Source organism: Sus scrofa, chromosome 6, assembly GCF_000003025.6.
Source record: "Sus scrofa isolate TJ Tabasco breed Duroc chromosome 6, Sscrofa11.1, whole genome shotgun sequence".
In the NCBI taxonomy this organism is placed as follows: Eukaryota; Metazoa; Chordata; class Mammalia; order Artiodactyla; family Suidae; genus Sus; species Sus scrofa.
The window spans coordinates 156,534,989-157,081,670 of NC_010448.4; the positions used below are offsets into that span (position 1 = coordinate 156,534,989).

The 546,682-nt window shown below is 41.8% G+C and overlaps 2 long non-coding RNA genes and 1 pseudogene across 4 annotated transcripts; 2 read left to right on the forward strand and 1 right to left on the reverse strand.

Annotated features, from left to right (window-relative positions):
* LOC102158888 lies at positions 64,867-342,347 on the reverse strand. 3 transcript variants are annotated; one of them, XR_002345486.1, is made up of 5 exons: positions 337,231-342,347; positions 228,866-228,998; positions 221,324-221,407; positions 76,270-76,421; positions 64,867-66,106 (listed from the first exon to the last, which is right to left on the reverse strand). It is a non-coding gene; the product is annotated as an uncharacterized LOC102158888 (long non-coding RNA). The 3 variants fall into 3 exon arrangements; XR_002345485.1 differs by having other exon boundaries at positions 336,395-342,347; XR_001309424.2 differs by lacking the exons at positions 228,866-228,998; positions 337,231-342,347 and adding an exon at positions 221,531-225,971.
* Positions 188,017-231,647, forward strand: LOC102159014. Its single transcript, XR_002345487.1, has 3 exons — positions 188,017-204,840; positions 206,561-206,618; positions 228,696-231,647. It is a non-coding gene; the product is annotated as an uncharacterized LOC102159014 (long non-coding RNA).
* LOC100512969 lies at positions 404,830-437,729 on the forward strand (annotated as a pseudogene).

Consider the following 546,682-nt stretch of genomic DNA (forward strand, 5'->3'; position numbering starts at 1 on the left):
CCACCGCTGGAAACAACCTAGGAAAACAGTGTAAGATACACCTAAGAGAATTCTCATACCTCAGGTGCCAAAGGATCTGATATACATATATACTCCAACCTCTCAGTTACTGAGGTGGGCTGATGTAGAAGCTTCTAGCAGATGAATGCTCAAAGTATTGATAGTCAAGGATACCTTCCTCCAAGGACAAACTCGGACAGTGACCCAATGTGGTGATGGTACACCATGGTACCATTGTCACCCTAGGCTGGACTAGCTAACAGGCTTTGAAGCCTTGTGTGGGGCTGCAAGAGACTAAGGTGAGCATGGTGGTGGTGGACAGCTCTCCATGCCAAATCCAGCTTCCTTTCCTCTTAAGTCACAACTGTTAACTCCCCCAATAAACCTTATACAAGCATAAATGCAGTATCTGCTTCAGAATAGCTCAGTGTGTAGTAACTTCCTTATCTGCCCAGGTCCTGATTAGACAGTTACTTTTCTACCTGAGGGGCTTCCTACATATGTGCAACCTTTATCATTGCTGGGATCATCAGGCACCCGGTTCTGGATGGGTTGTTCATGTTGGATAGATGGTTGGGTGTCAGGCTCTGCAAGGCCCAGGAACAATCCTGAAGTAATTTTTAAGTGAGGTATACCTGTTACACAGGAAGAGGACATGTCTTGGGTTTGCCAGAGAGTCCACTGACATCCTCGCTCTAATATGCCACAAATCCCAGTGGATCTGCGGGGCATGAGGCACAGGGAAGGGCATCCCACCAGCTAGAGGAGCTGCAGAGCTTCTCTTGTTCTGATCCCACTCCTGGCAGATCACATTAACTCATACTAGCTCAGCAGTTTGGCAGAGCTTCTGTTGTCTTCCAGCTCCTATATTCTAGATATCAGCTGCTGAACAGTCAATATTTCATTGTAAATAGCCTTTTTTTTCCCCTGTGAAAATTTAAGTTTCTCCTATTAAACTTAGCAAATTTTCTAGGATATGTGGAAGTATTTCATCAATCCTTCCTGGATTGCCCTTTCAAACCCTTAAGATCAAGGAAACTTTCTTCTTTTACTCTTGATCCATAGGCATCAAGGAAGGAAAAGGTCAATGTACATACAAAACTTCTTGGATCTCCCCTCAAGCTTCTGCATCTTTCAGTTTACTCTTATCCTGTATCAGACGAAAGCTTCCAGAATCCAGCTTCCTGCAGTGGCTCCATGTAAAATCCCTAGGACATGTGTTTGAATAGGCAAAAGTCCTGTATCCGCTGATGTTCTTGTATTAGAAACTGCACGTCTTCCTTCAAAAGACCATTCAAAAGTTTATATTCTCTTCCAGCTGTTGGGGTCACTAGTATACAGTGAGATTTGTGAACCTGTGATAACTTTGCCTGCAAAATTTTCTGTTCCCCAGTCCTTGTTCTAGTTCTGTCTCAGGGAGCCATTGACGTTTTCTCTGCTTGCAAGCTTAGGTTTTTTCCTGCCTCATCCCACTGTCCTAAAGTATTTTTTTTTTTGAGCAGTGGTTCTCCAATGATTACTATGAATGTCTTGCCAATAGTACTAAACTTATTCATAGTTAATCTCAGACTAGACAGTAAAGTGTCTAAATACAAATTTCCAACCATCAGTGTCAGACTAATTGAGCCATTTTCACTTGAGCCTGCCTAACAAATAGCCTTCCCCAATCTGCCACAGACTTTAATAACCTGGGGCCGATGGCCATGTTAAAAGAACGTTTTAAACAGTCTCAACTTGGATTGGGGATCATGATTCACCTAAAATTGTATCATTCTTACTCTAGTCAACAGGATCCCGGGAAGGTTTAGAGAAGTGAATCGTCGATCTCGCAGGATGCCCAGGTCCAGCCTAAGTAGGTTGCAGGCCCACTTATAGGTCATGGCCTGATCCTAGGAGTAGTCTGCCTCCTAGGCATCCAGGCAGCTTTGTGTAGTAGTCTGGGGTATGTGGGTAACTTCTGGCATGAGGAAGCCTGAATATGGGAAATTCTCCACATGATTGGTTTGCAAAGGTTTACCTTCCACTGTCTACCAACCTAGGCACGTGTGGCTTAGCAACTTCTGATGCCAGTGTTGCTTTGGCTTGACAAATCAAAGGATCTTATGGTTGATTCTGAATCAGAGCAAGTCATGTAAAACAAGGAATGAGACAGCAGCCAGAACCTGCTGCCAAGTTCCCTGTTGTTGGAGGTGACTGTGGGGTTCAGGCAGTGTCAATGAGATCAAAGTCCTCATCTGGGAAAGATAAGTTTTAATAGACTTTGGGAGGGACATAAGGGCAGATAACTGCACTACTCCAAAGCATGAGATCTGGCATTTGTGTTCCAGTTACTCAGCATGAATTTGGCTAACAGCAAAAGAGTTGGTGTACCCGCAGAAACACATTGGCTTTGGGCACCTCCTGGTACCTTTTGCTAAGGATGGCAACCTTTTATCCAAGTATCTATCACTGCATGGTGCCTCTGCCGATTGTCCCACATATAGACAAAATGCTGCAGTTACATATATTGTACATTCATAGGATTAGGAGTCAATCTTTAAGAAGACTCTCATGCAGATGCTAAATGAGATTCTTGAGTGTCTTTTGAGCCAATATACCTTTTAACTGTGTCCATTGTATACACAGACTTCTGTGGGCACCCTGAGGCAGTATCTTTCAAGTTCATTCCTACCCAGTTGGTTCAATTAGCTTTGAGATTTTTATGTCCATTTCTAAAAAGCTTAATTGAGGACCTTTCCTTAGAATAAGAAAAGTAAATGATGTAAATGCATTGTAACCATCAGTCAAATTCATCCAAGTTGAGTACTGAAGGAATCCCTAGATCTGATTGAAACATGCAATACAGACGAAGCCTGCGTCTATGGCAGGCAGTGTCCTGTGTGGCTCCTACCTCAGTCTTGATGGGCTGTATATATCCTTTGTTCATGACCTCCTCTCCTGGCGAAAGTCTTCAGAGTCTTATTGAAGGATTATCATTGCTTTTTCCCAACCCCTTTCAGGAGGAAGAGTAGCTTCAGCCAAAAGAGCCTAGGTCTAACAGTCAATGCTTTGATCATAAAACCATTTATTGACAGTCTCAATCCAAGTCTTTTTATGTAGGAACTAGAGACATTTTCATACTTTGAAAATCCCAAATGAAAAATCTTAGGCTTCCTTTTAAAACTCAAAGTCACTGGGCACGGATAGCCACTTAATATGTAACTGATTTCTCCCTAAAAGAGCCCCAAAGCTAGAAGTTATATCACACCAACATCTACCACTATACCGAATGATGGGACAATCCTAAATGTGTTGCTACCAAGGACTTCCCATGTGGCTCACAACATAACTACTCAGTGTTGCTTCTACAGTAAATGTGTTTCCACCATGGAGGAAATTTCCAGTGTATTACTTAGAAAGAATAAGTATGGCAGAAGAGTTGTTTCCTATAAGCAAATTCATGGCAACCGGAATTTGGACCTATAACAAGCTCCCCTGGTGGGTGTTAGGATGACAGCTTTGAGAATTATTGCTGTGATAAGTAGCTGAAAGCCTGGAATAGGGAGCCTTGTCTTGGGAAATAAGAGATTTTACAAGTGCCTGAATAGACTCCTGTGCAATTGCCAAGTCCTGAGCCTGAAATAGTCATGTGCTGACCAGGGGTCTGGGTGGTGAAGTGACTGAAATTATAAGGGCAACCTAAGTGTTGTGCGGAGTCTTCAGAGGGTAACACTTGGACAGATCATCTAAGGGACAACTTCTATCACTAACACTGTGAAGTGACCATTTGGCTTGTTTGGCTAACAAGCAGGAGATAGAGCCATGTGGGTCATGAGTAGAAGAGATGCTCAGTGCCAGATGTCAGGCTCCTGAACTTGCTCTTGGGCTAACAATGTTGACTTGACTTAGGAACCGTTTTGAGAACATCCTTACTTGAGCCCAAAATTCATCAGATTTCCAAAATAACTTTTCTTTGGAGCCCAAAAATAATGTGACTATGCTACCTCCAGAAGACTCTAGTCAATAGTCACTTACAGACCTTAAGTGGAGTCTTACTGCAAAGTTCATCTTGACTCTTCTTGGGGGGAGGGAGGGATAATATACCTAAGTTTTGACTATTCTCTTATTTCCTCTCTGAAACATTCAGAACTCTCTTAATAGCTTTGATCATAAATATGTAACTCCCTGTATCAGCCAGGAGAGTCTGGGACAGGTCCATGGTCTTCAATCCCAGAGAGCTTCTGCTGTGTGGGCTCTCCATTTCCCAATCTCAAATTTCTTCCTTGTTGATGCTCACTAATGTGAACTTGTATACATCTCCTTGATGTTCTAAAATCATGGCTTTCTAGTTTCTATACCCTCCAGGCCTGTAAATCTAGTGTTCTCCCAACTGTGGTTATTGCTTCCAAGAGTACCTGAACGTCTCTGCTCCAAAATACCAGAAACAATACTTTTTCCTCTAGTCCTAAGCAGTGTTGATGCCTGAAACAAGCCCTACTATTTCTTAGTGAGGCTTTAATTGATTCAAAGTTCATATATTTGTAGCTTCTGATACCTAGTTTAGGATAAGAAAGGCTCATATTCAAAACATAATTTTTGAATCAAAATCCATAGGTCAGCTGCTCTTAATATTTTAATGCAGAATAAGCCTCTTTTTGAAAGTCCTCTATTGCTATGCTTTACCAATCAAAACCAAATATGTGGCTGATAACCCTCCATTCAAGAAGCCAAGCTTCCTTGAAGTTGTGCCTAAAAGAGAAAGCCAGTGTAAATTTCCGTAGGTCATTGACCCTTCAATTGGGCGGGTAAGTTTAGACAAACCTTCATTCATAAACTTCCCATATCATACTGTAAATCACACAGCTTTTCTCTTGTTGGTATGCTTTTTCTGTTTGTCATTTTAAACAAATAGCAAATGTAAACCTCAATAGCTCTGTAGAGTTCTTTTAAAGCTTCTGGTCTGAGGCAAAACTGGCCTCCGTCTTCGCTTTTGAGATCCCATGTACCCTCCTCTTAACTGATCTAGTCTCTGAAGACTTTGGCTATTGAACCAAACTGGGATTTTGAAGAAACTAGTCAAGTATAAGGAAAACACTAAAGTGATGAGAATGCAAAGTATAATTCCTCCAATAGTAAATTTAGTATTTCTTAGAATGCATTCCTATAACTCTTGGAAGTTGAATAGTTTTGCCATGTGATTCTTGCATCTTGGACTAGAAACGTTCCGTGAATAAACCACAAACATCACAGAATAGCTTTGGTTTCAGGTGAATGTCAGAAGTGGCATACTCACTTTTGTTCCCCCCCCCCAAAACTGGAGTCTAAGCTGTGCGGCCAGCATGGCAGGACTAAGCTTTAGATCTCTGAAAATGTAGATCTAGTATACACTGCATTAAAAGAGGCAGAGTGTATACTAGATGCTACAGATAGAAGTCGGTGGCCTTGCACAAAATACAAAGTTTCTGTGGATGGATGAAATTTCTGTTAACCACTGGGTTCCAAGGAAACAATTGCCCTGATATTCCCCTATTCCCTGTTGACATCTTGCTAAGACTTGTCCTGCCCAAGCCAGATGGCCCAGCATTCCTATGTGGTAACTGCTACAGGTTACCCTCCTCACAGGGAATAGAAAGCAGATTACAGAGGGGCAGACAAATTATATCCAGCAAAGATACATATTACCTTTATGATAAGTGTTGCCAACTCTAGTGCAATTTTCAAGTGCACTTTTAGGCCCCCCTATAAGGTAGCCATATGAGTGGACTTCAATAATTCTGAAAAGCTTATCCATTCTTACAACCTGTTTCTGTCTTGAGCTGCCATATGCTGTATCTGAAGTTCATAGTATGCTATTGGAATTAGTTTGAAAGAAATCCACGAGAAGCCACATGCTTGGAAACTTCTGATGGGCTCCTCTAACCTTTATTTCTATCCCCAAATTTTCATATCCAGGAAAAGACTTGGCTTCCTCTCTTTTCAACTTTGAGAGTATCTTAGCTTCTGGTCATAATTGTCTTCATTGGATATAAAGAAGTCAGTCTTGGCATTAGCTTTCATTGATGGCTCTACATGTTTGTCAAAGCCTATATGTAACAGGGTTCACACAATAAAAATTGTGTCATCACTGTGCGCTTCGTGGTACACATTGGCATGTGGTATGCTATGCATTACATCAGTACTGAAACATCAGCCTATACTGCTTAATAAGGCCCATACTAGCCATAAATTTCAGCCACATGTACTAATGGGGTGGGGTGCTGATCATAAATCTCTGAATTCCAAGTTGGTGGCTGTCTTTTGGTGCAGGGCAGTAGTAGAGGAACAAAACAATAGCAATAAAGGTTTTGGCACTAGTTCCTTTAATAGATTTATATCAGTTATATATAAAACCACTTGTTGAGTTCTGAGTACAGCTGAAACTAAAAAAAGTTTGTGCCTCAAGTTATATTAGGAAGTAATCCTTCACTGGTGATATTTGTTTGAACATTTGCTCTTTTTTGCTCCTTCCCCCCAGCACAGGACACCAATAGCCTATAGTGACACAGGCTCTTTGTCCTCAGAGTAGAGGTGGTTGTGTCTTATTTTAGGACTATATGGACCATTTACAGGAATAACTGAACTTGATGGATATAAATATTGCCAAGAAGCAACTAAGAGCTCATACTGGTCCTTTAGTCTCCTGAGATATTGATCTGTTAAGGTCAAAGTGTCTGGAATAATCTGGAATACATAAGACATATGTACATAACTGAAATCCTGACAGGCTGAGATTAGCTCTGCACATATTGGGAAAATAGCATTCCTTTGTCAGAATTCATTTGACTTTGGTAGTTCTCAGAGAGGCTACTTTATCTTATCCCCTGTTAAAGATACCTTGGGTCCAAACTGATAGCCGTTGCTTAAATCAGGCTTAAATCTGCTGTTGTCACATAATTCAGTGTGTCTTATTTTCTCTCGGAACCAAGAAGACTTGGTTGGCTTAAATCTTCCAGGTCCTGATTGGGGGATGGGGGGATCCAGTGGGTCAGTGCAAGTTTGCTCAGTCCAGGACTTCATATGATCATTGCAAGCAATTTGAAACTTCTTGCACCAAATCTGAATAGCCTACAAAGCTGTGTCAGACCCGAGAAGGAATTAGATGTTCAAACATTTTATTGGGGTCAACATTTAAGAAAGATAAAAGGAAGGGATAAAATTGGGTAGAAAGAACATTTACTCTGTTTTGTGGGCCTAACACTTGTGAAAAGAAGTGGGGTGGGAGAATTGAATAGAGAGGACTTAAGAACTGCAGTGCAGCTGGGAACGTTGCATCCAGCCAAAGACTGCTTCTAGGAGAATCTTCTTTGAATGGAAGTTGACAGGCTCTACTTCTCCCACAGTGCCCAGTTACTGAGTAGGACCTTTTGGGAAGAGCGTGGTTTCAGCTCAAACACTATAGGATCCTGGAGGAGCAGCAGCTGAAGGTCATTTTTTTCTGGAGGGGAGATTTGAGGTGTGTACCTCTGTGGCTGTGACATAAGCTAGAGTAGAAGACACTCTGTAACAAGAACTACTGAGTATATTAAATTAGACAAAGCAGCCAGACAATTTCTTTGCACAGAATAGAACATAAGGCCTTTTAAACTGAATGTACAGTTTAACCCCAAAGTTCCTGCCAACCTAGCAAGGAGAGAAGGATATCTGAATTGAGAATTGCCATTGGGATTCATCTTTATTGGGCTGAGAGGTCAATCCTGTATATGAATTCTATGCTTAGTCACTGGAAGTTGCCTGCTCTCTAGAAGAGTTTTAACCTCAGGTGGCATAGTTCCCTGCAACTGAATTGAACCCTGGAGGAGCTATTGGTTGAAGGCCATCCACTGAGTACCTTCTCTGAAGATGGGTAGTAAGTCCATCCTCCAACAGAGGGAATCTGGGTCTCAGAGCCGGTGTCTCATCCATAGGGAAGATTAGCCAATGGCGTAGATGGGAATACCTGCATCCATCATCAATGCGATGGTATCCAGGTAAAGTCAGTTAAGGCATTACAGTAGTTAAGCTTCAGTAAAACTACAATGCTGCCACATATTTTGCAACAATGGGCCCTGTAATGTTGTGTCTGTCCAGCACAAATGGTTTAGTGTGTGTGGTAATAAAGCATATTCAGCCCACCAAGGACTTAGTCCTTAAATACTGATGACTTTGTATGGTGTAAAGTTGGGGTCAATTTTCCTCTTTCACATGGTCAGTGAGTAAGGCTAAACACATTTGAACTATAAATATTAAAGAATAACACTGGGTAGCTATACTTCACATAACAGGGTTTTAGTTGAGTCTGAAATTGGTCGGAAGAGCCACAGTTTCTGGAGACTGAGTCTGGAGCTGCCTCATTTCCTCCCTAGGATGGTGTGAAGTGGACCTTGCCCAAGTTTGGCTTCCTCCTGGACAAGCTACAGTCAAGCCCATGGTAGCAATTTTTAAGAAGTTATCAATGTTCTGAGTGTTTACTTTTTCTGAATCTGAAAGGCATAAAACTTAAAATTTGTCAAATAATGGTTTTGCACTCTACATGATATGCGGGGTGGGGGCTGACCTTTATCTAAGACTAATAAACAGACATGTTGTATAAAGTCTCAAGATTATGAAACCTTGAGCTGAAGAAATATCATGGTGTGTTGACTTACATCTGATTAATCCAGAGCCTAAGGGGCATAGGAGTAAATGAGCTAGAACCTTGTTGGAACAAGGCTTGTGTTAACATTCCATGTTTATGGACATTCTCTTCCTGCTCACTGTCTTCAGCACAAAAAGAAATATGGCCTGAACAATATACCATTCTTGCTTTTAGAACCTAGACATTTTCTGAGGGGTATGTAGATAGTTGCAGGTCAAAAAAAAAAAAAAAGTTGTGTACATTCAAGCGGAGACTCACTGCTTTAAAGAAACCTGTTACTGCTTCCTCTGCTAAGAGAACAGGTGTATTGCCAAGATCTTCCTGCACACCGATGGAGCCTTGGGTGAGGAAACTCACAATTTAAGTGATAAAATCAAGCTGGGCAATGGTGTCTAGCAAGAAAGATCACCAACAGCATCCTCTTGTTCGATGTGTCCTTTTATTTGGCATTCTTCTGTTCATCCACTTTCAAATCAATTTCTGTAACACAAGACTTGATATTTTCTTTTATTAAAAACCTCAGAAAATTTACTAATTCCTTTTTTGAATAAACTCACATAGAATTTACGCTTTTAGAGTACAGAATTCAGTGGTTTTTAGTACAAAGTTATGACAGACACTAATCCCAGAATATTTTCACCAGTCCCCAAAAGAGACATCATCAGTCATTTCTTGCTAAACCCAGTTTCTGCCAGAAATAGTTTAAGTATTTTCCTTGAAAGATGCCCACTAGTTTAAAGATGAAATCAAACTTCTGTGCTTACTGCTTTTTTCTACATGACACTGCCTGAACAAATTAAAACTGTGGACCCTTACTTAACAAAATAAAAGTTGAAAACTGATCGAATGCTTGGAGTATAGAACATTGATATTTTTCTTGGAACATAGGACAATATGTGCCCATGTCACAGTCACTTTGCATCCTTTTAAAAGAAGGGCTTGCAAGCCAGTGGCTATATTTTCTGAAATATAAAGACCTTCAGCCTCTTTTCAGACTTACAAGGTCTGTAAGAGGATGAATCTTCAGGAAGAAAAAGCCTGTAACATCATGACATGTGTTCGTGGTAATTTCTACTTCTTCCCCAAAGGGATCTAAACAATCTACTTGGGTTGACAACAGTAAGTATTTGTTTTTCCCTGAAATATTCAATGACTATTAAATACAATTTCCAAGACAATATTGATATTTGAAGATTGAGATCATAGTCATTGGTCATGTTGGGTTATATGTTGGTGGATAATTGATTCCTACAGATGGAGTACCCATGGATCTACTTAAAGGTCAATGTCCTTTTCTTGGTGCATAAGGGCAATGAAAATGATCATTGTCAGAGCCCTAATACTATTAATTTGGGTAAGAATTATCTTCATAGAGGTAATCAAAGTGAAATTTCAATTCAGTTTTAGATGGGCTATTTTGCTACATACCTAGTTACTGGCACCTCCTGTACAAAGTTCTGCAGCAAGTCTATGCATGTACATGATTGCCTTCCTGAGGTTATGTCCCTCTACCTTCTTTCAAAATAGTCTGAAAGGACTGGTGCATCTGAACATTTTGAACACTAATAGTTTTCTATACTATATTGATGACACTATTTGGCCCAGATAAATAAGAAATGGCATATATTGGAGGAACACCAGATGTTGAGACTTAAAAAACACAGGGAGATTCAAGAGACTAACATTTCAATGAAGGTTTTAAGAGTCCAGTGGCTTGTAGGACACAATGAGACATAGCCTCAAAGTACAGGACAGTCTTCACCATGAAGAAAGAAGTACAATCTATGGCTGATAACCACTCTTTACATGCTCCCCTTCGTATAACATTCTGGTCTGTGTATCAAACTATAGTGCTGCCTGCTTTGAATGGGGCTGAGGGTTGGAAAGGGCCCTTTTCCTTGGCTCATACATCCTGGCATATCTTAAGGCTCTGGTGCTATCTATTATCTATTATGAAGAAAAATATCATTTACAATTAATGCTTCTCTGATAAATTGCATGATAGGTTCTGATGCATTAGAACAAGGCCATTCTCCTGTAACAGAGAGCCATACACTGTTTGAAAAATAGCTCTTGGTATTCTATTGAAGGGAGGTCCTTATTCCAGGACACTAAGGGGTTTGTGGCCACAAATGCCCAACCTGACTGGGGTTCTATGATTAACAAATTCATTTCGGGGAAGTTAGCAGTAACTTATCATAAAAAAAGGAAGCAAGGAGGTCTGGGGAAGAGGCATGTGGGTGCACATATGGGAGAAGGCATATGATGAGGACCTCTTATTTACTACTCACCAGGAAAATATCTACCACAAAGTATTCGACAATAAGCTGGACAGAATGGTTCTTCCAGTTGACCAGTACCAGACTTATCATTCACCTCGACACTTTCACAATAAGCACATGAGTGGAGTATTCATGACAAAAGATAGACACTATGCATGCACTCAAAACCACTGACTCCCATTCACCAACGCTGGTCCCACTACTACTGCCTCCCAACATCCAAAATGCCAGCAACAGAATGTCAACATCTCTAGAGTCTAAATGGTCATTTCGTGTTTTATTTTGACCAGAATATACACATTCTAGAGATAGGTTTGCCTTTCCTGTCAGCAGGGCCTTACCAGTATTCCTATGCCAAGGCCTATAGGGTGTTGGATTCAGTGTCAGAGAATCCTACATGTTACATGGAGCAAGAGAGCCACTGCATAGCAAAGAAGCATAGTAGTGATCACTTGACCATGGGATTTACTGGTCCTGTACCATACTGAAAGACCCAGCACTCCAGCCTTGATAAGATGATGGAACAGCTCTTTTAAAGAATAACTCAAATTCCAGCTTAAAAATGACTCATCTTAGGAGTTCCCATTGTGGTACAGTGGAAACAAATCTGACAAGGAACCATGAGGTTGTAGGTTTGATTCCTGGCTTCACTCGGTGGGTTAAGGATCTTGTGTGGCTGTGAGCTGTGGTGTAGGTTGCAGACAGTCTCGGATCTGGTATGGCTGTGGCATAGGCCGGCAGCTATAGCTCCAACTGTACCCTAGCCTGGGAACCTCCATATGCCACATATGTTGCCCTAAAAGACACACACACACCACACACACACAACAAAAAAAAAACTTCTCTTGGAGAAAGGTTTTCACATGCACTTTGGTGATGGGGTACCAAAGTCAATCATTTTATGGTGCTAAATTGCCAATAGCTGAAGTACCTGGGCCCAGGAACCAAGGGGTAAAAGCAAAGGTGGCCTCATTTCTATCACTCCCAACCAACAAATACAGTAACTATTATTTGTACACCTTGTAACTTTGTAGTTTTAGAAAGACTGGATACCAGAACGGCAATATTTCCATTAGGTGATAGAGCAAGAATCCCTTTACATCTTAAGCTATGGCTGTCACCTAGTGACTTAAGTGCTTGTGCTGAGAGATAAGTGGGCAAGAAGAGTTAGCATCCTGGACCTGATGCTTATCAGGAGAAGGAAGGGCTGCTCATACAAAATGGAAACAATAATTGTGGAAACTGTTGACAATTGGGTGTTTCTTGGTATTGCCTTGACAAGTTGTGATAGCGAAAAAGCAACTGTAACACCTCAAGCCTGAGAAGGACAGAGTAACCAGAGGCAGAGGACCCTCTTGTTTCCTGCCAGCAGGGCTCTGTCTACCACTACTATCCTTGATGTAACTTCAGTAGCAAGAGTCAGCAGAGGAGTTGAGGATTCAGTGAATCTAGAATGAGTGGAGTTAAAATTTCATTGGTAGCCTGGAGGCCAACAGCAGGGACTGTGGGTTATTCTAACCTTTCTGTTCTCCCTAAGGAAATAAGCCCAACAAACTTTGTCCAGACCATGTAAAACAAGTTCATTCAAGTAGTATAGCGATTGAACTGTAGTGGATGCTGTTGTCCCACCTGGATTCTCCCCTTTCATCCAATTCCTATTCAGGATTAAGCATGCTTTCCCTCCACTTCTGGAAATATTAGCTGCTAAAAACTTCTGGCTGAATCTTTATCTTGGCGCTGGCTGAAGAGCACTGTCAGCCCAAGATCATGCTAACTTCCAGAGCCAGCCTGCATTCAGTGACTGTTTAGAACAGAAACAAAAAATTTCAGGACTCACATTTCACTTTAGGATGACTCCGAAAGGCCATTCCAGGCCCAGAATCATCAGTAGGATAGACAAGGACTTTGATGGTGACTGCATCATAGACCAACTTCTCTCTCTGCCCAATCTTTCTTCGCCTCTCCTCCCTCAGTGGGCATTGTTTGAGAGCACGCCACAATAAACTTCCGGTCAATAAACTCCACCTCAGCCTGCTTTCTTGAGAAACTAATGTGTATCAAACACATGTTATGTTCTTTCTACCTATCATGTAATAGAATGACATTTATAGAAGGAAATCTTAATTGCAAAAAAGCAGTGTTTGAATAAGTTATCTACCTTAAAGATGGGCATTCAGGAGTTCCCGTCGTGGCGCAGTGGTTAAGGATTCTGACTAGGAACCACGAGGTTGCGGGTTCGGTCCCTGCCGTTGCTCAGGGGGTTAACAATCCGGCATTGCCGTGAGCTGTGGTGTAGGTTGCAGACGCGGCTCGGATCCCTTGTTGCTGTGCTCTGGCGTAGGCTGGTGGCTACAGCTCTGATTCGACCCCTAGCCTGGGAACCTCCATATGCCGCGGGAGCGGCCCAAAGAAATAACAAAAAGACCAAAAAAAAAAAAAAAAAAAAAAGATGGGCATTCAGTCAAAAGTTCTAATGCAATACTACATGGTAGAGAACAGCACTTGATGGCTGTTGACAATAGAATTAAAGGAAATTGTGTAATACCCAATTGTCAACTGTTTTAGAAAGACTACAGAATTTATTAACCAATTTCTTTTGTTTAATACACAGCGAGCTAAATTCTTAAACACTGAGGTTTCCCTTGAAGTTTCATTGTGGGGGCAACTGAGGGAAAAGGCATGAAAACAAATCACAAATTGACCTTCCTGAAAATATGGTTGAGAATGGATAAACAGGCAGGGTGGAATAAGGCACAGGGAAGATGATTGGAGGTCAGAAAAGTGAAATTGTCAGTGAACTGTGATCACAGTGAGCACCATGGCTCTTCAGAGGACACAAGTTCAGAAGAAGATAGGCCAGTAGTATTTCCTGAGGGTAGTTTTTGGCCCTCTGACATCACAAAAACTTGTACACAGGGCTAGCTGAATGGATAGATCTCAAACATTTTGAACTGAGCAAGAACAAGCTCCAGTTTCCTTAAAAACCTTAAGAAATGGTTACAATAGTGAAGCATCTATCAGGTGTGTTACTATAAAGAAGCTAATTCATGTTAAGTTTAAAATCAACTAAAAGCAAAAGAGGCAGACATAATTTGCAAGTTGCATCTCATTTTGGTGGGATACTGTCATGAACCTGTTCAAGATTAGGGTCTCTACAAGGCAGTACCCATGAAGAGTAACTTAGTTTAGAGATTGATTGAGAAGTAGGTTAGCCCATGCCTTGAAAATATACCAAGTTTTTGAGTTCCCATCATGGCTCAGTGGAAATGAATTTAACTAGCTCCATGAGGAGGCAGGTTTGCTCCCTGGCCTCACTCAGTGGGTTAAGGATCCAGCGTTGTTGTGAGCTGTGGTGTAGGTCACAGAAGAGGCTCGGATCTGGTGTTGGCTGTGGTTGTGCTGTAGGCCAGCAGCTACAGCTTCGATTTGACCCCTAGCCTGGGAACTTCCATATGCTGCCAGTGTGGCCCTAAAAAGACCCCTCCCCCTGAAAAAGTAAAGAAAACATACCAAGTTTCTACTGGAAAACTTGATATAATTGAGAGAGGCTGTAACCTGATGTTGTGGTGCACCTCTCCAGGACAGGAGAATGAGAGGTGAGGGGTGAGAAGTGAGTAGACTTGCTATTGCATACATGGCATTAGTTTACCCACAAGAAAAGATCTGATTTGGGTGGGAATCTTAACTTTTTGTTTCACACTTGCCCGGAGATCATTATCCTAATCTGGATAGAAGAATTCAGGAAGAAATAGGAACAGAATATGAAGGGTCTTGAGTAACCATTCTAACTTTGATAATCAAAAGCCATATGTATTACCTATGTGTCACAGTAAATTTAGGGAGGGACAAAAAATATAGCACTGAGAACTATATCTAGTCACTTATGATGGAGCATGATAATGGGAGGAAAAAAATGTATATGTGTACGTGTAACTGAGTCACCATCCTGTACAGTAGAAAGAAAAGTATTGGGGAAATAACAATTTTTTTTAAAAAAGTAATATATACAACCAAGGGTGATCAATATGATCATGTGTAGATGATTTTTGAAGACATGCCTGACAAGTAGAGAGAGTGCTTTTGCCAATGCTTGAGAAATTATAGTCACTGAATTATCCTTCTAAGCCTAGGGGGTGGGTATCAAAATCAACAGAGACATGACAAAGAGAAGGGCAATTATATTTCTAACTCAACATGGGGATTAGGAGAGTTGAGCAAGTAAGGTAGCAAGTTATTTACCTATGGCTTGGGATATGGCCTTCTGAATAGCAACTAGAGACCTCCCAGGGATTCACTTGTGCACTTGGGTCAGTGTCTGGTGCGTGAAGCCATCCAAGCTTGTGATTACAATCTGGAGGATGGTTGCCATTCCCTGTGCTCTTTCTACAGACACAAGGCAGTGACTTGAGGATTCTTGTGGCCACAACTTGAGTGTGATGAAACTATGGCTTGACTCATTTATAATATCACTGCAGTCTGGGTCACTAGTCCAGCAAAGACAGAGCTGGTTTTATGGATGCCTATCTTTCCCATACTTCAGTAGGACTCAATCTCCTGGACAGGACTGGTACAAAAGAACATCTTTGGAAAATATCACCCTGCTAGAAACAAACTTACATGATAGCTAGAGTAACTGCTAATGATGGTACATAACTGACAGTGTCTGGTTCCTTGATTGCAATTCTTTTGGGATCTCCCCAAATATTTCTCAACATATAAATGGGCTCTCATATAACATATTATAGGGGCTCAATTACTTTTATGGGCCACCCGCATCTGAAGTAGGGAACCTATGAATTATTTTAGTAAGGCTTTTTTTTTTCCCGCTGTACAGCATGGGAACCAAGTTACACATAGATGTATACATATTTTTTCCTCCCTTTGTTGTGTTGTGCTGTAAGTATCTAGACATAGTTCTCAATGCTACTCAACAGGATCTCTTTGTAAATCCATTCCAAGTTGTATCCGATAACCCCAAGCTCCCGATCCCTCCCACTCCCTCCTTCCCTCTCCTCCCAGGAAGCCACGAGTCTATTCTCCAAGTCTGTGATTTTCTTTTCTGTGGAAATGTTCATTTGTGCTCTATATTAGATTCCATTTATGAGTATATCATAAGCGATATTTGTCTTTTATCTTTCTGACTTATTTCACCCAGGATGAGAGTCTCTCTTTCCACCCATGTTGCTGCAAATGGCATTATGTCATTCTTTATGACTGAGTAGTATTCCATTGTGTATCTTCCGAATCCAATCATTTGTTGATGGACATTTGGGTTGATATCTTAGCTATTGTGAATAGTGCTGCAATGAACATGTGGGTGTGTCTTTTTTTAAGGAAAGTTTTGTCCAGATATATGCCCAAGAGTGGAATTGCTGGCTCATGTGGTAGTTCTATGTATATATTTCTAAAGTACCTCCATACTGTTCTCCATAGTGGTTGTACCAGCTTATATTCCCACCAACAGTTCCCTTTTCTTCACACCCACTCCAGCATTTATTTGTGGACTTATTAATGATGGCCATTCTGACTGGTGTGAGGTGGTATCTCATGGTAGTTCTGATTTGCATTTCCCTAATAATCAGGGTGTTGAGCATTTTTCATGTGCTTGTTGGCCATCTGTATATCTTTCTTGGAGAATGGTCTATTCAGGTCTTTTGCCTATTTTTCCATTGGGTGGTTGGCTTTTTTGCTGTGGAGTTGTATAAGTTGCTTGTGTATTCTAGAGATTAAGCCCTTGTCCATTGCAACATTTGAAACTATTTTCTCCCATTCTCTAAGTTGTTTGTTTTCTTTTTGGTTTCCTTTGCTGTGCAAAAGCTTGTCAGTTTGATGAGGTCCCATTGGTTTATTTTTGCTCTTATTTCTGTTGCCTTGGGAGAGTGACATGAGAAAACATTTGGAAGGTTGATGTCAGAGAATGTTTTGCCTATGTTCTCTTCCAGGAGTTTGATGGTGTCTTGTCTTAAATATAAGTCTTTCAGCCATTTCGAGTTTGTTTTGGTGCATGGGGTGAGGGTGTGTTCTAGTTTCATTGCTTTGCATGCAGCTGTCCAGGTTTCCCAGCAATTCTTGAATTGACTTTTTTTTTTTAATTTTCCCACTGTACAGCAAGGGGTCAGGTTATCCTTACATGTATACATTGCAATTACAGTTTTTTCCCCCACCCTTTCTTCTGTTGCAACATGAGTATCTAGACATAGTTCTCAATGCTATTCAGCGGGATCTCCTTGTAAATCTGTTCTAAGTTGTGTCTGATAAGCCCAAGCTCCCGATCCCTCCCACTCCCTCCCCCTCCCATCAGGCAACCACAAGTCTCTTCTCCAAGTCCATGATTTTCTTTTCTGAGGAGATGTTCATTTGTGCTGGATATTAAATTCCAGTTATAAGTGATATCATATGGTATTTGTCTTTGTCTTTCTGGCTCATTTCACTCAGTATGAGATTTTCTAGTTCCATCCATGTTGCTGCAAATGGCATTATGTCATCCTTTTTTATGGCTGAGTAGTATTCCATTGTGTATATATACCACATCTTCCGAATCCAATCATCGGTTAATGGACATTTGGGTTGTTTCCACGTCCTGGCTATTGTGAATAGTGCTGCAATGAACATGCCAATGGAACAGAATAGAGAATCCAGAAATAAACCCTGACACCTATGGTCAATTAATCCTTGACAAGGGAGGCAAGAACATAAAATGGGAAAAGGAAAGTCTATTCAGCAAGCATTGCTGGGAAACCTGGACAGCTTCATGCAAAGCAATAAAACTAGAACACACCCTCACACCATGCACAAAAATAAACTCAAAATGGCTCAAAGACTTAAATATACGACAGGACACCATCAAACTCCTAGAAGAAAACATAGACAAAACACTCTCTGACATCAACATCATGAATATTTTCTCAGGTCAGTCTCCCAAAGCAATAGAAATAAGAGCAAAAATAAACCCATGGGACCTCATCAAACTGAAAAGCTTTTGCACAGCAAAGGAAACCAAAAAGAAAACAAAAAGACAACTTTCAGAATGGGAGAAAATAGTTTCAAATGATGCAACCGACAAGGGCTTAATCTCTAGAATATATAAGCAACTTATACAACTCAACAGCAAAAAAACCAATCAATCAATGGAAAAATGGGCAAAAGACCTGAATAGACATTTATCCAAAGAAGATATACAGATGACCAACAAACACATGAAAAATGCTCAACATCGCTGATTATAAGAGAAATGCAAATCAGAACTACCATGAGATACCACCTCACACCAGTCAGAATGGCCATCATTAATAAATCCACAAATAACAAGTGCTGGAGGGGCTGTGGAGAAAAGGGAACCCTCCTGCACTGCTGGTGGGAATGTAAACTGGTACAGCCACTATGGAGAACAGTTTGGAGATACCTTAGAAATCTATACATAGAACTTCCGTATGACCCTGCAATCCCACTTTGGGCATATATCCGGACAAAGCTCTACTTGAATTGACTTTCTATTTCGCATTTTATGTCTTGCCTCCTTTGTCAAAGATTAATCAACCATAGGTGTCAGGGTTTATTTCTGGGTTCTCTATTCTGTTTCATTGATCTGTATGTCTCTTTTGGTACCAGTACCATACTGTCTTGATGACTGTGGCTTTGTAATATTGCTTGAAGTCTGGAAGAGTTATGCCTCCTGCTTGCTTTTTGTTTCTCAGGATTACTTTGGCAATTCTGGGTCTTTTGTGGTTCCATGTAGATGTTTGGATTGTTTGTTCTAGTTCTGTGAAAAATGTCATGGGTAATTTGATAGGGATTGCATTGAATCTGTAGATTGCTTTGGGTAGTATGGCCATTTTTACGATATTTTTCCAATCTAGGAACATGGAATTGCTTTCCATTTCTTTACATCTTCTCTAATTCCCTTGATAAATGTTTTATAGTTCTCGGCATATAAGTCCTTTACTCCTTGGTCAGGTGCATTCCCTGTATTCCCAGGTATTTTATTTAATATCTTTAGCATGTGTAAGTTCCTTCTTACCTACAGCTAATAGTCCTCTCCAAATTCTGCAGGGACATTGACCACTGGAAAGCAGTTTTAAAATCAGTGAAAAGAGTTGATCTGTTATCTTTACCTAGTTAGAGGGTTCTGGGCAGCACTATGAGTTTGGACTTTGTGAGGAGGTACCTTATGAGTGGGCACTTCTGTTTCTAGTGTCTATTGAGTGCTCATCCCCACATACACAGCTTTGCATTGTCCCTGTTCCATGAAGATGCTTCTACTGTGACCATTTCGAGGTCTGTATTCTCCAATGGCAAATCCCTCAGGGAATGGCAGATACAATAGACTTGTTCAATTATGTGAATACAGTCAGGTGCAAGACCTTCAGTACTAGTGGAGACAAGCATGTCTGGGTTTAAGACTGAGGCTATCTTCAAAGCTACATTAGGATTATCCAAGAATATATAGCTTGATATTTTCCTAATCTTCTGGAGGTCAACCAATATCCTCCCTGCTGTTTTAAGAGCAAAATCCACATCAAGGGCTCTGCACTGTGGTGTGTCATCCCAGTATAAATTTTTATGCTTCTTGTAATAGGTCATAAGTAGCTGCTATGGTCTGAAGGCAAACTGGCCATCCTCAGTGACTGTGTCTAATTATTCAAGAAATATACACAGGTCTCTTTATGCTGTGAGAGTATTAAGTCAATACTCCAGCCTGTTTCCTTGTCCCTCATGAACAAACAAGTCACAAGTGGAGCATATAAAGCTGGAGCAGTTAATCATTTTTCTTTGGCAACACATGGGATTAAAAATGAGGGGTATATAAAAAAGTTATCCTCTAGGTCCCTGGTGAATCAAGAGAAATCCCGTAGTAGTGAGGAGGGTATATATGGGTTAAGGACCACTGAGTGAACATCTTCCACAATGTAGTTAATTAATCTTTAAGTCCTGTGCAAACCTGTATTCTTCTGTGTTTGGTTGCTGGAAGGGTAAACTTGGAGTATCATCAGGAGACCATCATGAACTTGACTAGGTCATAATCAAGTGAAATTCTTATCAGGAGATCAGCAGGGGCGCAATAAGTCATAGTCAAGGATGTTAGCAGGGGCTGAATCCCTTGCTCTGCCCCTTCCTTTAATGGATGCTATATTTAGATTGGCATTTTTCCCCGGAGACTAAGTCTGACCTGTATAGGTACTTTTGTTTCCAATCCCCCTGGCTTCCCTTATCCAGAGGTCTGGGCTCATGTTTTGACATATCTCTTCCACAAGTGCTGAGGGTACAACAGCCTACAATGCACAACCCTGTGCTGGTGGTACTTTGTTGTTCATTTGTCCTGGAGCAAAGATAATCTTGGCATTTAATTTGGTTAGTAAAACTCTTGAAGAATGGAACATTCAGGAATGTACAAAAAATGATGCTTCAGAGGAATCTTCCCCCTCTGACTGTATAATGGCTGGAGAAAGGATTTTTCAGGGTTTCTCCAGACACTTCAGTTACTAAGAGTCTCAGAAGAGAGTTGTTCAGAAAGCCAGGAATTTAAAACTTAGTATGTGGCCTCCATGTTGATCAGAAGATCAGAAGTTGTTTTCTCAACCCCAGAGTCACCTGGGGATCTGTATGGGAAATACTGATGTGACTCAGATATAAAGGAAACCCTGGGCCCCATTATCCCTGGTCAACTCAGACATGCGCTGATTCCCCTGTAGTAGTCTATCTTCCAGTCTCAAGACATTCTCTTCCATTGAGACTTCTGTTTTCAGTCTCTGTTGCAGTTGCCTATTGGAAGGGACCCATTGCCAGATGGCTCTTGTGAGAGAAGGCTTGGGGGTCCAGGGCCTCCTTCCTGTTGCTGGGTCCCTGTATGGAGCTGGGTTTCGTCCAGCTCCTCCCTGTGTCCAAGCAACATGCAGCAGAGCAGCCTGGTTCATCTCACCCCGCCCCCTCCCAACCTTTTTCTCCTGAACACGGCCTGTCATTAAAAACTTTTAAGGCAATTTCAACCAGTTGAGACATGCTTCTTCAAGGCCACTTGTCCCTTGTGTAAATCCTCTGTCAAGGGTGCTTAGACCATTGAGCATCACCTTGAAGTTCTCGGGTGTCTCAAAATATACATCATGTGTTACCAGTAGGCTTCAAAAACCCTTTGAGGAAACTCTGAAAAATCCTCCTTTGGCTTTTGTTTTCCTTGCATTCTTCTGGGTCTTCTTTATTTGGGGCACCCCTTTTTGGTAGCCCTGAAAGATACAGCCTTATAAAAAATGTTCAAGTTTTGGTCTAACTGCTGCATTCCCACCTCAATCGAGGATCCAGGGTTGATATAGCCTACTACAGCCCACATTGGATTGACAGGGGTTTCTGCATAAAGCCAACACACATCGTTTCTAGCTCTTCCTAGGACCATTCTACATTCTTCTGAAATATGGAGGGAAGTAACAAATTTCTAACAATAGAATATGTTGGATTCTGGGGCTGAGATGTTTTTCTCTTTGGGTCATCTCGATAAGTTGGTATATCCTTCCAATTCAACAAATCCAAAGTTGAAAAGGGGGAGTGGACCTAAATCCTATCACCTGCCTATTCTCAGAGTTCATACCTCCAATGGGAGTTGGCTTAATGGATATTGCCCTATCGGGCTTGGGGGTAGCTTCCTTAGCCAAATTGATGGGTTTAAGGTGGGGGAAGAACCATTCCTATTCCTCCCTCTCAGGGACTGGGAGGCTGGATCCAGGGGTTGTGATGGAGAATCAGCGTGGCCACCATATGGGGATGGAAGAGGAACAGTAAGAATTTTCTACTTTACTGATAGGAACCAATCATTTTCCTGAGAATTGGGCAGAAAATGGTTTTTAATGTTACCTTCTTGTTGAATCACAACATTTTGTTTGTAAAGGTTTATTCTGGTACAAGAACAGAAGAGATTATACATAAAGTTTTCACTGCATTTTTCTTTTTATTTACTAGACAAATCTAAATGTAAAATAATACTGTAATTTAAGGATCCACTTCAAAGCCATTTTTTCTCCAGAATACAAAGAATATTGTGGTCAAATAGTGGTTAAAAACCATTTTTCATTTTCATGGGTTGATAAATAAAAAGTTGCCCAATTTTAGATAATGCAACCTAGAAGTTTACAAGGGGGGATGGAGTTAACATTTCTCATTCTTGAGGGTTTTTTTTTCATATGATTGAGGCAAACCAAGTCTGTCTAGGGGTCTATGTAGTCTGTCCAGCACCATTGGCAAAAATCACCCAGTGCCAACAAAGTTAAGCCCCTGATGGCCTGATGCCAACAGCTTCATTGTGAATAATGAGCTATCAGAAATATGTATTCTGTCCTTGGGTCCTTGGAGGTGATTTCACATTATACACAGATGTCCCAACATCACTATAAATTACCCAGTCACATGAAATTTGCTAAGAATAGAAGGAAAAGTGTCAAGAGTTAAGTTTAATTCCTAAGAGTTCTACTACAGACTATGTTAGACTCACTAGCTGGAACTCTGATCATTGCCCTTTTCTTTGAAATATGTGAATTGGACTAAGTTGGAGAAATTGCATAGAGCTGGGAGGATAGTCAGAGCCACTCAGAAGCAAGACTGGCATCGGTGAACATGACTGGCATTTGGAGAACTGTCACTTCCCACCAGTGACACAGCTCCCCATCTGGGTATTTTTCAGTAGTTCTCACCTCACTGCCTCCCCCAAATCACTCTTAATGTGGCCAGGAGTCAGTTTTTCTTGCCACCTGGAGCCCATTTCTTCCATCACAGGCTGGCAGCTGTCCCACCAAGAGCCATGGTTTGTCCTCTTGCTCTCCCTTCTTATGCAATGAAGGCATTCCTCAGGGTGTTGGGAAGAGTGGCTGGCCAACCTGTTCCAAGAAGTGGTAGTTGGCTTGGAGATGGTAGCAATGACATAGCTGCCCTACCACCTGTATCATCCTTCCCAGGCTCCACCCCTGGACAACTCAATTTTCTCTTTGTGGATGCTTAAGAAAATTCACTTTGGCCCTGAATCCATGACTTTCTCTCACTACTACCTAGTGCAGGGATTGAGGTTCCCCTTTGTATCTAATGAAAGCTGCCTTTCTTCTTAAAATGTTTGTGGTAGTTTCAGATTTGAACTGGTCTTCTAGCTCAACTTGGAAATTTTGTGTGGACCCTGGATATCTCGATTTTCTACTTGTGATATCCTGTTTTTACCGAACAAAACTCTCAGTCAGCTGGACCTCAGGAGAAACTCCCAGAGCAAATCCTTTCATTAGCATTTGCTTCTTGCAACTTAGTTGTCCTTGAATGCTAAGCCCAATGCTTGCTTCCCACTTTAGCTCTGAGACCTGAATAAAAATGCCTGACATTTTGGGTGTTGGTGTCTTAGACTCGTTTTTAGGTTTTCATTTCCTTGTGATAGGCTTTTGACTCTGAGATGTCTGTTGCTATACTTGTTCTGACATTTTTGTGAATCCCTCCATAATTTTCACCACAACATAGATAGCATTTATCTTCTATTCTGAGATTTTAAAGTTCAGTCACACAGGAAGATAACTCTTAATGTAAATTTTCCTAATAAAGAATCTTAACTCTTTATAGTATCCTGTTCTATCAGTTAAGAGTGACCTGACTTGTCTCCCTTGGTTTCCCTCCAAGGGATCTGAGCACTCTAAATTAATTCTACTTTAGTCTATCATAAGTCCTGTTAATACCCATTAGTCGAGGCATTACTTGTATATAAAACAGTAATGGACCAGCAAATCTTAGACTGAGTTTGTAGCAGGTTTACAGTGTTCTGTCAATCTCTACTGTACAGAAAACTGACCCAATCACACATATTTGTGATAGAGCATAATATGAGAAAAGGAATGTATATATGTATGTGACTAGCTCACATTTTTCTGAAATGAGCAGGAAGGTTTGCCCTATTCCAGTCCTAGGGCCTAAACATCATTTGGTTTCTCTCATAAGAGTACCCCTGAGATGTGAATTTGATTGCGAGTAGTTTATTTGGGAGATGTGGGAAGGATGATAGACTATAGAAGTGAAATGTTGAAAGAAAGCCATGCATAGATGTATTATTACAAAAGCCACCTAAGAAAACTCTGAGAAATGGCAAAAAACATACCTAGGAATTATTGTACTTGAGTAGCTGGGGTGTATTTGTGCACCAAAACTCAGGGAGGTCATGTGGGGAGGGTGTAGCAGATGAGTGAAACACAGTATTGATATCCAGGGATAGATTCCCCTAAGGACGAACCCAGACAATGACCCAATATGGTGATGGTACACAATGGTACCATGTCACCCTAGGCTGGATTCAGCTAATGTGCAGTGTTTGTGTGGGGCTGGCAAAGACTATTAGGTGACCATGGTGGTTTGACAGCTCTCTGTGCCAAATCCAGCTTCCCTCTCTTTACACCCCATGTGTTAACTCTCCAAGAAAACTTGTACAATCACAATTCTTTCAATATCTGCTTCCAGAAGAACCCAGTTGGTAATAATCTTCCTTTTCTGCCCAGGGCTGATTAGACTGTTGTTTTCCTTCCTGACATTTGTGTTACACATGTCCAAACTTAATCATTCCTTGGATCATCAAGTGCCTAGTTCTTGACGGGAAGCTCATGTTGCATAGATGGTTCGTATGTCAGGCACTGTGGGGACCCAGGAACAATCACAAACTGGCTTTTAAATGGAGTAAACCTGTTGCACAGGAAGTAAGCCTGTCTTAGACTTACCAGAGGCTTCCATTAAAATGTGTTCTGCAACATCTCAAGTTTTGGTGGATCTACAGGACATGAGGTGTAAAGAAGGGTGTCCCACCAACTAGAGGAGATGCAGAGCTTCTCCTGTTCTGATCCCACTCCTGGAAGATCAAGTAATAGAAAGCTACCAGTTGAACTGTTTGGAAGAGATTGTTTTCCTCCAACTCCTATTTTTTGTATATTAAATGACAACAATGTAATATTTCATTGTAAATACCCTTTTATCCTCTAAATACCTGTTTAAAGTTTCCCCTGTTAAACTTAATACATCCTAGAAAATTTGCTGCAATATTTTAGCAGTCCTTCTTGGACTGCTGTTACAATTCATCCTTAGCATGGGGAATCATTCTTTGAAGACATGAATAGAGAGAAAAATAGGTTCTAATATATGTCTTGGGAATCTACACTACACTAGTATCTGTCGGTAATCTAGAAGAGGAATCTGGCCCTTCTTTAGTCATCTTTACTATTGACTGTTACGGCCAGCCTAGAAAATTTTGTCTTGAGTTTACTAGCATTGAAACCAAAAGGATAAGTCCTGTTCATTTAACTTGACCACCTCTAGTCCAACAACAGATCAGGGACTTGGGAGAAGTATTTTGCCAAGATGAAATTAAGCTTGTGGACAATGTCCTTTAAAGAATAAGGGAGGGAGCAGTATAAGGTGCAGACACTTCAGAAATGGATTCGGATCTCTAGACCAGTAAATGGATTGGGGAGGATTGAGTGAGAAGAGTTTCTGACTATGTTCCAGCTCTAAGTTTTGGCCAGGTCAATGGGAAGCCCTAGAGGTAATTGTAGATGGCTGCATTGAGCAGGGCAAATGGTTAGGTTGGGACAAGTGGGGAGAACATGGTATTGGCTATGTCCTTAGATCATAGTTGATTCTGAAGAACTGGCAGGTGGAGATAGTTGCCCATCTACTCTATGCCACATCTGTACAGAAATTAATGTACCGTAATACTTATTACTGGAGAAAAAGACAAATTAACTTGATCTATGATGATATCAATCAGAATTACACCCTGTGAGATCCAAATGTCATCTTATACATCAGGAAAGAGTGCTGGGTTGAATACAGTGCATGCTCTCAAGAAAGGATATGGCATCAGTGCTGTGCAAAAGAATTAACTTCCTTGCCTGTTTGAAGACTTCAGTTAACTTCCATAAAATAAAGAATTGGAGATGTGGAAAGTAATTTCAACTTTTGTCGAATTATGCTATTAGGTGTTTTCCTAGATTAGGTTGATGCTGCTAGGTTGATGCTGCTGTTTCTAAGAAGGTGCTCTAAACATTACATATGGTAGATAGTATTTAATGGCATCGTACAGTGATAGAACATAGTACAGTGGCAGAAAGTATTAGTGTATCTACTTGTTTGAGTTTTACACTTACAGATAAATGCTGTTGCTCATCTTTTCTATCTACACTAATAGAATCACATTGCTTAGGTCAGTTCAATACCCATTGTATGTATCTCTTGACATGCTCAATTCAGCATAGACAGTATGTCATCCATGCATTTAAACCAGTAGTGAAACTATTTCAGACTGAATGGTGCTCTTAAAACCTGTGAGGTCAGTTTAATGGCTGCTAAGAAGTGCTAGCATTTCCCAGGATAAAATAATCCCAATTAATAAGAATGCTTCTGGGGTAATCTCAATTTGGTAGGAATTTTTGAAGAGCTTATCAATGGCATGAGTGCTTATTTCTGAATCCCCAAGACAGAAAACTTAGATTTGGCTGAAATTTTTATCTCCATGATATTGGGGGATGCCTGACCTCTTGAAGACTAATGCATGTGTGTATGACGGTCTCTCTTTAGATTACAAAACTTTTGAGTTGAAGAAATATCATGGTGTATTGACTGAGTTCTGATTAATCCAAAAGACTAAGGGGCACAGGAATATATTGCCAGAAACTTGTTGGAACAAGGCATGTGTTAATGTCCCATGTTTTTGGACATTGTCTTCTGCTCACTGTCTTTGGCACAAAAGGAAGTAGCATATAACATATAGCATTCCTTCTTTTAGAACTTAGACGTCTATTTTATTTAATTTTTTATTTGATTTTTTTCCCCATTGTACCTGGTTTCTGAAGGATATGTAGATACTCAGTTGCAGGGGAAAAAATAAGTGGAAGTCATGTACAGTCAAGCTGAGACTCACTGCTTTAAATAAACCTGTTACTGCTTCCTCTGCTAAGGGAGATGTCCTTCTATTGCCAAGATCTTCATGCACACCTTAACCTTCTTTCCTTACTGAGCAATTCTTCCAGGTGGCACAGGGAAAGTGATCTTTTCCAGGAGTAGGATTCCTTCAGGGCTTCATGTAAGCACCAGTTGCTGATTGTGCACTCCAGATGCTCTTAACCCTGTGCAGAAAACAAAGAGCAAAAAAGGCTTCCTCACCTCCATCACAGCCAGATGACCAAGCAAGACTAAGCTATTTGGAGCATGAATTGGGTTCAGAATGTACTTCCTCATTTCATTGAGGTTGTCAGTTCAGTATTTTCCAAAAGAGCCTGTAGAGTAAACACATGTCTGGTTTCTGCAGAAGGCGTCTGCGGGAGGTTTGGGAATGGAGATCTCTTAGCCTTGAGTTTCCACTTTGGAATGTTCAGTAAGAATTACATGACTTATAAAACTGTCTTTGTATATCATGTATTTTATGGTTTAAAAAGGCTGACCATACCAAGTGACAAAATTTAAATTCTCTGTAGTAGAGATTATACAAAAGTATCAAGCTCTATGTAGATACATCTTGAACTGATAGTTAGAAATAAACTCTTGATATAAAGGGATATCAAGATCATCTTATTTGATGGTAACCTAGTCCTGAGCCTTTTAAGCCTGAAACTCAAGTTCTGAGAAATATGTTGATGGTGGCCTCAAGGTAAAGAGACATGGATTGAGGCTGGGATTGGACCTGAGTTCAAGTTTAATAATCCCCTTGTCCTGTAACTGGGAAAGTTGAGATCTATACGGCAGGAGAAATACTAGCTTGATTCATGACTAGACTGTTAAGAGGGCTGTGGGTTTGGCATTATGTATACCAACTTGATAGGCCCTGAGGGCTAGAGCTTCCTATTTTGTGGTTCAACCAGAATAAATTGAATATCTGAGAGCTGTTTCTAAGGCCAACTCTGTCATTGAAGGCAGTGGTTTGCATGTTTCAGGAACAGACTGGCTGATATTTTCTCCTATAGCCAAAAAATCCAATTGTGTTCATATTATTGGACAGCATAAACTATCACTAGTCTGCTCATGTCTAATCCCATTCTTTGAAGACAAGATCATGTTGAGTGTTTAATCTGCTTGCCTATTTGGGATTGTATCTCCAGAGCAGAGCAGCAACAAGAAATGAGAGGCTAATATTATAAAGCAAGGAGAGTAGGTGGTGTGAAGGGAAGGAACTCCAACAGGAAGATAGAGGTTGAGGTCCTAAAACAGTGCACCTTTACCATGGCTTCCCCTGAGAAGCCATGAATCTATATCCTGAGACTCCTGGAGCCTCCATGGAGCCTTGGGTGAGGCAACTCACAATTTAAATGATAGTGAGCCGTTTGCTTAATATTATTTCCAAACTTGACTAACAGCATCCTCTTGTCACTTTATTTGGCCTTCTTCTCTTCAACCATTTTTAAATCAGTATATAAAAATACAAGATTTGATGTTTTCTAAAAATCCTCAAACTGTTGGGGCTAGTTTTTTGAGAGATAATTCACAAGCTATAAAATGTACCATTAGAGTACACAATTCAATGGTGTGTAGATATTTAAAGTTGTGTGATGAGCACTAATTCTAGAACATGTCATCACTGCTCAAAGAAACAATTAGCAGTCATTTCTTACTTAATCCAGCTTCTGTCCTCCATAAAACTTAATGCTTTTCTTGGAAAGATGTTCACTAGTTCCAAGAAATTCAAATTTCTGGGCCCTTAAATGTTTTTGTCTATACAAAGTGGCCTACAAAATTCACCAAATTTAAAACCGTTGATAGTATTTTCAGGGTGTCAAAGATGATAAACACAGATACTATATTTAGAACGTACAACATTAATCTTATTCTTGGAATGTAGAAAAATAGATGCTCTTCTCTTAAAGTCACTTTTCTTTTAAAAGGAGAAAGACTGGCAAGCCTTGGCTTCGTTGTCTGAAATTTAAAAGGCTTGGGTCATTCCGTACCTCTCACTCTGCCTCTGGATTAGCAGTAGGTCAGTCTGAGTCAGAGCAGAACCAAGTACTGTAACAAGGACAGATTTGCCTCAAGGGTTTCTTAAAAGAGCATGGGTAATGTCTGAGAGTTCATACTCTAATATTCTAGACAACAACTGAATCAACATGCATCTGTACTCCAGGAAGGGATTAGGGCACTAGACAACTAAATACATGCTTGATGTCCATTAAAAATAAACAGGTCTCTGTGTCTGGGGGCTTGTCATTCAGAGTTCCCTTTCATATCATAACATATCTAGATTTTAGATGTTTATCTGTACTTCAGTGTACCATATGAAAGGACCTCATGGGCTTGACAGGCTGAGAGGACATTTATGACTACATCTAGAGAAATACCTGGAATGTACCTAAACTAAATGTCTGTATAATTGCTAGATGACAGTATATCATGTCTACGAAAAAAAATCCTGAAAATATTACTGTAGGAAATGAGAAGTTACACTTCTCATTCACACTGGTTCATGTTAAATTGGATTGTGCAAAATTCAGATACAATTACATTTGCCAAGCTGCCTTGACTAGAAAAGACTGCATGAAGTTAAAAGTGGAAGAAGCCTGGGAAGCCTGGGAGACCCATCAGTCTGTGTGTGACCACAGGGAAGGAGGTGGAAGATGTTTGAGTAGAAGAAGCATCCAAGACAGACCCTTAGTGTAAATAATGTAGGACAAAGCTGGAACTGCCAAAGAGTTTCCCTGTCTTAGAGGAAGGGTCTGCTCTGATAACTCATCCCTGTTGTCATTGGGTAGCAATGCTTACTAGGCATAGCCTTGGTAGCAATGGGGTATAACGGCCCAGCCCTGTTGTCACTGGGCAGGAGCCCTTGGTAAGCATGGCCTCAGTACTAGGGTAGACATGGTTTCAGCAGAAGCTGGACCCTTAGTCAATTTCCTCTCTGAAGTAGGTCTGCGGGATTCAAGAGAATTTTGTAACAAAGATTCTATGGTTCCCACACCTCTATTTACAGAAGGATCCACTTGTCTTTTTCTTGCAAAATCCTGATCATCAGTCTTGCACCTGAGGAAAGGAGTTTGTTCTTTTGTGTACATCCTATGTATAACTTACCAACATTTCCCCTTGAACAGCTTAGTTTGGCTGTATAACAGCTATTTTTAAATATGACACTGTGATCACTTGTATTTGTCTTTGTCTTATTCTGACTCCAATCTCTGAGTGAAAGACTCCACAGAATATGTAAATGGTCCCTGATCATATCTTTGGAGTTGTGTGTGCATAACAGCATCTTGGGGCATCCTGGCATGGCCCTTAATCATCTTCTACATCCCATGTGAGGCTTAGGATGACACTGAGGAATTGAGTATTGATAATGGGTGAATTAACCAGTGTTCCCAAATCAGCCAATGTGGGCTTTACCTCAAAGCCAGGTAACAAGATACGACACCAAGAAAGCTGTATAGCACATGATAAGAATGGAAAGGAAAGGAAAGGATTGTTGAGAGAATAAGCATCACTGAGAAACTCAATGTGGGCAGTATTTCCACAGGCCAGGGCCAAAGAGAGATGACATTACCAATCTGCACTTTTCAGAAGCAGTGGGAATGGTACAATCAGAAGTAACTAGTGGCAGTACTTAACCATCCCCTGGAAGGTCAGGGCAGCTCTCATAATGAGCTTCAGGATCAATAGGCAAGATGCACAGAGTTAAACTGCTGCCTATCATAGTGCCTCCCAGGTCAAGATAGGTGGATGGATAGGCAACAACAGACTAGCTCCATTTATGCAACCCAAAGAAATCGGGCATGTGTGAAGGGCAGCCCTGATAGTCGTGATCTGTTGCCAAGTTTCCAGATCTTCAACCTTTTTTCAGGCCTGGAGACTGAAGGTCTATTAGAGGTTAAATCCTCAGGAAGAGACAGCCTAAAACATCCAGCCATGTGTTCATGGTAATTTCCTACTTCTTCCCCAATAGGACCCCAAACTATCCACTTGGGTCGACAACAATGAGTATTTCTTTTTCTTTGAAATATTCCATGACTATTAGATACAAGGTCCAAGATAATATTGCTATCTATAGATGCAAAGCATAATCGTTTTCATATTAGGTTATATGTTGGGCCAGATAATTGATTCCTGACAAACTCAGCATCCATGGAGCTACTGAATGGTCAGTGTCCTTGTCCTAACTGCATAAAGGCAGTGAAATGCTTGGTCATTGTCAGAACTCAAACAACATATTTGACGCTTGGATAAATTATCATGACTAAAAAAAATTTCTAAAATTCAACTCTCTAATTGCTAAGATAGAAATCAAATACCCTTGAAAAAATGGCAAGAAATACTGCAAAATCTTTTAAATGCGTCTTTCTAACATTTCCCTAAAACTCTTAATCCGCCCCTAGAAGAGCCAGGTTTCTGAAGAAAGTTCCTGGAGAAAGAGTGGACTATGTAAGTTCAATATAGTAGTAGATGAGCTATTTTACTATATAGCTGGTTTTACCACTTCAGGTACCAAGGCCTGGGCCAAGGCTATCCATGCAGATGATTGCTTTCCTGAGGCTATGTCCATTCTACCTTCTGCCGAAATAAACTGAAAGGACTGGTGCATCTGGACATTTTACAGAACACTGTTTTCTATACTGTATTAGTATCCTAATTGGACCAGATACATGGGAAGTAACAATTGACAAAAATATTGAAGGCATACCAGAGGGTGAAACTTAAAAACACATGTAGCTTCAAGAGACGATCACTTCAGTGTGGTTTTTAGAGGAGTCCAGTTTCTCGTGGGGCACACCACGCCACAGACTTAAAGCAAAGGACAGCCTTCACTATGCGGAAGTACAATCCGTGGCTAATAAACCTCTTCCCGTTCCAGAGGCAGCATGTTACCCTTGATAATTACATTCTGGTCTATGTAGATGAGACAGAATGCTGCCTTCTTTGAATGGTGTCCAAGTTTGTAAAGTGCTGTGCTTCCTGGGCCATACGATATTCTATGGCTTTAGCGCTTTCTATGCTGAAGAAAAATATCACTTATAATTAGTGAAACACTCTAGTAAAATCTCATGATTGATTTCTGGTGCAGTAAAACAAGGTCATGCCTCCTGTAGCAGAGATCTATACACTTTGAAAAATAGCGCTTACTATTCTGTTGATGTGAATAGAGAGTGCCTTATCCTGGGAAACAAAGGGATTTTGTTGACCAGAACTGCCCAGGCTGAGTGTGGTTATGTCATATTCATTGTCATAAATTGAGGGAGGTTAGCAGTAATCTATCATAAAAGGGAAGTTGTACATCAGGACCAAGCCCAGCTAAGCTGCACAACTAGGTGGCCCAGACTATCATGTCATCCACAGGTGTTCTACTGATACCTCTCCCTCAGCTCACACTTGAAGCCATGTAGGGGATTTTTAACCACCTGACAGAGGTAAAAAGAATGACAGGTAAAATGAGCAAGCTTGTACCCAAATGGGTCATCCCATGTGTGGCTACAATAAACAACTGGTTCTCTATAGAACTCAGCTCAGAAAATAGAGAGACCTTGTGGGCAGAGCTTTGATGGTTGTACATAAACAACACTTAGGAAGTTATATATATAACCATGAAAAGTGACAAGTGACCTAGGTAGGTAGAGCAGGATCTTGAAACAAAAACTAGAAATCAAGGAAGCAGAGAGAACTGGAGAAGAGGCATGTGAGCATATATATGAGAGTGCACATAGTGACGAGCACACTTGGGTTTCTTAACACCCACCAGGAAGGCATCTACCACAGAGTACCCTACAATGAGGTAAACAGAATGGTTCCACCTGTTGACAAGAACCAGACTGATGGTGGCTTCCATGCTTTCCGATAAGCACATGAGTGGAATATCAATGACGACAGAGATGGAAGCTATGAATGCACCCAAAGCCATGGACTCCCATTCCCCTTTGTTCATCTAGGTAGTGCTGCTGCCCAACATACAAAGAGCCAGCAGCAGAATATGGGAACATCTCTAGAGACCAAACGGTCATGTGGAAGTTCATTTTGACAGGAATAGATACAAATTGCAGGCATAGGTTTGCCTTCTCTGCCAGCAGGGCCATGACCCAGTATTCCTAGCCTAAGGCCTATGGGGTGTTTTATCCAGTAGCAGAGAAGCACACATACTACATGGAGCAAGAGAGCCACCGTGTAGGAAAGAAGGATAGCAGTTATCACAAGACATGGGATGTACTGATCATGTACCGTACAGAACACTCAGAACTCCAGGCTTCATGAGGTTATTATCTTGCAGGCTGGTACCCCATCACCAGAGCAAATGTGTAAACCAAGTCAAGAACCATCCTATGATGCTAAACGAATAACAGCTGAAACACCTTGGCCCATGAACCAATGTGTAAAAGCAAAAGTGATGTCATTTCTATCCCTCCTAACTACAAACTTGTAATTTCTACTACTAATCTTTGTAAACTTGGATGCTGTTGTTTTAGAGAGTGTTGTTACCACAATGGCCATGTATCCATTACATAATACAACAAGGATCCTATTACATTTCAAGCTTATGGCTGCAATGTAGTAACTTCTGTACACTTACACCAAGAGATCAGCAGGCAAGAATAGTTAGCATGCTGGACCTGATTTTCAGGAGAAGATGGGGCTGTTGGTAGAAAATGGAAACACTAAGAATGGAACCTGTTGACAACTTGGGAATTTCTTGGTATTTCCTTCGCAAACAGTCATGGTGAAAAATGCAGGTACTCCCCCCACCGCCCTAGACTGAGAAGGTCATGGTAACCAGAGCAGAGAACCCATGTGTGACATAAATGACATAAGAACCTGTACTGGATATTGGGGTTCATCTCTCCAGGACTGGAAAGTAGGGGCCCAAGGACTGTAAAGAGTAAGCTCACCTGTTTACTAGGTGGGACTAGTTTTCCCCCAAAAAAGATTTGGTTCTGGTGGGAGTGTGAACTTTCTGTTTCTATATTTTTTATGGAGACCATTATCCTAGTGTCGGTACAGAAAGACCTTAGGGAAAAAACAGGGAATAGAAGATGAAGGGGCTTGAGTAACCGTTCTGACTTTACATATTACACTAATAGGCTCTTGATTACGTGTGACAGTGAAGTTGGAGAAAGCGAAAAAAATGCCTAATGGTAGAAAAAGTGTGGTCACTATGATCATGTACAGAGGATGGTTTTGGATGACACATCTGACAACTAGAGAGAGCACCTGTGTTTGTCAATGGTTGGGAAATTCCAGTCATCAAATGGTCCATCCAAGCCTGGGGGGCTCCAAGTCAACGAGGAAGCATAACAGGAAAGGAGAAGGGCAATCATTTCTAGTTCAATGTGTGAATTTAGAAGAGTTAAGCAAGTGAAGTAACAAGTTCATTACTCATTGCATTATGAAAACAGCTTCCTGCAGAACAACTTGATAGCTCCCAGGGATTCACTTATGCATTCAGAGAGGTCAGTGTCAGGGGTGGAGCCAACCACGGTTGGGGTGACTCTGGTCATGGATATTCTCCTACAGGGTGGCTGCTGTTCCCTATGCGGATTCTCTAGACAGGAGGCATGTCCCTGAGGATTCCTGTGGCGCCAACTTAACTGGAGTGTGGTGAAATCATGGCCGGACTCATTTTTAATATCACTGAGGAAATGGGTCACCAGTAGCACCTCAACTTCTGGTCCATTGAGGATGGAGCTGCTGTTCGCATGCTATTTTTTTTCCCAGATTTCAGTAGGAGCCAATCTCTAGGGCAGGAGCAGTGCAGAGGAGCATCTCTGGCAAACATCACCCTGCCCTCCCAGAAGCAAATTCATGTAGAGCAGTTAGAGTAGCTCCCGATGATGGTACATAGCTGACAGTGTCTGATTTCTGGCCTCTCATTCTCTGGGGGTCTCCTAAATCATTTCTGGAACCTGGAGAGGGCCTCCCAGATATCATTTCATAGAGGCCCAGACGAAGCTGGCTTTTAGGGGCCATCCTCACCCAAAGAACGCTAGCTAGGAATTAGTTCTTTTAGCAAGGTTTTATGGACTTCAGAAGTCTTTCTGGACCAACAGGAGAAGCTTCAACCCAACTAGAGAGACTGTCCACAGATAATAACAAGAAGATAACACTTACAGCAGGTTTATCTGCATCATAACGAAATCAATCAGCCAGTCCTTTCCAGGTCTATGGCCTGGAGTCTGAACTCCATAACACTCAAGGCAGCCCAGTTTCTGGACTGTTTATGGCATACACCATGCATGTGTGTGTGACTGCGGAATTGTACTGTGCAAGTCTGGCTACAGAATGAATTTCCAAATCCCGTGGAGGGTGGCATCCTTCCCTAGTGGGGGTTTTGGTGTATAAGATTGGCTATTCTCCAGAAAATACTCAAGTAGAGGGACTTGTCCATGAAAAGTCTACATTTGCTTTCTGTTCCTACAGTGGGTGTCTCGAGGATTGTCAGGAATCCAGTCAAATCCCCATGCATTGCCCTTAAGTCCTCAGGAGTATATTTCAAATAGCTCATGTCAAATGTCCCTCAGGATTTGGGGCAAAAAGAGGGATCTATGTGTTGGATCTCGGCTGCTTCTTCCTGGCCTGATCTGCTCAATGTTTCCCTTATGTGATCAGTGTGATTACTGGGGCCTTGGGCCATGGACGATGGCCAGTTCTTTCGATTTTATGACAGCTTGTAATACGTATCAATTTTCTTCAGTATGTGTAAGTTCCTTCTTAGACCTGTAGCTAAAAGATCTGACTCATTTCAAATGCCCCATGGACACAGACCACTGAAAAATCAGTTTTAAAATTAGTGAAAATAGTTGGTCTCTGGTCCTTACTTAGATGCAGGGTTCTGGTCAGTGCTATGAGTTGGGACTTAATGAGAGGTACCTTATGTGTGTGCAGGGGGGATGGGGACATTTCTTTTTCTAGTGTCTATTGAATGGTCCTCACCACATACACAGCTTTGCATTGTCCCTGGTGCATAAATATATTCCCACTGTGACCATTTCAAGGTCTGGATTCTCCAATGGCAAGTCCTCAGGGAAGTGTAGCTACAATGGACTTGTTCAATTATGTGAATACAATCATGTGCAAGACCTTCAGTACCAGTGGGAACCAGCATGTCTGGGCTTAAAGTTGAGGCTGTCTTCAACGTGACATTAGATTTTCCAAAAAAACATAGCCTGAGGTTTTCCTAATCTTCTGGAGGCCAACAAATATCCTCTTCTCTGTTTTTAAAAGAAAAAGTACACAGTGAGGTCTCTGCACAGTGATATGTTGTCCCAGTATAAATTTGTCTGCTTCATGTAATAGGTCATAAGTAGCCTCTATGGTCTGAAGACAAATTGGCTATCCCTCATGACTGTGTCTAATTATTTGAGAAATAGGCAAGGTCTCCTTATGCTGTGAAGATATTCAATACTCAAGCCTTTGTCCTTGTTGCTCATTAACAAACAAGTCAAAAAGCTCCCTGATAGTTGAAGACATAAAGATGGAGCAGTTGGTAATATTTCTTGATGACAATTCCTGGGATTCAAAACTGAGGGGTACACAGAAAACAGCATCCTCTAGGTTCCTGGTGCACCAAGAGAAATCCCCATAGTAGCGAGGAGGTGCATGGGTTAGGGACCACCGAGTGAATGTTTTCCACAATGTAATTAATTGCTCTTAAGTCCTGTACACAACTATTCATCTGTGCTTGGCTGCTGGAGGGTAAATGTGGAGTATCATCAGGAGACCAACAGGAATGCTGTAAGTCATAGTCAAGTAAAGCTAGTAGAAGGACTGAATCCCTTGCTCTTGCCTTCCTTTATGGGTGCTGTATTTAGTTTAGCAGTTTTGCCCAAATACTGAGTCTGACCTGTATAGGTACTATGGTTTTTAGTCTCCCTGGCCTCCCTTCCTCCCAGAGCTCTGGACTCATCTCCTTTGTATCTCTTCAACAAGTTCTGAGGATATTACCTTTTGAGGTTGGAGCAACAGCCTGCAATACACAACCATGTGATGGTGGTACATTGTTGTCCATTTTCCTAGGGCAAAGGTAACCTTGACATTTAACTTGGCTAGTAAATCTTTTCCTAGCAGAAGAATGGGATGTTAGGTACAAAAAAGAATGTTTCAGAGGAGTCTCCCCCCGCTTTGCCTAATGATTGGAGAAATGGATTTTCCAGGATTTCTCCAGACACCTCACTTACATGGTCTCAGAAGAGATTTCAGAAAGCCAGGAATTTTAAACTTAGGTGGACTCCATATTGATCGTAAGATCACAATTGATTTCCCAACTTCATAGTCAAGAATCTAAATATTGTGGCCAAACAGTGTTATAAAAAATACCTTCTTTTTCATTTTCATGGGTTGATATTTAAAAGTCTCCAAGTTTTGGAGAACACAATCTAGTGGGGCTACAAGAGAGGATGGGATTAACATTGGTCATTCTGGAGGGTTTTGTTTTTCATGTCAAACCAAGTCTTTCTAGGGGGTCTATCTGGTCTATCCAGTCACTATTGGCAGAAATTACTCAGTGCCAACAAAGCTCAACCTCCGATGTGACCCTGTTGGCATCAGCAGCGCTATGAATGATGGAAGACCAGAAGGGTATTTTCCTTAAAAGGGGATCTCTAGGAGGGAGTTTCATATTATGGGTGGATGCTCCAACATCTCCATAGATGGTCCTAGTCATATTTAATTTGCTAGGAGATTGGAAAGAACAGTGTCAAGAGTCAAGTTCAGAGCCGAGCTTATTCCAAAGGAGTTCTACTATGGACTATGCTAGACTCACTAGCTGGAACTCTGATCATTGCCCTTTTCTTTGAAATATCTGAATCAGACTAAGTTAGAGAAATTGCATAGAGCCAAGAGGATAGAAGAACCACTCAGAAGTCAGGCTGGCATCTGAAGTTGACAGGCAGCTGGAGAACTGTCACTTCCCTCTGGTCATACAGGTCTCCATCAGGGTACTTCCCAGTAGTTCTCACCACACTGCTTCCCCAAATTCCTCCAATACGTGTGGCTAGGAGTCAGCTTTTCTTACCATGAAGTTCCTGCCACCTTGGAGACCATTTTCTTTCATCACAGGCTGACATCTGTCCCACCAGGGGCCATGGTTTGTCCTCTTGCTCTCTCTTCTAATGCAATACAGGTATTCCTCAGGGTGTTTGGAAGAATTGCTGGGCAACCTCTGTTCCAGGAAGTGGTATCTGGCTTGGAGATGGTAGCAATAATAAGCAATGACATGCCCTACCACCTGCAGCATCCTTCCCAAGCTCCATCTCAGGACAACTCAATTTTGTATTGGTGGATGCTTATGAAAGTTCATTTTGACCTGAGTACATGAGTTTGTCTCTACCAACTGCTAAGAGAGGCAGTTTCCCCTTTATACCTAATGAAAGCTGGCTTTCTTCTCACTAAAGATGTTTTGTGGCACTTTAAATTTGAACTGATTCTTGTAGTTCAACTTCAGACTTTATGTGGACCCCATATGTCTCATATCTACCCTCTGCTGCCAGTATGAACCAAAACTCTGGTCATCGGGGCCTCAGGAGAAACTCCCACAGCAGATCCTTGCATTAGCATTTTCTTCTTGCAACTTAGTTCTCCTTGAATGCTCAGCCCAACACTTGCTTGTCAGTTTAGCTCTGAGCATTAAATAAACATGCCCAGTTGAGGTGTTTGTGTCTTAGACTTCTAGATTTTCATTTCTTTCTGATAAGGCTTTTGACTATGAGATATCTGTCGCTATACTTTTATATAAAGTTCTGACATTTTTGTGAGCTCTTCCAAATTTTCTCCACTAACCGGACACCATTTCTCTTCTACTGAAATTTTAAACTTCATTCACACTGGAGGATAACTTAATGTGGATTTTACTAATACACAGTCATTTAAGACTGGTATCCTTTTCTGTTAAACAGAAGAGGGACCTGGCTTGGGAGAATCGGCTGTTCTTCTCCCCTTATTTTCCCTCCGAAGGAACTGAACACCCTAAATTGAGTTCTACTTATGTCTGTCATAAATCTTGTTAGTACTCATTACCCATTAGGAAGACATTAGTGGTGTATCAGGCAGTAAGGGACTGGCGAACTTAGACTGAGTGCATGGAAGAAAACTGGACTGGGCAACTAGGACTGCTTTTAAGGGTGGATACAGCATATGTTCTCAAATTTTTCTAAAATGAGCAGGTAGCTTTGCTCTATTCCAGTCATATGGACTAAGCATTATTTGGCTTCTCCAGAAGTGTGACCTTAAGATGTGAATTTGATTGCAAACAGTTTATTTGGAGATGGGGGAAAGTTGGTAGAATAGGAAAGTGAAATGTGGAGAGAAAGACATCTAGTGATTATTCCAGCCACCACTGGAAACTGACCTAAGAAGACTCTGAGAATTACTGTATCTGAGGAACTGAGGTTTATTTGTACCCTGACTTCACAGTTACTGAGGGGAACTCATGTAGGAGGGTCTAGCAGACGAGTGAACAAAGTGATGGTAGCCAGGGGTTTATTCCTCCAAGGACAAACCAAAACAGGGACCCAAAGTGGTGATGGTACACCATAATACTATTGTCATCCTAGGCTGGACTCGGCCAAAAGGCTGTAGATCTTTGCATGGGGCTGGCAGAGACTATTAGGTGAGCCTCGTAGTTTGACAGCTCTCCATGCCAAACCCTGTTCCCTCTCTATTACACCACAATAAACTTCCTATAAGCAAAACTCTTTCATATCAGATTCCAGAAGGACCCAGTTGGTAAAACCTTCCTTATCTGCCCAGGACTAGACAATTCTTTTTCTATCCAAGGGAGTTTATTTGGTTTTTTTGTTTGTTTCTTTGTTTTTTTAAACTGGTCCAAACTTGCTGGGATCATTAGGTGTCCAGTTCTTAGTGGGCAGATCACGTTGCATAGTTAGTTGGTGTAGTGAGCTAGGTGAGGGCCCGCAACAATCCTGAAGTGGCTTTTCAATGGAGTACACCTGTTATGTAGGAAGAGGACATGTGTCTTGGGCTTGCCAGAGGATCTCTAGGCATCCTCTCTCCATCTCAAATTCCAGGACATGAAGTGCAGGGAAGGGTGTCCCAAAACTCTGTGGAGCTGCAGAGCTTCTCTTGTTCTGATCCCACTCCTGGAAGATCGCCTAACGGAAAGCTACTAGTTGAACTGTTTAGAAGAGATTCTGTTGTCTTCCAGCTCCTATTTTTGAATATTAAATGCAAACAATATATTTTATTGTGAATATTATTTCTTCTTCTAAAGGTTTATTTAAAATTTCCCCTCTTAACCTTCACTTATTCTGGAAATCTTCCTGAGATATTTTAGCAATCCTTCCTGATTTCTTGTTAAAAGTCACCTTAGAATAGGGACTTATTCCTTGCAGACTTGCACTGAGAAAATGGGTTGCAAAATATGTATTGGAATTCTACACCAGTATCTGGCAACAATCTAAAAGGGGAATCTGACTCTTCTTTGGTCATCTTTACTGTTGATCATTACCACCAGCCCAGAAATTTGGGCTGATATTTCTAACCTTGTACCAAAGGGATAAGTCCTTTATACCTCTGCCACCTCTGGTCTATCAATGTGTCAATGACTTTGGAGAAGCAAGTGTCAAGATAAAATTAGGAATGTGGAAACTGTCCTTTAAAGAATAAGGGAGGGAGCAGAAAATGTTGGGAGAAACTTCCGAAGTGGGTATGGATCTTTAGCCAGTGAATGGACTGAGGAAGGAAGGGTGGAGGATTGAGTAAGAAAAGCCTCTTATTATGTTGCAGCTCTGAGAAAATTGGCCAGGTCAATGGGGAGCCCTAGAACTAATTGTAGATTGCTACATTGTGCAAGACTCATGGTTAGGCTGGGATGAGTTGGGAAGACCATGCCATTAGCCATGTTCTAAATGGAAGTAGTTATGAAGGATTGGCAAGTGGAGATTTTTACCCATCTATATACCTCCAAAGATGCCACATGAGTACTGGAATTAAAGTATAAGCATACTCATTATTACCAGGGGAAAAACAAATGAGCTTTATCTCATGGGTGATGGTGGATACCAAGAGAATGATGCCTTGAGAGGTCCCAATGTCTTTTTATGCATCAGGAAGAGTGTTGGGTTGAATAACAGTGTATGCTTTCAGGAAGAATGTAGCATCAGTTCTCTGCAAAAGAGTTAATTTCTTTGCCTGTTCAGAAGACTTCTCAGTTCACTTCACTAAAATTGAGAAGAATTTGAGATTTGGAAAGTAAATTTTAGCTCAAACAATGCTATTCAGTGTTCTTCTTCGATTATGTTACTGCTTTTCTAAGAAGTTGCTATAAAAATCCCATATGGTAGGTGCTCTTTAACTACATAGTACAGTGGTATAACATGCATAAATTATTAGAATTTATACTCATTTGAGTTTTACACTGACAACCAAATCTGATGTCCATTATCTTTATTTACCCTAATGGAGTAAAACTGATGGAAAAAAATCTTAGGTCAGTACGATACACTTGTCAATGTCTCTTCAAATGCTTAAACGAGCACAGCCAGTGTCTTGCCTACACTTAAAATGGTATTAAACCTATTTCGGAATGGTGTTCTTAATACTTGTGAGGTAAGGTTCCTCACCTCACAGATGGTAAGAAATACCAGGATAATCATCTACACTAATAACAATGCTTCTGAATAATCTCAATTTGAATTTTTAAAGAGCCTATCAATGACATTGATTGCCTATTGTTTATGAACCTAAAAGACAGGAAACTTAGACTTGGTAGAAATGAATTTTTTATCCCCACATATATTGGGGGAGGCCTGATCATTCTCTAAGAAACATGTTTGTACAGTAGTCTTTGTTCTGGTTATGAACCTTGAGTTGAAGAGATACTGTGGTATATTGACAGACTTCTGAGTATTCTAAAAGACTAAGGGGCATTGAGTAGATGAGCCTGAACTGTTGGTACAAGGTATGTGTTTATATCCCATGAGTATGGACAGTCTCTTCCTGCTCACTGTCATGGGCGAAAAAAAAAAAAAAAAAGAAATACAGCTGAACAACATATCATTCCTGCTTCTAGAACTTAGACATTTTTTCCTGAGGGATATGGAGATGTTCAGTTGCAGTGGAAAAAAAATGGAAGTCATATGTACACTCAAGCTGAGACTCACTGCTTTAAAGAAATCTGCTACTGCTTCCTCTGCTAAGAGAGCATATCTTTCTGTTGTCAAGATCTTCCTGCACACACTAACCTTCGCCTACTGAGTGATTGTCAGGTGGCACTGAAAGGGACTGAAATTTCCAGGGGGTGAGTTCCACTGGTAACAAGCACCAGTCACTTGTGTTTCCCACATGTGGTTAACTTGTGCAAAAGAAAGAAAAAAAGTGCTTTCTGTCCTTAGTCACAGCCAGAGAAACAAGTGAGACTGGGATACTCTGAGTATGAATTCAGTTCAGAATGTTCTTCCTCATTTTGGTGTGCTGCAAGTTCAAAATTTTCCAAGTGTCTATAGAATAAAGAGGCATCTGGTTTCTGTAGAAGACATCTGCAGATTCGAGAATGGAAATTTCTTAGCCTTGAGTTTCCATTTTGGAATATTCAATAAGAACTAGAATTACTAGTTGTGTGACTTATAAAACTGTCTTTGCTCTATATGTGTTTTAAGGTTTAAAAAGGTTGTATTAAGCTGCAAGAACTTAGATTTATATGGTAGAGATTATATATAATAAGCAAAGAGAGGAAGAAAATATTTAATACAAATCCTTTATCTAAAGGGACACCAAGATCATCCTATTTGATGGAGACCTAGTCCTATGGCTCTGGAGACTGAAACTCTATTTTGAGAAATATGTTAGGGTGGCCTCGAGATAGACACTTGTATTGAGGCTAGGATTGGACCTGAGTTCAAGTTCAATCGTCCCTCATCCTTCAACTTGGAAAGTCGAGATCTGCATGACAGGAGAATACTAGCTTGGTTCATAGTCTAATTCATAGCTTGACTCTAATAGTCTAGACTGTTAGAGGGCTGTGGTTCTGGCATTATGTGTACCAACTTGATAAGCCTTGAGGGCTAGAGCTTCCGATTTTGTGGTTCAACCAGAATAAATTGAATATCTGAGAGCTGTTTCTAAGGCCAACTCTGTCATTGAAAGCAGTGGTTTGCATGTTTCAGGAACAGACTGGCTGATATTTTCTCCTACAGCCAGAAAATCCAATCATTTTATATTGTTGGACAACATAGGCTATTACTAGTCTGCTCTTTCTAATCCCATTCCTGAAGACAAGATCATGTTGAGTGTGCTAATTTGACTACCTTATTTGGGATTCTATCTCCAGAGCAAAGCCAGCCATAAGAATTTAGATGATGCTGCTAGTTATAAAGCAAGGAGAGTCGGTGGTGTGAAGGGAAGGAACTCCAACAGGAAGATAGAGGTTGAGGTCCTGAAACAGTGCACTTTACCATGGCTTCCCCTTGTCTGAGCCTGAATCTATATCCTGAGACTCCTGGAGCCTCCATGGAGCCTTGAGTGAGGCAACCCACAATTTAAATGATAGTCAAGTTTGGAAATAATATGAAGCAAACGGCTCACTAACAGCATCCTCTTGTCACTTTATTTGGCCTTCTTCTCTTCAACCATTTTTAAATCAGTCTCTTAAACACAAGACTTGATACTTTCATATTTTAAAACCCTCAACTTTATTGGGGTATTTTTTGAGAGATAATTCACAAGCTATAAAATGTACCATTAGAGTACACAATTCAGTGGTGTGTAGGATATTTAAAGTTGTGTGATGAGCACTAATTCCAGAACATGTCATCACTGCTCAGAAGAAACAATTAGCAGTCATTTCCTACTTAATCCAGCTTCTGTCCTCCATAAAACTTAATGCTTTTCTTGGAAAGATGTTCACTAGTTCCAAGAAATTCAAATTTCTGGGCCCTTAATGCTGTTGTCTATATAAAGTGGCCTACAAAATTCACCAAATTTAAAACGGTTGATAGTATTTTCAGGGTGTCAAAGATGATAAACACAGATACTACATTTAGAACGTACAACATTGATCTTATTCTTGGAATGTAGGAAAATAGATGCTCTTATCTTAAAGTCACTTTTATTTTAAAAGGAGAAGACTGGCAAGCCTCTGGCTTCATTGTCTGAAATTTAAAAGGCTTGGGTCATTGCATATCTCACTCTGCCTCTGGATTAGCAGTAGGTCAGTCTGAGTCAGAGCAGAACCAAGTACTGTAACAAGGACAGATTTGCCTCAAGGTTTCTTAAAAGAGCATGGGTAATGTCTGAGAGTTCATACTCTAATATTCTAGACAACAACTGAATCAACATGCATCTGTACTCCAGGAAGGGATTATGACACTAGACAACTAAATACATGCTTGATGTCCATTTTAAAAATACATAGGTCTCTGTGTCTGGGGGCCTGTTGTTTAGAGTTCCCGTTCATATCATAACATATCTAGATTTTAGATGTTTATCTGTACTTCAGTGTATCCTGTGAAAGGTGCAAATGGGCTTGATAGGCTGGTAGGGAGGGCATTTATGACTACAATTTAGGAGAGAAATGCCTGAAACATGTTAAAAATATTAGATGATACTATGTCATTTTTATGCCAAAAAACCTGAATATATTACTATAGGAAATGAGAAAGATATACTTCTTACTCATACTGATTCATATTAAATTGGATTGTGCAAAATTCAGCTACAATTACATTTGCCAAGCTGCCTTGACTAGAAAAGACTGCATGAAGTTAAAAGTGGAAGAAGACTGGGAGACCCATCAGTCTGTGTGTGACCACAGGGAAGGAGGTGGAAGATGTTTGAGTAGAAGAAGCATCCAAGAGAGCCCCTTAGTGTAAATAATGTAGGACAAAGCTGGAACTGCCAAAGAGTTTCCCTGTCTTAGAGGAAGGGTCTGCTCATACAACTCATCCCTGTTGTCATTGGGTAGCAATGCTTACTAGGCATAGCCTTGGTAGCAATGGAACATAACAGCCCAGCCCTGTTGTGATTGGGCAGGAGCCCTTAGCAAGCTTGGCCTCAATACTAGGGTGGCCATGGTTTCAGCAGCAGCTGGACCCTTGGTCAATTCCCTCTGAACAGGTCTATGGGATTCAAGAGAATTAGGTACAAAGATTATGTTTCCCATACTTCTATTTATTGAAGGATCTACCTTTTTTTTCTTTCAAAGTCCTGTTCGCCAAAGCCTTGCACCTGATGAAAGAAGTTGCTTCATTTGCATAGATCCTAGGTATAAATTACTAGCCTTTCACTCTGAACAGCTTCAACTGTGGCTGTGCAACAACTGTTTAAGTATGACACTGTGATGACTCTTACTTACCTGCCCTATACCTTGTGCTTTTCTGATGCCAGTCAATGAGTGACACCCTTTGAAGAAAATATAATGAGTCTGAGATTTCTTTGGGGCTATGTGAGAATAACACCATCTTGGGGCATGTTGGCATGGTCCTTAATCATCTTCTACATCCTGTGTGAGGCTTACATAGGATGACACCAAGGAATTGAGTATGGATAATGTGTGAATTAACCAGTGTTCCCAGGTCAGCCAATCTGGGCTTCACCTAAACACCAGGTAATAAGATTTGTCACTGAGAAAGTTAAAGTCATCTGTAAGATTAGAGATGGTATGTTGGTTCAAAGCCTCAGGGAGCAGGCGTTAGGTGAACCACTGAGGGAAAAGTCTGTAAGGATAACAAGAGGAAGAGAGTGGAATTGGATGGAGAAAGACTTGGAAATGCAGTGCATATCTGACATCTGAAACAATACGGAAAGAGAATTGGGTAAGAGGAGATAGACTACAGAGCATTCTGACTGGGGCTCCCCATTGGCTGGCCAAAACTTTCTCAAAGATTGCCAATAAGATTCTATGCCAGAGGGGAATGGCACAGTTCCTATAATCATGCTACATTCAGTCTTTAGCCATGAGCATCCAAAGATTGTTGCCTGTTGGATCCGGAAGTGTGAGGGACAGCAACTGTAGGATGTCCCACCATCTAATCTCCTTGTATATAATTCCCTTGAAAGGAAATCTGAGCAGCACATGTACATGGTACCAGGCTTATTTCTTTCATGGGGAAATAAATTTTTGAGGTGCATGTCGGAGAGGCAATTCCTCCTTGGTTATAATGGCTCAGGGGAGTTCGAAGAGCTAAAATCGTTTGGAGATCTCTATGTGGATCCTTATCTGATGTTTCAGGGCCCTGTTTTTTGTTTTTTTTTGTTTTTTTCCAATAAGAGCCCTGACTTGCTTTAGTTGAGCATGCAATGGCTTTTGAGCTTTTTCTCTAGCCTAGCTTCTTGGCCTCTGCTTCTTTTTGGTAGGAAATAAGGGCCTTTTTATAAACTACTGTAGATGCCATCTGGCACTCACACTCAGCTTTTAACCTATTAATGACACTAAGTTACTCAGTAAACCTCTGAAGAATACTGACTCCACCTAAAACCAACTATCTTGTCTTCACTATCCTTCTAGATAATGTTACCCCGTACTATTCAGTGCTTGTATCTTTGCATTTCCAATAACATGTACCCTATGGGCACATTATCCCAGGTTACCAGCTGTGAATTCGGTAGTAAGCAGAGAGACACTGCATTCCTGGGATTTCCTCTGAGACCTATATTCCATTTGACATCATCAAAACCATTAATTCTACCTGCTTTCTTGGACCACTCTCAGTACTGTGTTCATGCAGCTCTTCTAAGAGACAAATACCAAGACAAAGTAAAGATGTCTTGAAGAAAATACTTTGTGAAGGAAGAAGAGTGAACAGTAATAGGTGGGGTTCAATACCATATTAATAGGTGGGAGAGTGGAGGATTTGGTGTAAGGAGATGAAGATTAGAGGACAGTTCCAGAAAATCCTAAGGACACTGTGAATTTCCAGGGCAAAATCTACCCATAGAAGATGCTCATTGAGCAAGTACAACCATATTTAGTAAAAAGTCATACTTAATCATTGGCACTGGGCAGCCTGGGAAGTGGGTGACCTCCACATAAATGCTTCAAAAAAACCTGGAGACATAGCCACTGAATGGTATAACTACCCCTCTTATAGGACCTTCTCTTGAAATGTCTACCATGGGAGTCAAATATTCCTATGTTTTAACCATGAAAAAGGAAGGGTAGCATGATCAGTATGTTCTAAATTATCATTGGATACTTCAAGAAGACATTTGAGACACTTATTAGAAGATTCTGTTCAGAAAGCACAAAAGTTGTACCTTAAATGAAATTACCCATCGAAGACACTCAAAGAACCATGAATGCTATAATATTTTTCTATACTATATTGATGACATTATATTTGGCCCAGATAAATGAGAAGTGGCAAGTATATCAGAGGCACACTAGACACTGAGACTTAAAAACACATGGAAATTCAGGAGACTATCATTTCAGTGAAGTTCTTAGGAGTCCAGTAGCTTGTAGGACACAATGAGACATAGCCTCAGGACAATCTTCACCATGAAGAAAGAAGTACATCCATGGCTGATACCACTCTTCTCGTTCCAGAGGCAGCATATGCTCCCCTTGGTAATAACATTCTGGTCTATGTACCATATGAGGTATAATTCTTCTTGCTTTGAATGGTGCCCTGGGTTGAAAAGGGCCCTGCTTCTTGGGCCATACAGCCTGGCATATCCTAAGGCTTTAGTGCATTCTATGATGGAAGAAAAATATCACTTACAATTAATACCACACGCTAGTAAAATCCCAAGAGAGATTTTTAGTGTGTTAGAATAAGGTCATGTCTCCTGTAGCAGAGAGCTATAACACACTTTTGAAAAAGAGCTCTTAGTATTCTGTTGATGTGAATATAAAGAGAGCAACTTATTCCAGGACATCAAGGAAGTTTGTATCCACAACTGCCCAACCTGAGTGGGGTTCTGTTAGATTCATCAAGTCATAAATTAAGGGAAGTTGGAAGTAATTTTTCATAAAATAGAGGTTGTACTTGAGATCCAAACACAACTAGCTGTACAATTATGTGGCACAGACTATCATGTCATTCATAGTGTTTTACTGATACCTCTCCATAAGCTCACACCTAAAGCCATGTAGAGGATTTTTAATCAGATGACAGAGCATGTTTGTACCCAAACGGGTCATCCCCTCTGTGGCTGCAGTAAATGACTACTACTCTATAGAGCTTGGCTCAGAAAATATACAGAGAAAACCCTCCTTGTGGGCAGAGCTTTGATTGTTGTACCTAAATACACTTTGGAAAAAGAAATAACATATGTAAACATGTTTACATATAAATATAATTATACAAACATAAATTATACACATACAAATATATATAAACATGTATAAATTATATAACCATGGAAAGTGACAAATGACCTGGATAGCTGGTGGAAGACCTGGAAAGAGAAGACAAGGAGACAAAGAGGGCTGTAGACGAGGCATGTGGGTGTATGCATGGGTGGGAATAGGCATAATGATGAGGGCATTTATATTATTTAACACCTACCAAGGGGGGCATCTATCAGAATACTATATGCTAAGGTAGAGACAATGGTTCTGGCAGTTGATAAGGACCAGACATACCATTCACCTCCATACTTTGCCAATAAGCACATGAGTGGAATATTGATGATAACAGAGATGGAAGCTATGCATGCAGCTACAACCACTGGTCCTCATCCACAAATGTTGGTCCTGCTACTGCTGCTGCCCAACATCCAAAATTCTAACAGAATAGGGCAACATCTCCGGAGACTTAACTGGTCATTTGGCAGTTCATTTTGTTTGACGGGAATGCACAAATACTCCAGGCATAGATTTTCCTTTTCTGCCAGCAGGACCTTGACCAGTATTCTTATCCTAAGGTCTATGGGGTGTTTACTACAAGTGACTGCCTTGCTTCATGTAATATGTACGATTCTCCATCACTGGATCAAAGAAGGAAAGTCGTGATCATATGACCATGGGATTTACTGATCCTGTACCATACTGACACACCCAGAACTGCAGGCTTGATGAGGTGGCGAAACAGCCTCTTTAAATAATAGTTGAGATTCCAGCTTAAAAACGGTCATCTTGGAGGCTGGTACCCCCTCACCAGAGTGCATGTGCAAACTAAATCAACAACCATCCTATTGTGGTAAATCACCAATAGGTAAAATACCTGGGCCCAGGAACCAATGGGTAAAAGCGAAGGTGGCCTCATGTCTATCATTCCTAACTACCAGATTTGGTAACTTTTACATCTACTCCTTGTGATTTTGGACTCTCGTTTTAGAGAGCTTGCTTACCAGAATGGCGGATTTTCTAGTAGAGAACACAGCAAGAATCCCAATACATCTCAAGCTATCGATGGCACATAGTGAGTCCAGTGCCCTTATGCTGAGAGATCAGCAGGCAAGAAGGGTTAGCATCCTGGTCCTGATTATCAGGAGAAGGCAGGGCTGCTGGTACAAAATAAGCATGGAACCTGCTGACAAATTGGACATTGCTTGGTATTTTCATGAAAAATAATGATGGTGGAAAGATAGGTAGACTTACCATGCCCTAGACTGAGGGCATGTTAACCAGAGAGAGAGAACCCTCATATGACCTAAATGACATGAGAGAACTTATAACCTGATGTTGGGATGCACCTCTCAGGGACTGGAAGTAGGGAGTAAGGATGCTAAGTGAGCAGCAGGCTCACCCATTTACTAAGTGGGATTAGTTTTCAAGAGAAAATATTTGGTTTTGGTAGAGGTTTTAACTTTGTTTCTACCCTTTCTCCAGAGACCACTATCCCAGTGGGGTTACAGAAAGACCTTAGGAAAAAAAGAACAAAAGATGAAGGGCCCTAAGTAATCATTCTAACTTTATAGATTACACTAACGGGCTCTTGATTATGTGTGACAGTGAAGTTGGAGAAAGCACAAAAAAATGGTTAATGGTAGAACAAAGTGTGGTCACTATGATCATGTACAGAAGATGGTTTTGGATGACACATCTGACAGCTAGAGAGCGCACCTGCGTTTGTCAATGTTTGGGAAATTCCAGTCATCAAATGGTCCATCCAAGCCTGGGGGGCTCCAAGTCAACGAGGAAGCATAACAGGAAAGGAGAAGGGCAATCATTTCTAGTTCAATGTGTGAATTTAGAAGTTAAGCAAGTGAAGTAACAAGTTCATTGCTTTAGGAAGACAGCCTCCTGCAGAACAACTTGATAGCTCCCAGGGATTCACTTATGCATTCAGAGAGGTCAGTGTCAGGGGTGGAGCCAACCACGGTTGGGGTGACTCTGGTCATGGATATTCTCCTACAGGGTGGCTGCTGTTCCCTATGCAGATTCTCTAGACAGGAGGCATGTCCCTGAGGATTCCTGTGGCGCCAACTTAACTGGAGTGTGGTGAAATCATGGCTGGACTCATTTTTAATATCACTGAGGAAATGGGTCACCAGTAGCACCTCAAATTCTGGTCCATTGAGGATGGAGCTGCTGTTCGCATGCTATTTTTTTTCCCAGATTTCAGTAGGAGCCAATCTCTAGGGCAGGAGCAGTGCAGAGGAGCATCTCTGGCAAACATCACCCTGCCCTCCCAGAAGCAAATTCATGTAGAGCAGTTACAGTAGCTCCCGATGATGGTACATAGCTGACAGTGTCTGATTCCTGGCCTCTCGTTCTCTCAGGGTCTCCTAAATCATTTCTGGAACCTGGAGAGGGCCTCCCAGATATCATTTCATAGAGGCCCAGACGAAGCTGGCTTTTAGGGGCCATCCTCACCCAAACAACGCTAGCTAGGAATTAGTTCTTTTAGCAAGGTTTCAGAAGTCTTTCTGGGCCAACAGGAGAAGCTTCAACCCAACTAGAGAGACTGTCCACAGATACTAGCAAGAAGGTAACATTTACAGCAGGTTTATCTGCATCATAACGAAATCAATCAGCCAGTCCTTTCCAGGTCTATGGCCTGGAGTCTGAACTCCATAACACTCAAGGCAGCCCAGTTTCTGGACTGTTTATAGCATACACCATGCATGTGTGTGTGACTGTGGAATTGTACTGTGCAAGTCTGGCTACAGAATGAATTTCCAAATCCCGTGGAGGGTGGCATCCTTCCCATAGTGGGGGTTTTGGTGTATATGATTGGCTATTCTCCAGAAAATATTCAGGTACAGGGACTTGTCCATGAAAAGTCTACATTTGCTTTCTGTTCCTACAGTGGGTGTCTCGAGGATTGTCAGGAATCCAGTCAAATCCCCATGCATTGCCCTTAAGTCCTCAGGAGTATATTTCGAATAGCTTATTGTCAAATCTCCCTCAGGAACTGGGGCCAACAAGAGGGATCTATGTGTTGGGGTTCTGGCTTCTACTTTCCTAGCTTGACCTGCTCATTGTTTTCCTTAGGTGATCACTCTGATCACTAGGGCCCTGGGTCATGGACAGTGATCACTTCTTCAGGTTCTAGGACATCATCTAATGAGTACCAAAGAAAATTGAAATGTTTAAGTTCCTTCTTCCCTGAAGCTAATAGTCTGTCTGATTTCTAATGCTCCTAGGACATAGATCACTGAAAAAACAACTTTTCAATAAGTGGAAATAGTTGGTCTCTTACCCTTATGTAGATGGGGGGTTCTGGTCAGTGTTAGGAGTTGAAACGTTGTAAGAAGGTACCTTGTGAGTGGGCACTTCTGTTTCTAGTGTCTATTGAATGGTCCTCACCACATACACAGCTGTGCATTGTCCCTGGTCCATAAAGATACTCCCACTGTGACCATTTCAAGGTCTGGATTCTCCAATGGAAGGTCCTTCAGGGAACAGCAGCTACAATAGACTTGTTCAATTGTGTGAATACAATTATGTGCAAGACCATCAGTACAAGTGGGGACCAGCCTTAAGCTCAAGGCTGTCTTCTAAGTGACATTAGGAAAATATCAAGCTATATATTCTTGCATAATCCTAATCTTGTAGAGGTCAACCATTATGGTTCCTTCTGTCTTAAGAGGAAAAGTACATATCGAGGGCTCTGCACAGTAGTATGTTGTTCCAGGATAAATTTTTCTCCTTCTGGTAAGAGGTCATAAGTAGCTGCTATGGTCTGAAGGCAAACTTGACATTCCTCTTTGATTCTAATTGTTTGAGAAATACACACAGGTCTCCTTATGCTGCCCAGTTCATAAATCAACATTCCAAGCCTCTTTCCTTGTCCCTCATGAACAAACAAGTCAAAATACTTCCTGAGAGTGGAATAGATGATGCTGGGGCAGTGGACAATTTTTCTTTGACAATTCATGGGGCTCAAAAGTGATGGATACACAGAAAAAGCTATTTCTAGGTTTCTGGTGATTTGACAGAATCCCCAAAGTAGTGAGCAGGGTGTATGAGTTAGGAAGCACCAAATGAATTTTTTCTATAATTAATGTCTCTTAAGTCCTGTACAAGCCTGTATTCACATGTACCTGGCTGCTGGAAGGGTAAATCTGGAGTATCATCAGGAGACCTGCAGGGGTGCAGTTGGTCATAGTTAAGGAAGGCTGTTAGCAGGGCATGAACCCTTCCCTGCCTCTTCCTCTAATGGGTGGTAAATTTAGTTTGGCATTTTTGCCCCGAGACTGAGTCTGACCTGTATAGGTACTGCTGTTTTTTCTCTCCCTGGCCTCCCTTCAACTTGGAGGTCTGGACTCATGTCCTTTTGTGTCTATTCCATAAGTGCTGAGGGTATTCACTTTGGGGTTTTAGCTCCAGCTGTGCTTGTGGTACTTTGTCATCCATTTGTCCTGGTGCAAAGGTATCCTTAGCACTTAGTTAGTAAATGTCTTCCTGGAGGAGGAATGAGACACTCTGGCATGCACAGAAAATGATTTCTTCAGATAAGTCATGCCCATCTGTCGGTAAGGGCTGGAGAAAAGGCCTTGTATAGGAAATACTAATGGACTCAGTGTGATTTAAAGGAATCCCTGGGATCTGCTATTTATGGGCACTGTCTTTCTCAGTCAGCTCAGTCAAGTAGTGTTAATGCCACAGTTTGCCTTCAAGAGCTTCACTCAAGACACTCTTCCAGTGAGACTTCTGTTTGCAATTGCATATTGGTGGGGTCCAATGTCCAGTGCATATTGTGAGAAGTTCTGGGTCTGGGGCCTCCTTCCTGTTGCTGGGTCCTGTGTGGGGACCTCAGTTTAGTCTGGCTCCTCATTGTATCCAGGCAGCAGTCAGCAGAATGGCCTGTTGTTTCATCTCTCGTTGTTCACTTATTCTCCTGAAGTTGGTCTGTCATTTAAAAACTTGAAAGGCCATTTCAAGAGGTAGGCTTCCTTAAGGCCCCTTCTACCATCCTTAATTTCCTCTGTATGTCAGGAGCCCTTAGACCACTGAACATCATCTTGAAGTTCTCTGGTATCTCAGGATATATATTGATGTGTTGCCTGTAGGCCTCAAAGACCTTCAAGCAACTCAAGGATCTTCTTTAGGTTTTTCTTTTCCTCTTGTATTAGGGCTGCTTTGTTGGGGGAAGCCCTTTTCATATCCCTGAAAATGCAGCCCCCAAAATAGTCAAGTTTTAATCTAACTCTTGCACTCACACCCCAATTAGGATCTGCTGTTGGTACATATGTGCAGCGGATGTCTCCCTGCTAGATTTTTCTGGCACCATTCTATAGTTTTCTGAAATAAGGAATTGAACAGAATTGTTTCCCATGTTGAATTGTGGGGTGAAAAGATGTTTTTATTCTGAGTCATCTCTATAATTGGGTATATTCTTGCAATTCAATAAATCCAAATATGAAAAGGGGAAATGGACCCAAGTCAATCCTACCAGCTTCCTGATATTAGAGTCTATGCCCCCAGAGGGACTCGCCTTAATAGATATTGCCCTGCCTGGTTTGGGGTAGCTTTCTTGGGCAAACTGATTACCCTGATGGGTGTAAAAAGGGAATACCATTCTGACTTAGAGGTCCAGACCTGAGGTTATGACGGAGAATCAGTAGAGCCGCCAAGTGGGGGTGGTTGGAGGAGCTATTGGAGTATTCAACTGAAGTGTCAGCAAGTCATTCTCCTCTTCATTAAAACAGTCTCTTTGCCTTTCCTTGTCAAAATGCAACCTTGTCTTTGCAAAGGTTTATTCTGGTACAAGAACATGAAAGATTGTAAGATTTTTTTACCTCATTTTTCTTTTATTTACCAGTTAAATCTAATCACGAAGTTTTAATTAGTTGTGTTGTAATTTAATGATCCATTTTGAGGCCATTTTTCCACAAAGTCTAAAGAATATTGTGGCCAAGGGGTATTACATAAAATACTTTTTCATTTTCATGAGTTGATAAAAGTTGCTCAATTTGGGAGAGTGAAACTTAGAGGGCTACAAAAGGGGATAGAATGAACATTTCTCATTTGAAGGGTTTTTTCACATTATTGCAGCAAACAAAGCTTTTTGAAGGGTCTGTGTGGTTAGGATTTGCTGAAATTATCCAGCCACCAACAAAGTTAAGATGTGTAAGCCCCAGAAGAGATGTTTATGCCCACTGCTTCACAGTTAATGATAAAGCCCAGAAGGATGCAATCTCTTAAAATGGGGTGCATAGGACGTGGTTTCACATCATGGGCAGATGCTCCAATGTCTCCATAAATTCTCCAATCATGTGAAATTTGCCAGAACTGCGGGGACCAGTGCCTGTTTTCTTCAGAGTCAAGTTTAATGTCTAAGGGAGTTCTATTACAGACTAGGGTAGACTCACTAACTGGAACTCTGTCATTGCCTTTTTCTTTGGATGACGTGGTCAGACTAAGTTGGAGAAGTTGCATAGAGCTGGAAGGATAGTGGGAATCAGAAGCCAGGCTGGCATCTGTGAATCTGACAGGAGCTGGATGACTATGACTTCCCACCAGTCACAGAGCTCTCCATGTGGCTGCTTTCCAGCAGTTCTCACCCACTGCCTTCCCCAAACACCTCTAACATGGCTTGGCTCTCCAGGAGTCAGCCTTTCTTACCATGAAGTTCCTGTTACCTTGGAGGCCATTGCTTCCATCACTGGCTGGTATGTGCCCCACCATGGGCCATTGTTTATCATCTTTCCTACATTTCCTCATTCAGTGAAACAGTCCCTCAGGGTGTCTGTAACAGTGTCTGGCCAACAACTGAAGGTACATGGTAACTCCCAGTGAAGGGCTTCCTGTCCCAAGAAGTGGTAGCTGCTTGATAATGGTAGCAATGACATAGCAATGATACCCTGTGTCATCCTTCCCAGACTCTACCCCAGGACAACCCAATTTCTATTTGCAGATGGTTTTGACGATTCTCTTAGCTCCAAATTTGTTTTTCTTACTACTACCCAGTTCTAAGAGGGGTTGGTTCCCTTTTTTACCTATTAAAGATGTTTCTTCTCATTAAAGATGTTTTGTGGTGGTTTCAGATTTGAACTGGTTCTTCCAGCTCAACTTGCAGACTTGGTGTGGACAGTAGATATCTCAAATTTCTGCCCTATTCTGCTTGTATGAACCAAAACTCTGGTCAACTGAACCTCAGGAAAAACTCCCAGGCCAGATAGTTGCTTTTGCATTGCTTCTTGAATTTAGCTGTCCTTGAATGCTAAGCACAGTGTGCTTGCTGGTTTAGCTCTGAGCATTAAATAAATATGCCCAACATTTTGGGTGTGTGTCTTAGATTTTTTCCTATATTTTCATTTTCTTCTAATAGGCTTTTTGACCTATAAGATGCCTGTTGTTTTACTTCTAGGTTGTTTTAACATTTTAGTGAGTTTGTCCCCAATTTTCATGGCAACCTGGACACCATTCCTCTTCAATTCTACTAAAATTTTGAAGTTTTTTTCAATTCCCACTATCTTATTTTTCTTGTAATGTGTATATTTTTTCCACTGTACAGCATGGTGACCCAGTTACACTTATATGTATACATTCTTTTTTCTCACATTAAATGTTCCATCATAAGTGACTAGACAGAGTTCCCAGAGCTACACAGCAGGATCCCATTGCTAATCCATCCCAAAGGTAACATTCTGCATCTATTTACCCCAGCTCCCAGTCCCTCCCCTTCCCCCTTGGCAACCACAAGTCTATTCTCCAAGTCCATTAATTTATTTTCTGTGGAAAGATTCCTTTGTGCCATATCTTAGATTCCAGATATGTGATATAATATGGTATTTGTCTTTCTCTTTCTGACTTCTCTTAGGATGAGAGTCTCTAGTTCCATCCATGTTCCTGCAAATGGCATTATTTTGTTATTTTTTATGGCTGAGTAGTACTCCATTGTGTATACATACCACATGAAGTTTTTTCAGTCACACTGGAGGATAAAACTCTTGATGTAGATTTTAATAAAATACAACAATTTAATACTTTGCTATCCTGTTATTTCCATTAAAGAGTAGAATGTCCTGCCTTGGGAGTATCTATTTCTTGTCTCTTAGTTTCCCTTCAAGGGAACTGAACACTCTAAATAAGTTCTAATAAGTCCTGTTAGTACTCATTTGTCCAGACATTAGTTATGTATCAAGCAGTAATGGACTGGCAAATCATAGACTGAGTTTTCATGAATGCGTGGAAGAAAACTGGACTGATCTACTAGGACGGCTTTGAATGGTGGAGAGAAGCACTGCTTTAAAGGTTTCTTTTGTCCTTATATTTTTCTAAAGTTAGAGAATTTGCCCTATTTCTATCACAGGGAATAAACATATGGTTTCTACTATAGGTGGACCCTTGAGATATGAATTTGATTGCAAGTAGTTTATTTGGGAGATGTGGAAAACTGGTAAAAATGGAAGTGAAATACAGAGAGAAAGGCATCCAGTGATGGTGTATTACTTTGCCAGCTATCACTGGAAACTACCCTAAGAAAATACTAGGGAATGATGTAAAATACACCTAGGAATTACATACCCGAGGCGCTGGGATGTATCTATATACCAACCTCTGTTACTCATGGGGGCTCATGTGGGAGGGTCTAACAGATGAGTAAACAAAGTGTTGATAGCCATGGATACATTCTCCTGAAAGCAAACCCAGACAGTGACCCAAAATTGTGATGATACACAATGGTACCATTGTCACCCTAAGCTGGACTCAGTTAACAGGCTGAGAAACTTTGTATGGACTGGTAGGGGGACTATCAGGTGAGCATATTGGTGTGAGAGCTCTCCATGCCAAATCCAGCTTTCTTCTCTCTTACATCACAGCTGTTACTCCCAAATAAACCTTCTACAAGCATAATTCTTTCAGTATCTGCTTCCAGAAAAACCTAGTTTGTAACACCTTCCTTAGTGAGCCAGGGCTGATTAGACTGTTCTTTTTCTGATGGGTTTGTTACACATGTCCAAACTTTATCATCATGTGCATAGTTCTTAATGGGCAGCTCATATTGCATAGATGGTGTGTGTGTTAGGCACTGTGAGGACCCAGCAACAATCATAAACAGGAAGAAGACGTGTCCTGGGCTAACCAGAGGCTCCATTACAATGTGCTCTCCAACACCTCAAGTCCCTGTGGCTCTTCAGGGAAGGAGGTGCAGGGAAGGGTGTCCCACCACCTAGAGGAGATGCAGAGCTTCTCCTGTTCAGATTCTGCTCCTGGCAGATCATGTAACTCACATCACCTTAACTATTTAGCAGAGCTTCTGTTGTCTACTAGCTCTTATTTTTGGATATCAGATACTGAAATTTCAGTACTTCATTATAAATATCCCTTTTTTTCCCTCCCTAAAGACTTGTTTAAATTCACTCCTGTTAAACTTAGCAAAATTTCCAGGGCATGTGGAGATACTGCATTTTATCAGTCCCTCTGAATTGCTCTTTCAAATCCTCTTTAGTCAGATAAACTTTTTTATTGCTTGCTTTCTTAGGCATTTCTGAAGGAAAAAGGACAATAATTACACTGGTTTTCTTGTATCTCTTCTCAAGCCTCTGTAACTTGAAGTTTACTATTCCCCAATACCAGACAAAAACTTCTAGCAACTATCTACCTAGAGCAACTCTATTCAAAACCCCTAGGGTCTACAGTTGAAGCAGTAAAAATCATTTATCCCCAGGTATTCTTTTACCAGAAATCAAATCCTTCTTTGAAAGGCCATTAAAGTTTACCTCTACTCTCTTCCTGCTATTGGGGTCACTAGGATACAGTGAGCTTCTGGTAATGTGTAGACTTTGTCTACAGGACTTGACTTGTCCTCATCCCTTGCCCATCCTTTTTTCAGGGAGCCATTGACTTTTCCTGAAATTGCTTTGCAGGCTAAGTGTGGAGTTCTTCCCCCTCTTCCCATTGTCCTAAAAATGATTTTTGGAACATGTGTTCCTCAGTTATTACTAGGGAACCTCTTGCTAATAGTTCTGACCTTATTCATAGTTAATCTTAGACTAGACAAGTAGTGATAAATCTAAATACAGATTTGGGGCTATCACACTGCCAGGCTATTGACCTTATCACTTATATGATCCTGTCTTAACTTCCCTTCCCCAGTCCTCACATATCTTAGGAAGTTGGGGGCTGATGTTGATATAATGTTAAAAGAATATTTCACAGTCCCAATATTTCACTTGGATGTGGGATCATATTTCATGTAAAATTGTATCCTTCTCACTTGTAGTCAACAGGATTCCAGGAATATTTAGAGAAGTCAGTCTCTAGATCTCAGAGCAGAGATGCCCAGATCCAGCCTAAGTAGGCTACAGGCCCGTATTTAGAAGGACATGGCCTTTTCCTAGGGATGGACTGTCTCCTAGGTATCTATGCAGCTTTGTGCAGTAGTCTGGGGTAAGTGAGTAGCTTCTGGCATGAGGAGACCCCACATGATTGGTTTGAAGGGTTAAACTTCCACCAGATAGCAATCTAAGCACATGGGGCTCAGCAACTTCTGATGACAGTGGTGCTTTTGCTTGATCAGAGAAGGATCTTAGGGTTGATTCTGAATCATAGCAAATCATGTAATATGAGGAGTGAGCCAGATAGTGGTCAGAGTCTGCTGCCAAGTTCCCTGTTGCTGTGAGGCAACAGTGTGTGGGGTTCAGGCAGTGTCAATAAGAGAAACCAAACTCCCTATTCCGGAAAGATATGTCTTAATAGACCTTGGGGGTGGGGGGACTTAAGGGCAGATAACTTCATTACCTGAAAACCATGACATCTGGCATTTTTGTTCTAGTCACTCTAGATCGGTCTGAACTAAGGCAATGTGAAGGGAGTAGGTACACCTGAGAACAACATCATTGGCTTTCGGTACCTTTTAGTGCCTTTGATGGCTGATGGTGGCAGCTTCTTAATCAAATGTCTAATCACTATGTGTGACTATAGAATTAGACTCAGTCTATTGGCCTAAAAACTACAGTCCAAACACTGTTCCTTCTGGGTCCCTATTCCACCCTGCTTCCTGTTCCCTGCTGGTACTTATGTCTTCAATGGGATTAAAGGTTTCCTTGTTACATGCTTTAAAAAAAAAAAAAAAAGTTGCCATTGTTTTTCTCTTGCAAGATAAACTTCAGCTTAGATTTCTCTGTACTGATAACCATTGATCCTATTCCCTTTTTTTCTAAAAATTCAAAGGTTTTATAAAGAAATGTCTCAGATGCAGCTATACCTAAAAGCCTTTTACTTCATCCTAAAACCAAGATTATTCCTTAACATGGATCATCTTGCAGAAAGGCAAATATTCTCAGCAGAAATTTTAATGTTTAAATGCCATGAATTTCTATACCAAGTAGCCTGTCACCTATTTTGGCTTGGTGAATTTTCAACAGAGTGGAAAAATTCTTGTTCATGAGGGAGGGAGGGACCATGACAATCACGGACTCCACCTCAGGGCTAGAAGCTCTTGGGTGAAACCAGGAACAAGTTGTGCTAATAGTTGCTGACCCAGAAATGGCTAAAGAACCCATTCTGTTTGTGATATCCTGTGGGTGTAACTTCACAACGTGACTCTTGGAGAAAATTTTGTATTTTAAAGTGGGCCTGATCTCTATCTATAATGAAGATGTAATCTGGTTGGTATAAATCTTGATAAAGAATGATTTCTTTCTTGTAAGTTTCAGGCAGTGGAACACATATTAGTGGTTCTATGTTGTCATTTTGTATGTTCATAAAATCCTTTCTTCGACTCCTTTGTATGTTCATCACTCAGGTTTTAGTATTCTGATATTTCCCTTCAAAGACAAGTTTAAGAGCTACTACTGCTAATTCTGTTTAGAAAGCTTCCAAGCACTTACCTGTCCTCTCGAAGTTGATGGGGGGCTCTACTTCACTGTACCTAAAAGTCAGCCCAGCTGCATATGACCCTAGGAAAGTGCATCAAAGCTCACATTCCCCCCATTAGTGTACCATGCAGTCCTTTTCTGCAATTCTCCAGGATCCTGCTGCTTCTTGGAAAAGGTGCTATCTAAACAGCAAATTAGGGATGTTTATACTACAAGCTTTGATAACACATTCTGGATTGTAGAGTGGAGTACAAGCTAGTGTCAGGGCAATGCCTCGTCTTCCCTTGTCTTAAAAACACCTTCACCCAATTCAGCACTAGACCTCATAAAAACTCTTTCCATTATGATGGGTGTGATTAGTATATCATGACTTTGTTGAGGGTTTTCACTGCATTTTATGGTTAAAATGTAATCTATAAATTCCACTTCTCAAACCAGCATTAGGTTTTGAGTAGAAGAAAAAAAATACCTGGCTTTAGTCAGAGAAACATTAAAAAAAATACTTAGCTTTATCTAATGGCTATGAAAAAACCACTCTAAAGAAGCTACTTTGACTATGCAAGGTCAAATATTTGTCTTCCCAAGTTCCTGGCACAAACCTAAAACCCTTGGAATGGAATTCCTAGAGTGATAAGTTACTTCTGTTAGTCATAATGAGTCCTCCTTTATCACACCTGAGCTTAGGCTAATGAGGTGACTTAGAGTAGTCCCCCTAACTAACCTCAGGATGGGGGTGGTCACTAGAAAGACCAAGTAACTAGAAAGTTGAACCTTCTGGCTCTACCCACTGACTTCTAGAAAAAGGAAGCACTGGATGGAGATTAAGTTCAGTAACTTTGAACAATGAGATCTAATGAACTTCTGCATTAGTTGAACACATGGAAATGCATAGGAGCTCTATGCCACTCCCTCCTCCCCTGCCCCCCCCCCACCTTACCCTGTGTGTCTCTTCAATTTGGCCATTCCTGAGTTATATCCATTACAACAAAGTGCTAAGCATTAAGTATTGAGTTGTGTGAACTGGTCTAAAATTACTGAATTTGAAGAAGGGGAGATTGGGGACACCAAATTTAAAGCCAATCTGGACAGAAATACAGGTTTTACCTCAAAACCTGATTGGTGCCTGAAGTGGGAGCAGTCTTGTGGGACTGGGTCCCTTTACTGGGAGTTATTGTCAGATACAAGTTAAGTGTTGGCTGAATTGTTGAATACCCAGTTGATGTTGGAATTGGTTAGAATCAGAGAGAATACCCCAAACCATACATGAAGAAAAATGCACATGTTAATCCTATAAAATTAGGTTTGAACGGTTAGTAATACAAGAATGTTTAAGCAAGGTTTTTGTCAGACCCTTTCAGAGGCTGGTAAGTGCCATACATAATTATTCCTTGAATAAATGGAAGTGACCATTGTTCTCATTGAACGTTCCGAAGTGCTAGTTTTTCCGTAGTTGGATAATTCCATTTGAGGGCAGACATGCTCAGCAGCCTATGCTCATTCTTCTGGAATAAGAATGGCATTAACAATCCAGGCTGAGGCATATTGGTAGTCTTGGCAAACTAATCAATTATATTCATCATGCTAGACTGAATGGTATTCCTTAGAGAGCTTACATAGTAGTTGCCATGTGAGTGAAATCATTTCTTTGTAGTCATTGTCTTGATGGTTCCTTTTGCAGGCTTCCGATCATATGTAATTTGCTGCCTTGCAAGAACAGTCAGTACTTTTAACCCTTAATATCAAGGCATCTAATGATGTGTCACATGGTATAAACTATAGTTCTTACTACTAAAATATTAGTATCGTCTATGTCCATGGTGTGAAGTTAATGTACTCAGTTAGTGGATCCTATGTTTGGGCTAGTGGGTGCACATAAACATCTTTGTCCCATTCAAAACTCCATATTTGTCCCACATATAGGACAAAATGCTGCAGTTACATATATTTTGTACATTCATAGGACTGGGATTCAATCTTAAAGAAGATTCTCACGCAGATGCTAAATGAGATTCTTGAGTGTCCTTTGAGCCAACATACCTTCTTAACTGTGTCCATTGGATACACAGACTTCTGTGGGCACCCTGAGGCAGTGTTTCTCAAGTTCATTCCTACCCAATTAGTACAACCAGATTTGAGATTCTTATCTCTTCACTAGAAAGTTTGGGACTTTTCTTGGGAAAAATAGGAGGAAAAAGTAAATGGGGAAAAAAAGCAATTGTAACCATAGGTCAAAGCTCATCCAAGATGGGTACTGATTAAAGCCCTAGATATTATTGAAACCAGAGATACAGACAAAGCCTGCATCTATGGCAGGAAAAACCTTGTGTGGCTCCTACCTCAGTCTCGCTGGGATATCTGTATCCCCTGGTTTACTACCTCCTCTCCTCACTGGTGCAAGTTCTTCAGAGTCCTACTGAATAATTATTTCTCTTTCCCAACCCCTTTCAGAAGGAATATTGGAGCTTCAGCCTGAAAAGCATAGGTCTAGCATTCAATCACTTTGATCATAGAATCAGTGATTGACCAAGTCTCTTAATCTAAGCCTTCCTAAGACGGAACTTGAGAATTCCCATACTGAGAATCTTAAATGAAAAGCTTTGCTCTTCCTGTTTTTCAGCTGAAAGAAAAATATCACTGAGCACAGACAGAAATCAGTTGCAAGGTCAGTAGCTACCTAAAAGAATCTCAAAGCTAGACTGTGTATCAGTGGTAAAAACACACCAAAACCTACCACTACCAGAGACTGGAATAATCCCTGGTCTTATTTCCAGGGATAACTAACTCTCCAGGGTGTTACTTGCAAAGTGTTAGACACACCTTTTCCCTATAAGTCATGGCAACCTGAAATTTGGACCTGTAACAAGCTTCCCTGGTGGGTGTTGGGATGACAGTTTTGGGAAGTATTGATGTGATAGGTAGCTGAAAGCCTGGCATAAGAAGCCCATGTTTGGGGAAAGAAGGGATACTTTATAATTGCTTGAACAGACTGCTCCTGTGCAATTACATAGTCCTGAGCCTGGAATAAAAGCATGTGCTATCCTTGGGTCTGGGTGGTGGTGATGTAATTGAAATTATGAGGACAACCTCGAGGTTGTGGAGAGTCTTGAGAGGGTGAACTTGGACCACTCAACTAAGGGACAACTTCTATCACTAACACTGCCCAACAAATTAGGAAGTGACGATTTGGCTTTCTCTGCTAACAGGCAGAAGAGAGCCATGTGGGCCATAAGTAGAAGAGGCTGTGCTTGCATTCAAGGACCCCTGGATCCTAGGAAACTGAAGAGTATATCAGCTCATCCTGACAATTGGCTCTTTCTCCCACCACCATTACCACCCCTACTTAGATGTATGATGGCAGCCAAGCTGAGGCCTGGTCCCAAACGCGGAAAGTCCCCTACATTCTCTTCTTTATGGCTTCTTTGTCTTGAGTCTTTTCTAGATGAGTCAGTTTTACCAGTATCCTGAACTCATAACTTGTCTCTTGTCTCACTTTGATCTCTTAAAATTCTGCTGCTTCATAACCGTAGAAACTATTCCACTGTGAAGATGAGTGATTGTGCAGAAAGAATTAGAAGCAATAATTCATTCACAGCAAAATTACATTGTAGCTAAGCTTAACCCCAGGGCAACTCACCCTGCCCCTCTGGTCTTCCTTTCTTACCTTCCCAACCAGGGCAGGTTGTTAGAACTCAGTCTGCCTCTAGCTTTTTTCAAAATTCCTGCCAGTGGGAGATGTGATATAGTCCATCCCAGGTCCAGGCTCTTTCTGTCCACCCAAGATGTCTTCAGAGTTATCTGCCTGGTGGTACCCCCCTCTTCTGCAAAACTCCCATCTCGTTGTATGCCTGAGCCAGTAGTAAAAGATTTGAATTGCCTGATGACTGGCTCTGATGTTGTATCTCTAAACAGAGAGCTGCAGACCTGGTAGAGGATGAAGCTGAACCATAAATAAGACCCTCTGTCTTCCAGGAAGAGCTGCTATTGGGATCCCCTTGAAGACTCATTCTTTAGCCATCATTTTGAGAACTCTGCTCTTGGCCTCTGTGCTGTTTTCTATGCTCTTAAGTCTTGGAGATCAATGAGGATGATCCCTCTTGGGATTTTACGGGTGGCAAATGTGTGTTCCCTTGTTATAAAACTCTCCATGACCATTTCCCAATGAGAGATATTTGGACGTGTTACCTTTACAACTGCCAGAACATAGAATATGCTCTGGATCCTTGTATGTGGATCTGAGTTGCGTGAAGCTCTGGTACTTATATTGTACAGTTTTCTTGATACTAAGTCTAGTCAAATACTGCAAAAAATAAGCTATCTGAAGAGTTCAGGCATTTGTGATAACCAGGTTTGAGAGAACTTGATTCCCAAAGTCAAGAGATGGTGTGTATACTAGATTCTGGATGTAGAAGGTGGCTGCCTTGTGAGGAATGGAAGTTTTGTTGATGGGGGTGAAACTTTGTTCACCAGTGGGCACCACCAAAAGGATGATTGCCCTGATATTTCCCTCCTCCCTGTTGATGTCTTGCTAAGATGCGCACCCTTCCCCGCCAACCCAAATAGCCTGGCAGACTTGCATGGAAAAAGTTAGAGGTTATATTCTGTCCTAACAGGGAACAGAAAGCAGGATACAGAACGACAAAAAAAATATATCCAGCATAGACATGTAGTTTGTTTCCATGTCTACAGACACACAGTGTCACACGTAGTCTTGCCATCTTAAGTCCAATTGTCAAGAATTAGTTTAGACCCCCCTGAAGGTAGCTGTATGAATGGACTGCAAATAACTCTGAAAATCTTACTCATTCTTGCAACTCATCTTTTCAACTTTAGCTGCCATATACTGTATCTGAAGTTTACCAATTCCTACTGTGACTAATTGGAAATAATCTCACAAGCCATTTCTTGAATGTTTTTTATGAGTTTCTCCAAACTTTATTTCTTATCCTAAAGGTTCATATTCAGCAAAAGGGAAGACTTGGCTTCCTTTCTTTGATACTTTGAGGATGTTTTACCTTTTGTTCACTATCTTCTTCATCCAGCACAAAGAAATCCACCTTGGCATTATCTCTCATCAGTGGCTCTACTTTTCATGTTGTCTTTACATGTTTGCCAAGACCAACATTTAATGCTGTCGACACAATAAAATTAAGTGTATCATCACCATGCACTTCACAGTAAACATACTAGACTGTGTTGAGCCGGGGATTACATCAGTATGCACCATTAACCTGAGTCAGTATATACTCCTTTATAGCTCATACTAGCCATGCATTTGAGTCACATGTCCTAATAGGGTTGAGGTGAGAATCTTGAATCACTGGAATCCAAGTTGGTAGCTGTCTTTAGGTACAGCAGTAGAGGAACAAAAGTCCAACTAGCCATGAAGGTCTCTTGTACCAGTTCCTTTTAATAAATAAAAAGGTGATATTGGTTATATATAAACCACTCCTTGGGTTCTAAGGTACTAGCTAACACTAAAAATGTTGGTTTCTGTGGTTATATTAGGAAATACTCCTTAGTTTGTAACATTTGTTTGAATGCTAAGGTCTCTTTTCCCCTTTCTCCCTCAGTCCAGGATACCAATGTCTACTAATGACCTAGTTCCTCTGACTTAAGAGTAGATGATCATGTCTTATTTTAGGACTGTATGGACTATTGACAAGAATTGAGCTTTCTTGGCTTAAATATTGCCAAGAAGATCTCATGTTGTAGTTCCATGATATCTTGATCTCAACAGTGTCTCTAATAGTCTGGAATACTATTAGTAAAAATACTTCTGACTTGTACATAACTGAAACCTGTCAGAGGCTTAGACTAGCTCTGCACAGATTTGGAAAATAGCACTCTAAGAGAATTCACTTGACTTTGGTATTTCTCAGAGAGGCTACTTTATCTTGTTCCCTGTTAAAGATACCTTTGGGCCAAACTTGATATTGCCTGTTCCTTAAATCAGGCTTACATCTGGTGTTGTCATATAAGTCAGTGGGTTTTATTTTCTCTCAACCAAGAAGATTTGGGTTGATTTAAAATCTTTCAGGTCCTGATGGAGGGATCCAGTGGTTCAGTGCAAGTGTCCTCAGTCCAAGACTTTTGTAGGATCATTGGAAGCAACTGGAGACTTCTTTCACCAAATCTGAATAACCTATGAAGATATGTCAGACCCAGGAAGGAATTAGACATTCAAAATTTTTATTGGGATTAACATCTAAGAAAAGGAGAGAAGAATAGAATTAGGTAGAGTGAACATTTACACTGTTTTGTAGGTCTAACATGTGTGAAAAGAAGTAGGGAGGGAGAATTGAATAGAGAGGAATTCAGAACTGCAGTGCAGCTGGGAAAGCTTCAGCCAGCCAACCCTTCTCCAGCCCAAGACTGCTTGTAGGAGAATCTTCTTTGAATGGAAGTGGCCAGGCTCTACCTCACCCACAGTGCCCAGTTGCTGGGTAGGCCTTTTGGGAAAAGAGTGGCTTCAGCTCAAACACTATTGGATCCTGGAGGAGGTGCAGCTGGAGGTCAGTTCTTTCTGGAGGGGAGATTTGAGGAGCATAGCCCTGTGGCTGCCACATAAGCTAGAATGGAGAACATTGCATGGCAATATCACTGACTTGCCAAGAGCTACTGACTATGTGAAAATGACCAAGGTAGCTATATAGGATTTCTTGGCACAAAAATAGAAAATAAGACCTTTAAAACTGAACATACAGTTTAGACCCAAAGTACCCAACAATGTAGCAAGTAGAGAGCTCTCTGAATTGAGAATTGCCTGTTGAGATTGGTTCCTCATTGGGCTAAGAAGCTAAGCTTTTACATAAACTTCTTGTCTTTGTCACCAACATGGGATTCTCTCCTTCCTGACTTGACACAGCTCAGATGGCACAGCTCCCTCCAGCTGAACTGAACCCTGGAGGAGCTGATGGCTAAAGGCCGCCTACTGAGTTCCTTCTCCGCAAATGGGAATGAAGTCCTCAAAGGGAGGGGATCTAGAAAGTTCCTCTTTGTCTATCACAGCCAGTGTCTCATCCACAGGAAAGATGGGGCTGTTGAGAGGAAGATTACCCTTGCTCTCCTGCCAATGGCACAGACGGAAAATACCTACATCCATCACCAGAGTGATAGCACTCAGAGAATATCACAGTTAAGGCATTACAATAGCTGGGCTTCAGTAACACCACCAGGCTGCCACACAGTTGGCAACAATGAGCCTTGTAGTACTGTGACTATGTAGCACAAATGGTTTAGTGTGTGCAGTGATAAAGGATGGTCACTGAGACACACACCATGAGCTAAGTGGTGCTAAAGGGCCTTGTTAGAGGTTCCCTGGGTACTGCTTGCTATGTGAAAACAAGTAACTTCAGCTGCAAGAGGCAAGAAATGTATTCCAGTCTAAAGCATGGATATTAAGGGTGCTTGAAATAGTGTCAAACCCCTGATTCTGGTACAAGGGATCAGGGAGTCTTAATATACATATAAACTCACATTTAAAAAGTAATGTAAGGATAACACAAAATGAAGACATGTAGCTACAGATAATTAAGATACTCTAAGGTATGGCTATTTGAAGGATACATTGAGATTTCAGCCTCCTTGAGACTAAACACTGGCTATGTCTTATGTTGAAATATTAACAGCTGGTCTATTCATATTTTGTAAGCAGCAGAGTTGAATGTGACTTCTGTATGTGATATTTTCTGTACAAATTCTGAGCATTCCACACACTTCCCCCAAGTGCCATCTTCTAATTTTCCTCAATTATATATTTGACCTAACATTTCTCTTACCTAGAATATCAATTAGTTCATTAAAAACTGGTAACTCTTGGATATACGCCCTTTGCCAGTCATTGCCAAAGTGAAAAAATATGCCTTTAAATAAAAAGTTTTGAGGTTTTATAAAAGAAATTCAAGATTGGGGTTGCACCCTGATTCTGATCTTTGAAGAGTAAACTTACTAGTTTACAATAACAAGTGAAAACAGGGACCACAGATTTGTCCCAATTCCCCTGATATTTTTCATAATTTGGAAGGGAAGAGCCAAAATGATTCTGGATCAAGCTCTATATTCTTTAAGGATTTTCAACTCACTGTCAGCTTTTATTTATTTATTTTTTGGAATATACCATAATTTATTTAAATTTATTTTTATTTCCCAACACACTCTTGTCATTTATGTTTTTTCCTACTGTACAGCATGGTGACCCAGTTACACATACATGTATACATTCTTTTTTCTCACATTACATGTTCCATCATAAGTGACTAGACAGAGTTCCCAGTGCTACACAGCAGGATCCCATTGCTAATCCATCCTGAAGGCAACATTCTGCATCTATTTACCCCAAGCTCCCAGTCCCTCCCACTCCCTCCCCCTCCCCCTTGGAAACCACAAGTATATTCTGCAAGTCCTTGATTTTCTTTTCTGTGGAAAGATTCCTTTGTGCCATATATTAGATTCCAGATATAAATGATATCATATGGTATTTGTCTTTCTCTTTCTGACTTACTTCACTCAGGATGAGTCTCTAGTTCCATCTCCAAGGAAGATACACAGATGGCCAACAAGCACATGAAAAAATGCTCAACATCACTGATTATTAGAGAAATGCAAATCAAATCTATCATGAGATACCACCTCACACCAGTCAGAGTGGCCATCATTAATAAGTCCACACATAACAAATGCTGGAGGGGGTGTGGAGAAAAGGGAACCCTCCTGCACTGTTGGTGGGAATGAATATAAGCTGGTACAACCACTATGGAAAATGGTATGGAGGTATCATAGAAAACTATACATAGAACTTCCATATGACCCAGAAATCCCACTCTTGGGCATATATCTGGACAAAACTTTCCTTGAAAAAGATGCATGCACTCATGTTCATTGCAGCTCTATTCACAACAGCAAAGACATGGAATCAACCCAAATGTCCACTGATAGATGATTGGATTAGGACAACGTGGTATATATACACAATGGAATACTACTCAGCCATAAAAAAGAATGAAATACTGCCATTTGTACCAACACACTTTTTAAAAACTTTTTATATAAAGACTTTTATTTTTTTATTATAGCTAGTTTAGTGTTCTGTCAATTTTCTACTGTACAGCATGGTGACCCAGTTACATACAAGTATACATTTTTTTCTCACATTATACTCCAAAAGTGACTAGACATTTTCTTTAAATGTACTATTTTTACCAACTGCCAGATCTTATTGTACAAGATGAGGATTCAATCAGTGGATACTTACTATGTATCAGCAAACCATTGTAAATCATGGTGATACTGACATGAGAAATAGCCCTGGATGGATTTTTCCATCCCTGGTTCCATCCCAAGATAATTTTCAACCTTGATTGATTTGGAATATTTTATTTGGAAAGTATAATTTGTAGTACTTCAAAATAATAACTTTAAAATCTATGTTATACTATGCACTTTAAGCTTTAAAATGTTGACCACACTCTATGCTACTAAAAGGGACAAATGGATCATTCTATTTGGTGACCTAATCACTTTTTTTAAGAAAGTTAGAGCCTGGGATTTCAGAGAAAAATAAGTAATAAAGGTGGCCTTAAATAAAAGGCCTGTACTAAGGCTAGCTTGGTCTTGGACTCGAGTTCTATCACCCACTGTTTGGTCCTCAGTATTATTAGAAAGTTGTAATCTGAAGTGAAAGAACCTGTACTAGCTCCACTCATATCCATGCTGTCAGAGGGCTGAAGTATTTTTTGGTCAGGCTTTAGTACATCCTAGATGTATTAGAAGTGCAGAGTCCCAGGGGAAGTCACTGAAACTTAATGGGAACAGAGCAGTAGTGTGCTGCAGATAGAGAAACCTTAAAGGAGCAGTCAGACAGTGACTGGGAGATCTAAATAGGATTTCATACACGATTGCTTGGATGATAGGTAGTATTAGTTAATATACCCTTTTCTCCTGACCTACTCAACCCTCCCAATTTACCAGTGACACTATTAAGAATAAGATCACCATCTTGTGCAAGGGACCTTGTTCTTCAACCACATCAGTGATGAGAATCTCATTGTCAGCTACCTGGCAAGTGATGTAATTCAAAAGTCCCATTTGACTGCTCTCTCCTTCACTCTTCCCAGTAGTGCTGTACCTTGGGATCCCCAAGGGTGTGGATCCTAGAGGAATATTGATATGTAAGACCTTAATTAAGGTAGGGAATACCTTTTGGTTTCTTTGCAGATAGACCACAAGTTGCATCTAGGGGTTCACACTGACCCAAGTATCATTGTCGTATTATCTTACACACAGATAGAAGTCACTTCTGTACTGAAAGTAGGGACTGTGTTTCTGAACAATTGAATACATTCTTGATGTCCATAATAGGTTGTGCCAGCCACTGTGACTGGGCATGTATAATCCAGAGTCAGTCTCCTATTGTAAAAATGTATCTTCATTTTACATGTTTATCTGCACTTTCCTTTACCATATGAAAGGACCAAATTAGCTTAAAACAGTAGTGGGAAGGTGTATACAGCTACTGCAGCTGAGAAATTTGATATTGTTTTTAAACCATCTAAGAACTAGATATGGTAAAACATATCTCCACTAAGACCAAAAATAGTGCAAGAGATAGTGGTATTTTGTGAAACTTTATCCATATCAGTTTCTGTAAGTAGCAGATGCCAAGATGGGATTATAGGTACGAAGATCTTGAGAGAAATATTTGCCTGACAGGAGATAAAATGGAAGAATCTTGGGATGTAGCTGATGTAGCTGAGACGCCAATGAATAAAGAAAAGATGACATAGAAACATCCAAGATAGCCACACAGTTTAGAGAAGGTTTGGAAATGCTCTAAGTGTACTTGATTAGTCAAAATTTGCCCTGTCAAACAAGAAAGGTCTTCATTAGTATTCTAGCCATGTTGTCCTTGGGGAGCAGTCCTTAGGAGATGTGACCATGTTATAAGTGTAGACAGTCATTTCAAAGGCTCACATGTAGTAACCAGACATGCTTAATCATTGGCTGTGAGTATCTCCATTTGGAGAATGTCCTTGGTGTTCATGCGCCAAGAAATCTAGAGGTGTGGAAACTAGAGGTTATAACTTCTACCTCACAGGACCCCCTCTTTATGATCTTATCACTAGAGTTATGGTTTTCCAGAGCTGAAGGCATAGGAAAACTTAACACAGAGGAGCCTTATGAGACTGTTCTTAATTAGTTGTTGGGTAATCAAGAACATTTATTGAGAGCCTAATCTTATAATACAGGGAGAATGTCTTCAGAAATGAAAATGTTTACTCAAAAGAAGTCAAATCATGGGGTAGCCAAGTAGGCCCTATGAAAGAGACTAGAAGAATCTTTATTATAGATTCCCTAATTTTACTTAACTGTAATTTTACTTAACCACTGCTGATCATCCTCCAAAACTGACCATAGTATGGTATCTGGCTTCCCACTCTAGGAATTTATGATGCTTGTTCAAAGAGAATATGGTTAACATTACATCGTTGCCTCTCTAGAACACTCCTAGAGAGGAAAGCCTTTCCAATACACAACCCAGTGGACTGATTGTGATCATCTGGACATAGAGGCTGAAAGAGTTCCTGAGATTGGTTCACACACCATGAGTCCAGACCACTTTTTGGTCTGGTATCATCACAATCCCAGAGTAAGGAAATTTACAGGCATGAGATATTCCTGATGACAGCTATCAACAGAAAAATATCTTCTAGTATCAGCTAAAAGTCGAGTCAATGAGGTGAATAAAAGGGATCAAAACACAAGTGGAGAAACTAGAATGTAGACATGGTACCAGAATGCATAATTAGAATAAAAATGCTTGGTTTGGTTGAAAACTAACAGTGTCCTTAGCCTATGATTAAGAGCTATCATCACGGAAATGAACAAATGAAAGATTCTCAAACTTACACTTGAATGGCCAAGATAGAAACTCAAATACTGCATTCTAGAAGGAATTGCCAACAATAAATTAGACCTAATTTTCAGGTATTGTATTCAATAAAGATTCAATCAATGGGTGCCTAACATGTTTCACACATCGTTATAAGTCCTAGGAATTTTTGTAAGATATTCAGTGAATGAAAAATGATCCCTGCCACTAAGCATAATGTGACTGACATAAGTAAGCTTCCCTCATCACAGAGTATTCACGCTATAAATGGAGTAGGATAAAAAGGGAGTTGGGTGCAATAATATAAATTTAAAAGAGTTAGGGTTGAATTCACTGAAGGAACTGGCCCAAAACTAAGAGGGAATAAGCAGGTAACTATTAGGGACGGGCAGGCATGAGCCAGATCTGCTGGTATCTTCTTGATCAAAAAACAGAACATCTTGCCAGAGATTCCTAGAAGATGAGAGGTTTGAATGGTTATCCATCAGCTTTTGTTATTGAGAATTGGCCACCATGAGTGTTCAATCTTCTATGCAATATGTAAACAGCCGATACCTTAAGAGTTTGGAATTAGTCACTTTCTCACTCAGGTTTTCTAGTTGTCTGCCTGAATGTCTGTTTTCCATCCATTTGAAATTCCAGCTACCCTGAGGTTGGTGTCCAGAGGAAATAAGCTACTCAATAGTTCTGCTGGCCATTTATTAATAAAATCTTTCAGATTTTGACCTGTAAGGCTGGCTAGCAAATGCCTTTCCACTTAACTTTTTTATTAAGCAGCAAGAAACTAGGAAATACATTTTTTGAATTAAGCATGTTTTCTCTTTTCTGTGGTGACACTTGGGAGCATTCTGATCTATGGAGATGGAACCTGGCCTCTTGCACTTGACCATTTTCTTTTTTTGCCATCCAACATCGGAGAACATGCTTCTATACTCAAAATAGGCATTGTAAAACCAGACAATCAAATCTGTTCTTGACTTCTGTAATAGGATGTGCAGACCATGTGTCTGAGAGCCACAGTTCAGTTTCATCTCATATAAAATACCTTGATTTTACATGTTTATCTTCACTTCAGTCTACTCACTTAAAGGACCAGACTGGCTCGAAAGGCTCTAATCAAGATATCTTGTTGTATCTTATGAACTGACCACCTCTTGGTCTTGCTGTCTTAAGTCCCAGGAGGAGGGAGTCTATAGATGTTGAGGCAAATGCATGGTTAAGATCAATGGATAATCTTCCTAGCATCAGTTAAGGCCCTAGGTTTTGAGGTGAAAAAAAAATAGATCAAAAACAGAGAAGCGGGGATGCTGGAATATATGAATATGAAATCTATTAGATAACTAACTTCTGGATAGTCTAAAGCAAAAAGAAATATGCTGTGGGGAGGGAACTAGAATCATAGAGAAACTCAGTGGTGGCTGTTCTCTGTAGGACTGGGCTGATAGTAAGAAGTTACAGTATAAATCTAGACTCCTGAAAAGCAGTGAGGATGATAACCATAAAAAATTTAAAAATGGCAAATCACAAATTTTAAATTGTAACCGAAGAATAATATAAATGAAGCAGCAGTACTTAACCATCTCTGGGAAAGTTGTACAACAATGAATGGCAAGATAAGGCTGACCAAGGAGAGCTAAGAAAATGGCAAATAGAACAAGACAGATGGCTGCATGGACTACCAACAACATCGCTCAACATATACAACCAGAAGAAATCAAATATAGATGAGGTTCAGGGCAGTCATAATTGTCATGATCTACCGCCAGGCTTCCAGACGTGAGCCTCTTTTCAGACCTAGAAATCAGGAATGGGAGAACATGATCATGCCCTGGATGAAAGATCCTGTAACACCATGGCAAGTGTACATGGTTACGATCTCCCACTTCTTCCCCAAAGAGCCTACATCTGTGTAACTGGGTTACTAATGCTAGTTCTTCTTTCCCCATGCATTTGATGACTGCGACACAGGTCTCAACACAATATTAATACCTGGAGATTCACAGTATAGTCATTGTACTCCTGCTAAAAAAAGTTTCATGTGAGCCAGATAAGTAATGGCATCCTGGCCCAGCCTCACTGTCCACAGCCTACCCCAATGGTCATTTCCATACATAATTAATATGAAAATGCTTTATCTTTAGCACCCTTAAAATGGTACTATTTTCTTAGCTTATGGGGTAAGAACTGTTACAATGGAGAAGACCAAAATGGATGACTCTAAACTTTGACCTTTGGCCAAAATAGAAAATCAAATATTGCATCTTTGAAGTTAGTGGTAAAGACTACTTAGACCTCATTTTCAGGTCTTCTTATGTAAGATGATTCAGTCAATCAATATATGCTTGTGTATCAGATACCACTGAGTCCTGGTGACAGTAAACTCAAAAGAAATCAGCACTATCAGGAAGTTTAACATACAGTAAAGATAAATTCCCTAGTCCATTAGAGGCTATAAGTGGAACATGATAAAGGAGAGTCCAGCAGGCCAGCATGAAGGATCTTTTTAAAAGGTTGCTCAGGGTTAAATTCACTGAAGGAATTTTGATCCAAAAGGAAAAGGAGGTGTGGGAATAACACATGACTTTGTGGAGAAAACAAGATATGAGCCAGATCTGCTGGCATCTTGCTAAGAAGGAAGTCAAACAACTCCCAGAGAGTCCCAGAAAATGGGGGGCAGGGTGCAGAAAAGAGTTATCCATCAGTCCTTTCCCCTATAATTCATCCTTGCCACTATGGGTGGTAAGTTTTCAATATAAAACAAAGCTAAATTTTCAGCAGTTTGACATTGGTCACTTTCTGACCAAAGCTTTCATAATCATTTTGTTTAGTAAATATTTTCATCTTTCTATTTAAGAAACTTCTGATCTGTTGAGAGAGATCCTGGCTACCTCCACCCTTATTCATGTACCTGCCTCCTCAGCTAATCCGGGCTTTAACTGTCCTCAGCACCTTGTTATGATGGCCAAATGCTTAGACCCAAAATTATGGGCTGTTTTTTTATCTCTGTTAGAGAGATTGCCACTCTCTGGACAGAAAGAAGTACTGAATTAGCCTCCTTGTTCTCTCTTGGTGAGATCTGTACCCGCGTCCAGGATTAATGGTTTATTGGTAGTTCTAAGTAGACACACTTGTCAGCTCATCCTGGGGATTAGCACATGCTGAAAGTGATTTCACCCCAAACTTAAAAATTAAGGTATTTCCTTAGGTATGAAAAAGTTGTTAGATTTAAGTTTACATCACTGCTAATCCTTAAAAATTCTTGAATCTATTGATGTGGGATATGATTGTTTTCTTTCATATAAGCCAGTTATGCTGAATCCATTTTGAAACATCTTTGTAACTGAAATGGAACAACAGTGGGCAGATAGACTTTGCACCTCACATCACCTTTCTTTGAGTCTGAGATTACTGGGAAGAGCCACAGTCTGTTAAGGCTGAGTCTGGAGCTGCCTCATCTCCTGCCTAGGATAGTGTGATGCGGACCATGCCCAAGCTTGGGCTCATCCCAGACAAACCATTGCCATGGATGTTGGAGATGATGGGCAGCATCTGGACTCTTAGCATGAGGCCGTGTATCCCAGATGTCACAGAGACAGAAGAATCTAAGGAGGTGTTTGAATTAGAACTATGCAAGGACAGTTTATCACCTAGATTGCTGTAACTATATCTCCATGTATCCTTGAAATGCTGCAGAATCTGAGGAACTCAGTTTCCTTTTGGTCATAAAACATAGTACATTGTCCCTGGATTTTCCTTAGAAATGGACAATTATTTTAGCATGGCAAATCCAGTTTTTTTTTCACATAAAATCTGAGCATAGTATATATTAGCAATTACTCCATACATCTGGATACTGCAAACCAAACTGATGTTAACTGCATCAGTCAGGATCTCTTGAAAATACCTTCTCAGAAGATGGGAAGGCCTTCAGAAGGGGATGCTACTCTGACCCTTTGGAGGCACAAGGAAAATGTTGAAAAAGAAGATCCTCTGAGTGTGTGCCATCTTAGAGAAAGTTTTCACTAGTCCAGTGCATGAGAGGGTGTTTTAGAGTTATATTGTGCATAGTTCTGTGTTGGACATGAATAAACTTTAGATGGGGAACAACCTGGGATGAACGTGGCCTTGGTATGAATGTCGCAGTAGATCCTGGGGTCATGAAGGGTCTGATAAAGTCTGTCTACACCACACCCAAGAGCAACAAGGTTTTTTATCTTGTGTACTGAACCAGTGTCCACCCCACACTGTTTCTTCCACTGAAGGCCTCATCTAGGACATGCCCTCTAAAATTGACATACATGTTTGTTTGGTTTCTCTTGAAGATTTGAAAGCCCTATGTTGAAGAAACACTAGGATGTATTGATTGACATCTGATTAATCCAAAAGACTAAGAGGCACAGGAGTAGATAAGATAGTACCTTGTTGGACCAAGCCATGTAATGTCTTCACAGGTTTATGTACCTTCTCTTCCTGGTCATTATTCTCAGCACCAAAGGAAATATAGCTGAACCACACAGCATTCCTGATTTTAGATCTTAGAAATTTTTCTGTAAGATATGTAGATGTTCACCTGCATGTTAAAACAGAAACAAAATTGAAGGCATCTGTTACACTCAAGCTCAGACTCACTGCTTTAATTTGTCCTGTTTCCTCTTCTGAGTGAGCATATCTTTCTTCACACCTTAACCTTCTTCCCTCGCTGAGAAATCTGCCAGTTAGCACTGAACTTTTCCTAGGGGAGAGTTCCATTGGGGCTTTCAAGTAAGCATCAGTTCCTGGTTTTGTGCCGCAGATGTGCTTAACCCTGTACAGAAGACAGATGGAACAAAAAATGATTCCTGGGAGTTCCCGTCATGGCGCAGTGGTTAACGAATCCGACTAGGAACCATGAGGTTGCGGGTTCGATCCCTGGCCTTGCTCAGTGGGTTAAGGATCCTGCATTGCCGTGAGCTGTGGTGTAGATTGTAGACGCAGCTAGGATCCAGCGTTGCTGTGGTTCTGGCGTAGGCCGGTGGCTACAGCCCCGATTAGACCCCTAGCCTGGGAATCTCCATATGCCGTGGAAGCGGCCCTAGAAAAGGCAAAAATATTCCTGCCCACAGTCACAGCATCAAGCAAGATTGGGCTACTTGAGGGATGAATTCAGTTCAGAATGGACTTCCTCATTTCAGTGTGTTGCCAATTCGCCAGTTCTATGCTTTGCAGAGTGTCTATAGAAGAAACAGGTGTCTGATTTCTGCAGAAGGCATCTACAGAAGGTTTGAGAATGGAAATTTCTTAGCACTGTTTCCATTTTGGAATAATCTGTGAAGCAGAATTATTAGTTGTATGAACAGTAAATTATCTTTGCGTACCATGTACTTCAAGGTTTTTTTTTTTATTTACCCAATATGATTTCTTTCTACTATACAGCATGGCAACCCAGTTACACATACATGCACACATTCTATTTTCTCACATGATCATGCACCATCATAAGTGACTAGACATAGTTCCCAGTGCTACACAGCAGGATCTCATTGCTAATCCACTCCCAAGGCAATAGTTTGTATCTATTAACCCCAAGCTCCCCAAGCACCCCACTCCCTCCCCCTCCCCAACCACAAGTCTATTCTGCAAGTCCCTGATTTTCTTTTCTGTGGAAAGGTTCCTTTGTGCCTTATGTTAGATTCCATATATAAGTGATATCATATGGTATTTCTTTCTCTTTCTGACTTACTTCACTCAGTATGAGAAAAAGGGGATTGAAAATACATTTAAAGAAATTAATGGCTGAAAACTTTGCAAATCTAAAGGATACAGATAACAACTTATAGGAAGCACAGAGGGCCCCAAACAAGCTGAACCTAAACAGGCCCATACCAAGACATAAGAAAAATGGCAAAAGTTAAAGAGAGGATTCTAAAGGCAGCAAGAGAAAAGCAAAGCATTAATTATAAGGGAGCCCCCATAAGGCTATCAGCTGATTTCCCTACAGAAACACTATAGGCCAGAAGGGAGTGGCAAGATATATTTAAAGTGCTGAAAGGAAAAAAATTGCAACCTCGAATACTCTATCCAGCAAGAATATCATTTAAATTAGAAGGAGAAATAAAGAATTTCTCCAACAAACAAAAGCTAAAAGAGTACAGCAATATTAAACCCATTCTAAAAGAAATACTGAAAGGGCTTCTCTGAGAGAGAAGAGAAAAGAATTAGGATGGAGGAAACCACAATTGGAAAGCAATCACTTAAATAAGGCAGGATACAGATCTAAACATGAAGATGTTAAAAAAAAAAAAAAAAGACATCAAAATCATACAATGTAGGGAAGGAAAGTAAGAAAATAAAGATTCTTTTTTTTATTTTAATGATGTGTCTGAGCCTATATGAGTATCAGGCAAAAGCAAGCAGATATAGGAAGGGCTTAACATCATGCTTAAAAAACAGGGCAGCCACAAATCAAACTTTAAGGCTTAAAAAGGTTAACTATACTAAACTATAAATGTCTGTGTATTGGAGATTATTCATAAATACCATTCTCTGTATCTTAATCCTATTAAGTAGGAAAATATTTAAATATAAAGAAATAGTTGTTCTAAAGGAACATAATGACCATCCTACTTGGTAACGTCGTCCTGTGGTCTTTAAGCCTGAAACTCAAGTTTTGAGAAGTGTGTTGAGGGTGGTCTTAAGGGAAAGAGCTGGAGTGAGGCTGGGACTGTACCTCGGCTGCTGTTCAACAGTCCCTTGTCCTGTCCTGTTACCGACAAAGCCGTGATCTGCATGGCAAGAGAAATACTAGCTTGATTCAAGTCTGGACAGGTAGAGGGCTATGGTTCTGGCATTATGCGTACTGATGTGATAAGTCTTGAGGGCTAGAGCTTCCCCTTCTCTGGTTCAGCCAAAGTAAATTCAGTGTCTGAGAGCTGTTTTTTAAGGCCAGCTCTGGGTCATTGAAGGCGGTCGTTTTCATGCTTCAGGAACAGACTGGATGATATTTTCTCCGTAGCTGGAAAATCTAATCATCTTCATATTGTTGGACAGGATAGACTAGTACTAGTCTGCTTATACATGCAATCCCACTTCTTGACTAGATCATGTTGAATGTTCTAATTTTATCGCCTTATTTGGGATTCTATCTCGAGAGCAAAGCCAGCGACAAGAATTTGGGTGCTGCTAACAAGAATTTGGGTGCTGCTAGTATAAAGCAAGGAGAGTAGGTGGTGTGAAGGGAAGGAACCCCAACAGGGAAGATAGAGGTCGAGGTCCTGACACAGTGCACTTTACCTTGGTTCCCCTTTGTCTGAGCCTGAGTCTATATCCTGAGATTGCTGGAGCCTCCATGGAGCCTTGGGTGAGACCCTCAGACAATGAAAACAGTAACATCAAGCCGGGAAAAAGCAAGATCACCAAGAGCATCCCATTGTTTCACGTGTCATTTTATTTGGCCTTCTCTTCAACCACTTTCAAATCATTTTCTGTAACATAGGATCGGTATTTTCATCTGCGTTTGTGTTTTAAAAAAAAACTTTCTTCAGGTACCTTTCTTTTGAGAGATAATTCACATACTGTAAAAATTTACCCTTTTAGAGTACACAATGCAGGGGTTTTTAGTTATTCACGAAGCTGTGTGATGAACACTACTAATTTTAGAACATTTTCATCACGCCCCCAAAGAAACCATTAGCAATCATCTTGCTTCTTTCAGCCTCTGGCATCCATAAGAAAATATTTTTCTTAAAAGATGTCCAGTAGTTACAAGATAAATTTCTGGGCTTTTATGCTTTTTTTCTATACAAAACTGCCTATAAAATTCACCAGATTAAGATGAAGATAGTAATTTAAGGATGTAGAAGGTGATGAACGTTAATTGTGTTCTTGGAAAGTAGAATATTGATCTTATTCTTGTAATGTAAGAGAATGAGTGCCATAAAGTGTCTTAAAATCATGAAGCCCTTCTCCTTTTTAAAAGAATTCAGGCAAGTCTATAGCTCTGTCATCTGAAATGTAAAATGCTTGAGAGATTCCATTCCTGTCACTCTGACTTTGGATTGACAGCAGGTCAGTGTGAGTCAGAACAGAACAAAGTATTGTAACCAGGACATATTTGCCACAAGTGTTTTTTAAAAGAGCACAGGTAATTAACCACAGTGTTTCCAGGTCCTCTGGTCTGGATTTGACCAAGGAACAAGGTAGCAAGCAGCAGCTCAGACGACTTCTTTGAGAAACATGTGTCAAGGTTAAGAACAAAACATTAGAGGCACTGGTGTCAGTTCAGGTCCTCCAAGAAGCAGGCACCAAAGATGGAACCACTTTGGGAAAAAAACTGTAAGGGTAATAGGGGGAAGAGAACAGGATTGGATGGAGAGACTTTGGAGGGCAATGCACGTCTGACACTGAAACAGAAAAGGAAAGGATTTAGGTAAGAGGGACACAGACTGCAGTGCAGCTCTGAGAAGTTCTGGCCAGCCTAAGGGGAGCACTAGCACAAGATTTCTATAAAAGGGTCTGGCAAATACAAGAATGGGCATGCTTCTCTAACTGCACTATGCTCTGCCATTGGCTAGGAAACTCCTCCCCCCCAAAAAAAATGTGGCCCCCTTGAATGCTGCAGCATATTTGAAGGGGCATTGGCCAGAGGATGTTCCCACCAATGATTCTTTATGTAGATGAGATTCCTGAAGGAAAATCTGAGAAGCATAGGCACATTGAGTGGAGAAATCTGTGAGATACATGTTTGAAAGCATTTCCTCATTGGTTCTCTTGCATTCAGGAAAGTATGAAGAGCCCAAATCCTTGAGAACCCACCTGGATACTCTCTATGCAAGTTTTTCCAAACTGATCCCTGACATTAGTTTTAGTCGGGCATGTAATACTTATCCAACTTGATATATAAGATTGTTCCTCAGCCCTCTGATATTTTTATAAAGGAGATAAGGGCCTGCTAGTGCTACCAGAGATACCTTTGTCTCTTATACTAAGCCTTGACCTATGTACTAACCATCCTTATTTACAGTGTCACCCTCTGTAGAACATGGCCTCTACTTAGGAACAACTGCACATATTTACTGTCCTTCTGGTCATTGTTACCCTCTACCTTTAAATGCTAGAATCAATGCATTACCAATAGCACTCTCATCTAGAGGGACATTTTCCTAGGTACCTGTAGTAATATCTTCAGCATTTGTGTATCCACTGTGTGCCTGGGACTTCTAAATGACCTATATTCCATTTGAGATCTTCAAATTTCAAACTACTAATATCTTGGACCATTCAAGAAATTATCAATTAATGAGAGCCTTATAGATTTTAGGGATATTCTATTCAGAACACTAAATTTTATACCTAAAGAGAATATAATCACAAGGCAATCAGGTAAGCCCAGGCAAAGGGCTAGAAGAAACATGATACTAGAATTATGACATGCCACAATGCCATCAAAATACTATTGATTATCCTTCATAAATAGCCATGAGTGTCAGATTTCCTTATGTAGGAATTTAAAGTCTATATTCTAAGGGAGTGAGATTAACTGCACACTAGCCTTCCTGGAACATCCCTGTAGAGACTAAAACTTTCCAATATGGTAGCATAGTTGAGTATTAAATGTGATTATTTGGACCTGGTAGCTGCAGCTGACCTTGTAATATCAGCGCACATGTTATGAACCAAGACTGCCTCTCGGTCTTCCTATCATTATAATTGCTGGAGGAAGGAATTTATGGATACTGAGAGATTCCTGAAAGAATCAACAGAAATGCTTTCACTTAAGGTTGCAGGTTGTGCAATAAATGAAAAAGGGATTTGAAAAATAGAACTGGGGATACTGGAATATAGGAATGAAAAACCCACTAAATGGCTCCCCCCAAAAAATCCCAGTGGACGCTTTGTTCACCAAAGTCATAATGAATGTGTTGACAGCTCACTAAGAAATTCAGTTGTGGCTGTTACCTATAGCCAGGGCTGACAATAATAACATCACAAATCTAGAGTTTGCAAAAGCTATGGTGGTGATACATCCAGAAATATTTGGAATTATATGGCAGTGCTTAACCATCACAAGAAAGTTTGGGACAATTATGAGTGGCAAGATAAACAGGGCTGACCCATGGAGACTTAATAAAAAACAAAGTATTCCTAAAGATAGGATAGATGAAGAGACAGGCATGAACATTACAGCTCAAGCTACGCAACCAGAAGGCAACCAGAGGAAACCAAGCATGGATGATGCTGAGAGTAGCCATGACATTAGAGTCATGATCTCTTGCTAAGCTTCCAGATTTGAGTCTCCTTCCAGACCTGGAAACCAAGGACTGAAAGAGCGGCTGGATACCCCAGAAGACCCTCTAACACTATGGCACATGTATATAGTAATTTCCCTCTTCTTCCCCAAAGGGCCTAAACCTACTGCCTGAGTTTCCAACACTGGTTATATCTTTCCCCACATTTTAGACAATTTATAGGACAACACTGATCTCTAAAGAGCCATAGAGTAATCACAACCTCTTGTAGAGACTGCATATTGGGCAAGATAATTAATGGAGTTCTGTCCCAAGATTAGTGTTCACACTCACCAATCATAATTTTCCAGTACTTGACTGAATAAATTGAATGAAAGTGCCTAGCAGCTGGCAGAACCATAATATTGTTTTTCTAGCCTATGAAGTAAGAACTACCATCACGGAAAAAATAAGACAGAAGAATCTAAAACTTGCTGCCTAACAACCAAGATAGAAACCTAAATATTGCATTTGAATGGTACAGGCAAAGAGGAGTTAGAACTAAGCATCAGGATCTGCTGTATAAAATGAGGATTCAGGGAGTTCCCGTCGTGGCGCAGTGGTTAACGAATCCAACTAGGAACCATGAGGTTGCGGGTTCGATCCCTGCCCTTGCTCAGTGGGTTAACGATCCAGCATTGCCGTGAGCTGTGGTGTAGGTCGCAGATGCGGTTCGGATCCCGCGTTGCTGTGGCTCTGGCGTAGGCTGGCGGCTACAACTCTGATTAGACCCCTAGCCTGGGAACCTCCATATGCCGCAGGAGTGGCCCAAGAAATGGCAAAAAGACAAAAAATAAATAAATAAATAAAATGAGGATTCAGTCAATCACTCAGTACCTACTACCTATCAGATACCACTGTGAGTCCTGATGACACTTGATGAATGCAAGAGAAATACCCCTGCCATCAAGAAGTTTACTTAATGTGGACTGAACATAAGTAAATTATCAGGTCCCTTAGAAAGTGTTCACACTGTAAACAGAGTAGGGGAAAGGGGAAATCAAGCATGCCTGGGTACAAGGATCTATTGCTTAAATGGTTAGTCAGGGTTGAAATCATGGAAGAAACTCTGAACCAAACCTAAAAAGAGGCGAGGGGGTAAGCAGGTAGCCATCTGGAAGAGGCAGATATGCGCTGGGTTCTTCTGGCATGTCCCAGAGTGGAAAAGAGAGAAACTCGGAGTCTCGGGAGATGGGAGGCAGGAGGAATTAGGTAATAGTTCCTAACTTGCTGATTGAGAGTTGTCCCCATGCTCTTCAGTCCTCAGTACAGTATATATAAAAGAACTTTTAGCAGTTTGGAATTAGTCACTTTCTGACCCAAACTGTCTAATTATATGTTCTACTAGATAACATGAATGTGTTTATCATGCTCTAATTTGAGGAATCCAACAACCTTAAGGCTGGAGCCCTGAGGAAACGACCACTTGGTTCCATTGACCAGTTGGTCCTCCTTAGACTTTAAGATTCCACTTCTGGGACCCACTCTCAAACTAATGCTTTTTGACTCTTCAACGTGCCAATAATCACAGACATAAGTATTCAGACATACAGTTCCTTAAGTGCTGCTTTTCTCTGAGGTGATTCTTTGAAGGTTTCTGATCTGTTGAGACTTCCTTCTTGACTTCATTCATCACCTCCTCATCAGCACATCCAGGCTCTGAATTTTGCTTTAACTGGCTTGAGCAGCTTTCTATGAAGGCCAAAATTTAGCCACCAAATTACAGGCTTCTCTATCTCTAAACTAGAGGTCTTCCCTATACTCTACACAGAAGAAAGTACTAAGGAAGCCCATTCTATTGTGACTTGGTGAGCTCTGTACCCGCTTCTAGGATTAATAGACTGTAGGGCTGACCAAAGTAGAAGAGCAGATCATCTCATCCTGGAGTTTAGCACATTTTGAAAGTGCATGCTTCCCACCTTCCCTTGTATGTTAAGTTCTTTCCTAAGGGAAGATGGAAGCTAATAAAACTCAAGTTTCCACATTACTATTTACCCTTACCCTTGAATTTAATGTTCTCTGTGTGCTGTAAGGCTGAGTTCAATTGTCTTTTTCCACATGACCAGCAAGGAATGCAAGACAAATTTTGAAATCTTTCTAACCGAAACAGAATAGTAGTGGTCAGACTTTACCGCTCACATCAAAGTGCTTCATTGTGTCTCAAACAGTGGGAAGAGCCACAATTTCTCTGGGCCTTCTAGGGTTGGACATGAGTATATAGTTACTTTAGCTCCTGCCTGGGAGAGTGTGATGTAGACTCTGCCAAATCCAGGACTTCTCCTAGACATGCTGAAAATATTGGGATGTGACAAGCAGCATCTGGCATATCATCTCCAGTGCAAGGCTACATGTTGTAGGAGGCAAGGTGTGAAAATCCGTGGAGGTTCATGAATTTTTCCCATGCAACATGGGTTTATCAAGTTTTAATAATAATAATACCAATATATTCTTGAAGTTACTGAAATCACCAATTTACCAAGGTTCCTTTTAGTCATAAAACCTGGAATTAGAGAAAATTCAGGGTCAATATACTAAGGTAGACCTGAAATGATGTTATTTTAACCTGATGTGTGATTCAGGCTTTTAGTACTCAGAGCAGAGCATTATACATAAATATTTGCAGTACCCAGATGTATGGAGCGACTGAACAGATACCAATGTTCACCACATCGGAGGGGACCAAAGACCAACTGTTGGTGGTTGAATAAAGCATGTATTCAGTTACGCTCAATTCAGGCAGAAGGTCCATTAGATGATCTCAAAATCCTTTTTTGTTGGGTCTGGTGGAAACATAGGTCACATGGAGTTCCCACCGTGGCACAGTGGAAAGGCATCCAGCTAGTATCCATGAGGATGTGGGTTCGATCCCTGGCATTGCTCAATGGGTTAAGGATCCGGCATTGCTGGGAGCTGTGCCATAGGTCACAGACAAGGATCGGATCCTATGTGGCTATGGCTGTGGTGTAGGCCTGCAGCTGTAGCTCTGATTCAACCCCTAGCCTGGGAACTTCCATATGCGGCAGGTGCAGCACTAAAAAGCAAAAAAGAAAAGAAAAAAGGTGCTTTGTTCGTCTACTCTAGCACCTGCTAGGAAACTAGAAGAATAGAAGAATCCACCTCTTGGAATTCACCTTTCCAATCTTGATCACTCTTGCCAGACTAGGAAATCTTGCCTGAGGATCACCAACACTGGCACCAAGGGGATAAACTCCTGCCCATCTAATTCTACCATGTCTTGCATTACCAATGTGTGAGGCAATGTCTTTTGTGAATAAAATGCCAAAATGCAATTATCCATGTAAGAAAAAGACTTCTAAGGGGGAAAAGAGGGAACAGGAAAAGGTGGGAGAGCCTTCAGATGGAGATAGGTCTGACACTTATAAAAAGAAAGGATTGAGTTGAAAAAGTCTTGACTCTGTAGCAACCCTGCGAAAGTTTTGACCAGGCAAACTAGATTGCCGATAGAATCCTGCATTGGACTGAACCAAGCCTTGGACTGGAAAAAACCTGAGGCGAACGTGGCCACAGCATGAATGTGGCTGTAGAGTCTAGAGATGTGGCAGCTTCCGTTATTGCCTCATCAGTATTGGAATTAATAATCAGGTACTCGGATTTAAACTAGGACAACGACAACTAGGTTTCAACTCATGGGCCAATGGCAGATACCACTCATAATCTGTTGAGAGATCACATATTTTCTAAGCATCAGGAAAATACTGGGTTGAATTATCAATGGACCCTCAGGGAAGGATGTGATATTACTGCTCTGCAAAACAGTTGCTTGCTTCACCTGTTCTGAGACATCTATCTCAATATTTCTCACATTTATAAAATTGCTTTCCAAACCTCTAAAACTTCTCAATCTTTGTCTCAACAATGCTATTGGCTATTCTGAGATATGAAGAATTTCTTGCTGTATCTCAGAACCATCTACACAAACCCCATGTTACAGTAGTGTTCACTTTGAAGACTTCACTACACAGCACAGTGGTAGAATATACAGAAAGATGAGAAATTATGCTTGTCCTGGGCTGTTGGTTTTACCTTGACAACCAGATATGATATTCTTCATCTTAATGTATAGTGGTAGATTCACACAGAATATATACTAAACAATATTCAAAAAGTAAAAATTAAGTTTACAATATAATTATATTTTTTATATAGTTAAGTAATTTGGTATGGCTGATATGGTACCTCATTTAAACCAATACTTATCATTTGTGATTGAATGGTGCTCATGATACTTGTGAGATCAATTTCCTCATGACAACTGCTGGGAAATCATAGAATTTCCAAGGGTAATATTAGTTATCTACACTGACAGGTTTTCTTACAAGCAATAAAAATTGGCATCAGAGGGGGTTTTATTTAAAGAGCTTATCAATAACATGAGTGTTTATTTTGTCTTTGAGAATTTAAAGAATATTTACATTTGGCAGACTAGTAGGATTATAATTCCACATAGTATTGTAGAAGGCCTGACTTTTCTCTGAAATTAGCCTACGTGGTTGTATTCTGGTGTCACTTCAGAAAATAGTCCCTATGTTGAAAAAAGAATGGTGTTGTTTTGACTTACTTTTGACCATTCCAAAAGACTGGAGCATAGGAATAGGAGTAGAGGAGCCAGAACTTTGTCTAGTGAAGACATATACTAATTTCGCACTTTGGACATTCTCTTCATTATCTATGGCACAACAGGAAATCTCAGTAAATAACATACCATTCCTACTTTGAGAAGTTAAAACCTGTGAACAAATGTAGATGTTTGAGTGAAGGTAAAAGAATGGAAAAATGTGTTAGGCATCTCCAGAACTATTGAACTTTCTTAGCCTTGTAGTTAAAAATGGAAAGTCCAAGGTTAGAAAATTTTTATTTTGGAATATTACATAGGACCTAGAATTACTATTCTTGAAGCTATGTTCATGTATATAATACCATGAACATTAAGGTTAAAAAAGGTTGACTATACTAAGTTATCAAACAGATAAACTCTATATAGTAGAAATTATATACAACATCTGAAAAATACACATACATGCTTTAATCCTAAAATAAAGAATTTTTAAGCAACAATAGATGTTTGGTCTAAAGGACACAGAGATCATCCTATTTGTGGTGACCTAGTCCCATGGCTTTAAAGACTGCAACTTTCTAAGGTTCTGAGAAATAGAAGTATCAAGGGTGGCCTTAAGGAAAAGACCAGACCAAGGCTGTGTTTGGACCTGGACTCAAGTTCAATAATCCATTGTCTTGTCCTGTTATTAGCAAAACTATAATCTGCATGATGGGAGACATGTTAGCTCCATTCAAATCCAGGCTTTCAGAGAGCTGAGGACTTGGCACCATGTGCACCAACTGGTAAACATTGACAGTATCTTCCCATTCTCTGGCTTATTTAGGATGGGTCCCTACCTAGAGCTGTTTACAAGACTGGGACTGGGCCATAAATGGCATTGCTTTTCATGTCTCATAACAGACCTGGCTGATTTTGTGCTTATAGTCAGAAAATCCATGTGGCAAAGTGTAAACTACCAAACAGAGAAGACTACTGGTATGTTTGCCTATAATCCCCCATCCTAGAAGAACAAAGATCATGTTTAGTTCTTTAGTTTCTAAATGCCTTAATGTGGGCTCCTGCAGAAGAAAAGCCTGAGATAAGAATTAAGATGCGGATGAAGTGAAGAAAGAGTAGGTAGTGTGGAGGAAAGGAACACTAACATAAGGTTGCACTGTTGGACTGACACACTGCCTCTTTGCCATTTCTCTACTCCTGCTTAATTTTCAGAGTCTACTTCCTGAAATTTCCTGGAGTCTCCAAGGAGCCTTTTCCAAGGCACTTCAGATATTTAAAATTATAAACCCAATCAGGATTATGTTGTCTAGAAAATAAGACCACACTTGAATATCAACCTATGGCTGTGTATCAGCCATATGTTATGGATGGGGTAGAGAAGGAAAGAGTGGGTGGGGAGAAACTCTAGTACTTTGCAGACCTGAAGCAGGAGACTTTGACTGAGGCTCTCCATTGGCTGAAGAAAAACTTTCTCAGATGTATACGCCAGTCTGTGATTGCCCAAAAAGGAGTCCCGAATCAGAGAGGAGTGGCTCCTGTTACCCTGCTGAGTTCTGTCATTAGCTAGAAGCATGTGAGAGAAAAGTATTAAGTGGAAGGAGATACAATTTCAGGACAGTTTTGAGAAATTCTCAGCCGGGCCATTGTTAAGAGCAGGGCAAAAATTACCCTGATAGAATGCTTTGAGCTTGAAAAGGCATCTGCAGAAAGAATATTGAGAAAAGGACAGTTTTAGCTTTAAGGCTCCATTTTGGAATAATATATTGGAACTGGAATAGTTTTTCTCACCAATGATTTTGAGAACTCTGTGTAATACCTTGCACTTTAAGCTTAAAATGTTGACCATCCTCTAAACTTTCAAAAAATAATGTTCTATATTTTAGAGACTATATATCCTATTACATATTTTAATCCTAGAAACTAAGAAAATACTAAATACCAAATGTTTTTAAAGAAGGAACAAAAATTATCCTGCTGGGTGGTGACCCAGTCCTTTCGCTTTGAACCCTGAAGCTCTGCAACATTCTGAAAAATAGCATTATCCATAGCAGCCTTAAGGAGAAATCTGGATTGAGGCTGGGGTTAATCCTGGACTCAAGTTCAATAGTCCATTTTCTTGTCCTGTGAGTGGCAAATTGTAGGGATATACTAGTTCTGATTAAATCTAGGCTGTTGAAGGGCTGAAGTTTTGGCAGGATGCATTACATCCTAGACAGGTTAGACGCATTGGGTCCCAGGGTTAATCATCAAATCTTAATGGAATCACAGCAGTATTATGCTAGGGAAACAAGACCATAAAGGAGCCATCAGGACTTTGGGTAGTTGTTGGGAGGTCTAGTTATCATTCCATCTGAGATTTCTTTCCTGATATGTAATACCAGTTAATGTACTCTCTTCTCATATATCCTCACAAATTACCACAGTAAGAGTTAGCCATTGGCACAGAATATGCCTCCTGTTATCTTTCATTCTCCTATCAAAAGTGATTAGGACATTATTTTTAGTTGGTAAATGATCCAGTTCTAAAATTACGTATTAGAGGCTGCTTCCTGGCCCTACTCCTCCTAATAGGACCTACTGTGTCCCCCAAAAAAAGGTGAGACTTAGTGGCCCAGCCCTGTTGTCATCGGACAGCAGCCCTTGGCAGGCATGGCCTCAATACAAGTATAGACATAGTTTCAGCAGCAGCTGGACCCTTGGTCAATTTCTTCTCTGAAGTAGGTCTGTGGGATTCCAGAGAATTATGTACAAAGAGATTATGGTTCCCATACTTTTATTTATTGAAGGATCTACTCCTTTTTCTTCCATAAGTCCTGATCATCAAAGCCTTGGACCTGAGGAAAGGAGTTGGGTCATTCCCATCAATCCTAGGTACAAGTTACCAACATTTCACTTCTGATCAGCTTAACCTATGGCTGGATGACAGCTGTTTTTAAGTATGACACTGTGATCACTTGAATTTATCTGCCCTATTTCTTGTACTGTTCTGACTTGAATCACTGAGTGAAAGCCTTTGCAGAGAATATTAATAGCCCCTGAGTATACCATTGGAGCTGTTTGAGAGAAATACCACTTTGGGGCATGCTGGCATGGCCCTTATTCACCTTCTACCCCCCATGTCTACGAAGCTTACATGGGATGACTAAAGAATTCTATATGATTAATATGTGAATTGACCAGTGTTCACAGGTCAGTAAGTCTGGGCTTTACCTAAAAAACAGGTAACAAGATATGTCACTTAGAATGTTAAAGTCATCTGAGAAGATATGTCAAAGTCCACATCCATAAGACTACAGGCAGTGTGTTGGTTCAGGTTCTCTAGGAAGCAGGCATTGAATAGAACTATTTTGGGAAAAAGCTGTAAGGATAACAAGGACAAGGGACCAGGAGTGGGTGGGGTAAGACCTTGAAATGAAATACAGATATTACATCTGAAAAAGAATAAGGAAGGAGAATTGGGTAAGAGGAGAGAGAGTAGAGGGCAGTTCTGACTGGGGCTCCCCACTGGCTGACCAAGAATTTCTCAGATTGCCTACAGGAGTCCTGTACCAGAGGGAACTCCCAACGTGACTCTAAGCATGCCATGCTCAGTCAATAGCTGGAGCATACCAAGAAGATTATTGCCTGTGTGGATCCTGCAGTTTGGAGGGACAGCAGCTACAGGATGTCCCCACTATCTATTCATCTTGTCCATGATCCTCATGAAAGGAAACCTGAGCAGCACATTTACAATGCACTGGGGAGTATTTCCCTTGTGGAGAAATAAATCCGTGAGGTGTTGCATGGCAAGGTAATTCCTCCTTGGTTCTCAAGGCTTAGGGAAGTTTGAAGAACTAAAATCATAATAAACCACATATGTGCCTCCATCTGATGTTTCAGGGCCCCATGTTTTTCCAGAGCCCTGACCTTAGCATAGAGAACTACCCAAATTGAGCATGCAATATGTTTTGAACTTTGTCTCTAAGCTAGCTCCTCAGCCAGCTCCTCAGCCTCTGCTCTCTTTCTATAGGAGGTAAAGATTTTCTTATAAACTCCTAGAAATGCCTTCTAGTCCTCACATTTAGCTTTTACCTATTAATTACTTTTCAGTTACTTAGCAAACCTCTGAAGAACATTGATTCCATCTAGGACAAACCAACCATCTCTGCTGTCCTTCTAGGCTGAATCATTACCCTGTACTGTCCAATATTTATGTCATTGCATTTCCAATACCGTTATCTCCCTAGAGGGACATTTTCCCAAGGTACAATCAGTGAAATCTTCAGTAACTAAAAGGCCACTGTGTTGCTGGGATTTTTCTGCATGACCTTTATTCTATTTGACATCATTAAAACTGCATCATACTGCCTGATTTCTTGAACAATTTCCATTACTGTGTCATTCCAGGTCTTCCAAGAGACAAACAGCAAGTTTGAAGTAAACACATAGGTGATCTATTGAGGAAAACACCATATGAAGAATGAAGGGTAGTGAACAGCAACAGACGGGGTTCAATACTAGTCTGATATGTGGGAGAGAAGGGAGGACTGGGTATAAATAGACTCAGATTAAAGGACAATATTGGAAAGACACTATGGATTTCTAGGGCAAAATCCACCTCTAGGAGGTTATCATGGAACAAGAAAGACCCAGAATTTGTAACAAGTCATGGTTAGTCACTGGCTGTGAGCACCTGGGCAAAGGGTGGCCTTGTTAAGAATGCTTCAAAAAATCTGGATATGTGGCCACTGGAAGATATAACTACCCTCCCAAAAGGCACTTCTCATCATGTTTCTGCCACTAGACTCAAATATTCATATGTCTTCAACCATGGAATGTGTACTAAGGAAGGGGAGTATGATCAGATTGTTCTAAATCATTGGATAATTCCAGAAAGTATCATTTATTGAGAACCTTATCTAATACAGAAAGATTCTGTTCAGAAAGCAAAAAACTTTTACCCTATTGGAATAGTCACATGGTAAAGAAGTATAATCAAATACTGGAAGAACAATTATTTTAGAATCAAGACATTCTATAATCATCAATCATGGTTGATTATCTTCCATAACTACCCATGGATATGAGACTCCCAATCCAAGGGAGTTGGAATAACATTATATCCTTGGCTTTCTAGAATATTCCTGCAAAGGATAAATCTTTCCAATGCAGTCGTGCAACTGACTGGTCACTGATTATCTGTATTCAGTGGATGACAATAGAGTTCTTGGGATCAGCTTGCATGTCACAAACTCACATACCACCCTTTGTTGTTGCTATCATATCTGGGAATGTGGGGGGGATTTGCAGATTTTGATAGATTCCCAATTAAAGATATAAAAAAGCCTTCTTTCAGCATCTCCTAAGGTTCTAGGCTGCAAGATGAATAAAAAATATGCAAAAAAAGCCTTCTTTCTGCATCTCCTAAGGTTCTAGGCTGCAAGATGAATAAAAGATAATCAAAATATATAGAAGTAGGGCATGTTTGAATGCCATGATGGAAAACCCACCGGTGGACTGTTTCCCACAGAAAGGCCAAGTAGACACTGTTTACCTAATATAAGGAATGGACTGTTGAGAGAAAATAAGCATCATTTAAAAGCTCATTGTTGGCCATTTCTCCATAGGCCAAGGATAACAATAGAGATAGTACAAACCTGGACTTTTCAAAAGATGTGGGAATGGTAAAATGCAGAAGTAACTAGTGGCAGTGCTTAACCATCCCCTGGAAGGTAAGGATGGTTATCATAATATTCAAGATACACAGTAGATGTATGGACAGTTGTTACAGATCAAGCCACCCCCAGGGCAAGAGAGATGGATGGACAGGCAATGGACTAGCTCTATCTACGCAACCAGAAGAAATCAAGCATGGATGAAAGCAGCCAGGATAGTCATGATCTTTTGCCAAGTTCCAGATTTTCAGATTCTTTTTAGATCTGGAAACCAAGGTCTATCTGAGTCTAAGTCCTCAGGAAGAAAGATCCTGCATCACCATGCCATGTGTTCATGGTAATTTCCCACTTCTTTCTCAAAGAGATCTGAATTTTCTACTTGCATTGCCATCACTGGGTATTTCTTTTCCCTAAAACATTCCATGACAATTAGATATAAATTTCAAGAGAATATTGATATTTGCCGATCCAAAGGATAATCATGTTGACATGTTAGATTATACATTGAACCAAATAATTGAGTCCTGACAGACTCAGTGACCATGGACCTACCCAAAAGTCAATTCTCCAGCCTTGGCTGCATAAATGGAGTGAAAGTTCCTGGGCATTGGCAGAAGTCTAATACTGTTTTCTTAGTTTGTGGGATAAGAACTAAAAACGTGGAGATGTCCAAAGAGAAGATCCTAAAACTCACTTCTAATGGCCAAGATAAAAATCAAATATTATATCCTTGAAAGAAATTACATGCAATTGTGTTATCATTAAAAATTGCATCTTTCCACCCTATTTCTCTTATACTGTCAATCTGGCCCCTGGAAAACTCAGATATCTAAAGAAAATTTCTGGAGAAAGAGTATATTATTTAATTTCAGTTTAGTAGTAGGTGAGCTATTTTGCTATAGAGCTAGTTATTACCATCTGCAAAGGCCTGGGACAAGGCTAGCCATGTAGATGATTGCCTTCTTGAAGCCATGTACATTCTACCTTCTGTAAAAATATTCTGAAAGAACTGTGTACATCTGGACATTTTACAGGACAGTTTCCTAAACTATATTAATGACATCATAATTGGCCCAGAAGAACAAGAAGTGGCAGATAAATGGGAGACATACCAGAATGTGAGACTTAAAAACACATGACTATTCAAGAAAAACATATGACTATTCAAGAAACTATCATTTCAGCAAAGATTTCAGGAGTCTAGTGGAACACTGAGACATAGCCTCAAAGTACAGGACAATCTTCACCATGAAGAAAGAAGTAAATCAATGGCTGATGAACCTTTTTAGTTTCCAGAAGTAGCCTATGCTCCCCTTGGTGATAACATTCTGGCCCATATACTGGATGAGATAAAATGCTGCCAGCTTTGAATGGTGATGAGGTTTGAAAAGTGCCCTGCTCCTTGGGCCATACAACATAGTATATCCAATGCCATTAGTGGTATCTATGATAAAGGAAAAATGTTATATTGTAGTAACAGCACATTCTAATAAAATCCCAACATAGATCTCTGGTGTATTAGAACAAGGCCATGCTTCCTGCAGCAGAAAGCTATACACTTTGGAAAACAGCTCTTAGTATTCTGTTGAAGTGAATAGAGAGACAGCACCTTATCCTGGGACACTGAGGGAATTTGTGGCCAGAACTGCCCAGCCTGAGCAGGGTTCTGTCAGATTCATCAAGTCATAAATTCAAGGAAGTTAGCAGTTAAATTATCATAAAATGGAAGTTAATTATCAGGACAAAACACAAGTAAGCTATACAATTGTGTGGCTCAGACTATCATGTCATCCACAATTGTTTTACTGATACTTCTCTCTCAATTCACACATAAAGCTATGTAGGGGATTTTTAACCACCTGACTGAGGTGAAAAGAAAGTTTGTACCCAAATGGGTCACCCAATATGTGGCTACAATAAATGACTGCTATCTATATGACTCAGCTCATAAAATCCATAGAGAGAAAACCCTCCAAGTGGGCAGAACTTCGGCTGCTGTACCTACATACACTTTGGAAAAAGTTTTATATAGGGCCATAAAAAGTGGCAAATGACCTGGGTAGCTAGTGGAGGACCTTAAAAATAAATAAAGGGTGAGGAGACAACGAGGTCTGGGGAAGAGGCATGTGGGCACACCTAAGAGAATGAGCATAGTGACGAGGACAGTTGTATTATTTAACCCTACCAGGGAGGCATCTACCGCAGAGTACTCTACAATAAGCTAAACAGAACAGTTCTCCCTGTTGACAAGAAACAGACTTATCATTCACCTCCATACTTTCCCAATAAGCACATGAGTGAAGCATTTGTGATAAGAGAGATGGAAGCTATGCATGCACCCAAAACCACTGACTCCCGTTTGAATATCAATGCTGGTCCTGCTACTGTCCAGCATCCAAAATGCTAACAACAGAATATGCCAACATCTCTGGAAACCAAATGGTCATTTGCCAGTTTACAGTGACAAGAATAGACACATATTCGAGGCACAGGTTTGCCTTTTCTACCAGCAGGCCATAGCCAGTATTCCTATTCCAAGGCCTTTGGGGTGTTTGATCCACTGGCAGAGAATCCTGTGTATTACATGGAGCAAGAGAGCCACTGTGTAGCAAAGGAGGATAGCAGTGATCATATGACCATGGAATTCATTGGTTCTGTATCATACTGAAATACCCAACACTCCAAGCTTGATGAGGTAATTAAAAAAAAAAAACCTATTTAAAAATATAGCTGAGTTAAAAAATGATCACCCCAGAGGCTGGTAACCCATCACCAGAGTGCAAGTGCAAATTAGGTCAGCAAACCAGCCTACGGTGCTAAATCACCAGTAGCTAAAATACCTGGGTCCAGGAACCAAGAGGTAAAAGCAAAGGTGGCCTCATTTCTATCATTCCCAACTCCCAAGTGTGGTAACTATTGTTTCTACTCCTTACAACTTTGAACTGTAGTTTTAGAAAGCCTGGATACCAGAATGGCAGTGTTTCCATTAGGTGATACAGCAGGAATCCCATTACATCTTAAGCCATGGCTGGCACATAGTGACTTCAATGCCCTTATACTGAAAGATCAGCAGGCAAGAAGGGTGAGCATCCTCGCCCTGATTATTAGGAGAAGGCAGGGCTGCTGGTACAAAATAGAAATATCAAATATGGAACCTGTTGACAACTTGGGCACTTCTCGGTATTTCCTTGACAAGTCGTGATGGTAAAACAGCCAGTATAACACATCAAGCCTGAGAAGGGCCTGGTGACCTGAGACAGAGGACCCTCTTGTGTTTCCTGCCAGCATGGCTTTGTCACCACTATTAACCTTATTGTAGTGTAAGTAACGGAGTCAGCCAGGGAGCTAGTCAAGTGTGAGGGGAATCTAGAATGGGGGATGGGGTTATAAATATCATTGATAGCCTTGATACCAGTTGCAGCTGCAGGGGCAGTAGGTTATTCTAATAACCTTTCTGTTCCCCCTCGGGGAAGAAGCCCAACAGAAACCTCTTCCAGACCTTATGAGGCAAGTTCTTCCAAGTAGTATATGGATTAAACTGTACTAGATGCTGTTGTCCCACCTGGTTTTCCCCCTTCTCGCCCCAACTCCTATTCAGGATTAAACACATTCCTCAGCCTCAGGCAATGTTAACAGGTTAAAAACTTCCAGCTGAATCTTCAACCTGTCTTTGGCTGAAGTGAGCTGCCAGCACAGGATCATGCTTATTTCCAGAGCCAGCTTGCATTCAGTGACTCTTTAGAATAGAAACAAAAATACCAGGACTCTTATTCCACTTTAGGATGATTCTGAAAGGCCATCCTCAGCAGGACTGGCTAAGACCTTTGGTATGATTGCATCATAGATCCACTTCTCCCTCTGCCCAATCCTGCTGCTTTCCTCCCACAAGGGGCATTGCTTCTGAGAGCACACCCCAATAAACTTTCCGCAAACAAATTCCACTTCAGTCTGCTTTCTTGAGGAACTGATCTGTGGCACCCATGCATGTTATATTCTTTCTATAATATTTATAAAAGGAAACCTTAAACTCAAATAGGCGGTGTCTAAATTAATAGCTATCTACTTTGAAAATATAATCTATGACTGAATAGTAATAATTCTTGCTATTCTACATGTTAGAGAAGAACAATTGAAGTGGCCATTTACAATGAAGGTTAAAGGAAATTATGTAATATCCAGTTGTCAACTGCTTTAGAAATAGGATTAACATGAAATTGTTATGAACCAGCTTCGTTTTCCTAAAGCTTACACACTGAGGTTTGCAGCTGAGAAGATTCGTCCAGAGGGCAACAAAAGTAGAAGACAAATCTCAAATCTACTTTCCTGAAAATATAGCGTTTAGTACATTTTATGACATAAACAAGTAGGGTGGTATGAGGCATGGGGAAAAGGGATTTGGAAGTAAGAAAAGTGAGGTGCTTGGTGATGTGTGAAAGCACAGTCAAGCACCATAGCTCTTCAGAGGACACAGTTCAGAAAAATGTGTTCATAGCAGTTTCTGAGGGTGGAGTTTGGGGCACTGTGAGGTCAAAACGTCATCAATCAGAATTCATTCAGGCCCATTTGAATGCTCAAGGTCTCGGCTGCTCTGAACTATGCAAGAACAAGCTCCAAGTTCTTAAAAAATAACTTTAGCAACTCTTACTGTAGTGACCCATTACATCAGAGGTGTTTCTGTAGGGAAGCTAGTGGGAATTTAAAATCAACTGAAAGCAGCAGAGACAGGTTAATTTTGGTGCACCTAATCAGGTTATCCCTTTGCTTTGCTCCCTGTCTTGGTTCATTCCTCTTTCTTGAGGGATTCAGGGAAACGATCCCTGGGGCTATTTCCTAATGGCAAAGGGAGTAAGCCAAACAAGAGTTTGAAGAATGAAACTGCTTAGCATTCATTTGGAAATAGCCTCTGGTTCTTTGTTCTTGGCTAATATTTACATTATTAAAATTGTCCTTCCCTATTCAACAGCTTCAGTAAAACACTTAAGAGAATGTTTTAGAAGGAAATACCAGACTAAAAGGATGAGAAGTAGAGGTAACCCAAGCTTTAATTGTTACTGAAGATCTTTTTTCCTTGGGGAATCCAGGAGTCTCACCCAGTAAACCAGTCTGGATCTGGCACTTCTGGAGTTACATGTAGCTTGTTGCCTTATTTTGCCTACATGGGTTTCTACTACAGTTGAGACATTCATGTATGCAGGTGGTATTAGCAACAGCACCAACTCTACCTTGTTTAGCCAGTATGTCTTCTAGAGTTTTGTGGTAATACAGGACTGCCTTGTCTCAACGAGTCCGTTCCTTTCTGTTGGGCAGCAATAGCCTAGGAAGTTTCATTTTCTATTATGCCTAAGATAATGGAAAGGGTCCCCAAATTTTCTTATGTGATCTGAGCAACCCCACCACAGTCAAAGTACGCAAACAGGTACCAAAGCCATCTTTTTGATAGCCATGTAGGTAGGAAGCCCTTTTTATTCTGGAGAATGATTTGAAATAACTAGTCCAATGCTAAATCTCATTGGAGTCATGAACAGAAAAGGGAATGATTAAGTACCCTAGCAGAGAAGATGCCTGCAGTTCTCCAACTGTCTTGACATGTATAGGCCCAGTGTTGAACACTGGAACCACAAAGGTACATCCTGCAGGGGGGGCACAGAGAATGCCTGACATGTTTTGGGGGTTGTCGTTTTTGGGAAGAGAGTCCAGAAGTTTTTCAAGCTTCTTGGTCACTACAAGGCAGTACCCATGCAAGTAGTTTAGTTTACAGGTTGACAGAGGAGTAGGTTAGTTCACTCCTTAAAATACACCAAGTCTCCTACTGGAAACCTGACTTAATTGAGAGAACCTATAACTTGATGTTGGGCAGTACCTCTCTAGGACTAGAAAATAATAGGACAGGAATGAGAAATGACTAGACTCACCCATTTACTAGATGGCATTAATTTCTCCTACAGAAAAGATCTGGTTTTGGTGGGAGCATAAACTTCTTAACGCTATACTTTCTCCACAGACCATTATTCTAGTATATAGGTAGAGGAATTTAGGAAGAAACAGGGAACAGATGAAAGGCCTTGAGTAGTCATTCTAACTTAATAGGTTACACTTCTAGGCTTTTGATTACGTGTCACTGTAAGAGAACAACCATGGGTGATCAGTATGATCATGTGCAGAAGGTGGTTTTGGATGACATATGACACCTAGAGAAAATACCTGCCTCTGCCATTGCTTGGGAAATTCCAGTCTTTGAACTGTCCTTCCAAACCTGGGGGGTGGGGGGAGGGGGAGGGGGGCAGTCAACAAGGAAACATGCCAAAAAAGAAGGGCAATCATATTTCTAGTTCAACATGTGGATTTAGAAGCGTCAAGTAAGTGAATTACTCCTTTAGGAGACTGCCTCCTGGGAGGCATCCCTGAGACCAATCAGGGATTCACTTGTCCATTCAGAGTCATCAGTGTCTGGAGTGTAGAGCAGGCAAAGCTGGGGGTACACCAGTCATGATGATCTCCTACAGGGTAGTTGCCACTCCCTGTGCCATTTCTGTAAATAGGACAGGGCAACCCTAAGAATCCTATGAAGCCGATTAATTTGAGTGTGATGAATCCATGGTTTGACTCATTTTTAATGTCACTGAGGAATCTGTCACTAGTAGCACCTCAAATTCCAGTCCAGCGACAATGGAGCTGGTTTGGGGGATGCTAATTTTTCCAAGATTTGAACAAGACCTGATCATTAGGACAGAACTGATACAGATAAGCATCTGTGGGAAAGAAAAACTTGCTATATGTACATTTACACAGAGCAGTTGGAGTACCTCCCAGTGACGGTACACACCTGACATTGTCTGGTTCCTTGATTCCAGGTTCTCCCAAGCTTCCTAAATCACTGCTAGAACATAGAAACAGGTTCACATATAACATTTCATAGGAGCTCAACTGGAGGTTGCTTTTAGGAACCATTCTCATCTGAAGGAGAACTCATGGTAGGGCATCATCCCAGGGTAAATATATTTCTTGACAAATCTTAGATAATGTCTTTTTAAAGAATATGATTCATCTTCCCTGTTTTGCCAGTAGACTTTGATTGCTGAGAAATGTCTAATTTCCAACCAGTATCTAAGACACTGGATGCTTTATTTTTTCCAAAGGATCAGCCATTGTCACTTTGAATAGACACAGGTACACTTACGGCTTTCCCCAGTCTATTGTAGAGGTTCACTGTTCCTTCCTTTAAGAGCTTCATAAAAGGGCTTCACTATGTGTCCAAAGTTGGGAATCAGAATAAGGCAGAACCTGGCCAATCCCTGTCTGGTAGTGGGAACTGCAATTCTGGCTAGAACTTCCCTCCTGTCAGGGAGCCACTTTGTATATCCTTGGGAGAGTTCAAAGCTCAAGTACTAAACAGAGGGTGGAGAGATCTGTGGTGTCTTGGTCATCTAATGGCCTTGTTCAGCCAAAAAGTTCAAAGTCAAAACTGTGTTTTGGTCAGAGGTGCCCTTTGTTTTACTGGCAACCAAAAATCATCAACTAGTTGGAGCAGAGCTCCCTCATTTCATTAAAGGTCCCTCAATCCTTTGCCAAGACTTTCCCAAATACAGTAGCGGCACTAACAAATCCTTGAGCAAGTAATGTCCTGCAGTACTGTTGTGTAACCCTTGCATGCTTTTGATTAGGAAGGCCTTGGGATTCAAAATGCAGGAGTGTACAGAAAAAGGCATCTTTGGGGATTTCAGTTCATTCTCCAGGGGCTTTAAACTAGTGAGCAGAGTATACAGGTTAGGGACTACTGGTTGAATCTCTTCCATAATTTTATTAATTGCTCTCAAATCCTGTACAAACTGGCACTCATCTCTGTGGGCCTGCTTGAAAGATAAAATCTGAATATTAGTGTGCCCCTCTGGGTCTGCTTCTAAGTCATACTCAAGGAAGGCTGTTAGTAGAGGCTGAATCCCTTGTTCTGCCCTTTCCTTTAATGGATACTATATTCAGTTTGGAATAGAGGCCTAAGAACTGAATCTGACCTCTAAGAACAGAAGTTTTTGCTCTCCCCCTGCTTCCCTTTTCTCCACACTTCTGGACTCATATCATGCAGTATCTCTTCCATTAGTGCTGTGGGTTATTCTTTTGGAGAACCAGCAATGCACAAGACTGTGTTAGTGGTACTTTGATATCCATTTGTTCATGTGCATAAGTAAACTTGGCATTTAATTTGGTTAGTACATCTCTTACTAGAAGAGGAATGGATCATTCAGGCATGTGCAAAAAATGATGCTTCAGATGAGTCTTCCCCATCAGATGCTCTAAGGGCTCAAGAAAGGGCTTTTAGTGTTTCTTCAGATACCTCAACTATTAGCAAGTTCTCAGAAGAAAGTTCAGAAAATCAGGTATTTAAAACTGAGAAGGTGGCCTTCACGTTGATCAGAAACCCAGAATTTGATTTCCCATATTAGTCGTTAACCAGGGAGTCAGAAGGGACATATTAAGGGATTCCACAGGATTTAAAGGAGGCCTTGGGCTCCACTATTCCTGGTACTGTCATTCTCAGCTCAGGCAGGGGATGTTTCCTCTGTAGTTTGTCACCTTCAAGAGCCTCACTCCAGGTACGACACTCTATTCCAGCATGACTGCTGTTTATAATCTACCCATTTGTGGAATCCCCCTTGGGGGCCTTGGGCATTCTTCCTGTTGCTGGTCTTTTGTAGGGCACCTCAGTTTGGTCCAGCGTTTCCATATCTCAAGACAGCCACCAGCAGGGCAGGCTTTTTCATCTTTTATAGCTCCCTTTTTCTCCTGAACCTGGTTTCTCACATTGAAAACTTCTAAGGGCTTTTCAACCAGTTGAGATGTAGGCTTTCCAAAGGCCCCATCTACCTTCTGTAACTTTCGCTGTATGTTAGGGGTGCTTAGGCCATTGAATGTCATCTCAAATTATGCTCGTGTCTGAGGATATATGTCTGTGTATTGCCTATAGGCATCAAAGACCTTTTCAAGAAACACTGAAGGATGCTCTTTTGGTTTTTGTTTTCCTCCTGTACTATATAGGGCTGCTTTATTTGGAGAACCCCTTTTTGTAGCCCAGCAAGAATACAATCTCATAAATGTTCAAGTTTGATGTACCTCTCATGTTCATATCCCAGCTAGAATCTGCTATTGGTATAGTTGTGCCTGCCACAGCCCACATTGGGTTGCCAGGGGCATCTACATGAAGCCAATCTGCCTCCCCCATAGCTTTTTCTAGGAACATTCTACATTCTTCTGAAATATAAAGAGGGAGTGTAATTTCTAACATCTTCCAGGTTGAGTTGTTGGATGAAAAGATTGTTTTGCTCTCTTCAGGTCATCTGGATAAGTTACCATATTCTTACACTCCAATAAATTCACAGTTGAAAGGAAGAATGGATCCAACTCAATCCCACCAGCTGCCCAGTCTCAGAGTTCATAACTCCAATGAGACTTGGCTTAGTAGATGTTGCCATGCCTGGTTTGGGGTAGCTCCCTAGCCAAACTGAGCACCCTGATGAGGGTCAAGAAATAAGAATGGTATCCCCCTCTCACCCCATGGACTGGGGGGCCTAAGCCTGGGTTTGTCGCTCATGTGCTGATGACAGAATTGGCAGGGCCACCTTACGGAGGTGGAGGAGAAGCAGTGATAATTGACAGCAAGACATTCTCCCTTCCATCAAAATCAGGCAAAGTAAGTTTGACTTTCATTCTTGTTGGACCATAATCTTACATTTTCTTTTCTCTGGTCTATTCCTGCATAAGAACACTGAAGTTGAACATAAGATGTTGCATCCCACTTTTTCCCATTTAGAAAATATAATTGTAAAATTGTATCATAGTTGAAGGATCCATTTTCAGGCTATGTTTTCTCCAGAGTTTAAAAAATATTTTGGCCATGGGGTGTTACCAAAACATCTTTTTTCTTTTCATGGGTTCATAGTTAATTGCCCAGTTTTGGAGAAAGCACCCTAGAGAGCTACAAGGGGGGATGGAATTAACATTCCATATTTTGAAGGGTTTTTTCGACATGGCCTCAGCAAAGGAGGCATTTCCTAGGGTATTTCTGAATAGTATTTGCAGATACTATCCAGTGCCAACAGAGTTAAGGTGAGTAAGCCCCAGATGAGCTGCTGATGCCAACAACTTTGAGAACAATGAAGGCCTGGAAGGATTGTTCTCTTAAAAGCGAGTCCCTATGAGGTCGTTACATGTCACAGGCAGACACCCCAACAACTCTGCAAATTCCCCACTCACTTGGGAACGTTCCAAGAGACAGGAGGGAACACTGCCTCTTTTCTTTGGAGCCAAAAGACCCTCCTAAGTTTAATTCCTAAGGGAGTTTTTCTACAGTCAACAAGAAACTCAGCCTCCAAATAGCCACTTCTTAACAAATAAAGACTATCAGACATAGACAAACATAGATAAAGTCTTAAACTCTGTGACTCTATCCCAGGTTTGAGATTCCCGACCAGCTCCCACCTCTCATACTGTCTCCCGTAGAGTGGGCTTCTAACCTATCACCCTGGGCTTGGGACTCCAACACAAGCGTCTGGAGTCCAGCCTGACTAAATTCTCACTAAGGTGGCACTCTAATTTACAATCCTGTCAGGATTATTAGACAATTTTGGGACAGGCAAATTGTGGGACAAGATGACCCACAAGAAGTCTTCCAAACAGAAACCTTTTCTCAACTTCAAAGAAAAACTCTACACCAGAGGTCAATGGCCCTGCACTGGGGAAATCTCAGGGGACAGTCCCTGGGACAAGCAATCCCCACCTGCAGCTGCTGGGACTTGTCCCCAGGTTCTTAGTATCAGTGAGGGACTGGTGAACCACCAATGAAAGTGCTGTCTGGATTTTTACTGTTGGTCAGCTTGCCAAAACTGTTACTTAACCAGGTTTGTTTGCAGGACACACAGCAAGGCAAATGCAAAGATTGGCAGCTGAGAAAAGTTTTATTCGTGTGACAGCAAAGCCAGTAGACATGCAAATAAATCTCCATCTCCTCTAAGATAGGGTTTAGGGATATTTGTGGGATAAATAGGTAGGGTTGTCTGAAGTATGGGAAAGGTGAGAGAGGTAGGAAAAGTCGGGTCATCTGTGGGCTGCAGAAGCATAGTAGAGCTTTGTGGCTCTTCACTGAACATGCCAAGGCTACCATTTTCTGAACTTGATTTATGAGGGTGATGTTTTTCGCCTCTGGTATCAAAAGATCATCCATCAGACACTCAAGGAGGTGCATCTGAATGGTCAGGGGGTCTCAACAGATCTGAAATGGACAAGAACTATCTCCAAGGCCCTGAAAAATGATTTATGTGAGGTATGGGTCACTATAGTAACAGTTGCTCATTTATAAGGAAGCTAGTGGGAGTTTAAAAGCATCTGAAAACAAGTGATTAGGGCCACCGAACCTCACCTGCCTCCCTTGGTTTTTATCAGGTTTGTCCTTAGTTTCAAATGATAACCTTTAATGGCAAGTCAGAAATAGCATCCAAATCGCCTACATGTTCTAAGAACCAAGGCCTTCAAAAGCACATCATTTTCAATAAGTACTATCTCAGGGGAGCCTTTACTTGCCTTTTTAGAGCAAAAGGTTAATGTGGGCTAGACAGGAACCGATTCATTCCCCTTTGGTAATTTCTACCATAATGTCAAGCACTTCTCCCTACCCGAATTCCTTGTGAGTCCAGGGTTTGAGACACAACTTTAGCCTCTATTTGCCATCAATCTCTGCACAAATCCTATAAGCTCCTCCATATATTCAGAGCAGAAATAGCTGTGTCTTCCCTCATAATTCTCATCAGCCCTCTGTTATAATCAAACCCTTTGGCCCATATTTCACCGACAAGAATGATAATGGAGACTATGGTTCCATTCAGAAAAAATGTTTCATGAGCCATCTGTATCACTGATGTGCCATATTTGTCCTATTGAAAAGGTAGTCAAACTTTTGAGCAAGTCAAGATGATACAGATTCCTGGATTCTATCCCAGGTGTGCTCACGAGAATCTCTGAGAATTGAGTCCAGGATTCTGTGATTTAAATTTTTCTCTTTTCTCTTGTTCATGTTAACACTCAGATCAGTTGCATTTCTGTATAATAACAATGAAATATTAGAAAAGGAATATAAAAATACCTTTTAAAATTGCACCCACCCAAATTAAATACCTAGAGAGAAACCTGACTAAGGAGATGAAAGAATTATACACTAAGAACTATAAAACATTAATTAAGGAAATTAAAGAGGATTCAAAGAAATGAAAAGACATCCCATGCTCCTGGATTGGAAGAATTATATCATTAAAATGGCCATACTACCCCCAATAAATCTGCAGATTCAATGCGATCCACATCAAATTACCCATGACATTTTTCATAGAATTAGGACAAACAATCCAAAAATTTATATGGAACCATAAAACACCCAATTGCCAAAACAAACTTAAGGGAAAAAAAAAAAAAAAGCAGGAGGCAAAACTCGCTCAGACTTCAGACAATACTACAACACTAAAGTATTCAAAATAGTGTGGTACTGGTACAAAAACAGACATGTGGATCAATGGAACAGAACAGAGATCCCAGAAACAAACCCAGAAACCCGCAGTCAGTTAATCTTCATCAAAAGAGGCAAGAATATAAAATGGGGAAAAAGACAGTAAGTGGTGCTGGGAAAACTGGACAGCCACATGTAAATCAATGAAATTAGAACACACCCTCACACCATGCACAAAATAAACTCAACATGTATTAAACATAAGACAAGACACCATAAAACTCCTAAAAGAGAATATAGGCAAAACATTCTCTGACATCAACATTACAAATGTTTTCTTAGGTCAGTCACCCAAGGCAATGGAAATAAGAGCAAAAATAAACCAATAGAACCTAATCAAACTTAGAAGCTTTTGTACAGCAAAGGAAACCATTAAAAAAAAAAAAAAAAGACAACCTACGGAATGCAAGAAAATAGTTGCAAACGATGCAAATGGCAAGGGCTTAATCTCCAAAATATGTAACAACTCATACAACTAAACAGCAAAAAAGTGAAAAGTGGACAGAAGACCTAAATAGACATTTCTTTAAAGAAAACATACAGAAGACCGACAGGCACATTAAAAAATACTCAACATAACAAATTGCTAGAGCAATGCAAATCAAAACTACAATGAGGTACCACCTCACGCTGGTCAGAATGACTATCACTAATAATTCTACAAATAACAAATGCTGGATAGGGTATGGAAAAAAGGGACCCCTCCTATACTGTTGGTGGGAATGTAAATTGATACACATAATAGAAAACAGTTCTATATTTAGCTTTCTAAAATAACTCCATTCTACCATAGGATCCAGCAATTTCACTCTGGGGCATATATCCAGACAAAACCTTCATTCAAAAAGACACATGCACCCCTATGTTCATTGCAGCACTCTTCACAACAGCCAAGACATGGAACAACCTAAATGACCATCAACAGATGACTGTATTAAGAAAATGTGGTACATATACACAATGAAATACTACTCAGCCATAAAAAAATTACAAAATAATGACATTTTCAGCAACATGGACGCAACTAGAGATTTTCATACTAAGTGAAATAAGTCAGAAAAAGACAAATACCATATGATATCACTTATTGATGTAGAATCTAAAATATGGCATAGATAAACCTATCTATAGACTAGAAATAGACTCACAGACATGGAGAGCAGACTTGTGGTTGTCAAGGGGAGGGTGAGAGATGGACTGGGAGTTTGGGGTTAGTACATGCAAACTATTGCATTTGGAATGGATAAAAGATGAGGTCCCACTGTATAGCACAGGGAACTATATCCAATCACTTGTGATAGAACATGATGTATACACACATATATGTATGCCCAGATCACTGTGCTGTACAGCAGAAATTGACAGAACATTGTAAATAAAGTATAATTAAAAATTAAAAAAAAAAAACTAGAAGTTCCCATTGCGGCTCAGCAGTAATGAACCTGACTAGTACCCATGAGGATTCAGGTTAGATTCCTGGCCTCGCTCAGTGGGTGAAGGATCTGGCATTGCCATGAGCTGTGGTGTAAGTCACAGATGCGGCTCAGATCCCACCTGGCTGTGGCTGTGGCATAGACTAGCAGCTGCAGGTCTGATTCGACCCCTAGCCCAGGAACTTCCATGTGCCTCAGGAGTAGCCCTAAGAAGCTAAAAAAAACAAAAACAAAGCAACAAAAACCAAGAAAACAAAAACTAAAGCTAAATCTTCTAGAAGAAAATTTAGGACACTATATTTGTACTTACACTTTTTTTGGTGGGGTGGAAGATAGGCACTGAGAGATAGGAAGCTTTTTTGAAAGAACCACATAATGCAGTAACAAAAAATAGTTTATGGAGTTCCCGTCGTGGTGCAGTGGTTAATGAATCCGACTAGGAACTATGAGGTTGCGGGTTTGATCCCTGCCCTTGCTCAGTGGGTTAAGGATCTGGCGTTGCCGTGAGCTGTGGTGTAGGTTGCAGACGCAGCTCAGATCTGTGTTTCTGTGGCTCTGGTGTAGGCTGGCAGCTACAGCTCCAATTAGACCCCAAGCCTGGGAACCTCCATATGCTGTGGGAGCGGCCCAAGAAATGACAAAAAGACAAAAAAAAAAAAAATAGATTAGGCCACATCAAAATTTAATACTTTCTCATCAAAAGATACCATTATGGAAATTAGTAAATATGGCCCAAACTAGGAGACAATTATGTGGAAAATATATGCCTAACAGAGGACCAATGTCCAGAATATATAAATTTTCAAACTCAATAAAAGACAAAAAACACTCAGTAAAATATTCTAACAGAAACTTCGCAAGATAGCTACAGAAATAGCCAATCATCCCATGAAAAAGTTCTAAAACATTAGTCAAGATGGAAATACAAATGATTAAAGTCTGCATTACAGAGGACTTCAAATTTTATGTATTTCAATGTACATAAATTTAAACTAAAACTAAACAAACATTGAACTCCTTTTGGTAATTTACATGGTGAAGCGTTCAGAGGTAAAATATCTGATTTTCAAAGTTAACTTGAGTGCATTAAATATGTTGAACTGATGGTAGATGAGTAATGAGTAAAATATTGTGGATTTTAGGTTGTGGACTTGAGTGTTTGATGTATCATTCTTTGACCCTTTCCCTGTTTATCAATGTTGGGGAAAATTATATGAAAGTCAAGAAGTACCCCCAGCCAACCTGTGGGTGTTTCTGACATGTAAACACTACCCTGTTTATCATGATGTTCTGAATGCTGCATGAGCTATTAAATGTGCAATGAAGTGAAAGAAGGAAAGAAAGAAGGAAAAGGAAATAGAAGCAGAGGTTAGGTTTCTTCTTTGTGTGACTATTCATATAACCAGAGTTGGTTTTTGGTTTGCTATGTTATCTACCCACTCTGTGCTCCCTTGAAAATCCTCATTGCACGCCCCACTTCCTTCCTGGATTTGGTCTGACACCAGTTGGGCTAAGTCCCCACCAGCCGCCTGAGCCCTCGAAGCTGGATTTGTCTCCAGGCTGGTACATCCACAGTGACAGCTTTGCCCATCTAGGACTGCAAAGCCCATGCAAGCACAGCCATTGCCTCACCCTCTATCATTAGTTGATTGGCTCCTCTTTCCCATCAGGCAGGGAATGGCATTCTGCAAGACCTTTCTCACCTTCCTGTGGGGAGTGCAAGCAGTCCGCTGCCCAGGTCTAACTAGATCATGACCACAGATAATCTGGCTTCTTCAGTGTCCTAACAGCCAGATGGATTATCCAAACCTGGAAGTGTGGCAACATTACCACCCCCAACAGGCACACTTTGAAGATGAACTGCTCGTGTCCCTCTCCTACAATTCTTCAGTCAGTCAGTGGATCCAGCTGCTCTTCCATGATTAAGCAACTGCCATAAACTTTCTTTGAAGCCGTGGCCAGCTCAGTAATGCCCCACCTTCAACAGTTTACTTTTCTCTCTTCCCCATTCTCTCCACTGCTCCTTACTGAGACATGTACCTCCAATTATGTTAGTTGACCTTCTCTAGGAAAGAGCCTGAGGCAAATCTCAAATTTATCCTATTTTGCTTGTTCTATAACTACTTTTTCATTTTCTTTACTTCCCTGGTGTTCTTCAAACTCTACAGACTATTTCTCTAGAACTGAGAATTGAGTATCCAAATAACCAACAAAATGGACCATAATTTTACTATCTATAACTTAATTTCTGGTGGTATACTACCCACCCAATAAAAATATTTGACATTCAGAGTATGCAAAACTTTGATACTATAATTGATCATATTTTAATTAAAAACATATATCTGCATACTGAAAAAGAACTGGCTTTAAAATCTGAACAAAAGGCATGTATAAAAATGCTCTTAGCAACATATACGTAAATAAAAGCTGAAACCTTCCAAGAGTAGAATACTAGATGAACGCAAAAGGATGCTCATTCACATTTTCAATTATTTACCTGAAATTTAAGCATCAAAAATAGTATATGGGACATATTAAAATATTTGACTTTTGTTTCTGAAACTGAAATTTAACTGGGTATCTTGAATTTTATCTGCAAAATCTGGTAACATAATGAACACTATACAATATGAAAATGAATGAACTATAGTTAGATGAAACAAATACATCAAGCACTGTTGAGCAAAAATATTAAATCTTTACACAAAACTCAAGCAGAACTCAATGGGTTAGAAATCATGACGGTGGTTAGAAGATGGGGGAACAAGAGGATAGTGATCTATAGGAGGCATGAAGGGATATCCTGGACTGTTAATGTCTGTCTGTCTTTTTTTTTTTTAGCAGTACATTTTTTTCCTTCCTTGTATAATATTTTTAAATTGAAGTATAGTTAATTTATAATGTTGGGTTAGTTTCAAGTATACAACAAAGTGATTCAGTTACACATATATATAGTCTTTTTCAGATTCTTTTACAGTATAGGTTATTATAAAGTATTGATTATAATTCCCCATGCTCTACACTAGGTCCCTGTTTATTATCTATTTTATATATAGTAGTATGGGTATGCTAATCTCAAACTCCTAATTTATCTCCCCTTCTCTCTCCCCACCTTGTCTTTGGTAACCATAGTTTATTTTCTATGTCCGTGAATCTATTTCTGTTTGGTAAATGAGTTCATTTGTATCACTTTTTTATTTTTTATTTTTGTCTCAGTTGAATTTTATTTTTGTATAATGATTTTATTTTTTTCCATTATAGCTGGTTTACAGTGTGCTGTCAATTTTCTACTGTACAGCACAGTAACCCAGTTACACATACATGTATACATTTTTTTTTCTCACATTATCATGCTCCATCATAAGTGACTAGACACAGTTCTCAGTGCCTCACAGCAGGATATCATTGATAATCCATTCCAAAGGCAATAGTCTGCATCTACCAACCACAAGCTCCCATCCATCCCACTCCCTCCCCCTTGGCAGCCACAAGTCTATTCTCCAAGTCCATGATTTTCTTCTCTGTGGAAAGGTTCCTTTGTGCCATATATTAGATTCCAGATATAAGTGATATCATATGGTATTTGTATTAATCTTTCTGACTTGCTTCACTCAGTATGAGAGTCTCTAGTTCCATTCATGTTGCTGCAAATGGCATTATTTTGTTCTTTTTTATGGTTGACTAGTATTCCATTGTGTATATATACCACACTGTCCTAATCCAATCATCTGTCAAGGGACATTTGGGTTGTTTCCATGTCTCGGCTATTGTGAATATTGCTGTAATGAACATGCAGGTGCATGTGTCCTTTTCAAGGAAAGTTTTGTCCAGATATATGCCCAAGAGTGGGATTCCTGGGTCCTATGGTAGTTCTATGTATAGATTTCCAAGGTACCTCCATACTGTTCTCCATAGTGGTTGTACCAGCTTACATTCCCACCAACAGTGCAGGAGGGTTCCCTTTTCTCCATACCCCCTCCAGCATTTGTTATGTGTGGACTTAATGTGATGGCCATTCTGACTGGTGTGAGGTGGTATCTCATGGTAGTTTTGATTTGCATTTCTCTAATAATCAGGGATGTTGAGCATTTTTTCATGTGCTTGTTGGCCATCTGTATATCTTCCTTGGGGAAATGTCTATTCAGGTCTCCTGCCAATTTTCCAATTGGGTTGTTGGCTTTTTTGCTGTTGAGTTGTGTAAGCTGTTTGTATGTTTTAGAGATTATGGTCAATTAATCTTTGACAAAGGAGGCAAGAACATACAATGGGAAAAAGACAGTCTTTTCAGCAAGAATTGCTGGGAAACCTGGACAGCTGCATGTAAATCAATGAAACTAGAACACACCCTCTCACCATGCATGAAAATAAACTCAAAATGGCTTAAAGACTTAAACATAAGACACCATCAAACTCCTGGAAGAGAACATAGGCAAAACATTCTCTGACATCAACCTGATGAATATTTTCTCAGGTCAGTCTCTCAAAGCAACAGAAATAAAAGCAAAAATAAACCAATGGGACCTAATCAAACTGATAAGCTTTTGCACAGCAAAGGAAACCAAAAAGAAAACAAAAAGACAACTTACAGAATAGGAGAAAATAGTTTCAAATGATGCCACTGTATCACTTTTTTAGATTCCACAAATAAATGATATCATATGATATTTGTCTTTCTCTGACTGACTTCACTTAATATGATAATCTCAAGGCCCATCCATGTTGCCACATGGCTAACATCTTGATCTATGTGGGGGATATACTTACACGGAGATTTTTATGTTTTAAATCACTGAGTTGAGACATAATTTTTGTATATGTACAATTTTTGTACATGTTGTAATGTAAGATGTCACAGAATGGTTTTTGTTCATCCAAATAAAGTTGCAGTCACTACACATGACATCACTTCAGTGCCATTGATTGCGAAAAACTCCAAATCTAAGTTTATTTTTTGACTTTGAACCAAAGATAGAAAACCACAAAAAAAATAAAATTAAAAAAAATAAAAAAACAACTCAATCCAAAGTAACCTTAAGACAATGTTTGGCGGTGAACACTTTCAGAATTAGGAGAGAAGACAAATTTTTTAAGAAAATATTTTTAGATGACCATCTAAAACATCTTTTGTTTTTCTCCCAACCACCAAGAGTTTGCCTCTTCTCCATTCTTCAAATTCTGAGTATTCAGGGAAATGCAAGTGATTTTTTTTTCCTAGCAGGCTACATAGGTTTTAGAAACATCTCTTTGAAGATTTGTCAAAAATAGGTTTATAAATGTGAACAATCTGCCTCAGCACAGGTTTAGAGACTAAAACTTTGCCAAAACTAAGTTTGCATCCATGTCTGATGGGACAAGTTTTTTTTTTTTTTTTTTTTTTTTTTACAGCTTTTATATCCTCATTTTATACCTTGTATACCTTATATACCTCTCAGCTTTTATATCCCCACTTTAAAGTCATTTAAGCCTCGATCTAAGGAGTGACAAGTTTAGCCCAGTGCCTGGAATAGAGGGAGCCCTCAGTTATCAACATGATAAACCCACAGTTGCTCTGATGAAGTCTCGACTGAAGGGCTCATCCGCAAGCCTTGAACTTTCGCTGAGTCTAAGTTTGCCTATCTTCCTCTACCAACAGCATTCCTGAGACCGAGTGCCTTGCAATTGCTTCACTCCTTGATTTTAGCAATAGAATAGTCTATAAAAATGGGAGGCTGATGAAATTATGTAATTCTTTTTTTTTTTTTTTTTTTTTTTTGTCTTTTGTTGTTGTTGTTGCTATTTCTTGGGCCGCTCCCGCGGCATATGGAGGTTCCCAGGCTAGGGGTTGAATCAGAGTTATAGCCACCGGCCTACGCCAGAGCCACAGCAACGCGGGATCCGAGCAGCGTCTGCGACCTACACCACAGCTCACGGCAACGCCGGATCGTTAACCCACTGAGCAAGGGCAGGGACCGAACCCACAACCTCATGGTTCCTAGTCGGATTCGTTAACCACTGCGCCACGACGGGAACTCCAGTTAAGATAATTCTTTTTCCAAGGCCTCTGCTTTGTTCCCAGAACAATCATCTGAGAAGCGTTCCCTATAAGCTAGACCAGCATCTTTGAAAATTTCCTTGGGCAATGACTGTGAAACTGCCTAAACTACAGGATGCTTATCTTTTAGTAAAGTATAATATCTGTTCTGCCCACACCTAATTAAAAGGGTGGATTTCATTACGCCCCTGAGTTGCTTGGCTGCCCTCCAGGGCCTCTGTGAGTATGTGGGGAGGAAAGGGACTGGGGATGTGCTTGATTTCATTTCTTAAGCTCCCATGAAACAGCAAAATGGCAGAAACAGCAGTCTGAGATGCTGGAGATAATTGCTGTCTAACTCCAGATTTGATGAGCAAATGAACACTGTGCAGAGGCATATGATGGGGTCTCGTTTGCAGCATAAACTGCGTCGCTTTGTGCAGTGGGGGAATATATGTCGTCTGTGTATAGCCTTGCAAATTACATTTTTCAGTGTAAGCAGTAATCCTGCCAAACAATTACAAAGTTTACGGAACCTGATGCAATCCATCTGCTGAAAAGACTTTTCTGTGTTTAGGCTGATAAAATATAAAACAGTTGAAGACTTAGCAAAATCCATGGATCCTGATTTTGGGGGAATGTCATATTCTTTCTAGGCTGTGCAATGGCAATGAAAAAGCTTCCAGAGGTTTACTGGGCTCCAACAAATTCTGTGGGATGGAGAGACAGCAACACTGTCGAGGATCAGCTGCCTTCCCTAATATGCTCCCTTCTCGCTAATTATTGACACCAAAGCATGTCAAGTGCACTTTAAATGCAAAGTGTTCAATGTACATACTATTGTCCCTCTGCTGCCATTCTTGCCTAACAGCCAAATTTTGTACTGCATTACTACATAGAGGCTCAAAGCCTCTTAGCTGAATAGCCCTTCTCTCATAAGAAGTTGACTTTACTATTGTGGTGAGCTGAAAGACAACCAACTAGATGCTTCACACATGTTAAATTTTTTGAGATTCAGTATCATAGTCTGGGCTATGGAATCTGGGGTCCTTAAATAAGACTGTTAATAAGCAGCAGGGCCAGACCCAAGCCCTTAACCTTTAGGGAAGGCTTTCTTGAACTTACACTATTGACACTTTAGACCAGATAATTCTTGGTGAGTACAGGTAAGCATCCCATAACACACAGGACAGCCCCAACAGATGCCAGTAATATCTCTCTAAGTTATGATAACCAAAAATATCTCTAGCCATCGCTGAATGATGCCTGGAGAGTTATCGCCCCTATGAGGGCATGATATTTCATTAAAAAATAATTGTGCCATAGGTTTTCATGTCAGATGGGCTTGTGTTTGCATCTTGGCTTTTACCACATATAGACAGTATGACCTCAAGGAAGGAACTTAAAGAATTTTGGGAGTTCCCGTCGTGGCGCAGTGGTTAAGGAATCCGACTAGGAACCATGAGGTTGCGGGTTCGGTCCCTGCCCTTGCTCAGTGGGTTAACGATCCGGCGTTGCCATGAGCTGTGGTGTAGGTTGCAGACGTGGCTCGGATCCCGCGTTGCTGTGGCTCTGGCGTAGGCTGATGGCTACAGCTCCGATTCAACCCCTAGCCTGGGAACCTCCATATGCCGCAGGAGCGGCCCAAGAAATAGCAACAACAACAAAAAGACAAAAGACAAAAAAAAAAAAAAAAAAAGAATTTTGACCATAGGTAGCAGGAACACAAAGGCAGGGCTTCCAGCAGTAGGTTTTCTCCCCTACCATATTCTCTGATTCCTCCTGCCCTCAGGCCATTACTTAAAGCAGCATACCACCTAAGACAAGACAGGTTTCTTGCCATGCCAAGACTGCTTCAAGACAAGTCCTCTTGATCTCATCCACCTTTAAACTAGATATGACTGCCCATATGATGCATGTAAGTATTGAGATGGTGCATCTAGTATGAATAGTCTCTCTAGGATAAAGTGGGAAGAGAGTGAAGCAGACATTGTCAGTGCCCCCTTTATCTCTCAGAATTTGTTGTTTTATTGTGCTACAAGCAGCTTCTATCTTCTAGTATCTGCATCTCTATGATTTCCAGATGGCTGCTCTGCTGACACACACATGGCAAGCTGGATGTGCTAGAGACTGATCACCAATCAGGAAGCAGTCCTTATCCTAACTGAGGCAAGGGAGCTGGGGTAGTTTATCCCCACTCTCTGCCATTCTTGGTTAGTCCTGGGGGATGTGTGCCACCATCTCTGAGCCACCCATATTGGTAACTAACTTCAAACAACCATTATTAAGTGTATTCCCTGTGTCACTTCTTCATTCCCCTGCCAGTGTTCCTCCCAAATAAACCACTTGCATCAAATCTTTGTCATCTGACACTGAAAAGAGAAATATAAATTACCTTCTAGTGAGTTATTCTCACTTAAGTAGACATAATTTCAGGGAGTACTTCAAAATGCAGATTCCTCAACCCTGCAGATTCTGATTAGAAAATTCCGAGGCAAGGCCTTAAACCCAGTGTTACAAAAAGTACCCTCAGCAATTTGAAGTGGACCGTACTGTGAGAAACTTCAGTATAGGGTTGTTTATCATGTTAAATAACATGCTTTAAGTGCCCCCACTCCCATGTAAGCTGCTATCATGACTACTTTTGTGGACTTCATCAGCAGAGGCAGCCTCAGCACAGAAGCCGGATCACCCAGAATGATCAGATCAGGGATCTGACAGAGGCACACATCATGGGCAGAGATATGGAAAGATCTGGTGGCTATGATATATAATGCCCTATCCCAATGAATGTTTTTGAGATTACAGCTGACTCTGAGATGACTCTGAGACTTGAGTTGCTCTATAAATCTTAGCTAATGCTGTCTATATAGTACTGGAAATAGAGTGCTTATAAGACCAAGATTGTCTGACTCATTTTCATATCCCCAAAGCATAGCATGATGTCTGTCCTAGTCAAGACACAGTAATTATGTTGGCTCGTTGGACAGAAGTTGTAGTCAAAGAGTAATCTGACAGTCGGCTAGATTTCCCATATTGGAAGTTTGGATGGAGGAACTTCAAACTCAGTGGCTGTGACAATCCTCAAGTTAATCCAAACCTTTCATAGAAGGTTATAAGATATGGTAGAGTCAACTGTTATGGCCTAACCCAGATCTTTCCTAAATCAGCATGAACATTCCCCAGCTTATGTGAGTGCGGGATGCCAATAGCTCATAAATATACATTTCTTTAGGAAATTTCCCTCAGCTAATGAAAATACCTCCTCTGGAAATGCTATCCACAGATGTGGCCCAAGATTTATATTGGGATTCAAGAGCATGGATCCCTGGCCTCAGAGTAGGACAATTTTATGGTGCATTCAGCTCCAGAGCTCCCTTAGTGATCATGCTAAAATCAACTTTAGCTAAAACCACATCTCTGCTTACCTTCTCCCCCTGCCCTGCCTTGCTCCCTCACCTCCTTACAAATTTCTTCTGAAAGTCCTCTCTCAGCAAACCATCTGCACAAGAATCCTTGTGCTTAGAGAACCTGACCTAAGGCACTTGGTACCAGGAGTGAAGGTCAAATCTACATGTGTGCATGTCCCTTGGACCCAGTGACCACACCACATAATGTACCACCCAGAAGTTGCTGGCCTGGTACAGCAGTCAAACAACCACATGAAGTGAGGTGACTGAAGTGCCACCTTGAGAAACCAGCAAGCAGGGGGCCCTCTCCCTCTAGACACAGTAATCACTTTGAACCAATAGCCACCACATGCCGCTGGGTTCCCGCTGGTGAAATGCATGGATCTGGGAACCAGCAGGTGGAAGTAGGAAGTCCTCAGTGTAGGACAACTCTGATACCATTTATCCTCCGGTGCTATTCAGAGAACTGAGGCTGAGCTGTGACCTCAGCTGAAACTATATCTGTGAACTTCTCTTGCTCTATCCTGCTTTCCTTACGTCCGATAGAGGTTCTTCCTCTTAGGTCTTCTTACTAAGTCACTTTCACAAGAATCCTCTCTGGCTCTGCTTCTAGGGAACCCATCCCAGAGTTAAGACAAGGCACCTCATACAAACAACACAGAGATCACCTTTAAGTCAATTACCTAAGGTCACTTGTAAAAACCAAAGCTGATGCTGAACCTGGATCAGATTTAAGAGGCCTCTTTCTGCTGCAGTATTCCTGCTGGATCTCACCACGCTCTTGTCCTCCACCTCCTGGACTGGCTGGTTCAGGAGGATAACATAAGACAGTCATCAGTGGTGTCTTGGCTGGGTCACAGTAAACTAGAAATACCACACTGAAGTCTCCTTTCAGCCCCAGCTATCCTCAGCTACTGCCTATCTTTTCCTCTTAGAGCTAGGCCAGTTAGGCAGTGGTCCTCAGATACTGCAATTTGTTTTTCAGCTCCAAAGATGTTAAGCAGAATGTTTCATCATATATATTGAACATTCTCCCAGAAAGTTGATTTGGGTCCATTTCACCAAAGTCACGATCCCCTTTCTAGCCATGACTCTGGAGATAGTCAAAGTGAGCTATTTAAATCTCTTGAAATAACACATGTCCATGGATTTACTCTATTCTGGGCTTCTGAAATGGACTTTTAGGGAAGAGAAATATTGAGTGAGTGGAGAATATGGAGTTGGAGTGAGCACTGATGGGAAAAGTCAGGACCATTTAAGGGGAACACACCATCGTGCAATAAGCATGTATCCTGATGCTCATTTCATCCCACCATAAAATCAATTGCCAGACCAGCTTTCGAACCATACATGGTAGGTCTCAAAGCCAAAAGAACCAGACGTCATGCATTAGCTACTCTAGGCCTGGGAAACTTATTTAAACCATAACAATAATTTTGGGTGGATCTGTCTCCTAAAGCAAAGGAAATAAAATAAAAAATAAACAAATGGGGCTTACTTTAACTTAAAAGCTCTTGCACAGAAGAGGAGAGCATCAGCAAAATGAAAAGGCAACTGAATGGAACAAAATATTTGCAAATGACTGATAAAAGGTTAATATCCAAAATATATAAATAGTTCATACAAAACTGTCAAAAAAACCCAATTTAAAAAATCATTAGAAGACCAGAACAGATTTTTTTTCTAAAGGAAAAGTGCAAATGACCAACAAACACATGAAAAGATGTTTAACACTGCTAATCATCAGGGAAATGGAAATTAAAATCACAAATAAATATTGCCTCACACCTGTCAAAATGGTTATCATTAAAAAGTATACAAATATCAAATGTTGGCAAGGATGGGGAGAAAAGGGACCCCTTGGACACTGTCACTAGAAATGTAAATTGATGCAGCCACTGTGGAAAACAGTACATGAGTTTCTCAAAAAACTAAAAATAGGAGTTCCCACTGTGGCACAGTGGTTAAGGATCCAGCATTATCTCTACAGTAGCTTGAGTCACTGCTGAGAAGTGTGAGTTCTATCCCCAGCCTGGTACAGTGGGTCATTGATCCAGCATTTTCACAGCTGTGTGTAGGTTGCACCTGTGACACAGATTTGATCCCTGGCCTGGGAACTTCCATCTGCCATGGATATGGCAAAAAATGAAAATTAAAAATAGAATTATCATATGACTCAGAAATTCTGCTCCTGAATATATAACCAAAAAAAAAAAAAACCCAGAACACACTAATTCAAAAAGATACATGGACTTCAATGTTCCCAAGCAGCATTATTTACAACAGCCAAAATATGGAAACAACCTAAGTGTCCATCAACAGATAAATGGCTATAAATACACACACACACACACACATACACACACACATATATACACACAATGGAATACTACTCTGTCATAGAAAGGAAGGAATTTTGCCATTTGCAGCCACATGGATGAACTGGGCATTATGCTAAGGAGATAAGACAAAGATACATACTCTATGATATTGCTTATATGTGGAATCTAAACATAACAAAAGCTAGTGAATATAATAAAAAAGCAAATTCACAGAGAAAACAAACTAGTCATTACCAGTGGGGAGAGGGAAGGGGGAAGGACAATATTAGGGACAGGGTAGTAAGAGGTACAAAGTCTTAATGTATAAAATAAGCTACAAAGATACTATTGTACAACCCAAGGAATATAGACAATATAACTAAAAATAGAATATATAAAATTAAAAATTTTTGAATCACTATGTTGTACACCTAAAACTTATAGAACATTGAACATCAACTATATTTCAATAAAAGAATTTTTGAGGCAGGGGAATTTATTTAAAAGATTTGTTTGGCAACAAACATGAAGAAATATTTAGAGGGAGTTCCTGTTGTGGTGCAGCAGTTTAAGAATCTGACTAGTATCCATGAAGATGCAGATTTAATCCCTGGCCTTGCTCAGTGGGTTAAGAATCTGGCATTGCTATGAGCTGTGGTGTGGGTTGCACATGGGGTCAGACCTAGTGTTGCTGTGGCTGTAGCATAGGCCAGCAGCTGCAACTCTGATTCAACCCCTAGCCTGGGAAATATCTACATACTGCAGGTTTGGCCCTTAAAAAAAAAAAAAAGAAAAAAGAAAAAAAAAGATTTGGAGGAACTTGGAAAAGTGTTCTGCATTCAGTATAGCAGATGTGTTGTATCAGAAATTGCATGATCCTTCTCAGGGTCCCTTGACACTACTCATTTCCTGGACTCATTACAGATGATTCTCCTAGGATTGTCCACTCACCAAGGACCTACCTGAGGCCAATAGTCACCTGATAGCCCACAGCCAGGCTGACTAGGTGCATATCTGGTGTTTGGGGCTCCTCTAGCTACTTCTAGTCTAGCATGGGAGTGGATCTGGCAGCCCAAGTAGGTGAAAAGGAACCAAAATAAAAATCTTGCTATAAATTTTGACCAAAAGGCAACAAGGTATGGGAGATAGCTGGGGAGATAAAATCTTCCCTCACACCAACTATTCTCAAGTGAAACTTCTCCTTGCAACCTCTCTGGAGAAATCCCACACCATCCAAACATAGATATGCATTATCTATCCAGTTTATTACAAAGCAGTTGCCAATATAATGCATCACTTCCCATTGCTTCAGTCTCAACCCTTCCTTGCCTCACTTCCCTTTTTCCTCATCCTTAATGCCTTGGCTTTGTAGCCCTTAAATAAATCATTAGCACTTTAATCCTTGCCTCAGGCTCTGCTTCCTAGAGAATACTGGCTTACTTACTCAAAGGTGTATCCTGCCTGCTCTTGCTTTGATGAATTACCAACTAATCCTTCGTAACTCATTTCTGGAGTCTCTTCCGTGAAGATTTCTCTATTAGCACACTCTGCCTGCCTACTGAGTCAAACGCCTTTTTTTTATGATTATAGAACTTTGGATTTCCATACTTCCTCGCAATTACATTTATGGGCTTTGGTATCTAATAACATATGAAAGTCCCCACTTTCCATCTAATTTCTTTCACCCAATCAGACCATTCCCATCATAGGAAGCTCAATATTTCTGTTTCTGCTGGCATCAACCACAATGCTTTTCATAACTCAGGTGCTCAAGAAATGATACAGAATAAGTGTGGGATAAGCATGAGAGGACAATAACCAAAGTTAGTATTCTACTTAGCTCCTGGAAACCCAGTTCCCTTATTTGGCTGAAATAGATTCATTTAATTAGGGCACCTGGTTCATGTGCAAGGAGAACCAAATAGATTCTGAGGTAGGAATAATCCAAGTTTCCTTGGAGGCACTGATCCAAGGAAAATGAAGGACTAGGTTCCTGGCCAGAATGCTGGTGGATGATTTGGGGGCCCTGGTGCTTGTATTAGTCACCTGTGTCTCTAGTCACTCCCTTGACTAGTGTTCTAGGTTCTGAACACTAGTCAAGGGAGACTCCCCAGGGAGGCATTGTGTATGGTTACAGAGGGATTAATGCTGTTCTTATAAGGTGACAGATCAATGCTTCTCAGACTTTCCTGTTCTGACTTTAGAGTGCTGACTTTGCTGCAGGAGGTTAAACAGGACCTCCTAGCATCCACTGCCCCAAAGGAAGGTGATGTCTTAAGGGGTCATAATGACATGAAAGCTCCACAAGAGCGGAGGTTATCTGATTGATCTCAGAATCTCCAAGATCCACGTGTTAGATACTCAGCAATTATTTCTTACAGTAATAACTGCCAAAAGACTCCACCAACCAAATAAATTTTAAAACTATTTACAACAGGCTTGTTAGTAAACCTAAATCCTAGTATAGTGCTTAATTAAATTGCCAAAGGGCCATTATCTGCATGGTCATGCTCATTCTTTTCATTAAAGGGATCTAGAATACACTGGAGTAGATGGATCTATAAATTTAAAGCAAAGGGGTTGTGGATATTTGTACATCAAATTATTCCCCCATCAGAGTCACACCTTCTTCCTCTCTCACATAGGTATGTTTTCCAGAAAAATCAATCTTTACTGGGGTGATTCCTAGACATTTATTTCTTGGAATTAAGATAAGTATAAGGGAGAGAACTGAGAGATGCTGCATGACCTTCCTAGTAATTTACATTAGAAAGGGCAGGCATTTTGTGGCAGAAGATAAGTAATAAATCCAGCAATTTTTACAAAAATGTGAGCTGATAAAGTTTAGGTTTGGAGAGAATGTGCAAAGTATGAAAAGAGCAAGGAGACTATCAAAGGACTGCTTTGCATGTGAGAGAGACAGGAAAGAAAACTTAAGAAATGTGACAATACATCGTATATAAATTCTCCCCCTTTTATATCTTTGAAATATTTAATGTGAAAAAAATAATTTACTGCTTTTTAAAATATGACATTATTCTAAGGCTGGACCACTAGGTATCTCAATTTTATTTGTGTTATACTATGTTCATTTTAATCCTATCCAGAGAATTTGGAATCAACTGCAGTTTTCTTGAGGTAATATTGATTTTAACTACTTTTCCCGAGATAGTGGATAATAATCTACTGTTAGATATTGCTATGTACATTTTATGTACATACTTTATATCTATATTTTAAAAATAGAAGCTAAGGGGGTTTTTTGCATTATATTTTAAGTGACAACACAATGTATGGGTCTGATTCTTTTTGTGGACCTAATTCTTTTTTTTTTTTTTTTGGACCTAATTCTTTAAACAAGATTTGGATGACTTTTTGAATGTGATTGTTTCAGTACAACTATTAAAATATAACTACCCTCTACTCTATGTGTCTCATGATGTCTTTGGCCAAAAACAATATAATTTCGACTGGAGCTCATTCAGCAGAAACATTTGCTTAATCTTGTTAATGTTCTCACTAATGAACCATCCAATGATCATTACCACAAAATGTGGTCAAGATGTCCAGGTGCCTCTCATCACAGTTCTTGTTGTTAGTATGTTCCAGTTACTCTAATCCCATGTAACAACATGAGCAGGACCAGCTTGAATGTGGGAACAATCTGCACATCATTTCATTGGTCACTGACTTCCTCTCACAACCAATTAAGAGGGAAAAAAATTTGACTTAAAGTCCAATTAGGGAGTTCCTCCTTTAGCCTCCTTGCAGATTTAGAAGAGTTGGAAATCTTTGGAAATATTTTCTGTCAATTAGCACTTCCACAAGAAAGTAAGCAAATACAGGAGACAAAGCAGAATTCTCAGTAAATATGGATTCTGTACAGACCCTGGACTTTGGACTAAAAGTAATCAAGCATTTGCAATGACTAGGATAGTGCACTGCATAGAAATGTCTATAGATAATTAGAAGCAGGAGTAGCAACATTCTAAGCTTGTTTGGAGCGATATAATGCAGGAATGGTGGATAATGAACAATACACAGAGCATTCCCTCTGCTGCTGCCCATGATGCAAATCTAACTGTTCGTTGTATTTATTTATTATGAAACTATAGATGATTTACAATGTCGTACCAACTTCTGCTGTTCAGCAAAGTGATTTGGTTTATACACACACATATATGTATATATTCAGTATATGTATATTTAATATATTATTACGTGTGTGAGTGTATACATATGTTCTTTTCCATTAAAGTTTATTACAGGATTTTGAATATAGTTCCCTGTGCCATACAGAAGGACCTTGACTTGTTTATCTATTTTATATATAGTACTTTACATCCATTAATCCCAAACTCCTAATTTATCTCTCCCTCTCTTACACTTGGGTAACCATAAATTTGTTTTCAATGTCTGTTAGTCTGTTTCTGTTTTGTAAATAAGTTCACTTGTATCATATTTTAGATTCCACATATAAGTGATGTCAAATGGTAATTCTCTTTCAGACTTACTTCACTTGGTATGATAATTTCTAGGTCCACCCATATTGCTGCAAATGGCATTATTTCATTTTTTTATGGCTGAGTAGTATTATATACATATTTTTATATAGTCTTTATTTATTCATCTGTCAATTGGCATTTAGATTGCTTCCATGTCTTGGCTATTGTAAATATTGCTGCGACATACATTGGGGCACATGTATCCTTCCAAATTAGAATTTTTTCTGAATATACACCCAGGAATGGGACTGCCGGCTGATATGACAACTCTATTTTTAATTTTCTAAGGGACTACCATACTGTTCATCACAGTGGCTGCACCAATTTACATTCCCACCATCAATGTAAGAAGGTTCCCTTTTATCCACACCCACTCCAGCATTTACTATTTGTAGACTTTTTAATGCCTATGCATTCTTAAGATCTCTACCTAGTCATAGCTTCCTTAAAGACCATTCAACAGACCATATTAAACTTGTCTATAGATATACTTCTCTGTAGTACTTATCCCAGTCATGGTTTTACATCTACTTATTTATCTCATCTGCTCATCCTTAAATACCACAACTCCACTATATTGCAGTGCCATAACAAGTAAAGATTTGGTGGCTTGCTTAATGAATTCTTTGGGCCTAAATTCCCCTAACCTTTAAAAAGAAGATGTTGTAGGGAGTTCCCTGGTGGCCTAAAATTTAAGGATCTGGCATTGTCATTGCTGCAACACAGGTTTGATCCCTGGTCCCAGAACTTCTGCAAGCTGCAAGCATGGCCAAAAAAAAAAAAAAAAAAAAAAAAAAAAAAAAAAAAAAAAAATGAAGTTCAAGATTTTTTTTTTTTTTTTTTTTTTGGCTATGCCCAAATCATGAAGAAATTCCCAGGCTAGGGATCGAACCCAAGCTACATCAGTGACCCAGCCCACAGCAATGATAATGCCAGATTCTTAACCCATTAGGCGGCTGGGGAACTCTTTGAACTTTCTAAGAAACTGCTAAACACTAATATAACAGCTCTTCAGCTTATAAAAAAGACATTGAGCTGCACTAGGGCATATACCAACTTCCCCCCAAAAGATGTTTTGGGCAATCTGGAATTTATAGAGCAAGAATTAATACAGACTCAAAGCTTTGATATCTCATGAGAGGGCTTCAACACTAGATTTTGGGGGATCAGGGGAGAGCTTCTGAAAGCTATTCTTGGTCTGTTTTGGAAATGTGGTCTATACAAACCATATCAGCTTTAAAATATCTATGCAGGATATTGTGTGGATGCTGATAGAAATGGATCTGCTATTTTATTTTTTTAAACCTCAAACACGCTCAAATGAACATCAGATTAAAATCTTGAATGGCTGTTTTCTTAGTTTCTTTCAACCTTTTTTCCTTTTGGCATGTCAGTGACTAATAAATTTCAGTAAAGCTTGAGTTTATACTAGCTCATAGGTGATTACAATGGACAAGTAGTTCTCCCAAACCCTAGGGCCTCTGAGAAAATTAAATAACCCACATATGGAAGGAATAAGCAGACAGAGGGGCCCCTACCTACCTGCATTCTCTAGCTGCCGAAATCATGTTTTGATAAGATAAGAGGAAACAGGGCAAGAAGGAAATGATAGGCTCCTAGACACTGAACACTACAATTCTTGTTGCTGTGAAAACTGCACAGAATAGGCCAGCCAAGTCTGAGTGACTGTTGCAGGATTGCTGAGGCTGGCCCTCGTCTAAACTTTTAGTCCCCACTCCATCCTTACCCCTTACTATCCTTTACCCGCATCATTACATTATTCTAGAAACCAGGTATTGCAGACATTCCAGGAGAATCCCAGTTCAACTGTTTTGTCCTGATATCTTCATGACTGTCCACATTCTCATACCAGGTATTCCATTTTTTCCTTCAGTAGCACAGCCCCTGGAATCACACATCAAATGGGAATTTCAGACCCAAAAGCTGATGGAGACCAGTAGCTAGCAGAAATAACTGAAGCCAACCCACTATGCTGGGACAGTTGTTACTAATGTCCCAGCTAGCTGTTGCCAGAAGGCAAGCCTGATTTTCCATTTTAAGATCTCCTGACCTTTTAAAATTCCGAAGACCAGATTTTCATGTGAAATATCCTATTAAAAAATGTTTCCAACTAACCTGACTTGAAAAAGTGTGAGTCAGACAAGAAACAAAAACAAAAATATACAAAAGCCCATTTGTCTACAGGATCATTGGGCCATACCTGTCAGATTACTTCAGTCTTTTCCTAAAATCTCCATGTTTTATCGCTGTCTGTCCATGGATGCCCCCATATAACATGTCATGAACTCATCCAACAACTTTAAGAGATAGTTGATAGTGTCTCCATTTTTAATTTGAGGGCATGGAGGCTCAGATTTTATTACTGGTCCATGGTTACACAATTCAGAAGATTTAGGGTTTGGAAAGCATTCTTTCTGATCCCAATGTTCCTGTTTGTTTTTTTTTTTTTCCTATTATACCATTATCCCCTGAAATACCTACTAATGTACTACATTTAAAAAAAGAGGAGTTCCCGTCGTGGCGCAGTGGTTAACGAATCCGACTAGGAACCATGAGGTTGCGGGTTCGGTCCCTGCCCTTGCTCAGTGGGTTAACGATCCGGCGTTGCTGTGAGCTGTGGTGTAGGTTGCAGACGCGGCTCGGATCCTGCGTTGCTGTGGCTCTGGCGTAGGCTGGTGGCTACAGCTCCGATTCAGCCCCTAGCCTGGGAACCTCCATATGCCGCGGGAGCGGCCCAAGAAATAGCAACAACAACAACAACAATAACAACAACAACAAAAGACAAAAAAAAAAAAAAAAGAAAGAAAACTACCATGATAAATATAAAAATAGAAACCTATAAAAATAAAAATGAAATACTTGGATGCTTGCTCCCCAAGCGTCAGCACAGGCTAGTGACTCTGCCACCCTAAGACTGCCCAAAGCCATATACACAAGCACAAAATGCATCCCACACTTGCTGGACAGTCAATTGGATCAGTCAAGACAGTAGAATAGACCCTGGGCTCACCTCCTCTCACAGACACACCAAAATTAAAATTTTCCAGCCCAGGAATCCTGCACTTGAAAGACAAGTCCCCAGACATCTGCTTTGAAGGCCAATGGTGCTTACTTTAGGGAGTCCCAGAGAGTCAGGGGAAATAGACTCCACCCTTAAAAGGGACACACAAAATTTCACATGTTCCAGGACCCCAGGCAGATGCAGTAATATAAAAGGAGCCTGCATCAGACCAGACCATGTAAAGGACTGGTCCTATCCACCAGTGGTCCAACATCAGCAGGGATCCTCGGGCCCTGAAGCCAGGTCTTAGCATCTGGCTATACCTACCAGTGGGCTGGCACTAGTCCCAGGGACCCCAGGTTTTCACAGACAGCCACCTCACAACCCAGTTCCCACAACCAGCAGCCAATAGCCTCTGCACAAGGTAGGGCCTGGAATCCAATAGAGTGAGGGCCAATCAAGGCTATCAGAACAATCACAATAGTCAGCTGTCCATGACAGAAGGACCCATGTACCCCACATAGGGGGACCCTATAGTATACAGCTCTAGTGACTAGAGGAGTGTATGGTGCTAGGTCACATAGGACATCTCCCATAAAAGGCTACTTCTTCAAAGTCAGGAATTGTAATCAACATCCTGTACACATAGAAATAACAATTTAGGCAAAATGAGGTGACAGAGGAACATGTTTCAAATCAAGGAACAAGATAAAATTACATAAGAACTAAGTGACACGAAAATAGGCAAAACCCAAGGAAGAGTTCAGAGTAACTGTTGTGAAGATGATCAAAGAACTCAGAAAATAATGGATGCATAGAATGAGAAATCAGAAGCTTTTAACAAAGAGTTAGAGAATATAAAGAAATATTAAAAAGATAAAGAGTACAATACTAAAAGTAAAAATATGCTAGAAGAAATCAGTAGTAGACTAAATGACACAGAGAAACAAATGATACAGAGCAAGCTGGAAGACAGAATAGTGAAAATCACTGATGTTTAACAGAGAAAAAAAAGAATGAAAGAAAATAAGATAGTTTAAGGGACAACATCAAGTATACTCATACATTATAGGGGTCTCAGAGGAGAAGAGAGAAAGGGGCAGAGAAAATATTTGAAGACATAATAGGTAAATTCCCTAACCTGTGAAAAGGAAAACAATGCTTCCTGGACTTAGATGTCTGAAAATTCCAAACAGGATCAACCCAAAGAGTAACACACCAAAACAAATTGTACAGAGAATGCTAAAAATTAAATTTAAAAGGCAATATTAAAAAGCAGCAATGTTATACATAGAACTACCATATGACTCAGCAATCCCACTCTTGGGCATTTATCTGGACAAAACTCTCCTTAAAAAAGACACATGCACCCACATGTTCATTGCAGCACTATTCACAATAGCCAAGACATGGAAACAACCCAAATGTCCCTCGACAGATGATTGGATTAGGAAGATGTGGTGTGTATATATACACACAATGCAATACTAGTCAGCCATAAAAATAGAACAAAATAATGCCATTTGCAGCAACATGAATGGAACTAGAGACCCTCATCCTGAGTGAAGTAAGTCAGAAAGAGAAAGACAAATACCATATGATATCACTTATATCTGGAATCTAATATATGGCATAAAGGAAACTTTCCACAGAAAAGAAAATCATGGACAAGAAAGAAAAGAAATAAAGAAAAGAAAGAAAGAAAGAAAGAAAGAAAGAAAGAAAGAAAGAAAGAAAGGAAGAAACTCTACCTAGCAAGGCTCTCATTAAGTTTTGATGGAAACATCAAAAAATTTACAGACAAGCAAAAGCTTAAAAAGTTCAGCACCAGCAACTCACCCTTAGAAGAAATATTTAAAGGGATTTCTCTAAGCAAAAAGAATAGAGCACAACTAGAAACATGAAAATTACTAAAGGATAAAGCTCATCAGCAAAGACAAATAAATATACATTAAAGGTAGAAAATCAACTACATACAAAGTGGGAAGGTTAAAAGAAAAAAATAGTAAAATCAACTATATACAATATGCAGTTAAGGGATACACAAAATAATTATATGTAGAATATGTCAAAAACAGTAATCATGAGGGAGGAAAGTACAAATGCATGGTCATTAAAATTCATTTGAAATTAAGAGATCACATGTACGTATATAGATTGCTATATAAAATCTCTTGATAACCACAAACCAAAAAATCTATAATAGTTATTTATACACAAATACGAAAAAGAAATGTAATCCAAATATTACACTAAAGAGAGTCATCGAATCACAAGAGAACAAACGATAAAAGGAACTACAAAATAATCCCAAGCAATTAACAAAAGGGCAGAAAGTACATATGTATCAACTGTTATTTTTTTTTCTTTTCTATGGCTGCACCTGCAGCATATGGAAGTTCTCAGGCTAGGGACAGAATCAGAGTTGCGGCTTTAGGCCTACACAACAGCGATGGCAACACCAGATCTAAGTTGCATCAGTGACCTACTCCACAGCTTTTGGCAATGCTGGATCCTTAACCCACAGAGTGAGGCCAGGGATTGAACCCACATCCTCAAACAGTATCAGGTTCTTTACCCACTGAACCACAACTGGAACTCCTCAATAGTTATTTTTAATGTAAATGGATTAAATGCTCTAATTAAAAAATAAGAATAGATAGTAAAAACAAGACCAGTGTACATGCTTCCTACAAAAGATTCACTTCAGATCTAAAGACACACACAGACTGAAAGTAAGGGGATGGGAAAATGTATTCTGTTCAAATGGAAATCAAAAGAAATCTGGGGTAGCAATACTTAAATCAGACAAAATATATGTTAAGACAAAAACTATGCAAGAGTCAAAGAAGGGCACTATAATGATCAAGGAATTAATCCAAAAAGACCTAATTATTGTAAATATATATGTACCCAACATAGGAACACCTAAATACATAAAACAAATATTAACAGAAATAAAGGGAGAAACCAACAATAACGCAACAGTAGTAGGGGAATTTAACCCCTCCCTTCATCAATGGACAGATCATTCATACAGAAAATCAATAAGTAAACATTAGCCTTAAATGACACATTATACAGATGGACTTAATGAGTATATAAAGAACATTCCATCCCAAAGCAACAGAATATTCTTTTCAAATCCATGTGGAATTTTCTCCAGGATAGATCTTGTTCTAGGCCACAATATAAGTTTAATAAATCTAAGAAAATTGAAATCATATTAAACATCTTTCCGACTACAGTGCTATGGGACCACAAATCAATTACAAGAAAAAACTAGAAAAAAACACAAATACATGGAGGCTAAACAATTAATGGTTCAATACAAAAATTCAAAGAGGAAATAAATAAATATCTGGAGACAAAAGAAAATAAAAACAACAATCCAAAATCTATGGGATACAACAAAAGCAATTCTAAGAGGGACATTTATTGTAATAAAAGCTTACTTTAGGAAACAAGAAAAATCTCAAACAACATAACTTTACACCTAAAGGAACTAGAAGAAAAATAACAAACCCAAACTTGTGGAAGAAATCTTAAAAATCAGAGGAGAAACATATGAATTAGAGGCTGAAAAAAATTGAAAAAATCAATGAAATTAAGAACTGGTTGTTTGAAAAGATAAAATTTATAAGCCTGTAGCCAGACTCAAGAAAAAAGGATCCAAATCAAAACAGTCAGAAATATAAAAGAAGTTATAATCCTTTGAATTTCTGCAGTATCAGTTATAATTTACTACAGAAAATATATGCCAATAAAATTTACAATGTAGAAGAAATGGACAAATTCTTAAAAATGTATAATCTCTTAAGACTGAACCAGGAAGAAATAGAAAATACAAACAGACAAATTAACAATTCTGAAATTAAATCAGTAATAATAATAATAATGATGATGATAAATAAACTAAAAAAAATTTTAGGACCAGATGGCATCACAGGTGAATTCTACCATGTATTTAGAGAAGAATCAACACTTATCCTCAAATTATTCCAAAAAGCTACAGATGAGGATGCTTTCAAACTCATTCTAGGAAGTTAGCATCATCCTAATACCAAAACCAGACAGATATCAGAAAAAATAAAATTATACACCAAAATTACTGAACATAGATGCAAAAAAAATCAAAATATTAGCAAACCAAATCTAACGATATAGTTAAAAGATCATACAACATAATCAGTTTTGTACCAAGGATATAATAATGCTTCTGTATCTGAAAGTCAATCAATATCATGTATCACATTAACAAATTGTAGAGAAAAACTATGTGCTCATCTCAATAGAAGCAAAAAAAGTTTTCAACAAAATTCAACATCATTAAAACTCTCCAGAAAGTGGTTATTGAGGGAACATACCTAAACATAATAAAGGTCATGTAGGACAAACCCACAGATGGCATCATACTCAATGGTGAGAATCTGAAAGCATTTTCTCTAGGATCAGGAACAAGAGAAGGGTGCCCACTCATGCCATTTTATTCAACATAATATTAGAAGTCCTGAACACAGCAATTATACAAAAATAAATATTTTTTTTTAATAAAAATAATCCAAATTGGAAAGGAAGAAGTCAAACTGCCATTGTTTACATATGACATAATACTATACATACAAAATCTTAAAGACAACACTAGAAAACTACTAGAGCTCATCAATGAATTCGGTAAAGTTACAGGATACAAAGTTAATATATGATATCTGTTGTATTTCTATACACTTAACAATGAATTATCAGGAGTTCCCGTCGTGGCGCAGTGGTTAACGAATCCAACTAGGAACCATGAGGTTGCGGGTTCGGTCCCTGCCCTTGCTCAGTGGGTTAACGATCCGGCGTTGCCGTGAGCTGTGGTGTAGGTTGCAGACGCGGTTCGGATCCCGCGTTGCTGTGGCTCTGGCGTAGGCCGGTGGCTATGGCTCCGATTCGATCCCTAGCCTGGGAACCTCCATATGCCGCGGGAGCGGCCCAAGAATAGCAACAACAACAACAACAACAACAAAAAAGACAAAAGACAAAAAAAAAAAAAAAAAAAAACAATGAATTATCAAAATGAGAAATTAAAGAAATAATCCAATTTACCATCACATAAAAAAGAATAAAATACCTAAGAATAAACCTAAGTAAGTTGCTAAGAAAATTGTAAGACTGATGAAAGAAAACACAAACAGAAGGATATACCATGTTCATGGATTAGAAGAATTAATATTATTAAAAGTACCATAATACCTAGGGCAATCTACAGAGTCAATGTAATCCCTATAAAATACCAACAGCATTTTTCACAGACAGAACTAGAACAAATAATTTTAAAATTTATATGGAAACACAGAAGATCTTGAATAGCCAAAACAATTTGAGAAATAACAGAAATGGAGGTGTTTTGCTCCCAGACTTCAGACTATACTACAGAGCTACAGTAACCAAACAGTATGATACTGGCATAAAAAAAAGATACATAGATTAATTGAACAGAATAGATAACTCAGAAATAAATCCACACGTTATGGTTAATTAATCTATGAAAAAGAAGGCAAGAACATACAATGGCAAAAAGTCCGTTTACTAATTCTCTTCCTGATATACAATAAAACTGGACAGCTACATGTATAAGAATGAAATTAGAATATTTTCTCACACCTTACACAAAAATAAGTTCAAAAAATATTAAAGAACTAAATGTAAGACTGGAAGCCATAAAACTCCTAGAAGAAAACATAGACAAAACACTCTTTGACATACATCACAGCAATATTTTTAAAAATCTACTTCTAAGGCAAAGGAGACAAACAGAATAAACAAAGGAGACCTAATTAAACTTAAAAGCTTTTTTGTACTGTAAAAGAAACATTAACAAAATGAAAAGACAATCCAAATATTTCAAAACATTTGCAAGTGATATGACTGATAAGAATATTAAAAATATATAAATAGTACATACAACTCTATAAAAAAACTCAATTAAAAAATGGGCAGAACACTTATTCAGACATTTTTCCAACAATATACAGGAAGCCAACAGTCACATGAAAAGATGCTCAATATTGCTAATCATCAGAGAAATGCAAATATAACCACAATGAGATATCATTTCATGCCTATCAGAGTAGCTATCATCAAAAAGACCACAAGGGGGAGGGGGAGGGAGTGGAATGGATGAGGTACTGGGGTTAGTAGATGCAGACTGTTGCCTTTGGAATGGATTAGCAATGAGATCCTGCTGTGTAGCACTGGGAACTATGTCTGGTCACTTATGATGGAGCATGATAATGTGAGAAAAAAGAATATATACATGTATGTATCATTGGGTCACCATGCTATACAATAGAAAATTGAAAGCATACTGTAAACAAGCTATAATGGAAAAAAATAAAAATCAATATATATAGAAAAAAACAAGTGACAAATATTGGCAGTGATGTGGAGGAAATGGAGCCCTCATGCTCTGTTGCTCAAAATATAAATGGGTACAGCCACTATGGAAAATAGTATGGAGGTTCCTCAAAACACTATAAGTAGAACTACTATATGATTCAGCAATTCCACTCCTGGGCATTTATCTGAGGAAAACAAAAACACTAATTTGAAAAGACACATGCACGCCAATTTTCACATCAGCAAGTGTCCATTAACAGATGAAATGATAAAGAAGATGTGGTACATATACACACTCGGTCATAAAAAGAATATGAGATTTTCCTATTTGCAATGACATAGATGGACTTGGAGGGTATTTTGCTTAGTGAATGTCAGAGAAAGACAATACTGTATGATATACTTATACATGGAATCTAAAAAATAAAGTGGTGAATATAACAAGACAGTTTCACAGACATGGAAAGTAAAATAATGGTTAATGGTGGGGAGAAGGAAAGGGAGAATGGTAAGGTAGGGGTAGGGGATTAAGAGGTATAAACTACTATATATAAAATAAGCTACAAGGAGGGAGTGTCCATTGTGGCTCAGAGGTAACAAACCCAATTAGTATCCATGAGGATGCTGGTTTGATCCCTGGCCCCACTCAGTGGGTTAAGGATATGGCAGATGTGACTCAGATCTGGGGTTGCTATGGCTATAGTGTAGGTTGGCAGCTGTAGCTCCAATTCGACTCCTAGTTTGGGAACTTCTATCCATATGCTATGTGGCCCTAGAAAGCAAAAAAAAACCAAAAAAAAAAAAACAACAAACAAAAAAACAACAACAAAACACCTAACAGGATATATTGTACAGCACAGGGAATATAGTCAATATTTTGTAGTAACTATATAATCTTTAAAAGTTGTGAACCACTGCTGTACACTTGAAACTTATAAATCAACTATACTTCAATTTTTAAAAAATGAAATAAAATTTTAACACAGAATAATTAAGCTACAAGTACTGGGATTTTGGGGTGAACAGCATTGAGAAGCAGAGTCAAAGGGGGAGAAGACAGTTAGACCATTAGAAACTCCTAGTGGCCAAGTGGTTATACAACTTAAGAATATTTAAATACTCAAGTTGAGATTGTGATTGATGCTATGAGAAACCCCCCTGGCCCAGTCCAACCACTCCATAAGAGTCTGGTGCTGCACAGCTGGCATCACTGGTGTCTGTGGGAGTAAGGGATGGGGTGGTTTACGGTGTGGGATGATGTAATGTGGAAAATGGATTGCATGTGTGTGGACAGCAGGTGATTGATAAAATGACCTAATTCATGAAACTCAGAAACCCATAGCCACAGCCATTATAACCAGGAGAAATACAAACCTGCCCAGAAAATTCCCACCCAAGACTCTCAAGGAGAAGAGAATGGCAGTGAGTTTCTCATCTTGAGAGACTGGAATTCAGCAGAATACTTTTGTCTCCCAAAGGGCAAAGTGACTCACCTTGTGTCTTCATTATACCTAGAAACATATATAACAATAAAATTTCTCTAAAACCACCTCCTGATGACAAGCACAACTTACTGCCCCAGCATCTGTGTTCCCACTGCGATTTGTTACAACATGCATTGTATTGTGACTATAAATCTGGAGGAGAGTGTCCTCATACCCATGCCTCTGGCACACATCACTGTAATAGGCAGAAGATACACAGTAACAGTTTAAACTGTCTTAAAATCTTACCATCTCCATTACTACTTGTGTACCTTGTCTGTTTCCATCAGTTGTTTACACTTAGTATTCCTTTGTAACTTGGAGTTTAATTTCCCAGAAGGTACTAATTTTATTGCTTCCAAAGTGGTCAATTATTCTTCTGTTTTATATGGCATTTATTGTTTCAGTTTTCCTTCAGACACCCGGTTGGGATACACACTTGGTAATATAAACCCAAATTAATTTGCACAGTTTTGCTTGACTGGGCTTTTTTTTTTCTCGAAGTCACAGTCCATGAAAAATTCTAACCAGGTGAGCCTTGGCAAAACAGCTGTTGCTCCCAAGGTATGTAGGGAGGAATCATCAAGGCATGAGCTAAGAGGAGGCAGGTAATTGCCTGGCCTATTTGGGGTCTTCGTCTAATATTGACTTTTAATTATGAAGGCCAAATGTTTATTTTCTTATGGGATTCATTTCTGCCCCTTGGTTATTGACACAGTTGGAATATGAAACATGTTTGCTTTTTTTAATGGGGGTGGATGCATACGTTTATATTACAGTCATATATCCTGAGTGTCAATTCTTGTAAACTCTGATTATAGGTCTGTCTTGTGGGAGTTTCTAACTAAATGTCCTGCACATCCTGATCAATTTTAGATCGTTATACTCTACAGGTTCACTAAAAAGGTATTAAGGATGTGTCACCTGTCCTGGGAAACAATTCAGAAATATGTCTCCACACTGTAGTCTGTGTTTATTGAACATTTGGGCTGGCATAGAGGAGGGCTTAGTTTGTCAAGTGCTGGGGATACAATGAGAATCAAAAAGCCTATCTCCCATCCTAATGATTTTCATCTTAGGGCCTTTAGCCATGACAGGATATTACAATGGAGTGTGCTAAGTGTTAGCCATAGCAGTAGGCATGGGCTATTTGGACCCATAAATACTATTTCTAGAAATCTATCCCAAGGAAATATTCTGAAATACAGACACAGTTTACACAGAGATTGTTCGCACAGTGAATACAACTGTCGCAGACCCTGTTCATGCCGACATGGTTCACATGGCACATTATTTAACAGCAGGAAAATTGTGGAAATAGTGAGAAATTTGTCATTAGCCAATTCGCTGTGATAATAAAAAATAATGGAAAGCACGATGTGTTAGCGATTCTGTGACAGGCAAAGTTCAAAGCACTTAATCTGAATTAATATATTAATTTTCTCAATAATCCTGTGGGGTATTATTACTACTATCACCATTTTATGTATAAGAAAACCGACACCAAAAAGTTAAATAACTCATCCAAGTTTACTGAACAGGCAGTTATTTGACAGGCAGTGTGGCTGGAGAGCCTGTCTTATGTTACAACCATTAAAAATGTTTATGTATCTTATGATAGGGAGACAGGCTTATGATAGTTAGGTAGAGTTGGATACATACTATTAATCTTAGCCTGGTTTCTCTTAGAAAGCATAACCTAAGATAAGGACTTGCTAGCATTGTAATTTATTTTGGAAAGTTATTTCAGGAAAGAGGAGTGGGGGGATGGTAAGAGTGAGCCAGGACAAGTGGGAAAGCCAGGGCAATGATGCATTATGAGCTTGTCACCTCTGAGGAAGGGGGGCTCAGTCCCACTGGGACCCTATGATGGGCTGCGGAGAATGTGCCTTTGAATCATCCACTCAATTGATGGGGCAGGGGGAGTTACATCTGACTCCATTCCCTGTCAGTCAAGGCTTACCCATGGGTGTTGCCTCCCTCTGTCCAGGGCAGCACAAGCATTGAGACAGGCTTGGACCTGGGGACTGGGACACTTTGTTGCAGTGCTTGCACCTGGAAAAATGTTTCTTTATCTCCTCAAGCAACAAGATACTAAGAAACTCTAAGGGACTAAAAATAACATCATGCCTGTGCAGTTGGGGCAGATTATGGACAACAAGACACAAAATGGTAGTAAAAGCAGGGCACTGTGCATGCACCCTGCACACACTGTCACCAAAGGGTTGAGCAAACCACCTAAGCCACCTCTCTGGCACCGGGTGGCTCCACCCTCACCACACATAAGGAACCTGCTCACCGTCCCAGCTCCAGAAGTGAGCTGTTAATTGTTTTCACTTCCTCCTGCTGCAGCAGGAGCCCCAGATAAAGGCATGTCAGAATTTTGTGTCTGGGCTCAGCAATTTCTATTGATTAGGAAGGCTAAGAGTCCTGGTCAGTAACAGCATTGGTATTGAGTGAGTTCCCAAGAACCTCCCATTCTGAGGTATCAGTGAAGATGTGGGGCAGAAAGCAAGAAACTGGAGTTGCTGAAAATGTATACCTGTGCAACGCTGGTGCTGCAGTGATGGGTGAAGTGACGGGGGGCTGAAGGGCAGGAGGCAGAGCACAAGAAGCATCTGAATCCCTCACAACATCCATGCCCATCACTATTTCTCTTTCTTTTTTGGGCACAGGGGATGGGGGGCTTTTTCGGGCCACTCCTGAGGCATATGAAAGTTCCCAGTCTAGGGGTCGAATCGGAGCTGTATCCACCAGCCTACAACACAACCACAGCAACGCCAGATCCAAGCCACATCTGCAACCTACACTACAGCTCATGGCAATGCCAGATCCTTAACCCACTGAGCAAGACCAGGGATCAAACCTGTGTCCTCATGGATGCTAGTCAGATTTGTTTCTGAGCAACAAGGGGAACTCCCCAACCACTATTTCTGCTCCATCTTGAGATGGCTCAGTGCATTTGCCCACTGCAGTCTCCTTTAGACTTAATAAATGCAGATGACTTAGTGCAACAATCTCCAGTCTCCACTAGTGCAGAAGTCCCTAGGCTGTAACTGATAGTCAATATCCCCTTCCTCCATTATCCACTCTGGGTTTCTCCCAAGCTCACATGTACTTCAGCAAGCCAAAGGTAGCTTGCCTAGTAGAGTGATCCAGACCCTCATCACCGAAAGGCCCAGGTCTGGCTCAGAAAGAAATCCGTGTCTCTTCTGGATGCTGGGAGTTTCAGCACTGAGACAGATGATTTTGACACAGAGATCCCACCCTTCAATGGTGGGCACAAAACTGGACACTTGCAGATCTCTGGGCTCTGGTTTAAGCAAGAGAGACCTTTTCTTACTCTTTGAGGACCCCACAGAAGTATAGCAAATGTTCTCGGTGTTTCTCCAACATCTTTGAAGCATTCATTGCACCTCATCAGACCCCCATTCTATACCTCTGAATCTTCATCACTTCATTTATCAGGCCGTGATTACTAAAGTTGACCTTCTGCCATTGTCATAGGCCTGGGGTTTCCAAGAGACACACTTAGTTGGGTCCCACAACAACAGGACTAGGAAAGTAGAAGGAGTACTAATGCCACTGAATTATACTCTTTAAAAATGTCTTAAATAGCATATTTTATGTTATATATACTTTAGCACAATAAAATATATTTTTAAGAAATATATACCCAAAACACTGCTTCTATGCAGTTTTAATGTTTTTTTTTCTTATGTGCTTACATACATATGTTACTACCAATGGTTGCTTCTAGGTATTGTTGATATGAGTGACTTTTTAAAGTTCTTCCTTACCCTTCTAGATCATTTCCAAACTTTCTTTAGTATCTCTGCAATGAAAATTAAAATCACCTTTTATAACTGTGAAATTACCTAAAGGAAAATATTAGGTTTTAAATGGCACCTGATCTTCAGAAACTAAAAGATGTTTATAGTGTTCCAATTTACCTGTCCTTTCAGTGCTGTTTTTAGTTGAAACATTTTAGGAGTAGTTCAAAGGGAAAAAGGGAAAACAGGTCCATGTATCCTAACTGATTATGCCCTAACCATGATCGGTCCCTTCATCTGGCTCTCTTAACAGACCAAGAGGAGACACATTTGTTCCCATGCCCTGGGACTCTGGTCTCTAAAGTCTCTGCTGTTGCTACAAAGAGAGGGGTCTGCAGAGACCATCAGGACAAGAGGCGATTGCCCCTAATCCCTCGGGTCTCTTGAGGTCTTGTCCTGCCACTGTCTGCCTGAACCCGGACCACTATCCTATTGCCTTCTGTAAGGGCTGAGTCACCATGGTACCAATTTTCTAATATCTTCAGTTGACCACCTAGAAGTGCTGGAGAGTTGATGCACCATGGGGCCATCCCTGACTGTCCTCCAGCTCCTAGCTCCCACCAAATACTGTCTTCCATACACAGTCTGGAGACACAGCAGCTTCAGAGAGCTTCTCTGAAGATGGCCAGAGGACTTGTCTTCCAAAGACGTCCAGAAGCTTTTCGCCAGGCTGTGGCAATGCAGAATGCATGGCTATATTTTCTCTCATCCTCCTTTGCCTCACTCTTCCTTTTCTTTCACTCCTGCTTACTTGGGATTTTGTTCCTCAGCAAAGTGTTAACACAAAATCTTTAACTTAGGCTTCATTTATGCAGGAACTGGGTCAAAACTGTACCAAATCATCTTTGGGGCTCTTTAAGCACTTAAATTACCTTTTATGTAAAATAAACTTAACAGAGCTTAGAGGTTGAATGAGATGGTTGTACATAATCAGGGTTGAGTGTTTATTTCATGTAAAAAGTGCCCAGCATAATTCTTGACATAAGCAATAGCCAACAACAATCACTTTTGTTTTTCCCTTGGCCATCCCATAGTTTTCCCTGTGTTGACTCTGCTTATAAGGCTGGTAGCCTTGAGCCTAAGAGGAAGTTTAGTAACTGGAATCAAAGTGGAAATTAGCATTAGAGAAGATTAGGGTGTTGGTGATTGCATGTGGCTCAGCTTCACACAATCGAGGGAAGCAACCTCATAACCACCATAAACTGTACGTGGCCTTTTGAATCCATACCCATTGGGCAGGAGTCAGTCTGCTTGGATTTTCTGGGAGATAAGCTGGGTTAGAGATTTGCCCAGTGTTTTCCTTTACAGAACTGAGTCAAGAATAATATTTTCTCTCTCCTTGTCTTTGACACATATATTCAAGTCACCTCTGTTAACCTGCCCAGTTCCAAACAAGCTTACCCATTGAGGTTCCATGTGTTTTTAAAGGGCCAGATGTGCGTGTATTTCAAGAAGCCCTACTGCCTGGATCATAAGTATCAATACTGGAGAAAGATACATATGGCATTTGTGACAAGTCCCAGAGCACAATCACAACACAGGCCTCTAGGGTTTTCTAGCAGGGAAGTCATGTCATCTCCATGGATGATTATATAGCATTTTTAAACATTTGCTTATTTTACTAACTCAGAACTTTTATTTTTAAAGGAAATTATATAGTAAGGTAGTAAACATAATAGTTCCTCATAGTTATTGTTTTCTCCTTTATTATTTTTCAATAACTTTTTTAGTAACCTCTTCTAGAATTTTGTGGGTGTTGACATTAAGCTTAATGAACCATAGTTTCTAAAACTCTCCTTTTTTGAAAGTTGAAGCATATTTTCAACTCATGCATCTTATTATTTTTCTATTTCTCTATGATTACTGAAAGTATTTCTGTCAAACCCACAAGTTTTATTTTAAAACTTATATCAAGATTTACTCTGTCTACAAAAATTAATAACTTATAGTTTATAATTGTTCTTTCACTTAATTTTATGTTTATGCCATCATAAATATATTGAAAATTGTTCTCTTTGATAAAGTAGCATAAATGTTGGTTATTTGCCTTTTTTAACTTTATCATCAGTTAAAGTATTTAACGCCCCCCCAAAAAGAAAAGGTGAATATGGCATCATACTCTTTGTTCGGCTTTTGCTGATCAGAGTTGTTTCTTAATTAGTAATTTCTGGAAAGTAACCCATTCTGAAATTTTGCCTCTTTGGTATTATTTTTAAAAAACAACTCCTGTTGTGCTACTGGGCCTTGTTAGAAATGGAACACTAATGCCAAGTGACTATGTGCCCACAGCTGCCTGTCATGAGCTGAATCCTACTAGACCCACTGGGTCATAAGATCGAATGGCCCAGCAACACTCCAGAAAATGATGGAAATGGCACATTAAAGATTAAACATGGGCAGAACCAGAATGTCCAAGCAAGAAAATAAGCACACAGTGCAGACCCACCACCTATGCACCAGCATCTTTTCCTCAGCCCATGTCTGTGACCATGGCTTTGGCCAAGTCAGGTTGGAGAAAACAAAGAGGCGAGATTTAGTCAGTGATTGTATATGTGATTCTGGAACTTGGGGGGGAAGTCTGTCAGATACCCAAGTCTTGTGGACCACAATTCTGAAGTGCCCCACAGTTAATATTCCCAAGTCGACTTCTTTCCATGTTACAACACTTAGGGTCACCAAAAGTCAATGTGGCAAATGTCAATCAAGACCTCACTAACTCCTTTGAGTTCCATCTTTCAACTATGACCCAATGCTTCCTGACTAGGATATGACCTGCAGCCACTGACCCTTGGCCTCCTTAGTCACTCCCTTTGCCTCCCAGACAATGTATCACATCCATTCACCTCTTTCCTGGCCCAATTCCCTGGCTTCTCCTCTATAACCTGACATCACTGCACTGCTTGGTTTTCATCATGGAGTAACCGGGTCACAGCATTTTCAAAGACTGAAAAAAGCCAAGCATTTTATCACTTTCCACAGGTCCAGTAAGTGAGGAGTAATCAAAGAGTATCTCTTGAAACTTCGTTTAAAGACTCAGCTACAGATGTTTTTATCTTTTCCTCATTTCTGTGTACATAAAAACAAGCATAGACAGGACTTAAGTAAATTACTGTGCTGCAAGTGGCAAAAAATACATAAATACTGATATTCCCAATATTGTAACAAAACATAGTCATCAGATCAATCTGTACAGCAAAGGGATCACTCCAGAGCCAGGGGGCCCTACCCTTGGAAGTAGTTGTATAAACAAGATAGACGATTTAGGCAAGAGTATTTTAAAGATGATTCCATTACTACATTTGGGCAGGAGTAAAGGTGGCAGAAACCAAATCAAAGTCTTTGATTCTAATACATAAAGGCCATTATTAGAAGGGACTCAACTAGCATAGCAACCACAAAGGGACTGGGGTGGCCTGGGTCCTCACATTGACATGTCAACCCACCTCAGACACAGTGACCCCCTGATAAAATGAGGTATTAGTCTCCTTCACCTCGTTTATGACCTGTTCCACAACTACTTGCTTCAACCCACCTTGCATTCCACTTAGTTGACTCAACATATGAGTGTCTGTTATGTGCTGGTCACTGATCAAGGCAGTAGAGATCTATGAGTAGAAAAGATAGAAAGTTCCTGCCCATACGTTTACTGGGGAAGTCACAAGTAGGCAAATGAGGACAAAAAAAAAAATTATGATAAGTCTCATGATAGAAACAAACAAGGAGCCGAGACAAAATTGATGGGGTAGATAATGGGACTTGCCTTGGTAGGGAATTGAGAAAGCAATTCCCTGCTCTTAATCTCGATTCAATGCCTGTTTTTGTCCTTTTAGGCTAAAGCTTGATATGTTCCTCTAACCAATGTTCCTTGCTTCTCTTCTTATCCACACTCTGCAATTAAGTGGTTGGCATGTGGTCATAAATCATGGCCTAGGACACTGTGGGCCCCAGGATTCCCTGTAAATGGCCTGTCAGCTGTGTTCACCTCACCCTGTGAATCACACCCAGATCTGATTATTTAGCCCAATGTGCTATTGACCATAATAAGAAGTGGAACTGACTGATCCAATTTGGAATTGAATCCAGGCATTTAAACCTATTAATTAAGGAACAGCTCTGACCTACCATCAGAAAGAACTGAAAATAAATAAATAAAGTAAGTAAGTAAGTTCCTGTCATGGCTCAGTGGAAGTGAATCTGACTAGGATCCATGAGGATGCAGGTTTGATCCCTGGCCTCGCTCAATGGGTTAAGGATCCAGCATTGCCCTGAGCTGTGGTGTATGTCACAGACCTGGCTCAGATACTGCCATTGCTGTGGCTGTGGCGAAGGCCAGTGGCTATAGCTTTGATTGGATCCCTAGCCTGGGAACCTCCATATGCCATGGGGCAGTCCTAAAAAACAGACAGACAGACAGAAAGAAAGGGACTGGGCTTTGAATCATTTTTTGAATTGGTTGTGAATTTCAGATCTTTGTCTTCTGATGATGTATACAAAATAGAGGAATAAAGGTTTGTCTTATCCCTGCCTTTAAAACTATTTCACCCTGGCATTAAAATACATCTCAGCTCCCCCTTGCCTCTGTGATGCTGAGCCAGCCTGGTGGGAAGATTAGCTGAAAGTGAAGGCTTAACCCAGGCAGTGACTGGAGCCCTGCCTATCCATGGATCCTCTTCTACAGTCACGTGTATCAGCCTTCTCAACATCTCCACCTCAAATTCAGTATGCTCCCAAACTAGCACCATTAAGTGTTTACCACCCCTCCCTTAATTGGATCCTTTTTAAATGTATTCTCTGAGAATTGCCACTGTATTTCCTAAGCCCAAACCTTAGAGTCATGTTGGATTTTCTCTCTCTTATCCTCAGCCATGTTCAAGTTTTACCAATTCTATCTTATTCCTTATTGCCCCATAAGTACTTTCACCAATACTCTCATAATCATGCCTAAGCAACTCAAGATGCTCCAAAATGACTTCCTATCTATGTCAGTGATCTGAGGTTTACCCACAGAAGCAAAATAAAGAATTAGAGAATGTTGGAGAACTTTCTGAGCAAGGCAGGAACCCTAAATAACTTTCCTCCTCGTCTTTCATCAACTGGCTCCGTGAACAGTGCTTTCTTCATAATGTCATTATTCTATACCTTTTCACATCTTCCTTCTGCCTAGGATGCCCTCAACTACCTCTACCCCTACTTTGTCCACCTTGGGTCTCCCTTTAAGTGTTACCTCCCTTAAGATCTTTCCTGCATCGTCTTAATGGAACCAGATGCTTGTCCCAACTCACCTCCCTGCTCCATTATAGTATTTATCACAGAACTAGTTTACATATTTTAACAGTTAGGGAGCTATATGTATTTATGCCTGAATCCTTATTACTTTATTTAATGCCCAACCTATCCCTGGAGTTTAATAAAAACTGTATTGATAAACATAGCCCAAGCAGCCCTGCCCTGGCTTCCACTTATTGGCCTGAATACTTAAAACCAACTGCAAAAAAGGTTTGTATATATTGTTTAAAATGTGGAGATTCTCCTGCCTCCATTTTCATTAAATTATAAATATGACAGTCTCTCTCAAGCCCTTTGTAATTCCATATTCTTAGCTAACAGATACAAAAAGAAATTCCAAGAACCAGTTCCTGGACCCTAAGATCCTTGGTTAGATCAAGGGCATACAAAGGGTTAAAGCTACAAGGAAAATTAAGGAAATGCGAAAAGAACCATTAGAATCTGGGAAAATCTACCTCCCCCTAAGATGGGAATGGTGGTTATGAGAATGCTTATTTCTTTACTTCCAGCATAAAATCAAGGCGGCTTCCATGGAACCATTAAAAGAATTTCATAAGCCTTCTCTGAATTTGGAAGACATGATAATGATGCAGAACTCATACCTGAGAAAGTTAAAGCTACCTCGGGCAAAGGGATAGAGAGGCTGCACCAAGACCAGTCTGCACATCAGACTTTGTTGGGACTTTGCTGGGAGTGTTTCCTGGGACCAGAAGTAGGACAGAAGCAGCTGCCTGGGGCTGTTTTGAAACCTGCCCAAGACAGCTTCTGCTAGAGGTCTCGAGAACTCAAGAGCGAGACTCTGAAACACAGAGCTGGGGGAGAGGCTCCACAGAAGCCAGGTGGAGAAAATGTACCTGACTCCATCACAGTAACTGCAGTGTCCCATGGTACCCAGCAGATAGCTCCAAGCCTCCAAACAACTGCCACAACTTGACAGTGGGGCTGGTTCCAGTATGAACTTCTCCCTCCCCAGTAACCTTCTCCCCAAGCACTGGACCTCAGGTCAGGAACCACCACCCAAGCTGGCACAAAACTGAAGTAGGGGGAAAATTCATTCTCAAGTTTGGAGTTTGGGTTAATATCTTGTTTTGGATATTCTGATTTCTGAATTAAACCCATGTTTTTTTCCTTAATTGACCATAAGAAGACTATTTCTTAAGAGTGAAAAGAAAAGCCATGGATCTGTTGGAGTTTGCATCTAGATAAAGGGGGAAACCTGCCACTGATTTTATCATAAAGGGATTCTGAGAGACAAAAAGTAAGGTTTTAATGAGTCTAAGGAAGGTCTTATACTTATTCGCTTTCCAAGGAATAGCTTTTGTCAGATTTCCAAAGGGACCTGTGACAAGAGAAAAGGTTAAGAATCAGCCTTTTTACTTTATAGAGCAAGAAAATGAACTGAAACAGACTTATGTAAAAAGGATCTGAATAAACGTCCCCTACTCCTAGCCAAAGGCACTGAGATCAAAACCTTAGACTTTTAAACATGAAGTGTAAACACACATTTCTGTATCTTTTAAAAAGATCAGATTTTATGTACTTTTCTCATTTCTCTCCTAATGAGCAATCCCAGGGCTACAGATCAATTTGAACCATAGAAGAAGGATGTGGGGGTGGAGGGAAGGTCTGGCTTTCTCCTAAGCAAAGCACGCAAGGATCATGTATCTCCATAATGAGACCCTAGTAGTTCCTAAGCCACGGCCCTATTTGCTGCCAACCACATCTGTCTGCACATTTGACGGACTGCAGACTTCATTTGTCCTGCCATCCCTGATTACCCCTGACAGGCCAGAAAACCTGAAGGCCTCAAACTCAGAGAAACTCGGTGCCCTGAGGGCTTGGCCCTCCCTAGTGCTTTCCTGGCCTTTCTCATGGCTCAGGGTGGAAGTGGGTTGTGGATGCATTTCTCCTTATAGGCAGACAGAAGTTTGAGATCTCTGCTAATGATCCTGTTCTTAATGGCATAAGGTGGGTGGGGAGGAATATGCTGAGGCAGGGTAGGGTAGAAACCTGGCTTCAGAGATGGCTCTTCCACTTCTTAATTGGAAAAGGAAAGAGGATGCAAGGCAAAAATTATCATGACCATTTTATTTATTTTTTTTTGGCTGTGCCCACAGCATGTGGAAATTCACAGGCCAGAGATCAAACTTATGCCACAGCAGTGGCCCGGGACACTACAGTGAGAACCAGATCCTTAACCCACTGCACCCCCAAGGGAATTCCAATGACCATGAGAACTTTGCAGTGTGGTGGCTCTCATCTCTTTCACTTGCTCTTTGAGGAGGACCATTGTGGTCATGGCTCATGGTCAGTGCCCCGTAAATATCCACAAAGTGTCTGTCTTTCCTGTGGATAAGTAAGCCCTAAAGAAAAGGTACCTAGCTACAGGCACTTGCCGAAACACAAAACTTAACTTCTAGAAACTCCGGTCTCTGGGGAGGACAGACAAGTCAACAGATGGGTATAAAACCTGACTTGAGTGTACAGTGATTAGGAAGCATGGGCACAGTGCCAGACAGGGTGGTCAGGGCACCTTCACACGAAGGTGCTCACTACTGTCCAAAGGAAGAGAGTGAAAGTGACCTAGGCCAAATGAAGGAAGAAGAGGTCTTCTTAAGAGAGACAAGAGCATGAGGGGGGCTACATCTCAGGAATGAGACTGGGGCATAGAGAGTTTGGTAGGTGAGTCTGAAGAGGATAATGGGGCCCAAACATGAGGGGGGTTATTCTGGAGAATGTGAGGTTTTGCTTTATGTTTTAGCTTCTTCTACCTGCTTCTTTATCTTCTCCTTTATCCTTGGGTCTGGAAGCCTGGGAACCACATTTCCCAAATCCCTTATCTACAGAGTTGTACCTCAATAAGATGCTTTCAGGTAAACTTTGGAAGGCAGAAAGAAGGCAAAAGACATGTTCTCCAGCAATGGCAGTGGATATAGGGTTTCAGCAGATAATGGATTTTTGTAGCAGACTTCTGGTTCCAACATCAGGAGGTCACAATTCTCCTGCAAGCTGTGGAGGAATAGTGACGCCCGCTAAGCTGCACTAGAGGCACGGAGACAGGGTGAGGAAGTTACTACTATAATTAAATTGAGGGAGAAAAGGTCCTAAATTAGTATTGCATTAGTAAGAACAGCATTTGATAAGATTGTGTTCAAAGAAATCGAGAGCTAGGTTTGAATTATTTCTCTTCCATCTAAGTCAGGGAGAGATTCTGGGGAAGTCTTTTGGAGGAAGCGAAATAATTCCTTTGATTCTTGAGTGATGGCTATGCTTTAAATAATTTCCTTCACCCTTTCTTTCCACCTTTAGCTAGCATTTACTTTGTACCTGCTGTGTACAAGGCAACCTGCTATGTTCTATCACATGTGTTATAAAAGCCTCACCCTAACCTGCAAAGTAGACATTGTCAGCTACTTTAATAAAGAAAACAATACCTCAGATTACCCAGTTAGAAGATGACAAATCAGGGTCTTCTGACTCCAAAGACAAATAAGTATAGTCATCAGTCAGTAACCACTTGGAAGTGTTTCCAGGACCCTTCCACCTCCCACACAGATAGCAAAATCCATGAATGCTCAAGTCCCATATATAAAATGGTCTAATATAGTCGGCCCTCTGTCCATGGATTCCTCATCTATAGGTTCAAGCAACTACAAATCAGTTTTTGATCTGGCATTTAGTTGAATCCAGAGGTTTAGAACTGCAGATACAAAGGTTCACTGCACTCTTTTCAATCGTCAATGTCTCCTCTGAGTATGAAATGTCACAGGAATGCTCACAAGTAAGATGTGTGCAGGTCCCACCAGTTAGATTCGGCTGGATGAACTGGAAGTTGTAGAGTATAAAGAGGCTCATTGAGGGGATTCCAGTGTGCTATAGAGCAACTGCACTGGTTTTGTAGAAAAAACACCTACGAGTATCCCCCACCTTTTGAAAGTTTGTCTTATACCACTTCGCTTTTACCAAAGACCTACATTTGCACCTGTTTTTGCTAACCAAAAGACCTCCAAAGAGGATTTTGTTTTTGTGAGAAAAAAAAAGCTCAAAGCAAAACCACTGTCAGCATCAGTTTTGCTGAAAGCCCCTCTAGAGGCAGTGCACAAACCAAGCAACCAGAGTGGGACCACCAAACTTTCCCAGAAACAACATTTCTCTCAGTACCAAGCCGCTATGGTTTTGAACTGTGTCTGTGAGTATCTGTGCTTTATTGTGATTTATTTTGTGCATGAGTCATACGTGTCCTAAGGTAATTGTTTCTGAACTTTACACTATTTCAGCTTATGAAAACCTTTTAACACTCTACTTTTGGACTCATTCTGTACTTTTGGAGTGCTGCTGATTTCCTCTCCCAATTTTGTCCATCCTATCTGAAGTTCTGTACCTAAAAATTTATTTCTTTGGGCTATTTATTTGCATAAAGAGGTCTTACAAACCCAAAATACCAAAGGCCAATGACATAGGAAAATGTGCAAAGATCAGGAACAGACATTTCTGATTGGCTAAGCCCAACCAGAGCCAGGGAACCAAAGAGATCATGGAGGTGATCCATTCAAGTCCACCTCCTAGGACACAGAGCAAAGAGTAGCTGGGTGGAGAGTAAATTTGGAAGAGTACATGAATGATATCCAGCAGTTCCTTTAATCATGCAGATTCCTTTGAGAAAAATCTCTTCACTGAGTTTTCAATTACCACTTTACATGTCCTGGGGACACGGCAAATACATACACAGCTTTTTCATAAAATAAGAGGGTCCTGAACGTAATTTTATATAATGTTTAAAAATGTTTAATTGTGATGAAATGTATGTAATATAAAATGTACCATCTTAACCACTTTTAAGTATACAATTCACTGGCAATAAGTACACTCACACTGATGTGCTAACGTAACCACCATCCACCCAAAGAATTCTTTTCATCTTCGAAAATTGGAACTCTGTATCTACTAAATAATTCCCTACTCGTCCCTTCTTTCAGCCCTTGGCATTCTACTCTTCTGTCCCTGAGCTTGACTGTTCTAGGCACCTCATAATTAGAATCATAGTTTTATTCTTTTGTGACTGGCTTATCTTACTAAGCATAGTGTTGCCAAGTTCATCTATGTATAGCATGTGTCAAAATTTCCCTCCTTTTGAGAGTTGACTCATATTCAGCTGTATTTATTTGCTGTATTTTCTTTATCCATTTATCTGTCTATGGACACTTGTATTGTTTCTACCTTTTGGCTATTTGGAATAATGCTGCTATGAACATGGATGTACAAATATCTCTTCAAGACACTGATTTCAGTTCTTTCAAGTATATATCCAGAAGTGGAATCGCTGGATCATATGGTAATTCTATTTTTAATTTTTGAGGAATGGCCATACTGTTTTCCATAATGACTGAAATATTTATGTTTTCCATAATGACTGAAATATTTATGTTCTCACAAACATACACAAAAGTTCCATTTTTTTTTTCATATCCATTCCAACACCTGTTATTTTCTTTCCTTCTCTTCCTCTCTTTCTTTAGTAGCCCATAGTGAGAGACGGTATCTCCCTGTGGTTTTGATTTACATTTCTCTAATGATTAGTAAAGTTGAGTATCTTTCCATGTGTTTATTGGCCATTTGTTTAGCTTTTTTATGGAAATGTTTATTCAAGTCCTTTGCCCATTTTCAAATTGAGTTTTTGTTTCCAGTGTTACTCACTTATAGAAATTTTTTATATATCCTGGATATTAGCTCCTTATCAGCTTAATGATTTGCAGATATGTTTTCCCATTCTGTGGGCTGTCTTTTCACTCTGTTTGCATCCTTTGCACAGAACTTTAAAATTTCAGTATAGCACAGTTTATCCATTTTCACCTTTGTTGTCTGTGCTTTTGCTGTCATACTTAAGAAATCATTGCCTAATCCAATGTCATGAAGCTTTTCCTGATTTTTGTAAGGTACTATAGTGTTTATGTTTAAGTCTTTGATCCACTTTGAGTTAAATTTTTTATGGTGTAAGTGAAGGGTCCAAAATAATTTTTTATCATGTAGATATCCAGGTTTCCCCAACACCATTTGTTGAAATGACTGTCCCCCTTTCCCCATTAAATTGTCTTGGCACCCTTGTCAAAATCATTTGACCCAATGTACGAGGATTTATTTATGTGTGATCTCTTCTATTCCCTTAGTTTTTATGCCAATACTACACTATTTTGATTACTGTAGCTTTAATAAATTTTGGAATCAAAATAAGACTTGCAACTTTGATCTATTTCAGGATGGTTTTAGTCATTCAGAGTCTCCTGATACTCCATGTGAATTTTAGGATGAATTTTTCCATTTCTGAATGCCTTGACATCTTAGCAATATTTAGTCTTCTTATTCATGGCCATGAGATGTCTTTCCATTTATCAATGTCTACGTTAATTTCTTTCAGCAATGTTAGGTAGTTTTCAGTTTACAAGTCTTTCACCCCCTTGGTTAAATAGTCCTAAATACTTTATTCTTTTCATGCTTTTTTGGTAAATGTCATTGTTTTGATAATTTCCTTATTTGAATGTTAGTGTTTAGAAATAAAACTTATTTTATGTATTGATTTTCTATCCTGCAACTTTGCTGAATGTACTTACTAGTTTCAAAAGATTTTTCATGGGATATTTAGGATTTTCTGTATATAAGATCCCATCACCTGAGGAGCAGTAAGTTTTACTTCTCTCTTTCCAATTTGAATGTCTTTTCTTTTTCTTGGCTAATTTTTCTTGCTAGGACTTTAAGTATTATGTTAAATACAAATGGCAAACGTAGGTATTCTTTTCTTATTTCTGTTCTTAAAGCAAAAGCTTTCAGCCTTTCATCATTATATCAGCCATGCCATTTTCATATGTAGCCTTTATTACATGAAAGTAGTTGCCTTCTACTTCTAGTTTGTTGACTGTTTTCATCAAGAAAGTGTGTTGAATGTTAGCAAATGCTTTTCTGTACCAATTGAAATAGTCATATAATTTTTTTCCCTTCTGTTAGTGTATGTATTTTATGTTTTCATGTGTTGAACTATCTTCGCATTCCAGGAATAACTCCCCTCTTGGTCATGGTTTATAATCCTTTTAATGTGCTGTTAAATTCTGTTTGCTAGTCTTTGCTGAGACATTTTGTATCAATATTCATCAGGAATATTAGTCTATAGTTCTCTTTTCCTGTGGCGTCTTTTTCTGATTTGGGCATCAGGCTAATGCTGGCTTCAGAGTGAGTCTAGATATGACACCTTCTCTTCAGTTTCTTAGAACTTGAGGATTGTGTTTAATGATTCAAATGTTTGGTAAAATTCACTAGTGCAGCCATCTTATCATAGGCTTTTCTTTGAGAAGTTTTTGATTATTGACTCTAGTAAGTAGTAGAGACTTTACTACTTATAGGTCTCTTCAGATTTCCTACTTCTTCATGATTCCATCTTGGTAGGTTGTGTGTTTCTAGAAAACTGTCCCTTTTGCCTAGGTTATCCAATTTGTTGGTGTGCAGTTGTTTATAGTACTCATAATCCTTTTTATTTCTCTAAAATCAGTAGCAATATTTCCTCTTTAATGTCTTATTCTTAGTTAAGTCTTCTTTCATTTTTATCTTTGATAATCTAGGCAAGGGTTTGTCAATTTCATTAACCTTTTCAAAGAACCAACTTTTGGTTTCACTGATTTTTATTTACTGTTTTTCCTATTCTCTACTTTGTTTATCTCTACTGCAATATTTATTAGTTCCTCCCTTCTCCTAGCTCTGGGTTTAATTTTTTTTCTTTTTTTTTCTAGTTCCCTAAGATATAATTTTTGGTTGATGATTTAAGATCTCTTTTCTCTTAATGTAAGCTATTACAGATATAAATTTCCATCAGCCTAGCTTTTGCTGCAGCCCATAAATTTTGGTATCTTGAACTTTTATTTTCATTTGTCTCAAGCTATTTTTACACCCATGGCATAAAGAAGTTCCCAGGCTAGGGGGTCGAATCTTCTGGCCTACACCACAGCCACAGCAACATGGGATCTGAGCCACATCTACGGTCTATGCCACAGCTCATGACAATGCTGGATCAACCCACTGAGCGAGGCCAGGGATCAAACCCACATTCTCATGGACACTTGTCAGGTTCCTTACCACTAAGCCACAATGGGAACTCCCTCAAGCTATTTTCCAATTTCTCTTGTGATTTATTCTAGTGTCTACTGGTAGTAAAGAGTATGCTAATTTCTACATATCTGTAGGGTATTTTTAGCTTTTCTTCATTGATTTATACTTTTCATTGTGATCAGAAGAAATACTTTGTATGATTTCAATCTTTTAAATTTATTGAAGATTGTTTTGTAGCCTAACACATGGTCCAACCTGAAGAATATTCTACATGCCCTTAGGAAAAATGTGTATTTTACAGTTGCTTGGTGGAATATATAATATATATATGTTGGTTAAACCCACTTGGTCAGTAGTATTGTTCAAGTCCTCTCTTTCCTTATTGAGCTAGCTGCTATATAGTTGTTGTATCCATTACTGAAAGTAGGGATGGAGGGAGTTCCCATTGTGGCTCAGTGGTTAATGAACCTGCTAGTATCCATGAAGACTCAGGTTCAATCCCTGGCCTCACTCAGTAGGTTAAGGATCCGGGGTTGCTGTGAGCTGTGGTGTAGGTCACAGATGCGGCTCAGATTCTGTGTTGCTGTGGCTGTGGTGTAGGCCAGCATCTATAGCTCCAATTTGACCCCTAGCCTGGGAAACTTTATATGCCACAGATGTGGCCCTAAAAAGACAAAAAACAAAAAAAAAAAAAGAAAGAAGAAAGTAGTTGTGGAAGTTTCCTGTTACCATAGAGCTAAGTATCCCTTTAATTCTGTCAACGTTTGACTCTTATGTTTGAGAGTTGTAATATTTAGTCCATATATTTAAATAATTTTTATATCTTCTTGGTGAATTTACCCTTTTATCATTGCATATGTATGTCCTTTTTAGTTTCTTTTATAACATTTTTGATTTAAAGCCAATTTTTTTGTATTAGTATAGCCAACCTTGCTCATTCGCTCTCCCTCTCTCTCTTTTGGTTACTGCTTGCCTGGAATATCTTTTTCTATCTTTTCACATTCAAGCTATATGTGTCCTAAAGTGATTTTCTTGTAGACAGCATATTCCTAGATCTTGCTTATAATATATTCTGCCAATCAAATTCTTTTATTTTTTTTTAGGGCCACACCTGTGGCATATGGAAGTTCCCAGGCTTGGGGTCAAATCAGAGCTGTAGCTGCTGGCCTATGCCAGAGCCACAGCAATGCAGGATCTGAGCCATGTCTGTGACCTACACCACAGCTCATAGCAATGCTGTGCCAAGGCCAGGGATCAATCCTGCATCCTCATGGATAATAGTCAGATTCATTACTACTGAGCCCCAGTGGAAACTCCTGCCAATCTAATTCTTTCAGATAGTTCAATGCATTTACATTTTAGGTATTTACTGATAGAGAAGGACTTACTATTCAGACCTTCCCATTTTCAATTGGGTTTTTGGTTTTTTGCTATTGAGTTGTATAAGTTGTTTGTCTGTTTTACAAATTAAGCCCTCGTCGGTTTTATCATTTGAAATTATTTTCTCCCATTTCATAGGTGGTTTTGGGGAGGGTTGCTTTTTGGGTATTTTTTTTTTACAGTTTCTTTTGCTGTGCAAAAGCTTGTAAGTTTGATTAGGTCCCATTGGTTTATTTTTGTTTTTATTTCTGTTGTCTTGGGAGACTGACCTAAGAAAACATTTGTACAATTGATGTCAGAGAATGTTTTACCTGGGTTGTCTTCTAGGAGTTTTATGATATCTTGTCTTACGTTTAAGTCTTTAAGCCATTTTGAGTTTATTTTTGTGCATGGTGTGAGGATGTGTTCCAGTTTCATTGATTTACATGTGGCTGTCCAGCTTTCCCAGCACCACTCGCTGAAAAAAACTGTCTTTTTCCCATTTTATATTCTTCCCTTCTGTGCTGAAGATTCATTAACTATAGGTGTCTGGTTTTATTTCTATGGGTTTATTTCTGGGTCTGTCTGTCTGTTTTGGTACCAGTACTATACTGTCTTGATTACTGTAGCTTTGTAATTTTGTCTGAAGTCTGGCAGAGTTATGCTTCCTGCTTGTTCCCCAACCGCCCAGTATTGCTTTGGCAATTCTGTGTCTTTTATGGTTCCATATAAATCTTTGCATTGTTTGTTCTAGTCCTGAGAAAAATGTCGTGGGTAATTTGATGGGATTTCATTGAATCTGTAGATTGCCTTGGGTAGTATGGCCATTTTTACAATATTAAGCCTTCCAATCCAGGAGCATAGAATATCTTTCCATTTCTTTGACTCTTCTTTAATTTCCTTGATTAATGTTTTATAGTTATCATCATGTAAGTTTCTCATCTTCTTAGGTTTATTCCTAGGTTTATTTTTGGATGCAATTTTAAAAGGTATTCTATTTTTATACAAATCACTTTTCTTTGGCTGCTTTCATGAATCACTTCTTGTCTTTCTACAGTTTGGTTATAACATGCCATGTGGGTGTGAGTTTTTGGACTTATCATACATTGAATTAAGTTTCTTGTATTTACATATCCATGTCATTCCTCAAATTTGGGAAATTTTGGCCATTATTTCTTTAAATACACTCCATGCCCCTTTCTCTCTCTCTCTCATTCTTCTTAGACTCTCATAATGAATATTTTGAATTACTTCATGATTTTCCATGAGTCCCTTAGGCTCTGTTCACTTTTCTCAATTTATTATTCTTTTTGCTCATGAGTCCCAATAATTTCAAATGATCAGCCTTCAAGTTCGATGATTCTTCTGCCTGTTTAATTCTTCTGTCAAACCTCTCTAGAGAATTTTTTAATCTGGTTGCTTTGTTTTTCAGCTCCTGAATTTGTTTTTTTAATCTCTATCTCTTTGCAGATATCCTCATTTTTTTTCAAACATTGTTTTCCTTATTTCTTTTCATTGTCTGTTTATGTTTTGCTTTAGTTTTTGAGCCCCTTCAAAATAGTCATTTTAAAGTCTTTGTCAAGTTATTCCAAAATCTCTATTACTTTCAGTTCACTTTCTGGAGATTTATTATGTTCAATTAAACTGTACATGCTTCTTATTTCTTTATATACCTTGTGATATTTTGTATACCTTGTGATATTTTGTTAAAAATTGGGAGGATTGGAGTTCCCATTATGGCTCAGCAGAAACGAATCTGACTAGCATCCATGAGGATACATGTTTGATCCCTGGCCTTGCTCAGTGGGTTAAGTATCCAGTGTTGCCGTGAGCTGTGGTGTAGGTCACAGATGTGGCTCTGATCTAACATTGCTATGGCTGTGGCCTAGGCCAGTGGCTACTCCTCTAATCTGACCCCTAGTCTGGGAATCTCTATATGCCATGGGTGTGGCCCTAAAAAGACCACAAAAAAAAAAAGAAAGAAAGAAAGAAAGAAAAAAAAGAAAAGGGAAGGATCAAAATGGTGATACAGAAGGCTTCTGAACTTCCTTCCTCCCACAGAGACACCAAATTTACAGCTATACATGGGGTAATTCCCTCAGAAAAATCCAAAAACTAGGTGAGTGACTCCCCATATCAGGCAACTGAGAAAATGCCCACAATGAAACAAGAAAGGCTGAAACACATTTTCACCATAAACCACTGGCACAGTGCGATACAATCAGCAAGGAAACCCTAACTCCCATATTATCCTTGAGGAGCAAAAGATTTATATATTTATATAGCTTGTACAAAGCTGAGATAATCTGGTCCCCTCCAGTATAGTGTCATTATCAGAAGTCAGATTAACATCCAAAAATAATTTAAGAAGTAATTTAAATTTTCACCTGAGCAATACCAAGTAAGTATTCCATTCACAGAGCACAAGAAATCATCATAAATGAAATCTGTTCTCCTGTTGGCTTATCCACACACTTTCTCACAATTCAATACATATAGATACACACAACCAGAGCTGTGCCCTAATCTTCCTTAATTATCTCAAACTTTTACCAAATCGTCTTCTAAAATCTTGCCTGTGATATCTTTCTTCTATTTTCTCCTTCCCTCCTCCCCTGCCTTCTCACCTAGCTCTGACCTATTTATTTCTCTCTGGGCCCAGGTCCATCAATCTATAAGATAGAACTAACTCATGGTCTTCTTATTTCTCACAGTATTTTAAGACGAAACAAGAGAACACTTGTGAAAAGGGCTTGTAAATTGGAAAATGCTACAAAAGTAACTTAGTTTATATTAGATGTCATAGTTTCATAATATATAAAGTTATCCATTCCAAGTTTTCAAAAATACAAGAAAGAAAGGCACAATAATATCCAAAACTTGAAATAAATGTATTAGGAAAATATTGTCCAAAACCATGTGAAGACCCCTCTGATACTGGAAGGCTCCTGACCAAGGAACATGTGTTGATATATTCAAGCCTACGAGATCACCCTTAGTACCTCTGGGTGGTGTAATCTAGGTAAGAAGTGTATACTTCTAAAAAGCCTCAGGCATTTTAATCAGAACTTTGGCTCACAGACCCAGAGAAAATTCTGTTCTGTGGTCTCACTGAGTGACTAAAACACTGAAATTAAGCAAATCTGCCTAAAAATGAACCTAGTGTTCCCTTACAGTGGATATGGCATCTATGTTTGCTTTTCTAAACATATCCTAACTCCTCTAAACTTAGCATGGCTTAGAGGTAATTGTAATGATTCCTATTTTACTAAAGAAGAAACTAAGGATCCAAGAGCTGAAAGAATTTTCCTAAGGACATAAGGCTGGTAACTGATAAAACAGGAATCTGAACTCAGGTCTATCTGGTTCCAAAGAGATTGGTCTTAACTTCTATTTCCTATCTATGAGAGAGAAGGAACAGTCCTCTTTTCACTCCTGCCTTTTGTCCCTCTGACCTAAGAAGCCTCATTATTCTGAGGAACTCATCATAGCACAATGGAAAGAGCACAGCCCTGAGCTTTGTCAATGACCACAAATATCCCTAAGATTATAGGCACATCATGTAGCCTCTTGGATCCTCTATTTCCTCACCTGTAAAATGGATCTAGATTTGATATATTAAACCATATATGGTAAACCCATGAATATAATGTAAGATTGTGGTATTAGGTTATTGAATGAGTTTAAATAGAGTGCTTTCAACACATGAATGTAATTATACTACTTTATTTAGAAGTGAAAAGAGCTTCATTTTTGCTTGTTAGGTAAATAATAAAAGTTCATATCTTTAAAAATGCATGGGACATTTATCTATTTAGGAAATATATATAGATATCATAGCCTGTCCTAAATACCCATTTGAGTCCAGTTCCAACACTCATTAGCTGTTGATTTTGGCAAGTTACATAACTGCTAAACAATCTGTAAGATGGGAAGCTCAATGAGATCTAATGCATTCAAGCTGCCAGTCCATACTATGTGTATGGCACATAGCAATGCTTAGTATGAGTAAGCTGAGTTAGGTACCTTATTTCAAGGTCTGAATCTAAGAAAAAAAAAGGATGGATATGTATTTTTATGCACTAATTATATGTCCAACTATTATATCACTTTTTACTTTTACTGTTTATTCTTCATTACTTCTGACAATGCTATAGTCCAAACCACTAAGAGTCCATTTTAAGTCTCCTACCAGTCTCTTTGTTCAACTCTTGCCCTTTTCCAAACAAGTTATGGCAAGCAGTCTCCAATATGACCCATAATTATCCTTCTGTCCTGATACTGATGCTTTTTCTATCGGCTGCATCCACATTAAATCAGAGCCAGTTTGTATCACCAATATCCTATGATGGAAGGGAAAGTATTTGACTTCCATGATAGGTGATAAGGGCACTGCAGCATCTACCTTGGTCCCTTCAATCACTTACATTCTGGCACCAAGCATTTGCCTCAAGTAGAATGATGGACACTGACATGTAAAGAAACCAAGCCCTCCCATTGACAGCTAGCTCTAACTTGCCAACCATTAGCTGAGTGAGGAGGATAAAAGCAGTCATTCTAATTGCCTTATACTCTCCTGGATTAGCACAAGAAGTTCTATATCCTTGGGAAACCCTCTATATCTCATGCCACTATGTGTATGGCACATAGCAATACTTAGTATGAGTAAGCTGAGTTAGGTACCTTACTTCAATGTCTGAATCTAAGGGGGAAAAAAAGGATGATATTTATTTTTATGCATTAAGCATATGCATAAAATATAATTTGTTGCCCATTCTTCAAGTGAATCATTTGGAAGTGGATCCTGCTGTTTCTGCTGACTTCTGGATAAACTTCCTGCAAATTTCTGAGCCAGAATTACCTAGGCAAGCCACTTTGAAACTTTTGACTCAAAAATTGTGAGACAGAGTTCCCGTCATGACTCAGCAGTAATGAACCCAACTAGTATCCATGAGGATATGGGTTCAATCCCTGGTCTCACTCAGTGAGTTAAGGACCAGCATTGCCATGAGCTGTGGTGTAAGTCACAGATGCAGCTTGAATCCCGTGTTGCTGTGGCTGTGGCTATAGGAAGGCAGCTACAGCTCTGATTCCACCAATAGCCTGGGAACTTCCATACTCCGCAGTTGCAGCCCTAAAAAAACAAACAAAAAAACAATTGTGAGAGATGGTAGTTCTGTCTACTCCAATAAGATATTGGGGTAATTCATTATGCAGAAATAAGAAGCTAATAAGTCTCATTTTTGGAACAAATTGGATAGTATCACTTAATTATATCAGCTATTGTTATATACTGCACAGAAGACAATTGGCTACTGGGGTTAAACTCCACCCTATGCTCTGTCTACCAAATCCTGAGGGTGGGGTTTCTGCTGCTCAGAGAAGGAGCTTTTTCTAATTTGCACGGAAGCTGCATAGACTAGAGAAGCCCATCAAGCCTGCTTCCACCTTCTTTCCTTCTTTCACACTGTTCTCCTAATACATATTTGCATGGGATTAAAAAAAAAACAGGTACCTTATTTCAGTTTCCCAGATGAGCTTAGTAACCTCTAGTTCTTTCTACCTCAAGACCTCACCACACAGTATTTTTTCTGCATAGAACATTTTAATTTCCTCCCCACCACCTCCCAAATTTCCATCTGCTAATTCCTATTCAATTTTCAAGTTTCCATTTATATGGCTTTTGCCAATTCCTTGATTTATATTAGATTTCCTGACACACTCTTCCATGTCCATGGCTCCTCTTCTTCAAGCAGACATCACAATCAGTGATGGCTATTTGCATTTAGTCAGTTCCTGCTCCCCACCAAAGTAGCAGGTGCGCAAGGGCAAGGCGGGCTGACTCCAGTTTTGAGGCACATCCAGGTGCAGCAGAGGCCTGAGTCCTAAAAGGTGTGCAGTAAATATCCAAATAGATGAATATACCAAGTCCTGAGATTTCTAAGATACTAGAGCTTGTAATGCTGGTTTTTAAAAATCCATAACGCTAAGCTATTTTGAGATAAATTAATATTGACTTGTACGAGGGTGATGCCATTATTGCAGAGCTTTATGAACTCTGAAATTCCAATCATTTCTATCTTGGTTATAGCCAGAAGGTTATGTATGACATTTAAATTTCGAATTAAAAATTATGCCCATTTAGGACATGAACTCTGGTTCCTTAATACGCAAGTGAATTGAGGAAGAAGAAAATGACAGTAAGGGAATGGTTCTGGTGCAGGTGTGATTCTCACTCTAGGTGACAGATTTCCAAACATGTGGAATACAAAAGTGACGGCAATGAAACTGGAAAATTAAGAACTTATTTGAACAATTTTTTTTCAAGCACTGAAACCTATTTTTTGAAGAAAGCATTTTTGGCTCTTCATCATTATAAGCTTGCTCCTTCTTCTTCAAATCATCCAGTCCTTTGCTTTGATACATTTTTCTCTGCATCGCAGTCAATAAGAGTGGACAAAACTAAAGACAACCAGCTCCTCATTAAATGCTGCCTTTCCAACGAATATAACATTGACACTGATTTCAAGATGTTTTACAATTTAGATTTCATTTTCAAATTTTCACAAATACCTTTTCCTGTGCATAATGTTTGTTGTTTTTATCCAATTTATTAGAATGGTATATGTCCAAAATTCATAGTTTTGTAACTCAACTTGATCTTTTTACTATGATTATAAATATGTCAAACAGGTATTAAATATTTGGTTTCATTTGTTTAAAAAAGTTATACTGTGAACTTTCTTCTAAAATACTGCTAATACCAGCCTTTCATTACATGAAAATAAAATCCTTAAATATATATCGTTTGAAATTGGGGGGGGGGGAGTTGCAATTATTAAAACACATAATCTCTTCAGGCCAGGAGTCTATGATTTAATAAAGATAGGAGATCTTTACAGGAGATCCTCTAACCTTAACCAAGACTTTGAAGGTGCAGGAGATAAACAGACAGCAACCCAGGAGAAAGGGATGGCAAGAGTAAAAGCAGAAAAGTGAAAAATGACAATATGAATACCAGCCTGAGAGTAGGATGCAGTCAACGGTCAGGATCTACAGATATGGATGTGCACAGAAGGCTGGTTGGGCAGGCTCTGTCCCAGCAGCAGCCAGATGACTCAGGCTTACAACAATGACCACCAATTTCTCTTGCTACTAGCTGCACTTCCCTCAGCGGCTATTGGGAACAATTTTATATTGTGCATGTGTGTGTGGGAACCATACGCATATGTGGCTTGTTTGAGTCTCGCATAAGTAGCTGACCCTCAGGGCTCTGTTTGATCATGATTTTTACATTGTACAGCAGCCCATACACCCAGGAGGTATGCTATAGAAACAGCAAAGATGAATATGGAAAAAAAAGATATGCCTGGCTCACAAACCAAACTGGATTTCTTAATGAGTATTGAAACCAGGTCCCAGTCAAGGGGTCCAGTCTCCAGGCGAAGTGATGAGATGCTGACACGTGCTCTGTTGCAGTCCAAATAAACACAAGAGGCTGCACTGCATCTTTCGAATGCCTGTACAGTGTTCCCTAAACAACTGCTCTCCCTCGCCCATGTATGTGTGAGTACACAGTACACACACACCCTAAAAAGAACTCAAACCGATTGTCAACAAGTTTGTTTTGATCTTCCGGAGTGCAGTATACCAGAAGTAAAGAGGGAGAGGGGAAGAAAAGAAACTAAAAGAAACTTGTAATCGATTCAACACCAACGATCTTCTAAAACTAATGTTGGTTGCTTTCAATAAACTGTCTCAGTTCCTACTCTTCTTACTCTTGCAAATCCCAGTTTGGAGTGCAGTGAACTGAAGTTTGAATCTTAGTCCTGTTACTAACGAGCTGTGTGACCTTGGGGAGTGAGTGGTAGAAACAGAAAGCAGCTTGCTTAGAGGTGAAAATTTAATACATGTAAAGAGTTGATACACTCATATACTCTTACTGGGGCCCTAGGCTCCTGATAGAATCACATTATGTTTATTTAGGTCTGTGTCCAAGGTTATATAGTTATAACATTTTAACTCCCCTGCCCCGTGCCCCCCCCCCCCGCATAAATCCCCCCCCAAAAAACTGTTTCTTAACCCACTTTAAACTTTCAATTTAAAAACAAAATAACCATTTCACTGCCAACCATCTCCCTCAGCCAAAGGGTGGGCAAAACTGCAACCTTTTAGCTAGAACAAAGCCAGTGCTTTGCTCCTAAGGCAGAATGGAAAATGGAATGGGATAAGCAACTAGCAGTTTCTACCACAGTGGGTGAAGGGAACTTGAACCTCATCAACAATGCTTACTATTTTGTTGTTATAATTTTTTCAGGAATAAAACATGGAGCATTAAAAATTTTATTTCTGGTAGTGAGCATATGAATGATATCAAAGCTTTATATATATTTATATATATAAATATATATTTATATATATTTATATATATATATATATATATATGAACTTTAGAACTTGAAACTTTTACTTGGAATGAACACATGCATTCCTATATGCTTTGAATTTTTTCTCCTATAATGACCACTGCATAAACTTCCTTCTGCCCAGCTCTTTCCTGCCAGTGCCTCCTCAGAACCCAGGTTGACATTCCTCTCCTTAGAGGGCTTAGTGAGCCAGTCAGGTAAAGTCCAGTCTTCCCAATCATATTTCAGTGTACAAGAACATACAGTTGCATCAATTGTTGCACTGCAGTGAACTTGGTTTAATATATACTAAGTCTTAACCCCCATGAGGACAGACATTGTGGGTACACCACATTCCGCCCATTGCCTAGCACAGCAACTGGCACTTATTGAGTGCTCAACAAATATTTGTTGAATTGAGTTAAGCATCAGTATCATTTAGCGTGATGCCTGGTACAGGGCAGGCACTAAGAATAAGTTAATTAATGAACGCATGCGTGATCAAAGGTGAAAAAAATACATGAGCAAGGAAGTAAACAAAACAACAAACACCCTTTTTATGTTAAGATTCTCCCAATGTTATAGATAATGCCTTTCATAAAAGTAAAAGATGTCTACAATGAGTTCCCCAAGCTAGCGATGAGGTTGAGATATAAGTTCAAGAATGCCTGGCTTTAAATGCCATACTCTTGACTCTTAAGTTTTTTGGCTGAGCTCTTAAGACCCCAAAACATAATTCCAAATGTGCTTTTCTTTTTCTTTTTTCTTTTTTTTTTTTTTTTTGCAAAAGCACATAAATATAAAAGCCCCTTGAATAGCATGATATTGGTTCAACTTTCAGTATCTGCCTTGGGAAGTTTCCAGCTTGAAAGGGAGCTGAAATTCTTTTGTAGAAAAGGCTATTTAGTAGTATAAAGATGCCATTAATAGAAAGTTATACTCTTCCTGAAGAGATCTGACTGTTTGAGTGTTAAAAACTATGAGCTTCACCCCATGCTCCTAAACAATTGCCCCCAGCATGTCCTATTCCCCCCAGGAATAACCGGACAGCAATTACAAGGGTTCAAGGATATATCCTTACTCTCTCTAGAGCCCAGAGGCAATGGAGCTATTTTCTGTAAGAGCGCAGATTATTCCTTTATGCTTGTTCTGTGACTCAAGCAGATAGACCATGCACAATGTCAAATTCATGGGCCCCTCACAGAGACCTTTGAGTGCCAAGGTCAGCTTATGCCTGCCCCCTGTGGGAGTGTGTGTTATAGTGGGTACCCCACTCTACAAGGCATCTCAAGGGCCCTGATTTCAGAGCACGTCTCTGCCGTCCTCAGGACTCCTGGTTCTTCAGCATCATTAATGAGCCCAAGATAGCCAAAATATAATGGGTTGCTGGGAAGCTTAGACTGTGAGGCCATCTGGAATGAGTTTGGAGCCAGGACCCACCTGTGATGCATTAGGCCGCAACCTCAGAACTGGCTTGTGGAGAGGAGCTGCTGGGGTCTGCTAACTGAGGAACCTGAGGGAGTGTAATTGGAGAAGGGTGATTTTGGAGCAAAGGGCTTGCCAGGATCTTTGTGTCTCCTGAGAGTGTGCAGGCAGGCTGTCTGCTGAAAGGGTTTAAATTTTCCACACTGTAAAAGAAGAAAATGACTGTACATAGAGATAGTTCGTCTTTTCCCAGACAATCCAGTGATAGAGCAGAATTGCCTTCAGATTACACCACTGGGCCAAAGGTGGTAGAGCCTAGGGTGTTGGACCCAAGGTTTGGAGGTCAAGCATCCTGAGTTTTAGTCTTAGCTCTGACTCTGCCTGCTGGGTGATCTCCGTCCCTCAGTTTCCTCATCTGCTTTATAAGAGCCACCATTTTAGTCTGCTCAGGCTGCTGTAACAAATACCATAGAATAGTGGCTTAAACAACAGACATTTATTTCTCACCATTCTTGAGGCTGAAAAGTATAAGAGCAAGGTGCTGGCAGATTTGGTTCCCAGTCAGAACCAGTTTCTGGGCTTACAGACAACTGCCTTCTCAGTGTGTCTTCATATGGTTGGGGGAGAGAGGGGAGGGGGAGGCAGCCAAAAGGCTCCACCTCCAAATACCATCACCACTAGGTGTTAGGGCTTAATATATGAATTTGGGGGCAGGAGACTCAAACAATCAGTTGGTAACAGCCTCCTGTGAGAATCTACTATATTCCAGGAATTTTATTTACATTAGTTTTAATTTTCTGGACAACCTATAAGGGAGATACTAAGTTTGTTATTTTACAATTTAAAAAAAAAAAAAAAGTTCAGAGAGAAAAAACAAAGCTCAGAGAATAAAGAATCTGAACCCAAAGCTCCTGTTTTTTCCCCACAATGATATGCTAACTTAGTTAAATAGAATAGATTAGATTATATAAACATAGATTCTCTTCTTCTGAACATTTTTTGGGGAAAAAAAAGTTTTACCGTATTAGAATAGGTTGATTTGTATTAGACTCTTGAGAAAAACAAAAACAGTACCTCAAAGAAGCTCATATTAAAACTTTAAAAGACAGCAACTAGAAGACTCTTTGTTAATCTAGCTTACCTCTGATGGGTGAGGAATTAGAGGTGCAGAGAATAGAAAGGACCTGCATAAATTCACACTACATGGTATAGCAGATTCAGACTTTAAACCCAGAATTCCTGAACCCATTCCCAGCTCTCTTTCCTCTAATACTACGCCTGTTTGGTTAAAATGAGTTGTGTCTCAGAAAAAAATCAATCTTTAGTCTCTGAATTTAAGTTCCCAAGAGAGGCAATGTATTTTATTACTATTTAAATATAAATGTGATTTCTTCAACAGGTCAGAATATATGGAGCTATTTTGTTTTGCAGGTTAGGGTTTTGACTTAGTGATTTCAAGTTTGAGATTTTCCCTTACAAGTCCAAGAACATTAATCTAGATTCAGTTTCCCACTTTAGATGCCTTAACATGGACAATAATCCCAAAGATACGTAATTAATAAAAAGCATGAGTGCCATGGCCAAGTCATGGGCATAAGTATCTGTTGAGCAATTTGGTGTGAAAAGAGTGTCAGAATACAAATCAGGGCTATCTCTGATCTGCGCATCACTAGCCCATGACCTTGCAAGCTAATTACTCGGCAAACTTACTGGCTGCACCAAAATACAGAAGTCGTTTCCCTTTGTTGAACCTCATTTGCCTTAACTGTAATGTGGGAATGATGATATTTACTATGCTGATTTCACGGGGGGTTATGAAGTTCATATTAGGTTATAAATATAAATGTGCTTTGACAGTTATAAGGAACTGAGCAATTATTTGATTTTTAAGGTTTTTTCAATGGCATCTGAGCATCCACATCTTAACTCTCACTCTTTCGCCAGTCATTTCTTAGTAAAGTCTTAGTATAATCCATATACATAAGAGTCCATAACCAAATTTTAAGTGAAGTGCCTCACATATACATGCCTCATAAGAACAAAACAAGAATTGTATAAACTTATAGATTAAGTGCAAGTGAAATAATGTGCATGGGTGAAATAAGGCTGATAGTTTCTGAGGTAGACTGTGTAGATAGAAGTCTAAACACACTTGTTACAATGGTCTTGTAATTTACCGTATTTTCCAATAAACATTTAAGCAGCAATAAAAACATGAAAACACATGTTTAATGGAAAATTAAGTATTAAATTTCTAGTCCTTAAGTTGTAAACATGCAACTTTCATAAAATATTTTGCAACACTTCTCATCTACCACAGAAGCCATAGTAATATCACTGACTATGTGATGATAGAACACACCAGTCTGCAAAAGAATCACAATTTATTTCAAAATGTAGTTATTTTAAGAAAATATTTAAGAACATGGATCTGAAATTGACATGGGCAGCTATAGAAAGTTCTTTTACATATAATTCTGTGAAAATTTATTTTCATTTAGAATAACTTTTTGAAATTAATTTTTCTAATTTTTAATTCAAGATATTCTTTGCTTGTATAACAAGTAAAATGATCAATGACAACAGATTGGCTCTATTGGCAGAAAAAAATTTGCAAGTGGTTAAATAATCTGTTTTATGTTGGTGAGAAAAGATATTGCAAATAGAAATGAATTAATTTTAGCCATAGGCACTGTTTTCACCAAATTCATATAATCAAGTAGAATTTGTAAAGTTTGTTCTGACAAAGATTAAATGTGTAATATTGATATTTTATTTCAAAGGTAAATTTTAAACTAAAAGTATTTTTGTGGTGATGATATGAATAAAAATTTTGTAGAACACAGTTACAGTGAAAACAATATCCTTACTAAATTAAAAAATCTGTGTAGTATGGAAGTGTGCAAATGTATTTAATGTTGGTTGTAGTTCACATATAATTTACAGTTGTGTGCTAATTTATTGTCATATTCTACAACTGAAATGGAATCTGTAGCTATCAAAATTTATTATTTTAATATCTATAGAGAAATTGCATGGCAAGGTTAATGCTGTATACAAATTATATATAATATATATAAGATAATTAATAATATATAATATATATAATTTATGTTTGTATATATAATTATGTGTATATAATTTGTATATTTGTATGTATATAATTATGTATATATAATTTGTATATTTGTATTTATATAATTATGTGTATATAATTTGTACATTTGTGTGTGTGTGTGTGTATATATCTCTATCAATTGGATTTTATAAATGTTTGAACCTGTGAAAACCTATGTAGATTAACTTCAGTATCTTTTGTAAATGACTCTAAATTTTTATTGCATTTTTTTCAAAATAAAATAATCTTTAATATAATCATTCAAAGAAAGCATTAAAAATGTAGCTTTTGAAACTTTTGGTGAGTTGCTATGATAGAAAATAAAGCTTGCAAACAGGAAGAGATTGAAATTTATCTCTACATAAGCAAGGGTGAAACTGAACAGATTAGGCAATGATAGCTCAAAGAGCCTGCAACATGTAACTTAGAAAAGCTATAATTGCACTTTGGAATGTCTTGACTTGAGGAAAGAATCTTTCGATAAAGCTCCTATTTCTAATTGGATAAATGTGTATGCTATGCTAGACCCAAATGACACTGAGAATACTTATACTTTTGAAACATGTAAACTTGGTTATAATGATCATAAATACAGACAACCTAATTGGTGAGTTGTATCTTCTAAAAATATTGTCAAAGATTTTCTAAATGGGCACAAATGATAGTACTCATGAAAGTAGTAAGGCTACACACATTTTAATACACAAAACAATAAAAATTATGTCTTCATTTAGCAGAATTTCCTCTGGCATTACCAGATACCTTAATACCTGTAGAGTTTCCTCAAAAGTATTGCCATCTTAAACAAAATTTATATTGAATTCATTAACTAAAAAATATAACTTGAAAAATACGTTAGGTAATTGCATCAAAAAATTAAAATAAGACTATGCTGAGGAAAAACATCAATGATGTACTATGACAGAAGGATACTAAGAGGAAACTGATTAAAGAATGAAGGTATACGTAATTATTTTATGTTACTTTCTAAAGTTCACATAAGCTAGAAAAAGTAAATTTAAAGTACTAGAGATGGCAATCTCATTTTTAACAAATAATTTTATTTTTTAAAACAATACATGACTCTTCCCACTAAAATCTGGAACAAGACAAGGATGCACACTCTCACCACTTTTATTCAACATGGTATTGAAGTCCTAGCCACAGCAATCAGACAAACAAAAGAAATAAGTATCCAAATTCAAAGAGAAGAGAGAAAATTGTCACTGTATGCAGATGACATGATACTATATATAGAAACCCTAAGGACTCCACACAAAAAATACTGTAACTAATGAATTCAGCAATGTAGCAGGATATAAGATTAACATTCAGAAATCCCTTGCATTTCTGTATACTAACAATGAAATATTAGAAAGGGAATATAAAAATACAATAACTTTTAAAATTGCACCCAAAAAAACTGAATACCTAGGAATAAATGTGATTAAAGAGGTGAATGACTTATATGCTGAGAAGTATAGAATATTAATCAAGGAAATTAAAGAGGATTCAAAGAAATGGAAAGATATATTCCATGCTCCTGGATTGGAAGAATTAATATTGTAAAAATGGTCATACAACCCAAAGCAATCTACATATTCAATGCAATTCCTATCAAATTACCCATGACATTTTTCACAGAACTAGAACAAACAATACAAAGTTGTATATGGAACCATAAAAAAAAAAAAAGAAAGAAATGCCAAAGAAATTCTGAGGGAAAAAAACCAATCAGGAGGCATAACTCTGCCAGACTTCAGACAATATGACAAAGCTACAGTAATCAAGACAGTGTGGTACTGTTGTAGAATTTCTAGAAATCACCTCAGAGGATACTCAAGAAAGATGGAGAATAGATTTTTACTCCAGCAGATCCAGGGGAATCACTTCCCAATCATGGAACCTGAACAGAAAACATTTATAGCGCTTGCTTACGTGAATAACACGCTACATTTATCTTTAGTTACATGGGGGATACAGAAAGATGTATAGCTATACAGAATGCCTTACAATGTTACTTTAATGATTAACCTCAAGTATAATCTAGCTATTTTTGAATTTCTTTAGAACAATCGGGGCCTGGAGTTTCTCAAGTCCTAATGACTTTGTTTTTCTCAGAGCCCTCATATAAGTCACCTTAAGTTCACCAAGATGGACAGTGGCAGCAAAATGGCTTCATGCTTGTCAAGCTCCCAATTCCCTTTCCACAACAGTACTGGTACCAAAACAGACATACAGACCAATGGAACAAAATAGAGAATCCAGAAATAAACAGACATCTACAGTCAATTAATCTTCAACAAAGGAGGGAAGAATATAAAATGGGAAAAAGACAGTCTTTTCGGCAATTGGTACTGGAAAAACTGTACAGCCACATGTATATCAATGAAACAGGAACACAACCTCAGATCATGCACAAAAATAAACTAAAATTGACTTAAACACAAGACAAGATAACATCAAACTCCTGGAAGAGAACATAGGCAAAATATTCTCTGACATAAACCATACAAATGTATTCTTAGGTCAGTCTCCCAAGGCAATAGAAATAAAAACAAAAATATGGGACCTAATCAAACTTTAAAGCTTTAGCATGGCAAAGGAAACCATAAAAAAACAAAAATACAACATACAGAATGGGAGAAAATAGTTTCATATGATGCAACTGACAAGGGCTTAATTTGTAAAATATACAAACGACTTATACAACTCAACAACAAAAAAAAAACCCAACAGCCCAACTGAAAAATGGGCAGAAGACCTGAATAGACATTTCTCCAAATAAGATATACAGATGGCCAACAGGCACATGAAAAAATGCTCAAAATCACTAATTATTAGAGAAATGCAAAACAATACTACAATGAGGTACCACCTCACACAAGTCATAATGGCCATCATTACTAAGACAATAAATAACAAATGCTGGAGAGGGTGTAGAGAAAAGGGTACCCTCCCATACTGGGTGGGAATGTAAATTGGTACAACCACCATGGAAAACAATATGGAGGTACCTCACAAAACTAAATCTAGAACTACCATATGATTCAGCAATCCCACTCTTGGGGATATATCCAGACAAACTTTCATTGAAAAAGATGCATGCACCTGTATGTTCATTGCAGCAATATTCACAATTGCCAAGACACGGAAACAACCTAAATGTCCATCGACAGATGAATGGATGAAGAAGATGTGGTATATGTACACAATGGAATACTACTCAGCCATTAAAAAATAACAAAATAATCCCATTTGCAGCAATGTGGATGGAACTAGAGACTCTCATACTAAGTGAAGTAAGTCAGAAAGAGAAAGACAAACAACGTTATCACTTACATCTGGAATCTAATATATGACACAAATGAACCTTTCCACAGAGAAGAAATTCATGGACTTGGAGAACAGACTTGTGGTTGCCAAGGGGGAGGGGGTGGGAGTGGGATGAACTGGGAGTTTTGGGTTAATAGATGCAAACTATTGCATTTGGAGTGGATAAACAGATGTATATATGTATGTATGACTGGATCAATTTGTTGTACAGCCAAAACTGACAGAATAGTGTAAATCAACTATAATGGAAAAAATTAAAATCTTAAAAAAGTAATACATGAACAGATTTACTTACAGGTTGATATTTTGTTAGCCCATTAATAAATATTTCAAAAAGATATGTAATTTTAATTATTTTAGTATACACAAAGCATCCTAGTTCAGATAATAAATCAATGTCACCCTATCAATAAGGATAGGATGAAACCATCTGGCCTATTCTGTGAACAATGCAACCTCCCAAAATTAGTTCTGTGGACTCTGAGGATTAAAAAATGTTGTACCTGCAAATATGAGCCTCTCTCAAAAAGGTGTTTATGATGGTGGGGACAAATCTGCAAACTCTGAGAGGCCGGAAATGACATCTCCTCACTTGACCCTTCTGGGTGGGCCAGGACATCCATATTTAAATTTTCTTTACAAGAGAGCTTGCAAACCAAGGAAAATGATACAAATGGGTCTCCTGTGCCAAGTGGACCTGGAGGCAGTGGTTTTGTTTATCCATTCAATAAATAAATTTCTGTGCTCAGCCCTTGGTTTGGGATATAGAGATGAGCAAGTCACAGTCTATAAGAGATAGTAAAAGTATATTTGACAAATTATAATACTATATAGAATGAAATAATGCTAACTAGAAGGTTATGTCAAATGCCACAAGCAAAAGGAAGCAGCAATTATTCCTGGAAGGGAGATCATCTGTGGTGACACTGACCTGAGGCTTGTAGGATTTTCATAGTGAAGACAGAGTGTTTACAATTGAGTAAAGGCAAAGAAGAGTGAAAATACATCATACAGCTGGTGTCCACAAAATCAAGTGATAAGTGGAGAAATCCTTCTTTTCTAAGAGCAGGTTTGAAAAACACACATGAGAACCAGTGATAATTGGCAGGTACGGTGTTACATAAGTAGCAGTTGCTCTCAGGATATTAAAAGGGAGATCCAGAGCAAAAATGTGCACATTTAATCTTCACTTCACACTGCTGAAAAGCCCATAATATCAGTACAAGAATGGATGAAATTCAACTGTGCTGTGTGACAGATGTGCCACAGGCTAATTTAGACAGCGCAGAAAATAATGGTATTTGGAAGTAGGAACTTTTTGTTCCCAAAACACTCCTGAATTTTTTCTCTATCTCCCCACATCTAAGGAGTGTTATCTAATCTATCTTTTGGCCCCAGCTGGACATTTATTAGTATTCAGTGGTCAAATATCCCAAAAGTGGCTTCTTCTAGGATGAAAAATAAGGACTGCTAAAGAAAGTATCAAACACAAAGAAGGAACGTAACTTTTTCTCAGCCACTTTATTTATTTGAACATGAGAAAAAATAAATGTGATAGGAAATGAACATAATTCTCAAAATTTGGCTTTGTCACTGCATTAACAAAAGGTTTTATAGCGAATATAATATTAATATTTGAAAAATAAAGTTCATAATTGGAAGGTCCTTAATGCCCTTCTAAGAGTTTAGTGTTTCCCTGTTACCTGCAGTATTACATTCAAAAATTTACCTTGGGTTTCACTGTCCAATTTATCCTCTAAAGAGGATCATTTTAGTAGCAATATCAATAACTGATTGAAAAGGAGGCATTACATCAAGTGTTTAATCAGGAAACCTATTAAAGAGTCATTGTAATGATTCAGTATAATTCATCTCTTAAGGCAGTGAAGTAATAGACTTAAAAATTATTTTTAAAGTCAACAGAAGATAGTAACTAATTGGATATGGAATGTCACAGCAAGCATAGAGTCAAGGATGATATACTTCTAATTGGCTGGTGCAAGTAGATAGTAGTAACAACATAACTTGATTATACAGAAGGAAAAGAGGTATGGGCTTCAGAAAAGGAGGGAGATGGTGAATATTGTTTGCAACAAACCAAATTTATATCAGGTGGACTGACCCCCAGATTGGGAATATCCAGCTTATATTTAGATAAATGAATCTAAAGTTCAAAGGAGCAATTGGGACACTGTGACTACAGCTGTATGGGAAGAAGAAACACCTCCTATAATTCTTCTATCAACTGCTAAAACTTTAAAGTTTTTGCTCAGAAATCTGGCAAGTATTCTAAAGAAAACTTGGTAGCTGAATGGACATTTTCTTCTGATGTCCAGAAGAAAAGAAAATGTAAATATGCCAGTAAAAGTTTCATGCCTTGTTCTTACAAAATTTTATTTCATTAGTTAGCTCTCCCCAACTTTGCAAAACTCATGTGTTAGTGCACGTCTGTTCTTTCTCTTAATAAAGGCAATTATAGTTTAATGCATTCAGTTGGAATACTGCCAAAAAATTGCAGGCAATGTTGTGCAACTGTAACTGAAAATACCCAGCACCCAGTTGGCCAAAAACAACCCTGCCAAGGACCACCCATTCACATAAGAGAACTCTATACCATGTATGTTCTGTACCATCCATTGTCTCAGTGATCTAGGGAAAGTACACACCAGGCCTGCTTGAAACCTGGACCCTATTTAAGGAGGTGAGAAAGAAAAAAAATAAAATGTCACGTGAGATTTAAATGCAGGAATAGAATTTGGAAACTCTAGTCTCTGCTTTGTTCCTGGCCAGACTTAAAGGAGTGGCTAACTCCCTTAGCCCAGGGCTCCTTGCACATCCTCTGCCACTGTAGGAGCAGCCCCTGGCAGGGGCTAGCCCTTACTGAGCCAAAATTTAAATAATGAATTCAAGTAATATCAGAGTTTTTAGGTATTTGATGTATTAGTTAAGGTTCTCTTGGTTGCAAATCAACTAGCACTGGCTTATGTTTAAAAGCAGCTGGGTTTTGGGTTTTTTTAAGAATACAGGGATATCATATGGAATCCAAGAGAAATTAATAAAGCAACAGGATGGAGTAAGAACAAGGATTTCTCCAGGGACCAGCAGGAGTTTGTAGACATTTTCTAGGAGCCTGTCAATAGATATGAATTGGCTCAAAATTTATAGGCTCTTAGGCATTGGGTAAAATTCTCAAAGGAGAGAGAATTAGGCCCATTTTGACCAGCTGTGGCCAAATGGTGATGAGGAGATATAATATAAACATGATTTATGTGGACCTAGCCTATGGATCAGGACCCTATTCTGCACAGTGTCAAGGTTTATCAGTCACATTTCCCTAGGTTATTCTGTGATAACAACACTGTAGTGTTACAAAACTTACTTTGCACTCATATTGCTTGCTGGATTCAGATAAGTTGTAGCTCCATTCCAAGTTGTGAGTCAGTTGCATCTTTGCTCCATATGTAGGATCCAGGTGAAGAATAGAATACCTGGGATGCTATTCTTGAAAGGCTGAATGATAGTTAGAGAGTATAAGATGGCAGAGTAAAAGAACATTGAGTTCACTTCCTCTCATGAGCACAACAAACTCACAACTGCTGAACAACCATCCATAAAAAATATTAGAACTTACCAAAATGATATTCTACATCCAAAGACATAAAGAAAAAAACCCCACAGGATGGTAGGAGACATGTACACATGATATAATAAAATCTCTTACCCCTTGTGTGGGTGGCCCACAAATTGAAGGACAATTAAATCACAGAAGTTCTTTCACAGGAGTGAGAGTTCTGAGCTCCAAGTTAGGCTTCCCAGCCTAGGAAACTGGCTTCAGGAGAAGGTGTCTCCAGAACACTCGGGGCTTGAGTTCAGGAGCTCTACAGGACTGGAGGAAACAGAAACTCCACTCTTGGAGGTCTCACACAAGCTCTCATGCACACAGAGATCCAGGAGAAAAATACTGACTTCATAGGTGCCTGGGCCAGCCCTACATGCCAATCTTAGAAGGTCTCCTGGAGAGGTGGAAGAGAGGCTGTGGCTTGCTGTGTAGACAAGCACACTGGCAGAAGAGATATTGGGAAATTTTCATCAGCATGAGCTCTCTTGGAAGCTGTCAGTTTGGAACTAAGACCTGGCCCCAGCCAACAGCCTGTAGGTTCCAGCTGTGGGACACCTCAGACTGAAATACTAACAGCAGGAAAATAGCCCCAGTCGTCAGCAGACAGGCTTGCCTAAAGACTTCCTGAGCCCACAGCCACCTGTAGACATACCCCCTTGAACATGGCTATGCCCACTAGAGGGCCAAGACCTAGCTCCAAAGACCAGTAGGCAGGTACTTGCTTTTCCTACTAGGGAGCCTACACCAGCCTCTAGACCAGCCTCATCTACCATTGGGCAGACACTAGAAGTAAGGGTTACAATATGGTAGCCTGCAGAAGTGAGTATGCAAGCACAGACAAGGGACTACTGTCTGTCTTGCTGGTCCAGCTGGTACCTGGCCATCAGGTGATAAGAGGGTAATCTGCTGTGGGAACATATAGGATGCCCCTTGCAGGGGGTCACTTCTCCAAGGTTGGGAAACATAACTGACCTTCCACAAATAAAAATAGAAGTAGAAATTAGGCAAAATGAGACCACAGGGAATACATTCTGGACAAAGAAGCAAGGGGAAAAACCCAGGAGAGCAACTATGTAAAGATAGGAAATGAACCCAAGAAAGAGTTCAGAGTAATAATCCTAAAGATGATCCAAGAACTCAAGAAAAGAATGGATGCACAGAGCCAGAAGTTACAAGCTTTTTTTTTCTTTGTTTGTTTGTCTTTTTGCCTTTTCTAGGGCCACTCCCACAGCATATGGAGGTTCCCAGGCTAGGGGTCTAATTGGAGCTGAAGCCACTGGCCTACACCAAAGCCACAGCAATGTAGGGTCTGAGCCATGTCTGTGACCTACACCACAGCTCATGGCAATGCCAGATCCTTAACCCACTGAGAAAGGCCAGGGATTGAACCCACAACCTCATGGTTCCTAGTCAGATTCGTTAACCACTGGGCCACGATGGGAAATCCAAGAAGATTTTTAAAAAGGTAGAAAATATAAAAAAATAGCCAAACAAAATTGAACAATACAATAATTGAAATAAAAAAAACACACTAGAAGGATCAACTGCAGGATAAATGAGGCAAAAATGGATAAGAGCATTGGAGGACAGAGTGGTGGAAATCACTGCTGCAAAACAGAATAAAAAGAATGAAAAGAAATGAAGATAGTTTAAAAGGTTCTGGGGCAATGTCAAACACATGAACATTTGCATTATAGAGTTCCCAGAGAAGAAGAAGAAAGAAAAAGGGCCTGAGAAAATATTTGAAGAGATAATTGCTGAAAACTTCCCTAATATGGAAAAGGAAACATTCACCTGAGTCATGAAGTGCAGAGCTTCAAATAGGATTAACCCAAGAAAAAACATGCCAAGACACTTATTAATCAAATTGACCAAAATTAAAGGCAAAGAGAAAATATTAAAAGCAGCAAGGGAAAAACAAATTATGTACAGGAGAATCCCCATAAGTTATCGGCTGTTTTTTTCAGCAGAAAATCTGCAGGCCAGAAAATAATTGAAAAATTTATTTAAAGTGACAAAAGAGAAAATCTACAAATATGAATACTCTATCTGGCAAGGCTCTCATTCAGCTTTTAAAGGGAAATCAAAAGAGTAACAGACAAACAAAGCTAAAACAATTTATTAAAACCAAACCAGCTTTACAATAAATCCTAAAGGAATTGTTCTAGGTGAAAAAGAAATGGCCGCAAGAAAACAAGGAAACTATGAAATAGGAAACCTCACCGATAAAGTTCAAACATAAAGCTGGGAAATTATCCACACACATATAGGCTATCTAAGCCAAAAACTGTGAAACTGTGAGAGGAAGAGAGTACAAATTTTGAAATGCATTTGAAGTTAAAATATCAGCAACTTAAAAAAAACACTCAAACAACTTAAAGCAGTCTATATACTATATATATATACATATATATATATATATATAGAGAGAGAGAGACTGCTATATCAAAACCTCATGGTAACAATAATGCAAAAATTTATAATAGATACACTCATAAAAAAAATCCAAACACAACACTAAGGATAGTCATCAAATCACAAGAGAAGAGAGCAAAAGAGGAAAGAAGAAAAAAGACCTACAAAAAAACAAATTCAATACAGTTTTAAAAATGGCAATAAGAACATACATTATCAATAATAAGTTTAAATGTAAACAGACTAAATGCTCCAGCCGAAAGACATAGAGTGGCTGAATGGATACAAAAACAAGACCCATATATTTTCTGTCTACAAGAGACACACATCAAGAGACCCACTTCTAGAACTAGAGACACATACAGACTAAAAGTGAGGGGATGGAAAAAGGTATTCCATGCAAATGGAAAGCAAAAGAAATATAGAGTAGCAATACTCATTATCAAGCTAAATATACTTTAAAATAAAGATGGTTCCAAGAGACAATGGACACTAATGACCAAGAAATCAATCCAAGAAAAAGACATTACAGTTATAAATATATATGCACTCAACACAGGAGCACTTTAATATATAAGGTAAATGTTAAAAAAAATAAAAGGAGAAATTGACAATAACATAGTAACACTGGTGGACTTTAAAACCCCATTTATTTTACATCAATGTGACAGATCATTCATATAGAAAGTCAGTAAGGAAAAAAAAGACCTTAAATTACACATTAGAACAGATGGACTTCACTCATATTTATAGAGCATTCCATCTGAAAGCAGCCAAATACAAATTCTTTTCAAGTGCACATGGGAGATTCTCCAGGATAGATCATATGCTGAGCCATAAAGCAAGCCCCAGTAAATTTGAAAAAAATGAAATCATATTGAACACCATGCTATGAGACTGGAAATCAGCTGCAGAAAAAACATTGCAAAAAACACAAACAAGTGGAGGCTAAAAAATATACTAAACAACAAATGGATCACTGAAGAAATCAAAGAGGAAATAAAAACACATCTAGAGATAAATGAAAATGAAAATACTATGATCCAAAATCTATGGGACATGGCAAAAGCAGTTCTAAGAGGGAAGTTTATAGTGACACAACCTTACTTCAGAAAACAAGAAAAATCTCAAATAAGCAACCTAAACTTACATCTAAAGGAACTAGAGAAAGAAGAAGAAACAAAACCCAAAGTAAATAGAAGGAAAGAAATCATAAAAAGTACAAGTAAATGAAACAGGACTAAGAAAATAGAAAAGATCAATGAAACTAAAAGGTATTTGAGAAGATAAACAAAACTGAAACTTTTAGCTAGACTCAAAAAGAAAGGAGAGGGAGTTCCCGTCGTGGCGCAGTGGTTAACGAATCCGACTAGGAACCATGAGGTTGCAGGTTCGGTCCCTGCCCTTGCTCAGTGGGTTAACGACCCGGCGTTGCCGTGAGCTGTGGTGTAGGTTGCAGACGCAGCTCGGATCCTGCGTTGCTGTGGCTCTGGCGTAGGCCGGTGGCTACAGCTCCGATTCAACCCCTGGCCTGGGAACCTCCATATGCCGCAGGAGCGGCCCAAGAAATAGCAACAACAACAACAACAACAACAACAACAACAACAACAAAAAAAAAAGACAAAAAAAGAAAGGAGAGGGCCTGAATCAATAAAATTAGATATGAAAAAGAAGTTGCAACATATACCACAGAAATACAAAGGATCACAAAAGACTACCTCAAGCAACTATATGCCATAAAAAGGAAAACCTAGAAGAACTGGACAGATTCTTACATAGGTACAGTCTCCCAAGACTGAACCAAGGAGAAAGAGAAAATATGAACAGATCAGTCACAAGTACTAAAACTAAATCTGTGATTTAAAAACTCCCAGTAGGAGTTCCTGTTGTGGCCCAGTGGTTAACGAACCTGACTAGGATCCATGAAGATGTGGGTTTGATCCCTGGCCTCACTCAGTGGGTTAAGGATCTGGCATTGCCATGAGCTGTGGTGTAGATCTCAGATGTGACTAGGACCCTGCATTGCTATGGGTGTGGCATAGGTGGGCAGCTGTAGCTCTGATTCAACCCCTAGCCTGGGAACTTCCATATGCCACGGGTATGGCCCCCAAAAAAATACAAAAAAAAAAAAAGACAAAAAGAAAAAAATAAAAACTACCAATAAACAGAAGTCCAGGACCAGAAGGCTTCACGAGCAAATTCTTCCAAACATTTAGAGAAGAGTTAACGCCTATCCTTCTGAAACTAATCCAAAAAAATTGCAAGGAAAGGAACAATTCCAAGGAAATGTAAAATTGTTTGTGTTGTTCAAATCTTCAATTTTTATTGATTTTTTCTATTTAGTTGTTATATCAATTATAGAGAAGAGTATTGAAATCAGTGATGGTTACTTTTATGTGTCAATTTGACTAGGACATGGGGGTGCCAAGATATTTGGCTGAAGACTATGGGTGTCTGGGAGAGTTCTTGAATTGGTAGCCTGAGCAAAGTAGATTGTTTCCCTAATATGAGTGGAGCTCATCGATCAACTGAAGATCTAAATAGAACAAAAAGGTTGCATAAGAGAAAACATTTTGTTCCTGGCTACTTCACCTGGGTTATCAGTCCTACCTTTGGACTGCAACTTATAGAGTCAGCTCTTCTGATTCTTAGGACTTCAGACTTGGACTGGAGCTAAATCACCAGCTTTCCAGGGTCTCCAACTCACCAACTATTGAACTTGGGACTTTGTAGCCTTCACAGTCATGTGAGCATTTCTATGTAATTATATATATAATATACTATATTTACATTTATATTCTAATTCTTTGGAGGACACTAACAAATATAATCTTCAATTCAGTTTTAAAATTTAAAATTTAAGATTTACTTACTAGATTATAAAAAATATTTTAAAGTCTCATTTTAATTTCTCTGATAATTATGTTTTTGAGGTATTTTAGGGGCACTTCTAGAGACTTCAATATTTACCTGTAACTTACCACAAACAATTTCAAGTTATTATTGATTGTATTCCTTCAAAAGATAGCATGAAGAAGGAGGAAAGAAATAAAGCTATACTTGTACAAAGTAGCTAATATTTATAGCCTATGTAGCTATAAATATTATAGCTATAAATATTATAGCTACATAGGCTATAAACCCAACAGTACTGATTATAGTTAATGCTATGCTCTTTAAAGTTAAAAGAGAGAGAGAGAATATAAAAATTGTGTTTTTTCTAGGGCTCTTCATTCCTTCTTATGGACCCAAGTCACCACATGGTGTCATCTGCTTTCAACCTGAAGGGCTTGCTTTAGTATTTTTTGTAGGGAAAATATGTCGACAATGAATTCCCTCAGTGTTAGTTTATTTGGGAAAAGTCTTTATTTCACTCTCATCTATGAAGAATAATTTCCCAGGTATAGAATTCTTAATTGACTTTTTTAACACTTTAATTTGTCATTCCACTGCCTTCTGAACTCCCTTGTAAACATGAATTATATTGTCATTTTTCTGTATGTGCTAAGTTGTTTATCTCTTTCTGTTCTCAAGAGTTCTTTCTGGGAGTTCCTGTTGTGCCTCAGTGGTAACAAACCCAACTAGTATTCATGAGGATGTGGGTTCAATCCCCAGCCTTGTTCAGTGGGTTAAAGGATCTGGCAGTGCCATAAGCTGTGGTGTAGGTCGCAGACACAGCTCTGATCCAGCATTGCTGTGGCTGTCTCTGTGGCCAGCAACTGCAGCTTCGATTTACCCCCTAGCCTGGGAATTTTCATATACTGCAGGTATGGCCCTAAAAAGACAGAAAAAAAAAATTTCTTTCTTTGCTTTGGCTTTCATCAGTTTGACTTTATTGTGTCCAGGTGTATTATGTTTGGGTTTTTCCTATTTTGAGCTCGCTTAACTTATTGGGGATTTTTAAATTAATTTTCATCAAATTTAGGAAGTTTAGTCCATTCTATCGACAAATATTTTCTTCTGCCTCTTTCTACTTCTACTTGCCATCTGAGTCTCCATTATACATGTATTGGAACACCTGATATTGTCTTAGAAGTGTCTGATATTATGCTCATTTTTGGTCAACGTGTTGCTTGTTATACCATTTGAAAAATTTATATTCATTTTTAAGTTCACTGTTTTATTTTCTTTGTACTCTAGTCTGTTAAGCACATCTGGTGAATTTTTTCATATCAATTATTTTACCTTGCTAGTTTGAATTTCCATTGAATTATTTTTAAAATATATTTTCTTTCTTAGATTTCTTGTTTATTGATTTATTGTTTGGATATTTTCCTTTAATTCATTTAATATAGATTATTTTAAAACTTTAACTATATTTATAATGGCTGCTCTAGAGTTTTTATCTGAGAAATCTAACATCTGGATTCTTTCACCCACTGTCAGTTGTTCTGTGTGTGTTGGGGAACGCATATAAAGTTTCAGGCAATTCTCAAGTGTACCTTGGCTTTCACTCTTTGCCAGGTTCTCTTGCGTCTCCTCTATGCCTATTTAGTTTTCCAGACAGCAGGAAAGTGTGGAAAAGCTTATCTCAGGCTTTACATGACTATGTATTTTATATAATCTCTCCATAAATTTTCTGAATGGTCTGTCACACACCCCAAATTGGAATGGCAACCTTGGTCTTGCACAGATGTGGGTTTCCCCATCCATTTCCAATTATGTCTGCCATTTTAGCTGGAAAAGTCAAAAGTTTTTGCTTCCCATTCCTATTTGAATTAATTGATTCTGGCAGTAACACTGCTGGTTTTGCAGTCAATCCCAAGCTGACAGAGCTACTGTTCTTCCTAAAAACCTGGTAGAGGGAGAAAGGGATCAGACCCAGGCAAGGGGACACAGTGAGCATTTCGAGAGTAAATCCTTCTCATTTTTTTGTCTCTTTAGTCAATTCCTTGTGCCCTGAAATGGTTGCTTTTAAAAATTTTGATGAGTTTTATACTTGTTTGTGGTAAAAGGGAGCCACAAATTTCTGAAAGTCCTCAATATTTCTTCCTCTTTGAATGCAAGATTATAACATGTACCTCGGATTTCTGAATATGAAATTAGATCATCTGTGCCAGTCATGTAATATTTCATGATTATTCTAACTTATTACACTGAGGATAAAGGCATAATACTCAGATTTTAAAGAAAAACATGCATTTCTTCTTCCTGACAAGTTAACAAATACATTCAAAGATAGTTACTGCTTTAAAAAGACTCAAAGAGAAGTTCCTATGAGGGCTTCCAGTACCAAATTTTGCTGAATATTTAGTAAAAGAATCTTTGTTCAGTATCTGAATGAGTAGACATACGGCTTTGAAAATTTTTTAAAGTGAATATAAAGGTAATACACTTCTGGAATCTTAAGAAAATCTTGATCATAGATAATAATGAGAAGGAAAATTTGGCAATGAGGATAATGAAATACATAACTACATCTATTTTTATATTTTTTCAAAAATTATTAAAAATGTCAGTTTGTTTACTAGCTAAATATTACAAAAATAGAAATGAGACAAAATAGAACAAAATAAAATAATCAAGTGAATGTTTCCAATTATCATATTTTTAATGAAAGTATCCATGATATATGGTTAGATAAAATTTTTTAAATTAAGTATTAGATCTTGAATAACTCAGTGAAAGTGGTAGGTAATGAACTGAACAATACATTGAAAAAAAATATAAAAACAATGAATTTGTTACACATTGAAAGTTTTCTGTTTTATGGCAAACTTTATTATTAACTCTAATAAAGTTACTGTCTACATATTTTTTTTTTTTTTGCTACACCCATGGCATGTGGAAGTTTCCATGTTGGGAATCAAACACCTACCAGAGCAGCAACTTGATCCACTACAGTGATAACACTGGATTCTGAAACCACTGTGACACAAGGGAATTCCTATAATCCTCATTTTTTAAAGTTAAAATATAATTAAATAGAAACAAAAAAATTCCCTGTGTTTGTTAACCAGCTTGGTTAGGACCAAAGTGTTAGCTGTCCAGCTATAAAGCTGGTGGCAGTTTCCTTGAATTTCAGAAAGGAGTTCAAATATAGCAACAGTGAACACACAACTTCACACCCATTTTGGGCCTAAGACATGAGACCCTTTTTTTCCCTTCAGAATCTCAACCTCTCAGAGATAAAAAATTATACAAAATGATTTGTATAAAAAGAACCCAAATAAAATATTACTGGTTGAAAAAAATATATTCTAAGACTTAGGATCTGCTCTTCTATCTACCTTTTTGAGAATAATTTATTTCTTTTTTACCTCATTTCTCTATTCTGATATTTTCTGTTATAATCATTTCAAAACTTTTTTCCCACCAGCTAGAAGAAATTTAAAAGCAGAGATCATTCTATGAGTACATGAATTTCTAGAACCTTGCACAGAACCTGATAAAGAGTACTTAATAAGTCATGAATGTTTGAATTCTTAATCAATTAATTCATTCTTTTAGACACTCCATAAAGATTCTGGTAATATTATGAACTAAAACAATGCAATACAAACTCTGACTAAAATTCTTAGAAACTGTGGATTAAAAACAAGTAGTTTTATTGTTTCGTAAGAAATAAAGAAAAATCGTATGTTATAAATGAAATAAGATTGAAAAATCAGTGCTGATTATGTAACTTTTGGCATTTAACACCAGAGGCCTGAATTTAGTTGCTACAGAAAAAGAAGGTAAAAATAGAGTTGGAACCAAGACATCTACACAAAACTGAAGTCTTCAGCAAGATGCAATATTAGTGAAAGAATGGTTTAAAATTATGCCTACCCAAACAGAGAGTGGTCAAGAAAGCTTGCTTACCCCACTCAGACTCTAAATGGAAAAAAATTCTCCCTAAAAATTCCAAAATACTAGGCCTATCTCTTGCATTTGGAGTGTGGATTTTAATTAGTCATAGGGTTTAGGAATCCTTACACCAATTAACTAACATAAAAATTATCTTTTTGACAAAATTCAACATGTACATATCATAAAGGACTTTATGGAAAATGGGCATAAAGGGATGATATCTCAACATAATAAAGGCCATATATGAAAAACCCATGGCTAACATCATATTCAGTGGTCTATATCTGAAAGTATGTTCTCTAAGGTAAGGAACATGACAGGGATACCCACTTGTGCCACTTTCATTCAACATAGTGTTGGAAGTCCTAGCCACAGCAATCACACAAGAAAGAGAAATAAAAGGAATCCATATTGGAAAGAAGTAAAACTGTCACTGCTGGCAGACAACATGATCCTATACACAGAAAATCCTAAAGATGCTACCAGAAAACTATTAGAACTCATCAATGAATCTGGTAAAGTTGCAGGATACAAAATTATATACCCAGAAATCTTCTGTAACTCTATACATTAACAACAAAAGGTCAGAAAGAGAAATTAAGGAAACAACCCCAATTATCAAAAAGAATAAAATACCTAGGAATAATCTTACTTAAGGAGGGAAAAGATCTGTACTCCAAAAATTCTAAGACACTGATGGAAGAAATCAAAGATGACATAAACAAGTTGAGAGATATACTATGTTCTTGGATTGGAAGAATCAATACTGTCAAAGTGATCATACTACCCATGGCAATCCACAGATTCAATGCAATCATTTTCAAATTACCAATGGCAATTTTTGCAGGACTAGATCAAAAAAAATCTTTAAAATTGTGTGGACACAATTAAGACTCCAAATAGCTAAAGTGATCTTGAAAAAGAAAAACAGAGCTGGAGGAGTCAGTCTTCCTGGCTTCAGACTATACTACAAAGCTACAGTCTTCAAAACAGTATGGTACTGGCACAAAACCAGAAGTACAGATCAGTGGAAAAGGACAGAAAGCCCAAAAATAAACCCACACACATATGTTCAATCTATGACAAAGGAGGCAAGAATACACAGTGGAAAAAAGACAGTGACTTTAATAAGTGGTACTGGGAAAATAGAATAGCTACATAGAAAAGAATGAAATGAACACATTCTCTAAAGCATACACAAAATAAACTCAAAATAGATTAAAGTCATAAATATATGACCAGATATTATAAAACTCCTAGAGGAAAATATAGACAGAACATTCTTTGACATAAATTGCAGCTCTATCTTTTTGGATCCATCTCCTAGAGTAATGGAAATAAAAACAAACATAAACAAATGGAAACTAATTAAACTCAAATGGTTTTGGACAACAAAAGAAATCATAAACAAAACAAAAAGACAACTCACAGAATGGGAGAAAATATTTGCAAACATTCTGATTTACAAGATATTAATCTCCAAAATATAAAAACAGGTCATAAAGCTCAATATCAAAAAAAAAACCCAAACAACCCAATTTTAAAAAATGGGAAGAAGATATCGATAAACATTTCTACAAATAAGTGATACAGATGGCTCAAAAGCACTTGAAAAGATGCACAACCCCATTAATCTTTGGGAAAATGCAAATCAAAACCACAATGAGTATAACCTCACACCTATCAGAGAGGCTATCATCAAAAAGAACACAAATAGCAAATGTTGGTAAGGATTTGGAGGAAAGGGAACCTTCGCAAACCTTTGGTGGGAATGTAAATTCTCCTTAGTGGTGCAGCCACTATGGAGGTTTCTCAAAAAACTAAAAATAAAACCCAGCCAAATATGATCCAGCAATTCTATTCAAAGATATATCCAAAAAAAACCCAAAATATTATATAATGATTTTTATTTTTTTGTATTATAGGTGGTTTACAGTGTTCTGTCAGTTTTCTACTGTATAGCATTGTAACCCAATTACACATACATGTATACATTCTTTTGTCTCACATTATCATGTTCCATCATAAGTGACCAGACACAGTTCCCAGTGCTATACAGCAGGAACTCATTGCTTATCCATTTCAAAGGCAATACTCTGCATCTATTAACCCCAAGCATCCCATCCATCCCACTCCCTCCCTCTCCACATTGGCAACCACAAGTCTATCCTGCAAGTCCATGATATTATTTCAGTGGAAAGGTTCAATTGTGCCATATATTCGATTTCAGATATAAGTGATATCATGTGGTATTTGCCTTTCTCTTTCTGACTTAATTCACTCAGGATGATTGTTTCTACTTCCATTCATGTTCCTCCAAATGGCATTATTTTGTTCTTTTTTATGGCTGAGTAGTATTCCTTTGTGTATATATACCACATTTTCCGAATCCAATCATCTGGTGATGGACATTTGGGTTGTTTTCATGTCTTGGCTATTGTGAACAGTGCTGCTGTGAACATGTGGGTGCATGTGTCCTTTTCCAGGAAAGTTTTGTCCAGATATATGCCCAAGAGTGGGATTGCTGGGTCATATGGTAGTTCTATGTATAGTTTTCTAAGGTACCTCCATACCATTTTCCATAGTGGTTGTACCAGCTTACATTCATTCCCACCAACAGTGCAGGAGGGTTCCCTTTTCTCCACACCCCCTCCAGCATTTGTTATGTGTCGACTTATTAATGATGGCCATTCTGACTGGTGTGAGGTGGTAGATCATGGTAGTTTTGATTTGCATTTTTCTAATAATCAGGGATGTTGAGCATTTTTTCATGTGCTTGTTGGCCATCTGTATATCTTCTTTGGAGAAATGTCTATTAAGGTCTTCTGCCCATTTTTCAATTAGGTTGTTGTCTTTTTTGCTGTGGAGTTATATAAGTTGTTTGTATATTTTAGAGATCAAGCCCTTGTCAGTTGCATCATTTGACACTATTTTCTCCCATTCTGTAAGTTGTCTTTTTGTTTTCTTTTTGGTTTCCTTTGCTGTGCAAAAGCTTGTCAGTTTGATTAGATAGGTCCCATTGGTTTATTTTTGTTTTTATTTCTGTTGCTTTGTGAGACTGACCTGAGAAAACATTTGTAAGGTTGATGTCAGAGAATTTTTTGCCTATGTTCTCTTCCAGGAGTTTGATAGTGTCTTGTCTTATATTTAAGTCTTTAAGCCATTTTGAGTTTATTTTCATGCATGATGTGAGGATGTGTTCTGGTTTCATTGATTTGCATGCAGCTGTCCAGTTTTCCCAGTAATACTTGCTGAAAAGACTGTCTTTTCCCCATTTTATGTTTTTTGCCTCCTTTGTCAAAGTTTAATTGACCATAGATGTCTGGATTTATTTCTAGGTTCTCTACTCTGTTTCATTGGTCTGTATGTCTGTTTCGGTACGAATACCACACTGTCTTGATGACTGTGGCTTTGTAATATTGCCTGAAGTCTGGGAGAGTGATGCCTCCTGCTTTGTTTTTGTTCCTCAGAATTGCTTTGTCAATTCTGGGTCTTTTGTGGTTCCACATAAATGTTTGGATTGAAAAACCCCAAAATATTAATTCCAAAGGACACATGTTCCTCTCAGCATCATTTACAATTGCCAAAGTAAGGAAGATATACAAGTGTCCATCAAGAGATGAATAGATAAAGATGTGGTGTATATATATACAAAGAAACACTGTTCAGCCATAAAAGAAGAATGAAATTTTGCCATTTGCAGCAACATGAATGAACTTGGAGAACATTATGCTAAGTAAAATAAGTCAGACAGTGAAAGACAAATACTGTATGACACCACTTATGTGTGGAATCTAAAAAATACAACAGGCTAGTGAACATAAAAACAAAAAAGCAGACCCACAGATAGACAAAGTAGAGGTTACCCATGGGGAGAGAGAAGATGTGAAGGGGAACTATAGGGGTAGAAGATTAAGAGGTACAAACTATTAGGTATAAACTGAGCTACAAGGATATATTGTACAACACAAGGAATATAGCCAATATTTTATAATAACTATAAAGGGAATATAACCTTTAAAAACTATATTGTATACCCACTACCTTTATAATATAGTATATCAACTATACTTCAATTTAAAAAGAACAATTAAGGATAAACAAAAAAATGATCTTTGAACAATAATATGCTTGGAGTATATGGCATAAGTAAACAAACAAACAAAAAACAAAATAAATATTATGGGACTGTTGTATTGTGAAAAATAAGACCAAACAGGAGTCCCTCAAGTATTGGTGGGGGAACCAACTAAACATTAGCTTAGAGAAAAAAAATTTAAAACGTGAAGAAAAAATGATTATGGAACAAGAATTAGCTAAAAGAGAGAAAGAGAAGAGCAGAATGCTCCCCCGCTCCGGTTTTAGATAATTAGGTAAAATCTTTTTTTGTTTGGGGTGGGTTTAAATTTATTTTATTTATTTTATTTTTTTTAACTCAATGAATTTTATTACATTTATAGTTGTACAATGATTATCACAACTCAATTTTATAGCATTTCAATCCCAAACCCCCAGCCCATCTCCTCACCCCCCACATGTCTCCTTTGGAAACCATAAGTTTTTTAAAGTCTGTGAGTTAGTATCTGTTCTGCAAAGAAATTTCCTGTGTCTTTTTTAGATTCCACAAGTAAGTGATAGCATATGATGTTGCTGTCTCACTGTCTAACTTCACTTAGCATGATAATTTCTAGGTCCATCCATGTTGCTGCAAATGCCATTATTTCTTTCCTTTTAATAGTTGAAAATGTTTTTAATTGAAAGAATAAATATAATTTTAAAATATGTGAAACACAGAACTCACAAGTAAAATGAATAAAACATGTGGTAGACTTTGGCCTTATGTACCAGTATCTGGTTCTCCTTCCCTTCCTAATCCCCAGGAAGGGTGCATTTCCTAACCACATTATAGGTGGGTGGAGAAATGTGACTTGTTTTGGCCAGTAGTCTGCTAGAGGAGCAATACATGTCGCTTCTGGGCCAGAGAAGTAAAAAGCTAGTGCATGATATTCCATGTTGTATTAGATACCTCACAGTGCCATAACAAAATGCCCACAGACTGGGTGGCATAACCAGGAGAAATTTTTTCCTCACAGTTCTAGAGGCTGCAAGTCCAAGATCAAGGGGCCCGCCAATTTAGCTCCCCATTGGGAGCCCACTTTCTGGCTTGCAAACAGCCATCTTCTTGCTCTGTCCTCACATAACTAAGAGACAGAGAGAGGGCAAGCACTCTGGTGTCTCCTCTTATAAGGGTGCTAACTCAGAATGCAGGCCCTATATTCATGACCTCAGCTAACTCCAAGTACTCCCAAAGGCCCCATCTCCAAACATTTTATCACGTTGAGAGTTATGGCTTCAACATATTAATTTGAGGGAGAAAACCTGGGTCCATAACACGTGTTTTCTTCCCCTACCACAGTGACATGTTTCAGCTGATGCAGAAACAAAACACTGGTGCTTCAATCAGCCTGGATTTATGAGGAGCTACACAGCGCAGGGCATCCCACTAAGTTTTTCAGGACATTTAACATAAACAATTAAATTGCATTTGTTGCCAGCAAGAGTTTGGGGCTGTTATTGCAGCGTAACCTGGCATAATCTAATCTATGACACTATGGAAAGAAAGGCCAATGTGAAAGAGAATCAGAGAATCAAAGAAGAAATATGAGATTATAAACACAATAAACAAAATAGAAACAAATGAATTAGGAGACTAGATGTAAATCCGACAAATTATTCTATATGCAGCACAGAAATTTACTAGAAGTCTTAGCCACAGCAATAAGTCAATAAAAACAAAGAAAAAATATCAAAATTGGGGAAATAAATAAAATTATATCATGTATGGAGATAAAATTATCTAGTTGAAAAATTCAACAGAAGTTCCAGAAAAATGAAAATATTTCATAGGTTCATGTTGCTGTATCAATAAATTTCAGTTGTTGCTATAAACCTGTAGACTTACAACAATCGAAAAACCATAAACACCATTTACAATAGCAAAAATATTAGGCACTTAGGCATAAACCATTTAAAACATCTGGGGGCATCTATTAACATATTTATAGAGGAAATTATAAAACTTTATTGAATGTAAAAATAATAAATACATAGAGACATGTGGAAGATATGGAGAGGATGTAGAGAAAAGAGAATACTCATACACTCTTGGTGCAGATGTAGACTGGTGAAGCCACCAGTTGTACTGGTGGAAAACAGTAGAGAGGTTTCTCAAAAACTAAAAACAGAACTACCATATGACCCAGCAATTCCACTCTTTGGTATAAATCAAAAAAAAAAAAAAAGAAAAAGGAAGAAAGAAAGACAGACAGACACAGACTGATTCAAAAGGATGCATGTACCCTAATGTACACAGCAGCATTATTTGCAATTACTAAGGTATGAAAAACCTAAGTGCCCACCCACAGATGAGTGGATAAAGATAGGGTGTTGGGGGGTGTGTGTGTGTGTGTGTGTGTCTGTGTGTGTGTGTGTGTGTGTGAGAGAGAGAGAGAGAGAGAAATACTACTCAGCCATAAAAAAGATGAAATTTTGCCATTTGCAGCAAAATGGATGGACTTGGAGGGAATTATGCCAAGTGAAATAGGCCATACAGAGAAAGATACATACTGTATGATTTTACTTATATGTGGAATCTAAAAAAATACAACAAACTAGTGAATATAACAAGAAAGTAGCATTCTCACATATAGAGAAAAAAAAGCAGGGTTACCAGTGGGGAGAGGGAAGGGAGGAGGAGCAATATAGAGGTAGGGGATTAAGAGGTACAAACTTAGGTATAAAGTAAGCTACAAGGATATACTCTACAATACAGGGAGTATTTTATAACAACTATAGAGTATAACTTTTAAAAATTGTGAGTCACTCACTATGCTGTACATGTGTAACATATAAAATTATATATCAACTATCCTTCAATTTGAAAAGACTAAAAACAGACTATTTTGTCTGAAAAAATATATAAATGGAGACATAAATCATGTTAATATTTGAGAAGACTGATATTAATGACATTTCCCTAAATTAATATAAAAAATCATGAACTTGGAGAACAGACTTGTGGTTGCCAAGGGGGAGGAGGAGGGAGTGGGATGGACTGGGAGTCTGGGGTTAATAGATGCAGACTGTTGCCTTTGGAATGGATGGGCAATGAGATCCTGCTGTACAGCACTGGGAACTATGTCTAATCACTTCTGATGAATCTATACCTGCATATGTAACCGGGTCAACATACTATAGAGTAGAAAATTGACAGAACACTGTAAACCAGCTATAATGAAAAAAAATTCATATAATTCAATTTTTTATCTCTCTAATTTATTTTTATGCAAATAAAGATGTTGATACCAAAATTTTACAAGAATGATTGAAGAGTCAGGAAAAAAAAAATCCAATGGAGAAGTAGAGAGAAATTCACTTTATCAAATATGATTGTTTATCATATAAATAAATATGATTTATTCATCAATAAATAATTTATTAAAATGATATAGTATTGACACAAGGACAGATGAACCATGAAAAAACGAGTGTTTAGAACCAGACTTACACATATTTAAGAACCAGGAGTATGATAAAAGGCATTAAAAGGTGGTGGAAAAAAAAATGGATTAATTCATGAATGATTCTGGGGTAACTGGCTATCTATGTGGGGAGAAAAGAGATAAGATTAAATCTTTTCTTCAAAATTAATGAAAACATAAATTTTAGAAGGTTTTAAGCCCTAAGGGTAAAAGCATAATTCTGAAACTATTACAAGGCAACAGAGAAAAATATCTCATGACTTCAGGGTAGGGAAAGATTTTCTTCATCAAAACACAGGCAGTACATGTAAAAGAAGAGATTAATAAAATTGAACACATTAAAAATTAAAACATGTGTTCAAGGAAAACCAGCATACTCGAAGTGGTAAGATAAGTAATAGATAGGGAGAATTTGTCAAGCAAGATAAAGCAACAGTTTTTAAAATGTTTGGAATGATACCAAATGATACCAGGAGAGCTCTGGTCTCTGAGAGAGGCAGGTTGGAGCAAAGAGGCTTTAGGAGAGAGAGAGAGAGCCAGCAAATTTTGCAACTTGAAGACTATTAAGTCTGGAAGATGGCTATGCCTGGGCAATCTATTCTATTATTTTCTCATTTTTGTATATTTGGAGTATTTCATAAGAGAGGAAAAACCTCCTACGTCTATAACAATCCTCCTGACCTCTTTGCTACCCATGTACTTGGACACATTCTTTTGTTAGCTTCTGCTTCTGTGGACATAAGGATTAAAAACTGAAATTCAGTTCTTAAGTTGTTCACAGTGGTGGGTAGAGTTTTCCACACCATTCTAGTACCTGGTATACAGCAGGTGCTCAATGTGTGCTTATTGTATTGAAATAATTTCTGCAGTTCCCATAATTCCCTGTCTTGTCCTTCAGACCGAGGGCTCCCAAAGCTCCCTGAACTTCCCCATTCCACCCAACACTCATCAGACAGGACCAGAAATATTCAGTTAACAGCTACTTAGCTCTGTGAGGGCAGGAAGAGCATCCATGGGCTATGGTATCCCCAGGAGACAGCACAGTGCCTGACACTTATTAACTCAAAGAACTTCGTTTATTTATAATTCACAGTGTAAAAATCCCAGTATCCCTTCTTCACTATTGCTAACTACCCACAATTAGCCCATTCCCACCACACCACAGACCAAATGTGAACCAGGCTGCCTTGCCACTTGCCTTCGAGAGCATTATTCCAGGTCTGCTCCTCCCACCTCCTTTTCCCTGAACTGTGCTGGACTGAGGACCACCTTTGCAAACTGTATTCAGGTTACCCTTCAACTTTGGTGACCTGCTTTTGTACTTAACTCCTCTGCCCTTGCTTTCAGATGACCCTGGAATCTTTTTCAACCTCCTTCCTTTGGCCACCCAGGCAGAATAATTTGGTTTGAGGATAAGTTGGTGCTTGGCTTGGTTTTAGGATTTGGTTGCCTGGATCTGACAACCTGCCTATAAGGAAACTACCACAGAGCCGCTAGACGGAGCAGGCCCTACAAGCAAAACACTGAGAAAGAGCTCAGAGTCCCTCCAACTAGAATCAACCCCAAATGGCCAGTTTCCAACTACAGGGAAACTGCCTGGTGTCCAGCAATGATTTGGGGGCTGCCTGATCTGGTCCTCAGGAGCAGAGATGATCCCTGGTGGTCACACAGTAACTACAGGTCAGGGCTTAACAGTGATTGCCAGTGCTGAACCCCCTGTGCTGGACTTTCTCTTTAGAAATGGATTAGATTGGATGCTTGTTTTGTTTTCTTCCCAGTAGCTGAAGTTCAGACACTCCCATCTCCTAGCACTTAACATTCCTACCCTGGGCAGCACTACTGCTATATATCACTTACACTCCCTGCTGACATTTTATGGGGATTTTAAAGCAGCAGGTGTGTGAGATAGAAGCCATTGTCAATCATTGTGTTAAAAATGCTCCACCCTTTCAAACGCCTAATCAGTGGGTTTGATGGGTTGCAGCTGGCCACTAACCAGCCAAGATTTGAAGCTTTCAAGGCAAATAGTATTGCCCCACTTTGGGAAGGGAGAGGGCTGAAGGCTAGGGAAAAGAGTAGCTGAGAAACCCAAGCCAGGCCAAGGCACTGTAGCCTCATGGTAAAATTGGCAGGAGTGCTTATCCACCAACAGGAAATCAGCATAAATAACAAGCATGCATGGTCTTGCCTCCATAATATTGCTTTTTGTGTATTTATCATGGAAAAGGTTCTATTTTGAGGAAAGTAGGCTTAAGCACTGATTGAGTTCCTATTTAGACAACCTGAGGGAGTCCCTTCTGAGAGTCTTGTCTCTTCCGAGAAATCTTACAAGAGATGGGGGTAAGTGACCCACTTCATATTAGGGTCCAGGTAGGTTGTGTGATTGTATCTTAAGTGTGAGTTCTTTCCACATATCAGGTATCCTCACTTTTTTTTTTTTTTGGTAAAGTTTTTGGGGAAAGTCCCATAAGCAATGCCTGGGGCAATAATTCCTCAGCCATTTATCAACTGCAATAGCCCACTTCATATTCACTTTTTAATTTCAATGACTTAACGCAGTCTAAATCTTTAATAAAATGCTCTTCAATTGTACTTTAAGGTATCTTACTGCAGTTCCAAATTCTGCCTATTTCTAGATACAACAATTGTACCCAAAATCAGGATACCATGCTTTAACTCAAGCCAAGGAGCACTGCAGTGTGTGGCTTTGGGCCTTTTTAACCATCACAGGATGTCTACAAGACACTTCATAGGGATGCACTGAATAAATTTGGCTCCATGTAACCCTAGTTTTGAGTTTGCTTCTCAGACATTGGCTTTTCATTCTGTCCATCCTTGAACTTCCTATCTCCTTCCGTCAACTGCTCCTGACCTCAGTTTGTCCACTCAGCACTTTTTGTGCATGCTTGTTGATGACATGTCCATGACCCCAACATCTGACCTCAAGTGTATATCCTGTTTTCATGTTTGAACAGGCTCTGGTGGTTCAGGGGAGCTTGTTTATGAATCTTAAATCCCCACTCAATTAATAGCCTCTGGAAGTAAAGCCATACTTCACCTGTAGTAAGTCAAATACAGAGTGGGTTGTCTCGTTAATCTCTGAATGATCAGTCCTTGGACTTCTATTATAACATTTAATAGGACCCGACCTCAGTGAGCTCACAAGCTGGTACGAGAGCAAGTTATCTTTAACAACCATTAAAAAAAAAAAAATACCACAAAGGGAGTGCATACAAAGGGCAAGGGAAGAGACAAGACAAAATGCAAAGAGCCAGAACATTATGGTTCAGGAAGAGATTAATGTTCACAAGGGGATCCACGAGATTGCACTCAGAACAGGTGGTATTTATAAAGTACTACGAAGACTAATGCTTCCACTAACAGAAGAAGAGCTGATGCTGAGAAGACAGGTAGAACATAAGCTCTGTAGGACTTTGTAGTCAACGTTGCCAATATAAGGACAAAGTTGAAAGGAGAAAACTCTACAGGACACAGAACTTCAATCTTTTACCCATACTCTATTCAAACCCCTCTCTGGCTTCTTCTCTGCCCATTGGGTGAAATCTAGCGCAGTTCTTTTGACTCTGCTTGCTCATTCTCTTTCATCTCAGTAATGAAAACAACCGACCCTGTGCAATGGCCAAAAATACCAAATTTCATTGCAAGTCAAAACATCTTTCCTTTTGCAGATTTGGGAGGTTAGTAATATTTTTTTTTATGCCTGGACTCCTATTTTCCTTCTTCCCAGCTTGCTAGCCCAGGGTATAGGGAGGTGTGGGCAGAGGCACAGGAAGGAGGAGGGAGAAGAAAAGGTCTTCCTAGATTGAGACAGTTGTGATCATCCACTGGTGCCCTCTGAGGTTGGTTAATGTTCAGAGCTGACCTTTTCTCTCTAATGGCCTGATCTGTGGACCCTTAACTAATTGTCTTTGGGGAACATTTGACTACACCTCTGTTAACAGGAAGTATTAGTTACCTATTACCACATAGATACATATAAAATACCCTTAAAACAAAACTATTTATTACCTCACATTCCTGAGCCCAGGAATCCAGGATCAGTTTAGCTGGGTGGTTCTGGCTCAGGGTGTCCCAGAAAACTTTGCTAGGGAATCAGTCATCTGAAGATTTGACTAGGATGGAAAAATATTTCTAAAATGGCTTAATTAACACAGCTGTTGGCTTGAGGCTTCAGTTCCTAGCTATGAGATACTCTCCTTAGGATTGCTCCAGTGTCCTTATAACATGGCAGGGGGTTTCTTATAACACCCTCCTTCACCCCAGCTTGAAGTCCTTTGGAGGAAAGTCCCTTTTAAGGCAACCTCCATCTGATCACTCCAAAAGAAGATTCACCTGGTTTACAATACCAAAGTAGTCCCCAAAGTAGCCACTTCTCTTTGCTTCACTACTAGGAAATAGCAAAACCTCTTGTCCTTAAGATTCTTGAGATGTGGGTCAGACATGAGGTCCAGGAGCACATACTTATCTCTTAAATGGACTCTCTCCAGCCTTCCTCGCTAGTCTTGGGATGAATAAACATCATACACAGAAGAGGTAGGGCAGGGAAAATGCCATGACATTATAAAAACTTTCTTCTCAGCCCAGTACCCACCTCAAAGATATCAAAACAGTTGACATTGAAGAGGTCAGGAGCCAATAAAAACACTTAGATCACACCCTTTGAAATGTCTGTATGAAGTTTTTGCCACCTACTTTGTGCTATTGAAAGCTTCATCCAAAAGTGAGAGTACACATTCTGTTTAAACATTTTGTTATACAAGGGTAAGGATTTTGTCAGTGCGAGTGTTAGCTCTACTCTGCATTTTGAAAGGTGTTTGTCTTTGGGTTTCCCAAGACAGACCCAAAGGCAAGGACTTGACTGCAAGCGGTTTATTTGGGAAGTAATACCAGGAAATAGTTGTAGGGAAATGGAAGAAAATAAAGGAGCAAATAAATGCTGTATTATAAAATTATTTACTACTGTGGGCAATGGGAGCTGAATCCTCTGAGAAATTCCTGGAAACAGCAAAAAATATACCTACCGTTGTCCACTACCAAAGGACAAAAATGCCTGTGTATTTATATACCAACTTCCTGTTCATCATTGATTGAGGAGACTGCTTTCTGGGCATTAATTAACTCTCTAAAACTTCTGGTTTGCACTACTTGGAGGCTGAATACCAAGCTATCCCTGGTTGGGTGGCCAACCATCTCAGTGCTCAGTATTGGAAGGTTTCCCAGAATGACCATTTTTATTGCTAAAACTAGGACAGTCCCAGGCAAACTAAGATGGTTGGCCACCCTATCCCTAGGTAGAGGGTTTCAGGCATTGGGAGAACAGACTGCCCCATGCAGAGTGAGTGCCAAGGGGATGTAGACTGGGTATCAGTAGTATCTGTGATATCAAGTGACCTTGGAAATTTAGAAATAAGTGTTTTGTCCTCCCACAGTTTTTGTCCTTGAATCAACCCCTGCCTGCTCCAAATACAAAGACCAACTCTATAATGCCTTGCTTCAGATATCTTGGCAGAAACTGGAAATAGAAGCAGCTAGAATCAATGTCTTTCCTTACTTTTTTTAAAGGCTGAACTCTACAGAAAACAGTTGTCTGTAGGGGAAAGAAGAGAGAGCAAGAACAAAGAAAGGAGAGATTCTGGAAAAAAAAAAATCATCAGATCCCTTTATAAGCAAGTCTTAGCACACTGCTCAGTTGCAGAACCCATAGAGATGGATTCAACAAAAGTGGACTATATTCTAGGCATGGAAAATACTGCTTTCACAGAGCTTAAATTCTAATTGGGGCAAGTGGGGTGGTGAGAGGAATAGAAAATATCAAATATTAAAATATAAGCTATGCTATACAGAAAATAAACCAAAATGATGTGATAGAGGGAGAGTGATTACTTTATATTGGGTGGTCTCAAAGCTTCCTCTGAGTACATAGTTGAACTTAGACCTTAATTTTAAAAATGAGCCAATCATGGGAAGATCTGAAGAAAGATGAACAGAGAGGACAGAATTTAGCCTTAGCATTTAGGCTTAGCTCACCTAAGACTTTAGGAGCATTCTATAATCCTTAGGGGAGGAAAACCCCAATAATAATTAAGACATATTTTTACCAACCCAGTTGGATAGGCACTCAAACAGAATAAACTTGCTCTAAGGGGAAAAAAAGACAATAATATATTGTTTTGCATCCCTGAGTGTACAAAATGCTTCATACTAAGGATGAAAAGGAGAAAACTACATATGAGAAAGATGAAAACATGTAGTGACAGATACGTTTAAGCAGCCTTAGTGGATTAATTTCACTAAATTGAATGTGATCTCCACTAGCTCACTATAAACTTAGTGTTGTCATCCCCAATTCACATGTAAAGAAAATGAGGATCAAAATAACAAAGAGACTTGCCCCAATAACAGAGTTATTGAGTATCGCATTTGGAGTTAAGACGCAATCTCTCTACAAAAGTCATTTTCCACCATTTTGCTCACTTTCCTCTATCAACCATCACACTGAGCCTCTCTGGGTCCCAGCTTCCTTTTATCTACTTGTCTATTCATCTAATATTGAGCACCTACCCTATGTAAGGTTGTGAGCTGAGGGCTGTTGAGGGCCAATGAGGGCAGGTAATTACACATAAATAGTATGCAGTTCCTACCCACAAATGAGCTTGAAATATGGCAGTGTACATATTCTAAAACACAAATAATTTTTCCAAGTTATGAAGGAAGGGTAAAGTTAGGGTGCAGGGAGATAGTCAGGGGTTAACATGCTCAGTGTAAGTAAGCACAGTCTACTATGTGTGAGCTTCCCAGTCTCCAGACTGCACTTGGAGCCATTTGTGAAATTTTTTCCCTAGTTATGGGATGCATAGGAGGGTCCTCTTAGGTGTGGCAGTCAATGTAAGCTGTGCTGAAAGCTACTTTTGAATATGCATCCTGGGTGCAAGGAGAGTTAATCCATAGTGGTACTTCCAGTGGCAGGAGGATGCTCTGAGAAACTTTTACCTACCTAATATTTAAAGTTATCTTACTTTGATTTGAGCCATTTTTCCAGTCTAATCTCCTGTTAATCTCTTCCTTGAACCCTAATTTTCAAGTCAACCCAGTTTTATACTTCTCCATAATAGTATCCTAAATTTATCTTTCTTTCATGCTTTCCTCTTTTGCTAAAACCAATTCATCCTATTCTCTGAAAGAGATGATGCAGCATTCTTGATGATTCAGCTGGGATTCCTATATTCAGAGAGAGCAAGGGTTGAGGTGGGAATGGGAGAGGGGTGCCTATAATCCTAAATTCAAAATTTTAGAAACCTGAGTTCAATCTCCTACAATGAAGCTTGCATGGCTACATGACTTTACAAAGTGAAAGACCTCACCTCTCTCTGGACCTTCAGTTTGTTCATCTTAAAATATAGAATGAGACTTGCCTACCTGGCAGGGCAGCTACAAGATTCAAGATAATGATTGCAAAATGCTTTGAAAATTGTGAAGCAATCCTTTATGCATGTGTTTGCTTATGCAAACGTAAGGAATTGTCATTAGTATTCAGGATCTTCTTAGCTGATATGTTTTTGCAAGAGTTTGGCTAGAATCATGATTAAGATATGTCCCAGCTGAGTAGCTTCTTCCACTGCAGCTTCATCCAATAGCCACAAAGGGGATAAAACAGGCCTTTTGTGATTGTTTTTCACATAGTTGGAAGCATTTCAAAGCATCGGATTTTTTTTAGTGAGCTCTGCTTTATTTGCATTAAATCTAGTTCCATCCATGCCAAAGAAATACTATAAACTTATGATTCCAAAGTTAATAGTTTAAAATAAAAATATATATCCTACAATTTTTTTTAAAATTCAGGATTTGAAAAGAATTCATATATCACTGACAATACCGATGAATCACATTCAAAGGGAGAAAGGAGGAAGCAATTTTGGTTAAACAGGAAGTTTTTCTAGGCTGATAATGAAGTGTAAAGCTTTCTCCTTGACTGGCAGAAAAATATAACTAGATCCAGTCAATTAATCCATCAATAAATCCATGAACAAATAAACATAGACTAGAAAGAAAAAATAATGTAGAACTTGAAGGAGAGATTACTACCTGAAGGACACTGGAGAAGGAACAGTTTAGGGAAGAGAATGATGAATTCGCTTTGGAACACATTGATTTTCAAGTGCCTTTGAAAGTGGAGTTTGGATATGCAAAGCTAAACTCAGAAGCGATGAGTCAAGCTTGAAATAAAAATATGGCAGACATCGCCAGATAGCTGTTGAAACGCTGGGAGGGGAGTTGATGAGTGAAGGGTATGAATGCAGCATGGAGGAATCAGGACAAAGACGTGTATCCAGCAAAGAAGGCTGGAAAGAGGCAGCCAGAAATGTGGTAAGTAAGTGAATGTGGTATTACAGAGCCAAGGGAAAAGCAAACTGAAACAGAGGGCCAGTCTGATGAATCTAGTGTCAGGAGAACTATTGATAGTGGTTCATTGGATTCAGCAACATGAAGGTAACTCAAGTGAGTGTCACCGTGGTGGAATTATAGGGCAGAAGCAGATTGGAAGGGATTGAAGAAAGAATGAAAAGTAAAATGGGGACAGAAGAGATAACTTTTTACAAGAAATTCAGCAATTAGGGGAAGGGGAGAAAGGTAGGAGAGGAATGTGGGGTATTGAGGGTCTGTTGATAAAACTGGAAGAAACTGGGGCATGGGTGATTTTTGACAGAAGCTGTGAACTGGAGATGGGCACTTGCCGTCTGCCTCTACATGGACTGACTCATGAGCCACTGTAACTGCTGACCCAGCATCCCCAGAAAGGAGCTCAGGCTGGAGATCAGAAGAGAGGTACTTCGTGCTCTAAGAAAATGGGCAGAACAGTTCTTTAGGTAGCTATCTTTAGGAGAAGATTTTATGAACCCAATTCTTACATTTCCTTGTGTTTAGAAAAGCACTAAAATCCTTAATGGTGATATCTGCTGCTCATGACTAGCAGTAACCTTCATGAACCTAGCAGCGACCGTCTGTAAAATGTGTGCTTGATTGCATGTTCCTGCCCCTTCACCAAAATCACATATTGTATTGACAGTCACCCTTGCCTCTTCCAAGAGGTATTTCAGAACTATCTGAAATTTTGCCTCCAGGGCTATAGTCCTCATTTTGCCTGCTCCCCCCTACCCCATTTTGCCTGCCCCCACCAAAAAAAGAAAAAAAAAAAAAAAACCCTCAACTCTCAGCTTTTAGGTTGTGCATATTTTTAAGTCAACAAAGCAATCCAGCTGAGAGGGAGAAGTTAAAGACAGCTTAAAGACAAGCAGGAAAGAGGCAGAGACTTCTAAGAAGACAAAAGAACATGTTTACCATAACACAGATCAGGACCACTATGCCTTTTGATGGTGGAAGGAAGCTACCTGCAGAGGATGATACCGAACTCAAGCTACTTAAAGGATGAGTGAATTCTTCCAGGCAAGAGAGTAGATAAAAGTAAGGCATTCTACCTCTAGTGTTCTTTTCGACACACCACTGGGGCCTCTCAAATTCGCCTGGACCGAGTGGAAGAAAGTGCTCTTGAGGAACATTTTGTGGAGCTGTAATTTTTCTAAATTCCGTTTTTATAAATAAAATTTGGGTTTACTTATACAAGGCTTATATTGTGTGTCTCCACCCAAGGTGTATTTCCCATCTGGGTTATTTCCTTTAGAAAATGTGCAGCTAATGGTAGTGAGTCTTAACTCCCAAGTGTCTGCAACTATTTACATGATGCAATGGGTTGCCTTACGCCCTATCACATTTCCTCTGTCGTGCCTAAGTGAATAATTTCCTTGTAATCATGATGCTGCCTAATTAGAACCTGTCTATTTCAGCTGAAAAGGAGAACTTGGCCTTTTAGGTGGTCAGGACTGAACTCACTTGATGAAAGACATATTTTTCAGTGGTGAGAGTTTGGGGGTTAGGTCTGGATTGGGAAGGAGGCTTAAGATCCAGAATATTCTGTATGAGGTACTATCCACAAGGAAAAATGAGCTATTAAAGATAAGAAAGATGTACTTACTTGTTCAGCGCTAACTGTGGGTACTAACCAAAATGTAATAAACATGAGAAGAAATTCAATGCACAAATAAGTACATGGAATGATGTTCAAACTCTCTAGTAACTTAAGAAATGCTCATTAAATTACAGTAATAGTTTCACTGTTTAATTAGCAATAATTTTTTTTAAAATACTAGTAACTAAAGCTAGAGAATATATGGTGAAAGCAGTACCTTTGATCATTCTTGGCATTAGAGTAAATAAACATAATTCTTTGCAAAATGATCTGGAACCAAAAAAAAAAAAGAGATATAAAAACATTTACATATCTTGACACAGAAATTATTCTTCATGAAATGTATCTTTAAAAAACAACCAAAAAGAAGAGTTCCTATTGTGGCTCAGTGGTAAAGAACCCAACTAGTACCCATGAGGATGCAGGTTGGATCCCTGGCCCCACTCAGTGGGTTAAAGGATCTGGCATTGCAGTGAGTTGTGTTGTAGGTCGGAGACCTGGCTCGGATCTGGCATCACTGTGGCTGTGGCACAGGCTCCGATTAGACCCCTGTCTTCCTGGGAAATTCCATATGCTGCACTTGCAGCCCTAAAAGAAGAGGAAAAAAAAATAGATTGAATTTTATTTTACATACTGGAGTTGAAAGCATCCTGATTTTCTGTAACTCAACTCAATTTCTGACTCTGACACCTATTTGATTGTTCTAGAAAGTTGAATCTCAGTTATTGGGGTTTTCATAAATATGGGCTTGTATCAGGGTTCCAGGATCACTTACAATGCTTAAGCTGCTCAGAACTGGGGATAGGTCAGCCTTCAGTAACCATCACCCCACCACCAAGGTGCCCTGCAGCTCAGCCTCTCTGTTGCTTCTGTGTCATGTGTGAGGGAAAGGGATCATCAATAAATCTGAGGACTCTTTTCACAGCCCCACACCATGCATACCCTTCTGGGTAGGATCTTGCCACCTTGGCCACCTTCCTACATTATTGATGTTCCTGATTACACGGTTTTCTCTCTCTCCCCACTTCCTCTCATCCCAGGGGGTTGGGGAGATACCCTCCTCCACAAAAAAAAAGAGGAGAGGAGAATGGATCCTACTCTTACTCTGTTCTCTAAGACACTCTGCCTTTCCGCCATCCCCTGGCTGCTCTCTCTTTTCAGCCTATCAGCACCCACATTTCCACTTCAAAGTTTTGAAAACAAAAGTCAAGGATAAAAGGATTTTATAGAGGGCTATGCTTTTACCCCAAACCCAAGCCCCCTCTAGGCTGGAGTAAGAACATTCTATCTTGTGTTGGATGAGGGGAGGCGGCATGGATCATTGAAAAGAGTAATATCTCAACAGGAATTCCTATCATGGCTCAGTGGAAAAAAAATCTGACTAGCATCCATGAGTATGCAGGTTCGATCCCTGGCCTTGCTCAGTGGGTTAAGGATCTGGTGTTGCTGTGAGCTGTGGTGTAGGTTTCAGACACAGCTCAGATCCCTGCATTGCTGTGGCTATGCTATAGGCTGACAGCTGCAGCTCAGATTCAACCCCTAAGCCTGGGAACTTCCAAAGCCTGGGAACTTCCATGTGCCATGGATGCGACCCTAAAAAGACAAAAAAAACCCTCAAAATATTATCCTGACATATATGCATGAAGATTGCCATGACAAAAAGAAATGGCAAAGGAATTGGGAAAAAAAAAAAAAAAAAACTATCCAACAATGGGATGTGATCATGTAACCAGTCACCAAATCAGGCTTTAAAAAAAAATTACCTGAATTTAATCCTCATAATAATCTTGGATTGAATTTCTCATGTAAGCATGAGAAATAATAATAATTATTTTGAAGGCATCAACCTGGAAACATATTTCTATAATATCTACTAATCTCTGATTATATTCAGACATATTTTACATAATCACAAAATCCAAAGCTCACTATCAAAAATGAAAATGTCCAATGTATTTAGGTGGTGGGATTTTGTGTGAATTACTTTTAAGATAAGGATTATATAACAATATTAAAAAAAATAAAAACTAGAGGGAAAATAATTCCTTCTAGATTTGGAATAAGAAATGACAAATATCCTTGTGGATTTTGCCTCAGAGGGAATTGTTAAGATTCAGTTCCAAGTATTCAAAGTTCTTCCAGCAGCTGCCACTGTCAATGAGTTGATATTATGAAGACGGTCTCTCAAATTAAGTTTCTCTAATTCACTGAGACCTATTCTCTGCCTCTCCAGATCCTGTCAATCCTTTAAATGCTAGAGAAGTTCAGAATAAAAAATAATTTGGAAAGAATAGTCAATGAGGCCTCTGATAAGTGGTGAGCAGTATGGCCCATGTGACAAAGCATTTGTCTCTAAAGAAGGAAAAAAATCAGTCTTGTTGAGCATCTTCTACGTTCCAGACACAGGGGTAGAAAGTTTACCATCATTATCACACTTAATAGACTCTGTTGGTTTCATTTTAGTGATGTGAAAACTGAGGCCCAGAAAGGTTAAGTGATTTGCCAAATGCCACTCAATGACTAAGTCAGAATCCAGACTCAGGTCTGGCTGAGCCCAAAGCCCTAATTATTTTCCATCACATTGCTTCTCCTCAAAGTGGACTCTCATTGGCAAGGCCAATCTGTCTGCCTGAGGTAATATTTTAAAAACATAAAAAGTTTCATTATCATCATAAATTAGTGGAAATACTAAACAATGTGCAATTCTTATCGGAAAGCAGTGATACCATGGACCAATAGCATTTCCTAAAAGCATAGTCCAGGAAGTAAGTGGCCCCTGAAAGAAGCATTCCATGGCCAAATAATATGGGCAGATGCTATATCCTACTGGCCTCTTTTGGAGATTCACAGTCCATTGAAAGGCTATGAGTAGTTAGAAAAAACTTTTTATTTTTTTAATCCAGTGGTTCCTAGTCATAGAATCCTTTCCATCCTAATACTCTTATGGCTCCTGACTGAGTTGCAGAAACCCATCAAAGACCATGGAGGTCATCTCCGGGGTTAAAGGACACCACTTTCTGGGAAAGAGGGGTATTCTGTAAGACACGGAGTGGGGGACAGCTGTGCTCAGTGAGAGGATCACACTAGGAGAAAGGGATGTTCTCCTCATCTGAGCAGAACCAGCAAGACCTCAGCACAGTGAAGTCTCTAGGAAATGTAACTCCCCATCGGCCCAGAAAAAGCCTGTAGCTTTGGAAACATCACAGACAGGCAGCACTGAGGCATGGCACAGTGGTGCCCAGCAATGATAAGAGGTCATCTGGTGGTTTCCAAGCCACACCCCTCAATAAGGGCAGTTAGAACAAGAGGGGAAGCCTATGCTTGGCCCAGATCAGGGACACAATCAATGCTAAATGGCACAATGCAAAGTTTGCTTAAATGTCCTCAAGTTCCTCCTGTGATGCAGGAAAGAGATGGCAAACTCTGCAGGGTTTAACTAAGCAAGAATTTAATGAGGGACTTTTTACAGATAGACAGAGAGAGTTAAGGGAATCAGCAATGGTTGGGGAGGCACCGAGGGGTCAGCCACTGCAGGGAGCATTTTCCACCCCTGGGTCTGAAGGCAGAAGGGGAGAAAGCAGTGTCATCAAGCCACAGAAGAGGGCCCATCTGATAGGGGATGAGAACAGAAGGGCCAGCCCAGCGGAAAGGTATTGGGGATGTGCTAATAAGTCTGCAGAAGCTGATGGGAGAAAGAGATGAAAAATGTGGATAATTATTATAAAGCAGTCATAATCTATAGCCATAGACTAGGCAGGACTAGAGACTCAAGAATTACAGTGAAAAACTCAAAAATCTTAGAATTTTAAAATCTAGAAAATCACAGTTAACATGGAAAGAAACTATATTTGGGTAAAATCAAGGCTCCCCTTTCCATTTCTGTGGCTATTGCATTTGCCTCCCACTCATTTATGCAAAGCTTGCTGAGTTAGTTTATTTGTGTTGCCTTCTTTTCAGCGTTCCTCAGATGTGACACTTGAAAACTGTGGTGGTGGGTTTATTTACTTGAATCTTTGCTGTGGATGAGCCCGCCCACTACATGTGGGGAAAGGTTTATGCCTTAGGAGGAGTGCTTCTACCCCAGCTAAATAGAAATAGGCTATCAGCTCACCCCACCCCTGGTACTGAGTCCAAGTCATTCCAGGAACACCCAAGGAACTGTTGTTCTTGGGGCTTGGGTCCCCGTGTCCTTCTCAAAAATGTTCTTGGAAACCACAGGGATGCCTGGATGATGGCCCAGAATGTGTGGAACATAGGGCCGAGGATTCTGCTGACCAAAAATGGATAAATAGAGTCAGACGTGTCTCTGGGAGTGGAACCTGCATAGAGAAAAGAGAGACTGAAAAGGTGATAGCCATGGCCAAAGCCACTACCACCCGTAGGGCTAAAGAGACACAGGGAGAAGACGCTGCTTCCAGAGCTCCATGAAAGCTAGAATGCCAGCCTAGTGGGAGCTTGGACCATAAATAGGATTATCCAGTCGCAGCTAGGTACAGATGCACTGAAGGCATTGCTAGAGAGGCTACTCAAAGCAGAGAGAAGGGGAAAGAAATACCCTGGCTCATCTTCTCATTCTGCCCTCTAATCTTCCTCAAGCTGGTCTGAAGCCAGGTGGCAATTAACGTTAGAAAGTTTATTCCCCTATGATGTAGAGCAAGAGTGAGAAAAGGGGTGGGATGAATGTTAAGATCAAACAGGCAAGTTATCACACACCATTCCACGCAGATGTTCATCCGCCGCACCTCTGAACTGGTCCCGTCGGTATTATCAGTGACCTTCCTATTGCCAAATACTACGGTAAATTCTTTTTTATCTTAAACTCTCCATAGCATTTAAACCCGTCGATCAACTCTTCTTTTTAAATTATTTTCTTCAGTTGGCTTCTGGGACATATCCCTTGGCTGGCTTCTGGTTTTTCTCCTATATCATTTGCTACCACTTTTGCCCCCCACCCCCTTGCTAATTCCTTCCCCATCTTCCCATCATCTCAAGTTTCCTTCTTTGGTTATTTTCTATTTTCTATTTGCTTTTACTCCTTAGGTGATCACATCTGGTCCCTTGTACATAAAAACTACCTATCTAGACACTACCACCCAGAAATTTCTAAATCTAGCCTCACTCCTCCTGTTATATGCCATATATTTCTTTTATCTAGATACCTGTTAGAGGGCTCCGGTGGGATGCCAGTAGGTATCTAAACTACAATATATCCTAAATTAAAAATTTTTTTTTCTTCCAAAAATATGTCCTTTTTCTATTTTCTAAGTTCAAGTCTGTGCTCAGTGTAGATATGGAATGTACATACTCTGTAATGTATATTATGAATACATTCTCTGTAATCATTATGAAGTATTTCATAAGTATTTCTTCAATAAACACTAGCAGACAGCCTGAGAGCTGCCCAGTCCTGGGCTCCTGAGCAAGGCACTAAGTAAACAAAAGCAAATCAGACGTGATACCTAACCTCAAGAGAGAGAGAGACATATCATTTGTGCCATCTGTGTATATAAATTGTATATATAATCAGCTCTTCTCCTCTGCTTTAAGTTCCCTGACATCAAGTATATTGTTATGATTCTTTGAGTTGAAATATGGGCTAGTTTGAGCAAGAAGCAGGATTTGGTGTGTCTTACAGAAGTCAGAGTAGGCAGAGTAATCAAACCACATAAAGGCAGGGACCTCGACAGTAGCGACAGTAGCGTGTGTGGGAAGTTTTCTCTAGAATGCTGTGATAATGAGACTGAGCTCCAAGTCTCAGGGGCACATAAACAAAAGAATCACAAAGGAGAGTCGTCCTGTGAGCCCCAGGCTCCTCATTTGTAAAACAGAGAGGCTGATAACACAGTGCCATTTTGAGGATTAAAGAACTTAAGATGTAGGAAACACAGGGCATGATGTTTGGCCACGGAAAGAGCCATTCCCTGGATGCTTACTATTTCAGTTTTTATTATCATTATCATGTACTATAACTCTTCATCTTTTAAGTAGATGAAAATTAGAGCCTGGAGGAAAGCACCTTAATGTCATCCTGAAAGTGAGGCAGGCATTGAAGTGGGACCAGAACACCGGCCACCAAATTGCCAGCCCAGCATTGTCCTGATGGTATCATTGAACCACTTCATAAGGTAAATTCTCTGGGACTCAGATAATCCTAGAGTCACTATGTTTGAAAGGATCTTCATGTTCATCAATGATTCATCTTATATTATATTAGACAACGAAAGACTGAACTTATCTGTGAACCGATGAACTCCCTCTCAGAACCCATTTAGAGGCAACGTCTTCAAAATCTCTGTTTATACTACACCAAAACTACTTCTCTCAAACTCAGCGTTTTTTATTTTAGCTTCAGAAGATATTCATAACTTGAATCAATCTATGTTTTTTTTTTCTATGACAGATTTGAGTTATTTGAAAAAAGATCTCAATTCATTGGGTTTTCCCTTTTCCAATGTAAATGTGTCCATCCATTCCAGGACAAAAAAAAAAAAAAAGTCATCATTCTAGGTTCTGGCTTCCCATATCCTCTACACTCTGTTAAATCTTGTGCTTCCCAGGCTCTCCCATCCTGCTCCTTCTATGTTCCACTATATTACTGTACTATTAGTATAAATAATACTATTTATTATTTCAACCCTTTGTTCCACTATATTACTATTTCTCAAACAATCCCCTCTGCTCCATCTCTGCTGCCACCCCTCTGCTTAAGATTCTGGTCACCTTTCAGCTAGAATATTGCTATCACCTTTTTGATCTGGCCTCCACCCTCTACTCTTATACTGTTTAATTAACCATCTGTACTTGTAACTAGAGTTATTTTTCTAAAATGCAAAGCTAACACCATCACTTAGTTCCTTATTACTTATCAAATAAATTAACTCCTTACCATAGCTTATGAAGACCTCCATGAAAGGATCTCTGGTATGTCTCCCCATTACTATCCAGTGATGTTAAACTTTTGAAAGCAGGCTAGGAAAGGCTATTTTAACAGTTGAAGTGGGAAATGAGAGTGGTGCTCATGAAGGTAACTGGATTAGAATTGAAAAACAGGAGTTAGATTTGGAAGTTACCTCAAAACAGCACAGTTTTCACATATCTCTGCTGTCCACAGATAATTGCCAGATTTCTGTCTTGGTTAACCCAAGAAATGCTAGAGTCATTCACTGAGAATAAGACATAGAAGGAGCAGGATGGGAGAGCCTGGGAAGCACAAGATGGCAAGTGTACTTTTCTGAGATGGAAGGAACTTATAGTACATACAGCTATCGTGAAAGCTGTGACACAGGAAACTCACATCATAATGCAGCCTGGTACAGAATCAGCTTTTTTTTTTTTTTTTTTTTTTTTGGTGGCCACAGGGCATGGCTGGTTCTTATTGAGCTACAAATAGAGTTAATTCTGGAGATGAAAGGACAATGAAGTCTCGGCCCCAGTCTGACCTTGGAGTGGGAAACCAGCTTCAAAACAGCCATTGTATGTGACTGTAGAAGGTTGTTTTTATTGTTGTAAAGAAACATTTTATTTTACTCAAAAGATTTGTTTGTTTATCCTTTAATCATGAAGGATGCCTCCAGCTGCAGTAACTCTTCATAACTTATGCTTTATTTTTCCTAGCCCTTGACAAGGAGATTATCCATTAGGAGAGGGAAATGGGTCTTTATCTGGCATAGGAATAAGATCTAGGCTAGAATGATACCTTACATCTCCAAAAGGCATGTCATAGTCTCATTGGTGGGCAGCTGAGGCCAAAAAGTCAGATGAATCCATTTTAATAATGATAACCACTCTTTTATTGTAATAGCTTTTGATATTTCATGAGTAATTATACAACAATCTGTTTTTCAGATGGAGATACTGAGGTCTAGACAAGTTAACTAATTTGTCCATGGTCACACTTCTGCTGGTAAGATCTCTGACTCCTTGGACTAGAACTCATTATGCCCTTCAAAACAATAAACAAAGTTAGGAGATAGGCTGGCTTAATAAATAGCTATGTGCAGAGATATACAATGTCAAGAGTCCACAATAATTTGCCATGAGACCTAGGCTAGGGTGTAGGGACTAGGATTACCTTCCTTCTCTTAACTGTATAATTTGGAGGAATTCACTTCATCTGAATCTATTTCTCACCTGAAACATGAGAAGAAAAGATGATGTTGTTATGGTGTTCCAACAATATCAGTTAAATGAAAATGATTTGTAAACTTGAAAGCTTTATGCTCATATACAGAGATACTAATCACAATCATAATTCTTGCTTATGATTGTAATTATTATAATAGCAAAGTTATTTCCTTTCCCTCTAAGCCCCAATTACCACATCCACAAAATGTTTGGGTTTCACTAAATAGTTTCTAGATCCCTCACAGCTCTATTAGCCAAGAATCATGAGCACAGAAAGTAAGGGATTGGAGTATAAGAAACACCAAAGAGACCCCTTTTGCTGAGATAATTGCAATGTAAACTGAAAACTGAGAATTGTCAACCCAAAGACTAATAGTCACCTTAAGAACCTTTGTTAAGACTCAAAGAATAAAAATCTAAAACCTTCATTCTTGAAAATCAATTAGCAAATGTTTTGAATTCACCTAAATAGGATCATATTTGTGCATGGTCAACCATGAGCATGAAACCATGGATGGTGACGTGCATGGGGTTTAAGGAGGTGGTGAGGAGGAAGACTTTATTGCCTGAAGACACTTCCCTATGGCCTCCATCCCTGAACACTTCATATTAGGCATGTTCTAAAGACGCATGCATTTTAAAGGATTTAAGGCATTCTCCTTTCACAAAAAAAAAATCTATATTGACATATCTATTCCTCATATTCCTACATCACTAGTCCTCTTCCTAAGCACTTTCACACTGATTTTCATATTTGAACATAACACAACCCTATGTTCTGACTGGAAAGCAAGGATGGTGGTTTGGGACACAGATCCTGCCATCTGCTTGCCATCCGGGACCTTGGACAAGCCTGATTGTAGTCCAGGATTCCTTTCAACAGGACTTTTCTATGACTTTGAGGACCTACTCTACCTTAAGAACTATCTGCTACTTCTGGAATCTTCCCAGACCTCAGTGAAGAAGGGACAAGTCTGAAACAATTACTTAGTCCATACCAGTTCAACTGTGGACACAGCAACTCTCAGACCATCTCCTCATAAGCACCAGACACTCTGTTAGGTGCTATGAGTACTGTAGAATCAAAATGCATATGTTAAATCTTAACCTCAATGTGACAGTATTTGGAGGTAAGGGTCTTGGGGAAGTGCTTATGCCATAATAGTGAACCCCTCATGAATGCGATTTTTGCCATGATAAAAGAGACCCCAGAGAGTTCCCTCACCCCTTGTGTCATGGGAAGATAGAGTGAAAAGAAGGCTATCTATGGGCCAGAAAGCAGGCACTGACCAAACACCAAATCAGCTGGCATCTTGAACTTGGACTTCTCAGTTTCCAGACCATGAGAAATAAATTTCTATATTTTATAAGCCACCAAGTCTTTGGTATTCTGTTATATAAGCCTGACCTGACAGAGACAACACAAAACCCTAAAAGCTAATGACACTGCTCTGCTTAGAATTCCTAGACTCGGGTTTCTGGATTCAAATTCCTAGCATTACTGCTTCCTAGGGACATCCTGGGAGAAGTTACCTAATCAATCTGTGCTTCAGATTCCTCATGTCTTAAAGGGACAAAATTGTATTTACCTTGTTGGGTTTTAATGAAGATTAAAAGACATAATTCATTTAAATGATTTACATTAGGGTCTCTCAACATCCACACTATTAGCATTTTGAACCAGATAATTCCTTGTTGAAGGGGCTTTCCTGTTTATTTTAGGATGTTCAGCAGCATCCCTAGCCTCCACCTGCTTGATGCTATAGCACCCCAAATATGTCCCTGGACATTGCCAAATGTCCCCCGGGGGTCAAAAATCACTCCCTGTTAAGGGTCACTGCTTGACATAATGCCTAGCAATAGTTTGATGAATGTTATAACTATTCTTGTGATAGTTATTATTGTGTTTTAATTATCAATGTCCACTTCTGAAGAGGAAGTATGGATTTATCTCTGTTCCATGATATCATAGAGGAGAAGAATTCAGTTTTTAAAGCTCAGAGAAATAAAAGAATTCTGGTATCCCAGATTTTCTGATTCCAGTTTCCCTGTGTGTAAACTAGAACAAGGTCACTGCTTCTTGGGCTGGTGAAGCTTCAGTGAGCAAACACAGATCACACAGCCTGGTGCTGAGTAGGTGTTCTGTGAGTGTCACCTGAATCACAATGTATGGAGTGCAGGGCTCTGGGCAGAACCCCTGTCAGCATCTGGAGGAAGGGACGTGGCTGAGTGGTAGGTCGCACGCAGTGCTTGTCTCAGCAGAGCGAAGTCACGTTCTCCAAGCATAGCTGGGGGAGGCTGCTCCCAGGGTTTCCCAGGGGTGAAGCCCTGCTCTGTGGATGAGACTTTTTGGCACCAGGATGAACACAGCCAAGGCCAGCTGTCAGGCAGCCTTACCCATCCATCTGCAGCCTCTTCTGCTATAGTCTGATTAAGAAGGAAGTAATTCACCTCCGGTTCCTCTGCCTGGGAGAAAAACTCCACTTTCCCTGGCTTTCCAAATAACCTGCCAGGAAGCCCAAGTGTGTGTAGGTGTCAGACTGGCACACAGCAGGGATTCAACTTGCATTTTCTAAAACCTTCAACTCTGCTACTTTTATATATAGTGCTCCACCTAATCTTCATAATAACCCTTTGGAGTCAATATTTTTATTGGATTTTGTAGATGAAGACATAAAAGCTTAAAGAGGTAAAGTGGATTTTCTAAGAAAACACAGCAAGCAGGTGGTGGACCTTGAGTCTGTCTCACACGGTGCCCTCTTCTCTTTCTAATATTGCACCTGTAAAAGGCTTAGGGAGAAAAGTTAAATCAGGAGGTGGTTTTCTGGAATATCTAGCAGTTCGAGCCTTGTGAGAAACATACATTGACTCTCAAGCCGACGAAGAGGTTACCCACTCACACAGACCAAGTAACAGATAAGTCTCTGCACTTTTATTAGGAGCAATTTCATATCTCCGAGGAGTCACTGTTTCATCTTTTGCCAGGCAGCCCTAGCTTAGAGGCTGAGAATCCAGATCTGAAAAGCTTAATTCAAAGATCTACCTGTATTTAAATGCCCAGAGAGAAAAGAGAGGTGATGGCCCTTTTGATGTTTCCTTCAAAGGTCCCAATTGTGATAATTGTGTATTCAAGTTCTGTGGGAGCAGGGACCAACTCTGTCTGGGGGAATTAGAGCCCCCCAGTGAAGAAGACAGCTAACTAGACCTTAAACGATTAGTAGGAATAAATGCAAAATGACTTGTTTCTAAGTCCTATCCTGGATGTGGTTGGATTTTAGGATCTATCATAGGATACAGTCTTGGATAATAGGGCATACACTTGCTGGTAATCCATGGCCCTCTAGGCTATTATATCAAGACATTAATGAGGAAAACTTAAGCCAGAGAAGGAACCTGGCTTATTCAGGGCCACTGGAGTAAGAACCCCTCTCCTAATTCCCAGAACAGCATTCTCTTCTTCACTGGGCTGCTTCTTGCTTAATCACCCTCACTTGAAGCCACCGCCTGTTTGTCTCCTGCTTGGCCCAGATTCCTGGGTCTCAAACCACATGAGACCTAGGAGGGTGCATTAGTCATTTGTATTACTATCCGACCAGCACAGTTTCCTGGATATGAAGCCTCCTGGCTTTGGAGATGTGTAACATGTGTTCATTTCCCTGCAAGGTTCGGCTTCATTTAAGCTCAAAAAATGATAAATGCTACAAAAAAAAATGTACAGTCCTTGACCTTTGAGCTCTTCCACTTGGCCAATGGCCTTGTGTGAATTCCTCCCCCATGAATCAAAGTCAGGAGCCAAGCTGAGTTACTTTAAGAACTTCAGGCTCAATGCCTTTCCCTGTCTGGAATGTTTATCATGCCCATGAACTCCTACCAAGTTGGTGAGGTGCAGGCCAGGTGCCATCTCCTTTACAAGCTTCTCTGATCGCCACCTCTCCCTCATATCCCCCCATAGCTCTTGTTCCCTTCTCTGAACTCTTAATATACTATCCTTAATACCCATTCCACTGTCAGCGTATTTTAAGTATGAAAAAGGAAACTACAAATCACGTCCTGTGACCTCCCCAAGATTATATACCTGATATTTTCCTCCCATCCCTTATAGTATCATCTGTCTCAGACCAAAGGCATATTGGCTTCCTTCTACCTTGGTATGTCATTTGTCTCCCTTCAGATTGTTCTCACAGTGTTTTGCCTTCTCTCCATCCCTGTAGCATTTCTATGGCTCATTATGGCCTTAGTTGAGGCTTAATGTTTAACCAAGGGCCACGAGGCTACCATGCAACCTAGGCTGTCTATCATGAACTGAATGTTGTCTGACCCACCAAGCCATAAAGTTGGGTACGCACAGCCACACTCCATCATCAAATATAAGTGATATACACATGACTGGGCTCACACAGGCCCTGAAAGCACAAGGGAGTTACATGAAGAAGTGGCTCAAATGCCCATGGTCCCCACCCCTGCTGCATTAACTCCTCTACACAGCCTGCTGCTATGGTCTCTTGAAGAGCATCCTACCATCAGTTGACATCTTTGCCTCCCTCCTAGATGGCTACAGAAGTCTCTGAACTGGTTCCTCACCTCTAATCCCTTTCACTTTCTATTCTTTGCTATAGGCTGCCACCATCATATTCAAAAAATAGTTCCACTCCGATCATGCTACTCTCCTCAGAGGCTTGTGCCCCACAACTGTTGCTGCAGAACTCCTGTTTACTCTCCAAGGCCTTGTTCGCACCCTACTGTCTTCTCTAATGCTTCTGAGTATCAGACAGCGGTTCTCAAACATTATACTCAAGAACTCCCAAGAACAGATGAAAATGATGAGGTCCCCCAAGGATCCTAGAGACTGAGCCCAAAGCCACATATCCAAGAGTCTTTGAGGACTAATAGTTTTTCTAAGAATTATGCAAACTTAACTTTCTAGCCCATATTTCTAGATGTTTTAATATAACTTAAAAGTTATGTTACTTATAAGACGTATGTGCTGAAAACTATAAAACATCAATAAAGGAAATTAAAGAGGACCCAAGGAAATGGAAAGATATCCCATGCTCTCGGATTGGAATAATTAAAATGGCCATATTTCCCAAAGCAATCTAAAGATTTAATGAAAGCCCTATCAAATTACCCATGACATTTTTCATAGAACAAGAACAACATAATCCTAAAATTTAAATGGAACCATAAAAGACCCAGAACTGCCAAAGCAACCTTGAAGAAAAAGAACAAAATTGGAGGTATAACCCTTCCAGACTCCAGACAATACTACAAGGCTACAATAATCAGAATAGCATGGTATTGGCACAAAAACAGACATATAGATCAATGGAACAGATTATAGAGATCCCAAAAATAAACCTACACACTTCAGGCAATTAATCTTCAATAAAAGAGGCAAGAATACATAACAGAGAAAATTCAATCTTTCCAGCAAGTGATGTGGGAAAGCTGGACAGCTGCATGTAAATCCATGAAGTTAGAAGACTCCCACACACCATACAAAAAAATAAACTTCAAATAGCTTAAAGACTTAAATATAATATATGGCACCATAAAACTCCTAGAAGAGAACATAGGCAAAACATTCTCTGACATAAATTGTAGCAATGTTTCCTTAGGTCAGTCTCCCAAGGCAATAGAAATAAAAGCAAAAATAAACAAATGGGACCTAATCAAACTTATAAGCTTTTTGCACAGCAAAGTAAATTGTAAACAAAATGAAAATACAACCTACTGAATAGGAAGAAATGTTTGCAAATGATGCAACCAAAAAGGGGTTAATTTCTGAAACATACAAACAGCTCATATGACTCAATAAAAAAAAAAAAAAAACCCAATCAAAAAATGGGCAGAAGACTTAGATAGACATTTCTCCAAAGACATTCAGATGGCCAACAGGCACATGAAAATATGCTCAATATCACTAATTATTAGAAACATGCAAATCAAAACCACAATCAGGTATCATCTCAAACCAGTCAGAATGGTCATCATCAAAAAGTCTACAAATAATCAATAGAGAGGGTATAAAGAAAAGGGAACCTTCCTACTGGTGATGGGAATGTAAATTGATGCAGCCACTATGTAGAACAGTACAGAGCTTACTTAAAAAACTAAAAATAAAATTATATACAGAGAAAACTCTAACTCAAAAATATACATGTATCTCAATGTCCATAGCAGCGCAATTTGCAACATCCAAAACATAGAAGCAATGTAAGTATCCATCAACATTTGAATGGATAAATAAGATGTGAGATACACACACACACACACACACACACAATGGAATATTACTCAGCCATAAAAAAGAATGAAATCATGCCATTTGCAGTAACATGGATGGACCTAGAGATTATCATACTAAGCGAAGTAAATCAGAGAAAGCTAAATATCACATGCTATCACTTATATATGGAATCTAAAAAATATTACAAATAAACTTATTTACTAAACAGACTAACAGACGCAGAAAGCAAACTTGTGGTTATCAAAAGGGAAGAAGGGGGAGGGTTGAATTGAGAATATGGAATTAACAGATGTATACTACCATATACAAAATAAACAAGGACCTACTGTACAGCACAAGAAAATACATTCAATGTCTTGTAATAAACTAATGGAATAAAAAAGATAATACATATATTTATTTATTCATACATATGTATATATAAAACTGATCATTTTGCTATATACCTGAAACTAACGCAATATTGTAAATCAACTATACTTGTTAAAAACAAAGATTACTTACATTTCTCTAGTAAATTTGATACTCCATGCAAATGATCTAACTTTATCCTATAGTGTTTATATACAGCACTAACATGCCACCAGGCTTCCCTCATGCTAGTATTCCTAAATTTGAGAAATGTGGACCCCCTAGCACTTTTTTTGAACTTCTGCCCTTGGTCGTGGTTCTGTGCCTGAGAAACTCGGTCTGGAGTAGAAAATTCTACACCATGCTATGATGAGATGTACACCATAAACAGTATATATTACATGGTACTGGGCATCTGGAGGGTTTGTGTATTCTCGGTATCAACTGAAAGCTAAATTCCTTAGCCTGAAAGTGAAGCTACATCCTGAATACATACAACAATCACAATAATAATAGTACTATTAACATATAAGACATGGAAACAACCCAAATGTCCATCGACAGATGATTGGATTAAGAAGATGTGGTACATATACACAATGGAATACTAGTCAGCCATAAAAAAGAATAAAATAATGCCATTTGCAGCAACGTGGATAGAACTAGAGACTCATACTGAGTGAAGTAAGTCAGAAAGATAAATACAAATATCGTATGATATCACTTATGTCTGGAATCTTATATACGCCACAATGAACCTTTCCACAGGAAAGAAACTCCTGAACTTGCAGAATAGACTTGTAGTTGCCAAGGGGGAAGGGGAAGGGAGTGGGGTGGTTGGGAAGCTTGGGGTTAATAGATACAAACTATTGCCTTTGGAATGGATTAGCAATGAGATCCTGCTGTTTAGCACTGGGAATTATGTCATAATGTGAGAAAATAGAATGTGTACATGTATATGTAACTGGATCACCATGCTGTACAGTAGAAAAAAAAAATGTATTGGGGAAATGACTATTAAAAAATGATGATAATTACAAAAAAATAAAATAAAATAAATATAACATATATATCAAATCAAAATAAAAGCATATTTCAGAAGACTAAATAATAATAATAACACCAGTAGCTACAATTTACACAGTACTTATTCTGACCAAATATTTCTCTAAGCTTTTCATGTATATTTAACACATTTAATTCTCAGAACCACACCATGAAACGGGTACTGTTAATATTTTCATTCCAATTGTATGATGAGAAAACTGAGCTTGGCTTTGAAGCAGGCAGTCTGGTTTCCATGATCATGACTTTAACCACCCTATTATGACACATCTCAACTATCTTTAGTATTAAGTAATAGTAATAGTAGCAGTTGCCTTCTCAGTAATCACACACACACACACACACGTCCCTTAGATATTAAAAGAGATAGCATATAAAATCACTTCGAAATCCTCCTAGCACAGACTAGTCCACTATGATACCTTTCTAAACAACCCTTCTCCAAGCTCCACTAACTTTTCCTACCCACAGAAGTTCATGCAGAGGTCTCCCAAAATCCCTGTGGTTAAAAGTTACAGTGAGAACATATTGAGATTGGATAGCTATGCAAACAAATGAAGATAGATCTGTGACTACAAGAGTCATAGGCAATAAGAAGGTGCTGTGTCAAAGGTGTGACCCCTTTGGTCTGGCTCCTGCTGACCAACAGGTAGTCCTTAAACTTGAGAAGCCCTTTCCCAGAATGAAATTTGTGTTTTAGATTCATGAAAATGCTCTATTGTCAAAAGAATGTAAAAGAACCAATGAGGGGAGGCACTGACAGTGAAGCCCCAGTGCATGATTGCACATGTAACTGATCCCATGTTCGCCCCACAACACCCAGGGATGGAGGGAAGACCATCATTGTACACATGAGGATGCTAGTAGTCAAGGGAGATTCAGTACCTTCCCCAAGGTACCGAAATAAACATGTAGCACTGGTACCTGGGGTCATATACATCAAACCGCAAAGCTTATTCATAAAATAACACACATGCTATAAAGAAGCTGTGTTTCTGACCAAGGCTATGATGTTGTTATAAAATTCTCAAGAGAGATGGCTTCAGAAATACTAGGAACTTTAAATTTGAAGTCTCTGGCCCTTGGTATGATTGTTCTTATAGGACACGGCTTCCTAAAAATCTAAAGAAATCAGAATTTTTAACTATTGCCATGTTATTAGGTGAGATGGTTACTGGCTTCAGCCAAGTGTGGTGTCAGTGGTCAGATGTGTGCTTTCTAGGATCCAGCTACTTCCAGAGCTGAAATAAAAGGACAGGGGACAGAGGGTGGATGCATAAACGGTAATAGGAGAAGGTTCAAGCAAGAGGGAAGCACCGCTGAAGATCCAGTAGTAAGAAAAGGGAGCCAGGTAGATCAAAGCTGGCTTTAGCTAAGTCTCTCAATTATTTGGAGAAAGATCAGTTAAATGGGTGAGTGCGGGGAGTGCTCAAGGTTACAGCTGGGGGGAAGGAACAAGCAAAGACTTCCAGGTTTGGATTTCATTGGATTCCCATAAAGGTTACCAAAACATGGTATCAGGAACAAGACCTAAGTCTAATTATACAAACATGAGCAGAACCCAAACACCCAAACTAGAGATCAATGCCCGAAGAGATTAAGTAGAACAGGTAACTTGAATCCGAATCCTAAGAAATACTAAACAAGGACTCCTATGGTTCTATATTTGGGGACAGCCTGTATAGGATTTTGCCAAATGCCGACATAAAGGACACGAGAAGTAAAGAATAGCATGTGCTAAAACATAAAAGCTGAATGGGCATAGTATTTGCAGAGGAATAGCAAATGGCCTATTGTGTCTGGTTTTGAGAAAAGTCATACTTAGAAAATGTTCAGGTTATGGAGGACTGTGAATGTCAAATTAAAGAGCCTGAAGTTTATTGTAAGAAATCAACAAGTCTGGGTGATGCTAACTGGTGGATGATAGAGAAGAAGAAAAAAGGCCCACTGGTAGGTGCTTAAAAAAAATGGATTATGCATTGACGGCTGCTGGAGGATGACACACACAGCAAAGAAATGAATGAAAATATCCAAGCTTGAAACAGATCTTGGACACTCCCTGTGTAATTTCCTTATTTTACAGTTAGGAAGACAGTTCTAAGAGCGGACACTCATAGTGATTCACGGAGAACTGGAAACCAGTGCTCTTTCCAGTCCTTCCTAATTTGAAATTACAAGATTAAATATTCTACTTAAAAATTCTCCAAAGTTTGACATTGTTGGCTGTAAAGTAAGTAGGAATAAAAGAAAATGAGAATGTACTCAGAGTGGGGATGAATAATAAAACTCAAAGCCAATTTTCTGACCTAAAAATCACAAAGTCCAAGCATTTGACCGTGGGTTGCCCTTGGCTCTTCTCCTCAATTGCTGCAGGTCAGCCTCTTGTGTATTTAATCCCTTGGCCTGCAAGGCTTTTAACCCATAAATTACACAAAACATTGCAAAGTCAGGCAAATAATTGCAAGAGATTTTCTGTTTTACTGACTTAGCCTGGAAATGAAATCTGATTCCAGGAAAGAGCTAGACACCAAATCCAGGGAAATGTAAGATCAATATGAAGATAAATCCAGCTAAGTTACCAGCCACTGGCAAGCATGAGCCTAAACAGAGGAGTAGAAAAAAAAATTACTAATATCTAAGTCTCCCAAGGTGGCAAATACCCATTGCTTATTTCTGCCTGTCTTATTACACATGAGTGCTATAAGTGAGAGACTCTGTAGTAAATAGAGCCCAGAAGAGGAGGCCATCACTATTGGGTGAACCAGAGGAGACAGCATTTGAATCCACTTTGAAAGATTAGAAAGTACTTTTTCAGACAGACAAAAGACAGGAGGAAGGTTATCCCAACAGAGGAAGCAATCTATGCACAGACATGAAAGGGACTATTGGGTGGACAGCAAACAGCTCAATTGGGCAAGAAAATGAGGAGATTGAGGGTGTGGAGAAAAGAAAAGCATTTCAGGATTATGCAAGGGCATTTGGGTGTGAAAGAACCTAGGGTGTCAGGGCAATGTCAAATACTTCCAGGTGGGCTGAGCCTAAGGCCACACAAGCAGGTGTGTAGAGGGAGACTAGGCTGGAAAGGAGGACTGCTCCTGCCAGGGAAGGCTGCAAGCGCCTCTCTAAGGAAGCTGGCTTTTATTCTGCAGGTAATAATGTGAGACCAGTAAACAGTGTCTGAGCAGAAGGGTGACACAAACTGGAGCCTTATCAGAGATCTAGACCCAGTTCTACCAAGAGTATTTCCCCATGTTTTCCCGCCTGTACCAATAACACTCTTTCCTGACCACCTTACCACTAAACTGAGTCCTGGTCATTGGACCGCTAACAGCACAAGCTGTAGATTGGTCTCCCTTGTGCTATGAATATCTCAAAAGCAAGGATAGGCTCCGAATAACCTCCACATCCTGGCCCCCAGCAAAGAGTCAGGCCCATGGGAATGTTTGCTGAATGAATGCAGGTTGGCATACCTGAATAAATCAATGAATGAATGGAATAAGATGCAGCTGTATGCCCTGACCAACTAGCTCCCTTCCCTACCCCCTCATATTTCTGCCTAGGTCCTCACTCTGGCTAGGTAAATTGGGCAAAATTGATTCTTCATTCATTTGTTGGCAATATTATATTAATTACCTTTAAGTGACACTTGGTTACTACCCAAACAAGGAATGTGGGGGCAAATGTAATCATTTCACTGAGTGACTGGTGGGCTGTTCTGACCAAGACATCACGAGTGCAACCCACACTATTTCTCAGGTCTCCCTTGATTCAGCCCACACAGACACACACCCTGCGGAACCAAGACAGACTCATGAAATTGAAGGGGGCTGATTAAAGAATGGACACAGCTGGGTCCTAAAGCCCTTCCTGTATTTGGCTCAAAACCCCGATAAGTGTGCCAAATGCTCATCACTGCCCTTTCCCATCTATTATCTCTCACTGCTGGATAGCACAACAACCCTGCAAATACTGTCCCCATTTGACAGATGAGGAACTCAAAGCCTAAAATGGTTAAGTCAGTGGTTCTCAATCCTGGCTGCAGTAGAGAATCAACGGAGTAGCTGTTAAATGATTCCCTGATCAGGTACCAACCCAGACTGCTCCAATGAGAGCTTCTGGGGTGAGACTAAGACATCAAGGTTTGAGGTGACATGGCTGGTGAGTAGAAAACTAGGACTGCAACCAAGCCTCAATACCCTTTCCAAAGCTCCATTGGCAATAAAAAAAAATTCTACTCTAGAATTATCCCTAGGAGCTCTAAGTCTGGTGAGGAGCTGGGTGGGATGAAGGGAAGGCAACAGATGGAAAAAAAAAAAAGACATCTCATCAATTCTTCAGTTTCCTAAGCTGTTTGCTCTTGATCTCAAACCACAGGATTTATTTGTGGCTTCTATGACGCATTAACTGTTTAGGTTCCTCTGGCTCATCCTGCACAGAACACAGCACAGCCTCTTTCCTGCCAAGCGGGAACTTCTGGGCTCACAGACCTTGCCTCTGCCTCCTCTTTGATTGGAGCAAAGCAAAGGACTGCTTTGGCAGCTTTATAGCCTGCCTCTCAGGATGCTGACACAGCCGCCTGACTGATGGCCTGCCACACTGCACTGCTGGGGCCAAGGCCCCAGCTTTGCCAAAGAAGCTCACTCAGGCATGTACTTGGGTTCCTTTATATGAGAAGATTTATGTTCACCCATGAATCAGAGTAGCCACGAGAGAAAGAGCCTTAAAGATCATTCAGGCCCCTACCTCTACTAGCACCACTTCCTGGATCCTTTTCTCTTGTGAAAATAGAGGCTTATTTGATAATGAAATATCGATAATTATAAAATTCAACACAGTACAATATTTTAATACCAATAAATTACTATAAGATGGATGTTTATTTTGGATCAACTATGTGCCAGAGACTCCAAGGCATTATCTTAAATAATTCTAAGGGCCACTGCACTGCACAGATCCAGGGGCCAACTATAGTTTCATAGAGTACACAGAATAAATGCCAGGATGTTCATGGCTGTCCTACAATACTGCTATTCATATCTTGTATGGCCATACGTAGTGGCCTCTTAAGACTAATGTCAACCTTAGAAGGGAGCTGTCATTCTGTAGTGGTTCTTCTTCCTACTACAGCACAAAGATTATCTACCAAATGGGAAACAATCATCACTTTTTAAAATCTGTATCATCACCATGTGTATCTGATAGGTTTTGCTATTCAACAAATCACCCCAAAGTTTAGGGGCTTAAAACAATAACCATTTGTTACTGCTCACAAATCTATAGGTCAGCTGGACAGTCCTGCTGGGCTGGGCTCAGCTGATCTTGGTTGCACTCACTGATGTATATGCATCAATTTATGGGACAACCAGAGGATGGCTAGTCTCTGATGGCCTTGGCTAGACTGGCTCAGATGACTGGAACCTCTCTCCATTGGTCTCCCTTCATTCAGAAGGTCAGTCTGGCTGTGCATGGAGGTCACAGGGGTTCGAAAGAGCATCTCTTAAGGCCCAGGCTCATGTCTCCTACAATTACATCTGTTACTTTCCTTTGACCAAAGCAAGTCAAAAGGCCAATCCAGATTATAAGGGTAGAGAAACTGACTCACATCTCAAGGGAGAAGGTACAAAAATTTGTGCCCATTTTGGTTCTCTACCACACCCCATAGCTCAAAATTACAGTCCTGGGTTAATGGTTAGAGAGCATGGCTTAGGTTTCCACCTGAAAGTGATATGACCTACATTCTCCCTGCAATATGCACACTTAGAGAGGTAGAAGCTGGAACACACAACAGAAAACAGGGATTGTTGTCCAAAGCAGTGGTCCCACCCAGTAGCAAAGGATTAGAGTTTGCCCTCCATTGGTACTGAGCACATTAGACAGCCTTTTCCAGAGAGGGGTCTGTAAGAGAGTGGAAAGAAAATGTGGCAGTATTCCACTCAGCACTAACTGAGAGGGGAGTGAAAGGGACAGTCTCTCCTCTATGGGTCAAGGTGTGAATGTGGGGGGGAAAAAAAAGAGGAGAAGATCCCTTCTCTATCAACAATCCACAAATCTAGACAAGGGAATGGAGTCTAAGAGGATTTAAGACACATGGCCAAAAGCACATAATGGGAAAGATGAGGCATGTGGCCCAAATTGTGATACCAAGGTCAGCTAGGACTAGCTGTGATTGGGTACCCATCCTGAATAGCTTCTAGAGCTTTTCTGAGAGAGCCAAGCAAGGCTGTCAAGTGTACTAAGCAGCTATTTTGGGTCAAGTGCCCTTCTAAGCATCTTCATACAAATTAGGGCCTGAAATTGTCACCACTCAGAATGACAGCATTGTTATTCTCAGAAATGAATGAAAAACACTAAGCTTAGAGAGATGATGAGATGTGTCCAAGATCACAGTCAATGGGGCAATGTGGACCTAAATTTGAATTAAGTCTCTCACCAAGTCCAAGCACTCACTCCACTAAAAAAAAACTACTCATATTCCCTTGCCCTGCATCATATGAAGCAGACAGACTGGCTAATTTTTTCCCCAAAAGAATCTTCTTTATTTTTTTAGTCCTTGCTTTCTCTTGCCCTGGAATGTACTAGCAACTTCTTTTTTGATGCCATCTTCCCTATATTCAACTACTACCCTAACTCAACCTATAAGATGCCTAGGATTTTTAAAGGACCAGCTCAAATACTGCTCCCCCTGCCCCACCTCCAAGATCCTAAATTAAGATCTGTACTTTCCTCATCCATCCGGCAAGAAGTTGTCTCCCCTCACTTCCTCTGTGCTCTTACAAGATTTCATTTCACACCACCTTCTACCACATACCATTACTTACATTTACGTGTTTACCTCTTCTATGCCTTGAAAGCTTGTGGAGTCACAGAGCTCATCAATGTCCAGAAAAGAGCCTTGTCATTGACTGAGGGGCCAAAGCAAAAAAAATATATATATGTAATAATAATAATAATAATAATAAAGGAGATAATGATTCCCATGCTCAGGCAGCAGGCATTGAGTAAATCTTCATTTGTTGCTAGCAAACCTGGAAAGACTGCCTGGAGGAAGCTGTGGGTCTGGAATCATGAGAACCTTCTGTCTGAGCTTCCTCATTGCTTTCATCCTTCTCATCCCTTTGGTCTCTGATGCTGAAAAGATGTTGAAAGCACTTTGGTAGAAATCAGTAGTTTGTCAAGCTTGATTACAGCCATTCTTGGAAGAGAGAAGAGGAAAATGTGTACACAGACTGGTGTGGTAATAATTTAAGTTTCATCCAAATAAGATGTGGAGGACTGCTTAAAGTGACACATTTCTGGCAGCTGACTGTCCCCAGAAAAGATAAAAGGAAAGATGAGTAGAGGGCATTTTGTCGGAGCTCTCTCCACTTCGGGACCAAACCACTTTAGTTTCTGATTCTCAGAGAAAAGAGGATGGGAGTGGCCATCTTCTAAAGGTAAAAGGAAAAAAGTCTTCACAGGCTCTGAATGTGTCAGGTATCTGATAATTCCTAGCATGTGTACAGTGCTTTATAATCTACAAAGTGCTTTCCATCTGGTCCCTCAGGCCCATAACAAGCCTAGGGAGCAGACGAACCCACTGAGGAGCGAGAAGTGCTTGGGGCTTAACATCACAATATACTTTAAATTTTTCATTGTCTCTTTTAAGACACTTACAGCGTGACACATGTTTTCTTTCCAATGACCTTTGATTCTTCCCCCAAGACACAAAGACTGACTGTTTGAAGACAACTCTTCCCCTGCCAGGCAATCTAATCGAGAGGAAGTGATCCACAACAGAAAAATAAAAGGAGCAAGATAAAGACTTTAAAGCAAAAGCAATACTTCTGGCCCTAGATTCTAGCCTGGGCTTGCCTGTGACCCACCTCATGACCTTGGGCAAGTTGCTTCAACTGTCTTAAGTTTCGGAGGCAGAGATCCCATCATTTCCTCCCCTCTGCTCCCAGAATATTTTCAGCACCCACTGTACTATCATTTCAATAGTGTAATAGATAATCTGTTTGTCTACAAGTTACCTCCTCCTCAGACAGACTCCCCTGACCCTGTTATGTAGGGTGGCTTCTCCCCTCATCATTCTCTGTCTCTGCCCCTTGCTGGCTACCTTCATAGCACTTGTCACAATTTATCACAGCATTTTCTTTATTTCTCTACTTGCCAACAGTTCTGGCTGTCCTCCCCAGATAGAATGGCAGCCTGGTGAGGACAGAGGCCAAGTCTGTTTACCAGCACTGTAAACTATAAAAATGAAGTCAGGTCTCAGACATGGATGGTACCTCTTGCAGGAGATGGGGAGGGGGGTTCCTCTTTTAGTCCAGGATCTGTCACAGAGTTGTGCTGATGAAAGGAACATAGCTCCATCCCTGACCTCATCCTTTAGCCTGGCCCACAAAGGAGGGACCATCTATCCCCAGCCCTGAGACAGAGGTAGCTAAAACTAATCAGAGTTCATTAGTTGGAGAGGCAAAGCACTCCTGTAGGAAAAGTGTTCTAAACCCAAAATCAGAGTGCCCACACTGGAAAATACAGGAGGGTGTTTTGTTTGTTTGTTTGTTTGGGGGGTTTTTGTTTTGTTTTGTTTTTTTGTTTTTTAGTTTAATGCCTTCTTTTTACAGGGGGAAACATAGGCCCCGAAAGGGAAAGTGACTAGCTCCAGGTGAGCCACGGAGACAAAATATAGTTGATCATAGCAAGCCATGATTCAGGGCCGGGGAAAGGTCTAGAATCCATGCAGAGAACTACAAAGAAAGGTGGCTTCCCTGTTGTTGGGGGTCTCTTGTTGGGAGAGAAGATACTACTCCTAAGCACACAAGGCCTCGGTGCCCGTCCCTTCCCTCAGGACATCACAGAAGCCCCTTTCGTTACTGGGGGATGAGGAAACTTCATAAATTCCCTTTCAGGATGTCAGTTCCTAGAAAGTTATAAGCTGCACCTGTCAATTCATTCCTCACCACTCTCCATCGAGATGGGCATCATCATCTCACACTACGGAGAAGGAAACTGAACGGTGCCAGGCAGCCCTGATGCTCAAGTCGCACAGCTCACAGCTGCCCTCCCTGATGGGGGGCAGAGTGGTCGAGTGCCTAAAAACCTCTTCTCATGGCCCCTACTGCACCTACTTCTGCTCTCAGTCTTTCATTAATGAAAATCAGCGTGCCTATTTGTTTGTTTGCCGTATTTATTTCCTTAACAGAAAATATGCCCCATGGGGGGAGGGGATCTTGTCTGCCTGGTTCTTCAGCATTCCTTTAGGCCTTAGGGGCAATGCCAAACACTCAAGAAAGGAGGGAAGAAGGGAAGGGGGAAGAGAAAAGGGAAGGGAAGGTGGGGAGGAAGAAATTCTGTTTCTGCTCTTCTGTCTCTAGTTTCTGTCCTGGAATTGGATCATCATAACAACAAACCCTCAAAGGGTGTACAGCCTCTACCTTCTATAAAACTTTTTTGCATTCTCTGCATCCTTCCAATAGTGAAAAGAGAGGACTCTTTACCCCTATTGTATAGATACATCCATAAATCCATCATCTCCTGACAACTCTTGCTAATTGTGATAGCCATGGAGTACGGCAGTGACCACAACCTGGTGCTTGTGGGGTTTTGTTTTCACCTGTCTCCCCAGAGAGAGTATGACAGGCAATAGGGGCTGTAACAGGACTGTGTACAGAAGGAAGGGATTGGCTCCATGAGGCCTTCCCAAGCCCTGTCCTCTGGGCAAAGCAGATGCTCGAGATGAGTTTTGGAAGAGGAAGGAACAGCATGCACAAGGTTACGCATGTTTGGGAAAGTGTGGAGCCTTCTGGGACTAATGTGCCTGGAATCTTAAGGTGCATGCAGAAAAAGCAGGCACAGGTGCTGATACTGGAACCATGAGCAGGGGCCAGACCTCAAAAGGCCTTGAATGCTTGGACATATGCCTGAGACAAAGGAGCTGTAGATGACGGTTGTGTGCCAGAGCGGGGCCCCATCTGATTTTCACGTTAGGAGATCACTTTAGAGGAGGCAGAGCAAGGAGCATGGAGAGGAGCCAAGCAGAGCTGAAGGGCAGTGAGAACAGTTAGAGCCTGGAAGGATCATCCCGGGCAGAGACAGGCTGCATGGAGGCTGGCCCAGGGCACTGAGGGGGAAGGCAGAAAGGGAAGTGATGGAACAGGCTGGGCTTCCGGAAAGGAAGATCTCCCCAAGGTTGCCCCTGCAAGGAGATGGCAAGCCCAGGTCTTCCACATCCCAGTCCAGCATCCTCCCCAGAAAGGGCAAGCACCGCCCTGCACACTCACGCCCTCCAGCCAGCTCCCTGCAGCCCACAAGCCCTCTGCTCATCCATCATCTCCTATGGCTGCCTGCCGCTGTTGGCCACCACAAAATTAAAATTTCTTTACTCTTCTGAGAGGTTTAGAGATTACAAAACTGCACGTAATAGAAGAAAGTCCAATTTCCTCTATGCATGCAGGTAAGGGTGGGCCATCAACCCCCATTGTGCTTCCTGTTCACTCAAGAAATATTGATTTTGTGTAGTGCACTGGGACCCTCCTGGCCTCTCAGGACCTCTCCTCACTTATATTTCTACAGGTTGCTTTAGTGTTAAAACTCAAAGAGCCTTTTGAATTCACCTAGGTTCAGGGGAACCAGGGGACTCGTCCAAGGCCACGGCGAGCAAGGGAGTAGCTCAGGTCCCAGAACTGACCCCCCAACCCCAAAGGATTTCCCTGACCTCTTAATGGCCTAGGAAAGTATGACTCCAACTTGGGTCTGATCAAACCAGAATGCTTTCCATTAAAGGAACAAGGAGGGTGTTGATGCACCAGAGGAGCCAACAGGTGAATGACTGTCCCTGGCCCCAGGCGAGGCAAGCACAGAGCTGGTTCCCTAGCGTGGTGCAGCACCAGCCAGCACTGATATACATGGCGTTTATTCTTCCCTCATTCTGTGCTGATGCGCCTGCTGATGAGCTGTGGAGCACATCCAGAATGTTTTCAGAGCTGTTAGCTATTATGTCCTAAAAAATAATAGATTGCACACTCTGGTTCTGTTTCTTTCCCTTTTTCTTTCTTTCAAAGCAAGTGGAGAGCTAAAAATACCAAGCCCCTTCCAGGGTCCACATTGCATCAGAGTCACCACCAAGAGGAGGCTCCCCCTGGCCCCAGAGCCCTTGTTTACTTTGAAAAGCTCACTCAGCACCAGCTGAGAGCCCTCTTGGCCCCGGGTGCCTCCCAGAGGCTGCCTTCCTGGGCTCCTCAGTGCAGGTGAGACAGCAGGCTGCCCACTGTGGCCAAGCTCAGGGCTGTACCTCCCAGACTGAGCCCTGCCTGCTCCTTGGGCCACCAGGTTTGCGTTTATTATTCCAGATGATAAAGCATACTGTCCTGAGGAGTTCAAAGTGCCCAATAACCAGCTGCCTCCTGGGCAGGAAAGTTGCCATTGTTTATTTCCTAGAGCAGCCGGCCAGCTCCTTGCCCGCCCCTCCCACTCCTGCCCTCTCCTCCCTTGCACTCCTCTCCCTCTTTCTCCCCCTGCACCCCTCCCCACTTCTCCCTAACCTCTTTTCATCTTTTCTTTCCCTCTCAGGCCCTATTCCCTTCCTCTTATTTTCCATTCTACTCTTTCTCTTTCCCTGTTCTTTTCTCTTGAGCCCCCAAAGCAGCTCTATAGGAAACAGTTTGAAATCCCTGAGTTAGATGCTGAAGGCTTCCTTGGCACTGATATTGTATAAGAGCCATTGCTTTCCATTTTGTCTTAGGCCACACATTTTGAGTGAGAGTCCAAAAGGCGGGCACTAGCTGAAAAATGTCCAGCTTTCAGACCAGGGGATGGAAAGCCTATCTGGTACATGGCATATTAAAAAGCATAAGCAATGTAAGCATTGAGAACTATGTCTAGATACTTACATCGCAACACAACAATGGGAGGAAAAATTATGATCGAACCAGAATGCTTTCCATTAAAGAAACAAGGAGGGTGTTGATGCAACAGGTGAATGACTGTCCCTGGCCCCAGGGGAGCAAGCACAGAGCTAGTTCCCTAGCACGGTGCAGCACCAGCCAGCACTGATATACATGGTGTTTATTCTTCCCTCATTCTGTGCTGACTCCCCAACCAGTGGAAAAAAAATTTAAAAGTTAAAAAAAATAAAAAAGCATAAGCAGAAATGGGAATGTCTATATGCAGTGGAATTGATCAGAAAGTTAGACAATTCTGCAACATTCCTAGATTTGCAATCTGAGGGAATTTATTTCTCTGTGGGCCTAAGTTTCTAGTATGTCTAAAGAGGTTAGGAATCCCTGCCCTGCTCTCTCCCAGGAAGGATTAAAATTCACCTAGGATCACTGACAGGAAAATTCTTTGGTGCCTACACAATGGTAAAAATAATGTTTTATGGGCTACCTACTACCCGTAGTTATTGTAAGAATGAAATGAGAATATGTGTATAAACTCCCTCTCATGATATTCGGCACAAACAAACCGAAAAACCTTAGCTACAATTGTCATTTGCTGCTGGGTTTTCCCCTAAGCAACAGCTGGGATGGATGAACTCCATCAGGGAGAGATCTCAGAATCCCCACATGCTAAGAAGGAACAAAAGGAAAGGTGGAGGGTCAGGAAGAGGAAGATGTGGGCTGCAGCACGGCTTCAACAGAGGTCTCAGCCAACATTGGAGGGTGCTCTTAAGTGGGGAAGGCCTTTCCGAGTTACCCCAAACTGGAAGTAGGGGGCTAGGCATTTGTAACCACCCCTTCCCCCACCAGAGTTCAGTCATTGGATGTGGGCTGCCCCAGGAAGGCAGTGTGATCTTGGGAGAGATAGCTCTCTTCAGCTGATGCAATCTTCAAAGAGGACTAAGAATTGAGGGCTGTCTGCTGGCAGCCCTCTCAGCAGCTAGAGAAGTACAGATGTGAGATCTGGGTCATCCATCCCAATGTCCTCTACATCATCATTATTATTACATAAATAGAGTCAAGCATTTTGTTTCCTCACATGGCTAAAAGAAATTCTGATTTTGGCGAAAGAGATTATAAGAGAAATGTGGAAAAAATTATTTCTACCTACCTAACTAGGAGGTAACCACAGATCAGGCGCTTCTCAATGAAACACATCAGACTGACCCATGTGATGGGTCCACAAAAGAGAATCATTACTTGCAAGACCACCTTAGTAATGGCCCCCTTATGCTCTCCCAGGTTTGCACTCTCTGTTACCCCCTACTGGCCAATTCCATGTACTGCCTCTGTGATTCTTCCTTACTTTGATAGTCAGTCACCTTATTGCTTAAACATAGCTGATAGCTTCCATCCCCTAAGGAAGCAGTGAAGACTCCTCTTCACAACTGGCCTAACTCCCTCTTAGAGGGCTCATTCCCTTCCCATCCTTGCAGACCACCTCCTCACGCCCCCAGCAGCCATGCAACATTCCAGATGCAGCCCTGTGTCCATGCCTAGAATACTTCCCCACATTTTCCTCATGATAGATTTCTACATATTCTTTCAAGCCTGGCCCAAATGCTCCCCACTTTGCATCTTATATGCACAACTCCTATAACACTTAAATAAATAAATAACCAATCAGATTCAAGGGGATGCTTCTGATACTAGAAGCAGGGCACAGTGAGGAGGAACTGGCTTGGCTTTATGGTCCAAGGTTGGCCTTAGTTTTAATGTTTTCTACTGTTTCCTGACCTTAAGCTGGCAAAGTCTCCCAGGGAGACCCTGAGGCTGCTTCCTCACCTGTATGATCAGAATAATACCTACTTTAAAGGAATGTTGTGGGAGCAGATATATAATACCCTGCTGAGTGCCAGGTGTGGAATTAATGGTCAGCCAGGTGCAGTCCCTGTGGGGTACATGGGGAGTGGTGTCCATTTCTGCATTCTCTTTGCCGAGCACAGACTCTGCACAGAATAGATAAGTTCCCTGAGGGCAGGGTCTACACCTCCTTGCTCATGGCTGTGTTCCTAATGCATGGTTCAGTGCCTCCAAAGGTGTTCCTAAACAAGCTAAACATAAATATTCCTGAAGCATTGAAGTAAATGGACTTGAATTGAATTCCTTAAGGTCTTCCCATGCAGAAGCCACCTATGTCAGTTTTAGAGAAGAGTGAATGAAAGCGCCTTCAGTGGTGACCAGCCCTACAGCCTTGGCAGATGGGCCGAGGGAGGAAGAACGTGCCTGCCACAATGATTAACACCCCCATCTTTCTTCTCTTTCCCAGGCAGCTGTGCTCCACGGTGACGCAGCCATGCTGGACCAGTTCAGACTAAACACATATACATCATTGTCTTCATGTGTGCTTCTAATGTGTCCACATCAAACTCTGGAGAGGACTCTTGGGGACAGTAAATGGGGCTGAGACCACCTCGAAGTAATTTTCAACGTGCGTACCTGTCATCCTCCCGTCACTTCTCCTGGAGCAGCCTCAGGGCAAGCCCACCGGGGCAATGATTCCATGTTTCCATCCAACCGCTAAACTCATCCTTCATGACCTGGGCCCAGGCCAACTCACCAGATCGAGCTCCTAAGAAGAGAGCATATTGTGTGGTTGACAGGAATTCCACTGAGAAGAGCTGGTCACCTCTTGGCTTCTTTAATTGTTCCTCATAAGGAACATTTACGATATCATGACGGGTGTTTGGAGGGATGTTCAGACAGTAATTTACTTGGGGGTAGAAAAACCAACCTTATAAACACTGAAAAGAAGACAAAGCATATCAAAGGTTGCATTTTTCTCTTTCACTCAATATTGAACAAATATTTATTAAATATCCACCATGTGTCAGACATTACTCTGTGCTCTGGAGGCTCAAGGAAATGAGAATCAATTGTGCCTTCATCAAAATCCCAGCTAACCAGGCAGGCAGTGTGATAAGCTCTCTGGTCAGCTAAGTACACATGCAGACCAGATTCCCACTGAGGACTTGGGAAGGTTCTCAAGCAAATGGTAATTCAGCCGAGACTTAAGGGATCATCTCAGAGTTACTCATGAGAGAACAGGCAGCACACATATGGGAAAAGTGTGTTCCTATTAGAAAAAGGTGTATAAGAAAGCATAGGGATAAAAAAAAAAAATAGCGCTGGTCATTAAAAATGACAAATCAAGTGATGGCAGCTGGAACACTGAGTGTGCAGAAAAGTGGCCATGGGGAGGCTGCATAAGTAGACAGGGAACCCCACAATGAAGGGACTTAGAAGCAATATTGGGACATTCAGACTTTTTCCTAAGAGCACAAAAGAGCCAGTAAAGCCCTTTAAGCAAGATCCTAACCACAAATCCTAAATAAAAATGCTTGTAGAAGGGTCATATCTGCCACATTCATTCGATCAGAGTCTACCAAGTTCCAGACTCTAGGCTGGCCCTTGCATGGACTGTACATCATCAACTGAATCTAAGAAAACTTAAGAAAGCTCTCTTTCAGAGTTTGCCAAAGTCTGAAAAAAAGAGGGGAAACAGAAAGAAGAGTAGATTAGTGTGATGCTTAGTTTTATGGGTCAATAGGCTCAGAGGTGGTGCCCAGTGGTTTGGTCAAACTGTAGTTTAGATGTTGCTATGAAGGTCTTTTGTAGATATGATAAACATTTATAATCAGTTGACTTAAATAAAGCACATCATCCTCTTTCGTGTAAGGGGCCTCATCCAATCAGCCAAGAGCCTGAGGTGCAAAAATCAAGGTTTCCCAGAGAAACAGGAATTCTGCCTCAAGACTATAACATGGAAACTCTGCCTGAATTTCCAGTCGGCTGACCTGCCCTGAGGCTTTGAGACTCAAGACTGCTACAGCAACATTTACGTGAATGTCCAGCCTGCCAGCCCCAATAATCACTTACTTAAAATTAATCTCTAGATAAATTGACAGTAGATAGATATAAGGAAATGTATACACACACACACAGTTGGTTCTATATCTGTATCATCAGATCTCTGACTTCTATAACCAGGAGTCTGAAAACCCACTCCAATATCCCCTCTCTATCATCTGACTTCTCTGAGCCCATTGTCTCATCAGCATAATAGAGACTAATCACCCTCCTTTAGCACCATGGCTGGCACATAGTAGGTGCTTCAAATCATTTCTTTTCCCCTTTCCTTGATTGATTGATAGGATAGCTACATATCCAATGAAGGGGCATTTTTCTGCTGACACAGGCTGCACTTGATGAAATCTGATCTAGAATGGGAAATACTAAACAAAATAAAAAAGAATTTACTCTCCGAGTATTATTGCCACTGTGATGGATGGCTGCTCCAAAGGCTATTTCTCAAGAGTTCACAGTAGAGAAAAATGTTCAGGCTTGATTTTGTATGCGTGTAGAAAATAAATTGTATGACAAGGGTGGCGACATTTGGACGGGGGAGAGGGCTTAGCCAAGGAATTAAACATGTCAGGAGCCTCCAAAGAAAAAGAATGTTGAAATGGAAGGTGAAAGGGGCATATTTGGAAAACTTGACAAGTGGCACAGTGGGAGGAAAGGTGGCATTCTGGAATGGGGTGTCAGCCACTCTCTGCCACTAAAGCCACGATTTGCCCTTAATAATTCAGCGAGGTAGAAAGGAAAAAATATGAGCCCAACTTCTAAAGCTCTATTATCACAACTGGCTTAAATTATTTTCCCTTGCTTAATTGACCACACAGCAAACAGAGAGAGAATAAAATCAGCCAGGGCTTTTTTTTTTTTTTTTTTTTTTTTCTTTTAAATGGAATCTTTGCCTAGGTAATCTCTCAAGTTCCTGTCAACAAAACTCCCAACATTAGAAATAAACGAGACCCTGGGAGACAAAATAACTGGAATAATGTCACACAGAACATAAGTAGAAAACCCAAGTAGAAAACCCAGGCCTGGGAGCTCCCAACCTCAGGGCTTTGCAAGGAATGAAGAGTATTATCCTGGCAAGGATGGCACACAGGTTGCAGTCAGCACACCAACTTTAATTGATTAACTGTGCTGGGTTGAGGTGTGTGAGAGCAAATGCAGGTTCACCATGAAAGCAGGGCTTAATTGATTAGTGATATCTGTCGTGGGAGCCAGAGGTTCTCCAGGCAGGCCAAATATTTGTCATTCCTTATCTGGTCTAACTTTTTCTTTTTTCCCCTGTATTACAGGTCTGCAAAATATAGCTGGTGGGCCAAATTGGGCCTACTGCCTGTTTTTATAAATAAAATTTTACTAGAAAATAGCTGGGTTCATTCTTTTGCATTTTGTTTTGCTCTACACTCACAGAACTGAGCAATTACAACAGAAATCATATGGCCCTCAAAGCCTAAAATATATACACACTGTCCCTTTACAGAAAAAGTGTGGAACCTATGTTTTAGGGTACACTGGGACCCAGGCTGACTTGATTCCAATCAGATAATGAGGCCATTCATTCATGATTCTTCACATATTTATTACATGCCTGATATGTTCCCCCACGACTCCCCCCCACACTATATATATATGTATATATACATATCATTTTATATATGTAGTTATATATAGTTTTATATATATAGTTATATGTATAACATATATGTAATGTGATAACACATACTGTGTATATAACCTAATAATCTATACTAGGAAGGAAAACAGCCTTAGAATGACAGGTTATATAAACATGGATTTAGATATATTAGATATATGTTTATATCTACATACTTATATTTCCAATCCACCTCATCCCTAGGCTGTTTCCCTTCATAATTACAGGATGGTTGCTAGGGACAACCTGATCTCTGTGCTTCCTTGTTTATATCCAACAGGGAAGAAGAAGATCCCACTGGCCCCCAGAAAGAATTACAAATCCTTCCCTTCACTTCAGTTTAATTAAGCCACTAAAGTCATAAGCCCAATCTGAGACAAAAACATTTGCCAGAGGTACATCATGCCCAGACCAATCTGGTTAGGATCCACCCAAACTGGGGTTAGCAGTAGATCCCTCTTAGCCATGTGGGGTGAGAAACGAATTCTAGCACAAAATCAAGTTTCCAGGAGTTCCCGTCGTGGCGCAGTGGTTAAGGAATCCGACTAGGAACCATGAGGTTGCGGGTTCGGTCCCTGTCCTCACTCAGTGGGTTAACGATCCGGCGTTGCCGTGAGCTGTGGTGTAGGTTGCAGACGCGGCTCGGATCCCGCGTTGCTGTGGCTCTGGTGTAGACCGGTGGCTACAGCTCCGATTGGACCCCTAGCCTGGGAACCTCCATATGCCGCGGGAGCGGCCCAAGAAATAGCAACAACAACAACAACAACAAAAAAGACAAAAGACAAAAGACAAAAGACAAAAAAAAAAATCAAGTTTCCATTAAGAACAAGGAGACAGACACAGATAATGATGACTGACAACCCCCAGGATTTGCCAGACTGGCTATTTCAACAGTGCAGGTGCAAGATAATGGTGACTTCTTAGTTAGAGGAGAGAGAGAACTGGGAAGATTGGAGCAAATACTGGAAACAGAATGACTTGTTAGATTGGATGTGAGAGTAGAGAGAACAAAGCTGACCTTCAAGTTTTTGGCCTACACCATGAATCAATGATTTTTAGCAAAAAAATGCAGGAGTGGAAGGGTCAGGGAACTCTAGACATGGAATTTTCAAGTCGGCCTTCCCATTAGAATCACTGTCAAACTCCTAGGAAATATTTAGTCTGAGATTCACTCCAGACCAACTAAACCAAAGGATCTCAAAGGAAGCCTGGGCAGTGGTGTTTTTGAAGGGTTCTCCCAGGAGATTTGAACATGTAGTCTGTGCTGAGAACTGCTTCTCTCAAGCATTTAAGTAGGAATGGGGCCAAGAGATTATCTGACAAAGCACCTCACTTCATGAGTGAGAAAACTTGAGTCCTGCCTAATATCACACCCTTCACCACATTTTCCTTTCATTGCAGTAAGTTGTGTTTGGGTGTCCACACCATGGGTGACTATGTGATGACACCACGGTTAATAGAGAGCCTGAAGGTGTCTGACACTGAAGACTGCAGGGATCGTGGGAGGACGGACCACAACTCTGGCCTATGTGCAGTAGCAGGAAGATAATAGGTTCAGGAATCACAAACCAGGGTTTGGTTTCTGGCTCTGCCACCATGAGGTCCTGGATGAATCATTTAAACAACAAGAGGCTTTTACACTTGGAGAAGTAAGAACAATGTGAATGTGTGTCCGTGGAGGAGTGCAGGGGTTTAACTGCGAAAATTTAGGGCAGGCCCATGGAGGTCCCCCAAGAGGTGCTTGGAAATTATTAGCACCTTTTTAAGCAGGTTGAGGATGATTAAACACTTGTTTGTAGACTGGAAAGAGTCCAGGCTGGGAAATAATTCTGCAACTGAACTGGAAGCCTCTGCCAGATGATCACTGTGGACTGGGGAGCACACAAAGGCACAGCATGATGAGCTATTATAATTCCAACGTAGGTTTTCATAACGAAATAACATCTCTCCCTGAGATGACTGATCCCCAAGAGCCTAATATAAATTTAGAGAGTTTCATAACTCTCTCAAAAGCCCAGAAATGTGATTCGTCTTCATGCTCCATAACTTTCAAGATCATGGCAGGAACCAGGCTGACCGTGGTGTCCTCTTGCTCTTCCTCGCTGCCATTCCAGCAGTGAGTCACTGCAACCACGGGGCCACTCTGGGAACTGAGAGATGCACTTGACTGGATCCTCCTCCCTGGAGCCATCCAGCTTTCCATGGTCATCAACTGTCATTAGGAGAGGATGTGAGTCATTGGGAACTTACACAAGTGCATGTGAGTGTGGGTGTGTCGGTGCAAGCGACTCACTCATTCCTTTTACATACATCACAGAAGGAACCACAAAGCCATGAGTGGCCTAGAGTGATGGGGCCAAGTGACACGGCACCTGCGACCACAGGCCTGACTCAAGACCATTGACAACCTCAGCAAATGCATCTCGCTTCCCTTATGACTTTCCGGAGAGGACAACTGGCCTGAAGAGTCCCAGTCAGGAAAAATAATCTTCAGGCTCAAGGAGAGTATTCAAGCTTCTTGGGAGAAAAAAAATCAAACTAAAACTGAAAAAGAAAAAAGAAAAGAAAGAAAATAAAAGCTCTTCAAAAATAATGCCTGGATTGAAAGTGACTTTTGTCTGGAGGGGAGTAGGACCAATATATATTGAGCATTTCCTATGGGTCAGGCTCTTAGGTGGCAAATGTAAAGCAACACAGTAAATTAACTCTCTGAGCAGGACTCTCTCACAATTTCATAGCTCCGTTCTGATTATATACCTCCTAGGTTGCTTTTGAGTTATAAAAATTAGTCAATAATAGAATGTTTATTAATCACCTACTCTAAGACATGCACCGTACTAAAGAGGTTAACAACACCGCCATGGGGATTCCATAACACCCCTAGGACAGGTATAGCCTACAGCCATTGTACAAATGAGGAAACTGAGGCCTCCAACTGAGGCTCACCATCAGATTCCACAATAAGAGCAGAGTCAGTACCATAAGCCCTGGGAGCCTGATTCCCAATCTCATTCCCACCCCCTAATAAATGAAGACATTATAATTATGGGGCACTTTAACTTTTCTGAACCTCAACATGGCAAAGCATGGTCTTGAGCCTATTGTTTCCTGGATTCTGGTCTACTATTATCTCAAACTTCTGCCTTAGCATGTCCCATAAAATATAAAGCAGTCAAATATCTATAGAGGTTGAGCAAATTCTCTGAAGTTTCACGGTGATTAGGAGTCTCCTCTTTTGAATAGCCCATGGAAAAGTGAAGCTCAATAGGTTGGGTCTCAGCTCATGGTGTCATAGGAGGCACTCAACAAATGGCAGTTACGCCAGGTAACTTACCACCCATCATCTCATATAGTCATCAACCCAATGCTATGAACAAAGTAGACTTATCTCTACTTTATAGGAAACTGATACCCACACAACTGAAATGACTTGTATAAGGTCACTTAGATGGAATGTGACAGAATTTGCCTTAGAACAATAATTTGTTTTTCCTACTATACAGATATTCTTTGAATATTCTTTCCCTTCCTTGCACCTATCACATTGCCTGGAACAGAGTCAGGGCTCAATAAATGAAAATTTCTATGAATAACTACATGCCAAAAAAAAAAAAAAAAAACCTAGAAGTAATGGACAAATTCTTAAAAAGATACAATCCCCCAAGACTGAACAAAGAAGAAACAGAAAATATGAACAGACCAATTACCAGTAATGAAATTGAATCAATAATTTAAACACTCCCAATGAACAAAATTTCATTCACATGGCCTTCCAGGTGAATATTACCAACCATTTAGAGAAGAGTTAACACTTATACTTCTCAAATTATTCCAATAAACTGCCAATGAAGGAAAACTTCCAAACTTTCTAGAGGCTACTATCACCCTGATACCAAAACCAGACAAATATATCACAAAAAAGAAAAATTATAGGCCAGTTCCACTGATGAACATAGATGCAAAAGTCCTTCACAAAATTCTAGCAAGCCTAATCCAACAATATGTTAAAAGGATCATATACAAAGATCAAGTGGAATTTATTCCACGGATGCAGAATTTTTTCAATATCTGCAAATCAATCAATGTGATATACCACATTAATGAACTGAAGAATAAAAACCATGTAATCATCTCAATAGATACAGAAAATCTTTTGATAAAATACAACATCCATTTATGATAAAAACTGCAGAAAGTGGGGGTAGAGGGAACTTACCTCAATTTAATAAAGGCCATATATAAAAAACCTACAGCTAACATCATTCTCAACAGGGAAAAGCTCAAAGCATTTCCTCTAAGATCAGGAACAAGACAAAGATGCCCACTCTCACCATTTTTATTCAACACAGCTTTGAAAGAACTAGTCACAGCAATCAGACAAGAAAAAGAAATAAAAGGAGATGAAGTTGGAAAGGAAAAGTTAAAAATTTTGCTATTTGAAGATGACATGATATTGCAAGTAGAAAATCCTAAAGATGCCAAAATAAAACTACTAGAACTCATCAATAAATTCAGTAAAGCTGCAGTACACAAAATTAATATACAGAAATCTGTTGCATTTATAGATACAAAAAACAAACTATAAGAAAGAGAAATTAAGGAAACAATCCCATTTATCACTGCATCAAAAAGAATAAAATACTTAAGAATAAATCTACCTAAGGAAGCAAAAGACCTGTACTCCAAAAACTTTAAGATGTAGATGAAAGAAATTGAAGATGACACAAACAGATGAAAAGATAGACTACGCTCTTGGATTTGAAGAGTCAATTTTGTCAAAATGACCATACTAACCAAGGCAATCTACAGAGTCAATGCAATTCCTATCAAAATTCCAATGGCATTTTTAAAAAAACGATAACAAATAATTTTAAAAATTGTACAGAAACACAAAGGACTCCAATAGCCAAAACAATCTTGAGAAAGAAGAACAAAGCTGGAGGAATCACAGTCTCTGGTTTTAGATTATACTACAAAGTTACAGTCATCAGAACAGCATGGTATTGTCTCCCAAACAGATACATAGATCAATGAGTTGGGATAGAGAGCCAAGAAACAAACTCATGTACTTATGGTCAATTAATCCACAACAAAGGAGGCAAGAACATACAATGAAAAAAGACAATCTCTTCAATAAGGGGTGCTGGGAAAACTGGACAGTAATGTGTAAAAAAGTGAAATTAGGACATTCTCTAACACAACATACAAAAATTAACTCAAAACAGATTAAATGCCTAAATGTAAGAATGGATACTATAAAATTCCTAGAGGAAAATATAGGCAGAATACTCTTTGACATAAATCCCTGCAATATTTTGTGGCTCTGTCACCTAAAATAAAGAAAATAAAAGCAAAAATAAACAACTGGAATCTAATTAAACTTAAAAAGCTTTTGCACAGCAAAAGAAACCATAAATAAAACAAAAAGATCACTTACCAAATGCAAGAAAATATTTGGAAATTATATGACAGATAAGATATTAATACCCAACAAATATAAACAGTTCATATAACTCAACATCAGATACAACCTGGTGTTCCCATTGTGGCTCAGCAAGAAAGAGCCCAATTAGTAGGCATAAGGATGCGGGTTCAATCCCTGGCCTCACTCAGAGGGTTAAGGATTTGGCATTGCCACAAGCTGTGAGGTAGTAGGCAGATGTGGCTTAGATCTGGCATTAATGTGGCTATGGTGTAGGCTGGCAGGTACAGCTCCAATTTGACCCCAGCCTGAAACTTCCATATGCTACAGATATGGCCCTAAAAAGACTTTGCTTTTATTTTCTTTATTTTAGGTGATAGAGTCACAAACAACTCAATTTAAAAAATGGACAGAAGTAATAAATAGACATTTTTCCAAAGAGGAAATTCAGTGGCCATCAGGCACATGAAAAGATGTTCCACACTGCTAATCATTAGGGACATGCAAATAAAAAACCATGATATAACCTCACACCTGTCAGGATGGCTATCAACAAAAAGAACACAAACAACAAATGTTGGAAAAGATATGGAGAAAAGGGAACTCTCATACACTATTAGTGAGAATGTAAATTGGTACATTCACTGTGGAATAAATTATCAAAATTTCTCCAAAATACTAAAAATAAAACTACTATATGACCCAGCAATTCTACTTGGATATATATCTAATTTGTTTTTTCAAAAAGAGAGAGAGAAGTTCTAATTTGAAAAGATACATGTACCCACATGTTTATAGCAGCTTTATTTACAATTTTGAAGCATAGAAGCAACCTAAGCAGCCTATAGAAGACCAATAGATGAATTAATAAAGATGAGATATATATATTATATGCATTATACACACACACACACACACAAAGAAATACTACTCGGCCATAAAAAAGAAGGAAATTTACTATTTGCAGCAACATGGATGGACTTGGAAAGCATTATGCTATGTGCAAAAAGTCAGACAAACATTGTATGATATCACTTATATGTAAAGTCTAAAAAATACAAAAAAAAACTGGTAAATATGACAAAGAAGAAGCAGACTCACAGATATAGAGAAAAAAATTGTTACCAGTGGGAAGAGGAGAGGGAGGAAGAGAAATATAAGGGTGGGGGACTAAGAGGTACAGACTATTAGAGATAAAATAAGCTATAAAGATACACTGTACAACACAGGGAACATAGCAATATCTTTTAATAACTATAAATGGAGTATAACATTTAAAGATTGTGAATCACTCTATTGAACACCTGTAACTTAAGAAAGAAAAAGAAGAAAAGGAAAGTCTATATTCCCCTTCGACACTAATGATAGAGGTATCACCTCATGCCAGTCAGAATTGCCATGATCAAAAAATCTACAAACAATAAATGCTAGAGATGGAGTGGAGTAAGGGAAACCCTCCTACACTGGTGGTGGGGATATAAATTGGTGCAACCATTATGGAGAATAGTCTGTAAGTTCTTTAAAAAGTTAAGTATAGGGCTATCATATGATTCAGCAAATCTACTCCTAGACATATATCTGGAGAAAACCATAATTCAAAAAGATACATACACCCCAATGTTTGTTGCAGAACTATTTATAATAACCAAGACATGGAAGCAACCTAAATGTCCATCAACAGAGGAATGGATAAAGAAGATGTGATACACACACACACACACACACACACACACACACACACACAATGAATATTACTTGGCCATAAAAAAGAATGAAATAATTGTATTTGCAACAACATGGATGGACCTAGAGATTTTCACAGTAAGTGAAGGTTAAACCAGACAGAGAAAGATAAATATCACATGATAACTCTTATATGTGGCATATAATAAAAAATGATATAAAAGAACTTATTTATAGGAGTTCCCATTGTGGCACAGCGGAAACAAATCCAACTAGGAACCATGAGGTTGTGGGTTCAATCTCTGTCCTCACTCAGTGGGTTTAGGATCCTGCATTGCTGTGGCTATGATGTGGGCTGGCAGCTGTAACTCCAATTAGACCCCTAGCCTGGGAACCTCCATATGCCATGGGTGCAGCCCTAAAAAGAAAAAAAAAAAGGTCTTATTTATAAAATAGAAACAAACTCACAGATTTTAAAGTTAAACTCATGGTCACCAAAGGGAAAACCATAGGGAGCAAGGATAAATTGGGAGGTTGGGGTTAACATCTACCCACTACTGGATATAAAATAGATAACTAACATTAAAATGGATAACTAACATAGTGCAGGGAAAACTATTCAATACTCTATAATAACCTATATGGGAAAAAAGAATGGATATATGCATATGAACTGTTTCTTGCTGCACACCTGAAACTAATGCATTGTAAGTCAACTACACTCCAATGAAATTTGCAAATGGAAAGAATATTCCTTGTACTAAATGCTTTATAACACATTATTTTTCAAGTGTTCCAAATAAGCCTATGAGATAGGTTTTAGATACACTAGTGAGGAAACATACTCAGAGAGACTAAGTTTCTATAATTTAAATCTAGGTTTGTGCAACTCCAATAATGCATGGTTGTTCAAACTTATACTTCTCAGCCATTCTGGAGGATTTTTTGGATGGAAATCTGATTTCTGGAACTGTCCAACATCCACATTCTTAGTGCCCTCAACAGTTGGCTTCCATTAGCACTGCTGTACATGCCAAGTGAGGAAACGGAGGCTCAGAGGTAGGAACTGAGTTTCCCAACATTTTCCAGGCCACCTCTGTGTTCCTAGACTCTGAAATCTGTTCCGAAGGAGCACCAAGGCTCAATAATTCTATTTTTATACCTGGAATGTGTTGGGAGCCAGCTGATTGCTGCCACAGCTCAGATATCACCTGGCGCTTTCTTCTGAGCAGGGTGAATAAATCACATGAACGGCTAAGCCAGACTGCGTCTGTCTGGGTCTGTATCTGATAAGAAGCTCTCAGCAACAAGCGAGCTGTATTCCACTTACTGCAGGGCCAGCTGTATAAAAGCCGGCAGCCCAGTGGATAAGAATCACAGGATTCCAAAACAGGGAGGCCCATCCAACCCCCTTGCTTTGCAGATAGAGAAACTGAGACCTAGAGCCTTAGGCTGGTATATTGAATTGCAAGACATGGAAACCCAGTCAACTTAATGGAAGAGTGATGAATTGTAAATACACCAGGATATTTTATGAAACCCACTTGCAGGACAACCAGAACACATGAGAACTGGAAAGGCTTCCCTCCCTTGTGGTAGACACAGAGACATATCACACAAATCCCACTTCTAGGAATAACTTACTGCCCAGCTCAAGGGGGTGCCATCAGCAGACAGCTTCCAACTATCAGCTCCCTCAGGGTCCACCTTAGCTACGAGGCCAGTCTCCCTCAAGGTCATGCCCTTACTAGAGTAGCCCACGATTAAGCAAGGCAGCATATAAAGGTCCAGTCGACGAGGGACAATTCTGATGGGAAAAATTTACTCCAGAACACCCAACTATAGTGCTGGCTGAGCTTTGTTGGAACTCTATCATAGTTCAGCTTCTCCTCTACCTAATATTGCCTGCTCCTGCTTTTTTTTTATGGGTGTTGATCCCTAATCAACAGGGTGCACCCCAAATTCTGAGTATCTCCTTGGGGAAATCCAATCTATAACATTCTGCCTCTTTCTGGCCAAATGAGATTTCCTTTCTACACTCCTTGGCTTTCTCCATTTAACCACCCTTTCCCTATAATCCATCTGTGACTTTTCTCGAACATAACGTATCACGGCTGCTTCCTAAATGGCTGCCTCAGGACCTGTGGCAGACCGTGTTTTCCAAATTGACAACTGCAACATTTCAATCCTACATGTTCTTCCAGAAACTGGCCACTCCCCATTAAGAGGAAAAATCTCTTTCTCCTCCTGTTAAAGCCAGGCTGGGCTTTGTGAGTGCCTTGATGAATAGAATGAATGATGTTGTGTTCATTCTGGGGCTAAGTCATAAAAGGCAATATGACATCCACTTGGTGCTCTCTCTAGGGACACTCTTGGAACCTACTTACCAGGCTGTGCGGGAGCCCAAACTAACCCATGTGATGAGACACCGTACAGAGAGGAACTGAGGCCCCCAGAGACAGCCAGCATCAACCACCAGACATGTGAATGAGTGAAGCTTGGGATGATTCCAGCCCTCCCCTACCCCTCTAAATCTTCTAAGATGCCAAACATGGTATAACAGATACAAGTTGTTCCCACTGTGCCCTGCCTGAACAACAGGCCCCCATAATCTATGAATATACTAAATGGTTGTCATATACCACTAAGGTAATTTGTCTCACAGCCAGAGTACCTGAAGAAGCCCCAAAGTTCACAGAAGTTTTTTGTTTTTATTTTATTTTTTTTTATCTCCCATAGCCAACTGATTCCATCTCTAAATTCCAATTCCAAATTCCTTGGAGAAATAGATTAATTGGGCCGGGGTGGACACGTGACTCAGATTAGGACAACTGGCTGTGGCCATGTGGCCAGGAAGGCAAGTCTTCAATGTAAAGGGCTTTTCCCATTTGGAACTTTTCATTCATTAAGCAATTATCAATGCCTTGTTTTAAGTTATATGCTATGCAAGCTACTCTGTTTACAGTGGCAAGGAAGATATGATCCAGCTTGTGTGAAGTTTATGTGTAAAGGAATCAGATCAAGAACAAGGAAAAAATACACTATTTTTCTAAGGTGGCATGGTGCAGTGACAGAAACAACCAAGGGAATCTAATTGGTTGGAAAATCAGGGTGTGGACAGAGAGAAAGGGATTATCATATTTACTCTATCTAGATTCAGATTCATCATTTATTGAACATCTACAAATCTCAGGGGTTATGCTGGAGGATTCTTATATGTACAGGTGATCTTGTATGGTGAATAGTTGAGTCTTCTAGTGCGATTTGAACATCATGAGTCCAGAGAGATGACATAATTGCTTGAGTTTGAGCTCAGACCTGAACCATTGCTTACCATTTGTATGGCATCCCCCTCAAAACCAGCCTGGCTCATTCAGCATCTTTCAACACAGCTCAGAAATGGAAGGAGTTCTGTCTGATGCAGGATAGAGGATACTTAAGTACATGGGCTCTGGAGACAGCCTGCCCAGGTTCTAATCTCAGCTGTACCACTTATTAGAAACACCTAATAAGGGGACAATAAGGGACAAGTTTAGCCTTTCTGAGTCTCAGTCTGCCTGGCTCCTTGTATGTAAAGTTAGATATTAAGAGTACTGACCTCACTGGCTTGCTGTGAGGACAAGAAAGGATGACCACATAAGGAGCTTAGAACACTGTGTGACACAATGTAAGGACTCAATAAATGTTAGCTCTTATGATCTAGTTTGAGGTCTCAGAAGAAGTTTCCTAGTGAAAATGGGCCCTATAGGTGTGTGGAGCTGAATACTTCAAGTTAGAAAGAGATTTCCTGATGAAGAAGCAGGAGCCAAATTAGTGAAATTGTGAGATATTTTCAGAAACAATAACCAACTCCATCCAATGAAGCTTTAGGTAGATTCATTTGTTGGGGGAGGGGTTTGTTTTGTTTTGTTTGGGGATTTTTTTGCATCTTGCATCAGTGCATAATCTTTCCATGAGATAAAGGGCCCCACTCCCCCTAGAATAGTGCCTGGTACACAGCAGGGCAGGTGTGCAATAAAATTTTACTGACTAAATTAATGAGGTATGCACTGTGTGGTCTTAAGCAAGCTACCTCTCCTCTCTGAGACTTAGCACCCTGCCTTCCGAGAAAGGGGTAATGACATCCTCTTCATGGGTTGTTGAGAGGCTTAAATGAGATAAGCATGCAAATCCTGACCAAGAGCAGGTGTTCAAAACATGCTAATCCCTTTCCTTGGAGTTATGTATCCAGTAGAACATCAAAGTAAAATGAAACAGAAAATAAAAATGTAAAGAGGGAAATAAAGAAAGGAATTGATGCTAGAAAACTTCACAATGTCTTCCTGAAAGAAACAGAATTAAAACTGGGCTTTGAAGAGGGGATCTGAGCTGTGTCTGCTTCAAAGCCTCTGGGAAGTTCATAATGAAGTAGGGACAATGGTTCCCTGTATGCGACACCCAATAGAACCATTCATTGGAGTAGAGACTGTACCAAAGGGATGTGCCATCCCCTCAAAGCCTTTCAAGCTGTGTGTTCCTGGCACCAGAAGTTGACATAGATCTCTCCTTTAAGATACCACCTTGAAATGTGACCTGAGCAAGTCACTAGACAAGCTGGGTTTCAGTCACTCCCTCTGTAATCCAGGGGCTTTAATGGATGAACCTCCAAACTCTGATGCTCTCGGTCCATGGACAGGCACCAGGCAGTTATCTTGTGAAGATATCAACAAAGCAGTTACACAATTGTTTGTACATGGTTTTCTTTTGTGTTAAACTGTCAAAGCAAACCCTGAAGAAAGACCTAGCCTGGTTTGCTTGCAGGCATGTTTGGGAGTCAAGAAATATAGTCCACACAACAGAAGTGGGAGTTAACTCACTCTTAGCTATAAAAATTCTTTCCCCTTTTCTGGGTCTCAATCTTCCCACTTGTACAGAGATCAAGATGAAAGATTGGAAGGCATCTTTTTTTATGATTGGGCTGAGATCCTTCAGGAATAAATGCCAGGACAGCTGATGGGTCCCTCTGAAGCCTGTGCATTGGACAACTTACAGGGCTATGGAACCTGGTTCTGTGGCCACATCAGGATGGCCTCACCACTGATCTCATTCTCTGGCACATCCTCTGTTATGACAAAAGCCTTGGTGCATCCAAAAGTCCTGCCCTGGGTCCAGTGTTTAGCCAGAGCACATCCTAGCCAGCTTCAGCAGAATTGCCTAAAGCTCAGGAATTATTTCCCTAGGTGATCTGCTAGTGCCAGTAATAAGGGTGGGTGGACAATAATGACACAAAATCTTCCAAGAGCCACAAAGGGGTTGCAAGGATTCCTCATTTCAGAGTCAGAAAACCTGGAGACACACCCCAGGCTCTGTCCCAACCAGCTGTCTGTCCTTAGTCTGGTGCTTATTACCCTTTCTGAGCACCCCTTTCCACATCTCAGAAAAGAGATGGGATCCTGCACACCTCAAGTGGGCTTGCAAAGATCAAATGAGATCACAGACGCAGGCCCTTGGAATATTATCAACTCACAAGGTTAAGACAATGTTGTTTTTGACGGCTTGTGTCTACAGAGTACTTGACAGTTCATGAAGCCCATTGCCATTAAGGCATATTTACATCAGTTATCTCACACTTCCCCAACAGCCCTATAAGGAGACAGAGTGAACCTTCTCATCCCCTTGCCTCTTATCTGCTCTTCTCTTAGGGCACTCAGAACATTAAACCTTCAACTTTGTATTTCAGTTATTTATGCACATGTCTAATTTCTCCACCTTGAACAGAAGCCAGAGCAGGCACAGAGGTTGATCATCCTTACTCTGCCCCTCCTCCTGATCCACTCATTGCCTTCTGCATGGCTGGTCCTTGGCCAGTAACAAAAATAAGGACAAGGAGAGGGATGGGAGGGAGACAAAGAGAGAGGTAGAAGTAGTATGTAGTTGAGTCTTTGTCTTAATATGTATAACGTAATTTAAGGTGTCTACTATGGTAGCTAGTAGCCACATGAGGTTACTTCAAGTTAATTAAAATTATGTAAAGTTAAAATGCAGTTCCTCTGTTGCAATGGCCACATTTCAAGTGCTCAGTAGCTCAATATTTCCGTCACTGCTGAACTTTCTATTGGATAACACTGGTATAGAGAAAGGAGCCTGGGCTCTGGAGTCAGACAGAACCAAGTTCCAATCCTGCATCTGTGATTCGTGCAAGCCACCTCACCTCTCTAAGCCTCATGATCCATATTTGTAAAATGAGGATGCTCACAGAGAAAATTACAGCAATGTTGCTCTCACAGCATTGTTGCAAGAATGAAGCAAATTATTTTTCTCACATCAATGTTAGCAGTCTCTCTGCTCTGATGCCTCCATATTACGGTAATGAAAGTGGTAGAGCCATGGCCTGGTGTTTGCACCATGATGAGGGGTCGGGGGTTGATGAAGCAGAGTAGAAAGAACACAGGCAGATGAGGAAACAGATTGAAGTTTGAATTTTGGTTCCACTTGCCAGGTACATGATCATTCGGCCTCTCCAGGTATCATTATCTTCCTTTCCCAGGTGGAAAAAATAAAAATAATTCTCTTATTTAGTTTTCATAACATCCCTAGAAGTTAAATGTATAAAGATCCTTACTCAGAGCCAGGCAATTAGGACATGTTCAATAACTAGAAAATTTACTATATTATAGTAAGATAAAAATAAAACACATGGTTGAAATTGCTGGTACCTAATTGCTTTAGTTATGTAGGGTCACTGTTCTTGTCACTATGTCTATTACCCCTTACCAGCTGATTAAGGGCAGGCACCCCAAGCAAAGTTGGAGGTCTAGAAATTCGGAGTTGAAATAATGTACTTTCCACAAAGCAGCCAGTGAGGCAGCTTCTGTTTTGAAAATCAGATCACGTCTTTGTCCTGATCAAAAACATCAGCCCCTGCTAGGGGTTACATCCACAGGCATGGACACCGCCAACTCCAGCAAATTGGACTGAGTTGAGGAACAAAATATTTTCCTTTTTTCCTTTTTTTTTTTGTCTTTTAGGGCCATACCTGCATATGGAGTTTCCCAGGCTAAGAGCTGAATCGGAGCTGTAGCCGCCAGCCTAAACCACAGCCACACAACGCCAGATCTGAGCCACGTCTGCAACCTACCCCCAGCTCACGGCAATGCCAGATCCTTAATTCATTGAGAAAGGCCAGGGATCAAACACACAACCTCATGGTTCCTGGTCAGATTCATTTCTGCTGCACCACGACGAAAACTCCTGAGGAACAAAATCTTGTAGAAACCCAGAGGTAGGAATGGCTTCAGCTGAAGGCAGAAGAGAAATGTCTCAGTGGAAGTGACCTGTGAGCTGGGACCCACACTCCCACTGACAATAGTACTGCCCTCTGGAGCTGAGCTGCCTGGATTCAAAATCTGACTCCACGAATCTCCAGCTAAGTAACCATTGCAAGTTCCCTCCCAGATTTGTCCCCAGACTCATCATCTGTAAAACAGAGACCATACTATTATATGCCACATAGGGTTGTCTTGAGAACTAAACAGAATTATCCATTTAAAAAAAAATTTAGCCTGGTGCTCAGTGCATAGTTAATGTCCAATACATATTACTTGTACAAACATGTTCCTGGGACAGTGGAAGCATGCTGGACAGGCATGGAAAGAAGCCAGTGCTTCCCCATGGCTGGAGCATAGAGCCCTTGAAAGGAAGCAGCGCATGTCAGGCAAGGCTGGCTGAGGCCACACCATGGAGGGCTTGGTAAGCAGGCAGAGAATTTGGCTTTGGTCTGAAAAGAAGGGAAGAGCCATGAAAAGATTATAACTTGGAAAGTAGTGTGCTTGCCTGTGCAATTTAAGAAACTGTCTGACTGTGGCGTAAGGATGGGAGGGAGCTGGCCAGACTGGAGGCAGGAAGAAAGGAGGTTGGCACACAAATCCAACCTAGGGGAAAAAAAAGAGAAAGAATGAGAGAGAGAGAGAGAGAGAGAAGCATTTGTGGGGAAAAAGAAGAGAAAGACCCTGGGGAAATAAAATGAGTAGGCTTGGCCACATTGTCCCTTGAGGCCAGCAGGACACAAGATATACACTCAGATGGCTTTAACCCAGCTTAATAAAAGGCCTCCTTGGAAGGTGTAGGCAGGGTTCAGGGAACCAGGCACAACAAGACATGAAGGCACTCCAAACCTGAGGGACATAGGGAGGAGACACTATTACATGAGCTCAGAGAATGAGGAGCCAAGGGAGACGCCTGACCTGAAGGAGCTACAGGCTTAGTGGGGAACATGGCTTCTCCAGACATGGCTGGGCAGGGGAGAAGAGGAGTTGGGAATAAAGCACCCAGTCTCTCTCCCTTTCTACTCTGAGTTCATGCCAGTGCCTCCCACTGGCCAAAACCAACTGAAAGCCAGAGGTTAAGAGAGCCTGGTTCATGTGATCTGTAAATGTCAGCCTTCCTGGGTCACCAGCAGGTCAGAGGACAATAAAGTGGGTCTGCGAGTTGGGTACCTACATGAAGATCAAGAATCACAGTCACTCATTAGCGGGGGTGTGCAGAGTGCTTGGGGGGGCATGGGACAGAAAGGTTTCCTAACCTCTGAGGTTCCTTGCTAAGATTTAATTTACCCAGCTAAATAGGACTGAAATGCCTATCCACATAAATCACATTGCAGTCCTCATGTACCCCTCAATGCAGGCCCCAACATCTGGACCTTCTTCCCCTTCCCTTTCCATCTGCAGACTTGGCCTATTGCTGAATGTTTGAAAAAGTCAGCCAAAAGAGGACTTATATCACATTAGCATAATTTCATTGGAACTATAGCTTAAAAAAAAAAAGCCTATAACGTAAGTTCAAAGTCATAAACAGAGATAAATTTGAGAATGACCTGTGGCAGGTGGGGAATAGGTCGGGATGCAGGGAGCTGTTTCCTCACTCCTTTGGAAAAAGATTTCTTTTTCAGGAATTCCTGTTGTGGCTCCATAGAAACAAATCCAACTAGTATCCATAAGGATACTCATTCAGTGGATCAGGGATCTGTCATTGCTGAGCTGCCATGTAGGTTGTGGACGCAGCTTGGATCCTGTGTTGCTGTGCTGTGGTGTAAGCCAGCAGCTACATCTCCAATTCAACTCCTAGCCTGAGAAATTCCATATGCTTCGGGTGAGGCCCTTAAAAAAAAAATTCTTTCTCTGCAAATACCGCTGAGATGCAAAAAGCCGCATGGATACTGTCCCAGACCTCAAGGCCTCGCCCCCCTCTGCCTGACACATCTAATTCCCCGTATCTCTGATGGGTTCCAGGCCAGGACGGATCTGTGCACAGTGGAGTGGTGGAGTAGCAGCCCCCAGTGACTTTGTTTTCGGAGTGACGCTGAGGCAGGCACACCCTGGAGAGGGGAAACCACCCCAGACCAGGATCCTATTACTACAGGAGTTACAGGAACTGTTGACAGCAACAACCAGGACTTCCTTCTGCAAAGTGCTCCCAGGAAGCCTTTACAGGCCTGAAGAGCAGAATGGTTTTCATCATTAATTAACACATTTTCCACACTGGGGCCAGAGGCAGGATTAGCTCAGATACACTGGGAGGCATGGAGGAGAAGACTGTCAGCTATGGGCAAGCCTCGGCTTAGAACTCCACTGTGCGGATTACAAGGAGAAGTCTGAGCTCCTTGGGGGGTCTATCAAGGCTCTTCAAGATCTGATGCCCACTCGTTCAAGTCATTGCTCAAGCAACTCTATGCTAACCTTTCTCTCAACTAAGCTACTAGAATTTTGTACAGATACACCCTCCAAGCTATTTAGGCAACTTGGTTTCTTCACATGCCATTCCCTGTGCCTGGAGTGCCCTTCTCTCCTTTTCACCTTGAACTCTCCTACCTTTTCCTAGACTCTTCTCTAACTACATCCAGATTTCTCAAAATAAACTCCTATCTCCATGACTCCATAGGAACTTGGACCACCCTCTTAAGCAGTAAAAATGTACCTGAAACCAACAAAATATTGTAAATCAACAACACTTCAATTTTTTAAAAAGTAAATGATAATTATGAGGAAATGTGCAATTTCCATTTTCTCATAATCATCATTTAAAGTGTAGCCTTGGTAGACCTCCCAAGGAGCTCATACTTCTCCTTGTAATCCACACAGTGGAGTTCTAAGCCGAGGCTTGCCCATAGCTGACAGTCTTCTCCTCCATGCCTCCCAGTGTATCTGAGCTAATCCTGCCCCTGGCCCCAGTGTGGACGCAAGACTATGGACTCTTAAAAGCAGGTTGGGCATCATAGTAACAAGTGGCATTTACACCTTAGCACTGGGTTTGTTCCAGAATAACAACACAAGCGGCTCAAAGCGCTTAAAGCTGGCTACTCCCTATTGGACAGTTATTCTCACACACACACAAAAAAAAAAAATTACATTTTTTTCCTTGAAATTTGGAGCTTTTAACTGACAGATACCAGTTTTGCTTTTTGCAAAAAAGTCCCTCCTGGTGCTGTATCCCAGCCACTCAGATCTTCCAAAGTAATGTCAGCTACCCACAGTCCACCACATTCTTTCTTTTAGCCCAAATTATCTTTTTGTAAAATATTACTTTGTGACTCAAACATATTTAAATCTGGATATGAGCTCTGCATACCCTAGCCCCAGTTTACTCATCTGTCAAATTGGGATAATAATAATCCCTACTTTGCAGGGATGTTAAGGGACTAAATGAAACATTGGATGGAAAATAGTTATCACAGTCCTGGCACACAGCACATCCTCAAACAAATAGTTATTGAATGGCTGAACAATGAATGAGTGAACTGAGGCTTTGGGTCATATAAATTGAATAGCATCTTAGACATCTAGGTCTCTTGTCCTAGTTCATAGTCAATAAATTATAGATCTATGATAGGTAGTTGCTAGAATTATGTTAGGATAGAACAATGAACAAGTAAGACATGCATGATCCATGGTCTAACAGCTCCTGGGGATCTCACTGAAATAACGAAACACAAGTATGATAAGTGGTAGAAGAGTGAAATTGCAGGTCATTCAGACGAGTTCATCTGAGTAGGTTAGGCAAAGACTCCATGCACAAAGTATCCTGCATTAGAGAATATGATACTTAGGCAATTGCTTATTAAAATTATTTTCTCTCTTATTCTGTTATCATGTGTGTCGTTCACTTGGGAACACGGTGGAGAAAGTAATACAATTAGCCAGACAAGAATGTTAAATGCTGAATTTAATATTATCAAAATGGAACACCTGAAAGCCTCATCTTGTAACCTCTGAAAGTTATTCTGATTAGCAAAAATGGTGGTAAAAATACCAATTGTTAAATACACCAAGTCAGTGGTTCTCAAGTGACAATAGGTATGTCACACACATTTTACAGGATTGGTACCAAATTTTTACTAATGCATAAAATTATGTTTGTTATAACTGACATTATATATTATTCCTGCAACACTTCTCAACTGCAAGGTTGAGCTGAGAAAATCATGTGGGCACTGTGTCCAGCAGAATAAAATCTGCTGATTGCACTAAATCATTTCTATTCAGTATTGTACTGGAGGTCTTAGTCAGTGCAATAAGAGGGAAAAAAACAAAAATGGGAAAGAAATAAATGAGACTGCTATCATACACAGATAGCATTCATGGTATATACTAGAAAATCTAAATCTATGGACACACTATTAGAATCAACATGTGAATTAAATAAAACCAGTAAATTCACAAGATCAATATACAATTTTAAAGATGCAAATTATTACATTTACAATGGATAAGCAATATCCATTGTAACTACATCTGATATCTTGGGATAAAACATGTTTGATGATAATATGAGAAAAAGAATGTGTATATATGTATGACCAATATGTATGACTAGGTTACTATGCTGTACAGCAGAAATTGACACAACACTGTAAATCAACTATACTCTAATGAAAAAATAAATTTTAAGACTACTGTGGCTGGAGTTCCCGTCGTGGCGCAGTGGTTAACGAATCCGACTAGGAACCATGAGGTTGCGGGTTCGGTCCCTGCCCTTGCTCAGTGGGTTAACGATCCGGTGTTGCCGTGAGCTGTGGTGTAGGTCGAAGACGCGGCTCGTATCCCGCGTTGCTGTGGCTCTGGCCTAGGCTGGCAGCTACAGCTCCAATTAGACCCCTAGCCTGGGAAACTCCATATGCCGCGGGAGCGGCCCAAGAAATAGCAAAAAGACAAAAAAAAAAAAAAAAAAAAAAAAAAAAAGACTACTGTGGCTTTAAGAAATGTCAAATACATAAGAAATGATCTAACAAACAATTTACAAACTTGAATATGGAAAACTATAAAAACATACTGACAGAAATCAAAGAAGACCTCCCTCAACTGAAGGGTATACTGTGTTAAAAGATTGGAAGACTCAATATTGTGATTTTTGTCAGTTCTCCCCAGTGGGATCTACACAATCAGTAACATCCCAATAAAAATCCCAGTGATATTTTTTGGAATGTCTTAGTTTGAATCACCCAGAAATAAACCCTAAGATGAGGATTTGTGAGTAAGTGATTTATTAAAGAAATGTTCTCAAAGAAACTGATTAAAAAATGAGTAGGTGGATTATGAAAGAAGAGGAAAACAAGCAAAGGTCTGATTTCAGCCTGATCCTATGAAGAAGTACAGGAGTGAGACTTATACTCCCAAAGCTTTTCTCCTTCAAGGCACGTAAACTAAGCTTTCATATCCCTGCACCAATTAGTCACTGCTAAGTTTTGCCCCAGTAGAACATAAGCTTGCAAATATCTCTAGCTCTCTGTACATCTGGGCAAACTGGCTCCAGTAGCTCTTAGAAAGTCCTTCAAAAAGAAGCACATGTTCAGGCTACAGGAAACAAAACAGAGAGAAGCTAGAAGAGAAGGGAGGACATAAAGAGCAAAAGGATTCTCAGAGGTATGGGGTAGAGCACAGACAGACAGCACCCACTACATGGAAAATCAACAAGCTGAATCTAAAATGTATATGGAAATGCAAAGAGCCAAGCCAAAAAAAAGATAATCTGAAAAGGGGGGGAATAAAGTCAGAGTGATTATGCTACCATATTTCAAGACTTATTATAAATCTTTACTAATTAAAATAAGTATGGTATTTGCACAATAACAACTAATGAAACAAAATAAAATTCCAGAAGCAGATGCACACATATACAGTCACCTGATTTATATTAAAGATGCCTACAGTGCAGTAGAGAAAGGATGACATGTCCAGTAATTGGTACTGAGTTAATTAGACATTAATACACAGAAAAATAAACCTTGAACTCTAACATACACTGAATTCAATTCCAGAAGGATTATAGAGCTCACTGTGACAGGCGAAATAATAATAATAAAGCCTCTAGAAGATAAAGCATATCTTCATGACTCTGGGGTATGCAAATATTTCTTGAGTAGAACAGAAACTGTATTAATAATAAAGGAAAAGATTCATATATATGACTTTATTAAAATTAAAAACTTCTGTACATTAAAAGATTCCATTGGGAGAGTGAAAAGGCAACAGAGTACAGAAAGATATGTGTACTACATATACCCAACAAAGGATTCATAATCAAAATACCTAAAGAACTCCTATAAGTCAGTAATAATAGAACAGATAAAACAATTTTTTAACAGTCAAATGACTTGAAGAGGCATTTCATGAAAGAGGCTATCCTAATGGCCAATAAGCACATGTTCAACATAATTAGCCATCAAGAAAACATAAATTAAAACTGCAGTGAGATGCCACTGCCTACCCACAAGAATTTCTAAAATGAAAGACCAAAACAAAACAAAAATCCCTAACAGTACCAGATATTTCCAAGAGCATGAAGCAACTGGACATTTTATATGCTATTAGTAGTGGTGTAAACTGGCTCAACCAGTTTTGAAAATGGAACAGATATATTAAGACTAAAAAAGTGCACAGTATGTAACTGAGGAATTCAACATCTAGACATAGAGCTAACAAAAATTTTAAGTTGTGCAACAAGGGTCATGTTTAAGGATGCTCTTAGCAACTTTATTCAAATAGCTAAAAGCTGGAAATGATCCAGATGCCAAAACATATGCAATAGAATCCTCTAAAGCAATGAAACCAACTACTGCTATATTTGACATGTATCAATCTCACTGGCATAAAAGTAAGAGAATGAAGATCAATGAAAATGAGTCAAACTCTATTATTCCATGTTTGTGAATAGGTGCTCCAATTATTAGTGGCACTAGTTAGTTGCCAAAGCCTCTAATCATGATAGGCATCACTATAAGAAAGATTATTCCAAAGGCATGAGCTGTGACAATTACGTTATAGATTTGGTCATCACCGAGTAAGGTCCCAGGCTGACCTAGTTCAGCATGAATTAGCAGGCTTCAAGCAGTGCCCACCAAATAGTTGTGACATGTATGGTGAGTATTTACTGGGAGGGGACATGAGAAACTCCTGAGATGAGGGAGGAGTTTACATCTCCATTTGGGGGGGGGTTACTTGGGTGTACACATTTGTAAAAATTCACCAAATTATAGGTTTAATATTTGCATCCTTTATTATAGCTAATTTATACTTTGTTAAAAAAAGAGAGAAAGAGATTTTAAAAAGCTTTCGGTCCCCAGGTTTAGAAAGACAGCAAAATTAAAAGAGATCAGCATTACCAAGACAGCTTTACAACAAATGTTAAAGGAACTTCTCTAGGTGAAAAAGAAAAATCCGCAACTAGAAACAAGAATATTATCAAGTGAAAACACTGGTAAAGGCAAACACACAGTAAAGGATGGAAATCGTCCACACACAAAACTAGTAGAGAGGTTTTAAAAAAAGTAGTAAGATCATTTATATCCACAATAAGCAACTAAGGGACACAGAAAACACTTAGATGTAAAATATGATATCAAGAATAGCAATTCAGAGGGGATGAGAGCACAAACACAGTATTTTAAAGGCATTTGAAATTAAGACATCAGCAACTAAAAACAATTACATATACAAATATACTGCAAATCAAAAACCTCATGGCAGCTGCTAACTAAAAATCTATGATATACACACACACAAAAAAAAAGAAAAAGGAACCCAAACATAACACTAAAGATAGTCACCAAATTACAAAAGAATAAAAGGAAAATAAGAAAAATATCTATAAAATCAAATCCAAAAAAATTAATCAAGTGGCAATAAGGACATATATGTCAGTAATTACCTTAAATGTAAATGACTAAATGCTCCAAATGAAACACAAGGAGTGGCTGAGTGGATACAAAAACAAGATCTGAATATATGTAGTCCACTAGAGACTCACTTCAGATCTAGAGATGCATACAATTTGAAAGTGAAGGGATGGAAAAAGATTTTCCATGTGAATAGAAATCAAAAGAAATCTGGAGTAGCAGTACTTACATCAGACAAAAGCACTCTTACAAGAGACAAGGACACTACATAATTATCAAAGGATCAATCCAAGGAGAATATATAACAATTGTAAATATATATGCTAGCAACATATAAGCACCTAAATATATGGCAAATATTAATGTACATAAAAGGAGAAATTTTACTTTTTTAATTTGTTTGCTTTTTAGGGCCACACTTGCAGCAATGCAAGTTCCCAAGCTAGGGTCCAATCAGAGCTGCAGCTGCCAGCCTATGCCATAGCCACAGAAATGCAAGATCCGAGCTGCATCTGTGACCTACACCACAGCTCACAGCAATGCTGGGTCCTTAACCCACTGAACAAGGCCAGGGATCACACCCACATCCTCATGGACACTAGTTGAGTTTGTTGCCACAGAGCCACAATGGGAACTCCATAAAAGGAGAAATTGACAGTAATACAATTGTAGTGAGGGACTTTAACATTCTGCTTACATTAATGAACAAATTATTCAGACAGAAAATCAATAAGGAAACATTGGCCTTAAATGACATATTAGGCCAGAGGGACTTAATTGAAATATAGAGAGCATTTTTTCCAAAAGCATCAGAATACACATTCTTTTCAAGTGCACATGGAACAATCTCTCATATAGATCACATGCTAGATCACAAAACAAGCCTCAGTAAATTTAAGAAAACTGAAATAATATCAAGCATCTTTTCTGACCACAATGCTGAGACTAGAAATCAACTACAAGGAAAACCTGCAAAAAAAGACAATTGTGTGTGGAGGTTAACCAATATGCTACCAAATAACCAATGGATTACTGAATAAATCAAAGAGGAAACCAAAAAATACACAGCCAACAATGAAAACAAAAACATGACAATCCAAAACCTATAGGATGCAGCCCATAAGCTTCTTCTAAGAGAGAAGTTTAGAGTGATACAAGCTTACCTCAGGAAACAAGAAAAATCTCAAACAACCTAACTTTATGCCTAAAGCAACTAGATAAAGAAGAAAAAACAAAGAAAAAAATTTTGTAAGTAACATACCCAGAGATTAACAATCACTAAAAGCTTTTGCCACTCCAATGGCTATGAGGGCATGGAAAGGGACCAGCATTACCAGAGCCCCATGAAACTGAGAGATGAGATGGGGGCTACTGTCCAGAATAGGTGTTGCTATTTTAGAGGGATTCGGCCACTTCCTAAACCATGGCAAAGCAGGGAGGGAGCATATAGACTAAGTACTCACTCTTCTTCAGAATCCCACCAGCACTTACTGACCAAATTCTGCTGGAAAACAGAGGACGAGAATATGGGTGATACATTTTATAAGGGATAGTCTTTAGGGCACAGAGAAGAGCAAAGAATAGATCTGGAGGACAAAGAGGGAAAAGCTATTATAGTCCCTTTCATCCATTTTCCACCACGATGACATTTCTGAGGCCATGATTTAGGAGTCCAGATACCCACTGGACACTTGGCCCTCATTGTGTTCTATCATTAGCTATTATTTGTGCCAGGTTTTAATCTTCTCTCCTCAACTATATTCTATGGTCTGAGGTCTTATTGTCTTGCATGATTATACATGGAAAGCACCAGTTAAATATCAGCTAAAGAGTCATCCCATAGCAGGAAGTATTTTCTATGTGAGCACTCGACAGATGTCAGACATTGGTCTCAGCACTGAATAGAAAATAACAAATGAAGCGGAGATAATTTCTTCCCTTGAGGAGTCTAAATAGGAGATTCAGAAAATAATTTTTTAAATACTGCAATTGTGATAATGCAACAATAAAAATGACAGTTTGTTGGAAATAAATGAATAAAACCATGAAATGCTTTCTCAACAGAAAAAGGAAATTCACATTATTGTGTTTCTTTTATTCAGAATTTTAACCCTTTTAAATGTTTGTACTCCACAAGAAAAGAAAGACATTAGTGTCAATTTTGGGAAAACAAAACAGTAGTTAAATAGAAGGAAGTTCTGGGCATAAGACTAGAAGGATAAGTTTTGGAATCAGATAGACCAGGAACCAAATCTTGGTTCTATCACTTTGCAGTCAAAATCTCATCTATAAATCACAATAGTGATACTTAGATTGCAGAGTGGCTAAGAAAATGAAATCATTCAATTTTTTAGTATAAAACCTGTTCTGGGCACTGTGTTAAGAATTTGAGGTGTTGTGGTTTCTAGCCAAAATCTTCAACCTGTACATATTAAGGAGAAGAAGGGAAGGAAATGGGTCTTATATAGGTGAAATCTCTATATTTCCCTGTAATTATATCCCTGTAATTGTAATGAAGGCCACCTTGGTAATAAAATGCTATGATAACACTCTCCATATGATTCCAAAATGTGCAATGTGCTCTTAGTTTTCAACTTCAAAAATTAAAAAAATAATAAAAAAAAAGCACATGATTGCACATCAAAAAATGTCTGCTCAGTGGCTGAAGTCTCAGATTGGAGTCAATTTCAAGGTTGATTGGAATGTCAGAGTTAATGATTTTGCCCCCGAAACTTGGAACTTATAATTATCCTAAAGACTATAAACAGCACTAGAAAAGGTCTATTTGTGTTCAACTTGTTTTTCCCAGAATTACCCTCCACCCATAACCTCTTTCTGCAAAACCTCAACTGCCTGCAATAATGGTTAAAATCATGGCGCCTGTCACTCTGTCCTGAATTTATAAACGCCTCAGTCTGTTATCAGTGTTGTTATTAAGTCACCAAGACTGTTTATCAAAAAAAGAACTGATTCTCTCCCAGTAGTATCTGGAGAGGTAACTAAATAAAAGATGTGCAAATATAGACATAAGTTAAATAAGTTGGTCTGGAAACAAGATAATAAAACGCATGCATCAAAAAGAGAAATGAAAGAAGCAAAGTTCCTGAAAAATGAGAAAGTAGTTGTCATTAGCAAACCAGGACTGTGGGAGGAGAGGGAAAGTGAAAGGAGCTGGAGAGAAAGAGGAAATGGAGGAAGAGAAGAAAAAGAGGAGGATAAGAAAGAAGAGGAGGAGGGGGAAGAGGAGAAGGAGGAAGAGGAAGCAAAAATAGAAGAAAAAGAAAAGCAAGCCTGAATCCAATCTTGCAAAAGTTTACAATTAACATTAGAGTTTCTAAGAAAAATGAGTTTTCTCCTTTATTGTGGCATCCAGTGTCATTGGATATTTGAAAGACTCCACTATCCAAGGATTATTTATGGACTCCAAGACTGTAAATCTCTTCTGTATGACCTTGGAGCATGTCTTGTATCCTCTGGGACATGTTATGTGATACAGCTGAACCTCTGTTCCAGCCCATTCTCGACCCTTGATGCTGTTCTCTCCACAGTCTCTCCGTCTTCCCACATTAACCTGGAATTCCATGCTGGCAGAGCTAGAGGGCTCCTGGAGGTCACTGAGTCCAACCTCGCCATTCTGAAGAGACACTAAAGCCCAGAGAAGAAGAGCAGCTATTTGTCCAAAGAAATCAAGACTGAAAAAAAAAAAAAACAACCCTTCTTCCAAACTAAAGTAGCTTGAAAAGATAAGATTTTTATATATAGCTGCAACAGGGGAGAGGGGATCAGGAAATGCCCACATACCTCTCCAGCAATCCCTTAACCTCTGTTACCTGTGTTCAGTGATTCCTTTGACAGGAAACAAAGCTCCTCACTCTTCAGGGAGCATGAGGAACGTTGGGACTGACACTTAGGGACCAAGTTCCGTGTGTGCTGGGCACTGCACTAGATACTTCACCTCCAGGACCTCATTTAATCTTCACAACAAGCCAATAACCCAGGTTCTATTAGTCCCACTCTCCTCCTCTAAGCTTGAGTTTCCTCAGCTGTCCGATGACTTTCCCAAAATCACACAGAGGAAGTTTCAGAAAAAGGAGTGGTTAATGAATCCGACTAGGAACCATGAGGTTGCGGGTTCAGTCCCTGCCCTTGCTCAGTGGGTTAATGATCCGGCGTTGCCGTGAGCTGTGGTGTAGGTTGCAGACGCGGCTCGGATCCCGCGTTGCTGTGGCTCTGGTGTAGGCTGGTGGCTACAGCTCCGATTCGACCCCTAGCCTGGGAACCTCCATATGCCGCGGGAGCAGTCCTAGAAATAGCAACAACAACAACAACAAAAGACAAAAGACAAAAAAGACAAAAAAGAAAAAAAAGGAAAAAAGAAAAAGGGTCCACTTATGGGTTTGTTTGCCTCTCAAATAACAATGGTCCTCCAAAGGAAAAAAATGGATTTTGGAATCAAATTACATTGTATTAAAAAGCACCAAGATGAAAGTTCTCAGTAAATTCAGAGTATCTTCTTCAGAATCTTTCCTGAAAACAGATGGGTAGGGATTGGAGGCTGGGGGAAGAAGAAGCAGTGTTCACTGGTTTGCTTTTCCCATAATCTGCTGGTTGTATTAACAATTAGTTATTCCCACTCTCCTAACTCCCCCTCCCCATAATGGTTTCACCTATGGTAACCATAGGATTGGTTTTGAAATCTGTGAATTTCTGTTCTATAAAAACATTCTTTTGTCTATACAAAAGATAGATTGTATAGATTTTTATTAAACAAATACACACTAGTTTATGAAATAGATGATTAACAAGAACCTACGTGTTAGCACGGCACAGGAAAATCTATTCAATAGTTTCTAATAACCTCTATGGGAAAAAAGAGTGGATATATTTACATGCATAACTGATTCACTTTGCTGTGCACCCAAAATTAATACAACACTGTAAGTCAACTATACTCCAATAAAATTAAAAATTAAAAAAAAAAACTTTATTAGTCAGCGTACAATATCACCTATTTCTAGAACAGGCACAGCTTTATGGTCAATCCACTGAGATTTAAAAGTTCTTACCCACCCCACCGTCTGATCAAATGTTCAAGGATAGCCTTCCTCATGGTGAATTGGGGCCAAGACTCCACCCATCTTGGGGTACTTCCATCTCCAACATGTGACCTTCAAGACTGCAACAGAGGTGAACGAGAGGGAGAAGTACCCTACAAAGGAGAATACAGCACTTCTATCCACCTTCCATTGGCTCTGTCCTAAGTGCAAGGGGGCTGGGGTGCGATGTTGCTTTGTAAACAGGAGAACAAAAACAGGATCCTTGGCGAACACCATTCTCTTGCCACCATGTGCTGCCTCAAAAGCAAAAAAAATACTCTCTTTATCCTTTGAGGATAACCCCCCCTCCCCCCCACCTCCCAGGAACTATGTGAATTCAGTGCTCTCAAGATAAGGTCTGGAGAGGAGTGGAGAACTGTGTTTGATCAAGATCACAAGACCTAAGCAGCAGAGGCAGAAACCCTCTCGATGGAGAAGTCTCCCCTCCTGGGTGCCTGTAGGTCCCAACTGATCCCCAGGCTGACAAAGGGAACCAGAGCAGATCCAGCCCCTCCTTACCTAGCAGAGCAACAATAAGGAGGTTTGGATATATATGTACTCAGACATTCCTCCATGCCTCCCTTTGCTTCCATCAGAATTGCCAGAAAAATGCAGCCAAAGAAGGCAGAGCCTGGTCTTTTCTGTCTGAATTCCTGAAATCATTGAGTCAAACTGGCCTGGGAAATCTCAGGAAACCATGTTGGCGCAGTCTCGGTGGAGGAAGTAGGGCATTCTGACTTCTCACTCAGAACTCTCTAAGCCCCCAGGAGCACTGAGGCCCTCTGGTTTCTGTCCATGAGATAATTGGTCATTTTTCCCCAATGGCTCACCACATAAGATAATGCTTTACAGATGGGAAAATTAAAGCATAATCTTCAAATGCAAAGGGTGGGCTTGCTTCAATATACAGTTGAAATAATAACATCAACAGAATTTAAAAAAAAAATACTGGGAGGTAGAATATTAATGGAATGCAAAGCGGAGTCAAGAAACATAGGTTCAAGGCCTACCTGGCTTTGACGCTACCTATCTGTGAGGCCCCAGACAGCCAGGTTCTCTTACACTGACACCAAATGGGTCTGGTTCAGTGATTCTTGACCAGAGTTGGCTCCACCCCTTTCCCATATTTGTAAAAGTGTGGAGGTTTTTTTCTTTTTTTCAATGGTCACAGTGACTAGAAGTCACAATGGACATTCATCAGCCAGAGGCCAGGGAAGCTCCATGTCCTGCAGTGTGGGAGACAGCCTCACCCAAAAAAGAATCTTCCCTCCCATAACACTACTGGAGCCCTTGTTAGAAATCTCTAGATTATCTCTTACCGCTGGAATCAAAGACTGGTAATGTAAACCTGGCCTGATTTTCCGCTTTGGTGTCTGAGAAACTCAGAGAAAATTGAGGAACTCTCGTTTAGGCTCCTTGTCGCCTAAGTCCTTGTTATCATGAGATTTTCTACCTATTCTTCCACATGCCCTCGCTACACACACCCCATACTTCCATACTTCTTGACATTTCATCCTTACTTTATTTTTAAAAAACTTTTACTGTAGTTGATTTACAATGTTCTGTCAATTTCTGCTGTACAGCAAAGTGACCCAGCCATCCATGTATATACATTTTTTTTCACATTATCCTCCACCATATTCGTTCTTACTTTGTCAAATTTTTAAATGAATTTTTCTTTTCTATTATTATTACATTTTAATGTATTTCTACTTTAATATCACATTGTTCCCTTATGAGACGTTAATACATATTCCCCCACTGGGCTGAACACCTTAATATCAGGGCACGTGTCTTATTCACATTTATTCATTCATCCAATCATTCCAAATGACATTTATAATAACAAATATACATTGAGAATTTACTATGTATAAAAAAACAGATGAGGAAATTAAAAGTACAAGAGGTTAAGTAACTTGCACAGGATCACACAAGTAGGTATTGTGATAGGAACTGGAGAGTTAGAGATGGAAGCAGGCTCCTGAGCTCAAGAAGTTGGCATTCTATGGGAAAATAAACTAATATACACAGTGCAGCATGACAGTCTCCAAGTACAACTGTAGAGATGCCAAGTGAGCCCCAAGAAGGGGCAGAAGGTCCTGTGAGACCCAGAGCAGGTGATGCCTGAGCTGAAACTAGAGGCCCATGGAGGGTGGTCAAAGAGGCAGGCAGAATAAGGATATTCCCAATGAGGGCCCCAAAAGTAAGAGTGTGCATGTTATAAGAACTGCAAGTACTCAGCATTCTATATGCTGCTTACTGCTCAGAATATAATGGACCAACAGGAAAACTGAAATCCAGGAAGAAAAGATGCCTTGTTCAAGTCCCAGAACTTGATTTCCCTGGGAATCAGGGTGAATAGATGCTTGCGGCATAGCTAGTGGTCTTGGTGTCTATCCTCTTCACATCATACGTGTTTTGGATGACTTTCCCAGATGTGGTCCCCAGGCCAGGAGGAATGGGGAACTAAGCTTTTCCTAAAAGCCATACTTGCAGTCAAGCATCTTCTGTGCTATTTCATTTCACCCTTGCCTCTGCCCAGTTGGGAAAGCATTATCATCCCATTTCACAAGTGAGAATACTGAGGCTCAGAGAGGACAAAATTGTAGCGAGCGGCTAAGCCAGGAATTAAATTCAAATCTGTCTGACTACAAATTCACAAGTCTTAGGAGGGTACCACTCTGTTCCTGGGGGCTCACAGTACATGTCCTTAGCCCATCCAAGGTTATCAACCCTGTTCCCTGGGGACTCTGAGAGGACTATGCATTTCCCTGCCGGAACCGCCACTGCCCCTACATGTCAATGTTTATGTAAAAGTTTTTCTCCCCTCTTCTGTGTGGTCTGAAGCTGCAAATCTTATGTCAATTTTGCTCATGCTCAATCTCAGTTTAGATAAACCAGTTAGCAGAGTACATACGATAAAACTCCCTGCCAAGTTATAAACTAGGTAGTAAAACAAACACAAAATCAAATGCAGATCTAATTAGCTTGGTCCAATTACTGTGTTCCCGTTCAGCTAGTCTAGGATAATCTATAAGAAACACCACCGAAGAAAAATAAACTACCTGGCTTCAAGTCTCCACCCCCCCACCCCCCAGCATTTCTTATCTTTCCTTCTCTTTCTTTCAGTTTTTATTTCCCCTCTTTTCTTATTTCTACTTTTTCCCCTTATTTCTCCTTCTTCTCTTATTTTCTTTCTCTTTTCCCTCCTTCCCTCCATTATTTGCTTTCTTCCTTTTTTCTCTTTGTCTCCAGGGCTCACATAGGGAACTCTTGCCTGGGAGAGATTTAAGCACACTCATAAAAGATGAATTCTGCAAGTGATCTGTCAGTTTTTCCTTCTGACACAAAGAGCCTTGAACTAAAAAATCACCTCAACACCTTGTAGCCAAGATATTGGAATCAGGATCCTGGAACCAAAATGGGTCTCCTGCCCTCTTAAAGTGTCCTCTACCCAGCTGATGTCGGGGGCTGCTCCTTATTGAAATGCCAACAGGAAGGAAGCCGAGGGGCATGGAATTGCCTGGCAGGCACAGTGGGCACCAGACCTAAATCCTTCTTTTCATTTCTCAGTCTCTGCTCTAGTTTAAAAAAAAATTTATTCCAAGAAGAGAGAAGATGACAAGTGAGCCAAGCTTTAGGTTTTTAATAATGTGAAAAGTGGAGCAATTGAGGAACAGTTATTAATAAACACAGCTCACACTATGAAAGCATGGAAATTTTTCCTCTGTAATATAACATAATCATGAGGGTGGAAATACTGATTCATCTGAAATGAAGCTCTGGCCCTAACTTTCTGCAATCAGGAGGAAATGGGCTTAGTGGGAAGAGCATAAATTTGGAGTCAATCTGTACCACATATGAGTTGTATGACCTTGAGCAGGTGCCTTACCTTCTTATACTTAACCCCCCCACCACACACCCATCTCTTCCCCTGGAAAAATAGGGCAAATAAAGAGGCAAACAAACCAATAAACAGGCCTTCCCTCTAAGAGTCATCTTGAGGATTATATGAAATGAACAGTGATAAATCTCGGTTTAATAAAAAGGGTACAGGACAGAGAATTACAGGTGTACCCTGGGGCCAGGCAGATGGAATCCCAATTGTTCCATCACCATGGGGGCCAGGGCCAAAGTGCCAATGTTAGCCCATAGGACCATGATTACTGAGTCATGGGGGCCAGGGAAGGTCCTGGTCCTGGAAGCCTGGGAAACATAAAGTGAAGTTCTAGGCTTTCAGGGCATGTTTCCTGGGTGAGGACTAAATGAAGGGTTTTGCCTCAGTCACATCTCTGCCCCAGTGTTTCTTCTTTAGGAACTGCTTACACTCTGTCTCCCTGCCCTCCTGTATTTTCCTTCACTGTTATATCATATCCAGAAGTGGTGCATGCATTTCCTCATTTGCTTTGTGATCCAAAGAAAGTCACTTCCCCTCTCTGGGCCACACATACTCTCCATTCAAAACTATATCACACTCCCAGGAATGCAAAATGGTATAGCCACTCCAGAAAACAGTTTGGCATTGTGATAAAATTGATCATATTCTTAAGCTGCAATTGACCAACCCCACTCCTGGGTATTTTCTCTAGAAGAAAAAGATAGGTTTACGCAAACAACGTTACACAAATGCCTATAGTTGGTGTCTTCACAATTCCCAACAAGGGAAAACAACCCATGCGTCCTTCAGTGGGTAAGCATGTAAGCTGTGATGCATGCATGCCATGGACTCCTCCTCAGCAAAAAGGAATGACCTGTTGACCCACCCAACAATGGCATGAAATGTCAAGAAATGAGGCCAAGTGAAAGGATTCAGCCTCAGAAGTTCGTATACTGTACGAGTCCATTTAGCTGTCACTCATCATTTACAAAGAGACAAAACTGCAGGGACAGAGAACAGACAAGTTGTTGCCAGGAATGAGGGGTGTGGAGACAGTGTGACTATGTGGGGGGTTTGGGGAGGGGGTGTGATAGAACTATGCTCGTCTTGATCTCAGAGATGTTTACATCGATCTATACGTGTGTTAAAATTCCTAGAACTGACTTACTTCACTCAGTATGAGAGTCTCTAGTTCCATCCATGTTGCTAAAATGGCATTATTTTGTTCTTTTTATGGCTGAGTAGTATTCCATTGTGTGATGGAGCATGATAATGTGAGAAAAAAAGAATGTATACATGTGTATGTAACTGGGTCACTACACTGTACAGTAGAAAATTGATGGAACACTGTAAACCAGCTATAATGGAAAAAATGAAAATTATAAAGAAATTCCTAAAACTGCACACCAAAAAAAAGACAGCATTTTCCCCTGTCATTAAACAAATAAAAATAATAAATTGAGTGGTAACAATAATAGCAAATCACTTTTATGTGGTTATAAGTTTTGATTCACAAAATACTTTCTTTTCATTCTTACAGTTCAGAAACCACAACTGATGAACACAAAAGTGATGTGATCCTTGAACCCCATCCTTCCAAGTTCAAATTCTAGGTCCTTTTCAGCACACCTCATTAGGTGATACTTGAGGTCCTTTTCTTTTCTAAAGGGCTGTGTGAGTGTTTGTTGGAAAATCAATTACATACTATTTTTTTTTGTCTTGTTTTGGTTTTGCCCGAGTTCCTATGTCAAACTGCTCATGCTCCTGGCAATGTTTCTATTTTGTTAGAGAAAAACAAGGTAGGCCAATGCACAATTCAGTAAAATGACTCTTTAGTAGGAAGGCACTTTTTTGACTGGCTCTTTAAAGGAATGATTAGAAAAATCAGTGTTGTAACTGTGAAAGGATTCATTCATATATTTATGCCTTTGACATGTCTTTATTCAGCAACATCATGGGGTGTGCCACGCCTTGGCACAAGTCGTTTCTACTGTTGTAAATATTCTCTTAAGTCCCTTTCTGGTTAACTCCTACACATCCTTCAGAACTCAGCTGCAACATTAGTTTTCTGGTGGCTTTCCCTATCCTTCTTCAACAAGTAAGCTTAGATGATTTCTCAGGACCCCATATCATACCCTTATTGCTTTACACTGATGCTAATAATTTCTTTCTTTCTTTTTTTTTTTTTTTTTTTTTCTTTTTAGGGCCGCACCCAAGGCACATGGAAGTTCCCAGGCCAGGGGTCAAATTGTAGCTGCAGGTGCCAGCCTACGCCATAGCCACAGCAACTCGGGATCCAAGCCATGTCTATGACCTACACCATAGTTCACGGCAATGCTAGATCCTTAATCCACTGAGTTAGGCCAGGAATCGAACCTGCATCCTCATGGATACTAATTGGATTCCTTTCTGCTGAGCCGCGGTGGGAACTCTCTATGCTAATAATCTCAGCACCACGTGGTAGCTGTCTCTCCCACTGGACCATGAGCTCTAAAAGGGAAGGACCAGATCTGAACCATCTAGCACGGGCCTTCATTAGCACAATGTGGGAGCATTCATTCACTGTCATTGAATAGTTGTTTCTAAGTCCTTTCTTTGTTTCAGGCAATGTTCTATTGCAAAGAAAAATACACAGCCCATGTCCATGAGGAAATTATCATCTAAAATTGAAAAAGACAATAAAGAAACAAAGAGCATGTACCAATTCTCGATACTATGTATCAATGAAGGAAAGTAAAAGAGGGCAGAGTGCAAGGGGTTCCTGAGGAAGAAACACGGGGGCGGAGATGTGATTGAGGCAAAACCCTTCATTTTGTCCTCACCCAGGAAATATGTCCTGAAAGCCTAGAACTTCACTTTATCTTTCCCAGTCTTCCAGGGCCGGGGTCCTTCCCTGGCTCCCATGACTATGAGTATGAGCCTAGGAGTTAACATTGGCACTTTGGCACTGGCCCCCATGGTGACTGGAGCAACTGGGATTCCATCTGCCTGGCCCCAGGGCACACCTCTCACTCCATTGCCTCTGACAACCTAAGCAAACATCTCCTGGGCCAGGGTGCCGGGAGTAATTTTGTTTTGGAATCCAAGTTAGTGTTTAGATTTCAAACAAGTACTCTGCCAGTCTCCGGCCATTTGAGAACTTGGTTTCCTTTGACTCATAAAGTGCCCTTTATGCCTCAGAGGTGACATGAAATATCATTCCATCTTTGCCCTGAAATACTCCTGACTGGCGCATGAAATAGGTCTTTATGGTACATCAAAGGCCTATAACTGTATCTTTTTCTGGACCTTTGATATTTTAGGATTTGGCCGGTGGAAGTATTATCTCTTCAATCCACAGTGCACTTATTTATTTTGTTGGTTATGTCTTTGTTATTACTGCAGCGGTGAGAGGATTAAGCAAAGAGAAGGTGTTCAGCCTCCTGGCAGCCCCAGGTTGAGACAACTACGACTTTCATCTCCAAAAGCAAAAGAACTCAGTATTTGAACTCCTTTGGCCCAGGTCTCCTAAGGGAAATGTATGACAATATCCACCTTAACAAGTGCCTCTAAGGCATGCTTCTTCAGAAGCCGCACGAGGTCTTTCACTGGGCTTCCATGGGCTCTGGATCTTGAGGAACTGGTGATCAGTTTAAAATAGATGCCAAAACTTCATTATTAGAAATGTGTTGCTTGGAGTTCCCTTCATGGCTCAGCAGTTAACAAATCTGACTAGGAATCATGAGGTTGCAGGTTTGATCCCTCGCCTCACTCAGCGAGTTAAGGATCCAGCGTTGCCATGAGCTGTGGCGTAGGTTGCAGAAGTGGCTTGGATCCCGCATTGCTGTGGCTCTGGCATAGGCCGGTGGCTACAGCTCCGATTAGACCCTTAGCCTGGAACCTCCATATGCCGCAAGAGCGGCCCAAGAAATGGCAAAAAGCCAAAAAGCCAAAAAAAAAAAAAAAAAAAAAAAAAGAAATGTGTTGCTCATGCTTAACTGAGGAGTATTGAATACCTACCACATGTCTCCTTTTCAATTAAAAACCTGAAAAGCATCTAAAATTGCTTAACCATTTATTCTTATACTCAAGAAGCATCCATTCAGGTTCTAGTTTGCATCATGCACCAGGGTTAACAGTCAGGAGATGGTCTGCCCTTCTGCCCTCAAAAACCCTTCAGTCGAGAACCCTTCCATTCTCTCTTAACCTCACCTTAAAATTATTACCAAGTTCCATGTTCTTCCTCCCAAACAATTCTCAGATTCGCCCCCTCCCTCTGTACCTTCTACCTCTGCTTTAGATCAGGGTCTTGTCATTTCTCAATTCAGTTACTGCCACTGCCCTTTCATGGGCTTCTTGACCATCAGAGGTCCCCCTGTTTTCCCCTGGGATTCAGCCAGGGGCATCAGTTTCAAACTCACATCTGATCTCACCAGTGCTCTGCTCCAAACTCTCAAGCTCAAATGCCTACAGGGTCCAAGAAATTAATAATAATAAAAAAAGAAATAAGAGAAAAGGAAAGAAATGAAAAGAAAAAAGTGAGGTAGCAGAGTAAGGTCAGGGCTAGGAAAACAATAGAATTGGAGTCAGTGCCCCCCCTAAATCAGGGCCCCATGTCAGTCAGCAAAACACTTATTTGGGTTATTAAACACCAGGCCACCAGCTTATGCATTCTGGCTCAGGTTGAATTCTCACCCTTGCAGCCTCTCACTGTAGCTGCTTCATGAAGCGGCCCAGACCAAACTCTCTTATCTCATTTCTCACCCTGACCGTCCCCCCACTCCCCCTTCTCTTCAGTGCTCTAGCTATGTTATTTACAAAGCTCTTAGTGTTCACACCTTCATGTAGTTGCTCATGGTATTATATTTTCTTAAAATTACCCCAATCCCTCAGCCAGAGAGTTCTGTTTCATATTTTAAAACTTATTTTCTAGTGTCACCTCCTCTGGAGGCTCTCCTATAACTGTCTAGAAAGAATTGATCCCTCCTTTTTTGTCTTAGTATCCTCCCATGGCTGATGTCCTATCACTCTGCATTTGATTAGTGGGTGAAAAAGACCAGCGTATTACCAGTGGGTTCCCTCTAGGCAGTGCTTGCTGGGTGCCGTTGGGCAATCTTGCTGCCCTGGTGTCTTGCACAGAGCAAGCACTTCGGTGGAAGTGTGATTAACTGAATTATCAAATTCAGTGCTCAGTAATTCCACATCCTTTTTACTTAATGTTTACAAAAAGCAGCTTGACAAGCATGCATCATTGTCATACCCATTTTCTAACCGAGGAAACCAAGGCTCTGAGAGTGCAGCAGCAGCCTGGGGTTGAATGGCTAGTGAAGAATGGAGCCAGGGTTTGTCTTCTAACACAGAGGCTAGCCCATGTTCAGTAATGTGGCCACTGCCTCTCAAGTCATGCAAATATGCCAGTGCAGAGTTCTAGAAGCATCTATTATGTCTGGAAATAGTCCAAATGTTGATATGATCAATGACAGTAGATGACGAAATGGATGAAAAAGAAAATGCAAAAACAGAGTAATACATAAGGCATATATCTCTCCTTAAGCATGTTCCAGTGCCTATCACGTACTATTAAGTACAGAGACTGCTTTATTATGCAGTGTCCTGGGTTCTGGCCACAGTCCTCTTACCCAGTCTTGCTGGGTGACTTTGAGCAAGTCACTTCCCCGCTCTGAGCCTTTAATTCTTCACATTTAAATGTGGGAGCTGGAGTTCCTGGTCATTGGTTTCTTCCTGCTACGTGTCTCTCTCATTTCATGACATCGTTCCCAGATTTCCCCTCCTGAGACTTCACCTACCACCCATTTTTCCATTTCTATCTTTCCCTTTGGAGCTCCTAGAACCTGGGAGGCTAGGAATGGGTGTAGAAAGAATCAGCAGTGAACAAGGATGACCGGTGCTTTTCATACAAGGGGGCAGGTGAACAGACACTCAAATGTGTGGCCTCACACAGTGGGAGTTCCTGCTTTTTTGAAGGACTTGTATTTGTATATAAAGATATTCAAATATCTTATAAAGAATATCTCATAAAGAATTTGTTGATCTTTAATATGGAACAGCTCAACTCTTTTTAAATATACTTGATTCCTATCCCTTCCTCCTAAAAAAAAAAAAAAAAAAAAAAGCAAAAGAGAAAGAATCACTTTCAGTGAAAAACATACCAACCAGGGATCCAGGAAAAAGGTAGTCTTATCATAATTTCTGGCTTTCACTATGTCCTCTGCTGTCAAATCTCTACCTTATGCTGGACACCAGAGCTTAGGAGTAGGGAGATTCATGAGGAATGGTAGTAGAGCAAGCCTTCTTCAAACCTGGCTTGGATTATGACAGTGATTGAGGAAATATAGAAAAGGAGGTAAATGTGGGAGGAAATTCAGAAGCAGCATCCACAGGACTCAGTTGACAGCTAGATGGGGGAGGTGAGGCCAAGGAGAAGTAGCTAGACAACTCCTCAGGTTCGGTTTGGATAGATGGTGGTGCCATTTCTGTGGTGAAGACATATAGAAAGAGGGGTTCATTTGGAAAGCAAAGATGAGAAGTCCAGTTTGGGGCATGCTGAATTTGAGGTATGATATCTAAATGTGGATGTTCAAGAAATCTTTGGATAAAGTAAGTTCAACCCCATTTTAGTAGACTGCAGTATTGTCAAAACATGTGCTGTTTCTTCCTAGAGGGCTCTTCTCTACTGAACCTGTCTCTGAGGAGAATCAAAATTTACACCCCATTGACATTGGACTTGCCCATGTGATGTGCTTCAGCCAAAAAAATGTAAAATAAATGATAGGTGTTATTTCCAAGCAAAATCTTTAATAGATAAACAATGGTTCTGCCTTGCTTTGCTTCTTTCTTCTCTGCCATGAGACTGGCATGTGCCAGAGAAGGGCTGCTCCTTCCATGAAGAAAAAAATTAAAAAAAATATTAAAAAGACCCACAGCTGAGTCACAGCTGGTCCAAGAAAGCAAGAAATAAATCTTTTTTGTTGTAAGCTGTTAACATTGGAAGGTTCTTTGTTACAGCAGCCAAACTTAGGCTAAGCTGAGTGATATGCCCACCCTCTCACTTTATGGAAGAAGAAATGGAGACCCAGGAAAAGAAATTGGAAGAGGAATAGGAAAAGAAATTATCTCAAGGCTTACAAATCTTAATAAAACATGTTTTTTCTCATATCCATGCAGAAGTTCTCATGTCAACAGTCTTTCTATTCCTTGAAATTAGTATGTTAGAGCTGAATACCTTGGTAGCATGGTACAGTTTCCTCTTTTTTTCTTTTTTGAATAAGTAAAACATTATTTTCCTCTGCAGAGATTTCATCTGTAGCCTGTTTTTTTTCTTCCTTCAATTTAAAGGTTCCTGACTAGCATCAAAGACAATTAACATGAGATTTCCTTCCCACCAATTTCCCTCCCAGCCCCATAACACTGACTCCATACATAAAAATATTACTTGGAGTTAAATCCAGGTATGGGAAATTTTAAGACAAAAAGCCATTTTAAAATATTTGTATAGAGAAAGAAAGACAAGAGGACCAAGAGTTTAAATATCTAAATTTTACTCCCAGGTTGTGTGACCTTGGAAAGTTCACTGCACCTCTCTGGGCTTCAGTTCCCTATCACAGAGAAATAATAATATGCCATGCCTATTTCTAAGGTTTATTCGAAGATAAAACAAGAGTCTGGAGTTCTCATCATGGCTCAGTGGAAATGAATCTGACTAGTAACCATGAGGACTCAGGTTCAATCCCTGGCTTTGCTCAGTGGGTTAAGAATCAAGCATTGCCATGAGCTGTGGTGTAGGTCGCAAAGGCCACTCTGATCTGGCATTGATGTGGCTGTGGTGTAGGCTGGCAGCTGTAGCTCCAATTTGACCCCTAGCCTGGGAACTTTTATATGCCGTGGGCGCAGCCTTAAAAAGACAAAAAAAAAAAAAAAAAAAAACAAGATTCTATTTTGTAAATGTTCTCTGAAAGGTTGAATGGTGAAAGAATGAACATGTGGGAGGTGGGGGACTCAGAGGGTTAAGTATTGCCAAACAACCTTAGACAAGCAGACTCTTGGCATAGATTAAAATCCTAGCTGCCTATGAGGGTATCTGCACCATGCCAAGCCAGTGGGCAGAAGTTTGGATGGAGGAAAAAGATTTTTAAAAGTGTTTCCAGCATTTCAGTTTCCCATAGATTGGTATTTCTGGCCCAGGTTTCCAGGGATGCAGGATTCTAGGGGTCTGTTCTGCGGTGGGGGTAGGGGTGGTGATGACGGTGGTCTCTTGTGTTTAAAACAGTGCATTACAGATCCCAAAAGACCTTCACAATAATCCAGTCGCAGCCTGTTGCTATTAATCCTCTTTCTATGAGAAACTGCGTCTCAGAGATGTCTAAGACCCAATGATAACTTTGGAGAAAGGACATGATTGAAGGTACCCTTTAGAAACTGGAGGGAGGGCTGGAGAGGGGGAGGGAAGGCAGAGGGGACAGGAGAAGGGAGACTAACACAACTGTCCAGAGGAAAGAAATTAAAGCCTGGACCACAGAGATGACCTGGAAATTAACTGGAATATGGCCAAGATAGGTCATTTGCCCTACGTCATGTAGCAAATTAGTGAAAAAACAAACCTAGAACCCATGTTTTGGACTCTCAGCCCAGTGTTCTTCCTCTTAGCAAAAAAACATTCCTCAAAAGATAAATGGAAATTTACATTTAACAAAGCCTTGGATATTTAAAAAACAAAATTTAAAAGAAGCACATTGATAAATGCACTCAGAAAACAGTCATATCAAATGGCTTCCACACCATCAACAAACCAACTAGAGCTAGACTTGTGCCCTGCTGTCTTTCCTCATTTCCTCTTCCACACTTCCCTCTTTAAGAGAAACACTGAGAATGTTTCAAAAGAGTTACAGGAATTAAACTAGTGGAGAAATGATATACATATATATGTACATATATATTTTAAAATAATCTATGCAAAAACAAAGCAAAAACCTTTTCACCCATCTAAGAACATTCATTTAGGACAGGAATTGGCATATGTGTTCTAGGAAAGACCTGATAGTAAATATATCAGGCTCTTTTGAAACTATTCAACTCTGCCATTACAGAGCAAAAGCAGCCATAGGCAATATTTCAATGGAGTGTCTATGTTTCAATAAAGTTATATCTACAGAAACAAAGGGTGGACCAGATTTGATCAAGTAACATGGTTTACAGTCCTGAGCTTTAGAATAAAACTGTTTTTCTAAAACCGTGAAACGTCAAAACAAATGCTAGGGAAATAATCAGCATGAAATAACCATGTCAACAAGGTATATAAACATTTTAATAGCTATAATTCAGCCATCTTATGGCATATTATAGTCATTATAACAATGGTCACAAATGGAATATTACTCAATCATAAAAAAGAATGAACAAATGTCATTTGCAGCAACGTGGATGACCTAGAGATCCTCATATTAAGTGAAATAAGACAGAGAAAGACAAATATCATATGATATCACTTACATGTGGAAACTAAAAAAAAAAATGATCCAAATGAACTTATTTATAAAACAGAAATAGGCAGTGAGCTGTGCACTCTGACTGTGATGACGCTGGGGCTGAGCCACTGTAGACTGGTTGTGGTGAGGGACCAGTGACAAATTCTACCTGAAGTAGCATCACATGGTGGAAATATTTGAGTACTGCTGCTGACTTCTTAAATCCTTTCCTATTCTCAGATAAGTATCTGTGTTTTTAAAGAAAAAAGTCATTGAGCATCTTGGCACATGCTTCCCAACTGGGACTCATTACCATCTTCAAGATTTTTTACTCCTTCACAGTAAATCTCTGAAGGAGTGAACATACTAAAAAGTAAGAACTACTGAGACGGGATTAAGATGGCAGAATAGAAGGACTGGAGCTCAACTTCTCTCCTAAAAACAACAAAATTCACAACTAAAGCCTGAGCACTCTTCACCCAAATGGACCGGAAACCTTAAAAAAGATACCCTACTCCAGAAGAAAAAGAGGAGGCCACATCAAGAGGTAGGAGGGGAAATTTCGCCATATAAACAACCCCATATCTCCTTCAGTTTGTGGAAGCCCACAGACTGAAAACTAACTGGTTCACAGAGACTCACCTACGGGAGTGAGAGTTTTGAGCCACACATCAAACCCTCATGTGCAGGGATCTGGTACTGGGAGAAAGAGCCCCGGAGCATCTGGCATTGAAGGCTAGTGGGCTTGTGCACAGGAGCTCCACAGGACTGGGGGAAACGGAGACCCCATTCTTAAAAGGTGCACACAGATTTTCACGTGCACTGGGTCCCAGAGCAAAGCAAAGTCTCCAAGGGAATCTGGGTCAAACATGACCACAGTTCTTGGAGGACATCCTGGGAAAACAGGGGTGAATGTGGCTTGTTGTGAGGGAAGGACATTGAAAGAAAAGCTCTTGGGAATATTCAGCAGCAGTGCCTTTCTCTGGAGGTGGCCATTTAGGGAAAATCTGGCCCCACCCATCAGTCAGCTGCTGAGAAGCCCCAGGGCAAACAACAATCCAGGTGGGATCACAGCCCTGCCCCTCAGTAAACAGGCTACCTAAACACCCCTCAGGCACACAGCTGCCTCTAATCCCATCCAGAGTCTAAGCCCCACCCAAGAGAGGGATTAGAATCAGATCCACCTACCAGGGGGTAGGCATCAGCCCCTCCCATCAGGAAGCCTACAGCAAGCCCCCATACTGACTTCAGCCACAAGGGGGGCAGACACCAGAAGAGATGCTACAACTCTATTGCCTGTAAGAAGGTTACCACACCAAAAACCTATAAAAATGAAAAGACAGAGAGCTATAACTCAGATGAGGGAGAAAGGAAAAACCCAGAAAATCAGCAAAGCAAGGAAGAGATTCTTAGCCTCCAGGAAAAAGACTTTAGACTGTTGATGCTGAAGATGATGCAAGACATTGGAAATAAACTGGAGGCAAAGATGGATAACTTACAGGAAACACTGACCAAAGAGACACAAGATATAAAACTTAAACAAGGGAGTTCCCGTTGTGGCACAGTGGTTAACAAATCTGACTAGGAACCATGAGGTTGCGGGTTCGATCCCTGCCCTTGCTCAGTGGGTTAAGGATCCGGCATTGCCGTGAGCTGTTGTGTAGGTTGCAGACACAGCTCGGATCCCATGTTGCTGTGGCTCTGGCATAGGCCAGCCGCTACAGCTCCGATTGGACCCCTAGCCTGGGAACCTCCACATGCCGTGGGAGCAGCCCAAGAAATGGCAAAAAGGCAAATAAATAAATAAATAAAAACTTAAACAAGAAGAGATGCAAAATACAATAACTGAAATAAAAAATTCACTAGAGGCAGCTAGCAGCAGAATACAGGAGGCAGAAGAAAGAATAAGCAAGGTGGAGGACAGATTAGTGGAAATTATGGATGTGGAACAGAAAAGAGAAAAAAGATTGAAAACAAATGAAGAGCATCTCAGAGAACTCTTGGACAATGTTAAACACAACAACATCCATATTATAGGGGTGCCAGAAGGAGAAGAGAGAGAGAAGGGGACAGAAAAAATATTCCAAGAGATAATAGCCAAAAACTTCCCTAACATGGGAAAGGAATCATTCACTCAAATCCAGGAAGCACAATGAGTACCATATAAAATAAACCCAAGGAGGAACACCCTGAGGCACATACCAATCAAACTGACCAAAATTAAAGACAAAGAGAAAATCTTGGAAGCAGCTAGGGAAAAGAAACAAGTAACATACAAGGGAACCCCAATAAGGTTATCGGCAGGTTTTTCAACAGAAACTCTGCAGGCCAGAAGGGAGTGGCATGATATACTTAACATGATGAAAGGGAAAAAACCTCCAACCAAGATTATTCTACCCAGCAAGGCTCTCATTCATATTTGAAGGAGAAATCAAAACCATCACAGATAAGCAAAAGCTGAGAGAATTCAACAACGCTAAACCAGCCTTACAACAAATACTAAAGAAACTTCTCTAGGCAGAAAAGAACAAGAGAAGAAGGAAAGAAAAAAGAGCAGCAAAAACAAATCCAAAGCAATTAATAAAATGGCAATAAGAACATACGTATCAATAATTACCTTAAATGTGAATGGACTAAACACCCCAACCAAAAGACATAGACTGGCTGAATGGATACAAAAACAATACCCATATATATGCTGTCTTCAAGAGACCCACTTCACTTCTAGGAACACATACAAATTGAAAGTGAGAGGATGGAAGAAAATATTTCATGCAAACAGGGATCAAAGGAAAGCTGTAGTAGCAATACTCATAACAGACAAAATAGACTCTAAAATGAAGAATATTTTCAGGGACAAAGAAGGACATTACATAATGATCAAAGGATCAGGAGTTCCCGTTGTGGCACAGTGGTTAACGAATCCGACTAGGAACCATGAGGTTGCGGGTTCGGTCCCTGCCCTTGCTCAGTGGGTTAACGATCCGGCGTTGCCGTGAGCTGTGGTGTAGGTTGCAAACGTGGCTCAGATCCCGCGTTGCTGTGGCTCTGGCATAGGCTGGGGGCTACAGCTCTGATTCAACCCTAGCCTGGGAACCTCCATATGCCGCGGGAGCAGCCCAAGAAATAGCAAAAAAAAAAAAAAAAGATCAAAGGATCAATCCAAGAAGATGATATAACAATTTTAAATATCTACGCACCCAACACAGGTTCACCACAATATATAAGGCAACTGCTAACAACCTTGAAAGGACAAATCGACAATAACACAATCATAGTGGGGGACTTTAACACCCCACTAACAGCAATGGACACATCAACCAGACAGAAAATCAATAAGGAAACACAGGCCCTGAATGAAGCATTAAACCAGATGGACTTAATAGATATTTATAGGACATTCCATCCAAAAGCAACAGAATACACATTCTTCTCAAGTGCACATGGAAAATTCTCTAAGATTGATGACATTCTGGGCTACAAATCCAACCTTGGTAACTTTAAGAAGATTGAAATCATATCAAGCATCTTTTCCGACCACAATGCTATATGAATGGAAATCAACAACAAGAAAAAAACTGCAAAAAACACAAACACGTGGAGACTAAATAACATGCTACTAAACAACCAATGGATCACTGAAGAAATCAAAGAGGAAATTAAAAAATACCTGGCAGCAAATGGCAATGAAGATACGACACTCCAAAACCTATGGGATGCAGCAAAAGCCGTTCTAAGAGGAAAGTTTATAGCAATACAAGCCCACCTCAGGAAACAAGAAAAAGCTCAAATAAACAAGCTAACTTTACATCTAAAGCAGCTCGAGAGAGAACAGACAAGACCTAAAGTTAGTAGAAGGAAAAAAATCATAAAGATCAGAGGAGAAATCAATGAAATAGAAACAAAGAAAACCATAGAAAAGATCAATGAAACGAAAAGCTGGTTCTTTGAAAAGATCAACAAAATTGATAAAGCCCTAGCCAGACTTATCAAGCAAAAAAGGGAGAGAACTCAAATCAATAATTTTAGAAATGAAAAAGGAGAAGTAACAACAGACATCACAGAAATACAAAGGATCATAAGAGACTACCATATGCAACTATATGCCAATAAAATGGAAAACCTAGAAGAAATGGACAAATTCTTAGAAAAGTACAATCTTCCTAGACTAAACAAAGATTAAATAGAAAAGATGAATGGACCCATCACAAGAACTGAAATTGAAACTGTGATTAAAAAACTTCCCACAAACAAAAGTCCAGGACCAGATGGCTTCACAGGCGAATTCTATCAAACATTTAGAGAAGAGCTAACACCTCTCCTTCTGAAACTATTTCAAAAAATTGCAGAGGAAGGGATACTCCCAAGCTCATTCTATGAGGCCACCATCACCCTGGTACCAAAACCAGACAAAGATTCCACAAAAAAAGAAAACTACAGGCCAATTTCACTGATGAACATCGATGAAAAAATCCTCAACAAAATACTAGAAAACTGCATCCAACAATACATTAAAAGGATTGTACATCATGATCAAGTGGGATTTATCCCAGGGATGCAAGGGTTCTTCATTATCCACAAATCCATCAGTGTGATACACCACATTAACAAACTGAAGAATAAAAACCACATGATCTTCTCAATAGATGTGGAAAAAGCCTTTGACAAAATCCAACACTCATTTCTGATAAAACCCTTCAGAAAGTGGGCATAATGGGAACCTACCTCAACATGATAAAGGCCATATACAACAAACCCACAGCGAACATCATTCTCAATGGTGAAAAGCTGAAAGAATTCCCGCTGAGATCAGGAACAAGACAAGGATGTCCGCTTTCGCCACTACTCTTCAACATAGTTCTGGAAGTCCTAGCCACAGCAATCAGAGAAGTAAAAGAAATAAAAGGAATCCAAATTGGAAAGGAAGAAGTAAAACTATCCCTATTTGCAGATGACATGATATTATACCTAGAAAATCCTAAAGACTCTACCAGAAAACTGTTAGAGCTCATCCACAAATTTGGCAAAGTCGCACGATACAAAATCAATACACAGAAATCAACAGCATTTCAATGAAAGAGCAGAAAAGGAAATTAGGGAAGCAATCCCATTTACCATCACATTCAAAAGAATAAAATACCTAGGAATAAACCTACCTAAAGAGACAAAAGACCAGTAATCTGAAAACTATAACACGCTGATGAAAGAAATCAAAGATGACACAAATAAATGGAAAGATATACCATGCTTGTGGATTGGAAGAGTTAATATTACCAAAATGACTATACTACACAAGGCAATCTACATATTCAATGCAATCCCTATCAAATTACCAAGGTACTTTTCACAGAACTCGAACAAAATATTTTTGAGTTTGTTTGGAAGCACAAAGGACCCAGAATAGCCAAAGACATCCTGAAAAAGAAAAACGGAGCTGGAGGAATCAGGCTCCTGGACTTCAGACTATACTACAAAGAAACAGTCATCAAAACTGCATGGTACTGGCACAAAGACAGAAATGTAGATCAGTGGAACAGGATAGAAAGCCCAGAATTAAACCTATGCACCTACAGCCAACTAACCTATGACAAAGGAGGCAAGAATACACAATGGAGAAAGGACAGCTTTTTCAATAAGTGGTGCTGGGAAAACTGGACAGCCACATGGAAAAGAATGAAATTAGAACACTCCCTAACACCATACACAAAAATAAACTCCAAATGGATTAAAGACCTAGATATAAGACCCGACACTATAAAACTCTTAGAGGAAAACATAGGCCAAACACTCTCTGACCTAAACAACGGCAACATCTTCTCAGATCCACCTATCAGAGTATTGACAACAAAAATAAACAAATGAGACCTAATTAAACTTAAAAGTTTCTGCACAGCAAAGGAAACCCTATACAAAACAAAAAGACAACCCACAGAATGGGAGAAAATCTTTGCAAGTGAATCGGCAGACAAGGGATTCATCTCCAAAATTTATAAACACCTTTTGCAGCTCCATACCAAAAAAACAAACAAGCCTATCAATAAATGGGCAGAAGATCTAAACAGACAGTTCCCCAAAGAAGACATACAGATGGCCAAGAAACACATGAAAAGATGTTCAACATCACTCATTATTAGAGAGATGCAAATCAAAACCACTATGAGGTACCACCTTACACCAGCCAGAATGGCCATCATCCAAAAGTCTACAAACAATAAGTGCTGGAGAGGGTATGGAGAAAAAGGAACCCTCCTGCACTGTTGGTGGGATTGTAAATTGGTGCAACCACTGTGGAAAGCAGTATGGAGATGCCTCAGAAAACTAAACATAGAACTACCATTTGATCCAGCAATCCCACTCCTGGGCATCTACCCAGAGAAAACCATGACTTGCAAAGACACATGTACTCCAGTGTTCATTGTAGCACTATTTACAATAGCCAAGACATGGAAACAATCTAATTGTCCATCGACAGAGGAGTGGATCAAGAAGAGGTGGTACATATACACAATGGAATATTACTCAGCCATTAAAAAGAATGAAATAGGAGTTCCCGTCGTGGTGCAGTGGTTAACGAATCCGACTGGGAACCATGAGGTTGCGGGTTCGGTCCCTGCCCTTGCTCAGTGGGTTAACGATCTGGCGTTGCCGTGAGCTGTGGTGTAGGTTGCAGACACGGCTCGGATCCCGCGTTGCTGTGGCTCTGGCATAGGCCGGTGGCTACAGCTCCGATTGGACCCCTAGCCTGGGAACCTCCATATGCCGCAGGAGCGGCCCAAAGAAATAGCAAAAAGACAAAAAAAAAAAAAAAAAAAAAAAAGAATGAAATACCAGCATTTTTGGCAACATGATGGACCTAGAAACTATCATGCTAAGTTAAGTCAGCCATACAATGAGACACCAACATCCAATGCTTTCACTGACATGTGGAATCTGAAAAAAGGACAGACTGAACTTCTTTGCAGAACAAATGCTGACTCACAGACATTGAAAAACTTATGGTCTCCGGAGGAGACAGTTTGGGGGGTGGGGGGATGTGCCTGGGCTGTGGGATGGAAATCCTGTGAAATCAGATTGATATGATCATTATACAACTACAGATGTGATAAATTCATTTGAGTAATAAATAATTTTTTAAAAAATAAGAAAAAAAAAACAGAAATAGATTCACAGGCTTCAAAAATAAATTTAAGATTCCCAAAGGGGAAAGGGGGGATCAACTAGGAGTTTGGGATTAACATATACATACTAGTATATACAAAACAGATAATCAACAAGGACCCTACAATATAGCACAGGGAACTCTACACAAAAATTCTGTAATAACCTATATAGGCAAAGAATCTGAAAAAGAATAGATATACGTAAATGCATAACTGAATCACTTTGCTGTACATTTGAAACTAACATTGTAAATCCACTGTACTCCAATATAAAATAAAAATTAAATTTGAAAAAAAAACCCAAAGGTTATGGAGTCCAGAGACATGCACTGAGTATTTACCAGTTGTCACTGTCCTTAAGCATTTTAAACAAAGTAACTCATTTAACCCCCCCAACCATACCTATGAGGTAGGTGCTATTTTGCATCCTCACTTTTCAAAATGCTTTTATTGTGCTTGTACAACCTATGTAAAGTATACATAGATTGGGAGAGGGAAACAAGAGAAACTGGAAGGGTGCAGAGAGCTCAGATACAAAGGCCCCCAACTAAATCCAGACCTTTGCCACCTGGATGACTCAATTCTAAAGTGTCTCCTTTGATCAGACTCCTTAGGGAAATAGCTTCCACCAAATTTTAATAATTTCCCAAAGCCGAAGTTCTTGGAATTTTCTAAAGCTGAATTGCCAATTTAATTTTGTATCTATTTCACCAGGAAAAGTTTGAAACCTATACAGTTCTCTAATCGCACAGACTTCCAGAGCAAGACTGAACGTGCTGGAATGTTTATTCTTTTTTTAAATAATGACTTTTATTTTTTCCATTATAGCTGGTTTACAGTATTATGTCAATTTTCTATTGTACAGTAAGGTGACCCAGTCACACATACATGTATACATTCTTTTTTCTCACATTATCATGCGCCATCATAAGTGACTAGACATAGTTGCCAGTTATACAGCAGGATCTCATTGCTTATCCATTCCAAAGGCAGTAGTTTTTATTCTTAACCCATCTCCGATTTTCATCATAATGGCCTGTTGCGTGGCCCAGAAGGTGAGCAGAGTCAGGAAGACTGTTTTGTTCTTGCCCTCGTGCTATCTCGCTTTGAGCCTCTCACTCTGCCTCTTGGGATGATGTTTTCCTTATGTGTCAAATGGGAGCATGCCAATAGATCACACTCAAGCTGGGTTTTTTCTCTAAAATTGTATGTCTATTTTTAAAGGCGAGAGGGGCAGAACTGAAATTTGAGAAAAACGGGATTCTCATCCAGACTCTGTCACCACCTACTTCTATAACCATAAATAAGCCCTGGGTCTCAGTTTTCCCAAAAGGTAAAAGAATAATCACTACTAACTCTTACATTTACTGTGTTTGAGGCACTAATCTAAGCCTTTTACATGTATTTCTGCATTTAAGTTCTTACAATCCTGCAAGGTAGATATTACCATCATGAGAGGTTAAGAAACATGCCCAAAGTCACACAGCTAGAAACAGATGGAACTGGATTTGAATCCAGGTCATCTGACCCCAGAGGCCATTCACTTAGCTTGACAGTAGAACATCTCTGAAAGAGCTGAATTAGATGATCTCTAAGGACCTGGCTTGAACATTCTAGAACATCCTATGGATCTATGATCCAGGGTCATCTGTACCTTTCTATTTTGCCCCTGTGCTAGTCTGTCCACTACTCCCCTTACCACATGCACCTCCATACCATCCAACCTTCGGCGTGTGGTTGTGAGGACTTTCTCTTTGGCTGGAAAAGACAAGACAGGCATTCCGTTGCCCTGAGCTCCATAGATGCCCAAGGCTCTGGTGAGAAGTATCTTATTGACATCCCTTGTGAACAGAAAACCGGCCCAGGCCATCCCTATGCCAAGGGAGCCTTGGCAATGGTAGGTAACATTTGTAACTTCCTGAGATCTGCACCTGGGTTTGAGGCTGCTTCTTCACTCCCAATTCAAACCCAGATTGTTTATAAGGACATTATATTTTTATTAAGAAAATCATTATTACCCACCTACTATGTGCTGGGCACCTTGCTAGAAGTTGGGAGAAGTAGGAGTGAATAAATAGATCTAGTTTCTGCCCTCCTGGAGCTTCCAGTAACCAGGGGATAAATCATAATGGAAAGGAATATTTTAAAAAGAATGTGGGAGTTCCTATTGTGGCACAGCAGAAAGGAACCCAACCAGTATCCATGGGGATGACGGTTCGATCCCTGGCCTCGCTCAGTGGGCTAAGGATCCAGCATTGCCGAGAGCTATGTTATAGGTCGTAGATGTGGCTTGGATCTGGCATCACTGTGGCTGTGGTGAGGGCCAGTGACTATAGCTCTGATTCGATCTCTAGCCTGGGAACTTCCATATGCCGTGGGTGCGGCTCTAAAAAAAAATAAAATAAAAAAAACAATGCATATATGTGTATAACTAGGCCACCTTGATATACAATAGAAATTAGCACAACACTGTAAATCAACTATAAATTAATACAAAAAATTACATCAAAAATTTTAAAAATAACTCACCATTTGGTGGCATAGTGGAGGGGTGGTGATGGAGGGAGAAGAGGGGAGAGAAAATAAAATCAAGATTATCCACTTGATTCCCTTTTTTCTCATCATTTTATGAAGGAGACTGGCAAAGACAGATGAAGCCAATTATTTCCCCTGACTTTAAAGGAAGTCACATACTACAAATGAAGACAAAGACCCAGCTCCTTTTTGGACAGCGCTCATAGTCAGGGGAAAGATCCAACTCCTAGAGGCTGGAGGGCATGGCCTGTGCCAAGCCCTCCCCCCAGGCAATGTGCAATAGGTCCTCTATCTGTCCCCTCGCCAAGGACTAGCCCTCCAGCTCTTGTTTCTTCCACCAAGAACCAGAAAGCCCTTCCCAGCCCTGCCAGTGTTTGGAATCATCCAATTTCCTACTGGAGAAACTGGGAAAATGTCATTTCCTGATCTCTAATACTTTTGTTTCAATTATGAAAAATTGAGACCCCACGACGCAGAGTGATGTGCTCGGGATAGAGGACACAGGTCTCTGACCTCTCGAAGACACATTCCCTTTCTCCTGGTCCATGAGAGCTCCCTGCCCTGCATCACCTCCTTTTCCCCCCATTAAATGTTTGTGTCAGGAGCGATACTAGCATCAGGGCTGTGAGTTCATTTTTCACTCTGGAATTCCTTGGAAAGCTTTTTTTTTTTTTTTATTTCCATTGCCCTGAAGGAAGGCATTCATGAAGCATGTGGCATGCAGTTCAAAGAAAGGGGCAGAATTAAAGTACAGCCACTCACCTCCTGGATTCCCTCCCCCGCCCTGACCAACCATTTCTCATCTTGTCTTACAGCTCAAACCAAATATGAGTCCACATGAAAGAAGAAATCTTTGCTAGTGTTTTTTAAGTTAAGTATAGCCAAGGGCAATGGTTGCCCCAGACTCGGAACTGTCTCTCAGGAACACCCCAAGTGCCTCAAGCTCAGTTTGCCTTGAAGGTCTGTTTTGTAAAACCAGACAGGTTAGTCATGTTTTGTCCCCTGCTCAAGAACTTCCAAGAGCTCTTTGCCATTTGTTTCCTTGCTCGTTTGTTTTTACCTTGAGGCAGAAGGCAAAAACCCTGACCGAACCCCAAAAAAAAGGTTCTCTTCCTTTCATATAAGTATTTCAAGGTTTCCTTTCCCCAAGCCTTGGTATTCCAGTTTATCATCCCTGCCAATCATTTTGCACCTGAAGTTTCCTGCTGCTCCCTCCTTAAACAGTTAACCCAGTTTCTAAAGAATAAGCTCAAACTAGTATGAAGCTTTGATGTTTTGCCAACAGAGAGAGCCAGAAGCATTCTCTTTGGATTTTTCCAAAGAACTGGCCAGAGTCATCAATCATTATTTTTATTTGCTAATTTTAAAATTAATTTTACACATACACCCACATACATATGTGCTCCCACACATCTATGCTCCAAAGCCCTTCCCAAAGGAGGGAATAGAAAAAGTTCAAGCAGATAATCTTGTTTTAGAAGAAGTAGGGGTTAAAAGCGTGGATCAGTCAGACCTAGGTACTAACCCCATTTCTGCCTATTAGTAGCTATGTGACCCCAGTCCATCAACTGAACATCTCCAGGTCTCATATTTTTATAACAGCAACGATCTCATGAGGTGCTTGGAATAACTGAAATTATCCATGAAAAACACTTAGCAGAGCCCTAGCTAGTTAGCATTCATTGCATAGTTATTATAATTATTATTAATATGATAATTAATATGATCTGATATGAAGGCCCATGAGAATGGGAAGTTCAAGTATATCTTTGCTTCCATATTTCCATTGCCTGGAACAATGTCTCAGAGAAGTTTCTCAATAAATAAATGTTAAGTAAAAAAGTAAATAATAGGAATTCCCATCATGGCTCAGCAGAAACAAATCTAACCAGCATCCATGGGGATGCAAGTTCAATCCCTGGCCTTGCTCAGTGGGTTAAGGATCTGGCGCTGCTGTGAGTTGTGGTGTAACAATCACAGATACGGCTCAGATCTGGGGTTGCTGTGGCGTAGGCCAGCAGATACAGCTCCGATTCAACACTTGGCCTGGGAACTTCCATATGCCATGGGTGCGGCCCCCCAAAAAAGTAAATAATAAATGTTAGATGAAGACATTAAAGATGACCTACTCTTAATCAGGTACTTAGAGTTCTACCAAAATGTTAGCCGTCTTAGTCTATTTATATTTGCATACTTAAAAATTATTTTTTGGTCCTCTGGTGGCCTAGTGGGTTAAGGATCCAGCATTGTCATTGCAATGGCTGAGGTTTGATTCCTGGCCCAAAAACATCTGCATGCTGATGGCATGGCCAAAAAAAATTTTTATTATTATGATTTACAAGTTTCCCAAGTAGACATGCATTCATTCTTTTCTATTTTTTATTTATACTCTGTGTTTACAAGTTACCCCTAATCCCATCAGCTAAAGACCTCTCATATTAACCATATATCTTCTTTCTGTCAGAGCAAATTTTGATACATAATACAAAGACATTTCCCAGGGAACACTTCCACACTGTCAGTATAAATGTAAATTGGCACAGCCAACATGGAAAATAATATGAAGATTCCTCAAAAAACTAAAAATAGGAGTTCCCACTCTGGAACAATGGATTAAGAATCCAACTGCACTGGCTCAGGTCACTGTGGAGGCATGGGTTTGATCCCCAGCTGGCACAGCAGGCTAAAGGATCCCTAGGTTGCAGCTATGGCTCAAATTCAATCCATAGCCCAGGAACTTCTATAAACTGTAGGTATAGCCATAAAATTAAAAAAAAATAAAATAAAAATAGAGCTGCCAAATGATCCAGAAATCCCACTCCCAGGCATATATATGGACAAAACCATAATTCAAAAAGATACATGCACCCCAACATTCACAGCAGCACTACTTACAATAGCCAAGACTATCCATCAACACAACGAATAAAGCAGATATGATATGCACACACACACACACACACAATAGAATACTACTGAGATATAAAAAAAGAATAAAATAATGCCATTTGCAGCAACATGGTTAGACCTAGAGATTATCATTCTAAGTGAAATAAATCAGACATAAAAAGACAAATATCATATGATATCACTTATACGTAGAATCTAAAATATGACACAAATGATCTTATATACAAAACAGAAACAGACTCATAGACATAAAGAACAGACTTATAGTTGTCAGGAGGGAGGGGATTAAAAGAGAGATGGATTGGGAGTTTGGGGTTAGCAGATGCAAACTATTATATATGGAATGGATAAACTAAAAAGTCCTATCATATAGCACAAGGAACTATAATCACTATCCTGTGATAAACCATAATGGAAAAGAATATGAAAAATAATATATATATAACAAAACCATTTTGCTATATAGCAGAAATTAACACAACATTATAAATCAACTATATTTCAATAAAATTTTTTGAAAGACACTTACTTCCCAGAGGTGAAGTCACAGATGAGTCTTTTCTTCAGTGTTGGTTAGAAGCCCATCAGTTTGGGGGGGGGGTTATATTTGCTGGATATGAGATAATCTGTTCTCTGTACTTTTTCACTAATTTTAAAGCTACATATAATGTGTTGAGTTTTCCTCCATTTTTAATTTATCAGTTTGAGAAGTAAAATCTTTCAAAAATGTAAGTTCCTGTGCAACCACTATGGAAAAAAGTAAGGGGGTTCCTCAGAAAATGTATTATAGATCTACCATTGATCCAGCAATCCCACTTTTGGGCATATAGCCAGATAAAACCATAATTCAAAAAGATACATGCACCTGTATGTCCATAGCAGCACTATTCACAATAGCCAAGACATGGAAATAACCTAAATGTCCACTGACAGATGAATGGATTAAGAAGATATGGTGTATATACACAGTGGAATACTACTCAGCTATCAAAAGGACAAAATAATGCCATTTGCAGCAACATGGATGCAGCTAGAGATTCTCATACTGAATGAAATCAGAGAAGGACAAATACCATATGATATCACTTATATGTGAAAGCTAAAATTGGGCACAAATGAACCTACCTACAAAGAAACAGAATCACAAACAGACAACAGACTTGTGGTTGCCAAGGGGTGGGGGGTGGGAGTGGGATGGACTAGGAGTTTAAGGTTAGTAGATGCAAACTATTACATTTAAAATGGGCAAGCAATGAGGTCCTACTGTAAGCACAGGGAATTACATCCAGTCTCTTGGGATAGACCATGATGGAAAATAATATAAGAAAGGGGATGTGCATCTATGTGTGACAAGGTCACTTTGCTGTACAGCAGAAATTGGCACAAAATTATAAATCAACTGAAAAAAAATAAGCTCCATTCTGGAATCATAGTAGATAAGGTCTTTGTTGGTGAAAAGTTAGAGAACCCTTGAACAGGTCTAGTGCCTAATTTAACCAGTTGGTTGGTGGTAGGTAATTAACGTTCATAAATGTTTATTATATACCTTAGTCCAGTTAATCTTCAAAAGACTCTACAGAGCTAGCTAAGTACTTCAGTTGGGTACTATGATATGATTCAAAAATATATGTGTTTGATCTTTGCCCCCACTTCCTGGGACAGGGCTTTAAAATTCCTTGGACTTATTTGAGTGATAGGAGTGTCTTTTGATATTCATTAATGAGCCCTTTATATCACACCAAAGTTTATGCAAATGGGATGATTTAAGTTGGACCCTTAAATGGTTTCAAGGAAGAGGCCAGCACACACTTGATTAGACGGTTGGAACTCTTAGCTTAACTTCCCAAACTCCAACCTTCAGGGAGGAGAAAGGCACTAGAGATTGAGTTTAATCACCAATGGTCAATAATTCAATTGACCATGTATACATAATAAATGCTGCATAGAAATTCTTCAACAATGAAGCTTGGAGAGCTCCTGGGTTGCTGAATACTTCAATGTGCTGGAAGGATGGAACAGCCTGAGGGGGCATGAAAGCACTACACCGCCCCCCACAATTGCCTTTCTCCTATGCATCTCTGCCATTGGTTTTTCCTGAGTTGCATCCTTTATAATAAAATGGTAATTGTAAGTATGGCATTTTTTCTGAGTTCTGTGAGTTGTTCTAGTGAAATATTGGATGGAGGGTGGTGGGTGAGGGGTGTTTGGGAAACCCTGAACTTGTAGCCAAGTTGGACAGAAGTACAGTAACCTGAGGACCTGGAACTTGCTGCTGGCTTCTGAAATGAGGGAGGTCTTGTGGGGCCGAACCCTAGAATCTGTGGAGTCTAAGTTGTGATGGTTTCTGTGAGAATAGCATTGAATTGTGGGCATCTAGCTGGTGTTGGAGAATTGGTATTGGCTCGAAGGGGAAAAAAGTACCCAATGTTACATTTCCTTTTTGCTCTCCATCTTATCTCCTAAGGAGTCTACCTGCCTCAGAGGCAAATTGCTTCTAACCCATCTTCCCCACACCATACTCAATTCCTCCTATTGGAGAAGAAATGATTCCTCTTGTAGCTGAGCAGTGAGAGGCTCACTTTCATTGGGCCATGTTTTGAAACCATCTGGGGTTAAGAGCCTTTATCTATATTCTTGCTACTGGAACTAGCTGGCTTAGGGGTACTAGCTTGCACCAGGGTGTAAAAGCATCTGTGCACTCTGTAGACTCACACCTTCTTGAATGAGGCATCCAACTTCCTGTTCTTGGGGAGAGAAGAGGAAGTGTATTTGGCCTCTGGTCCAAGCCCTGCCATCAAATTCAACACTACCAACAATGAAACCAGAATTTTTTACCTTCATCCTTCTGTCTCTTGGCTTATATCTCAATTGGTTCAGAACTCATGGAAAGAGTGGGAATGATTATCACTCCAACCGGTAACCATGATGCATTGCTTTCAACTCTGATTCCAAAGCCTCATTTCCTTCTATTATTCCACATAGTCTCATAACATTGAGACTAAAGACTTAGGGAGAAAGGAATGAATACACAAACAAGCCTGTTTTTCAATTTGTAGACCAGAATATTAATAATATTGTGTAAGAGAAAGCAGACAGTCTCCATATCCTATCCAAACTGCCTCGTGTGGCTTGAAAATTTTGTAATATTTCCTAGACATGCTTTCTGTCAAAAGAACTCACCATGGGTAGTGCTAGCATATGTTTCCATTTGTCATTTTATATATTTTATATTTGCTTCAATTATGGAACCAGCCCTTTTAAAGCCAGGAAGTGTGCATTTAAAAAAAAATGTGTGTGTGTAGAACAGTAATTTTTCTTAAGGTTTATTTCATTTAAAAATAAAACAAAATAAAACCCACCATGGATTAAATGAAATGACCCAATTAAAGACAACCCTCCTCTTCCTGCAGGTCTTTTCGTAAATGTGGGACTAAAATTTCCAAGGTATCGTTTGGACTGTTTTCCTAAATCATTCACATATTGAAAACAGCTGTTATGTAGGTGCAAAGAGCTAAAGAGAAAATGCCAAGGGTATCCTTCTCTCTCCCACGTGAGTCTACCCATTGACCAGCAGGTCATCTCTGTTCCTTTGTGACTTGGGAAAGGTGAACTTTGGTTGAAACCCATCATTTCCTAAGGGGCCATGATTCCCATCTCATTGGATTTCTAAAGTTGCCTTTTCTGCCCAGGTGTGTTTAATCAGCTCATTAAGCCTCTCCCATCAGGACTGCCAGTAAAGTAAGGACCAAAAGCAATCATTCACTACCTATGCTTATGGATCAAGCTGCCTTGCCTTATCCTCAGGTCAACCACACAAGACAGGTATTTTTATCCACTTTACAAATAAGGAGCTAACATTCAGAGATGCCAAAAGACGTAGGGCCCTTCTAAGGTCACAGAACCAAGTGGGTGGTTGAATGGGAGTTGAAATCTAGATCTTGCTGGCTCCAGAGCTAGCCTTATTAAGTGAAACAGCATGCTTAGGGAGGAAACTCCAGAGCAGGAAGCTAAAGAGCAGGCGTAGATGTGGCTGAACCAGCGGGCAGGCCCCTACAGATGCTGTGAATGTTTAGCAAAAGCGCATGGCATAGAATCCTGCATTTTGTTTTAAAGTGAAACCATCTGAGGTGGCCTCATTTCCTCCTGTAAAGCAAGTTTTAAGAAGGGAGGGGGGAAAAAAAAGATCTGAGAGTCTTCAAGGCATTGATATGGTTCATGGTTTTCCATGTTATCTGCTGAAGATGAAAAGGAAAAGGAAGCACAACCCTTGGAGCTGTGGTCCTGCCTCTGGAAAGCATCTCACTGCTCATCAGAGCAAGGGAGATGATGCGATCCGAGCCCTACCTGCCTCTCCACCTGTGGCAAGGTGGAGCTGCTGTGAAAAAGGGCCAGAAAGTTTTCTGTTCTAGAAGACTCCAGTGGGTGGGGGGGATGCCCCACTCTGCAACCCGCCCCCCCTTGGCTTCCTCCTCAGACACTTTCCAGCAGTGGAGTAATTACACCAAAGAGAATATGCCTCAGGAAGCTCTGTCCCCAGAGGCCCGTCCAGACTTGTTTAAAGACAGCTGCTCTGATCGTTAAAATGAAATAGGACATGTAACCAGATTATGGGGAAATTATTGCTATTAACATCAATAATTACCCTCTGTTCAAGTAGCTTCCTGAAATAAAAACTTCAAAGCAGAAGCTTTCAATTACTTTACTTAGCACCCTGTATGAACCCTTTGGGTATGCGTGTATTGCCATGCATCAGAGAGAAAGAGAACTGGGGTGGGAAAGAGGGGCAAGGAGGGTGCATGTGTGTGCGTGCATGCACACATGCACGCACGCACATGCAGATGTGCACACTCAAAGGCTCACCGGAATTGCAAAAATAATTTATGCTTTGCTGGATATGTATCGTAGATTGTGTGAATACCTATTTTCTCACACACACAAACACACACACAAATTAGTGACCACCTGTAGTGTGCCAGGCTCTGTCAGAGGTGCTGAGGATAGTAACACAAATAAGACTGAATCTCTGCCTTCCCCACCCCCAAGCTTAAGTCTGGAGCAGGAGGCAGACAAAGAGAGAGATGATTACAGCAGGGCATTGTAAAGCTGTGTGAAAGAGTAGCTTGAGTGGCTGCAACAGCACAGAAGAGCAAGCCTTATTCCTCCTGGCTGGGTATAAGGGCAGGCAGACTTTCTGGAAGATGGGATGCATGCTTAAGCCATGCCCTGAAGGGTGTGTAACAGGAGTGAGATAGAAAGGGCAGATTGGACGGGGCTTCTGAGCAGAGGGTCCAGTACAACGAAAGGTCCATGGTCTGAAACAGTATAATTCTCTCACTGGAGAGGAGGCTATAGATAGACAGGAAATAGAGCTCATGGAGAATTTTAAGCAGGAGTGTTTTAGAAAGACAACTCTGCTCAAACTATGAAGACACCATGCTAGGAAAGAGATAACCCCAAACCTAGGAAGGTATGAACAATACAAATCTTTAACCATTAAGAACTACTAAGTTGTGCTTAGTGGTGGATACAGGCAAGGTGCTATTCAAAAGGTTCAGCCAGAACAGCATAGGCATTGACCATTCAGAAAGAATACCAGCCAAGCACAGAACCAGACTTTGCAACCTGGCAGATGGCAGCCCTGGGCAGGGGGTTATAAACCCTCTTCCATCCAGTTTACCCTGCTGGGGAGGGGGCCAGTGTGAGGCATCACCAGGATTTCTTCGGTCCCCTGTTGTGCTAGACTGATTGCATTGAGGTGCCCCCACCCCCCCTCCCATTTTACTCCTCCCTATCATTGTGGACTCTAGAGTTTCTCTCTTAAAAGCAGAATTCAACCCCCGCCACAGACACACTCCCTTGCGACTAACTTTAGCCACATCACCAGGTAGAGGAGCTGGTGTGCCAGTACCCAGCCAAGACCACAGAGCCGCCCCCCCCCCCGCCCCCATGTGTCCTCTTGTCCTCTTGTCCTCTTGCTCCCTTACACCTTTGCCATTGTCAGAAGGCCTGCTCAGAGTAGTCTGTTGAAGAATGAGGGACATGCAAAGCTGGGCAGAGTCACCCCAGTGACCCCAGGAGAAGCCAGGCCAAATCAGCCATCAGCCAGCCATTCCTCCACCCTGGTGAGCAACCCCTGACAAGATGGGCAGAGCTGCTTCAAAAGCACTGAAGTTTTGTGGTTGTTGGTTAAACACCCTTATGGTGGCAATAGATGATAGATACACCCTCCCTTCTGTCACCTGCTTTTCACAGTGCTCATATACAAACTTGTTTTACAAAACAGCATGCCATCCAACTCTTATCAGCATTCTTAATCAAAAATATTTAATAGGTTAACAACCTAAAAGTAATTCTGCAGGTAGCTTACAGGCTGAAACTCTCTCAAAATCCCTACTCTTTCAGTGGATGGAGAAAAACTTTTGGAAACTATATACAGGCGGTCAGAAAAGCACAGGTGTAAAATTCCCTGCAGCATCTCTTCCCTCCATTATTTGAGCATCCTGCACCCACATAAGCACCTCTTTTTATTAACTCAGTGCATTAGGACTTCAGGAGATTAGCAAATACTGTACCTCTTTTCTCGTAATTCAGACCAACTAAGATAAACATGGGAGACAGGCAGATATACAGAAAAACATTAGCCTTTATGCTGATAAATGGAGCATATGGTTGGAGATATGGTCAAAGGGCTAGACCACACCATTTCAGCCTAAAATTAAACTCACCCACCTGGTATGGGGTTGATGGCAACTGCTGGCTCCCAGCAGGACCGGCTGCCGAGGCATGGCTCAGAGCAGACCAGGACATGCTCTCCTTGGTGGCAGGCAGACAGCCTCATCAGAGGGCCACTCCTTTCCTCATGAGAAGGAAGGAGTCGAGGAGAGAGGCCAGGTGCTGGGGGCCTCCACGTGGAAAGGTGAAGGGCAAGGAAAAGTGTTCCCACTGACAACCTGGCAATGATTTCTTGCCCCAGGTTACAGCGGACTCTCCAGTGAAGTTGAAGTTGATTTTGCCGGGAGACAGGGCACCTTCCCTTCTCCCCTGGTGGCACCCATGTCCCCCCAGCAGGAAGATTCAGTTCCAATCCTGCTGTCCATGAAGGCTCTTCCAATGCATTCCAGCCACAGGGGCACACAAGCACACGTGGCGCCCCCGGCCCCCGCCCCAACAACAAAGAGGCATATCCCATTCAGCAACAGGCCTTCATTCTTGACAACTTCCTAACTTAAACTCTGAGAACCCATGTCCCCTGGGGAGAGGCACTCTGGCCAGAACCATGTAGATCCTGGAGAGTTGTAACCAAAGTGCTGAGACCTTGTACCCTGAACTAAGTGAGCCTGAATCCTGCTCTGTTACCTCCTAGTTATTGGTCCCTAGGGAAATTAATCTCTGAGCCTCTATTTCCTCATCCATAAAATGGGATAATAATAGAACCCCCCATAAGTTTGTTGTAAAACTTGAATGAAATAATACATATCCCAAACCTGGGGTAGTTAGCATAATAGTCCTCACTGAATCACACGTTACATAAAAACATATGCATAAATGCGTAACTGTATCTTCTCTGGGGGGCATCGTGGGCCCCTGGAGGGATTCTAATTACTCCTGAGCCTGGCTTACGTGGCCTAGCTTGACAGGTCCCTGACTGCCCCTTCACCTACACCTCCTCCACCAGCCATGTTCTCTATGCCGTGGTTGTGCTTGCAAGCCTCCACGCTTTCTCCCTGTCCCCTTGGCCTGGAATACTCTAGCCATCCCTCCACCCCCTCACACACACCCTTATCCTGGCTAACTGCTACCCACGGATCAGGGCTCAGCAAAGTCTCATTTTCATTCATTCAGTAAATATTCATTACCTGTATTCTTAATGCCTACATTAGTCTGCTTGGGCTGCCATAACAAAGTACCACCTACTGGGTGGCTTAAACAATAGAAAAGAATTTTCTTATAGTTCCAGAGGCTAGAAGTTTAAGATCAAGGTGTTGCCAAGAGGGCATATCCTTAGGCCTCTCTCCTGGGGTTGCAAGGCAGCCATCTCCATTCTCTGGCTCTGCTTGGTCTTTTGTCCATGCTTGTGCAGGCCTGTATCCTAATCTCCTCCTCTTAGAAGGACACCAGTCATATTGGACGAGTGCCCACTCATGTGACCTAATTTTACCTTCAATGCCTGTAAAAAAAAAAACAAAAAAAAACAAAACAAAAAAAAAAACAACTATCTTTAAATACAGTCACTTTCTGAGGTACTGGAGGGTTAAAGCTTCAACATATGAAGCACCAGATTAAAAAGCATTATTTTTTCCCTCCTCAGATGTGGATGAGAAAACACTTCCAAGTATTCCTCTATGTCAGGATCTTTCTCAAAAACTGAATTGTGTTCTAGCCAGACTACACCCCAGGAAGGAAGGCTTGCATGTTCTAAGTCACCGTTAGGCTCTTCAGATAAAATGATGAGCAATACATAGTAGATGACAAAGGGTAATTCTTGAATGGATGAATGTCCTTTGCTGCCATTTCTGCAGGCCAAAACCACATCCGTAATAGAAAACATGGCCAAGAAGAATGTGTGATAATAACCCCCTACACTTAAAGAGCCCTTTCCACTGTAAAGAGCCTTTCCATGTCTCACCATTTCCCATCCTAAGTGGACCTGTGGTATGGGTACAATTGTCTTCATTTGGCAGAAGTGCAGCTGAGGCCCAGGAAAAAAGAAGAATCTTGGCCCAGTTCCCTCTGCAAGCAAGTAGCTCCAATGGACCCAGGCTACCTCAGGGATAACCACAGCTTTTGAAATTACAGTGAAATAAATGAAACTTGGAGGAAAATTTCCTGCCTCCCTTGAGAAGTTTGAAGGTACCCAGGCAGTCAGAATAACTAAGAAAATGCATCTTGGCTTCCCTTGTACTACACTGTGTATCATTCCTTCTTCCCAGGGTGACAGGACTCTATACATCCCACATATTTAAATGCTAGTCTCATCCTTTATAAGTTTGAAAGGCTAAAAAATAGTCTGAACTTCAAAAGGCTATTTAAGAGCTTTGCCCTTTCAAGTTTAACATTTCTTCAAGAACAAAAAATAGTCCAATGCTTGTTGCTTTTGGAATCCAGTTCTTATTACTCATGTATTTTTCCTCCAAAAGAAAATCATTTCACATTTTGGTAATGCCTCTTGGCAGCATTTGTAGAGAACAGCACCTCCCAGATCCAACAGGACCTGGCTATAGAAAGAGGAACAGGGCATGGGAAACTATGTGCCTTTTCACAGCAGCCGCTTGAAAGCAGGAGAGTCAGCACATAGGCTTAAATCAAAGTACGCTGTGACCCATGGGTGAAGGAGGCACAGAGTCAGGCTAAAGAGCATGTGTTTCGGCACATCCAGACCTCCTTTCAGATCCTGGTTCCACCACTTTCACTGTGTGATTTGGAACAGGTAGCTTAGCCTTCCTAAATTTCAGTTTCATCATCTGTAAAATGGAAATTTAATAAGACATACTTCAAAATATGGTGAGAATTAACAGATTTCTGCATGTCAAACTCTTGTTCCAGTGCCTGGCACATTAAACACCAACACTAGTGAAGAGCTTACCCACGCCATGCCAGCCTGTGGTGATTGTCAAGAAGAGGGGCCCCAAAAATGGTTCAAGTTCCAGCGTGGAAGTCGCATCCCAGTCCTTCCTCTCTAATCAGAATGCTCGTGATGGTGTCTCTCCTGGTCCCAAAAGATCACCACAGCCTTCCTCTGCACTTAATCTTGGCATCTGCCCTCTGCCAAACTCTTCCTTCCCAGATTCACCCTGTTCATCTCAAATTTTCAGCAAATTTCAGTTCCGATGCTCTAACCCCTCTGACTAATAGCTTTTTCACCCCACTTCACATCCTCATTCCCAGGTAGGGCTCTTTGGTTGCAAAAACAATAGGTTATTAACTTTTTTTTTTTTTTGACCATGGCATGCAGCATCTTGATGTGGGATCTCAGTTCCCACCCAGACCAGAGACTGAACCTGGACCGCAGCAGTGAAAGTGCTGTATCCTAACCACTAGGCCACCAGGGAACTCCCTGATAGATCATACCTGAACAAACAAAATCAAAATAAAACAAAAACTAGGGTGGCAGTAAAAGAAATAAATAGATATGGCATGGAAATAAAACGTGGAGGGACCTCATAGAACATAAACAGGCATCAGTACAACTATGGGGCCTCTATGTGAACCTGTTAGCATCTCCCAATCTTCTCTGCCTCCAGATTTCTCTGCTTGGCTACCACATGTAATCAACCTAAAATGCAATCACTCACCACTGCTGAACTGCATGCTTTGAATCTCTCTCAAGGGACACTCTAGTTGTCCCAGCTCTTCTCCTACACACAACTGCCCTTGAATCAGGTGCCCACCAGTAACCTAAATGGTGCTGGACAGGGAGGTGAGTGTGTAGCATCAACATGGCCAGCCAAGACCCCTCCTTCAGCAGGAGGTTCAGAAAAGGTTAAATGCTTAGAGAACTGGTTATGGACTGTTATAACATTATCTGTGTTGATATGAAGTCATTTGTCTCTGGTTTTCAGTTACAGGACTTGCACAAGTCTATTGGGAAGAGGGAAAGAAGAAAGCATGAGGAAAGAGTGGGCTGGAATTGGGGTGCACTGGCAGCAAACGATGTTTGCTGGAGACAAGAGGCAGGGTAATCAGCTGGATGACCAGAATTAGTGTCTCGAGGCCATGGGATCAGCACCAAGCAAGTGGGGTCCAGAATGAAATCAGTTGAGTGAGGCAAGTTGTGCAAGGAGAACTTCATCAAGGTCAGAGACCAGGAGATCTGAAGCAACTTGGAAGGAGGTAGGAATATAGGTCACAGAACTGGTTCAGAACTGAGACACAGAATGGCACCTAGGGCTGAATATTATGAAGGATTTGGATTGTCTTGCCAGAGTGGCCAATAGGAATAAGTTATCCATTTACCCCAACAGTCACTGCATATAGGGCTCCTGCTATCATCCCAGGGTGGTGAAGTACCCTCCTCCATGTGTGTTAAACTTCTAGTTTTTCTGGTACCCAACAGCATCTCTAGCAGTTTGACTCTTTAACTTGATTTCATTTTTCAGTTCCCCACAGTCCCTGTCTCCCTTGGAATACTACTCAATTCCCTGGGTTCATACTAGAAGACAATTCAAAAGATCCTGCACTGAGATTTGCTCACTCCATCACTCCACACTAACCACTGACCTGTGTCAAAGGCCAAGTGGATGCCCCAACTTGCTCCTCTTGAAATGAGTTCCTTTTCTATCCAGTATTTACACTTACCTACAGGATACATGGTCACATTATTCCATTATTTCTCACTGAAAGGGACCCTCGTCCTAGGATCAGCGATTAGACCGAATGGCTCCAATCCTCATCTCTCCTAAAACACATACTAGGACCTCTTGTAAATAGCATCCCTGTTAACCCTGGACAATGTACCTCCCCATTTGTCTAATGCTTCATGGTCAGCTTGCCCGCTCCTCAGCCCCGTTTCTGCATTTTACACAACATTTGAGTTCCCTTCAACTCACTCCTCTTTGACTAATTAATTTAGTTAACTGGAATGTAGGATCTACTCTGTGCCAAACACTGTTAGGCCAATGATAGCATTTTTACTTTAAACTTAAACTTCTAAGAATTTACACACTGATGGGAGGTTAAAACCAGTGAGTCAACAATTTCAATAAATGTGATACAAGAGCTTAAATAATAGAACAAGAGGATTCAATGAGAATAAGAAAGAGTAAAACTTACCCCAGACTGGTGGGCGGGGGGGGGGCATGGAAAGCTTCCAAGAAGTAGATATAAAGACAGAATTTTTAAGAGACATACTGAGCTGACTATCTGAAGAAGAATGGGGAGGGAGGGGATAAAGGGAGAGAGCATTCCAGACAGAAGAACACTATGCTCAAAGAAGAGGATGGGAAATGCAGTGTTGTGTTTGAAGAACTACACAGTTTTCCAGTTGCCTGGCATTTTTCCCATGAATCTGTAGTCTGAAGATGAGGTTGGAGAACAAAGCACAAGCAGGACCCTAAGGGACAACTACACAAGCTGAAGAGCTTTGTGGAGCTACCTGTTGATTTTAAGCTGGAGGATGATGCCATCAGACCCATGTTGAGAGAGCTCCACAGAGGACCAAGGTACAATTATAGCTCCCTCCAAATGCCACACTGGGAGACCACCCTCTCACCCATGCACATCTCCTGCAGGGCCTCCAGAGAGAGGTACCAAAGAAGGCAGGGGTGGGAGGACACGATGGGGGCAGGGGAAGGAAGAGCTTGACCTCTAAAACGACTTCACAGTCTCTATTTTCCCTGAGCATAGCAAAGAAAAATAAATCATTGCTCAAATGGCAGAGGCCAGGGCTTGCTGCGTGATTGTCTAATTAGGTGTAAGATTACACCACAGGTCTGGTTACTGGAAGCCCACAGGGATCAAATCCAACAGCATCAGAGCAGACAGGACTAAGTGAAGGCTCACTCAGAGTGAAAACAGGAGAGGTATAAAAGCCTGCCACCACCCCCTTCTCATCCCCCAGCTACCAAATTGAAGAGCCAGATAATCAGGGATTTTGAAGGAGGAAGATAAATGATCTGCTAAGATCTTACACTCAGTTTTGTTTCTGACGTGCTCTCTGATTACACACAGATAAGGTATGAAAGCATCAGGGAAGTGGGAGATGAACGTAGGCACTTCTTGCTCTTCTAATGAACATTACTGAAAAATAATTATCTGCTGTGGGTAAGACACTGCTCTGTCTACAGGGTGCACAGAAGTGATTAGAACATGCTCCTTTCTCCCAAAGAGCTAATGGGGAAGAATAACTCAACTGGGAACAGAAATTTTTTTTTTACACTCCTCTATTTTGATATGAACACCAAGAACATTCAGAAGTTGTCACCGAAGACACTGGTTTAAGCTGGGTCTCAAAAAGAAGTTCACCAGGCAATGAAGAAAGAAAGGAAACGGCTTACTCAAAAGCAGAGATATGAGAAAGGCATTGTCACAAATAACCAGGACCATATTTCCTTGATTGTAAGAGTTCATTTTTTTCAGGCATGCCACTCATTAGAATCTCTTAATGGGGGATAAAAAGGGAAGATGTTACTAAATAAACACATATAAAAATTATCTACTCATAGTAGCATATTTGTGTCCCTACCTTTATAGAACACTTTATTTTACAACACTTCTAATTCCCCTGTGTCTTTTACACACTTCTGAATCATTTCTTGACATTAGAACTTGTACATAGCAAGAGTGACTCATAACTTTTTCTAACACATGCTCTGCGTCTTGACCTCATTTGTACCTTTATGACTGACAGTATAATTTTTAAAGTATTTTAGAATAGCAGGATTTCATTTGCAATTCCTATTTGATAATACTCATAGATTTCCTCCCTTTAACTGAATTATGCAATACTAAATATTAACCTTCTCTTAGTTTTATTATATTTCTTAGTGATTCATCCATTTTGTCTGACTCAAAATGAAATAAAAAGTCTAAATACCATAACCATAAGACAAATTGAAGACTGGTTTTAAATCTCCCCATAAAGAAAATTTCAGGCTCAGATGCATGGTTTTGCAAGTGAATTCTACCAAACTCTCAAGAAACAGATAATTCTAGTATTATACAAACTCTTTTAAAGAACAGAAAAAGAAATATCCCCCAACTAGTTTTATGAGGTTATTATAATCTCAAGGCCAAATCTAGACAAAGATAGAATAAAAACAAAAGTTACAAGCAACTGTCACTCAGAACAGAGATTCAAATATTCTGAATTCCATATTTTCAAATTGGTTCCCTCAATGAATAAAAAGTCTAACACAATTTGACAAAGCTTTACTAATCCCAAGAATGCAAATTTGTTTTTTTAAATTTGTAACATAATTCACCTTTTTTTTTTTTTCCTTTTTTAACAGCCACACCTGTGGCATATGGAAGTTCCAGGCTAGGTGTCAAACCAGAGCTGCAGCTGAAGCCTACACCACAGACACAGCAACACCAGATCCAAGTTGCATCTGAAACTTGCAGCAATGCTGGATCCTTAACCCACTGAGGGAGTCCAGAGATTGAACCCACATCCTCACAGAAACTATGTCAGGTTTTTTTGGGTTTTGTTTTTTGTTTTTTGTTTGTCTTTTTATGGCCACATGCATGGCATATGGAGGTTCCCAGGCTAGGGGTCCAAGCTGGAGCTGTAACCACAAGCCTACAGCACAACCACAGAAATGTTGGATCCAAGCCGCATCTGCAAATTACACCACAGCTCACAGCAACACCAGGTCCTTAACCCACTAAGTGAGGCCAGGGATCGAACCTGCATCCTCATGGATGCTAGTTGGGTTTGTTAACTGCAGAGACATGACAGGAACACCCATGTCAGGTTCTTAAACCACTTAGCCACAATGAAAACTCCGAATTCACCTTATTAATGATAAAAAATCATATCTTTATTAGATTTTTAAATGTTAAATAAAATTTTTAATATACAATTTAAAGTTTTCATAAAACTAGGAGTACAAGGGAATGTTTACTGACAAAGGACATCTTTCAAAGACCTATAGTAAAACACACTTAAAGGCGCAATCTTGAAGAATTTCTTTTGAAAAGGAACAAGACAATTCCCTATTCAATATTGGTGCTAGCCAACACACAAAGAGAAAGAATTAATAAAGATAAGAATATGAAATACATGTTATAATGTCTATATCAAAAACTGGAAGAATACAAATTATAAAAAGAGTAAGATGATTGGCTAACACATCAATAGCAAAGTCAACCGCATATTTAGAATGAATACACACTTAGAATAAGTAACTTTTTAAAAGATATCATTAATCCAATCCTAACATGCATATAGATATTTCTATGCCATTTGATTAAATAATATATATTTAAATACACATGTCTCATATATGAGACATGTCATATATATGTATATATACACATATATATGGAATATAATAAAATATGTACAAAACTGCTATGGACAAAATTCTAAAATTTAGCAAGAAAAAAAACAAATAAAACTTTTACTATGTTTATGGATGGGGAGATGATATGATAATGTCATTCTACTCAGTTTAATCTCTGGGTTAAATTAGTCCAACAAAAATCCCAACAGGAACTTTTTTGTGAAACTTGAAAAGACTTGCATATATCTTGAGTGAATTCTTTCCCTACCAGATGGCTTTTAAATCTGTACTATTAAAACATTAATTAATGCACAAAGATAGACAAATAGACCAATATGACAGAATTGAAAGCCGAAATATCTTCCTGAATATGTGTCAATTTGGTTCATGGAAGAAGGAGCATTGCAGATACAAGGGAAACACCAGCTATGCAATAAAAAGCACTCGGGATATTGGGTATCCATTATGGAGGGAAATATGAAATGTTACATTACTTCACATCCTCACAATCAATTCCAGCAGATTAAATACCTCAGTGTAAAAAGTAGAACTTCAAAAACTTAAAGAATATAGAAGAAGGTCTTTATATTGGTAAAGAGAAATGTTCTATGACAAGATCGAAGAGCTAGCCATAATAAATAAATTAATAAACAAAATAAATGTAGCTACATTAAAATTAAAAGCTTCTGTTTGTCAAAAAAGCTTGTAAAAAGTGAAAATACAAACCATAAAGCAACAGAGAAATTCACTATATAAATAACAAAGCATTATTATCCAAATATATGGAAGAATTCCCTCTTAACCATTAAAGATATTGGAGAGGAGAACACTGAGGAGCTTCAGAAGCAATGATATCCTTTTATTTGAAACAGAGGAGTGGGTATAGGAGTGTTTTATTATGCTTTATACCTGATATGTACATAGTATGTTCTGTACAAATAAAATGTATAATAAAAAGTACTATCTGAGCACTACACAAAATCTGAATTTATAAAGAGAACATAATCACCTATAAATCTACAAAGTCCATTTCATGACTCCAGAGTCTAGAAAACAACAGTCTAAATAAACTAGTTGAAACAGAACAATGCCTTCTAATCACTCAAGCATCATGCCCTGAAGAGATACTGGACTATGAAATCTGATGGAATCCAGTTTAATTCAGAATTACCACTTAGGAACTGGGTGACTTGGACAAGACTGAACCTTAGATTCTTCATCTGTAAAAATTAAAATAATAGTCTCTGCCTCATAGGTTTGCAATGATTAAATAAAAGAGCATAAGCATGGTTATCTGACAAATAGCTGGCACTGAATCATTATTAGCCCCTCTTTATCACTTCTCCAACCCTGATAGATGAGACACAAACTATTAAAGCATTCTTTCCTATGAAAGCCACTAATTTTCTGATGATGAACATCAAAGCTTAACGACTCAACCCAAAAATTAGAGAAAAAATTAAGACTGAGCTGACCTTGTTTTACTCAGACATTAAAGGGTGATTTATGCTGATATATGGATGCCTTGAAATCCTGCATAATCTGGGTGTCCTGTGACCCAGTACGGTAATTCTTGGCAAAAAAAAAAAAAAAAAAAGTCCCCTGTATTGTGAAACACTTGAAATGAACTCTCACATTGAAATCATGGCTGTGGAGAGGTCAGCATGGCCCCCAAGGGCAGAAGTGAAAAAGAATACTTGTTGTAGATGGAGGTTTTGAAAATACGATGATTAAACACATAATCCAAAAAATAATAGTCTGATATCTCCAAAACCTGGACAGGGTTTAAAAATACATACCCTGACAATAAAAAGTAAATGTTCAAGAGAAGCAAAGAAGGAATGTTTTTGTTAATAAAATGAGCTTTGGAGTCAAACGGAACTCCTCAAATGCCTGCCATGGAACTTAGCAATCATATGACCTTGAACAAGTCCTCAGGCGCTGTGCCTCAGAGCTCTCATCTGTCAAATGAGGACACATAATACCTGGCTTACTGGTATATGAGACTCTTATCCTAGTGCTGTTACACACAGGGTTCAATAATAACCTACAGGAAGTGATAGCTTCAGACACAAAAGGAAATGGCAGACTGAGTTACACACATTAAATACACGTTCTCTAGTATCTACTTATGTAAAGTTTACTGTCTGATAACTAGGTAACTGGGTCTTTGCTGAAAATATAATCCACTTAACCATATATCTTTGGAACTATAGGCATCTATTTTTAGAAACCATCTCAGCTGATTGAATTCAGGTTTCCAAGAAGCAGGCTCACAGTTTAACCTGCTGTCTAAAGCCTCATAACTGTGAACACTCAGCCATCTTGAAAAGAATCAAAGATGTTTTACAGTCTTGTGAATGCCATCTTTGGAATCTTTGGAATCATTAACAACAATTATGTTTAGCTTTCAAACATACTTGGTGCTTTTTTAAACTGCATCATACTTCCCACATTCAAAAATACAAAAACTAGGGAGTTCCCATTGTAGCTCAGTTGTAACCAAACCGACTAGTATCCACAAGGATGTGGGTTCGATCCCTGGCCTCGCTCAGTGGGTTGCCATGATTTGTGGTGTAGGTCACAGATGCTGCTTGGATCTGACATAGCTGTGGCTGTGGTGTAGGCCAGCAGTTGCAGCTCTGATTCATCCCCTAGCCTGGGAACTTCCATATACCGTGGGTATGGCCCTAAAAAGACAAAAAAAAAAAAAAACTTACAAAGACTAGCAGCACACACACAGAGATAACACAAAATAGACACTTTCATGCCTCTGAGCTTTTATTCAGACTCTGACTTGAATTTGCAGTGCACTTTTTCCTTTTCCTCCCTGAAATGAAATCTTGTTCATTCTTTTCAATTCAGCTCAAATATCATCTCCTTTGTCATACCTTTCCCAATTTGACCCTAATCCGCCCAAGCTGAAAGAATTAGGCAATCCCCTTCTCTGCTATCATAGCTCTTTTTTTCCATGTGACTGAAATATAGCAATCAATCATGTTATTGCCTTCAAAGATACATTATAGGAGTGCTCCATATATTTGTTAGTGTTAAACTGCCCTGGCAACTAGAACCCCCACAATAGAATGTTACTAACAAGATGTTTCTTTCTCACTAATGGTCCAGAGTGGGTATCGCAGGTCAGTGGGCAGCTGTCCTCCTATGGTCATTTCAGGACTTGGGCTGACCTTGGATCTGGCATCTGCCAAGCCTGCCTTTGCAGGTGGCCCTGGTGTTCATCACTCCAGCCCAGGGGAAGGCAGGGAAGGGGCATATGTGAAGGAGATAGCCCCTGTGGTGTGGCTGAAGCCACTTGTCGAATTGCACTGAGGGAACTGAACCCCATGGCCACATCTAATTCCAAGATGGGGCTGCAAAATACAGAGCCTGGCTTGCAACCCACATCTGTCCCAACTGTGGTCATATCACCGTAGAAGAAGGAAAGAAGACATTTTGGTGGGCAGCCCACACCTCCCACCACACTCCCATGAGGGCAGTGATCACATCCAACAGAGTGATCGATAAATTTCAGTCCTTACCACCACTACAGCCATCCCCAACACCCATGACTCCAGCAATTTATAACCCTTGTTTCCTTAACACTTACTAGTATCTAACACATTATATATTTTACTTACTTAGTTTCATTTCTGCCTCCGCTCTAGGATGGAAGCTCCACTGGGGCAAAAATTTTTGTCTATTTGTTCCCTATTTTACCTTTAGCACCTAGAAGAAATGCCTGGCATGTAATAGTTGCTCAATAAATATTTGCCAAGCAAAAGACTAACCTAGCAAAACTTTTCCTTCGAGAACTGGCCTTTCTTGCACTAACCTCTCTGGTAGCCTGTGCCCTCAGTGCCTCAACTGATTTCAGTCAACTCCTCAATATAAATCTGGTGAGTGAATTGCAAGATCCTTTTTGGAGGAGCAGATTAGTTTAACACAGAACTGTGCATTCCAATACGGGGCATTTGTTAGCAGCTATATATAAACAGTTGTGCTTGCACAGATGATAAATGATGGGAAGGGACTTTTACAAACATAAAGCCATACACAAAGTTGAGAGAGGTGCTTAAAGCCAGTCCTCAATTTTGGATAGAAAATGCGCTTTATCCTTAAACTGGGCAACTCTTCAGAGCTTCAGCAAAGACTCTGCAACAAAGTTGATTCTGTCCCAAGAGTCCTGAGACAGGCCAGGGAAATGGTCAGAGGTAGCATGTCCAGCTGAGATCACACAGGCTTGCGTCCATGAGAAACTACAGCTGCTGATGTGTACATCACTGAGAATAAGAGGCAGTGCCGCTGCCAAGCCAGTGGAAACCTCAAAGGGGCTGTTGACACTGCTTGGGGGAAGTCATCCTGGGCATTAGAAAACCAAAAGCAAAGAAAATGCACACTCTCTTGGACAATGAGCTAGAGATAGATGGGGTTGATAAGCCTTGCCTGACATTGGCAACAGCACAGACCCTGGAGCAAAGGCAAGCAGCCCAATGGGAGGATAAGACAGATGAAAACTGTTATTTATTAAGAGCCTACTATATACAAGACACCGAATACAAATCATCCTAGGCGGTTTATATACCTCATCTTTTTACCCCTTACGAAACCCTATAAAGTAATGATAACAATAGTAATAAAAGGCACGTTATACTCACTTTAAAACACTGCTGAAAGCCTACTGATAGTTCCACCTTGTACCAGGGTCTGTACAGGACTGCCTCATTAATTCTTCAAAAATACTAAGACGTCAACACGTTTTCCCTATTTTATAGAAAATAACCTTCATAAATCTCAGCGAGATAAAGAACTTGCCAAAGGCAACCAAAGCCAAGACACAAATGCTGATCTAGAAGCCTAAACCTGTGTTCCTTCAACCATGTCAATCACTAAATAACGTGAACAGCAGGCTTCATTTTGTTTCCCAGTCCCTAGAGCATGAGATGCTGTTGTCTGATATCAGAATCCTTGGGGACTGAAGGAAGGTAGGCAATGTCAAGGAATTCTTCTTCATCTCCCTGTGGATCCTTGGAGAACTTGGTCATCAGTTAGCTAAACTTGTGAACATGGGATTTGTTAGATCCTGCATACCTCGACGTACAATCCCCTGCTTTCACTTCAGGAGCCTCTGGCTATGTCCAAAACAGGCTGGCAGGTTAACCATCCTAAAACTAGGCTCTGATCACATCAGCCTATGCTCAACACATGAGGGGCTGCCAGTTGCTTCCAACATCAAGTTTAGGTCCTAAACCCAAACTTTGAGAAACCCAGCAATGGTGTCTAATGCTCAGCAAGCATTTTCCCTTGAGCCAAGCATTGGTCTAAGCATTTTTAATGTGTTAAGTCAGGAAAACCCTATGATGCAATGACTGTTACTCTCATCCATTTTCCACACAAAGAAGGCACAGAGAGGTTAAATATCTTGCCCAAGGTTACACAGATGGCAGTGCCAGCATTCTCACCCAGGTACAGTGGCAGTAGAATCAATCCTCTGCCATAGAGCTTACTTCCTGTCCCAGGAGCTTCTCTGCCACCTTGTCATGGGGAATCCATGGGATGCCCTGGACATTCTCATATGTGCAACCCAGAACGAAGGGGTGAAGGCTGAAACCTATAGGGCCACTCTGATCTAGTATTTCCATGTTTCTGCCTTACATCCCCCTTGGAAGTTTGGAGAATTGATCCCAAAGTCTCATGGGGTCCATTGCTAGCCATCCAAAGCAGTGGCGAGCTTAATGGCTTTCTCCTTCCCCATCTCTCTCCTTAGCCCCTCATTCCTAACTCTTTCCTAAGATCATTTCCAAATAAATTACCTGCACACAAGTCTTTGTTTTAGGTTCTGCTTTCCAGAGAACCCTGGTTAAGATAGTGAAGGGCCCCTCAACACAGGACAGTGGAACAAAGAACCCAGAAAATACTGTCAGAAAACCAGCTCAGGTCACTCCTACCACATCAAGTCACTTCAAGTCTCTGAACCTCAGTCTCCTCATTCATCACATGACTTAAATGATAGCTACCCTGTCTATATTCTCCCCCAAAACTGTGGTTGAGAAGATGAGAGTTTGCAGAAAAAAGCTCTCAAAAATGCAAAATGCTATAAAAATGAAAGGTATTATCTAGGAATGCATGAAAGCTTAGCTTCTGCCTCAGGCTTTGGTGCAAATATTTCTTTCAGCCCCAGCCCTGACCTTGGGTTTGACTCGATATCACCTCTGGTATCCTGAACTTGCACATGATTGCATGACTGTGTAAGCCAATATCTTATCTGCTAACATTGCTAATTCCAACAGGGCAAGTCTTTTGCATTAATTTTTAATATCTGGTTAACCATTTTCAAATACTGATAACCATTCTAGATGTAACTTAGAAGTAAAACAAAATCTACTGCGCTTTATGTGACAATCTATCAATATGTCGGTATAATTATTACTGTAAAGTAAATATGGCAAGTCAAGGTTTACTATAAAAGCTATTCATATCTTTTCAAATTTTCAAGTATGTATAAAGGGAAATTATATTGATGTATACTGTGAGTATTGAGAGTCTTTAGTTAGTTTTAGGAAAGGCATGTTACAGTTTTTTAACCTAAAACTTTTCTAGAAGTTTAAGTAAAATTAGGACAATTGGAAGGGCTGAGAAATTATTGCTTTTACCTTTAGTTATCAAACATTTAAAGTTCAATTACCAAAAAATTTAATAATGGGTCATAATTTTTAATGATATTTAAAACTTTGCCTTTCAGAATTTCCTCTTCTGTGACAATACTAGTAAGCTTTAAGCTGATATTGATTTTGACATTTGGCCATGTGACATTTAATCAAAATGTATTTTGTGAACCTCTGGTATCTTTATTTTTATGCCCTATTCCCCAACAACATCGGGGATACTGTGAGCTCCTTTAAGTAAAAGCTATTTATTCATTCACTCATTAATTTATTCATGTTCATGTAACAAATATTCATTAAACACCTACTATGTGCCCATAAACAATGTTCATCTCTATACACCCAGTTCCTTAAACAAAGTCCAATACAGCAATTTCAAACTTTTTTAGTAGCAGAAATGTTTTTAATAAAATCCTATTTAACATAAGACAAATGAAAGTAATAAACTCATTCACTCAAAATATTTATTGGGCACCTACACTGTGCTAGGCACTAGGGATACAGCAGTGAACATAACAGGCAAAGTGTCTGCCCTCATGGAGCTTACACTCTAGTCAGAAAGAAAGACACAGAAAAGAAATACACAAGTAAATAAGTAAAAAAGTAAGGCACAGTAAAGAGAATAAAGAGTGCTGGAGCCAGAGGGGTCACTAATTGTACACTATGTGGTTGGAAGATGCCTAAGTGATTAGTCAGACTTTAAGCAAAAAATATAGCCATCTGGGTTCAACAGAACCCCTCTGATTATTATGGGGATAAGACGAATATTGTAGGAATTAGACTTTACACAAATATGGGGGGTGCTGGGAAAAATGAAGATCTGGCTTGGTAGTTGGGGCTGGGTCCCCAATTAGTCCTTCAGATGGACTAACTTAACTGGACAAATTGCAGCTTGCATGGACACTGAGAAGCCAAGAATTTACAGTCACTGAAGGGGACCATGAATAAAGCTCATGGAGAGGTCTATGGAGAGCTATTGCCTCTACATAACTATCACCTCTACAAGGTCATAGCTAAAGATCTGGGCCTGGAAGACAGGAGAGTGAGAACAAGCTAGGGCTTACCAGGCATTTCTGTATCTGTCCATCAACACTGCCCATAACAACCTTCCTAGAGGAAGGACCACTGCTCCCTCTCACCCTTCCAAAGCTTATGCATGTTCCTTTTTTCCCTCTAATTCTGACCTAGAAAGGAATTCTGGGAAATGCAGGTCCTATCTCAACCATGTTGACCTCAATACCACAGAAACGTCAAGGAAGTGAGGAGCTAGCTAAGGGATCACTAGAAAAAGACTTCCAAGCAGAGAGAGCAGCAGGTGCAAAGGTCCAGAGGTAGGATTATACTTGGCATGAATAATAGTTAACTGCTCAGATAATTCAACTTTTCATTGTTTTCAGAAATCTTTAAGGTATCTCCAAGTGAATACTCAAAGTGGATGGTTTAATGAATGAAAAAATACCATAGTGGTCCTATTTTTGCTTTGATTTGGCTTGGTTTTCTCTGGCCAATATTGAAGTCCTCTGCCTACCTGTAGGAAATTCTCCATAGTATGGAATGTTAGTAAGATCTGGTGCCCTGCCCTATATACAAGCTGAAGAGCAGATATTCTTCCTCTTCCCATTTCCTAGAAGCCTAAATACACGCCAATGAAATAGACTCAGCCATTCAGATGACTCTACCTAACACTGAATCTTAAAGAAAAAACCAAAGACATGGAAGAGGTCGTTGTGCAAATTATTCTCGGTAGAGATAGCAGCAGTAAGAGTCTAGCACCGTAACATGGCTAGCAGTGGTGAGCAGTGGGAATGGTGGTGCCAATGAGGTAACTTAACCAGCCCATGTCCAGGGCATGATCTTAGCTACATTCCCTACTATCCTGCCTTCTTTGTTCTTACCAACTTCATGAACCTGGTTTTCCAGAATTTCCCACTGATTCTGTTTTAATTAGTATTCTTCTAATACATTACTTTTCTGAAGAAGTTAACCAGAGTCATTTTGTTACTTGCAATGAAGTGTCTATTGTTTAAGTCATAGTCCAGAAAGTTTAAGGGAATGGGGACGGGGGATGGAATCTAGGGAGGGGCAGGGACTTCTCATTGCCTATCTAATCTAGAGGGGTTAAGGCAGGCAATTTCCCATTAATTTCTAGGGATGGAAACCAAGAAACTCATGGCATACATTAACAGCAAAAAATAATAATAAGGATTAAGTTGTTGCCTGAGATCACATGGAGAGCACAGTTTGGAGGACCATCACACTAGCCATAAAGCATACACGTGGAATTCAAGGACTAAAGGTGGAGAGCAATCAGTAGATCAAAGAGACTAACAAATGCAAATCCCTAAATTCTCTATTCAAGTCGTCCATGCCCAGGCAAAAAAAATCCCAGGTATTTTACCTCTACAAAGCCTATTCCACTCAATCCTTGAGTTGACAAAGTAGCATATAAAATGAGTTCCCAGCATCACCTCTCCAAGTTTTTCCAGTGTCAAAGGTAAGGTATCAGTTAATAAAGAATAGTTCCCTAGAAAGTGCAAGGGACCTCAGGGGGAATGATTTCAAGGGTACCTTGAAAGTACAGCCCACCTTGAGTATTTGACAGCAGAAACAGCAGTTCACCCCTTGTTGGATGAAGCTATTCTTTCATTGCTGGAGAATCTACCTTGAGTGTTTGACAGCAGAAACAGCAGTTCACCCCTTGTTGGATGAAGCTATTCTTTCATTGCTGGAGAATCTACTATTCTCTTGCCTGAGGGAGATGCCCTTTAAGAGGAAGTTCAGGTAACTACCCTCCTTCCATCCTTGTCTTCAGGGATGGACAGGAGGCAATTTCAAAGTCAAACCTGAGGTGAGAAGCCTTAAAAAACTGGGCAACAAATGTAGGAATAGATTTTAAGAGTGCTTTAGCCAAAAATAGAAGAATATAATGCATTTGGCTGAAGTTATCAATAGGGTATCTTTCCCATGATTCTGGATTCAATGTCTAGCTTGAGCACACGGGAGTTGTTGATGGAAACATGGACATAGCAACAATGTAAACAAAGAAGTTGAAATTCCAGAAGTCCTTTGGTACTAGTAGGGAAAGGAAAATAAATTCTTTGAGGGATAGGAATGCTACAGTGGATTTATCATGTGTGACCCACTCACTCCTTACCAGCAATTGTGGTGTTGATCTGAACAGTCTCTAAGACTTCAAGATCTACATTGACGAAAAGAGCGCCAGCATCACTGAAAGTGCTTTGATGGCATTTCTCTAAAGGTCAGGGAAGCTAATGGGAGAAGTCCCAGGTAAAACGGAGTCACTGATTTCACTGGAGAGAACTTCAGTGGGGGTAAAGGCAATCAAAAGCATTTCACCTACAGTTTTAAACTAGGTATGGTCACCACAATAGGCAGCAATATTGCAGTGTCCGACTCACAGGGATAAGAATGGAGAGTGCAAGTGACCTTTGGGTACCCTAAGCTCTACATAGAGTAGCATCTCGTGAAGAACCTGTTTGACTTAGCATATCTTAGGCTTCATGATACCAAGATATTATACTACTAATATTGTTGTAGTCCCTGAGGCAGTTTCTATATCTGAACACATCCAAGGTCCTTTAAATGTCAGGATGGCAAGTACCCTTGGAGAGGAAATGGTGAATCATATAAAAACATTGGAGGTATGCACTGTAACTCTCTCCTAGTCTTTCCCCAAAGTACCTGTTCTTTTTTTTAACAGAGTAAATATACTCCTAGGTAATTACCAGTCACTGGCCTTAATTAAACATTTAAATCCTAGGACCCAGAGCCTGCTGCAGCCCAGTAGGCATGGTGAGGACTTACAGAGGTCAAATGATAAATGGAATTTGATTCAACTCTGTTTTATGGTAAGTTCAGTAGAAACTCCAAACCCATCCTGGGATTCCTGAGTCTAGTGCTAGAAACACATTTTCAAGAACACAGAATGTACACTGGCCTCCTAATCCATGAAGAAGGGGTCAAGTAGGAAAGGGAATACCCTTGCCATTCCTCCTCCCTATCAAAATAATAGATCAAAAGCACCATCATGTCCCTGAGGCAGAAATCACTGAGATTAGTGTTTTCATCAAAGAATTAGAAGTTGTAGAAATAGTGTTTCCCACCACATTCTCAGTAACTGCCAGTTTGCACAGCTCTGGGGTACCATATATATAAATATATAATATACTATGATAGACTCTCCCAAAGCTGTTGGGACAGTGACTTTGCAGAGGCCCTTTCATTGTCTATTTTGGCTTATGCAAAAGATAAAGAACTTTGGGAACCATGCAACGCTAAAAAGTGCCAGTGACATCTAGAGGAAGAGGTTACAGTGATCAGAATCACTGGGTCTCTGGAAGAAAGCAGTCCTTCACATCAGAATGTGGAGAATCCACAATCTGGGCTTCCCCCTTCACCTTGCATGTGAAAAAAAAGAGAACAAAGTGACCCATCCTGGCTCACATTGCCATTAACAAGGTCAGCCAAGTCTGAACCTCCTCCAAGCCCCCTACCCTATAGCGAACACACCTAGAATTTATTAACTCCATGCTGAGGTGGAAGGTGAAGGTTCTGTAGACTTTGAGCCATGGCTAGAAGAAGAGAATATGCTTCCCAGAAAAGACAAGAGAAATACAAAAAGAAAAAAAATCAAGAATTGACTGTTCGCTACATTCAGGATGCAATTTCTTCCCAACTCTGACATCATGTGGGAGCTTATTTTCAACTGAATGTTGTGTTTAGAGTCAGTGAGGGCTAGTACCAAGGGAACGCAATTGACAGATGCCTTTTCCTCTTTAGTTTCCAAGAAAGCAGGTGGCTGCAGCCAACTCCCCAGGTACCCAAGTGTGCAGTCTAAAGTTCTCTGAACTTGGAAACAGCACCAATCCCACAGACTCATCATCTGGGTAGAGAGATGATTCAATCGAATGACATTGGCCATAACCATTAGAGAGGCTTTTATTATGTGGTCCAACTGTACATCAGGGACTTGGCCAAAATGTAAAGAGATTTTTTTTTAAGACTGGCCCCCCTGCTTTCAAATACATAGACCATTTGGAACATTCTCTGAACCACCTGGGCCCTGGGATTGAATTTCATGATGTGCTTTATAAAATCCAAGTCTTAGGAATAACATACCACATTAGCAACTAAGGATGTGTTCAAATCCTGTTGGCAAATGCACACTTAGGGCAGAAAGGAGGGTTAATGAGAAGGAAGAGTTTGCAGGGGGCTCTCAGAGGTTACACCTGAATGCAAAGAAAAGCTAGGGTTTCCATGACGCTTTGAGAAGACTAGAAAGAATCTGAGAATATGATCTAAAGCCAGTAGGATCTGGCTGTTTCCTGCTTAGGGCTGACGGGCCAGGTGAAGGGAGGGATCAATATTAGCACCAGCGTCATAACACCCCCGAGAGCTGATGACCACCTCTAGACCAAGGTTGTGGGGAACTCAAGGTTAGCAAAGAGTAGCTCCCAGTAGAATGTCTTCATCCCTAGCCTCAACTGCTGCTTTGTTGGAGTTCCTTCCCCCTACCCGGCTCACATCCCACCTTCTATTACAAAATCTGTGCCCATGGGGAACCCACACAAAGCAAGAAGGTCTCAGGACCCTGCATCTACTAGGCACCACATCAAAAAAAAAAAAAATGGTCTCACTCTCAAAGCTTTGTACAACGATGGAGAGCTGCATCATTGAGTCTGTCAAAGGCATGATGTCGGATGACCTGTACAGCATCCTACCCAGAAATCCTTCTGAAAAATCACTTTTAGGCATTGTTCCCTCTCCTCAAAGTTTCACCCTCATGGAAAATTCTCAAAGCCCATTTTTTTCTCCCTCTCTCCCCTCCTCTCTCTGTACCTAAGCCCTTTTCCAGTTTGCTGTTGGCTTAGTCTCGCACCACTCATACCCTCTTAGCCTGCCATCCTGCCACCATTGGGAGCCCAGTGAAAAATGTGGTCTAGATCCCTCCTCTGCTCTTTCTCTCCCCAGAAGCAGCCATGTTTTTATCCACACTTTATCTCTCTGCCCACGTGTAAGCGCCAGGGTGCCAGGACTGTGTCTATTTCTTTGTTCCCCACCACAGCCTGTACAAGCAGCAGTGTATAGTAAAAGCACCATGAATGTTTGTACCTGCAGCAAAATGATGTGGAACTAGAGGACCAAGGGGTTTTCTACTTGCCTGTCTGGAAACTCTGACCATTAGCACCTGCCCTCACTCACCCAAGGTATATCATTTACCAGATGTCTTCATTTCCCAAGTCTGCTGTAACAAATTATCACAAACTTGGTGGCTTAAGACAACAGAAATATATTCTTTCACAGTTCTGGATGAAAGAAGTATGAAGTCAGGGTGTCAGCAGGAGTTTGCTCCCTCCCAGTAGGGAGAATCCCCCCTCCCTATTCCAGCTTCTGATGGCCTTGGGCGTTTCCGGGCTTGTTCTCACATCCCTCCAACCTCTGCCGCCATCTCCGCATGGTCTCTACCTTCTGCGTGTCTGTTCATCTTATAAGAACACCAGGCTCAGTACCCACCCCAACCCAACATAAGCTCATTGTAAGCTAACCACTGCTTCTGCAAAGACCTTGTTTCCAAATGAGGTGGACACAAATTTAGGGGGGACAACCCGGTATACCAGGAAATAAAGACAGTATTTTGAGAAAGGCAGATAAAATGACTTTTTTTTTTTACTGATCTACATCGGTGACGCCTTATAGTGAAACGCTTGCCTTGTTAGTCAAGGAGCAGCTAATTGTTTCAACAAATAAAAACTTGTTAGTGTATTACACAAGAAATTCCCACATGCCCCCCTTGGTATCTAGGCCCTGCTAGACGAATTTCATCCCATGTTTCTCCATCGCGAGGGCCACAGAAACCACAGCTACAATTTCCTGACTGCTGGAGGCTGATTCAAGTTTGATGTGGCCTCAAGTTCACAGGGTTTACTCCTAGAGGGGTCTCTCTTAAAGGAAAAGATTACAAAATTATGAATATAAAGTTAGGTTCAACATTGCATCTGAAAAAGAACAGATGTATGTATATGCATAACTGAATCACTTTGATGTACAGCAAAAATTATCACAACATTGTAAGTCAACTACACTTCAATGAAACTTTAAAAGTAAAAAAAAGATTGAATATTTACATAGACCAAGAAAACAAATGACCATAAGCTATAAATTTTTAAAAGCTGACAAATATCATAAAATCTCCAATTTTTGCTTTTCTTAATGAGCTTTTTTCCTACATTTTTGACTGCATACTCTTTGATCACCTCTTCATACAATAACAATTTTGTAAGATTTTCTGCAGAGGGAACAGAAAGATCATTGAGCCTTTCTTCGTCCAGCTCGGGCCCTCAAAATTTGCTTTTATTATAGGTAGTTTAGGAAAAGTTTTAGCAGCCCAATTTGTTATTGAAAATGTCATGTAAATTTCCAGGATTATCATTAAATTGAGGGAATGTCTATAAAGTTTCTTTCATATTCAAGCTATAAGATTTCAGGGCATTTTAAGTTTTATTGTGTATGAGTAATCTTAAATATTTTTTGAGCTGACGACATTCAATAACCAGTTTGACACTGATGTCCGTGTATGGCACATAAAGAGGTTTATGTTATTTTTTTTTAATTGTCTTTCACCAGGTCAAGTTGAACAAAATTACTGCTCATTTTAACAGGACACAATGAAAGGGCACAATGAATCTATCCAAATAAAGCCACTATTGACTTATAACCTTAGTGTGCACTCTGTTAAGGTTACAAATTATCTTACTCTCTATTATTCTTTTCATTTCATTCCTCTTTTGCTTTTGTGCTCTCTGTTTAAGGGTGTCCTGATTCCCATCTTCCCTTTAGCTCTGACGCCAGTTTCATATCTCTGTTTTCTCAGCTGTCATAATCCATTTCTCACCTTCATGATTGAACCCACCGAGATTTTAGTTACCTTTGTGATATAATAAGAGAACTTTGGACATGTAAAATTTCTCCAAGCATTCTTTTTCTCAGTTTATATTTTTGGCTGCCTCGCATTAGACCTGAATTCAGGTGTGATCAATTCTGAGAAAATATACAGAACTAATCTAACATAAGGCAGACCAAGAGAAATTCGATTTCCTTTTTAATTGCCTCTATATTTTATTCAGGTACGTAACAATATCATCAAATTATCTTTAAACTACTTAGAGTGATTTGTTAATGACCATGGGCAGGAATATTGTCACTGAAGTTCTTGTCTATAGAGCTTTTCTTGGCATTAGGGATCATTTTAAGTTTAGTTTCTTCTGGAACCCGCACATGCTCTGTGAGAACTCATATATCAAATACATGAAGATAGGTCAGACACACTAAGCAGGAGGCAAAAGATAAAGGAGATTTCACACTGACACACTCACTCTTGGAAGTACTGATCCAGGTCTGTGCCCTGTGAGTACCAGCTTGCTCCTAAGACCTCCTTGACGCAGCTAATGCAAGAAGCATTTATATGTGGGTGCTGCCCTGATGAATACATTCCTAGTAGGCGAGAACTTCCATTTGACTATGTGCCAAGGAATCCAAATCTACCACTTAGGATTTCAAACATAAGATAATTATAAATATTTTCCACAGACCAGCCTCTGGCCTCATGCATTTCAAATACTGTTGGGTTTTTGTTTTTTGTTTTTTTCCTCCACTGTCCATGTATTTCTGCTGCCCCAGAGTAGCTCACATATTCATATTAGGATCTCACCTCTGGCCCTGCCAGAGGACAGTGAGGAGAAGAAAAAGTTCTAGAAGAGTCTCCTCGGCCAGGATGGTCATCACAACTTAACTAGGCATGGAGGGAACAGTGGCTCACATCAATACATCTCACTAATCCCAAACGAAATGCAAACCTGAGCCAACATCCCCTCCCCCAAAATCCCAGCAACGCCTGCAGCCCTCCAACACCAGCCAACGCCAGATGGGTGCCATTATTAGACACTGAAGCAAAGAGGCACTGGCCTGACTGATGAAAGTGAACAGATTTACATGACCATGCAAGCACAATGCTAGAGTCTCTTTTAGAGGCTGGGGGTGCAGGGGGTGGTACATGGACAAGTGAGGAGCCCTGAACCCTAATGTTATTAATCTCAGGGTAAATTTATGTTTTCTTGGCAGGCATCGATATTCTTATCTTGAGTCCCAGGAGAAAATTAGATGCTCCTTTCCCAGCCTAACATTTATCTACAAAGATCCCTTATATATTAAACCTCAGGGATTTCCCAGGAGCAGGAAAGCTCCTCACCATGTTCTGGTAGATAAACATTCTGGTCTTTTTGTAAATGACTGAACCCTGTGATTACACCCAGTCCGTTCAATCTACGTTGCTCAGTGACCACACACCTCCCAACCAACATCTGCTCCAAGAAGATGTGGTAATGAGGACTTTCTGAAATAAACATCATACCTCAGGGCACAGAGATGAAAGGGGTTTTTAAGCTGCTTTTAAAACTCATTCAAAATATTTATCAATTCTCACAATGTACCAGGTGCTGTTTCACAGGCTGGAAATAGAAGACTGAACAAGAGTGAGTTCCCACTCTTAGGAAGCTTACATGTTAGTGCAAGGAGACGGGGCCCCATGCAGAGTGAGTGGGCAGACAGTGAACAAATAGGTAAATAAAAACATCAAACAAGGATATAAATAGAACTAGTTTTAGATAATAAGAACTATGGAGAAAAATAGAACAAGGAAGGACTCAGGAGATGGCATTTGAGATGAGCCCTGAATTAAAAGAGGGGGTAGCCATAAATAATCAAATACAAGGGTATTCTCAACAATACAGAAAACAGCAAGTACGAAGGCCCAGAGGCAGGGATAAGCTTGGTAAAGTCAAAGAACAGAAAGCTAGCCAGTGGAGCTGAGCAAAGTGAGGAAGAGTGGTAGCAAATGACCTCAGAGAGACAGGGGGACAGATCCTAGGTTTGTGTATAGACCACAGTATAGAACTTAATTTATTACCAGTGTAATGAGGAGCCATTGGGAGGGAGGGTTTTGAACAGGAGAGTGACACTGTCTGCTTTATGTTTTCAAAGATCACGCTGATTCACCATATGCATTATTCATCATAGAGGGACAGGAATCCAAGCAGGGAGATCATTTAGGTAATTATTTCAGTAGCCTAGTAAGAGACAATGATCTTCTGCTTGCTATTAATTTTTTTGTTTCAAGACGGAAGGAAAGAAAACATTTTAAACGGAGAAACTTGACTCCATGAAGGAATCTGCATCATTCCTGAAAGTTTTCAAATCATATTAACTATTGAAGGGAGTTTGGGCTTAGTAGATGCCTATACATTTAAATGGATAGGCAATGAGGTCCTACTGTATAGCACAGGGAACTATATCCAATCTCTTATGATAGAGCATGATGGAAGATAATATGAGAAAAAGAATGTGTGTGTGTGTGTTTGTATGACTGGGTCACTTTGCCGTACAGCAGAAATTGACACAACACTGTAAAGCAACTATACTTATGCCTCCTCTTTGTCAGTAGAAAGTCAATTCTTCTGAGACTGTTCCTACAATCGTCTCCGATTCTCTCAGGAAATGCTCGTTCTACATCTTTCTGTATATATTCAACAAACAGACTCTGTGCCTGTTGGGATGTTCCTTCTGGTGCTACTAAGATGGCTAAGAGAACACCCTCACTGGAGAGACAGGCACATAAAACTGAAGACGCATAGTGCTAAATGCTATAGCAGAGGTGAGGTTTTACTTTTGCTACTTTGGGTCCAAGATGAAACAGGGGTCAGTACATGGGAATCAGACAGAGAGTTGGTGTTCATATGGAACAAGACTACTGACTGAGGGTTCAAGGGCAGGATCTGGCCCTGGGGAGGGGACAGTCCAAAGAAGAAAGGATCCAACAGGCAGGCACAGGAGAAGATGCTCACCATCACTCAATCAACAGAGAAATGCAAATCAAAACTATAATGAGACTTCACCTCACACCTGTCAGAATGGCTTTCATCAAAGAAAAAAAAAACCCACAAATAACAAATGTTGGTGAGGAAGAAAAGGGAACCCATCTACCCTGTTTATGGGCATGTAAAGTAGTACAGCCACTGTGGCAAAAGCATGGAGGTTCCTCTAAACACTAAAAGTAGAACTACCATAGGACTCCGCAATTCCATTCCTGGGTATATATAGCCCTCAAAAAATAATTTGAAAAGATACATGCACCCCAATGCTCATAGCAGCATTATTTAAAATGGCCACAGCATGGAAATAACCTAAGTGTCCATCAACAGATGAGTAGATAAAGAAGATGTACAATTTTCCACTTTCAGCAACATGGAGGGACTTGGAGGGCATTACACAAGTGAAATAAGTCAGACAGAGAAAGACAAATACTGTATGATATCGCATATGTGGAATCTAAAAACTACAATAAACTAGTGAATGTAACAAAAAAATAAGCAGGCTCACAGATATAGAGAACAAAGTAGTAGTTACCAGGGGTGGGGAAGGGGACTATAGGGGTAGGGGAATGGGAGGAACAAACTCTTGGGTATAAGAAAGGCTCAAGGATTCCCTGCACAACACAGGAAATATAGCCAATAGTTTGTAATAAGTGTAAATGGAAAGAACCCTTAAAATTGTACAATTTTTTCAAAATTTTTAAATGAAGTGGGAAGGACCCTGAGTCATCAGGGTTCAGTACTGGATACTGTCCTGGTTCAGGGCTGGGATCCTAGACAGGGTTATAGCTCTTGGCCCAGGAGAAGACTCCTAGGCAGAGTCCCAGACCTATAACTCAAACCAATAGGACAGCAAAGGCTCAACTCAGAGTTTCCTGGGTGGCTGGACTTGACTATGACACAAGAATCAAAGGAGCCTGAGTTGGAGGTAAACAGAGGAGGAGAAGACCGTTCAGGTCTTCCAGCAGTGCCCAGGCGGTCTTAAAGCTTTGCTCAAACTCGGCTCAAAAGTTGAGGATGGAGAAGTGAGGCCTGAAAGCTGTCAGTTGTCAAACATAAAAAATGGAGTCAGATTCTTGATTACAATATCTAACTGCTATTTTACGTCTCCTGTTGGCTATCTAGTAAACATTCAAGTTCACCATGGTCAAACAAAGCTTTTGATTTACAACGCTTTCATCCCTCACTGACCCTCCCTTAGCCCTCCCCATGTAAGTAAAAGGTACCATGATCCGCCCATGTGCTCGGGCCAAATTCCTAGAATGACGGCTTAAACATAAGGTAGTAACAGGGGATGTGGAGAGAAGGGCGTGGATTTGGGATAAGTGCTGGCCGTCTAACAGGAGGCGGGGGATACATGATGGAGAGAAATCAAAGGTGACTCTAGGATTTCGACTATTTTTAGTCTCTGTTTTCACTGCCTACAAAGACCTTATCGCATTCTCCCTCTTTCCCTTGCAGGGAAAAATAAAAGAGGTTCTCCATGGTTTTTAGACAAGTGGTGGTATAGAGGGAGCCGGGTCCACTAGAAAGGACATTGATTTTACAGCCTGACAGATCTAGGCTGAATGCCTTTCTCCACCATAGCTGGGTGATCTTAGACAAATTACTTGTTGTATCTAACCCTTGCCTTCCGCAGCTATATAATAGGACTGCACAGCATTATTGAGATATCTGTAACTAACATATACTGAGCACTAGGATTCAGTCTTAAAACACGACAGGTAATAATTATAGCAGAAGATGCCTTGTTCTCACATGACTATGTCCATGAGTAATAGCAGTACTATTTACTCCACATTCAAGTCACTGTCTTACTACTGAGCCCTGACCCCCAGTTTCTCCAGCAATGAAATTGTCTCTGAAAGGAACACAGGGCCTGAAGGTGTCTGTAAATTTGCTTCAGTGAGGGACCTTGGGAAGTTTTTCAACCTCTGAGATTCAGTTTTCATACTTGAGAAATGATAATCATAGGATTTTGATGTATGTTGGAGGAGATCATCTACATTTAATGTCTGCCTTGCTGACCACACTGAAGATTTCCTGTACGTAAGCCACATCTGCGTGGTATGCTTTCAGCACCAAATTGCCCTACTCTGGCGTCTGACACCAGCTGCCAGATATCCGCCCAGATGCTTACTGTCCACTGACCATCCACTACTGGACAATCTCCAATCCAAACTGCCTTCCTACACATTCCATTGGAAGTCCTAGCTTGGACCACCAGGCGGTGCCTATTTGCCTGCATACTTCATTGGGCAGGGTAGTCTGACAGTAGCAAATGGGCAGATCCTATCATAGCCCCTTCTCCCCAGACCTGGCCCAGTGGACCACCTTCACAATAAGCCAGGCTTTAAAGGAAGAGTGAAACTACGGAAAGTATGTTTCAGCCCACAGAACAGCATTAGCAAAGGCTTCGGACTTAGAAACGGAATGGTAAGGTGTCCAGGCTGAGTGAGGATACTATGGAAGTGGTGAGAGCTAAGGCTGGAGGGAGTTTGTATCAGACCATATGCAGTTTCAATGCCAAGGAGGTTGTCGGGCTTTATTCTTTAGGAGCCACCAAGGGTTTTAGACAGGGGGATATGGGCTCAGAAGGTCAACCAAGGAGAAAAATCTTGCAACATGAACATGTTGATTAGTCAGAGGAGAGCCAGAGACAAGCCTGGTGAGAAGGATAATGCATCATGCAGACAAGCAGCCTGCCCAAGCTTAAGGAGGTTTCATCAGAAAAAGTCACACCAAACAATGCTGTACATTCTCTGTACAACTGCCGGATGACCTTGAGGCAGTGACCTGGATTGCAGTCCTGGCCACAAATTGCTGGGGGACTCTGGCAAGCCACTTCACTCCTCTCACCTCCCTTTTCTTATCTACATAACAAGGGGCTTAGATCAAAGGATCACTTTCAGCTCTGCATTTATTTGGCCTTCACAAATTTCTTTCTGCATTGGTGAGCACTTGTAAAAGACTGATAAGGCCCTTTGACTGAAACCAGAGAGCCAAGGTGTCCAACAAGATCCCACCAGGCTTCTCCAGATGGGGGCCATTACCATTTAGCTCTAAGGATGGCCAGGCAACAAAAACAGAATAGCCAGGGTAATTACTCTGTAAATGGCCACTTCCCCGTGTAAGCTTAAATCACAATACTGTAATCATAAACTCTTCTCACGAGGAAATAATATTGTTCTTCTGGCCTGGCAACAAAATGGATCTAGTGCTTCTGCTGATCCTTCTCGAGTTCACGCATCTCAGAGGCTATAATATATTTTAGAGGTAGCCAGCCAGCTTCCAGGTAACCGGAGAGGAGTGGAAGAGAAAAATAATATGGGAGCCTGATACTTCCCCTCCAGCTCGGGATCTCTTTGACTCTTGATGAAACCAGCAGCTGGGAAGACAAAGGTAAGAGGTAAAAAAACAAACTGAATAAGTCAAAAATAGGGAAACAGGAAAAGATGCCAAAAGCAGAAACCAGGTCTTCGGAAGAAGCAATACAGTGAACTGGGAGGAGTGGAGAGTTAGGGCCAGATTCCCAGCCATCTCTGCCCTGGTGCACAGAACCCACTTGTTTTGGGGGAGTTTTTCAGCTCTCACATTCTGGGGTTTGACCTCCCCAGTATGGGTCAGATCATTTCCAGCCCTTGGGTTTCTAAGGGAAAAAAAAGTTTTTGGAATCCATATGTCACACCAGGATCTACATACACCAGTGTGTGATATCAGGCAGTTTCTTTGGCCTCTCAGAGTCTCAGTACTCTTATGTGGAAAGCATGCAGAGTAGCATCTACTGTGTTGCATCAAATCTAACACGCCATTAACTGTAAGATTCACTGTTATTTTATGTACATTGAGAAAAACACACTGACAATTAAACCGCAGTATAAGACTATCTTACCACATAGACTGTAAGATGCAACTTGACCTTAGAGATGCCAACTTGTGGAAATGTGGAGTCTTAGCATCTATGAAATATGCCATTTGCAAGGCTGTTGTGAGTGTCATATAAGACCACCTGTGGGAAAATGCTTACCTAGTGTGGTGCTAGACACATTTTAGGAATATATGTTTGTGATTACCATGCAATCTCCATGTTTTAAAAAGGGCATCTGAGCCCTCTGTAATTTCAGGGAAGTGCACTTTGACAATGTCGCTGTGTTATAGTCCCTCTTACTCTTCATCACAGATCACGTGATCCTTTAGAACACTTACCAGATATCCACTAGGTGCCAAAGAGACACTAAGGGCTTTACAAGTGTTGATTTATCACCTGACTTAGCATTCTTCCCAGGCACACACACACTGAGACCAGGATGACTACAGTTTGAACCTTCTGTCCAAGTCCATGTCCCTACCAACTGCTTGACAGAAGTGATGCCTTTGAGCCAGACACAGCTAAGAGCACCATTTGGACTGCCCTCAGAGTTCTTGCTGCTCAAACAGGTGACCAGAGAAGTCCAGCCTCACCAACAATTTTTTTACGTTTCATGTGTTTTGTTTTTATCTTCTCCCACTTCTCTCATGTTTAAAAAAAAATTATTTTCTTTTAAAAATATGTTTGGGAGTTCCCGTCATGGCGCAGTGGAAATGAATCCAACTAGGAACCATGAGGAGGCGGATTCCATCCCTGGCCTCACTCAGTGGGTTAAGGATCTGGCGTTGCCCTGAGCTGTCGTGTAGGTCGCAGATGTGGCTCAGATCTGGCATTGCTGTGGCTGTGGCATAGGCCATTGGCTACAGCTCCAATTAAGACCCCTAGCCTGGGAACCTCCATATGCTGCAGGTGTGGCCCTGAAAAGACAAAAAGCCAAAAAAATTTTTTTAAAAATAAAAATATGGTCATAATCATTTAACAACATACATATGTGTGTACGTACATATTTTTAATGTTTTACATTTTCAGCTTTATAATTCCTATTTTACTTTTTAAGAATCCTCTTTTTAAATTTTTCATTTCATAGATTATGGCCTATGATCATTATCTTACCTCTTTCATTTCCATATTTTTACTTATTATTTTTATAATAAAAATAAGATGAAGAAAGCCTGGATGAGATTAAAATTAGAGGGTAATACCTAAATATTTAAGGAATTCATGCAATTCAACAGCAAAAGGAACAAATAATATGGTTTGAAAATGGGCAAAGAACTTGCAGAGACATTTTTCCAACGAAGAAATACAGGCACATGAAATGGCCACCAGGTACATGGAAAGGTACTCAACATCACTAGACATCAGAGGAAATGCAAATCAAAATCACAATGAGATACCATTTCATACCTATAGAAGGGCTATTACCAATAAGACAGGTGTTGGCAAGGATTCAGAGAAAGGGGAATCCTCACGCATTGCTGGTGGGAAAGTAAGCTGGCATAGCCACTATGCAAAACAGCATGGAGGTTCCTCAAAAAAATCAAACATAGAACTTCTATATGATCCAGCAATCCCACTGGGTATAGAGCCAGAGGAAATGAAATCCCTATCTCAAAGAGACGTTTCCCCATGTTCACTGAAACATTATTCACAACAGCCAAGACAAGAAAACAACCTAAGTAAGCATCTGTTGATGAATAAAGGGATAACGAAAACGTGAATAAATATTTGCGAGATTTTTGTAAAACCTAAACTATAAATCTTTTAGAAGAAAACATAGGAAAAAAAATCTGTAGCCTTGGGTCAGGAAAAGATTTTTTAGATATGACAATACAACCATGATTCATAAAAGAAAAACTGATAACTTGATATACTGTTAAGAGAATGAAAAGAAAGGTCAGAGACTGAGAGAAAATATTTACAAAGCACTAATCTGATGAAGAACTTGTATTTGAAATACCAAAAAAAAAAAAACTCTCAAAACTCAACAGTATGAAAACAAAAGACCCAATTTTTAAAAATCAAAATAAATTTGAACATACACTGAAGAAAAAAAAGTATATATCAAGTAATCACTTGAAAAGACACTTAAAGGCATAGTTAAAGGGAAGAGGAAATTAAAACCTATTAAGATACCACTAAATATTGATTAGAATGGTTAAAACTTGAAAGATTGATTATACCAAGTGTTGACAGATTTGAAAAACTAGAATTCTCACACATTGATGGTGGGAATGTAAAATGCTATAACCTGCGGAAAACAGTTCAGCAGATTCTTAAAATGCTAAACATACAGCTACCACATGATCCAACCATTCTACTCCTACATATTTACCCAAGAGAAAATAAATCACAAATGAATGTCCCTAGCAGTTTTGTTTGCAATAACCAAAAACTGAGGGAAAAAAATATATCCATCAACAAAGAAGTCAGTGGATATAAAATTGTGGTATGTTCATACAATGGAAAACTACTCAACTATAAAATGGAAAACCCAACATGGATGAATCCTAAAATAATTATACTGTGTAAAATAAGCTATATATTTTAAAGAGTACACTAAATGATTGCCTTATGTTAAGTTCCTTTCAAAGTAAACATTTATATTGACAGCAGATCAGAGGTAGTCAGGGATGGTAAGAGGTCAAGACGCCAGGAGGAAAGGATTATAAAAGGGTACAAGGCAACTTTGATGGTGGTAGATACATCCACCACCTTGATTGTGGAAATGCTTCTATGGGTACATGCCTGTGCCAAAACTTATAAAACTGTACTCTTTAAATTCATGTATTTTAGTGTATGTCAGTTGTACATCAATATAAAAAAGAAAGAAAAAATCCTCTAATGGTTTCACATCATCACATTGCCATTGGAATTTTATTCTTAGCCTTTATTGTGTCCCACAGGCCCTAAATATTCTGGCTTGTGCCTACTTCTCTCACCTAATCCCATACATTTTCTCCTCTACCCTACTCTACTGCCCTGGTCATAATGTCCTCCCTTCTTAATCCTCCAAAGCCTTTCACAAATCAAAGTCTTTCACTTGCTTTTCCTTCTTCCCCAAGACATGTCCATGGCTGGCTTTCAGCTTCAGTGCTCAATGCACCCATCACCCATAAGAGAGGTTCTCTGGATGACAGACCAAATTGTTACCACAGCACTGTTTCTCTCCACCATATAGGGTTTACTTCCTTAAGAGTATTTATCAGCATCTGAAAGTAGCTTGTTTATTTATTATCTACTTGTATACACTCTCTCCTTCCTAAAAAGCAAATACTTTAAGGGTAGAGACTTGGCTCTATCTCGTTCCCTGCTTTGGCCCCAGTGCTTAAGCACTCCTTGGAACATGGTAGAAACTTAGTAAATATCTGGGAATGTGTGGACTAAATGCAGTACATCATTGAAGTAGTTTTAGGTAAAAGCCACTGAAGTGTTCACTCTTCATTAAATGTTAACATTCTGTACATGTAAGAGAGCTTGGTTTTAAAGCATTTATCTTCCTAATCCATCCTTTTAATCCATCATCATCTTTCTGACTTTCAGGAATGCTTACTTTTCTGTTTACAAGCCCACATCATCCTCTTTTGACATTTACACACTTCAGACTGTTTTCTGAATGTCCCCTACAATATTGTAACTTATCCAAAATTCAAGTTTAAGATAAATAATTCAGGAGAGATTTCTTGTCTAAAAATGCTGGGTGTATGAAGGCAAAAGGCAAGTATTCTGATGTGTTTGAAGTGCTGGGGGTGGAAGGAAGAGGTGAAGTATTTTATGTTGACTTACTATGACCCAAGAAAACTACTGTGTATGGCAAATATTCATCACCTTTCTCTAAAGGGGAAAAGAAAGAGTCTCTTGATGTCAAAATCCAGGTTTTTCCAGTAAGGAAAGGTATAATAGGAAAGAAAATTCTATTATCAACCATGATAAGCTAAGTTGTACTGCACTAACAGCCCAAAAGTGATCAAGCACAATTAAAGTTGATTTCTAGTTCATACAATGCCCCTTGTCAGTTGAAGTTCCTATCTGGGGTAGCCTTTGCCCATGTAGGTTCGGTATTGAAGGATTCTTCAATTTTATGGCACATTCATTTTCATGCTTACTTTCATGATCATTGGAGGAAGAGAAGAAGAGCTGGGGGAATGGCTCTCCAACTCTAAACATTTCTACCTATAAATTACCTATGTCAATTATATTTACATTTTATTGGCCAAATCACATCTCCTGGCCTTGGCTAACGTCAAGGTTCTGGAGAGACAATCCAATCACTTGTATGCCTGGAAGGAGGAGACCAGAAATATTAGTGGGCAGGATCAAGGTCTTCCTCATTTCTCAATCATGGAAGATTCTGAGCTTAATTAGCCAGTGTAAGGCTTTTGAGTACTGAGTAACATTATCAAGAATTATGGCTCTAATGAAGCTAAGCCAGGCAAGTTCCCTAAGCCTCATTATCCCCAAATAGTGCATAGGGCACAATTGAGCCTATGAGCACCCCATGTAGTAATCAGCCTGGGCAATGCCCTGATCCCTGCCCACCCTGCACAGAGACTGAGCCACAGCCAGGATGGCTGAGAACCCTGAGTCCTACCTTCTCTGCAGAGAAGCAGAGCAGTAACAAGGCCAAGAGAGCACCCTGCACTCCACACAGCCCATACAGAGACTGGCCCACAATCAGGCTGAGTAAGCACCCCAAGCCCCACCACCTCCACTTAGCAAACAAGCTGCAACCAGACTAGACAAGCACCCTGTGCCTGTTCACCCTATGTAGAGACCAAGCTGCAAATGGCATAGGCAAGAGAATCAAAACTGCCCTCCTCATGCAGAGGCTAAGCCACAACCAGACTAAGCAAGCACCCTGAGCCTTACCCTCCCAAGCAGCAGCCATGGCCTTATCACCACCTTTGTGTACATTTATCCCACATGTGAGAAGCCTATAGAATGTCTGGCTCTGGTGGCCAGAGGTATCACACTTCTGGGACACACAATACAGTTCCTACACAAGACTAATCCCTCAAGACTGAGGGAGGTAGCCATTTTACTTATTACACATATACAAACACAGAGAAACAGGCAAAATACGGAGACAGAGTAATGTGTTCCAAACCAAAGAACAAAGCAAAACCCCTTGATGAAATGGAGATAAGCAACCTACACATAATAAAGAGTTCAAAGCAACCTATACCTAATAAAGAGTTCAAAGTAATGGTCACAAAGATGCTTACCAGTCTCAGGAGAAGAATGGAGGAACTTGGTGAGAATTCCAAGAGAGACAGAAATATAAAAAACTATCAAACAGAAGTTACAACTGGAGTTCCCACTGTGGAGAAATGGTAATGGTGGCATCTCTGCAGCACCAGGATGCAGGTTTTACATTGGATTAAAGGATCTTGCATTGCCACAGCTTTGGCATAAATTGTAACTGCAGCTTGGATCTGATCCCAGGCCCAGGAACTCCATATGCCACAGGGTAGCAAAAAAATAACAAAAACAAAGAAGAAGTTATAACTGATATGAAAAATACATAGAGAAGTTCAATAGTAGAATGGATGAAATAGAAGTACAAATCAGCAAACTAGAAGACAAAACAATGGAAAATACCCAGACAGAGCAGTGAAATGAAGAAAGAATTTTTAAAAATGAGGATATCTCAAGGGACCTTTGGGACAATATTGAGCAGAATAATATTCACATTATAGGCAGCACAGAAGGAGAAGAAGAGAGAGAAAGGACCAGAAAATTTGTTTGAAGAAATAATGACTGAAAACCTCCCTAATCTGGGGAAGGAAAGAGAAATCTGGCTCCAGGAAGACCAGAGAGTTCTGAATAAGATGAACCCAGAAAAATACACTGAGACATATTATAATTAAATGGTAAAAGTTAAGGATAAAAGAGAGAATCTTTAAACAGCAAGAAAAAAAAAGGCAATTTACTAGGTACAAGAACACTCATAAACTTATCAGTAGATTTTTCAGCAGAAACTTTACAGGCCAGAAATGAGTGGCATTAGATATCCAAAGTGCTGAAAAGAAAAACCGTCAATCGAGAATTCTTTACCTGACGAGGTTATCATTCTGAATTAAATGAGAGATTAAGATTTTTGCTGAAATGCAAAAGCTACATGAGTTTATCCCCACCAAATCAAACTTATGAGAAATATTAAAGGAACCTCTCTAAGCTAGAAAGAAAAGGCAGTAATAAAAAAAACATATGCACAGGAAATACATTCACTATCTTGTAATAACATATAATGGAAAAGAATCTGGAAAGGAACCTGGAAAGGAATCTGGAAAGGAATATATATACATATACGTGTGGGGGGGGTATGTATGTATTTGTGTGTATGTATACATGCATATATATATATAAATCACTTTTCTGTATAGCTGAAACATTGTAAATTAATATTTCAATAAATATTAATTTTTAAAGACAAAACACATGAAAGTAAAAATCTACCAAAAAATAAATAAATAAATTTTAAAAGGCCAATCACCTATAAAGAAGGTGTGAAGGGTAAAAGACAACATTAGTAAAAATTAATTTAAAATACAATAATTATTTAAAGGATGCATAAAATAAAATGATGTAAAATATATCAGCAAAAATGTAAAATGGAGGAATAGAAATATAAAGCTTTGAAATGTGTTCAAAATTATTATCAACTTAAAAGATACTGTTACAAATGTGCCATTTGTAAGTGAACTTCATGGTAATCTCAAAGAAAAAACACGTAGTACTAAAAGAAGACACTCACAGACTGAAAGTGAAAGGACGAGAAAAGTTATTCCAAGAAAATGGAAATGGAAAGGAAACTGAGTAGCCATGTTTTTATCAGACAAAATAGATTTTAAAACTAAGACAGTAACAAAAGTCAAATAAAAGTATTACATAATGATGACAGGGTCAATTCAACAAGAGGATATAATATGTAAACATCTATGCGCCCAACACAGGAGAAGCTTAATATATAAAGCAAGTATTAACTGAAATAATAACACCAACACAATAATAGAAGACTTTAGTACCACACTTACATCAATGTATATATCATCCAGACAGAAAATCAATAAGGAAACCCTTGACCTAAACTATACATTAGGTCAAATGGATTTAAAAGACATTTATAGAACATTGCATTCAATAGCAGCAGAATTACACATCCTTCTCAGGTACACAAGGAACATTTTCCAAGATACTTTACATGCTAGCTCACAAAGAAGTCTTAATAAATTTTAGAAGACGGAAATTATGTCAAGCATATTTCCCGATCACAATGGTATAAAATTAAAAATTTGGGGAGGAAAACTGAAAAATTCATAAATAAATGGAAATTAAACAACATGCTTCTTAACAAACAATAGGTTAAAGAAGAAATCAAAAGGAAAATCAAAAAATATCTTCTGAAAAATTAAATTGGAAATACTATTTACCAAAATTTCTGTGATATAGCAAAAGCTAGTCTAAGAGGAAATTTTACAGTGATAAATGCCTATATTAAGGAAAAAAAAAGATCTCAAATAAGCAACCTAAACGTATACCTCAAAGAACAAATGAAGAAAGGGGTGGGGAGGATGAGAAGGGAAGGAGGAGGACAGGAAGCTGAGCTCAAATTTAGTAGAAAGAAACAACAAATATCCAAGTAGAAATAAATGAAATAGAGACTGAAAAAAAAAAACAGAAAAGATCAAGAAAACTAAGATCTGTTTTTTGAAAAGAAAACCAAAAATCAACAAAACTTTAGCCAGACTCAACAAGAAAAAAAAGCCAAAATAAACAAAATCAGAAATGAAGAAGTTAAAACTGACACTACCGAGATAAAAATGATCTTAAGAATACTATGAAAAACTGGAGTTCCCATCGTGGCTCAGTGGGTAACAAATCCGACTAGGAACCTCGAGGTTGCCAGTTCCATACCTGGCCTCGCTCAGTGGGTTAAGGATCCAGTGTTTCCTTGAGCTGTGGTGTAGGTCACAGACCTGGCTCAGATCCCGTGTTGATGTGGCTCTGGCATAGGCCCCTAGCTCCAATTAGACCCTTAGCCTGGGAATCTCCATATGCCACAGGAGCAGCCCTAGAAAAAGCAAAAAGACAAAAAAAAAAAAAAAAAAAAAAAAAAAAAAAAAGGCTATGAAAAATTATATGCCAACAAATTAAACTGCTTAAAAGGGGTAAAAATTCTAGAACATACAATAATTCAAGAATGAATCAAACTATTGCATGTGGAGTGGATAAGCAATGAGGTCCTGCCGTATAGCACAGGGAACTATATCTAACTACTTGTGATGGAATATGATGGAAGATATTATGAGAAAAAGATTGTGTATATATGTATAACTGGGTCACTTTGCTGTATAGCAGAAATTGACAGAACACCATAAATAATAAAATAAAAAATAAAAGAAGGAATCATAAAAAATAGAAAAACTCAATAGACTAATTACCAGTACTGAAATTGAATCAAAAGCTCCTGACAGACAAAATTCCAGGTCCAAGATTTTCACATGTGAATTCTACCAAACAATTAAAGAAGAAGTAATACCTATACTTCTTAAATTATTCCAGAAAATGGAAGAGGAAGGAATACTTTCAACTCATTTTACAAGACCAGCGTTAACACTGATACCAAAATCAGAAAAAGATACTAGCAAAAAATATCACATGCCGAGATCCCTGGAGAACATAGATACAAAAAATCCTCAATCAAATATCAGCAAATTGAATTCACCAATACATTAAAAGGATTATACACCATGATCAAGTGGGATTAATTCCAGGGAGGCAAGGAAGGTTTAACACCAACAAATCAATGTGATACACCATATTAAAAAAATTGAAGAATAAAAATCATAAGACCATTTCAATAGATGCAGAAAAAGCATTTGACAAAATTCAACATTCATTTATGATTTTAAAAAAATCTCAATCAAGTGGGTATAAAGGAAGCATACCTCAACATGATAAAGGACATATAACATATTATAACACATAACATGTTATAAAATATCATAACATATATTACAATGAAGTGGGTATAGAGGGAACATACCTCAACATAATAAAGGCCGTATATTATAACACATTTTATACTCAATGGTGAAAAGCAGAAAGCTTTTCCTCTAACATCAGGAACAAGACAAGGATGCCCACTCTTTCACGTTCATTCAACAGTATTGGAAGTCCTAGCCATATTAGGCAAGAAAAAACAAACAAAACACATCCAAATTGGAAAGGAAAAAGTAAAACTGTCATTATTTGCAGATGACATGATACTATATATAGAAAACCTTAAAAACTCCACCAAAAAAAAATTTTAGAATAAATGAATTCAGTAAAGTTGCAGGATCCAAAATTAATACATAAATCTGTTGCATTTCTATACACGAATAACAATATCAGAAAGAGAAATGAACAATTCCATTTATACTTGTATCAAAAAGAATATCTAGGAATAAAGTTAACCAAGGAGGTGAAAGAACTATAATCTGAAAACTGTAACACAATGATTAAAGAAATTGAAGATGACATAATAAATGGAAAAAGATACAGTACTAATGGATTGGAAGAATATTAAAAATTCTTAAAATATCCATAGTACCCAAAGCAGTCTACAGATTTTCTGCAATCCCTCTCAAAATGCCCATGGCATTTTTCACTTTTTGCAGAACTAGAACAAATAATCCTAAAATTTGTATGGAACCTCAAAAATACCCTGAAAACCAAAAGCCATCTTGAGAAAAAAGAACAAGACAGGCGGTATCATGCTTCCTTATTTCAAACTAAACCACAAAGCTACAGTAATCCAAACAGTATGGTACTGGCACAAAAGTAGAAAGCTCAAATGGAACAGAATAAAGCCCAGAAATAATCCCTTGCTCATATGGTCAATTAATCTATGATGAAGGTAGCAACAATGTATGAGAAAAACTTGGTCTCTTTAATACATGGTGTTAGGAAAACTGGGCTACCATATACAAAAGTAAACAAAGTTAATTTAAGACTTAAATGTAAGACCTGAAACTATAAAGCTCCTAGAAGAAAACACAGGCAATAAGTTCTTTGACATTAGTCTTAGGATTATTTTTTGGATCTGTCTCCTTTTGCTTTGGGCAACAAACATAAACAAATAGGACTGCATCTAACTAAAAAGCTTTTTCTAGTGGAAGTAAATCATTAACAAATCAAAGGGCAACCTACTAAATTGAAGAAGATATTTACAAACCACATATATGATGAAGGGTTCATAGCCAAAATATGTAAAAGTATTCATATCACTCAATACAAAAAAAAATTTTAAAAAGGGTGGAGGGCTTGAATAAACAGCTTTCCAAAGACCTACAGATAGCCAACAGGCACAGAGAAAGATGCTAAACATCACTAATCACCATGGAAATGCAAATCAAAACCAGAAATAGATACCACCTCATGCCTGTCAGAATGGTTATTATTGAAGTGACAAAAAGTAGCAAGTGTTGGCAAAGATATGGAGAAAAGGGAATCCTTGTGCACTATTGGTGGAATGTAAATTGATCCAGCCACTGTGGAAAACAATATAGATGTTCCTTATAAATCTGAAAAGGGAACTACCATACAACTTCTGAGTATTTATCCAAAGAAAACAAAACACTAGTTTAAAAAGATATATGATTTTCTGTACAGCAGAAATTGACAGAACATTGTAAATCAACTATAATAATAAAATAAAATAAAGGATACATGCATTCCTATGTTCTCTGAAGCATTACTTGCAACAGCAAAGATAGGAAAGCAACCTAAGTATCCACTGATGAGTGAAAGAAAAAAATGTGGTATATATGCAATGCAATATTACATAGCCATAAAAAGAACTAAATCTTGCCATTTACAACAAACATGGATGGAAAAAGGGTATGATGCTAAGTGAGAAACATCAGACAAAGACAGACAAAAATCATATGTTATCACTTATTCGTGGAATCTAAAGAACAAAATAGATGAACAGGTAAAACCAAATGAAAGTAGACTTTTAGATACAGAGAACAAACTGGTGGTTTCCAGAAGGGAGGGCACTGGGCAAAAGAGGTGCAGGGGATTGAGAGGTATGAACTTCCAGTTATAAAACAAATGTCACAGGGATACAATATACAGCATAGAAATACAGTCAGAAATATTATCTTTGCATGGTGACAGATGGTAACTAGACATCATGGTGATCATTTCATAATGTATAAAAATATTGACTCACTATGTGGTATACCTGAAACTAACATAATATTGTAGGTTAATTATAACCCAATTTACAAACAAAAGAATCAAGGCTCTATGAAGACCTAAAATAGAGATCTGTTATCCATGAAGCCTGATTTCAACCTGTGAACAGCTAGAAATGTTAATGACATCTATGCCTATGATAACAAAGGCCTATGTGCCTAATCATGTGTATTTAAAGTAAAGGACACTTAAGACCTATCTCATCTTGATGTAAATAAAGATTAGCACATGTCTATTTGTCCTGCTCTGCAGGTGGGAAATTTCCAATCACATCTCCACCTCCAGTCAGTTATCACTACCCCACACCCCCAGCCCTGCCAAAACATCTTCCAAACAGCTGGAAGTTCTACTTGCTGACTTTGCAAAAGCCCCTCTTAAATTCCTCTTTTCTTAGAAAGTGGCTCTGCCAAGTGCTGAGAAGTTCACACCAGATGGGATGCATTTACACAGAACCAGAGCCAAAGAACTCCCATCTCTTTGTGCATGGCCCACAGGCTGGGCAGAAAATATTGTCTGAACCACTGCTTTTCACACCTGCCAGATGTAACAACCCTGTGTGTGCCTACTCTGGGGGGAAAGAGTCTTCCCTGATGAATAAAATATCTTTAAGCAAATATACAGTTAGATTGTTTTCCACTATAATCCCATTCCCTTCACATACCCATGATCCTGAATCAAAGCCAAAAAGATGTTCCCTAGTCACGTGTCTTTGAAAGTTGGAGCTTGGATCTATCCATTCCCTATTTAATTTATGAGAGAAACATGTTCTGACTATAATCACATGCCAGTTACAGTCATTTCTTTTTCCAGAGCCTTTCTCTGCAGAGTTGGAATGTTCCTCTTCAAGTTCAGGCCTCTTCTATTTGGAAGCTAATACACTGCAGGTTCTTTGGGAAGCCGGCTCTGAGATGGAAACTAGCATTCAGGAACTTCCTTAATGCACACTCAAGAGCTACAGCTGTGGAAGGGAAGGAAAGGATGCAAGTTCCCTTAGAAGAAAACACCAGACTGCAGCAAAGGTTTCAGCTGATCCCACAGGGAACTCATAATGAAGCCCTTCAGAATTGCCCATTCTGCAGAGAATGCAGTGGGCTTTTTTGCACTGAGAACTCATTGGATGCAGACTACCCCAAAAAGGAGGTATGGCTTTGGGTGAGGACACTGTCTCCAGCTCAGGGCAATTGCCAGAGAAAGCCAGAAGCATTTCTAGCCACTAGGGAGAAAAAGTCACTTATTGGTGAAGGGGGATTTAGGTGGCACATTACAGACATCCACTACGTATTTTATATCCACAGCTAGCATTCAAGTTAGGCAGAATGATGCCATGGGGTAATCCACTGGACCAAATAACACTAGACCAAGAACACCCTTCAACATCTGGGCAACTTTTAGTAGCTCAGCCATCACAGGGGTTCTGCAACCCAATAGAGATCCGGCCTCCAGGCTAGCACTTGGTGTATCTGATCCTGTGCTCAACTCCATAGCACACAGCTCAGGTCAAGTCCCAAGCTGCACCATCCTGCAGTCAGAAGCTAGAAACAGATTTGTCTCATCCCAACACTTCCTTTGGTCTCCTTCTCAAATGACTGTTACTGGCTTACAAAGAGCCCACTATTATAAGCCATCCTATGCCTTTAAATTAGACCAGCTCACCCACAGTCACCAACATAAAGGATACTAGCTCCTTTTACTTTGGTTAGGCTCTTACTCTCATTCCCAGATTCAGGCCTTTGCCTGGCTCGGACCTGTTTTTTCATCCTGCTGGCTTCTGGGAAGGGTTGAGGGATTATGGCTTCCCCTCCCTGGGGTCCTCATCTTTTGTGATTCCAGCTCTGACTCTTCAGCTCTTGGATATTTCCTCTAACTTCTGGATGCAAGCTACAAGATCCCTGGTGTTGCAGGTTAAATTGTGCCCTCCCTAATCCCCATTAAAACCCCCAGTACCTAGAATGGGACCTTATATGGAAATCAGGTCTTTACAGAAGTAACAAAGTTAAAATAAGATCATTAGGGTGGGCCTAGTCCAATATGACTAGTGTCTTTATGAAAGGAGGAAACTGGGACATAGTTACCCACACAGGGGAAAATATCATAAGAACGTGAAAACAGAGATCAGGGCAATGGATCTATAAGCCAGGGAACACAAGAGATTTCCAACAGACCATCAGAAGGTAGAGGAGAGGCATGGAATAGATTCTCCCTCACACCAACCCAATGGATAGCTTGATATTGAACTTCCATCCTCCAAAAGTATGAGACCATAAATTCTTGTTAAGTCACCCAGTTTATAGTATTTTATTAGTCAACCCTTGAAAACGAATACACCTGGGAACCTTGCCCACTTAGAGCAGCATACTAGCCATCACTCTGGATAGGCCTACCACAGGCTCCCCCGAAATAAAGAGACCAAACATTACCCCAGGGTCACAAGGCCATCAAGTAAAAGAGATAACAACAGCACATTAGAAGATAGGTCATCTGCAAGTCAAAACCACAATGGAGTATTACCCCACACCCATTAGGATAGCTAGCATTAAAAAAATAATAAGGATATGAAGAAATTTGAACACTACTATATTGCTGGTGAGAATATAAAATGGTAAACTTTGGAAAAGAGTATGAAGTTTCCTCAAAAAGCTAATACAGTTACCATATGATCCAGCGATTTCACTTCTAGGTACACAATCAAAAGAATTGAGAGCAGAACCTTAAAGGGATATTTGCACCTCTATGTTCATTACAGCATTATCCCCAGTAGCTAAGAGATGAAAGCTCAAATGACCATCCGCAGATGAATGGATAAAGAAAACACGGTTCATGCATACAATGAAGTATTATTCAGCCTTAAAAAAAAATGCAAAGCATCCTGTCACATGCTACGACATGGACAAAACTTAAGGACATTATGCCGAGTGAAATAAGCCAGTCACAAAAAGACAAATACTGCCAGAGTCCACGTACCTGAGTTTTCTAGAATAGTCAAAATCTTGGAAACAGAAAGTAGAATGGTGGTTGCCACGAGCCCTGGGGAGGGGGGGAAGGGAGAGTGGTTCCACAGGTATAGAGTTTCAGTTTTGCAAGGTGAAAAAGTTCTAGAGATCTGTTACACCACAATGTGAGTCTAGTTAACACTACTGAAATATACACCTAAAAATTAAGAGGGAAAACTTTATATTATGTGGGGGTTTTTTAAATCACCATTAAAAAGAAGCTAGAGGCTAGGTCATCTGGCTCCCAGCCCAGCACACCACTTCGCACTCCGAGCAGCATCCACACCAAGGCTTTGCAGGAGGACAAGGGACGGACTGGTCATTCGGCCAAAGCACTGCCCATCCCCTGTAAATCAGGAAAGGAGGGGCGTGTCTTGAACACCTATTTGGGGAGCTGAAAGGATTCACTCTACCACAGGATCTCATCAGCAACACTGTGAGACAATCATTTCTCCATCCTGCAGAGAGAAAGTGCCCTTGGGCAGAGGAGGGGGGAGTGTACTCACTGTTGCAAGTCCCTTGGTCAACAGGAGGCCCACCTGGGCCTTGAAGCTGCTACCCCAGTTGCCTAGTGGGTCACTATTTCACTTGTTAAAAATCACTTGGCTCGCAGAGATTTTAGGAGCTTTTCAGAGCAGTAACTAAACACTGTCTCTGCCACACACTCATCCTATTTTCTCTTTTCTGTCCCTTTTTTTCTGGAAAGGAAAACTGATCTAGTGAAAAAATATTTTCCTTAGAGATCATTTAAGGCATTTGGCAATGTGGACTGCCAGATATCGCCCAAGAGAAAGAAGACGCAGGGCTGAGGAGGAAAAGAAAACATTCAGCCAGTCCTTAAAGTTTTAGGAAATGCTTCAGGCATGCCTTCCCTGTCGCCGCCCCAGAAGTTCACACAGCCTTTCAAGTTGGAGACCCTCGGGAGGCTGAGCGAGGGTGGCCTAGGCCACCTCTTGCCAATCTCAGGAACCCTCTCAAATTCTGCCCACTCAAAAACCAACCAACTGCCCCCACCCCCAAGTCTGGATGTGTTCGAATTTCTTTCCCTCTTGCCAAAATCTGATTTCCTGTTTCTAAGAAAAAAACTTTAAAAAAAATCTTTAAGGCAGCTTAAACATCAAAGAGCTCTTAGAAAGTAGGGTTCTGTTTGGTTAAGTGCACATAAATCAGAAAAAAAAAATTCTGATTAAATTTCCCTTTTTAAGGGCTAAGGATTTTTACTGGATTTGGGAAAAAAATTTACAAACATAGATTCTTGGGGATAACAAGGAGCATTCATCTGGTCCAGTCTGCTCTCTGCAGAGAGGAAGAACGTAAGGCCCAGAAAAAGAAAGTGACTTACCTAAGGCCTCGCAGCAAGGAAGCATTACCAACTTGAGCCTTTGGATGCTTTAGAGACTGATAAGAGGCAGGAGAAGGAGTTCAGCTAAGGCTTTATTAGGACTCAGTCGTGGGCTACAGCGTGAAGGAGCTGAAACAAGAAACAGGTGCCCCTGCTCCACCTCCAAGGAGGGTGGCTGGTTCTTTAAATGGGGTGGGGGTGAGATGGATGTCTGGGTCAGGCCAGAAGGGTGGCTCAGGTGTTGGTCTGCCCACCTCCTCAGGGGTGTTGTGTGTCTGGATCATGCGCTGTACCCTGATTTTGCTCTCAGCACCTCAGCAGCAACTGTTGGGTTTTGGCTTTCTTGTATCTTATTATGCATAATTGGCCTCAACTGTGCCTGCATGAAATTGCTTTTAGTCTCTTATAGTTTCTTTGTATTCTGCTGCTTGAGGAAACATTTATGCAGGTATAAGCACTCCAGTAAGGGTTCTTCTGCGTCGCAGCCTGTCTCGGAAACTCCAGAACCAAACTCAAGCCAAGGTTCTTAATGCCCAGTCTAATGTTTCCATACATCTGTCCCTTTCTCTTAAAAATGGAAATTGTAAGGTTTTCTTCAACGTCAAAGGGAATTTGAAATTTGAAACATTCAGAAAGACACTAGTAACATCTCATTTATTTTAAAAAGTATCAGGGTCTAAAATGAATAGCCTTAACTACCTTTTACTGAGTATGTATTATATATGTTCATTGTCCATTTCATCACAGCAATGCTTGTAAATGTTTACTGTGTTCTCCATTTTACAAAAGAAAAGGAAAAAAGGGAGGACACGGGTTTGAATTCTTCTTTAAGGTTTTACTCTATTTGGTAGGCTCTTTCTAAAACCTGATATCAATCAGGCCTCGAGGCCGTCAGAGGAGATAGGCATTATCATCTCATTGCCCAAAGGAGAAAAGCAGACCTTACAGAAAGTTCTCACCTTTCCCAAGTTCTCAAGGCCCAGAAGTGGTAGAGCCAGGCTTGGAACTGATGACATGAAACCCCATCCTCTTTCTTTTACCCACTCCACAGGGTCATTTCAAGGGTCAAATCAAATCACAGAAGTAAAGCCCTTTTATTAAAAAAACAGCAACAACCTGTGAAGACTTTAACAGATTTGAGCAATTATCATTTTTGAGTCTGAGTTGTAGTCTCCTAAATTTCCACTCCGGCTTTTAGCAACAGGATCCTCGAGCCTAGCAGGACAAGGGCCCTAGGACACTCAGCTGAAAAACATTTTCTAAACAAAAGATTTGATTGAGCACACTCTTCTTTTCCTTGGGTGGGCCCCAACCACCCACACGTTTAACTAGGTTGGAAAGTTTCGAACCCGATCACCATTGCTGCAGGCAAATGAGAACTGTGGAGCCTTGGCCTCCGACCTAGCAGAGTAGACAAGGACCTGAAATGACAACAAAGAGCAGTCACCTGCTGGCAGCTATGCTCTTGTTATTAGATCAAATGCTAGTTCATTCCTGTGCTTATCTGTGTATTCCAGGCTGGCACATGAGCATCTTCTGCAAATGGTACCCTGTGCTGGGCAGGTGGAGCACAGAGAGAAATGAGCCAAGCTCCCTTCCTCAAGTAGCCTATGCCCCCGAGGACATCCACTAACATCCCCCATGAATGTCTCCGTGTCCCTTCTGGTCAGAATCTCTTCTTTCTTCTCTGTTACACAACAATGCATGTCAGTGTTATGGGCTGAATCATGTTCCCCCAAGTCCATATGTTGAGGTCCTAACCTCTGGGAGCTCAGAACATGACTGAATTGCAGATGGGTTCTTTGAAGAGGTAATTATGGTAAAATAAGGTCACATGGGTGAGCCCTAATGCAATACCATAGGTGTCACTATAAGAAGAGGAGACTCGAACACAGACACACAAAGAGGGAAGACCATGTGAAGGCAGAGAGGAGGCAGCGGTCCACAAGCCCCTGAGAGAGGCCTCAGAAGAAACAACCATGCCCCACTTTGATCTTGGACTTCTAGATGGCAGAACAGTGAGAAAATAAATGTCTGTTGTTTAGGCCACCCAGTCTGCTGTAATTTGTTATGGCAGGCCAACCGAACTAATAAAACTAGCCCAAGCACTGACTCTGATTTGCAGATTATGAGTTATTTTTTGTATTTACTGAATTAAAGAAACAATGAATTTTAAAAAGACCACAGGCCAACCCTCAAGAAGTCCACAGTCTTAAGAGGAGACTAGTCTTTTTTCGTCCTTGTCCTGGACTCGGTGCTGAAGGCCAGAGGCTGGGAAAGGTGCAGGCCTTCTCCATGGAGTGCATACTGTAGCAGAAGAGCCCCACGAACAAGTGTCTATGTGTCTATTTCTAAGTCTTGCTCCAACAGAATGCAATCGCAGAACATTCCTTTGTGTCTTCCCAAATCCAGGTAGAGGAAGAACAAGGTCAGGAAGTAAAAAACAGCTGTCATCCAGGAGGAGGTTGGGCCAGAGCATTCCAGGCATGGGCACAGGCCAGTGTGCGTGGCCAGCCAGGGCAAGTCCCTGCACTTGGAGGAGCAGAAGAGAGAGGCTCTGGCCAGACAGGGCCAGGTCACAAGGGCCTGTGGACCCAACAAGGTGGTTGGGTGGTGGCCAAAGGGGACTTAGACACTGAAGGGTTTCAAGCAGGATTCTGCTCCTATTTTGTCACCAAATCTTCCTCCAAACTCAAGCGTTCATAGAAGAAGCCCTAGAGCAATGTTTATTGATTTGAAGTGACTAAACCAAAATATGGCCTAGAGACCCACCTTCTAAAAGGAAATTATCACTTTTCCCTCCTTCCTCTCCTCCACCCAGCCAGACCCCAGCTTCCTTCCTTTGAGCCCTTCTTCTTTTGTGAGATCTGCCCAGAAGGCTCAAGCACACATGATCTTTCTATTAGTTATATCTCTTCTTACCAGTCACACTTAAGCTGTCCCTTGAGAGGCCTTGTGGGGTAAGAGACAGTCAAGTCAGGCAGACCTGGAAGCCAATCCCAATGCGTTCTGACACCTCCGCTCAGCTCTCTAGGCCTCAGCGCCCCATCTTCAAATGAGGGTAACAATACCCACCAGTTTCTTCTTTTCTTCCTTTTCTAATAGAACATCCATCCCATTTTTAGCTGGCTGCACATGGCCACGAGTTAGAAACTACATTTTCCATCTGCCTTTGCAGTGGTCACCTGACTCAGCTCAGAAGGAAGGGATGTGAGAAAAAGTGAGGAGCACAGCTTTCAAGTGGCTCATAAAGACAGGCTTAGCTGTTTGGAGTTCCCATTGTGGCTCAGAGGAATCAAGCCAACTAACTTCCATGAGGATGTGGGTTCAATCCCTGGCCTCACTCGGTGCGTTAAGGATCCAGCATTGCCATGAGCTGTGGCATAGGCCAGCAACTACAGCTCGATTCAAGCCCTAGGTGGGAACTTCCATGTGCTGCACCTGCTGCCCTAAAAAAAAGGAAAAAATAAATAAAGACTGGCTTAGCTATTTGTCACAGGACCTCTCTCATCCTTTCTGTAGGTTGGGAAATGGAAATGACCAGAGTGGTCACAAAGCCATGCCATGCAGGAAACAGACTGACCAGTCAGGGTCCCTACATAAGAGAGGGATAAACATCTGCTTTCTTTGGGCCACTGAATTCCTGGGTCCCTCTGTGCACCAGTTTCATCTGTACCCTAAGCAACCCATAGCCTTATTTCAGAGACTATAGAAAATATACCTTTTACACATGGTGGGTCTGTGATTAGTCAATCCTATCAATAGGGATTATCAGGATGAATTGATTGTGATGACTGGCTGGGTGTGAGTGACAAAGGAAAAGTCCACCAGACCCTGAGTTTTACCCCTGAGAGTCTGGGAAAATGGTGAGACTTCTGATAGGAAGTGGGGCTGTGGGTGGGAGAAAACATCAAGGCAGGCTTTAACCAAGTTGAAATTGAGTTGCTGGCAGAGCTCACAGAAAGAGATGCCAACAGGCCATTTGAAATCCAAGCTGAAGCTGAGGCCTCAAAACAAAGAGTAGGGCTGGCTTGGGTTGGGGAGCTCAAGCCGCAGGGCCTGGACGAGGTTTCTAAGGGAGAGGGCCGTGCGCACAGGTATCAGAGGATAATGAGGGGCCAAGTTTGGCTGAGCAAAGGCTTCTTAGGGCATAAGAGGCAGAAAGGACTGGAAATGCCCCAATGAGGAGATCAAATCTCACTCCACAGGCAGTGGGAGGGCATGGCTGGCTTCAGACTGGGGAGCGGGAGGGGGAGGGGCAGGGATCTCTGTGTTCTACCAGAGGCTCCCTGGGCACACACAGAGGTGCACTTCCTCTGGAAGACAAATCAGGTCCAACCATTTCCCTGGGATTTTAACAGACAGCTGCAAAATACAAAGAACAACTTCAATAAGCATCTAGCCTTTAGGTAGTGGGTTGTGGGATTATAGGATGTTTTTCATATATATAAAAAAAATTGGAATCACATGTTTTAAAAGAGGTCAGAGTGTGTGTTATGAAGGAGGTTGATCAAAGCACTTTAAGGCCAGATATTTTGAGGAGATTCTTATGGAGATAGTGAAACTAAGGATGGGGCCAGAATGATCCCCCTGAAGGGAAAATAACATCTTGAAAGAGGGGGAAAGCAGCGTATCTGTTGTGTGTCCTTTCAGCCATTCAGTCACAGATATGCAGGGAGCCTTCTCAGGTGTGTGTGTGCTGGATGCTGTTAGATCACACTGAGTGGAGGGAGAGACAATGAACAGACAGGGCAGGTGTGTGAGTGTGGAGCAAAAAAAGCCAGGGCAGGGGGCAGAGACAGAGAAGTGCTGCTGCCTTACATGACCTTAGAGCCCAGACAGGCGAGAATAAGGGGAGCCACGCAGTTCTTGGGGGCAGATGGAAGAGCAACAGCCCCAGGGTGGGAGAGAGTAGGACACATTTAAGGAACAGCCAGGAGGTCAAGGCCAGACTAAGGTGAGGCTAGAAAAGAACCTTAGGGGCAAAAAGGGAGCTCTCCTCCACTGTCCATGGGAATGTAAAAGGGTAGAGCCATTCTGGAGAACAGTATGGAGGTTCCTTAAAAAACTAAAAATAGAGCTACCATGTGATCCTGCAATCCCACTGGGTGTATTTCAGGAGAAAACTCTAATTTGAAAAGAGGCATGCAACCCAATGTTCATAGCAGCACTATTTACAATAGCCAAGACTTGGAAGCAACCTAAATATCTATCAACAGGTGAACAGATAAAGAAGACATCCATACATGTATATACATAGAATGGAATATTAATTAGTCATGAAAAAGAATGAAATAATGCCATTTACAGCAACATGGATGGACCTAGAGATTATCATACTAAGTGAAGTAAGTCAGAGGAAGACAAATATATGATACCACTTATGTGCAGAGTCTAAAAAAATGATAAAAATGAACTTATTTACAAAACTAAAATAGACTCACAGACATAGAGAACAAACTCACCATTGCCAAAGGGGACGAGGGGAGGATACATCAGGAGATTGGGATTAACATATACACACTAGTATATATTAAATAGATAACCGACAAAAACCTACTGTATAGCACAAGGAACTACACTTAATATCTTATAATAACCTATAAGGGAAAAGAATCTGAAAAAAGGATATATGTATATGTGTATATAAACAATCGCTCTGCTATACACCTGAACCTAACACACCATTGTAAATCAACTACACTTCAATTTTAAAAAAATTTTTAAATTAAAAGTTAGGGAGACACTCTCAGTGCCACTCAAATGCCAATTAAGGAAGGAGTGTCTCCTTACATTTGTGTGATCTGGCCACCTTGCATCTCTCCTTGCCTCACCTTAGCCTAAGTTCCAGATGAGGAGAGTGACAGACATTCCAGAGTGACCACCAGACTCAGAAGATAGGGGTATCCAGAAGCTCAAGGCTGCAGACAGCTCAGTGCTCATTCTTCCTAAGAAACTCCCTATGTAAAAGGTGAGAAAAGGGCTTGGATAAACTTCTTTTTTTTTTTTTTTTTGTCTTTTTAAGGCTGCATCCATGGCATATGGAAGTTCCCAGGGTAGGGGTGGAATTGGAACTGGGAATTGCAGCTGCCAGCCTACACCACAAAAAAGCAACACAGAACCTACACTGCAGCTCACGGCAATGCCAGATCCTTAACCCACCGAGGGACCAGGGATTGAACCCAGATCCTCATGGATACTAGCTGGGTTAGTTTCTACTGAGCCACAATGAGAACTCTGGATCCACTTCTTGATATGTTACAGGATCTTCACTAAAAAGCAGGAAAGAAGACCAGTGCCAGCTTTGTCTCCCAACAGGACATGGGGCTGCGTAACCTCAGGTAAGCCTGTTCCCCACCCTGGACTCAAATTTTCTTCACTGTACCATGAAAGGATTGCATCTGATGGACTCAAAGTCCTCCTACCACCACCCAGGTCCTAAATTCTCTGACTCTATGAACTCAAAACAAACCTCTGTTTTCAAAAGAAACAGAAGAACTGTATTAGAAGCTATCAAAAGCTCAAAGAAAACAGGCTTTTTTATCTTCTTCCTCAAGTATTTCTAAGATACTCGGGGGCTAGTTTCAGAGCTTAAGTTAGCCCAAACTGGACCAGAGTCTGGGATCAAACTCTCTTGGTGGGAAGGAAGAGCCTTTCTCGGTTTGTGACAAACTGGCTGTCCATTAACAGGCTGGAATCTGCCATCCTAGCAACATCCACATGCTGGTGAATCCACAGACCAGAACCACAGTGGACACGCATGGGAGGGACCACTTTAAGAATCAGCTAATAAAGAGGAATGTTCTTTTTTGAACAAAGAGGTCCCCTTGCAGCCAAGTTTTCCATTCATGACCCTGAGCCAACACAGATACTGCTGCCCAGTCATTCCTTTCTCTTCGGCTTTGCACAGCTAGCTGTATTTGCTTCCACATGTCCAACAATCGCCTGGGGATCTGAGTTTTTGAAGAATTTTACATCCTGCCATACAACCTGACTTCTGTACCCAGGATCTAAGGCAGGAACTATCATCATCCTCCCTTTACGAACAAGGAAGCTGAGGCTTTCAGAGAGGAGAGCTCGGAACCCTCTCCCAGGTAGGTGTCAGACCCAAAGTGCTGACCGTGAGACCCTGTAAAATTACTGCCGTGAAAGCTCATAGTAACTGAAAATTAACAAGAAAGACCCCTACCTGTTGCATCAGCGAATCACATCTCTCTTTCACATTTTACAAATATCCACTCAGCTTTTAAGACAACAGGGACGCAGTCACCAATTATCCCTTCTACCCTCTTTGACACTGTCAGGTCTTCGTCAAGCCCTTAAATGAATTTCAACTGCTTCCTCCTTTCACTCCCTCTCTGAAAGTCCATGCATATCAACTCGAGGAAACAGAGCCCTTGAAGTTTCACCGAGCCGCTGCCACCAGCCTGACTCCATGGCAAGTACGGATTCCAAAGGAATACCCCTGCTCTATGGTACTCTAAGGAAAATCTTCGCAAAGCCTTAGGGAGGCCTCCACCCTCTAAGGGTGGAGGGCCAGGGGACATTTAGATTCAGGACACCAGCGACTCATTTTCCACTCTTGACTCACAGGGCTCTACCCAGAAAGACCATTGGATTCCAGTCTACCCACAGGTCAGAATGCCAGGATTTAGTAGACGTGTTCGCCTATGTAAAATGGACCAAAGGATGGAAACTCTGGGCCCATCCAGGGAAAAGCCCACGAGAGACATGCTTTCTCTGACATGACCTGGTAGAAAAAGTTGGGAGAGGTCAGAGCTGGGAGAGGAGAGGTGGGGACTTCTTGAGTCATAGAAGGCAGAAGTATATATGCAGAGAAAGCCAGCTGCACCATCACCAAGAGGAGGGTGGACCCATGGCAAGGAAAAGCCAGCTGCAGAAGTTACCTTAATAAATTACTTTGTTTTCACTTGGAGTTTTAGCAACCAACAATTTTAGTTTTATTGAAAATGGAAAAATCCAAAGACTGTAGTCCTCCTACAGCCTGCTTCAGGCAGTCTTAATCATTCAATAAGGGAAGTTAACCTCAAAAAGGTCTAGGAAAGCCAGAACGGATTCGAGTTTGATCTGGAAAAATCCTCGCCATCCCTTGGACTTTATTATAGTAAGTCCTTCTTTTGCTACTCTTAGCTCTGAACCATCCCAACAGTCTTTCAAGAGATGTCATATTATGCCCATTTTGCAGATGAGGAAACTGAGACTCAAAGAAGTAAAATGACTTACTCAAGGTCACATTTTACTAAGTGCCATAGCCGGAATTCTGTCCCAGGTCTGTCGCAGCCTAGGGCTTTTTGCCAGCCTACCACGTGCCTCGACCAACAAAAACGGGAATTTATTATATACCTCTGACTCAAAGATGTTTGGTGATTTGCTCAAAGTTGCACAGGAAATGAATTTAAATATTGGGAAGTGAACCTAGGTCTCTTCGCACCAGAACCAGGCTCCTTCAATCACACCACACTGCCCTCATCACCTCTCTCTGTTCTGGGCAATCCCTCCAAGCTGCCAAAGCAGGATCTGGTAGGTAGGAGGTGCTGAAGAAATATTTGATAGCTAAATGAGTCCTTCTTTGAAGTGAAGTTTTATTAAGAAATCAGATGATAGTCTTAAGCGAGTGAAAGAGTGATTCCTTTTGCTCAAGGCTTACATCTGAATTTGGAGAAAAGCTCTTGACTGAGCTGTAGAATACGTCCCTGGGCTCCTCCCCAGTGAAGGACAGGGACAACTGGAGAAAGAACCCCCTGTTCCTCTCTGGAATGAGAATAAAGCCATAAATAAGGCATTTATGTTTTTCTTCTTCACGACAATCAGGGAATCAGGACAGTTCTCCAAGACAAGAGGCATCTGAGTGGTCAAACACTATTTTCCTCCCATTTTCTGTCATTTGCTGAAGGTATAGTGAGTCACTAATGGAAAATTGTAGAACAAGAAACTGCGGTGCTCACCTTTAGGGTAAATTCGTCATACATCCATCTCATACACTCTGCGAAATACTGGGAAGTACACCCGGGAGGAGGCAGGAAGGGAAAGGGGCCGCCACGTGCAGCCTCCACAGACAGGATCCCAGTCTTCCTCTGGGTGAGCCCACAGACGGGGATTCTCATTCCACAGAGTGGGAAACTAAGGGCCCAAGCAAGTGGCAGAACCAGGATTTGAACCCAAGACATCCTGAACTCGGAGCCTGTATTCTTTCCCACCTACCGCGGTGACAGTCCACTAATGGGAACTATTATCACCGAGGAAACTGCTCTGCAAAGAGCCCTCACTCACTTCATCTCATAGTTTGTGCGGATCAAAAGAAAACAGAACAGGGATAATGATCCCCACTTTATAGGGAGGAAATGGAGGCTTAATTTATGTTGAAAGTGATACATGCGTGTCCTAGCTCCTACATGCAATTCCTATTTTACAGAAGAGGAAACTGAGGCTCAGAGACGATCACGTCATAATTTACTCGTATTAATATTGCACTATTCCAATGTGTAGGTCCCATGCCAGCATTTATCTCTCTCCAAACCCGACTTCTTTTCCAATATGGGGATGAGAAGCTGAGCTAAAAATGATCATCTGGAAAGTGCTGCATTTGGAATTAGAATCTAGCCCTTTCCGATTTTAAAACTTATTAAACCAAACAGGAAGAAGTTTGGCAGTGAATAGATGAAAAGACACAGGTAGCTTCAGGGGTAAGGGTGGCATGGGGTGGATGGGGAGGGGAGATGTGGGAAACACTGAAAGGTCATGTGAAGCATCTTCAAGCCAAGGAGTCGGATCACACTGTGGCCTGAGGAAGAGACCAGAAGCTGAAGAGGTTGAAGCTGATGAAAAGGAAGGACTTCTTGAAGGAGCAATCCGTGTTTTAATAGAAAGGACTGAGCCTACTTTAGTAAGGCCATTACTGCCATTTGCTCTCTTGGTGACCATGGTAACCAGTCTCCAAGGTCACCACCAATATCCCCACCTCCTGGTACTGACATCTTTGTGTGATCCCCTCCCACATTGTACCAGTGTTGGTCTGTGTGACCAATAGAATACGGCAAGTGATGGTGTGTCATTTCCTCTCATTTCCAAGATTAGGTTATAAAAATCCTCTGTGGCTTCCCCCTTTCTATGCTCTCTCCCGCCCTCCCTCTCTGTCTCTCATCACTCACCCCAGAGGCAGCCAGCATTTACGTCAAAAGCTGCCCACAGGAGTCCCATTGTGGCTCAGTGGGTTAAGAACCCAATACAGCATCCATGAGGATGCAGGTTTGATCCCTGGCCTCTCTCAGTGGGTTAAGGATCCGGTGTTGCTGTGGGCTGTGGTGTAGGTCACAAACATGGCTCAGATCTGGCACTGCTCTGGCTGTGGTGTAGGCCAGCAACTGCAACTCCAATTTGACCCCTAGCCTGGGAACTTCCATATGCCACACATGCGGCCCTAAAAAGAAAAAGAAAAAAAAAATTTTTTTCCTTTTTCTCTTTTTTGTCTTTTCTAGGGCCGTACATGAGGCATATGGACAAACACATGAGAAGTTTGGGCTTGGAAGCAGACAGCCCCTCTCACACTGATGGCTTAACTAGAGCCTCAGGAAAGACCCTGAGCCAGAACCACCCATCTAAGTGCCTCCCAGCCTCAGATACGGGGAGAGATAACCTGCTTGTTCACTTAACAAACACTGAATCTTGGGGTAATTTGTTCCACAGTGATAGGTAACTAGTACAGTGATCGTCTTGGCCTGGTTAATGGAGGGTGAAATGAAAGAAAAAATGTCACGGCATAGGGATTCGTGGAAATACAGAGCGGGGAGGAAGAGGCCGACTCAGAGGGTCAGGCAGGAGGAGGAGGCGCCTCTCCTCTGACCTGGGAGTGAAGATCAGCCGCTCCGCGCTGCCCCGAGCACCGCCCAGGCCCAGCATCCCCCAGCATCCCCCTGCACCCCCTGTCCTCCCTGTGTGATGGATGCTTAACACGGCTTTTCCCAGAAAGAAACCACCACGAGCAGAGGTCTAATTAATACCTGAACGACAGACGCCGCGCTGAGGGGAGAAGGGGAGAAATGGAGGGGCTGGCCTTGCTCAGGGCAGGGAATTTGGGGGGTGGGAGCAGGTGGGGGGGGTGCACCTGAGAAAGGTGACCGTGGATCCTCCGGGCAGCTGCCTCTGTCTGTGCAGGACACTTCCCACATGTCCCTGATTGAAGGTCTGGCTCAATTTTACCTTTTAAAGTAAAAACTCAGGGATATACCCAAGCCATCTGTGTTTACCAGAAAGGGCCATTTTTCCACCCCCTATGGCAGGAGCCTGCTCTAAGGAGAACCAGAGCATACCTCCCCTCCGCCTCCCCCTTGCTAGCAGGCCCAGTCTGGCTCCAGGCACTGCTACCCAGACACCATCACTGCCCTTTGCAAAAGGCTGACATAGGTCTCTGGTGCGTTTCACGTAGTCCTGAAAACCCCGGAGATGGAGATGTAAGCCTGAGCCATTTTCATTTTTAAGTAAAAACCATGTCCCCAAGATCAACTGGATATATGAGTCCTTGTCTTCTCCAGAAAGTAACCAAACACATAAGAAACCTTAATTAACAAACACAGCAAGAGTGAAAAAAATCAGCGGTTCAGTTATTATCTCATTTCCAAATGGGTTGTTGTTGGTTTGTTTTGTTTTGGGTTTGGGGTTTTCTTTTCCCCTTTTTTTTTTTTTTTTTTTTTTTTTGGCCACACACCAGCATGCGGAAGTTTCCAGCCCTGAGATGGAAGCTGAGCCACAGCAGTGATAATGCCAAATCCTTAACCACTAGGCTACCAGAAAACATCCCAGACAGCATCTGTTTTTTAATGTTCTAAAAATATAAAGAACTCTGTGGCTTAGGCATTTAAATAAATGAAACAAACAAACAAAAAACCCTAGGTATTTTATTTTTATAAAAGTAAAGCAGGATTCATTTATTAATAATCTTTTTCTGTCTGGAGTCATTGTTTTTCTTGATGAGAGTTACAGCTGACAAGTGTAGATATATACTTATTTTGCAGTTTCCAAAACAATTCCTCACTCAAGCTTCACACACCACCCAAGTACATAGAGCAGGGCAAGGTCATACCCCTTGGACGAGGAGTGAACTGGGTGCTGGGAGACAGGATGGGAGTATGGACAGATGTGGTATGGAGTTGGACAAGCCCAGGCTTGAATATGGTCTCTTCTACACCCTGGCCTCAGTGAGTTTCTTAGGTATGTTCAACCTCAGTCTCCTCATCTGTAAAATGGGCGTGATCACAGTACAGGCTTCGACAACTTAAAAATTCTTCTCATGGTGCTTAGTACATAATAATCAGTGAGTAAGCAAATGACATTTATATATCGGTTATTGTTGCTACTATTTAATCTATGAGAACTAGAGACGATGTTTATAAAAATGCTGAACACAGTGCCCAGAACAGAGACGGCATTAATTTTTTTTGTTTGGTTTTGGTTTTGTTTTTGTTTTGTTTTTTTTGCCTTTTCTTGAGCCGCTCCTGTGGCATATGGAGGTTCCCAGGCTAGGGGTCTAATTGGAGCTGTAGCCACCAGCCTGCACCAGAGCCACAGCAACGCTGGATCCTTAACCCACTGAGCAAGGCCAGGGATTGAACCTGAAACCTCATGGTTCTTAGTCGGATTTGTTAACCACTGTGCCACAACAGGAACTCCGAGATGGCATTAATTTTGAAAAGGTAAAGGTGGGATTGAGGCAGGAGTAGCTATTTCTTAATAACTAATTTTTCTGTGCATCCTAGGTACCTGAATGGGCTCAATGAGGCATTTCTCTTGGCTTTGAGAATAAGTAGACTAAATCTTTATTGTAGAATAAATAAATGGAAGGAAGGAGGTGGGGACAGAAGGAGGGAAGGAAGGAACAAATGAATGAACCAAGGAACCAAGGAAGGAAGGAGAGAGGGAAAGAGAGAGGGAGGAAGGAAAGATGGATGCCTGGCTACAGTCATGTTTTTGAAGATTCAACGTATTTCCCTATTCGAGCTTGGAGTGAAGCAGGGATCATGAATCTGCACTATTTCAGCACCTCCCCATCTTCTGAAGGATAAGCCATCTCCTTACCCTACTCGAGCCCTCCCTAAGTGGCTTCAGCCTCTCTCTCCTGCCCCAGGCAATGTCCCCTGAACCTGCCTCACCCTGTACCCTCCCAAACCTCCAGGCCTCTGCCCAGGCTGTGGCTTCTTCCAGAAATACCTTCCCTTTCTCACCCATTGAAAACTACCCACTCCTCAAGCTCTGCCTTCCGTGGGAACATCCAGATGGGGACATCTTTGAGGACAAGGGCAGCACCTCCTCTTCTCTGTCCCCTTAGCAACCAGCCCCAGTCTGGCACCAAGAAGGTGCTCCGTGTGTTTGTTGAAACACATCAGTAGGAATGAAGCCATCAACCAGACTTCTTTTGTGGCAGATGGGGCGGGGGGGTCGGCGGGAGGCCACCAGTCCTGCTGCACTGGAGGGAACGCCCAGCCGGGAGAAGGTGGTGGAAATGGTACGAAACACTCTGTTCCTCTGCTTTGCTCATCCCCCAGAGGTCAGGAGGATGGGAAAAGTGGATCTCATCCTCATCACAAATCATCTGGGTGTTGCTCTGGTGTTTCTTTAAAAGGCTTATTAAAACGGAGGGAGCCTCCCATTACAGCCGCGTGTGGAAAGCATCACAGGTTTGGAGAGGACGGAAAGTGCTCTGGTAACTGGCCTGGCTTTGGTCCACAGCCTGTCTCTCACCAGGCCCTAGGAATGCTGCCACAGGGGGAGAAAGGTGACTGCAGGCCCAAGTGGCAGGCAAGTGATGCACGTTGGCTCTGACCACCCACAACACAGCTGCAAGAGCCAAGGAGCTTCATGGAGAAGCTGCTCCCAGGACACCTGCCTCACCCTCCTTGGAGACCTGGGTTCGGATTGGGCCTCCTTGCTTGCGAACCCAGTAGCCTTCCCCATTGCTGGCTGTTTGGTAAACACTGAGTTAGTGAAAAACCAAACCCTCCTCACTGTGATGCGAATGAAAGGAGACTCAGCTCCAGGAGGGCAGGTAGCCTATGACCGGCGGACAGATTCTTGCCCTCCTAGTCCTCAGGGAACAGTGGTTGGAGGGATGAATGAAGAAATCACGTTAGCACGAGGCCCACCATAAGTTACACTGATGTGAGTTTCCCCTTCCTCTGCCAGGAAAAATTTGGTCCCATAAATATTTATTAAGCATTTGTCCTGGATGTGCTCAGTGCAGTAGAGAACACAAAAGAGGTACAACGTGAGCGGTCTTCCAGACTCTAAGATGAGGTCAGCACCAGTAAAACGCAAGCTAGAATGAGGTAAGTGGATGAAGAAAAGAAGGCGATGAGAGGTTGGCTTGAATTGGGGGTAGGATCTGTTTGATCCAGCTGGGAAAAAAAGAAGTAAGGAAAGGCTTTCCGGACAAGACAGAACACCAGGGCACACCCAAAAGATGGCATTAAGAACAATCGTGGGATCCACATTTTTTTTTCATTAGACCAAGGGATCCAGGATTGCCTAGGCTCTCTTACATGTGAAAAATCAAAGATGATCTTAATAGCTGGCCTTGGACCCCAAACCTCAAGTGGAGTTTGCTGGAGCTTTGTGTGAAGCTCTTAAGCCCAAGTCCAGGTCATGGAATTATACCACCAACGAGCCAACTGTGTGAGACAAGAGGCCAGAGTTGAAAGTACTTGAGCTCATGCCTGATGGAAAGAGGAAGTGGCTGGGTCTCCTCCCTAAATGCTGGGCCCTGGCTTCCCTCCTTCTCCTGGATCCAGGAAAGCAAAGCAGAGAGCCCACTGCTGGGCACAGCCTTTTAATACGGTGACCCCACCACCCACGGTGTTCATGAGTTTGCCTTGCTATCCTGAGATTTCAACAGCTAATGAACACTTTACCCACAAGGCTGCAGACAGAGAGGAGAGAGGGTAAGGAGGAAGGGAAGGGGAGGGAGGCCTCCCTGCTGAGCCCCCTCAACTTGAGGGCTACAGGTGGGTGGGATACATCTTACTATTTTCTGACTTTGTGCCTTCGCACCCACTGCATCATCTGTCTGGAATTTCCTTCCACTTTGTTCTGCCAATACCTATGCATCCTTTAAGACTCAGCCAGGATCACTTCCTCCAGAATGGCCTCCCAGATGCCTTGCCTGAGTCAGCTGCTCTCTCAGAGATGAGCACAGGGTACCACCATGCCCCACAGAGCACCTACTGCATTTCCGTGTCATCTTCTGTTTACTTATCTGAGACCCTCAAACATCTGTGAGCTCCTCAGGGACACGGAACCCACCTTCTTCTGCTTTTCTAGCTGGGCACAGGGGCTATTCATCCTTGGTTGCTCAGAGGATGAATGTGGAAAGGGGAGGAGAGGGAGCAGTATTGTTCAACAATGGAAAGTGCTGTCCTAGATAACAGTCGGGTCCCTACCACTTGTAATGAGGCAGCTGTCCTGTGAATGTTATGGAAGAGAAGCCTCAAGGGAGGTTCCTGCAGTGCTAACTCCAGCCAAGACTCAAACCTAGAAACTTCTAGGGAAGGCAAGGTCTAGGGTTAGGGCACCACAAAACAGCTTATGTGTGCTATTCTCTCTCTCTCTCACACACACACACACACACACACACACACACAGAGGCATCTCACTGTTATCCAAATAGCCCCAACAATTCCTTCTCCTTGCTAATATTTTAACCCTCATTATTCACTCTCTCAGCTATGACTTTGTTCAAGTAGCACAAGAGTCCTGCTTGGAGCAAAAGCAGATCTCATCTTTGTTTCCTACATGGACCAGTTTAATAAGGAGGAAAAGATTATTGAATAAAAGCCAGAAGACTGAGTTTGTATATTCGGAATCTACTGAGATGGGCTATAGACTGAATGTTTATGTTCCCCCCAAAGCCATATGTTGAAACCTAATCACTGAGATGATGGTATTTGGAGGTGGGGCCTTTGGGAGGTAACTAGGTCATGGGGATGGAGCCGTCATGAATGAGATTAGTGCCCTCATAACAGAGACCCCAGAGAGCTCCCCTTCACCTTCGCCACGCGAAGACACATCGAGAAGATGGCATCTATGAATTATGAAGCTGGTTCACGCACCAGACACTTAATGAGAGCGGCACCTTGATCTTGGACTTTGCAGCCTCCAGAACGATGAGATATAAATGTGTCTTTTTTTATAGAACACCCAGTGTATAACATTCCGTTCTGTAAGGCCAAATGAACTAAGACAAGATTCAGGGTTGAGAACCTTTAAAAAATTACTTTTCCTTTAAGGCTAAAACAGGAGTTCCTGGGAACATCAGAACTCACCCCCTGTGGAATGTTTGCATCTCTGCAGACTGCAAGCTTCCTGGGCCAGGGTCTACACCTGCTGCATTCAACAATGTATCTCCATGACCTATCCCTGTGCCTGGTGCATGATCAGGGCTCAAATTAATAAACAAGGAAATGAAAAGTGACTGTCCTCTTTTGAATTTCAAGTGGCTGTGTTTAGCAATGCTGGAGGCCATGTAGCCATGGTGTTGCCACAAGGCCTTCCAGGCCTGAACTCCATGAACCACCTTTGCCATTGATGTGTCCACGGCATACTGTGAACCACCAAGAGCCTTGGTCCTCACAGGACCTCATGGGTGAGTACTTTATCCCCCACTGGGTTCACTGGTTCACTGAGAGCAGGATCTGAAATATTTCTATATCCCAGGACCCTGTCCCTTTTCTGGTACATGGCACATGCTCAATAAGTTGATTCAAGTATAACTCAACAAAGCAACACCCTGATACTCAGAGGAGTGGTTTGTTCCAGTCACACAACACATTGGCAACCAATGCAATGCCCTGTGATGCCCAGGCCTTTGTACTTCCTAATACATTTTATAAAGTCCTATGCAACTTCATGCACGAGGCTGTGAAGGGGATCCAGAACCAGGGCCTTATCCCCTTGCCGTATTGGCCACCATGCTCATCAGAGGCCAAGAAAATAGTATTCTGCCCTGTGTTTGCAGGGCCCCACCCAGAACCGATGCACTGGTGGACAACAGGAGTCATTGCGAGTATCTGAGCTGGGAATGCACCTGCCTCCGGGTGCAAAGAACGTAAGCTACAGGGACAATTGTAAGATGAGTTATATCCCCCCAAAGAGAGGTTGTATATCTCATCTCCAGTACCTATGAATGTGACATTATTGGGAAATAGGGCCTTTGCAAGTATAATCAAGTTAAAATGAGGTCATATTGGATTAGAGTGGTCATATTGGATTAAATCCTATGACTGGTTTCCTGTTAAGATAGAGGCCACGTGACAAAAAAGGCAGGGGCTGGAGTGATGCGTCTACCAGGCAAGGAACACCAAGGATAGCCAGCAGCCACCAGAAGCTGAGAAGGGGCAAGTCAGGATTCTTCCCTGGGGCCTTCAGAGGGAGAACTGCCCCAAAGACGCTCTGATTTCAGACTTTTAGCCTCTGGAACTGTGAGACAATAAATTTCTGTTGCTTTAAGTCACTCAGTCTGTGGTCCTTTGTTACAGCAGCCAGGGAAAACTTATACAGCAACAAAAGCCTGAAGAAAGATGTGTTTCTCTGAGGTACAGGCAAGAGAAAAGCACATGGGAAGAAGACAGTGGAGGAAATGAAAGGAGATGGAGACATGATTCATAGTTCACATTTGAAGCCCAAAGATAGATTCCTGTTACATTCAGTTTTAGAAGGTTTATATGTTTATCGACACCATCAAATGATATCAGCAATGTGTGTGTGTGATTTATATTTACATACTTAAGGAACAGTGTTCTCTTTTGAATAGAAAAATCACCAGATTTGTTTTTCACAACCTGGAGAAAAGTCCATCTAGTCAATGGTTAACAAGTATTCTCTGAGGCTGCTCCCTAGGGCTGAGCCCTGCCCAAGAGGCCTCACAGTTTCCTTTGGGAGACATAATACTGAATTGGGCACACATGCAAGCATTTGATAGGATTCCTCAGGGCACCCAGAGGAGACAGGGCAGGAAAGTTTAACAGGGGAGGTGTTCACGTGAGCTGAGTCAGTGAGGAGAAATGCATGGGGTTGCTCAAAATACAATCGAGGTGACAAAAGCAAAAAAGCATTCATGAAAGAAGGAAGCACACATCCAAAACCCAGAGCAGGTCCCATTAAAGGAACAACAGTGTCCTTTGGCTTTGGCTGGATCCAGCAAAGAGGAATAAGACAGATAAGATTGGTTGATTATCTATGTAGTATATGTGAATTTCTCACTGTACATATTCAAGTGCATAAGAAATGCAACTCATTTTTCCACAAAGCACCCTATTTTCTACTCTAAGCCTATATTCTGCCCAAGGGCATAAATCCTAATATAATAAACTTGAGGTTTTTTACATTAAACTAATTAGGTTTTTCTCAAGTCAAAGTTTTCTCCCTACCAGACCAACCCCAAGATGACACTTTAGTCCTGATACAGCAAGGAGTGTTGGAAGAGAGGGGCTGGCACCTGGTGTCAGGCACCCAGGAGAGAGTAGGGAGGCACAGTTATCTCATCCTCAGCACCATTATCCATGGACACATAGTGCTGCCCATGTGGCCCATGCAGAACCTGCTGCCCTCAATCCTTCACCCAGACTTGCAGCCCCCAGACCTGCCCCATCTCAATGTCATGGCAACCTCCACCCCTCTTAGCAACATGAACGTGGTGATTTGTAACTGTGTCATCTTGGCTAAACTAGAACTACATTTCCTAGGATACTTTTCCTACACAACTTCAGGTTGGAATTGATCAAAAGAGAAATGTGTGCAAGATTTAGAAGTGGAAGGAGAGCAGCAGCCATTGCTCCCTGAAGGCTGTCATACTCAGATGTGGTGAGGGATGGGTGCAGAGGTGCCCAAGAGCTCATGCTACCCCACTTGTCTGCCTGCCCCACTGTCATTGGGTAGACTTTTCTCTTTCAACTGCCCAGTTCAAATCTTTATTTCCCCAGCTTCTTCCACAATTGTGTAAGGTCTTATTTCTCAAATAAGTTTTTTTTATTTTATAACAGTTACAATGGTTCTGCTTCCCTGCTTGAACCCGCCTGATATAATGGGGGAGACATTGCTATTCTATGTGGTCTCTCTGTAGTAGGATTACTAACTGTCCCCAATATCCATTCTATCTTGATTCCCATTAATGATAAAGTCCCACACCTATAAATTTCAGCCAGTCTCATGGTTATGCATCTAAGGATTCCATTTTAAAGCCTCTCTTGCAGCTGAGGATGACTATGTGACAAAGTTCCAGCCAATAGGATGCTAAAAGGAACAACATGTAAAACTTCTGGTTATACTCTGAAAGGAAAGCAGCTTGCTTCTTCTTTTTTCATATTATTTTTTTTCTTTTTTGGCCACCTTGCAGCATATGGAGTTCCTGGGCCAGGGATCAGATCCAAGCCACAGCTGCGACCTATGCTGCAGCTGTGGCAATGTCTGATCCTTAACCCACTGTGCTGTCCAGGGATGGAACCTGTGTCCCAGTGCTCCAGAAATTCCATTGATCCTATCACACCACAGCAGGAACTCTGGAAGGCAGCCTGCTTCCATTTTTTCCCTTCTTGTTTCCCCCCTTCCAGATCACTGAAGTGCAGCTGTGGTAGAGGAGAGCTAACTGCAGCTGAGAGACGAACCATCACCCTAGGACATAGCAGAGTAACAAGAAAGAAGAGAGGTGCCTTTCCTCCATGGACTACCTTCTAGTCAAAACTTCAGGTGACATAAATAACCTGTCTCATTTAATTCATTGTTCCTTTGGGATATTTATTTGAGTATATACCCCATTACATCATCACCCCATTCATCCAGGAAAAAATGGAAGAAGAACCTTGTGGGGCTCATGATGTCCCAGGACAAGGAGTCAGATACTGTCCAGAGGCTCCCTAGTCCCTCCTTGGGATTCAGAAAACTCATCTGGATATTCCTTCACCCTATGCCTCACATCTCCAAGAGGGACAAAGTGACACTCATACCAGAGACTCACTCTATTGCCCTCCTCCCCAACCCTTCCATCTTTCTACCAACTCAGAAAGGTTGGAGCTCTTTCTGTGAGAGACAACAGCATCACCCCAAATCCTCTGATGTCTAATGCCTAAACTGCAGGCCCTGACCTGGTCCAGGCTTTGTCCACTGTATAGACTGTTTGCTGATTAGGAGCTTCAAATGCCTACTTCAAAATCCTAAGAGTGACTTTTTAAAACCAGTGTTTCTTCCCTAATGACCATGTCTCAGTGGGCCTAGGACATCCTGGTTTCTACCTGAAAAGAAGAGGGGACAGCAATGAAAACTTCACAGCATCACCTCCAACACCTGCTATGTGCAAAACATCAAGCTACACTTGGTTCATTTCTTCTACGACCCAACCCTGAGGAGTAATTTCTTCATTTGTTAAATGGACATAATATGACCCAGATCAATGAAGTAATTCCCCTGAACTCACACTGGCAGGAACACCACTTAATCTCAAATTCATGCTTTTTCAGCTACACAAATTTGCATGGAGCATGAAGCTAGCAGCAGATGGGAAAGACACTTTGGGCAAAATCTCAGTAACAAGTAACCTTGAAAATTGGACTAAAGGAAATGGATGTTGGCTTTTCTTTCTTTTTTTTTTTTTTTTTTTTAGTTTTAGTTTGTTTGATGATTTTCTTTTTTCCCTAAAGTAGCTTAAAGTCATGTTAAAGCCAACCTTTTAATGTTTAGCTAAATTTTTATATACCAGAAATAAATCAAACCATTAAATGCCACAAACATTAAAGTCATGTTCCCTTTCAGAATAATGAAAGATTAAAACAGAAGCACGGAGAGCTTTTTCAAAGACACACTTTTTAAGATTCTATGGACTTCTAAACTAGGATTTATTGTTTTACATTGAAAATTGTCATGATTTAACTGTAAATATTGGAATATTTTTCACTGCATATTAAATGAACCTCAAAAAAAGAAACCTGGCCTTTGAAAATCTGTGATTTCTACAATTACACATAAATGTTATATAAATGTTTTGAATGTTTTTCTACTGAACCAGAGTTCTATTTTCCTTCCCTAATACCTCTAGAATGATTTATTTTTCTTCTACAGATTTGAAGGTGAGAGTAAGAGGAAGTCTTAGAAGCACAGTATAGTAGTTTTCCCTTGCTGCTATAACAAAAGATACATAGAGATCAGTGACAATGAAGATACAACAATCCAAACCCATGGGATACAGCAAAAGCAGTTCTGAGAGGGAATTTTATAGGAATACAATCTTACCTCAGGAAAGAAGAAAAAATGCAAATAAACAACCTAACACCTTAAACATCTAGAGAAGGAATAACAGACAAAGCCCAAAATTAGTAGAAGGAAAGAAATCATAAACATTAGAGCAGAAATTAATAACATAGAGACTGGAGTTCCCGTCGTGGCGCAGTGGTTAACAAATCCGACTAGGAACCATGAGGTTGCGGGTTCGGTCCCTGCCCTTGCTCAGCGGGTTAACGATCGGCGTTGCCGTGAGCTGGTGTAGGTTGCAGACGCGGCTCGGATCCCGCGTTGCTGTGGCTCTGGCGTAGGCCGGTGCTACAGCTCCGATTCAACCCTAGCCTGGAACTCCATATGCCGCGGAGCGGCCAAGAAATAGCAACAACAAAAAACAAAAGACAAAAAAAAAAAAAAAAAAAAAAAAAAAAAAAAAAAAAAAAAAATAACATAGAGACAAAGAAAACAATTGAGAAGATCAATGAAACCAAAAGGTGGTTCTTTGAAAAGATCAACAAAATTGATAAACCTTTAGCCAGACTCATCAAGAAAAAAATGGGGAGGGTTCAAATCAATAAAATTAGAAATGAAAAAAACAACTGACACTGCAGAAATACAAGGGCTCATGAGAGACTACTATGAGCAATAGTACGGCAATAAAATGGACAACCTAGAAGAAATGGACATTACAAAGGTACAAAATACCAAGACTGAACCAGGAAGAAAAAGAAAATATGAATAGACCAATAACAAGTACTGAAAATTAAAATGTGATTTAAAAACTCCCAAAAAACAAAAGTCCAGGACCTGATGGCTTCACAGCTGAGTTCTACCAAACATTGAGAGAAGAGTTAATGTCTCTTCTTCTGAAACTTTTCCAGAAAATTTCAGAGGAAGGAACACTCCCAAGCTCATTCTATGAAGCCAACATTACCCTGATATCAAAACCAGACAAAGATATGATAAAAAAAGAAAATTATAGGCCAATGTCAAATATTATTATTTGCATCAACATAGATGCAAAATTCTTCAACAAAATATTAGCAAATTGCATACAAATACATATTTAAAAAGATCATACACCATTATCAAGTAGGATTTATTCCAAGGATGCAAAGATTCTTCAATATACACAAACCTATCAATGTGATACACCACATCAACAAACTGAAAAATAAAGACCATATGATCATCTCAATAGGTGCAGAAAAAGATTTTGATAAAATTCAACACCTATTCCTGATAAAAAAAAAAACTCTCCAGAGAGTGAGCATATAGGGAAACTATCTAATATAATAAAAGCCACTTATGACAAACCCACAGCTAAGATCATTCTCAATGGTGAAAAACTGAAAGCATTTCCACTAAGATCAGGAACAAGACAAGGATGTCCTCTTTCACCAATGTTATTCAACATAGGCTTGGAAGTCCTAGTCACAGCAATCAGAGAAGGAAAAGAAATAGAAGGAATCCAAATTGGAAAAGAAGAAGTAAAACTATCACTGTTTGCAGGTGACATTATTATATACCTGGAAAATCCTAAAGACACTACCAGAAAACCATTAGAACTTATCAATGAATTTGGTAAAGTCACAAGTTACAAAATTAATACACAGAAATTGAATGCATTTCTACATACTAACAATGAAAGATCAGAAAGAGAAATTAGGGAAATAGTCCCATTTACTGTTGCATCAAAAGAATAAAATACCTAGGAATTAAACCTACCTCTGGTATAACCTACCAGAGACAAAAGACCGGTACTCTGAAAACTATAACACACTGATGAAAGAAATCAAAAGAAGACACAAATAGATGGGAAAATATACCATGCTCTTGGATTGGAAGAGTCAATATAGTCAAAATGATTATACTACCTAAGGCAATCTACAGATTCAAAATAATCCCTATCAAATTACCAATGACATTCTTTACAGAACTAGAACAAAATATTTTAAAATTTTTATGGAAACAGAAAAGACCTCAAATAGCCAAAGCAATATTGAAAAAAATAGAACTGGAGGAATCAGGTTCCCTGACTTTAGACTCTACTACAAAGCTATAGTCATCAAGACAGTATGGTGCTGGCACAAAAACAGATAATATAAATCAATGGAACAGGATAGAAAGCCCAGAAATAAACCCAAACACCTGTGGTCAATTAATCCATGACAAAGGAAGTAAGAGCATACAGCAGACGAAAGATAGTCTCTTCAATAAATGGTGCTGGGAAAACTGGACAACTGCATGTAAGAGAATGAAATTAGAATGAAATTAGAACACTGTACACAAAAATAAACTCAAAAAGGATTAATGATCTAAATGTAAATCCACTCACTATAAAACACCTAGAGGAAGCTATAGGCAGAACCCACTTTGACATAAATCACAGCAACATCTTGTTTGATCCACCTACTAGAATAAAGGCAATAAAGACGCAAATAAACCAATGGGACCTAATTAAACTCAAAAGCTTCTGCACAACAAACCATTAAAAAAACAAAAAGACAACCCACAGAATTGGAAAAAAATTTTGCAAATGACTCAACCGACGAAGGTTTAATCTCTAATATATACAAACAACTCATACAACTCAACAACAAAAAGCAAACGACCCAACTGAAAAATGGGCAGAAGACCTGAAGAGACATTTCATCAAATAAGACGTACAGATGGCCTGCAGGCACATGAAAAAATGCTCAACATCACTAATTATTAGAGAAATGCAAATCAAAACTACAATAACGTACCACCTCACGCAGTTAGAGTGGCCATCATTTACAAGTTAATAAATAACAACCAGCTATAATGGCAAAAATAAAAACCATTACAAACAAGAAAAAAATGCTGGAGAGGAGGTGGAGAAAAGAGAACACTCCTACAATGTTGGAGGAATGTAAATTGGTACAACCACTATGGAAAACTGTATGGAAATACCTCAGAAAACTAAATATAGAACTACTGTATGACCCACCAATCCCACTCCTAGGCATATACTCAGATAAAAATTTCATTGAAAAAGATATATGCATCTTTGTGTTCATCACAGCACTATTCACAATAGCCAAGACATGGAAACAACCTAAATGCCCATTGGTAGATGAATGGATTAGGAAGATGTGGTACATATATACAATGGAATACACCTCAGCCATAAAAAAGAGCAAAATAATGCCATTTGCAGCAACATGGATGGAACTAAAGACTCTCATATCGAGTGAAGTAAGTCAGAAAGAGAAAGACACTATATGGTATCATTTATATATGGAGTCTAAAACATGGCACAAATGATCTATCTACAAAACAGAAAAGATCATGGACATGTAGGACAGACTCGTGTTTGCCAGGGGGGAGAGGGAGGGAGTAGGATGGATTGGGGTTAGTAGGTGAAAACTGTCGCATCTGAAGTGGACAGGTAATTGTCAGGTCAGGACAGGTACAGCTCAAGCTCCTGCTGTATAGCACAGGGAACTATATATCTAATCATTTGTAATGGAACATGATGGAGAATAAGGTGAGAAAAAGAATGTGCAGATATGTATGACTGGGTCACTTTGCTGTGCAACAGAAATTGACAGCACAATGTAAATCAATCATAATAAAAATGTTTTTAATTTTTTTTTAATTTTAAAAGTACCAAAAATTAATGGCTTTTAAATACAAAAGTATTCTTTTATTATTCTGGAGGCTGGAACTCCAAATTCAGTTTGAGCTAAAATGAGGTGATCAGCAAGTCTAGTCTCCTTCTGGAGGCTCAGAAGGGAAATCCATCTCCTTGCCTTATTCACCTTCTAAAAGCCAGTGGATTTCTTGGTTAGCAGTCCCCTCCTCCTCCTTCAAGGTGCCTCAATCCCATCTCTGTTCTGTCGCCATATTGCTTTCTCCTTGGACTCTGGCTCTTGTGGTCCTCTTATGAGGACTGTTATGACTACCTCTGGGCCACCAGGTCACCCAGCATAATCTCCCCATCTCAGGATTCTTAATCCAATCACATCTGCCAAGTCCCTTTACTCTATCATGTAATATTTTCACAGGTCCTGAGGATTAGGACATAGACATCTTTGGGGGCCTTACTCAGCTTCCCAGTGGGGACACCAGCTGGAAGTGAGGCTGTGGGGATGCAAGAAGACCAAGGATGCATGTGGTTGTGATGCTGCAGATGGAAAAGAGCAGAGGTTTGAGGACCAGAGAGACCTGGTCAGGAACAGCTTCATAATTTGTAGAGCCCAGAGCAAAATGAAAATGCAGGGCCCCTTATTCAAAAAGTATTAATAATTTCAAGAAAGCACCTCAGAGCATTAAACTTCACAGGCTGTGTACCTAAGAATCCAGCCCTGAATTGGGTTAGAAGCCAGTCTGGGGCCTTTGCTAATGTTGTGACCTTGGACAAAGTCATAAACTCTTTCCCAGCCTCAGTTTTCTTACCTATAAAGTTAAAAATCATTCCTGTATTGTAGGTGAAAAAAATTGCCAAAATCTGTTGGCTTAAAACCGAAGAAACATATTCTCTCACAATCTGGGAGGGCAAAAGGCCAAAATCCAAGTGTTTGCATGGCGGGTTCTCTCTGCAGACCTGAGATCGGATCCATTCTGTGCTTCTCTTGGAGCTTCTGGTAACTGTTGGCAACCGTGGCAGTAGCTGGTTTGCAGATTCACCGCTCCAATCTCTGCCTGCATCTTCATACGGTCTTCTTTCTGTGTCTCTGCATTGAATCTCCTCCTCCTTTCCTTGGCTGTAGAGCCCACTCTACATCCAGAATGACTCATCCCAAGATCTTTGACTTAATTACCTCTGCAGACCCTGTTTCAAATAAGGTCGCATTCATGGTTTCTGGGGATAGAATCTGGACATTTCTTTTGGGGGAGAACACTATTCAATCCACTACAGTAGAGTATTGTGAGTATTCAAGAGGTTGTCTATAAAAGGCTCAACAGAGCATCTGGGATATAGGAAGCCCTAAAAATTACATCTATTATTATTACTGTTGTTGTTATTATTATTATTATTTAATGTATTAAAAGTAAAACAAGGGCATATATTTGATAGTGACTTAACAATCTTAGAATAGAAATCCAAAGAAGAAAAATGACTCATCCCATGAATCTCCCAGGGAACCTGACAAGCCTGCTTATTCCTAAAACCAACCAAGCATGAGAGGGTGAAGCCCTGGAGTCCAGACTTGCCACAAAGCACAATAGTTCCCAGATGAGCTGACCCAGACACAACAGGAAGGAGCCTGAAGTAGAGGCAAAATGGGCACAGGGAGGCCCCATGGGAAGAGAGGGGGACCCTGGCAAGTAAGCAAAGGATTTACCCATTTGTCCATTTAATCATCAATCATGTATTGCCCACCTACTTGAGTCAGGCATGGTGCCAGGTTCCAGGGGTACTGAGCATAGCAAAAACACTACCTTTCATAATCAAATTTATTAATTTTTTCTGTAAAGCTTTGTGCATGAGCATGAGTATGCCTTGCTTTAGAAAATTTCCTCTACCCCATTGGTTATAAATATTTGTCTATATTTTCGTGTGTGTGTGTGTGTGTGAGTGTTTGATTTAGAGGATCTTTCCTCAGTAGTTACACATATTTGTATTTTTAACTAATGCTTTCATGGCTTTGGGGCTTTTTTTAAAGTTTAGCCTTTTAATCTATCTGGGATTTAATTTTGAAATTGGTATATGGCAAGGACATATACTAAGTTCTTATATAGAGACAGATCTATTTCTATAGTGTCCATTCTGCCTCATTAATCTCTTTATCTAATTCTATGCACATATGAGTTGCATAGATAGGTTTTGACCACATAATTTTAGTTGCTTTGCCATGATAAAATATTCTGGTATTTGATTCTGCAAGTCCTAATATCTGTTTCTAGCAGTCCAGTAGACCACATGGGCTTAACAGCTTCTTTATGCAAGACGAATAGAAATTCTGGACAAAATGTAAAAAGAAAATGAAATACTAACTTTTAAAAAGATTTCTATTGATGGGGGGGACACAACCTTTTAAAATGTTCTCTTTTGTCATAAAATTAATTCAAGGTTATTAGAAAATATTGGAGGCAGCAGAAGGCCTGAGCGGATAGCTGAGGTACACAGAAGGCTATAAGCCCGAACCTGCTCACTAGTTGTAGGACCTTGGCCATGTCTTGCAAGCTCTGTGACCCTCAGTTTCCTCATCTGTAAAATAGTGACAATAAAATCCTCATATTCCCATCAGCAAGGCCCTACCTGAGACAAGATAACACATGTGAAGCACTTGGTATGAGAAATGAAGCAGGAGAATTTGCAATAAATATTCCCTTTCCCTTCCAGGTCTGAGTTTCCGAAAAAAAATCCTTGCATTCACTCACTGTATAATATGATGCTCATATACCCTAACTCAACTTGCACCAGAGGCTAACGGGCTATTTTCTTTCAGTTCAAGCAAGATATTTTCCTGGCTAGGTTGTAGCTGGAAAGAAAAGCAAGAAATATAGAATACAGTGAACTTGGGAAATCTTTCCTGTAAAAACCCCGGCAGATTTATCACAGATGTCTGGCCCATTCATGGCCTTCTCCTGAATTCTATTAAGAATAATAACAAACAATCAGGAAACTGAACCCCAAAGCCCAGAAAACAGTGTTCTGGGTCTCTGGCAAAGTGGGGTCATGTCCACACACAAGAGATCCGAAGCCCTCCAGGCATTCCTTGGTTGCTGCGACAAGGAAGTCAGCAATTACAGAGCATCCCTGATGGATACAATGCTGGGCCCTTTCACAGACACATGCTCTTTCAGATCCTTGAAAAGAACTCTGGGTCTGCCGTTTTTCAGATAAGGGAACCTGGGGCAGAGAGAAGGTGAGTTTCTTTTCTTTTTTCTTTTTTTCTTTTCCATTAAAGGTGAATTTCTTATGCCGAGATCCTCAAGCAGGAAACACATCAGAATCACTTGAGGAGCAGAACTTACACAGAAGTTCTGATTTGGCAGGTCTGAAGTGGGGCTCTGGCATGAGGAATTTTTATAGGTGTCAGAGGCAAATCCAGTGTACATATTCTACTAAGAATCTCTGCAGCACAGGCCCTGAGTCTGCAAGATCTGGACAGGGAAGGTAGCATTGGGCAAGTTACTTAACCTCTCTAAGCCTCAGTTTCTACTTCTGTCAAATGGGCATAATTAAACCTAAACCATAAGGCTGTTTTAACCAACAACTCTGTAATAATACTGTGAGTGGCTAATCCACAGTAAGTGATAGCAAGTAGTATAATTACTGATTAGTCATGTGACCTTGAACACATTTCTTAACTCACATAAAGTTCTCTTCTGTAAAATGAGGGACCTCAGGATAGACTCTTTAGGAAATATATTGCCCCATGTAACCTTGAGTGGGCCCCTCTTAACATATGCCCCTCCTCCAGCGAGGAGAAACCTCATTAGCCGTTTAAGGGATGAACCAATTCTGGACAGAAAGAGTAAGTTGAGCAAGAAAACAATGATTATTCCAGGCCAGTGTAGTTTTGTTCTGCCTTCTAAAGACCTCGCTCAGCTACCGCGGGCTGTGTCTGGGAGGCGTGGGGACGGGTCTCCACATGACTCCCAACTTGCTCTTGCCCTAACACTTTCCTCATGCTGCCTGGAGTCCCATCATGGACCTCGAGCAACCGGCAGGGGCACCACTAAGCTGGAGATAGGACAGTGAGCTCCGGTGCCTGGTTTTGCTTCTCCAGCTTGCAGCCCTGGGGGAATGAAAGGTAGGACCAGCCATTCATTCATCCCGTCAATATGACGGAGCGCCCTCTGCAGGCCAGATGCGGTGCCAGGTGCTGAAGATGCTAAGCCGAGATGCAAGTCTTGTACTAAGGCTCACAATCAAAGCAGAGTGGGATGGAAGCGGGGAGGCACAATTGTGACTTTGGGCCAGTGTGGTGACTGAGGGAAGGACAGATGCTTGGGGACATCCCAAGGGGGATCCAGAAGCCAGGGCCCAGGGCTACTTTCCTCGCTGATTCCTTCATGCAGAAGCACTGCTGTGTGCCAGGCTCTGGGCCAGTCACTGGCTCTCTTGGGTCATCCTCACATCTGCTCTCAGGGCTTGAGCCACTGCACACCCTGGGCTCTTGGTGTGCAGGACACGACCCTATCCCAGAAGCATAGCTCTGTACTCTGTACTCCTAAGTAGAGCTCTCATCCAAACACCAAGAACGCACAGAGGGTTCCTCAGACTGCAACCTTTAGCCTGAACCCGAACCAGGCACAGAAGAAGGCAGCAAGATGTGGGAAAGCTGGCCACATAGTTGGCAAGACAAAGCATAGAGGCCAGAGGCTCTAGAAGGAGGTGAAGTCGATTTCTTTCTGTCAGACGGATTGTCAAGCACACCTGCACCAGGCATACTCAGGAACAGAGACACAGCCTACCTAAGGAGTTGAGTCTAGGCCTCGCGGGGGGCAGAGGCCAGGCTAAACGATGACTTGTCTCACAGGGGTCAGGAGGGGACCTGAGCCTACCACCCCTCCAGGCCCAAAGGGCTGCATGAGATGTTCCGTGTAGGCTCCAAAAGGCAATATGTACAGCCCCAGATGTGTTCCAGTGGGATTAGGAAAATGGCATGATGACAGTCTCACTTTAAACACACCCCATTTTATAATGCTGTTTGGCTTCTTTCCCCCCATTTTTGTATTATAGAAGCGACTCCAAGAATGACAACAGCTGAGGCCCCTTCTCTGCAAAACTCCACCTATGAGTGGTTCTCCATGGCAGAGCCCCCTTGAGCTGCCCCGCCAGCCATAAGACCATGAAGTGGAAGAGAAAGATGGAGACAAGGCTCGTGGAGATGATGTGATATCTGCAGCCCTGCAGCTGCCAACCCCAAAAAAAGGAGATAAGCCATGGAGTCTCTCGGCAGGCTGTGTGCACCAGGCCATCTTATCCAGACAAGAATGCTGGCCTCAGAGATGGGGCAGATGACTTCTAGCTTTGCCTTAGTGCCCTGGGTGCCCAGAAATTCACCTTCTCACAGATCTCTCCACAGTCTCATTCAGTGCGAGGAAGTGGCGATATTTCAATCAAGAGAAAGAGTTCAGATGGAGACTGAAAGAATGTGAGAGTCAGCCTGACCGAGGAGAAAGCTCAGAGCCTTTGAAGTTAGACCATCAAGGTTTATACCTAAGCCCACTACTCTCTGTGGGAGAATTAGCTAAGGGGATCCAATAAGAGACCGATGACTCATAGGTATTAAATAACAGCAATAATAATAGCAACATTAATCAATGACTTACTATGTGCCAGGTGCTATTCTGAGCACTTCCTGTATATAAACTCTATGAGGCCTGTAATGGCAACATTCTCCCATTTGACAGGTGAGGAAACAGAGGAACAAAATAGATTATGAAAAGTTGCTGAGGGTCACACAGGTCACAGGGCTAAGATTTGAACCCTGGCTCCAGAGACAGGGCCCTAAACCAGTGTGCTATATTGTGCCTTTCTGTAACCTGCATCCTGGTAGAACAGAACTAACAGCCTTTTACTTCCCCTAAAACTGACCTTAGCAAATTTCCGAAAGGATCCTGGGCCTAACACTGCAGGCCTTGGTGGCTACTCCCTAAGCAAGAGTCCCTTAATTTTCCCTTCCAGCCTCACCTCTCCAGCCTGAGGCCAGTGCCCCTGGCCCGTCACCCATCTTTCCCAGAATGGATTCAATTTGGACCTTCTTCTCAGCAGCAGGAAGTGCCGATCCTTTGCAGAGTGAGGAGCAGGTACTTATTTACCTCAAATGTCAAAGGACAAGACAGATGGATGCCCCCTAAGGTACTCTCATTGCCCCCCCAACCCCAGCAGCAGCTAGCCACCCACCAGCCTCCCATCCAGCCCTGGCCCCATGCAGGTCCCCCGAGCCTAGTGATTCTCTCACTCGCCTGGTCAGCATTTCTCATTTCTCATTCTGGGTGGGGGATAAATTTCAATGCAGGCATCTCTGTTAGTCGGTGTACCCGCCTGGAGGACTGAGGAAATTAAAATGTGTTGAGCATCTTCTGAGGGCAGGCCTCCTAAGTACATAGTCAGTTTTCTCCTTCATGAAATGATGACACCTATTGTACACTGCTGTTGGGGGATGAGATCAGACTAAGAGACCTTTTTTATTTCTTGTCTTTTTTTTTTTTTTAGGGCCACACCTGCAGCATATGGAGGTTCTGAGGCTAGGCATCGAATCGGAGCTACAGCTGCCAGCCTATGGCACAAGCCACAGCAACACAGGATCCAAGCCGTGTCTACAACCTACACCACAGCTCAGAGCAACACCAGATCCTTAACCCACTGAGCGAGGCCAGGGATCAAACCCACATCCTCATGGATACTAGTCGGTTTCCTTAACCATTGAGCCATCGTGGGAACTCCTGAAGAGATATTTTTATGAAGGACAGCCTTGGTCACTCGTTCCCCCCAGATAATTAGCTTTCTTAGAAGTTATACTGACGCAGAGCTCAAAACATCACCCACTGGAGTTCCCATCGTGGCTCAGCAGAAACAAATCTGACTAGTATCCATGAGGACGCAGGTTTGATCTCTGTCCTCATTCAGTGGGTTAAAGATCTGGCATTGCCGTGAGCTGTGGTGCAGGTTGCAGACATGGCTCAGATCCTGCGTTGCTGTGGCTGTGAGGTAGGCTGGCGGCTGCAGCTCCAATTCTACCCCAAGCCTGGGAAACTCCACGTGCCACAAGTATGGTCCAAAAAAAAAAAAAAAAAAAAAAATCAGCCACTGGGTGGAAAGCGAGCCCCTGAAGAGGCCTCCTCAGCGCAGCAAGATGCCTCGGAAACAGCCCAGGCCTGAGCGTGCCTCAGTTCAGTCTGTCACTCACTGTGTAACTGGGTAGTCCCCTCTCCACCTATAAATATGACAGCACTAATAACAGCAATAGCAAAGGCTCGTCCAACACTGGCTATGTGCTCGGCACTCATCCAAGCACTCCCATCTATTAACTCATTTAAATAAAATAAACAGGATGAAGCCCAGATCTCCGAGGTTCCTCCTGGCTCTGCCTGTCGGGGGCTAGCAGGTCCGCTTAGGGGTTCTGTCATTAAGAAAAGTGTTAATGACCCTTATCTGTCCCCCGATCATCAAGCCACATGGAGTCCAGCTCTCCATTGTCAGCACCAGGCACCGGGGGTCTCCACGGCAGCATGGTGGGCCTTCCTCCGTCAGCCCAGGGTAAGTGATGAGGTGTGGGGGCAGCAGCTGGACGAGAAACAAGTGAGAGAGAGAGAGTAGGGTGGGCGGTGAAACAGAGGCAAGCAGCGGCCGCCACGCTCTCGCCCTCCTCTAAAGACTCCTCTTTGGAGGCCATCCAGATGGGATACGTGAACCTCCCTGAGCCTCTAGCCAGCTGGGTCCTTTCACCACAAACCTGGTTCAGACAGGAAAGCACTTTTCAGGGGCCGCTCTCTCCTCAGGCTTAGGTTAGAGGGAGACAATGGATGTGCCGAGGGGAAGATACAGATGTACAGAATCAGGTCCAGTTGGGAAGGGTCTGCCTCCCTCGGCTCCTACTGTCACCCTAGACCCTTACTTTCTAGAAGAGCCACAGACCCCAGCCCCATCCCAACCTTCGTCCCCACCGGGTCCTGCCCCCTGGAACCCCTTTCCTTCTCCTCCCCTCCTGGACAACACTTTCTTGTTCTTCAGGACTCCAATCCAGGGTCACCTCATCCTCCTTCAAGAAGGTTCCAGGACCCTCCTCCGCAGGCTTTCTGAGCCACAGTCTTAGGCCAAATCATAGCTCTCTTCATACTGTGCTCTAATCACCTATATGTTAGAGGGCAAGCAGCTGTCATCCATCAGAGACCAGGGTTCAAGCCTGATCCAAGGCTGATACCTCCACGACCTTGGACAAGCCAGCTAACCTTCTCCAGCTCTGCCTGTCTGTCTATAAAACGGGGATAACAACACACAGCTACCGCAGGAGCAGCTGAGGCCATGCAGGGGTGACACCAGGGCTGATGACAATTCTGCTCAGTGTCCCTGCTATTAAGTGACCTTCCCCAGGCTGCAAAAGGAGAGGAGGTTGAGAATCTTATACTTGGGAGGCCTGAGTTTAGAACAGCTCCCCTACTTCTTTCTTTAGGATACTTTTTTTTTTTTTTTTTTTTTTGGTCTTTTTAGGGCTGCACCTGCGTCATATGGAAGTTCCCAGACCAGGGGTCAAACTGGAGCTATAGCCCCTGGTCTACACCACAGCCACAGAAACACCGGATCCGAGCCACGTCTAACTGACACTATAGCTCACATCAACATCAGATTCTTAACCCGCTGAGCAAGGCCAGGGATCAAACCCGCATCCCCATGGACACTAGTCAGGTTCATTACCACCGAGCCATCACAGGAACTCCTTCACTGCCTCTTCTGAGCTGTATTTTCTCTCAGACTCAGCCCTTTTCCAGCAGGCTGTGCCGAATGGTCAGAGTGACCTGCCTGGACTTGGGGGGCCACCGATTAGCAGAGGTGTCTCTGTAATGTGTCAGTTACGGAGCCAGGTGCTTCTGTCTCATCTATGAAGCCAAGGTCCTCGTCTTATAGATGACAAAAGAGAGGAGCAGGCGGTCTGGACTGCCATCCACCACTTGGCGTCTACATGACCCAGGGAAATCTATTTACATTTAGGAGCTCCTGTTTCTCCCCTGGAAAGTGGGGGTGATCATGTGAGGAATGGGTGATAGGATACAGGTGGTGGGTTAGGTAAGGTTCTGGTGCCTGGAAGCCCATGGCATGGGCTGTCATGGGTAAACCTAAAGTTGGCCCTTGAGAAAGGGAGGCCCTCTCCACCAAACTTAACCCCAAGCCTTCAAGTTTCCACTCAGCCTTAAGGAATTTAGGTTCTTCGATTCCCCACACTCTCCCACCTTAATCTCTTCACCTGTGCTGTTCCCTTTGCCTGTAGCATTCCTCCACTCCCTGCTGCCAGCCACCTACAACTGATCTTTGGCCTCAGAATAAATGCAACCTCCACCAGGAAGCCTTCCTTATCACCTCACGCTGTGTTATACGCCCCTCCTCCTGGTAGCCCTACACTTCCCCTATCATTGCACTTAGGTGATGAGTAATTTCACTAAATTCAAAGTTCAGAACAACATGAAATGGGATGATTGTGCTAATTCGAATTTCAAACCAGGAGTTCCCATCATGGTGCAGCAGAAACGAATCCAACTAGGAACCATGAGGTTGCAGGTTCGATCCCTGGCTTCGCTCCGTGGATTGAGGATCCCACATTGCTGTGAGCTGTGGTGTGGGTCGCAGACGTGGCTCGGATCCTGCATTGCTGTGTCTGTGGCATAGGCCAGCAGCTGTAGCTCTGATTAGACCCCTAGCCTGGGAACCTCCATACGTGGCAGGAACAGCCCTAGAAAGCAAAAAAAAAAAAAAAAAGTTCAAAACAACATAAAATGGTGGCAATTTGGCTCCTACCTCTGCCCCATCCTACCCACCCTCCCTCATGCCAACAGGTCATCACTTTTATTAGTGTCTTGGTATCCTTCTAGAGTTACTTCAGGCAAACAAAAATATGTATTCTTACTTTCCCTCTTTCTAACCTGAAAAGTAGCACACTATACTCATTTCTCAGCTGGTTCTGGCCACTCCCCACCCTGCCCTGAAGATCATTTTTTTTTTTTCCTTTGTAGGGCCACACCTGTGGCACTTGGAAGTTCCCAGGCTAGGAGCTGAATCCGAGCTACAGGTGCCAGCCTACATCACAGCCACAGCAACACAGGACCTGAGCCCCATCTGTGACCTACACCATGCAGCTCAGGGCAACGCCAGATCCTTAACCCACTAAGGGAGGCTAGGGATCAAACCTGAGGCCTCATGGATCCCAGTTGAGTTCACTACCACTGAGCCATGATGGAACTCCTTATTTCTTATCAGTATATAGAGCAGTTCCTTATTCTTTCCTACCGTAGACTAGCATTCTATTGTATGGAATCTATTTAAGCAGTCCCCACTGAGGAAAATGCAGATTGTATATCTGCTGTGTTGCAGGTGTGCAGTATATCTATAGGGTAAATTCTCAGAAATGAGGAAAAGGCAGTTACAATGCAGTGTAATATCTTCCCTAATTCAAATGTGAGCCTCCTGAGGACAATGACCTTCGTCTCCACTGAGCACAGAGCACAGGTGAAGTCCCCAGTGGGGCTCTGCACCCTCCAACCACAGGTGCTGCCTCAAAAGGGACACAGATGAGTTTCTCTTTCTGACCTCTCTCCCCATAAACAGCACTTGGGGAGCCTCCCTATTGCACTCCCCTAAAAACCAGTCCTGCCACACCCAAAGGCACCTCAAAACATGGGGACATGATGAATCTGTCATTAATTAACATGTCCAGATTAGTATTTGAATTTCCAACAAGACAGTGAGGATGAGGGTTGGCCTTAGAGGTTGGCCTGTTTCTATGCCATTTGCTCACTGCCTCCCAGATCCATGGTCAACTACACAACTTCCCAAGGCTTGGAGACTGGTGGGTAAGGGTATTGCTTGGCCTGTGAAGAGCAGTGTCAGTTATGTCACCACATCAAGCTAGACTTGATGTGACCACTCATTATCTCTCTTCTTTTCACTCTCAGGCATCGTCTTATTAATGATACTCTTAAAATCCCTAATGTCTCTATGGTCTCCATATCTTTCCTAGGTTACTCCAACAGCCTCATCCTGACTCTCTCCTTTGTTAAAGTACAGCATAATTTTCAGAAGGTTAAAATAAAAACGATTGTCATACTAACATTAACGTGTGTTCAAGATTTATTTAACTCATTAAGGAGGGAACCAGCCTAACAGGAAAGCTGGTTTGGAGGTACTTGAAGACCTGAGTATTGATACTACTTAAGTGCTGTAGAGGGAACACTGGAAAAAGATTTCTTGTTAGATACAAAACAAGTTAATGTCCTTTATGACGATAAGAGCAGAACCTTTGGAATTACTTTTCTCTATCAAACAGAAGTCATTTCATCTCTGTTAGACAAAAATCCACAAATCAACAAGGAATTTCACAGAGCCTGGGACTAACCAACAGTAAGTAATATGTCCAAAAAGAATACATTCCCATAGAGCGAGATGGTGGCCACTTTTTGTTTTTGTAAATAAAGTTTTATTTACAGCATTTATGCAGATTCACATATTGTCTTTGGCTGCTTCTGGCTACAACGGTGTTGCTGAGTACCTGCGATGGAGAGCATATGGACCACAAAGATTCTCACTTTCTCCCACCCATTCCCCAGACTGTTATCAGAGCAATCCTTCAAAATCACACAACTCATATTGTTGATTCTCTGCCTGAAATCTTTCCAAGTCCCTGTAACTCACTAGTTAACTTGACCTTGTATGAATCTCTGAACCTTCCAACCCCCAGTCACCTTGACCTGCAATGAGCTCTACCAGGAGATGCGTGAAAGCTCCATGGGCCTGAAAGGCTGTGAACAAGACCTCTATCTGTGACCAGCAGGATTCATTTTTCCTCACATCTCAGGGTACTGGGGAGACTTTGGGCATTTGAGTTTGAGGGAACTGGGGATGAAAAAAGATTAATACCAACCACCCCTGAAGCTTCTGGGGAGAATTAAGGGGAAACTTGTTTATAGAGCTTGGCACCTGGTAAAGAGCTCCATAAATATGGGCTTACTCTCCTGCAGTCCGCTTACGTCATACTGATCTGAAATGAGGATTACGCTTCTGAGCAGGAGAAGAGGCAGAGAGGAGGAGAGGGAAGCTGAAGGTGGAAGAGAAACTATAACAACGAGGACAACATCTGCTTTCCATTCCCCAGACTCAGGGGCCCCGGCCGCCCTCCTGGTGTAACATTTCTCCATTCCATATAAACAGAAAGGATGATTCTCGTAATCTCAGCAACAAAATACGCAGGCATAAAAATGGGTCATATTTTACTTTAATGAGAGAAATGAGGGCCTGTTTCCTTCACACAGAGAAAGCCTGGGTTGCTGTAATTAACACCAAATGGGCCTGAGGCCGTCTCTCAAATGAGAAGAGGTTGTTGGAATTGGAAGAAACCCGGGGCCTCAGGAGGTGCTAAGCATTGCCAGCCCTCCACTCCCCCCATCCCCAACCTCCTCCTCCACCCCCTCCAGCCAGCTGCCAGGTCCTGAAAAGCAAGGAGATTAATTTTCATGAAGCACTTACTAGGTGCTTCATAGGTATGAACACACACATACACAAACACACACACACTCACACATGGATGCAGTCAGGAAGGGTATTTTCCAGGTCAGAAGACTAAGGCTCAGAAAGGTGAAGTAACTTGCTTAAGATCTTCCAGCTTGGAGGTGATGGGATCCTTCACCACCTGGTATTAACTACTGTCTTTCAAATCTCACCTCTCCCATAATAACCCTCCCATTGTTTATAATCCAATCCCCTGGGACCACTTTCCACTTACACCTGTCGCCTGCCTGTTGGAGGGCTGGTGTCTCACACTGACCTCCCTCCCTTTCCTTCTTTGCTCTTGAAATCTTGGTTCACCTTTCAAAAGTCAACTCGAAATGGAGCACCGCCTGGATGAGTGGCATAGAGCATGTATATGGACACTGGAATCGTCCAGACCATATTCACACGCCAGTTCTGCCATGTACCCCACCTCTTCGCTTTGAGTCCCATTTGCCCATTTGTTAAGTGAGGATACAAACAGAGTAGAGAGGGAGTGAATGAGTTAACACATATAAAAGGACTTGCACAGAGCTGGGCACCTAGTACTTGCCTTCTATCCCTCTTGGTTGTGAACACGGGCAATACTGTCAACCATCGGGGAAGAAACTTAAAACAACAAAGGCATTTCAAAGGTATCCCCTTATGAGGAAACTACAACTATCACAAATAACGGTTAAATGTCCCAACGCACTCCCCTTGCCAGAGACACATTCTCCCACCATGCCTACCTGCTCATCTTTGTCTTGGGGCTACTCCAATGATGACAGACTTGGCACAAACTCCCCAAGCTAGCCCTCAACTACTGACCCTAGACCTGCAGCAGACAATTGTCAGCATAAGATAGGGTATCTTTTTACTCTCCTATAGGAAAGTAAACTTAAGAGGGACAAATTTAAACTATCATTATCCCTTTTGCAAGACTTCTTTAGGGGGAACAAGCTGACATGCAAATAGAAATAAAGAAGAGGGGCTTGGGAAGATAATAAGGTGGGAGGGGCACTAGAATTATCAAGGTTCGAGGGGAAATTCTTGGGCGATCCTACAAAACAATGACCTGAATATGTGCTCAGAATACTTCGCTGTTTCGACTGCCTGGGATAAATCAATCATCAAAATAAACCTGGCTGATTGAAGTAGCCTAACAAGAAGCCAGGTATGGCTGACACTTCAAATACCATGAAAGAAGCATTAGCATGAGGAAGTCACTTATTGTAAAACCAAGGATGGACCCCAAATCCCACCTGAAAAGAGGATTGACTTTCTAGAAGAATCTTCAGTGAAGACCTCAATTATGAGGCCATGTAACAAAATCTGATGAATCTTCTAGGAACAGAGGAACCATCCCTCCAACTACCTCTGTGTAGCTCTAGGGGAGGTCAGCTATTCTCAGAAGTGGGTGCGTCAGAGGGGAGTGGCAAGGTGGGAGTAAGGATACCCCATTGCCACTAGGACATTAGAACAAAGAGGTCTCCCTTCCTCACCCCATCTTAACAAACCTGTCATCAGCAGCCTGCTGGAAAGGAAACTTCTTGTCTTCTACTGCCTATCAATTTCCCCTGGCCCAAAAGACCCTGATGTCTCGTGTGCATACTCTCCAAAATAAGTATTTATAGAGCATATATTATTAAAGGGATCAAAAGCCAGTGAAGGAGGGAGACTATCCCAACTAGAACAGGTGGCTTTTAAGAAGCCAAGATACAGTTCAAATTCTTAATGAGATGTTGTAAAAACACATACAAAAAATACCTTTTAGTACTGTACACACGATTTCTGAATTTTAAAATTCAACAGAAAAAAATTTTTAAACAAAATGTTAACTTCTAAAACTATAGCATTTTGGAAAATTCAATATAAGATACAACCCACAATACAAAAGAAAAACAGCATAAATTGAAAATCTTAAATGAAAAGGTAAGAGGCATGAAAGACAAAAGGAGGAGCTATATTACGTAAGAAAAAGAGTTCCAGTGGGGGGGGTGCAAGAAAGATAGGGAGGAGATTTAATAACGGGAGATAGAATTAAAGAAAATTTCGCTGAGGTGAGTAAAGACAGGAAATTTCATATGGGAGCTGTCTTGAGTAGGCGTAATTTTAAATGACATGCACCTAGGCGTACCCTAGCAAAATTACTGCTCCAAAAAGAGAAAAACATTTATAAGCATCTTGTGGAAGCCATAAAGATGTGCCTCTCAGATCTCCAACTTCAGGGAACCCAATTAACTGATGGTCCCATCTGCAGCCCTTCTGAACCCACCACCAAGTTCATGCTGAGGCTATGCTTCCGACGGACAGCTGCCAGCCACTGACAAAGCCCGCGGGGGTCCTAGGGAAGGCCCACTCCTGAAAGATGTAGGATGCCTCCCATGGACAACCTCAGCTCAAAGCTTCCCCTCAGGGCTGGCCAAACCTTTCTTAGAGCTCTGCTGCTGTCAGAAACAACTCCTACTTTAATATTCCTTCTTTTCCACTCTGCTTTCACAGCTTTCCTGAGACCGCCTTTGTGGTCAGAGTTTCTCCTGGCCTTTAACTCCTCCTGTCCCAATAGATCTTACTTACCTAATTCTATCTTTGTGTCATCTTAGCAGACTTAACCTAGCACAGACATATAGATAGATCAGTGGGTAGACAGTTAAATGGTAAATGGTGGGTAGATAAATAGACACACGGATGAATGGATAGATTGCATGATAAACTGGCAAACCTAAAAATCTGACTTTCAATTTGCAACACTGGCCATAGAAGAGAGTGAATCATAGATCATTGAGAGGAAAAAGTGCAATTCAAGCATTCTATATTCTACCAACATAGAATTTTATAAATTTTAGAAAGGAAGGCTGAGTTAGATACCGGTTGTGCTCACAAATACTTCCAGGTCTCTGCATACCTCTCCTCCATTTGCCATTTGGTATGGTGACATACTTTGGCCAAATTAAATGCTTCTGGGCAGAAGCATTTAATGAAACCTTCCAGCACTTTCTCCCTTGCTGCTGTGATCTGGGCCGTTTCTATTGACATAGATGTGAAACATTTAGCCTTCGCATGGTAGATAAGCTCCCAGGGAAGTCCCCTGGGGCCAGCAGAAACCTTTGCATGAGCAAAAAAAGGAGATTTAGGGGAGTTCCCACTGTGGCACAACCGGATGGGCACACCTCTGCAGCAGCCAGGACGCAGGTTCAATCCCTGCCCCAGCACAGTAGGTTAAAGGATTCAGTATTGTCGCAGCTGTGGTGTATGACACAGCTGTGACACGGATCTGATCCTTGACCTGGGAATTCCATACGTCTTGAGGCAGCCAAAGAAAAAAAGGAAACTTAAGGTTTTTTAAGTCTTTGAGATTGGCTGGGGATGGGGGTGGGGGGTTAATTCCTGCAGCAAAAACTAGTCTACTCTACCAGTGCAAAGGCCAAAAAAAAAAAAGTAAGCTCCATGAAGACAAGGCCCTTGACTATTCTCTGCCATACCTGCTTTGCCCAGAAACAGAACATGAACTACTACCAAATATATTCTTCTTATTGTTGCTGTTGTTATTGAAAGACATTTTCAAATATTAAAGAAGCCAAAGAGTTATGTGCCTAAAAAAAGGAAGGAAAAAAAAGAGTATGCCCCTAGCTGAGGAAATCACTTGAGAAGGACTCTAACCAAATGAAAATTAAATTAAAACAAAAGTCTCAAGGTAGGGAAGATGACAAGTACAAGAAAGAGTGAAGAGCAATGAATCTCATAGTAGTTTATGTTAAATTAAAAAAAAAGACGAATGCTTGACTGGGAATTGCAATATGAGTTAAGTGAGGATTATTGAAACAGAAGAGGCATATTGTAAGAAAATATGGGATAATAGAATGAAGTGCTGAATTTACTTAGCAAAACCCAAGAGGTGGGGTTTGGGTGTATGGGGGGATAGGTTTCACAAGGGAGTAGGAAAATAAAGAAGTTAAAACATTTAAAGGTTTCATCACAGTGGAGAGCAGAGAGCCAAGTAAAACATTGAGGGGGGGAAAGAATTAGGAAGAGTTATTGAATTTTTACATAGCAAAGAGTAATATTTAACTGTAAAGATGGTTAACAATTACTATGCTTAAGATACCTATTATCTGATCATTTATTCAACACATAGTTATTGAGCATCTAGTATATACCAGATATTTTTCTAGGTGCTGTGATATATTAGTATATAGAGATCAGTAAAAAAAAAAAAAAAAAAAAAAAAAAGAGACAAGGTTCCTACTACCATTCTCAAGAAGGAAGACAAGCAATGCAGAGGTTATCAAAAAAATAACAAGATAATTTCAGATGGTGAGAACAGCCATTTCTTTTCCTTGGCTGGCACTTTAGGAAAGAAGAGAAATGATCTACATTAAATTGGGGAAAACATGTTGTAGGCAGAGAAGTTAAGGCAGCAATGGTAATAAGCTTAATATGTTCAAGTATTAACAGGAAGGTCGAATCATCTGGAGCTTGTGTATATGTCCAGGGATTGTGGGGGGGGGACGGGGAGAGGTGTTACAATGCCAGTTCACAAAAGTGGCAGACTGCATTGGATTTCATGAGGCTGAGTGAAAATGTATAATTACTCCAAATGTACTGGGCAGTCATGGTGGAGGTTTGAGGAGGAGGAGTGCCCTTATCTGATTTGTTCTAAGATCACTGTCTGATGTATGGAGAAAGGATTATAAAGGGCAGGGCGAGAATGAAAGCAGGGACACCAAATGGGACATGATGTTGACTTGACCAAGTGGTAGCAGTGGTGGCAGATTAGATGTCCCAGGTAAAAGGAAAGGAAGAATCAATATTGACTCAAAATTTTTGACTTGATCCCTAGAGTAGAAGAATCAGGGACAAAAGATTAGGAGCTCGAAGCAAGTAGAGTGTAAATAAAGTTTAGGTGAGTTCAGTTTGAGATGCTTACTAAACCTCCAAGGGAGAGATATATCCAAGCTTGCACTTGAATATGTGAGCTCGATGAGACCTCAGGGATGGAGGGAAACAGAGAGAAGGCATCTAAAGCCAAAGGAGGAGTCGGACTACTGTATCTACATAGCTACTACATAAAGCACCTACTTGGCCTGGGATTTAGCATATGGTAGGTGCTCAAAAACGGTTCCATCCCCTTTCCTTCTGGGGATGACTGATGATGGTCGTCTGGGCTGAGTGCCAGGAGATGAGATATGAGCCCTGACAGAGGCAGGACATATCACATTCTGGTCCTCAGTTTTCTCAGTGATTATGAAAAAGGAAACAGATCAGTAGTGGTCATCTGGGGATGGGATGCATGTGGCGGAGGGGGGGAGATGGGAACGGATTACAATGAAGCATAAGGAAATTTTAGGGAGTGATGGTATTGTCTTCTCATTGTCAGTGCTGATGGTTTCACAAGTAGGTGCTTATCTCAAAATTCCACAAAATCATACCCTTAAATAGGTATAGATTATTTGTATGTCAATTAGAATAACATTGCTGAAGTCAAAAGGAAGGGAAAAATTTCTGCTTTATCTCCCTGAGTCATTGTGTCCCTAGGATTAAAAAATTTATAAAAACTCTTGAAATAATAAAAATGGATACAACATAAGACAAATGAAATGTATTCTTTTGCAGTGACTTTTTGCTCTCTGAAAATAGCCACCGTCTTATTTGGGAGTGGGGAGTAAGAGCTAAAAGATGCATGAAAGAGAAAGACGAAGATTTTCCTGAAACACTGACAAGGCAGATGAGAAAGAGATTGTGTTCATCAGGGTTTTCCAGAAAAAGAGAACTAATAGGATGTGAATGTGTGTTTATGGGTGTGGACATGGGTGTGGGTGTATGATTTATTTTAAGGAACTGACTCACACATTACAGAAGCTGACAAGTCCCAAGGGCTGCAGGTGTCCAACTGGAGACCCAGAAGATCTGAGTATATAGTTCTAGTCTGACTCCACAGACCTGAGACCCAGGAGGGCTCATGGTCTAGATCCAACCCAAACATGCAGTCTCAAGACCATGGTAGAGGTGACATTTCTGTCCTGAATCCCAAGGCAGGAAAAAACCAATATCCCAGTTCAAAGGCTGTCAGGCAGGAGTTTCTCTTACTCAGTGTTTTTCTTCTATTCAGCCCTTCAACTGCTCGGATGAGCCCCCTCTCATTAGGGAGGGCAATCAGCTTTACCAAGTCTATGAATTCAAATGTGAATCTTATCCAAAACACCCTCGCAGACAGCAAATGTTTGACTAAATATCTGGGCATCCTGTGGCCCAATCAGGTTGCCACATAACATTAACCATCACCAGGACTATTACTTACTGAAAATCTCTATTACCCATGAGTTACAGGTAAAACCCAAAGGGACAAAGAATGGTAATCATTTGCCCAAGAACACAGGGCTGCCGAAACGGCAGAGCTGGATTTTTAATTTCCATTTTATCTCAGCCTACTGCACCCAGCTCCACCTCTTAGAATCCCACAATTCGGAGTGGAACAAGCTGTTACAGATCCTCTAGTCCCATCCAGAGATGAAGTGATGAGCTGAGGTCACATAGCTAGTTATGGGATCCAGCTTCTTTCTACTGTTCCCTGTGCCCAGGGCACCATGCTGCTTGGCTGTTAGCTGGAATCTGACTCCACTTTTGGCCACTTGTCCCAGCCTAGCATATAGGGAGAAAGAGCCTGTTCTCCAATCATGCTCTGCCCTCAAGGCTCAACAGTACTAGAGAAGGTTTCCATACGTGAGCCTCATTCCAGCCCCCCACTCTTTGCAGCCCCCCTTCCCAGGCTGCCCTAGTCAAGAAGCCCAGATATTTTACAAGTAGCCCATTAACACCTCTTTTTCTCCTTGGGTGGAAAAAATGACACTCAGACTTCCTGACTTCAGAAGTGTGGGGTTGCCTAGTGGGGCAATATCCTTTGTAAGAGGTATGTGGCCCTTTGGGGAAACTCATTTCTTTAAGGCCATGAATGACTGGATCCCAAGATGCTCGTGAGCTCCAGAGGAGATATAAGTGGAAGAAAGCCAAAAGGAAGAAGGAGAAGGAGACAATGTTTTACCAAAAAGATGCTACCCTGGAGGAAATTTTTTATAAGACAATGCTACTAGACTTTGAGATCTTACTGAGTGTCAGTACTTAGAATATTAATTATCCCAGTCACCCAACAAGGCAGGTACATTTTTTACGCCATTTTACTATGATTAAAATACAAAGTGAGGCACAGAGGTGCTAAGTAATGTCCCCAAGGTCACACAGTTAATAGCTGTGGGAGCTTATTTTTTACCTCTGTTAGTCCAACTTCAGAACGGGTACTAACTCTTACAGAGCAGTCTATGGTTTACGAGGCATCTTTCCACCAGTTATCTCATTGGATTTACAGAGCATGCTTGTGAAGTAGAATTTATTACTTGCTTTGGGTTCCTTTCTTGTAAAAATGAAGTTCATAGAGCAGAGAGACTTACTCAAGTCTACCAACAAATCAATAATAGACATGCAGACTAGCAGGGGTCATAGGCAATTTCAAAACTGTCTCACTTTTTTATTTATTTTATTGTTTTTATTGAGGTATAACTTAATGCAGTAAAATACACAAATCAAGGTGTACTGTTTGGGAGTTCCCTGGTGGGGAGGCACATTAAGGACCTGGCATTGTCACTGCAACAGCTCAGGTTACTGCCGTGGTGTGGGTTCAATCCTTGGCCCAGGAACTTCCGCATGCCATGGGCATGCCTAAAAAGAAAAAAAAAAAAGGCGTACGGGTCAATAAATGTTAAATATATTATATAAATATATAAATATAAATATATATGTGATATATATATATACACACACACATACATATATATGTATGTGTGTGTGTATATATATAACCACTTTCTTTTTTAAAAATTTTATTGGAGTATATTGACTTACAATGTTGTGTTAGTTTCAGGTGTACAGCAAAGTAAATCAGTTGTACATATACACATATCCATTCTTTTTCAGTTTCTTTTCCCATGTAGGCTATTACACAGTATTGAATAGATTTCCCTGTGCTACATAAGAGCTACTTATTACATATCTATTTTATATATAGTAGTTTATATACTTTAATCCCAACCTCCTAATTTATCCCTCCCCCCCACGTTTCCCCTTCAGTAACCATAAAATTGGTTTTGAAATCTTTGAGTCTCTTTCTGTTTTGTGAATAAGTTCTTTTGTACCATTTTTATTAGAGTCCACATATAAGTGATATTATATGATATTTGTCTTTCCCTGTCTGACTTATTTCAGTTCGTATGATAATCTCTAGGTCCATCCATATTGCTGTTGCAAATGGCATTTATTTCACTCTCTTTTATGGCTGAATAATATTTTTTGTATATATGTATCACATCTTCTTTATCCCTTCCTCTGTAGATGGACATGTAAGTTGCTTCCATGTTTTGGCTATTGTAAAGAGTGCTTTAATACACATTGGGGTGCATGTAGCTCTTCGAATTATGGTTTTCTCAGGATATATGCCAAGGAGTGGGATTGCTAAATCATATGGTAGTTCTATATTTAGTTTTTTGGGGTTTTTTTTTTTTTTTTTTTTTGTCTTTTTTTTTGCTATTTCTTGGGCCGCTCCCATGGCATATGGAGGTTCCCAGGCTAGGGGTCGAATTGGAGCTGTAGCCACCAGCCTACGCCAGAGCCACAGCAACGCGGGATCCGAGCTGCGTCTGCAACCTACACCACAGCTCACGGCAACGCCGGATTGTTAACCCACTGAGCAAGGGCAGGGACCGAACCCGCAACCTCATGGTTCCCAGTCGGATTCATTAACCACTGCCCCACGACGGGAACTCCTATATTTAGTTTTTTAAGGAATCTCCATACTGTTCTCCATAGTTATAACCACCTTCTGAATCAGGATATAGACTATTTCCAACACCACAAAAGTTTACATAATACCAAGGGTCACCATTATTCTGACCTCTTTTGCCATGCATTTGTGTTGCTGTTTCTCACTTTTATTCAAGTAGAATTCTATAGTATAGACCCTTTTACACCTGGCTTTCCTTACCCAACATTCACATGTTGCCTATGTCATAGTTTGTTCTTTGTGTTGTTGTACCGTAGTCTATCCTATGAATTCACCATACTCTGCAGGTTTGTTCGCTGTGATGCCAACTTTGAGAGAGAGATTAGTGTGCACCTAATTAGTGTGATCTTGGGGTGACAGCTGTGGGAAGGAGGGACAGGAAGCAGGATCAGCCATGGGGAGAAGTCCAGAACTCTGTCCAGACCCAGGCACTATCTCAACCAACTGCACAGGGAGCTCAGAAGCTAGGAGTCTGAGCTACATGGCTATGCGAATGTGAGTCACCCCAGGAAGGGCTGCCTTAGCCTTGGTGGCTTTCTGCAGCTGAGGCAATGCTGGAAGGGGCTGATGGCCTGAAGGTCATCTGCTAGCGACATTCCCAAAAGCTGGAGCAACAGGTCCCGCCCTGAAGGGGAATGTGGGCAGCACATGACCATATCCATCATTCTTCAATATATTCCTCCATCCTCCTGCTGATGGACATTTGGGTGGATTCCAGTTTGCACTCTTATGAATAATGCTGCTATGAACGTTCTTATAGATTTCTTTTGATGGAAATAACCACTTGTTTCTATTAGACATATAACCAGAAACAGAATGCTGGCTGAGTCATAGGATATATATCAACTTACGCTCCCACCAGCAATGTAGGAGAGTTTTGGTTATTCCAAATCCTAAAATTTAAGTGTCTTTAATTTGAGACATTCTATGGGTGGCTATTTAGTGGTATCTCATTATGGTTTTGATTTGCATTCCTTTGACAGGCTAAACCACATAGCCATCAAATATCTGCCCAAGCTCTCGTGTCTAGTCATGGTGGAGCCAAATTTGAATCCAAGGTAAGTTGGTTCTAAAGATGCCATGTTTCTTCCTGTCTACAATGTTGCCTCCCTTTGCACCAGAAAATGTTGATACCAAGACCGAACTACTTCTCAAACAGTCATCAACCTTGAATCAACCACATCCGCCCGCTGGGTATATGGTATGTGTGAGTTCTCCTCTGGGGCAGATGGTGTTGGCTGTCCACCCACAGCCAGTGCCCACTCTTTCCTTGCTCTCAGCATCTGCTAATCAAGCATCTGGTGGTTCTGTGTTTAGGGCAGAAGGCCATGAAACACAGGAGTATGCTCCTGGGGCCGCTGAGACTCAGCTCGGGGCCTTTACAATGTCATGAAACAAATCCACTTAATGAACACCAAAACCTCCCCTCATTCTAGTGTCCCAAAATATGAAAAAAAAAAAATCTTACAGTTTAATTGATTTGAGTCAGGTCTTCTGCTACTTAGAGCCAAAAACATCCTAACTCCCCCTTTCCCACATCTCAACTTCAACAGACTGGAACTTTTCTTCTTGGCTTCTTACAGTGTGGTTTGATGGAAAATGTAGAAGCCTTATCCTTGTAATACTTATAATAACATAGATGATTTTCATTTTTACGCAGAGAAACTCTGAGAGGCAGGTGTTAGTGTTAACTCTACCTTATAGTTGAGGAAATGACAGAATCGACCTCTGCTTTCTGAAGCGTGGATATCTCCAAAAACCCTTCCAAGCAACGACCTCACATCTTTTTTCAGAAACTACAGCCAACACCCAGAGAGAGGAAGTATTTTGCTTGTGACCATACACATCGGTATGTAGAAAAGCTGAAATCTGATGGACTGATGCTTATGTTCTTTTCTTTAGATCGATTCTTCCCTTAAAAGAAATTAACATGTAAGCATTAAAATTGGCACTTTGGAAAGTCTGAGTGCACAATCTCTCCAGGTTTTAACTGTTTTCTAGACAGTCCCCAGCTTCCGAGGATGCAAAGCTGAACCTCTCCAGAGAATCTCACCGAGGACACGTATTCTGACCTCACGGAGAAAATGAAACACGCTGTGTCCAAGAGTCATAAAGTTAGCACCTTCGCATAGATGGACAGTCTTCGCTGAGGCTGAAAACTCACTGAAAGCCAACCCTGCCTTGCAGAGAGAAGGACAGCAGAACTGGAGGTCCCTCACCACTGCCTCGAGGGTGGCTCCTTTCCATGCTGCACACATCGAGGACTGAGAGTCACAGCAGAAAACCGCAGGCCTTTCTCCTGATCCCAGCGTTCTGACTGTCCTCCAATGCTGTCATTTCTTACCAAGGTCCTGTTTTCCTCTCTGCTCTGGAGCTGCCAGCTTCCTCTCTTCCATCTGTAGGGCTCTGATTGCCTCATCCCCACACCAGATGCTAGAGAAGACACCATCTTCCAGCTCCGCAGACACACTCTCACTTATTGGCCCAAAGTTAAGTCTTTGGCCTTTTTGTTATACGGGTCGTACTGCTGGCTTTTTTTTTTTTTTTTGGCACACTTACAGCATATGGAAATTCCTGAGCTAAGGATCAAATCTGATCCAGCAACACAGGATCCTTTAACACACTCTCCTGGACCAGGGATCCAACCTGTGTCCTGGCACTTCAGAGATGCTGCTGATCCTGTTGTGCCACAGTGGAAACTCCATACTGTGGGATTTTAAGGCAAGAGGGGAGGGGAAGGGAAAATAATGTGGCTTTGCTGCGAGAAGGGATAGACAGAGCCACTGCAGATGAAGGTAGACAAGAGGACAGGGACCACCCCAGGCAGGAACCTGCAGGCTTGCTACAGAGTTGGGACTTATCTCCAAAGCAGAGGGAAGCCACTGAGTGATTTTAAACAGGAGCACAAGATCACATGTGAGTCTTGGGCAAATCAATCTCACGGCCAAGGGGAAGGTTGGGGAGGAGAAGAAAAGGATAAGACTAGAGACCAAAGGCAATAATCTGGGATGCTTTGTCAGGTAAGGAGCTCCCTGTCACTAGAGTATGCAACAGGGATAGAGAAGCTGAAGGGTGAACTGCTGTGATAGATACAAGGTTGGACAAAGGTCATGCCTGAGGTCCCTTCTAGCTCTGAGACACCAAGGGCCTCTGCAAGAAAGCCTAGCTTCCCAGGTCCAACCTCCACTCCCCGCAGCTGGAGAAGTAAAACAGTCTGGAAGTGGGTCTGGGATGACAGTGTCTCAGCCCAAGCCTGGGTAGGTGTCCATGTCCGTGGCCTCATTGAGGGCCCTTGGCCAGTGCCCCCTGTGAGGATAAGGGGTGGTTCCATTTTGTTGTGCCACAGCTCATAAATCCAGGAATTACAAACAAAGGGGATTCTGTTACAGGTAAATACCATTTGAAATCCTATCTCTGTAAGCGCTTTATGTTTGTCATGAATTTTATAAATTGTTGCAGCAATTAACAGGGCATAAAAACAGGGTTCCTACCCTACCCGGGAAGGCCTTCCTGAATGCTACATTGTCAGATGTGCCACTCGGCCTCTTAGAGTGGTGGTGACTTGGGTGATGCTGGGTGTGGGAGGAGGGTGGGGGCTCACAACCTTGGGAAAAACGCCTCCATTCATAAGCCAGTGGTTTAATGGGCTCATTTTAGGTGGCTTAGAGAATGACATTGAGATTTACCTTCTGGGCCCTTCCCTCAATAAATCAGAATGGGGCCGGGGGCCTGGGAGACAATTAGGACCTTCCTCTGCATTTCAGGCCAAAGCTGGGCAATGAGAACCGTTTTCTCCTTTGCCGTGACTACATGCATTTGGGGAACTTTCCCACTTCTTTCCACTGGTTTTCTTTCTCCCTGGGAAAACCATCAAACACTGTATGGAAAAGAAAGACCCCAATTCATGAACACAGTTTTAATTTCTTTCTGGAAAATAGTACTTTCTTGAAGTCTCAAATGACCAGAAGAATTGATTCAGAGCCCTCCTGTTCCCACCATCCTGGAGGATGCTGTGTCCTTCCCCACATTGTGCAAGATGTCAGGACACAGTCAAGGAGTGAGATGTCCTCAGTACTCCCGCCTCATGCTTTTTTTTTTTTTTTTTTTTTTTTTTGCTTTTTAAGGCTGCACCCACAGCATGTGGAAGTTCCCAGGCTAGGGGTCAAATTGGAGTTGCAGTTGCCAGCCTACGCCATATCTGAACTGCATCTGCAACCTACACCACAGTTCATAGCAACGTAAGATCCTTAATCCACTGAGCAAGGCCAGGGATCAAACCCACGTCCTCATGGATACCACTGAGCCACGACAGGAACTCCATTATGCATTTTTTATTTTAAAAATATAGGGACACAAAAAGTGTAACTGGTAGAAATAACATTTGTGAACCCACTACCTAGCTGAAAATTTAAAACATTATAGATCAAACTGAAGCCCTCTGGCCTCTCTCTTATTTTCCAATTACATGTCCTGCAGGATTTTAGCAGGAAGTGACATAGTCAGATGAGATGTAGGGAGCTCACTCTGACTACTATATGGATTGGAGGGACCAAGCTGGACTCAGAGAGACCACCACACCAAAGACTAGAGCACCAAAACCCTGCCCTGCACCCCTCAGTGTTAAGCATGGAAAATCAACAGGCCAACAAAATCTGTAATAATGGCAACTTCTCACCTTCAGTTCACCCGGTATCTTTCAAACTTAATAAATCACCAAATTCTCTCCATAACTCTTTATTTCATCCCAATTTTACATATATGCAAAGCAATATGCAAGGGAATTAAATAATTTTCCCAAGATCATACCGCTGGGTTTGAGTGCTGCCTAGTGCCCCAGAGTCCATTCCCTTGGCCTTGTGTCAATGCAGTGGCTGGGACAGAACCTGGCTCATAGACCGTCAGTGCCCTGTAAATGTTCAGTTTATAAATCGCTCTGGCTATACACCCTGTCTATTCTTTGGAGATTTAATCGCATATAGCCCAGTGCCAAATGTTTTGGCTTTTATGCACGTAAAGTAGTTAGCAATGCTATGTTTTCTAACTTGGTAGTAAACTCCTTGAAGAAAGAAGAAGGTTTCTTAGCTTCTGGCACAAAGTAGGAATTCATCACTATAATTATGCAGCAGGCACATAGACTTCCACAACTAGAGGAGATACTTGAGGACATCTGGTTAATTTCCTTGATTTTACAGAGGAGAAAATTGAAACTTGGAGAGAGAAAAAATGCCTGCTCACAGTCCATAGAGTGAGGCAGGAGAACTGCGTGTGTGTGTGTGTGCACACACATGTGTAGTACAGCCAGCTTCTCCCAGATTCTTCAGCTAGCCCATATTTAGAAACCCTCTGCTATGCCGGCCTCCAGGAAGGGCACCGAGATATCACAGACAACAAGACACAGTTCTTGCCCTGCGGGTCACTGGAGCTGGTGGGCACCCCTGCTGTGTGAAGCCACATCACAAAAGAAAATAGAGACAGGGAGAGTCCATGGAGAATGGGAGAGCCAGTGGTCAAAGAAAGACATCCTGATTCCATTTTTACATGTCGTGTCAACCAAACAGCACACTTGGACATGAAATTTGACCAGCTGGCCACTGAGGCACCAGCTGTGAGCCCCTGGTCTGCCTAAACAGACAGGCAAGTAAAAGAGTGCGTGTCCATCATTCTGCACTGTTCAGGGAAAGTCAAAGTCAAGGGCCTGGTAGCTAACTATTCTGCAGATGCACCTTGGAGACATGAGGCCACATATGGCAACAAAATAGTATGAGAAAAAGAATATATATACATACACACATACACATACACACGACTGGGTCACTACGCTAAATTGGCACAACACTGTAAATCAACTGTGCTTTAATTAAAAAAATAATTCATGGGATTATTCTACCCAGATACTGGCCATAGAACTCACGCGGCATCAATCTTCTAAACACGAATCTAGAGTCAGAAATGTCTTACCCAGTCCCTGCACTTCTGGAGAAATCATCTTCTGAAGAAACAGTCCCTCAGTCTTGGAAAAGCACAAAAGATGCTCACTGAACCATGGTTTATAACGGAGAAGGGCCACATGTAGGAATAATAATAAGCATGTGTTAACTGCTTAATATTTAGGTAACATAGCAAGCACTGTGCTGAAGTCCTTATAAATGTGATCACAGTCTCCTTAGTTTTGGCTTACAACTCTGTGAAAAGGTTATGACTGTCCCCATTTTACAGTTGAGGAGACTGAGGCTCAGAGAGGCAATTAGCAAGTCCAGGCTGTAATGCTAGAAGGGGTGGAGAGATAAGACTCATCCTAGGGCCAGTGAACTTACACATTCAGCTGAAGATCAAATAGTAGAACAGCGAATATAGTTTTACATTCAGTGTAATAGCATCCGAGTTTTGAAAATTATGTTTATGATCTCCACAGAAAAGAAAATCATGGACTTGGAAAACAGACTTGTGGCTGCCTGATGGGAGAGGGAGGGAGTGGGAGGGATCGGGAGCTTGGGCTTATCAGACACAACTTAGAATAGATTTACAAGGAGATCCTGCTGAGTAGCATTGAGAACTATGTCTAGATATTCACGTTGCAACAGAACAAAGGGTGTGGAAAAAAAATGTAAATGTAATGTATACATGTAAGGATAACTTGATCCCCTTTCTGTACAGTGGGAAAATAAAATAAAAAAAAAGAAAATTATGTTTATGAAAACAACCTTCAGTATCCATAGTGATGAAAAATAAAAAGGAGTTTGAAATTTGTATGTTGACAATGACAACTAGGGTTATACGTATGTAAACACACTCACATATCCTGGAAAGAATATAAATCAAAATTCCACCAGTGGTTGCCATGAGGTAATATTAGAGTGATTATTTTACTCTGTGTCCCGATCTTTCAAACATTTTAGAATCACCATGGTAAATTATTTTGATAGTAGGAAAACCATATTTATCTTATTTATGAATATGAATAATTCTAAATGTCTACCCTCCTCCTGTTAACTATCTGCAGGTCTGACTGAGAACATCGACCCATGAGCCATGCAGAGTATTAATTTTCCAACTCTTTGCCCCCAATATGTTATATCTTAAAGAGAGAAAAGAAATAAATGGAAATGGAACAATTTCCACCTATCGTGCATTTACCTGTCACTTATTCCCATCATTTTCCCTGCCCTGTCCTCAAGCTTTCTTGAAACCAGAGGACGAGAACCAGAATTTCATGGAGTCCCTGATTTGATAGGAAGCCTAGGAGTCATCTGCCCATTCCCTGCTGAGTACAGAAATCACAGCCCAGGCACTCAGGGAGACTTCTAAAGCTAAGCCACTCACTGTTGTTCACAAACAATTCTCTGCGGGTCCGTGATGTTTCTGCATATCTTGCAATTGGAGGCACCAACTATCATTTCAACGATATTTGTAGAGCAAACAGCCTTGGGAGCTAGAGATAGTGTCTCCCTGGGAAGCGGAAGGCAGATTTGCTTGCTGTCCCACAGAATTAAGGCAGTGTCTCCCCCTGGACAAGGGTCAGGTGGATTTGCATGCAGACATTACAAAAGATTTGCTTCCTTAAATTCATGTTCCCCAGCATTCATGAGCCATGAAGCAAAGTCACTCTGTGCAGCGTCCGTCTGGGACACTTCGCATCACCCACCCTGGGAGTGGAGAGGCAAGAGGAAATTGACACATTGACACAAACATGAAACTTGTGCTGCTAGGTACGTAGCACAAGTAATAAATTTCATGGTCCCCAGCCCAGGCACCCATGAAACGGCAACCAGGCTCACATGTTAGCTTATAAGGAGGGAAGAGTCTCAGACCCCTCACTGTTCTTCACAACTACTTGCTAAAACAATTCATCCTCTGGTTTCACATGTGTTTGTATTATTCTCAGCTGACAGGTAAAGTTCCTGCTTTTTAATTTTTTGTTGTTAGAGTAGATTTCAGATAGAGTTCAAACTGAATTTCAAGTGTATAGTGGTCATATGATCTGGTTTGTCCCACACTGTCATTCTATTTATGCCTATTGTCCCAGCATAACCACTTGGGGGATGGGGAAAGGGGCACACCTGCAGCATCTGGAAGTTCCCGGGGCAGGGATTAAACCCTCACCACAGTTGCGACCTGGGCCACAGTTACCTCATCACCTTAACCCACTGCACCACAAAGGAATTCCCTCCAGAGTGATTTTTAGAAATGCTCCTTTTCATTCCCCAAAGTGTCCTAGTTTGGATGATAAATCATACGTGCTCTCTGATTAAAGGGAGCTGGGCTGGTCAGGTTAGCAGCAAGAGGGAAAGCCCAAGGCTGCGAACCCCATCCCTGCTGCATCTTCCTGCCGAAACGATAGGATACATAAGGCTTTAATGCTTCAATATAAAAAAATCTATGGCTTTGGGAAGCTTTTGAACTTCATTGTGCCTTGATTTATTCATCTGTAAAATGGGAATAATAATGTTGTCTACTTCCTAGGGTTATTGAAAAGATTATATCGGTTGACATATGTGAATATAAAATAGAACAATGGCTTAGAACAATGGCTAACTCACAGTATAAATATCACACATTAGCCATTATTATCATTGTCGTTATCACTGTCACCTTCATTTCACTTCAAGAGCCAATGACTTCTTGGGCCATGTGTCAGCACAAACTGATCTAGTTCAAGCATTCACAGAACTAGAAAGAGCCCTAAGTGGTTATTCACACCATTCACTTGACTCTAAGGAAGACTATACCCCACCAAATTCAGGATGGCAGCTCAGTGGCTTTTCATGAGTTCCTGGAGGGCTCTCTACAGCAGCATTACAGAACCATGAGATAAATAATCATGTATAAATGAGGCAGTCTCATTCCTATAAATTTATATCTGGCTCATGACTCCATCATCGTTTTGTATGTGGATGGCAGAGAGGTGGATGGATATGTGTGCCCATGTTGGGCACACTCTGCTCCATTTCTAAGAGGGAAAGGGGGTGCTATGAATGTTTACACTGAAGCAACAGACATAACTAAGGACCCTGTAAGGCAAATCAGGCCACATGGTCAAATGTGAATAACACTCACAAAGGAACAAAATGTGTTGTATTAGGAGCTAGTGGGCCCCCTGATGTCATGTCAAGGTCTTAGTAAACTTCACTGTGTTATAGGCAGCGAGCTGGGGGCCCGCTGGTTGGAATACACTGATGCTCAGGCCAAACAACTCAAAAGCAGGGTAGCACTTCAGTTACAAAGCAAGAACTCTAAGTGCCTTCCAACTGGGGTGGGTTGGCCCAGGGGGCGTCAGAGAAAGTCTGAATCTGTACACACAATAAAAGGCAAGACATTTTTATGGCCCTGGGGGACAATAAATGTGAAAACACCAAAAGTGGCAATATAACCAGTATGCAAAATATCTCAAAGGGCCTTAAATCTCAGAGAAACCCAGCTTGTGTTTGATTGTCTTCGAGTCCTGACAAGTATAACGAATTATCCAATACGCCCTCCACCAGGGCATCAGGGAGGAAGTGTTGAACATGTCAAGTAGGAAACATTGCTCTTTCTAAAATGCATTTGTTTCCTCATGAAACCTGAGCTGCCTTGCACACTCCAAGTGTGTGCCAGTACCCTTTGTAAGGAGAACAACTGAGAGCATTTGTTAGACAAAGATCTTCAAGAGTCAGCCCCCCAGGGCCTCCATCCATGGGACACAGCCAGCTGAGCAGAGGATTTGTTCCTGCTGCTAATTGCTGTCAGACTGAGGACTTGTGTACCTGTCACTCCATGTTCCCCTGACCAGAGGGCTGCAGGTTTTCCTTAATCAGGAGAAATAATAATAATTATTACTATTACAATAACAACAGTTATGATGGCTGTTACAATTATGTCTACCACATCTTGTGTACTTAGCATGTAAGTATGTGTCTGTTAGGTCCTCCAGGAAGCAGATACTGAGACTAGGCAGAGATCCCAGTGGTATATTTAGGCTCATGTCTATAAAAGTTAAGACAGGGAGAAGGCAGGATTAGACAGGGAAGCCTTCAGGACAGATAGGGATCTAACACCTGAGAAAGGAAAGCAGGGAAGAGACAAGGTTGCCAGAGAGACACCCCAAGAGCAGTACAGAACTGACAACAAAAAAGACAGCCCAAAATCAAATACCTGGGAATATAGCTGACCAGAGAGGTAAAAGAATTATATGCTGAGAACTATAAAACATTAATCAAGGAAATTTAAAAAGATGTAAAGAAATGGAAAGATATCCCATGTTCCTGGGTTGGAAAAATTGATATTGTAAAAATGGTCACACTACCCAAAGCAATCTACAGATTCAATGCAATCCCTATCAAAATACCCATGACATTTTTCACAGAACTAGAACAAAAAAAAATTTATGTGGAACTGCAAAAGACACAGAATTGACAAAGCAATTCTGAGAAGCAAAAAACCAAACAGGAGGCATAACTCTCCCAGAATTCAGACAATATTACAAAGCCACAGTCATCAAGACAGTGTGGTACTGGTACCAAAACAGACAGAATGACCAATGGAACAGAATAGAGAACCCAGAAATAAACCCAGACAGCTACAGTCAATTAATCTTTGACAAAGGAGGCAAGAACATAAAATGGGAAAAAGACAGTCTTCTCAGCAACTATTGCTGGGAAACCTGGACAGCTGCATGCAAATCAATGAAACCAGAACATACCCTCACACCATGCATGAAAATAAACTCAAAATAGCTTAAAACTTAAATATAAGACAAGACACCATCAAACTCCTGGAAGAGAACATAGGCAAAACATTCTCTGACATCAACCTTACAAATGTTTTCTCAGGTCAGTCTCCCATGGCAACAGAAATAAAAGCAAAAATAAACCACTGGGACCTAATCAAACTGAAAAGCTTTTGCACAGCAAAGGAAGCCAAAAAGAAAACAAAAAGACAACTTACAGAATGGGAGAAAATAGCGTCAAATGATGCAACTGACAAAGGCTTAATCTCTAAAATATACAAACAACTTATACAACTCAAGAGCAAAAAGCCAACAACCCAATGGAAAAATGGACAAAAGACCTGAATAGACATTTTCCCAAGGAAGATATACAGATAGCCAACAAGCACATGAAAAAATGCTCAACATCCCTGATTATTAGAGAAATGCAAATCAAAACTACCATGAGATACCACCTTACACCAGTCAGAATGGCCATCATTAATATGTCCACAAATAACAAGTGCTGGAGAGGGTGTGGAGAAAAGGGAACCCTCCTGCACTGTTGGTATGAATGTAAGCTGGTACAACCACTATGGAAAACAGTATGGAGGTGCCTTAGAAATCTATACATAGAACTTCCATATGACCCTGCAATCCCACTCTTGGGCATACATCCAGACAAAACTTTCCTTAGAAAAGACACATGCACCCACATGTTCATTGCAGCACTATTCACAATAGCCAAGACATGAAAACAACCCAAATGTCCATCAACAGATGATTGGATTCAGAAGATGTGGTATATATACACAATGGAATACTACTCAGCCAGAAAAAAGAACAAAATAATGCCATTTGCAGCAATATGGATGGAACTAGAGACTTTCATCCTGAGTGAAGTAAGCCAGAAAGAGAAAGACAAATATGCTATCACTTATATCTGGAATCTAATATACGGCACACATGAACCTTTCCACAGACAAGAAACTCATGGACTTGGAGAATAGACTTGTGGTTGCTGAGGGGGAGGGAGTGGGATGGATTGGGAGCTTGGGGTTAATAGATGCAGACTACTGCCTTTGGAATGGATTAGCAATGAGATCCTGCTTTGTAGCACTTATTTATAGTCACTTATGATGGAGCATGATAACGTGAGGAAAGAGAATGTATACATGTATGTGTAACTGGGTCACCATGCTGTACAGTAGAAAAAAAAAAATAATGTATTGGGGAAATAAAAGTTTAAAATCAGCCGGATGCAGCTATGTTTCTTCAAAAGTAGCATTTGTTTATAGACAGAATATGACAATTTGTTCCAATACAAATTTAACTAGAAGGGACAATAAAAAATAATTTTGCTGCTTAAAAAGGAAAAGAAAAAACAGCCCACACTGGGCAGAAAAGGCCAGGTCCTCAGAGCCCCAAGTGCTTAGTCAATGGCCTCAGGTCTCCAAGGCTGAGGCAGCTCCTGGGGGGGCTACAGCTGGGGGCCTTCCCACCTCCGTGGCTTACACTGCATTACTCTACCTGTTTTATTGTCCATTGGACAAAGGGGCCCCAGAGGAAAAGCCAGCTGAGCCCAGACAGCCAGGAAGCTGTGGGGGCAGAAACGAGCTTATACAGCCCTGCATTCAAACGCCCTCTTATAATCATCAAGGAAGAGCATGAGGAGGAAGCTGCATCCCACAGGACCCTGCAGGATGGGAAAGACTTGGTCCCTGGGGATAAAGGAGATGAACATCCCAGGAGGAGAATGCTGTTCATCATCCACACAACCATCCACTTCTTGGGAGAGGAGGAGAGGTGGCTTTCCCGCAGCACAGCTTGGTCCACTGTCAGAGTCTGACTTAGATCCAACTCCTGCATGAGCCATGCCCGCTGGTACACAATTACCAAGGGCTCCTGACAGGCTCGGCGAACTCATAGCATCACACGGTGTGGACTCGGCAAACAGCCCTGAGAGCAACTCTGGCTCTGCCCTCTCCAGAGTCGGTCACACAACCTCTCTTGGCCTCCCTGGCCTCAACGTATTAACACGTTTATTAAGAAAACTTCCAAGAGGGCCCTCTGTGTTCTGTTCAAAGACCCTCTGCTGTAGCCTGCAGATACCCAAGGAGACACAGCCTCTATCCACTGAGAGACAGTGTGATAAGTGCTCCAAGGATGGAGGTGTGAGCAGCAGACTTAGGAGGAAGGGTAGCTCTTCTCATCTCCACAACCTTATGTCAAGGGCTGAGCATGGCTGGCAGACAGAGATGCCCCATGAGCATACAGCTGGCAGTGTGCCCAGAGGGGCTGTGAATGAAGGGCCCAAGACCAGCTTCCCCCCAGCTCCACACTGTGCCTGTCTTCACCTTGAACTTCTGGACACTCAGTGCTTAATTGGCTCCAACTCAAGCTCCGACCTAGAACCTATGTCTCAGTTCTCTCCCTGAACACCTGTACCTGCCTGGGCTGCTGAGAGCCTCTCAGCATGAACACCATGAAACCATCCCTGAAGGGGCCAGGGCCCAGGACTCAACCTTCCACTGGAATGCAGCCTGAGTGTCTACACCCAGCCCGAGTGTCTACACCCAGCCCTTGCCCTATATGCTCAGTTAGAAAACACTTCAAGGCAGAAGAGTGTTGCTGGCTGAATGAACTGGCTTCAGCATATCCCGGGCTCCAGAGCATTCAGGGGTCAGGACCAAAATGCCTGCCCTGGAGCTGCAACCAGGGACCTTATACCCACACCTAGGATGGTGGAATCTGAGTACTGACCAAGTTCTTAATAGACAAAAGATTATTATTCTTATTGTACAGGTGGGAAAACTGAGGTTCAGAGACACTAAGTGGTTTGCCAAAGGCCCATGAGGAAGTGGCCAAGTTGGGATTAAAATCCAAGTGCTTCTGACTCCAAGCTGGCCCCTCTTCCTTCAGTCTGTATTTGCTAAGGAGGAACTTGTCCAGTGGTCAGAATCCACCATCCTGGGTGTGGGTTACATTTCCCAATAGCAGCTCCAGAGAATAATGCCATTTGCAGCAACATGATGGACCTAAACATGGTCATACTAAGTGAAGTTAGACAGTGAAAGACAAGCATCTTATGATATCACTTATATGTGGAATCTTAAAAAAAAAAAACACACACATATATATATATACATATATATACAATATGAAATGAACTCATTGACAGAACAGAAACAAAATCACAGACTTTGAAAAACTTACAGTTACCAAAGGGGACAGGTCAGGGCGGGGAAGGGATGGCCTAAGGTTTGGGACTATGATATGCACACCGAAGTATATGGTGATTAGCCAACGCAGACCTGCTGCATAGCCCAGAGAACTCTACCTAGTATTCTGTGATAATATTCATGGGAAAAGGATCTGAAAGAGAATGGATATGTGTATGTATATAACTAAATTATTTTGTTGTGCAACAGAAATTATCACAACCTTGTAAGTCGACTATACTTCAGTAACACTTAGAACAATGGAGAAAACCCTATGATATATCGTGATAAAAGCAAGTTTCAGAATTATTTTTCAGTTGCACAATGGTGTTTATGGCACATATTTTATGTATACTAAATACAAGTATTTTTAAGCAGACATCCTACATAGCATATGCAGTACATGTTTTTATAAAATTAAATTGTATATATATACAAAGAATAATAATCTTCTAAAGATTTTAAAGCTACTGTACAGAAAGCTCTTAGCAACCTTGAGTCACAGACCTATTATAAGGTGTAGTGTGAAATAAATACAAAATGTATTTATGCATGGTAAGGACAAAATAAATTATGCTAGCTAAAATTAGGACTATGTACTAATTTTCCAATCCCTTTGTTCATAAATAACCCCACAGAACATGACATGTACAAATCCATTATCTTCTTGTTCGAGCCTTTATATCCAGTTAAGAAAACACACTCTACCTCCATTTTGCAGAACCACAAACTGGGATTCAAGTAACTGGCCTCTGGTTCCTTGTTCAAGGTCATGCTGCCCCACAGCAAAGGAGCTAACTTTTTTTTTTTTTTCTTTTTAGGGCCACACCTGCAGCATATGGAGGTTCCCATGCTAGGGGTCAAATTGCAGCTACAACTGCCGGCCTACACCAGAGCCACAGTCATGCCAGATCTGAGCTGCATCCATGACCTACACCACAGCTCATGGCAACACCAGATCCTTAACCCACTGAGTGAGGCCAGGGGAACCTGCAACCTCGTGGTTCCTAGTCGGATTGGTCTTCCACTGCACTGCAACAGGAACTCCCCTGACTTTTTTATACCAGATCTTCTGTCCCACAAACCTGGCACCTTTCCCTGGGTTCTCCTGGCCCCAGTGACTCCACAGCTCTCTAAACTCCATGGGACTAGAAATCCCATTTCCCATTGCCTTTGGAAACTCTGAGAACGAGGCGGGTAAAGGACGGGCCTCTGGTCGCACACAAGCCAGAATAAGGAAGGAACCCGGTTTCTATCCCGGAGCTAGTCTCCTGGATGCCACCACGAGGGAAGCTTGGTAGAATCTCCGGCAAAATCTCTGGCACCTGGTCCCGGCTCTGTCACAGACTACCTGTGAGACCTCAGACAATTTGCTTGTCTTTACTGTATCTTGATCTTCCCAGCTGTATAACGGAGAGAATGACAACGCCTCACTCCTGAGAGTGTGGTGAGAATTAAATGCAAGGCCACGAAAAAGGCCCTGTCTATAGTACCTTACACACAGAGTAATGGCTCCAAAAATACTACCTTTAAAAAAATCTTTACAGCATATTGATAAGGGCTATATTATTATCTCCATCTTACAGATAAATAAACTGAGGCCCAGAGAGACTGAAGCCTCAGCCAAGAACTTCCAGTGAGTGGATGGCATTGTTGAGCCTGGAACCCAAGCCTGCGAAATGCCCAATTCTGCTGGCATCCCAACTGCCACAGTGCCTCTCATGGGGGGAGCCTGGCCGATAGCTTCTTTTTTTAATGTATTTGTTTTAATGATTTTTATTTTTTCCATTAGAGCTGGTTTACAGTATTCTGTCAATTTTCTACTGTACAGCAAAGTGACGCAGTCACACATACACATATACATTCTTTTTCTCACGTTATCCTCCATCATGCTCCATCCTAAGTGACCAGATACAGTTTCCAGGGCTATACAGCAGGATCTCATTGCTTATCAATAGCTTCTTAGGTGGGATCATGAGTTTCTATGTGAGCTCACTGGTAACATGATGTCTTAGTTAGGCTCAATAAATGCTCTCCTCTGGAGAAAGGCTGAGATGGGGGCAGGATCCTTCAGAGCAGCAGAGACAGGGATGAGGGCAGCAAGAAGGTGGGGAGGGCAATAAAAACCTTAGAAAGTGTGGCGAGGGCAGCCTCAGCCAGGACAGTGGCAAGGAAGGGGGAAGCCAGACGTGGAAGGAGCCTGGAAAGCAGAGGAGCAGCGTGACCCTGCCCGAGGCCGGGAGGCCTGGGCCCACCTCCCTTTTCATCTCCCTTCATGTTTAGAGGGGACCCATCATCTTTTTTACAAGGCTTCACCCCAGAAGAAAGAAAACCGCATTAGGAGGCTCATTTCCTCTCATCTGATGGAACACTCAGTCCCCACTGCAAAGGATGAAACACCGCCCATAAACAGCCCGGACGTCTCCAAAACCCCAAGAGAAGGTACACAGCAGCTGCCTCGCATCAGTGCCTCTGATCCTGCCCCTGAGGACAGAAAATGCTGCCCCTCTCCCAGGGGTACCCAGGGTCCTTAGAAATCAACTGGAACCTTGGCGGGAAAATCAAGATCAAGGGTGGAAAACTACGTGAAGAGGAAGCTACAGCCACCTCTGCAGGCCTTGGGGGAATATTCAAATCCTCTCCCACCTCATTCATTCACGCATTCATTAATTCATTCAGTACCCACTTATGAAGACACAGGCACTGTGCTCAGAATTAGAAGCAGGAAAGCCACCAACTAACAGCCCAAAAGCATAATGGTTTGATCCACTAGAGTATTTTTAATTTGAAGTTAACTGACAAAATTTAAAAATCAGCATATTTTTCATAAATATCCAGACATTGTCTTTTTTTTTTTTTCTTTTTATGGCCACACCTGCAGCATATAGAAGTTCCCAGGCTAGGGGTCAAATAAGAGCTACAGTTGCTGACCTACACCACAGCCACAGCAACGTGGGATCCATAACCCACTGAGTGAGGCCAGGGATCGAATCTACATTCTCAGGGATACTCCTTGGGTTCTTAACCCAATGAGCAACAACAAGAACTCCTGTCTCTTTTTTTAAAAAAAAAATCAGAACTGGCCACACTTCCCAGACCTGCAAATATTTTTATCTGGGACACAGTTTTCAGCCCATGTGCCACATCCTCACTGCTCCTACTCCCAGGTCCTAAGAAGCTCGCCTGTCTTGCTCTCGTGCTTGGTTTTCACACAGGCGGAATCCCTATGTGGTAGCAGTTCCTAAACTTAAAAGTACATAAGAATCACCTGGGGTGTTGTTACAATTCAGATTTTTTGATTTTATGGGTCTGGGGTGAACCTGAGATTCTATATTTCTGACAAACTTCCAGATGATGCTGGGGCTCCTGGGACTGGTTTGGGACCACGCTTTGAGGACCAAGGTCCTCAAGAATACCAAGCTGATCTTTACATATGCTTAGGACACACTCCACTCTTCCCATTTGCCCAACTTCAACCTCTTTGTCTGGACTCAGTTTAGGTACCCCTTCCTCCAGGAAGCCTTTCTTGACTGCCCAGGATAAGCTCAGCCTAGTCCTCAATGCTCAAACCCTTTGTGTTTCCCTCTGTCCCAAGAAAACAAGTAAACAAGTAAAGTCCAGTGTGAGGACTTCCCCTTCTAGTCCTTAATGACAAGGACCTGGCTTCTATGACTTCCTTATCCCTACACTGCCAGGTAGACAGCAGTCCTTCAAAATTGGATTTGGGTTTAAATAAAGCTCTGTGAGATCTGCCTCCTTCTTCTTTAACATAGCCTGGTCAAGGGAGGGACAATCCCTGAGGCCTGGAGAACAGCACATGGAAAACAGAATCAGATTCTAATTCGTCCTCACCAGCTGGGAAAGAAATCTTACTTGGGTGCCTCAGCACACTGAACTTGATTTCGTTTATCTGTAAACGGCATATAGAAGTAGGTATGTCTCAGGTTTCCTCGCAGTATGAAATTAAATCAACAGGTCTAGCCCCATCCCTGCTGCACAGCAGGCAGTGAATAAATGCTCATTACAATTCACCTCCCTGCCAGGGCTTGGGTGCTGCAAGGCTCTGAAAGAAAGAATAGGCCCATGAGTAAGTCTTTGATCTGATAGACTGGAGTTATTTCAGATTCACGCAGTGTTTCTGGGGATGCCTACAGCCCAGGGGCTGGTCCTGGTCCTGCAAGTGTGTCTGCTCCTCTGATCACAGACAGGACCGGGCAGCAGGTGGAGTAACTACATCCCTGGTGCAGTGAGAGCAACAGATGGGTGCGGCCTATGGCCTCATTATTTCCACCCTTCTGCTAGATTTGTGGCTTCAGTCTCTCCCCAGCTGGTTATTAACAGTCTCCTCTCTCCCCTTCTCTTTCCTCACCTCTTTCTGCATCCACCACTGCAACCATTCACATGCAAAGCTAACCTTGGCTCAGATAACAGGTTGTACTAGAAAGGGCGCTGATCCAACTGAGGATTCAGAAGTTCAAGAATCCAGTTCAGTCTCTGCACTCAAAAACTGCATGCCCGGAGTTCCCATCATGGCGCAGTGGTTAACGAATCCGACTAGGAACCATGAGGTTGCGGGTTCGGTCCCTGCCCTTGCTCAGTGGGTTAAGGATCCGGCGTTGCCGTGAGCTGTGGTGTAGGTTGCAGACGCGGCTCGGATCCCGCGTTGCTGTGGCTCTGGCGTAGGCCGGTGGCTACAGCTCCGATTCAACCCCTACCCTGGGAACCTCCATATGCCGCGGGAGCGGCCCAAGAAATAGCAGCAGCAACAACAACAACAACAACAACAAAAAAAACTGCATGCCCTTCATTTTTTTCAAGCCCCACAGGAGTTCCTTGGTAGCTCAGAGAAACCTGGCTGTGGCTCAGGTCACTGCTGTGGTGGCAGGTTTGATCCTTGGCCTGGAAACTTCTACATGTCCCATGGGTACAGCCAAAAAAATATTTCTTTCAAGCCTCAAAGGTTAGTTATCAATGGCTGAATAAGAAATTCCCCCAAAGTTTAATAGCTTAAAACAAACATTGATTATATCACCTAGATTCTGAGTGTCTGGAAACTGGCAGCAGTGAGGCTGGTGGTTCTGGTTCAGGGTTTCTCACGAGGTTGCAGTTATCTGAAGGTCCGACTGCAGCGGAAGGACCTGCTTTCACAACAGCTCACTCACTCACATGGCTGCTGGCAGGAGGCCTCGGTGCCTCAGGACATCAGCCTCACAACTTGGCAGCTAGCTGACCTCAGGGCACATGATGAAAGGAAAGAGTCAGATGAGCCAACATGGAAACCAGGCTTTTAGAACATCCCATCAGTTCTGGCAAATACTCTCGGCCAACCATCCACACAGACCAACCCTGGAAGAGCATGGGAAGGGACTACACTGGGGTAGTAGGATCACTGGGGAGGCAGGATCAGTGGGGACACAGACTTGGAGGCTGGCTACCTGTTATGGCCTGAATGGTGACCGCCCCACAAATTCACATGTCCAAGTCCCAACCTCTAGGACCTCAGAATGTGACTGTGTTTGGAGATCATGGCTTTAAATTAAGGTAAAACGAGGTCCTTAGGGAGGAACCTCATCCCATATGCCTGGTGTCCTCGTAAGGAGGTTTGGACACAGACGGGTAAAGGGGGAAGACCTGTGGAGACACGGGGAGAAGCCAGCCATCTACGAGCCAAAGGGAAGTCTCAGAAGAAACCAATCCTGCTGATCTCAGACTGCTGGCCTCCAGAACTGTGAGAAAACCAAGACCTGTGGTTGAACCACCCAGCCTGTGGCACTCTGCAGGGCAGCCCTAGGAAACTCACACACAACCACACCACAGGTGCTTTCTCATGCCTCCCGCAAGGGCTGCTGACATCAGTGCCAAGCCCCCTGCTCACAGAGAAAGCCCTCAGTGCTGGTGGGGGTCTCCACAGATAGGATTCCGTGTCCTCGGGGGTCCCAGTGGGCCTCAGTTCACCCCCTGAGGGAGCTGTGATCCTCCTTGAAAACTTATGGAATAATTCTAGAACTGGGCTTTGGAGACGAGAAACCAGACTGGTGACAGGTGGACAGAGGAGCTTCACCTTCAGGGGCTGTTCCCACCTGCAGGCAGGTTACAGGGTGAAAGGTTTAGCACCTCTCTTTCCCCAGGGTCAGGGAGGAAACAGGCTCACTTCTCAAGAGCCCCTTCCCTCTGCCCCCACTTTGCCAACACTGTCTCATTCCCACCTCCCAAAAGGCCTCTGATCTGGGGATTTTCTTTTTCTTTTTCTTTTCTTTTTTCTTTTTCTTTTTTTTTTTTTTTTTTTTTTTTTAGGGCTGCACCCATGGCATATGGAGGTTCCCAGGCTAGGGGTCTAATCGGAGCTACAGCTGCCAGCCTACACCACAGCCACAGCAATGCCAGGTCCAAGCCACATCTGTGACCTACAGCACAGCTCACGGCAACACCAGATCCTTAACCCACTGAGAGAGCCAGGGATCAAAACCACAACCTCATGGCTCCCAGTCAGATTTGTTTCCGCTGTGTTGTAACGGGAACTCCTGATCTGGGGATTTTCAGCCGCACTTCGCGGACAAAGCTAGGCACGTGCCCTAGCATGTGCAAGCTCATGAAGCTATGGCAAGGTCAAGTGGGGTTAACCTTTGATCCCAGGTTCCCCTACTCCAAAGCCAGGGCACCTGGTCCTTACAGCACAGTCTGCCTGCCAGTGCTTACAGCCTCCTTCTCCGCTGGGTCCCCAGCTCAGTGTCTGACACTGAGGAGCTACTTGATTCACAGTTGTTGTATACATGAAAGAATGAATGAAAGAAAAATCCCATGAGAAAAATGAAACAGGGAAGAGAAAACAGCAAGCTGGAGGCCATACTGAAAGGGACACCCATGTTTCACTTCCTCCAGGAAGCCCTCCCTGATCACACTGCTCTTAGAGACCTGGACTAGTGTGTGCCCTTCCAATGACACTTAACAGCTTCCTGTCCGCACCAGCCATCAGAGCCCGGGGGACAGGGAGGCAGGTCAGGCAGGCAGCGGGAGGCACTGGAGACTATACAGGCAGACTCTAAGGACTTGCCATGGGGCAGCCACAGAGCTGCATGCCCTCCACATGGTTCACTTAGCCTTCCCAGCTCTGCGACAAGGAGAGAATTCCTAACATTGCTATGCTCAGTTTCCACAGGTACAAAGGAGATCCGCTACTTGCCCAAAGTCACAGTCACAGAGAGCACCCTGCCTGACACCTGAGTTCTTCCCTAAGATCTCGGCCTTCCCCTCAGAGGCAACAGGGGGTCGAGGCAACAGGGAAGAAGGAGGTGGGCCTTTTCTTTAGGGCACCAGACAACCACTGCAAAGTTTTAAATAGTACGAGCAACGCAACGTGGACTGACTAGCATTTTGGAAAGATCATTGTGGCAGGAGCAGAGAAATGAACAGAAGGGGAGAATCTAGACCAGTGGCTCTCAGCATGGTCCCCAGACCAGCAGCATCCGCTCCATCTGGGAGCTTGTTGGAAATGCCAAGTCCGAAGCACCCTCCCACCCAGGATGTAAGGAATCACAAACTCTGCGGACGGACAGGTCTAGCAATCTGGTTTAACAAGACCTGCAGGGGCCGCATCCGCAGGTGGATGGATAAGGCTTGCGTAACTCTAAAACCATAAATGAGAGCACGAGATATGACTCAGGCCATTAAGTGAGAGATGAAATGAGGCCTGCATTCAAGTTCAGCAGGATAATGATCCTGAGGACCAAGGACAGGAATTTAAGGGAAAGATGACATTCCAAAGCAGGAGACCCTCATCATACGGAATCCTGAGATGATTCGACATGTCTAGCCTATGTGACCACCCTTCTGCTGATTTGAATAAGCACCATGACAGCCCTAGTTTGACCTCATAGGTTCAAATACTCTCTTACCCAATACGAAGGCAGAGCTAATGGTGTAAGCCTGATGTCTACCTGAAGAATGAGGAAGAAGGCAGGCTTTCCCCCTCCCCATTTTCCTTGGATTAGAAAAATGTAGCCCACCTAATCCTCAGGGCAGAGTCTCCTCACTTGCCTGCTTATATCTCTCACAAGCATCTAATTTTAAGAAATCTATTAAAATTTCTTGCCTATTAAAAAAAAAAAAAAAAAGGCGGAGTTCCCGTCATGGCTCAGAGGGTAGAGAACCCAATTAGCATCCATGAAGACGAGAGTTCAATCCCCGGCCTCACTCAGTGGGTTGAGGATCTGGCGTTGCTATGACCTGTGGTATAGGTCACAGACGCGGCTCAGATCCCGTGTTGCTGTGGCTGTGGTGTAGGCAAGCCCCTACAGCTCCGATTGGACCCGTAGCCTGGGAACCTCCATATGTCACGGGTGCAGCCCTAAAAAGACAAAAGACAAAAAAAAAAAAAAAAAGATGCATACACACACACACACACACACACACACACACACACACACACGAACACTACTCAGCCATTACAAAGAATGAAATAATGCCATTTGCAGCATCACGGACGAACCAAGAGATCATCATGCTAAGTGAAGTAAGTCAGACAAAGAAAGTCAAATATCATATGATATCACTTATACGAGGAACCTAAAAAACGATATAAATGAAATTATTTACAAAACGGAAATAGACTCAAAGACATAGAAAACAAACTTACGATTACCAAAGGTGGAAAGGAGGGAGGAATAAATTGGGAATTTGAGATTAACAGATACACACCCCTGTATATAAACAACAAGGACCTACTGTATAGCACAGGGGAGTACATTCAATATCTTATAATAATCTATTATGTAAAAAATCAGAAAAAAGAAAAAAATATATATATAAACTGAATCACTTTGCTATATACCTGAAACACTGTAAATCAACCATACTTCAATTTTTAAAATAAATAAATAAAACTTGCAGGAGATTCTGATGGTCCCTAAAGTTTTAGACCAGTTGGACCAGAGCTCACACAATCAGCTAGAATTTTATTTAAAGAGTTAGGAGACAAGAAGGTGGGAACTTAAACCAGAGCAGTGTATTCAAAGCATTAAATTACTAGTCTTCATATCTTATTTAATCAGCTTTATTAAGTGATGTAGAAATAGCCACAATAATCCTACAGTGTATAAAGGATGGTTTCTATTTTTCAGTTGTGGAAAGGAAGGTTCAAAAAAGTTGAAGCAAGGGTCACAAATCCACAGGATGACTTTGCAATTTCTCACCCCAACAGGGACACCTGTGGCAAAGAAAAGAGGTGCTAACCATCAGTACGCAGCTCAACAGGCCTGAACTGGACAGGCCAAGGCAAAGCAGGATGTATGATCAGCCTCAAATTCAAACCCAGGACCACAGTTTCCGAAGCCACTGAGTCTACCACTGAGAATCCACTCTCTTCTGCGAGTCTGGGGAAAGCGGGGTCTGGGAGCCATGGTTCTGGCCGCAGCCTGCTAGGGTTTCTCCAGGAGGACTGGGAGAGGTGGGAGGGAGTGCTGTGATTCTTGCCATCTGTTCCTTCAAGGTCTGGGCAACCTGACCTTGTTGTACTTTATCTCCAGTCCAGAGTATAAGCGGCATATCTTGGTTCTGTTGGGAAATATTGCAAAGGTCAGAACCAAGAGAGGCATGTGAGGCTGCCCCAGAGGCTGCTGGAACACTCTGTTGTGAAAGCAGCTCTGGGCTGAGATGTGCTGGGGCCACACCCGAAGCTGGGAACAGCTGGGCTACATAGGAGCTCCCCCATCTTCGGGGCTACACAGGCCACTGCCTGGGTGCTTTCAAATGCTCCAGGGTTTGCAAAAAGCTTTTGTATCTGCTGTCTAGCACTGTTTCCTTCAGGCCCTACCCCTGCCCCAACAGGAGGTGCCATTCCTCTTGTAGCAGATGAGGGATCTGAGATGCAAAGGAGCAGAGCAACTTACATGAAAGTCGCCAGCCAGTTGCCTGGCTGGTCCTGCTTGTCTGTCTTTTGTAATTGTGCACTCTACCCTTTATTTATTGAGAAAGCGAAAAGCCTGGCAATTTGCTCAGAAGATAGTAAATCTGAATTCACATAATCTTTTCTTCCATTTTTAAGAGAAATAAAATTAGGAGTCGGTCTAGTGTGGTTGGTTGAAATCTACTGTTATATTATCTCTAGTTTACTACAGTGCAAAAATGGAAAATTCTCAGACTCCAAGGTCATTGCACAGTCACTGGGCTAACGCAGCAATAATGCCTAGAAAATGGAAATGGGCTTGCTGCAGCATCCATGGCATGCCAGGTCCCAGCTGGGCACTTACGACTGGTAACCTCATTTAGCCCCCTCTTTCCAGATGAGAGGCATGAAGTGAAGAGGCGACAATGACCTCCTTGAAGCTACCCATCTGGGGAGGAGTGTAGCCAAGATTCAAAGCCCATCAGATGCCAAAGTCAGTGCACAGGGAAGGCATCATTCCAGAAATCCAGTTCAATTCTATGCCTTGAGTCTTTTTACCATTTTTCCTGTGCCCAATCTTATACAAGGGACAAAGGGGGAAACTAGAGGTTACAGTCATCCTTCAGTAACTGTGAAGGGGCGGAGAGGGGGTTGGTTCCATGCCCTCATCAGATACCGAAATCCACCAGTACTCAAGTTCCTTATATAAAATGAATACTTGCATATAACCTGCATACATCCTCCAGCATACTTTAAATCATCTCTAGACTTCTTATAATACCTAATACAATATAAATGTCATGAAAATAATTAGAAATACAATGGAAATGCTATGTAAATCGTTGTGGAAGCTCAGTAAATCCAAGTTTTGCTTAGTGGAACTTTCCGGAAATTTTTTCCCAAATATTTTTGATCCATGGTTGGTTGAATGCATGGTTGGTGGAATCCATGGGCACAGAGGGCTGACTGTACTCCACACCTTTTCCTTTTCCCTCAAATCTCTAGCAGCTCTTCCCTCTTGGCTGGTCTTACTGTCTCTTGGGCACCGAGAAAGCAGGTGTCCTCTGGAGAAAACTTTCACAGACTCACACCCCCACATCTACCCACCACCCTGCACCTGGGCCTACAGGTTCTGCCATCCCTCCTGTCACTGGAGATGGTCTGTACCATGAAGAAACTGCCTCCTTTCCCTCCTACACAATCAAATTTCCCTATGCCTTTCCCATCAGCATGCAAACCCCTGTATCCTTCCCACCTTTACAAAACCCTGACTGACTCTTCATGCTCCTCCAGCTACTGCCCCATTTCTCTGCTCCCCTTTACAGGACTCCTTAAAAGAGCTTCGGGATTCTTCCTAGCTCAACGTTCTCCCTGAAATTTCACTGACCCTCTCCAGTCCTGTTTTCACCCCACACCCCATGGAAATGACTCTGTCAAGGTCACGGATAGCCACATGCACTAAATCCAACTATCATTCCCTTGAGCTAAGAGCCACTTTTGACACAGCTCATTCCTCCTTCCTCCTTGATGTTCTTGCTTAATTTGGCTTCCAACATTCTCTTGATTCCCCTCCTATCTCACTCCTGCTCAGTCTCTTCTGCTGGTTCCTTCTCTTCTCCCTGTCTCCTAAAATTGGAGGGCTATGGGGCTCCATTCTTAGTTTCCTCCTATCTCTTCCCAAGAAAGAGAGAGAGAGTCAGGGACAGATACATATATAGATACAGAGATACATAGATAAATACATAGATGGGCAGTTAGATACTTGATCTCACACAGTTAAATGCTTTTACCAACCGTATATATATATTTGTCTTTGGTGTTTTTAGGGCCACACCCACGGTATATGGAGGTTCCCAGGCTAGGGGTCTAATCAGAGCTGTAGCCGCCAGCCTATGCCAGAGCCACAGCAATGCCAGATCTGAGCCTCATCTGCAACCTACACCACAGCTCATGGCAACACCAGATCCTTAACCCACTGAGCGAGGTCAGGGATCAAACCTGCAACCTCATGGTTCCTAGTTGGATTCATTTCTGCTGCACCATGACGGGAACTCCTACCAACCATATTCTGACTACTCCTCAATAAACATCCTCACCCCAGACTTTTCTTCTAAATCCTTCACACATCTGCCTACTCAACATCTCCTCTTAGGTACTGAATAGATATTTCAGACTCAGTATCTCCAAAGTTGAACTCCTGACCTCCTTCCCAAACCCTGCTCCATCTCCACTTTTGTCCTTCTGGTTGGACAGGCCAGTAGATCGGGGCCATCCGTGACCTTTCTTTCTTTCTCTCCTTTCCACTCCCAAACTGTCAGAACACCAGGCTGGGCTTACCTTCAAAGGAGAGCAGGCGTCTGACCACTTCCCACCACCTCTGTTACCACCTGGTCAGAGCCAACATCCCCTCCAGCTTGGATTTATGCAACAGCATCCTCACTAGCCTCCCTGCTGCCAACACTTCCCCCTAAGGTCCATTCCCAACCACACTGCTAACGGTGACCCATTTAATTAAAAAGATGGATAGTTATTTCTCTACTCAGAATCCTCAGCTGGCTCCTCATTTTGCTCGGCATATGAGCCAAAGCTTAAGACTGCACTTTAGTCCCTATGGTCCAGGAGCCTGTCACCACTCTGGCCTCACCCTTTGCTGCTCTCCTCTGGGCTCGCTCAACTCTGGCCATGCTGGCCTCCTTGGCGGATTTGTGTCTCTGCCTAGAACGTTTGTGCCAGATATATGCATGGCTTCCTCCTTCAAGTCTCTGGGCAAAAGTTAACTTCCCTTTAAAATGTTAGCTGTCCTACCCCCAGCATTCCCAATCCCCCTAACCCACTCTATTAGCCCCAAAGCACTTCTCATTTTAGAACATACTCAGTCATTTACTTTTTTGTTACGTTTATTATCTGTTGTCTCTCTTCCCCCAATACAGTGTAACTTCCAGGAGGGCAGAGTTTGGGGGGTTATTATTCTTTTTTGTTCACTAATATATAGCCCTGGTACCTGGAATAGATTTTGGCACATAGGTGCTTTAAAAATATTTGTTGAATGAAGGAATGAATGAATGGAAAAGCAATGTCCCTGCCCTGAAGGATTTTACAGGTCTGTTGGGAGGCACTATGTCAGGGGCCACCAACGTTGGCAGATGACCCTGAATCCCTTTCTTCTCTCTCCATTTATTTCTTCAATCTCCTCCTGAGCCGTGCCTCTGCCACTCACCAGCAGAGCTGCCTCTGGGAATTTATTTCTTGGTCAGGCAAGGCCTTCATTAACAACCCCAAGAACTTCTGTTTCTCAAGCAATAATGATGTGTAGGTACCACACTAGACACTTGAAGTATCTTACCACTGGTCTTAATGGCACCACTGAAAGGGAGAGTTAAGTCGCTAATTCCTCATCTATAAATGAGGATTATGAAAGGCTGTAGAGGCTGGTCACATAAATTAGAGCCATGGCCTAAAGTTAGATTCATTGGCCCCAAAGCCTCTCTTTCCACCCCCACCTTGCTAAGAAGATGGGAGACATGGCTAAACAGCTTCCAACTTCCTATCTTGCTTTTCTCTCTCCAGAATCCACCGTCCCTGCAATCAGCACCTTAGGAATACAGGCTCCAGAGCTACACTCCCCAAGTTCAAATCCTGGCTTCACCACTTACTAGCTGTGTAACCTTGGGCAAATTAATTACCTGCCCTCCTTCTCACTCCCCTCAACTGTAATGTCAATAATAACAGTACCTACCTTGTGAAGCTGACTGGATTAAATTAGCTAACACCAGTAGTGAGTGCTTAAAACAGAATCTGGAATGTGGTGAGAAATAGAGTTGTTGTTATTTGTTATTGTTACCATTACCCAAAATAGATCATGAGATTGGTCACAAAGGAAGAGAAAAGGGACGATAAAGCACGGGGGGGGGGGATGCTCCAAAATATTAAAACTAGAGGCCTCTGGGGAAGGTAGAATTATAGGTACTGCTATTTCTGCCTCAGGAACAAAGGAATTGATAAACGACTCACTCAACTTCAGGAAACTGAAACCATCAGATAGAATCAGGACTCAAACCTTAGTTATTTTGATTCCACATATTGTGATCTCCAATCAAATACTAACCTTTCCCCACAATAACTTAAAGATGTATAAAGTGAAAATATAGGTACCATATTTATTGAAAAAAAAAATGTGTGAATAGACCTGTGCAGTTTAAACCCATGTCATTCAAGAGTCAACTGTATACAGAGAGAGTGAAAGAGAGATTTTAAGGAACTGGATTACACAATGGCAGAGGCTGGCAGACCCAAGGAAGAGCTATATTGTAACTCAAATATAAAGACAGTCTAGAGAGAAAATTCCCTCTTCTTTTGGAGCCATCAGCCTATTTTTCCTTAAAGTCTTCAACTGATTGTACAAGTCCCACCACATTATAGAGGATACTCTGCTTTACTGAAAAGCTACTGATTTAAATGTTAATCTCATCTAAAAAGATACCTCCACAGAAACACCCAGACTGGCTTTTAACCAAATAAATATATGGGTACAATCCAGCTGATGCATAAAATGAACCATCACAGGGAGTAATGCCAATACTTCCCACAGGAGCTTGGGATAAGAAACGAAAGGGATCAGGATAGGAAAGTCTTCTGTAAGCTGCAATATCACCTAAATAGGGGGGTTACTACTCTTGAAAAATGCCACAAGTCACTTTTTTATTATTATTATTATGGTGCACCAAAGCAGGAAAAGGCAAAAGAGGCTCAATCCTGGGGAGACCTCCTACCATTCACACACATTTGCTTTCTCTTCCTCCCATCCTAGATGGGCAAAGTGTTCTAGACTCCCAACAAATATACTTAACCATCCCAAGCAGTAATAAGGGAGACGTTTTTAGTTTTAAGCTGAAACTAAAGCCTTAAAAAATTACATGAGCCTGAATCTTGATAGAATACTGTTGAAGACAGAATCCAGTCACAAAACAGAGTCACAGAGATAGTCCTTGAAAAGATGCATTTTCCAAGCTTCTGTTTCCCTTCCCATATAATAGGAGCAACGCTGAGCCCTGCCCAGCTCACTCAATAGTCACTGAGACTCAGTGGAACCATGGAGCTGACTGGACTCTAACTTGTAACATTTCCAAATACCAGAGATTTTCTTTAAATCATCTGAGAAGATATACACTGATAACAACAGCAAACCATAAACTTTTCCTTATCCTACAGGAGGTCTAACACTAGGTGCCACAGAGAAAGGACTGAGAGATAAAACTATGGGCTTCATACTAAAAACAGAGGTTATCTGATATGCATGCTACCACCCTCCCTCTCACACTCATGGCAGACATATATAATTGATCACAGAGCTCCCTCAGAGTTGTAAAAACCAATGTGGTGGTCAAGGTAGAGGAGAGAGGGGTGGGGAAATTACTAGAATAGGGAGTGAGCTCAGAGAGGGAACTTCAGTCAAGATTCACATAATTCCAAGCCATCAGTCTGTTGGCCCAGAAGAGACACTCATATTTCTTGGTCCAGGGACAGAAATATTCCCCAAATATGATCTATTCTAAGCCTGGGGTTGGAAGATAAAGAGCCCCAGGTCCTGCCTTTTTAAACTCTTTCTGGGCCAAGGATATCGTTCAATCAGTCCCCAGACAGTAAAGTTACAGTGACACAGGGGCAGGGTTACAGGTCATGGTTACTCTACCACCACCATCACTAGTGAAAGCAACCACTGATGTATTAGCTATCTGTTGCTGTGTAACAAATTATCTCAAAATCTAGCAGCTCAAAACAGCAAATATTTATTATCTCACACAGTTTTTGCAAGTCAGGAATCCAGGTACAAGCTAAAACAGAATGGTCATGACAGGATCTTCCATGGGTGGCAGTCAAATATCAGCTGGGGTTACAGTCATCTGAAGCTTTGGTTGAGGCAGGAGAATCTGCTCCCTAGGCAGCTCACTCACATAGCTCTTGACAGGGGGTCTCAGTTCCTCACCAAACAGATCCTTTCATGTAGCTACTTGAGTATCTCCACAACGTAGCAGCTGGCTCCCCCCAGGGTGAGCAATCTAAGAACAGCAAGAAAGAATCTTGATGTGTTTCATGACCAAAAGTTTGGAAGTCACACAGGGTAGGGGAATTAGGCTGTATCTAGTGGAGGGACAAGTGTCAAAGAATTTTTTTTATTTTATTTTCCCACTGTACAGCAAGGGGATCAAGTTATCCTTACATGTATACATTACAATTACATTTTTCCCCCACCCTTTGTTCTGTTGCAACATGAGTATCTAGACATAGTTCTCAGTGCTACTCAGCAGGATCTCCTTGTAAATCTATTCTAAGTTGTGTCTGATAAGTCCAAGCTCCCGATCCCTCCCACTCCCTCCCCCTCCCAGCAGGCAGCCACAAGTCTTTTCTCCAAGTCCATGAGTTTCTTTTCTGTGGAAAGGTTCATGTGTGCTGGATATTAGATTCCAGTTAAAAGTGATATCATATGGTATTTGTCTTTGTCTTTCTGGCTCATTTCACTCAGTATGAGATTCTCTAGTTCCATCCATGTTGCTGCAATGGCATTATGTCATTCTTTTTTATGGATGAGTAGTATTCCATTGTGTATATATACCACATCTTCTGAATCCAATCATCTGTTGATGGACATTTGGGTTGTTTCCATGTCCTGGCTATTGTGAATAGTGCTGCAATGAACATGCGGGTGCATGTGTCTCTTTTAAGTAGAGTTTAGTTTAGATATAGCCCAAGAGTGGGATTGTGGGGTCATATGGAAGTTCCTTTTTTTTTTTAAATTTTTTTATTTTCCCACTGTACAGCAAGGGGGTCAGGTTATCCTTACATGTATACATTACAATTACATTTTTTCCCCCACCCTTTGTTCTGTTGCAACATGAGTATCTAGACAAAGTTCTCAATGCTATTCAGCAGGATCTCCTTGTAAATCTATTCTAAGTTGTGTCTGATAAGTCCAAGCTCCCGATCCCTCCCACTCCCTCCCCCTCCCATCAGGCAGCCACAAGTCTTTTCTCCAAGTCCCATATGGAAGTTCTATGTATAGATTTCTAAGGTTCTCCATAGTGGCTGTACCAGTTTACATTCCCACCAACAGTGTAGGAGGGTTCCCTTTTCACCACACCCCCTCCAGCACTTGTTATTTGTGGATTTATTAATGATGGCCATTCTGACTGGTGGGAGGTGGTATCGCATGGTAGTTTTGATTTGCATTTCTCTTATAATCAACGATGTTGAACATTTTTTTCATGTCTTTGCCGGCCATCTGTATATCTTCCTTGAAGAAATGTCTATTCAGGTCTTTTGCCCATTTTTCCATTGATAGATTGGCTTTTTTGCTGTTGGGTTGTATAAGTTGCTTATATATTCTAGAGATTAAGCCCTTGTCGGTTGCATCATTTGGAACTATTTTCTCCCATTCTGAAAGTTGTCTTTTTGTTTTCTTTTTGGTTTCCTTTGCTGTGCAAAAGCTTGTCAGTTTGATTAGGTCCCATGGGTTTATTTTTACTCTAATTTCTATTGCTTTGGGAGAGTGACCTTAGAAAATATTCATGATGTTGGTGTCAGAGAGTGTTTTGCCTATGTTTTCTTCTAGGACTTTTATGGTGTCCTGTCGTATATTTAAGTCTTTCAGCCATTTTGAGTTTATTTTTGTTCATGGTGTGAGGGTGTGTTCTAGTTTTATTGCTTTGCATTCAGCTGTCCAATCTATTTTGAAATCACCTAAGCTACCACCCAAAATGCCCGTGGTAGTTTAGAACAGCAGAGTTGGGACTGGGGGTGCTGTGTTAGCTCTACCTCAGTTCATGTTTCTGTGTTCTAGACTTTATGCATCAACTTAACAAGTTCAACAATACAAAATATGCTTAGTTTATGACTGAAAGTAGATGGATGCTACATTGTAAGTACTCAAGCCGGAAGAAACCTTCCAGATTATTGACTCACCTTCCTCATTTTACAGAAGGGAAAAATAAGAACCATAGGCAAGCAATGACTTTCCCAGGACAACCCAGTGAATCAGTGGCCCAGCCCTACCCAACGGCCTGATACCCTGACTCCTGGACAGAACTATTCCCAACATGCCATCCAGGGCTCTCTGTAACGGGGCTTTTCTCAAAATCAGGCTAAGATATCCTAAGAAGAAAATGAGGTCTGGAGACAGTGACGTCAGGGAGGATGGAAACTAAATGAATTTCAGGGATTCTCAGGAACTGTTTAGACCCTAGGGCCCTTTTGGCCAAGAGTGAGGCTGGCCAGAAGGAAAGAAAATGGAAATGAGCTCCCAGCTGCCTCATTCCCCCCTCTCCGTAGTCAAGGCAGTAATCACTCCATGTCCACTGAGAACACTGATCAGAAACCCCTGCCATGTGAACAGTCCTTCTTGGCAACTCAGGAACACAGGGATCAGCTTAAGCCAAGGGCATAAAATGATCAAAAAACAAACCAAAGTAGCTAAGAGAGTTTTTTTAAGTTTTATAGAAGTTAAAAGGTTGTGATAATTTCTGCTATACAAAAAAGTGATCCAGTCATACACATATCCATTCTAACAGAATATTTTATATTACATTTTCTAGAATGACTGGCCATCAGGACCTGCCGTATAGCACAGGGAATGCTATTTAATATTCTGTGATAATCTATATGGGAAAAGAATCTGAAAAATAATGTATAACCAAATAACAACCTTGTAAATCCATTATACTTGAGTAAAACTCTAAAAAATAATCACATTGAGAAAAAAATGGGAAAAAAATGTTTTCCAGATCACTTAAGATACATTGTATGCATCTTTATGTTTCCTAACTGTGACATAACAGCACTTTATAGTTTTTGATTACATAAGCTATACAGTAGATTTTCTTTTCCCAAATCTTCTGTCACATTCCTAAGAAGTCTGGAATAGGGACAGCAGAGGAAGCCATTCCTGTTGTTGCTATAGAGAGATGAAATAATATGGCAGAGAAGCACCTGCTCTGGGGTCAGACTGCCTCTAACAAGTACCAGCTATGACTTTGGGAAGGTCATTCACCTTCTCTACACCTCAGCGTCTGTCTTTATGGGTAAAACAAAAATGATCATAGTTGCTGCCTCATGAGATTGTTGGGAGCAATGAACAAGTCAGCATTTGGAAAGCACAACAGGGCCCCGTGCATTGTGGGAACTTGGTGTTTTCAGTATTTAGTATTCAGTGTTGCTAGATGCTTCAGTGCCGTGTTGCCTCTTAGCCACTAGGGCCCAGGTATTACAGCTCAGTGTCCTGCCCAGGACCACACAGTAACTTGGCCAACTTTCCAAAGTCAGGAAGTTGGACTAAAAGCTCTCTGAGATCCCATTCAAGTAATTATTCTCTGTGCCTCAAAAGGTGGGGAATAAAGCAGAAACAGTTATCCAAAGTCAGTCATGTTTTATCCCATGAACTTCAAAAGGACCTAGAGAGGGAGACTGCATTGCTTCATATAACCACAAAATGGTCAAGTTTAAGCCCCAACAACCCTAGGAGATTGTTATCCCCCTTTATAAACAAGGGAAATGAGACACACAGAGGCTATTCTGTGACACAACTAGGAAGCAGCAGGGCCAGCTTCAGACCTGGACATTCTGGCTCCACAGTCTGCTGTGGTTAACCGCCTCACTGCATCCTAAGTGACAGCTTTCCTGGGATGACACTGGTTGGGATCCTGGACGAGAAGTAATGCTGGATAGACTCTACTGGCAGCAAAGTGCTGATTCTCCACTATATATTTGGCCATCTGCACTCCTTCACCAGTCCTTTTGAGTGAAGTCTGTGTTTTGTGTTCCAAGCACAGGGTTGGGTGACATAGGCATTAAAGAACTGGAATAGCCACATTTTATGTGTGTGTGTGTATATATATATGTACATAAACTTTTCATGCACTTATATGTATGACTGCCCATTCTTCCCTGAATCTGCCATGCACATGTTTTTGTGCCTTTGCCATGCTCTTCCTTGTGCCTGTAACACGCTCTGCTCGCATCTCCATTTGGAGAATGTCAACTCCTTCTTTGAGGTCCTGCTCACATCGTCTCTTCTACGAAGCCTTCTCTGATTTCCCCAGGCAGAGATGCTCTGTCCTTTATAACTCCTCCAACTTTGCACTTTCCAAAGTTGTAGCCCTTATCAGTTTATACATAGCTCACCACAGTAACACATGTGTCTTCTCTCTATAACCTTTCAATAACGTGCAGCCCAAGGGCAGGAAATGAGTTTTGTTCAACCTCAAACCTGCTGTGCCCAGGGTAGTGTTGGTTCGTGGTAGAGACTTGATGGGCATGAACCAACCGATTAGATGGAACTCTTCAAAGAGTTCCTGAAGTTCAGTATGACATTTTTCCCCAGAGCTTGTGGTTTTCAGGCCAGAGAATGACTTTCTCATCATGTCTGTTGCAAACAGCTCTATAAGAGTTTGACTTCCTGGAATTTTTCCTACATTTTCCTTGTTTGTATCACAGTTGCTTCCTGTTTGTTCACCCCCTCATAATCCCTTCCTTCATCCCCATCAAATAGTTACAGGCTGTTTCCTCTTCACCCCTGCTTGTCAGACAGTTCTGACTTGAACTGACATCCTCTTATTAAACAGGGCCTACGGGCAGCCAGTCTGGTTTGGGACAGTAGGGGCCAAATCATGGGCTTTGAATCCGACCATGGGTTCCCTAGATGAACCTACTACCCCACTTCGCTGAAGTGGCTGCCTCATCTGTAAAATAGGATCGCCCATTCCTTCCTCCATCAGCTTTTGTGAGGATTCAGCCAACTGTAAGTGTGTGAAGTGCCAGCACATAGTAAGCACTCGATAAATGCTCTGGTAACTTTCCCTTTCCCTGTGCAGGCAAGATCTGCTTTTCATAGTAATGCAACTCATTACCCATGAAACAGGGATAAGAATATGTACTCATGTGGTTATGAGAAGCAAAATACCCAGAAGCTACCTGGTTGTGGCTAGACACGTCCCTTTCCAGCCTGCTCCCTTGACACCATGTAGTTAAGCAGAAACCCACAATGTAAATCTTCCTTCCCTGTGGTTCAAACCATATCACATTGCACCATTCGTTACGCATAAGCCCACTGGATGAACCAAGACAGAGGGAAAGTGAGGAGCCCTCTCTGGGGAGGTGGGCAGGATGGGCTTCAGGGGCAGAGACCGACAGCAGAGACGAGGGGCAGTGCAAGAAGCATCCCGCCCCCATCAGACCTCCAGACTGAGGGAGGAGGAGGATAAGAAGAGGAACTTGGGACTCAGCCTGTCTGAGCAAAGTCAATATAGGACAAGCAGGGGGCTTTGATTCAGAAAACTAAAGTTAATTTTGGTACTGCCATTAACTGGTCGGCCTTGGGCAAATTTCTGAGCCCCTTTCTTTCCTCTGTAAAATGAGTTGGATAACCCCAGCTTGTGCAGTATCAGAGTTGTGCACAAAGATCACATGAAGCAACCCATGTAGATACATGGTTTAAAGCACAACATGGTGAACCAGTGGGGAAAGATCTTTTAATAATCTTGTAGCCTGTTTTTAATCTCCAAACCTTGGGACCTCCTGCCAGCCCACTTTGCCAAGAATTCCTTCAGATACCATCTCAAGTGCTTTTGCCCAAATCCAAAACTCTAGGAGGCTTTGGTAAGAAGATTGGTACCCAGGGAAATCTCTCATGCTCATTTAGGAGAGTTTGATGCTCAGCCATCTTTGCTGTTCCCTATGAAAAGGATGAACATATAAGGATAGAGAAAGGAAAGATAGTGGAAAAATAAGTTAACAATTATCATTTAATTTACACCTTCACCATGAGGCTAATCAGTTGTATTTTCTTATTTGGAAGTGGGCTCTTGACAGGTGGGGACATGAATAAATGAAATTGTATTTGAATATCCACATATGTTGCATACAGAACCTTGGACTCACGCCCAGGCAATTCTTTCATGTGCTGCCATGCAAGAGGAGGTCTCATTTGAAAACTAACAACTGATATTCCTTCTCTTCCAAGTGTAAACAGAACCCTGATCCAAGAATTTACCACTGTACCTCTTTGGTGGGCATTAGCCAGTGCTGAATAATTTATCATGACTGATGGCCACACAACGTTAGACATTTCTTTCTGTCCCCAAAACCTTGTAATAAGAATAGACGCTCAAGAAAGGAAATCCATAATTATGGGCTGTACACTTTACTAACTTGTGTTGATTCTCCCAACAATACTGTAAGTAAGTATCTTTATGCCCATTTTACAGATAAGAATGGTGGTAAAGTTATCACTGAAGTGACCTTGGGTAGCAATGATGGCAGAACCCACTTTGGGACTAAAGTCTGTAATCACAACGCAAAACATATTTTTTTTTTTTTGAGCGTCCATCATGCAAGAAAGTACTTTGCCAAGTACTAGGGATAGAATGATGAACAAATAGGTTTGGTCATTGCCCTTGCACAGCTCACAGCTTCGAAGTGAAAACAGCTTCATTGAACTTAGGATCATTTCTGAATGTTCCCAGAGGAAGTTATATATAACTGAGTCTTAAAGGATGGGTAGGAGAAAGCAAAGGGGAGAAGCAGATGTTAGAGGAGAGAGTCTTCCACGCAGAGAGAGCAGAGAAGGGAATGTTCAAGGCAAAAGAGAAGAATCTGGAGAGGCAGACCTGGGTGGTGGGGAGCCGGCAGGATGGGTCAGGAGTTCACTTTTTCCCAAGGGCACTAGGGCCTCTGAAGGTCTTCCATGGGGGAAAAAACTGAATCGTGTCCCTTGCCTTGCTCCTCCACTCTCTCCCATCCTCCTGGCTGCAGCCTGCAAGGTCATGGGATGACTCATTGCAAGGTGGTCAGTGGTCCGGGACAGGGATGCTGGTGACTGGGATGCAGGCTATGGCAGCGGAGATGGAGGAGAGAGGATGGACTGAGGGATCCTGGGGAGGCAGCCAGACTCTGAAGCCCCAGCCCAGAGTAGCCGCCTAGTGCGGGCGCCAGATCCAGAATGTTATGAAGATGAGAATGAAGATAAAGAAAAGGGACCTGAGGGACTAATAAGCAGGAGTGTTGGTTTGAATTATGTTCTTTGCCAACGTGTCCTCTTTTCTTTTCTTGTTCCTTCTTTTCCCCCTCAATCATATGCATGCAGATATAAACTAAAGTATTCTCTTTTAAAAGTTTATATGGGATCATAACCCTGTTTTATATATGGGAAAAGGCTGACTCCCGGTGGGTTTTCTGTATTTTCATATTGCCGTAATTCAAACAATGTGATGAATCAACTCGCTGTAATTTCCGAAGCTGGGCCCAGAGAAGCTGAATTTTATGGGGACTTTATTGAGCTGTGCCCTGGGGCTGGGTGGCAGTCTTTAGGGGGGAAAGGTATTTCTGGCTGGATGGAGGAGGGAACTACTGTTAACAGAGTGTTTCCCATGTCTCAGGCCATCTACCCCTCAGGAAAGCCACAAGAATGCTGTCTCATGTCAGAGGAAAGCTGAGGGGCTGAGTGACTTGCCCGTGGACACCCAGCTGCTAAGCAGAGGCCTCGGCTAACTCCCAATTTGGGTTCCTTACTTGACAGCACATGCCTCCCAGGAACAGGAGACACCACCCAGTGGACCTGGCTGGAAGGAGGTTAGGAGGCTTCCGAGATACTGTCTCTTGCTTTAATAGACTTGGTCAACCTGAGCAGGTCTCCTCACTGTGCCCTGGCCCCCCTGCCGGGGACAAAAGGGAGGAAGTAGGGGTGTCTCTCCTTCTAATTAATTTTTTCTTCTGACCCTAAATCTCCCAAAGGCAGCACACAGAGCCTCTGGCTTCTGGTCCTAACTTGAGGGCCACGACCCATTCCAGGGAGTTCATTCAACCAAGGAGCTGAGGAATTATCTGTTCTGTCTTAAGAGTCTCTTACAAACCTGAGCAGATAAACAAGAATATTCACATCTGAGACCCTCCAAGCCACTGAGAGATCTGATCTGCCCACTCTGGAGTGGTTAGCACTACTAGCCCATTTATGCAATAGAAAACTGAGACCTGAGAAATAGGAGCACATTACCCAAGGTATTTAGTAACACCATCAGGTTGTGAATCTCAATTTCAAGTCTAAAAGTAGCCAGCATGATCTGCAGCAGCAGCAGGTTCCAAAATGTGTTTGGCTGTCAGCTTCCGGCTCTCCACTTGACCCCTGTCTCTCACTCTGGAAAATGGACATCTATCGGCATTTCCCCAGAGTGAAAGCAGCTGCTCCCCTGTGAATCTGAGTCCTCATCCCTAAGATGTGCCATGAGTGAACCCTTTAAGGAATTAACAAGCTCACATATGGCGCAGGGTAGACTGGGAGCCTGGACTAAGGAGTCATAAAAAATTTTTAAGAGAACGTTATGGGAGCGAGCCCTCTGGCAGAGTGAGCAGTGGGGTAGAGGGTAGCAGTGGAGACCTGAGCAGATCCGGAGGTGGGAGGTCAGCTCTGATGAAGGAAGAGGACCCAGAAAAGAGCATATCTTCCACAGGAGAGCAGTGAGCACAGAGCCAAGGATCAAGGGCCAAAGAACCTTGCCTCAGGATGCTTATCTGTGCACCAAAGAATCTGCATTTATGAAAATGATCTATGAAAATGAGAAAGGTCAGGGAATTCCCATTGTGGCTCAGTGGGTTATGAAACTGATTAGTATCCATGTGGATGAGGGTTCGAGCCCTGGCCTCGCTCAGTGGGTTAAGGCTCTGGTGTTGCCATGAACTGTGGGATAGGTCACAGAGGCAGCTCGGATCTGGTGTAGCTATGGCTATGGTGTAGGCCAGCAGGTGCAGCTCCAATTTGACCCCTGGCCTGGGAACGTCTATATGCCACAGGTACATCCATAGAAAGAAAAGAAGAAGAAGAAGAAAATGAGAAAGAGAAGAGGACGGGAGGAAAGAAGAAAGGACTGGTTCAGAGAGGATGGTCCATGGAGCCGTCACATCCCTCCCTCTAACCTGTGCCCTACAATGAGGATACAAGGATGCATCCTCATGCTCTAAACCAACCATGCACACTCAGTACTTGTGCATATGCTATTCCTGCCAAGGGGAATGGTCTGTCCTCTCTTCTCTGCCTGGGAAGTTCATAATCTGTCAGTACTCAGGTCACATCACCTCCTCCATGAAGCCTTCCCCTGACTCCTCTCCCAACTCTGCCCACTCTCAGATACAGGCACGCACACCTCTTGAGTTTCACAGCATTGTACATACCCCAAGGACAGCATTTGTCACGTTGGTTTTATTGTATCAGGACTATATTAGTAACATAAACTTTCTGTTTAAGGAATTCATATTTTTTGCCAGATAGTGTTACAGACATTTTAGAAGTTATTTCACTTAAACTTCATCCCTATGCCATAAACTAGGTATGATTTTCCCAACTTTAAAAATGAAGAAACTAAGATCCCATGAGGTCCGGGATCTTCCTACGCTGTATCCTTGGGCCAAGGACAGTGCCTGTACGTGGAGCAGGGTCTGATTCAGCTTCCAGACTACTCACCTCAAACAAAGAAGCAATAATAGGCAATGGGAAGTAATAAATGAATGTCACCATCGAGTGAAGGGGCTTATGTTGTGAAGCCTGGATTTAAACAAGCATTTTATTTTGCTGCAACCATCCCAGAACACCCTGTGCAAGGACAAGAGCTGGCCATGAGGACCACATGATTTAACCACAGGGACATGAAGGGCCAGGCAGGTAGGGGCCGGTCCAGGTCACAGAGCTGTCTTTGGCCCCTGCCCAGCAGTATTTCTCCACTTCTGGTGGGCAACTCTTTCCAAACCCCTCCTTTCCAGAGCTCAGCACTGGCGACAGGCCTGTTTTCCATCCCTGCTGCAGAAGCTTTTCTGTGCCTGTCCTTTGAGACAGAAGGAGCACCAAAACCTCTGTATTTCTTGGTTGCTTTCTCCCAATTAAGCAAAGAAGCCAACCGAAGACTCCACGAGTCAAACTAATTGCATCTTAGCAGGCTCTGTTTCTGCCAGCATTAGCCTGGAGCCAGGTTTTACAGGCCACTTAGCCCCACACCCACGGTTTATGATGGAAACCCTGACAAAGCTATACTGATAAGGCTGCAGAGGGCCCAGGAGACCAGAAAACCTAGTAATTTTCCAGGGTCTAAACCCAGCTTCCACTCCGAGGTGCCTCGGCAGCTGAGACTCTGAAGTGTCAGCCAAGAGGGTGCTGGCAGAGAGCTGTTTGTTTCCACTCCAGTGCACTCCGGAAATTCGGTGTGATACCTTGCTGGGATTTTTAATGGCAAGTTTCTCCTTCAGCATCACCTGGTATGCAATTAGTTTTCCTTTCTTTGGATTTGCCCAGTCATTTGTTCACTGTTCATTCATTCATCAAATTTAAACTCTTCCATCAGGGCGTAGGTAGTCTGTGCACTGCACAACTCTAGGGGGAGCCATTCACCTGAGCCCTCAGCTCATAGATTACCCTCTAGTAGATCATCGCAGACAAAGGAGGATAAAAATAAAACTGAATATGAAAATACCAAAGAAGGAGGAATATTCAAAATAAGGTAGCTGGTTCATATAGCAATTCCCTAGCCCTTACAGCAATTCCAACTTGCCTTTCTAAAACAGAAAAATCAGAAATCTCATTCCCTTGTTTAAAACAGGGTTTCTCAACCTTGGCATTAATGATACTTTTATCTGGATAACTCTTTGCTGTGGGAGAGTGTCCTGTACATTACAGAATACTTTGTAGCATAACCAGCCTCTACCCACTAGATGCCAATAGCAAATTCCTCCTCACAGCTGTGACAATCAAAACTGTCCCCAGATACTGCCAAAGGTCCAGGATGGGGAGCAGGAGGGAAGGGGGCAAACTGTCTCCAAGTGAGAACCACTGGCTTGAAATAACCACTTCTCCCCATTTCCCTGTCCATTGTCTTGTACTGCCCACAAAATGAAGTCTGACATTTAGATTTTCATTCAAGATCCTCGGGATAGGACCCTGCTTACCTATGCAGTCCCATCACTTGCCACTCCTCCACACATGCCACCCCATACATCCCCTGCAGGCAGACTTTAATGATTCCACCTCCCACCCTGCCTGGCTTACTCCCTGGCCTCCAAGGCTCAGCGTGCGTCCCCTAAATTGTGAAGCCATGCCCTCCCCCAAGCAGGTGGATTCATCCCCCACAAGATCCTTGACACCAGGGCACTGTCTATCACAATGTTTAGATTAGTGGGAATATCATTTCTAATGAAACTATTGGTTTCTATGTCTGTCAAGTACTTGGGGGAAATAATTATGTATGCCCAGTACTTGGTAAAGTTTTATTTATCAATTGCAAACAAATTATCTGAATTTAATTATTTATCAATTGCTCTATATATTCAAGTTCAATGAAGAATTAAAAAGTAAAATAAGGAAACAACCCAATTGAAAAATGGGCAGAAGACCTAAATAGACATTTCTCCAAAGAAGATATATGGATGGCCAAGACGCATGTGAAAAAATGCTCAGCATCACTAATTATTAGAGAAATGCAAGTCAAAACTACATTGAGGTACCACCTCACACCAGTCAGAAAGGATACCATTAATAGGTCTACAAAAAACAAAAGCTGGAGAGGAGGTGAAGAAAAGAAAACACTTCTACACTGTTGATGGGAATGTAAATTGGTACAAGCACTATGGAAAACCGCATGTAAATACCTCAGAAAACTAAATATAGAACTACCATATGACCCAGCAATCCCACTCCTGGGCATATATCCAGACAAAACTTTCATTCAAAAAGATACATATACCTCAATGTTCATCACAATAGCCAAGACATGGAAACAACCTAAATGTCTATCTACAGATGAATGGATTAAGAAGATGTGGTACATATATACAATGAAATACTACTCAGCCATAAAAAAGAAAAAATAATGCCGTTTGTGGTAATATGGATGCAACTAGAGATTCTCATACTAAATAAAGTAACTCAGAAAGATAAATACCATATGTATCACTCATATATGTAATCTAAAACATGGCACAGATGAACCTATGTACAGGAAAGAAACAGACTCACAGACACGGAGAGCAGATTTGTGGTTGTTAAAGTGGAGGGGGGAGTGGGATGGACTGGAAGTTTGGGGTTAGTAGATGCAAGCTATTACATTGAGAATGGATAAGCAATGGGGTCCTGCTGTACAGAACAGGAAACTAAATTCAATCTCTTGTGATAGAACGTGATGGAAGATAATCTAAGAAAATAGTGTGTGTGTACATACATATATATATATATACATAGTATGTATATTGTATATAACAGTATATATATATATATATATATATATATATATATATATATATATTTGAACAGCAGGAATTGACAGAACATTATAAATCAACTATAATAATAAAAAAAAATTTTTAATAATAAAGAAAACCCACACCTTCCACTAGCATGCCCTGTGGAATTATCTGGAACTTTTGACCAGAGAGACAGTGTTCTCGACACCATGGTCAGCTGACCAGCCACCTGCTCTTGGACAAGTCAGTGCATCTCTGGTTTACCTCAATCTCCTCACATGTGAAAAAATGTCTCTCTCAATAGTTTGCGGCATTACTGAGTTCCTACGCAAAAGCACTTAGTAAACTGCATTCACTGCAGGAATTTGAAAAGTTATTATGACTTTTTAATAATACAACCCTTGAAGACATAAATGTTGAACTGAAATAAATATATTTGTAGGATCCCTCATTCCCAATATGGAGGCTTGGCTGTATCCCAAATGTGAAGGGATTTTTATTTATTTGGGGTTTTTTTCCTCCCTGAAAAAATAAGCCTTTTCATTTAATAATTCCTACCCTACCTAGACGCTGAATATTCCAGTTCAGAGATGTTTTATTTCTTCCTGGGCGAGAATTCAAAGCATTCCTTTGATTTCCTTGAAGCAGGCCACACCCATAACTGGAGGACATTTTTTTAATAGACATGCAACCTCTAGAATCTGGAATTTTTTAGATAGTGCAGAATGATAATAATTAGGATAGAAAACTTAAGAAGGGGATCTGCTTCTAAAATGTATTCTTTATTTCAAAGACAAAAAAAATGCATTAGGTTTAAGGAAATGTAGTTGAAAGAAATTCCTTAATAATTTAGTACTGTCATGGGTTGAACTGTGTCCCTCACAGAGGCCCCACCTAACCCCCTGTATCTGTGATTATGACCTTATTTGGAAATGGGGTCTTGGTAGATGTAACCAAATTCAGATGAGGTCATACTGGATTGGGCTTGGTCCTGATCTGATAGGACTAGAATCCTTAAAGGGAAGAGACACAGACATAGGAGAACATCACTTGAAGATGGAGGCAGAGACCGGCCTGATGCAGCTGCAGGTCAAGGAACAGGAAGGGTTGCAGGGAGCCACCAGAAGCTGGGGGAAAAGCATGGAACAGATTTACCCTCAGCACCTCTAGAGGAACCAACCCAACCAAAACCTGGATTTCAGACTTCTAGCTGCTGGAACTGTGAGAGAATAGATTTCTGTGGCTTTAAGCCCCCCATTTTGGGGGGCATTGTTATAGCAGTCCTAGGAAACAAGCACAAGCAGCCTGGCCAAAACCATGAAACTCTGGCCCTTCCATGAAGTCTTTTTTAACCCCATCTGAGCTGCTCCATCACGACATGATGATACCCAGATAGAGAATTAGGACAGAGTTATTCTCTCCACCACAGGGAAAGTACTGAGAGGGTAGAGGCCACTTTTAATCCATCCTGTGTCTTCAGCACTGATGATCATGCAAACACAGAGCAAACACTCAGCCAGCGTGGGATGTTCTGAACAAAACAAGTCCTGATGAGGTCCATGGAGTTCCAGGCCAAGGCAGGGAGGGTCAGGAGAATAACCATTTTTCTGCAGTTAACAGGGAGACAACTATCAAAATGCATGTCCTAAATGAGAGTTATGGAATCTAGCACACAGAGTCAGGCTGGGGCTGGTGACTGGCAGGCCAGGAGCTAAAGGAGCAGGAATGGTGATGACTTAGGTTGGAATCTGGAAACCAGAAGATGCTTCGATTACCCTCCTCTGGGGTGTATAAACGTGGACACATCTGGGGAGTAGAGGGGCAATTATTTAGTTTCTGGCTGTTCAATATCCAATCCCCAGTGGTACTGGGGAGGCATCTCCCATGATACCTGCTATTGGTGGACACCGTGCCCCACTCTTCACTCCCCCACCAGAAGATAGGAGATAGGCCACCGTGACGTGGTGGAACCCAGAGCACATCCATGTGAACTTAGCCACCTGTGAGGCTTCTGAGACAGTGATGCAGAGAGGGAGGGATAGGTAGGTTTCTTCATGGTAGGCTCTGCTGGATCCAGCTGTGCAGTCACAGTGACAGGAAGGCATGGGGACATAACTCCCATCCCCCGAGACTGCGGGCTTTGCAGGCAGGTCGTGCACCTAGAGCAGTTCCGCTGCTCCCTTCCTCCATTCCTCACTGATTTTTCTTCACAAGAGGAGAAAAAGTCAGCTGCTTCTATGATAGGTATTTGGTAAGTCTGGGAAAAGGAATTCTACATGCTCAATGAAGCTCCAACCTCCTCCCCATTTTCTAAACTTGTCCGCCTACAGGAACCCATAGTTTTTGCTTCTCCATGCCTTACGTTTCCTGCGGCAAGTTGTAGCCCTAGGCTAAGGCCTGTGGTGGGCCTGCTGTGCCAATGACTAGGAGGGAGTCAAAATTCAGGGGTGAAATATAAGCAAATGCACTTGGCCTCAGATCCAAAGCCACATTCCTCAATCAGCTTCATCAACAATAAATGTGATGTTTTAATATGTGATTACTGTATCCCAGTGGGCTTTAAACTCAAAACAGCAAGAAGAAGGTCATTATTGGGCCCAGGGAACTCATAGGGGGAATTGCAAAAATTTATGGCATCATCAGTGATTGACAGTTGAAGGGCAATGTTGATTTTGAATAAAAAGAAGTAGGTGGTATTTCCAAAAACCTGCTGTTCTGGATTTGTTCCTTACTGAAGTAAATCATTAATATCTGACACTTCGTACGCAGTGACTGATTTTTTTTTCCTATAATTGTAAGCAGCTCTTTGCAGAAATCATCCTCAGCAGGAAGTCCCTTTTCTTGTCACTTTATATTGGAACTAATATTTAAACCAGGCACCCCTACACTTTACTCATCTCCGGCCCAAGCACACCTTTCAAATCTTTTAATTACACAATTACCTTGCCTAACTTGTTGATTCTTACCATAGATCAAAGAGGTGGAAATGAGAAATAAGTAATTAACAGATGATCAGACCTCTTCCCTAGCTTCCCCTTCTGTAATCTTGTGACCAAACTGTGAACAAGGTTAACATCTAGAGGAAAATCACAAGAAGTTGATGAGCCTGCAGGCAGTAGGGGATGGTGATGACCTTGAACCCCCATCTCGATGATTAACTGAGGCGACTTCCCTTCTTCCCTTTAAAACTTTCATGGGCGAGCAGAATCTTCAGAAGTGGTTTTGGGGGACACGGAATCCATTATCTCCCCCACACTGCCAGCATTCTGATGAAAAGCAATGTTCCTTTTATACTAACATTTGTCTCCCTCTTGAGTATTGATTTTCCCAGCAGCGAGCAGCCGAACTTGATTTAGTAACATTAAAAGTATCAGAAAAAGATAAGAAGACGTTTGCTTTCAGCTGGCAAAAACAGCAGTATCCTTGATCGGTCTCAAGACAATACCCAAACTCCAAACTGGTCTGCACCACAACTTAGCCACAAAGACTTTCATCATCTTTCCATTCAGGTGGCAAAATGTTAGTCCACTATATTAATAGCATCATTTGATTAGGACCAGAATGTAGGAAATAGTAAGTATGTTTTTGGTAAAATGCATGCAAGCCAAGGGATGAGAGAGAAATCCCACAAAAAACGGGCTACCTGACTTCTGTGAATTCCATGGGTACCAGTGGTTGAAGGCCTGTGGGAACAGTCTCCCCAAAGTGAATGTCAAGCTGTAGTACCTTGCACTTCCTACCACTTAAAAAGAAACAATAATTGGTGGGCCTCTGAATTCTGGAGACAATGTAACACTCCATTCCTGCTGCCACTTTAACCATCTGGGAAATAAACTACCAGCTTTGAATGCAGTAGGCTATAGGAGGAGGCTCTCTGCCTAGTCCAGGCTGTAATGCAGTAAGTTCTTAGACTTATGAGCTAGAAGATCCAACACTGCTTAGGGTGTCTGTGCCAGAGCAGAATGCTATATGGCACGGGCAGCAAGTCTCAGTATGAGGTTCATGGTAAAGAGCTCTGAGGTCTAACAACAAATCCAGGCAAACGACTATGCTCCTCTTAAAAAAAAACATGGGACGGATTGTTAGTGGGCCCCACTGGAGACCAAAGGACTGAAAATGGGACGTGAAATAAGCACCCACACCTAGCTGAGCTCTGTGGACAGGGTGTTATACAATTCACCCAGCCATAAAGTGCATGACTGGCAGGAGTTCCTGTAGTGGCTCAGTGGTAACGAACCAAACTAGTATCCACGAAGAAGCAAGTTTGATCCCTCGCTCAGTGGGTTAAGGATCTGGCGTTGCCATGAGCTGTAGTGTAGATCCCAGGCAAGGCTCAGATCCCACATTGCTGTGGCTGTGGTGTAGGTGGGAAGCTATAGCTCCAAGTTGACCCCTAGCCTGGGAATCTCCTTGGGTGAGGCCCTAAAAAGCAAAACAAAACAAAACAAAAACAAAAAAGTACATGAGTGGCATCATCCCATCAGAAGAAGAAAACAGTGTGCATGAGACATGGCACCAGGTTCCACAGTTTCTTAAGGCACCAGGAAATGGCAGGAGCAGGACACTTCCACGGCCAGAACGCACTCTCGCGCCATAATCCATCTCTTCCATCACCCCTCGCTACAGCCTCCTGGGAAGATACTTCTGACAAGTGCACTGATAGAAGCACTGTAGTTTTTTGTAGCTCCACCCATGAACCACATAGAAGGGACATCTACCCAGGAAGCAAAACTCCAAGCAGTACCTTTCTTCCTTCATCTGCTTTGCAAGGAAGGGAGGGATGTGGGGGCAGAAAGGGAGGAAGAGAAAGGGGACAGAGGGAGGAGGAAGGAATGGTTTTAATGCCCACAGGCTTTGATTGTTTTATAATATGCACTTTGTCAGGTGCTACTGTACTCACAGAATGGGGTCCCAGAAATCCGCCACCACGCTAGCAGGGTAACAGCTCACAAGGCGGGCACCATCCTGCAGAAAGTGACAACTACTCAGAACAAGGGAACAACTTATGATGATGATGTTGCTGACAGAATAAAGTGTCCAGAACCCAGGGATTGAAGGAGGCTACACCCCTCACACCCACTCACAATCCTGCTTCCCACACCCACAAGTTTGGGACTTACTGGCTCAGTGATTTGGGAGGAAGTGACTCTTTGGGGAGAACTGTTTCCATGAGGTGACATAACAAAAGTGATGCTGAACTGGAACTTACTACGTCCATTTGGTCATTTCCGATTCCTTGTGCCCCGGAGCAAAGAGCCTGAAAAGAAGGCCAGTTACCACACTGGCCATGTTTGACCCTGACTGTCAAGGAAAAATAAGATCGTAGTGATAGGAACACAGGAGTGGTAAGACTGGAAGCTGGGGACCCCTGATTCTGCCACATCTAATAGCAAAGGTTAGTGGGAAATTTCTTCAGCCCGAAACCAAGGGCATATGTCCCTTAAAACTAAATATCTGGGCTACCAACCAGGGTGACCAGAAAAGCACTGGCTGAAGGCAAAAGCCATTGCAATGAAATAGTGAAGAAAAGTCGCAAATGTCAGTTATGCAGAAACAAGAACCAGAGCCTCTATCTGATATTTCCTTCCTTAACAGTGTCAAATATTCACATATTTTACTGAAGTTTCTTCTTTCCTCTCCACTTTCCCCACTACTTACTATATATGTGGGACATAGCGAACTTTTCAAATAGATTTCCAGAAAGAACTGGAGGCACCATCTGGATGAAATAGCCAGTAAGACTTTTGTTTTTGTTCCTTTGAGGAGAAGTTACTTTTTCAACAGTAACAAGGATTTGTGTGTGTGGGTGGGTGTGGGTGGGTGTGTGATATGTAACTATACATATATGTATATGATAATTGAATCATTTTACTATACACATGAAACTAACACAACACCATAAATCAACTATATTTCAATAAAAATTTTTAAAACAAAACAAAAAAAAGAATATGTTTAGAAAGAAAGGTTTGCGTAGAGATTGGGCAGCCAAAGAGGCAGCACACAGAGGGACATCTGTTCATTCTTACAGCAATGGCTCTTCTTATGTGGCAGGAAACCCCATGGGAAGAAGCAGCCTACACTCAGGAGGAAAGTCACAGTGGGTGGAGGGACTCCTCACTCTCTTCTGCTGCAGCACCCCGCAAAGTTGCTCAGATGAAGGAAGATTAGGGTTCATTCTCAGTTGCCATGCTGTCCAGCATCAGTGGTGAGGGTACCGAGGGATGGTACAACTTGGCTATTTTCCAGAACATGAATGGTTGTCTTTGGCTATTTGTCTCCTTGACAACTAAAGAGTTTCTTGAGTTCCCATTATGGCTCAGAAGTAGCAAACTTAACTAGTATCCATGGACATGCGGGTCCAACCCCTGGCCTCGCTCAGTGGGTTAAGGATCCAGTGTTGCCGTGAGCTGTGGTGTAGGTCACAGATGCGATTTGGATCCCAAGTTGCTGTGGCTGTGGCTGTGTCATAGGCCGGCAGCTGTAGCTCCAATTCAACCCCTAGCCTTGGAACTTCCATATGCTGCACATGCAGCCCTATTTTTTAAAAAAAAAGTTTCCTTGATTCCTGTCTTCTTCCCAAGGCTGGTCCTCTAGTGTCTACTGATGCTGGAGCCTCCAACCCCCTCTTGCGAAGATGCCAGAGTTAATATTCTGCTTGCAACTGAGAACCCTTGCTGATAGTAGAGTGGCTCTGAGCACATGGCCTAGCTAGGTTCACTTACAGAGTCCTGGATCAAACAGGTGACTCCAAGAAACTTTTAATAGAGAATAGTTGGCACTATGTTCTAGCATTACGTGAAAAGGTTCGTCCCTTCACATGCATGTAAGATCTCAGTTTATCCTCATAAGCAATTTAACCCTATGAAGTCAGTATTATTTCATGTCTACTTTAAAGATAAGAAAACTGTTGCATGGGGGGGGGGGAGTGTTAAGTAACTTTCCCAACTCACACAGCTAAAACACAGAAGACAAGAGGTCATATGTAAGTATGTGAGAAAGAAGGTGGGACCTGGCTCCTCCGAGCCTCCCAGCCTCATCTCTTAACCTCTCCACCTCATCCCAGCCCAGAGTCTGGCTGCACAGGGCTGCCTAGTGTCCCTGACACAGCCTCCCCTTCTCAAAGCCTGTTATTCCCTTCTTTGAACCTGTTTCTTTCTCTCCTGTCCAGGTGGTTATCTCCTACTCATCCTTTAGACATTAGCTTAGGTGAGGCTTTGGCTTCCCTGGTCCTTCAAGCCCACTGGGCCCTCCCTCTAGGGCCTTCCCCATCACTTCCCCAGACACTTCCCCGGATGTGTCTTCCCTATCTTCATGCCCCGAGTTAGGCGCTCTCTTCACCTCATGCTCCCAACTCCGTTCCTCAAACCACATGGTCCACTCTTGAGGTTATATATCAAATCCTCACTTCCTATGGTCAAGCTGATTTCTTGGCACATAGTAGATAATTAAGAATGGCCAAAGAAGGAGTTCCTGCTGTGGCATAGTGGGTTAGGGATCTGGCATTGTCTCTGCAGTGGCTTGAGTCACTGCAGAGGCATGGGTTCAATCCTTGGCCCAGTCCAGTGAGTTACAGATCCAGTGTTGCCACAGCTAGAGCATAGGTCATAGCTGTGGCTTGGATTCGATCCCGGTCCTGGGAACTTCCATATGCCATAGGTGCAGCCAAAAAAAAAAAAAAAAAAGAATGGCTAAATAAAAAGAAAAATTATAGCAGAAATACGAAAGAGTAAAACAACTTTTCACTGACATCACCAAGAATCAGAAAAATTAAAATTAAAATAAGATTATTCATCTCATTATTATTAACAACAATCATTATTATTCTCATTTCTGCCTACTTGACTGGTGGTGGGTAACCTGGTACAATCTTTCTGAAAAGTGATTTGACATTATACATTGATTGTCTTTTAAAAAATATCATACCCTTTGCTGAGTACTTAATTATTTCCTTAAGATAAGAAACTGAGCCAAGATTTATGGACAAAGATATTCACCTCAGCCTTTATTTTAGAATTTAAGGAAAAAAAAAGAGAGAGAGGAGCAATTTTCCAAAAACAGGTAAATGACAATGATATAAATTCAAATGATGGAATATTAATTCTGTGGAATTTTTAATGACATCATTGCTGCAACACAACACTAAATGAAACAAGAATTTAATAAGTACAATTGCATATACAGTAAACTCTTTGTTTACACATACAGAGTTCCCAGCTGGAGCTTAAGCAATATTTCCCCTTGGGACTGAGGCATGTCTAGAAATGATGGGTGGAATGATGGGACGAGTCCAGTGGAATTGTCCTGGGAGGGAAGTCAGCACCAGGAGGGAGGGGCCAAGCAGACAAGCTTAACAGAGACACGAGGCTCATGTATAGGCAGGGCGGGGCTGCTCTAAGGAAGGCAGGACGTCTATCACTCAGTTCCTGGGGGACTCAGAATATATCTAAGCCAAGAGAGAGAAGGTTTTGCTGTCTAAAGAGAGTGAACTACCCCAAAATTTAGTGGTTTAGAACAGAATGTACCATTTTCATCCATGGCTAACTGGGCCATTCTCTCTCAGGGTCTCTTCAGTGGCTGCAGTCCAATGGTGGTTTGGGCTGGAGTCACTGGAGGCTGGACTCTGGAAACCCAAGATGGCACATTCCCATGCCTGGCAGTTGGTGCTGACTGTGCCCTCAGATGGGACTGTCAACTGGAGCACCTACATGTGGACCCTCTCTCTGTAAGGCTTCTCATCACAGGTAGTTGGGTTCTGAGAAGAAGTAGCTGAGAATGAGCATTGCAAGAGACCCAGGTAGCAGTGGCAAGCCTTATTATGACCTAGTCTCAGAAGTCCCGGGACATGCTCTTGGATACATTCTGCTGCTAGGAAGTCACTAGGGCCAGCCCAGATTCAAAGGGTAGGGGACTGGACTCCAAGCTTGATGTGACAGGCAGCAGGTGCTTTCAGGGAGGGGAGTTGAGGGCAGCCATCTTTCAAGTCTCTTGACCACAGCTGTTTTCTTTACCATAGGAGTTCTGGCAGACATTGCTACACAGGGCCGAAAGCAGGGCTGTCTGCACCCCAAAGTTAGGCCAAAAGGGGCAGAGACTTCCACCTTTATAGGGATCTCAGCTTGGCTTTGGTTTCCTAGACTCTCTGGAGAGCTCAGCTGTGCTCTGTACCTGGAGGACAGCTCCAGGGCACCAGGAGGGACCAATATACATAGCAGCAGTAAGACTCACGACAGTGACCATTAGAAAAAGCTTCAGGAGTTCCCACTGTGGCACAGTGGGAACAAATCCAGTTAGTATCCATGAGGAAGTGGGTTCAATCCCTAACCTTGCTCAGTGGGCCGGGGAGCCGGTGTTGCTGTAAGCTGTGGTGTAGTTCACAGACACAGCTCAGATCCCACATTGCTGTGGCTGTGGTATAGGCCTGCAGCTACAGCTCCGATTCGACCCCTAGCCTGGGAACTTCCATATGCCATGTGTGCAGATGGAAAAAGAAAAAAAAAAAAAAAGAAGAAGAAAAAGCAAAAAAAAAAAGGAAAATCTTCAAAGGCAGGCCCCAGCAGCAAAAGCAAGGCACATTCAGGACATGGAGGCCTCCAGAGTGAATATCGGTGTAAGGACCACAATTCTGAAAGTGAAAACAGAGGAGTAGTTCCTAAGTTCATCTGAGGAATTCCTTAGAACTTCCTAGAAATAATTCAGGAGGCCTTTGCAAAAGAGGGTTGCAGGGGAGCCAGTAAAATACAAGCTATGTCAACTAAGATCATCTTATTTCTTTACGGCAGCTTAATATAAAGCAGGTTGTAAGATTTAAACATATGAACATGTTTCTGTGTGCACATACGTAAATGCACATGTACAAAGAAAAAAAAACTACTTGGAAGAAGTTACACCAAAATGTTAAAAATGTCTGCAATCTCTGATATCAGATTTCTTCGATGTTTTTATTTTTTTCATGATTTACTCCTTATCGGTGAAAATTTTTTCATTTTAAAATTTTTAAAAATTACTAAAGTATAGCTGATTACAGTGTTGTGCCAATTTTTGCTGTAAGGCATAGTGACCCTGTCATAAATATAACACATTCTTTTTCTCATACCATCTTCCATCACATTCCATCCTAAGACACTGGATGTAGTTCCCCGTGCTATACAATAGAACCTCATTGCCCATACATTCTGTCTTTGAGGTTCCTAACTCCTTTCTTTCCATCTTGTTCTATGTGTTCCCAATGTTCTATGACGAACCTGTTGCTTGTATAGCTGGGAATAAATACAAAAGCATACATGTATCTTTTACAATGGTGTTTGCTCAAACCAGGTCATGAGGGAAGGGAGTCACCCCGCACCTGAGCCCTGTCTGTGGACACAACAAACATAGCAGCCAACATTTACAACAGATTTGGCCTCCAGTATATTCCAGGGGAACAATGAGCATAGCAGATCAGGAGCTACCAGGTAAGGATGTCTGGACTGAGCCTAAGTGAACCCCTACCAGCTTGTAATTCCCCAGGTTATCCTGTCTGGGTCCCAGAAGTTGTGATTTGCTTACATGCATATCCAGAAGCATTTCATTCCCAGGCACATCAGGGGTATTTCATCACACTCAGCTCCTTCAACCTGGTTCCTCTGAGTCCTCTTTATTTAACCCCAAGACATCTTCCCTAACCTCCTGGAACTCTGAGAGCATCACTTCTGCCTCCAACTCGAGGGCAAGTTTCTCACTTTCCTGTTGTTCTCTCTGCCTGATTGTCCTATCCTCCACTCATTCTGGTCAATCGACAATAAAAATTTCCACACCTCTGAGGAGTGGGGGCGGGGGCACAGGGAGGTTGTAGAGAAAGCAAAGAGAAGGTAGGCCCATCCTAAGTCTGGCAGTCAGTGACAGAGCCAGGCACCCACCACCCAAATATACCAGGGCAACCCTGTGCTCCTAGAGCTCAAGTTGCAGAAGGAAGAAGAGGTGGACAAGACAATGGAACAGAAGATGAAGGAAGAGCAGGAAGTAAGGAAAAAAAGAGAAGATTGGAGAGAGCATGCCACTGGGGGAGACCAGGGAACAAATATTGACACTGCAGGAGAAGCTTTGAGCCCCACAGGAAGAAAAGCACCCAGTTTTCCTGCAGCTTGAGAAAGCTCTATGTGAAGAAAATCAAAGGCAAAAGGAGCAGAATGACCTGACCACTCTGACATCAGCTGTGCACCCAGGAGCTCACCTCCTCCGCATCCTGGGGACCACTGGAGGACACAATCACCCAGGCATCCTCATGCCCGCTGACAGAGCCAAGCAGATATTTGGACCCCAGATGCATATGACTTGCCACTACGTGGGCCCAGCTGTTGCTTCCACAGGAACCCCAGAACATGGACAATTCCAAGCAGCCCAGGCAGCACCTATGGAACTGTTCAGCTCCCACCTCACTATGGACCCATGCAGCCAACCCGTAGTCTCAGGCAACAGCTCAGAGCACAACAATAAAAATTTCCTGCAGCGGAGTGCCAATCTCAGCCACAGCTTTGTGCCCTGCATGGCCACTTTCAGCTCCTCCAGGTGGGGTTCCTCCAGCCTAGTAGAGCCCTGTCCTTGCAAAGCAGAGGGAAGATGCTAACAGTAGGCTGCTTCTCTGACTCATCCTCCCCATGCCCCATTCATCCCCAAGCTCTGCCCTGGACTCCCTGCCTCCCCCTAGCATCCTGCACGGATGCAACCAGCAGAAAATTCAAGCTGTGCAGCTACCAGCGAACCCAGCCTTTGGCTCACCATCCCCCAGCACAGCCAGAACCCAAGATTCTACAAATGAACATCAGTCTATGTCTTCAATCTCACCATCACCCCTGGCCATGGAAGAGGGTGCCCTTGTGTCCCTGCCCCAGGCCTGGGCAGGAGGAGGGTGCCCTGTGTGTCCTCCTCCAAGGCCTGGACCAGAATAAAGTCTTCTGCTCCTGGAAGAAAAAGGCCTCACCTCCTACAGAAAGCCTCCCCAGGCACTCCAGCCCTCTAGTCTCAAAATCCACCCATGCCCACGCTGGCTCCTACATGCAGTTCCTCCCTCACTGCACTGTCCTCACCCCATCATCATGGTCTCTAGTCCATTCTCCAAAGCCGTGCTGGGGTTCCATGAGGGTGAGGACCTCACCTGATTTATCTCCACGCGTCCAGCACCACACCTGTGTGCCCACTTCCTTCCACACACCTGTTCCTCCTGTCCCTAGAAGGCAAGGTGCCTAGGGTCAGGCTTACAGTAATAAGGCATGTGTGTTGATATAGGAGGTTTTCGCTATCTGGCAAAAGAGCAAATTATTAAGAAGTTACAACAAATCATGGACTGAAAAGTGGCCGTTGGAAGAGATCCTCCTAAGTTTCTCAGGAGGGGGAGAAGTTTGCTCGCAGCTTCCATACACCTTATTTAACTATCAACAATCCAATCAAATGAGGAAATAGGGACTCATAGAAGGAGAGCAATTGACCTGACTGCATATCACGTAAAGGCAGTGCTAGGACTGCCCGGCTTGAAGCCCAGGCCTTACCCTTTGGACTGTAGGAGGATGGAAAGTTAGCCCTGGGGCAGATCTGCAGGCTTTGGTAAAGTTAGAGTCTTCTGTCCTCAGAGAAGGAGGGAGGGAGAAGGCATTTCTTGTCCTGAAATGCCTGAGCTGGCATGTCTGCTCCTTCCTGCTTTTCATCATGGCCTGTTATGAATTGTGTCTTCCCCAAATGCATATTTTGAAGCCCTAACACCCAATGCGACTGTATGTGGAGATAGGTAGGCAAGTAAAATAGATGTGTTATTATCTCAAATTTTCAGATAAGGAAAGTGAACCTGGGAAGTTAGGTATTGGCTCAACTTCTTCCAAACACCACGCTGTACTTCCTGGAACTCACCTAGAGGGAGCAAGGCTGGTGTTTTGTTTTGTTTTGTTTGCTCTTTAGAGCTGCACCCGAGGCATATGGAAGTTCCCAGGCTAGGGGTCGAATCGGAGCTACAGCTGCTGGCCTACGCCACAGCCACAGCAACACAGGATCGAAGCCATGTCTGCGAACTACACCACAGCTCATGGCAATGCCGGATCCTTAACCCACTGAGTGAGGCCAGGGACGGAACCCGCATCCTCATGGACGCTAGTCGGGTTGGTTAACCGCCGAGCCACAAAGGGAACTCCAGCATGTCTGTTTATGGTAAGAGGCAAGTGAATGGCCTGGTAAGAACCCAGAGGCAGGCAAGTATTAAAACCTATGACAGCACTTGGCTGGATGGTAACTTGGACAATGGGTGGGGGAGGAGGAGCTGTCAGACAGGCTTCTCGGAAATATGACTCATGAACAAAGTCTTTTTTTTTTTTTCTTTGGAAGATAGGTGGGATTTTTACTGTTTTAAAGGTTGCATTCCATGTACAGTTATTACAAAATATTGGCTATATTCCCAGTGTTGCACAATACATCCTTGAGCCTGTCTTATACCCGATAGCTTGGGTCTCCCCCGCCCCACCCCTATATCGCCACCCCCTACTGGTAACCACCAGTTTGTTCTCTACATACGTGAGTCTGCTTTTTTGTTCTATTACCAGTGTGTTCCATGTTTTACATTTCACACATAAGTGAGATTGCATGATGTTTGTCTTTGACTCACTTCACTTAGTATGATCATCTCTAGGTCCATCCATGTTGCTGCAAATGGCAAAAACTCATTCTTTTATGGCTGAGTAGTGTTCTATTGCATATGTATGCATACATAAACGTGTGTGTGTGTGTGTGTGTAGAGAGAGAGAAGAGGATATTAGACAGATATATCGATAGATAGATACCACATCTCCTTTATCTATTTTGATGAACACTTAGGTTGCTCCCATATTTTAGCAACTGTAAAAAATGGTGCTGTGAGCATTGGGGTGAACATATCTTTTTGAATAAGTGCTTTTGTTTCTTTCAGATATGTACCCAGGAGTAGAATTGCTAGGTCATATGGCAGCAGAGTCTTAAATGAATTTGAAACAGCCGAGGGCTTCCATTCAATTCAGCCCTGTGCTTTTGCTGTGGCTGACTTTAGCTAGAATGGGGGAAATGCATTCTTGGAAAATCTTGATGGAGCACCTCTTTCTCCCTGTACCAGGCTCTGAGCGCATGCAGCATTCCAGGCACTCCGTCTCATCCTTATTTGCCTCCGTATTTGCAGTGTGCCAACTGCAGCCAAATAAATGTCATGATGATTGTACAGAAGGCAGCACTGGGTAAAGCTTAAGATTTCAGACTCTGTGTCAGACCAGCCTGGGTTGGTTTCCTATATCTACTACTGGCAGAGCAATCCTGGCAAGTTGTCGAATCTCTCCAAGTTTCCTTTTTCAGATCTATAAAGGGGCATCCTGCTAGGAGGAGCTACTTTACTGCAGTGTTGGGAGCACTAAGTGAGGGAATGCATGTGAGGACCCTAGCAATAAGCATGTTATAAATTACTAGGATTGTCATTATGATAAAACTATACTTATTACTATGATTTTACTTATTAGCAATTATATGAGTATAATCTGATAGAAATTCTGATGGGGATGTAGTGAAGAGTTCAGCTGGAGGAGCAGAAGGGGGCTGTTTAAGCTGAACCTTGAAGTTCTCCAGGCAGAGGAAGGAGGCAATAGGATAGCAGGGCAAGGGAATATGGAGGCATGAAGCAGCCTGACTGTTAGGGAAACGGTCTGTACTTCAGTGTGACGGGTATACAGTGCACGGGGAAAGAGAGGAGGAAGCAGCACAGGATGGAGCTAGAGAAATGGGCAAGGGCTTTTCAACAAATCCAATCCATTATTTTTTTTATTTTATTTTCCCACTGTACAGCAAGGGGATCAAGTTATCCTTACATGTATACATTACAATTACATTTTTTCCCCCACCCTTTGTTCTGTTGCAACATGAGTATCTAGACATAGTTCTCAATGCTACTCAGCAGGATCTCCTTGTAAATCTATTCTAAGTTGTGTCTGATAAGCCCAAGCTCCCGATCCCTCCCACTCCCTCCCCCTCCCATCAGGCAGCCACAAGTCTTTTCTCCAAGTCCATGATTTTCTTTTCTGAGGAGATGTTCATTTGTGCTGGATATTAGATTCCAGGTATAAGTGATATCATATGGTATTTGTCTTTGTCTTTCTGGCTCATTTCACTCAGTATGAGAGTCTCTAGTTCCATCCATGTTGCTGCAAATGGCATTATTTTGTTCTTTTTTATGGATGAGTAGTATTCCATTGTGTATATATACCTCATCTTCCTAATCCAATCATCTGTTGATGGACATTTGGGTTGTTTCCATGTCCTGGCTATTGTGAATAGTGCTGCAATGAACATGCGGGTGTTTTTTTTAAATCCCATTGCGGCACAGTGGAAACGAATCCAACTAGAACCACAAGGTTGAGGGTTCGATCCCTGGCCTTGCTCAGTGGGTTAAGGATCCGGTATTGCCGTGAGCTGTGGTGTAAGTCACAGCTGTGGCTTGGATCCCTAGTTGCTGTGGCTGTGGTGTAGGCCAGCAGCTGTAGCTCCAATTAGACCCCTAGCCTGGGAACTTCCATATGCCACAGGTTCGGCCCAAAAAAGCAAAAAATAAAATAAAAAATAAAAGTAAAAAAAAAAAAAAAAAAGAAACCCAATGCAGGGAGTTCCCTTTGTGAACAGTGGTTAATGAACCTGACTAGGCTCCATGATGATGTGGGTTTGATCCCTGGCCTCGCTCAGTAGGTTAAGGACCTGACATTGCCATTAGCTATGGTGTAGGTCGCAGACACAGCTCAGATCCCGCATTGCTGTGGCTGTGGCACAGGCCAGCAGCTGTATCTTAGATTTGATCCCTAGCCTGAGAACTTCCATATGCCTTGGGTGCAGCCCAAAAGAATCAAAAAATAAATAAAATGAAACAAAATAAAATAAAAGTAAACAAATAAAACCCAATGCAAGCTTCATCTCCTTCAAAAAGCCTTTCACAAGCATCTTACCCCATAGCAACCCCCATCTTCTCTGAATATTGATAATCCTGATTTTGAACCAAACAACTCAGTATCTTATTTTTAAAGATAGTATTAATTTCAAGCTTCTTCTGTGCAATATATTTTTCTCTCTAGCTTTCCAATTCTTTTGCATTACCCCTGACAAACACCACCCAGTAATTCTTTAGACTTTTATTGATTAACTGATAACTCCTGGTTTTAGAGTCTCTGCTCTAGAAAGAATCCATCCCCCCCCCACCCCAAGCCCATGGTGAATGATAGGGTCTCACCAGAGCATTTCAAATGGTTCCCTGCAGCTCCAGGGCCCTGGTGCCAAGCTGGAGACATGACCCTTGCTGAGTCAATCTCTGTCCCTTGTTCAGCATTGCCCCCTGTCTTTTTTCACTTCCTTAGAGGGGGACACAGGTGACCTGTCACCTCACCAGCCTGATACACAGTATACACCATCAATGGTAGCCACGGTTACATTCATCAGCAAAGCTTCACCTGGAGATCCCCAAGACACCTATCAATCCTGTTTCTATTCCAGAGCATCTCCTGATGTTATCATTTCTAATGACCACGATGGAGGAGTGTTAAAACTGTAGGTTTTTTTCCCTCCAGATATATGCAAAAGTAGAAGAGTGTTCTCTGCTGGGGGTTGGTCTCTAGGTGGCCTGGACAAAAGACTGGGGCCGAGTAACCAAAGCTGTTGATCTCTTCCAGCCAATCCCACAATTTCTGAGCAAAGCCATCCTCCACCGAAAGTCATTTTCATGGGGCTCACATAGCCTTTGGGTCAATTAAGTGCCCTTCAGCATGGAGGAGAAGCTGGCTTCTTCAACTGAAAATAGGTCCCCCATATCCAAAGTTCAAGTGCCTTGCCTTAAATACTTAGCACAGTCAGATGAGAAGACACATACAGTTCTTCCCCAGGAAAGCACTAATGTTAGAAAAAAATACAGGCTGGAATTAGAACATTCCCCTGACACTGGGCAGCTGGTTACTGGAGGCTGACGCTTTCTGGGAAATAAGAGTTCAAAGATAGATGACTATAAATATTGTTTTGGATGGAAAAAAAGCATTTAGTAACCATTCATATATTCATAAGTATAGAAGATTCTAATAGAAATATTCTTATTTTCCATTCATGAAACAATAGGCTAGAGTAGTCAACATGGATTAACCTGGAGTTCAGGTTTCTGGCTAGTCACCCACCTCCCTGCATACAGATTACACCCCTACCCCTAAAATGCATTTTGCACTTTGTTGTGCAATCACCTGTGATCGTATCTGTCTCTCTAACCAGGCAGTAAGCTCTGGGAGCTCATTTAGCTCATTATTATGGCCCTACCTACACAATGCTTTGCACATAACAGTTGCTTAATAAATATGTGTCAAATGGTTGGACAAAAGAGATCTAGAGTGATAAGTCATTCATGTATCCATTCACTTATTCAATCCTTAACAAGAGCTGGAAAGGACTTCATAAAAAGAAGAAAAAGAATGAGCTCAGAATGACTGACTTCACACATACGGATGGGAACCAGCTCTGCCAAGCTGGATGGACCACAGACAGACCAGTGAGGGAGCAGATCCCAGTGTTGGGGGTGACCGGAAGCTAGATGAATGGACAGATGGGATGACAAAACAACTACAAAGATTTGCAGCAGAATTTCAAGGCTAATTGTCAGCTTCAGAGAGGTGGGGCTCAGGGATTTATCTCTCTCTCTCTCTCTCTTTTTTTTTTTTTGGTCTTTTTGCCATTTTCTTGGGCTGCTCCTGCGGCATATGGAGGTTCCCAGGCTAGGGGTCAAATCGGAGCTGTAGCCGCCGGCCTACGCCAGAGCCACAGCAATGCGGGATCCAAGCTGCGTCTGCGACCTACAGCACAGCTCACAGCAACACCGGATCCTTAACCCACTGAGCAAGGCCAGGGATCGAACCCGCAACCTCATGTTCCTAGTCGGATTCGCTCACCACTGAGCCACGACGGGAACTGCGATTTATCTCATCTTGATCTTATTTACAATCTCTTTCTTCATTTCTCTAGGGATGAAAATGCTCCCCCCCCCCATTAGGTAAATGTCACCTCCATCCACTGCAGTCTACCTGCCATCCATAAACCTATCTATGTCCTCCCTCCATCTCGACTCTTCAGCCTCTTCCTCTTTACTCCCCATGATCTCATAAGTGTGGTCAAAAGTCTCTATCCAAGTCTAAGAGCCCCCCCATTTAATTCCAGATTCCTAAAGAGTGACTTCCTGAAGTTCCCGTCGTGGCGCAGTGGTTAACGAATCCGACTAGGAACCATGAGGTTGCGGGTTCGGTCCCTGCCCTTGCTCAGTGGGTTAACGATCCGGCGTTGCCGTGAGCTGGGGTGTAGGTTGCAGATGCGGCTCGGATTCTGCGTTGCTGTGGCTCTGGCGTAGGCCGGTGGCTACAGCTCCGATTCAACCCCTAGCCTGGGAACCTCCATATGCCACGGGAGCAGCCCAAGAAATAGCAACAACAACAACAAGACAAAAAAGACAAAAAAAAAAAAAAAAAAAAGAGTGACTTCCTAACTTCTCTCCTTTCCTTCACACTCAAGATTCCCGTGATAGCACCTCCACTCACTGCCTTCACTTCTTCACCTCTTAATCACTCAAACCACTGAATCCTGGTTTCTACACTTACCATTTCCTAGAAACTGCTCTTCCCATATTATTTGCTGAAACCAGTAGATACAGCTTAGTGCTTCTTTTTCCCAACCTCTGCAGCTTTTGCCACTGTTAGCCAAACCTTCCTAAGGTCCTCCCCACTGGGATTCAATGATGGAATTCTGGCAGAGATTTTCTCCCACCGTTTCAGATCTTGAGCCTTAAATGCTGAGGGTCCTCAAGGTTCTCCCTCCAACCCTCAGTTCTTCTTCCTACAAACATGAATCCTGCCTGAATTCACTCAGATCCATGGTCTTTAAAGACCATCTATATGCTCGTGCCTCCAAAAATCTACCGCACCAACCCAGAGCCTTCTCTAAGCACCAAACTTGGGCGTATAGCTGCCTGCTGGAAATCTTCACCCAGATGTTCCAGATGCAGTTCACACTCGACATGTTTAAAATTGCATTTGTCATCTTCCTCCAACCCCTGCTGATCCCTTCCATGTCCTTCACCCCCGTGAAAGGCATCTCCATCCATTTAGGCACTCAAACTGGAAACCTAGGACCCAGGGTCAGCTCTGTCATCTTTAACTAGTCAACAAGATCTATTCATTCCGCTGCCTTAAAATGTATCTAAATCTTAAATTCCATCTAATTCTCTCCATCCTCGTAGCTGCTGCCTTAATTTAGGCCACCATCACCTCTTTCCCGGATAATATCATCTTAAACTGTTTTTATCCCATATTATTTCCTACTTCGCAAGTGTAAAGTATGAAAGTGATCTCTCTAAAAGACAAAAACAGACCATGAAAAGAATCTCTTCTCTCTCTTTCAATTCACTTAAAACCTTCCAAGAACACTGCTGAAGACCTCAGGGCTGGTTCACAGTCCTCAGCCTGCCATTCAAGGTCCTGCCCACATCTCCAGCCTCACCTCCAGGCTTCTGCTACGTCTACCCATCCCAATATGTTTGCAGAATCCAGCCTCTGTCACTTTTCCTCTGGGCCTTTGCTAATGCTGGCCCCTCATCTAAACTACCTTTCTCTCTCCTTTCTACACTTAGCAAATTTCAACTCAGCTCAGATATGACCTTTTCAGAGAAGTCTTCCTTGACTCCAAGACTAAGTGAAGGGCTATTTTTGTGTTCTTATGATTTAAAGCCACGGTGGCCTTTCCCCTGTATTTGCCAAAAACAATGAGAAACTGGAAGGTTTTAAACCCAGTGTCCCTAGCCTAGCACACAGTACTTGTGAGGCATTTCATAATTTTTTGTGAACAGGTGAAAGATTGATGAGCAGAAGGAAGGGAAGGAGGGTGGGAGGGAGGAGAGCAGGGTAATTAAACCATCTCTAACTCTTAATTCCACTCCACATTGCATATCCACCACGCCCTCTAGTGACTGACGGAGTCATTGCATGTCTAGAGGATACTGGCCAATCGGCAAACACACGTTGAGAACCTAAGGTGTAAACCGCCCTGTGTAAACCGCCCAGCGCTGGGCACTGAACAGGCTTGCAGTCCGACAGAGCGATAACGCCTGTGTCCAAGGATCACCCCACTCTGGGGGCCTCGTAAAGCAAACACAGGTAAAGTGGCAATGACAAGAATTGGGAGTAAACAGACAAACATTCTCCCAGTGTTCGCAGGACAAACTACCCAAGCCTCTGGAGGCCTCAGATTTCTCATCCATTGGCTTCACAATACCTACATCTCGGGATTGTTGGGAGGACTGAAAATGTTCATTCCAGGCGTGTGGATGCCTCACAGGGCAGGCCCTCAACAAAAGCTACCTCTTTCCTCTCCGGCCGCTGGCTCGCTCATGCATCTGCAACTCCCCCTGGAAGCTATTACAGCTGAACTGGAATGAGGGGAAGGAAGCTCCACGCATGCCTGGGAGCTAGCACATCTTTAAAATCCTTGGTTTCCAAAGGCTGGAGACCTCCAGGAGTCCATGTGGTTCCCAGAGAAGGATTCCTACAACCCTGACCAATCTCCACAGGCACTAAACGGCTCCCCTTCTTGTCTCACAGGCCCATGACCACTGCTGTTGGCCCAGACTGCCCTCTATGGCATCTGGACATGACCATGGCACTCTTCTCCTAAAGATATCAGCTGCTGCCCCTAAGCTACAAGCGCACTCCTCAGCATGACATGCGAAGTCCTCTGAGGCCTGGGCTCCTCCGCCTCTCTGCACTCTCTGCTCCAACCACGCTGGGACCCAATGTGAGCCGTGGTCCCAATACACCTAGTTCTCCAGCTCCTTTGGTCTTCTTCATGCTCTTCCTTCTGCATGGGACAGTATGGCCCAGTTTGGCACTGGCAAAGTCGTCTCCATTTTCTTAGAACCAGCTCAGGCATAAATCGCCTTGAGCAGCCTCCCCAGGTCTGGGTCAGTCACCCTGTTGGTTGACCTGTGCCCATTCTGAGGCCATGGATGCTGAGAAAGGCAAAGTCACAGCCAAAGTGTGTGGCTAGAGGAAGCAGAGCCAGAGCAAAGGCCCAAATTAAAGTCACAACATAGGAAACATGTATTTATCACTAAATGTTTTCCTTGAAACATTTTACACAGTACCTTCCATGAGCCAAGCACACTTCCAAGTACCTTAATAGCCTAACTCACTGAATGTGTACAACCACTGGATGAAGCTAGTCTACTGTTATCCCATTTCACGTATGGGGAAAACTGAGGCCCAGGGAGGTCAAGTAACGCTTCCAAAGTGACAGAGTTAGTAAATGACAGAGCTCTTGTGAAGGGGAAGGTGGTTCCAGAAATAGGTGAAAAACTTCATTTCGGAAGCAGAAATAATCAAAATCAGGGTATTCAGCAGGGTGAGGGATGGGGCAGACAGGCAACTTGGCTATTCCCCTAGACAGTCATTCAGTTAAAAAATGTTGTGCATCTGCGCCTGGCTTTGTATTACGTTCTAGAGTTTCAGTGGTAAACCGGTTCAGTTCCTGGCCTTATGGTGCTTATAATGCAGTCAAGGAAATAGGCAAATAATCACGCAAATAGGCAAATGAGTATACATTATGGAAAGTGTATACTCATCTAAGAAGTATCACGGGTGGAAAAGTGACATTCATGCTGAGACAAGAGACAAGATAGATGGGCTGCCCAAATGAAGGATGGATGGGCAAGAGCTCCAGACAGAGGGGGAGGCACATGCAAAGTTCCTGCTGCGTGAAGGAGTCTGGACGTTCAAGGACCTGGAAGAAGGCCAGTGGGACAGAGGGGCAAGAAATGAAGCTGGCGAGGCAGGCACAGGCCAGATCATTCAGGACTCTGGGGGCAGAGCATGTGGGAAGAAGACTAATAGGGGGCTGGAAAAGGAAGTCAGAGACAAGTTTTGAATGTCATGCTTAAAAGGGGTACTTCATCTTTGATGCACAAGATGCCTCAGTATCTCGGGAGCCAAGACAGAGCCTTGAGCGTGTCACTTTAGAGATGAGAAATAAAAACAGCCCAGACAGTATAGGTTTGGTGGGGTGGGTATGGGGAGATGTGCAACGTTCAGAAGGTGGGCCAAATGGCCAGCCAAAAGGTTCCAGCCTGGAAAGAGTTAACCCCTTCCTGCCCTTGATATCTTCATCAACCTCAGCACCCTGCAAAATAATAAGCTATCATTTATCAGCGTTCTGCAAGGTAGCATTTAAAACTGAGGCAAGGCAATAAATCAGGCACATATAATTTGAGCCCTGAAGTATAGTAATTTTTCTTTTAATGCAACATCTGGTACAGATAATACAATGTGCGGGGGGGAGGGAGGAAGGGAGCCAGGAATGCGAGGCAGGGCTCTCATTATTGGGCAGGCAGTGCTGGAAGCCTGATTTCCCTCCCATCCTTCCAGCAATGCCGTGGACTTTAAAAAGGAGCCTTATTATTATTCCCTCGGCTGGCCAAAGGGAAATCGAGTTAATTATAGACTTGTTTGCCGGTTATTAATTAAACCCCGGCTAAACATAAAAACACAGGGGAAGTGCCACTTCCCGCTCCGTGCTTCCAGCCTCTCAGAGCTGAGGAGTGACGTCCCTGCCTTCGCAGTCCGATCCGTGTCCTGTTTCCTCTGCGGATTTTCTCAGGAGGGTCCCAGGGCCTTTGCCCTGCATGCAAACAAAACCTTATTTTTAGCTAAGAAGGAACACAAAATTGAAAGCTCTGGAACAGCAGGCAGACAATAGGAGGAAGCTTGCAGACACTGACTGGTCATGACACCCAGGGTTTGGGGCAGCCACACCCACCTGCATCCTGCAGTTCCCAGGCTCACCAGCATCCCTGGTCCTTGGTCGGATGCTCCAGCTTCTCCTGCACACTTGCTATGGGGCAGCTCTATGTGGTGACTAGAAGAACAGGCTTTGTGGCATAAAACCAGAGCTCCAAACTTGCCTCCGCTCACTAGCTCCTTGACCTTGAGCCCTCTCTAAAATGGAAATGCTAACAGCACCCCTTCCCAGGCGTGCTGTGAACTTTAGATGCCATGAAATTTGTCAAGCACTCAGCAGGTGCCTGGCACATGGTTGCTAAGATACATAGTTTCCTTTCCCTCACTCTTCCAGGATGACAGCTTTCATCCCTGGATCTTCCACAAAAATGTCAAATACTAGAAAGCCATGTGACCTTGACATCCCTCAAAACCTTTCTAAGCCTCAATTTTCTCATCTTCAAAATGGGAGCAAGGACAGTGTTTACCAGGGAGGATCCCTGGAAGCATTAAATTAGATAATGGGAGCAACCGAGTGCCTGGCTCTCACCAGATGCTTAGTATATGTTAGTGATGAAATTATCTGAAAACAATCCTATGAATAATTACAGATTAGATTCTCATACCACTATCTGTGGCATAAAAAAGAAGGTGATTGATCAAAGGGAATCACACCAAACTGGTCACATTTCCTACAGGAGCTAAGAAGCTGAATTACCAGATCAAGAGCATTCCACGAACAGTGTTCCAAGTCATCATAAGAGAATTTGCTAGATTCCTTGGCAAAATTTAGCTGGACCATCAACCTAGCCTCCTCAGAATCGTCCAGTGGGCCATGGAGAGCTGTGGCCATCGCTGTCTGATTAGCCTTAACCATGCTATTCCTTGGATGGGAATAGCCAGGCAGAGAGCCCACTGACCACCAGTGATTTCCTTCAAACCAAGATTTCTCAATGCTGCTAGTCACATAGAAAAAAACAGAAAGCATTCCAGTGAAATCTGCCAATGAAACAAAACTTGAGGGAATGATTCATGTGACTTTCAGGCTCCATGTGCCATGGTCTTTGCACTTCTCTGTACTCCCGGCCAAACCAGGGACTGTTGAGTCAGCATGACATCTTCCCAACCCCCACCCACTAGAGCAGGTGTGGGCAACCTGCCCTGGCACTGGCTTTGTGAGCTGGGTTCACAGATATTCATTAGCATACAGCTGAATTCAAACAATGTCTACTTCTCATATTTTTTTATCATTTTAAATGTGTCATTTCCCTTTTCCACCCACCTCCTAGCTGCAATCCTTACACTCAGATTTAAGTTCTAGTTCTGCAGCTAAGATCTCGAGAATATAAATGCTGGAGAGAGCGTGCTAAACCAGACCTATGAACTCTCTGCAGGAGAGAGAGGTGATAAACCCATGATTCCACAAATAGTTGTTTATGTATAATTTTGCTAAGCTGCGAATGCCAAAAGATCAAGTAATAGAGGGAGCAGAGCTGGTGTCTTCCTTGATCTCCTAAAAGCCTTCATGGGTAGCGCACAAGTCATTATGCCCATTTTAAAGATGAAACCAGAGCCAGAGAGCTCATGGGATAGAGCGTGGAGCTGCTGTCAAAGAAAGGAAGAGAAAGGGAAAAGCAGGAGGGAGGGTAAAATATCTGTCAATTTGTAAAGTGCTCTACATGTGAAAAAATGATAACCATCACCCCTGTACTCTGGGAAACCAAGCTTGAAATTGCATCAGAAATGCTAAAAAGAGAAAAATAGCTTACATCAGAGTTTCCACATTTCTTTCCTTTTTCTAGCCCTGGGATGGGATCTCAGAAGAGGGTGTCTCAAGGTAGATGCCTATACCTATATTCCAGCACCTGCCAAATAAAATTCTTCATATATCAGCTGTCATAACTTGGAAAAACCATTCAACCTCTCGAACTATTCACCTCGTCTGCAAGCAGCAGATGATAATATCTACCCCACGGGATTACTGTCCACATTAAATGAAACAGCATATCTACAGCTTGATATATAGTAAGTGCTTCTAAGCAAGCGCTCTCCTTGGCTTCCCTTCCCTTCCTTTCTCTATGGAGAGGTCTTCATTGCACAAGAAGATGAATCAGCATTCTAGAACCCTTGCAGGAGGCTTCTGTCAGAGGCATGCCCTACCCTTGTCAATATGTGGCTTTGGTCTTGGCTCCAGGAACTTAGAATGTAAAAGACATGTAACTGGTACCCTCTCACTTCTAATTTCCCACTGGCTGTTCATTCTTTACCAACTGCATGAAGGGCAGAGGGGTTCTGAGCGAAAGGAAGTGTATGTGTATATATGGGGGGGGGGGTGTTTGTGTGTGGTGGGAGGAGAATGTAGAATGGGAAGCTTCCATGGTTTTCATTTATGGCTCTGAAAGCTTGTGAATAATTCAGTAAGAGAATTATTTCTTCTTTTTCTCTAAGTGTCGAGAAATGCATTTGCATTTCTTTTTTTATTTTACTTTTATTTTTGAGAAAATATTTTTATTATTATTTTTTAACAGTTATTTCCCCAATACAGTTTTTTCTTACTGTACAGCATGGTGACGCAGTTACACATACATGTACACATTCTTTTTTCTCACATTATCATGCTCCATCATAAGTGACTACACATAGTTCCCAGGGCTACCAGCAGGATCTCATTGCTAATCCATTCCAAAGGCAATAGTTTGTATCCATTAACCCTGAGTTCCCTGACCACCCCACTCCCTCTCCCTCCCCCTTGGCAACCACAAGTCTATTTTCCAAGTCCATGATTTTTTGGGGAGGCCATTGGAGGTAGAGCTTGACTATTGCATTCCAAAGGCTTAAAAAGCCAACACCTACAGAACTGCTACACATCCATGCCACCTCATGCCAAACTGGTTGTAGAGTTTACACAAAGAGAAACTTCACTTCCCCTGAAAAGCTGTCACGCTTCTTTGAGCTGAAGAGAAAGATATGTCCTGACCCCTTGCTAGTACCCAACTTGGTGCTGGGCACCAGGCAGCTGGGGATAGAATGAATAAGACAGTGGCAACTTTTTCCTTTAATCTCAGGTGAGCCTCTGCAGACTAGACACAGTAAGTTGGGATGGTAAGAAAACTGCAGAGCAAGAAGTAAACCCACTCACTGGGAAGAAATACGTTTATTATTAAGCCACTACAATATGGTGGGGGCCTTCACAGCATCGAGCCTTCCCTTCTGCTATGTACTTGACCCTCACAATGATACTGAGGAGTACAAATTTTTAGATCAGAGCCAAGGCACTTACACCTGTATTGCATATGAGGACCCTGGAGCCCAGAGACCCTAAAGGGCAGAGCTAGAATCCAAACTCAGATCTGACTTCAGAACCCTTTCTCAGTTAGCTTGTGACATAGTCCCCCAAGAGCATGAGAAAATAAGGCTAAAAATGAATAAAATATTACTCAAAATTCTACCAAAGACAGAGAACCCATCATTAGGGCAAATAGCCCCTTATTTTTCCTGAACTGTAACCTGGTAAATTAATCATCCTCATGTCCTCAAGGAAAGGTTAGAATATGGGTAAGATCATCCACTGAAATAGGCAGAGAAGCATGAAATTGGTTTTAGAAAGACTTCCATCCAAAATGATTAAACCAAAAGTTGGCACATGAAAGGGTAAGGTTCGGTTATTGGAAAATTTAGTTAAGTGACACAACTCATTTCCTAATGAAGCCAGATTAATGGGTCATTACAGAACCTAATTCCTCAAGAAGTAAATGACTCACCTCTCCTGCTGGGCCATCTGGAGCTTTCCATGTGCTTGGCCTTCTGCCCTTTTTGAAAACCCAAGGGCTAGGATGGGAACCTCATAGGGTAGGGAAAAGGATAATAATCAATCCTTCCTGTTCTTTACCTCTGGGTTCTATTAATTAGATTGTAAACTACGAAGCATCTGAATAGCCAAAGTAGATCCCCCTCCCACTAAGTTGCAGAAATTACACCAAGGTAATAGCTTGCTCTGGAGGCTGAGGGAGCTCAAGATGGCCAGGTGGGCAGGGTCTTGGAAAGGAAAAGATTAGAAGATGGTATCAAGGTGGTCCAGGGGTGGACCTCTCGGACTGGGAACAGAACAGGAGGCTATTTGTATCTGTGTAGCAGTTCACAAAAAGTACATTATCCACTGCAAAGGAACACTCAATAATCAGAAGGTCAAGGTACCCTATTCTGTGGACAGGTAGTTTCTTCCAGCCACCCTGATGCTTGCTCAGTCGGCTCAGGAACAAGGTGGTCACGGTTGCAAGGATGGAGGTTTGCAGTCCTGTAGCCAAGTCAACTTTGATCAAAGAAGCCTATGATATCAAACTGATGCAAGCGACCAGCCCTTCCACAGCAGAGACCATTGCTGAGCCTCACATGTGGCATTATGTCCAGGGACAGCATTTAGCCTCCTGATCTGATCATGTAGGGGGCAGTGATTCATCCTTACCAGAACAGATACTGAGATATATATGGATTTGCCTTCCCTGCTCACAATGTTTCAGACACACCCCCATCTAGAGGCATAAGAATGCTTTATTCTCCATTATGGAATCCAGCACAACATTGCTTCTGACCAAAGAACTCATCTCACAAAAAAGAAGAACAATGGGCTCTTGATCATTGAGTTTTATATGAACTGAATCACAAAGGCAGATAGTCTCATAGATAGATGGTGGAATGGCCTATCAAACTCAGTTATGGTGCATGCTGCTGGACCACACTTGAAGGGTTGGGGTCTTATTCTGAATTTCCACTTCATATCTGATGCCATTTTCTCATGGCCAGAATACATGGGTGTGAGAACCAAGAAGTGGGAGGATCTGCTTTCAATGTTAACCATTCACAAAAGTTTTAGTCCCATTCCTACAAATTTGGGGCTCTGCTGCTTTAGGGGCCAAGGAAAGTTTCTACCAGGAAATGCAGCAGTGTCTTATTGAACCAGAAATAAAGACCACCATCTGGCTGGTTGGTGCTCCTACATCATAAACGAACATGACCAGTGGTGAAAGTTAATGGAAGACCGTAGCAAGCCAATACATCCAGATCCACTCTAGGTTTAGACCTTCTAGAAAGGAAGGTTGGGGCCACACAGTCAGGTAAAGATCCTTAACCAAGTAAGGTACTAAATGAGACAAAGGGACTATGAATTTAGCAGTGGAATAAGGAAGCTCTTACTATAACTTCGCCCTTGAAATCCGTTGCAGAAATGAAGAAGGCTGCAGCTATGCAACCAGTCCTCTTCAGCATCCCCACTCTCTCCCTAGCTTCTTTTTTTTTTTTTTCTTTTTTTTAGGACCGCACTTGCGGCATATGGAAGTTCCCAGGCTGGGGGTCAGAGCTACAGCTACCGGCCTATGCTACAGCCACAGCAATGCCGCAATGCTGGATTTCCCAACCCACTGAGCAAGGCCAGGGATCGAACCCACATCATCACGGATACCAGCTGGATGCGTTTCCATTCCTCCACAGCACTTCTGAACGATGCCTAGGTGATTTCCTCTTGCTGGCAAAAAAACTAGACGCAAGAACACTGGGCGATTGTCTTGTCTTTTCAGTTTCTCTAGGGAGAGACAACTCTGCCTTCTAAAGAAAGTGATAATGCAAAGAAGGAAGAAGAGGCTGAAAATCCCAGGCAGCTAAGAAAAGTAACAAATGTCTCCTACAAAGAAATACATTAAACACCTACCGGAGGAAGTCAGGCTACTTGGCCAACATCAAGTAATCTGGTGCTTGGCAGGACAGTAACTCAAACTGGAGTCACGCTGAGGCCATGCCCAGGTCCACCACCACCAATATCCACCTCTCAACTCTTCCTCTTGCTCCTCACAACCAGAGGGCAAAGGACTGAATGAACATCCTCAGTCTGGATCATCATAAAGCTAAATAAGGAGTACTGATCAATCCAGATTTAAGTGCTAAGGTTTTCCTCTGAGATGCAGATATGTGGCCCAAGAAGAAGAGCCCAGCCTTCCCACCAGAAGGAAACTCTCGGTTCCACGAAAGCAGGTTTTGCAAAATATTCAGTTCCACTCTTGAGATGTAAGCAAACCCTTGTCACATCCCTATGCTAAGTCCAAAACCCAAATCTTAATTTCCGTTGTGGGAATAAGGAGTGGTCCGTATGAGAATAAAATATACTACTGACCAAAGGGAAGGGGAGGAAAAGGGAGTCTAATTTGGACATTGCTAAAATAAAACCGGGGAGCAAGGCCCACAGCTGCCTCCCCAGGAAGTCCTATTAACGCAGACAATGGCCCAATTGTTCTCCCTGCCTAAAGAAACTTTGCAGCCTCCAACCTGGGGGCCACTCACTGTCTTTTTCTATTTCTTTCCTTGAAACACAATTTATTGGAAATACTGCCAGATCTCCAGGGGGAAACAAAAGGCTGGCAGTAAAATGAAACACCTAATTAACAAGGGGAACGGCTCCACTGTTGCCAGAGAACTTTCTGCAAGACTCGGGGCTCCTTGAGGAAAGAGGTTAGGGGAGGGGGTCCCAGGGAGCACGGGACAGCTATGATTGTGCACACCATGGTGGCAGAAGGTAGCATAGAGTAGTGGTAATGAGCGTTGGCTTTGGTGTCAGGCTGCCTGCGTTCAAATCCCACCATTGCCACTTACTTGGACAAATGGCATAACCTCTCTGGGCCTATAAAAGGTGGGTAATTGTAGTCCTTCCTAAGGTTATTGTAAAAGTCAAGCAAGTTAATTATTTGAAGTGGTTGGAAAAGCATACCTAAGACTGTTGGCGAAGTTCTAGCTATTACGGCTAAATGTTAGCTAAGTCCACTGTTACACACATCACCTCACTTTAGTCCTGCAACAACTCTGGGGGAGGGATCGTTACACCCAACTCACAGGGTTGGTGGTGAAATGGAAAGTTGAGCTCTCTGCCACCTCGGCAGAGGTAGGCCCACAATCCACAGTTGCACAATTTTAGATATATTTCCAGAATATCATGCTGCCGGAATTCCCGTCGTGACTCAGTGGTTAATGAATCTGACTAGGAACCATGAGGTTGCGGGTTTGATCCCTGGCCTTGCTCAGTGGGTTAAGGATCTGGCATTGCCGTGCGCTGTGGTGTAGGTCGCAGACGCGGCTCAGATCTGGCGTTGCTGTGGCTCTGTCGTAGGCTGGCAGCGACAGCTCCAATTAGACCCCTAGCCTAGGAACCTCCATAGGCCATGGGTGCAGCCCTAGAAAAGACAAAAAAAAAAAAGAATATCATGCTGCCCACTTCCTCTGCAAGAAGGATTTCTCGTCACTGTGTCCATCGGCAGCCTCAGAGGTGTCACTGGCCCCAGAGTCCCCTGCGCCTGTGCTGGTGGACAAATACCCACCACCAGGACGGTGGAGAGAGGGCCTGGGGACAAGTAACCCACCGCAGACAGTATCTGGACTGTTCGAGTTCAAGAGAGGAGATTAAAGAGGGTGGACAAGAGAAACACAAGAGAGAAAGAACAGGGTGAGAGAGGGGAACCATCAGCTCCATTTGTGTGCATTTATGTTTGTTTTTACATCTGTGTCCAGCCTTGATTTTTGGGGTTGACACAGCAGGAGAAAATGGAGTCTCACTTGGGGAGGCACGTTTCTAATGAGTCTCCTTGAAGTCTCAGCCCCGTGACTTTTTCTACTCATATTTATCATTTTTCAAAACAGTATAAGGCCTTGGCAACCAGCCTACTTCTTTCTCCAGCACTCCCCCCAACACCTGCCTTCTGCAGAAAACCATCAGGTAGAGCATCTGACAAAATGCTTTTGCATCGTTAAGTGTTCAACCTTCTAAGATGGTTCCAGGACCAGCAGGGCACTGGTTCCCAGTGGATGGATTGCATGGCCAAAAGCAGCCGCTCCCCTGGGGTTTGAGAAGAATGCATTTGTGCAACCCTTTTCCCTTCCTTCCTCTCCTTCCCACTAGGAAGCCCTCTCCTCTGCCAAGCTGGCCAAGCCTGCAGGCCTGTCGCATTTGCGTGTGTGTTTGTGTGGATATGTGAGTGTCTTCCCACTGGGAAGCTGGTACATCAAGTCCCACCCCAAACCCCACCCCCAGCCCCAAATTAAAACAAGCTGGTTGCAATTGCGAGCCAGCCCAGCTCACACCAGCTGCTCGCGGCTTCAGAAAATGCTGTTTCATGTTCAGAGGCAAATGACTATTTCCTCTCCAGAGCGTGCCTGAACTGTGTTCCAATCTGAATGGGGAGGAGAAGAGAACAGAGGCTCTGCAAATGCATGTGGCCAGGGCTGTCAGGATGGATTATGCTGCCCGGAAGCTTCCCTGCATTCACAGAGTGGTCAGTGCCTCCAAGAGGAGCAGAGGGCGGAAGAAAGCAGATGTTCCCAGAGTCGCCTGCTGCTGTGCCTGCACCCATCCCGCCGCCAGCTCACAGGGACCAGCTCTCATAGCCTCTGAACTAGTTCTCCTGCCTTCCGGCGGCCCTCCTCGATCTATCCCATAGGCCTGCCTTCATCACTCATTCATTCATTCACACATCAGTCATTGGACACCTAACTGGGCCAGATACTGTTGCAGGCACAGGGGACACAGCAAGAATCACATGGGGGAGCAGGGAGGAATCTGTCCTTAGGAGGCTTACGTTCTAACGATACTTCTCACGTGTCATTCTCATCTCATGTCACTCCTCTATACTCAAAAGTCCTCAATGGCTCCCTATGGCCAGCTGAATAAATAGTAAACTTCTTAATGCAGACCTGGCCCTCCAGGCTCACACCTGCATCCACTTGGTCAGTGTTAAGTTTCCTTCTTCACCATCTATGACCCAGTCATGAGCGTTGGGCTTGCAAGCCCTGTGCTTGCCTATCCACGAGACCTAAGAAGGAACTGGGAGTCAGGACAGAGAGCTCAATGGTTTAATGGATGGGGGAGCTCCCTGTCTGAAGCATGGTCCCTGGGGTGTCACCTCACTCTCTGCAGTGGAGGCTGGACAGGGCATGGTGGCAGTCTTCACTCCTGGGGAGGGGAAGGTTACCAGTTACAGGGGGAAGTGACATCAGGTGAACTCACAGTTACCATGGAAACCAGCAGGGGGGCACGCCCCTCGCAGCCCTTTTGATAAGCTCTTATATGGGAAAGATGTTCTCTTTTTTTGTCTTTTTAGGGCCGCACCCGCGGCACACGGAGGTTCCCAGGCTAGGGGTCGAATCGGAGCTGTAGCTGCTGGCCTACATCAAAGCCACAGCAATGCGGGATCCGAGCCATGTCTGTGACCTACACCACAGCTCAGGGCAATGCTGGATCACTTAACCCACTGAGTGAGGCCAAGGATCAAACCCACAACCTCATGGTTCCTAGTCAGATTCGTTTCTGCTGCGCCACGACAGGAACTCCGAGATGTTCTGATCTAAAGGTCAGAACAGTCACTAGCTGGGACGGGGGCAAGTATGTAGGAAGGTCGGTCATGTGAGTAGGTGTAAGTGAAGCAGGCAGGGATGGACAGAGAGCAAGAGGACAGCCATGCTGGGTCGCCATCTACCCACCCACTAAAATCCAGCTTCAGAGTCATCTCCTTGCAACCACTCAGCAGGAATGAACCTCTCCTTCATGTGAGTTCCCACAGCAAGATCCCAGCAAGTTACAGTGAGGGTAAATACCAGAGATCATCCAAACACCCAAATCAACCCCTGAACAGTCCTATTCTCCCGGGGCCTCATTGCATGTTAAGACTAATTCATTCATACTGTGGTAAACATGACTCAGGTTCCGTGATGTGGGGCTTTAAATAAAATCTATTGAGGGCCAAAATGTGCACTACACACTTTTATTTATTTTATCTGGTCCCTTCCTCTATTTTCACTTCTATACAGATGAGGAATCCAAACTCCGAGAGGTGAGGTCATTTATCCAATATCACACAGCTGGCCAAACTTCCCTTGCTCATCATTCCCACAGCCTACTCCCCCCCCCCACCTGTAGCAGGTGGATCCTCCAGGACACAGTGGTGTACTGAAGGGGCTTGTGCAAAGTTACAGGATAAACACTGGATATCCACCTGGGGCATCCTTTTCACATACTAGTAAGTCATTTAAACACTATTTGACATCAAGAATATCTACATTAAAACAGACCCAGATGTTGCATATTATGGGGTGGAATTTTAAGATTGCATAAATTTTAAAGATGAAATGCAATGTCTTCAATTGCATTTTGCACCAGGGAAGGACTCTGAGCTGCACTCCAGCCCTCTCAGCTGGAACCCATTCAGAGTCACAAGGACGACTTGGATGGAAAAGCTCCCTCTAATATTGCATTTTCCTTAGGGCAGAAACATGGACAACAATGGATGAAGGCAGGTAGAAAATAAGGACAAAGGCAGGACAAAGAAGTTTAAAAATACAGACATTCAGAGTTCCCTTTGTGGCACAGCGGAAACGAATCCAATTAGTATTCATGAGGATGCAGGTTCGATCCCTGGCCTCACTCAGTGGGTCAGGGATCCAGCATTGCCATGAGCTGTGGTGTAGGCTGCAAATGTGGCTTAGATCCCAAGTTGCTGTGACTGTGGTGTAGGCTGGCAGCTGTAGCTCCGATTGGACCCCTAGCCTGGGAACTTCCATATACTGCAGGTGCAGCCCTAAAAATCAAAAGATAAAAATAAAAATAAAAACCTAGACATTCAAAGAAGTACTGAGGCCTGTGAGCATCAGTGCTGAGACTATGAGCCCTCCATGCGTGTGGAGGAAGGGCATGGTAAAAAGTCATATTCCTGATACTGGGCCATCCAAAACCAAACAGAAGGAGGACTCAGTGATTTATCGCATTCTGTATACTATTTTCAAAGGCCAATGGTATCAAACATTTGAGGACACTTTCCATTTAAAACAGCTGAAATGATGAAAGCATGGGTACTTAGAAAAAGTCTGCATTTTCTTATGAATACGTTCTCCTCCTCCTCAGATTTGGGCCTTGCAGGTAACTGACTGATGTCATTGGCTGCATATGTTCTTGATGAGCTGATCCCTCCTCTCTTGTAGCATCTTTGGTTCTCTAGGGACCTTAGCTGCCTGACCCTAAAGAAAAGTCACCTGCCAAGAAACAAGAGGTGATTACACCATGAAGGGTATGAAAAGGACAGGATTCTGTGTCCCTTGGTGGCTCTACTCTGCATCATTTAGAATGGGTTCTAGCTGCTATTGACTAGGAGCAAGGCTCGGTTTCTTGAGTACAAGTGAGTTCTGGAACACGTGTTTTTATTTTCGTCGTGTTAATTATCTGGAAAGAGCAATTCAGATTTCATTTGAGGCTCATGAGCCACCACCTCCTCACCTCCCTGAGGCTCAAGTCCATGGCTAACTTGGCTACTCTGGCTAAGTTTCATTTCTTTACACCCCAGACTTGACATCAGGATCCTACTCAACACAGCAATCAGGTAGCTACTACTGATGGACCAGAGGAGGCACAAAAGCTGAGTCTTTGCTCCCCCCTGTCCCCAATCTGGAGCACAGGCATCAGATGAAGGGAACTATTCTGGCTCTTCCCAAGTCAGTTCAACAAACACGGATGGAGTGTCTTCTGCCTTACACATGCCCAGCGCACACTGGCTCTAAAGAGAAATCTGACCACGTCTATCTCCTCTCCAAAATTCTTCTGTGGCTTCACATCCCTACACACCACATTCCTCTGCCTTAAGGGCTTTCTACCATCTGTCCCAGCTGGACTTCCAGGTACCTCTGTGGCACATCCACACAGTGACCCTGTACTCCAGCCCCTGAGTGATGTCCCCACCCTGCCAGCTGCTACCTCCATGCCTTCGCACACCTGTTCCTTTGCCTGGGGCAACTTCCTCCCTCCCTTACCTGGAGCAGCAGTTCCTGAACTTGAGCATCCATCCATAGACTGGTTAAAACACAGATGGCTGGGCCCCCCACACCCAAAGGTTCTGATTCCATAGATCTGGGATGGGATTTGCATTTCTCATGATTTCCTAGGGGATGCTGGTGCTTCTAGGCTCAAGACCACACTTTGAGAACTATAGCTCCAGATAATGCTGGCCTGCCATTTAAGCTCAATTAAAGCTTCGCTTCTTCCAGGAAGCCCACCCTGACTGGCGGACCTGACTTCCGGACCTCCCCATCCCCCTATTACCTCCTCTGTCCTTGCACATAAAGGGTTATGAAGAAATGACCTGTCACTGTGTCTATATCCCCTCTCAAGTTTAAGTTCTTTGAAGTTCAAGCTTAACCATGCCTTAGCCATCTCCATACCCCCAACACCTCACACAGTGAGTACACAGTAGAGGTTCATTAAACATGTTTAAATGAATACAAACCCCCATATCAGCCGAGGAGATGGAACCACATTTTAAGGAAAAACATGATGAGGAAGGACATTATCCCCATGGCCCCACCCTCTCTTACCTGCAGTACTGCCTCTGTCTCCTCCCTGTTCTCCAGGCCTCTCATCTGAATACCTCCCTGCCACCTGCCACAGTCCTGCTTCAAACTCTTCCAGGACCTCCACGGCCATAACAAAAAAGGCCAAATTCCTCATCCTAGCATTTAAAGTCCTCAGGTTTGGGCTCCAACATAATTTTCCAGCCTTATCCTCTTACACACTATGTTCTCAACATCCCAGACTGCTTTATCCTTCTGGGCCATTTCCTCTACCCAAAAAAAAAACACTATTCACCCTCTTCTTCCTAGAAAACTCCTATTCATGCTTCAAGGCCCAGATCAAATATTACCATCTCTATGAAGCCCTCCTTGATTACGCTAGGCCTAGCGATTTATTTTCATAGTATGTAATATTTAAAGCTAGGGCAGGTCTCCTTACAACCTGAAAGAAACATCTGGCCTCTGCTTGTCCAACACACAAAGCCAATGAGATCCAGTTCTTCTTTCTGGTGGGATCAAAATGTATTTGCATAGCCAAATAATCAGCAGAGGAAAATCTTGTGAAATCTGTGTAACAAATGGGGTGGCTTCAGTGTCCTCCTCCAGACTTGGGTGAAGAGCAGAAATTCCAGAAGCCTTTGCAGTCTCCCACTTTGTACACAAACACAAACACAGAATCTGTAAAGAGAGTTTGAGAATAGACAGGAAGGCAGACAGAGATGCAGGGAGAGAAAAAAGAGAAACAAACAGAGATAGAAGCAAAAGACAATGAAAAAGTGAGTGAAGCTAAATAGAGAAAGAAAGAGAGAAATACAGTGAGAAATAAGGGAATAAAAAATAGACAAAGGTGGAGAGATACAAACGAAGGAGGAGGAGAAAAGGAAGGGAGGGAGGGAGGAAAGAAGAAGGAAAAGAGAGGAAGAGAGACATTGACCAAAAAACCAGAGGGATTCACACACACATGCAGATGAGAGATACAATGAGGAACAAAGAGAGAAGCAGATTAAAGAAAAAGGCCGAGTCCCTGAGCTGCTCCACTGTGATAAGTGGTCCACAGAAGGTACTGATGAATATTTTGAATGAATGTGGAACGAAGATGGAGAGGAAGAGACTCACAGGTGGACAGAGGGGAGAGGATGGAGCTCAAACTTGGTGCCTCTGGTTTTCCCACCACATACTCTACCAGCAATGGAAAAACTGCAAGTTAGCCAAGAGTATGCACAAGCATGAGATCTGATTTCAGCAAGGGCCTCCCAGACCTGGAGGGCTCATCAGGGACACGAAGTCTCTAAGCCCACTAAGAGCCAGGCCAGCTCTGGGAAGAGGCTGACCAGATCATAAAATTCTCCTCTGAGATCAGCACAGTACTAGCTGTGCACCCCATCCTTGACTGCTTCCAGGGGGCAGCAAGAAGTAACAAGCGCAGGGAGGCTGGGCACCTGGCTTCTGGTCTGGGGCCTCACAGCTCACTAGACAATCGACTTGGAAAATCACTGTCCCTCCCCGGCCTCCATCTTCCCAGTTAGAAAGGGAATGTGAGGTGGTAATTGGGCCAGATCATTTTTCCATATTTATTTTTTTGTAAAAGAAATTTTTTTTCTAACAAAATCATGGGCAACAATCCAATAGATGATAAAAAATTAAAAATGAAATGTCTCTGGTTCAAGTTAGATGAGAGCTCAGCAAAGCAAAGATAGCCCTGCTGAGCACCAAGGTATCAAGGAACTCAAAATCCCTTGATTTTTAAAGGGGCCCTACTGCCCTCTGTGTTTCTGTACACATCTGTTCTGCAGGGCCCATGTGTGTCCAGCTCAAGAGGCTTCACCGGCTGGCCTGCCTCAGACAACCCCAGTCCCAGGTGAGAAGAACCCCAAGCCATGCGCCGATGGGTTAGAAGGCCTCACACACACACACCGGGAGCTGGGGCTTAGCCCTGGCACAGCGCCACAAAAAACACAGCCATCACCTGGACCAACATTGTACCGGATACAGGAAAAGACCTCCTCTCTTTCACTCTGTCCCTGAATCAAAGAGCAACCGGGTTCCAAATGAAAGTTTATACTGTCAATATCAGAAACAACCCTGCTTCGGAGAGTGGAGCGAAGTGAGGGGGGAAGTGCCTTGATGGGAGAAAAGACACATTAACTGTCACATCTTTTCATTCAGATAATATGAATGCAATATGAAAGCAAAGTACTGCTTTCCAGCCATGCTGAAGGTTCATTTTCATATTTCTTTGTTAACATTCCAATGCATAATTTCAAAGGTATTTACAAATGAACACAATAGTCACAGTAGCTAAGGAACACTTTGCAATATTAAATAACACAGGAGTTCCTGTTGTGGCTCAGTGGGAACAAACCTGACTAGTATCCTTGGAGAACACGGCTTCGATCTCTGGCCTCGCTCAGTGAGTTAAGGATATGTGGTGTAGGTGGCAGACACAGCTCAGAGCTGGCATTGCTGTGGCTGTGGCTGTGGCTGTAGACCAGGAGCTGCAGTTCCAATTCGACACCTACCTGGGAACTTCCACATGCCGCATGTGTGGCCCTCGAGAGCAAAAAGATTTAATTGCTTAGAAAGGTGTGTACTATATGCAAGCATAGATGAAACATGAATGAAATGATAATAACCCTAAAAAACAATAGATGGCCATTGACTGTTAGATTTTTAATAGTTTTATTTTCATTAAAACAGGGAGTTCCCGTTGTGGCTCAGCGACTAGTATCTGTGAGGATGCATGTTTGATCCCCGGCCCCGCTCAGTGGGTTAAGGATCCCACATTGCCAGGAGCTGTGGTATAGGTTGCAGGTGCAGCTTGGAACCTGCATGGCTGCAGCTGTGGCACAGGCCAGCAGCTGAAGCTCTGATTCAACTCCTAGCCTGGAAACTTCCGTATGTCCCACATGCGGTCCTAAAAAGCATAAATAAATAAATAAATAAGATATACAAATATTCTTAATCTTAAAAAAGTAAATGAAATTTTGCCTTTAAAGGTTTATAATTTTGATATTCATTGAATACAACTTGTAGCTGACCTTTTGACTTGAATATCTTAGAAAAAAATAACTTTTGAAAAACCTATGTTTTTATTTGTACATTACTGAGAATAATCAAATTATATATCATTAAATAAAATTACATTTTTTTTCTTTTCTTTTTATGGCCACTCTTGCTACACCACAGCCAAAGCCAGTCCAAGCTGCATCTGCAACCTATGCCACAGCTTGCAGCAAGACTGGATCCTTAATAACCCACTGAGCAAGGCCAGGGATCAAATCCACATCCTCATGGACACTATATCAGGTTCTTAACCTGATGAGCCACAATGGGAACTCCTACAATTATATTTTAATTTTATTCCTTTAGAATAGATAGCTGAGACTGAATAAAAGTTGTGACAAGTACAGAAATAGAAGGTGAAATTCAGAAAGAAAAAAGACTAAAATAAAACTTAAAGCCTGACAAATTTTTTAACTGAAAACAGAAGAAAAAACTTTGAAATTCCTAAAACTAAAAATCAGGCTTAAAAAATGGCAATATTTCTATAGTATTCAGAAAAGCAAGCGATATTGGATATTGGCATGATGTTTTGAAAAATAGTGTTATTTGTCTACTATTTACTCAAACATAATGAATGATACTTTAAGTGGGACTACAAGCACAATAGCTACAGACCACAATGGAAAATTTTTAGGTTTAGTTAAAATGATTTTTGACATGTGATGCTACAATAGCAGAACTTGAAAAATTATTTTTTAAATGAGACAAATGATAAGAATGAAGATGGATTCAATTTTGAATTTAATGAGGAATAAAGAGGGAAGAAAAATTATTTTTAAACTTTTAAATAATATAAATATCATAACATTATATAATATTGTCCAGTTCAACTATTTTATAACAGGCCAAAAAGCCATGTGGAACAACTAGAAAACAAGTTGAAATTAATGATATTAAACTCGCGTCATAGCTCTCCTAAAACACACAGATTTTGACCTAATAAAAGAACGGAAAAAAATCACCTGGAGTTTTCAGCACTGATTTTAAAAATTGGTGAGGGTAAGCCTGTGATAAAGATGCTAACATGATGAGTGAAGGAAAGGAAAGGATACACAGTCAGAATCCAGAAGTGTTCTCACGGCACAACTTAATTTGTTGCTGGAAGACTCGGCCTCAACTGAGCTGATACCAATTATCTGGAGCAATTCAAAAATTACACTCAATATCTTCAAGACCTTCTTGAAGTAGTAAGATTTTTCTTAATTAAGATATAGTTGCTAGGAGTTCCCGTTGTGGCACAGTGGCTAACGAATCCGACTAAGAACCATGAGGTTTCGGGTTCGATCCCTGGCCTTGCTCAGTGGGTCAAGGATCCGGCGTTGCCGTGAGCTGTGGTGTAGGTCGTAGGCACAGCTCGGATCCTGCGTTGCTGTGGCTCTGGTGTAGGCCGGTGGCTACAGCTCCGATTAGACCCCTAGCCTGGGAACCTCCATATGCTGTGGGTGCGGGCCTAGAAATGGCAAAAAGACAAAAAAAAAAAAAAAAAAAAAAAAAAAAAAAAAAGATATAGTTGCTATATAACAACATGTAGATAACTTGAAGGTGTACAATGCACTACAATTACCACAGTAGTGTTTGCTAACACCTCTGTCACTTCACGTAACTATCATTTCCTTCTTTTTTATGGTGAGAACATTTAAGATCTAGTCTATTAGCAATCCAAGTTGTACTTGATGAAACACATATATTTGACCTACCAATTCTCCCTCTAACACAAGGCAGGAATGCCACCTGAAGGCATTCAAGTGATTAGATATAATTTCTTGTAATTTTTAAAGCAATTTTTATGAAGATATAACTTATCCTAAAATGCACCTGTTTTAAGTAAACCCATGAGTTGTAACAAATGCATCAGCCAGTGTAACCACCAACACAATCAAGCTATAAAGTGTTTCTATCACCCTAGAAAGTTCACAGGTGCCTTTGCTGTCAGTCCTACTCCCCACGTACTACCCCTGGCCCTTCATGATACCTACGCTAAAATTCCATTTAAGTGGAATTCTACAATATGTACTCTTTGGCATCTGCCTTATTTCAATCAATATTTCTACTTTTACTCACTTTTTGAGCTGTATCCATTTTGCTGCATGTATTAGTAATTTATTTCTTTTTATTGCTGACAAGTATTCCACTGCATGTATATAACACAATTTGCTTATCCAGTCACCTGCTGATGAAGATCTGGGTTGTTTCCAGCTCAGAATTACTATGAATAAAAATGGTATTAACATTTGTTCATCAGTATATATGTTTTCATTCCTCTCAGATAAATGCCTAGGGGTAGAATAGCTGCATTGTATGGTTAGTGCGTGATTAACTTAATAAGAGTGCCCAAATGTCTATACAACGATACCACCTTACATGTCCACCAGTGGTCTATGAGACTTCTGGTCGCTTTGCACCTCCCCAGCTCTTAGTATGATCAGTCTTTTTAATTTTAGCCATTATGATGGGTACAAAGTGGAATTGCATTGTAATTTTAACTTTTCTAATTTCCTCCACATGATGCAAAACATAATTTCATGTGATTATTATTCATTTACCATTGTTCATGTAGTGTCTGTTCAAATCTTTTGCCTAATTTTTGCTGAACTGTCATTATTAATTGTAGAAATTATATATTCTTTCTGTTTTTTTTTTTTTGGTTCTTTTTTTTTTCTTTTTTTTTTTTATTTTCCCACTGTACAGCAAGGGGGTCAAGTTATCCTTAGATGTATACATTGCAGTTACAGTTTTTTCCCCCACCCTTTCTTCTGTTGCGACATGAGTATCTAGACATAGTTCTCAATGCTATTCAGCAGGATCTCCTTGTAAATCTATTCTAGGTTGTGTAGGTTGTGTCTGATAAGCCCAAGCTCCCGATCCCTCCTACTCCCTCCCCCTCCCATCAGGCAACCACAAGTCTCTTCTCCAAGTCCATGATTTTCTTTTCTGAGGAGATGTTCATTTGTGCTGGATATTAGATTCCAGTTATAAGTGATATCATATGGTATTTGTCTTTGTCTTTCTGGCTCATTTCACTCAGTATGAGATTCTCTAGTTCCATTCATGTGGCTGCAAATGGCATTATGTCATTCTTTTTTATGGCTGAGTAGTATTCCATTGTGTATATATACCACCTCTTCCGAATCCAGTCATCTGTCATGGACATTTGGGTTGTTTCCATGTCCTGGCTATTGTGAATAGTGCTGCAGTGAACATGCGGGTGCATGTGTCTCTTTTAAGTAGAGCTTTGTCCGGATAGATGCCCAAGAGTGGGATTGCAGGGTCATATGGAAGTTCTATGTATAGATTTCTAAGGTATCTCCAAACTGTTCTCCATAGTGGCTGTACCAGTTTACATTCCCACCAACAGTGCAGGAGGGTTCCCTTTTCACCACACCCCCTCCAGCACTTGTTATTTGTGGATTTATTAATGATGGCCATTCTGACTGGTGGGAGGTGGTATCTCATGGTAGTTTTGATTTGCATTTCTCTTATAATCAACGATGTTGAGCATTTTTTCATGTGTTTGTTGGCCATCTGTATATCTTCTTTGGAGAAATGTCTATTCAGGTCTTTTGCCCATTTTTCCATTGATTGATTGGTTTTTTTGCTGTTGAGTTGTATAAGTTGCTTATATATTCTAGAGATTAAGCCCTTGTCGGTTGCATCATTTGAAACTATTTTCTCCCATTCTGAAAGTTGTCTTTTTGTTTTCCTTTTGGTTTCCTTTGCTGTGCAAAAGCTTTTCAGTTTGATTAGGTCCCATGGGTTTATTTTTACTCTAATTTCTATTGCTTTGGGAGTCTGACCTGAGAAAATATTCATGATGTTGGTGTCAGAGAGTGTTTTGCCTATGTTTTCTTCTAGGACTTTTATGGTGTCCTGTCGTATATTTAAGTCTTTCAGCCATTTTGAGTTTATTTTTGTGCATGGTGTGAGGGTGTGTTCTAGTTTCGTTGCTTTGCATGCAGCTGTCCAGGTTTCCCAGCAATGCTTGCTGAATAGACTTTCCTTTTCCCAGAAATTATATATTCTTGATAGTAGTTTTTGTAATATATTATCTCCCAGCCTGTGGCTTAAGTTTTCATTTTAATATTTTACTTAGAATGGCAGAATGTCTACTTTTGATGAAGCAAAATGTATCAATTATTTTCTTCTATGATTTGTGATTTTATGTGCTAAGATATGTCTGTCTATTCCCAAGGTCACAATTTTTTTCATAGTTTCACTTTTCATATTTAGATCTCTGATTAGTTTCTTATTAATTTTTGTATGTGGTATGAGGCAAGAGTCAAGGTCCCTATTTTTCAAATGGATATCCAGTTTTAGCAGCATTTGTTATGAACCCTATCTTTCCCCAACTGGCACCTTGGTCAAAAACCAATTGACCCTCTAGCTGTGGGTCTCATTCTGGACTCTACTAAGTTTCCTTAATCTATGTGTCTATCTTTGCACCAATACCAGCCTGTCTTGGTCCCCGTAGTTTTAGAGTAAATCTTTTTTTTAATTTATTATAGTTGATTTACAATGTTCTATCAATTTATGCTGTACAGTAAAGTAACCCAGTCATATATATATATATATATTCTTTTTTTCACATTATCCTCCATCATGCTCAGTCCATAGTGGTCAGATATAGTTCCTTGAAGTTAACACCATTTTATACAGCAGAAACTCATTGCTTAATATTGATATCAGGTTACAGCAACTCCTCCAACTCTGTTCTTTTTCAAGTGTTTTGGATATTTTAGGTCTTCTTCATTTCTAAGTATTATTCTAAGACCTTCATTTCAGGTCTTAGAATAATCCTGTCAATTTCTACAAAAAGCCTCCTGGAATTTTGATTGGGGTTTCATTACATCTATCAACTAATTGGGGAGAGAACTGATATCTTGAAAATAGAGGGTTTCTGATTCTTGAGCATAGTATATCAGACCATTAATTTAGATCTTAATTTTTCTCACCAGTGTTTTTCAGTTTTTATATATCTTAACAAACTTACCCTATTTCATGGTTTTGATGCTAAATTACATTGTGTCTTTTAATTTCACTGTCAACTGTTCCTTGCTCAATATAGAATACAATTGATTTTTGGTATACCGAATTTGTATCCTTGATAAATTCACTTAGTTCTAGCAGCTTTTTTTCAGTTTTGTGTGATTTTCTACATGTATGACCATGTCATCCACAAATAAAATCACTTTTACATCTTCTTTTCCAACTTAACTTCCCCCTTATTTTATTAGTTCTCCAGGATCTCTAGTATAATAGCGAACAGAACTGGTGAAAATGGACATCCTTGACTACAGGGGGAAAGTATTCATTCTCAATCTCAGGAATGAGGTGTCAGTTGCAGGTTTTATTGCAAATGACCTTTATCAGGTTAGGAAAGTTTCCTTCTGTTCCTCGTTTGCTGAAAAATTCTATCATGAATAGGTGCTGAATGTCATCAAATGCTTTTTCTGTGTCTACTGAATGATCATATTGTTTTCTCCTTTATTCCATTAACGTCATGTATTACATTAACTAAATTCAGATGTTGAACCAAACTTGTGTTCCTCGGATAAACACAGGATATTCCTGGATATGATTTGCTAATTTTTCGCTAATATTTTGAATCTATACTCATAAGGGAAGTTAATTTTGGATTTTCCTTTCTTGCAATATCTAACAGCTGGTTTTAGTGTCAGGCTAATGTTAGGCCCATAAAGTGGATTGGAGAGAATTCCCTCTCCCTCTAAAAAGTATTTGTGTAAAATGAATATTATTTCTGAAATGTTTGGTAGAAATTATCAGTGAAGCCATCTGGGCATTAAGTTTTTTGTTGTTGTTGTTGTTCTGTGGGGAAAGCTATTTTTAACTTTTTATTTGAGATAATTTTAGACAGCGAAAAATTGCAAAAATAGTGCAGAGAGTTCCCGTATATCCTTTACCCAGCATGTCCTAAGGTTACAATCTCATTGGTCACTGAGGCTCTGTTCTTTCCTTTTAAGTGCTTTCTCCTTCTTTGTGTTTCAGTTTGGATTCTGTTGTAGACTGAATTGTGTCCCCATAAACAGAAGTCCTAACCCCCCATTATGACTATATTTAGAAATAGGGCCTTTATTGAGGTAATTAAGGTTAAATAAGGCCATAGGATTGGGTACTAATTCAATAGAACTGGTATCCTTATAAGAAAAAGAGTTCCTGTTGTGGCTCTGCAAAAACAAACCCAACTAGTATCCCAACTAGTTACCCAACTAGTAACCTAGTATAGTGGGTTCAATCCCTGACCAAGATCAGTGGGTTAAGGATCCAGTGTTGCTGTAAGCTGTGGTGTAGGTCTCAGACTTGGCTCAGATCTGGTGTGGCTGTGGCTGTAGCATAGGCCAGCAGCTGTGGCTCTGATTGGACCCCTAGCCTGGGAATTTCCACATGCTACATGCTTTTTTTAGGGTGGGTGCAGCCCTAAAAAAAAAAAAAAGGGAAGAAGAAAAAGAGAGAACAGATCTCTCTTTCTCCCTCCTCCCCCTCTGCATGTACCCACAGAGAGAGGGCATGTGAGGACACAGTAAGAAGGCAGCTATCTACAAGCCAGGAAGAAGAAGTCTCACCCAAAACCAGCCCTGAAGGCACCTTGATCGTGGTCTTCCAGCCTCCAGAACTGTGAGACAATAAATTTCTGTGGTTTCAGCAACTCAGTCTGTAGTATTTTGTTATGGCAGCCCAAGCAGACTAATACAGATGGTTTACTGCTTCAGTGATATTATCTATATAATGTCTAATCTGTATTATCCTAATAGATAACAGAGAATCTATTTTTTATTTGAAATTTTATTTTTTATCTATGAGTTCTTTTTCACTGTTTTTTTAAATATCTTCCATTTCAGTATTTATTGTGTCCGTGTTTTCCTTTAAATACTTGAACATAATTACAGCCATTATAAAGTTCTTGTCTATAAATTCCATTATATAAATTTCATTTCTGCTTCTGTTTCTATTAGCTGATTTCTCTTTTTTATTATTATCACATTTTCCTACTTCTTAACATGTAATTTCTAATTGGATCCTGGATATTTCTGTGTGCTGGATTTTGTGGTTTTCCTATAAAGAGTGTCATACTCATTCTAGCAGGTGGCTAAATGATTTATGGATCAGTTTGATCCTCTCAAGAATGTATTTAAGCTTTCCTAGAGAAGCCTTTAATTTAGGGCTAGTATAGGACATCTAGTAAGGGACAATACTTCTTGTGTTTGCTGAATGCCTTAGGTGTTCAATGAGGTCTCTTTATTTTGTTTGCAAATATCTCCCCACACTATGTGAGCTTTAGGAATTGTTCTGTTACAGCTCCCCAGTCATTCTTTTCTTGGATGCCCAGACCTTCCCCTTATGCATACACAGCTTAGTATTCAACAAGAGACTCAAAAGAAACCTATGCAGATATCTGGAGGTTTTTCTCCATGTAGTTCCTTCTTCTTTGGGACTCTGCTCTGCAAATTCCAGCAAAGCCCACCCCCCCACCCCCGCCCCCCCGATCCCCACGCCCAGGAAAAGAAAAAAAACTCTTATCTTTGACTCCTGAGTTCAATTGAGACTGTTATAATCTGACTAAAATTTTCATCCCTATGCATAGCCCAAAAAATACCTCCAGGCAGAAAGCAAAATTATCATTGGCCTCATCTCATTTGCTTTCCTTCTCTTTTTTTTTTTTTCACGTATTTTGTGCATTTTTAAACCATGCTATCAAAAAAAAAGCAAGGGCAACTACATTAATTTCCAAAAAAAAAAGCAGACACTCAAGCAGGGAGTGTTATCAGAGATAAAGAAGGGCATGTGCTACTGGAGGAGAGGATTAAGACAGCAGAATAGAAGGACTGGAGCCCAACTTCTCTCCTAAAAACAACAAAATTCACAACTAAAGCCTGAGCATTCTTCACCCAAATGGACCGGAAACCTTAAAAAAGATACCCTACTCCAGAAGAAAAAGAGGAGGCCACTTCAAGAGGTATGAGGGGCAATTTTGCGATATAAACAACCCCATACCTCCTGGGTGGGAAGCTCCACAGACTGAAAACTAACTGGTTCACAGAGACTCACCTACAGTAGTGAGAGTTCAGAGCCCCACATCAAACTCTCACATGTGGGGATCTGGCACTGGGAGAAAGAGCCCCGGAGCATCTGGCATTGAAGGCCAGTGGGGCTTATGCACAGGAGCTCCACAGGACTGGGGGAAACGGAGACCCCATTCTTAAAAGGTGCACACAGATTTTCACGTGCACTGGGTCCCAGAGCAAAGCAAAGTCTCCAAGGGAATCTGGGTCAAACATGACCACAGTTCTTGGAGGACATCCTGGGAAAACAGGGGTGAATGTGGCTTGTTGTGAGGGAAGGACATTGAAAGAAAAGCTCTCAGGAATATTCAGCAGCTGCCTTTCTCAGGAGGTGGCTATTTTGGGAAAATCTGGCCCCACCCATCAGTCAGCACTGAGAAGCCCCAGGGCAAACAACAATCCAGGTGGGATCACAGCTCCGCCCCCTCAGTAAACAGGCTACCTAAATACCCCTCAGGCACACAGCTGCCTCTAGTCCCAGCCAGAGATTAAGTCCCACCCACCAGAGGAATTAGAATCGGCTCCACCAGGGGGCAGGCATCAGCCCCTCCCATCAGGGAGCCTACAGCAAGGCCCCCATACAAACCTCAGCCACAAGGGGGGCAGACACCAGAAGGAAGAGAGGCTACAACTCTATTATCTGTAAGAAGGTCACCACACCAAAAACCTATAAAAATGAAAAGACAGAGAACTATAACTCAGATGAGGGAGAAATGAAAAACCCCAGAAAAACAGCTAAGTGAGGAGGAGATTCTTAGCCTCCAGGAAAAAGACTTTAGACTGTTGATGCTGAAGATGATGCAAGACATTGGAAATAAACTGGAGGCAAAGATGGATAACTTACAGGAAACACGGACCAAAGAGATACAAGATATAAAACTTAAACAAGAAGAGATGCAAAATACAGTAACTGAAATAAAAAATTCACTAGAGGCAACTAACAGCAGAATACAGGAGGCAGAAGAAAGAATAAGCGAGGTGGAGGACAGATTAGTGGAAATTATGGATGCAGAACAGAAAAGAGAAAAAAGATTGAAAAGAAATGAAGAGAGTCTCAGAGAACTCTGGGACAATGTTAAACGCACCAACATCCATATTATAGGGGTGCCAGAAGGAGAAGAGAGAGAGAAGGGGACAGAAAAAATATTCCAAGAGATAATGGCCAAAAACTTCCCTAACTCACTCAAATCCAGGAAGCACAACAAGTACCATATAAAATAAACCCAAGGAGGAATACACTGAGACACATATTAATCAAACTAACCAAAATTAAAGACAAAGAGAAAATCTTGAAAGCAGCTAGGGAAAAGAAACAAGTAACACACAAGGGAACCCCAATAAGGTTATTGGCAGATTTTTCAGCAGAAACTCTGCAGGCCAGAAGGGAGTGGCATGATATACTTAATGCGATGAAAGGAAAAAACCTCCAACCAAGATTACTTTACCCAGCAAGGCTCTCATTCATATTTGAAGGAGAAATCAAAACCTTCACAGATAAGCAAAAGCTGAGAGGATTCAGCAACACTAAACTAACCTTACAACAAATACTAAAGGAACTTCTTTAGGCAGAAAACACAGCAACAGGAAACAAAAATTCCACAAATGACAAGGCTCACTAGTAAAGGTATATATACAGTAAAGATATGAAATTATCCATGCACAATTATACCACCAAAATCAGAAATTATGAAAAGAGGTGGGTACAAATGCAAGACACTGGAGATGAACTTACAATTAAGAGAACAACAACTTAAAACAATCTCATGTACATATAGACTCTTATATCAAAACTTCAGAATAACTGCAAATCAAAAATCTACAATTGATACACAAACAAGGAATCTCTGGAGAAGAAACATATCTCATAGTAAATAAGTGCATAATCCACCATGAAGGGGGTCGTTTGACATCATTCTTGGAATGCTGAAGTCTTCTTACATCTGATTCTGATTTCCTCTCCATCAAAGAATTTATGATAATTATAATTAATGCAACTGTACAATTAAATAATACAGTTCTACAATTGTATTATTAATAACCATTTCTCTCCATGGTACAATGTAAGGTCTATAATATCTTGTTTATCACATCACCTAGAATGGTGTAATGCCTATATTGAAGAATCAATAAGATGTAACAAATTGTGAGGACAGGTGTATTATTTCAGTTATTCTTACCAGTTAAGTTATTCTTTTTATTATGCTATATAAAATATTTAATGGTGGAGTTCCCATCATGGTGCAGTGGTTAACGAATCCGACTAGGAACCATGAGGTTGTGGGTTCGATCCCTGGCCTTGCTCAGTGGGTTAATGATCCGGCATTGCCATGAGCTGTGGTGTAGGTCACAGACACAGCTTGGATCCTGTGTTGCTGTGGCTCTGGCATAGGCCGGTGGCTACAGCTCCGATTCGATCCCTAGCCTGGGAACCTCCATATGCCATGGGAGCAGCCCAAGAAATAGCAAAAAGACAAAAAAAAATAAATAAATAAAATATTTAATGGTATATAAGGCTTTCTTTATAAATTTAAGTCACATAATATACATGATTTTAATATAATGCTAATTTTAAAGAAAAATTGAAATGTAATAGATAATACTAAATAGTAAAGATGAAAGCTATACAAAATGGGATAAAGTATAGAATAAATTTCCTATTTGTCTCAGCATATTTTCCATTCTACTTCCCCAGAGGGAGTCACTTAATCTGTTTCTTAAGATATAATAATCTGTGTGAATGTAATTGTGTTTAAATATATGTATTTTATTCTGTAAAAAAAAAAAAAAAAAAAAAAACTACAGCTGATCAAATCTGCTCTGATTCAATTAGGTCAAGTTTCAAATGTCTCTCATGATACTTAATGTTGATTTGCTGGTATTTACTGGTATCTTTGTTTACATATGGTTATAAAACTAGGTAATAAATGCCTGTATATATTCAAGGCAAAAAAAAAAAAAAAGATGCTCAATATCACTAATTGTTAGAGAAATGCAAATCAAAACTACAGTGAGGTATCAGCTCACACTTGTCAGAATGGCCATCATTAATAAATCTACAAATAACACAAAAAAAAAAGAGATGAAGGGCATTAGCGAATGAACAGATAACAGCATAATTGCTAATTTTGCAGAAATGGAGGCAAGAAAAATTATTTCTACAGAACAGTGACATCAAAATTTATGAATTATGTATGTCGTTTTATCATTCATCCAAACATTTTTGGCTCATCAACAGAACATACAGATATATTTAATAATAATTAAATTCAGTCATATTTTATACTTTGCCAACTTTCACTCATTTAAAAACGACATTTTAAATGTAGTTTTAAGATGACATTAAAAAACTATAACATGTTGTTTTAATTTTAAAATATATTTCAAAATACATTGCTTAATAGTTTATTGAGTTAAGTTATAACTTTTAAATATTTAGACATATGGTATACAGGTTCCATTTCAACCCCTGCTCCAGGTCCCGCAAGTGTTAGGGCCTGCCCCTGCCTTTGGCCACACTTCTGCCTCCAGGTTAAATCACCCCCTAAAGTCCCTACTCTCTACCAGTGGTGAACACGGCTGCCTCCAGCCCACCCTGGCAAAGGCATGGATCTCCTCACAGTCCAAGAGGAACCTTAGTTCCTTTTGTCCCTTGCTAATGGCCCTGGGACTCACATTTGTCCCCTTGAGGCTGCCATGGATACTGGTTGCTCCAGAATCAGCTCACCTCTAGACCACTTGGACCAGAGCTGCAACTTCCATTATCACCATCAATGAGGTTGAAGGTTCAGGATGCTGCACATGTGTGTCCTCCACATGGCCAAGGGCCACTGACTAGTCTCTAATCCCTGTATTAGTTTCCTATGGCTGCTGTAACAAAGTACCACAAGCTTTGTGGCTTTAGAACCACAGAAATGTATTCTCTCACAGTTTTGGAAGCCAAAAGTCAAAATCGGTGTCCCTGGACGCAAATCAAGGTGTAGGCAGGGCCATGTTCGCTCCAGGGGCTCCAGGGGAGAACCTGCCTCTTCCACCTTCCTGTGGCCGCGGGCCTTCCTTGCATCACTCTGATCTCCCTAATTACACTGCCTCCTCCTTTTCATCTGTCCTCAAATCTCTCTCTGCCTCCCTCTTAAAAAAAAATACACATTATTGAGTTTAGGGACTACCCTGATAATCCCAGATAATCTCCCCATCTCAAGAGCCTTAACTTAATCACAGCTGGGAAGACTCTTTTTCCAAACAAGATAACATCTACAAGTCGGAGGGATTAGAACCTGACATCTTTGGGGGCCATCATTCGTCTTCATAAAACCGCTCCATCTTGTTCACACCACATCGCAACTGTCTCAATCCCCTGTCCCCAAGTCAAAGTCTGGAGCCAAAATCTCCTTGACCCAGTTCAAAATGTCACTCATGTTCTGTCCCAGAATTAACAATTCCCAGAATGACTCACAATGGAATCAATTATTCTCTTCAAAAGAAAAATCCTACCCTACCCACCAGAAAACAGCCTCGCCTCTTTAGTCTCCAAAACAAAATAACTTAATTTTGTATAATCAGATCTGGGGAAATAATACGAGTCTTACCCATGTTTACTTTGTTATAATTCTACATTATAAAAGCCATTTGCATTTTTTTTTAATTTTTCTTTCTCCTATTAATGTCCTAATGTACCGCTAGATCTAGGTGCTTTGCAGACTGACATGGGTCTGGCGTGTCTCTCCTTCTTCCACTCTCATCATCTACCTCAGGCACTGAAGAGATGCTTGTGAGCTCAAATGCATCCAACAAATGAAGGGCCTTGGGAAACGGAGGATGGAGACCCCCTTTCTAAAGCCATAATTCCGCCATGTTTGATGGTTGTAATAATTAAACTTAAGAGCAGCAGAGGTGGAAGAAAGAGAGCTGGGCTCAAGTCCCAGCTGTGCCATTAACCAGGGATCTAGCCAGAGACATCATTCATGCCCAGGCCTGCTTTGGCTCACTGGTCAAGCGGGGGTACAAACCCTGACTGCTTAGGGCTCTTAGGGGATTTATGGTAACCAGGTAAATGAAAGTCACGTGCCGTGCAAAGAGCTGGGCAAACACTAGCTCTTCTCCTTATTAATAACTCTGTGGAATAGCTATTATTATCACCATAAAATGAGGGATGTTATTTTCATTTTTTTTTTTAAATAAAAGAGGGGAGTTCCCCTAGTGGCACAGCAGAAACAAATCTGACTAGTACCCATGAGGATGCAGGGTTCGATCCCTGGCTCTGCTCTGTAGGTTAGATCTGGCATTGCCGTGAGCTGTGGTGTAGGTCACAGACGCAGCTTGGATCCCACATTGCTGGCCTGTGGTGTAGGCCGGCAGCTATAGCTCCGATTCGACCCCTAGCCTGGGAACTTCCATATGCCATGGGTGTGGCCTTAAAAAGAAAAAAAAAAAAAAAGAGGTTAGTGACACAGCACCCCAAGTCACACTCTGCGAGTAGGTAGCAAAGCCGAGAGTCAAACTCAGAACCCAGTTCTGAGTCCACCCTCAGCAGCAGAACATTGTAATGTGCTAACAGAAAGTGTGCTGAGAGCACACTTTCTCCTTTCCTTATGGGAAGATTCTGTTACTTCTCATCCGCTGTGTGCAAGCTAAATGCTGAGCATATTAGAACTCTGTGTAACACAGGGGAAAAAAAGTCTATGAACGAGGGTCTAAGAGGACACACAATTTTTTAAATTAGTTTTCTACTCACAGGGTTTTTTTGTTTTGTTTTGTTTTGTTTTATTTTATCTACTTCTCAATTTCCACATAGCCATTCCAGAAATATGCATGCTATAACTGTGATAATAATAACCATAGTTATTATTTTTATTATTTTAAAATAGCTATCATTTATTGAACAGTTACTTTCTCCCAGGTATTAGGAACAGTAGACCTCAGGGCAACAGAGGAAAAAGTTATGGTTTAGCTGAGTTTTTGGAAGGCAGAGACTACATTGTAGACTGTCAGGTAATGACTCCCCACCCCCAATATGTCAGGAAGTACATTAAACAAAGAGCAATACCTCTAGAAAAATAAAGGCCTGGCTGTGTCCTCCATATCTATACTTATGAAGTGCACAGGATAGATCACTGAAGACAGGGCTAGGGTCAAGGGTCAAAGTTTATAAGCAACAACTCTCTCATCTAAAAGAAAAGGAGGCGTTCCCATCGTGGCTCAGCAGTTAACGAACCTGGCTGGTATCCATGTGGACGAAGGTTTGATCCCTGGCCTTGCTCAGTGGGTCAAAGAACCAGTGTTGCTGTGGCTGTGGTGTAGGCCAGTGGCTACAGCTCCAATTCGACCCCTAGCCTGGGAACTTCCATATGCCAAGGGAGCGGCCCTAAAAAGACCAAATAAATAAATACGTAAAAGAAAATTTTAAAAAATAAAGAAAATGAGAGAGAAGGTGGGTTTGGAGGATTTAAAATACAGAGCTCCTTGGAGTTCCCATCATGGCGCAGGGGAAATGAATCTGACTAGGAACCATGAGATCACAGGTTCAATCCCTGGCCTTGTTCAGTGGGTAAAGGATCTGGCGTTGCCGTGAGCTATGGTGTAGGTCGCAGATGCAGCTCAGTTCCTGCGTGGCTGTGGCTGCGGCTGTAGCCAGCAGTTGTAGCTACGATTTGACCCCTAGCCTGAGAACCTCCATATGCCTCAGGTGCAGCTCTAAAAAGCAAAAAATAAAAATAAATACAGAGCTCCTTGCTTTCAGTTTAGTGGCTGACATACCTAAGGCTTGCTTTTTTTTTATTTTTTCTTTTACTTGATAAGTGAAATTCTTTTGTAACTAACGCACTGTAAGGAAATGCTCACTAAAACTAAAAGAGGTTTGAAAGAATAGAAAAACTAAGTTAAATTTTATATAGAATGTAATTCCTTATATCTATTTTTTCCAATTTTATTTGGCTATTAATTTCCTTAAAGCTTCGTTGCACATATTATGCAAAGAAAAACTTCACCCTGGCTCTACCCTCCTACGATTTTGAGTAATATCTTGCTATTTGTTTTCTGGTTTTTGTTTTTTTAGGGCTGCACCTGTGGCATATGGAAGTTCCCAGGCTAGGGACCAAATCAGAGCTACAGCTGACGGCCTACACCACAGTCACAGCAACTTAGAATCCGAGACTCATCTGCAACCTACACCATAGCTCATGGCAACACCAGATCCTTAACCCACTAAGAGAGGCCAGGGATTGAACACACATCTTCATGGACACTGGCTGTGTTCGTAATCCACTGAGCCACAACGGGAACTCCATGCCTTGCTATTTGTTGAGAAGGTTTAGACAGTTGATTGTTCATTGTTTGTTTTTAATAACCTCCAGCTTTTGGAGAGTTTCTTTTTCTACCTTTTCTCTTTTTTTCCTTTTTACACCCACACCTGTGGCAGATGGTAGTTCCTAGGCTAGGGGTCGAATTGGAGCTGCAGCTGCTGGCCTACACCACAGCCACATCAATGCCAGATCCAAGCCACGTCTGTGACCTGAACCACAGTTCACGGCAACGCCAGATCCTTAACCCACTGAGCGAGGCCAGGGATAGAACTTGTATCCTCATAGACGCTATGTCAGGTTCTTAACCCGCTGAGCCACAATGAGAACTCCTAAAGAGTTTCTTAATATTTCCAAAGCCCTTTCCCATTCATGCTCTCAGCTGAACCTCCCGTTAACTTCACATTACAGTTGAGTAAAATGAAACTTGGGTGTTCACGATAACTGTGACCTCCGACAAGTTTACACAGTTGGTATGAAGTAGATCTAGGACTCTAAGCCTTCACCCTCCAGAAATCCCCTATGATAAAAAAGAAGCAAATAAGTTTACTAAAACATGCTTGATTGAACAGAAATTTTTTTAGCGACAGTAGCCTAAGAAGGCACCAGAATAACGAGCATGCAAAAAGAGGGACATTACCAAAATAAAGCAAAGAGACGCAGGACAAGTCTAGGATTTAAGGCTTTCACACCCAGGTTTGAATCCCAGCTCTGCCTCTAGCCACACAGTCACGCTGCTTGGACATGTGTTATTTTCATCTGTTTCACCCCTTTCTGCCTCACTAGGGTGCTAATTCACAAGGACCAGGGCCTGTCATTCTTATCTGCCCCTGAAATCTCAGCACTCAGCCCAATGCCTGGCACACACTGAAGGCTCACAAATATCTCCTGGAGATGCTTCAAAGGCTCCACCATTTGCAAAATGGCATAAGAATTAGTTTTAGGGGTGGGTAGCAAGGCTTAAGGTAAAATAGAAATGCTACCTTCCCAACAAAGGGCAGTTCCCCTGGCTGCCTTTCTCATGGCCTTGCCCTCACACAGGTCCACTCCTGGAACACACAGTCCCTGGAACACACATTCCCTGGAAGGCAGGCTGTCAGACAGGCAGGAATAGATATTTGGGTGGTGCCATCATTCTGAGCTGCACAGACACAGTATGACACAGAAATGAAAAATGGCCTCGCTGTCAAGAGCTTAAACCAACATCTCTCATTTTTAATGTTCTGCCAGTGAAAATCTCAGCCACTTTAAAGGATTGAGTGTCCCATTTATATTGCTTCACTTAGCAATTGTGTTTTTTTAAGGAATAAACATTGCTGCTTGCTGAGCAAAAGCAAAATGAGATTTAGTAAATACCCAACTCATTTAATCAGCATACTCCCTGCAAGGCCCCAAGCTGATTGCTCAAGATCATTTGTTACGGACAATAATACAGCATTCAGAGCATCCCTCACCAGGACCCTCTCTGTCTGCCCAGTTTAAAGAGGTGGCAGATGGGAATGGAAGAGCCTAGACCTCAGTGGAAGACCTCATTTCAGTCCCAGTTCAACCACATATAGGCATATAACCTCAGGAAATATCCTCCATTAGTCAGGTCCTCCTACGAAACAGAGCCAATAGGATGTGGGGGAAGATCTCATCTAAGGAACTGGCCCACATGACTGTGGAGGCTGGCAAACCCACAGTCTGCAGGGTGGATTGGCAGGCTGGAAATTCAGTTAAACGTTGATGCTGCTGTTGAGTCCAAAAGCAGTCTGGAGGCAGAATTCCTTCTTCCTCCAAGGACCTCAGTCTTTTCTTTTGAGGCCTTCAACTGATTGGTTGAGGTCTGCCCACTTTGTGGAGGGTAATCTGCTTTCCTCAAGGTCAAATGATTTAAATGTTAATCACATCTTTTTTTTTTTTTTTAAAAAAAAAAAAGCACTTTTATTACATCTAGACTGACACTTGACCAAGCCAGTGGGAACGCAGGCTAGCCAAATGGACATGTAAAACGAACCATCATACTCTCCAAAGCTCAGTTTCTTCATCCACAGATAAAAAGCATACAAAGTCCAAAGAAAAGTGCCTGGCTTATAGCAAGTACCAGACCAAGGCATGCAAAGAAACTGTACTGTTCTAGAGACATTGATAGGGCATCTACTATGTACCAGGCACTGTTCTAGACCTGAAGATGTAGAGGTGAGCAGAAGCTGGCCCTTAAAAGACTATCATCTAGGGAGGGACACAAATGCTTCATCTGTTTATTATGACGATGTGGAAGTCCAAAGGAGGTGGGCACATCTCAGCTGGAGGAGAGAGGGATGGTCTCCTGGAGAAAGTAATGCCTGAGGCTGATTGCCCAAGAGTGAAAAAACTTTAGCCAAGTCTAGTAGAGTAGAAAAGGCATTCCAGGCAGCAATAAGAACAAAGCCAAAGACTCAGAAATACCAAAGACCACAGTATATATGTGAGAACCAGAGCTGAAAGGGTAAGCTGGTAAGTGGTAGGAGATGACTCTAGAAAGGTAGGCAAGTCCAGGTCATGAAGAGCCTTGCTGCCAAATCAAGATGCATGAGTTTCCTTAGGGCTGCCATAGTGAATGAACCGCAAACATGTTGGCTAAAAACAACAGCAGCTTCTTCTCTGACAATTCCAGAGGGTAGAAATCTAAAAACAAACAGCCAACCCTGTCAACAGGGTTGTTTCTTGGGGAGAACAGGGAGAATCTGTCCCAGTCCCCTGCCTAGTTTCTGGTGGTTGCACACCACCCCCACCTCTGCCTCCATCTTCACTTGATGTTCCCTGGGTCCACGGTTCCCTCTTCTTATAAGGACCCCAGTCATTGGATTAGGATGAGCCCTCATTTTAAGATGATTACCTCTGCAAAGACCCTTTTCCAAGTAAGGTCCCATTCACAAGCACGAGGGGACAGGACTTGAACACATCTCTGGAGGGAACAAAACTCAAGCCACAACACACAACTGCATCACCATGGCAGGGATGGTGAGTTTTATTTAGGCTTTAGCGGGAAGAGGAGATAGGTCTCTTCCTCTGGTCCTGTTGCTTTGGTCACTGGGAAGCTTGGGATCAGATACATCTCATGTGCACACATGGGCCTTCTGGAGGGAGCACATGTACAGGAACTACCATTTCTACTTCGTTTATGAGTATTATTTCTGCCGGCCTCTCATTTTCTTCCTATCCTTAGGTATCAGTTGGAGTCCAGACTAACAGGAAACATATGGTGCTCTGAAATTAGTGTAATTCAAGCAGGCTTTATTTACAGGAGGGCTACTTACAGAGGTGAGGGCTGGAGGTAGGGGAGGTACACAGGGACCACAGGCCAGTTTCTCGTCCCAAGGGAAAGAACAGTTCCCCTGTCTAGAAACAGAGATTCTGGTTGAGAAGGTCACCTTGAAAGGATCCATGTCCTCCACAGAAGGACCCCAATGCAAATTCATGACAGCACCCCCTCTCCTCTCATCTCCTGTTGGTCATGCCCAGGGCCACACCCATGGCCACAGCCACAGAGGCTCTAGATGTAGGCTACACAGGTCAGTGCCCCAGAGCACAGAGCAGGACGGAGAAGGGTGGAGAGTGGATCGGGAGGGACAAACAGAGGACCCCCAGAAAACCTTGTTTTTCCTTCTTCTGACTTCCTCATTTATTTTTCATTCTTTTATTTCTCATACTCTATATGTTTGGGTCAGCTACCTCAAACCCTTCCATTTAGGGGGAATAAAGGATAGATAGATAGATAGATAGATAGATAGATAGATAGATAGATAGATAGATAGAGAAATAAAAGATAAATATAAAACGTAGAGATAGAACTTCCTGCCCTGTCACCCAGATGCTCTGTCCCCCGGAGTTTGCACGCTGCCGTGCAGCCTGCAGTTGATTCACCCTGAGTGGTCACAGAGCCCTTTGCGAACATTCTTCTGGCCGCTCAACCAGTTACATAAACTCCCGGCAGGCTCCCTATTGCCAGAGCTTTCCAAGGACATACTTGAGACAAGAGTCATCCTGGCATGGAGTGCTTCTGACAGATGTTGTGGACTGCCATGCGCGAGAGGCCCCGATGGGGTCCTGGCAGGGGCGGAGGGAGCCCTGGGAGGGTACACGTGCTCCTCGTCTCACATGGAGAACACATCAAATGATTCTGGTCACATGCTGGGAAGATCGTCTTTCCTCCCCAAGCCCCAGCTCACTGCAGGAGTATTTAGACACAGAGTATTTAGGCGCAGATGTCAGAGCTGGAGGAGACCCTTGAGGCCAACGCATGCAAGCCCTTGGTCACACAGAGATGCAGACTAAGGACCGGGGAGGGCAAGCTAACAGGGCATCGTGGCTAGGGGCTGCTGAGTGCCCACGCTCTCCCAGCCATGCCCAGTGTGCTAGGTTCATTCATTCAAACCACAACTCATCAAAGATCTGCTGTGTACCTGCTACATGCAGGCACCAGGCCAAAAAGTGGAGATCCGTATGGGGACAAGGCCAGTGTTACCCTGTCACTGTGGAGGCTACAGAGTAATAAGCTTTATATCACTATCACTACAACCCTGTAAGGTGAAGGCAGGTCTTGGAGACTAAGTGAATCTGCCCAATACTGCCCCCTTTGAAGAACTGGAAAACTAAAAACAAGAAGGTCACATCAGAGTTTCTGTTGTGGCGCAGCAGAAACGAACTTGACTAGTATCCATGAGGATGTGGGTTTGATCCCTGGCTTTGCTCAGTGGGTTAAGGATCCAGCATTGCTGGGAGCTGCAGTGTGGGTCACAGACACTGTGGCATAGGCTGGCAGCTCCAGCTCTGATTCGACCCCTCGCCTGGGAACTTCCATATGCCGCAGGTACGGCCCTAAAAAAAAGTCATCATGTGCAAGTAAAATGTTCATCTTTCATGGAGCATCACATAGACGTGGAGAAGGAGGGAGAAAAGGCTTCCAGACCTGGAGGCCTGGCTCGTAACCCAGCTGAAGATACCAATGTTTCTAAAGGAGAAGACTTTGTCTGCAGGATTTGGGTCAGGCGTGGAGGCCAGGAAAATGGATAACAGAGGCTTCTGTTTAGAAAAAGGTCAGCAGGTGCTGCCTCGGCTCTCTTGTGGGCTTTCTCCCTGATTTCATTGACTAAAACAGGAAGAAAAGCTTGTTGCCTCAACCTCAGGGAAAATGGATTTTCTCTTCAAATCAGTTCTGTGGCAGCCAATTGACTCTAAGAATCAAAGGAGTTCAGACTCAGCACTGAGCCAACCCAAGGCTGTGAGTTGAAAGGGCTTGTGCCTTCAACAATGGAGTTCTAATAGAAAAAGACTTGATGTCAAAAAAAGAGACTTTATGTCAAAAAAACAAACAAACAAAAAAAAAAAAACCTAGTTCAAGCCCTGGCTCCACCCCCTAAAAGCTCTGTAACTCTGAGCAAGCCACTTACACATCAGAGTCTCAGTTTTCACGTCTATATAATGGGAAAGATTATTACATTTATACTTACTATAAGTCTTGTACAGGTAGCAATTGATAGTATAAATAAAAATGTTTAAATGTCTTTCATTTAGAAAGTACTGAATGATTGCTATTAACAATATTATTCATATAGTCAGTACTCCATAATTATTAATAGAATTAATAATAAACAGTTTACATACACAGCTCACATGGTTCACAGAGGCAAAGTTATGAAGGTTTTTGCTAGACAACATTTTTTTTATTTTTTATTTTTTTGTTTTTTTGCTTTTTAGGCCACAGGTGCAGTATATGGAAATTCCCAGGCTAGAGGTCAAATGGGAGCTACAGCTGCTGACCTACACCACGGCCACAGCAATGCCAGATCTGAGCCATGTCTGCAACCTACACCACAGTTCATGCAATGCTGAATCCTTAATTCACTGAGCTAAGCCAGGTATCAAACCTGCATCCTCATGGATTCTAGTTGGGCTTCTTACCACTGAGCTACAACAGGAACTTCCACAGATAGCATTCTTTGAAGTCAACTTTTTATTAAGTTTCTTTTCTGATTCCAAAAGAGTATGAATACACATTAGCAGGGAAAAGTGAAAATATAGAAAGAATAAGAAGATTTTTTTTTTTGATCCACAATCCCACAATCCAGGGAAAAGCACTGTTAACATGTTGGCATAATTCTCTCCAGTATTTTTTTTCCTGTGTTTATGTGCTAGAAAGAGATAAATTTTATATAAATAAAATCATACTTTATATATATGTCCATTTTCCACAGAAAATGGTTCTATAATATCCTTTCTATATCTGCACCATGATTTATACAACTATTCTCCTACTGTTAGGGTTTTAAGGTTTTTCCCACAGTATTTCTACTCTTTATATTTAATTCATGTTGTAATGAGATTCTTTGCATAAAAATCTTTTTACACCTCCCATAATTCCTTGCAAGAAGATTTTTTGATGGAATTTTTGGATCAAAGGATATAAATTTCAAGATCATAATACATTTTGTCAAATTGGTTTTCAACAGGATTACCTAAATCACCGTTCTTTCAGCAGAATGCAAATATTCATTTTTTTAATTTTTCATTTCAGGAAAAAAAGTGAAAACACCTTTTCTCTATTTTCATTGCTTTGATTACTAGTAAGCTGGATAGCTATCATTGGTTCTTTTTCCAGGAAATGTATATTTACACCTTTGACCCACTTTTCTGCCATATTTCACAATTTTTTTATTGCTATATATGATCTCTTTACATACTAAAGATGTTTTTAAAAATCACATCTGTGGCAAATGAATTTCAGAGCCTATTTCTTGATTTTCCACATTTAATGACATTTGTACATACATTTTATGTTTTATATAGTTTGAAAACTACTATAAATTTTAATTAATGTTGCTCCTATAGTCAACTCAAAGTCCAAACTCTTAAACTCACAATGTTCAAGAAATTTCCATATAGTTAGCTCCTTTATACTTAATCTAACAGTATAAAGTCTACTATCCTCCTACATACACTGATGATTTGCTGAAACTGGGGTGATGGATGCACAGAAGTTTGTTACACTATTCTTTGTTCTTCTGCACGTTTAACCTTTTCCTATAAGAAAGCCTAAAATATTCTTTTGTAGTCTTGGCTTATTTTCTGCTGCCTTTCAAGCTTCATGGACATAAATTCCTAATTTTTGACTTTGGACAAATTTTGAAATCTAAGCTTTGGTTACCTCTGCTACTAAAAAACAAAACCAAACAAAGACGTAAAAAGATGCCAAACATGTAGGATTGTTGAAAGGAAGAAATTAAATAATGCATATGTAGCATATGGTACAGTGCCTGGCATACAGCAGGTGCTCAATAAAGTTTTTCTTCTTCTTCATTATTATTATTGTTGTTGCTGTTAGTGTTATTTCTACTACTATTTTAATGTCTATATGTCAGACTTCTCTTGCTACAAAAAACAGAGGCTGATTCTGGCTGATTAAATAGGAGAAGTTTATTTCAAGAATATTAGGATGGCAGAGGACAGGTTCAAGACAGTGAAGAAGGATGCCCAAAGGCCTGGCCTGGAAACTGCCCCGGCCACAGTCACCCTCACAGAACCAGTCCTGCCCTGGAGCTGGACACCTGCCCCCTCACTGGCCAACAACTGTTTCTGAGTGGGCCCTGCCTCCTCGAGCTGCTCCTTTGGGTGAGTCTGAACAGCGAATCCTTGAAAAGTCAGACCCCATAAGGCGGAAACCTCTCCAACCAGGAATTCAAAAAAGTGCTGACAGGGAGTTCCCGTCGTGGCTCAGTGGTTAATGAACCTGACTAGGAACCCTGAGGTTGTGGGTTGGATCCCTGGCCTTGCTCAGTGGGTGAAGGATCCGGCGTTGCCATGAGCTGTGGTGTAGGTCACAGACGTGGCTCGGATCCCGCGTTGCTGTGGCTCTGGCGTAGGCTGGCAGCTAGAGCTCCGATTAGACCCCTAACCTGGGAGCCTCCATATGCCAGGGGTGCAGCCCCAGAAAAGACAAAAAAAAAAAAAAAAAAGTGCCGACAAGTAGGCAGAAACCAAAACCCGGTCCTGTGCAGTCTCCTCGCTAGCTGTCCAAATTTCTCATAGACCTGCCTTTCTACTCCAACTTGACAATGACGGTAATTGTCACAATAACACGAATCTAAACACGGCCAGGCTTTCCGCCCCAGGGAGTGTGCTGCCCTCTGCACAGAGGAGGCCAACCCAACACTCTTCGACTCCACGCTGCGCCCCCGCATAACGTGCAGGGTCTCCGCGAGAGGTGTATTCCTCCTCTGCTTCCATCACAGTTCCCTCTGAACGTGCTACAGCCTGTGGACGGAACTGAGAAGCCCACCGCCCCTCCTGCATGCAGTCGAACAGTGAGAGAACAAGGGAAGAAGAGAGAAACGTGCTATACGATACCACAGGGAAAAAAACCTTAGCCATCTCTTCAGGAACTCCTCATGAGACCATAGGTAGAAAGCGTGACAGAAAAAGCGAGGCAAATCCTGCGTCTGTGCTGCTTCCAGCCAGCATCTCCGCTGAGCAGAAATCTTGACCTTGCGGAGTGACCCAAACCAAAGCTTCATTCCTAAAAGGATCTGAGCCCTGGGTCGTCTTCCCAGTATGAAGCCTTAGTGGTCTTCTCTTTTTTTTTTTTTTTTTAACTTTTAAATATTTTAAAAAGAAGAGGAAAAGTGGAGTAGAGGGCCCCACAGAGGTATTTCTTAATTCCAGATAAATTCCTCCCTGCCCAATTTCATTCGCAGAAACCCTGTTTCCTCTTGGTCATCAGGATTAATCACCCTCAAAAGCACCTTTTTTGCCTGTTCATCGAAGGCATGAAGGAGCCTGGAAATATCCAGATGGCGGTTCGGGTTGCAGGACCAGGGAACGGCTGTTGGGTGCCCTGATGAAAGAAACGCCCCACTTGGCCACAAGACCTCCGCACACACAGAGGGCAGAAGAATAAAACTCCACCACAGGGGTTATGGGGCATGGCTGCCCTTGCAGGTCCTATCTGCGGAGATGGCTGCCCTAAAAAATTCAAACATCACGGACCCTAGTCCAGGCTGCTGGGCATAAAATTTGGAGTTCTGAGGTGGCTGGCACCTTTCCCTTAAAAATCAGGATTATTTTATGCCAGTGAGTCCCCAAAGGGGCATGTTGCTCTAGAAAATGCTCTAGAAGTCCTACTTCATTTTGGAGGGATGTAGATTAAAAAACGTGTTTGACCACTGAATCACGATCTATTTAACTTTGGGTAGAAAGATATTCCAGAAAGAAAGAAATGTTCCAACACATAGTTGGGGGAATGCTGCTATATAGAAGTCCAGAGCTGATTTTGCCCCTCTCAGCTACTTGAAATTGTTCTGCAGGTTCAACTAAATAGCAGATAGGAAGTGTATGTCTCATAGTGGGTATTTAGCGAAAATGAAAATGTGTTCCCTTAACACTCTAAACCACGCTAAGGATAAGTAGGCTGGGAGTCCATGTAACCATTTTACAGATTAAAACGCTGGGGCTCAGGACAACAACGATGACAAAAACCCAACTGAAAAATGGGCAGAAGACCTAAATAGACATTTCTCCAAAGAAGACATACAGATGGCCAATAGGCACATAAAAAGATGCTCAATATCACTAATTATTAGACAAATGTAAATCGAAACTGCAATGAGCTACCACTTCACATGGGTCAGAACAGCCATCATTAGTAAGTCTACAAATAATAAATGCTGGAGAGGATGCAGAAAAAAGTGAACCCTCCTACACTGCTGGTGGGAATGTGAATTGGTACAACCGCTATGGAAAACAGTATGAAGGTTCCTCAGAAAACTAAATATAGAACTACCATATGGAGTTCCCTTCATGGCTCAGTGGTTAACAAATCCAACTAGGATCCATGAGGACTCAGGTTCGATCCCTGGCCACACTCAGTAGGTTAAGGATCTGGCGTTGCCATGAGCTGTGGTGCAGGTCACAGATGTGACTCAGATCCCACATTGCTGTGGCTGTGGCATGGGCTGGCACCTGTAGCTCTGATTCAACCCGTAGCCTGGGAACTTCCATATGCCCTGGGTATGGCCTTAAAAAGAAAAAAAAAAAAGAATTACCATATGATCCAGCAATCCCAATCCTTGGTATATATCTGGATAAAACTATAATTCAAAAAGATACATGTACCCCAATGTTCATTAGAAACAGTATGCCAAGACATGGACAACCTAAATGTCCATCAGCAGATGAATGAAATAAGACCATGTGGTACATATACATGATGGAATACCACTCAGCCATCAAAAATGAAATAATGTCATTTGCAGAAACATGGATGCAACTAGAGATTCTCATACTAAGTGAAGTAAGTCAGAAAGATAAATACCATATGATATCACTTATATGTGGAATCTAAAAATGAACCTATCTACAAGAAAGAAACAGACTCACGGACATAGAGAACAGATTTGTGGTTGCCAATGGGCTTGGGGAAGAGGGAGGGATGGACTGGGAGTTTGGGGTTAATAGATGCAAACTATTATATTTAGACTGGAGAGACAGCAAGGTCCTACTTTATAGTACAGGGAACTCTAGCCTTGGGATAAACCATGATGGAAAATAATAAAAAAAAAAGAATGTATAGGAGTTCCCGTCATGGCACAGTGGTTAACGAATCCAACTGGGAACCATGAGGTTGTGGGTTGGATCCCTGGCCTTGCTCAGTGGGTTAAGGATCCGGCATTGCCATGAGCTGTGGTGTAGCTTGCAGACACGGCTCAGATCCCGCATCGCGTGTCTCGGTGTAGGCCTGCGGCAACAGCTCCGATTAGACCCCTAGCCTGGGAACCTCCATATGCCTCAGGAGTGGCCCTAGAAAAGGCAAAAATACAAAAAAAAGTTAAAAAATAAAAAAGAATGTATATATACATATGTCTGGGTCACTTTGCTATACAGCAGCAATTGGCACAACACTGTAAATCAACTATACTAAAATTTTAAAAATAAATAAGTAAACAAATAAACAAATGCTAGGGCTCAGGAGGATAGATTACATGTTAATGAAGACACAGTTAGGAAGTGGGAGCGGCAATGGCAGGAATTGACCTTGGCCTTCTGGCTCCAATTCCAATTAACTAGACTTACCACTTCCCAAGACACACAGCCTGGGTCTGGTCTTACTCACCCCGCAAGTTTACATTTCCCAAACACTGAGTCACAGCTTCCCTTCCTCTTGGGCTGCATGAGAATCACAGCACAGTCCATCTTGGGCTTGACAGGTCCCACCCACTTCTGGGGCCCCTGATGGAAATGCTCAAGACCAAGACTTCCAGGAACTGAGGGAGTAGGTGAGGCATCTATAACCACGAGGGACCCACGACGTGACCAAGGACCACATCAGAAAGATAATATCGGAAGAGTGAAAGGTTCTCCAAAGAATGTAAAATCCTTCAAATGAGCAAGCGCCTGACTTCTGAGGGCATGACTCATGCTACATGGGCCAGAATGGGGGCTGGAGATCGGAGGTAAACTAGGGCACAAGACAGCACAGTGTCAGAGCAGAAAAGGATTTGGGGGATTATCGATCCCGTTAGCAAAGAAGAAATTGTGGTTCAAAGCAGACTGACCTCTCCAAGGTCAAACTGCTAAGGGGCAGCACTGGGACATGAATCCAGATTTTCTCATTCATTCATCCAGTATTTACTGTGTGCTTTTTGTGGGCTGGGAGGGCCACTGGGTAGCACTAAGAATAAAGCAATAAATGAAGCAAGCAGGTTTTCTGTCTGACCAGAGCTGACTTTCTAGAGGGGAGGAGAGACAATTAACCTACAATTGTGGAGAATGATGAGAAGTGCTATGACTGGGGGAAGGGTGTACAGAGTGCTGTGGGGGCCCGGGGAGGGGGTCTCATCCAGTTAGTGGGGCCAAGAGAGTCCTCCTGGATTAAGTGATGGCACAACTGAGATCTGAAGCCTGAGGAGGTGTGAGTCAGGTGAATGGGGTGAGAAGGAGAACACAGAGGCAGGGGGAGCTCTGAACCTGGACCAGACCCTTGTGTCAAAGAAATGTGTATGGTATGGATGCTTCCGCAATGAACAAGCACCAGGGAGATAAGAGAGCCTGAGAAGAGACCACCTGCCCACGAGAGGAGGTGACATCTGGATCTCAAAGGGATTCAACAGGTACAGATGGCTAGTCCAAGGCCAATGGGACTGTGTAGAAAAAGGCACTGAAGTAGAACTTATGACAGGCAGCTCCTGGCACAGAATTGATCTTTTGGAGGAGGTCAATACATGTTTGTCACATACTAAACTTCCGGACTAACAGTAACTGGCGGGGCTCAGAGAAGCACAGAGTGAGTTTCCTGATTTCCAGTGGCTGTTAGGAAACCCTCCAGCTGCAGATTTTAAAGAGCTGCTGCTCAGCACAACACAGAGAAGGGGGTGACCCAGCATCACAGCCCACACCCATCACCCCATGCTGTTCTACTGCCTGCATGGCCACGGCAGCCCAGAAAGTGGCTGGTTCCATGGCTTCCGGCATCCCCCAACCATGAGGACACCAGGTGGGCAAGGAAGTGGCCGGGGGAATACAGTCTGTCAGCTAATCATTTCACTCTGATAGTGAGATAAAAGGAGCAGACAAACTGATTTCTAACAGAAGGACAAGAATTCCTAATGTCCCATCCAAGCGCAAACACATTAAAGAAAGTAGTGCTGAAATAACAGCCTCCGCGGTGACAATCCAGGTAGCACTGGGTCCAGACAGAACAAAGATGGTATTGCTTCTAGTTCATCACGTCCCCACCTGCTTCTATGGGGGCCAAAGTGAGATAGCTGAACAAGTCACACCTTTGTTCTTGGGGCCTGTGAGCCTGGGACGGCCTTGCAAGCCCCAAACCATGACCAAGGGCTTTAAAAGGGACAGGCAGCAGTGCTGGTATCTCATGGCATGTCCCTGTGTGTCCACCTGGACCTCAGAGCCTTTAGGGGCTGTGCTAGGCACAAAACATTGTGCCCAAACACCAGAGTTGTAGGATGCTGAACATTCCACACTTTTAAAAAACCTCTTCTAGATTGCTCTACGTGTCATAATTTCTGTGTGATTTTTAAAGTTGAATGTCATGCTTGTTGCACTGAAGTTTTTTACTTTGAGTTTTAACTAAAAATTAATATTTTACTTAAGCCAATAATAATTACTAAGACAAACTGAAGATTAAGTCCAGCAGATCTAGAAGCAGCCTGACTACTGTGTACCACAACCCTGCCAGAGAGCCTCCCAGTCTTACAGGTGAAGCTTTGACAGGACTTCAAAGCCACACTCTTTCCATGAGGCAGTCCCAAGCAAGGATGGACGAATGGACAGCTGCCTGGGACACGCAGTGTCTGGATGGCTGACATTTGAGGCACAGAGTGGGGAACAGTGATGGATGCACTTAGAAGTGGGGATGGAGGCCTATCCCGGGACTGTTCGAACCCATGAAGATGCTTCAGGGATCACAGAGAGAAAACAGAGCCTCCTGAAAAGAGCCCACAGAGGCAAAGCATAGAGATGAGAAGCCCAGCCTTGGGTTGAGGCTGCAGGCTCCCTTCCAGAAGGGCAAGGCGCCCTCTTCCTTAGCCACAGGGAGCCCCTCAGTTCCAATGACCAGCTGGGTGGCCATTCCCTGCTCCAGGCCACCCGCATCATCTGGAGCCCTGGTCACACCATATTGTAATCCTCTGTTTTCCTGTGCTGGGGGTCATGCTCCTTCCCCTCTGCTTGCCTCCCAATTTCAAACAATACCCGGGAAGTGTGCATGTGGTCCTGCAGCCCTGACCACAGCCCCCGGGTCACATGTCAGACGAGGACTCGCACATGCCACCAGGTTTCGCCACTTCAATGAGCTAAGCCTCTTGGTTTACATTTCTGCATCTGGTTCTGAGTGGACAGAACCCCTCTGTCTGGGACGTAGGGGAAGAGGCAGAGCAGCTGGTCCCAGGGGCCAGTCAGTGGTCACGATCCTGTGGGAAATGATGATCCGAATCGGAGTTCCCATTGTGGCTCAGTGGTAACGAACCCAACTAGAATCCATAAGGACTCAGGTTCAAGCCCTGGCCCCACTCAGTGGATTAAGGATCTGGCGTTGCCATGAGCTGTGGTGTAGGTTGCACACGAGACTCAGATCCTGCGTTGCTGTGGCTGTGGTATAGGCCAGCAGCTACAGCTCCATTTCGACCCCTAGCCTGAGAATTTCTATATGGCGTAGTGCAGCCCTAAAAAAAAAAAAAAAAAAAAAACTCAGATCCACCCTGGAGCCCTGGGCAAGAACCACAATCTGCTACTGAATGGGAGTCAGTCCATCACTCATGCCTTCGTTCCCCTGTGATGCTTTTAAGACCCATTTGACACTGGGGACAGGCAGGTATTTGTCAGTCACGATTCTCAAGTTTTTCCTGCCTCCCCTCTTCCCAAAAGTGGAGTCGGACAGCTTTCTGCTCTGTGTCCCATGAGCCCACACCTCCCCTTGCCCACCTTGACTGAGAACTCACCAGGTACTGGGCATGACGTCCTGTGCCAAGAACTTCCTGCTCACTTTGACCGTAACCATGAGATGCATGTTATGGTTAATCTACTTTAAAGATAAGGAACCTTCAAAAAATAGGCAGAAGATCTAAACAGACATTTCTCCAAAGATGACGGGCAGATGGACAATGGGCACAGAAAAGATGTCCAACATCACTAATTATGAGAGAAATGCAAATCAAAACTACAATGAGATATCACCACACACCTGTCAGAATGGCCATCATCAAAAAGCCCACAAATAATAAATGCTGGAGAGGGTGTGGAGAGAAGGGAAGCCTCCTACACTGCTGATAAGATGTAAACTGCTGCAACCACTGTGGAGAACAGTATGGAGGTTCCTTAAAAAAATAAAAATAAAACTACCATATGATCATACAATCCCACTCCTGAGCATATATGCAGAGAAAACCATACTTAAAAAGACACATGCACCCCGGAGTCCCCGTCGTGGCTCAGTGGTTGACGAATCCGACTAGGAACCATGAGGTTACGGGTTCGATCCCTGGCCTTGCTCGGTGTGTTAAGGATTCGGCGTTGCTGTGAGCTGCAGTGTAGGTCACAGACACAGTTCGGATCCTGCATTGCTGTGGCTGTGGCGTAGGCCAGTGGCTACAGCTCCAATTGGACCCTTGGCCTGGGAACCTCCATATGCGCGGGAGCAGCCCAAGAAATGGCAAAAAAAGACAAAAAAAAAAAAAGATACATGCACCCCTACTACAGTCTTATTTACAATATCCAAGACATGGAAGCAACATAAATCTATCCACAGAGAAATGGATAAAGAAGATGTGGTACATACATACAATGGAATATTTACTTAGCCATCAAAAAGAAGGAAATAATACAATTTGCAGCAATGGATGGATCTAGAGATTATTCTACTAAGTCAGACAAAGTCAAACATCATATGATATCACTTTTATGCGGACTCTAACAAAATGATACAAATGAACATCTTTACAAAAGAGAAACAAATTTACAGACACAGAAAACAAACATGGTTTACTAAAGGGGAAAGGTGCTGGGGAGCAGGGATAAACTAGGAATTTGGGATTAACAGATACCCACAACTATGTATAAAATAGACAAGACCTACGCTATAGCACAAGGAACTCTACTCAATATTTTATAATAACCTATAATTGAAAAGAATCTGGAAAAAAAATGTGTATGTAAAACTGAATCACTGCTGTATACCTGAAACTAACACAGCACTGCAAATCAACTATACTCTAAAAAATAAAAAATAATAAAATAATAAAGACAGGGAAACTGAGGAACACCTATTCATTCAGTAACAGAAAACTTGTTGAGACTCAGAATCGTCTTTTGAGAAAAAAAAAGAAAACAGAATGAATTAGAAATTATCGAGCATCTACTTTCTACATGTCAGGAACTATATGTTTTCCAAATACTACTTGTTTAATCCTCCCGATACAGCTAGAAAATGGGTTTGGATATTTCAGTTTTTATAAATGTGCCAGAGATTCCACAATGAACGAAACAGATTAACCCCCTACCCTATGAACTGAGGATTCTAGGTAAACAATCCACCAGGCAACCCATTCATTAAATCAGAGTACTCATGGAGCAGTATGCAAGAGGGGACAGAGAATAGGAGGGAGGACAGTCAGGGAGGACTTCTCAGAGGAGGTGACACTTGAGCAGAAACCTGAATAAAGTGAGGGAGCAAGTCCTTTGAGAATCTAGGTGGAGGGACATCCTTGCCCAGAGCACCTGCTATTCACATGTCCGTCTCCCCCACCAAATAGTGCACTTACTGGGGTCTTAATAAGCCAAGCTCCGTAGGGCATCTCTTCTAGAGGAAGACAGGCACTTGGGATTCTTCTCAGGCCTGTTCTCCTAGCCTCAGGCTGCTGCTCAAGACAGATTATGGAAAGGCTTCTGGGGCCCTATCTAGGCACAGCAGTAGAACACACTGATCCGTTGGCTGGAGCCTCTGATGGCAGATGCTCCCTGACAGCCATTTGGTTATCCAACCACCGCATAAGCCTGTCCAGCACCCAGGAAATGACCTCCCCACATGGCCTGCCCGCTGCGGTCCTTTTACAGAATGGGAAATACTCCACAAAGCATGCTGAGGGCTTCCTCCTCTTATCAGCCTCCCAGGTAGGCTGGAAACTCCTAGACGGCAGGGCCCCTGTCTTACTTGTCTCTGCATCCTTAGTGTCTAAGCGTAGCATTTAGTAGGTCTAATAAATGTTTATTGAACTGAATTGAAAATTCACCCTGATAATGAACCAAACGTTGCCTCTCTGAAACCTCTACTTTTTAGAATGTGAGGACCCATAAAGAAATGTCTTCTTCCACACATCAGCTCTTTTGGGGAAAAGGAAATGGGTGAGGTGGGAATTACACATTTACTGAGCACTTACTAAGTGTCAGGCCTATTTAGTTTCCAAATATTGCTCCATTTAATCCTTCAACAACTCTCCAAAGGGGTTGTTCTTTCTTTTCCTTTTTTATGGATGCAGAACTAAATCTCCAAACAGCCCCTCGTTACAATTCTGACTCTGTCATTTATTAGCCATGTGCCTCTGGGGATGCTTCCGGTCTCTCTGGCCCTGTAATCTTTTTAGTTCATCACTCTGCCTCCCAGGGATTTGAAGAGACAGTGAGTACATTCCCTGGAGTCTTCTCTTTCCTCATCTCCAAGCTGCACATCTCCAGCTTTTTTCAATATCTTTCATGGTACAGTGGTCAAGCGCACAGACTTTGGAATTTGAATATCCAGGGTTTGTCCCTAGCCATGTCACCTTGCGCACAACAGTCGTAGCCTCTCGGAACACTGGCTTTCCTAACTGTGTGACATGAGGATGCTCACAGTACTATCCTGTACAGTTATTGTGAAGATTAAATAACATCACAAGGACAAGCACCTTACACGATGCTACTGGCATTGAGTTCCTCCATTTCCACTCAGCTCAAGCAAGTCTGCTGGTGACCCAATTCACATCACAGAACTGGACATTTTCTGAGCCCCTTCGTTTTCCAGGGAACATCATCATCTGTCAGGCCAGATCCTGAGTCTTAGGGGGAAGTAAGGACCCAGAGCGTGTAATAAGGACTGAGGTCATACCACTTCCAGGAACCCACTCAAGCTCTGCTGATAAATCACAACTCAGCAACTGGGGATAAATAAACTGGTGTTTACTCTGAGTACAAGAGTAAAGACAGTGATCTGATCTAAACACTGGGATTTCTGTTCCATTAACTCTTTCAGAGCAACCATCAGGGAAACCTTCTCCATCCCAGGAGACATAGTGGCTAGAACGCCAGTAGCAGATCACTATCCTGGGGTGTTTTCTTAAGTCACAGAGGCACATTTTTTCACATGTAAATGTTTCTAAAATCAGAATGTATCCGATAGTCAGTGGATAATAATAACCAATTAAAATAGTGCCAGGTTCTTGCTTCCAAGAAGCTAGATACTTTCATTTTCATTGCTTTCTTTTAAGCTCTTTCAGCATGTTTATTTCCCTTTATAAAAAATAATCATCATTAGGGATAATTTTAAAGAAACAAGCAGCTCAAGCATCCCCAGTTCCCAAATAAACAGACATCTAAAGAGCCCCTTCAGAATCTAAGGGGCCATAACACAGTGAAAATCTCAGCTTGCATAATTACAGGGGAGAAAGCAAATTCGCCCACATCACCACAGGTACTTCTGAGGATCCCAGGATAGCCTATATTCCCTTGGTAGCCACCTCTCCCTCCAGGCTAATGCTCCAAACTCCTCTACCACTCATTTCTACCCATTCGAACTTCCCCAAGCTGCCAATGCATCTTCCCTGGTCTTCCCACATCTAGACACTGACCATCCCTTAATTCCCCAAAGCACAGGTGACACTATACTCAGGTGTTTGACCAACTCTACTCAAGACCTGAGAGGACTATGAGGGCACTACAACAGAAAAGTAAAAGGGAAAAATGAATCCCAATGACAATGATTCCAAAGACCAACATCCTTAGCCAACATCCTTAGCCAAAGCAGGGTACCATATTGCTCCATCTGGCCAACCTCATAATACAGAACTCCTCTCACCTCCTTCCCTCCAGATTCCAGAGCCCCAATCCTCTCCCTCTGGCCTTGATGAAGGGGTCCAAAATGTGTTGTTATATTAGCTGAGATAACGCTAGCTACTTTAAAAGCAAAACTCTGACACTCCAAGGGCTTAAAAGAAGAGTTCATTCTACCCATTCCAAGTCTAGTCAGGAAGAGGGCAGAGGCCCAGTGGAGCTATGCTCCACACAATCATTGAGGGACCCAGGCTCACAGGGGATTTGCTGTCTTCTACACATAGTTGTCCAGTTTGCACTGGACATCAAAATCTAGTCTGCAAAAAAAAAAAAAAAAAAAAAAAAAAAAAAAACACGGAGTTCCCATCGTGGTGCGGTGGTTAACGAATCCGACTAGGAACCATGAGGTTGCGGGTTCGGTCCCTGCCTTGCTCAGTGGGTTAACGATCCGGCGTTGCCGTGAGCTGTGGTGTAGGTTGCAGACGCGGCTCGGATCCCGCGTTGCTGTGGCTCTGGCGGAGGCTGGCGGCTACAGCTCCGATTCAACCCCTAGCCTGGGAACCTCCATATGCCGCGGGAGCGGCCCAAGAAATAGCAACAACAACAATAACAACAACAACAAAAGACAAAAAAAAAAAAAAAAATCTAGTCTGCAGACAGGGCAAGAGGAGAAACTATATAGGAAGACTTCTTTGGCCAATCCCGCAAGTGACATGGGAAACCTCCACCCTGGAAGTTCCATTGGCTAGAATATGTGGCCATGCCTCATTGCAAAAAAAAAAAAAAAAAAAGGGGGAAACATAGGACGATTTGTGCCCCATGGGAAAAGGAAGTAGATTTCTTCCATGGTGTGCCCTGTACCCAGGAAGATATACCTTCTAGCTGATGATGGCTCCCTTTGCTTCAGACTCTTTCCAGACTAGCTTCTGGCCATGGTGCTCCAGAACCAAAAGCCTATTTCAATGTGTTTTCTAAACAATAAAGAAATCTCTCTCAAAAAAAAAAAAAATGAGTTCTGCTGCCAACTCCAGAATTCATAATACTTATATTGTTTGTGTGTGGTGTTTCTCCTCCACCTAGAAAAATGCTTAAAGAAATCACTCATAATTAACTTATTAATTGTAATGTGTTTCCATATGCTTTATATTTCCATATGCTCAAATCATACACAAACATCAAAGTCCTGTTCAAATGATATGCTTTCTTGAGCCTGACCTCAGAGAGGTTAAGTAACTTGCCAGAAATCACACAGTTATGGAACAGGAGAGCCAGATTTCTAACCTTGATCTAACCCCAGAGCGAGGCTCTTGCCAGTACAGCATCCTGCCCCTGGGTAGTCCTTGCAATAGTCCCTGCCTGGCCTTTTACTTTCCCTATCTGCTGGATGGTAATTAAAAATGACTCATCTGTGTCAAACCTTATCTTCCTTATGAGAGTGTCAGCTCCCAAAAGGCCAGAGCTATATTTGATTCCTCTTTGCAACACAAGGCCTGGCCCATGATAATTCTCAATTCTCCACCACCCAAAGATGCAAACATTCATTGGATGGTCAAATTGCAAGCTACCTGAAAGGCTCCGGTGCAATCTACTCCCCAATTTACAGGTGACCCCCTTCCTATTTCACAGGTGACCACAGGACAGACTGTGGGGCCTAACAAATCCAAGTTTACTTTCCCCTCCACTACCATGTGACTTCAGACAAGGTACTGAACTTCTTTTTTGTGAAACCCAAATGAGTTAATGCACAACGCATTTGATAAACAGTGTTGATCATTAATATTATTGCCATAATTATGATTATCCACCCTCTGACTTTTCCAAATTATTTACCATAGGAAAAAAAAGAGTGAATAAAACCTTTAAGGCCTGGCAACAAAAAGGAGGTGAGATTTTGAGTGGCTTCTAGTGACCCTCAGCAAGCAGAGTGGAATAAGTACTCTTTGGGGGAATTCTTGACCCTTCTAAAATCTCATTAAACCTAAACACACATCTGTTCGCACAGACCAAGCATGCAGTGTCTGCTTTCACCCAGCACTGAGTAGTACAAGGAAGAATATTATATCCAGTAACTCATATGGAACTATTTATCCCCAATCACTTTGTGCTTTTCCTTAAACTTTTCCATAGTCTTTGGTTTCAAAGGCCATTGTAGAATGACTGAATTTCCTTGCAAAGTAAGTTTCCCCCACCCCCACCAAAAAAAAAAAAAAAAAAAAGTTTTTTTTTTTTTTTAGGAAAATCTCCTCAGGGCATATGGGCTATGACTTTCTAAACTTGCTTTCTCTTGCTGCCCTTATTTCTTTTAAATAAAAATTGCCCAGGAAACTAAGATTCATTAAGAGTGATGGGAGGAAAATATGACTGAGCTGAAAAGGGTTTGTGCTTAGTGCTTAGCAGGAAACTCACAAGGGCCTCTTAAGGAAATCTATAAGATCAGAGAATATGAGGGCTGGGAAGGACCTAAAGATCATATAGTTTCAACTCCTCCTTTGAAGGCAGAAAAACTGAGGTCCAGATAAGAAAAACTTATTATCCAAATGGACACAGCAAGTCAGCCAAGTAACTGAGTCTTGAACTCACGTCTCCCACAATTCAGCCAAATTAGGCCAACTTCTCCAGAAAGCAGAGCCTGAGACAAGGATTACGTACCCTAATGCACTGATGCTTTACTTGAGACGTGAGCCCCAGGAAGTGAGAGTGAAGAAAAAGGGAAGCCAGGCAAGGAAAGGGGGCAGCAATGTGCCAAAATGCCATGGGTAGAACGCTTGTGCCTGCACCAATTACAGGCTGATCTACTCAGGGCTTGAGACTTCCCAGAAGTTGCAAGAAGAAACTGCCTCTCTGAATAGGGAATCTAGAAACCGTGCCATCCCCAACCAATCATATGGTATGTTGAGGTTTCCTCAACCCCAGTTGGGATCGCTTAGGCATAGGTGCTACACCAACTCCCAGCTTGGGTGACCAATGCATCCAGATTTGCCCGAGATGTGCCTGATTTTGTACTGAAAGCCCCTCATCTCAGCAAACCCCTCGATGGGAGGTAAAGTGGGTCATTTGGTTGCCCCTACCCTGGAAGACCCTGGTGTGTCTCTACTCCAGCTGTCACAGTAACTCTTTACTGGTTCCCATCCCTTTCCTCTCTCACTTCCCTGCAGGTGTCTACTAGGATCCTCATCCAGTTAAACTGCTTGCCTTTCAGCCTTCATCACAGGGATGTCTGCTTCTGGGGGAACCCATGTGCCGTGCGCACAGCATGCACTCAAAAATGTTAGGAGTAATCAGTTTAAAATGACATGCATGGTCTTCTCCCTCTCCCTTCCAGCTGCTTGGGAACTAGAGCAACATAGTTGCGCAACCCCTGGTCTGCTCCTTGGGCATCCCACAAGTCAGCAGTCTGAACAAGAGCTTGAATCTGGTTTTGCCTGCTCCAGGCAGCAGATACAACAAATTTGTATAGCTGCTTTAACTAGGGAAGTTTGTGCTCTAAAAGGATTTAGTTGAGAATGACTACACTACTCATGGAATAGAATATGATCTATAATTTATCATACTTTTAATGTAAGCCCTGTTTGTATTCAATAATGCACAATTTCTCACAGTGTGGTTAGCAATCCACCCATCTACATCCTAAACATAGGGGTGGGTGGCTTGTTCAAAATGATGGTTCCTGGGTCCCACACAGACACCATCTACTGAATATTGCCAAGTGGGGTCTGATCATCCCCAAGAGATTCTGAGGCACATTCAACTTGGAGTGTCATTGCCTGAACAACTGATTAAGACTTTGCTCCTCCTCCTTGGGAAACTGGTGAGCATTCCTCACCAGGCTCAATTTGACCCAAGTGGACTCTGCCCCTTTGTACTGCCAAGGTTATGCAGTTCCCCCGGGAGAGCCCTTTCCTGCTCTTGTCCAAGGGTCTGCCCTGACACAGCCACTTCCTCAGGGGCCTGTGTTTTCAGTCTCTGCTACAGAATCTGTTCAGCATTCAAAATACAAGCCTTTATCTACCATGGTGCGAGAGTAAATGCCTCTGCTCATGATGAATTAATGCAGATGGCGTGTAGGAGTCCTCCTTGACCTGGCCCTCTATGTCTACCTGGTCTCAGGTCCAGAGAGAGGCAGCACACCTCACCTTGAGCCTAGGCTGCCATCATCAAAGAATGTTTTGTACTAACTCCTTTTGGTGGCAAAGAATTTCATCTCTGAGACCCAAGATGGAAATGGATTTTCCCCACTGGCAAAGCCCAAAGGCCCTGACTACTCCATGATGCCACTGAGTAACCCCGACTGCCACCTCCTCTCACCAGCTGAAACAACTCGAGAGGTCCTGATTAACCATTTAACCCTCACTGCAGAGTCTCCTCGTGTGTTTTCTTGGGCACACACAGGTTTCCTCTACTACACTGCGGACTTCTTAAGGGCAAGGATCATGTCTAGGTGACCTTTAATCTCCAGCAAAAATCCCAAATCCTGGCTCAGAGAAGGTGTTCATTTGCTGAAAAAAAAACTTATATATTTCCTATAATATACAGAAAATATATATCATAATGAACGGTCAATATCTATGCCATTATCTGATTTTTTTTTTTTTTTTGTCTTTTTGCCATTTCTTGGGCCACTCCTGCGGCATATGGAAGTTCCCAGGCTAGGGGTCGAATCAGAGCTGAAGCCACTGGCCTACACCAGGGCCACAGCAACACTGGGTCCGAGCAGCGTCTGCAACCTACACCACAGCTCACGGCAACGCCAGATCGTTAACCCACTGAGCAAGGGCAGGGACCGAACCCGCAACCTCATGGTTCCTAGTCGGATTTGTTAATCACTGTGCCACGACGGGAACTCCACATTATCTGATTTTTATTTTCTTCACAATACTTATCATTATCTAAAATTACCAAGTTCGAAAAAAAAATTAAAAAATTAAAAAAATAAAATTACCAAGTTTGTCTATAGTCATCTGTTCCCCCCCCAACCTTAACACACGTTAGAATGTAACCCCTCTGGGAGTGTTAGGAGCTGAATTGTGCACCCCCAAACTTCATATATTGAAGTTCTAACTCCCCAGCATTTCGGAATGTGACTGTATTTGGAGATCGGACTCTGAAAAGGTAATTAAGGCTACATGAGGCCATTATGGGGGGCCCTAAAGCAAGATGACTGACACCCTAATAAAAGGAGGAAATTAGGGCATAGACTCATCCAGAGGGAAGACCACAGGAAGACACAGCGAGAAAATGGCCATCTACGAACCAGGCAGCGAGGCCACAGAAGAAACCAATCCTGCCAACACCTTCATCTCAGACTAGATCTGGCCTCCTGAACTCCAAGAAAATAGTTTTGTTTTTCAAGCCACCCAATCTACGTAACTTGTAATGGTAGCCCTAGAAAACTAATTTAGCAAGAAAGAGGTAGGTCTGCCTCGGTTATTTCTATGTCCCTAGCACCTGGAACAGTTTCTGCCACACAGTAGGTGCTTCGTAAATAACTGCTGAATGAACACTGAAAATACAAACTACTTACTATGCCCCCCAAATGTACATACTGTTTGCTACATATGAGTCTTTGCTGTTCCTCAGCCTAAAACCCCCTTCTGCATCCAGCCAAAGAAATCTCATTTTCCCCTCAAAACTCAATTCAGACTCATATTCTCCTAAGATGCCCTTGACACCTGCCTGCCCGCCCCCAGACAGAATTGATCCTCTCTTCTCTGTGCTTTTCTGCACTCTGTACACATACGACTGTGTCACTGTAACTGCTAGGCTGTAAGCTTGACTTCAGAAACCATATTCAACTCTGATCCCTGCCATCCGGCACTGGGCCTGGTGCAGAGCAAATGATCCCTCACTAAATCGCCAGGCTCTCTGAATCCTTAGCATCTAACTGCAAAGTAGACAGTCCCTGCCTGATGACTTGCTGCTGATAGGGAACAGATCCACACACAAACGTCTGGCACTTTCTGGTGCAGAAATAACTTTCTGGCCCAAGATGGAGCCACTTCCGCCCAAGGAGCCACATCCACACCCCAAAACCTGGATAACTTTTGTGTGCCTGGAAATGTTCTGCTTGACCAGAAACACAGTATATCTGGCCAGCCCGACCTCAAGTGCCAAGCCAGCTCCAGGCTCTATATTACTTCCTTGTTCCTTCTCACCCCAAACAAGGTTGACAGCATGGCCCCAGCCATTGAGAGAGTTTCTATTTTTCTCTTCCTTATTCTTTATTCCTATATCCTATAAAAGCACCCTGCCTTCTGCTCCATTTTGCAGTTCTATGAATGGAGACCACCTGCTTCATGCAGTTTATCACCTAAATTGTCTTCTTTCATCATTTGCGACACAAGTATTTGCTGGATTGCAATTTACAAAATGATCGGGGCTGTATCACACTAATTGTTTGCTTAGATGCCCACCATTGTCCTCTCCTGCTGAACAAACCACCCGCTCTTGTAGAATTCTCTACCTGGCACTTTTCAAACTCAGTGAGTTCCAAGAGTTACTTCTGAACATGACTCACTGTAAGAAACTTGAACTCAGCCCAGCTGTGAGTGGGGCACAACACTTCATCCTGCACCCCAGTGCACGTCTTCACTCGGAAGCCAGCAACAGGCAGGTCTCTTCCCTGCGAGGACGCAGCCTGGAGTTGGGGGGGGCCTGCACACACCCCCTCCCAGGGGTTGAGGCAAAACCAGCCCCAGTTGCACAGCCTGCATTTTGCCTTAAGGAACAAAATCTGCATGGAAAGAAAACACTGACAGGAACCATCTGCCCTCCCCTGAAGCTTGAAAGAGGCTACATGTGGACCCCTTAATCCTTCCTCCCTCCCCTCGGCCAGGAATGAATTTCATTTGGAGGGAAAACGAGGGGGGCTGTGAGGGAGAGGGAGCAGAGAGAGGTAGGCCAGGCACATCTGGACACTTTGCTCGGTAAATTCAGAAGACTGCAGGGAATCACTTTCTCCCCTTGAAAAGGAAATGGGCCATGGTCAGAAATTGATGACTTGCAAAACGCAGGCAGGCGAAGAGGTTATTGTGCCTCGAGGTCTTTGGGGCTTAGAAAAAAGGAAAGAGCAAATAATTTAAATGGGGCAGCTGTCTGTGGGACCAGAAGCCCCACCACCAGCACCAGGCAGCAGAGAAAGCAGTCCAGGGTCACAATGTTCATTTTCCTATCAATTTCTTCAGCTAGTCAGCAAGAATATCTTAAGACATACTTGAGATTATTAGTATTAGTATTAGTATTAGTATTATTAGTATTAGTATTAGTATTGCCAAGCAGGATGCTTGGTGCTAGGGAAATAGTCATGGGCTTAGATTCACCTTCATCTATAATGGGAGAAACAGTCACATAAACAATAATGCAAACCAACGATCACAAGCAATCATTGGAAACCAGGACAGATCGGGTGTTAAGTGCTATAAATGAGGTATTTGGAAAAAAAAAAAAAAAAAAAAAAAAAAGATTGCCTTAACTAGTAACTTGACTTGGGGGAGGGGTGGAAGGAGCGCTTTGGAGAACAGGTCACAGAGCTGGATTCGAAGATGGTTTATTCTGCCTACAGGAAAAAAGAACCTGACAATTAAGAGGGCAAAAAAGGAGTTCCCATTGTGGCTCAGGGGAAACGAATATGACTAGCATCCATGAGAACACAGGTTCGATCCCTGGCCTTGATCAGTGGGTTAAAGATCCGGTGTTGCCGTGAGCTGTGGTGTAGATTGCAGACGAAGCCCAGATCTGGTGTTTCTGTGGCTTTGGTATAGGCCAGCAGCTACAGCTCTGATACAACCCCTAGCCTAGGAACTTCCATATGCTCTGGGTACAGGCCCAAAAAGACCAAAAAAAAGGCAAAAAAGAGTAGCATTGTGAAAGGCAATACACATTTGGGGAACAGGAGCAGTACTTGGGTGTTGGATGTGACCAGAAAGCTGGAAGGTGTGATAGAAAGTAGGAGAGAAGCCTGTAGAGGAGGCAAGGGCCACTTCTCAGAACACACACACAGAGCACACAGTACCACGCGACCTTGTCCATGCACATGCGTACTCCCAAGAGAGGCTGCAGGAACCAAGGAGAGGCTGAAGGCAGCCTTTTATAAACATAAAATTATTTGAAACTCATCTTTTCTCCTTTAAAAAAAAAAATCATGTGCAATTCACATTCTGCTTCATAATATAATTTTGGCTTTAATGGTTTAAAAAATGTTTTCCTAACTCTTCAAGTAGAATGAATATCCAGCAGATGGCTTTATGTCTTCCAACATATGGCCACGTAGCCCTAGGCATATGTAAACCCCAGTCTGGGGAGCAGAGCTTGTTGAAGGTGGAGACTCAATCAAAGTTTTAATCAGAAGAAGATGAAGGAAGAAAACGAAGCCTTCATTCCTAGCTCCACCCTACTCAACCCAGAGCCCCCTCCCCACAAAAGCAAGAAAAGAGGTCAAGGGCACAGTTCTCTCTTCCCACAAGTACACACAAACCCAGAGCTAACATATAGGAGGGCCCCCGTCCACTGTGCAATATAGAGTTCCCTATCTTCTGCCAGTACCACAACTTATCAGGGATCTTCTCTTATGAGCTGACCCAGGGCTTCATTCTCAAAGCATCTCAGTCCTTGATAGTCCTGCTCCTGTAAAGGTCTAACAGTCTTTTGTAAACCTTTACGCAGTAATACAACAAGAACAGAGGAATCACCAGAGCTTTAGCCATACTCCTCTCTTCTCCCAACTTTGAAGGCCACTTTCTCCTCAATGCTCAGGGTCGACCACACAAGCCAAGCTCTTTTCCATTGTTTTCCCTCATGGTTCCAGGAGCCCCAAATGGCCAGGGAGCCCCCATAACTTCCAATCTAATAGAAAATCCCTGTTTCCCCAGTGAGATCATTCTTTCCTTGGGTGTTTCAAAGGTTCAGTAAACCACAGAACCCCTAGTCAAGAAGCAATGTTCTGAGCATGGCTCATTCAGTTCAGTCATAAGAGGTACCACCCCAGCTCTATCTCTTAGTTCCAAAATCTAGGGTAACCCATTCAGAATACACATCACATCCTGAAAACATCCCAAACTTGCCATTAGTGACCTGCCATACCCGAATCTTCAATATGACATTTCACTGTCCCTTAAGGTCAGCTGAGAATGGAGACCATGATAAAACCAAGGACAGTCATGATAATCAATCCACCACCTTATTTCTCCTACTGTGCAGAACAAGGACTTGGAGTTGGTCCATGAGGCTGCAGACCTGGGCATTGGCAGTGGCAACAGGCATGGAGTGGAGAAGCCATCAGTCCATGCACAGTGTCTTGGTCACCTCTTGTGCTTGCCTCCTCTCAGTTTTCCTTCAATTCCACCTGCTGCGCAGCACTGAGCCTGTAGGTTTAGCCTGATGCTGATATGGCCTCAGCCCCACCATCTACGTCGGGTTTCTGTCCTAGCATTCTCTGACACTGTCATGTGAGAGGTCCACAGGGGCTCATTGAGTTGTTAGGCACAGATACACCTGGAAATAAGAGGGTAGCTCATCCCATGGGGGCCATGGACAAACTCTTCCTTTCCCATCACTTGAGTGGATAACTGAAGTTCTCAGAGGGCCCCAGGGGAAAAGCCCCAGTCACCCACATTGATCAGCTCAGTAACACAACCTGCTCTTGGCTTTCCCTCCTTCCCTGCTTTCCTCTTCCCAGACCACCACCCATTTTCCCTGGAATCACACACCCAAATCAATAACCTGCCCACAAGGTCTAGTCTCTGGAGCTATTTGGGGGGCTAACTTAGACTGTGAAATCTGCTATGAGAAATGATCTTGGAACATAGAACTTCCAGGCGGGATTCTGGAACTGTAATCTGCCTGGTCAGATGGTGATAAGCCAGTGCTAGTGGTGACTGGGGTGGTGATAATCCCTAGAAGTAGGCAGTGCTGAGACCGAGGTGGCTTGGAAGGAGGTAAAGCATGGGGACATCGGATGACAGGACGGTGGTGATAACTATCAGGACTGTAGATCTGGTCATCTGTGGTCAACAGTTTTAGAAGACCTGACATTAAGAAAATGGCAGCTTGGGAGTTCCTGTCATGGCGCAGTGGTTAACGAATCCGACTAGGAACCATGAGGTTGCGGGTTCGGTCCCTGCCCTTGCTCAGTGGGTTAAGGATCCGGCGTTGCCATGAGCTGTGGTGTAGGTTGCAGACGCGACTCGGATCCCGCGTTGCTATGGCTCTGGTGTAGGCCGGTGGCTACAGCTCCGATTCAACCCCTAGCCTGGGAACCTCCATATGCCGCGGGAGCGGCCCAAGAAATAGCAAAAAGACAAAAAAAAAAAAAAAAAAAAAAAAAAGAAAATGGCAGCTCAGTTAGCCAACCATCTATGCAAAATTTGCCATAAAAAGTCCAAGGCCTCCAAGCCAGTTGAGATGGCTCTTTGAAACTTGAACACAAATGCAGCCTATTGCACATGAAAAAGGAGCAAAACTGCCCGGACAGACTACTGAGGAAAGGATCAGAGGCACAAGACAGTAAGAATATTAGGATGGGGAGTTCCCGTTGTGGCACGGTGGTTAATGAATCTGACTAGGAACCATGAGGTTGTGGGTTCGGTCCCTGGCCTTGCTCAGTGGGTTAAGGATCCGGCATTGCCGTGAGCGGTGGTGTAGGTTGCAGACACGGCTCGGATCCCATGTTGCTGTGGCTCTGGTGTAAGCTGGCGGCTATAGGTCCGATTCGACCCCTAGCCTGGGAACCTCCATATGCCGCAGGAGCGGCCCTAGAAATGGCAAAAGACAAAAAAAAAAAAAAAAAAAAAAAAAAAGAATATTAGGATGGTGTTCCCACAAGAGACTGCTCAGCATCTTGGTTTACTACAGACACTTCAAGCCTACTGTATCTGCAGGACAGATATGTTGAACAAAAAGCTACCCAGACACATTTCAGAAGAGCCAGAGATCCTTATTTTAATCTGGGCCCCTCTTAAAGGTTCTAGTTTTTGGCATTCCTGCTGTGGCTCAGCAGGTTAAGAACCTGACTAGTATCCATGAGGATGTGGGTTCGTTTCCGGGCCTTTCTCAGAGGGTGAAGGATCCTGGCCTTGCTCAGTGGGTTAAGGGATGCAGCATAAGTCACAGATACACTGAGCATCTGGCGTTGCTGTGGCTGTGGCATAGGCTGGCAACTGCAGTTCCTCTTCAACCCCTATCCTGGAAACTTCCATATGCTGCAAGTGTGGCAAGAAAGAAAGAAAGAAAGAAAGAAAGAAAGAAGGAAAGAAAGAAAGAAAGAAAGAAAGAAAGAAAGGAAGAAAGAAAGAAAGAAAGAAAGAAAGAAAGAAAGAAAGAAAGAAAGAAAGAAAGAAAGAAAGAAAGAAGGAAAGAAAGTAAGAAGGAAAGAAAGAAAGAAAGGAAAGAGAGAGAGGGGGGAGGGAGGGAGGGAGGGAGGGAGGAAGGAAGGAAGGAAGGAAGGAAGGAAGGAAGAAAGAAAGAAAGAAAGAAAGAAAGAAAGAAAGAAAGAAAGAAAGAAAGAAAGAAAGAAAGAAAGAAAGAAAGAAAGAAAGAAAGAAAGAAAGAAAGAAAGAAAGAAAGAAAGAAAGAAAGGAGGGAGGGAGAGCAAGTGAGTTTCCAGTTTTTCAGGTCACCTGGCAAATGGGTGAGAGCAATACACCCCATGTGGTATCAACTGCCTCCAAAGTTTAAAGAGACTCTATTAGCATCATGCCTCCTTCATCGTGGAAGGGAGAGCGGGAGAGACCATTCTGCCTTTGGAGGAGAAAATGTTTGAGGTAACTGACATGCTCTAGATCAGGGAGGGGTCTGCAAACTAAAGCCTGGCAGGCCAAAGCGAGCCCACATTGTTTCCGTAAATGAAAGTTTGTGGGAACATAGTCATGTCATGTTTATTGTTTGCCTAGTGTCCATGGCTGCTTTATCATAGCAACACAGACTCAAGGAGATGTAAGAAACACTGTGGGCCCAAAGCTAAAATTAGGTACTAGCTGACCTTTTACAGAGAAAATTTGCTGGGTCTGCTCCAGATCACTGCAACTGTGTAGGCACTGGATTTCAGAGGATGTAGAGCACACCCCTGCACAAGCGCATCCGGCCAAGACGTGAATCTATTATTTCGAGGTCTTACCTACCACAGGGGAGAGAAAAGCTTTCCTTAACCTTTCTAGAGTCCCTTGGCTGGGTCTGAAAATTAAACTGGCGAAGACAGATGAACAGGAGAAAAGCATTCGAGTTTATTGAACTTTTCCACGTGCATGGGCACCTTCACAAGAGAATCAAAAGGAAGTGTCCAGAACACGAAGCTTTTGTATCTTGTAGATAGAGAAACAACAAGTTGGTGAAGAACTGACGAGACAAAGGAGGTTGGGCTGGGTTCGTAACTAGGGAAGAGGTAACTGGAAAGATAAGAGTTAGTTACCAAGGTCTGACGGTGCAGATTTGTACTGATTTCTGAACCCATAGCCCCCATCTCTGATGATATGGATGTCTTCTTCTGGTACAGGGAGGGTGCCTTTCATATGGGAGTTTTATGACCTGGTCAGGGGACATGTGGGGGAAGAGGTGGGCCAAGGATAAAACGTCAGAGCGACCTTCCTGCTTCTGCTGATTTCTCAAACTCCTTCAGCTTAAGATATGTAATATGCCAAGGTGCCATGTTGAGGGTAGTGTACCCCCACCCCCATCACTCTGTAAATGTCACCAAGCTACTGGGCAAGCAGGATGCCCTGTAAGGTAATGAGACCATCAAGATCCAGGAGCATACACTGTAACAGGCCATGGAGAATTGACAAATCCCTGAATTAAGAGAGTAATGACATTTGTGCTCTCCCTACCAGATGCCAGCAAATGGCCTCTGACGTTCACAGTGACTCAGAATGGAGAAACACACATGTACGTGTTCATTAGCTGCATAGCCAATGTCAAGGGCTGTCTTGGTTAGTTCCGGAACAAGACCACATCTGGAACAGCAGCTCAATTGGATTCTCCACCTAATTAAATACATGATAAGCCATTAGCATCTCCAGGATCCTTCTACCCTGGCCAATGGAGAATTGAGCGGGGATGAGCTAGGAGGCACCCTGCCTGGATCTTTCAAGCCTTTAATAATTGTGATAGTGTCCTCAGCTTTCCTCAGAGATGTAGTTTCGCTCTTTGTGTAACTGATGAATGTCAATGGCTTCTATGGGATCTTTGCTCCGGAGCAGGCCTTCCCATGGGTCAGGAAGCTGTGTGGAATTTCTGTCAGTTGTTGAAGATATCCATTCCAGCCGTGTATCCAGACGGGGGTAATAATGACAAGGAGATTTAGTGCCCAGCTTTCCTTCCAGGATGAGAAACTCAAGTGAGATCTCGATTTATCTCCTGGCCTGCAAAAGCCCGCCCCCCACCTCCATTTTACATGGTGAACCACTGTACAGCCCTGAAGCCCTAGCTTTAGCTTGGATCCCGTATCAAAGAGAATTCCAGAAGGTTGGCCACGTCTCTTTCCTTAGGATACAGTTACTGGGTTTACATGGCAGCAGGTTCCTTGAGGGAGACTGAGAAGATGTTCACAAGGATATTACGTGTCCATGGAGCAAGGTCCATCATCCAGGGTTCCAGGCCTCCTGTTCACCCCTGGAGCTTAGGGACTGTCAACTGAGTCAGATGCACGGTTGGACAGACGTATAGATTCTGTTGGGGCTCAAGTCAATCACTGCTCTCCGCCTGCCTAAGTTATTGTCCAGTGAGAGAGCCATAAAGTATACATGGAAATGTTTAACGTCCACTTGCGTCATGATACATCGTGATACATGATACATCAATGAACATAGGGTGCTGTGTGAGCATGTACCTTGGTCCAGTCCAAAAAGCTTCCAAGGAAGTAACATTTAAGCCAAAACCTGAAGGATAAATAGCTGAAAAATCAGGGTGCAACAAAACATGACGTATACACCCAATGTTTGCCCCAATTTTCTTTTTAAAAGTTAGCTATTTATATGTATAATCCCTCTACTCGGTTTGGGGAACATCTTTTGTATTCTGAGGACTCAGCAAAGTACAATCTGATTGTTTATATGCAATATGTACCTATACATACATAGAAAAATGCCTGGAAGGCTATGTGATAAGGTGTTCCTGGAGGATATCTCTGCAAAGTAGAGTGATAAGTGGGTTTTTTCACATAAATTGTTCTGTGATTATTTTTCACATGCACAACAAAAGCAGTAACTGTTTTTGTTATAAGAGAAAAAAAGATTTGTTTTCTCATAGAGAAGGCTGTGCATCAATTTTTGAGCCATTTGACCTCTTGCCTCTCACCTCCAGCTGGGTCTGGCTGTCCAAGTCGCTGCGTTACACTTGTCATCATGAACTTTCAGAACGGAAATCTAAACCCTGGAAGCAGTGAGTGGTGTCAGATCTGCCCAGGACTGCAGCATTGAGGACCCCAGTCCTCAGCCAAGGGCAGGCGTTTGGACACTGGGCAGACACTCAGCACTCTGACTTTCTGGCATATCTGGCACTGGCTGCTGTCCAGGCAGTATGAGTCCTGGGGTCAAGAATCCCTGGGAGAGAAAGGCCATCTCTCACCTCACCAGGGGATTGGGGCAGGCTGCCGTGGTCTAAAACGTCACTGGCCTCAGATACAACAAATGATGGGGCCAAGCACTTACCCGTTTCTGCACTGAGGATCATCAAGACATCTTGAACCCTTTCCCCAGCATTTTGGGTTTGTCAAAACTCTCAGTTGTGCTCGGCTGATTAATTCTAAATGCATAGGGCTTTAAAAGAAGCAGGGGGAAAGCAAATGGAATCCTTATGGTTTTCACTCATTCACACCTAAGTTGGCCAGATGTAGGAGAAAGGTAGGGGGAGGGGCAGCAGATGCCCTGCCTTCCACCATGGAGTATTCCATCAGGACAGGAGGTTGACAGGGACCCTGGTGCCAAGAGGGAGCCAAAAAACCTGGCTTCTTGTCCATTCCTGCCTAAGTACCTTCCTTGTGCCAGGCCCTGTGCTGGGCATGGCAGACACAGGCTGAGCCATGTACCTTCCCTACCCTCTAAAAATTCAAGTGTGATGTCAGAGATGAATATATAGGCAAATGATTCCCCTAAAAAGAGTCAGAGACGTACAGGGTGGAGTGGACATCAAAGAGGAGGGAGTCCCTTCTGCCCAGAGTGTAAAGAAAGGCTTCAGAGATGATAATGATAACGCTTGCCCGTTCTTCAGTACTTGCCACCTGTATTAGTTTCCTAGGGCTGGGTAGCTTAAAACAATAGAATTGGGAGTTCCTGTCGTGGCACAGTGGAAACGAATCTGACTAGGAATCATGAGGTTGCAGGTTCAATCCCTGGCCTCACTCATTGGGTTAAGGATCCGGTGTTGCTGTGAGCTGTGGTATAGGTCACAGATGTGGCTCGGATCTCGCGTTGCTGTGGTTCTGGTGCAGGCCAGCAGCTACAGCTCTGATTATTCCCCTCGCCTAGGAACCTCCATTATCATTTCTGGGTGTGGCCATAGAAAAGACAAAAAGACAAACAAACAAACAAACAAAAAAACAGATTGTACTCTCACACAGAATGCTAGGAATTGAAGCTGCATTGGCTCCTCTGAAGGCTCTTAGGGAGAATCTGTTCCACGCCTCTCTCCTAGCTCCCAGTGGCTACCAGCAACCCTTGGCATGTCACGGCTTATGGCTGCATCATGCCAACCTCTCTCTCCTTGATCACATGACCTTCTTCTCTGTTCTGCATGTCTCTTACTAGGACACCAGTCTCTGGAGTTAGGAAATACCTTCAATCCAATACGATTTCATCTCCAAGTCCTATTTTCAAATAAATACTTTAAATTCACATACCAGGAGGTTAGGATTTGACATGTGTCTTTGGAGTACACAGTTACATTAAACCACATTTCAGGCTCTTGCATGCATTATGCGATTTAATTCTCACTACAACCCTAAGAGGCAGGTCCTATCATTAGCCCTGTTTTACAGATGAGGGGAAAAAGATATTAAAAGGTAAAGATCACATAGCCAGTAAGGCAAAAAAGCATGGTTTGAACACAGGTCTGACAGACTCCATAGCCCTGTCTTTAGCCAGTATGTTACTCCCTTAAATGGTGGCAGATGACAAAGGATCTGGGGTTTACTCTTTTCAAGGAGAAGGAGCTGCTAGGACAAAGCCTTGCAGGAGGGAATCCTTGTCTTGAATCAGCTACCGAGTCACTGTGATTTGGGGCAGGCAGCTTTTCCTCCCTGATGGAGATGTCCTGTCTGCCTCCTGTCCTTTTTCCATCACTGCTAGAGCCACATGACTCTCTTTTAAAGAGGTGGCTACATGCCAGACTCTGGAACCTGCCTTGTCCCTCACCAAGGGACCTTAACTCAGGAAAGTCCACATTAAATCAGCCTGCCTCGAATCCTACTCCAGCAGTAAGCCCCTGTGTGGCTGAACCTCCTCCTTATAATAAAGATGACTAAAACATAATGAGAATTTTCTATACACCACACTACACTAAGTGCTCTGTCTGCATTGTCTTACTTAATATTCACCACAGTCAAATGAGGAAGGTACTATTACTATCCCTAGTCCACAGATGGAGAAAGTGAGGCTTGGAGAATTTGCCACTTGCCCAAAATCAGACAGCTGTTAAATGACAGAAGTGAAATTCAAACTCATAAGTGCTGACCCCATAATGTACACTCTGATTACTAAACAACCATGTCTGCATCTGTCTAATTTGTCTCTCCCTTCAGCACTCAGCACAGGACCTGGCATAGCCAGTACTTCATTGGCCAAACCCCCTTGCCCTTGGGCAAATTTTTCTACATCACCAATTGCTCATCACCATGCTCCCCAGAGACCATTCTTCCCACAGGCCTGGACTGCATGCATGCCTGCTTTTGAGCTCACTTCTGAAGGCTTGTGATACCCATATTTGGTCTAGTCTCCAATTCCAGGGTCCTACTTCTCGGGCCCATTCATCTATAGACCCACTAATTGTGCCTCATTTTTTAAAAATGCAGTCTCACATTCTTCTTGAGGAAGGAGGGTATTGATCAGGTGAGCTTCTAGTTTAAAATTCTCTTTGAAATCATGGTTTCTCCATGCCAATCAAAGTGAGCCCATTGTCCTGTCAGTTAAATGGATTACATAGGTTTCTTTTAAATGGAAGATTTTCCTTGTCTCTGGTTACATGGTGCAGGGATGGGCAGCATTATTGTCTGCTGTCTCACCTGTATGTTTAATGTTCAATGGAGCCTGAAGCAGTAAAAAAAAGAGCAGTGAATTTGGAATCAGACCCATTTCGATTCAAACAAAGATGCAGCCACTCAGTAGTGGGACTTTAGGCAAGTCTTTATCTCAATGCTTTTTAATTTTCTCATGTATGAAATGAAGACATAAATACCCTGTGCGGGTGTCTGACAGACAGCAGATACCCCACCCAGAGCACTGAGGGCAAGAGTCAAAAGAAGAGGAACATCACACCCTACCTCTTAGAATGGCTAAAATCCCAAACACTGACAACACCAAATGCTGACAAGGATGTAGAGCAACAGGAACTCTCATGCAGTGCTGGTGCAGATGCAAAATAGAACAGCAACTTTGGAAGACAGTTTTGGAAGTTTCTTACAAAGTTAAACAGTCTTTCCATGCTCTAGCAATCACGCCCCTAGGTATTTACCCAAATGAGTTGAAAACGTATGACCACACAAAAACCTGCACATGAATATTTGTAGCAGCTCTATTCATAATCGCTGATACTTGGAAATAATCAAGATATCCTTCACTTAGGTAAGTGGATAAGTAAATGTGGTACATCCATATAATGGATATCAGAGATCAAAAGAAGTAAGCTATTAAGCCAGAAACAGACATGGAGAAACCTTAAACGCATGTTGCAAAGTGTAAGAAACCGGTCTGAAGAGGCTAAAAAGATCAGCTGTAGCCAGCGGTTCCAGGGCACAGAGAGAGGGAGGGATGAACCAGAGGAGCACAGGGGATTTCTGAGTCAGTGACATTGTAATGGTGGATACATGATATTTGTCAAGACTTATAAAAGTCATAGAACTGTGTAATGCAAGACGTGAACCCTATATAAACGATGGACTTTAGTTAATATGAATTAAATTATTGGTTTATCAATTGTAACAAATGTACCACACCAATGCAAGATGTTAATAATAAGGGGGAGGGGGGAGGGTAAAATATGGGAACTCTGTACTTCCTGCTCAAATTTTCTGTAAACCCCAAACTGCTCTAAGAACGTGTCTGTAATGAATGAAAGGGTATGGATAGGTAGATGGGTGGGTGGATGGATGGATGGATGGATGGATGGATGGGTGGATGGAGAGAGAGGGAGAGAGAGATAGGCAAGGAACATCTGTCCACAGCCAGCCGGGGGAAGTATTAAGAAGGTGAAAGTAGAAAGTGTCTGGTAAGAAATGAAGGGACTGAAAATCCATCAGGAAAGGAATAGGTCCTCCCTATGGATACTATGGCATATCATGACCAGTTTTGTCTGCTTACAGAAACTATTAAATAAATACTTGTCTGTTTCTCATCCCAGACAAATGAGAAACTAGCACCATGCAAAAGCCAGGCACACAGATATATATGAGACAGAGTCTGGATCCTCAACAAGCTCACATTACTCAGAAGACTTCAGACACACAGCATAAGGTGCAAGGAAAGGAAATGGAACTTGGGAAGCTGTGAGGGTGGAGGGAGGAAGCAGTGATTTCAGGCTTCCAAACGTGGCGCCAGATACATGTGAGGTAATGAAACAACATACAGCCTGAGCTCGGAGTCCAGTGTGACACACCCCCCCCACCATCCTCCCCAGCACACAGCTCAGGGGAGAGGATTTGGCAAGAGAAGTGAGGAGTTCTGGGCTGGGACGGTGCCTGGATGCAAGTGGCAATACAGTTCCTGCAGCCCAGGCAGGTGTTGTGTTTTCTCAAAGAGTCATGGCTGCGTGGCTCTGCTCGTGATGGCCCCCACCTTTGCTCAGAGCCAGCACAACAGACCACAGGTGCACAGGGGCCAACATCCCTTTTGGTACCCTTCTCCTGCCTTCACCTCCCTTCTCGCTCTTGCCCTAGACTATGCTTCTTAGAGAACATTTTATCAGCTCTCACTTGGAGGAAGCAGGGGCAGCACCCTGGGGAGCTATTGATGCTATGGCTCTTGGCTCTCATTCTAATCAGTGCCCCTGCCAGGGCCTCCGATGGCAGGAACTCATACCCCCAATATTGCAGCCCTGCAGGCTCCTGTACTGCTGGCCACATCTTCCATACTTAACTATCCAGCTTCTTCCACTGGCCACTGGGCCCTTTTCCTGCTTGGTGGACAGAACAGATCACAGGAAGGAGTAGAAAATGCTGGCTCTCTGTGAGGACCAATATCTCCTGCTTGTTTCACAGCAGACCCTGAGCTTATGACTCTACGAAGGGTAAGCCCAGGTGCCAGGACACCTGTCTCTGTGGCCTCCTTTCCTTCTACCCCCAACCCCCAAGAGTGCCCTATGTTCTTGCCACAATGAACCAACTTGACCTTGTTCCCTAGATGGGACACACCCTAGCATTCCTCTGGGCCTTTGCTCATGCCACTTTCCCCGCCAGGAATGCCTTGCTTCACCTTCAAGCTCCTTTAAGACCCAGCTGAAATATCATGTCTCTGCAAATCTTTCCTAGGTCTCAAAGTGACTCACCCCTGGTTCAGAGTTCCTGAAAGTCTTCCTTCTTATGTAAAGTGCTTGTGATCACATCTGTATTCATTCTGTTTCCCCACCCCCCACCCCGAATAGACTCACTGCTTCACTTCTATTTCTTCAGAATAGAGCAGAGTGAATGGCACATAGGAGGTGCTCACTGCATGTTTACGGCATGGATGCATGGGCAGGAAGGAGTTAAATGTGATTTCACTCCAAGAGTGTGGACACGGCAGAGCAGATGGAAACCATTTGGGAAATGCAGCTCTTCCTCTCCAGCCCCACCCTCCCCAGCCCTGGCTCCACCTCCCCAGGGTTTCTCCTGAGGTTGAAACACCCTATGTGGGCAGTAATGCCCACCTTAAAGCAGGTGTGGCCACCTCTCTCTTAGGAGCCAAAGCATGTTCTGGGAGCTCTTCTGCCCATTTCCCACTGTTGATCTGATTTCCAGTGGGGACCACTCTTGGGCTAACGATAGCCATTGAACTCATGAATTCCCGAGGCTGCCTCCCTGCCAACAGAGATGACAGATGGAGTGCTCACTCATAATCAGCCAGCATCGGGGAACCCTGGACCAGGCGGGACCTGGAGATGAATGGAACCCAAGCTCTACCCTTGAGGGGCCCACCCTCCAGGAGGGGGTGGCAGCCTAGTGAGCAGATACACATAAGACAGTGTGGTTCAGGGTGAAAAAGAAGAACCAAGGGGGCAAGGAGCAGAGGAGGGAGGGTGCATGTGGGAGGACCTAAGAAAGGACATCAAACCAGGCTTGAAGTGTTCAAGGAAGACTTCCTGGCAGAGGCAACAATGAAGGTGCAGTTTCAGTGTGTGCAAACACAGGACCTCAGACTATTTCAGAACCAGACCCTTGGGGTGTCTAGGGAGTCTCCCGGCGTGTCAGGAATGGGGATAGAACGTTATCATTTCAGACACCCAGAACCTGCCATTTCTACAGGCAGGAGGGACCCAAGGCAGAAAATTCTTCAACAGTTGCCTGGGCTTCTGCTACCCTGCCTACCACTGATGCCTCTCAGGCCCCACAGATCGGAGCCTCACAATTCCCAGCTCTCCAGTTCCTGGTCACATTTCTCACTTTTAGCCTCTTCAAAAGACCTGACCATGGAGGCCTTGTCAGATATACTGTGCATTTTAGTATCAACATAAACAAGGCCATCAATCCACCAGGTTTAATTCATTTCTGGGTGTGTGACCTTGGGCAAGGTACTTGACCCAGACTCAGTGTTATGATCTGTTAAAGGGGATAATGCTAATACTTCCCTATGGTTGTTGAGGGAATGAAATCAGGTAAAGGATGGAAACCTCGTCCTTCAAGCCTCTTGGCTCCCTTGACCTTGTCATGATCTTTGCCACCTTCTCACACATCTTCCCTCAGCTGGAAGGTTCTGTCTCGGTTTGCTATTTAGCTGTTCCTGTTTTCTAAGCCCCCCTATGAAGTCACTCCTCACGGCCCCTTCCCCTGACACCTCAGACCCAAGACCCCTGTATCACAAAGTTTCACCAACCCCAGAATTTCTTTTACATCAGATGCAATGAACTTGAACATCAAAGAGGTCATGACATCTCTGCCAGCCAACTATAAGATCAAGAACCTTGATCTCTCTAGGTCAACGCTTATTCTCCAACTAACTCAGGGTCTGGCTCACAGCAGGCGCTTGGGAAACATCTCCTGAACGCAGGCATAAGTAAACCAGCAAGTAAATGGGACCCCAGTGTTGCTGGGTATTACTAATACTATCTTCTCAGGCCACCACTTACTAGCTACATGACTGTGTTGTTTCACCTGCAAAACAGGAAGAATGAATACTCAAAATGACCCTGCAAAATAGCTATTGGTCTAACGTAGATTAAAAAAAAAAAAAAAAAAAACTATGTCGTACTGTGAAAAGTAAGACAATGTCCCCTAAATAGAGTTACTTATGCTAAGTCCCACATCACCGAACCAAGACTTAATTACAGCTTGGACTCTCCCCGAAAGGGAACCTCAAACCAGTCAATCAGAAATTACCTGACCAGCACGAGTGAGGTCATCTGCCTGGGAGACACTGCCACCCCCTGTAGGAAAGTACCGTTGTTGTAATAACCGGTCTGCTTTTGCCTGGTAAAACTTCCTTGTTCCTGCTCCCTCTGCCCAGAAACGTCTTTTACTTTGTACACCTCCTCAGAGCTCCTTTCTCTCTGCCAGGATGGATGCTGCCTGATTCAAAATGATTTTTGCTCCAATATACACTTAAAATTAATTTACTCCTATAACTTTTCAGTTTTTTGTTTTTTGGGTTTTTTATGTCCACCCTTGGGGCACATGGAAATTCCCAGGCTAGGGGGTTGACAGCCTACACCACAGCCACAGCAACACCAGAGCTGAGCCACATCTGTGACCTACACCACAGTTCACGGCAACACCGGATCCTTAACCTACTGAGCGAGGCCAGGGATCAAACTCGCATCCTCAGAGAGACACCGTTGGGTCCTTAACCTGATAAGGCAGGACTGGGAAATCCTCAGGTTATCTTTTAACAGGAAGGAATCAGCAAGTGATAGTGACTCTTCTCCTCTCAAGGGCAAAGAACGAGGGCCTCTGTTTCAGAATCCAAAAGGATCCTTCCTCCACGTTTCCAAAGGTCAGAAGAGTATTGTGTGTTCCTCAACCCAGTAACACCGAGGGCCTCCAGGAGATGCCTGAAGGGAAAAAGATGCCCACGGCCACACCAGGCCTGCTGCCTTGACAACCAAGGCAGCCTCAGTGTGGGGGCTGCTGCAGATCTGAAACTCCTGCTTCTTACCGACCAGAGCAGAGAAGCCGAAGGGGGAATCACTGCCAATGGCCTTGTGCAGATTCATCATTTTGAATCCTCGTTTCTAACATATGTTTTCGATCGCACACAAAACATGGCTTTCTGGTTTCCATTACCTTTGTTTCATTTTAGAATATAATGTTTTTTATAGCCTGGGGAAGGGAGGGAGACGCAAGCGAGCCAGTGAGAGTGTGAGCTTATATGCTTTTTATGTTTCCATCAGAAGAAGGAGGGATGAGAAAGCCAAGAAACCAGGGATGCGGGCTTGCCTCGGACTCCTTCAAGTGGATCATTGATTCCCCAGGCATTTATTGAGCACCTACCCTGCGCAGGCTCAAGAGAGACTGGTTAAAAGATGACCCCCACAGGGTCCCTGCTGTCGAGTAATTTGCAGCTGAATGAAGCAGATAAACTGGCTCACAGCATCATAATAGGAGACAGATTTTTCTTCTGAAAGGGAAGAGGAGGAAGCCAGGAGGGAGGGAAGGAAGGGAAAGGAGAAAAAAGAATGAAGGGAGGGAGCGGTAGGAAAGGCCGAAGAGAAGGAGGAATGCAGGCAGAGTGGGAATGAGGGAAGGAAGGAAAGGAACATACATCCGTGACTTCCTGTGTGCCAGGCACTAGGCTGAGGATTTTGCACCTTGTATTTTATTTAATCCTCATAACAGCCCTTTAAGGAAAGCTCATTTACCCTTTTACAGGGGAGAAACAGACTGAAGGGACGCCCAAAGTCTTAGAGCTGATAGAACAGTCTGCAGGCACTGCACAGCCCCCGGAGCTGGTGGTGCCAGTCTGGCTCTGCTATACAGTCCAGCCCCTCCTTGCAAACACCAGGGGCCGGGGACCCCATGAGGCCTTTGGCTCCCCGAAGGCCACCCAGAACCATGGAAGGTCAAAACCAGTGGGATCATTATTTCGACCTTCTTGAGAAGCAACTGAGATCTAGAAACAGGTGGCCATTTGCCTGGGGCCCTGTGACAGTTCAAAGAACCAGGGTCCAGGCCTTCCCACCGGAGCCCCCCGGGGAAGTCAGCAATGCCCATAGCCATGGCATTTAATTGCTTCCAGATCATGGAAGACTGTGGTCCACCCTCCTCGCTCTGCCCCATTCTGGCTGAAGCATTCCCAGGTCTGCTGAGCAGAAAGGTTTGTTTTGGCAGAAAGCTGGGTGCTGTCCAGCTCGATAATCACCCGTGTTAACACGCCATTATGTGTGTCGTTAACAGACTTGGCAACTGGGATTTCCCTTTTTTTTTTTTCTTTTTTTTTTTCACATTTTCTTTTTATTTTCAAAAAAATTAAAAAAATAAAATGCAACCCCCATGTGTGAATCAGAAGAACCAGCCACACAGGTGCATGCTGACTCTGTCTGGAAAAGGAGGCTTTACCAAAAGCAGGTCATTTCTGCCCAGGACAGAGTTCATGACTTCGCTCTTGAAGGAGGCTCTGTCTGTCATCACAGACGGGGTTTGTTGCTCAGGCCAGGACCCACACGTCCAGCCTTTCCCCCCAGTGACTCTCCAACACCTCCTCTATACCAGCCTAGCTGACAGAACAGAAAAGCTAAGGGCTATGGGCTCAAACAGACTTGAGATTAAAGACTGGCCTCATCACTTTGTGATTTGTGAGACTTGACTGAGATTGCCTCTCTGAACCTCGGCTTCCCCGTCTGAAAATGGGGGTAACGATGAAATGTCATATAGCATCCTTCTCTCCATTTGTGTCATGCTCAGAAACTCATTGATTTAAAAAAAAAAAAAAAACAAGAAAGTTTTTTTTTTTTGGTCTTTTTTGGGGCGGGGGGTGCATCCAACGCCCTATGGAAGTTCCCAGGCTAGGGGTCAAATCGGAGCTGCAGCCGCCAGCCTATACCACAGCAACAGAGGATCCAAGCCTCGTCTGAGACCCACACCATAGCTATGGCAATGCTGGATCCTTAACCCACTGAGAGAGGCCAGGGATCAAAACCGCAACCTCATGGACACTACTCAGGTTCGTTACTGCTAAGCCACACCAGGAACTCTGAAAAATATTTTTAAATAACATTGTACTCCTAGAATTTAGCAGGCCTTGCTCTAAGCACTCAGAATAGAAAGATAAATCTGACAGGGGACCTGCCTAACAAAAGCTTAGGAAAGGCTCCACGGGAGCTAGAGATAAAGAAACGTAACCATTATTCCACAAATCCATACAAAGCCAATGTTAACGCAATTCATTTCTCTGGCCTTGACCCCTGCAATCACCTCCTAAGTGCCTTCCAGTTTCTTCCCTTGTTCCTCTGCAGACTGTTCTCAACAGAGCAACCAGCATGAGCCCTTAAAACACCAGTCTGGTCATGTCACTCTGCTGTTCACAACCTCCCGACGGCTTCCCTCGACTTCAAGGGAAAACATCTAAAGTTTCCTACAGTGGCCCAGAAGGCCCTGGGATGGGGGGGCCTCCCATCTCAGCCTCCCACGGCCCCAGCCTCACTGGTCTGCATGCCACCTGCCAAGCATCCTTAGAGGCTCCCACATAGACTTCTCCACTCTCTCCCCTCGACTCGACTCCTTTCCTCACTTCACTCAGGTCCCTGCTCCAATGTCACCTCTAAGAGAGGCGCTCCATCCACAAAAGCAGCCCCAGCGCCTGCTGTGCCCTTACATGGCTTTCCTTTCCTTCACAGATTCATCGCTTCCTGAACTACAGTGGGTATCCAGTTTTGTTTTCTGACTCCCCCCCACCCCCCGAATACCAGCTCCCAAAAGGCAGAGATGTGGGGACAGCACCCTGCACACACACCGGGTACTCAATAAACATCTGTTGGGTAGATAAATGAAAATAACACATACTATATGCCCATCCCAGGCTAAGTACTGGTGAGACCACGTGGACAGAGGTCTCTTTTCCTAGTCTGTGTGGGGAGGAGGACAGAACAGAGCTGAGTAGGAGCCGTGAGGAACTCCCTGATCCAGCTATGGAAAGTCAGAGCCAGGGAATCCTTTCAGAAGGAAAGTATTTCTCAACCTGGTCTTAAAGAATGAGTTGGAGGAAAGATAAAGAAGGGAAAGGAGTTCCCATCATGGCTCAGTGGAAATGAATCTGACTAGCATCCATGAGGACACAGGTTCAATTCCTGGCCTCTCTCAGTGGGTTAAGGATCTGGCATTGCCATGAGCTGTGGAGTAGGTCACAGACATGGCTCAGAACTGGTATTGCTGTGGTTGGGGCACCTGCCAACAGCTACAGCTCCCATGTGACTCCTAGGCTGGGAACCTCCATATGCCACAGGTACAGCCCTAAAAAGACCAAAAAAAAAAAAAAAAAAAAGATGGGAAAGTTGGAGGATGGGGGGAGGGCATCCCAGACAGAGGAAACAATATGAGAAAAGGAATGCAGGAAAGAAACATCTTGGTGTGTTTTGAGACCCACAAAGATTGTGGTTTTGTAGGAGGTGTGTGTTTGTGCAGGCTAGGGATGGATGCAAAGTAACAGGAGATGAAGCTGAAGACATAGAAAGGAACAGTTCCCCAAGGACTTCTATGTTGTTGAGGATGTGCAACCTTATCATTAGAACAGAAAAAAATGTTTTGCTTTCTATAAACTCCAACCATCTTCTAAAGAGGACAGATCCCATTAAATGGGAATAGGACATTTTTTTTCTGCTAAGAATTTCTATGATTTTGGTTATATAGTTTTGAGGACAAGATCTGTGGAAAGCCAATTTCTCTGCATGGCAGAAGGAAAGAATTTGGAGTTTCCCAGAGGATCTCAATGGAAAAAACAGGAGCAAAAGAAAAAGTAACATGCAAGATGATGTGGTGCCAGCTACCAAGGAGAGTCAATTTCCAATGAGAAAAACCCAACGCAAGGGAGCTTTTTAAAACCAGGAGCATGGGGGAGTTCCCAGTGTGACTCAGAAGGTTAAGAACCTAACTGGTATCCATGAGGATGCGGATTCAATCCCTGAACTAGCTCAGTGGGCTAAGGATCCAGCATTGCAGCGAGCTGTGGTGTGGGTCACAAATGTGGCTCAGATCTAGCATTGTTATGGCTATGGCATAGGCCAGCGACTGTGGCTCTTATTTGACCCCTAGCCTGGGAACTTCCATGTGCTGCAGGAGCAGCCTTAAGAGAAAAAAAAAAAAAAAAAAGAGGAACATGGGAGTTCCCCAGTGGCTCAGCAGGTTAAGGATCCAGCGTTGTCACTGCTGTGGTGCAGGTTAAATCCCTGGCCCAAGAATTTTCACATGCCATGGGTGCAGCCAAAAACAATTAAAAAAAAAAAAGGAGCATATAATTTGTGACTTTAAGTTGCTTGATAATTAATGAGGGTTCTACCTCAAGGTATGATGGAATCACTGGTATAAAGTACCCCTGCCATCAGTGAAGTAAAACAAACATAAAATGGATAAAGCACAGAAGGCAACAGTTTTCTGGTACTGGGCAATGGGCAGCACAAGACCAGGACGCCTGAAAGGAGAGGAGTTCACAGGGTGAACCCCACAATTGCCCCAGCTCTCTGTCTAGGAATTATTTCCCCCAGTGTAGATTAGAGAGCCAAAATCTGAGTACAACATGGCAGTTCTAAAGAGCTGAGAAGGTAGAAATCAGAGATCAGAGCAGCAGAAATGGCTGGGATCATAAGGAAAGGCACTAGAGAGGAGTGAACTGCAGACAGGGGTCTCCAGAAGCTGTGTGGGGTGCCATACAAAGTCCTTAGCTGAAAGCTAGGCTATGCTCAGAGAGAGAGTACACAGGCTTGCCAGAGAGTAGCTGCGACAGGGTGCTGCTAGAGGGTAGAAGAAATACAGTCCAGCCACAGAGGAGAAATCTTGCTCACACCCAGGCCTCTGGCTGAGACATGAAGATAAATGACAGCGTGAGAGTAAGGACCACACCCTAGAGTAATGCATACTCTTGATAATCACTGACCATTAGAACTTTCTGCAATGATGCTAATGTCATTTGCTGTGTCCAAAATGATAACCACCACCTCCATGTAGTTATCAAGCACTCAAAGTATAGGTAGTGCAACCAAGGAAATGATTCTTTCATTTTTTTTCATTTTACTTAATATAAATTTAAACAGCTACATGTGGCTGTCACATTATACAAAACAGCTTTGGTCCCACCATTTAAAAAAGCCTAGGAGTTCCCATTGTGGCACAGAGGAAAAGAATCTGACTAGGAACCATGAGGTTGTGGGTTCGATCTGGCATTACCATGAGCTGTGGTATAAGTCGCAGACACGGCTCGGATCCCAAGTTGCTGTGCTGTGGCGTAGGCCAGCAGATGTGGCTCTGATTTGGCCCCTAGTCTGGGAACCTCCATGTGCTCCAAATGTGGCCCTAAAAAGATAAAAATCCTAAAGTGAAGCCCTCACAATATCCACAAGGGACAAAGATTTGGAGTTGACCCCATTAAGTCAAAGTTGCTTGACAAAGATGGGCTTTCCAGAGATGCTCCATGTCAAAGTCTACAAAAAGTCGAGGTGATGAGCCAGGAATCAAACTCCTTACTGTGTGCTAGGATAAAAACCATACTCTTTCAGAGGATGATAACAGAACCCAAGGTCTCAAGAGCACACCTTCAACAATATCAAGGACACAATCAAAAAAATAATAGGTATGCAAAGAATGGAAAAATATACTCATAGTCAAGAAACCAATTCCAAGATAACTCAGATGTTAGATTTTGCAATTACTTTAAAGTAACAGGTTTAAATATTTTCAAAGAATTAAAGGAAGATGCTCTTAATGAGTGAACAAATAGGAAGTCTCAGCAGAAGTACTGACACTATTTTTTAAAGTTATAACTGAAACATACAATTAAAAAAATTTAAAACTTGATTTGATTGATAGATTTTGGAGACAGAAGTATAATGAACTCGAAGACAAAGTAAAAGAAATTAATTCAAAGGAAAGAAAAGAAAAAGATTGAAGAAAAAAAGGACAAAATCTCAGGAATCTTCCAAACAATATCAAATGGCCAAAATACATGTAAATAGGAGTCCCACAGGAAAAGAGACTGAAGATGGGGAAGAAAAATACTTGAAAAAATAAAACCTGAAATCTTACCATACTTGCTAAAGGCATAAATTTATAGATTCAAAAAACTCAGTGAAAACTAAGTAGGATAAATACAAAGAAAAGCACACCTAGATATGTTAGGGTCAAACTATGAAAACAAAAAGAAAAAAAAAAAATCTCAAATGCAATCAGGAAAAAAAGACACTTTACATATAGGGAAACAATAATGATTATTGTGACTTATCAGAAAGAGTGGAGGCAAGAAGACGATGGAAGAACATTTAACTGTAAGAAAAAAATTATCGATTCAGAATTTTGTATTCATCAGTACTATTCTTCAAAAACTAGGATGAAATAAAGATATTTTTGATAAATGCAAGCTAAGAGTGTTTGATGTCTGTAGATCTACACTATAAGAAATGCTGAAGGACATACTTTAGGTTGAAAGACATTGATATCAGATGGAAACTTAGATCAATGGGCATGGGAAAAAAAAAAAGCACCAAAGAAAGGTTTTTTAAAAAGAAATTAAACATAAAAGATTATTGTTTTCTCATAATTTCCTTAAAAGACAACTAACTCAGTTAAAGCAAAAATAATAATATTATAAGGTGGGATTTGTAACTTATTTAGAAATAAAAGATATGACAACAAAGCACAAAGTACAAGACAGGAGTACACAGAATTATACTGCTATTGCATTTGTGACGTGGGGAATAAGCAGAAATTGGTGCAACATTATAAATCAACTATAATACATAATTACCAAAAAAGAATATTCTCTCTATAAGGGATGCACTTCAAAGTTCAAAACAAAATATGTTGAAAACAGAAGGGTGGAAAAAGACATATGTGTTACAGACTGAACTGTATCCACCCAACCCCAACAAATGTATATGTTGAAGCCCCAGTGCCCAATATGACTGTATTTGGAGACAGCATCATGGGGTTGGGGGTATCAAGGCTAAAAGAGATCCTAATCCAATAGGACTAGTATTCTTTCCTATAAAAAGAGGAAGAGACATCAGAAATCTGTCTCCCTCTCTCTCCACACATGCACAGAGAAGAGGTTGTGGGGCAACTTAGCAAGAAGACAGCTGTCTTGGCAGAAATCAACCTTGATGGCATCTTGATCTTGGACTTCCAGCCTCCAGAACTGTGAGAAAATAAATTTGTTATCTAAGTCATCCAGTCTGGTACTTTGTTATGGTAGCCCAAGCAGACAAATATACTATGTAAAGAATAAACAAGAAAGGCATGGTTATATTATTGATATAAAGTTGCTTGCTAGTTGATCCCCTGAGTGACAACCAAGGCTTTAGGGAAGTCTACATTCTTAAAGGCTTTGTGCAAATATGTTTCTTCTATGGAAATCAAGAAAGAGTTTAAGTTTCATGCCTAGGTCTAGACATTTCAGAATAGAGAGAGCATATGCTAATATAGAAACCTAAAGCAGAGATGATCATGAAAGCCTCAGCCCTCTTGAAAATTTCCAGAGAAATATATTATATGTCCAAAGGCCATGAAATAATGGTTTAATATCTTAGGAAGTTAAAGACGCTAAGTGATTTTTTAAAAGCATCATAATAATATTGACGATGACGACCATAATGATGGAGATGATCATCATCATCATGCTGCTGCTGCTGCTGCTGATGCTGATGCTGCTGATGCTGCTGCTGATGCTGCTGCCGATGATGATGATGCTGCTGCTGCTGATGATGCTGATGATGATGATGATGATGATGGTGGTGATGGAGATGGTGATGATGATCATACAAATTTTAAAAGCCTAGGTCTCCTATTTCCAAGTCCAGGACACTGTCCACTAATACACAGCACTTTCTGCTTACTAACAGAAAATTGCCTAACAGAGATTCAGATGAAATAATGTGCACATGACAAGAGGGATCAGGAAGGTCAAAGGAAGGAATTGACACACTGGGTCTTAAAGAAAGGCTACAGGAGTTCCCATCGTGGTGCGGTGGTTAACGAATCCAACTAGGAACCATGAGGTTGCAGGTTCGATCCCTGCCCTTGCTCAGTGGGTTAACGATCCGGTGTTGCCGTGAGCTGTGGTGTAGGTTGCAGAAGCGGCTCGGATCCAGCGTTGCTGGGGCTCTGGCGTAGGCCAGTGGCTGCAGCTCTGATTCAACCCCTAGCCTGGGAACCTCCATATGCTGCGGAAGCGGCCCAAGAAATAGCAAAAAAAAAAAAAAAAAAGGCTACACTCTGAAGACGCATTTGGCATGTGTCAGAAGAACTGTCACAGACAATAATAAAGATGTTTGCTGTGGCCCCAAGGACAGAGCTATTTCAGTGAATGAGCATCACTGCAGATATGGGCCCTGGCCAGGGACAAAGTACCAGCTGTATTATTACCTTTTTTTTTTTTTTTTTATCCTTTTCTTTATGGAAAGAAAAAAAAACTACTTAATCAGGGATTATAACACACACCTACCACAAAGCGTTTGGGGAGGTCGACTGACAGATGATTCTTTTACAATGTAAGCAGCCATCTCATCACTTCTCGGCTCAAAGTCCTCAAATGGGAAGATGAACATGGAGAGATGAGAGGGGAAGAGAGAGTAGTGGGGTTGCAGGGGCGGTCAAGGGCAAGGTTTTATAGTTGGAACTTTCTGGGAGAGGTACGAGAGTGCTTCCTGAGATAGGTAAAGAGAAGGAAATTTTGTGAAATAAAAATCTGGTTAAAGAGCAAAAAGGAAGGAAAGAAGGGGAGGGAGGAGGGAGAGAGGAAGGAAGGAAAAAGAAAGAAATGCACTGCACTGGCTCTCCACCAAAGAGAAAAAGCATAAGTTCTTGAACTGGCCAACCTGGTGACACAGGGTCATGGAGGCTGCACTTCGAGTCCAGCCCCTCCCCCTCTGCTCACCCTGCTGCAGACACACTGCTTCTGGCAGCCCTTGAATCCAGCAGGCACATCCCCACATCAGGGCCTTTACACCAGCTCTTTTCCCTGCTGCCAAGCCTTATAGTGATCCATTTGTCATCTCTAGATTACTTACAGCACCTAACACAATGTAAATGTCACGTAAAGAGATGTAAACACTATGTAAATAGTTCCCTGAGTGCAACAAATTCAAGTTTTGGTTTAGGAAAATTTCCGGAATTTTTTCCCTAGTATTTTCAATCCAGAGCTAGCTGAATCCATAGATGCAAGACCCACCAATACGGAGGGTCCTTATATTTGCCGGGAATGAGGCGGGGTGGGGGGAGGACATAAAGTTTTTCCACAGTTCCTGGCACAGAGTAAGCCTCCAGTAAATGATCATTTTTATTAGTAAATGTAGTAAATAAATCCTAGAAAGAAAAAAAGAAAATGCCTTGATCAAGGGCCATAGAAAGTTTTTGATGGGACCAGTACCAGATCCCAAGTCCCCTGACTTATAGCATATAGTTTTAAAAAAAAGTAAACAGCAAAAAAGCTTTGATGCACCTGGCACTTTCGCATTTAATCTGTATACTAGTTATTGGAGGTAAAGGTGTCATTTTTTATTTTTATCCTAAGAACATGGATACTTACTCACTCAGAGAGGTCAAGTGACTTCCCAGCATCACATAGCAGTAAGTAGTAGAATCAAGATTCATACCTAGGCCTGTGATTTGAAGCCCAGTGGTCTTTTCCTAATAAAGCAGGAGAGGTGTGTGGGGGGGGAGTGCCAACACCAACAGCTTGAAATGAAATCCATCACTCATAGGCCCAAATTCAAACCTCCCCTCATTTAGCCTCGAGCAGGTTTTCCTCTCAGCCTTGACCTTAAGAGAAGCCTGCTGACACCTTGGCGTCTGCCTTTGAAAGTCAGCTGCCCGTTTTTCAGACTCCTAAATTGCCTGTAAGAAGTGTTTCATTATTCTGACCAGGCGACATCGAATACCTGGGCCCTATTTCATGAAAGTTCCCCTTCAGGCCCTGGCCACAGGGCAGGTAGCATTTCTGTCTTCAGGAAACCCTTGAAATCCACCTTCTGGATGATTCCATTGGAGACAAATTAGAAGTGAAAGCAACTGCCTGTGCTCTTTCATGCTCGCGGGGGAGTCAGGTGGGTATGGGAGGCCCGGCACCAAAGAATTCTTTATTCTCCTGTCACAAGGGAAATTGAGGAAAGGGAGTAAACACAGCACCTTCCACCTGGACATCAGTCATGGGCACTGAAGGGGAGGGACCAGAAGGGTTACTCCCAAGGCAGAAAGCCACCAGGAAGGCTGGGACCCTCTCATGCAGAGCCAGGCCTGATCACCAACAAAAACTCTCATAGAGATCAGTGACTCACAGTGATCGGAATTAGGAGGCCCCAGTGCAAAAGCCGGCTTGGGCATCACTTGGCTACGTGTTTTGTTTTTCTTCTTTTTTTTCTTCTATGGCCGACCTGGGGCATATGGAAGTTCTCAGGCTAGGGGCCAGAGCCGCAGCTGCCAGCCTATGCCACAGCCACAGCAACGCCAGATCCAAGCCACATCTGTGACCTACACCACTGCTCACGGCAACGCTGGATCCTTAATCCCCTGTGCGAGGCTAGGGATTGAACCCATCTCCTCACAGAGACACATTGGGTCTTTAACCTGCTGAGCCACAAAGGGAACTCTAGCTACATGTGTTTTAAATATCACCACCCTCCTCTAAGCAGCGATCAGTGGGCTGTGAATCCTATCAGTTCTCTCATCCTGTGATTTCTGTCTGGATCAATATAGTCAAGTCATTTGAACTAGGAACATATTTACTATATAAATGAACAATGAATGAAGACAACAACCATGTGTATCAAAGCTGTTCAGCAGATTTCCCCCCCACCTTTTTTTTTTTTTTTTTGTCTTTTTAGGGCCACACCCACAGCATATGGAGGTTCCCAGGCTAGGAGTTGAATCGGAGCTATAGCCACTGGCCTATGCCCCAGCCACAGCAACGTGGGATCTGAGCCGTGTCTGTAACCTACACCTGAGCTCGCAGCAATGCCGGATCCTTAACCCACTGAGTGAGGCCAGGGATGGAACCTACATCCTCACGGATGCTGGTCAGATTAATTTCCGCTGAGCCATGACGGGAACTCCAGAGGTTTTCCATTATGATGCCAAATTTTACTTGATCCTGACACTGTGTCAAGTGTCCACCATTCCCCCCAATGTTTATATGTTTTCATCCCCAACCCGGAGGCAGGGCTAAAGCCAGCACAGAGGGAACAGGAGAAGGATGTGGCGCTACCCTTGACGAGCTGGCAGCAGGGAAGAATGGGGGGACTCCCCTGCCTTGAAAGCCTTCCCTCTGCCAGGCTCGAATGTGATTTCATTAAATCTCCAGGACAACCCCAACAGGTGGGCACTGTTATTCCTAAAGTAAGGAAACTGGGGTTCAGAGCAAGGAATTGTGTTGCCCAAGATCATGAGCTCTTACACAAGGACACTAGGATCCGAAGTCATCTCTATGTCTCTCCCGTCTGTGTCTGCTTCACACTTTGCAAGGCTCCCCCAGAAAACTGGGTGGGAAGCCCCAAGTATCAAAAGAATGTCATCATTTCCAGCTGAGGTGCTCTGGGACCACTTCCTGGAGGAGGCGGCATTTTTTTAATTAAGCTGAGGCCAGTCGGGGTTTGGCCACACATCCCATCTCTCTCACACACACACACACACACACACACACACACACACTTTCTCTCTCCCCCGCCCCCATCTCCTGCAAAGACCCAGGGTGGCCCTCGGCCACTGACCAGGCAGGAAGAATGCATGCACACACTCAAAAGAGAGCTGCTGATTTAGTGCTGGCGACTCTCCAGCCGTGGAAGTGGGGGGTCCCAGCATACTTATTTCTTTTTCCACCAGCAGAAAACATCTGTCCCGGGAAAATTATATTCGCTGTGAGACCACAGCATACCTGCCAGGAGCACCCCCAGCCATCCCCCCGAGCCTCCTTGTCAGCAGAGGCTACAGCTTGTGCTCTGGTGGGATTGGCTATGGACCCCCAAAAGCTCTCGGCACCCTGAGCTCAGAGGAAGGAGAGAGGGTGCCCCTGAGGACCAGGAATGGAACTCAGGATCTCGTGGAGAGAACTGTGATTCCGCCTCCACTGCCTCTGGATCTCACTCACCTGGCACTTGTAAGTCACCTAAACAGCATCCGTCTAACGGAGTGGAAGGAAATACGACAGAAGGAAAGGAGTAACAAGGACTGAATCTTCAAAGACTCCAACATGCCCAGCACCGTGCAGCCTCTCTCTCTTCCCTTCCTCCCCTACAGGAGACCGTGACCCTCTTCACACCTTTCTACCACTCGGGGGACCTACAGGAGAGCAGAGAGGCAGCATGTGGTCCTGGACACAGCTCGGGTTTGGGAGCGGTGACTCCCAGGCCACACAGGGATGCACAGGTGGGGCTGCATGGTCTATGTCCCTTATACCTTACCTGACCACCTCCTCCTGCAAGGAGTCCCACTTGACCGTGATGGGCACTTACAAGGGCACTTATGGGTGTAGCAGAAAGATAAGAAGCATCAAATTGAGAACGCTCTTGAAAGCCAAGATGACGCGATTGAGCTTCATTCAGGGGGCACCAGGGAGCCACCGAACATTCTTGAGACATCGGGAGAGTGGATCAGGTCTGCACTTTGGAGACCCAGATACAATCCATTATGATGGACACACACATGGACTCCTCAGCACATAAAACTGTTTTCGACTCTGGATGCCTCACGGGTGCTTGTTCACAGAGAGGTCCCAGAGGCCCGCCTGATCTACAGACCTAGTCAGTTACCTTTGTTGGGCTGTGAAGAGGTGGCATCCAGCCTGCAGGTCCACGGAGGGAGGCTGAAAGGACTAAGCGTGCATGAACTGGAGGAAGTGCCAATGTCAAGCCCGGCTCAGAAGCAGGGTCCATTTCTAGCCCTGGATTGTACATCTCAGGGATGAGGGGAAATAGGCAGGTGGGCCCTAGAACGAGCATAGTGCATGACCTCGAGCCACTTGTTCCCCTCAGGGACCTGCTTCACTCTGCGGTGGACCAGGGGTTGTGCCCAGAAGTCACAGCACTCAGCTGCTCATCAGGTGAGCCAGCAGGTGCCAAGCCCGCCATCCATGGCAGCCAAGCTGTACACCTACTACTCTGGTTACTCCCCCTCAGAGATGGAGGCATCTCTCTCAGCAGGGGCCATGCCCATGCAGCTTCACGACCTCAGGGGGGTCAGGTATGGGGCCTGACCCCCGTGGGGCCCCGTCAGAGCTCCACCACTCACGAGCGTGTGCCTTTGGGCTGGTTACCTCACACCCTAGTCTTTCACTCTCTTTCTCCAGAAAGTGGTGTAATAACCAGCTACCTTGGAGAGTGGTTGTGAGCCCTTCAAGCACTTAGGGTGGAGGGAGGGCCAGCAGGTGGTGAACAGCTGACACGTGTTAGTCATTCAGATTGAACTAAGGCACCATCAACAGAGCATCCCCAGAGGCCTGATAATATGCTGGGGGGTCGTGGGGAGAGTGAGAGGGAAGGTCCAGGGCCATCTTCCAGGAGAGATGGCCTTGAATGCAGCCAGGAGTGAAGGCTGTCACAGGAGCCACCCAGGGAAGGGTGAATGGACAGTGGGAGGAGGTGGGCCCCAGACCGTGGATGGCATCTCAGAGCAGACTAAGGATTTACGCTTCGTCCAGAGGCAGTGGGTTGGCCTGATCAGACTTAGAGGGACACTGGAAGCAGGAAGAGGGTGGACAAGAGGGATCAACACAGTGGCAGAGAGGCCAGACCCCACCCCCACCTCCCACCCCCAAGAGCGACCGAAAACAGTGAGAGGAAGAGAGGAGAGGCCGAGGCAGCCTGAGGGCTTCTCGCAGCATCCCTCTGCCTTGATATTCCAGGATTGTGGGATTCCTCCAAGCCCCTCCACGTGGCTGCAGGTGGGCAGGACACACACTTCAAGGATCTCCTTCCAGTTCCCTGGAGGCAAGAAGCGCTGCTGGGGGTGGGGGGGTGGCGATCTGAAGCTCTGCATTGGCTGTGATGTGTCCTCCCACCCCTGGAATGAGAGAGCTGGAGCCAGGCCTGGCTGGGGACTCAAGGGGACCTGCACACCCATGGGGAGAGAGCCCTGTCCTCCCAGGTTCCACCGGTCAGCCCAGGGGCCTCCATCCCAGCCTCATGCAGCTCCCTCTGCTGTTAACACTGTCCACTGCTCCAAGAGATTTGTCACACTTGGGGAGGCTCCGCCACAAAGGCTGCTGGGACTGTGGTGAGGGTGGACCAAAGGGAGGCCAAGGGGGCGGGGACGGCACAGCCCGGGAAGGGGCGGGAGATGCCCTCCCCGTGGAGGGGCTCCTGGCTGGGGCTTCTGTGGCATCCCCGTGACTCCTCACCTCAGCAATGCAGCTGTCACTATTCTCTTTTGACTCAGGATAAAATTGAAAATGAGACCATTAAATGATTTGCCCAAATATACACAGCTACTCACAAGCAGATGTGGATTCAGGCCCAAATTCACCGGCCTTTGCAACCTGTTCATTCATTTCGTCTTTCATTCATTGATTCAGCCAGCAAAACTGTATGGAGGGCCTACCATATGCCAGGCCCTGTACCGGACACCAGAGATACGCATCAGACACATCTCCGTCCTCTAGCGGGAGAGACCAGCAGGACCAAGTTCATAAATGCAGGAGATAATTCCAGATTGGAATAAATTGTGAAACAACTAATCAGCGTGATGATCTAGGGCAGGGGTTACTAAAATACAGCCCAGAGTCCCGATCTCACCCTGCCACCTGTCTCTCCATGGAACTGCAAGCTATGAGTGGTTTTCACGATTTTAAAGGGTCACAAAGCAAAGGAGAGTATGCGACAGAGACAGCACATGTCCCATAAAGCCTAAACGATTTCCTGTATAGCCCGGGACAGACAAAGTTGCCAACCCCTGGTCTGGAGAGAGAGAGTCTGGAGAGACATCCTTGGCAGTGGGCAGGGAAGGCCTCTCTGCAGCAGTGACTTTGAACTGAGTCTCAACAATAGAGAAAAACCACCGGGTGTAGAGACCCAGGGAAGGAGAACAAGTGAATGCAAAGGCCCTGGGGTAGAAATAAGCTCAGCAGGTTCAAGAAATGAAAATAAGGCCAACTTTGTTCAAGTGCAGGAACAGGGAGGGGAAGTGGTACCAGGTAAGCTCATGGGCGGGGAGCTAGGAACAGATGGCAGCAGCCCCCATAAGGCTTGCTGGCCCAAGGCTAGAAATGTCCTGTCCACTCCACCCTACCTATGGTGGGGCAAAATCATGCACAAATCCTGGTGCCAAGATGGGCAGGGTTCAGTCTGGTGGGCCAAACACAGTAACAAGGATCCAGATACGAGGGACATTTGAGTCAGAGACTTGGTAGTCCCAGTTCCCAGGGGATGAGATCACCCAGTGGTCAGAGGGTACCAGGAAGATGATCTAAGATGGACTGGGCTGCAGGAGCTTGGCAGGCTACCAGGACCCATGCCAAAGAAGCTGCCACTCAAAGAAGGCCTTGAGCTCCAAAAGGACATGAAAGGATATTAATGAAGAGCCAAGGACATGTGATAAAGATGATGGTAAAAACAATATCCTTGGAAGCTTTTGGTTACCCAGGCCTCACCCCTGCATATCAAACCCTGGACCTGGGCCACATGACTTACCCTGGCCTCACCCACCCTGGTCCTCCCTCTGCACGTCTACAAGGTTCAGGAAGCAGGCAGGGCCAACAGAGAGAGAGGGGGTCAACAGGGACGCCTGGAAGGAGCTTGTGAGGTGGACACTGGCAGGACTGGGTAAACAGTGAGTGTATTAGGTTGATGGCTGGTACGCACATGGTCCTGGCACCACGCAAGCCCACCACAGGGGCCTGAACTCATGCTAAGTTCTCTGACCCCAGGAAGTGAGAGGAGATCATCAGCATCGATCGCAGTCACAGTTTGTTCTTTGGCCACCACTTAGTTTTAAATGGCTGTGCTCCTAAGCATGTCCCCAGGCAACATGTGTTCTGAAATTTGATTTTTTTAAAAACAACTTTTACTGGGTTTTTTTTTTTTTTATTGTTATTATAAGGGCAACACATGTTCCTTTCAGGAATACCAGAAAACACACAAATACCAAACAAGAAAGAAAGAAAAACACTCATCCATCCACCCAGAGACAGCCATTGTTCACACCTTGATGTCTACTTTTCTAGGCTTTTCTTTGTGTACGTATCATTTATTAAGTAAATGCAGGAGTTCCCGTCATGGCACAGTGGAAACGAATCCGACTAGGAACCATGAGGTTTCGGGTTCGATCCCTGGCCTTGCTCAGCGGGTTAAGGATCTGGCATTGCTGTGAGCTGTGGTGTAGGTCACAGTCACAGCTCGGATCCAGTGTTGCTGTGGCTTTGGCATAGGCCGGCAGCTGTAGCTCCAGCTAGTCCCCCAGTCTGGGAACCTCCATATGCCATGGGTGCAGCCCCAAAAGACAAAAAATAAAATAAAAAAATAAAAATTAAGTAAATGCAACCCCAAAACCCCCCAGGTCTTACCAGGTGGGGGGCTCAACTGAGGAAGATGAATGGTCATTGCTGATTTGATAGGCTGTACCTGCCTGTCCTCAGGCCCCCAGATCCCTTTCTGAGGTTCCTCCCTGTAGTATGTCAAGTATCCCTGGACATCTTGAGGTGTCCCACACATGCTCCCAAGCCAGTGCCCACCTCTGCCTGTGTCTATCACTGCTCACCCTCACAGCACCTTGCTGGTGCTCCTTGAAGGCTACTGCCCCGTGTTGCTCATCCACCTAGCTTTTCAAGCTCAGGTGGCCATGCATCATCTTTATCTTCTTCTGCCTTGGACCACCCTAGCTTCCCTGGGGCAATTCTGCTTTGTCACTCCTGACTCTCAGCCACTGTCCCTTCCCTGGGCCACATCGACATTCTGCCTCCTCACAGGAGAAATGCCCTTCCCATCTCTGCTCTTCCAAAGGGGTTGCCCAGGGCTTAAATACACAGTCCTTTCCATCCATGGGGTGAAGTAACCCCACAGTGGCTGCATCAGGTCCTACCCTGTACAAGAAACCATTTCTCTGCTCCCAATGTTCTGAGAATGACCCTAAGGCCCCTTACACCTCAATGGGGCATCTCCCAGCCACTTCAGAGCCTCTTCTGTAGCCCCCATTTCTCCCTCTCCCAGCCCCACCCCCAGCTATTACCTGAAGGGGGGAAGGGATGGAGTCACCCACATTCACTCACCTGCTACCAGACTCCCTGAACCCATGTCACACACAAAAAGAGATACAACAGAACATATGACCATACCTTTTTAAATTTATCAATATATTGTGGATATCTTATTAAGAACTATGTTTCTACGTCATGTTTAATGGTTGCATAGTACTCTATTATATACATGTCAATTATTTTATGTAAACAAACCCCTATTATAGACATCTAGGTGTGTCAAACACTTCCTACTACAAATAAAATCTAGCAACCTCTAGTTTTCTGAGTCCTTCAAAAGCTCCAGCCATTCTGACCTCTTTTGCATTTTATAACAATAGAATCACATACTCCATCATCACATTTTTAGTACATAGTTGTGCATGGTTTCACTAAACATTATGTTTGTGAGATTAAAAGAAACAAAATCCAGCAATCTAACTTTCAAATGAAAGGCACTCCTTGGCAGAAATTTCTTATCCACCCTAGACCTTGAGAGGAAACTGTCTTCCGTCATCTAGTGAATTCAGTTGGGATGAAGCACTACCTGCTGTGACTTGGGTCCCAGCAAGCTCTGCACTGACAGTCTGGAAGGGGGATGCAGCAATTAAGGTCATGCTGTCTGCAGCCTGAAAGAGCCCACGGTCCTAAGGGGAGCCAGGCATAGAGAGAAAACACCTGGTGGGAGGCAGGGTGCATGCTCCTGGTATCGATGGCCACGGGGAGTGTGCTCGGGAACATCGTGGCGGGGCCTTGTCCTGCCTTGGCTTCTAGGAGGGGGCAGCCTTTCAGCGGGGCCTGGAGGATGGCTTGGGATTTTATTCAGGAGGGAGGAGAAAGACAAGTGAGCTTGGAGAGCGGTCAGAGTCAAGGTGTGGGAGCAGAGAGGTGCAGGGCTTGGCGTGGAACAAGGAGGGCCTGACCCTGGAGAACAGAGAACAGTCAGAGAGAGACAGCACGAGAAACAAGTCTAGAAAAATACACTGGGACCAGATCCGGAAGCAATATCGCGCCATTAACAATATCAAGGTCAAGAGGGGCAGAACGGAAAACTAAAGAGGAAAACTCAGTTTGGAAGGGATAGTCCTTAAACAATTGTTCCTGAAAATAAAGTTTTTCCACTATGTCACTATCTTTATGCCAAATATTATTATCATATGAGTCCAGGAAATTACATTAAATACATTTTTAAAACCCTAAAGCTGACCATGTTGATTTTGACCTACAGCGAGTACCAAAAGATAAAAGTCTATCCTTCCAATCCATCCAATATTTCAGTGACTGTTTTTTCCTCATGCATAGAAAAGTCACGGATATTCCACTTCTATGTTAAGCCAGGGGTGCTCCTTGCAATCCGAGTACACTGACCTTCTTTGTTATTTTTGCTGCTCCGGGCCTTTGCACCTGCTATTCCTGAAGCCTGGAATTGTTGTTCCTTTTCCACTTCACTTACCTAACCCCAACATGTCTTTGAGATTTCATTTCAAGCATCACTTTTTCTAACCCCCTAAATCAGGGTTAGGTCCCTCTATCCTATGCTCTTCAGAGAGTCAGTACTTCTCTTTAGCATTTATTGTAATTAAAATTACTTTATTGGTGCCCTCATGCATGTATTTAAACTTAAAAATCGGAGTTCCTATCATGGCTTCGTGGTTAACAAACCCAGCTAGTATCCGTGAGGATGCGGGTTCAATCCCTGGCCTTGCTCAGTGGGTTAAGGATCCAGCATTGCAATGAGCTATGGTGTAGGTCACAGATGAGGCTCGGCTCCTGTGTTGCTGTGGCTGTGGTGTAGGCTGGCAGCTACAGCTCCAATTGGACCCCGAGCCTGGGAACCTCCACATGCCATAGGTGCAGCCTTAAAAAGACAAAAGACAAAAAAAAAAAAAAAAAACTCAAAAGGTCAGGGCCTACATCTATCTCCTACTTGAATGCAAGCTCCATGAGGGCAGGAATTGTGTCCAAAGTGTCCTTACATGTAGAAGATACTCACTAGGTATTTCTCAAGGGAATGAGTATCACTCACAATCGAATTATGTGTCCAAAAATTGGGGTAATTTCAAGATAAAAAAAAAAGAAAATGTTTTCTCAAAGTGACTGTCGGTAAAATTTTGAAACAATCATGTCTTTTATTTGTATTTGCCTTTTCATTGTAGCTCAGCAACTTCTAGAAAGACTTTAAAGGAAATGTACGTAAAAGACAATAGAGTTGAGAAGACATTAAAACTCAACAGGGCCCATACTTGATTGACAAAGTGATTTATATCCACAATCTCACTATTGTCTCAAAAAACAAGGGAGGACTTTTTTGGGGGGGTGGGTATTACCATCCCCAGTCAGATAAGGAAACTAAGGCTCGGAGAAGTGAATGCATTTGCTCAAATCACAAAATCAAAACAGAAGTGGGCTCTTCTGGGGCAGCAAGACTAGACATGTACTGCTCACTGTCACCTCCTGCTGATGTGAAGAGGAAAGAGCAGGCCTCTCTGGGTTTGCTAAAGCAGCCAGCCCTGCATTTTTGTGGTGGGCCACCCGCAACCAAGCAACGTGGCAGGACACCCCAGGCAGCTCCCTTGACCTTTCATCTCCCTACTCTCCTGCCAGGCCCAATTTTCAGGATGTCTAATTACTCCTGTTTACGCACTAATAACCAGAATCCAAGAAGCAGATCGATGGTCTTCAGAGTCAGCAGTGCAGTTCCAGGCTGGCCGGGCGGCCTGCGTGTTCTCATTTCAGCCAATGCTTCATCATCTGTCCTCTGAATTTCAGGCACAACCCTGGGAGGGGACCAGAGGCAGGCGAGCTCTGATACTTCCCAGCTGTGTCTCCACTCCTCCGGCCTCAGTTTCCTTTTCCCCACTAAAATCAGGATGCACGAGGCTTTACTAGGATGTTGTGAGACTGCAACCCAGTTCAGAGTTAGGCACTCACACGCTGTCCATTTTCCTCACCTCCCTCTATGTCTTTGCTGGCGGTTTCAGCAGTGACTGAAAAATCCATCACTCTCCTGCCCTGTGCTTTGGCCGGGGCCTGGGGCCCGTTTCCTGGCAGTGAAATCACAGGAGGACCAGTAACCACACCTTTCCCCAGCTGAACTTCGTCTCATACAGGTGTCTGAGGCAAGGCAGCCCAGGCTCCTGCACCCCATCCCAAACCAGCACCTGCTATGAGGTAACAAAACAAACGCAGTCAATCATGGCAACACATCCTGGGCATTTATAAAGTCTTTGTGCATCTCTACACTCAAATAACCTCAGGTCCCACAGTAGTGGAGGAAACAAGTTACAATTGTTGTTTAGTCATCAAAACTTCATTCTTCAGAGGAGCAAGGAGTCAGGACACAGGTATTACTTGTAAATAACCCAGCAGCACGAGGGTAATGATTGCAATGGGTGGGGGTGGGGGAAAGTCTGATCCAATAATGAGATAAAGGAGAGAGCAGGGCTTAAAACAAAGAAATCAGCCTGGGTGGGCCCAAACCCAGAAGATTCCTTCTCTCTGTGCATTTGCAAATGTGGATGTTCAGAGTGATTCACCTTAATGTATCATGGGGAGGCGGCCAAGGCTGCCTCAACTCCAGGTCCAGGCAGTTATTAAAATCATGCTACGGGTTCAGAGCTGTGGGACAAACTGTTCTTGTGGTAAAGGCAGAGAAAAACAAGGTTGGCATCCAACTAACAGTTGGAGCCAACACGGTAAGAATGGGAGCGGGCTGGGGCTCAGACAGCTCACCCCAGACCCCAGGAAGCCGAGTCAGACACAGAGACAGCCCCACTCCCATCCCAACAGGCAGTGGGTGCTGAGTCCTGCTGATCCTGCTCAGGCTTGGCTCAGGGCCTGGTGGGCATAAATTCCAAAGGACTCTTGGCTGGACAGTATAGGGAAATATCTGGTGACAAAAGCAACCCTTTCACTTAAAAAAAAAAAAAAGTAAAAGAGTAAACTAAGGCCAAGAGAAAAGAAAGACATTGGCTGGTCTCACCATTCATTTAATTGGTATTAGTCACGCTGGGAGTACAACGTAGGCCTCCTGGATGTCAGAGCAGTGCTGTTTGTTTGAGCTATTTACTCATAAGGGTAGAATTGAAGAGTTGTGAGAGCTTATCATATCCTGTGATGAAGAATATGTGGCCTGTGTGATAACAATTGCCTCCCACTGATACAAGGGTTGTTACACCCAGCTGGAGGGTTTCTTCCGCTCAAATGGCTCTCCCAAACCCTCTCTGCTAGGAATAGCTTTTTGGTTGTCTTTTAAGAGAGAGAATGCACCTAGAGCAATGGAGATGGGGGAGTAGAAGGATCACGAGCTCACTTCCCCTCACAAGTAGCCCAAAATTACACTATCTGCAGAACAACCATTGATTAAAAAGCCTAGAACCTACCAAAAAAGATCTTCTACAACTAGAGAAGGAACCACAACAAGATCGATAGGAGGGGTAGACTCACAATCTAATCAAATCCCATAACCCCAGGTGGGTGAGCCACAAACTGGAGAATAATTACAGTGAAGAGGTTCTCCCACAGGAGCGAGAGTTCTGAGCCCTATGTCAGGCCCCCCAGACTGGAGATTTAGCACTGGAAGACAAGTCCCCAGAGCATTTGGCTTTGAAGGCCAGCAAGGCTTAATTTTGAGAGCTCCACAGGACTGGGGGAAATAGAGAGTTTACTCTTAAAGGGCACATACAAAATCTCATGCATACCAAGACCCAGGGCAAAAGCAGTAATTTTATAGGAGCCTGGGTGGGCCATACCTACACCTGCTGGTCTTGGAGAGTCTCCTGGGGAGGTAGGGGTGGCTGTGGCTCATAGACATAGACACCAGTAGCAGACATATTGGGGAACATTCAGCAGCATACAAACTCCTGGCTGCTGACATATTGACTTATTAGCACTAAGACATCGTCCATCCAACATCCTGCAGACACCAGTGCTGGAACACCTCAGGACAAACAAATAACTGGGTGAGGACAAAATCCCGCCCATTGCCACACAGACTGCCTAAAGAATAAAGACCCCACAGCCACCTCTAGACATGGCCCTGCCCACCAAGACTCTTCTCCACTCACCAGGAGCAGACACCAGAAGCAAGAAAACTATGATCTCTCAGCCTAGGCCAGACCCTGTCCTGGGACCAACTGGGATGTAGCCCTGCCCACAGGCAAGCCAATGCAACCTTTGGGACACTGCAGACCCCATGCTCAACTGTGTCAGGAACTCTCCCCCATCCTCAGATCTGAAACAAACTCTGGTATCCCCGGGCCCCTGCAGTGAGACTCCAGGAACCAGCTCTGCTTGACTGTAGTCTGGCACTAACCTGAGAATCTGGCTTCACTTGCCAGGGGCTGGACCACAGCCCCAGAGTCTTCAGGAGCCTGACTCTACTCACCAGCGAGCCAGCACTAGCCCCAGAGATCCCTAGGATTCCACAGCCAGCCACCTTGTGACCAGGCCCCAATAAAAAACAGCCAGCAGCATCCACACAAGGCAAGCCCTGGCAACAAGCCAGACAAGAGATCAACCAAGCCTACCAGACCACTCATATAGTCAGCCCCCACAACGAAAGGACCCACGCAGCCTCTTATGGGGAACCCCTAGAGCACATGGCTTGGGTGACAAGAGGGGAGTGCACTGCTGGGATACATAGGACATAGAGGACCACTTCTCCAAGGTTGAGAAACATAACTAATCTACCACATACACAAAAATATGGATAACAACTTAGAGAAAATGAAGCAACCCAGGAATATGTCCCAGATGAAGGAACAAGATAAAACCCCAGAGAAGAACTAAGTGAAGTTAGGCAATCCATCTGAGAAAGAGTTTAGAGTAATGCTCATAAAGATAATCAAAGCACTCAAGGGTAAAATGGATGTACAGGGCAAGAAAATATAAGTTTTTAACAAAGAGAAAATATAAAGAACAACCACATATGAAGAATACAATATACACTAGAAAGAATCAGTAGTAGGCTAAATGATACAGAAGAATGGACCAGGAGTTCCCATTGTGGCTCAGCAGGTTAAGAACCCAACTAGTATCCATGAGGATACAGGTTCAATCCCTGGCCTTGCTCAATGAGTTAAGGATCCAGCATTGCTGTGAGCTTCAGGGTACGTCATAGATGTAGACTGGATCTGGCATTGCTGTGGCTGTGGCATAAGCTGGCAGCTGCCTCTCCAATGCAACCCCTAGCCTGGGAACGTCCATAGGCCACAGGTACAGCCCTAAAAGAAAAAGAAAAAAAAAAAAAGATGAAGAAGAATTAATCAGTGAGCTGGAAGATAAAGTAGTGGAAATCACTGCCACTGTACCAAAAAAAAAGAATGAAAAGAAATAAGGACAGATTTAAGAGACCACTGGCACAACATCAAGCACATTAATATTCACACCATAGAGATTCTAGACAAAGAAAAGAAAGGCAAAGGGGCTGTGAACATATTTGAAGACATAATAGCTGAAAACTTCCCTAACTTGGGAAAGGAAACAGTCACCCAAGCACAGGAAGCATAGAGTGCCCCACACAGGATTAACCCAAAAAGAAACACACCAAGACATACTAATCAAAATGACAAAAATTAAAAATAAAGAGAGAATACTAAAATCATCAGGGAGAAAGTAACAAATACCACACAAGGGAACACCCCCAAGGGTATCAGGTAATTTTCTAGCAGAAACTCTGTAGGCCAGAAGGGAGTGGTACAATATATTTAAACTGATGAAAGGGAAAAACCTACAATTAGGAATACTCTACCCAGCTTTCATTCAGATTTAAAGGAGAAATCAAAAGCTTTACAGAAAAGAAAGGATAGATCTCCTCATTCTGTGAGATCTAGGTGGGGCTACCAATCACAGTGCCTAACCCCCATGGCTCAAGACTGAGAACATGTGACTGAGGACTAGCCAAAGTACCCTCTCTCCTGCCCACACTGTTTAGTTTGGGTATGGACAAATTACCCGAACCTAGCCAATCAAAAGCCATCCAGGACTTTTCTACCAAAGTTAACTGGAAAGTTATCTATTTCCTTGGAGGTTGCTAAGGTAAATGCATGTGAGTGCGGGGGCTGTGAGCAGCCATATTGCCCATCCAGTAAAAAGAGGCTTTTTGGGAAAAGGAGCCAACCAAAGTCAGACAGAGACCAGGGATGGAGAGAGAAGAGCTCCAACAACATGTGTGCCCTTGGGTCTCAGGCAGTTCTCCCTGTAGGCACCTGTGTTAATGAGTCAATACATTCTCTTTTTATTTATAGCAGTTCCATTTGGATTTCTGTCACTTGCTTCCTTGACTACTTATCATTCATCACTCACAAAGATCTTTATTGTTGAACTCAGACATAGTCTCATACATCTTCTCCACATGAAGTTTCACGTAGTGGCCATGTTTATGTGATGAAACCAATCTGCCTTCCCAGAATCTAATCTAATGTTTTCATTTGGCAAGTGAAGAAATAGACGTCCAAAGAAGAAAAGCATTTTCTCAAGGTCATGCCCCAGTAGGTACTGGAAAGTCCTTGATACCAATCCATTTTATAGCTAAAAGACCAGCTCCAAAGTTTAGATACTTCCTACTACATATTCCCCAACTTCTCAGCTATATCCCTTTATAGCCTTGAAGTTGCCTAGGATTTCAGTGTGCAATTCCATATGCCCTCTAAGAGTATAGTTTCAAAGGGAACTCTGGAGAAAGCTATTTAAAGGAATAAAAAGAGGTCTATTTTACATCTATATTCCTCTTTTAGCAAGACCAGTACTATGGAAGATCTTTTTGTAATGCATACTCATTCATCTACTTCTTTCACACCTCCTAGTCTCTGAGCTGAATCTTTGATTCTGGAGGTGTTATGATCAGAAAAAAAAATTCCCCTCCCTTAATTCAGGCACTATACTTCTTTTAATGCCCTGAGATATCATTTGCTTTTGGAGCAACCACATGATTCCAAAAATGAGGGGAAAACACATTATACTCACAATTTTAAAGGACTGCCCTGTTCAGGAAAATTGGATTTCTGTAAGAATCAAAAGGGAAGACTAGGGTGACTAGGCACAATCTACAAGGAGACAGATGTAGAGATCCAGAAACTGAGGCTCAGAGGAGGTAAGTGACTCACTGCATCCACATGGCACATTGTTTACCAAATAAGAACATCAAATAAAACCTCTTGAAGAGTCAAACAGCCTGAGAAAATTGAGTGAGACAAAGTCTCATTAAAATAGAGCTTCAACTACTTCCTCACAGGCAAGAATCCCCTTCACTTCTCTGAATCTCTTCATCCATAAACAGAGTTTCAAAATGCTGAGGTTCCAAGATCAAATGACACAATGTGGATAATGGGTCTACCATGGGGCTCATCTGCTGCTGGTACTCAAAAAAATCTTGCTTCTCTCACCTTTCCTCTTTTCACCTCACAGTATTACTACTTCTTTTCCTGCAATGAGAAGAGCACAGGGTCCAACTTAACCCAATGTCCAGAGTGGCATTTTCTTGCTTTTAAAAATGGCAGTTTCACTGGACTCAACCATTGCATCTCAAGCAAAAATCAAGTTACAATTATGTCAGTGGGAGGGGAGGTGCCCAGAGTCTGGCAGAACTGAAGGATGTGGAAGATGATGCTTCTACCCCACTCTGAACCTTTCTGGCTCCTTCTCTGAGCACCCTGTCCTTAATTCCCCAACAAAAGCAACTGTCTGCTCCATTCTTTTGCCAAAGACAGTGTTCCATTTTGCCTCAACCATGCCAACCTGAGTTCCCAAAATACACTTTTCCACATCCAACTTCTAAGTCTTTGCCTATGCTTCTCCCTCTGCATGGAATTTTTTTTTCTTTTTCTTATCCATTCTTCAAAATTTAGATGATTACATATCATCTTCTGCAGAGAGTTTTCCCCAGAGCCTTTAGGCTTGGTCATCTTGATTTTGTTTGTTTAGAGTGATTGAATTGCCAAGTACTAAAGGCTTAATAAAAGCATCATCGTTGCCAAGCATCATTATCACTGCTGGAGTATCATCTGCCTTTGGGCATAGCTAGAGAAAAGTTTTGAGGACTGGAATGACAACTGAAGGAGTAAGCACAATATGGTCCCCTTACTTTTTAAAGCAATCAGGACACTGACAGGGAAGGAAGACTGACAAGCCCAGAAGGCTCACACGGTGATTCCAGAGATAAGTAATAATATACAATATTTGTCTTTGTATGACATTTCACTAAGCATAATACTCGCTAGGGTCATCCATGTTGTTGCAAATAGTAGAATTTCATGCTTTTATATGGCTAGGTAATATTCCATTGTATGTATAAATATACCACATCAAGAAGCCACTCGGTTCTATCTCCATTG